Consider the following 576,716-nt stretch of genomic DNA (forward strand, 5'->3'; position numbering starts at 1 on the left):
AAGACACTGCAGGCTCGCCTCCAGCTTCTCCCTTCCCTCTTCACACAGTGTCCTGTCCTCGTGGAAACAGGAAATGCATCATCGGAGAAGGCAGGACACTGTGTGTAGAGGGGAAAGAGAAGCTGAAGGCGAGCCTGCAGTGTCTTCTTCGTTATTGACATCGCTGCCACATACACTACAAGCAGTGCTGCGGGGTGGTTAAGGGCTATGGTGAAGAGTGTGCGGGGGGTAAGGGGAGATCAAGCTTAGGATGGGGTTCAAGTTAGCTGGAAAGTGAGAGGGCTGGGGGAGGGCACTGAGCTTGAACTGGGAGAAAGCTTGGAGGGTGTCACTCAGGGGGAAGAGAACAGATCGCTGGACATGGAGAGGAGGGGAGGGCAGGGGGAGAGAACAGATCGCTGGACATGGAGAGAAGGGGAGGGCATGGGAGAGAAAAGAGATCACTGGAGAGGAGAGGAAGGCAGGGGAGAGAGGAGAATTGCTGGCCATGGATGGATGGAGGAGAGGGCAGGGGAGAGAGGAGAATTGCTGGACACGGATGGATGGTGGAGGGCAGGGGGAGAGAAGAGATTGCTGGACATGGGTGGATGGAGGGGAGGGCAGGGGGAGAGAAGAGATTGCTGGACATGGATGGATGGAGGGGAGGACAGGTGAGAGAGGAGAGTTTCAGGACATGGATAGAGGGGAGGGCTGGAGAATTTCTGGACATGGATGGAGGGAATGGAAGACAGGAAGGAGATGCACATGGATGGAGGGGAAGGGAGAGAGAAAAGAAATGCTAGACATCGATGGAGGAGAGGGAAGAGAGAGGAAGTGTGATGAACATGAATGGAGGGGAGAAAGGAGAAATGCTGGACATGGATGGATGGAGGAGAGGGAAGGGAGAGAGAAGAAATGCTGGACATGGAGGAAAGAGAGAAGAAGGAGATGAGATGAGGGAAAAGGAAGAGAGGAGAAAAACTGCACATGGATGGAGAAAATAGGAAGAAGCTGGATCCACTGGACAGTCAAGTCTGTGGAGGACCAGAAATGAAGAAGAAAGGAGGAAAGAAAAGAAATAAATGAAAAGGAAGCCCTGGAAACGGAGTCAAGGGAACAGACAGAGAGCAGCAGAATCAGATACTGGGCCAGCATAATGAGAAAAACAAAGTCACCAGACAACAAAGGTAGAAAAAAATTATTTTCATTTTAGTGTTTGGAATATGTCCACTTTGAGAATTTACATCTGCTATCATATTTTGCAGTGTATAGCAACGTGTTTCTTTCTGTTTTTCTGGTATTGGTCTTCTTAGGATTTCAGGTTTATACTGCAGAGATTTTTTTTTCCTGGTAAAGGGCTTCTAAAACAGACATCATGTTATGAGAATCAGGTTCTCAACATTAAAAGTTTATATTTATTTACTTATTTTTGGCATTTTATCCCACATTAAACATGAATTAGATTGGAACCTGGGAGCATTTAATTTTTTTTCCTGGAGAGAGTAATGCATTGCCGCCCCCCCAGGCTCTCTCCCTGGCTATAGCCAGCTCTGAATTTTTTTTTGGAGGGGGGCGCAGAGGTGGACCGGGGAGAGAGCCTGTTGTTAAACATTTACCAGCACACCACTGCATATGAGGCTAACGCAAATTCATGGATGACTGGGGGAAATTTGGAAGCAGTGGCTAAAGAAGTTAGACACTAGAATGCGGGCACAAAAGCATCAGATTTTGTTGCTTTGTGTTAATTGTGCTGCACACAGTGATGATGTCAGGCTGTCTAATTGGTCTTCCTGCCACCAAACACTACCTCTCTGATCCAACCTATGGATCAGGGCATAATAGCCAATTTCAAACAATATTATAAGGCTCTTGTGCTACGTCGTCTGATGAGCGTTATGGATGACCAGACGGGCAAGGATAAACAACGTGCTGTTGAACTGGCTCGTAATCTATCACTGTTGGATTCCCTACATATGCAGAAAGAAGCCTGGAATCATGACACAGGCAACCATTGTGAACTGCTACAAGCGGGCAAGCTTTGTTAAGGATGTGGAGAGGCACGAAACAGCTGACGGCAGCACAGATGTCGAGATATGCACCTACATGCAGGCAATGGCTGATGATGATGAAACAGATGATGAAATGAGCAGCGAGGCACATGCTGACGAAATTCAACAACCTCCTGTCACTTTTGCAAGAGTGCTGGAGAGTCTCAACACCGTGCGGGCCTATCTGGAGGCCACTGGATGTCAGTGCTATGACAGTTTTTACCATCTGGCAGACGCAGTCTATGGAACTCACAGACACAAGAGTGTACAGAGGACTATGATTGATTACTTCAAGTAAGCCTAACGTCATTTAACGGAAACTGTATAACGTCAGTTAACGGAGACTGTATACTGTACGTATAATAAACAGTACTGTACATATGTTTATCAGATGCAAGCTTCTTTGGGTCACAATGGTTAAGTGCACGCTCCGGTTAAATGCATATATTTCTTTGGTCCCAGACCCTTGCACTTAAGTGGATTGTATTGTACTTTAAAAGAAGACCGGTGACGATAGGAGAGTGGCTACTTAAAATAACAAGGATCCATGGGTCCGCTAGACTGAGGTCTTCAAGTCGTAGAAATTATTATCATTGCCATTATCATCTGTATTAGAAGTAGTGCTGTCCAATTCATACTTGCAACTTCATCTTCATCTTCATCTTCATTATCATCATCATTATGTCCAGTTACAGAGAAGGTTTTCATACAGTTGGAATCATTGTCTGTTGTTCTAACAATTTTTGTCTGATGGCAAACACCATATGAATGTCTTCAAGAACTAATGAAGAACATCAAATGTGTACAAACCTTTAAATCTTCTTAAGGCCAGGCAAGAAGAATTCATCTCTAAATACTCTATAAATCCAGTGGACTGTCATCCTAATATAAAATTTTCTGGGATGACCAACAGTCTGTTGTGGTAGAGAGATATGTCTGTTCTCCAAGAATTGCAACCAGTTTCAGCTTCATCTCCACTTCAAAGTGACCCATCACTGTTCTGTTTGGCTGTAGACCAGTAACCAGTTCAATAAACACAGGCAACTCTACTGTTCTCATAGGGTGTATTCCATGAACAGCAAAATTTAAGATGAGATGAGGTTTGCATTAGCAAAATCCTTTTCCAGTTTTTGCTGCTTCATTTGGTTTACTGAGGAATCATCATTTATACCTCAATTCTATTTTTACTTTTAACTTTAAGCATCAGATGTAACAAATGGTGTAAAAGTAACATATTTCCTGTACTATGTTTTTTATTTATTTTTTTTTTTTTATGCTGCTGTTTGCTTGTTAATATTTATTGTGACTAACTTTATACAGTCGTATCTATAATTCACTTTCAAGATACTATGGTTACAGTTACTTAGCTTTATTTCTTTATTGTTGGCATAGGTCTGCTCAACAGAGCGTGCCTGCAAAAAATGAATTCTTGTCAAAAATAGATGTGCGGCAAAATCAAAATTGTCACGCGTTCAGTTTGGGTCTGAGACTTTACCGCCGGTCATTGACCTAGCGGTAAAGTCTCACGTGGTAACTGGGCAGTAATAACCAATGCACATCAAATGTCACTTGGCGCGTGTCCGATACACGTGCCTGAAAAAAAATTCAGACAAGCATATTGGACGCACGCCAAAAATTAAATTACCGCAAGAGCCACATGGTAGCTTGGCGGTAACTCCATTTTGGCATGCATTGGGTGCACGTAGATACTTACGCGGCTTAGTAAAAGGGTCCCAGAATGCTTCTAGAAGTTAGGTAAATAGTTTTGGCATTTAAGTGAATACAAGCCAGCTCTGTGACTGCTGTAAGTTCTTATGCCTATATGCTTGTATATACCCAATTGTGCTTCTCAAACCAGTCCTCGGGGCACACCCAACCTCTTGAATTTTCAGGATATCTACAATGAATATGCATGGGATGGATTTTGTATTTTGAGGAGGAGGTGAATGAAATTCTATCTCATGCATATTCATGATGGATATCCTGGAAACCCAAGTGGCTTGTTGTGCCCTGAGAACTGGGTTGAGAAGCATGCAGTAGAGGATAGTAGTTGTCTACTTTCCTATGTAAGATGGGTGCTACCCCTAAATATCAATGCACAGTTAGAGAATTACCTCATAAACACATAGAGTACATTCTCTAAAGCACCCAAATGTTCAGCAGCACAGTATCAAAAGGTTCACTGTCAGGAGTCAAACACCTCATCTTTGATTATAATTCACTTTCTTTCTGGTCTGCCTTGGCTTATCTTGTGACCCTCACTTGAAAGAAGAGTAAAAAGACTTGCTGTTGGTCTGGGACAATAGGTCAGCAGAAGATTACAGTAGCATGCCAGCAGGGAATTTCTATAGCAAGCTGAATGACTATTTAATTAGAGGAGAACTTGAAAGCAGAGTTACAGAGAAGCTGTGTCAGCTTGAGAGATGATCTGAAGAACACATTGCACGTATAGGTCGTGCAAAAGTTAACACAGAAGATCCTGCGTCGAGCTTTTATTCCCAGAGCCCAGTGCCATGGAGTAGCAGTTACAGCAGCAACAGGTTGAATAAACAGCTTAATATTTGAGGCAAGCAACATCAGGCAGGGGCGTAGCCAGACACCAAATTTTGGGTGGGCCTGGGCCTAAGATGGGTGGGCAGAAGAACTCCACCCTGTCCCACAAGTGATTTTGTCTCTCCCTCTCTCGCCTGCATGCCATATGGTCTCTCAAACATTCCCCCTCCCCCGCATACATTTTAAGTAGCAGATTTTCACTGGCAGCAAGCAGCAACTAATACAGCTCATGTTGGTCCCACAGGCTTCCCTCTGATACAACTTCCTGTTTCCGCATAGGCGGGAATACATCAGAGGGAAGGCTGTGGGGTCGGTGCGAACAGTACGTATCAGTCGCTGCAGGTGAAGATCTGCTATTTACATGGTATGCAGGAGAGGCAGTTGTTCGGAGTTCTTGACTGGTGGGGCTTGGGGATCCCTGCCAGCCACATCATAGCTGTGCTGCTACTGGGTGGGCCTGGGCCCACCTTTGGCTACGCCACTGACGTCAGGTATCATATCCCTTGTTCAAGACTCAAACTAGGAGACTTTAATATTTATTTATTTTACTACATTCTGATAGTAATACCTAGACAATTTCACAACATTGTTTATGCGTGCGTCTGGTAGCACTATACAAATGTTAATAATAATAATAATAATAATGTCTGCTGATTCTACTGTAAGACCTTGTCTTTTTTTTATTTTACTGGAGAAATAGTTTCTGATCTGGACTTCTTGTCTAAAGTGCAGTGGAGGCAAAGATAAAAACTGCCTATGCTGGTCAGTGAATAAAAGTGTAATTCAGTCCTGGAAAGGGGCTGTTTGAATGCCCAATAGAGGCAAATTGTGCCTAAATATGAGTGAATAATGGCAGAAGCGCTGCGTATGACTGGTAGTGCTGTAGAAATGATTTGTAATAGTAGTAGAAATTATACTTGCCCTGCTTCTAGGCCTGGAACCCATTATCTGCTTCAGGTATCACTGCTTGAGCTTTATTATCCCATTTCTGGTGTTGAACGCTCCCCCCCCCCCCCCCCCCCCTGTTTACTAAGCTGCACTACCACTTTGGTTTGCTTATTTTATGGGCTTTCCAGCTCATTATTTTCAATATATTGATTCTATTGTCCCCCTGACTCAGATGTTTGCTGCTGAAACATGGCCCATCTCAGATCTATTAAAGGACTCTAGTCTTGACTATTCCATGTTTGAATGGCCATTGGTGCTTTTTGTGTCTTCATTGCTGTGTGTGCTTCAACCCTCTCTCCTGTTGTCACAAGGTTCAATGTAAAAACATGATTGTAAATGTGGAGTGCAAGGACCAAAGAGCCTGATACACAATTAGGAAGGGACGTACTAATGTGCACTGACAAAGAGAGGGACCTTAGAGATGATCATGTTTGGTGACCTAAAGGTAGTGAAACAGTTTCAAGATGGTAAACACAGTCAGAGTACTGCCTTTGTTCATAAAGATATCCAACAGAATAAAAGATGTAATAATGCCTCTGTAAAGGACACTGGTGAGACCTCCTCTAGTGTATTCTGTCCACTTCTGGAATACATATCAAAAAACAAATATAGGTAGGCTGGAGATAGTAGAGAAGCAGATGCAGAGTAAGGCATAGGCAAACTATGCATGTGCCTAATGCCCAGAATTTTAAAGGGCGGGGGGGAGGGGGAGGTTCTGTCAGATGTGATCAGGACTAGGAAGTTAGGATTGCCATCACTCAGGACTTTTTTTCAGGATTCTACAGATTTTTAAATTATTTCATAGCAAGAAGGATAGCTAAAGTGTCTGAAGATTTTTCAGAGTTTAGTACTTTTTAGCTCTTTAATACTCCTTCCTAAGGGGTTCTTTTACTAAGCCACGGTAAAAAGTGGCCAGTGGTAGTTTAAGCACAGGCTATGGGCGAATGCAGAATTATTTTTCAGCGCGCCTGTAAAAAAGGCTTCTTTTTTTTCCCCAAAAAATGGACGTGTGGCAAAATCAAAATTGCTGCGCATCCATTTTGGGTCTCAGAACTTACCTCTAGCCATAGACCTAGCGGTAAAGAATTTGTGCGGTAATGACCTACACGCATCAGATGCCACTTGGTGTGTGTCAGTTACACGTACCAAAAAATAAAAAATATTTTTCAGATGCACACCAAAAATGAAATTACAGCAAAAGCTACACGGTAGTCGGGTGGTAACTCCATTTTGGCGCACGTAGATGCTTACATGGCTTAGTAAAAGGGACCCTGAGTGAGCCTACCCTGTTGCTCTCAGTCTCACTAGTAGCATTGACTGTGGATTGGATCCAGCCAATAGGAATAGGAATGCTGCTATAGTCACAGGAAGGGAAGGGGTGACTGAGCTGTACAGATCATGCAGTTGACCTTGGAAAGAGCCAGTGGAACTAGTGAGTGCCCTGGGGTAGGAATGGAAGAGGACTGGGGGGAGTGTAAGGGGTCTGCTGCAGGCTGAGGATAAGAGCTGGCAGCAAGTGCAAGAACTTATACGAAGGTGGACAGAGCTGACTGGGGGTGGGGGTGGAAAACAGGGCTAGATGGACCATTGGTCTGACCCAGTAAGGCTACTTTTAGGTTCTTATGTTCTATGTTCTTATGAATGAGCACATGACAGCAGCACAGTACCTGAAGAGAGAGTGTTATGTGTGTCTGTCTGAAAAGTGGCAGAGAGCATGCATGCATATGGGTGCACCTGAAAAGTGAGAGTGCATGCATGTGTGTATTTCAAGAACAAGAGCATGTATTCATGTGTGTATGTTTGAAGATGAGACTATGCATGTATGTGTGTATGTTTCTGTGTCTCTGGTGGGGATAGTCTCATATAAATTAAGATTCCCTTTGAAAATTTGGGATGGAGAAGTCCACTTGTACAAGTCTACCTGTGCACATGCCAAATGAAGGAAGTTTGCAGCCCACCGAATAAACCCTGCTATTAAGTTTCCCGGGCAAATTCCTTTGACAACTGTCCTAACACTGCCTCCACTCTGTCTATATTGATCCAGAAACAGCAAAGAAAGTCAAATAAAAATTGTGTTTGCTTCTTCCATTTGTGAAGCTTTTATCGCATGTAAACGTTTGTAAATTTATACCTCAGACACATCACCTGTAAATCTCACTTTTTGGGACAGTCAACCCTTGAATCTCTGGTTAGTACCAGAAACAAGGTAAAGTGAAAATGACTTGCCAAACTTTCCTGATTCTCAGCCCACTGTTGCAAAGCTGCCAAGTTACCCAGCTTCGGGGGGGGGGGGGGGGGGGGGGGGAGGGACGACTTTGTCCAGTTCTGTTTTTTAACTTGCATCCCAATTCAGTGTGTTGCAGTTCCCATAATGCATCATAATAAGGTTATCAGAAATCCAGCACTGGCCTAAAATCTCCATCCTGAATATGGATAACAGCAGGTCTCCAGCTTTAATCATTAAAGGCACATGTTTTGGGCACGCATAGATCCATTTTTCAGCGCACCTGTAAAAAAAGTATTTTTAAATTTTTGCCCAAAATAGATCTGTGGCAAAATAAAAATTGGCACGTGTCCATTTTGAGTCTGAGACCTTACCGCCAGCCATTAACTAAGCGGTAAGGTCTCACGCGGTAACCGTGCAGTAATCGTCTACACATGTAGAATGTTGATTATCGCCCGGTTTCTGCCATGTGCCAGAAAATAGAAATTACTTTCCGAGATGCATAGCATACATGCATCAAAAATGAAATTACCTCAAGGGCCACGCAGTAATCAGGTAGTAACTCCAAATTTACACGCATTGGGCGCACATAGGCGCCTACGGGGCTTAGTAAAAGGGCCCCTAAGCCACGCCATTTAAAGCATATGCTTGCTTATTTCCGTTGCTCACTCAAACTATTACTGCTGCCATCCCCACAGTTAGGCTCCACACTTTTCCCTGCTACCCCACCACCACCACCTCCCCCAACTATCATGCCTACAAAGCCAAGTCTTCAAAATCTTACAGAAACGATAATAATCCCAAAGACATCATAAGCTCTCAGGTAATGAATAGGGATGGGCTGTTGTTTGAAATGAATATTGTCCACCAGTAATAGTCCCTTTATAAGGAGTGCTCACTATCAGGCTTATTTTCGAAAGTGATCGCGGGCCATTTCCCGACATAAATCGGGAGATGGCCAGCGATCTCTCAAAAGCGATGAAATCGGTATAATCGAAAGCGGCTTTTTTGACAGCATCGCCGCTTTCCCGTCGCCTCGCTGGCAAAAGTTCAAGGGGGCGTGTCGGCGGCGTAGCGAAGGTGGGACATGGGCGGGCATGGGCGTGGCTACCAGATGGCCGGCTTTTGCAGATAATGGGAAACAAAAGCTGCGTTAAGCAGTATTTCGCTGGGTTTACTTGGTCCTTTTATTTTCACGACCAAGCCTCAAAAAGGTGCCCCAACTGACCAGATGACCACCGGAAGGAATTGGGGATGAACTCCCCGTACTCCCCCAGTGGTCACCAACCCCTTCCCACACTAAAACAATAAAAATAAAACCCTTTTTTGCCAGCCTATATGCCAGCCTCAGATGCTGTACCCACCTCCATGACAGCAGAATGTGTTCTATCCTCTGACAGCCTTTCCCTGGTTGTGATGTGGCTCTCGGGTGAGTGTGACACCTTTTCTGTTAGGTGCACTGCAGAGTCACACCAGCAATGCATTGTGGTGGGTGTAGGGTAGTGGGCTCTACTCTCATGGTGCTTTTCCCCCTGCTAACTGGGTCAGAGTGTGTCCAGTTTTGTTTCCGGTAGTCCATGAGGTAGTGGCCATTTTTGTAAGCCAGTTTTAGATCCCTTTCATGTGTTACCCACGTTAGAGAACTTAGTTATTACCTTGAATGTTGCTGAAAGAGGGCATTGTACACCATTCTGCCAGCTGACCTACTGCTAATCTCAGTACCAGGTTGACTCTTTGCCAGTGGGGCACAACCTCTGATCTGCAGTTAACTGTGAGTAAATGTGCTTATTCAAATAAAGGACTCTTTCAAAGAGATTGGTCTTCGGATGTCAACTGGTGTGCCAAGGTTATACAGCAGCAACGAGTCCTAGAGGCCTGCGTGTATGCAGGTCCTTAGAGCACTTTTAGTGGGTACCGCAGTGCACTTAAGGCAGGCGGACCCAGGCCCATGCCCCCCCTACCTGTAACACTTGTGCTGGTAAATGGGAGCCCTCCAAAACCCACTGTACCCACATGTAGTTGCTCCCTTCACCCCTAAGAGCTAAAGTAGTGGTGTACATTTGTGGGTAGTGGGGGGGGGGGGGTTTGGGTGGGGGTGGGGGGGTTGGGGGGCTCAGCACCCGTGGTAAGGGAGTTATGAATGTGGGAGCTTTTTCTGAAGTCCACCGCACTGACCCCTAGGGTGTCCAGTTGGTGTCCTGGCATGTCAGGGGGGCGAGTGCACTACGAATGCTGGCTCCTCCCATGACCAAATGCCTTGCATTTCACCGGGTTTGAGATAGCCTGCAGTTTTTTTCAATTATCGCTGAAAAACTAAACTGGCGATCTCAACCCCAGCGAACTCTGGCATTTGGCCAGGCTAAACCGTATTATCGAAACAAAAGATGGCCGGCCATCTTTTCGAAAATACGGTTCCGGCCAGCTGTTGCACCGCCGCCAAAATAGATCGCCGGCGATCTATTTCACCAACGACATTCAATTATGCCCCTCCACGTATACATAGTGAGCCCTCTCTGCACATAGTACTCACATTTCCCCCGTAGGTCGCATGTGCAAACTACTGTACGTGCATACCCTATCAAAATAATTCCACACAAGCATAACAAAAACCAATTTCTGGGTGCTCATCCCTAATACTGAAGTCCAAGAAGCTGCCATGGTACAGGAAAAAAGCCCATTTCCTAGTCCAGGTCAGCTGAGCTGTTCTAACTGGGGCGCCATCAAGAAATATTTACTCCCAAACTTAAAAGTTGTCCCAGAATGTACCATTTCAATCTTCCAATACTCAGGTTACTATATACCAAGCCCGGCAGTAGTGCTTGCCGTCAGCATGCACCATTTCCAGTGCTTAAAATATATATATTTTAATTGTTTAGCACCGGGGGAGGGGGGTAATTGGGCAACCATGCACTGCCCTGTTACCGCCGCATTAGTGCGGGAGCCCCTACCGCCTCCTAAATAAGTGATGGTATGGGCTCCCCTGGGAAATGGCCATGTGGCAAGTGGTTCACCTACTGCATGGCTATTTCCTTTTTAATAAAAAAGAAAACTTTTTGCCCACTGTGGTAAAAGAGGGCCTTGGTGCACGACAAATCCATGCACTGACACTACCACAGGGGCCCTTTTACTGTAGCTTTGTTCAAGGGGCCCTTAAATAGCCAAGAAGGGCACTTTTCGAACACATCAGAATCTGATCAAATTTTCTCCAGTTACCTGGAAAGTGTTTCATTTTATCCCTTGGCTTTCTTTGTTTTGTGTAAGTTCACCTCACATACATCCCTCTCCCCTAGATGCTAGGTGACATACCTACCTTCACCATTCACTAGGCTGGATTCAAAATTTCTTTGAGACTTATCCTAATCACCTCTCCTTAAGCTGCCAGGGGTCACCTAGAGGGGCATAATTGAATGGGAACGACCATCTCTAAGGGCGTCCATCTCTAAGGACGTTCCGGCGAAGGGGCGGGGAAACCCGTATTATTGAAACAAGATGGGCGGCCATCTTTTGTTTCGATAATACGGTCAGGGACGCCCAAATCTCAACATTTAGGTCAACCTTAGAGATGGTCGTCCCCGGTTTTCAGCCATAATGGAAACCGAGGATGACCATCTCAAAAATGACCAAATCCAAGCCCTTTGGTCATGGGAGGAGCCAGCATTCGTAGTGAACTGGCCCTCCTCACATGCCAGGACATCAGGCAGGCACCCTAGGGGGCACTGCAGTGGACTTCACAAATTGCTTCCAGGTGCATAGCTCCCTTACCTTCGGTGCTAAGCCCCCCAACCCCCCCCTAAAACCCACTCCCCACAACTGTACACCACTACCATAGCCCTTAGGGATGAAGGAGGGCACCTACATGTGGGTACAGTGGGTTTCGGGTGGGTTTTGGAGGGCTCACATTTACCACCACAAGTGTAACAGGTGGGGGGAGGGATGGGCCTGGGTCCGCCTGCCTGAAGTGCACTTCACCCACTAAATACTGTTCCAGAGACCTGAATACTGCTGTGATGGAGCTGGGTATGACATTTGAGGCTGACATAGAGGCTGAAAAAAAATGTTTTTTAATTTTTTTGGGTGGGAGGGGATTGGTGACCACTGAGGGAGTAAGGGGAGGTCATCCCCCATTCGCTCTGGTGGTCATCTGGTCAGTTCGGGCACCTTGTCAAGGCTTGGTCGTGAAAAAAAAGGGGCCAAGTAAAGTCAACTAAATGCTCGTCAGGGACACCCTTCTTTTTTCTATTATCGGCTGAAGATGCCCATCTCTTAACCACGCCCCTGTCCCACCTTCGGTACACTGCTGACACGCCTCCGTGAACTTTGGTCATCCCTGCGATGGAAAGCAGTTGAGGATGCAAAAAAATCGGCTTTCGATTATGTCGATTTGGGCGACCTCGGGAGAAGGATGCCCATCTCCCGATTTTTGTCGGAAAATGGGCGTCCTTTCCTTTCGAAAATAAGCTAGCTAGTCACTTGGTAGGGATAACCATCTTCTTTCTCTCCCCAGCTTAAAGAGTGTCTCTTCTGCACTGTACCTGGCTCAACTGACTGTGAGATAAGATCCTTAAACTTGTGAATTTTTACAAAGAATTTTGACCAGTCTTTAAGATTAGTGCTTAATACCTTCAAAGTATCTGTTTAATCTTTTTATATGAAAAGAAATAGTAGTATAGTCTGTAAGTCCCAGAAGTAGAAATTACGTGACACAAGCTCTGTCCAAGGTAATAACATATATATTTTGTAGCAATTTTTATTGTGTTGTTAACCTCTGGTCACAAAGACACTGAATCCACATATTTAAAAAAAGAACAGACTGAATGCAGTATTCTGTTTATTAATATATTCAAAACGTTGTTTGGAGAGAATAAGAATGTTGATAGTTTCTTTATGTAATTAATGCTTGTAGTATATTTATTGCTGATTACTGATTCATCTTTAAAACACCTTACATTCAGTAGTCAATCTTGAAAACATAAAGATGGTGGGTGAAGGAGGAGGAGTTTCATTACATACATTCTTTAAACTGAGCTAAGATGCTTGTACAATAAACCCTGCTTAGGATAAGGTCTTCTATATTAGGAAGCCACCTGTCAAGAATGGAAGGTCACAGATCCTCAGGGTTGGTTTGTTGTGATTGAATGGTTATTGGCCTGCTTTTTCCTTATAGCTGGATCATGTTCCATCCGCTTATGGTAATCTTTAAGGTCCTAGAAATGAGACTGTGGCTCCAACGCATGCTATCCCATTTTAAAGAAAGTACTCATCTGAGATGGCTTTGTGTGAGAAACACAATCCTATCCTTAATTATTATTTTGAACGTCAACTTGATTTTAAGATTTAAAATAGGTGAAATGTGTGGCCTCTGTTCAGAAAAGTACCTTTGAGGATTTATGAACAATGCGTCTGTCATGCATCTATATATTAGAACCATTTTGCTTAAGGAGGCTTTTCTTCCACGAATGGCTGCAGTCCTTAGTGAAAGGTTTCAGAAGTCCTTTTCATTATTGTTTTATTATTTATATGGAACATTACTTGGAATTTTTTTTACGGAGCTGTAAATTAGAAAGAAGTGATTCAGGTGTATGTTTTGAAATATCCATATAGGTAGTATCATACTTGCTTAGTGATAGAATAGCAGAGGTTTTTTTCTTGATTTGATTCTATAGATAATAATAATAATAATAATTTTTACTTAAATGTTATAAGAATATATAATATTCCAGGATGAATCCACTTTTGAGACTCGGCTTGAAAGCACCAAATAATCATTATAATGGGGTAATTTCATATGGCTTTTGGTGTCTTGTTTACCTGGGCCCAGGTATTGAATATTGAATACATTTTTTCTGTTTATATATATATTTTATTTTGTTTTAAAATTTAAGGACTGTTGCCACTGTTAAACCTGGGAATTCAATGGCACTAACATTGAATTTCTGGGTTTCCGGAGCAGGCTAATGCATAGCCTTTTAAATGCAAAATCCATCACTCTAGCTGCAGGTTACCACATAGGACTGACATTTCAGGGGTCCTATTTATGCAGCTAACCTGACCAGTTAAGTGCTGAATATTGACACTTAACCAGCTAAGTGTCGACTCCACCCCTGGTCATTTTCAGTGGCACTAACCGGTTAAGTGCCGCTGAAAATTAGCGGTTAGCCCCAAACAGGTGATTAAACCAGTTAAATCAGTTTGAATATTGACCCCCTTGGTTTGTGTGTTCTTGGTCGATTTCATGAAGTTCTCTTCTAACTTTTTAAATTTTGATTGTAAACTGCCTTGATCTGCTCATCAGAAAAGGCAGATAGCAAATTTTAAATAAATATAACTATAGACATGTGCACTTGCATCAGCTCTATGAAACTGAATGTTAGGTGCACCGAGGGTTGCACAATTATTCCATAAAGGAATCTATATAGATGCCTAGGTGCTGTTCTAGAATTACTTTCTACCACATGGTGTTGGGCACCTCTAAACTGAGTGGGATTCCTCCAACTGCATTGCTGCCATTAGGGGAGTGGTGCTTCAATAGTTTTCCAATCGCTAGGGACAGGCAGGTTCCCTGGAGTCCTACAGATCTTGCCTGTCCCTCACTATTGAACATGTAATAGTGAAACAGCACCCCCCACTGGCAGAACTGTAGGTGAAGGACTCTTACTCAGCTTAGAGGGAACAGTGGCATCTGTTTGTTGAATTGCCTCCATATTGCTACAAATCATTTGAATGTGTTTTTAAGTAGCATCCCAGCTGGCAAATAGATTGACTCAGCCCAAAAATGTATCCAATACTTTTCAAAAAATAGAGAATAGAAGATAAATCTTCAACAATTCCAAACACACTCTTCTAGATGCTGACAATATCAGTCCCCTTATAATGGGGCTCAGCCTAAAAATGGTCATGTTGTTTTTGTATGAGGCGAGTTCTCACCTGTACAGTTTCCACCACACAATTTCCACCTAGGACAGTTCCCCCCGGGACAAATCCCACCAAGGACTCCCCCCCCCCCCCCCCCGGGTCATTTTCCACCTTCCTATCCTTTTTTGTTTCTTTTTTTAACCAACCAACATAGCTTCTTTCTTGTATTGGGTCCCATAAGTCCTGGCGGTGCTTTTTTTTAATGGCATCTGGAACAAGGAGGTTACAGCAGCATACGAATGTACACAGAGAACATATAATAGAATAACTTTTCATAGGTAGAGTAGTAATTTGTTATAAATCATAATCGGTGTTTCATTTTGAGGGGCTGAATTAGGTTGAAACCTAGTTTGGGGGGATGTGGGGGGCATTTCCCCCCTCCCCACATGAACTGCGGTTTGTATTTATCTATTTATGTATTTACTGATTTATGACATTTAGATCCTGGATTAAACATGAATTAGGTTGAAACCTAGTTTGGGGTGTGTGGGGGGGAATAGGTAGAATAGTAACTTGTTATAAATCATAATCAGTGTGTCATTTTGAGGGACTGAATTAGGCTTGGAGGTGTGTAGTGGACATTGCCCCCCCCCCCCACATGAACTGTAATTTGTTTATATCTATTTATTTATGTATTTACTTATTTATGACATTTAGATCCGGTTGAAACCTAGTTTAGGAGGTGCATGAACTGCATGTCTGGAAGGGGAAAGGGATGTGTAAAAGATAATGTTGTTGTGGGGGTGAGGGGGTACTGCCCCCCCCAAACAATCTGGAAGAGAAAAGGGAGGGAGATTACTTGCCTTGTGTGTTTTGTATTTTTTTGGGTTATGGGTGGAATTTTCCTCCCTGGTGTGGTGGGAACTTTCTGATGGGAACTGTCCAGCTGGGAATTGATAGCCAGCTTTGTGTTCACTGGTAACAGTGATATTCAGCGGCACTTAGTCACTAGCCTCAACCACGAGATTTAACCAGTCAGCGGCCAGCTAAATCGTTTTGAAAATCAAGCAGTTTGTGTTTTTCATCTGTTGGTATTAGCACACACTCTTTTGAAAGAGTGTGCACTATAGTGTCCATTGTTTGCACAGACAAAGCACTCTTTCAGAAAGATTTTGCACTATTTGCAAAAGGGGAACACTTTTTTTTGGAAAGAATACACAATCTTTCTCAATAGTGCATGCATGCACACACCATCATGTATGAGTGATTAATGCGCATATGTGTGTACTATCAGGGAAGAGTACACTTTCCATGCAAATAGTATACACTCTTTGTGGGCCTTTTACAAAGATGCACTAGTGTTTTTAGTGCGTGCTAAAAATAAGCATGTACTAAATGTTAGAGACACCCATATATTCCTATGAGTGTCTCTAGCATTTAGTGCGTGCTAAAAATGCTACTGTACCTTTGTAAAATACCTCCTTTGTGAATAGTGCCAACTGTTTCACAAGAGTGTGCACTCTTAATGACATTGTTCCCATAATGACAAAATGCTAAACCCCCTAAAACCCCCAAATTCCCATGAACAACATTGGAAATGACACAACACAAAACCTATTGAAATGCACACCCATAGTTGTTATCTGCAATCACTTAGGGGTCCTTTTACATAGCTTCACTAAGCACTAGTGCGTGTGTTCTGCAGCTGAAAAGGGCATCCTGTGGTAATTTTGCAATGTACGCACACAAATCACAAGCTAAAAAGAATTTTTTTTTCACTGAGGGGGCATATCTGGTGACAAAGAGTGGGCATTTTTGTGCTAATCAATTAGTTAGTTAGTTAGGAGACCTTTTACTAACCTGCGGTACAAGGGGCCTTGTGCTAGTGGTGGCAGCTGTTTTTGCCATGCGCCAGGGCTCCTTTTACCATAGTGAGCGAAAATAACCAAGGGGCCCTTCTACTAAAGGGTTACCATGCAGCAACCTGGAACTATCACCAGCCCAATGTAGGTTCCAGCGGCAATTCCACTCCCAGCGTGTGCCATTTCTGATGCTAGCGTAAATATTGAAAAAACTATTTCCACAGGGGGGCTACCCTTACAGAAATTGGGCAGTGTTGTGTACTGCTCGGTTACCACTGGGATAGAACAGGAGCCCTTATTGCCACCTCAATGGACTGTAGAGAAGAGTACCCAGGCCTACATCCCACTCTAGCTAGTACACTTGTGGTGGAATGTGTGAGTCCTTCAAAATACACTAAAAACCTACTGTACCTACATATAGGTGACACCTGCAGATATAAGGGCTATCGTAGTGATGTACAGTTTCTTACAGTAGATTTTTGGTGTGTTTTGAAGGGTTCACCATACAGTAAAAGGGGGTAGTGGTGAGATGTGTATCTGGGAGCTTTTATGTGAAGTTTACTGCAGTGTCCCCTATGATGCCCCAGTGCTCTGCTGGGATGTTTGTGTGCCTAGTCTGCTAAGAATGCTGGCCCTCCATACATCCCATTAGCTTGTTTTTGTGTGTTTTTCCATTGGACTTTTTTTTTTTCAAAAATGGACCTAAAAGATAGACGTACTGAGCACACAAACATCTAGCAAACGGCCATTTTCGAAACAAAAAGTTGGACATGTTTCTGGTTTGAATATGGCCATGTTTGCTACTGAATTTTTGGATGTTTTTCACACAGGGGGTATTTTATTAAAGCTTAGCTCGAGTTACCTGCAGCAGGGCCCATTCTATTCCAATGGGCCCTGCTGCAGATAACTCGAGCTAAGCTTTAGTAAAAGACCACCACAATGTCCAAAATCAGATTTAGATGTCATATCGAAAAAGCCCCTCAGAGTGTCATCACTGGTTTATTTATATTCTGTTTCAGCATTTTTCCAGATACACACTTGTGCTGTTATTTTAAATGACCCATTCTAAAGGAGGTAGAAAAGTGAACACTTTTTCTCATGCCATGTAGGTCTGTATCAGTCTGCCTTCTCACTGTTATCCTTGCCAGATAAGGTCTCCTGCTTTTCATTGTGATTTTAGATAGGGTTGCAAATCTGATTAATTCCCATAGGAGGAAGGAGGTAATTGAGTATCCCTTCAGGCATTCTCCTTTCCCCTCTACCTATATTGGCTGGGGGAAAGAAATGAAGCAGAGAGACAGAATAAAGCCATGAAAAGAGGACTGAGACAATTACCACACTAATGAAAGAACTTGGTGGGTTAAGACTGACTCCAGCAGGACAAGGACTGCAACCTATTTTATTACCTATAATATTTTAATATGACACCTAGCTATCTAGTCAAAAGCAGGAAACTGAGATGAAATGATTAAACGGGAAATCCTGACAAGGTCAAGGCCGTGAATGATGACTATTCATTTTAGAGTACTCTTAATAAAGTGCTATAGAATATTTTAATCAGTGATACATAAATCAAAATGGAAAAAGACATCTTCATCAGACCCTCTCTTTCCTCCCCAGCTCAGCGGCATTTTAATGTTTTTTTTTTTCTGTCTGAGATGCGGTGTGGCCTTGGTTTGCCTGAGCTATGTAGGCGGTCTGGCCTGTTTACAAATACTAAAAGGGGAAAGGGAAGGAAAAATCCTTTTCAATGTAAGTTGCCTTTTACAATAGTGTCTCAAATGCTGAATCCCAGAAATTGCTGGAGAATGTCATCAATAATTAAAGAACAATTTCTGTGAGTATTTTATACTGTGTGATACTGGTGCCAGCTAATGTGTCCCACTGATGGGTAAATGAGATAACAAAGGAATTCATGCTTTGCTTTTGCATTGATTTCAATTTTTCCTGTAGGCTGTTTCTGCTTATCCACTATTTAAAATAAATTCAACAATCATGGTATGAGATATATCTTTGTTGATTCTTCTCAGCTATCAGTATTTCTCAGTATCAAGACACTCCTGTGGCTGCTTTACCTGAGCTCCAGTCAATCCTTGATCTCTCTTTTTCTCCCTTTTTAGAGTATGTGATTTCATTTGCCTTTTCTTCTTCTTCTTCTTGCCCTTTTTTTTTTTTATCTTGGGTCTCTCCAGATTTGCTGATGTTCCATTATCTATATATATTTTTTCTTTGCTTGATTTTTATATATTTTTGTTTGTTTGTCAATTGTTATTGCTGGGCAATTCTTTTCATGTACAAATTTTGCTTGTTTGTATGTGAAGCACCATTTTACAGAGAGGGTAGAGATTGGAATTGAGACATCCAGGTTAGGATGTGCTAGTGGTATTTTAGAAAAGAGTCTGCTAAAACAGAGCCTTTTCTATAATATCTACAGAAGTGCACATAGATTTCCCAAAATTACAACATGAGCAACCATATTACAAACAAATACACTGAAAAATGAGTGGCATGTACCTGGCTGCTTCCATGTGGAGGTATTGGCACTCACATGTTGTGGTGATTAGACACGTTTGCTTGCTAGCTGCATTAGGAATGACAGAGCCCTAGTTGAAATGGTCTTAGAGTGAGGAGCAGATGCAGGTTTACCTGAAAATAGGGTAAGATCTTCTAAAATGTCCTAACTATATCATTCTACTCACTGAAAAAGCTAATAGTTTCATTAAGCTGTCTGGGGGACTACAGTTACCATGAGCACCTGGGGTTAGGGTCCTAACAGACAGGTGAAGGGAGGGCTAAGCCAGGTGAACTCCATTAAGAGCAGGACTACTGGAGGGGGGGAGGAAGCAGGAAGGGAGAAATTACCTTTCTAGAAAAGAGAGGAACCACCCCAGCTGCCTGCCATACTCATTGTCACGAAATACCTAGCCACCCGCCTGGGGTTAACCTATGGCCACTTAGAGATTCTATCCCTAGCACAACTCAGGTCCGCCTGCACCTTCCACTTGTGCTCTACACTTGCACTCTCCTCTCACTGACTGGCTCACAACTGCCTCAGGGCGAGTCCCCGCTCTCAAATTATCTCCAGTGATTTCTAGGTTACTAGAGCCACACTCCCAGTGGTCTCACAGTACCTAGAAAGTACTCACAGACCCAACACACAAACCACCAGGATTATTTATCAGTCCAGACAGGCAGTGGCAATAAACAATTATTGTCTTTAAAAATTGAACAATGAGCAAAAATGTGCAATCAGCAAGCAATACCAGGTAACTGAAACATGGATCAGTTTTAACACTAACTAAACATTTGCATACGGTCTAAACAGTACCTGGGAAGATCAGGACATATAATTCACTGAGCTTCAGCAAAGAGATCTGTCTCTCTTTGCTTCCGGACTAAGACTGAAGCAACAACCAGCAACAACTGCTGGGTAATTTTCAAACTGCAGGCCAGTCAGAGCCCAGTCAACAAGTTTTAAAAGTATACTGCTCACAGTACTGTAGATTCACTTTTTCACTAAGGGGGTCTTTTACTAAAAATTAGCTCGTTATCTACAGCAGGGCCCATAGGAATAAAATGGGCCCTGCTGCAGATAATGCGAGCTAAGCTTTAGTAAAAGAACCCCTAAGTGAAGCTAAAAGAGGGAAAGCACTTTTCTATAACAACTCTAACATAAAACATGCACCACCTGCTGGCCAAACTAGAGAAATGTACTTCAAGAGTTAATAAAGGCAATTTTATAGGTTTAAAACACACTGTTCTGCCACACTCATCCAGAAGGAGGTATAGTCAAAGGTAGAGTACAATTAGACTAGTGGGGAGGCAGGATAAAAAGAGATCTTTCTAACTTGGATTGAGAAGCTGCTAGGAGACTGGGAAGGTTCCACATTAGGAGTCACCGACCAGGAAAGGGATCTGGGCGTCATAATTGATGTTACATTGAAACCCTCTGCTCAGTTTATGGCGATGGCTCAGAGAGGAAATAGAATGTTAAGTATTATTAGGAAAGGAATAGAAACAAAAATGAGGACGTTATAATGCCTTTGTTTCAATCCATGGTGTGACCACATCTCAAACACTGTGTGCAATTTTGGTCACTGCATCTCAAAAAAGATATAGTGGAATTAGAAAAGGTACAGAGAAGGGCAATGAAAATGATAAAGGGGATGGGACGACTTTCCTATGAGGAAAGGCTAAAATGGCTAGGGCTCTTCAGGTTGGAAAAAAGACGGCTGAGGGAAGATATAATAGAGGTGTATAAAATAATGAGTGGAGTGGAACAGGTAGATGTGAATTGCTTGTTTACTCTTTCCAAAAATACTAGGACTAGGGGACACACAATGAAGCTATAAGGTAGTAAATTTAAAATGAATTGGAGAAAATATTTCTTCACTGATCGTGTAATTAAACTCTGGAATTCGTTGCCAGAGAATGTAGTAAAAGCATTTAGTTTAGCATGGTTTAAAAAAGGTTTGGCTAGCATACCGCCGCTCTGTAAAAGGGCCCCTATGGCACTTAGACACTATCTTACAGAATTGCACCTAGTGTACGTAACATGCCTGTCAATCAGTAAATTCCACAACCCCAGCACTTCCAAATGATCTTTACAACTCTATATGTATTTCTTACTTAAATATCCAACCACTTGTAGCACTTTGAATCGTCTCTGAGCCATCAGTGGCAACTCGTTTCACATGAGCATCAACTTATGATTTGCCTTACTTTTTATCAGTTCATCAATTTATCTAACTTTCTTTTGTCAGTGATTCCTGCTAATTATATTAAATTCTTGCTATCAATTTTAATAATTTGAATATATTTTTATAAAATAGATAATGTCAAGTGAACAAGACACTTTTCTGAAATATGCAGACCAACCGACATCGACCATGTTTCTGCGTCAGGGAAGGTCCACAAATATGATATACTTCAATCAATATTGCTACTCAGTCGGTACCATGCTTGATTTTAAAGATAAATTACATATTACTAACAGTAGTTCCGCAAGTTCATTTTTCAGTTCTATCAGTACTCTGCGATGAATACCATCTGGTCCAGGCGATTTGCTATGCTTCAATTTGTCAAATTGCACCATTACATCCTCCAGGTTTATAGAGATTTTATTCAGTTTCTCTGACTTGTCTGCTTTGAATACCATTTTTGGCACTGGTATCTCTCCCAAATCTTCCACGGTGAAGACTGAAGCAACAGCCATTCAGTTCCCCAAAACCTATGTGCATTAAACAACTAAAGAGTTCAGTTCCTCCTGTGCCCGCTCTACAACAGTCTGACTACAAAAGGTCTGTACCAACTTCAATTGATTCAGAATGCTGCAGCAAGACTAATAGAAGGTTAAATGATATGGAGAACAGTGGTCCTCTCCTAAAAGATGTCTCCCCAGATGGTGCAGAGTTGTCCCTGGAAAAGCATGAGAATTCCCCAGTAGTGAAACTGTTTTGTAAAGAAGAGTTTGCTGTCTTGTTTGAGCAGGTTTCTGAATGAGGATCCCATTCTTGGAGGTCTCTGTAAACCTTCTTGGGCCTTCCCATTTCATTATGCCTTCTTCCAGATGGTGTTAATTGAGTGAGAATTTCTGGATAGAGCTCTCTGGGTGCTAAACTTATCAGCAGGCTCTATCTCCTTCCACAAGAGGATCTTGACACCTCAGGAATCTTGAAAATGTAGGTTCAGTAATTAGAAACAAAAACAGCTACCTATAAGGAGTGGAGCAGTGGCCTAGTGGTTAGAGCACCAGTCTTACAATCTAGAGGGGGCCAGTTCAAATCCCACTGCTGCTCCTTGTGATCTTGGGCAAATCACTTAACCCTCCATTGCCTCAGGTACAAACTTAGATTATGAGCCCTCCTGGAACAGAGAACTATCCAGTGTACTTGAATGTAACTCACCTTCAGCTACTACTGAAAAAGGTGTGAGCAAAATCTAAATTAATAAAATATAGTCTCAGATGGTCTTTAAAAAGACCATGGACAGAAATTAATATGTTTAAAGCCAATCCTCAATCACTACATAAACTTTGGAAAGATCATGGAAAAAAGCACAATCCTCTGCAGTGTATAAATCGCTTCAAAATGCAGAGGATTGTGCTTTTTTTCAGTCACATGGGCAGATCATAGGTGGGGTGTATACTTACATGCAGAACTTATAAAATGCTATATGCTGTACCAATAACTCTGGAAAATAGGTGCACACATTCACATCAGCTCTGTGGTCGGTGTAAGTGCCTGCACTTCAGCTCATATGCGTGTATTTACCTGGTCACATTAGTATTCTATAAAGTAGGTGCATACTTTCCATTGCAGAATATACACCAATCAGGCACCCTCTGGTGCCCACGTATAGGTGCACTGTTATAGGATGGTCCCCTCCCCCCCCCCCCCCCCCCCCCCCCGCCATGTGCCTTTTCCACATCGTGGGATTGAAAGAGGTTTTGACAGGAATGATTTTTAATATCCAATAGGTATGAATGCATTCAAATCCTCCTCAAAATTTGCATCTCTTGCTTTATAAAATATTAAGTGTGTGCCAAGAAAAAAGAAATGTCATTTTGTTTTCAGATCTATTTCAGAGGTTGTAGCTGACTTTTTTTGGACATTATTTTTCACTTAATTTCATAAATTAATATATGTAAACTGATTGACACATATAAATATGTTTAATGCATTTAAAACAACTTTGCATACATTTCTTTGGAGGTTTTAGGCATTAATCCCCAGATTCTATAAACAATAACTAAAGTTTTGTGCACAAATCAGCATGCGTAGACAATTTGTGCGTAGAACTTAATTGGGTAACAAGCCAATCAACACCAATAATTAGATGTTAACAAACAATTATCAGTACTAATTGGCAATTAGGATTTACGTGCATATCTCACTAACCCTCCTGTTTACTAAGCCATGCGGCAATGCCAACACAGCCCATTCAAAGTGAAAGGGCTGTGTCGACATTAGCACATGGCAGCCGCTAGTGCATCATAGTAAACAGGGGTGTAAGTGTATTCTATAAAGTGATGTGCATAAATCGGACCGTGCATATCTCAGAAGGGGACATGGCCATGGGAGGGTCATGAGCGGGTCAAGGGTGTTCTTAAAATTTATGTCCACTGTTTAGAATGTGCCCGATCCGCGCCTAAATTAGTCGTGTGCTTTTACACCAGGTTTTAGCTGGCGTAAATGGCTGCATCTAAATTTTGTCACAGGAAAGGGGGCTATGAATATTTTGTAAACCGTGCCTAACTTTAGTGCAGTTTTTTTTTTTTTTGCTGCCAATATTTTAGGCATCATATATAGAATCTAGTCCTAGGCACACAGAACTTTCCAAAATGAAAGAAGAAACCACATGCACAACCCAAGAAAATATAAGCTGTACTAGGATACCTTAATGTGCTGACATCTTTTTATAGACTGCTAGCTTGTAAAACATTACTGGGCAATTGGGATCCATCTGTTCTTTTCTTTGCAATATTCATAACTGAACATAAAATCTGTTGTCATACATTATATTTTCTGAAACTAAACAAAAAAGATAGGAATTTCAGAAACATTTTCTGTTCATGTGGGTGGTGGAGTGGGAGGGAAAAGATAGCATGCATATATTTGAAAATCTAATGTGCAATTGCTGCTTTCTTCTCCAACCTAAACACGCCTGCAGGAATGCCTGACTTTCCTGCTGCTGAAAATACAGCCACATGTTCTTTCAACTGCATTTGAGGACAGTTTTCTGTCAAGTCATTTTACCTGTTTAAATAGCTTTGAAATTGTTGTCTCCATGTTCAAATGTCTCACATCAGTAAACAGCTGCTACTGTATGTGCTTTCATGGAAGTATATTTGGGTTTCCCTTTTTTCCTGAGCATGGAGCAGCAGAGTTGTACAATGATTGTACTACATTGCAATTTTTTTTTAAATGATATATTTTGGGGAATGATAATTTCCAGATTAAGGAAAACATAGGAGTGTGGTCAAAAAATAGTGATAATTTATTGCACACAATTCACTGTGGAATTTATTATTCCAAGGTGTATTGTATGCAATAAACTATCTCCATTTTTAGCCTTATCGCAAAAATTTAAATATACTGTGCACTCAAAGCTCTGAGTGGGGTTAGCTTTAGTGCCAAAACCAATTCGGCAACATGCACTCAGACTGTGTACTAAAGCCACGTGAGCCCTGTGCAAAGCCTGAATACTACTACTACTACTGAATACTACTAACACTTAGTATTATATAGCGTTACTAGATGTACGTGTAAGAGACAGAGAGACAGTCCCTGCTCAATAGAGCTTACAATCTAATCAAGACAGGCAAACAGGAAAAATAAGGGATAAGAGAATTAAGGTGAGAATTATAAAACAGACATGGATACTAAATGAGTGAATAGGAGTTAGGAGTTAAAAGCAGAATCAATAAGGTGGGCTTTTAGCCTAGATTTGAAGATGGCCAGAGTTGGAGCTTGTCGTACTAATTCGGGAAGTCTATTCCAGGTGTATGGTGCAGCAAGATAAAAGGAACAGAGTCTGGAGTTGGCAGTGGAGGAGAAGGGTACAGATAAGAGAGATTTACCCAGTGAATGGAGTTCCTGGGGAGGAATGTAGGGAGAGATAAGAGTGGAGGGGTACTGAGTTGCTGCAGAATGAATGCACTTGTAAGTCAATAAGAGGAATTTTGTATGCGGAGACGGATAGGAAGCCAATGAATTGACTTGAGGAGAGGGCTAATATGAGCATAGTGACACTGGTGGAATAGAAGTTGTGCATCAGAGTTTTGAACAGATTGAAGAGGAGAGAGATGGCTTAATGGGAGACCTGTGAGAAGCAAGATACAGTAGTCTAAGCAAGAGGTGATAAGAGTGTGTGTGTATAAGGGTTTGGTGGTGTACTCAAAATGTAAGGGACACATTTCTGCATCAGCCCCTGAGTGGGAAACTGCTAAGGACACTTCCAACAATTAACACAGAGGTTCTGCAGTTACCTGCATGTTGATTTGGGGAATTGATGCATGGTAACTGTAAAATCATACCGCCCTTAAATAAATAGGGCTTATAGGAGGTCACTCTATAACATAGGTACTAACATTTAAATGCCAATTATGCACATAAATGTTGAGAATAATAGCACTTACTCATATGTTTGTGTACAAATGCATGTAATGGCCAAATTTCTGCCAGTTGTATGTGTGTTTGTGTATTTGTATGCATGTATGTGTGTATGTCTTTATGTTTGTTTGTTTGTTTGTTTGTTTGTGTGTGTGTGTGTGCATGTCTGCATGTGTTGTGCCTTTTTTGTGTGGGGGCATGTGTCATATTTTTGTGTGTTAGTGTGTGTTTTATCTTTGCATGTGTGTGCATGAGTCTTGTCTTTGTGTGTGCATTATTGTGTGTGTTTGTTTGAGTGACTGTATGTCTTTGTGTGTTTGTGCCTATACGTACAGGCTGATAGACAGACGAATGGAGTCTCCCCAATAGGTGCTACTGCTTCAATGAAACAAACCTAATAAGAATGCATTACCTTAGTTGTTTTGTTTAATTTTCTGTTTTTCATGAACTATGACTGTAATTTTTAAAGCCATTTACAAGGGTAAATAACAATCTACCTGAATAAATTGCTTGAAAGTTGTTCTCCTTCAATCTGGTTAAAGGTCCACTTAGGTTTTCTACAATTTGCATACCTTTATCCCCATTTAGACTTTATGTACAGCATTTGCCATTCACTAAGGTGCAGTAACCATCCTAATTTTGGATGGGTCATGCATGAGTGGTGCTCAATAAAGACTTGTATACTACCCACTTGGCTTCAAGAGCCTACAGTATTTGGTCCTACTCCTACTGTTCTGTGTGTAGAGGTTTCTTTTCCTTTTTTGTTTTTGTTGTGCAACTTTAACACAGTGTGGCAACGTGAGTGAGGGTGGGCCATGGGTGGGGTTACCATATGGCTCCAGAAAAGGGAGAACACATTGATCCAGTCCAGGTTTTGCTTCCATTGAAAGCAATGGAAGTAAAATCTAGATTGGCTCAATCTGTTCTCCTTTTTCTGGAGCCATATGGTAACCCTGGCCATGGGGGACAGGTAAGGCAAGCCACATACACTCAGCAAGTTACGGTGAAAAAAACATATTTATTAAAGGTGTCAGGTAAGGACTCCTGTTCACTTCATAAGAAAGGAGGAATCAATACTCAAAGTGGAAGGCACCAAGGCAAAGTACCAGGATGGCCGAAGGCCCAGTTTGTTTTAAAAGTTCAAAGAGACATATAAAAGGTCACTTTCCACAACGTAGTTCAGGGTGCGCTTGGCAAAAGAATCCAACACAGGCCGTATTTCAGCATATGATGCCTTCATCAGGGGTCCTGCGAATGTTGCTACCAAAAAAAAACTGGGATGCTGACTCACAAGATGATGTGTGCCTTATGGGAAAATAAACAAACATGCCCCTCTTAAAACCTGGAAAACTCATCTGAAGCAAATAGCAAATGAATGGTGTCTCTTTCTTATTTATAAAAGGTGAACCAATTTTTTCCTCACTGGACACTGTAGCTGTGATATTTGAATAAAACACACATTACTTACTGAATGCCTTCTCTATTTTGGCCACTAAATAGAATTGTAGAGGTATAAAAGGATTTGTGTTCATTGAAAGAATTTTTTCTCATCAAGCAATAGCACTAATACTGGAATTACAGTACTGTATTCAACTGACATTATCTGAAGCCATAAAGGAGATGACATGTCATAATGGTGGAAGGTAGGTGGAAGGCAAGTGTTTCTGTCTTAAATAGGCCCAGTGATGTTCACTGACTCACTTTATGAGACAGTCATCATTATTCACCCACGCCATCAACCACACAGTAATAAATGCACTTAACTGTTACTTGGAAGTGAAAAGTCAAAGTGCTGTTTGACTGAAAATGATAACAATACTTATTTGCTTAACATTAAACCTTTCTGCATGTCCATAGACACACTTCGTGAGTTTGTCTACAGGCTGCCTGCCCGGAACTATCCTCGCTAGCTTGATAGTCAAAAACAGTTCAACCAATGACATGTGCAGCTGCCATTCTGGCCTTAAACATAAGAGCTTAAGAAGTTAAGCATTGCCATAGTGGGACAGACCGATTGTCCATTAAGCCCAGCATCCTGTTTCCAACAGTGGCCAATCTAGGTTACAAGTACCTGGCAAGATCCCAGAACAGTACAATACATTTTATACTGCTTATCCTAGAAATAGGCAGTGGATTTTCCCCAAGTCCATCTTAATAATAGCTTATGGACTTTTCTTTTAGGAAGTTAGCCAAACCTTTTTTAAACCCCGCTAAGCTAACTGCATTTACCACATTCTTTAACAACAAATTCCAGAGTTTAATTACATGTTGAATGAAGAAATTGTACTATTCTAAGCAAGTATACTGTTGTGGGCAAAGTATAGTGTAGCTTAAACAGCCAGCATAAACCATCCCCAAGCCGAAGCTCCACCAGTAGACTCTCAATTCTTAAGCAGATCTTCTTTATTGTAGTACTCATAATAAACAAAGAAAATCCAACATACAGTTCAGTTGTTTGTAAAAGAATTATGGCCTTCTGCCCATAGAGTCTGTATCTAGCCCCCTGAGAGGCAAAGAGATGGTCTTAATGGAATTGCCCCTAGACCAGCTGCTGATCACAAAGGCAAGCTAGAAAGACTGGGCTTTCTCACACAACACACAGGGGCAGAGAAGGAGGGTTGGCCCTAGCTCAGAGCTGACAGCCAATAGGGAAAGCTCACAAGGAGTCAATCATTCTGCCTCGCCTCACCCTATGCTTGGAACAACCTTCCTGAACCCTTACGCCAAGCCCCCTCCCTGCCCGTCTTCAAGTCTTTGCTTAAAGCCCACCTCTTCAATGCTGCGTTCGGCACCTAACCCTTACCGTTCAGTGAATCCAGACTGCCCCAATTTGACTGCCCCTATCGGACCGACCGTTCACTTGTCTATTAGATTGTAAGCTCTTTGAGCAGGGACTGTCTCTCTTTGTTAAATTGTACAGCGCTGCGTAACCCTAGTAGCGCTCTAGAAATGTTAAGTAGTAGTAGTACTGCAAACTATAGGAAAAGCAGTCCCACTACACAATGCTATTACTTAAATAGAAATAATATTAAATATACACAACAATACACGCTGTCTCCATGAATATGGGTTTTGTCTAATTTGTTTTAAATTTACTATTTTGTAGCTTCATTGCGTGCCCCTCTATTAAACAAGCGATTCATGTCTATCCATTCCACTCCACTTAATATTTTATAGACCTCTATCATATCTCCCCTCAGCCATCTTTTCTCCAAGCTGAAGATCCCTAGCCGCTTTAGCCTTCCTTCATAGGGAAGTCATCCCACCCCCTTGCAGGTATCAGTTACCTCATCATTTCTTTCTTTTCCACACTGTAAGGCAAACACAGAGGAATAGAAAAGCTAACTTTTTCACTAAACTTACAGAAAGCACCAATATGTGCCAACCCAAATGGCCTAATACAGCTATAAGTGAGATTGCATTCTGACAACGCTCTAAATAATGCTGACCCCACGGAATCTCATCAAGTACCAACAGGAACCAGCACTAGTGACCTTACTTCTCAAGGTTCCCTTTCTAAGGAGAAATGTAACACAAAATCTAAGGGGGCATACAACGTGGAGCACATGCTAAAAGAGCAAAAAAATGTGTAGGTGAGTCATCAAAATGTAAGACACAGTAAGCTCCTTAAACGGCCTCAATATCCAGCTGCTTCTGTAACTTTACCGTTGCAATTATCTCAGGTTTTTAATGACAGAGCAAATGTCTCCTCCAAGCATTCTATCCATGGCAAAAATACCCAACACTTCTGCCATTCTACCCATCTCTGCTAACTTCCCAAGCAGCAGAGCCTTCAACCAGCTAAAAAACTGAAAAGGTCCAGAAAAACAACAAACCTTCAGGAAGGTGAGAAACAACCTGTCATTCCTGCACCGACTACACCTCAGGCCCAGGCTAAGTTACTGCAAGAGGTTACAACTCCTTCAGTACTTCAAGCTAAGACACAGCATTTCTTCTTTTACATTTATTTCAGAAGGTATTACAGTGACCCTCATTACAGGGCTCTGTTTATCAGTGATCTCCTCATCTCATTATTTCTCAGTCACCTGCCACTGCATTTATTCCTATACCTCATAGTCCTCCAGTTCCCTCCTTCAGACCATGCAGTCCTTCTTCACTAGATAATTTGGTGGAAATATTTTCTTCTCAGGATGAACCCGAGCATCCTGTCCTTGTGGGCTCTTACCTTGCTACTCCCTCTACCAGCACAATACCGCAAGCTGACTCAGACATGCTTATACAAGGTACAACTATATCAACTATAGCAAATTCATTTGGAAAAACTTAAAAGAGCATGCACTGGGAACTGAGTCCACTTCAATGAATAAATAAGATTTTGAAGGTATCATGAAATTGATCGATATGCTTACGGGTCTAATAACTGTGCTTATATACTTAGTATTTCAAGGTTTATAGCAGGGGCGTAGCCAGACAACAGATTTTGGGTGGGCCTAGGCAAGAAGTGGGTGGGCACCAAGTGTTCTCCCCCCCCCCCCCCCCACCAAAAAAATATCTCAGCTGGTGGGAAAACACTTCTTTCCATCTTGGCAATCTGCAGCAGGCATTCGCTGAAAACTGAGTATGTGCAGGTGCCAGTATCGTGGACAGTAGCGTTTTTGTTACCATCAGGGGGAAGTCTTCAGGTGGCAGAGCTTGAGATCCCCACCAGCTATCACTAAATGTGTGCTACCATTGGCCCACCTGTGGCTACACCACTGGTTTATAGTCAAGGATTTGGCAAAGCCTATACTCATTACAGCCTATATCTAATTGGCTTGGTGTTAAATATAAAGCACTGCACCAGAACACGATAAAACCTCATCACTCAGTGGTCCTAGAAGCAGTTCTAAATAAATACAAAACTGCTGAATTGCATTCATTTTTTCCTCCCAGTAAGGATCCCAAAACTCTGGACATTGTGGGAATAAAAGTTTTTCTGGTGCTCTGTTAGCCTCCAGAACTGCTGCACATCAATTACAAATCTTGCAGTATCAATGTTCCAAGCGATACCAAACCTTGGATTCTGTTTCTTTCACTCTTCTGGAATTGTTATCCGCTTTTCTGCATGTGATGGAGATTACATTCCACCTTATCAGGGACATATATCAGGAGTTTCTGTAGCTGCCAGATGAATTTCTTGCTTCCGAGGCTCCGGATTATGTGATGGTCATCATGATCATATAAGAAAGCAATAGGGCAAGTGGTCCACAAACACCAAGGCAATGGATAAAAGAGCAGATCAACCAGAAAATGGCCCAAAGTTAAAATATTTATTACAACTGGGATAGCATGAGGAATTCAGCAGTGGCAAGGTCGGTTTAATCCTCATTGCTGTTGTCATTATTCTTGGTGAGGTGTAATTGGAACTTGGAGGAAGGGGGGCCTTGGAACTCGGAGGGAGGGGGGCCTTGGAACTCAGAGGGAGGGAGGCCTTGGAACTCGGAGGGAGGGAAGGGAGGGAGGGAGGGAGAGAAAGGAGAGAGGGAGGGCGGGCCCCTGGAACTGAAAGGGCAGGCGGGCGGGAGGGACTGGAACTCTGAGGGAGGGAGAAGGGGGGCTGGAACGCGGAGGCAAGGGGTAGAGGGGGGCGGGGAATGCACCACCTGTAAAACAAATTTCAGCACCCCCAATCATTTTGAAAAGTTGGCTCCTATGGTTCCCACTAAAAACTGCTCCAGGGACCTGCATAGTGCTGTGATGGAGCTGGGTATGACAATTGAGGCTGGCATAGAGGCTGGCAAAAAAATGATTTTTATTTTTTTTGGGGGGTGGGAGGGGGTTGGTGACCACTGGGGGAGTAAGGGGAGGTGATCCCGATTCCCTCTGGTGGGCATCTAGTCAGTTCGGGCACCTTTTCAAGGCTTGGTCGTGAACCAAAAGGGACCAAGTAAAGTCGGCCAAATGCTCATCAGGGCTGCCCTTTTTTTTTCCATTATCAGATGAGAACGGCCATCTGTTAACCATGCCCCATCCCGCCTTCGGTACAGTGCCAACACGCCCCCTTGAACTTTGGCCATCCCCACAACGGAAAGCAGTTGAAGCCAGCCAAAATCGGCTTTCGATTATACCGATTTGGCCGGCCTTATGAGAAGGCCGGCCATCTCCTGATTTGTGTCAGAAGATGGCCGCCCTTCTCCTTCAAAAATAAGCAGGATAGTAACATAGTAGATGATGGCAGAGAAAGACCTGCACAGTCCATCCAGTCTGCCCAACAAGATAAACTCACATGTGCTGCGTTATGTGCATACCTGACTTTGATTTGTATCTGCCATTATCTGCCATTTTCAGGGCACAGACCGTAGAAGTCTGCCTAGCACTAGCCCCGCCTCCCACCATGGGCTCTGCCACTCAATCTCCGCTAAGCTTCTGTGGATCCCTTGCGTGTGGCTAGTTTTTTTATTTTCCTTTCTTTTGGATTTATTGAGGCTTTTCTAACTTCTCTTTCCTATCTGCCATTGGAGTTCTTTTCATTTTCATAAATTATTTTATTGTGAACCACTATGCTGTTTTTTTCTTTTACAAATGGTGGTATATCACATAAAATTAAATAATAAACCATAAGGATTAGGGGACACACAATGAAGGTACTAAGTAGTAAATTTAAAACAAATTGGAGAAAATAGTTCTTCTCCCAATGTGAGTTAAGCTCTGGAATTCATTGCCAGAGAATGTGGTAAAAGCAGTTAGCATAGCAGTGTTTTATTTATTTATTTATTTATTTGTAGCATTTGTATCTCACATTTTCCCACCAATTTGCAGGCTCAATGTGGCTTACATTTGCCGTAGTGGCCAATAGAATTACAAATGGTATTTTGTTCAAGTGCATACATACATGATAGAGGAATACATTAAGGTACTGCAAATAGATTCTTAAGTAATAGATTAGATTGTAACATATGTTGGGTCATCATTTATAGAAAGATCATTTTCGACATTAGGGTAGAAGTGGTAACGTTTGTACATTAAAAGCAGTGAGGCTAGCCAGTCAGGTGATTAGAGATCGGTTCTGTCTCGTTCCTGATCAGTCTTATTGTTTAGTAATTATGATGGTTGTTTGTGGTATGCCTTCTTGAATAGGTCAGTTTTCAATAGCCTTCGGAAGCTAGCCAGATCTTGTGTTTTTTTTATGGCCTTTGGTAATGTGTTCCATAGTTGCGTACAAATGTAGGAGAAGCTGGTGGCATATGTAGACTTGTATTTGAGTTCTTTACAGTTGGGGTAGTGGAGGTTGAGGAATGTGCATGCTGATCTTTTTGCATTCCTAGTAGGTAGGTCTATAAGGTCTGACATGTAGGCCGGGGCTTCCCCGTGTATAATTTTGTGGACCAGGGTGCAGACTTTGAACGCAATTTGTTCTTTTAATGGAAGCCAATGTAGTTTTTCTCTTAGGGGTTTGGCGCTTTTGTATTTCGCTTTCCCAAATATGAGTCTGGCTGCTGTGTTTTGAGCGGTTTGAAGCTTCTTAATGATTTGTTCTTTGCATCCGGCATAGATGGCATTACAATAGTCTAGGTGGCTTAGCACCATTGATTGTACCAGGCTGCGGAATATTTCCCTTGGGAAGTAAGGTTTGATCCTTTTAAGTTTCCACATTGCGTGGAACATTTTCTTTGCTGTATTTTTTGCGTGGTTTTCAAGTGTGAGATTGCGGTCGATTGTAACTCCCAGAATTTTCAGACTGTCAGAGACCGGAAGAGTGTAGTCTGGAGTGTTTATGGTGTTGTGTTTATTTGAGTTATATTGTGAAGATAGGATGAGACATTGTGTCTTTTCTGCGTTTAGTTTTAATTGGAATGCATCCGCCCATGAATTCATTATTTGGAGGCTGTGTTGGATTTCCTTTGTGATTTTGGTTAGATCATGTTTGAACGGGATGTATATCGTGACATCATCTGCATAGATGTACGGGTTAAGTCCTTGGTTGGATAGCGATTTGGCTAAAGGTGTCATCATTAAGTTAAATAAGGTTGGTGAGAGTGGTGATCCTTGTGGTACTCCGCATTCGGGTTTCCATAGTGTTGACGATTTTGATTTAGAAATCACTTGATAAGTTCTTGTTTCTAGGAAGCCTTGAAACCATCTTAGTACGTTTCCTCCAATCCCAAAGTAATCTAGGATGTTCGAGAGTATTTGGTGGCTGATCATGTTGAATGCGCTGGACATGTCAAAGTGTAGGAGCACCACATTATTTCTGTTTGCAATTAATTGTTTGAATTTGGTTATGAGAGTGGTTATCACTGTTTCTGTGCTGTGGTTGGATCTAAATCCTGACTGTGATTCATGTAATATTGTGAATTTGTTTAGGTAGTTGGTAAGTTGTTTGGTTACCATACTTTCCATTAGTTTGACAATCAGGGGGATGGATGCTACTGGTCAATATTTGGTTGGGTCATTTAATTTTTTCTTTAAGTCTTTGGGTATCGGTGTGAGTAGTATGTTTCCTTTGTCCTTGGGGAAAAGTCCGTGTTGTAGCATGTAGCTCAGGTGTGATGTAAGTTCTGTTATAAAGCGTTTGGGGGGGGGGGCGGTCCTTATTAGATTGCTGGGGCAGATGTCCAATTTGGAGTGGGTTTTAGAAACTTTGTTGATTGCATGAGTGATGGTTTCTTCGGTTAGTAGTTTAGGACAAGTTCCTAAAAAAAAGTCCATAAACCATTACCGAGGTGGACTTGGGCATATCCAATGCTTATTTCTGGGATAATCAGCATAAAATCAGTTTTGCTCTTGTAGGATTCTGCGAGGTACTAATGACCCAGATTAGCTACTGTTAGAAACAGGATAGTGGGCTTCATGGACCTTTGGTCTGTCCCAGTATGGTAATGCTTATGTACTTATCTGTACAAAGTTTCTCTTTTCCTGTATAGTACATAGCCAGTATTCCATCTAAATAAAAGAAACTGGAATATGTTGTGCTCAGGTTCTCAAATATGCAAGTCACCCTATTATTTGGTTCACTGGCAGAGAAACTTTGTGCTGTAAAATTTGGTGTGCCATCTATGACTTCACCCAGTGCAGATGTTTGTTCTGTATAAAGTAGTTCTTTACCCAAATCTTTTCTCAGTTCACATATTCAGATCTGAGATAAATTGTCAATTCAACAGAAAGATGTAGGATAATAGAGGCATCATCCGCTGGCTAATTTTCAGAGATTGCCTCCTACAGTGACTGTGCACGAGTGTCACCTAATAATTCTAAACCCTGTCAGTGTCCAACTTTCCATATGTCTAGTGAATCATCTTGAGATTATGCATGACAGAGTCTGTTCATTAGAACTAACATTGGTTTTGTATTTCAAAGAGGTTTCTTTTTTCAAATTTTCAATATAGATCATAGATATTTCTCTTCCTTTACATCTTTATTCATTCCGCTACTAAGAGAGTGTTCTCACTGCTTCCAAGACAGACCATACATATGCCCTGCAATGCAATTTATAATAATGGCTATTTTAATCTTTGTAGGCTGTTAAAAGTTTCTAAGGAGCAAATAAAAGACAAATTCCACCCCCACGCCCTTTGCATACTCCAGAAGTCAGTTTAAACGCCGCTATTTTTTAAGTGTATCTTTTACTCCTGGCTTTTATATTCTGCAGTTTGTGAAAAAAAAAAATCCATGGAAAAAGGTGCACAGATGAAAATGTACGCAAAGAATATTTTGGGACTTCTGTTCTTAATGCCTGTATGTAAAGTAGCATGGCAAAAGTCTAAAAGTATACTGTGATATTGGTGGGAAGGGAGTGAAGGAAAAATCTGGTAGAAGCGGGAAACAGCAAATTATTTTTTTTGGGGGGAGGGGTCTGTTCCTATTTATTATACCTACTATATTGGTGGCTCCTACAGGATGAGGCAAAAAAAGTAACCCTCTAGACGTTTTTTGCTGTTCTCTCAGCAACCGCTTGAAATTTCAATGTGAAATATCACAGCTTTTATTTGTTGTTACTATCTACATTTCTGTGCCAAGTGGAATGATGTGACCACTCAGCAATTTTTACATATTCATGATCATGCTAGCATTATAATAACATAGCAACCTGCCCTCGCTTACTGCCATAATTGAACCAGAAAAATGTCTACATTTCTGGTTCGATTATGGCTTTGAGCTAGCATGTTCAGGGTCCATACCTCAGAATATAGCATTACATACTCTACCAACTGAAAAAACACCGGAGTACTATTTTCATAAAAAAATAAAAAAGTCCCAGGTTAAAATGTAGAAAAACAAATCAGAGGGGCAGCTGTCTGGCAGCATTCCTAGTAAACTGACCACACAGACATCCCCAGCAATGCTGAAGGTAGCCTAGTGGTCTGTGCAGTAGGCTTCACATAAAGGGACCCACTACAGTAGACCTCAGGCTTGCAGGTCACTTATATATTTAGGTACAGGAGGCATTTCTATATTCCATGGGGGCTCACTTATTTGTACTGAAATGAAAGAGTTAAAGTGGGAATTGAACCTGGGTCCTGTTGTTCACTGTCCACTGCACTGACCATTAGGCTAATCCACTCACTTGTTTTCTGCTTTCTTAGGAATGACCACAATATCTGGAGCGATTACAAAGCTTGGTATCTACTGTTATTGTCACATATTTGGGGTGTAGGCGAGGGGTCAGTGATCACTAGAGGATTAAGGAGGGTCATACCTTGATCCCCCCCCCCCCAGTAGTTAACTGGTCAGTTAGGGCATATTCTTCTGACTGTCATGACTAAAACAGGTCTAGAAAAAAAAGGAACTGAACCTTTTTTCTGTTCCATTTTCACTGAAAAACATCCAGATATTAAGCACATCCTAGTCTTGCCCAAGTCCCACCCAAAACATGCCTCCAACATTCCCCCTTGTGATTTACAAGAACCGCAGAGTAAAACATCCCATTCTGAGTTTTGACAATCATGACGTAGACATTTTTGTAAGAAGAACATTCATTAACAACTTTGTACTGTTTTTGAGGTCTTTTCTCTTTTGAAAATGAGCGCTATAATAACACAGGTCATCTTTTACAAAGCCACGCAAGTGATTCCTGCACAGCAAATGAGAGGAAGCCCATAGGAATTGAATGGGCTTCCTCTCATTTGCCACATTGGGAATCGGTAGTGCAGCTTTGTAAAAGAATCCCACAGTAAGTGTTGGCAGATAAAGACCTGCATGATCCTTCCAGTCTGCCTATCAAGGTGGCCTGAGTTGAATATGGCACTCTGTGCAGGTTCCACTTCATGATTAAATTCTATTATATTTAATCTCTGTTTCTCCCTGCCAATTTGGGGGCATAGACTGTAGAAGTCAGTCCGGCACCAGTCCTCCTTCCCCAACTACTGAAATTGCTGTTGAAGCCCACTCTAGCCTCAATTTTGATCTTTTCTATTTTTTGCCATTTATGGGACCCAGACTGTAGAAGTCTGCCTAGCCTTGGTCTTATTTCCCAACCTCTGAAGCTGCCGTCAAAGCTCATTCCAGGTTTGAAGTCATTTAAGTTTTGCTTTAAAATTGGATTCCATCTTTTTTCTATATAGGGTTCCTCTGTGTGAAGAATAAGTGTGCAGAAGAGGTGACGACTTCCAGAGCAGGACAGAACTACTACTACTACTTATCATTTCTATAGCGCTACTAGACGTACGCAGCGCTGTACACTTGAAACTTCACTAGTAAGTTGTTTGCTGAGAAATTGCATTTAAACATGAGGAAAGGTAGACTTAGAATTAAATAGGTAATCACAGGGGCCTGATATTCAGTTGGCGGGAGGCAGCCCATGTAAGTGCTGTGGTCAGGCACTGACTCCAGATATTCAATGCCAGGCTATTTCCAGTGACTAACATTGAATATCTGGTTTAAAGTTTTGGCTGCCAGAAGTTAACTGGTTAAGCCAATATTCATCACTAACCGGTTAAGTTCCTAGTGGTTAAAGATAGGACTGCTATTTATGCGGTTCTATTTAACCACTTAACCCAGAACTGAATATCAGCGTTAACCAACTATATTGCAATATAGCCTGTTAGCTGCTTTGAGCTAACCGTGAATATTCAGCGGAGCTAACCGGCTATCTCTCACTGAATAATAGTGATTAGCTGACTAAACTCTAACCTGCCAGGAGTCATTCCTAGCCAGTTAAATAGCGCTGAATATTGGTGGTGGGAGGGGTCTTTATTTTTAAGTTACTCTTCTTGTTAGCAAAGGCAGGTTAAGGAATAGTTTTGTTTTTGTTTGTTTAGAATTTAAAGTCTCTTATAGTTCATAGGTTAGCAGTTAAGGGACTATTCTAGAGTTTACCATAGCATCAGTATAGAGCAGAGTTGATAGTCACAGGAAACTTCAGTTTAGAGTTTTAACTTGTTTGCAGCACAGCTTAGCCATATAAAAGGAAGGTAGGGTCATACTTAAGTATTTCTATTTAAAATTATTTGCTAGAGAAAGTTACCTTTATAGAGAATCTTTTACATATGGCATTCCTGTTAGCAAGTAAGAAACACTGTGATAGTGTTCAGTTATCTGTCAATCAAACCACAGTGACTAATTAAAGAGGAAAGCTGAAAAGGGCCCTCTTGTCTCATAGATTGAGTTTGAGTCATCAAAGAAGCACAAGCACATAAGTAAGCCAGATTTTCAGTTGTTCTCTGTCCAGAAGAGTTTTGTGAGAGGACTTCCAGAGCAGGACAGAACTTCACTGGTTCAAGGTTATTTTATGTGATAACCCCCTTAAGGACATTAAAGGGCACATTCAAAAAAGAGCAATACAATCAAAATCAACCATGGAAAGGAATGAGAACCATATAAAAAAGAGAAAAGAACAGACAAAAGTATAAAAACATAAAATGTACCTTCATAATAAAAATTAAGCAAGATCTTGCTGAGTTACCAGAGCTCCACAACCCAGAACATAGCACTACATGCTCTGCCAACTAGAAAAAAAAATAGGAGAAATCCAACTTCAGAATCTAGGTAGAGGCCTTCTGAAAAAGGTGTGCTTTGAGCAGCCTCTTAAAGGTCAACAAAGAGGTTTCTAGCTTTAAAAAGACTGGTAGCTAATTCCAGAGGTTAGGGTCTACAATGCTGAACATCAAATTTCACTGGGAAACCAAGGGGACCTGGAGGAGAAACACCAGTAACTGGCATTGCTGAGCTGACTGAAGGGCTCGAGCAGGATTATGCGAGATTAAATTATGGGCCAAGAAAAGTGGAGAATCAGATTGACAAATTTTGAATATTAATACTAAGATCTTAAAGGTAATACAAAATCTCACTGGCAACCAGTGTTTAGCCTTTACAAAGCCACACAGCATAGCCATTCACTTTGAATGGGCTGTGTTAGCATTAGCATACCGGCAGCAGCTAGTGTGGCTTTGTAAACAGGAGGCTAAGTTATTTGCTGGGAAATTGCTTTTAAACTTGGTGGAAGGTAGACAGAGTTAAATTGGTAACCTCAGTATCTTTAAGTTACTACTACTACTTAACACTTCTAAAGCGCTACTAGGGTTACGCAGCGCTGTACAGTTTAACAAAGAAGGACAGTCCCTGCTCATAGGAGCTTACAATCTAATGGACAGTACTCTGCTTAATTAGCAAAGCAGTTTAAGGAAAAGTGCAGTGTAGAGCAGAGCTGATAGTCTCAGGAAATCTCAGTTTAGAGTTCAATTTCCTTCCACCCACCCCTGGCCTGATCTCTGATTTATAGGCCCTTACAACCAATTAGAAGGCTAGAAAGTTAATTAGAGCATCTCTATCAGCCAGTAATTAGCCTTAGAAATAGTCTACTTAGGTCTATAGAAGAGAAACTACAATAACAATATAAATAACAAAAATATTTTTAAACCCTAAATATTAGTGTAGTCTATAATATAACTAACAATTGAAGAGGACTTCAGTCTACAAAATTCCTAATCAATTAGAAACTTAATTAAGAAAGTATCAATAATAAGATGCAGACAGCACTCCAGCAGCGAGATGGGGGCTATCCAGTCTTTTGCACTGAACATCACGTTTGATTATCTCCCAGTTGGTGAGAAGTCATATGTGGGCACTCGGTGCAAATAGCTCTTAGCACTCAGAGAACTGGGCCAATCCCTGGAGGCTAGAGTAGCAGACTCGGAGGAGAAGGTGAGACAGACACAAAGGTATATAGAGGAGGCAGTATATGGTCAAAATAGCGCCATCAAAACAACACGGTCAAAAAAGCCCAGAGACAAAATAGCCCCAACAAATAAATAAATAACAAAAAAGCCCCCCGATATAATAGCATCTGACAAAATTGCCTGCCCACATAATGGTCCCTGACATATTAGCTCCTGACAAAATGGCTCATTTATCGATTTTTAATCTCTCCTTTTTGCTGTATTTCCTTATTTTTCTCAGAGATGTGTGCATGAGAGGCTGCAATTAAGGTAGATGTACGCAGTTAGCGAGCAGTTCGGCCCCCGTTCTGTTCTCACCTTTGCCGGTTTCTCGGAATGGGTGAGTGCTTAGTGCCTTCTGCCAGTGTTTTCCGTCTCCCGCTTGGACTTTCAGGACTGTTCTGGAGCTTCCTAGGCTACTGAGGGGAGTCTGAGAGTGGAAGCAGGAGACGAGCCGGTGAAGATCGAAAACGAGAAATGCTTTCCCATGGAGAGAAAGGGTGAATTCCTGGGGAAATAAGTTTGCTAGAGAATAGCAGGGGGAGGGGCAGTTAGGAGAAATAAGAGAAAGTTTGTCCCAGGGAGGAAATGTAGAAGAGTTGGGAGAAGGTGTTGCAAGGGAGGGGGAAGCTTGGAGATAGGTGTTTGGGAGTTTGGGGGAAGTAGTTTATGATTTAGTGCTTTTAATAGCTTTCTCAAAGTGTATAATTAAAGGATTGAAGAAGTATATCTGTAGAGCTGTTCAAATTATTTCAATATTGTGCTTTAAAAATATGCTAAAGTGCCCTAAATAACAGAATAGTTCTCCTTTTACTATAATTTATATTTGTGGCTTCATGAGAGTTGCTGCTAGGAATCCTTCAGCTTATATCTCTATTTGGTATTACTGGCTGACCTGCAGCTTGCATTTCTTGTTTTAACTATAGTTATCGGGATCGGAGACAGCAAATTGTCAGCCAAAATATTTTCAGCATGTAGCATCCATACCCATACTTTTACCAACTTTTAATTCATATGAAATGTTATTCAATGCATATGTTAATATACATATTATATTTTTGGAATTGTATTCTGCTTATGTCTTTTATTAAAGTATTTAGTATCCTTTTTTTTCAGTAGAGTTTTTATTATCATGGGGGGCTATTTTGTCAAGGGTTATTTTGTAGGAGGGGCCATTTTGTCCAGACCTATTTTATTCAGAGCTGTTTTGTCAAAGGCTATTTTGTTAGGGGCCGATTTGTCAAGGGCTATTTTGTTACAATGCTATTTTGTTCGGGCTATTTTGTTGGGGTACTTTGTCATGGCTATTATGACAGGGTGCCTGTGGTGCACGTCTCCAAGGGCTTCCGCCCAGTACAGAAGGGTTAGGATGGCCCTATTAGTTGGAGATTCAATCATTAGGCATGTCAATAGCATGGTAGCTGGTAGACATGAGGATCACTTGACTACTTGCCTGGAGTAGGACATCATGCGTCACCTAGATAAGATTTTAGACAGTGCTGGGGAGGAGCCAGATGTCTTGATACATGTGGGTACTGATGTAGAAAATATGGGAAGGAGGTTCTGGAAGCCAAATATAGGCTTTTAGGTAGAAAGCTAAAATCCCAAACCTCCAGGGTAGCAGTTTCAGATGTATTCCCCATTCCACGCACAAGACCTAAGGTCACTAAGGTCCTCCCACACCCTCTCCAAAGGAGATCACATAATATGATGCCCACCAGTGAGCCTTCTCCAGAGTAGCCCCTACACTCTGGAATGCACTTCCTGAAAAGCTTCACTTAATACAAGACTATCTATACTTCAGGAAGTAGGTGAAAACTTGGCTCTTCAACCAGGCCTTTAATGGAAGAAGTAACTAAATTGCTAGTCACACACACACAGACACACACACACAGAGTGACACAAGAAGCACATACTATAACAGGACATGTTTATTCACTCCTACCTTAGCTAAAATAATATTCATGCACCTTTCTGAGCTCATGTGACTTTTTTTTAAATTCATCCCCTTATTTTCTTACTCCTCTTACTCTATCTTATATATCTATATATTTCATCTTTGCTTACATCCTATGCTGTCTATTAAAATGTTTTATTGTGTATTTTTAAAATTATTTTATTTGTCATCATTTTAATTTTACAATCAAGTAACTAACTTGTACAGAAAAGTGTAGCTATCCAAATAACATAAAAAGGAAAAAAGATTGATTATTTTACAAAGTAACAACTAGGAAAGCATCACTCAAGTCCACAATACTAGATCCAAGATTACATAAAGTGGAGTATTTTACCAAGAGAAATTACAAAAGAAGAATCGACACCTGAGATGTTACAGAATTCCTTTTCTTAAATTTAGAGCTTATAATAAGGGAACAATCAGACCCCTATGATCCATTTCCCTGCAAGAAAAACAGTGAAATGAGAAGGTTCAAAAAAGACATACTTTACAGATTGATACCTAACTACACATTTACATGGGTAACGTAAATAAAATGTAGCACCAATCTGAAAGACACCTGGTTTAATCAATAGAAACTGTTGACGTCTCTTCTGAGTTTCTCTTGATACATCTGGGAAGATCTACATTTTAAAACCCAAAAGGTTTTATCCCTATTTTTAAAGAACATTTTCATCAACCAATTTTTATCTGGTGCAAGAGTAACAGTAACAAGCAAAGTTGAAGGTGTCGCAGTTTTAGTGTCCGAAGACTCTAAAATATCTGAGACGTCCAAAGGTAAATTATCTTGGTCCAGATTTTTTTGTTGACCCTCCACAGAGTTTACTGGGAGGTAGTATGCTTCAGAAAATGGAGGACTATTATCTTCCAGGACTCCAAAAACTTCCCTAATGTACCGTTTAAGCATTTCTATAGGGTACACAGCTCACAGGTGTTTAGGAACATCAGTCTCTCTAGTTTCTCTGAAACAGATGATACACCAGGCAAATATTCTTTTCTTCTCTTCTTCTTTCTTTCTCTTCTGTCCAACACTGGCATCTGTCTTGGTCCAGGTGACACATATGGACCAATCACAAACTGTGTACTTTTGTCCAGCAGAATTCATGGTCATGATGAGAGGCCTTGTGATGCTGGGCTCGATGGACCCATGGTCTTTTCCCAGTGTGGCATTACTTATGTACTTATGTACAAGTTTATTACCCAATCTGAGATAACTAATTCCCCAAGGATCAACAGCATTTGTTTATGATCTACTAAATCAAGTGCACATGATAAGTCAAATTGTAACAAAACTGTCCTATCTCCTTTACTGAGTAATACTCTACCCTCTGCAATAATTGTCTCTAAACCCAGATTTTGCCTTATACAAGATATTTTGATCCTCTAAATATTTTTGCAACTGTAACTATTCCCTCTAATCCTATATAATAAAACGCACCTCCAACATTCTGAAGCTGACTGCATGGCTGAGGCATTCCTGCTCTCTGTATCCATCTCCTGAATTGACATCACGTATTTCCAGGTTCATCACAAGCAGAAGTGACCAACGAGATTTCTTGGCTTCAGAATGTTGGAGGTGCATTCTATTAAATAGGATTGGTCAGTTCCTTGAAGCACAGCCAGAGCTCAGCATCCTGCACAGTAACGTTCAGACACCAGAGAGAGGGAGGGAGGGGGGGCCTGACACCAGAGGGGGGGGGGAGGTATCTCTGTCACACACACTCTCTCTCTCACAGTCAATGTCTTTCTCTCTCTCAGTCTCACACACTGTCTCTCACACACTCTATGTCTCACACTGTATCACATTCACTCTCTATGTGTCACACAGTCACTCACACACTCTCTTGGTCTCATACACTCAGTCTCACAGAGAGTCTGTGTCTCACACACACGCTCTCTCACACACACTGTATCTGTGTGAAACACACTCTCTCTCTCTCACACTGTGTCTCACATACGCACTTGCACACACTCTCATTCTCACACACACACACTCTCTCTCTCTCTCACAGACACACTCGCACCCAGACTCACTCTCTCTCTCACACACACACACTCGCACATTCACTCTCTCTCTCACACATAGTCACTCTCACGTACACTCTATCAAACATACACACTCCGAGGAAAACCTTGCTAGCGCCCGTTTCATTTGTGTCAGAAACGGGCCTTTTTTACTAGTATTTTTATAAACAATGATATGGAAGGCTCTGGTCAATAATGAAAGATGTTCCTTACAATCTTTTGGTATTGGAGTTAAAATAATATGGTCCATCTGTGATATGAATTCCCCATTCAACAATAATTGGTTTAACCATTTACATAAAGCATCTAAGAATAATGATGGTGCTGACACTGTAAGCTGAGGTGAACAAGAATCTATTTGATAATATTTACTATTATACTTCCTAAAAAGCATTTCAATAATTTCACATAAGCATAAATCAAAATCTGACCACAACCTGTCAGCTGGGTGTGATTGATCTATAAAGGGCCAACCAACAGCGTTTTTATTTGAAGACTGTTGTGATGAAATCTGATGAATGTTAAAAACCTTATCTTGAAAGTATTTAGCCAGTGCATCTGCTGTTGGAATAATAGCTTCTATTAATTGTGATGTCTCAGTAGTATCAAGGATAGAATTAACTAACCTAAAGATTTCTTTTGATTCATTTGTGGCACTCTTTATAATTTGGGAGTAATAATTTCTCTGGATATTTTAATTAAAAATGTATATTGATGTATTGCTGCTATCTGATTTAACTTATCATGTTCTAACCCACTTCTTTTCCATAATCTTTCCAATTGTCTACATTTTTCTTGTTTGTTTCAATAGTACTTCATCATACCAGATGATTGATCTCTGGACCTTTTAGTATATATATATATTTTAGGAACAAGTTCATCCAGTACTATACCACTAATCATATTCCAATTTTCTATCAATCTTCCTAAACCTTCATTATCTATTTTAGATTGAATTTTATCCTAAAATGTCAAATGTGATATTCTACATCTTGTAGCATAAATCTGTTTAGTTACCTTTGGTCTACAAACATTTTGTTTCCACTACATTACAAAATAGTTGATGACCATGCAAGATTCCTAATAACAATATCATCTTCTAGACTTTTTATATAGGCGACTAAATTCAAATGATGACCCTTTTCATGTGATATATTGAGAACATAAGAATAGCCAAACTGGGACAGACCAATGGTCCTTCTAGCCAGGTATCCTGTTTCCAATAGTGTCCAATCCAGATCACAAAATACCTGGCAGAAGCCTTAACATAGGCATTCCCACTGCTTTTTCATCAACAATATTCATATCCATAAACAACACCACTCAAACCGTGGATTAAATCGGTCACAGCTTTATTAACCAACTTCATCTTTAATAACTTTATACTTAAATGATCAGTTAAAAAAATAATGCAAAAAACCCCTCTTAAACAGTCTTGTACTGACAAATCAAATTCTTACTGGCCCCAAAGATGTGGTTTGCAGTTCTGCTGAACCAACCCGTTCCCCACATGACGATGGTGATACTGCTCATGAACCCAAGCTCCCTTTCAATAAACTCTCCAACTGTTTCACTTCTGAATTCACAATGAAAAGTAAATGATCCTTCAAACCCCCAACACTAGTAGTGGCAGCTCAGCTTGTCACTGCTACCCCACTTCCCCAGCTGCTGGCCGATGAAAATTCACACAAGACTCAAGTAAATCTTGGATACTGGACAGAAAAATATCTGGTCAAAAAAACTCCAAAAAAATTGTAATAATAATTCTCCAAACATCATATATCTTCTCCAGAAATCACACTAGGAATCTTAACATCAGTCAACTGGAAGAATCAGTTTTAACTATGTCTTTTCCCAACTATGTTCATAATAAATTTGTGGCAATATCAGTAATCCAAACACTTAGCTTATATAGAAATCATTCTTCTTTGCTTGCCAACAATATTCCTGACAGGGGTTCCCTGTTTCGTCAATTGCTGCATCAGGGGATGACCAGAACTCAGCTGCTAAGGCAACAAAACAGCTTCCCCTTGCCCACAACTGGCTAGAACACTCTGTGCTAAGAGACTTGTCCCAGGCTGCAGCTAGAAGCGAGGGAGCACCCTCTCCTCATTTCAATTACCCAAATATTGGCTAGTTAAATGTAACATCATGGAGTGCTAGGAAGGTAAAATTGCTAGATGTAATAAATAACTGCTTCTTGACACAACTGATCCAAGAGGGGGAGCAATTTTAGATCCAGGGGTAGATGCACTAAGGTCCTCGGAAGAGCCCTTCCCTTACCGATTCCATAGCGAATCGGTAGGGAACGGCCATGCATCAAGGAAATGGAATGCAAATGAGCTGCTCGTTGTAGCTCACTTGCATTCTCTATTCCTTTGGAAGCCAGTCGGCCAGTCGAGCATGCGCAGAGCAGTCAAGCGTTGTGCTGGCTGATCTGTGCATGCCAAGGACGTCCTTTATGGACGTCCTTCACTCAAAAAACAAAACAAAAAAAAAACTCGTCCCCATAATCGTTGCAGACTTTCACATGCCAAGGACATCCTTCACTCAAAAAACAACAACAAAAAAAAAGAACGTCCCTGAGGAGCAGGAAACTTGTCAGCAGCCTGAAACCTCAGAAGAGAAAATGTGCTGAAAAGAGCCCCAGTTAATTTAAGTGCTACTGCTCTTTGCTTGTGTAACATTTCCATTGTTTACTGCTTTGCATGTTAAAGGCAGGCTTACATCAGGCAATTAGGAAGGACTTCTCTGAAGAAAAAAAACATCCAAATGCTCATCAGGGGATGTCTAACAGGAGCTGGAGAGCTGGAAGTCTTCCTGCAGCTTTTTGTGATGGGTGTCCTTCTTGGACTGTTTTTCTTACCTGCAATTAGGAAAGACTTCTCTGAAGAAAAAAAAAAAAGGAGGCCCCTGTTTTTCTTACCTGCCTGAACTGACCACAACCACAGTTCTCTCAACAGCCCCCTCCAAGGTTGTTTTCAGCTTGCACCCCCCCCCCTCCACACACACACACACACACACACACACACACACAGGATTCGGGACATGCGAGGATGTCCAAATCAAAACTTTTTGGACGTCTCTCTCAGCCAATCCCTGCGCGTTTAGCTGATACTGGTAACAGCTAAACGCGCTGTGATTGGCTGAGAGAGACCTGGAGGGAGGGACATCCAAAAAGTTTTGATTTGGGCATCCTTGCACGTCCCGATCCTGTGGGGGGGGGGGGGGGGCACAAGCTGAAAACAACCTTGGAGGAAAGGCTAAAGCAGCTAGGACTCTTCAGCTTGGAGAAAAGGTGGCTGAGGGGAGATATGATAGAGGTCTATAAAATAATGAGTGGAGTTGAATGGGTAGATGTGAAGCGTCTGTTCATGCTTTCCAAAAATACTAGGACTAGGGGGCATGCAATGAAGCTACAATGTAGTAAATTTAAAAGGAATCAGAGAAAAGTTTTCTCCACTCAATGTGTAATTAAACTCTGGAATTCGTTGCCAGAGAATGTGGTAAAGGCGGTTAGCTTAGCAGAGTTTAAAAAAGGTTTGGACGGCTTCCTAAAGGAAAAGTCCATAGACCGTTATTAAATGGACTGGGGAAAATCCACTATTTCTGGGATAAACAGTATAAAATGTTTTGTACATTTTTGGGATCTTGCCAGGTATTTGTGACCTGGATTGGCCACTGTTGGAAACAGGATGCTGGGTTCGATGGACCTTTGGTCTTTGCCAGTATGGCAATACTTATGTACTTATGAGATCCAGGAAAAGCAGAAAAGACACGGATCAAATTGAATGGAAAAATAAACTGCTCAAACTTCAAAGATAGAAAAAAAAGTATTTATTTTTGAATTTGTCAGTTGGAACATGTCCATTTCTGTTTCTCTAGTATTGCTGTGTATGCCTGACTCCTTGTGTTTTCCAGTTCAGATTTTTGCCTTTGTATCTCTGTTACTGGTCTGTGATTCCTTGTTTCATATTTGTTGATAGTCTATCTGTGTTTCGCATGTATGAACAAAGTGCGTTATTCTGCTAGGCTAGCATGTAGTTTTTGTGTAGAGATCTGCAGCAGTTCCGTTGGTTCTTTTTTTCTCACTAGTGAATTGGGGTGTAGGGTATTATATAATGGTTCAAGTGCTGCTTTTTCACATATAAGGTTGTTTCTCTTTGCGTTCTGGGAATTAGTGCTGTTATGGTACAGTAAAGTTCTTGTTTTTGCATGAGTTTGTGCTTAGTGTTTTGCAGTGGAGGGATTGTGTGTTGGCCTTACTGAGGTGACTTCAAAACTTTAATTTAATTTTAGTTTATCATAACATCAGACAGGGTTTGTGAAATAATCATCAAATGTACATACATGTATCAATTTTTACAGTAATGGGGGAATTTTAAAGTACTTTGCCCATATACCTGGATCTTTTCTTAGATTAATATTTTTCTTAATATTTTCTTCTGTTATGAGAATTGGAACTCCTAATTGTAGCGGACTTGAACCGAATAATTTCTGGTTATTTTCACTGCTTAATACTAGGTTTTATATGATAGCATTGTGCTTATTTGAATTTGTTTTTCTGTACACGTTTTGCTTGATTTGTCTTTATTTTAAAACACACGGTGTCAATAAGGGATGGGGCTAGGTTGGACAAGGGGCCCCACCGAACTGGTCTACACAAGAATCTCAGAAAGTGCTCTTTCTAGCAGCATTTATTTCATCTAGAAGAATTAAATGAGTTTCTAGCCTTAAAGCTGTACACTGTTTCAGCACAATAAAGTAAGTCTATGTGTTCATCCTAAATTTCTCCCAAAAGTGTTAACACCTTCCATTAAGGGTGGGCAATGAGAAAATGTTGATTTTTCCTGGAATATTTGTTTTGTTTTCATTTGGCCAGTTTGACATCATAGGAGTAAAGATGTTCAGTGCATGCTCTTTAAAAGAATGTGCACTATTTGCAAAGAGGGTGTACTCTTTTCCTGATAGTGTATGCATGTTTGATGGTTCATGTATGCACAGTGGTCTGTAAAGGGCACACAATCATGAAAAACATGTGCCCTCTTTTAGAAAGCGTGTACTTTTTTGACAGTGTGAATTCTTACTGATCAACAACATATGAATTGTGTTTTTTTTATTTTTCTTTACTTTATTTTCTTTATTGTGATTTATTAAACACGTTTACGAACAGATTCACCCAAGGCAGTGTACAGCAGGTGCAGTTTAACATCAAACTTTTACAATTTTATTAACAGCATAACAATAGTAAAATGACTAAATAAAACATAAATACAATGAATGAGGTGAACTTGAGAACAGCAAATTGAAAACTAATAATAGGACTACAATGAAACAGTATCAAAAACATACACATTTAACAGCACTGATATTTAAATAATAGAGAGTTAATATGATGTCAGCATAATACTAATGAAACACCTAATTCAAATAACATAGATATGATGCTACTGACTTTCTACAATATAGCTTACCATGTAGCCAAGGGGCTAAGTACAGATATATAGATGGGAGCAAGATGGGTGGGACAGAGTTAGATGGGATAAATAGATGGGTGGCTAAACTCAGGGCAAGTTCTTTGTACAATTAACAAGATAAAAGGAACTGGTCTAATTTGCAGTGTGTGTAGCTAGCTAGTTCAGATACAGAATGAGTGTATAGTCAGTCACCATATATATTAAAGGCTTGGGACAAGAGCCATGCTTTCACCTGCTTCCTGAAGTAAAGGCAGTCTTGAGTTATATGTAGCCCCTCTGGGAGTAAATTCCGGAACATTGAAACTACTCCTCAGAAAGCTCACTGGTGGGTATCACATCACACAATTTCTTTTGATGAGGCTACCAATAGTGATGCTCCTTAAAAGGATCTTAGAGGTCTCAAAGGTGTGTAAAGGCTAACTTATACTTTAAATACTCTGGTCTATTGTGTCTGAAATCAAACATAGAGTTTTAAATTTAGCCCTGTAAGGTACTGGTAGCTAGTGTAGTTTTTGCATTCTGAATTAGTTGGAGCTGATGCAAATTCTTTTTGGTACAGAGCATACAGTAGTCTACTTGTGATGTTACCATGATATGAACCACTGTGGTCAGACTTGTCTTTCGTAGTTGCCACAGGTGATAGAGACAATTTTTAGAGGTTGTTTGAATTTTGCGTGATCAGAGTGCATGAGGAGTTTAGCAGTATCCCAAGGTTCCTGGCCTCTGAATTTAGGGGGGAGTCCATACTTCCAAAAATGTATTTTGAAGTGAGGTACTTGTCCACTTGTGTTAGGTACCCAAAGAATCTGTGTTTTCCTTGGGTTCAGACAGAGTTTGTTGGGTTTTTCCCCATTCCTGAGTTGTGGTTAGACAGGCAGTCAGTTTACTCAAAGCTGTGAGTAGATCTGGTTCAGTAGGTATGAGTAGTTGCACATCATTAAAATAGATAGAGAATTTTGTGTCCATCGATTAAACAGCTCAGCCAGAGGCTTGAGGTAGATATTAAATAAAATGGAAAGGCAGTATGGATCCCTGTGGCACCCCATAGTTCAGTGCTCAAGGTAATGATGTTCTGTTGCTAAAAAGAACTGATTGTGTCTGACAAATAGAATTTCAACCAAGTAAATACTGTACCACTGATATCTGTTTCTGCCAGTCTTGTAAGCATGATATTATGATCCACGGTGTCGAAGGCTGCCGAGAAATCTAGCAATACTTGTATCAAGGCAGATCCCTTGTCATGGTTTCTGTGCAGATCATCAAGAAGGGACACAAGAACTGTCTCTGTTACATAGCCAGGTCTGAGATGAGATAGGCATGGGTCTAGCCAATAACTTTGAATTAGATATGTTGAATTCAGACTATCTGTTCTATAAGTTTTGCCAAGAAAAGAATGTTTTAAACTGGTTGATAGTTTTGAGCTTGTCTTGATCAAGTGAGCTCATTTTCAGTAGGAACACACCACATCTCTTTCTAGTGTTGTTGGCAGCTGCTCTTCTACAAGAGAGCTGTTAACAATTTTTGCGGCCCCCTCCTTCAATGAGGGCTATACTCACTCTACTACTACTACTTAGCATTTCTATAGCGCTAAGTAGTAGTTGTACTACTCGTTGTACTATGTTTGCTGGGCAGGGGTCAAAAGGGCAAGTTGTAAGCCATTGACCTTTCAGGATTTTTTCAAGAGCTTCCTCAGTGACCTGCTTGAATGAGTCCCAGATGGCTGTGCATGGCGGGGAAGAGGGAGTGTTTTCTTCATTAGCCGGGGGGAGCTTTGATGGGACTGTCCGTAGGTCCTGATGGAAACCTTTATTTTTGTTGGCAAAGTATATGGCAAAATCATTGCTGGTTAGTTGTGACTGGCAAGACTGGCTCTGTTGTGGGGTTTTTAGTAGCTGTTTACTATTTTAAATAGTTGCTTGGTTGAATTTGCAGCTTGTTCAATGTGCCGACTTTTTTTTTTTTTTTTTTTGGCTGTTGTTAAAGCCTGGCAGTACATTGCCATGTGTTTCTTACAGCTGAGCCTGTCTTTATCTCAGTGAGATTTTCACCATTTTCTGTCAAACTGACGTCCTTGATGCTTAAGAACCTGTAGTTCTGGGGATAACCAATGGGAAATATTTGTGTGTACAGCATAGGACCTTCTTTAGAGAGGCCATTGTTTTCTACTGCCATTGCTAAGCATACATTCCAGATAGCAACCTTGTCTGATACTGTCATCATGTTTTCATCCACACTGGGATAGGACAAGGACTCTAGGAAGTTAAAAGCAGTCAGATTTCTCATATCTCGAATTTCTTTCTAAACTTTACCTGAGCTCATGTGTTTTATGTACTTAATAGAAAATTATCAGTCCATGTTAGGGATGCTATCTCACCACCAGCTTTGTGTTCAAAGATGTCGACCCCTTTGCAGAACACCGTCTAGTATATGGCCTTTTTCATGGGTTGGAGATTAGCACATAAGCACTGCCACACTGGGAAAAGACCAAAGGTCCATCAAGCCCAGCACTCTGTCTCCGACAGCGGCCAATCCAGGCCCCAAGACCTGGCAAAAAACCCCAAATTTAATACATTTGGAGATCTTTTGGCTCCTAATTTCTATCCTATATTTATCCATTAATTGATTGTGTTCACTCAACTGTTGATTGAACTGGGTCTCTTGCATTCTATCCTTCATATTCATTAATTTTTGATCTAATTCTTCTTGTGAACTTTTTATATTCTGATTCAGTTTCGCTATGGTGATCAACATCAGGTCTAAAGAGCATTGCGAAATTAGCTCATTCCATTGTGTAACAAACTGATCATCATCTAGGAATCTTGGTTCTTTAAATAACCTTAACCCTCTTGGGATTCTTTGGACGTGACAGTATTTGGTGGGATTAGGATCATTAGTGGGTAGGTAGGAAAGTAAAGGAAAAGGTTGTGGGAAAGCTTCAGGACGAGGGAAGGCTTTGGCAGTCCAAGCTGTTGGTGGGCGGGTTGGTCCTGATAGGCAGGCTGCAGGCTCTGCTGTTGCAGTGGTGTCTCCTCAACATGTAGTGCCACAGAAGGTGCCAGATGGCACCAATACTCATGCTCCTAAGAAAGGAGCTTGGTTGTCTGGGCAGTCAGCTCTCTTGCTCAGGACTTTGCAGGATTCTGCTGCAGCAACCGGTAGCCTGATGTCAGCTGATCCTTTGTAGGGACCATCTTCCCAAAGAGCTCCTGGTGAGTTATTTACTGATTTCCTGCATGTTTTTCATTCTGAGATACTGGGTGAGGGTAGGGGTGGGGATGGTAATAGGGAAGGAGACTGCCATCTTCGTGGACCTTCACGTAGGGGGTTAAGGGCGACTTTGCAGGATAAGACGTTTTTTGCATATTCTCAGACATGTGGTTAAGCATAAGAGTTTTGAACAAAGGCAGCAGTGAGGGATTGCTGAGGACCCTATGAGTGGTTGGGAGTCTTCGTACTCCTGGGACTCTTCCAATACTTCTTCTTCAACCTTCTCTGACAGCAGTTATAAGCTTAGGGTGTCTAGGGAGGAGCAGATGGAGGTAGTTTCATCTCATGGCAGTGCTCCCAATATTTCACGTCAAGCGCTATTGCCCCCTTGGATAGTTCGATTTCTCAAAAAATGGAATCAAAAACTTTTACGGGGTAAATACATAGATTTGTTTGCTCTTTTGGCACGGGATCAGATGAGTAGTAAAAGTAAGGATAATGGGAAAGTGGATAGGAAGAGGACAGGACAGGTACCTATGACTATTATTAATTGGTTGATGGGTTTTCATGTTTTTTCCAGTGTCCTAGGTTCAGTAAAACCTGCAGTTTATCTGGGATTATTAAGTTATTCAGCTCTTATATTAAAAGCTTATAAAAATTATGGAGGCTGGTCATGGTTCAATTACGATGAGTACTTTAGATGATGATTGGCCAGAGGTAAGACTGATAATTGGGGAGTTTGTGATGTGGACTTATAGATAGCAAATTTGACGCCTTTTGGTAATTTTCCTTTTCGTACCAGGTCACCTGCCGGATTATCCACCTTGGTTAGTTCATCCTTCCTGGCTCAGGGGGACTGGAAGGGGGCCGGCCAGCCTTGCCCATGGCAAGTAGTGAAGTTGGCTTCTGGGGAGAGTACAGCTAGTAATATCTGCTTCCAATTTAATGCAGGATGGTGTAGTTGCCCCTCTTGCCATTTCAGACATTGCTAATAACAGGGAATATACCCTACATTTAAATGCCCAAGTATGTATTTATTTATTAGGATTTATTTATCACCTTTTTGAAAGAATTCACTCAAGGCAATGTACAGTAAGAATAAATCAAACATAAGCAATTTTTGCCTACGTTCAATGGAGTCTGTGTTTGGCAGGCACCGGCAGTGACTAATCAGGGCTTACAGTTCTTTACTGATGCTTCAGGGGTTTGGGCATTTATTTTGGAAGTGCATTGTGTGCTGAATCTTGGCTGCCATGTTGGAGGTTTGCAGGTTGGTGTACCAATATTGCTCTTCTCGAATTGTTTCCTGTGAGGGTGGTATTGGGCGTGTGGGGCAGTAGATTCTGTAATCGTCGGATTGTACTGTGTTTCGATAATATAGCATTGGTTTGGGCTATTAATAAAGAGTACTCTAGGTGTCTCTTGTTAGTGAAACTTTTGCAACTAATTGTATTGTGCTGCTTAGATTTGAATGTTTTGCTAATTACTCGACATGTGCAGGGGGTTTCTAATGATATTGCGGATTCCTTGTCTCGTTCGCAGTTGACTCATTTCCGGGCATCGACTCCATTGGCAGATCAGTTTCCTACAAAGACGTCAGAAAATTTGTGGCACATTTTTCAAGAGGCTGCAAAGAACTGTTGTTAAAAGCATGGGATCCGAACACGTGGAAGGCTTATGGAGCTGGATGGCAGTGTTTTTTTGTCTTTCTTGGAAGCCCAGCAACTCAGTTTCCATTTTCCTATTTCAGAGGAGCATGTAGTTCAATTTTTTTAAGTTTTGGAGCTGCTAGACACTGGTCTTACGGAATGGTGTTACAAGCTGTAAACTCTGTAGCATTTGTTTCTAAAATTTGAGGTGTGTATGACCATATGAGCACTTACTTGGTGCGGAAACTTTTGTGTGATTACTCATGCTGTGGTTTGAGTTTGAGTTCCAGAATAGTCGTCCTTCTTTTATTGTATGACCACTTAGTGCGAATTTGTGATGTTTTATCAAAGATTTGTAGTTCGGAGTATGAGGTTGCTTTATTCCAACTGGAATTCTCTGTGGCCTTTTCTGCAGCCTGTAGAATTGGTGAATTAGTGGCTCCTTCTCAGTATGTGGTGGGATCAGAGGTATTGCAGATTAAGGATATTAATTTTGAGTGTCATTGCTTGTGTTTGCATTTTTGTAAGTCAAAAAGTGATCAGGAGGGACGGGGAGCATGGATTCTTTTGCATGCCTGTCCATCTTTGGAAGTGTTTCCAGTGCAATGTGCTGTTCACTATGCTTCCATACGACCAGCGAAGGGCTCTGTTTGGCTGGTGCATCGGGATGGGAGTCCTTTGATGCTCTATGAATTTGCCGCGCTATTGAAGAAATGCTATGATCCGAGTCAATATAGTATGCATTCTTTCAGGATTGGTGCGTGGCTTATACAGCCAGTGAAGGTGGTTCACCTGCCCTTATTCAACGCTTGTGTAGATGTCATCCTAATAGGTATTGGGGCTATGTCAGGAACATAGGCATGAATTTTCTTTTCTGACAGTTGGTATTCCAGATGAATTACCATTGGACATCTGTGTGTGACTGTGTGGACACTCGCATGGTTTGGGGGCCCACAAGCAAGCTTAAGAGTCTCGGTGGGGACCCAATTTGGGCCTTGTCGAGCATGGTATTCAAATTCGCTGGTTGGCTATACGAGGAACATGTTGGGACCAGCTATTATCCACTTTACTTCAAGCCAGCAGATTTTCTTTGCCTATTTTAATTGGTATTAGGGGTAATGACTTATATCAGGTTAAAGGCATGGACTTGATTTGTTTAATGAAATGATTTATGTCCTTTCCTCAGGCCCATTTGGTCTGGTCTCATATTCTTCCCTGGAGGGTTTGGAAGGAGGCTAAGAAGCCAGCAGCTATGGAACGTTTATGCCGCCAAGTGAATGCTGACATGTCTAAACTTGTTAGTGATCTAGGGGGTTTAGTTTTAGTGCATGACCTAATTTCTTTTGATTGTGTGGGACTTAGTCGTTCCAATGGTATTCACCTTTCGAATATTGGTCTTGATATCTTTTTAAGTACCATACAGGATTTGATAGAGGGCTGTTTGAGAGGGGATTTGGCCACAGCTGGTGGGAGGAGCGGTGACAAGATGCCTTTTGTCACTGCTTTTGGCCTGATATATGTGGATAAAGAGGCACCAGTTGCGGCTAATATAAGTGGTTGAGGGAATGAGGTCTAATGAATAAGGTAACTCATGGACGGAATGTTAGTGGATAACTGTAACTCATAGGTGGCAGTGCCATGAGTGAAGGGTGATGTTGATGGATAAGAGTAACTCGTGGGCGGCACCACCATGAGTGATATGTGGCTTAATGGCACCATAAGTCACATGGACAGAAGGGGGGGATTTGGTAAAGGAAGGGAGCTAGTTTTGCAACCGAATGGCTATGACTTGTTCTAAGCCGCACTGGATGCCATTATAGTATTATAAGACTAAATTGTATTGGTCAATGATTGTATTAATGTAAACGAGTTTAAGGTTAATAAAACTGAGGCCAAATTTAATCCAATCTGAGAAGAGTGATGACGTTTTATTTATAAGTTTTAGGTAGTATTTGTAGTTTGGTGACTGGCGGTGTATGCGAATGTTCCATATCATGTCCCATGCAGTGATATGGGACATGTCATCAACATTTATTATGTCATTGGAAATGACAGCCCATCCTTACTTCTCATATGAATGAAGACATAGGAGTCTTTTTATTAAGGTGCACTAACAAATTTAGAGTGCACTAAATGTTGCACAGGAAGAAGGACCCGACCCATGGCCAGCTGCAGAGCAGAGTTAACAAGCGATAAACTGGGTGTCAGTACACAGGAGTGGGATAGAGGCAGAGGGAGATGGAAGAGCGGCCTAATGGTTAGTACAGCAGGCTTTGATCCTGGCAATTTGGGTTCAATTCCCATGGTAGCAAGTCACTTAACCTCCATTTCCCCTGGTACAAAAACTTTGTGAGCCTTCTAGGGACAGAGAAAGTACCTGCATATAATGTGTACAGTGCTGTGTATGTTTAGTAGCACTATAGAAATGATTAGTAGTAGTAGTAGGGAGCACAGCAGAGGCAGTAAGCTGCTGGCACTGGGTAGATCACTGAGTGTGGTTCATCATTCTTGGATTGCTGTGGAAATTATGGGGCAGCAGCCGCCTAAGGAGCCCAAAATGTTCCTCTTGCTAGTGGGCAGGATCACTCAACACACTAATTGCTGCTACACAGTGTGAGTTGGTTAACTCAGTCCACCATGGCCAACTTAAACTTTATGGAAAGTTGTGAAATGTTTGTTTCTCAAGTTGACTGACTGTAATGAAATGTGATACTACGTACAAGTTTAAAGAGATCTGGGGGCCCTTTGCCACCTGGATCACTAGAGCCCACAGCATTATCAGCACTGCATAGGTCAGAACCTCCAATATCAAGGTTAGTTTTGTCACAGCTGTGTGCGGGGGGGGGGGGGGGGGGGGGGGGGGGGGGGGGGGGGGCATTCTGTTGCAATGTTTATATGAATACTGTTTGTAGGTGTTGACAGTTGTTACTGTGGTCTTATACTGAAAAGTTTTGTATTAAAATGACCAGGTGGCACAGAAGTAGTTGAGTAGGAATACAAGGCAGCTTTTCTATGCACAGGGGATTAAAGGTTCACCCCCTCCCTATGAAAACCTTTTTCCCCAGACTACCTTTTTTTTTGGGGGGGGGGGGAAGAAATGTGTGGCAGGGGGGCACTGTGAAAATTGCATGACCCCAAGATTGTGATGCTCAAAAGTAAACACAGGTGCTAGAAGCCATTAATGCCATACTAGTGCCCGCATTTACTTGCCCAGAATGTTCACAAGCACAGAGCGCGGGAACAAATGAGCACACAGATGGACAATGCAAGTAGCATTCTAATGTAGTCAAGCTCATGCTAATGAGGTCATTTTGTATTTCTCCCCAATGCTCAGAAAAGAGCGCTGGAAACAAAACTGCCTTACTGCTGCAAAAATAACACCAGGTTGGAGCAGGTGTTAGGCTATTGGAAGAGAGGACTTCTCATGATTCTCAGGCTTCTTGAATCTTTCTGCAAACATCTGCCAGTTTTGATTGTTTTTGGAAGCAGAAGGAAGCCCGTGCAAGCCCATAAGCGCTGGTCGCGAGAAGCAGCAGACCCAAGTGAAAGCACATATTGGCATCTGTTTCTTGCATCAAAATTTAAAGCATCCAAGCTAAGTGGAGGAGTGGCCTAGTGGTTAGGGCACTGGTTTTGCAATCCAGGGGTGTCCAGTTCAAATCCTACTGATGCTCCTTGTGATCTTGGGTAAGTCACTTAACCCTCCATTGCCTCAGGTACTAACTTAGATTGTGAGCCCTCCTGGGACAGAGAAATATCCAGAGTATCTGAATGTTACTCACCTTGAGCTACTACTGAAAAAGGTGTGAGCAAAATCTAAAAAAATGTAATATGCTTAAAGTGAAAACGCATATTAGTGTCTGTTTCCAACATCTAAATATAAGCATCTGAACTAAATTAAAAAAAAAACTCTTATATCAGAGCTGCCAAGTTACCCAGTGGCGTTCCTAGGTCGGCAGCCACCTGGGGCAGATCGCCGCTGCGCACCCCCCCCCCCCCCGGGTGCAGCACGACAACACACATACCCCTGAAGCATCAATGCCCCCCCCCCCCCCGGCGCATCAACATACCCTGCATCAACACACACTGCTGGAGGGGTGTTGGGAGCAGCCGCATGCCTGTAGGCTCCCCTGGCTCCCTCTGCCCCGGAACAGGAGGTAACCTGTTCCGGGGAAGAGGGAGCAGGGAACCAGCAGAGCCGACAGGTGTGTGGCTGCTCTCTGCACCCCTCCAGCAGCGTGCACCCGGGGCGGACCGCCCCCACCGCCCCGCCCTTGGTACGCTACTGAAGTTACCCAATCCAGGAGGGAGACTTTTTGGCCGGTCCTGGAATTCTGTCAACCTCATCCTGGTGCATTATAGGACCTGCAGCACTGATTTCAATGGCTAGAATCATGGACTACAAATACTACACTGCTTTGGAATGCACATTAAAAAACCAGGACCGGCCACAAAGTCTCCCTCCTGGAATGGATAACTTGGCAGCTCTGTTATATTTAGGTGGCAGAAAACAGATGCCAATATGTGCTTCACATTCGGGTTTTACCAGGCTCATGCGCATAGGAGCTGAGCTCATTGCGGAACTCTTCTGTGCATGTGCCAATCGCAATCCTCCCACTGAACTCCCTAATGCCCAACCCAATGAGCACGCCTCTATTTGCATCTCATTGGCATTGATCATTAGGGTGTTGTTCTGTGTTGTTCTGGTGGAATTTTTATGGTGTCAGTTAGAATAGCATCAGAGTTTTCAGCATCAGGGTCTAAGGGTGCTGCAAACCGAAAAAGTTTGGGAACCACTGGCCTAGCCTTTTATTGCAAGTCCACACAAATCCATAACAAGTGCTCTAGGGTCCTTTGGGTTATATAAGAGTAGGCAGAACCATTGCAGCCATCCCAATAGGTGAAGCTATAACAGGATAATTTATACCTCCGTACTAGACTAACATGGTAGGGTCCTGAAACCAGGAGCATACAGGATGAGTGAAGTTCCTGAAAGAATCCTCCAGCGAACAATTTTGATAGCATTCTTGATCGAATTCTGTTACAAACAGCCTGGTGTTCTTCTGTTAAAGTAAAACCTCATCAAATCAGAGTCACTGTGACTACTTTATACATCATTCTGAGCTCTGGAAAAGATGCTCAGGCCTGAGGCATGTGATATCTCATCACACTCACTTGTATGCCAAATCAATCCTTCTGTCTATGGGAAACATCTGTTACAGGTAAGCAAATTTACTACTCATTACTTGAATTAAAATGCTTGTAAACTGTACGCAGAATGTTGGTAATTCTGGATATTATTTCAGGGTAGCTTCTATATGCAGTGGTCATGAGACTCATGTAAATGGAGAATGGTGGTGTGTTACTATAACAGATTTGAAGCACTCTGTTAAATCGGATTGTCTATAGGAGAGACCTATGGCATATGCTTTCATTGGATCTAAGATAAGGCGTTGGTTTCTCTATTGCTATTTTTTTTAGTGTTGAATTTTATTTTTGGTTGTTTTTTTTTTTACTTGATTTCTGTGCCTCTTTAAATAAGTCTAACAGATAATCAGAAAACTGTATTGTGCAGTCTGTGCTATAAACCTTGGAGCCAGGACCCCGTTCGACCCCATCTACTCCCTTTGGCCTGCCCCGCCAATAACTGGCCGACACCAGAGTTGGGTAACCATAGGCCGCAGCTTGCTTTATTAACCATGTACTTAATTAACTTCATTAATTTGACGAAACAATATGCCCCCCCCCCACCCCGAGCTACATTAACATCAGCAGTTAACCCCCACTCCGCTGCTTGCCATGTTAGTAAAGCGGCAACTTCTCGGCTTCTTCCGGGCCCAGCCATCACAGCACGGGCTCTAAGCCACGTGGACCTCCGCACATCTTCCGGGTCGCCCGACCCGCCTGTCAAGCCTTGGCTCAGCCCTCATGAGCCATAGCTCCCGTAGCTCGGGGTTTGATTGCTTCTTTTTGCTGCTGCAACAAACTCCCAGTTCATCTGCTGTAACAAAAAAACACAACCAGAAAAACTGCCCCCCAAACAAACTTCCCCCAACCCACATACCCATGCTAGGGCGGGCGGGTGGGCAAACTTCCTCCAAGGAACAGGGAAAATGCCCTGAGCCTCGAAAGACCTTCTTTTATTCCCCCCCTTAGCCCCGCCCCCCACGCTGCCATCCACCAATGGCAGCCCCCCAAGACCTGCCGGGCAGCCACATGCTTTAACTGGCCACTCACAGCAAACCCTTCCGCGCGTCACGCGTGGCGCTTCCGACCCCCCCCTCCCCTCGCTCGCCCCTAACTAGAGCTGTCTCGAATGGGCCCAGCCCTCGTTTAACGGGGCCCGTCGAGACAAGCTCTCGGGCCTTTTATAAATCTTAGAGCTGGGTCCCCATTCGACCCCAACTACCCCCTCCCCCTTTCCCCCCTTTGACCTGCCCCGCCAATAACTCGCCAACACAAGAGTTGGGTAACCATAGGCCGCAGCTTGCTTTATTAATCATGTACTTAATTAACTTCATTAATTTGACAAAATAATATGCCCCCCCACCCCGAGCTACATATGTCCAGGCTTAACATTAGCAGTTAGCCCCCCCCCCCTGCCACTCGCCATGTTAGCAAAGCCGCAACTTCTCGGCTTCTTCCGGGCCCCGCTATCACAGCAAGGGCTTAAGCCATGCGGACCTCCGCACATCTTCCGGGTCGCCCGACCCGCCTGTCAAGCCCTGGCTCAGCCCCCATGAGCCATAGCTCCCGTAGCTCGGGGTTTGATTGCTTCTTTTTGCCACAGGGAGAGGTCCTTGTGCCCGCAAGGACTCTCCTCCCCCCCCCCCCAAGAAAGCTGCTGCCTACTTGGACCCTGTCCCCCAGTTGTTTTATAGACATTCCTGGATATCCCGCAAAACAAGTCCAAGCCCACCTCGGACAAATGCACCCAGGCCCTCTCAAAAAGGCCGGATGTAGCTCCTATAGGCCCCCGAAGCCCACCTGCCAATACTGCGAATGGTGTCTGCTCCTAAGCCAGCTTGACTGGCGCTTGTTGTCGCCCCAATGCGGAAGGAATGCATCCCAAACTGACTCGGGTTCTCCCCCACTGCTCTGAGACACTGACAGAGTACCGCTGCAAATTGGTACCTCGTCAATACTGTACCGTCAGCGTGCACCAACCATGAGGAGGAGCCCCTGGGCCGAACCTCTAAGTAGTCTGTCAACAAGGTTACTGGACAGGAGTCCATACCTCAAATCCCCCTCGACACTATCATGCTCCCTACCCTCCTCTGGTCTGTTTTAGACCGCAACAACTTGATGCGCAACACGCTGTCCTGAATGCGTACATTCTCGTGCAGTAATCCCAAGGACCCACCCGCTGCCCTGTGCCTCGCCACAAGCTCCCCCACCCGAAAGGTCCCATAAAAGCCCAGGCAATGGTTGTTCGGAATAGTCTGGCTTCGAAAGCCGCCCAAGCCACCTCCCCAACTATGTGCAACAATCGCACTAACACGCCATGGGTGATCGGCCTGCGCACATCCTCCATCGAAGGAACTGTTCTGCTCCAGCCTTTTAAGGCACTGCCCACTAGGACACGGGTACTAGGTTGACCCCCATCCGAAAGCCTTACTGAAAATGTGAAGCCCGCCAACTGCCGCCTAACCGCACTACGCGATCTCCCTTGACTCTGAGCATTGGCGATGTATGCAGCGAGCTGCTCATCGGTAGCCTGCCCCCTGGACCAGCCCCCACTCTGAAGACAGCTAGCCCCTTAGACCTAGCCGCTGACATAGGCAGACCAAGTTGTCGGTGCTACCGAGGCCCTCAGCATCTTCCACAACTCGGGTCTCCGAGTCGCCAAAGCTGCTCCAGCATCCGCTGCCCTTCGAAGTCCACCTCCAGTGCTAGGGTCCTGAAAGTCTAAAATTGCAAGCGAGACGGCGCATCAGCTACCCGATTGTCCAGCCCAGGGACATGTCCAGCCTGAAGGTGTAAATTCCGACGCGAACAGCGCAGCACCAATTCCCGAATCCAAGAGTTCACCGTCAAACACTGCGCCACCTGCTTGTGCACCACCTCCACCACCCCCTGATTGTCGCCCCACACTTGTATGCTCCTATCCCGCAGCCGCCCCGGCCACAGCTTGCGAGCTACCCCTACAGGAAACAATTCCAAAAGGTGATGTTCTTCGCCTCAACCCAGCTGACCGCCACGGGGCAGCACTCCAAACACCCGCACAGTACGCTTCAAACCTGAGCTCCCCACCGCATCTGTAAACAGCTCTAAATCCACATTGGACCCCACTGCACTCCGCAGTGTCAACGTACCATTAAATGCCAACAGGAATTCCATCCACGTCCGCAGATCACTGCGCACCCCCGCAGATAATCGGACATGATGGTGAGGCTGCACTACCCCGGATGTCGCCACTGCCAGATGCCACGAAAAGGCACGGCCCATCGGGATGACTCTACAAGCAACTTTTAGACTCACCAAGAACTGGATGGCCCCTAACATGGCCTTCCTGCCCTGCAGCAACCCCATGATCTGCTCCTCATTTGAACCACCGTCTCTTGCGGCAACCGTATCACCACGCGCCCCAAGTCGATCTCGATGCACAAAAACGTCAGGACCGAAGCAGGGCCCACCGTCTCGTCGGAGGCCAGCGGTATGCCAAAGTCTGCCGCCACCTGTAGAAAGGCACCCAACAGCCTACCGCAATCTCCAGTATCCTTGGCCCCAATGATCAATAAATCGCCCAGATATTGCATCAGCGTCCCAACCCCACTGCAAGAAAGTTCCCAACAACCTACTACAATCTCCACTATTGTGGGCCCCTATGAACAGGAAATCGTCCAAATAATGCACCAAAGTGTTCAACCCCGCCTTCTGCACCATCACCCAATGCGCGAAGGAGCTGAAATGCTCGTAGTAAGCTCATGACACCGAACAGCCCATCGGCCGACATCGGTCGAAGTAAAACCCCTTCAAACTGAAAACCGAGCAGCGGAAAGGCAGACGGGTGGACCGGCAGCAACATAAAAGGCCGTCTCGATATCAACTTTCTCTACTGCGCTCCGACTCCGCACTGTCACACGAGTCGCACCGCACAATCAAATGAAGTGTATTGCACTGAGCAGCAGTCTTTGGGAATGCCCGTGTTCACCGACCTGACCAGCGGATAGAACAGGCTGTGTATCAAACTGAACTTTCCTGTCTGCTTTTTCGGGATCACTGCCAACGGGGACAGCATAAAGGGGCAAAAAGGGGGACTGACGAACGGACCCGCCACCCTACCCAACCATAACTCCTTGTCCAGTTTACCGCACACTACCTCCTTCAGTTTTAAGACAGACACCGAGTTCCGAACCCAATTAGAACTACCCGCCCCTGGTAAGGAATAATGAACCCTTCTGTGAAGCCCTTCTCCAGTGTCACCACAGCTTTTTTCGACGGGTATTGGTGGAGCCATGGCAGCATCACACCAACCTTCACAGGCGCGGGCGCCCATGCGTCCCACCTACTGTTTAGCGGCAGGTGCACCCCTGCCCCTTTCCTCGGACATTTGACTGCGGTGTGTCCCTGCCCGCATGCGGAGCAGGCATGGCAAAACTTACAATCCGGGAAAAGGCAGGTCACTCTATTAAATTGCCAGCAGACCTCAGAGGCTGACCTGGGATGGCCCCCGCAGTGCTGCACTCCCCCTCCCCGCTGCTCGAAAGGGCTTGCCCAAGCCAGGTGAAGTAAACCCCCCTTTCCCTGCCCCCCCACCGCCAAGGATCTAGGGGCCATGTGGACCAACCAGAGGTTGATATCTTGTGTGCCCCAGATCATATGCTTGTTCTCCTCCATTTTGTCCCGGAATGCTTCATTGTAGTTTAGCCACTCCCAACCCCCAAAGCGCTGGAACGCGTCCATCATGGAATCCGCATATGCCAATATTAAGCCGTACTGACTCAGGTCCCTCCGCCCCCAGACGCTGGTCAGGCGGAAAAAGGATTGCATCCAATTGACCACCGTCTTTGCGACCTTGCGCTCCCTTAGTCCTTCGGTCTGCTGTTTATCGCGCTTCGAGCACATCCGTTTCTTCCTACCCTCCAACAAACGGAATATATCAATGCACCACCTTTGCCTGATCCTCTTCCGTAACGAGCGCGGCACCTGCTCCCAAAGCTCCGACAAGGCCACTAAGGCCGGCAGTCCTTGGGCCCCTTCCCCGGCACCCGATGCCATGCCCTCGTGCCGAATCCCGCCCCCTGCCTGAGAAGTGGAGGAGGATGATGTAGAGGAAGAAGAGGAAACAGAAGAGGAGGAAGCAGTGGCGTAGCCAGGGCCCACCCACTTAGGGTTCAGGCCCACCCAACAGTAGCACAATTTAGCGGTAGCTGATGGGAATCCCAAGCTCCGCCAGCTGAAGACTTCCCCCTGATGGTAATGAAAACGCTACTCTCCACGATACCGACACCTGTACATGCTCAGTTTTCAGCGCATGCCTACTTCAAACTACCAAGGTGGAAAGAAGTGTTTTCCCACCAGCTGAAATATATATATATTTTTTTGGTGGTGGGGGAGAACACATGTTGCCTTCCCACTTCTTGCCTAGGCCCACCCAAAATCTGTTGTCTGGCTACGCCCCTGGGAGGAAGAGTCCCTACTCCGCTTCCCCCGCACTCTCCACTTGCGCCGCGCACCCCTACCCTGCCCCCCACTACGGCCCCCTTTATTACCGTCTCCAGACGCTGCAGCACCAGGCACTGCCATCCCCGAAGCTGGTGCCGGGCCATATGCTCTCGCTGCATCCTGCCGCGTGGTATCCTCTGCACTTAGCAAGGTCTGCTCCTGACCTGCCATCATCTGGTTGCCAGATCCTCCTGCCATGGACGTCGAAGGATGCTCTGCCTCTCACGCCTCCCGACTTGCCGCAACCCTTCCAGTGGCGTCCATGTAATTCCGTTCCTGTGAGTATAAAACAGGGGAAGCAGCAGGACCGGCCCACCTGTCGTCCCACCTCTCCTCCCTGGCGAGAGCCCCTCCACCTGCCATACACCCCCCCCCCCCCCCATCTCGGGTCTCCCGCAGCCTTCCCGCCCATCCAGGGAACAGCCCGGAGGGGGCCACTGGCGCCACCCATGAAGGCAGCCCAAAAGGGGGGCAGGCCCCCCACTGCTGCGGAAATGTGGCACTGCCCACTCCCCATGTGACTACCTCCCCAGCACCCCCGTGGAAAAACTCTGCTGATGCCCTTGGAGCGTCATGCACCACTCTGCATGCCCCAACAGCCTGCCCGCTCACTGGACACCCCCCCAACCCGCTCCTCAAGCCAGCCGCCGAGACTCCTATTGCTCTCCCCCCCTTCTCCCCTGTGATCCACCAGCTGGGGAAAAGAGGCCTCCCCCACCAGCCCCACCCCGCATCTCCCGCCGTCTGCGCACCCCCCGCGAGCCTACGCCCACGTGATATGTTTTCTTCTGCCACTTCTTTCCTGTTCCTAAGGCTACGTCCGCAGCAATGGCCATCTGGGCAGCCTCCTTAGATCTGCCCCTCCCCCCCGTACTCACGTGTGCTGGGCTGCCACTTATGGAGTCACTGGCGCAAAATGAGAGCTCCATGCCCTGATCCTCCTCTGCCGTCTCGCCCGAAGTTGCCGACACAACTCTGTGAAGGCAGGAACCTTTCCTTTGAGCCACCGCAGCTGTGAGTCTGGAAGTTCTCCTCACTCTCACAGCCTCTATCGCTCTTGAAAAGCTGCACAGCTCGTCTCTGCAAACCTCCGAGGAACAGGGAAAACGCCCTGAGCCTCGGAGGACCTTCTTTTATTCCCCCCTTAGCCCCGCCCCCCCACGCTGCCATCCACCAATGGCAGCCCCCCAAGACCCGCCAGGCAGCCACTTGCTTTAACTGGCCACTCACAGCAAACCCTTCCGCGCATCACGCGCGTGGCGCTTCCGACCCCCCCTTCCCCTCGCTCGCCCCTAACTAGAGATGTCTCGAACGGGCCCAGCCCTCGCTTAACGGGGCCCGTCGAGACAAGCTCTTGGGCCTTTTATTCATGGTAATTTCTGAGGCAGACTCTTTTTTTTTTTTTTTTTTTTTAAGGTTTGCAAGTCCTCAGCAGGGGTTAAGTTCCTGCATTTGAAACAAACGGTAGATCCAAAATAAAACTGGACAAAGTTTTTGCTTAGAGAAAACACTGAATTCAATAGAAACAGAGAGAGCAAAAAAAAAAAAAAAGAGCGAGAGAATGTTTATATATGTGTGTGTGTGTGTGTGTGTGTGTGTGTGTGTGAGTGTGTGTGCGTGTGTGTGTGTGTGTGCATCTGTGTGTATATATGTTCCTCTCAAATGCAGCCTGCCAGAATTCACTAAAGAAGGTTGGAATTGGTGTTCATAATCTTCAGTGCATAATGCAATTGTTAATTTTAGCTCTTTGCATAGGAGCTGTTATGAGTCGAACAGCCGGCTGTAGCCTTCATTAAAGAAGAGGCAGGCAGTCTGAGACAGGTGGAGCTGAATCAAGCTGTGCAAGTCATTTGCTTGAAGCTGGTCATTAGTGTTGGAAAATCTGGTTCTACTTATTCCATCTTTAACCCTGCCATGATTATTACCGCCATTATTATTTACTTTTTGTCTCTATCCGGGCTGATGATGATCTGTCAAACTGTCTGATGGAACAGCATGAAGACTGGCATTCTGAACTGTTAATGGGACATGGGACTCACTCTGCCATTGATCATTTGTGTGGATTTTAGCAGAGAACAGCAACAGAAGCAGCTCGAAAGAACACATCAAGAATTAGAGGCGGAAGTCTGCTCAGAAGGTAGAGTAAATGACCTGGTTTGTTGTTGTTGTTGTTATTAGGTGACTGATCGGCCACTGTAATTGACTTTTAGTGTGCCTTGCTGATAACTTGCATGATAGCTATGCATGCAACACGCATGCAGTAATGCCACACGATAAATCTAATAACAGAATGCCTTCCAAATCCTTCATTTCCTGTTAAACGGACTGGATTAATTTTTAATGAAATGCTTTCAACTAGGACATAGAAGTAGAAATGAACAACATAATCACCTGCTGCCAGCTATGTTGTGAAGGAAGCCATTTTCCCGCATGACAGAAAGTTGGATAATTTTGAAATAATAGCTGTAACATACTTGTGCTTGTACGTGTTTTTTTTTGGCCCGTCTATTAAGGTATTGTCACTTAGACCTGTAAAACTCATAGACATTATAATAGATTTGTTTCGTCAACCTCCCCCCCCCCCTTTAATCCCTAGCAAGGAAGGATGTAATGTTATGTATATATAGACCCAGGCTGGACAAACTTCAGGAAACAGGAAAGTAAAACGTTAGGTGCATTATATATATAACATTATATTATCAGGTTTCTATTGGAAATGTTAGGGTGTTTTCGGGGTATTTGACAAATACATAAATTGCGCCCCAGTCAAAAAAAAATGTGAAGCACTGGCGTTTTAAATTCTGTGCATAGAAACAAAAGGCTAATTGCAGGATGCAGCTAATAACCTCCTTTCGGCAATTAATGACTAGGAATCAAGATAAACAAATAGAATCAATGCAAGCAGCTGAATCTAGCCTAGAATAAATGTGTGAAATATAAAAGGTGGACATTTACCCTAATGCATATGCTTCTCTATGAAAAATCAGTAAAATATTGATCAGGTGAACTTCCCTTATTACTTTCGGTGTTGCTAAATAGAAGAGAGAAGAACATTAACGTGTCTTTCATTTGAATCGGTTACAGATATAACAGGGTTTTATTTTTTTCTTCTGCTTCTGTTTTTCTTTAAGGCACTTTCAAGGAGTGCAGGGGGGGGGAGGAAGGGGGTGGAGGGGGTGGAAGTTGAAAAAGAAAGGCGCTAAATTATTCATGAGATTCATCTGACAACCGATCAGTGGGCGAGGGTTGAGGGTGTTGTGGAGGGAGGGTTAGGGAAATAATAATAGGCTTTAACTTTGAAAAGCCATTTAGAGCTTGTGAACGGCAGCCATTGTCAGCTGCAAGTAATGCAGTGCTGTTAAGATATCTTCATTACACTCCCTACCAGGGGTTTCCAGTAAGATTGCCACAGCTCGAGAGTGACATGGGGCTCGGGAAGAGGCTTAAGATTTTAATAATGGAGCTGTCAGTCTGATGCCTGGCAATGTTGACCCTGAAGGCTTTATTGCCAAATTTAGATTTCATATTTATATTGAATTATTACCCCTTCAATTGAATTGTTTTCTCCCCGTAGAGTCTACCATGCACTGTGTACACAAGACAGAGGCTGAATGACAGGAGACTGTAATATTCCGTTCCTTTATTTCGCCGGTTCAATTATCAAAAGAAATGACTTGCCTGGATATATATTTTTTTATTTCCAACTTTTTTTTTTAATGTCTTGACCTCCTAGGTCATCAAATCTTGTTCTTTTAATTTCTTTCTGGGAGAATGTCTGAGCAAGGTACATTGAACCAGGACACAGTGAAGGAAGCTGGAAAAGATCGGGAGCCAGAGACCTCCTCACCAAACCCAGAGAAAAGCATCATTAATCAAACGGAAAGCTTTGAGGTAGAGGAGAACGAAAAGGAAAAAGATGAAAAACTGAACGATGCAAGGACAGAGTTCCAGGTGAGATAAAAGGGGGAGGACACAGCTCAAAAATGTCATGTGGTGATTATTCTGTTGATCCTTTCTTTCTTTTGTCTTCATCTGCTTTACACAGATTTTTATCTTTTTTTTTGTTCACATTTTTCCTTTGCGTGCATTGCAGCTTTCATCTCTTGCCACAGCTTTGCATTAAATTATTATCCAGATCGCAAGCAATTCATAATTATCTCCTGGTTTTATTTCAAGGAAAGGCTATCTGGCAGAGAAAAGCCAGTTTGCTTGAAAGCTGGTCTCAAACATTCAAACACTAAATAGCTGTTTAGGGATAATATGATAATGAAAAGTGGAAAGGGGCAAAGTAGAAATTGCTTCTGTTTCTGTCTTTGTTGTCTGAGGTTGCAGGAAATCAGTTTAAAGTCTGGGAACTGTTTTGGAAAGGTAGCCAAACCATTGCACATCTTTGCATAATCATGTACTTACCTGTTTTACTTGGCCAAACAAAACTTGGTGGTGCTTAGACTGAAATTTTGCTAGTTGAGAAGTAAAAGCCAGCGCACACTTCTACTGTCTGTACCCCAAATATGGCAAAACAGGGCAGACTTATAGGGTCTGTGTCCTGATTATGGAAAGATCGACTTGGATGGGCTGGAGTATGCTTTGAGGAAACTCTTGTGGTTGGAAAGTAAGATCAGTGCTGGGCAGTGACTCAAGAATAGCAAGAGCAAGCGTGCATATTTTATATCGCATTCATATCATATGTTATGAGTGCTATCTCTGAAGGGGAGGGGAAGAACCTTAAGGTTGATAGCGAGTAAAATGTTGCCAGTTTTCTCTACCTGTAGAATTGCTGGTTTAATCAAGAATTGACAATGGAATACGATTAGGCTGCAACCAAAATTATATAACCACTCTTCCATCATTGTGCCAACTACCCTATTTGTGGTTGCCAGTATTTGATCATGAAGGAGTGTGACCTGCTCAAAGCAGCAGGTATGGCTCTGGCATCCTTATTGGGTAGATTAGATAGACAATGCAGGTCTTTATCTCTCACCATGTACTGAATTCACACCAATACCACTCTAACTAGGGAAAGAATGAGAGCACAAACAGTCAAGATAAGTGTTCATCTCACTCAACTGAGGATTGCTGAAAATACAGCCCAGTATATTTCTCATTTAAAGGTCAAGTCAATGAACAAACTTGGGCGAAAAACCTATTGTAAGCCTGCTAGCATTCAAAGCAGCTTAACGGAGTTGGAATGTAATCAGCATATAGTAATGGTAGCAACAGGATAGGTTTATTTAAAGTACTTTTTTTTCCACTAAGTATCAATTGTTCATTTTCCACATACAGAAACGAGGTGCAACGCAAAGCCAGCAGAAGAAGAGATCCAAGGTAGGATTCATCCACAATCATAGAAGTTCCCCTTGTTGTATAATATGCTAATGAAAAAGTTAAATTTGGGACGTTGCATATGTAATAATGGACATAAATCTATGTTTTTCATGTAGTCTTTGTCTTTAAGGATTTTTGGAGTTTTATTAGGAATTCCATATTATGATTTTTTTTTTTTGTCTCCTGGGAGTGTGTTGTGTTGTCTGTAGCTTTTACTATGCTTGAATATGTATGTTTACATAAGATATACCTGTTTTATTTTTCTGCCAACTCTGATAGGTCTGTGTGTGTTCATGCAAGCATGGCACTGAACACAACATCCAAAACCTATAAGTTGTGCAAATATGCAAATTATCTGATGCTTCTGAATTTCTTTGTCCTAATGTGAGAATCCTTTATATATCTATATTGACGTATTTTAAAGGTACAGTGGTTTATTGGATTTCTAAATGGCAGATCAGATTTAATAAAGTATATCCCCTGTCTGTGTTCAAACCAGCTTTAGCTTAGAGAGGACCCAGTTCCATACCTCTACCCTCATAGGGTGCACTTGGCTGCAGTTTTTATAATTTGTGGTAGGTATAAATTTTAAAAAAAATTAAGAAAAGTGAAATAATTCCCTTAACATGCTGCCTGCTGAGCAGGGCACACTATTTGAAGAGTCATCTGTTCCTTACTGAACATCTCGGACATTGTCTCATGCTAGTGAACACTTCATTCATTTTAAATGAATTTTTGATGGAGAGTCTGTTTGCAGGTCTGCCTTTCAGCGCTTTCTTCTTCCTGTGTCATTCAGTCAGGTGGTAAGGGTAAGCTGGTGCGGAGTCTTGCTGTGTGTGAAGATTCTTCCCCGCGGTCACTTGCAGAAGGTTTCCCAGATAATCAGGTAGGTTTCTCAACTTGCTAATCATGATTCTGTTTTGTTCTCTATAAATATTTACATTTAAAAAATAACAATTTAAATGAAAATTATTCTATTTCTATAGAAAAACTGTGGTATTCATGTAGCTTAGGCTTCTAATTTCCTTGCTTAATATTTCATGCTAATTTGCATTTTTCTAGCTCCTATGATATTCGTCAAGTCCATAAAGAATAAAAATGCATTTATATAACAGAATGACATGGAAACAAATCATTATTCTTCTGTATGAAACTTTGCTTTATAAGACTTCTCTGATAGATATAACTGTCTTTCAGTATGGTTAGATGCTATTTAAAGTGTGTTATATACAGTTTTCACTCTAAATGTAGGTAATGATAGCAGGAATGTAGAGTAGGTGAATTTTGCTGGAAGGAATTCACTATGGTTAGATACTATTTAAAGCGTGCTGTATACAGACTTCACTGTAAATTTAGGTAATGGTGGCAGGAATGTAGAGTAGGTAAATTTTGATGGAAGGAATTCATCAGCGTGGAATCGGTATCGAACAATCGCAGTCCTAGATATTTTAAAATATTATTCAAATAGTGGATAACAAATGCTTATTTTCAGCTGGCAGTCACTGTCAGTATAATTATAAGCCCTTCTCTGCTGCGTGTTTCAGCACACCAAGACCGAGCGGTGTGTCTTCCATTTGAATAAAATATCTTAACTCCTGGCACTGTAAGAACTCACTCTGAACCTATTTAAGAATCTAGTCATGAACATTAAAACTGATTTTGTAGGGTACAGTATTGTATTTGATGGTGTTTGCTGTATATTTTGCTTCTTGTGTAATAAGTAAGAAGGAAATGTTTTTTACTGCCCTAGATGGGAAAGAATTGATAGCCTAATTTTTATTGGAGATTAAAAATGTGCTGTATTGTATATATGGTTGACTGCTCTATTTTACACATTGCATATATACTGTACATATTTTTCTTTTATATTTACTAGAAATATAAACATATACTTTATATTTACTAGAAATGTAAATATATACATACTGTAGGTATAGATATATAGACATATCTGCTAATTTTTATTACCACAATCTTGCTTTTTTCATTCTTTCCCCTCTATTATAGTTTCAACAGCCTGTCTGGGTTTAGATGCTAATTTTTAAAGGCAGAACCTGATAAACCATTTTTTCTTAAAAAAGATATACATTCCATCAGTTTAATATCTTCATCTAGAAAGTAACCAATGTTTTTTTCTTATTAAAACCCCCCTCTTTTTTGGGGAGTGGGGTGTAAATGGGAATACTAATCTCTGAGAATTGACATGTGGGGAATAAAAATGACTCCATGTTGGATTTTCTTCATTGTGGAAATTTACTTAGCTTAATGTTCCTACCCAGTTAAGAATCCTTAAAATTGATCCTGTTCTCCCTCCTATGTAGACAACAGCTGTTGTGCCCCTAACATTGTGTACAGTATAGTTATTTTCTATTGTAAAACTGGGAATTTGGAAAATAGTAGCGCAATTAGGTTTATGTAATTTAACAAAAATGTTAAAACCCATCATTGGCTCAGAGAGGAAATGTATAACATATACTGTATTTCGATATCTCTACATTTATATTGATTGATCTATATCTATATATACATACAATTTTTATCTATATGAATATACATGCAGTTTAACGTTTTATTAAAATCTTACAAGCAGCTTAGAACCTAGTTTGCATTCATGTTTTTCTTTCATGCATTTAATATTAATTGGCTACTGGCAGCATTATTAGTAGACATCAATTAGCTGGTGAGGTGATTTTTATTTACACTCATTGACCTTGCTCTCTACATTCATAATAGCCTTGGCTCCCTTGCTGGGCTGAATGAAAGTTTAGTCATCAGATGGTTTTTCAAGGATTTACAGGAGACTTAAGTATCTCCCATGTTTCAGCAGACACATTTCATATTTGAAAACCACTCTTCCTGTCAGCTATGGTGAAAATGGTCAAAAAAAATGTTAAGAGGAGCAGCTGCAAAGGTAAAAATTTACATTAGATGGGGATGTTAAAAAAATACTATCCTGGAAGCCCAGACCAGATATAGTCTCCCCATTAAAGACAGAAGGAAGGCCAAATAATAGCTGGCATGGTTAAAAAGTGAAGTGAAGGAGGTTATTAGAGCAAAATGAATATCCTTTAGAAAATGGAAGTAGGATCTGACTGAAGATAATAGGAAACAGCATAAGGAAAGGCAAGTCAAATGCAAAGCATTAATAAGGAAGGTAAAGAGAGCGTTGAAGAGAAGTTTGCTTTGGAGGCAAAAATACTTTAAAAAAAAATCTTTAGGTACATTAGAAGCAAGAAGCTTGTAAAAGAATCAATTGGATCACTAGATGATGGGGGAGGGACGGTTAAAGGGGAGCTCAGGAGGATAAGGCCGTAATTACTATAGCAGGACATGTTCATCCACTCCTACCCTAGCTAAGATCATGTTAAACAACTTTCTTTAAACTAGTCCTTTATTTTCTTACTCCTGTTACTCTATCCCACCTTATGTTCCATCTTTGCTTATGCCCTATGTTGTCTATTAAAATGTTTTATTGTATATTGTGTTGACATTGTAAGATAACATACTATGCCATAGTTTGTATTTTTTTTACTAGTGTAATTCTGTATTGTGTATGTTTGATTTATTATTGCTGTACACCGCCTTGAGTGAATTCATTCAAAAAGGCGGTAAATAAATCCTAATAAATAATAGAAAAACTAAGGGATCCTTTTACTCAGATGCAATAGATTTAGTGCATGCTAATAATCAGCATATGCTAAATAAGACACCCATTATATATTCCTATGGGTGTCTTATTTAATGCACACTAAATCTGTTAGCACACCTTTTGTAAAAGGACCCCTAAACAAATTCTTTGTTTTTGGTATTCACTGAGGAAGATGTCGTGGCGATGCCCATGCTAGAAATGGCAATTAATATTGATAAGCCAGAGGAACTGGAAGAAATATCTGTAAACCTGGAAGATTATAATGGGGCAGTTTGACAAACTAAAGAGTACCAAATCACGTGGACTGAACGGTATACATCCCAGAGTACTGACATATTAAAAAATGAAATTACTGATCTATTAATTAGTAATTGGTAAAATATTTAAAGTTAAGCATGGTACCAGAAGATTGGAAGGTGGCCAATCGAATGTCATTTAAAAAAAAAAAAAGGGTCCCAGAGGTGACACTGGAAATTAAATAGACCGGTGAGCCTGACATCTGTGCTAAGTAAAATGGTAGAGACTATTATCTATTCAAAAAAAAACAAACAAACAAACATTGCCAAGTATATATATATCGGTATGGATTAATGGGAAAAAGCCAACATAGATTTAGCCAAGGGTAATCTTGCCTTGCCAATTTGCTGCATTTCCTTTAAGGGGTAATAAACATGTAGCTAAAGGTGAGTCAGTTGATACTGTATATCTGGATTTTTAGAAGGCATTTTGCAAAGTACCCTGTGAATGAATCTTGAGGAAATGAAAAAGCCATGAGATGAGAAGTAGTGTACTAATGTGGATTAAATGGAAAAAGGTAAATAGTGGAGTTCCATAGCAGTCTGTGATGGGGCCACTGCTTTTTAACATATTTATAAATCATCTGAAAACGGGAATAAAGTGTGAAGGGTGATTATATTTGCTAATGACACAGTTATTTAAAAGTTGTTAAATCACAATAAAAGCATCTTACTAGAATGGCAGATGAAATGTATTGTGAGCAAGTGCAAAGTGATGCATGTGGGAAAGGGGAACCCAAACTATAGCTAAGTGATGCGAGATTCCATATTAAGAATCGCCAGCTAGGAAAGCTATTTAAATGTCATCGTTGATGATATGTTGAAACTCTCTGCTCAATGTGCAGTGGTGGCTAGGAAAGCAAATAGAATGTTAGGACTTATTAGGGAAAGAATGAAAAAGAAAACTGAGAATATTATAATGCCTTTGTATCATGCCATGGTGTTGACCACACCTCAATTGCTATTTGCAGTTTTGGTCATTGCAATCTCAAAAAGGTATAGCAGAGTTAGAACAGGTACAGAGAAGGGTGACAAAAATGAAAAAGGGGATGGGATAACTTCCTATAAGAACAGGCTAGGGTTTTTCAGCATATAGAGATGGCTGAGGGGGAAAGATGATGGAGGTCTATAAAATGCTGAGTGAAGTGTTTATTCTTCCCAAATATAAGAACTAGGGGACACACAATGAAACTTCTAAGTAGTAAATGTAAAAGAAATTGGAGAAAATATTTCTCTATTCAATATGTAATTCAGCTCTAGAATTTATTGCCAGAGACTGTGGGGTAAATGAGTTCATTTAGCAGGGTTTTAAAAAGATTTGGTCAAGTTCCTAAAAGAAAAGTCTATAAACCCTTAAGATGGACTTGGGGGAAATCTACTGCTTACACCTGGGATAAGCATTATTAAATCTGTTTTACTATTTTGAGATCTTGCCAAGTACTTGTGACCTGGACTGGCCACGGTTAGAAATATGATACCGGGTTAATGGACTTTTGTAACATAGTAGATGATGGCAGCTAAAGACCAGTACAGTCCTAGTATTGTGATGCTTACGTACTTACAGTGAAATCAAACATTTTGATTTCCTTTGAAGTATAAAGCAAAAAAAATTTAATTTTAATGTTCTAGCTATTAAAGTTCTGTGGCATGAATTTATATTGTTAAAAATTTTCATTACAACAGAAGCCTTTGGATAAACCGTTAGCACATCATTATGGACCATAGGCATCTTTCTCAAGTGTCTAAAAGCTTCATTCAGCTTTTCTTCTAGAACACCAGCTGAGATAAAAACAGAGCAGGCTCCGGCAGTTCAGCTTCATCGTTGTGGTATTAGGTGCTATTCTTTGAAGATCGCATCAATATTGATATATTTGAAACTAAGATCAACCTCTGCTCTTTTGATAGATGAAGAAATCCTAGTTAACCCCCCCCCCCCCCAGTCATCTATATTTTGTTACCAAAGTTCATAATCTTTGAAAATGCTAAAGGCCCTTTGAATGTTGGCTCATGTGTTGGTGAAGTGGTTATTACATGACAAACACGCACATAAATGAGTTGCAATCAAAAGGGTAACGGGTTTTTATTGTAGTTTCCTATAAATATCTGTGAAATAAATGCACTGCACACCATAAGATTATGCTTTAGCTATTGTCCATAAACGCAACAAAGCTCTAGAGATGTTACAAATGGAGGATACCAATGAAGCAACTTTTGTGAATTATCCTCTGTGCACAGAATGTTCAATTAGAATTTTGACCAGTGTAGCAATGTGAATCTAGTTGTGCCTCATCATTTATCAGCTTTTAATCAGTAGTACACTTATAGGCGTTGAATGTTATCCGCTTTCATTCTCAAGGGAATAGCAGGTTATCAAATTCTGCTAAACAAATGACACTGATCATCTCTGCTTTTGAAACCACTATTCCTGCTATGGAAAAAAAACCCCTTTGCTTTCACAATAGTTGGAGAAAATTATATTTAACTCCATCCTAATGGATAATGCATCATTTTCACGTTCATCTTGAAAACTCAAGAAGGAGCGAAAGATATGCCACTCGTTCAGAATATGGTTGAGTGGGGATGCTAGCAAACATGCTGATGTTGATAATAGTGGGATATGGGATAATAGTGAGAAAAATCAAATTAATATTAGGAGTATACAGCCCCCTCCCCCCTCCAATATTTTTGTTTTGAGGTGTTTTCACATGTCATTTATAAGAATCTTATTTTTTTTTCTTCAAATTTTTTTGTTACAGGAGCAATATTGGTAATGCGCACTCTGTGGGAAAGAGTGCAAATACTAATTAATTACATGTAAAAACCTGAAGTTGGTGGGGGGAGGGCTGTCTGTTTCAGGCAGAAAATGACACGGTAAATGAATATACATCCCAAATTAACACTTGTTATTTTGTGCTCATTCTGATCTAGCCACTGAAATGCATTTCTCCACCATAGCAATTCAGAGTCTTGTGATGTGACTTTAACAGCTGCCAATCCAATTACTATTTTCAATACTATATGGAGTTTTGTTTTATGAAACAGGAATCTGTTCATCTGCAGCTATCCAGTTCCCCCAGCCTGCAAGACGAGACACCCACAAAAGATGACCTTGAAAAAGACAAAGAGAAATCTAAAGAGAGAGACAGAGCCTGCGAAAAAAACAAGAGCAGAATTTTGTCAAAAGGTAAAACATTAGTACTGTGGCTTAATCGTGGGGGCATGGGGGTGGGGAGGGATGAGGAGGATCTTAGGTGGCTGCTGTAAAGAGATTTTTCTTATAATTAGATGGTTTTGCATTAGATAAGTCCCTTAATGTTTTTATTGTGCTAGAATCAGGTTCTGACACTGTGTGACATTTTGAAGGTTTTCTGTTATTGGTTTGTAAATGGGAAAAGGGTAGCTCTAGCATGAGCATGGAGCCTAATTTGAAGGAGCTGTCACTTTTGTTGGAGATTGCCTGCTTCTGCTTCTCTGAGAGCTTAATGGTTCTTTTCTGTGTATAGGAATAGAGGCTGAACAGTTCAAATGTTTAGGCTTGACCTCTTTAATTTTCACTGTTAATTCAGCAGTGTTTAATGAGCAGAACAATGAGATGTGAAATACTGTGTTCTCTTTCCCACTACTCAAATTTAGAAAATATCATGAAGTATTTTATTGTGAGAGGAACTTAAAATGTCTAAAAACTACAATTAGGTTTCTATTGGTGTCAGACATGTCACACATTTTCAAGCACCCTTCTTCTATTCTCTTTGGTTAGTTTAGGGGCCCTTTTACTAAGCTGCAGTAAAAAGGGCCCTGTGCTACAGGCAGCGACCATTTTTGCTATGTGCTGAGGCCCTTTTTACCACAGCAGATAAAAAGCCCCCAAAAAAGAAATGGCCATGAGGTAAGTTTGAATTTATCATGCATTCATTTCGGGGGGGGGGGGAGCACTGATCACCACCAACTGAGGTGGCGTAAAAGGCTCCCACGATAACCCGGCGGTAACCGGGTTGAATGCGGTGCTGCCCAGTTACCACCAGGGGTTTTCTGGAATTTTGGTAGCACTGGAAATGCCGCACACTGGGGGCAGAACTACCACCAGAGGCGACATTAGGCCTGCAGTTGTTCCAATTTGCCACACGGCAAGCCCGTTACTGCTCGGCAACCCTTTAATGAAAGGGCCCCTTAGTGAGTAGTCCAGAACCATGTTTCTCATTTGCATGATCAGTATTAGCTGTGTTAAATTTATTTCCATTTATGCATCTAATCATGCAACAGGTGTTAAAGTTGGAAGGCATTTTGGCAGGTAGTGTTTTTCTAGACATTTTTTTTAAAATTACAGGGATTTACCATCATTTTAGATGTGCTTTCGTTGAGTAATTGTATAGGCTTATAGGTGAAGGGGGAGGATTTGATAGTCACTAGTTTACTTCTCCTCCTTTTTACATTAGAACTGGCCTCTACTGAGGTCATATCCCTCTGAATCTTCATTTTCAATTTAACTGGAAGGGTTTTCCCATGTAAACTGTCATCACGGTGACCGTCCTTGTTCAGGTGCCAAACAGCAGCAGCTCTCCTTGCGAATACCCTGGCCAGGCAGCAGGTTTTGCAGTTTCACTGATCGCCTGGACTTTTCTCCTCTTGCGGGTTGTGACACTCCCTTAAGGCTGTCTGAAGGGCACTAAAACTGAACCCAGGTCTTCCATAATAGTGTTGCTCAGTGCTGTCACCAAGGCATTATGCCATCTGACCATAAAGATTCATCTGAGCTCCTGAAGTTCCGTACTGAGTATCCCAGCCATGGCTGTTTTATATGATAAATACTGTTTGGAATGTGCTTTGCTTTTTTGAGTTCATGGTATTTTGGTTCTGCCTCATGTTTTTACTGAGCTTGGCTATATAGATGTATGGAAAATATTTATATGTCAAGTTAATAGCCTTTGGGCTCCTTTGTACTAAAGTGTGATGAAGTTTTGCAGTTACTGTACAGTAACGGGAATTCCTATATATGGTGCTGAACATTAGATGCTACGTTAGAATTGTAATGTTTGTAAGGCACCAAAATAGGACAGAAATGGCAGATCCACCAGAAAACACACTTACATACCTATTTAAAGAATAGCACCTAAGTGTTTTTAGGCGGATTTGCCCTGGGAAGGGGCATGGGTAATCAGGGACATTCCCTTAAAATGCACACAGTGCTACAGGATAACATGGATCTGTACCCAACTTGTACACTGAGATTTACACCTGGTTTCAGTTGGTGTAAGTCCTCGTGTCCAGAGTTGAGTGTGGATCCTGGCACTATTCTATAAAAGGTGTTGATCCTGGAATGCTCAAAGATAGGCAAGTGCATCCATGGTATCTATAGCCATGGGCGCCAAGAGACTGAGCCAGCCCCCCCACCCCCAGAATGCGGCCAGGGACCCCCAGACCACCATGTAGCCAGACCAGAAAAATTGGGGAGGGGCACATTTTGCCACAACTCCAAATGCCTTGGCTGGCGGGGGTATCTCAAGCCCCACCAACAGAAGCCTTTCTCCAGCACTGTTCTCTGCCACATTGCCTACCTGCCTGCCCTATTGCGGGCAGGCAATGCAGTGGAGAACAGTGCTCCCAAACTAGAGGCTCTGAAGCCTTGTGTCTGCTCCTCCCCAGCCTCTAAGGGGAGCCCAGCACTGGAGTTTTCTCCAGTGGCGTTCCTAGGGGGGCTGACACCCGGGGCAGATCGCCAATGCGCCCAGCCCCCTGGGTACAGTGCCCCCCCTTGGTGAAAGCGAAAGAACCCCCGGGTGGACGCTGCTGGGGGGGTTCCGCGCACGCCTGTCCTTCGTTCGTTCCATGCTCCCTCTGCCCCAGAACAGGAACCTGTTCCGGGGCAGAGGGAGCATGGAACAAATGAAGGACAGGCGCACGTGGCACCCCCCCAGCAGTGTGCACCCGGGGCGGACCGCACCCACCGCCTCCCCCTAGGAACGCCACTGGTTTTCTCTCTCCTACTCCTGTTGGCATGGTCACCCAGGTCCAACCAGGAGCAGGATATAGACAGACCCCGGCACCGGGTCCCTCTTAGAGGCTAGGCCTGGGGGAATCTTGCCCCACATTCCCCCTCTCAGCAGCCCTGTCTATAGCTCTTACAGTTAGCAAATGGTAAATTACTATGCACTAAAAGCAAAGTGCTGTCCACACCCTTAACATACCCATTTCTAATACCATTCCATGATATGTATTTAAAAGGTTATTCTATAACTGCCAAAACCTCAGAACACCTAGGGGTATTTTAAAAACCTATTTTAACATAAAACATTCATAGACAGAAAAGCCTGGTTTATATTTTAAATCAAGTCAAAAACATCTCCATTCATCAAAACAAAACAAATAACATCTCAAAGCAGTGTCAAAATATTTCCTCGTGCAGGTTCCATGATGCCTTTTCCACTTCTTCGGAACCTGAGGAGTCAAAATCATGAGGTGCTCTAACATATTCCCACTACCTCTGCTGCTCTACTGAAGCCTATGATTGTTTTACACTAAATAGGTTTTTCAAATACTCCTAAGAGTGCTGAGGCTTTTCCTCCTTCGTGGGGTTTTTTGTTTTGTTTTGTTTTTTTTGCTTACAATTTTGAGTTTGTTTGTTGTGAAGGTTTGACAAAAACAAGATGACATTATAGAATTGGCACTCAGCATGTGGCATTAAGGTGCCAAGTTACAGAATTTCCCCATTACCACAGGAATTAGCATGCATTAAACTGTTATGCCAAAGTGGCAATGGTTATTGCAGCCACTTGCTAACAGCATGAGCTAATTCAATTGGTAATGGCTTACTGCACTTTAATTTTTTTTAAGTCCACAAATAACTTTCAGACTGCATTATTACAAATATTTTTTTCCAGAATAATGTATACTTGTGGTAATGCTGGTCTGCTAAACATGGTATCCAGATTCCCAACACCCTAAGAATAATGGGCATGCTAGTTTATTTGCATTGTGTATTATGAGGTGCACATACACAATTGCTAAGGAATCTGTACCGTATAATTTTTCTTCAGTTCAAGTGTGTTTTTTTTTCTTTGTGCTTTAATGCATATTCTACAAATTGCTTTGTATGTGTATCTTGTATGTTTTGTTGAACTCACTACATTAATAATTTGGTATAACCGTGTTAGGATTAATATGGAATGTGCTGGGGGGGGGGGGGGCGGGGTTCATATTAGATCTGCACTTTCCCACTGTTAAACTAGACTTATGGAAACAAATTTGATAAAAATGTAGTATATTCAATCAGCAAAATGGTGGAGAACATGTTAAACAAATGGCCAATTTGTAGAGTATTCCAAAATTAATTAGACATTTTTGTTGCCAAGTGTTAGATAAAATTTGTAAATGTTCCCAGGATTGGCCTGGCTTCTTAGATTGTAAACTGCATTGAACTTGTGAGGCTAGCGTGGGATATAAGTACTCAAGGTAAATATTAAAAAATTATGGATTGCAGAAGACAAATGTCGGATATGAGTGAAATGTTTATTTTGGATTTCATGGTAGTATTTCTGTGGTAGTCTTTAACTGCCAAATGTTTGGTTTGGAAATGCACAAAATATGTCCACTGAACACATGCATCCATGCTCTTTAGTTAAGAGCATACTTAACATATAAACCTCCAGCATTTTAGAGAATTAACTTGTCTATTGTGCATCTAGAATCTATGGCATCTAAGTGGAGAGGATTTTCAGCACCGAATCTGAACATTTCATGATGTTTGAAAATCCATTCTACTTTTCATGCTTTAATGTTAAGTGATTAACTTTGAACTTAGCCACTGAATTGCATACATTTGTAAACTGAGCTGGATAAGAGAAGATTGTTAGTCTTTGGGTAACCTGCTTTATACACTGCCATATTACTGTGTTTCTTTGAAGTTCTGATAGATCTTCTTTTTCCTTGAGTTTTTGAGAAAATTATTGATTTAAGTTATTTCGGAGCTTTAGCTTGGGAAATGCTTTGAAAACCAAGAGCACCATTCGGTCCCATGTATGTAAAATATTATGAGAAATATTTGTCATACTTGATTTTTTTCTACATGAACCTAATAACAACTCAAGTTTCACTCAATAAAGAATAAAATATATATACTTTTCCGCCCTCCCCCCATTTTATTTTATTTTGTTTAGTCTTGCAAAAATGAAGACTGTCTTACCTTCATGTAATGCGCACTGATGCTTGAAAGATACATTTCTATTGTTTCATATGCAGCAATAAAGAGAGCATTTTTCAAGCAATATTCAGTCTTTCTATAATAAGCACTTCTCCTGCATAGAGGGGGTTTCAATGCTAGAAAAGGTGAAATTAGCTTGTTGGACTGTTGGATTCTAGTTTTCTTCAACACACACACATGTGAGTGAGTGTGCGTGTGTGTGTGTGTATATATATATATATATATATATATATATATATATATATATATATATATACACACACACAGACACACACACGTATATTTATTTATTTGTTACATTTGTATCCCACATTTTCCCACCTATTTGTAGGCTCAATGTAGCTTACATAGTACCGGAGAGGCGTTTGCAGACTCCGGTGTAAACAAATACAAAGTGATGTTGTGGTAAGATAAAGTTCATGTGGCACAGCCACATTAGGGAATCATACAACAGAAGCGTTGTGTTATGTCCATTACGTACTTTAGTTTTGTTGTGTTGCAGAGATCAGGCATTTATGTTGGATTGGGGGGGTATGCCTTTTTAAACAGGTTAGTTTTTATTTTTTTCTGGAAGTTTAGGTGGTCGTACGTAGTTTTCAAGGCTTTTGGTAATGCGTTCCACAGTTGTGTGCTTATGTATATGTGTGTGTGTGTATGTATGTATAATAGTGAGTGTACACACACACTAAAGGAGCGATTTGGCCTTTGCTCTTACACTTATTGTACTGCACTAGCTGCTGCTTTATAAGTACAAAACCATCACCATACTGGAACAGAAACCAAAGGTCCATCAAGCCCTGTATCCTGTTTCCAACAGTAGCCAATCCAGGTCACAAGTACTGGCAAGATCCCAAAAGAGTAAAACAGATTTTATGCTGCTTATCCCAGGAATAAACAGTAGATTTTCCCACATCCATCTGAATAATGGCTTATGGATTTGTCTTTTAAGAACTTGTCTAAGCCAATTTTAAACCCTGTTAAGCTAATTGCTTTTACAACATTCTTTGGCAATGAATTGCAGAGCTTAATTACATATTCAGTGAAGTAATATGTTCTCCGATTTATTTTAAATTTACTGTTCAGTAGTTTCATTGCATAACCTCTAGTCCTTGTATCTTTGGAAAGAGTAAACAAGTAATTCATGTCTATCCATTCCATTTCACACAATATTTTATAGATCTCTCTATCATATCTGCCCTTAGCTATCACTTCTCTAAGCTGAAGAGCTCTAGCCCTTTTGGCTTTTCCTCATAGGGAATCCATCCCTTTCCTAATTACGTTACACCTTTTTTTTTTAGATGCGGTGACCAAAATTGCACACAATATTTGAAGTGCAGTCGCACCTTGGAGTGATACAAAGGCATTATAATAATCTCAGTTTTTTGTTTTCCATTCTGTTCCTAATAATTTCTAACATTCTATTTACTTTCTTCACCACCATTGCAGTCTGAGCAGAACATTTCGATGTATCATTGATGACCGCTGGATTGGCCGCTGTCGTGGACAGGATGCTGGGCTCGATGGACCCTTGGTCTTTTCCCAGTGTGGCATTGCTTATGTACTTATGACACCTAAATCATTTTTCTAATGTATTATGTAGCTATAATTAGGGTTCCTATTCCCTATATGCATCAGTTTTCATTTGCTCAAATTTAGTATTAACTGCCATTTGAATGCCCAGTTTCCCAGTCTCCTAAGGTCCTCTTGCAATTTTTCACAATCCTCTTGTGATTTAACAAATTTAAATAACTTTGTCATCAGCAAATTGAAAACCTTGCTCGTTTTCCTGTTTCCAGATCATTTATAAATTGTGAAAAAGCAGTGGTCCTACCATGGATCCTAGGGGAAACCCCCCCTGCTCCTTTTAACCAGTTCTTAATCCACAATTGAATACTGCCTCCTATCTCATGGCTCTTGAGTCATTCATGAAGTACTTTTGACAAATGCCTTCTAAAAATCCAGATACGCACTATCAACCAGGTCACTTTATCCACGTGTTCAGTCACCCCTTCAAAGAAATGTAGTAGATTGGTGACATAAGATTTCCTTTTGCTAAATCTATGTTAGTTTTGTCCCATTAATCCATACCTATGAATATGCCTAGTAATTTTGTTTTTTATAGTAATTTCTTCCATTTTGCCCAGCACCAACATCAGACTCGCCTGTCTATAATTTCCCAGGTCACCTCTGCAACACTTTTTAAAAACTGGTGTTAAATTTGCCCCCTCCAGTCTCCTGATAACATTCTTGATTTAAAATATAAATTATAAATTACTAATAAGAGGTCTGCAATTTCTTTTCTTTTAGTTCTATCAATGCTCTGAGATGTGTACCATTTTTCTACTCTTCAGTTTGTCAAATTGCCCCATAACATTTTCCAGATTTACAGAGATTTTTTTCAGCTCTTCCACCTTATCACCGTTAAGTATGCCCCCCTCCCCCCATATCTTCCTCAGTGAAGTTCATTTAGTTTCTCTGCTGTGGCTTTCAACCTCAGAGTGTCCCTTTTACCCCTTGATCATCTAGTGGTCCAACTGATTTGATTGGTTTACAGGCTTCTTGCTTCAAATGTACCTGAAAATTGTGTATTGTGTTATTGTCTCCAAAGGCAAGTTTTCTTTTTATCATCTTGTTCAGTGCTTTGTATCTGATTAGCCCTTCCTTAGCTGTTTCCTATTATCTTCTGTTGGATCCTTCTATTGTTTGAAGGATGTTGGTTCCGATAGCCTCCTTCACCTCGTTTCATAACTATTTCAACTGTTTATTTATTTATTTATTTATTTATTTTGGGGGGGTTTTGCCCTTCCTTCTACCTTTTTATAATACATGGAATGTATAACTTTAACAATGGTATTTTTGAACACCTAATGTTACTTTTTTAAAAAATCTTTTACAGGTGCTTCTAGTAGATCTTAAAAAAAACAAACAACAAAAAAAAACATCATTATATCATATTATCCATTTTGAAAGTTAAATGCTAATATAATGGATTTTTTGTGTGCACTTTTTCTGGTTATTAAATCAAATCTGATCATGTTATGATCACTATTGTCAGGTGGCCCCAGTACTGTTACCTCTTGTACCACATCATGCAGTCCACTAAGGACTAGATCTAAAATTGCTCCCTTCTTGTTGGTTCCTGAACCAGCTGCTCCATAAAGCAATCATTGATTTCATCTAGGAACTTTACCTCCCTGGCATGCCCTGATGTTACCACAATTATGACTGGATATATGTAATTTAAATCGCCCATTATTACAGCTTAGTGAAAGGGCTTCCTAGTTTGTTAGTTGTTGAATTATTTGCAGTTTTCTGTCTCTTAATGCTGTCCAGTCACACAGTGTCCTATCACTATCTTTTTTTCACCATTTACACATGGTATTCCTAGCTATTAGGATTTCAAGGTATATATTATGTTCTGCATAACTTTGTTTATTTCATTCATGACCCTCTTTAACATGTAATAATATTCCTCTACCAATTTGATTCATTGTATTACTGCTAATTTGAGCCCTAGTATTATAGTGTCCTACTAGTTATCTCCTACATTCCACCATGTATCAGAAATGCCTATTATCTCTATATTTTCATTTAGTGATATGTATTCTAACTCTCCCATCTTGTTTTCTGAGGCTTACTGTTTTTCATTCCTCTTAACAGCTATCATTGTCAAGTCTATTTACTACTACTACTACTTAACATTTCTAAAGCGCTAGTAGGGTTACGCAGCGCTGTACAATTTAAAAGAGAAGGACAATCCCTGCTCAAAGGAGCTTACAATCTAAAGGACAAAGTGTACAGTCAGTCAAATTGGGGCAGTCTAGATTTCCTGAATAGGGTATCAATAGAAATCAAACAAAATAAAACATGGAGAAGAAAATAAGATGATACCTTTTTTATTGGACATAACTTAATACATTTCTTGATTAACTTTCGAAGGTTGCCCTTCTTCGTCAGATCAGAAATAAGCAAATGTGTTAGCAGATAGCATATATAAGAGATATAACAAAAGAGAGGAAACGAAGTACAAACTAAAGTCCAGACAAAAAAAACAGCACCACGGGCCTTTAAAAATGGAACACAGTTCTTTAATGAATGAGCCTTGACAAAAAGACCCGACACGGGCCATGTTTCGGTAACTGGCACCTGCGTCAGGGGTCACAGTGATGACGTGGAAAACTTGGGGAATAACTCGAATATATTCCTCTACAATATATTATTCCTTACCCCACGTCTCATATAGTAAAAGCTACAAAGCACCAAGGCACTTTCACTTTCTGTATAAACAGAGAAATAAACAGAGAAATACAGCTTTATGGTTTATAATGGGTTAGAAAACCCAGATCCTTATTAAGTCCTGTTTGTTGGGTGTCAAAATATTCAATCATTCTTATTTCAAAGGTCTTACATTCCTGTATTGTTTTAAAATTACCTTTCAGTATTCTTACTGTGAAATCACTGGTGCAGTGTTCTGGTCTTGTAAAGTGTTGGCCCACAGGGGTGGGGGCTTGACTGGCACCGGCTATTTTCATGTGATGTCTGTGCAGATTGAATCTTGTCTTAAGCATCTGGCCTGTTTCTCCAATATAGTATCCTTCGTTACATTTTTTACACTGAATGATATATACCACATTGGAAGATGAGCATTTAAAATAGTCCGTTATGCTGAATATTTTTCCCTTGTGAATGACTGTGGGGTCTTGTGAAATGTTTTGGCATAGTTTGCAGCTGGCTGTGTTACAGAGAATATTTTCACACCCAACAAATGGGACTTAATAAGGATCTGGGTTTTCTAACCCATTATAAACCATAAAGCTGTATTTCTCTGTTTATTTCTCTGTTTATTACCCTCCTCTCACCTACCAACACCCATCCTGTTAGAATATCAATGAAATGCTTTGATGTCCCCATGCATACCCCCACCCTCCCACTCTGTCAGACTGTCAAAGTAATGCTTTGATGTTTCTCTTATATATACTATCTGCTAACACATTTGCTTATTTCCGATCTGACGAAGAAGGGCAACCTTCGAAAGCTAATCAAGAAATGTATTAAGTTATGTCCAATAAAAAAGGTATCATCTTATTTTCTTCTCCATGTTTTATTTTGTTTGATTTCTATTGATAACCTTTAAGAGTGGACTAACATGGCTACCACACCTCTCTACTGAATAGGGTATAATGGTTAGGTGCCGAAATCAACATTGAAGAGGTGGGCTTTGAGTAAGAATTTAATGATGGGCAGGGAGGGGGCTTGGCGTATGGGCGCAGGAAGTTTATTCCAAGCATAGGGTGAGGCGAGGCAGAAAGGGCGGAGCCTGGAGTTGGCGGTGGTGGAGAAGGGTACTGAGAGGAGGGATTTGTCCTGAGAGCGGAGGTTTTGGGTAGGGGCATAAGGGGAGATGAGGGCACCTGCTCTAGTATGGATTTTATTACTACCTCATTATAGGGATGCCCTAACATTCCTGTTTTTGGTGTTATCCTCCCAAAATACCTTGTTCCAAACTATGTGCCTTGAGTAACTATTGGCCTTCCCCCAGTTTCTAGTTTAAAAGTAGCTCTATGTCCTTTGGAAATATCAATGCCAGAAGCCTGGTTCCACCCTGGTTAAGGTGAAGTCTACATTTCTAGAATGGGCTCCATCGTCCCCAAAATGTAGCCCAGTTCCTAACAAATCTAAAAACCTCCTCCCTGCACCATTGTCTCATCCATGCATTGAGACTCTGGAGCTCTGTCTGGCTCTTGGGTCCTGCATGTGGAATGGGGAACAGTTCTGAAAATGCTACCCTAGAGATTCTGGATTTCAGCTTTCAACCTAAGAGCCTAAATCTGGCTTACAGAATCTCTCTTCCACATTTTCCTATGTAATTGGTAGCCACATGTACCAAGACAGCTGGCTACTTTTAAACATTATCTGAAATCTTATCTAGGTGACCAAGCCATCCTCAAGTCCACCAGCCACCCAGCCTAATGATTGAATATCCAACTAAAATGGCCATTCTAACCCTTCCCTCCTAGGCAGAAGCCCCTGGTGACACATCCTCAGTGTGATAGGATATTGCATCCCCTGGAGGACAAGTTCTGGTTGCAGAATCTTTTTCTGCCTCTCCAAGGTGAAGCTTTCCTTTCAGGTGACCTTTCTCCTTCATATAAAATAAAATAAAATAAATGCCTATTAGGCTAATGCTTGTCTCCTATAATCGCTGAGCCCCTTCAACTTGAACCACTGAATACACAATTATTCAAAGCAAGCACATCCCCTCAGTATCCTCAATAGTCTATAGAAGTACATCTGTGCTCCTATTTTGGTAGAGTGGCTCTACTTATTAAGCTAGAGGAGCAGGAGCAAATTCAATTTGATAATACTTTCTCTTCCATGGCAGGCTTCCTGACTGTAGGTCGGATTTTTCTGCTACGTCCCTGTAGGCCTCCTTAATCTCAACTTCTCCAATTCTGCTACTCTTCCTTCATGGATTGGACCCATTTCATGAATACTATGAGCTCTTTGAACTGAGTACACGCGTGACCTCTCCTCAAATGAGATAATCAAACTAGTGACACTCAGACCCCAATGATCAAAGGTACATGCAGACACTACAGACCACAGACTAGTACTTGCATTTACCTTCACACCTATGATCAGAGGGATCTGGTGGCAAACAGTGCCTGCACCAGGCAATAGTGCAGAGCTCATTTAAATTAAATATAGATTTAAATGATCTCTGCGGTATTCTACCCCTATTATCAGAGAGCAGTGCTCTGATTGTAGAGGTAGAATAGCACCTTAACCCTACAACAGCTCAGAGCTAGTGTTACGGTTAAGGTTCCCTCTGTTCCCACCCCAACCCTTCCATTGAAGGCAGCCTGGACTGTCACTGTCAGCTTGGGCTGCCACCATGTCCTGGGGGATCCATTGGACCTGCGGACCCCCATCACTGAGGCCCTAGTGGTCTAGTGCCCCCCCCCTAAGCCCCCCTTGATACCCACTATGATAATAGGGGTCTGATGTGGAAAACAGTGCCTACACCAGGCAATAGTGCAGAGTTAATTTAAATTAGATTTAAATTAGCACTGCAGTATTCTGCCCCTATGATCAATGAACAGTGCTCTGATTGTAGAGGCAGAATAGAACCTTAACCCTATGTCAGCTCAGAACTGGAATTACGGCTAAGGTTTTCTCTGTTCCCACCCCCAATCCCTCTGTCCAAGGCAGCTGGGCTATAGCTGTCAGTCCAGGCTGCCACCATGTCCTGGTGGTCCATTGGACCCCCAGACCCCCTATTGCTAAGGCCCTGGTGGCCTAGTGCCCCTTAAGCCAACCTAGTACAGCAACATGGGAGGCTGGAGGTCCAGCAGATGTCCAACACCCCTACCCCAACTAAAAAAAAATGTCCTGCCCCCCTCTCATACTTCCATGATGTAGGAATTAGTAGCACTCCCTCCTATTCCATCCAGAGCCACCTCCAAAGTGGTGGTGCACTGGGCAGGGCACTGCCATTTTGGAGGTGGTTCTGGAAGATGAGGGTATGCTACTCCCTTCTCCATTGTGGAGGCATGAGGCGGAGGGGTGGGGAGACCGCTAAACCACCAGGGTGGGTGGGGGGTTGGATTTGTACCCCTCTGGGCCACCTGGGATATTTTCTGGGTGTGGGGGGGGGGGGGTTAGGGGAGCTGGAGAGCCACCGGACTAAATGTGCCAATTAGTATCACTTAACTCTATTGATTATTGGTTGCTAGTGTCAAATATCAGCTAATTTACCAATGACCTTGGCTGCATAATTAGCACTGTTCTATAACCTGTGCACTCAGTTTTGCATGTCAAGTGTAAAAATGTGTACACAAGATGGGGGTTTGTGTCTATGGGGAAAAATGATCCAAACCTGCATTTTGATGCACTGTGTGACCCTAGCACTAATTTCTTATACATTCTTAACCATATTGTTTTTGGCTCAAAATGTAGGAATTATTGATGACAACTGATCTGTTTTATCATTATCGAGTTGGTCCTCATTGTAATAAGCACCAAATTGTCCTTTTTTTTTTTCTCAGATTGCAGCCAAGAATATACAGATTCTACAGGCATAGACTTGCATGAATTTCTGGTCAATACATTAAAGAATAATCCCAGGTATGTATCAATGTATGCTAATGGAATGGGAGGTTCTTACTGAAATGATGGACATTTTCCCAGCTTAAATCAGGAAAATTGTTTTTCTGTTGACAAGCAGGACTGAGTCAGTCATACAAGTGAATGATTTCACCGCATATCGCCAGGGCAAACCAGCTCTCTTGGAACTCCACAGTCCAGTAATCTCATCTCGGTTTTTTGTTTCTTCTGTTCTGCTAAGCATATGTGAAAACAATGATCTCCTCATTATCCAAAAGTGTTTTATTTCAGTATCTTCCGATGTTTTTCTTCACTTCTTTTTGTTTTTTTTTTCTATTCAAAAATAAATACTTTTGGTACGCCACATCCTTTTCCACAGTGTGTATGAAATTTCCAGAATGCAGACCTCTATCCTGTCTGCCTCCTCTGCCTACGTGTCAGCCATGACACAGACCACTGTGTCTCTTGCACATCCGTGCCCCTTCATTTTCATGTGGACCATCTTGTCTAACTCCAGAGATACTGAGACATACTCGGAGGTACCCGCAGATTGGCAGCATTAAGAAAGAAGTATTTCTGCATAGAGATCAGCTGCCTTTGCTTTTCAATTGACCACCCTCATCTTGGACCATTCATTCATCCCCCTGTGCAGTGGCTGATGAGGTCTGGCCATACCAGAACAAAATGAGTTGCCGCTTCAACAGTGGCCAAGCTCCTTTAGAGGTTCCCAGAATGCTTTTGTCCTCTTGATGTTTGCTGTGGCATGAGACCAAGGTGCCCCAATTGGGCCTTCAACAACACACAAGATGAAACACAGGATCAGCTCTGAGGCTTTAGAATAACTTCCTCACTGCATTAGTAGCCAGGTTTCCCACAGAGGAAAGATAGTGCAGTATATGTGAGGCTTCTGGTTGACTTCTTACCTGCCCAGTTAACCAACTTGGGATTTTGTTTTAGTGCAGTCTGCAATCACCACACTCTGCACTGAGGCTTCTGTGGAGCTTCCTTTTTGCACCATCAGAGGCTCATCCACACACAGCATGGTGATCTTATTCTTCATCCAGCGCACGAAACTCATTTGCTGCATGAAGGGGTTAATTCTGAATTTATTATTTTTTCTTGTTTGTTCAAACCTCTCCTTTTTTTTTTTTACTGATTGTCGTCCATTTTATCGATCTTGGGCACTTTGTCCCATATGGAATCTGTAGCATGCTTCTTCCTCGGTATAACTTCTTCATATACACCAACATTCTAATCATCTTGAACTCCATCACCATTTGCTGCAACCAGAAGACCAGTCTTTGGAGCAATCATACAGTCATCTGGACCCCTACTCACCTGTTCTCACATACTTGAGTTGCAAGGAAAAGGCTACTATGAAGATGTGATGAAGTTGTAGATGTGAAGCCCCATAGAATTAGGAATTGAGATGCCCAGGTCAGGACATGTCAATTTCTACTGGTATTTTAGAAAAGGATCTGAAAATACATGCAGGGATGGACTTGTATCCACCAGTTACATAGGGTGGGAGCATTTATTTTACAAGTCTCCATAACTAATACATCAATAGGGTCAATGTGGCAATATATATGTCTAAGTATTGGCACTTACACATATATGTTAGTATTTCAGAACATACGTGTCTTATGTGTTGGCACTTGCACGTGTAAGTGTGCCATTATGGAAACCTATATGTCTGTATATGCTTAGTTAAAAACAGAGCTCACGATCATTCAGCAGCATCCTTTTTTTAGATGGGGGAATAGCCTCCCTAATCCCTCCGGTACAGTGCATCCCAAAACACTTCAAAAAATCTACATGTTCCTGGGAGCAGCTGCAAATCCCTTTCCTAAAATGGGGGGAATACACTGGTATATTTTGACCTTACCCTAGTTCCATACTAGGCACACCCAAGCTACGTCCCCTTGCTGCATGCACATATTTGCAATTTGAACTTGTATGTCCTGGCTTTCTAAAATTAGAACTTCTCTGTTTGTGTTATGCATTTGGAAATGCCAGTCTTTATATTTGCAAAGAGTAAAAAGGGCTGCTGAAATACCCACCATAATGTTACCTTAAACCAGGCATGCATTATCACATAAAAATAGTTATTCTATATGAAGATATATAATATTAAAGAAGGAATTTTCAGAAGAAAGCTTATAATGTGCATTCCACTATAACAAATAAGAGAACTGCTTTCTGATTTCATTGGCCTCCTAAGGTTTTCTAAAGATTAACTAAGGCCATTGTCACTGTATCAATACATGACATTTTAAACAGATTCCATCCGGTTTCAGCTAGGCTTTGTTCTTGCATTTTCTAGTTGTGATTGGAGGTCACAATGACCTCTCCTAAAGAGCCACACCTCTTAAGACCATTAAGGAAAGATGCAATGCTTTCAGTCTGTGTTGCTGCTTATCATGATGCTCTTCAAAGAGGTGCAGGCTTTCTCCTCCAGCTTCTTGCCACAGATGCAGTTTCTTTATATTTTTATATACTGTCTTTCTGTACAAAATCAAGCTGTTTGCATATTCACTGTAAAAGGAAAGAAGAAAATATAATATACCAAATTATGTGAGCATGCCTCCCCCTCCTGCCCCATTAATGTCCTTCATCAAAGACTGTGTTATAAAAAATGGATTTTGAATCCTTGCTTGAATTTTTGCAAATTGGGTTCCAGACTCAAAAACATAGGTAAGGAATTGCAAAGATTAGTGAGTCTGGTGTTTTCATATTAAGCCTGTGCAGGTGTGGGGAGGAACAAGTCTGTTTTCATTTTGAGAGCTTGAGGATTATAAAGGACAATACAGAATTAACAAAGTTGACAAATAGTACAGTGGTCCAGAGTAAGATGCTTCATGAGTCAGTAGAAGAATCTTAAATTTAACACAATAGGCTACAGGCAACAAAGGAGATGCATGGTTAAGTCTGTGCACTCCAACTTATGGCCACATTTTGTACTAGTTGGAGGTAGTATAGAAGAAAGGCCAGAGGACTCATGACAAGTGAATATGAGTGTAGTGATAAAGATCTCTCTCTGGTAACAATGGCTGCAGCACTCGAATGTAAGCAAAAAGGAACGGACTACTGAGGAGACTTGTTATATGTTGAATTTAATCACCATCTGAAAAGTGGTAGTTGAGCACGCAGTCCATAAGAAGGCGATTCTACACTTGGGTATTTCCATTTGGGTGCCTTTAGGAGGTGCATTGGGCACCCAGGTTCCACTATAGTATACAACTGTAATCCAGTATCAATGCACCTAACATTTAGCACCCAGATTATATCGGACATAGACCTGGCATAACTGCGGCCACTTAAATGCAACAAGAATGTATGTAACTTACACTGTTCTGTAAGTTATACATGGAAGAGGGAGTACATCCCATGTTCCACCTACACTCTGCTTATGGATATGCCCCCACCCCTTGTATTTACACACTATGCAGTCCTTTTTTTTACTAAGGTGTGTTAACAGATTTAACGTGCGCTAAATAATAAAACGCCCATAAGAATATAATAGGTGTCTTTATTTAATGCAGTTTAGTAAAAAGACCCCTATATAAGTTACATGTACCATTGTAGAAAAATGTATTCATTTTAAAATATTTGTATCCAGACATCTCCAAATCTAGACGGGTTACAACAACACATACACAGTAAAACAAAACTAATAAAAACATTAAAACAGAAAAAGCAATTTGCTATTATTCAACATCTGGGTACGCCAGTGGCGTAGCCAAGAATTTTTGACAGGAGCTGCAACCGTGAGATCTTCCAACTCGCTGCCTCATTCTGGTGATCCAGAGGTCTCTCTCAGGGAACTTTAAACCTCATTCTTGTGCTCTAGTAGCTTCTCTTGGTGTGTTCCAAGCCTTACTCTGATGCCCACACTGAGGGGACAGGAGTTGCATTTGCAACAGGCGTACCTTATACAGATACACTACTGGAGTATGCTACCTAAAACACTATCGACAATCTTAACTAGAAAAGGCTTGTACAAAATAATATGCTTCAAGCGATGTTTGAAAGGCCTTGGGTATTCCATCGGCACTTTCACAAGTAGATGTACATATGCATGCATGCTAGCACTTTATACATTTACAAATGCAAGGAGTATGTAAATGCAGGCACCTAGATTTTAGTATCTAGTAATATCTTCAAGAATTTCACTACTATTGATATAGCCACCAGATGACCAGTCTGGTTACACACCTCTGCCTTCCCTGGGAATGTTCATATCAAACTGCTGGGTGTCCCATCTTCTGGTTAACTTCTTATTTGGAGCAAAAGTAAAGAACACAGTGTGGCAATCATTTTAGGAGTGCTGTTTGCATTTTGGATGTGCATACTGTCATTTAGACCTGTATATATCATACAAGTGAAAATCCTGATTTTTGACAGCCAGGATATAAGTGTCCAAAACACAAGAACATTAATTTGTTAAGGGGGTGTGTTTTAGGTGGGAGTAGAGCGTGGTGAAAAGATACGTATGCATTCATCATTTTAGAAGGGGAATACATGTGTATGTCTGCTATCTTTAACATCGGAATTTATACCTGCACCTGGGGACATCTAAGTTCAAGAAAGGTGATTTGTGAAATTAATACAAGGACTTAAAGATGGTTGCCCTCTTAGTTTCCCAATGTATTAGCTCCCCCCCCCCCCCCCCCGCCTCAAGTGATATTGACAAAGGATTTGGGGTTCTGTGACAGTGTTGGGAAAAATACATGTGTGTATTTCTGAAAGAGCTGGTGTGACATACTGACTACATGTTGACCCTGTTGACAGTTCAACAGTAATGGTTTTAAAATAGATGCTCCTACCACAACAAACCAATGCATATGCATCCATTCCTGCATGTGTTTCAGAAGAGTCTATCTTAGCAGATCCTGTTCTAAAATGTTAGCAGAATGTGACATATCAGATCTAAAACATGCCTCAATGTATCATCAAAAACCACAGATCTATAATATAGCACTTGTGCATCAGCCAACTTCTTCAAGATGTAGCAGTATTAGTATGATTATTATCATGAAGAAGACTGGGTTTTCCTTTTTCCATTTCAAAGGCTGCCCTAACAAATTGAGGGTCCTTTCTTTAAGTCATGTCTGTAGGACAGCCAGAGAAAGTAGGCTGCACCTGCTCAACTGCAACAACAACTTTATTTTTTACTTGAACCCCTATCACAGCTGGGTGTTTCTTGAAAACTTGCTCTCTTATCTCTAGGGTTTGGGTTCACTTTTTCTTTCAACTCTGGAAACAAATTGCAGTGGATTTCTGGGTCCTCAGTATAGTCTGGAGAGGTTGCTGGCAGAAGCTCCTTATGCAGCCACCCAGTTGATCCTTAGGAGAACTTCCTTGTTGTGATGAAACAGAATGTTAAGGTCATAGGTAACAAAAGCTAGAATTTGAACCAATGGAGTCTAGTCCACCTTACTTGGTATCTTGTATGCCTTTTTGTAATGGCAGTTACTTCAGCTAGAAGATGTGGAGGGGCATTTCCAATAGTGCGACTAAGTCAGACTTTGGATTTTTTTTGCGCTAAACATACCAAATCCGAGTATGAAATATACCCATTGTTGAAGAGAGAAAAATATCTTCTCTTTTTTCCCCCAAAAATACCATTTTGAACAAAGTTTTGTGCTTTGAGTGCATTAAAAAAAACCCTGCACAAGTTTAAAAACGCACAAAATCAAACCATTGGGATGTAGGAAGGACCAGCATGTTTAGTAGACTGTTTCCCCCCCCCCCCCCCCACCCCACCCCAGACATCCCAGGAGAGCAATGGGGCACCCTAGGGGCCACTGCTGTAGACTTCATATAAATGCTCCCAGGTACACATCTTGCCACTGCTCCCTTATCTTGTCTGCTGAGCCCTCCAAAACCCATTGCCCCAAATGTACAATAGCCCATATGGGTGAAGGGGGCACCTACATATGGGTTTCTGGTGTATTTTGAAGGGCTCACAGTTTCCACCACAACTGTAACAGGTAGGGGAAGGTTATGGCCCTGTGTCCACCTGTCTACAGTGCACTGCACCCACCACTACACTACTCCGGAGACCTGCATGGTGCTCTAATTGACCTGGCTATAACATCTGAGCTTGTCATAGAGGCTAGTGAGTACTATTTTTTTTAATTCAAATTGTTTGGTGGTGAGAGGGAGTCAATGACTACTGGGGGGGAGTAAGGGGGGGGGGTCATCCATGAATCCCTCCAGTGGTTATCTGGTCATTTAGGGCATCTTTTTGTGTCTTATTTGTTAGAAAAAACAGGTCTATACTAAATGTTGAAGTTTTCACCCTAGCTGTTTTGGTTTTGTTCCATTATGGCTTTAATATGTCCAAGTGTTGGGCACGACTTAAGCTTGCCCTAATTCCACCTTTGAAATGCCCCCAACACACCCTCTTATGATTTGGATGCACTGCAGAAGAAATGCATAGATAGACCTCTGCAAAACAGGTTTTATAAATACCAATTTGGACGTTTTGAGAAGAAAATCCATCCAAATGGTGCTTTGACACTTTTTGGATGTTTTTCTCTTTAGAAAATGAGCCCCTAAATGAAATTCAAACTCTAAATACCTATGAACCTTACACTCAGTTTCATTATAAAAAGGTAATTCTCCTAATTCACTCCCCCCCCTAAAAAAAAAAAAAGTGGGAATGCATTTCCACATTAATCAGGAAATTGTAGGTCCTACTTTTCTGCCTGGTGCTGCACTTACTACCTAAAAAGACCTAATCCATCAGAATTATATGCAGCTGTCTTCTCCAACACCAATAGTCAGTTGGCTGGCGTCATGCATCAAATTCTGTTGCAAACTGGTGCTCCTTTGCCATCAAATGGGAGCCACTACAGCTACTGTAGCTCTTCTGAAATCTGCTTCACTGGATACCATTTGTAAAGTAGCCACCTGGTTCTTACTTCATACGTTTATATAACATTACTACTACTACTATTTAGCATTTCTATAGCGCTACAAGGCATACACAGCGCTGCACAAACATAGAAGAAAGACAGTCCCTGCTCAAAGAGCTTACAATCTAATAGACAAAAAATAAATAAAGTAAGCAAATCAAATCAATTAATGTGACGGGAAGGAAGAGAGGAGGGTAGGTGGAGGCGAGTGGTTACAAGTGGTTACGAGTCAAAAGCAATGTTAAAGAGGTGGGCTTTCAGTCTAGATTTAAAGTTGGCCAAGGATGGGGCAAGACGTAGGGGCTCAGGAAGTTTATTCCAGGTGTAGGGTGCAGCGAGACAGAAGGCACGAAGTCTGGAGTTGGCAGTAGTGGAGAAGGGAACAGATAAGAAGGATTTATCCATGGAGCGGAGTGCACGGGAAGGGGTGTAGGGAAGGACGAGTGTGGAGAGATACTGGGGAGCAGCAGAGTGAATACATTTATAGGTTAGTAGAAGAAGATTGAACAGGATGCGAAAACGAATAGGGAGCCAGTGAAGGGTCTTGAGGAGAGGGGTAGTATGAGTAAAGCGACCCTGGCGGAAGATGAGACGGGCAGCAGAGTTTTGAACCGACTGGAGAGGGGAGAGGTGACTAAGTGGGAGGCCAGCAAGAAGCAGATTGCAGTAGTCTAAACGAGAGGTGACAAGGGTGTGGATGAGGGTTTTGGTAGAGTGCTCGGAAAGCTTGGACTATTGCTTGGACTAGTCCACAATAAGACAGTGCATTTGATCAAGTTGTGCTGGCCAACCTGATGATGATGTTTCCTTGTGTGCAGGCTGCACCTGGTCAGTGGACAATAAATGGAAAGTTGAGAAGCCCTGAGCTTGGGAGTTACTTGCTTCTCAACAGAATAAAAACATTGCTGCTCACATAGACAGTAGCATTGATCAAGCACACAATCCAACCACTTCCCTGAGAGCTGCATTCATTCTTGAGCTATAGAATGAATTGAGATGCTGAACAGACTGGTGCATGTGGTAAAGGACATGTTTGCTCAGAACTATACACTAGTTCTAAGTGCTGGGAGAGATGTTCCATCCCAGCAACATGTGGTTGACATTAACTTCTTATGTGCCTGATCAATCCTGTTATGGAAAACACCGGTTACTGGTGAGCAAGGATGCCTGATCTGCATCTAATATGTAAAGGAAGGTATAAAATCATCATATGATGGTAGGATGATAAGATGCAGCTGAGATCTGTGTAACACAGGTAAATCTATGCACAGTATAGGTGTGATATATCCCTAATGTTGTACGATGAAGCCTGTAAACATACATGGTCTTAATGGTCTATTTTCAGTATCCTCACAGGAGAAAACATCCAGTTCAGCTTCGCAGCTCTCCTGTTTAATGAGACTATTAGGTTTTAGTCTAAATTTTCAAATTCTTCACTCTTACTTATGGTGTACACATTTTAAAATATAATTGTAAACAGGATCAATAAAAGTGCTCAAAATTTGAGTTTTCACTGGATTGTGTTTCTTAATATTTTAATCTCATGTTTTGGACACAGTTTAGAGAAAAGGCTGACTTCTGCTGATATAGTGAAAAATTTATGTGCCAAAGAATGCCCTGCTGTAGGAAAAGACCTAAGTCAGAAAGTATTACAGGGATCAAGGACTGTTTTTTTTTTTAAGGAAAACAGAGTACAGATGGAATGTAATGCAAAAATGTGTATGTTTATTTTACAGGGACAGAATGATATTGTTGAAAATGGAGCAAGAAATCATCGAGTTTATTAGTGACAACAAGTAAGCTGCTTTTTAAAAAATTAATCACAATAAAATGGAGTATTTGCAAATCAGTGGCTTGCTCATGCTGTGCATCACCATATGAATTGTCCCTACTAGTGTACTGTATTTGCATGAAGAGCAGTGTACATTGGTCATAGGAAAGGGTAAACAAGGAAACAGAAGAGAACAACACCGGCATGCTGTTGGTTCTTCCTCAATCTCATAATGAGGACACCAAATTGCTGTAGTTTCACTGTAGAGAGGATTACACAATTGGATGTAGAAGCCATAGTTTTGTTTTAGTAATGACCTGATTACCTAGAGTATTGGTAGTTTCTCCACTGACAAGAAGATATATTTAATTTGAATCCTCTGATATTTCTCAAATAGGGTAGATGATGACTAGGACTCGACCTCCTGTCCTGAACCCCTGCTGTCCTTCTACACTTGCTCTCATTCTGTCTCTCCCCCACCCCACCACCACCACACACACACACACACACACAAGAAGAAACCTCCAAACTCATTTTATTCCAAAAGGTGGAATTTTATTAAAGCTCCAGCACAGTTACCAATGCAAAGATCTAATGCAACCATCTCAATAAGCGTTAACAACTCTCTTAACTAACGGATCATAAAGTGCTTTCTTTTCTTTGGCTGACACAGTAATTGTACCTAGTTCTTTCCCTGCTTGCTACTCTTAGACTCACCACCACCGACCATCCAAGTCAAGATGGGGGGGGGGGGGCTCTTGGCAGCTTTTGCTAGTCACTCCTATGGAATTGTGTACACACACACACACACATGTTTTTCCTCCTTTGCCTATCTTCTCTCTGTGCTGTGCCGTGATGGGTATATTCCCCTCTTTCTCCTGACCTACTCAATGGGCGAGGAGGGTGGGAGCAAATGTCTCTGTTTTCTGGAAATATGGCATTGGTGTGCTTGTCTTGGTTTTTTAAAATCTGACCTGCTGTCTCTGATTCACCCCTTCCCTTCTCCTGATTGGTCAACTCTTTCCCTATCTAATTTCCCACCAATCCCAATTTACGTTCCCACTCCCCACCTTGCCACTGGATTCCTTCTTTCTTGACTTTCCTGCCTTTATCTTCCCTGTCTGTCCCTATGTCACCATCCCATTTGTGAGAGCCCGCTCTGATCCTCACTGGCCCTCCTTTCAAATAAGGTAGGTGTTGACTAGGACCTTTTGACCTCAGCCCTGAACTTCTGACCTCCCCTTGCTCCAATTCTGTCCACCCTCCCTGCTTTCCTCACTTTCTCAATGAAGATATCTCCAAACTCGTTTTCTTCTGAAAAGTGAACATTTTATTAAGAAGATCACAGCACAGTTATCAGTGCAAAGATCTAATACAACTAGCTCAATAAACATTAGTAAGTACAACTCTTAACTAGCTATCATAACTGACCTTCAGCATATGATACTCTTGGGTCATAGAGGGGCCACCCCCTCATATTGGTGCTCGGCATGTTTGATCTTACTAGCTAATCTTATTGATGGTCCCCTCCCCTTTTTTCTTCTGTGTGCCCTTTCGCTTCCTCCCCATTCTGCCTTGACCTGTGACAGTACATAAGTACATAAGTAATGCCACACTGGGAAAAGACCAAGGGTCCATCGAGCCCAGCAACCTGTCCACGACAGCGGCCAATCCAGGCCAAAGGCACCTGGCAAGCTTCCCAAATGTACAAACATTCTATACAAGTTATTCCTGGAATTGTGGATTTTTCCCAAGTCCATTTAGTAGTGGTTTATGGACTTGTCCTTTAGGAAACCGTCTAACCCCTTTTTAAACTCTACCAAGCTAACCACGTTCTCCAGCAATGAATTCCAGAGTTTAATTATGCGTTGGGTGAAGAAACATTTTCTCCAATTTGTTTTAAATTTACTACACTGTAGTTTCATCGCATGCCCCCTAGTCCTAGTATTTTTGGAAAGCGTAAACAGACGCTTCACTTCCACCTGTTCCACTCCACTCATTATTTTATATACCTCTATCATGTCTCCCCTCAGCTGTCTCTTCTCCAAGCTGAAAAGCCCTAGCTAGACACCTCACTTGTGAGTCCTCCAGCCAATTTTGGTCCTAGCTGAGGCCTGTACAACAGGCGTGGACGCTGTTCAAAAATACCATCCTGGAGGCCCAGGCCATACATATTCTGCAAATTAGAAAAGAAAGACGGAAGTCCAAAAGACACCCGGCCTGGTTGAAAAGTGAGGTGAAGGAAGCTATTAGGGCTAAAAGAAACGCCTTCAGAAAATGGAAGAAGGAACCATCTGAAAATAACAAGAAACAGCATAAGGAGTGTCAAAGCAAATGCAAGGCGCAGATTAAGAAGGCCAAGAGGGAGTATGAAAAAAAGATAGCATTAGAGGCAAAAAAACATAGTAAAAAATTTTTTCGGTATATTAAAAGCAGGAAGCCGGCAAAAGAATCGGTTGGGCCGCTGGATGACCGAGGGGTAAAAGGGGCAATCAAGGAAGACAAAGACGTAGCGGAGAGACTGAATGAATTCTTTGCTTCGGTCTTCACCGAGGAAGATTTGGGTGGGTTACCGGTGTCGGAAATGGTATTTCAAGCGGACGAGTCGGAGAAACTTACTGACTTCACGGTAAACCTGGAGGACGTAATGGGGCAGTTCGGCAAACTGAAGAGTAGCAAATCTCCTGGACCAGATGGTATTCATCCTAGAGTACTGATAGAACTGAAAAACGAGCTTGCGGAGCTACTGCTAGTGATATGCAACTTATCCTTAAAATCGAGCGTGGTACCGGAAGATTGGAGGGTGGCCAATGTAACGCCCATTTTTTAAAAAGGCTCCAGGGGAGATCCGGGAAATTATAGACCGGTGAGTCTGACGTCGGTGCCTGGGAAAATGGTAGAGGCTATTATTAAAAACAAAATTACAGAGCACATCCAAGGACATGGATTACTGAGACCAAGTCAGCATGGCTTTTGTGTGGGGAAATCTTGCCTGACCAATTTACTTCAATTCTTTGAAGGAGTGAACAAACATGTGGACAAAGGGGAGTCGGTTGATATTGTGTATCTGGATTTTCAAAAGGCGTTTGACAAGGTACCTCATGAAAGGCTACAGAGGAAATTGGAGGGTCATGGGATAGGAGGAAATGTCCTATTGTGGATTAAAAACTGGTTGAAGGATAGGAAACAGAGAGTGGGGTTAAATGGGCAGTATTCACAATGGAGAAGGGTAGTTAGTGGGGTTCCTCAGGGGTCCGTGCTAGGACCACTGCTTTTTAATATATTTATAAATGATTTAGAGATGGGAGTAACTAGCGAGGTAATTAAATTTGCTGATGACACAAAGTTATTCAAAGTCGTTAAATCACGACAGGATTGTGAAAAATTACAAGAGGACCTTACGAGACTGGGAGACTGGGCGGCTAAATGGCAGATGATGTTTAATGTGAGCAAGTGCAAGGTGATGCATGTGGGAAAAAAGAACCCGAATTATAGCTACGTCATGCAAGGTTCCACGTTAGGAGTTACGGACCAAGAAAGGGATCTGGGTGTCGTCGTCGATAACACACTGAAACCTTCTGCTAAGTGTGCTGCTGCGGCTAAGAAAGTGAATAGAATGTTGGGTATTATTAGGAAAGGTATGGAAAACAGGTGTGAGGATGTTATAATGCCGTTGTATCGCTCCATGGTGCGACCGCACCTTGAGTATTGTGTTCAATTCTGGTCGCCGCATCTCAAGAAAGATATAGTAGAATTGGAAAAGGTGCAGCGAAGGGCTACTAAAATGATAGCGGGGATGGGACGACTTCCCTATGAAGAAAGACTAAGGAGGCTAGGGCTATACAGCTTGGAGAAGAGACGGCTGAGGGGAGACATGATAGAGGTATATAAAATAATGAGTGGAGTGGAACAGGTGGATGTGAAGCTTCTGTTCACGCTTTCCAAAAATACTAGGACTAGGGGGCATGCGATGAAACTACAGTGTAGTAAATTTAAAACAAATCGGAGAAAATTTTTCTTCACCCAACGTGTAATTAAACTCTGGAATTCGTTGCCGGAGAAAGTGGTGAAGGCGGTTAGCTTAGCAGAGTTTAAAAAGGGGTTGGACGGTTTCCTAAAGGACAAGTCCATAAACCGCTACTAAACGGACTTGGAAAAATCCAAAATTCCAGGAATAACATGTATAGAATGTTTGTACGTTTGGGAAGCTTGCCAGGTGCCCTTGGCCTGGATTGGCCGCTGTCGTGGACAGGATGCTGGGCTCGATGGACCCTTAATCTTTTCCCAGTATGGCATTACTTATGTACTTATGTACTTATGTACTTATGTACTTCCCTTATTAATAACATATCAACAGCATTCTGTACATCACTATTAAATATATCTAGGCCTATATCCTGGGGTATAATCCTAGACTTGCCTCTGCTAATAGGTCATGTTGTGATGATAATCCCTCACATTTCTTGCATGAATTTATATATACATCTATGAGTTTTTACCTAGTTTTCTATATTGCACAGTATGCTCTCTCCCCTTTCCATATGTAATGTGAAATGATGCAGGGCCAGATTAGGTGTGCCACAGGACATATTCCCTGTATTTTTTGAATAAACTCCATGCTATGCATTGATGTCAAATAATTTTTCCCCTAAGTGAATGATCAAGAGCCAGGGGGGATTATATAACTGCAAGCACTTCAGCAATGCTGGTATCAACTGTTCCCACATCATACCATGCTGTCACAATCAGACTAGTGATGCATCTGCTGCTGAAATACCCAGATTCTTGCCCAGTGAGATAGCGCCCTTCTGTGCATCCAGTGTACGAATGAGTGACTGTAAATCCACATGTTGCGAAAACCTGTACTGAACAAGCACAAGGAAGAAGAATGAGCATTGCGCTGCATGAGAAGAAAAAAAAACTATGCCTCTGATTTAACATAAGTTCGGTCTGATGTATATCTTATATCTGTTAGAACGCTATCTACCTAATGCCATGACTTTACTCTTGATAGGCCTAACTGGCTCACTGTTATTGCAGCACCTATTCTAATGGAGTGGGTTCCATATGCCTGTTCCACGAACCCTATGTTTGCTAGACATAATTAAGGACTTTGCAAACTGGTAGCAGGTTAAAGAGTGGTTGATTTTATGGACCAGCAGCCATGGAGTGTTCTTTGGGCGGATAGTTAAATAGTGAATTAGATTATGAACTGGGTATATATTGCTGCCTTTAACCTACCTAGTGCCAGTCTTCATCCCTTCGCTTTTTGATCAGTTTTTGACCTGCCTATATTGATACGTAGTTTTCCCTCACCTAGATTTATGTCACTATCTAAAAGCTCTGTGGGATCGGTCTGTGTGGGCTTGGGAAGAACTAATTCACTGACACGGAAAGCATCAAAGAGTGCCATTGAGAATGCACACGTTTGCACCTTAATGCAATACCATTTGTAATTCTGCTACCCGGAAATGGCAACAGCCATTATGGCAAATGTAAGCCACATTGAGCCTGCAAATTGGTGGGAAAATGTGGGATACAAATGCTACAAATAATAATAATAATTAAAGAGCAAAGTTTCAAATTGAAACATATTTCTCTAAGGAGGACAAAGTTTATCAGCAACTCATGAGTAATGGAGTGCCTACAATCTTGCCTCCTGGAGACTTCGTAGCCCATCCCTTCATGAGCTTTTGATTTCAAAGTGGAACATTGGGATTTCTACACTGGATGCCTTCAAAAGGAAGCCAATGCCTGCCAGCTGCGAGTGCATTGCTCGCAGGCTAATGCCTCCTCATTTGGCCATTATCATAAAGTGCATAATTGTTCCTGTGCTAAACCATGAGACTTGCTGAAACTTCTGAATTATCTCAGGTACTTCTTTCTGGTTGCTTTGGACCGTGATGCTAGGATTGGTCTCCATGCATCTGAGGGACCAAACTTCCAGGCAGCAGAGAATTGTGGTTCTGTGAACATCAGCTGCTGGGGCAGGAGGCTGAAAATCTGCAGCAGGCAAATACAGCAAAGGTGACAACAAAGATGGTAACAAAACATCCAACTGACTCAATGAGTTCACATCAGAAGTTTAATTAAAAAACAGTACTGGACTCGACACAAATCATGTTTCGGCTGCAAAGGCCTGCTTCAGGAGTCTCTGTAGTATGCAAGTATTACATTTCTGTAAGTTCTATAACGCCTGTGAATAGTAAACCAAATAATGATGTGGAAATAGGAGCGTTCACAGTCATTCGCCACAAATGCACAGTGACAAACCAGGAGCGTACATAGACCTGTTTTGTCACTGTACATTTGTGGTGACTCTGACTGTGAACGCTCCTGTTTTCCACATCATTATTTGGTTTATTATTCAGAGACATTATAGAACTTACAGAAATGTAATACTTGTATACTACATGGACTCCTGAAGCAGGCCATTGCGACCAAAACATGGTTTGTGTTAAGTCCAGTACTTTTATTGAATTAAACTTCTGATGTGAACTCATTGAATCCATTGGATACTTTATTATCATCTTTGTTGTCACCTTCCTGTGTTTGCGTGCTTACTGAAAATCTGCAAGCATAAAGCTGAAAATAGTATCTGCTATGTTATTCTTTTCCCCCGGGGCATGTGAAGCCCTAAGAGTTATGTTGAAGCACATGCAAGTGAGGACTATTTCCCTGAGTTAAGGCAGTGACATAGGATGTTCTGACAGCTTGGCCTATTTATGGCTTCTACTACTGCATGTTGTCTGACCTAAAGACAATGCATTTGGTCACTAGTTTCAGAGCCCAAAAACCCAAAGCCATCATAAAAAAGCTCTAAGAATGTGATGTTGCCAGCTAGCTGGCCATTGCTCCACAGACCAGACCCCTCTAAAATAAATACTGAAGCCCTGCCCCCCCCCCCCCCCGAAGCATCAGTAAATAGCTGTAATTCATCATTATTCATAAGGGAGGCCTGCCAAAAGGCCAGTCCATTGAATGAATAGTATCCCAAATCTGCAAATCCTCCCTAAAGTTTGCTGTGATCCTAAAGAAATGGTGACTCCTTTTTATCCCTACCATTTGCAGCGCTAATCAGCAAGAGAGAAGATATGGCTCATCGGGACCACCCGAACTGCAAATGCTAGAAGGCCCCAACAGAGATTGGAACTGTTCTAGCATGGCCTTTTTGGCCTTAAAAGAAAATGCCTAATTTCTTCTCAGAGCTTGCACAGCTTATCCTGTGGCAACCAGGATACTTGTTGTATGGCATCCAACTCTATACCTAGGAAGGCAAGGGAGGGAACTGGTCTCATGGCTTTTAACTCCACTAGTGGGATACCAAAGCGTTTTAGGCACCCACAAATTCCTCCCTTTTCTTAACCAATGAACAGAAAATTGTCCAGACAGTGGATGATACATGGGTAACCTATCATCTACTCTACTACCCACTGAACAAAAGAGCTGAACCGCTCAAAAGTACTTGCAAGAAATGGAGCAGCCCATGGGTAGATACTTAGCAAAATAAAATGCATCACCTAGGCAGAAACCCAGAAGGTAAAAGGAGTCCAGGTGAACTGGTAATAGCTGGAAAGCTGACTCATTGTCCATCTTAGATTACTGTGACTGTATTGCCTGGTCAATAGAAGCGTATTGAACAGTGCATAGGAAAGGGTCAGTTAAGCCATTCATGGAAGTCCCTTTGGGGTATGACAGATTGTGTATTAGGTGGGATTTTCCTGGCTTTTTTGTGGGGGGGGGGGCGGCAATATCCAGAGGGGATAGGATTAAAGTAGGGGTCAGAATTGTGTTAAATGAACCGGCAATCCTACCCATGTCCATCTCCTTTTGACTCTTTTCTTTTGCCATCTCAAAGAGCATTTGAATTGATCTTATGTTGTGAGAAAAGAATGGGGTCTCCTCCCCCCCCCCCCCCCCCCCCCCCCCCCCCCCCGCCAGATGGACCAGAATTATAAAGCCCATGGAAAAGCCCTTTTTCGGGCTTTCGGAAAGATTCCTCTCTGGGATTGTACCAACCGGGGTAGCATAAATTGAAGGTTAATTGAGGTTGGGGTTGGGATCAGAGATCTTGAGGTGGTGATAGGAATGCTGTGATTGGGTATGTCTTATCTTTTGAGAACCTCCTTCAGCTATGGCAACCAATTATTCCCAACCCTAGTGATGGTATTGTAACATAGAAATAAGTACTAGAATCCAAACTGCTCTTCCACAAATGCAGTATATTATAAATCTTTACAAGACCTCAGTGGTCAACTCAAAGCTAAAGATTCTAGCTTCAAGAATCAAGCACTCAAATTGTCACTGGCCTCTTTAGTGACTCAAAATATTAATTTTGCTTGCTTGCTGTCAATGAAGTGTATTAACAAGTATGTACTTAACTTTGTCAACTCGAGGGCAGCAGTCCGACACTGCACATGTTTTCGCATTAAGCTGTTTCAAGGACATACCCTCAGTAAAGCTATGTTCCTTCTCTTGCTAACCAGTGATAATCCATTAATATGTGTGCAAGGCAGCCACACTTTCCTCCCTTTCCTTACCAATGAACAGAAAATTGTCCAGACTGTGAATGATGCATGGGTAACCTAATACCTACTCTACTGCCCAGTGAGCAAAAGAGCTGAACTGCTCAAAAGTACTAAGTAATACACTTCATTGAGAGCAAGCAAGCAATATTTTGAATCACTAAAAATGTTTATCATTTAAAAAGACTGATGAAGATTTGAGTGCTTGAATTTTCAGCTTTGAGTTGCACCGCTGAGGTCTTGTAAAGATTTATAATATACTGTAGTACTTATTTCTATGATATCCTTTGAGGACCTACATTGTGTGGCTAGGTGGGGGGACTGCACAATGGGAGCAGGTGCGACAAAATCTGCATGGATTCCATGTGCATTGCTATATTGCCTACATACCTCTCTTACTAGATGAGAAAAGACCTTTTGGGCCATAAGAGGGAGGATGCACCTGATGCTGAAAATGGGAACCTGTCGGAGCTGAATGGTCTGGATGAGGACTTTTGATCCAAACACAAATCAATGACCCTATGCTGCCAAGAAATGGAAATCTTTTTGCCATGCTCTATCTGAAATAGACGTCATAATTCAGCCAACGCCAGCCTCCATAATACTTGTGCACTCTAGTGATTGTGTCAAGGTACCTTATCACGTATGGACTCGTGGTCTCCTTTTTCTACTATTACGCTCATGAATAAATGAAAAGCAATTACCCAGTCATTAATGGAGTTGAATATCTTCAAACTCATTAATGACTGGGTATTTGCATTTCATATATTCATCTTCGGTTTATGCTCTTTGTCATTATACCTATGGTCTCCTGGCTTAGCACCTGCTGCATCATCTTGAACCCTAATAAGCAATGAGAATGTCTATGAATTCTCTTTCTGTATTTCTTTTTTTATGCTCTTGAGGGTCACCTTTTTATGAGGAAGTTAAAGCCACATATTTTTTCCTCACTTTTCCCTTCAGCATTTGCTACAGTCTGCTGTCCTTCCATTGTATACCTAGCACTGGCTGCATTGCTTGGCTGTCATTTACATCCCATTTTTCCACACTGGAGTGTCTTGTGCAGGAGTCCTTCTAGAAGCTTTGTTGCTAGGATAGAAAGGCCTAGCAATGTTGAAGAGATGGTGTCAGACTCACCCCTCAGGTTGCCCTTAGAGCTGGCAGATGTGGGAGGAGGCGTAGCACTGGAATGCATGTGATGAGGACTATTTGTGTGACCACAGGAACCTTCACTAGTGTCCCTGTTTGTATTTCTCAGCTGTTACATCATAGCAGTGGCCCTGTGCTTGTTCACTTGCTGGTACAATTTATTTTGTTCACTTGCTGGTACAATTTATGCATGAGGTCCTCTATGAGAAGCTGATCATGGGCATCTCCCCATATGCATTCTTTTGGCAGAGATTGATCAGAGGAGCTTCTCCTGACTGTCTTGGATGGTGACATCCTGGTTTGTGTTCCTGCCTGCCCTTTGGCTGCCTTCCAGGTGTTCTTTGGAGGCATACTGTAAGACAGTGGTGAACAAAAAAACATGGATTCTAGTAACATAATAAAATTGCAACATAGTGCTGATATAAGTACATAAATAATGCCACAATGGGAAAAGACCAAGGGTCTATCGAGCCCAGCATCCTGTCCACGACAGCGGCCAATCCAGGCCAAGGGCACCTGGCAAGCTTCCCAAAAGTACAAACATTCTATACATGTTATTCCTGGAATTGTGGATTTTTCCCAAGTAGTGGTTTATGGACTTCTCCTTTAGGAAACCATCTAACCCACTTTTAAACTCTGCCAAGCTAACCGCCTTCATCATGTTCTCCGGCAACGAATTCCAGAGTTTAATTATGCGTTGGGTGAAGAAACATTTTCTCCGATTTGTTTTAAATTTAACACACTCCTTATGGCTTGTTGCCATTGTGAATAAAGACCTTGTTCAGGAAGACACTCATTGTGAGAGGACTTTTTATTGGATCCACTGTTTGTTTTACCTTGTTGCTTCTTTAACATAAACATTTTCTCTTTAACTCAAACACAACAAAAGGGCCCTTTTCTCAAAGCCTGCTAGATAAACCCTTCTCAACTTAAGACAGTTTCTTAAACTCAGTCAAACAGAAGTCTTTACTTTCCTTCTCCAGTTGTCAGCATTTCCAGAGAGAACTGCTCCAGTATTTCCATCTACTCCAACTCCTCTCTACAGCTTTCCACCCCTCTCTTAATGAAGCTGCCTCAAACCCTCTCAAAGCTGGTTCAATTTTCCTATTAATTTCTGGCTTTACCCTCTCCTGCCTAGAGTCCTCCCACTGACTCTGGCTCTCTTGCTGCTGCAGTGCATTCTGGTCCTTTTAGTTGCCTTCTTCCTCACAATATATATATATATATATATATATAGAGAGAGAGAGAGAGAGAGAGAGAGAGAGAGAGAGATATCTAATTAGCTGGAGTTGTTATGGGTGCTTTTTTTCCACCCCCGTCCATTTGAAATTTATTTATGGCACAGTTGGAAAAGAAGATATATCATATCCCAGATTTCAAGTTTGTATATTACTGGTGGCAATATATAGATAAAATCTGGAAGGATTCTCAAGATACGTTGAAGATTGTTCAACAACTATCATCTTACTATTCACTTTCAGTGTGCGAGTCACCCTACTGAAATTACATTTTTGGATGTTAAAATCAGATGACAACTGTCTTCTCCAAAGCTATGGACTGGAACACTCTTCTTGAATTTAGCAGTATGCACCCAGCATATGTAAAAAGGTGTTTACCCTTTTCATAGTTTTTGCATTGCGGAAGAATTTGTCATACCATTGCAGAGTGTATATCTACAGCTTCTGAACTGAGGTCAGATGCTATCCTATGAAGGATGTTTGAAGAGCTAGGAAGAGAGCTGTGTATAACAACTGACATTTGTTATTAAAACCTAATAGATATTTAGCTGATGATCAATCTCTGGTGTGTGTGCGCTTTACAGTATAGTGATTTAGTGACCCGTTTGGCAAAAATAATTAAGAAATATTGGAATGTTTTATCTGTGCATCCTCAATGCATGGTATAATACACTCCCAACTGCAATTTGGCTGATTTCCTTTGCAATTTGGATGTTTGGGCTATCTGGTCTTCTGTTACAACAGGTCATAAGAAATGCGGCCGGTGTTTAATATGTGAAGTTACTGTGGAAGATAAGTTTTGGTGGGATAAAGGACGCCAATTTATTTATCTTCATTGTTCCACATCTTGTGAATCTGTTGGGGTCATCTATAAAGTACGATGCTCTTGCGGTTTGTTATACTTGGGCATACTTAAAGAAAGTTCAAAACCGGAATGGTAGAGTATAAACATTGCATTAATTCAGGCAAAATGGAAGCCCCGATGGTGCGACACTGTGTAGAAAAGAAGCACATTTTTATGGAATTACGATGCATGGTTATTGAACATATTCCTATGTCTATATTCCAAGAAGATGTTAAAAGAATATATCAGAGCAGAAATGGACATAACAAATTAAAGACTGTAATCCCAGAAGGGTGAAAATATGAGTTCTGACCCTTTAATGAGTGCTTGCATTTCACTGGCAAGTTTTGGCCAGCGTTTTTTGAACCTGTCGCCATATTGTTCACTTTTCTGTTTTGAGTTCTTCCTCCTGATGCATCTTCTTTGTGAAACAAGTGGCCCTTGTTGGGGATCTGAAATTAATTGCACTGCTGGTAGCAGCTTCGGAATGAGTGTGGAGAGAGGAATTGATCCCTGGAGCTCCTGGAAGAATTTAGGGACACACCATATAAGATTGGGAAGATGTGGGGGGGGGGGGGGTCACTCTATTCGGTTGAGTAGTCATTTTTTCTCCCATTGTGAGTTTTTTATGACTCCTCTTTTTTTTCAGTGCTGACACGGAAACCAGTAATAGACTGGACTCCTTTATTGGGTAGTTTTTTTTTCTATACCAGGCCTTTGTACCTTTCCCTGGAGTGTTTGAGGTTTAATTTATTTAAATTTGTTGCATCGAGCAATGAGGGTCCACTGACCTGAATAGTGGCAAATATTTTTTTTTTGATTATAAGACAGAGATTTAGTTCTGTTAGTTTGCCACCTCTTTTTGAATACTGATTTGAGAAAAATATATCCATGCATACCCATATACATATCTCTGCACACATGCTCATATTTATGCCAATCTTCTCTGATCACATTTGTAAAATACTGACAACATAATATAACTAAAGAAAAGGTCTAATGTCTATTTCCAAAGTCAAAACATGTGGCGTTACAGCTTGTAGGTTAAAAATCACTTTTTGTTCTTTATGAAGTAACAGTCTCTATCGCCTCTTCTCCAGTTGCTTTTGAAAATCATACACACAGTATTTGAAGTCATCTACTGAATGATTCAGTGTATTCCAATGATTACCCAAAGGAACATAATTCATATTACTAGTGATCAAATGCAATATTCTATGATCGTTGTCTTAACCATTCTCATAGTTTTCTCTATAGAGAGGAGGACATGGGCATAGAATGATGTAAATCACATATGAGGAATGCAATCTGACATATGACGCAGTAGAATACTTTTTTTTTCAGTGTGAGCATGTGTAAAACTTTGTATTGCCAAAGAATATTTCCAGACACTGCAAGACCCACACTTTCTGTGTCCTAAACAGGAAATCTCTTATGTATGCTAGAAAGTTCAGGCAGTACTGATGGTACTATTTTTTTTTAGATTCTTTTCTCTAGAATATGCTATAACTAGGCATTTATTCTTGAAGCATTCATGGGTTTCTAGAATGTGCCAGTATTGATGAAAAGCACATTGAATATTATTTGCCAAATGGGAAAATTTTAAAGTATAAACTATTTGGGGTTTGTCTCTGTTATTGTGAGGTAAGTAATGCCTCCCCGTCTCATTGCATAGCATTGGTATAACCCGCTAAAATGTTGTGCTGGATATCGTCTTCTGAATCTTTGAGCCATTGTTATAGCTTGTTTGTTGAAATCATCAAAGACTGAACAAAGTCTCCTCAGCCTTAAGAACTGACATAACGGCAAATGTTTCTCAAATTTTGATGATAAGTTAGTGTAACGTAGAAAGGCATTTTATCGGTGGGTTTCCTACAAATCATGGTGGCAAATAGTAAATTATCTTTTTTCCCGATAAAAAGATCCAAGAAAAAATATGTTCCATGTGTGTTATATCGCATTTTGAAGCTCAGGTATACATTTCTTGTATTCAGTTATTCAAAAAAAAAAAAACTAAGGGAAACGGGGTCACCCTTCCACATAACGAAAATGTTGTGTTGTCTATATATCTCCTATAAAAGCAGATATTTTCTTTGAAGGGGATCTACTAAATAATTCTTTTCAAAATTGGCTACATACATTTGCCTACATATAAATTTGCCAAATCTGGGGCCATATATGCCCCTATATCAGTCCATTGGTCTCACTATAAAACAAATTCTCAAAACAAAAATTTATAGTGAGACCAATGGAAGCAAGTGTTAAAATGAAGTGATTAGGTATAGGTTTGTGATGATTTTGGCCTTTTAAGGTTTCTTCAACAATAAGAAAGGCCTCGATCTCCAGAATATTAGTGTAAAGGGCACCTATATCCAAAATCGCCATGATAATCAGGCAAATCACTATCGAATTGTAACAAATTGATCATATGTGTAGAATCTCTGATGTATTATGGAATTAGTGAAACATTTGTTCAGAGGAACAAGTCAAGAAAAACAGGCAAGGGTTCTAAAATAGACCCATTTCCTGATATTGTTGGTCTGCTAGGAGGATTAGTCACTGATTTATGTATTTTAGGTAAAATATAAATTGTGGATTATTAACTTGGAAAAAAATCTCTCTCTAGAGGTTAAATAACCAGCTTTTAAATTCTATTATCTTTCTGAAGTTCTAGAGTGGGATCAAGTTGTAAAGGGATATACTATTGTACCATTTACTTGTATTTCAACCTCTTCTATATTGTCTGACCTGCTTAATACAACAGTATCACACCCTTTATCTGCTGGTTTGATTACTACCTGATGATTATATGCAATCGAGTTTACTGTTATTGATTCATTTTTAGTCAGGTTATAAAACGTGGTCTACTCTTGCACTCTATCTTTTTTAATATCCTTTTTTACACATTGTTTAAAAACATATCAATGGTCCATGTGGCCCAGGGAAGATCCATGTGGAAGGGTTTTTGTCGCCTGTGTCTACATGATAGTTGGTGTCTTTGGAGAAGGAGTGAATGACCTGTAACATATGAGTAAATGTGAAAAGATCAACCCTAGTTTGAAAGGCATTGTATCTAGTAGCTGGGACAAAAGAAAGACCTTTCTGTAAAACTTTGAATTTCTGTACCTATAAGGATAACATTGGATAAATTGAAAATGCAAGTATTTACTTCCAACTGTCTCAATTCTTGCTGTGAGGATAAAATCTGCCTCTAATAGGATACTAAAAATGTGGATGCATATCTTCCTCAAATGTACCACCTGTTCCTCTGATCACATTCCTACCCACCTTCTTAATGCCATCTCTCCTGCTCTTATTCCTTTTATCTGTCACATTCTCAACCTCTCACTTTCCACTGCGACTGTCCCTGCTGCCTTTAAACATGCTGTGGTCACACCTCTCCTTAAGAAGCCTTCACTCGACCCCACTTGTCCCTCTAATTACCGACCCATCTCCCTCCTTCCCTTTCTCTCCAAATTACTTGAGCATGCTGTTCACTGCCGCTGCCTTGATTTTCTCTCCTCACATGCTATTCTTGACCCACTACAATCTGGTTTTCGCCCTCTCCACTCAACCGAAACTGCACTTACTAAAGGCTCCAATGACCTATTACTGGCTAAATCCAGATGTCAATATTCCATCCTCATTCTTCTTGATCTTTCCGCTGCTTTTGACACTGTCGATCACAGCATACTTCTCGATACCCTGTCCTCACTTGGATTCCAGGACTCTGTCCTTTCCTGGTTCTCTTCCTACCTCTCCCTCCACACCTTTAGTGTTCATTCTGGTGGATCCTCTTCTACTTCTATCCCTCTGCCTGTCAGTGTTCCTCAGGGTTCTGTTCTTGGTCCCCTCCTCTTTTCTATCTACACTTCTTCCCTTGGGTCATTAATCTCATCCCATGGCTTTTCCTACCATCTCTATGCTGATGACTCCCAAATCTACCTTTCTACCCCTGATATCTCACCTTGCATCCAAACCAAAGTTTCAGCGTGCTTGTCTGACATTGCTGTCTGGATGTCTCAACGCCACCTGAAATTAAATATGACCAAAACCGAGCTTCTCATTCCCCCCCCCCCCCCCAAACCCACCTCCCCACTCCCCCTGTTTTCTATTTCTGTTGATGGCTCTCTCATTCTCCCTGTCTCCTCAGCTCGAAACCTTGGGGTTATCTTTGACTCTTCTCTCTCCTTCTCTGCTCATATCCAGCAGATCGCCAAGACCTGTCGTTTCTTTCTTTACAACATCCATAAAATCCGCCCCTTTCTTTCTGAGCACTCTACCAAAACCCTCATCCACACCCTTGTCACTTCTCGTTTGGACTACTGCAATCTGCATCTTGCTGGCCTCCCACTTAGCCACCTCTCCCCTCTCCAGTTGGTTCAAAACTCTGCTGCCCGTCTCGTCTTCCACCAGGGTCGCTTTACTCATACTACCCCTCTCCTCAAGTTGCTTCACTGGCTCCCTATCTGTTTTTGCATCCTGTTCAAACTTCTTCTACTAACCTATAAATGTACTCACTCTGCTGCTCCCCAGTATCTCTCCACACTCGTCCTTCCCTACACCCCTTCCTGTGCACTCCGTTCACTGGATAAATCCTTCTTATCTGTTCCCTTCTCCGCTACTGCCAACTCCAGACTTCACTCCTTCTGTCTTGCTGCGCCCTATGCCTGGAATAGACTTCCTGAGCCCCTACATCTTGCCCCATCCTTGACCATCTTTAAATCTAGATTGAAAGTCCACCTCTTTAACATTGCTTTTGACTCGTAACCACTTGTATCCATTCGCCTCCATCTACCCTCCTCTCCTCTTTCCTCTACACATTAATTGATTTGTTTGCTTTATTTTTTTGTCTACTAGATTGTAAGCTCTTTGAGCAGGGACTGTCTTTCTTCTATGTTTGTGACCTGTTGATGTGTAAGAGTGGAACCTATTCCTTCTCTTATCATAGAATAAAAACCTATCACTGCTTAACAGAAAAAAGAGCAAAGAGAAACAATGGAGAATCAAAAGGCATGCTGGTGCTAAAGTATATGTGAACAGTAACCCGAGTCAAAAAAAACAACTGTTATTGTTACACAAAAGTACAATATAAAAGACTCTCCAATAATATGGTGACTGACAGACTATAAACCCTCATCTCAACTTGTATTGAAAAGATCATGGGTAAACCAAAAGGTAGAATGCTCAAAACAGTATAAGTACAGTTCACGCCAGTGTATTGTAATTCTGTCTCTGTGCTTGGTACCCCATAGGAATTGAATGGTCCTTTGCCATGCTGGAATCACTAGCATGGCTTTGTAAAAAGAGCCCTATATATCAAGGCATTTTACAATATAAGATAAAAATCAGTCTATAAAACACAAGAGACAATAAAAACCTAGACTAGGACATCAGAAGAGAGAAGCGATTGTAAAATAGCACAACAGTCTTTAACCAGCAAACAATGCAAGCTATAATAAACAGAAACACACACTGATTAAAACATAAAAAAACACTCATCTTCCAGGAGTACTACCCCCACCGATGACCAACTAGTCCATTAACAATAAAAACATTGCCTAAACAACCATGCTTTAACCATTTTGTAAAATCTCAAAACCAATTTATCCAGCCTCAAATCTAGTGGCAAGGAGTTCTAGAGATATGGTGCTACTATGCTAAAAGCTGCATTGCTCTAAGAATAATGTCAAAATCTTAGGTAAGAAGGAACAACTTAAAAATTAGCCTTGATGATTGATTGAAGTTGTTTGGTAGGAATATAATCACCTAGAGGTTCTGGATTTCAGTTTTCTACAAGAGCCTGTGGGATCCTTTTATGAAGCTATGACAAAAGGAGGCCTGTGCTGGCATCGGTGCACGTTTTTGATGCACACCGAGTCCCCTTTTACCACAGTAGGAAAAAGGCAGGTCTTTGGTTTTTTTCAAGAAATGGCGATGTGGCAAGTGAAGCACTTGCCGTGCGGCTATTCTTGGGGGAACACTTACTGCCACCTATTGAGGTGGCCCTTACTGCCACCTATTGAGGTGGCAGTAAGGGCTCCCACACTAACCAGGCAGCGCATGGCACTGCCTGATTACCACCAGGTACACACCGGTGCTACAAAAATTTTAATATTTTTGCAGCGCCGCAAATGGCGTGTGCTGGGGGAGGCAGCTACTGCTGGGCTGCTGTAGTAGCTCATTGGTATTTCCCTTTTAGCGAGTGGTAAGTCCGCATTGGGCTTACCAGCACTTTGTAAAAGGGCACCTAAATTTGGCTTCCAAAACATCCCTTTGTCATTGGTACCCACATATACCAAGACAGCTGGCTACTCCCCAGCACCAGGGCCGCCAAGGTGGGGGGCAGGGGGGGCAAAATTCCCCGGGCCTGGGCCTCCAAGGGGGGCCTGGCGCCGGGGTCAGGCCACGGGCGCTGCAGTCTCTGGTCTCACCTGCCTGCCTCCATGGCTGCAGGCCCCCTTCATTCAAAGCGGCAGTCGCAGATCGCGTTTCTTCTGATCTTTCCTCCCTGTGTCCTGCCCTTGAGGAAACTGGAAATTACATCAGACGAGGGCGGGACACAGGGAGGGAAGGCCAGAAGAGACGCGATCTGCGACTGCCGCTTTGAATGAAGGGGGCCCGGAGTCGTGGAGGCAGGCAGGTGAGACCGCGGACTGCCAGCGGGGGGAGCGACGGGGGCGGCGGGGGGGGGGGGGGGCGGAGGCGGGACAGCCTTGCCCCGGGCCCGACCTAGTCTCTTGGTGGCCCTGCCCAGCACTATTTAAAATTTTATCTAGGTCATGCATGAGGTCCACCACCTCACACCAGGCAGGCAAGTGACTAAGTGATTCTCCTATTTGCTAGCCCCCAAGGTTGGACATCCTTGGCTACTACGCATGACCAGCGTGTGTTCCTTTTTGAAAGGTACCCCTTTGAATATGCCCTGCCCTGGACTTGCTCATCAGCATAGCTGTAAGAAAAGGCAGAGCTTTCATTTATGATCATTATCCTTTTAATGGGCTCCAGCTGGCTTGAGTCAGTTATGTCTGAGAATAATTGTATAGCTTTCATTCTAACTGTATAATGCAGCTCTTGTTTCCAACATGTAATCAACTAATATGCCATGTAATTTGCTCTCTGCACTACACAGCATTCCCTTAGTTGTCTTAAGGAAATCAGACCCCTTTTTTGATAGGGAGGGGAGAAATAAGAAAGAAAAAAGGGATTCAAAATTCCTTTTTGCTTGCAGTTATGATTGGACTGCAAAGTAGAAAGTCACAAACTGAAATTAACTTGATTTTATTTTGCCTGTTTCCATAAATAATTTATGGACTCATGACATGAAGCTCATTTTTCAAAGCACATAGACTGTCAAAGTTGCATAGGTTGTTATGTAACTTTGTAAGTTTATGTGCTTTGAAAATAAGCAGCTATTAAGATTCTAAGTGGAGAGTTATTTTAACATTTTTTTTTGTTCCAGAAAATCTCAACAATATATGGATGTGCATTGTTTAAAAAAAAATGCTAAATCTAATTAGTATAGTGGAAGTAGAGGTCACCCTTCATGTGGAAATTCAAAATGGAGGTCACCCTTCATGTGGAAATTCAAAATGGATGCCACAGTGGGGATATGGTAGCCACTATATAGTAGAAATAGACCAAGATATACATATGTTATCTGAATATGCTACACTGATCATATAAAATGTAGCCAGGCTTTAATCAGTGAGCTATGTGGATAACTGGAATTGACAGGTGTAGGAATTTGAGGGGCATTTTTGATATGATGTCTAAATCCGACTTTGGACGTTTTGCTGAAAGCATAAAAAATCAAGTGGTAAACATTTTGATTTTTGAACCAGGAAAATGTTTTATCTTTTTGTTCCAAAAAAAGCCATTTCCTAGACATTTTGTGCTCAGTGCATTTTTCTTTTGTGACCATTTTAGAACAACAGCAACAAAAAAATCTAAGGGGAAAAAAGTAAATTAAAAACAAGGCATTGGAACATATGGGGGTGGGCAGCATTTTTAAAGTGGCCACACAAATATCCCAGAAGAGCACTGAGACACCCTAGAAGGCACTGCAGTGGACATCACATAAAAGGTCCCAGGTACACACCTCACCATTATCCCCTTATATTGTATGGTGAGCCCTCCAAAATCCACTAAAAACCTACTGTGTCCAACTATACACCACTACAGTAGCCCTCATGTATGCTAGTGTCACCTATATATGGGTACAGTAGGTTTTAAGAGGGTTTTGGGGGGCTGACACTTTTCACCACAATTGTACCAGTTAGAGTGGGATATGGGCCTGGGTCCCTTTCTCTACAGTGCACTGCACTGACCACTAGGCTGCTATAGTAACCTGCTTGCTGTTCTCATAGGACTGGGCATAACATCTGATGCTGTCATAGAGGCTGGTATATACTGTTTCTTTCACATCTTTGGGGGTGAGGGGGCATTTTGGACATTAAAAAGTCCATCTGCCGCTTTGTACTGCTTTTTGGATGTTTTTCTGTTTCGAGAATGAGCCCATATGTCTTATTGTGGTAATTTTTCCAAACTATGTGTCTGTAATAAGGGACTCCTAGATATTAGGATATATGTCCTTAATTACTAACATGTTAACTTGTTAATACAGTATGCGTTAATGTGCATTAATCTGAGTTAAGTACATGTAGGAGTCAATGCAGACAATTTGAATTACAGCTGTGCCCCAACAGCTGAGCACATGGCTTCTAGTACAAGCATAATGCCCAACTTTTGCTTGCCAATATAACAAATATTATGCAAATAGGACCTGGGCAAAACTTTTGCACCAATCAGGAAAAGCACACCGGATGCAAGTTCTGCGCCAAGGGCAGCTAGGGGAAAATTCAGTATATCACGATCAAGGTTAGGCACCAGCAGGGCCGGTCTTAGGCAGGGGCAACACAGGCAGTTGCACAGGGCTCCGCACTCCTAGGGGCCCCACATCTCTGGCGGCACATCTGTCCTTCTGTCTCGGAACACCTCCCTGCTCCGTACCTTAATGTGCATCCACATTTCAGTAGAGAACATCAGGCAGAGGTAGCGATTTTCATATCCCGTAAGCTGCCGAGCCCAGAGTCACCTCGCTGCTGTGTCCCACCCCCTTTTGATGTCACTTCCTACTTCCGCAAGGGCGGGATGCAGCAGTGAGGAGGCTCTGGGCATGTCAGCTTACAGGATATGAAAATCGCTGCCGCTGCCTGATGATCTGTACTGAAATATAGATGCAAATTAAGGTATGGTGTGAGGTGGGGTTCCGAGAGCTCTAGACCTCCTTTTAAACTCTGATAAATTATGGCTTATGGTGGCAGGCGGGAGGGGGCCCCACTTAACTGGTCTGCACATGGCCCTGCAATAGCTAAGACCGGCCCTGGGCACCGGGGTAATCCGTGCTAAGCTAGTATTCTGCAAAGGGTGATCTGTGCACAGGGCCGGTCTTAGGCCAAGGCGACCGAGGCAGCCGCATAGGTCCTCACGCTTAAGGGGGCCCCGCGTGGCTCGCCTCAGTCAGCCTGAGCCTCCTCCGCTCCATCCCCGGCACTTTAAATTTACCTCGCTCCGCCTCCAACATCTGCGCAGCGTCAGTGAAAGCACTGCCTGTCTGACATCTCTCCACCAGCCTTCCCTTCGCTCGTTCGTTCCCTCTGTGTCCCGCCCTTGAGGAAATGGCATCAGAAGAAGGCAGGGCACTGAGGGAGGGAACGAACGAGCGAAGGGAAGGCTGGTGGAGAGACGTCAGACAGGCAGCGCTTTCACTGACGCTGCGCAAACGTCAGCGGCGGAGCGAGGTAAATTTAAATAGTTGAACTAGAAGAGAGAAGAGGGCGGGCAGATGGACATGGGAGTGGGAGGGATTGGGAGAGAAGAGCATTGACAAGGATGGACATGGATGGGAGGCCAGGGCCCAGGGAGAGAGGTGAAATTGCTGGACATGGAGGGGAGGGCAGGGGAGAGAGGAGAAATGTTGGGCAGGAATGGAGGGAAGGAAAGACAAAGGAAGGAGATGCACATGGATTGAGGGGAAGGGAGAGAGGAGCATTGACAAGGATGGACATGGATGGGAGGACAGGGCCCAGGGAGAGAGGTGAAATTGCTGGACATGGAGGGGAGGGCAGGGGAGAGAGGAGAAATGTTGGGCAGGAATTGAGGGAAGGAAAGACAAAGGAAGGAGATGCACATGGATGGAGGGGAAGGGAGAGAGGAGAAATGCTGGACATGGATGTAGGGGAGGGAAGGAAAGTAAATGCACATGGATGGAGGGGAGTGAGGAGAAATGCTGTATATGGATGGAGGGGAAATTGCTGAATTTAAGGGCTGGATTGGAACACTTTGAAGGCAGATGCTGAAACTGGAGAAAGGATAGGGACAGGGCTACAGATGGTAGACAGGACACATAAGGACACAGGAGGATGGTGGACATGGTGAGAGAAAAAAATATCAAATGGAAAGAAGACTCTGCATAAAACAGAAGACACTGGGACCAAAGCAAATAGAAAAACTAAATGATCAGACAACAAAGGTAGAAAAAAAGTATTTTATTCAGAATTTATTAATTGGAATATGTCAGCTTTTGGAAATGTGCATCTGTGATATTTTGCATGTAAGTTTCAATTTTTCTAGTATTGCTGCATGCTGAGTCTGACCTCTTGAGGTAACTTTCCAGTTCAGTATTTTGCCTTCATATCTGTTGTGTCATGTGTTTTTCATGTGTGATCAAGGTGCAGTATCCTGCTAGCGTGTAGTATTTGCTGCCCTTTTTGTTTTGTTTTGTTTTTCATGAGGTAGTGAATTGGTGTTTTAGAGACTGGTGTAATTACAGTTCTGCTTTTCCACGCATAAGGTTGTAGCTCGTCCTGCCTTGGAATTAGTGCTGTTATGGTTTGGTAAGGTTATGAGTGTGTTTTTGCACAAGTTTGTGTATAGTGTTTTGCAGTGGAGAGATTGTGTGTCCGCACCTCTGACCCCCCGGGGTTATGAGAATTGGAACTACTAATTGTAGTGGACTTGAACTGAATAATTTCTGGGGAGGGGGGGTTAATGATAGCATTGTGCTTATTATTTCAATCAGTTTTTCTGTACAAGTTTAGCTTCATTTGTCTTTATTTGAAATTTCATAAATACAAAATTTTCTAAAAATTGAACAATCTTATCAATGGGGTGGGGGCGGGGCTAGGGCAGGGGTGTGGCTAGGATGGGGCCCCACCAAATTGGTCTGCACATGGCCCCGCACTTGCTAAGACCAGCCCTGTCTGTGCACAACGACCTTTACAGAATACTAGCTCAGAGTGCATCTCATGCCTAACTTTGGCATGAGCATTTATGCCTGCCAAAAGCTGGTGTAAATGCTTGCACCCAACTAATGACAGGCACATAAATGACATTCTACAGCATCGCACCAAAATTTCTGAGAATGCCCCTGATATGCCTGTGTCCCTCCTGTGGCCACGCCCCCTTTGGAGTTGCATACCATAAAATTTAGGTGTACATGTTATAGAATAGGGCACAGGACAGATCCACATTCAAGTCCTAATGACAGCTCATTAATGAATTTTTTTTACGTGCAGATCTGTGATTCCTGCCCAAATTTACACACCCAACTTTGGGCAACCTGTACAGAGTCTGACAGCTAGTGCTGTGCATGTCTGAACAGAAAAAATGTATTGGCACACATCACAGATGCTGGAATGCTATTCTGTACTTAAAATTTGGTGATGCCGCTATATATGTGCAGAATATCACTGTGGCACATGTGCAGATTAGTGACAATATAATTTTTTTTTTCTGCTGTGGTGTAGGTGCCCTTAATACAGAACTGTTACCTCCCCCCTTCTGTCTCTCTTTTGTGGAGGCCATAGAAAAAAGTTGGTAGATCTTATATACACACAGGAAAATGAACAGGCTTTGAATCCTCACAGATGCTACTGCAGTCGAACAAGCTAACCCTTCTTCAGAGTGTGGCATTAAAGCTCTGGCGTGTTGGGTTTTACAGTCTTTTTTGCCCATTTCTTCTTCACATCAGGGTGGAATAGCTAATAGCCTCATTACCATTGTTATGCCACCTGTGCTAGGCACACCTCAGACACCTGTTAACAGCATTGGATCTGGCTTTATTCTAAAACCGGCCTGAGCTCTTAACACCAACCATTGATCTAGCAGTAATACATGCGCATGGTGACCAGTCAGCTTGTACCAACTGCTGATTAACATCGGAAACGCATTTGGGAGGAAATAAATCATCCAGGCATTATGGGCGTGCGTCAATTCTGAAATTACCACCAGGAGGGTGCAGTAGTCTCATTTTGGTGTGTGCTGCACGTGCGTAGAGCCTAACACACCTTTGTAAAAGGGCCCCATAGATTCCAATTAAATCTAATGCCAATAATCACTTGTTAAAAAGCCAATTTGCACTAATTAGCTTGTTATGTAATTAAATTCAAAAAGGCATACCCTACCGACCCAACTTAAATGCCTGAACCATGCAACACTACGAAACCAAAGCACCTAATGAACATAACGTAACTCTTCCTCTATATGATTCCCTAATATGTCTGTTCCACATGAACCTCATTCTACCACAACATCACTGTATACCGGAATTGGTGAACGCCTTTACGGCACTATGTAAGCCACATTGAGCCTGCAAATAGGTGGGAAAATGTGGGATACAAATGTAACAGATAAATTGTGCACACAACCCAAATTTGAGTGTGTGCAACTTTAATAGAAATGGGGGGATAATGTCTTTGTTACACAAGTCCTGCAGTCTAATCACTTTTAGTTAAACACTGACACCTTTTCCTCCAGCAGGGAAAAAAAAAAAAACATTTAAAGAAAGCTGGAAAAAAGTTCCAAACTAGTGTTTTCTTTTTTGGGTTGTCAGCCCTTGTTCTATGAATTCCATAAAAGAGGAGTCATTCTCTCCAGGACTGGGGGTAATATGTGATATACTTCCATAGGCTTAGCTATTGTTTCTGACTCCCAGGGCTCTTCTATTGTGTCTCTCTGAAGACCAAAGGGCACACCCTCCCCTCTTCACAGCTGGAAGATTGAAGTCTCAGGGCAGATCAGGTACTGATGCCTTATCTAACTCACCCCTCCTCCCAGTTTCTAAAGGTACCTTGCTCCAAATCTGTTGCCTCTCTTAAAGGGACAGGAAGCTTACTTTTTTGTACTGTTTCATAATTTATTTATTCTTTTAGTTTTCCTATCAGGACTAGTTAAGGTATGTCCTCTTCTGCATCACATACCCCTATGAGGGCTAGCTGGAGCTATGCCTTCCTTTTTATCACAACATTGATTTTAATATGCTGCATGCAGTTGCATAATACAATGCTTTGTATGGGGTTAACTTTTGTGCAGAACCTTTTTGTGCATCATGCACACATTACATTGTATGCAGACATCATACACCAATGCCCCCACCAACATCTGCCCACTTTTAATGTATTGACCCCAGAGTAAATAGACCTTAGGAATATGCAATTTTGATCATGCATTTGTTCATTAACATCCCTTAATACACATTGAGGCATATTTTCAAAGCACTTTGGGAGGCTAAGTTCCATAGGTTTCTATGGAACTTTGGGAGGCTAAGTGCTTTGAAAATATGCCTCATTACCCTTCAAATTAATGTATGTAAATTAATTTGTGTGCATTAGAAATTCTAATACAATTTAAAAAAAAAATGTGAAATGAACTAGAAAAAAAAGCTGGAAGATTAGAGGGAAAAAAAAAACAAAAAATGTGAATATGAACCAATCATTTTTTTTACCTGTACACACTGAAAATAATGGAACTTTTATTTAATGTGCATTAGATCACATGAATGCACATTACTAAATGAGTCCCAGAGTTGGTTTTTTTGTTGGGGAAGGATGGGCAGAGAAAAGGGAAGGTTAGCTCAGAAGTCACCTTTGAGCTTTCAGAACTGGCTTCTGCTGGTACTATAGTATCATAAGCCCTCAATTCACAGCTACTTGGGTTCCTTCACCTCCACTGATAACCCTCTTTCTATCTAGCCCAACCACATAGAGACAATCCTCTGCCAGGGGCCATAGAGTATGGCTCCATGTCAATCTCAATATGCATGCATCCTAATTCCAGCCACTAAGGTTTTGACTTCCCCTGTGAGCTGTGGATGCTGCCTCCAAGCACAGTACATTATTGTTGCTTGAGAGCAGGAAATATATTTTTATCAAATTCAGATATCTGTAACTGATGCATCTTTGCATTTTGATTTGTTTTATTGTCCTCCACTTATCAGCTTTATACTTTTGTTTCAGTAATCATTATAAGAAGTTCCCTCAAATGTCATCGTATCAGCGAATGTTAGTGCATAGGGTGGCAGCTTACTTTGGAATGGATCATAATGTGGATCAAACAGGAAAATCTGTGATAATCAACAAGACCAGCAATACTAGAATGTGAGTACTAACTTTATCGTGTTTTCTGAAGTTCTCCTGTTATAGAACTTTCCCGATCATGTGTCAGATTGTGTCATGACTGCACAGATTTTGTGATTTCATCTCTCCAGCACCAAACTTTTCTTTATTTACCATCCACTTGCAATGTCCTTTCTGTGTCTCCATCCTGGGAAGATTAAAGGGCTTAAGAGATGGGAGCTGGGCATTACAGCTTATTCATATGTTATCGGGAAAATTACTTCTGTGCATTTAAAACAGCACACAGAAAATCCATATGATATTCTGTGATGACATTGATTTATGACACAAGATTTCTCTCTTGGTAGGTATCCATTGTGGTTTAGACCTATTAAAATGTGTCATGGTGTGTTACTGGAAATAGCGATTCATGATCAGCAGCCTGAGGCATTATTTATGGTCATAAAGACCAGGAATGCAATCCCTTAATCCACATTGAAAAATGAAATCAGAATTGTCAAAAACAATTTACCGCTTCATATATTTACTGTACTGCAATGCCCGATATACTGAAATGCAAGGACTTGCAGTAATGTATGGATATTGAATAAGCAAATACTCTAATGAGCTGCCCATCTTTCATGCTCCAAATATTAGTTTTTAAAATAACTTAACCTAAAGCTCTGTGTTTCATTTTTTAAATTCTTGTAGACAAGCTCCATATTTAAATATAGTTCAGGCCCCTTTATATAAATAAACCTTCAAACCCCCTAGCCATGTGGTGTTGATTCAGATTAGCCTACACTACTCCATGTATTGATGATGGAATGATATTGCTGTGCCCATAACTGATTGCACTATCCAGCTTTCCATCTCTGGTATTACTGTAGCTTTCACCTTAATACCTTTTGTCCTTCAAGATATATTTCTTCAATAAAATGTGACAGCATATTTTTTTTTTACATAGAATATATTTCATTGGTATTTTTCAGGGAGCTCATAGACCTCAGAATCTTGCAGCCGCCACTGTTCTACAATTTTACTGCTGCTGCTACTACAACAATTTATCATTTCTATAATACAAATATATACAGTGATGATCCCTACCCTGTAGAGTATGAAATCTGTTCAAGAAAAATTAGACAATTAGGAAGTTCATATTATCCGCCTTATTCTATAACATGAGTATGTGCCATTTGCATGCTCAGATCACAGGCTAGCACGAATACTAGTTGGGTGCTAAGTGGTATTCTGTAATCTTATTGTGCAACTTGCATAGTACCAAGTGCAAGAATGGCATTCACGTGGGTGGACCATGGATGTCTGTCACAACTTTGTGTATATGTTAATGATGTCATTTAGGCACTAAAATGCTACATTTAGGGCCCCTTTTTACCAAGCAACAGTAGCGTCGGTGCGTGGATTTGCTGTGTGCCGAGGCCCCTTCAACCGCAGCAGGTAGAAGACTGAAAAAAAAGGAAATGGCTGTGCGGTAAGTGCACACTTGCTGCATAGCCATTTCTGGAGGGAGTCCTTACCTCCATCTATTTAGGAGGCAGTAAGAACTCCGTGCTAACCCAGTGATAACTGGGCAGCGATACAACCAGGTAATCCCCTGGCACAAAAAAAAAAAAGAATTTCTGTCATGCTGGAAATGGCACGCAATTGGGGTGGCACTACCGTCAGCTCCTGTGGTAGGCCAGTGGTAGTGCCAGATTGGCGCACAATGCTGTACCACGGCATTGTGGAAGGACCCCTTAGGCATGTGCATTTATGCCTGCCATTGATGTGGCACAAGTGGGCACACCTAAATGTAGGTACATAAATACCAACTAATGCTAGTATTCTGTAATGGAGTTGGGGTGCCCAGATGTTGGGGGGGGGGGGGGGGCAGCATGCTGGTGACTAACTTTTGATGCACTTTATAGCATTGCCTCCAGTATGGGCATGAACAGGAACATAAGGGATTAAGATGTAAGAGGAGCCTCAAAAAAATGCATTTTAAGAATGAATTTGAGTAGGGCCAGAGAGAGAGAAAACATGGTGTGTGTTCTCAGGAAGTCTGCCCAGGTGTATGACAGAGCAAGGTGGAAGGAATGGGATCTAGAGTTGACAATGGAGGAGAAGGGAACTTACTTATTGAGCAAAGGAGGGAGTATGGGGAGAGAAAAAAAAAAGGAGAGGAGCTGCAGAATGAACGTAAAGTATGAAGTGTATGCAGAAATGGATAGGGAGCCAATGAAGTGTCTTGGGGAAAGAATGGTTATGTGCATTGTAGTGACACTGGTGGAATATAAGCCATGCAGATGAGTTTTGAGCAGAATGAAGTGCAGAGAGGTAATTCAGTGGGAGACCTGTGATGAGCAGTAGTCTAAGAAAGAGGTGATAAGAGACATAACCAGCTGCTGGGTGATCCACAGCATTGTGTGACCAGGGATCTGGGTATCATATTCCCCAGAAGTCTCACAGTGTGATAATGCAGAATGTCATTTCTTTTAAAAGTTTCCTTTTTAAACGGAGAAAGCAATGCACCTCGGCATAGAATAAATAATTGTTCACTTCATTTTAAAACCAGTGAGAATTCTGGTTTTCACCCATTTGGTGCAAGAGAAGCACTATGATAGGTTAGTTTCATACTCCTTCCATCCCTGGGCTTGTCCTATTGGCACAGACTAATACTTTACGTTTACTACATTCCTGCATCAAATGCAAAATTTTCTTTAAATCCCATCAACCACTTGCCCCCACCTATTTGGCTTCTCTCATCATTCCTTACACCCCCTCACCACTGTCTCCGCTCTGCAGATCAGAACCTGTTGACCCTTCACCCACCTTCTGTCCATCTCCAAGGAACATCGCCTTTAGATACTTATGACCCAAACTTACGACTTGCTCCTCGCCATCGGAAACCAACCAACCCTCACCTCTTTTAAGAAACTATTTAAGATCTAACTTTTCCTAGAGTCCTCCCCCCCCCCCCCCCCCCCCCCCCACTGCTACCTAGGTCTCTGCTTGGCTATATTCTGTCTAGTACCTCCTCTTCTGTTAACTTCTTTTCATTGTAAGCCACTGTGTTGCCTTTGCTGAGGGCTAACGTACGGTATATCAAGTGGCATAAATAAATAAAATAATTATTAATGGATCCAAATTCCGTTCTTTTATTATGATGCTTTTATGATGTTACTCAAGGAGTTTTGCCTGATCTGTTATAGTAAATCAAAACAGCATATTTGAGGAGCATAAGACAGCAGTGACACAAAGGGTGAACTGCAACCTAAGGGGCCCTTTTACAAAGTGGCAGTAAGCCCAACGCGGGCTTACCGCGCACTAAAAGGAAAGTACCACTGGGCTACAGCCGCAGCCTGGCAGTAGTTCCCTCCCCCAGAGTGCGCCACTCGTGGGGCTGCAAATATATTTCAATTTTTGTAGTGCAGGACTGCCCAGTTATGACCGGGTTAACATGGGAGCCCTTACCGCCACATCAATGGGTGGCAGTAAGTGTCCCCCCCCCCCCCAAATGGCCTTTCAGCAAGTGTTTCACTTGACGTATGGCCATTTCTTTAAAAAACCCAAAGATCTGCCTTTTACCCTCAGTGGTAAAAGGGGGTTCGACACGCATCAAAACAAACACCAATGCCAACGCAGGTCCCCTTTTGTAGACCATAAGACACTAATGAGCCACCTGCTGCCTCCCTCTGTAGTGTCTCCTCTCTATTACCCAGCCTGAATTGTTACAAAATGAGTATATTTAGTTTATAGCAGGAGAATGTATTTGTAGCTTTATTTGTGGGGCACAGGACCCCTACTTGTACCCACCTTTTTTTATGGTAGTCTGCTAGTGCCCTAAGGGGTTTTTTTAAGTGTTACATACATATATAGAAGTCTTCCCAAGATGACCCACCCTAAAGAGGCTTAACAGAAAGAATAGAATCTTCTCTCCTCTACTGGGTATTAAGATTTTATTGGGTTCTTTATCTGCCAGGTTTCATCTTCTGGAGGTAAGAAAATTAAGCAGAGTTAAAAATAAAATAACAATGACAATGCACAAACACAGTCAATACAAATTAATAAATACCCCCCCCCCCCCCCCCCCACACACACACACACACACATACACATACTCTACCAACACCACTTCCATATTCAGTCCACACTAGCTGCCACGGGTTTTTATTCTGTTTCTTTAAAATGCTTTTCTATGTTTCAGTTTATTTTTGTTTTTACTTCTGATCATAATGTGTGAGATGTCTTAGCTCAGTTTAAATGTTGTTGCACTCTCTCTGCAGATCTCTTCACCTTTGGTCTGTCATTTTCCTCTGGATTCAGATTTATACAAAGTGATCCCTGCTGTAAACTCTTGCGCCTAAATTAGGTGCAGATCCCCTTTATTCTATAGCAGCACATGTTCTGCCCTTTCACTTTAGGCGATTGACATACAGTTTAAACCAGAGTACAGACCATCACTATGAGAAGACTCTGTACTCTTGAACCAAAATCTTTTTTAATGCTGTTATTAAACAAGGAAAAATAATAACTTAGAGTTCAGATGGGCTGGACAAGAGGTTTTGCCTTGCAAACTGGGAGTCTGTTCTCCAACGGCTCTCTCTCTCTCTCTCTCTCTCAAGCAAAAGGGAAGATTGCACTAATTCAGCACCATACTGAGTAATGATGCTATTTATATTTTTATACTCTGATAGCATCACAGTTGCTTGAAGGGGGTCATAAAGCAGAATACAGCATAGGCTGTTTGAGATTACAGAGGAGATATGCTGCAGACTAACTAGCTCAGCATGCACAGAGAACAAGGCAAGCCAATAGAAAGAGTCCCATAAGACACAGGGAGTGGGACATGTGCTCTGAAAGAGCCTATTACATGGAACCTCAGGATTACTGAGATTTGTAGTTCAAGGCAGGGGCGTATCTGGAATCTGGCGGTAGGGGGGGCCAGGCTGGTGAGTACTAGTTTTTTTCACATTTTGGGGGGATGGGTGGGGGTCAGTGACCACTGGATCATCCCTGAATCATCCAGTGATTATCTGGTCATTTAGGGCACCTTTTGTGTCTTATTCGTTAGAAAAACAAGTCTAGACCAAAACGTTGGAAGTTTTTGCCCTAGATGTTTTGGTTTTGTTTCATTATGGCTATAAAATGTCCAAGTGTTAGGCATGCACTTATCCCATGTTTGAAGCACCCCCAACACAGCCCCTTGTGTTTTGGATGCACTATAGAAGAATTGCATAGATAAACATCTGCAAAATATGTTTCTAAAGTACCAATTTTGATGTTTTGAGAATAAATTCATCCAAATGCTGCTTTATGACACGTTGGAAGTTTTTCTCTTTCAAAAATAAGCCTCATAGGATAACTAGGGTTCTGCAGGCCAAATGTGGTTTTATGTTGTTTTTATTTCCCCATGATTTTTTTTTTCATTAGGTTCTGATTTCTTTTTGTTACAGGAGCAATATTTCCAATTTAATAGTGAACACTCTTTGAAAAGAGTGTGCACTTTTTCTAAAACAGTGTGTACTCTTCCAAAAAATGCATACACTTTGAGTGTGTGCACCATTTGCACATGCACAATGTTGCATACTGTAAAGAGTATGTAGGACAGGCCCCAAAGGAACCCTGGGATAGGCCAGAATACCCCCGTTATAGGCAGGCATTCCCCAGAAAAAAACTAGAAATAAAGAACTACAACTCCCAGCATGCCCCAAGGGAGACAGGGGATAAGAGAAACTATGTGCATTCCCAGGAGTCTCCAGAGGAGGGCCGCAGGGGAAGGAATAAGGCTGATTCTCCAACCTGGTGGAAGAGGTGGTGGAACAGGTGGGTGGAGAAAGAAGAGCCACAAAAGAGCTTTAATGAAAGAAAGGGTGAGCAGCTGGGAGAAGGGCGGGGCGAGGAGAATATGGATTGGGCTCCTGAGGAGAGAGAGGCAGAGAGTGAGCCTTGCCCTATGGAGTTGACTGAACCGGAGAACACCCTGGAAGAGCCGATGGACTTTTCGGCTCTGGCTCAGCGAAAGCCAAGGAAGTAGCGGGGCCAAGCCGGGTCATGCGGGAGGAGGTCAGGTAGGAGTATGACTGACCAAGAGGGTGGGACCCTAGGCTTTGAGCCCGCGCAAAGCCATTACTGAGCTGTGTTTTGAAAGCTTGGCTAGAACTGAACTGTGTTTTTGAAAGCCAGGCTAAATTGAGCTGTGTTTGGGAAAGCTTGGCTAGACCTGAAAGGTGTTTTGAAAGCCTGGCTAAATTGAGCTGTGTTTTGGAAAGCCTAGCTGGACTGAGCTATGTTTTTGAAGCTTGGCTAGAACTGAACTGTGTTTTGAAAGCCTGGCTAAATTGAACTGTGTTTTGAAAGCCTGGCTAAACTGAGCTGTGTTTTGCAAGCTGGGCTAGAACTGAACTGTGTTTTGAAAGCCTGGCTAAACTGAGCAGTGGGGTAAAGCTTGGCTAAAAGTGAACTGTGTTTTGGGAAAACCCCGCTACTCTGAACAGGGTATTTGTTTTTTTTTATTATTTGCTGATACTCTTCCCCAAGAGGGAGGGAGAGGAAGCAGCTGTGGAAGCCTGGACTGGGAAACTAACCGGATTGAGAAAGGTGAATGATAACTGTGCTTTATTTTGTGTTTTGGTGCCACAACTGAGGGAAGGAGGGAAGGCCCTCCTAGGCAATAAAAAGCTTCCTTGTTCTGAGGGAAAAAGGAGCAGTACTGGAAGGTGTTCTTCAGGCTGGGGAGAGCTACAACCGCTGAGAAAAGAGGATCCACTTTACAATACATGGGCATATCAGAAAAGTGTGCACTCTTTATGCTGTCTTCATAAAAAGTGCACACTTTTTTGGAAGAGTGCATACTATTAACAACATCAAAACTCTAAATGTTTTTTCCTATCCTTTTGGCCCCCCAAAATGACCTTGGTTTCAAATGAATGCTCAACCCTAGTGATAACTACTGTGCAGCCAGGGTAGCCGGAACAGAGTAGCGGTTGTAGTTATATAAGCACACAACTATGGAATGGACTCCCAAATGTGGTGAGAACAATCTGTCACCACTTAAACTTCAGGAAATCGCTAAAAGCTCACCTCTTCAAAAAGGCCTATCCCATCGATCCAACATAAATCCCCACACCCAGCAATACAGCATAACTAATGATCGTACTGGACAATTTTTAATCTTCATTCCCTTCGACCCCATGATGCCTGATCCACACCTACCGCATCTGATCACAACATAACCTTGTATTTGTTATCAAGCGAACTGGCAAACACCTCTACGGTACTATGTAAGCCACATTGAGCCTGCAAATAGGTGGGAAAATGTGGGGTACAAATGTAACAAATAAATAAAACAAAACCTTAATCTGAAGTGGTACAATGCATCGGGCTTCAGACTCACTAATGTTGGTGGTTGTGCAGTAATAAGACCTAGAAGGGGACTAATGTACTGATCTTGTAAGAAGCAAGCTGGCAAGGCCTGACATGACTTGCTAATGTAAGCCATTATGAATATGCTTTTTGGGCATATATGGGACATATAGTGGTGATGGTAAAGTCAGATAGGAAACGTGGGGAAAACAGAAGGTAGGTGGTATTAGGCTACATCTTAGCATTTACTAAATCTACCCAAACTACCTGAATCTTAACTGGGTAAACTGAATGGGTCATTCTGGTCTTTATTTGCTCAAATTTACTACGTTAAAAATGCACCCCAATGAAAGAGATATCTGGGATACCAAAGAATCCCACCTAAACACTATTTGGTTCCTTATTTTTAGCTGCATTTACAATATTGCATTTACAGATAAAACTTACAAGAAAAGAATTTCCAGAAGCATCTTCCTTTCAGCTGGAAGAAGGCAGATGGTTTTTTTTCTGTAGTGCTCTGTCACACAGCATCTGTTTTAATTGTCAATAGGAAAGGATGAGCGTGTGAATGACAGAGATGGAAATGGATTATCGCATATGTGACAGAAGGGAAGGATTACCAAGATGCCCAGATAGCAAAGAGGTTTCTGAAAATGTAATCGTAGTTATATCAGTGTGAAATGGTGTTTCAGTATCACATCATTGGCAACAAAAAATGCATATAGTGGGATATAAGTGAGAAAAAATCTGAAATTTCATATCCTCTGAAATCAGATAAGTGAATATTGATCTAGGTTGTTTTGTTTTTTTTAGACTTGCTACAACACCTAAAATCATGATAGCAGTAGTTAGAGCTATAGAATGATTCTAAGAGTTAATATATGCACATATATTTATCTTTTGTAATTTCTGAGGTGTATTTTCAAAGCACTTAAACTTGTGATCACAGGAAACCACTTTGAATGTATGTTCTATTTCAAATGCATTTGATTTCCTGCAAAACGTCAGCAGCAAGGGCAGGCTTGACCTAGAACTGTACTAATGTTACACATGGAGGGGCATTTTTGATATGACATCTAAATCTAACTTTGGATGTTTTCCTGAAAATATCTAAAAATCAAGGGGCAAACATGGCCATTTTTGAACCTGAAAAACGTCTATCTTTTTGTTGTTTAAAATGTCCATTTCCTAGAAGTTTTTAGATGTTTTGGGCAAGACTGTATATTGCACACCTAAAAATCTGGTGCTCCCCCCCCCCCCCCCCCCCCCCCCCCCCCACAAAATACGCATAGGCATATTTTATAAAGTATATCTAAATTTCCAAGTGGTTTATAGAATACATTGAGCACCCTTCCGCGTAACTAAATTTAGTCACAGACAGTTACGCCAGATAAAACTTGGTATAAATGCTGACACACAAATTAAGTGCTGACTAGGTTTATTCTATAACAATGTGCATAGATTTTAGAAATGCCTATAGCCATGCCCCCTTTTTAATTATGCAACTTAGAATTTACACATATCACGATACAGAATACGCTTAGTTGTGCGCATAAATTCTAATTAAAGTCAATTAGTGTCAGTTGCTTGTTAATTGGCAATTATTGGTGCTGATTGGCTTCTTAACTAATTAAGTTACATGTACAGATCTAGAATACAACCAGATTAGCGCATTCAGCTTAAGTCATGCTATATAGAATATGAGGGTTTGTGCTCGGTGCATTTTTCTTTTGTGACCATTAAAAAAAAAAGTCCAAGGGAAAATGTACAAAAACAAGCTATTGAGATAAATGGGGTGGGGGCCAGCATTATTGGTAGACTGGCCACACAGACATCCCTGCAGAGCAGTGAAGCATCCTAGAGGGCACATAAAAACTCCCAGGTACACATCTTGCTGTTACCCCCTTAATTGCATGCTGAGCTGTCCAAAACCACCAAAAACCTACTGTACCCAACTGTATACCACTCAGCCCTTATGGCTAAAGGTGTTACCTATTTGTGGGTACTGTAGGTTTTTGTACCCATATATCACCCACGTGGAGTGATTGTTTCATTGCCTTAAGGTGGTGGTTGTAACCAGAAGGATGCTAGGAAGCATAAAGAGAGGTATATCTAGTAGAAGGAAAGACATTTTAATGCCTTTGTACAATTCGTTGGTAAGACTCCATTTGGAGTATTGTGTTCAGTTTTAGAGACCGAGTCTTGCTAAGGACATCAAAAGACTTGAGGCGGTTAAGAGGAAGGTGCCAAAAATGATATGGGGTTTGTGCCAAAAAGTCATATGAGAAAAGACTTGAAGACCTCAATATGTTTACAGTAGAGGAAAGGAGGGATAATGGGGATATGATACAGATATTGAACTATTTAAAAGGTATTAATATGAAAACTAATCTTTTTCAGAAACAGTGGAGCGGTAGAATTAGAGGTCATGAGTTGAGGTTGCAATGTTGGAAAACTTAGGAGCAATGTCAGGAAATATTTTTTCACAGAAAGGGTAGTGAATGCTTAGAATGCCCTCCCGCAGAAGGTTGTGAAGACAAAAATGTTGACTGATTTCAATAATGCAGAACTTAGGAATCCTAATTACAGCAAAACGTAAATGACCTCATTACAGGAGTAAGCTTTGACAGCAGCTTCAGAGGTTGGGAAGTAAGAACAGTGCCAGGCAGACTTCTATGGTCTGGGTCCTGTAAATGGCAAAAACAGATCAGATCAATGCTGGAGTGCCTTTGACGGCAACTCAGTTGGGAAGTAGGTCTGATGCTAGGCAGACTTCTATGGTCTGTGTCACAAAATTGGCAGAGAGAGGTACAGATTAGGTATACCAGTGTTTAATCACGAAGAAGTGGAACCTGTGCAGAGTGCCAGATTCAACTCTGGCTACCTTATTTGACAGATTGGATGGATACTGCAATTCTTAATCTGCTGACATTTACTCTGAACGCTATTGATGTGATGGTAATGACTCCTGTTATCATGAGGAAGTTCTTTTGCAACATCAGGAAATTTTTTTGCCATTGTGGATGTCTAATAGTCTTCCTTTGGCCTTTACTGGCCAAATCCCTTTGGCTGTGTGGCTGTACTACTGCAATATCTATAAGCTACTGAAATTATTTACTGTAGTTTGACAGCTTATGATAATTCAGCAACTATCATTCAGCACTGTCATTTTTGCACACGGGCAGAGTATTCCCATACTATGCAAATATATTCAGTACAGAAGTAACAGAGGGGATACACAGAGATTGTAATTGGGTGCTGAGAATGTTGCATATGATAATGGTGCCTTGGTGATTAACATCAGAGGTCATCAAGACCCATCTTGAGTCTGGGCTGCTGCTATTCTGTACTCCTTGATGATGTACCGGGGAGATTGCAATTAATTTGTGTACCTGCCAGGGGCGTAGCCAGACAACAGATTTTGGGTGGGCCTAGGCAAGAAATGGGTAGGCACCAAGTGTTCTTCCCAACCCTCAGCAGAAAAATATCTGAGCTGGTGGGAAAACGCTTCTTTCCACCTTGGCAGGCTGCAGTAGGCATGCGCAGAAAACTGAGTATGCACAGGTGCCAGTATCGTGGAGAGCAGCGTTTTAATTACTTTCAGGGGGATGTCTTCGGCTGGCGGAGCTTGGGATCCTCACCAGCTACCGTTAAACGTGTGCTACTGTTGGGTGGGCCTGAGCCCTAAGTGGGTGGGCCCTGGCCTACCCAGGCCCACCTGTGGCTACGCCACTGGTACCTGCCTTTGAAGTTGACTTCAGATGGCATTACAACCCATTTGGGTTTCCACCAGCTAGCACATTCCACTGCATCACCTTAAGTTAGCTGAGTTTCCCTATCTTTATTTCTTATGGCTTCACTACATCTTCAGTCTAATTCCTGCTACACATCAAGTCTTTTGTACCTGTTTCTGTATTCTTCTCCTTACCAGTCAGTCTGTCTTCTGGCGTATTCACTTTCCTTGAGATTAAAAGTTTTATTCTTATTCAGTCTCACCACTGTTATTGCACCTCCTTTCTCTTCCCCATTTTCTTTTCCTGTCAGCTAGGAATATCAATCTAAATCCTGACCTTCCAACTGAAACCCCATCTTAGCATATCCGACCATTTTCCCTCCACTCTTGTCCCTATTCCCCTCCTCTTTTTCTCCTTCTCTCCCTTTCTCATGCTTTCTGTAGAACGCCCATTTCATTTCCAACAAGCTTGCCTACATTCATTACCTTTTCATCTCTCATTCTCTTTATCTTCTCACATTGGTTGAGACTTGGCTTTCCACCAAAGATCCTGCTTCAGTTGCTGGCTTCTGTCATGGAAGTTCTTTTCCCCTGTACCCCTCACTCTGTAGGCTGTGGTGGTAGTAACTCCTTTTCCCATTGCATTCCCACTTCGTTTCATCTTTTGAGTCCTTCTGCCTAATCACCCCACTACCTTTCTAGGTGGTTTCATTTATCAACCCCTTGATAAACCTCCTATTCCTTTCTTCCAAAGGCCGTGAATGCTGTCTCCAGATAATCTCTGACTTAGAGGGTCTTCTGCATGGCAGTGCAAAGCATTACCCACTTGAGCTACTGGGGTAGCCTAGGAGTAAGGTTATATAGTGAATCTACCACATAAATGTCCTTTTGTACAGAATACAATATGCCATTAGTTGTCTTATTTCAAGTCCATTTAATTTAGATTTTATTTCAGAAGCACAGTGTCCTACTTAGTCCTGGAGAAAACATGACACATTTTGCAAAAGGGATCTCTGTAGTCCCAGAAGCTAATGTACAAAATCATTGGGGTTGGTCCAAAAATCTGCCCCATTCTATGTAAGTATGTTTGGTGTTCTCTAAGCATTTACTTGAGTATTTTCACCATAATGGACCCCAAGGGAAGAAAAGGAAAGAGGGACTCTCTACTGATGCTCTTCTGAGTATCATTCAGGTTTCATACTGTTACATGTAAAGTGTAAATATACAGCATTAGCCGCTGCACAGACCCAGGACGAGTATATTTTTCATTTAAAAAAAAAATGTGGACAACATTGCCTTGAAAAAGAAAGTAGCACAGTTTTGCTTCCTTTCAAAAATGTATAATAACACGTGAAAAGCAAAAGAAAAGAAGAGGATGCAATAAAGAAAAGAAATGCATTGATATTCTAAGGCATCTAACTAGTATGGAATTTTAAAGACTTAACCCTTCTGCTTGATGCTCTGTTCTTCCTGGGATTTTGTAACCGTCATGTCATAGTTATCCTTTTAATTCTCTCATCACACTTTCAGAATATCTTCTGGTGGATCTTCCTCTACTGCTACCCTATTAAATGGTGTGCCTCAGAGTTTTCTCCTGGATCCTTTTAGCTATATATACTCATTCTCTTAGTGTTCCAATTTGTTCCTATGGTTTTCAGTGCCATCTTTATGCTGACAACTCCCAGATCCAGGCTCCAGCTCCCTACATCAGAAATATCATCTGGAATGCAGTCCTGGTTCTCAATCTGCTTGACTGATATTGCTGCCTAGATGTTTCACTTCCAATTTAAACTCAATATGGTCAAGACAGAACTATTTATTCTCTCCCCTCTACCTCAACCTGCTTCCCTTCTTCCCCCTTCCTCTGTCTGGTGCATAACAAAGTAATTCTCCAAGTTCTTTCAATCCATAAGATTGTTTTCTTCATCTCTCTCTCTCTCTCTCTCTCTCTCTCTCTCTCTCTCTCTCTCTCTCTCTCTCCTGTTCTACCCACTTCCATAATACTGCAATGTTATTTCTTTATAGCAACACAAAAATGTATTCCTTCCCTTCTGGAACACAGTAGAAGAACTTTTATCCACTCACTTTCACCTCTTATTTAAAAAAATGCAACCTACTCTTTTGAGGTGTCCCATTAAACCACCTCTCTCTCCACGCCAATCTATCTCAAATTTAACTTATCACTAGCACTACAACACCCATACACCTTCCTCATCTCAAATTACTACATTGGCCCTCTTTCTATTTCCGGATACTGTATAAGCTCCTTCTAGTTACCTATAATTTCATTGATTCTATGATTCATCACTACCTTTCCTCCCTTATTTCTCCATACACTTATCCTCATGAACTCCACTCACTAGGCAAGTCACTCTTATCTCTGTCCTTTACATCTGCCACCAATTCTCAACTTTGCTCATTCCACCTTGCTGCACCCTGTGCTTAGAATGGACTTCTTGAGTTGGTGCGTCATTCTCCTCTAACTGTATTCAAATAAAAGCTAAAACCTAACTTTCTTACGGCTACTTTTAATCCTTAACCTCTGATGATTCATACTTGTTTCAGTCATTTAAAAAAAATAATTTCCAATATCTCTTGGGTCCTGTATATTTGGCTTCACTGATGAGTTGTAGCAAGAAGGGACTGTCTCTTAAATGTACTTATAAAGTGCTTTTGAGGCAACTCTAGAAATGATGTGTAGTTGGTATGTGCACATTGTGTGCGCAAGGGAGCACTTATATTGACAGTTATGTGCACTAATGCACTTCTCGTTACTCTGTAAGGTAGCACATGTAAGTGCCATGGTATGCACTTGAAAAGGGGATGTACAAGTGGGCTGGGCATGGGTGTATTCACCCTCAACATGTGCATCTTATAGATTACTATCAGGTGTGCAAGTTGAGTGGTACATTTAGCTGTGTCCACTTGTACCTACCTGTGAGGGAGTCTTTAGGAAATTACCATTCCCCCTTAACAGCACGCCCTCACACTTACAGAGCTACCTTATAAAGGAGATTACAGAGCAAGGAAGAGATGACTCAGCTGTGCAGGGCAGGATAAAAATCCCCAGCACAGATCATATAGAGAGGCCCAGAGGACAGAAGAGAAGCCAGAAACTCTACTCAGGTAGTATCTTGGAACCCTGCTGAAATTGTAACTTTTGAACTAAAGGCCAATCCTGGCCTATTGTGCTGCAGTTTTGAAAGACCGAGCTGTAACTCTGGGATTCCAGGCCAGAAGTAAGCTGTTTGTGCTGCCCTATGAGAGACATATTAGAGCATGCCATGGTCCTGCAGGAGCTGACTATGGTAGAGTACTTTTTGTAACAAAATAACTACTTTTTTTTTTATCTTGACCTGTGAGAGGAACACATCACTCATTTTTCTATTCTTAAATAAAGGGGTTTATTTCCCTTTTAAACCTTGCTGTGGCTTTGTTTTTTCAAGGCTCAAGGCCTTCCATCACTCATACTACTACACGGCCATTGACTTAGCTTAAACAGGTGTGCTTTCCTTTTGGGCACACCAATATGCATTTACACTAGTATTCTATAATGGAATCAGAGTACTCTGATTCCATTATAAAATTGCACTCCCCACACTTAATTGGAGCACCCAAAAAAGGATGCCACTTTATAGAATTTCCTCTTTGTATGCCACGTAGCACTAGAGAAGTGATAAGTAGTAGTAGTGCCATAGTACGGTTGCAAGCTTACAAATGTTGATTTGGATGCTGATCTTAATTCTCACTTTTTCTTTGTGGGTCTTGAAGGAAAACATGTAGTCCAGTCATGCCATGGTGTACTGGATTTTTGTTATGACTTAGGTGTATGCCATTCCCATCTGTGTTTAGTTACTTATTTACATTACAGTTGCACAGATGCAAGATACTCATGTGCTATTTGGATTTGGTTTGAGATGGTTATTGATCTAATCAATCTGACTAGTGTAGCTATTAAGGTGTGCTCAGTATGGATGCATGCACTGGTTGGTAGGTCACTACCATATATATAGCAGCATGTGTTCAGGTAGATTAGTTGCTCCATTGTAGATACCACTGGCTCTACTTTCCTCTAAAGTTCAATATAGAAGCAATTTTCACGTTTCAAGTTTATTTTAAATTTGCTACACTACCCAATTAGCAAACTTTCTGAGTGGTTTACATTGAGCACTAAACGAAGAAAAGAAATTACAATATCAGTAGAATAGCAAGAAATAAAAAAGTCAGCAGAAATTCGGCAACCCTCCTCAGCCAACGAAGCAAGGAATTGGGAAGCAAATAAGTTACAAATGCATCCCGAAACAGAAATGTTTTAGGGTTAGTCTTGAATTTTGTCGAGCTGCTTTATAGCCTTATACTATGGCGAAGTGTGTTCCATAGTGTAGGTCCGTTAATATTAAAGATACAAGTCTGTATTGTATCTAATCACATGTGCCTAAATGAGAGGATTGACGGACAATTTTGGTGAGCAAAATGCAACATTCTAGAAAGCGAGTATGGGATAAGTTAAAGTAGGTGAGATGTATAGTGGCTCGCCTGAGTAATGTACCTTATGTACCAATCAAAGAATTGTAAATGTTGTTCTATGTTGCATGGGTAACCAGTGTTCTCCTTTCAACAAAGGGGTGGTGTGGTCAAATTTACTTGACCCTGTAAGAAGTTTTATGGATCATATGGACCTGCTAATAATCTGTCATCCTGCCTTGGTACTTACAAAGCATTCAATGGCTTATTCTGTTGTGCACCACCGAGGGGTCAACAAATGTGACACTAGTACTTTGGTATTTCTTGAAGCTATCCTTGATGTACTGGGTGTGATTGAGCACTTGGTCTGTATATGACTTCCCTGAAAGCCAGCTTCTTTTCCTAAACTGAGTGAGAGCTGAAAGGTTGAGAAACTTATAAATTCTTAAGATGTGTTAAAACAAGGAAACTGACCAACAGAGGGAAACTGAATCAGAGGGATCCTTACATGGCTTCAATAGAAAAACAGCATATGCTTGTCTCAGGGGCGTAGCTACGGGTGGGCCTGGGTGGGCCCAGGCCCACCCAATCTCAGTTCAGGCCCACCCAATCAGGAAAATCTTCTAGGGGTGCTAGATAGGCAGGCGCTTGTCAGTTCTGCTGCGCCGGCACTGGCAGCAAAAACAGCACCTCTCCTACCTGTGCATTGCTTCATTTTTTAAATCCGGGTCAGAATGGTATACGTCGGCAGGGAACAGGCTGTTTCAGCCAATCCTGGGGCCTCTCTTCAACCCTCCGGGGTGGGACAAGCTGAAGGAAGGCTCCTGGGATTGGCTAAAGTAGCTTGTTCCCTGCCGATGTATACCCGCGTGTCCCGCAGCACTACTTTAAAAAAAAAACTGATCGCGCAGCGGCCGAGTGCTTGTGTGCTCGCTTGCGCGCCTTCTCAACTTGCCGGTGTGCCCCCTTGATCGCAGCTTTTTCACGTGGCCTGGTCCTCTTGGCTGTGCTGCAGCGTGGAGACAGACGCCGAAGCCCAGATGGAAGGTGTCTGTGGTGGCGGGTCCCCTCCCGATCTGCTCTTATTGTCAGAGAGAGCAGATCATCAGGAGAGAGGGACCTGCAGTGCCACCAGAGAGGACGAAGTCGGAGGAGCCACATAAAGTGTGAGTCTGGGATGGAGGGTGGAGGGAGTCGGAGCAGATTGGATTGAATAAGAATTTTAAGATATACCAGCCAGCTGCTGCAGCATACGGATGTACTAGAGAAAGTATAACTTTTTATAGGTAGAGTAGTAATTTGTTATAAATCGTAATTAGTGTGTCATTTGGAGGGAGGGGCTGGTTACAGGGACACCCTAGCATGTGTTATATACTTGCAGAGATTTTTTTTCTCCTGCTAAAAGGTCCACTAAAACAGACATCATATTATGAGAATCAGGTGCTCAACATTCAGAGTTTCTATCTATTTACTTATTTTTGGGATTTTATCCCACATTAAACATGAATTAGATTGGAACCAGGGAGCATTTAAAATCTTTCTTTTTTTCTGGAGCGAGTAATGCATTTCCCCCTCCCAGGCTCTCTCTCTGTGTTTAGCCAGCCTTGCAATTTGGGGGGGGGGGGGGGGCGCATAGGTAGACTGGGGCCTCTGCGCCCCCCCCCCCCAACAAAAAAAATTGCAGGCTATACCCGGGGAGAGAGCCTGTAAAAAAATAACCTATATACATAGTGCCCACCCATGTTAGCTCTGGGCCCACCCAAAATGTCAGGTCTGGCTACGCCACTGGCTTGTCTTCAGATCTTGACGGAGTACACAATCTGTGCTCACATGGGAACTGAACAATTTCAGAAAACCATATTTTGATAACTATTTCCCGTTTTTCTCATTTTGGATGTTCTTGTTGCAGTTTACTTTTGTGGTATTTGGTTATTTTCCATTGGTTGCTACATTGGTTATTCTGCCTTCAATATAAAATAAGGCAAAACGAGGAAAGGTTTTATTTATTTATGCACATTTATACCCCACTTTTTTCTACATGCATGCAGACTCAAGGTGGCTTACAATGTACTGATAAGGTTATAGCCAGACCAGTGGTTATATAATTACAATTACATGAAATAGGATAGAAGGAACAGGGTAAGAAGAAATAGGGAAAGGGTAAGAGATTCTAAAAAAGGTCTATGGACATTTTATGCATGAAACAAGTGCTATACAATTACACCTAATTATCCATTATCATAATATGAGTAGAAATAACAAGACAACAGTTTTATTGCTGCAAGAAAAATCTTAATTGTTCTGGGGCATAGAAAACATAATTTACTCCCAAACATAAGAAGCTCCCAATTATACATCATCTTGTGAATAGACTAAAACAGTTTGCATTGTTCCTATCTAACCTTGGTCAAACCTGGATAAATCCAGATCCAATGTCCCAAAAAATCAAGCATTGAGGTTACAAAATTAAACACTCATAATCATAGTCAGGTGTTGCTCAACAACCATTGTGACCAGTAATGTGGTTTCTTTATAAACCAAAAAGCCTGATGATTCTAAAAGCTGTTAAATTGGTATGGAAAGGGTCTGCTCTGATGCCAAACAGGAAGGTTGTAAGCTTTGGAAATAGAGGGTAGTGACTCGGGGCTGTAGTTATCAATGTCAACTGTCATTAAGATTGGCTATTTTACTACTAACTTGTGCTATCTTTGCACAGGTCCTATTTTATGCAGTGAGAATTAATACAAATAATTTGGATTAAAAGTAAAACAACACTTCTTAATAGTAGCCCACATTGATAAGTTACCCCACCAGATGGACTTTTAAAAAATTTCAACCATACTGTATGCTTCTTAAAAAGATCTTGTGCAGCCAATCCTTGGCCCTTAGGAAAAGTCAACACCCTAACATTTGAACATCTGCACAAATTCTGTAAGTGATTTAACTTCCTATTGCAACTGATTTTGTTCTTAATTAGCACAATTGGAGTAGAGGACTGGCCTAGTCAGAGGTAGGCAGTTCAAATCCCACTGCTGTTCCTTGTGGTCTTGGGCAAGTCGCTTAACTCTCCATTGCCTCAAGTACAAACAAATTGTGAGCCCTCCAGAAACAGGGAAGTACCCAGTGTACCCTTAACTCAGTTTGAGCCACTACTGAAAAAAAGGTGTGAGCAAAATGTAATACAATAAATACAGTATTCACTGCCTTAATCTCCATCTCTTTCTGCATGACTCCTGTCTACTCCATTTGTTCATTTAAACTGGCCTCAGTGCTCTGTGCCATCCCTTTTACCTCCAGAGAAAATCTTCAGTTCAGTAGAACAAGCAAAAATTTGAAAAATCAAGTCTTACTAGAAATGCCCACAATGACCCCAAAGTGATCACAGGTGGTTTGATAATAAGGGAACATGAACTAATCATGGTGCTCGCTTCTGGAGTACCTCCAGCTGATCCTAGAGCCATTCTGCTCAAACTGCAAGATACTCAGCTCAAGCTATTAGGTGTGGAGCAGACTCTTCTTGTCACTAACAAATCACATCATTCAGAGGTGCATCCTTTCATCCAAACCCCACCAATTTGGCCAATATCAGTGCTAGTGACAGCTGAGGGAAACCTCTTCTCCCAGTAAACTTGACACACTCTCAGCTGAGGACATAGCAGGAGATCCAGGTTCCTCATCCAAGCCACAAACTTATCAGTCCTGTGCTAAAGATCATCTGCTACAACATCGGAAGTGGGGTAATTTAGCCTTCCTCATTGGGGGCACTGCAAAAGGAAATTGGACTGAGGAAATCATGGCTCAATCTTTCTTACTTTTGTGGGTCATATCGTTTTTTAGAAAACAGTTCCTGCAATGAGTACAGTGTTTTTTTATGGATCCAGCAAAAATCTCTTCAACTGTAGTGATGGTGGTATCTCCAAAAGGATCGATTTCTTACATTTAAATATAGTTGTTGTACATGGTGGCCAGATCCTCATTGAGGATCACTCCACCAATATCATCAAGACAATCTCGCATAAACTTAATTCTGCTTTTGACTGGCTGACATATTACAAACTGAAATCGAATTTATCTAAAATTGCTTTATTATTTCCCCTGATTAGCTATTTAACTCACTTGTTTTTTTCCCAAGATTAACAATGTTCAAATCCCACTTTTGATTTTGGGATTAAATCATTGATTCCCATTTGAATTTCTCTGATCATATTTGTGCTATTGAAAAAAAAATCATATTTTTGTGATATGGCAAGTATGTCATGCCCTCTCTTTTTTTAATGTTTTTTTGTTTGTTGCTGCCTTCATTCTGTAATGGTCTTTCATCTGAATCATATGCCACACTTCAAGGTTTAGCCAAATACCGAGGGCTCCTTTTACTCAGTGGCAGTAAGCCCAATTTGATTTCTGTCCCCTTCCCCCTCCCTCTCCCCTAGTAAAACTGAAAGGGGATACCAGGCTCTATGATAGCTTCAAGTATTATGGGCATTCGTAGCAAAGCAGGAAGCAAGGCTGATTAGTAGTCTAGTGGTTAGTGCAGTGGATGGTAAACCAAGGGACCCAGATTCAAATCCTCCTTTAACTTTGTTGTTGTTATGGTAAGCCCTCCAGAAACAGAAAAATACCTACTGCACCTAAATATATGAGCTACCTGCAAGCCTGAAGGCTATTTAAGTAGTGTATATTCAGGTACGGTAGGTATTTTTCTGTTCCTGGAGGGCTGACAATTACAAAATAAGAGCACTACCCACTAGGCTGCCCCTCTGCGCTGCAGAAATGAGGGTGTGTGTCTATTCTTCTAAGGATGCTGCCAGATAGATGTCCTTGTCCCTGCTTTTTTTTTTTTTTTTGCTGTTCATATGTTGGGCGTTCTAGCTTGTAAAATGGTGGTCATGCGGGACATCTCCAGCACATGGACATCAATCTCATATATTTTCACACAAGAAATCTTGGCAGGTTTTCTGTTGGAAAATACCTGTGAAATGGATGTCCATTTTGGACGTTAAGTCCCTATTCTGACTTGAGTGTCCTTTTGAAAATGACCCTCCATTTAAATTTATACTGTGAACTTTTCTGCAACCTCAGGGAATGTATCATTCAGAAGTGTATTGTACTATTTTGTTTTACTGCTTACAGTTGTCTGGGTTAGATTTTATATTTATCACAATGGCAAAATCCTGCCATTTATCTTCTTTGAAGTTGAAACAATAATAAATGTATAACAACTATAGACTTGGATTACAATGGGCCAATGTATGTAGCAGCAGTTGGGCTCAAGAATGTCTGTCAAATGGCACCGCACCACAAAGAATTTTGCAGTGAGCTACTAGATGAGGCTCAGTGGCTACTTCAGAGAAGCAACTATCTATAGATGGAATCATGATGAAACTGAAAGTCTGCCTAACTAAAAGTAATTTATTTTCAGTTTTATGTTTATTTGAAAGTAATTCCTTGAACTTTACAGTGTTGTGATTGTTACATTGTTGATTGATTGATTGATTGATGGATGGATGTACTGTGAGAGGGTGGTGTGATTGAAATGTTATTGATTGTTATGTATGCATATGAGGGTAGCCTGACCTCATGCTGTGTAACACATTTGGTCCAAATAATTTTATAGGTTTCCATGAAGGTCATGATTGGCCCCCTGCAAAATGTTTGACAAACAAATTTTAATTAATGGCAAAACAGATTTGTAGACTGAGGCCCTTTTTACTAAATGGCGGTAAAAGGGGCCTTGCGCATGCTGAGGCCTCCTTTTACCACCACAGGTAAAAGGCTTTCATTTTACAATAAGGAAATAACTGTGCGGTACTTGCTGTGCAGCCATCTTCTGGAGGAGCCCTTACTGCTTCCTGTTAAGAGGCAATAGGCCTCCGGTGGTAGCCTGCTGGTTCTTAAATATCATTTACTGTGCTACTTTGTTAGTATCGAGTTTGTGAGGAACAGAGCATAACCTCAACCCTATTTTGTAATGAGCTATTATAACCTTGTAATTTGGGTAGTGATATTATATCGTGGTAATTTGCTTAAATATATAACATTAACCTCAAGTGATACAGTTGGAATAAAATGAATTATTCATCTGAATCTGCCTTAGGCAGTTAATGGTATATAGATTATATTTTTGTAAGAAAAATGAATATGTGAAAATAAAACAATCAGGTGTGTCATCAATGCTTGTTAGGTTTACTACTACTACTACTTATCATTTCTATAGCACTACCGGACGTACACAGCGCTTCACAATGAACATGAAGAGACAGTCCCTGCTCAATAGAGCTTACAATCTAATTATGACAGACAGACAGGACAAGTAAGGGATAAGGGTTAGGAAAGGTATTCTTTTTGGGGGGTTATATTAATTTATCTTACATTGTTACCATTATCCAATAGTTCTTACTATTGGGCCTGTTCTTTGTTCATAGATGAGTACTGTTAATAAGTATGGAATAAGCACAACCTTGAAAGTGTGTTTGGTAATTAACAAGCTTTGCAAATAGAAATACTTTGATTTGACATTCTTTGGTCTAATGCATTTGACATACCACCTTTCTGTGATACAACCAAAGCAATTTACATACATTATATTCAGCAGGCTTGTCCAAGTTCAGTCCTCGAATGTTGCAAACAAGCCAAATTTTCAGGATTTCCCTTAAGAATATGCATGAGAAAGATTTGCATACTGTGGAGGTACTGGGCAGTGCAAATCATTGTAAGAACAAAAATCCTAGAACCTGTGTAATAACAGATGCAATTTTAAATTAAATTAAATTAAATAAACCTAGTTATGGGGTGATCACCTTTCCAGCTAAAGGTAATGTACAGACTGTACTATATAACACAGAGAAAAAATATCTAATGAAATATACACAGGCGTATTTTCAAAGCACTTAGACTTACAAAGTTCTATAGGTTACTAGGGACCTTTGTAAGTGTAAGTGCTTTGAAAATGAACCCCATAGTAACATAGTAGATGATGGCAGATAAAGACCTGTATGGTCTATCCAGTCTACCCAATAAGAACTGAGAACAACCAGTATATCTATCATAAAAACAATATATATATAAAATATGAATAACAGAACATTATTAAAAGTCATAATAATACCAAAAACTATAACCATCTTTCCTATAAAGTTCAAAATGGTGCCTATTTTAAACCTAGGTGCTCCCCTTCACCCATAAGGGCTATGGCAGTGGTGCACAGTCGTGGGTAGTGGGTTTTGGGGGGGGGGGGGTTTGAGGGGCTCAGCACACAAAGTAAGGGAGCTATGTACCTGGGAGCTTTTTCTGAAGTCCACTGCAGTGCCCCCTAGGGTACCCGGTTGGTGTCTTGGCATGTGAGGGGGACCAGTTCACTACAAATGCTGGCTCCTCCCACGACCAAATGCATTGGATTTGGCTGGGTTTGAGATGGCTGCCATTAGTTTCCATTATCGCGGAAACCGATGGCGACCATCTCTAACGCCGGCCCAAATGTTGAGATTTGGCCGGCCCCAACAGTATTATCGAAACCAAAGATGGCCGACCATCTTGTTTTGATAATGCGATTCTGTATGCCGCTTTACGAGGCTGGCCATATAGATGGCCGACCCCGTTCGATTATGCCTCTCCACGTGACCTGTTTACTAAAGTGATTGTTTTTGCACCTGTTAGAAGCAAAAATGAACATTCAGCCACTCAAATTCTTTATAGGTTGCCCAAAGGTAGGCACACAGTTCTGGGCGTGGATCACAGATATGCGCATAAAGTAAACGGCTAAATTATTGATAATTGGCTTTAACAGGTGCTAATTGGCACTAATTACTGCTTACAGGCATATCTGCTCTGCACATCTTATTTATCTTGTATACAACTCCAAAGAAGATATGGTCAAAGGAGGGGCAAGAAAGAAAGAAGCAGGTTGCCTCAGGCCTTCCCTCACTGTGTCCCGCCCTCCTCTGATGTAACTTCCTATTTCCGCTAGGGTGGGACAGTGAGGGAAGGCCTGAGGCAACCTGCTTCTTTCACAGATGCTGGCACTACACTGCCGATTCAAAGATTTTAAAAATGCAGGGTGCCAGGCAGCAGAAATGAGAAGGGAGCTGCTGAGGGAGCTGATGATAGGCAGGTGGTGACTGGGGCCTGCGGCTGGGGCCTTCATCTCCCTTGTCCTCCGGGTCTCCGCTTCTCTGCTGTGGAACCAGTTCCTGCACGCTCCGATTCTATGCTTAGAGTCTGGCTCTGGTTCATTTCTCTTAGCTCTTCTTCGGTGGAGTCCGATTCGGTTCTTTACTGTCCAGGTCCCGTTACTATGAACTCTGGTTTTTCGTGACTGGTTCAGGGTCTGATCCCTGCACACTGAACTAGCAGCTGAGAAGAGGACTGGGACTGGGAGCTGCTGGTAAGCATGGCTTGTGGCGCTCTTTATAGGTTAGCGCCCTCCTGTCGTGCTTACTGCATTGCGCCGGCCCTGCTCTTCCTCCCTCCTGTGTCTGCTCTCTCCTCCTCCTACTACTAATCATTTCTATAGCGCTATTAGATATACACAGCACTGTACACTTTATATGCAGGTACTTTCTCTGTCCCTAGAGAGCTCACAATCTGTTTTTGTACCTGGGGCAATGGAGGGTTAATTGACTTCACTTTCTTTCTTTCTTTCTTTCTTTCTTTCTTTCTTTCTTTCTTTCTTTCTTTCTTTCTTTCTTTCTTTCTTTCTTTCTTTCTTTCTTTCTCTCTCTCACACTGCACAGACATCAGCTCTGTCATCATTTCTTTGACAGGTGGGGGTCTGGAAAATCCACCATCTCTACTCTTTCAGCTGCCTCCTGTGCCTCAAGATTGCATTTATTTGATCGCCTAGGGCAATGCCATCAAAGCGCTTTACATATATTAAAATCTCTAGCATACCATAGAATACAATGAGTCTAGGGAAATTACAATATAAACAAGGAAAAGCAGAGACAGGTAAACAATAAAAACAAACCCACTGCATCTCTCAGGCTCCTAAGGCTAAAGCAGTCCGACAATTAGGAAAAAAAGGTTCAGCTAATAAAAGCTGACTGAAACAGGTGTGTTTTAAGCAGTGCATTTTTTCTAGCAAAAAAGGTGCTGGTACTCAAATACAAGGCCACTGTTCAGGGGTGGGTTGATCACTGAGAGGGACTCATCCCACAATAGCCAAGCCCCCTACAACCAGTCACAGAATCTATGACAAGGCAGAATTGGTGCATAGAGCATAAACTCTTTCATTAAAACGTGGAATCCAAGGGTCAATTTTAGCAGACAATGGAAAAGGTACCGGTACTCAGTATCCCCTCAAAAAAGCACTGGATTTAAGTAAAACCTTAAATGAGGAGAGGAAGGGTTCTGTACATAAAAGTATGGGCAGGTGGTTTCTTTGACTGGTGGGGCCTGTATGTCTACCAGTTCATGCACATGTAAACTTGCTTGCTATAAAATGTGTGTAAAACCAAAACGCTTCCAAATTCTGCCTTCAGGAAAACCCTTTTTAATGTCCTATAAAAGTATGCATAGGATCACTCCCTATGGTACATATACTTTATAAGGGCAATTCTAGGGCCAGTTATTTACATTTACACACCAGCTGTGCCTAAATATACAGAATACTGACATTTAGGTGCCATGGAGTCGTATTTTCAAAGCACTTATCACCCTGTTTACTAAGCCGCATGGCAGCCACTAGCATGGCTTAGTAAACCGTGGGGGGGGGGGGGGGGGGGGGGTTTAGACCTACAAAGTTTCATAGTAACATGTATAACTTTTGTAAGTCTACGTGCTTTAAAAATGAGCCTCTAAGTCTACAATTAAAAGGGCTCTATGTGGTATTCTACAAATAGGCACTCAAATGGCACAGCTCATATTTGTATGAGGGCGTTCATATGACTGGGTCATAAATGGGTAGACATTTAGGTGGGCAACCTACAGAATACTACATGTAGCCCATGTGTCTGCTATATTTAGGTCCCTTCATTTCCACCTGGTCTGTGGCAGGTTTAAATGGGAACACCTTAAATGTACAGTAATATTAGAAATCCAAATGTTCATTTGTATTCAGTAAGTACACTTGGAGGGGCATAATCGAAAGGGGCGCCCAAGTTTTCCTGAGGACGTCCTCGCAGGACGTCCCGGCGAAGGGGCAGGGAAACCCGTTTTATCAAAACAAAACAGGCGTCCATCTTTCGTTTCGATAATATGGTCGGGGACGCCCAAATCTCAACATTTAGGTCGACCTTAGAGATGGTCGACCTTAGAGATGGTCATTCCCGGTTTTCGGCGATAATGGAAACTGAGGACGCCCATCTCAGAAAGGACCAAATCCAAGCCATTTGGTCATGGGAGGAGCCAGCATTCATAGTGCACTGGTCCCCCTCACATGCCAGGACACCAATCGGGCACCCTAGGGGGCACTGCAGTGGACTTCAGAAATTGCTCCCAGGTGCATAGCTCCCTTACCTTGGGTGCTGAGCCCCCCAAAACCCACTCCTCACAACTGTACAACACTACCATAGCCCTTACAGGTGAAGGGGGCACCTAAATGTGGGTACAGTGTGGTGGGTTTTGAAGGGCTCACATTTACCACCACAAGTGTAACAGGTAGGGGGAGGATGGGCCTGGGTATGCCTGCCTGAAATGCACTGCACCCACTTCATGAGTGCTAGTATTTAGTACATTAATATGCATGGGGGGGGGGGGGGAATAAATGCAGGCACCCAGTTAAGGAATTGTCCTTTACATACATACAAAGCCTTTATCTGGCAACGTCTCACTTTCTTTCTCACAACAATACATTTGACTGTTTACATCCACTGTAGTTTGGATTTAGATCTTCCCATTAGACTGAAGCAGTTTTGTTGGCAATCATTTCAGAGGCAAAGGCTTTGTGTGCTCCAGGTAAAGCAGCAGTGCTTCTACCTTACAGCTGCATTTGATACAGTTGACCATAATATTTTGCTTTACAAGTTGAGTTCTTTAGGTTTGGCAAGTAAAGTCTTGAAATAGATAAAGGAATTTTTGACTCCCAAGCAATACAAAATTAAAATATCCGATAAGTTCTCTACTGACTGGGTGTCATCGTGTGGGCTACCCCAGGGTTTCCCACTTTTTCCGTCTTTGTTTAATGTTTATATGATTTCTTTCTGTTCTGGTTTTTCTACGTTGGGTGCAAAGTTTTTTTTCTTATGCAGATGGCTTGTTTTTGTTAGTGCCTATTGAAGTAGATTTATTTTCTGCACTTCCTAGTATTACTCAAGGCTTTAAATTAAATAAAGATAAAACTAAGGTACTATGGTTAACTGTACTGAGTCTTTTATTCCGACGGAATTGCCATTGGTTAATAGCACAGTTTTGAAAGTGGAGAAGTTTTCTTGTGCTTTTGGATACTACTTTATCTTTAACACCTCAGGTTACTCCAGTAACTAAGACAGTCTTTATTTAATTTGCACCAATTTAGAACGATTCTCTCTTTGTTGAAAAAAGTTTTTTCATTCTATTATCTTGTCATATTTAGATTACTACAATGGCTTATATTGTTTATTATCAGCTCAGGCACTTTCTCGGCTGCAGGTTTTGCAGAATACCGTGGCCAAGTTGATTTATGACAAAAATAATTAGATCATGCCACTTATCTGATGAGTTTGCATTGGCTTCCTGTTAAAGCCTGAATATCTTTCAAGCTCACCTGCTGGGTTTATAAACGTTTTAGTGATTTATGCCCAGATTATTTAACAAATGTATTTACTTTTCTTGTATCTCCATCTACTTCTAGTGCTGAAAGTCCTTGCTGTCTTTATTTTCCTTCTTTATCAGGAATCGGGATTCAAATACAAACAACCTTTACAGTTTTTTATATATATATTAAGTAGTCCAGATTTGGAATCTTTACCTGTAGAGCTTAAAACTATGCCATCATATCTTTCTTTTCATAAAAACCTGAAAACATATCTGTTTGCTGAGACCTATTATTAATTTTTCTTTTTTTTAACTTAGTTGTAATCCACTTTGAACCAATTATATTGGGATTTGGTGGACTCCAATTACATATCATATCATTGACACACTGGAACCTTCAACAATGAACCTACAATTCTCTGACATCTAGGTGGTAGAGGAGTTAGAACATAGAAGTCCATTCAATTATAATTGTCCTCATCCCATAACTAGTCCTAGGTAACTAGATGCAGGAAGATGGGCAGCTGGCAGGAAAGGCAGGTTGAAGCTAGATGGATTAAATATGGAAATTATTAGGTAGATAAAGACCATTCTGCCAGTCATTAACATCTACTATCTCTTCCTCTCCCTTAGACATCCTGGGCTAGATTCTATATGTTGTGCCTAAAATATTGACATCAAAAAATACCCATGTAAGCAGTATTCTATAAGCCACGTCTAAAGTTCAGCGCAGTTTATAGAATACTTAAGCAGAGAGGTCATATGTAAATGTAGGCACTGCCATTTGCATCAAAATCATGGTGCAAATGCCCACGCCTAAATGTAGGCGCGGGGCACCTATATTCTGTAAATACACGAGTAACTTAAAACCATGCCCTCATTCCACCCCAAAACGTCCATTTCTGTGCTCCCTTTTTTGGACTGCACATAAATTTTAGGTGCAGATCCCGCACCTAGCTTTATATGTATTAGCTCCAAATAGGAGAGACGCACAAAACTGATTGGGGGGGGGAGGACATTATATTGGTACAAGTGATGTCATTGAGGTGGACATGAGGACATAGAGTACCGCTTTTTTGCAGTATTGTAGGGATGTGGGAATGTTTTTCCTTTCTAGTACATAGATTCTATTAATGAATGTGCATGTGCACATATCACTGATTACCCTTGAATACAGACTACAGTTAGTGTTTACATTGATGAGGGAGCTCTTATATTTGTAGCTACAGGAGGAGGACCTGATAGTCTAGGAGGGAGGAGGAGCAAACACAACATTCATAAGTGTAAAGTACAGTAACAAGGACATGTTTCTCACAGAACTGCCGAAGAACACCCCTCTTACAGGCCAGGCCATGTTTCCTACCCTGGTAGCGTATAAGACCTTACCGCTAAGTCAATGTGTGGCGGTAAGGTCTCAGGCCGAAAATGCGTACACTGGTTTTCAGTTTGTCGCACGTCCAATTTCCAGCTCAGTAAAAAAGATCCCTTTTTCTCCAGACACGGTACAATAAGGGGCTGGCACATGCCAAAAACATGTGCCCACACTGCCGTAGGCCAGTGTTTGGCGCGCCTTTGTAAAAGGGCCCCACAATGCATAGTTCATTTGTGTCATTCATCGCTGGAGGATATTTTGAAGACAAATAGAATGACTAATATTGATTAGATAATTTATGATCAATCACAAGCTATTTAGAGTGAGAGGCAATGAAGCTTTTACAGATCAATGTGGTCCCTAAATCACAGCATGAATATTGGAAAGCAGAAGTGTATACTCTGTTGCTTATTCAGTTCCTCTAAGCCACTGCTTCTCTAACTGTTATCCAATGTGACCCATATTAGCATTTAAAAATTCATGTGACCCTAGATGATAACTAAATAGCAATCCTCCCCTCTCCTCTCTCTCCCTATCATCCTTCCCCCACTTACTCACAGCCTGAAAGCACAGCAGTGGTTTTAGCAGAAGCAGCAGTCAGCATAGGGCCTAGTGTTTGAGTGTGCTCTCACAAATTCCAGTACTTTCTGTGGGTTTCCAGTCTAGCAGGAAGCGCACACAGGAGGAGTGGGAAAGGCCTGTAAATGTTCACTGACTGCAAGCAAAAGCCAAAGAGGTGGAAGTCACCAAACCCATAAATTTAAAGACCACACGTTCCAATTTTAGTTGAGATGTTCCAAAATATATATTCACAGTGTATACAGGCAAGACCCGACACAGGCCATGTTTCAGCAGGTTGGCCTTCATCAGGGGTCCTCTTAAAAAACAAACATAAACACCCATAAGAAAAAAAGAAAAATGTGTGCATATAATAATGATAATAGATACTAAAATGAATACATTATAATACATAATTCAATATTTATAAAATATGACAAAAACCAAAGCGGAGGAGTGGCCTAGTGTTTAGAGCACCGGTCTTGACATCCAGAGGTGGCCAGTTTAAATCCCACTGCTGCGTCTTGTGATCTTGGGCATGTCACTAAGGGAGTCTTTTACTTAGGCGTGCTGGCGTTTTTAGCACGTGTTAAAAATGGGCGAGTGCTAAATGCTAAAGACGCCCATAGGAATACATTGGCATCTTTAGTGTTTAGCACACACCTAAGTAAAAGACCCCCTTAACCCCCCATTTCCTCAGTACAAACTTAGATTGTGAGCCCTTCTGCGACAGGGAACTACCTAGTGTACCTGAATGTAACTCACCTTGAGCTACTACTGAAAAAGGTGTGAGCAAATCCAAATAAATAAATAAGTAAATACAATAATATGACAATAGTGAAAGAATGTGAGAAAAAAAGTGAAACAGAAAGTATTAGAGAAAGCTAACTTATTAGTGATTAATAATAATAAACAATTATGTATTACAACATGTTTATAAGAATGTGTGAAGAAAGAGACCCATATTAGATATCACTGTTTTTATCAAAAGAGGAGCATAAGAATACCTGTATAAATTCTTATGTTCTTATTTATAAAAGTATTATTATGTTCCTCTTTTGGGCCGTATTCTATAACTATGCACACAAATTTTGAAATGCCCACAAAATGCCCGTTTCCCCGCCCATAACCATGCCCATTTTTACCTGTGCACGTTAGAAATTAGGCATACTGCGTTACAGAATACACTTAGTGAGTTATGTGCCTAAATTCTAATTAGTGCCAATTAGTGCTCATTATTGTTTAAGTGCTGATTAGCTTGTTAAACCAATTAAGTTATGTGTGGTATTATAGAATCCGCTTGGATTTTGATGCTGATCTCTAGGCGTGCTATATAGAATGGGGGTAAGTGCTATCCGGCAATATTCCTGGATGGTTAAATGGTTTTAAATATCAGGCAGCAGGTCTACAGCTGGTATAACTGCAGGCTTGCAAATGTAAGGCGCTGATGCCAGGTTATGTTAATATTCTATAATGCAATCTGGGTGCCCTTTGCGGTTAGAGAATAGTGTCTCACTTTGCGGCATCCAGATGCTCCCTTACTACTGTCAGAAACAGTGTCTTGGGCTAGTCTGACTTTTGATCTGACTGCTTTTGTCGATTCATATGCCATGATAAGTATCTTTACAACAGATATCAATAAAAACTAGTACAATGACAATATGTTTTAAAATTATTTTATCATTACTTTTATATATCAATATGTAGTTACATCTAGGTATTTAGACCTTGTGATATTCAGCTGTTTAAGGGTTTTCCAGGGTTGCTGACAATCAAAGGGCATATTTAATCCCATGGTGTGCACGTTCATTGCTCTAAAAAGTCCTGTGCTCTAAGCTGATTCCTAGCTATAAAGAATGCAGATTTCTCTTTTCTAGCCAAGGTTGTTTAACTAATATAAAAAGTTAAGGTAATAAGGACAATTTCCAAAGGCCATATATCTCTGTGAATAGCTAAATACATAGGTTAGAGGACTTTTGAAAATTGCCTACCCTCTAGGCAGGTAAAAAGAACAGATGTACTTGTATCTGTATTTGGTGAGATATTCCCAGAGTGGAGGGAGGCTGGATGAAGCAGCTGCATTCATAGCTTTTCCATTTTCAAAACCACAAATTTCTACAGGTATGTTATCCTTTGACAGTTTCCAAATGGAAAGTAGGTGGGTTCTTAATGCCAAGCCCATGGCGAAAGCTAGCTGCAGACTTTGCATCAATGCAGATTGTTTTGCAAATTGCCCTAGTGTGACTGTAAGAGGGTTATAATTCCTGGGGTAGCAACTGCATGTAAATGTCGATGTTGATCTATTTATTCATAAATTCCCATGTGCCTACTCTGATGCCATTTGCCGATATGCTATGACATGTCAAGGGTTCTTAATGCATCATTACAGAGGATACTGCAGAATCCATTCTCTTCCAAGATAGTAGTTTTCGTTCACATCGTACACCTTAGCAAAGAACAATTGCCTTGCCATAAATTTGAGCAATTTGTCATAGATTGTATTGCTACTAAAAGTGCTTGTAATCATCCATACTGAGGTTTTCTAGCTTTTGTATCATTTTCTTTTCATAAGGTTTTAAGCCATAATAGCATAATTGGCAGTGCTTTTCCCTCTCATTTAAACATTGTTCCCTATTACCATCTAAAGCAATTACAGTCCAGTGCAGTAATACTTACAATTGCACGGTTTCCTTGACGTATTGGACAGTCGTAATAGTTTTCAACATAGAAAAATCCAGCAAGCAAAGTGAATGCTGCAGTGCCTGCATGCACTTTTAGAGTAAAGTAAAACTTCAGTATTTATTGCATATGCATTTAGTTAAAAACTTTCTCTTGGACATCTGAAGGAGGACAGATGGCAGTGCTAGTCTAGGAAATGGTTTGATTTGTTTGTTCTTAAAAATGAGGTTTGCATTCCATCATCCAGTACTATCCCAACAGCTGGATCCTGGAAATTATGATTTACTGTGTTTGTTTTTGCATTAACAGAATATTTTGTCTTTATAATGCCCCATAGTACAATAATATGCATATATTTATTTCCCAGTACATTAGCTTTCCTTGGTGTAGTATGAGAGTTATTTTTAGTGATGGCTATTTTCAAACTGACACCAAAACTAAGGTAGTCAAACTACTCCTAGAAATTTACTCCCTATCATTGTTTCACCTTACATTTTCCATCCCACTTGCAGTAAATAATATCATACCCATTTTACAGAGTCATCATCGACTGATTAAACACTCCACACTGCATCAAACCGACAATCATCAAAATAAAGGAAGAATACCTACAAGTGGACAACATCAACAAATCGGAAAGAAAGGCCATAACAAACACACACTAGTTAGGGAACGACAACTTACCAAAATCCACACATCTCCAAATGTAGAAGCCCCATACCAAAACATCCTAGTGGGTTACATTAATGCCAGATCCACAGTAAACAAAACAACAACAATAACAGATTGGATCACGTCAGAAAACCTCGATCTACTTTTCATTAATGAAACCTGGGTCCATGATCAAAAGGATCCCATAATCCTTGACCTCTGCCCCCCAGGATATAAAATCACTCATTGGACCAGGAAGGACAAGAGAGGCAGAGGCATAGCACTAATTTACCACTCCCATTTCACCACCAAAACCATTGCCGATTCCATAAAAACCCAACAAGAAATTGCCTCAATCAGAATTCACAACAAATCCCTGCTTGATCACCTAAACTGCGTCCTGTTTTACAGACCACCCGGCAATTGGAACGAAAGCCAGTCTAACTTCATGGACTTCATCTCAAACATTTGTGCAACCAACTCCAACATATTAGTACTAGGTGACATAAACCTCCACCTAGAAGATCCAAACTCTACCAATGCACGAAATTGTAAGGAATTCTTCCACTCATGGGATCTCAAATGGCCACTAATGCAAGCTACCCACATTAAAGGGCATACACTGGACCTCCTCTCCCACAAACTGTCCACAGACCACAACATTTTATTAACAGTTATCAAATGGTCAGAAACACCCTGGACAGATCATTACAAACTAAACCTATCTCTAAATTGGCGAAAGAAGGGATCATACCATACACATGAACATGCAACCTACAGAACAAGAGGCCAAATAGACCCAAATGAATTTTGGCAACAGATATATGACTATGAATGGAAAGCACGAATGGACTCCATACACTACCTCTCTGACTGGGACAAAAGATGCAGAAGCGTATTAGATGAAATAGCACCCTTAAGAGCAAGAATAACAAGAAGACAAAACTCGATCCCATGGTTCAATGACGAATTAAACAAACTCAAAACACAAACTAGGAAACTCGAACGAGCATGGAAAAAAATAAAAGATGAGCACACACTCAATGCATGGAAACAAATACAAAGAAAATACAAGTATGCAATAAGACAAACCAAAAGATCCCATTACAAAACTAAAATAGGACCAGATTACAAGGACCTGAAGAAACTATTTCAACTTGTAAACAAGCTTCTAGACACCACTCCAATCATCACAACCAACTCAGACATCCCATCGGCAGACAAACTTGCCAAGTACTTCAATGAAAAAATAATAAAATTACGCAATACACTTCCTCAGCACACTAACATTGAAAACTTCATCAATGGACTGGACTGGACTCAATCTCTGGAGAATGCCCAGCAGATCATAGCTGGTCAAAATTTGCTCTCCTCACCGTTGAATCAGTCACCCAAGTGATTCATAGATTCTCCAATACCCACTGCAAACTGGACATCTGCCCCAGCCACCTACTCAAATCTGCCCCCAATCGCTTCATAGAATACCTCACATCCTACCTAAACTACATGCTCCAGGAAGGTCTCTTCCCTGAGGAACATAGCAACATTCTACTCACCCCATTACCGAAAGACACAAAGAAAAAAAACGAACAATCTCACCAACTATTGCCCAGTTGCATCTATCCCACTAGTAGTCAAACTGATGGAGAGCATGGTGACCAAACATCTCACCAACTATATGAATGAATGAATTACTGCATGAATCACAATCAGGATTCTGCCCCTCCCATAGCACCGAAACTGTACTAGTCACACTCCTGGCCAAATTCAAGCATGAAATAGCTACAGGTAAAAGAATACTTCTCCTCCAATTTGACATGTCGAGCGCATTCGATATGGTAAACCACAATATACTTCTGCGACTCCTAGACCACTTCAGGATTGATGTAAATATACTTAGTTGGATCAAGTGTTTCCTAGCCGCCAGAACATACCAAGTAAAATCTAATACAAATATGTCACTACCGTGGAAATCAGACTGCGGAGTTCCTCAAGGATCACCATTGTCACCAATACTCTTCATTATAATGATGATCCCATTGGCCAAATCCTTATCCAACCAAGGCCTCCACCCGTTCATCTATGCAGACGATGTCACAATTTGCATCCCTTTCAGACACGACATCAGAAATCTCCAATGAAATCAAACGCGGTTCGAACACCATGGACTCATGGGCAAATTCATTTCAATTGAAACTGAACACTGAAAAAACACACTGCCTTATCCTCTCATCCCAACACAATAATTACAAACCCACAACCATAAACACCCCAGACCACACCCTACCTATTTCAGATAGTCTCAAAATACTAGGCGTTACAATTGACCGCAATCTTACATTTGAGAGCCAAGTAAACTCCACTATAAAGAAAATGTTTCATTCAATGTGAAAACATAAACGTGTAAAACCTTTCTTCCTGAGGGAAATATTCTGTAACCTAATACAATCAATGGTACTAAGCCACGCAGACTACTGCAATGGAATCTTTGCTGGATGTAGAGAACAACTCATGAAGAAACTTCAGACAGCCCAAAACACAGCAGCCAGGCTGATATTTGGAAAAACACAATTCCAAAGTGCCAAACCCCTCCCAACCAAAGAACGTATCACCTTCAAAATCTGCACCTTGGTCCACAAGATTATCTATGGTGTAGTCCCAGGATACATGACTGACCTGATTGATCTCCCAACCAGAAACAGAACCGGTTCATCATGAACTTAACTGAATCTCCACTACCCAAACTGCAAAGGTCTCAAATACAAAACAACCTACGCATCCAACTTCTCCTATATAAGCACACGACTATGGAACGTACTGCCTAAAGCTGTGAAAACAATCTATGACCATCTAAACTTCAGGAAATCATTAAAAGCCCCACCGACCCAACATAAATGCCTCAACTCAGCAACACAGCAAAACCAAAGATCATACTGGACACTATTTACCCCTCCCTATCTTTGACCCCTGACATGGCTGTAACTTACTTATTCGACCCTAACATCTAATTGTATTTGTTCCTCTACCGGACCTGGCGAACGCCGTTACGGTACTATGTAAGCCGCATAGAGCCTGCAAATAGGTGGGAAAATGTGGGATACAAATGTAACAAATAAATAAATAAATGATAACATTTGAAGGTGTACCATTACATATTTTAATAATTGGGCATGGTGGACATGGAATATATGGTGCAACTTGGTCAGCAGCATGATGAAAGCTTGGAATGATGGTTGTTCCCACTGTGTGATTACTTTTGTTTCTTGTATGATTTTAAGAATTGTAAAATTAATCTTGACTGGCAAAGTCATTTTAGGCACATTTTGTAATACACAAGAGCATCTGTTATCACAATCTGTGTCTGTTTGGCCATTCATCCCTCTATCCTTAGGCAAGTGTACGGCCAGCAGCCCCCCCCCCCCCCCAAAAAAAAAACATCCCATCCTTGCTCTCTCACTTGTCTCATGCACATATTTTCACCTAGATAGAAGCCAGATCAAGGCTTAATAGCAGCAACACTGGCAGTAGCATGGGCTTATGAAGAGCTGTAGGGTCATGACTTCACCCTCCTCTTCCAGGACACATATTCTGGGGTACATTCAGTAAAGGTGAATTCCATAACTTAGCTTGAATTCTATAACAGTGGCTCCTCACAGAACTGCCATTATAGAATACTAGCTTTAAGTTCACATTTTCACACCTAACTTTAGGTGCGAACATTTGTGCCTAACTACTGTTAATTAGGCGTATAAATGCAAGTATTCTATAAAACAGCTCCTAAATGCTGGGCATGCCACTGACCTGCCCATTCCCCCTCCCCACCCTTAGCAACATCTCCTTTGGAGCTGCATGCTACAGAAATTAGGTGCACTGTTTATAGAATAGGGCCTAGAACAATTATGCAAATAACTACTAATTAGTGTCACTTATACTAAGGTCAATTATTGCTAATTATAGAATTTACCCTTAAGGGCTTAGGGGTCCTTTTATGAAGCTGTGGCAAAAGGGAGCCTGAGCTGGCATCGGCACTGGTTTTGATGCGTGCCGAGTCCCCCCTTTACCACAACAGGTAAAAGGCAGCACTGCCCAATTACTACTGGGCACACACCGGTGCTCCAAAAATTGAAATACTTTTACAACGCCAGAAATGGTGTGCACTGGGGGAGGGAACTACTTCCGGGCTGCTGCGGTACCCAGCGGTACTTCCCTTTTAACGAGCGGTAAGCTCGCGTTAGGCTTACTGCCACTTTGTAAAAGGGCCTCTTAATGCCTTTTAACAAGAGTCCCTTAAATTGTGAAATTGGTTATACATTCACCATACTCTATCTAATTTCTGATAAGCACATCATAACTGAGAGCTCCAGGTAATTGTAGGCTGTTTCGCCATCTCTCTGATATAATCGTAGTTCTGATGATTCAAAGATAATGTTCTTGGAAACAACACACATAAAAATAAAGAGAAAAGCAAATGCTTTGCAGCCTAGAAAACTCTAAACATAGATCCCAAAATGATTTTCTGTTTCTAGTCATCGGCTCTGCCTCATGGAAATCCACCAACAGCTTTAGAAATTCTACCTCCATAACTTTGGTCAACATCATTTTTTCACTTGACAATCATAAAAATGTTGTGCTTACAAGAAATAAGATATTGAGCATTGTGATCATATGTAACCAAAAAAAAAATCATTTAACAATTTAAAATTTTGTGAGGAGAGTATACAGTAACAATCTTTGACAGATCTCATAATTTGGAAATTTTAGCTTCGCAGTATGGCCTTTATAAAACAGACATAAAATAGATACTTTTTGGAAATTTTACATAGGTGCTCTGTTATGAAAGTATTTCTCATGTGTACAGCTTCCAATTCTTTGAAAGCTAAAAAATGATGGAACGTTTTAAACCATGCACATTCCAAGGGGACCTTTTAATAAGCAGCATTAGGTTCTAATATGTGCCTAATACAGTTAAAAATGGAGTAATACAGGATCTGCTCAGACGTTCTGTGGTAACTTCCAAATGTGCGTGTTCTAACTGTGCACTAAAAAAAATTATCTTTTTTTTTTTGGAGGGGGTATGTCAAAGGCAGAAAATTGGCATTAACCAGTTAGCACATGGATAGTGTGGGAGCCCTTACTGCCTGCAAAATGGATGGCGGTAAATGCATACTCAGTCATTTTCAAAATAGCCATCTGCTAATGGCATGACAAAAATATTGTTTGCTAACATTTGGAATTGGAACCATTCAGAGGCGGCAATAAAAAATATATATATTTTTATCAAGCAAGACTTCTAAACTCCCAAGGCATGGAGTGCCAACACACTCACCAATTACTCTCCAACTGGAGTCCAACTTATTATCATAGGCATTTCTCCACTAACCAGAAAAAAAAAAGATAACAGTGGAAAAAACACTCCAACTAGAGAAAAATCAACTGTTCCCAAAAAACTGGTAACATACAGTATATGCAAATCCACCAATGAACAGTCCCAATACCCCCAAAATATAAAAAATGGCCACAAAAAAATAAAACAAAACAAAATCAGACAGTTACAAAGCAAACAAATTCAGTTATTGGCAATATATCTCAGTCACAGTTCCAAAGTCATAAATCCAAACTAAAAAATCACTTAGCTTCAGAACCGAAGAGGATTCTTCCCTAGGTGGCTCAATATCAAATCCCATCAACACAGCCAGCACAGAAATCTCTTCAGATCTTCATATTTTCATACCACGACTAACAACAGCGCAAATGTGTCTATACACACGAACCTTATTATACCACAACATTACTGTATTTGTTCATACCGGAATTAGCGAACGCCTTTACGGTACTATGTAAGCCACCTTGAGCCTGCAAATAGGTGGGAAAATGTAGGATACAAATGTAACAAATAAATAAATAAAATAAAACAAGGGCCACTTGTTTCATGTCACAAGACGCTGCTTCAGGAGGTGAAGCTGTGCAACATTAGCTTATGGCCATTAACGCAATGAAAAAAAAAAGATAATAGGTCATTTTTACACTTAGGGGTATGTTTACAAAGGTGCGTTAGCTTTTCTAATGCGCCTTTAAAATTAAGGCGCATTAATCGCTAACACACCTATACATTTCTATGGGCGCGTTAGCGTTTAACACGTGTAAACCATTTACGCATGTTAAAAACGCTAATGTGCCTATAGCGCAACTTAGTAAACATAGGTGTTAGCGTGCAGGAAAAACCCATATAGGAGTGCGCTAAAGCCATTTTTACCTCAGTGTAGTAAAAGGACCCCAAAGTAAAGTGAATCACATTTTGTATGAATTACTGTACAAAGGTAGACGATTGTGGGTGAAGAAAGAATCTGAGCTTACAGATGCTTTAAGGTTTCTTGTCTTGAGGGGTTATAAGTTTAGATTTTATAGCCTGAGGATGAGTTGACTTTCTTACATTACAGCAGCACTGTCAAGATAATTGTAGTGATTTAGTTGTCTAGTCTTAGTACAATGTGGAGCGCTTGGGTCTCATTATATTGTCTGTGTGATAAATGGAACATAAAAGTTTGGTATTCATTGTAGAGTGTTTCTATTGTTCCTTTGAATCCAATGCATCTGGAATATTTGAATTGTCATTCCGGTCAGAGTTCTTTGAGTTCATAAGGACTTTGTATTGAAGGCTAGTTAGCAAACAAATATTTGTCCTTCTGACAAGTTGGTCACTATAGGCAAAATATCTTGGAGGCCCTCTTTCTCTAAAGTGTGGTGTTTATACTTAGTGCACCTTAACTACAAAAGTCAAGGTGCAATAACTGCAAAGCCTGTGTGGTAAATGCAATGAGTGTTCCAAGCATCTGCCCTGCATTTAGCACAAACAACAGATGTTTAAATATATAGGCAAGGCATTGCATTGCATGCATTGGCAGATTGCATGGGAATACTGTGCTATCTGCCAAAGCAAGTAACACAGTACTAGCTGAATGTACAAAAAAATAAAAAGAATTACTGCAGTGGCACACCTCCCTGACCTCTACACTCCTCCCCACAGCCCTGCAACCTTGCCTCCTGGAGCATAAACATCACCCCCCAGCAGAGAGCTCAACCCTCACCCACCCTTATCCCAACCACCTGGAATTTACCTGAAGGTCTTCTTGGTAGTATAGTCCCCCTTCACTCTTGCTCCAGAATTGTATTGGCTTCAAAATGGCTTTGATCACAGTACTACCGCTAGGTTCATCCTAATGCACCTTAGGAAAAAAAAAACCTTATTCTCCATCTAATGTAATATAGAGTTGTAGTTATCAATGTAGGATATCATTAAGACATGTTATTTTACCACTATCTTCTGTTATTTTAGCACAGATCTCATTTTATACAATGAGACCTAGTTACTAATAACTGGGGTTAACCATAAAATAATGTGTCTTAATGGTAACCCAGGTGGATAACTATACCCCAAAATTTATTTGCTGAGGGCGATTTTGATAGAGGTCTATCAAATAATGAGTGGACTGGAATGGGTAGGCGTGAATCGCTTGTTTACTGTTTCCAAAAATACTAGGACTAGGGGGTACGCGATGAATCTACAAAGCAGTACATTTAAAACAAATCGGAGAAAGTTTTCTTCGCTCAATGTGTAATCAAAATCTGGAATTCAGTGCCAGAGAATGTAGTAAAAGCAGTTAGCTTAGCGGGGTTTAAAAAGGGGTTGGATGACTTCCTAAAAGAAAAGTCCATAGACCATTATTAAAATGGACTTAGGGAAAATCCACTGCTTATTTGTATGATATGCAGCATAAAATGTATTGTACTTTTTTGGGCTCTTGCCAGGTACTTGTGACCTGGATTGGCCACTGTTAGAAACAGGACGCTGGGCTTGATGGGCCTTTGATCTGTCCCAGTATGGCAATACTTACGTGCTTATGAAATGATGTAGGTTAATAAGTATCTATTTTAAATAGCACATCTGTACTTTTTGTCGTAGTATAGATTTGGAAACAGTGCTCAGTTCCCCCAGCCAATCTGGGTTTCAGGATATCTCTAATGAGAAACATTTGCATGGTTTGTCTCCACTGTAGCAAATGTATCTCTTGCATACTCATTAGGAATATCCTGAAAATCTGATTGGTGAGGAGAAAATGACAAAAAAAAAAAAGGTTTTGAGGATGGGTAAGCGGACAGGCAAAACATGTGTTTGGTTTGTTTTTGTACTTTTTTTCTGATTTTCCTGTGGTATTCTTTTTCGCTTGTTTCAGACATTGGCTTTAATTAAAAAAATGTTTATGCACAGTAGATCTTTTAATGCATGCAAATTCATAGATTAATGTGTTAAATTGATTTTGTACACACAGATTTTTCTGAGTCACACTAATGAACTGAATGCTTACTAATGAACGTCCAGTCATATTTCAGAATCACAGTTTCCAGAATCTCTCTCAAATGCTGCTAGTCATGTGGGGAAAAAGTAGTGCATAAACAGATCATGTGGTCTTCTATTGATAAGGTGTAAATGTCTATCGCTACAGTATAGTTGTGATTTCTGCTGCATACGCTAGTGTCTTATAATGACACATGCCTGTGTCTTTTTAAAATAACACCCATGTAGGCACCCCCTTTATAAAATTACCTTTGTAAGAAAAATAGCTGCTTCTGATCCACTGTTTAGCACCTAGGCTTTCTGGACAGGATAGTTGCTTCTTTGTTGTTGTTGTTGTTGTTGTTTGATTTCTGTCATTTGCAAGTATATTAGTTTTACCATGTGATAAAAGTAGCATGCATTCAAGTGAAGGCAGATTTTAGAAAGGATGTGCAAATCGGACATAAGCCATCCAGATCGACTGCACCTTGAGTATTGCATTCAGTTCTGGTTGCTATACCTCAAAAAAAGGGTACAGTGGAATTAGAAAAGGTTCAAAGAAGAGTGACCAAAATCATAAAGGGATGGAACTCTCTTATATGAGGAAAAACTAAAGTGGTCTACCAAATCCTGAATGGAGTAGAACGGGTAAAAGTAAATCGATTTTTTTCACTCTTTCAAAATGTACAAAGACCAGGGGATGCGCAATGAAATTACATGGAAATACTTTGAAAACAAATTGGAAGAAATATTTTTTTCACTCAGAGTAGTGAAGCTCTTGAACTCAATGCCATAGGATGTGTGGCTACTGTATCTGGGCTTAAAAAAGGTTTCTACACGTTACTGGAGGAACGGTCCATAGCCTGTTATTGAGATGGATAAAGGGGAAGCCACTGCTTGCCTTGGGATTGGTAGCGTGGAATGTTGATACTAATTGGGTTACTGCCAGGTACTTGTGACCTGGATTGGCCAGTGCAGGAAGCATGATACTGGGCTAGATTGATCATTGGTCTGACCCAGTATGACTATTCTTATGTTCTTATGACTTTCACTGGTATTTTAGAAATGGATCTGCTGACATGGAGTCTTTTGTAAAATGACATGCATGAATAGAGACATTCAACCTCTGAAACATCAACCTTTTAGAAACATGTGTATCTATTTCCCCAAGCTGTCACAGCACCAGATATCATTTAATGGTATTGCTTTTGGGGGAGGGGCAAAAAATACTGGGGGAGTAAGGAAACAATCACCTCTAATCCCTTCAAGTAGAGTGCTGCAGAACATGAGCATTTTTTAATATAACCTAGACATCCCCGAAAACAGGTGTAAATCCCAAAAATGATGAGGGGACATAAACATGCATTCCCCTTCTAAGGGGCCCTTTTACTAAGCCACGTAAGCATCTACGTGTGCCCAACTCATGCCAAAATGGAGTTACCACCTGGCTACCATGTGACTCTCGCATTAATTCAATTTTTGCTGCACATCCAATACATGCATCTGAAAAATAATTTTTATTTTCAGACGTTCGTATCAGACATGCACCAAGTGGCATTTGATGGGCATTTGATGTGCATATGTCATTACCGCCCAGTTACCACATGAGACTTTACCACTAGGTCAATGGCTGGCCATAAGGTCTCAGACCCAACATTGACGTGCGGAAATTTTAATTTATCTGCATGTCCATTTTTGGCAAAAATTTTAAAAAAGAAATTTTTTGTAGGTGCGCTGAAAAATAATTCTGCGCGCACTCAAAACACGCATCTACACTACTGCAGGCCATTTTTCAGTGCACCTTAGTAAAAGGACCCCTAAAATAGGAATGCATATGTATATTTTAACCCCACCTTAGTCCCACCCAAAACAAATCCAGTCTATGGCCCCTTGGAAAATGCATGCATTCATGATTTCGACATATAGATGCTGTTTAAAATTGGGATTTAGACATGTATGCAATATCCCTTTAATTTCTATAAAAGTTGCTAAATAATTGCACATGCAAAGTAATTGAATAATGAACTACTTTGCGCTAATAATTCTTTTTAACAAGCAAGGTACTAATTAGATTTAATTGAAATATATTTAGGCATGAGTTCTGCGCCTAAATTTAATGACTGAGTTCCAAAATGGTATGTGGAAACGGGAGGGTTATGAGTGGAAAAGGGGCATTCCTAACATTTATGTGCGTTGTTATAGAACGAGGGGGGATACTCATGCATATATTTGCATCACATTTCAGTTGGTGCGAATGGCCATGCCTAAAGTTAGGTGTGATTCCTGGGCATAATTGCTATTCTATAAACTACTTATCACTACTACTACTAATCATTTTTTTGTAGTGTGGCTTATAGAATAGTGCTTTTTTCAACGCTGATGGTGCCATATATGGAATTCACCCCATAATATATGTGTCTAAATACCAGTTTATACACATCCAAATCAGGAATAGGGGGTTCTAAAATGACCGCTGTAATGTGCAGTGTGTATGGCTGTTAGGCAACACATATGTTAAATGCAGGCTTTATTAGAACTAATACCTTGTAATAACATAAACCCACATATGAATGAATCAAAGACTTTAATAAAGGAAGGTGATTAGTTGCCCATTGTGAGCACATCACAATTATTGAGATGAGAATCAGAAATTCATTTCATTGTGAGTTAAATTAGTTAAAACGAAAGCCAAGAAATCAAACTGAGGGCTAGATTTATTAAAGCACCTTAACGTCTTAGGGGGAAGATATTTTTCTGTAACTTGATTCCCCATGGGAGTCATAAACCATGGTATCTTACTACCACACATTCCTGACTTTTGTGGTACATGCATAATGCTGCTTGTGAGTCATTTCTCAAACAGCGTTATGTCACTGTCCCAGGAGCATCAGGCCGCAAAGCCTCAGCCTGATTCTCTTAGGCCACATCTTAAAGGCATTGGCCACATTTCCCAGTAGCTGCTCCCTAAGTGCCCCCCCAATCATAACCCCCTTTCCCAATCAAGCTCCCCCCCAGGCAAGATCCTCCCCAATCATGGTGCCCCAGTCCAGGGCCGTGCTAACCCGGTAAGCGAGGTAAGCATGGCAGGGGGGCGCTTCCCTCTGGGGGGCGCCGCCGCACCATGCTCACCTCGCTCGCCCTCTCCCAACATCCCTTTTCTTTTTTTTTCTTTTTAAATTTACCTCCGTGGCGGCGGTTCCGGCAGCGCAGCGTCAGGGAAGGAGGCGGCGCTCCCGACGTCTCTAGCCTTCCCTTCGCTGTGTTCCGCCTTCTTCTGACGTCAATGATGATGTCAGAAGAAGGCGGAACACAGCGAAGGGAAGGCTAGACGTCGGGAGCGCCGCCTCCTTCCCTGACCCTGCGCTGCCGGAACTGCCGCCACGGAGGTAAATTTAAAAAGGAAAAAAAAGAAAAGGGATGTTGGGGGGAGAGAAGAGGGTGGGCAAATGAACAATGGGAGCGGGAGGGCAGGGGAGAAACGACAGCAAGGATGCGAAGGGGGGGCATGGATGCGAAGGGGGGGGAGAAGAGGGCGGGCCAGGCTGGGACATGGGAGAGAGAGGAGCATGGATGCGAGGGGGGGGTCATGGAAGGGAGAGAGGGGAATTGCTGGAAAAGGATGAATGGAGGGGGCAGGGGACAGAGGAGCATGGATGGGCATGGATTGGGAGGGCAGGGCTCAGGGAGAGAGGGGAATTGCTGGATAGGGATGAATGGAGGGGACAGATGGGCATGGATGGATATGGATTGCAGGGCAGGGCTCAGGGAGAGAGGGGAATTGCTGGATAGGGATGAATGGAGGGGGCAGGTGACAGAGGAGCATGGATGGGCATGGATTGGGAGGGCGGGGCTCAGGGAGAGAGGAGAAATTGCTGGACGTAGAGGGGAGGGAAGAGAGATGAAGGAGATGAAATGAGGGAAAAGGAAGAGAGGAGAAAAACTGCACATGGATGAAGAAAATAGGCAGAAGCTGAGGACCAGAAATGAAGAAGAAAGGAGGAAAGGAAAGAAATAAATGGAAAGGAAGCCCTGGAAACGGAGTTAAGAGGACAGATAGCAGCAGAATCAGATACTGGGCCAGCATGATCAGAAAAAGAAAGTCACCAGACAACAAAGGTAGAAAAAAAATCATTTTATTTTCATTTTAGTGTTTGGAATATGTCCACTTTGAGAATTTACATCTGCTATCTTATTTTGCAATGTATAGCAATTTCTTTCTAAGAATATTGCTGACAATTCCTGTCAGTGTGGCAAGTGATGAGCGATCATTATCACGGGGGGGGGGGGGGGGGCGCCGCCGCCGCCAACTGATAGTCTGCAGGGGGGGCGCCAACTGATAGGCTGCAGGGGGGCGCCAGATACCCTAGGCACGGCCCTGCCCCAGTCACATTCCCACTCCACAATCATGGCCCACCCCCCTCATGGCACTATGTAAGCCACATTGAGCCTGCAAATAGGTGGGAAAATGTGGGGTACAAATGTAACAAATAAATAAATAAAGATCCCCCAAAGACAAGATCCACAACTGGATGCACCCCTTACCCCCAAATTCCTTCCCTTTCAAACACCACTCCCAGGCTTACCTTACATTGTGGAAATCACACAGAACAGATGCAGCGTGGCTGGAGTAAAATGTGTAACCTAATACAAAATGGCACAGCTCCAGCCAGTATTACATATTGGTGCAATATTCAATGGGTGAGAATGGAGAAAAAGCCCTCAGAAACCTCCAGTATAATGCTGGTGGTTTAGTGCGAGGTTATACAAAAATTTTTTGTGACATAACTCACGCAACGGTTCTATCATAGGGCAAAAAACTCCACTTCCCAGGCTATTATTTAAGTCTCAAGGTTCTACACACAATGTAAGCAATGTTAAAGCAGTATTTCTTGTGCTCTCTATATTTAACAACACACAGGGTAAAGTAGCACTTAGCTTGTAATTTAAATCAGCACTCTTCTATAACCGTTCGACGGGGACCGCCGTTTCACCTAGAAACATGGCTTCATCAGGAACGAAGTGCTTTCTGTAATGTTGAGTCAGAAATCTGAAACAGACAAACTATATGTTAAATGCCTTTCAATGTGCGGGAAATCTATGGTAAAAACACCTTTAGAAAGGTCATCCCATGGACAAACATACTTAAGCTGGAGGCATAAATTTGAAAATGGCGCCTCAGCGTTCACGTAAAGACAGCTGTTAGATATACTTGCGTAAAGATGACGTGAAAAGTATCCAATTCAAAGATCCACCTTGCCTCCCTTCTTGCTAATTTAAGCTTTCGATCGCCGCCCCTATTGAGCGGCGCTATCCAGTCAATGACAGAACATTGTAGATCTTCAAATTTATGTTTCTGAATGACACAGTGTTCCACGATGAGTTCTTTTATTGCAGACCTTCGAATGTTTGATCTATGCTCCAAAATCCTGACTTTCAGGGATCTCGTTGTCATACCAATGTATGTTTTATTACAAGGGCAGCATAAAGAATATACCACGTGGTCGGAAGAGCAGTTTGAGAAGTGTGTTAGCTTGTGTACTTTATTAGTGTGAGGATTTACAAACTGCTTGATTTGTTTTGTAATGCTGCAGATTTGACAATGACCACATTTGAAATGACCTAGCGTTTTAGATTTGTTATTATGGGGTTGAATATCAGCTGGGCTGATCGTTTCTTTAATGTTGTTGGTCCTAGCAAACGCTATACGAAGATTGGTATTTCTAAATGTGTGTGTGGATCTCATAATATCCCATCTGTTTCAAATCATATTGGCAAGGAAAGAGCCATGTTCATTGTATTGCATGACCATGGTAAGCATGTTGTCTTCAGTTTTATGTTTCATGGGCTTAGACAGCAGTAACTGTCTATCATTGTATTTTGCTCTCCGATACGCATGTTTTAGGACGGACTTTGAATATCCTCTATCCAAGAGGTTTGTCATCAAATCTTCGGCTTGTTCCTTAAAGGTGGCCAAATCTGAGCAGATGCGTCTCAACCTCAACATTTGTGAAAAAGGGAGACTGTTCTTAAGATGTGGAGGATGGCAGCTAGAATTGTGTAAGAAAGTGTTTCTGTCCGTGGTCTTTTTAAATACTTTCGTAAAAAAAACCATCACTGGCATTGTGAACTTCCACATCTAAGTAGTGAATGCGTTCAGACGAGTGTTGCTCGGTAAATTGGATATCTTGATTCAAAAATCTCTGGAGATCTGTTGTTGAGCCTGCCCAAATCATAAAAATATCATCTATATATCTCCACCAGTGCAAGATGATCTCTTTAAATGGAGATTGTGTGATCCATGCCGATTCAAATTGAGACATGTACATGTCTCAATTTGAATCGGCATGGATCACACAATCTCCATTTAAAGAGATCATCTTGCACTGGTGGAGATATATAGATGATATTTTTATGATTTGGGCAGGCTCAACAACAGATCTCCAGAGATTTTTGAATTGGCTTAACAGCTGCAATCAAGATATCCAATTTACCGAGCAACACTCGTCTGAACGCATTCACTACTTAGATGTGGAAGTTCACAATGCCAGTGATGGTTTTTTTATGAAAGTATTTAAAAAGACCACGGACAGAAACACTTTCTTACACAATTCTAGCTGCCATCCTCCACATCTTAAGAACAGTCTCCCTTTTTCACAAATGTTGAGGTTGAGACGCATCTGCTCAGATTTGGCCACCTTTAAGGAACAAGCCGAAGATTTGATGACAAACCTCTTGGATAGAGGATATTCAAAGTCCGTCCTAAAACATGCGTATCGGAGAGCAAAATACAATGATAGACAGTTACTGCTGTCTAAGCCCATGAAACATAAAACTGAAGACAACATGCTTACCATGGTCATGCAATACAATGAACATGGCTCTTTCCTTGCCAATATGATTTGAAACAGATGGGATATTATGAGATCCACACACACATTTAGAAATACCAATCTTCGTATAGCGTTTGCTAGGACCAACAACATTAAAGAAACGATCAGCCCAGCTGATATTCAACCCCATAATAACAAATCTAAAACGCTAGGTCATTTCAAATGTGGTCATTGTCAAATCTGCAGCATTACAAAACAAATCAAGCAGTTTGTAAATCCTCACACTAATAAAGTACACAAGCTAACACACTTCTCAAACTGCTCTTCCGACCACGTGGTATATTCTTTATGCTGCCCTTGTAATAAAACATACATTGGTATGACAACGAGATCCCTGAAAGTCAGGATTTTGGAGCATAGATCAAACATTCGAAGGTCTGCAATAAAAGAACCCATCGTGGAACACTGTGTCATTCAGAAACATAAATTTGAAGATCTACAATGTTCTGTCATTGACTGGATAGCGCCGCTCAATAGGGGCGGCGATCGAAAGCTTAAATTAGCAAGAAGGGAGGCAAGGTGGATCTTTGAATTGGATACTTTTCACGTCATCTTTACGCAAGTATATCTAACAGCTGTCTTTACGTGAACGCTGAGGCGCCATTTTCAAATTTATGCCTCCAGCTTAAGTATGTTTGTCCATGGGATGACCTTTCTAAAGGTGTTTTTACCATAGATTTCCCGCACATTGAAAGGCATTTAACATATAGTTTGTCTGTTTCAGATTTCTGACTCAACATTACAGAAAGCACTTCGTTCCTGATGAAGCCATGTTTCTAGGTGAAACGGCGGTCCCCGTCGAACGGTTATAGAAGAGTGCTGATTTAAATTACAAGCTAAGTGCTACTTTACCCTGTGTGTTGTTAAATATAGAGAGCACAAGAAATACTGCTTTAACATTGCTTACATTGTGTGTAGAACCTTGAGACTTAAATAATAGCCTGGGAAGTGGAGTTTTTTGCCCTATGATAGAACCGTTGCGTGAGTTATGTCACAAAAAATTTTTGTATAACCTCGCACTAAACCACCAGCATTATACTGGAGGTTTCTGAGGGCTTTTTCTCCATTCTCACCCATTGAATATTGCACCAATATGTAATACTGGCTGGAGCTGTGCCATTTTGTATTAGGTTACCTTACATTGTACCTGGAGTCTAGTGAGGATTTAGGTAGGCGCAATCCAAGGTTCCTTCTGCTCTTGCCAATGCCAGGTACAAACTGGCACCAGCAACCTCTAATGGTAGTGTCGCATAACTACTGCCTAGGGGTCATTATTTTTCTGGGGATATTTTTCCAGCTATAATGCAGCTTGGGGTGTTTACCACAAGCCGCATTAGAGAAATTACATAATAATGAGATATATTTCAAACATTTGCATGCTTTGCATCTCATTACCTTATACCACAGAATAACCTAAATAATGCTGTGTTACGGCACCATAACCTACTTAGGGGTCCTTTTACAAGCGGCAGTAAGCCCAACACGAGCTTACCACTCGCTAAATGGGAAGTACCGCTGGGCTACCGCAGCAGCTTGGCGGTAGTGCCCACCCCCAGCATATCCAGTGCTACAAAAATATGTTTATTTTTGTAGCACCAGTGTGTACCTGGCGGAAATCAGTGCCCAATTATAGCTGGGTTAGCGCGGGAGCCCTTACCACCACCTCAATGGGTGATGGTAAGTGCTCTCCCCCCAAAATGGCTGCATGGCAAGTGTTTCACTTGCCGCACGGCCATTTCCTGAAAACAAAACCAAAGACCTTTCTTTTACCCTCTGTGGTAAAAGGAGGCCTCGGCACGCATCAAAAATACGTGCAGCTGCAAGCGCAGGCCCCTTTTGCCGCAACTTCATATAAGGGGTCCTTAGAGCCCTTTAACTTGGTTCAGGAGTTAATACCCTAACACAGCTTGAGAACTACCTCCTAATTGCACATTAATGCAGTTTAATGCATGTGATTTAGCTCAGGTCCCCATTGTTCTTAACACATTAATCCGCATTTGTAAACCTACCTTAAGGTTGTTTTTTTTTTGCTTACGATTATTATTGAACATGGTTAGATGGTGTTTTGGTGTCTGTATATTTAAAAAGAAAAAGACATTCTGATATTGAATGCTATTCACTCACTTATCTTTAATACTGAGATAATATTAGTGATTACTGTCTGGGCATATTGTGCATTAACAGCCTCATATGTTATGGTAGCACTTAAATGAATTGCTGTGAATTAAGAGCTCAAGATTTGGGTACTCTTGCTATTTGGTTGCAACTATAACAATGGCAAGTGATAATGAATAGACCTGCTCTGCAGTCTATGTATTGAAATTGGTGTAGGAAATTGAATTGTGAGTGCTTAAAAGGTGATATGAATCTATATGGATGCCTTGGGAAACTGCATTAAAAATTCCATCGTCTTTTAGTGGGCTACCTTTGGACTTCTGCAAGAATATCCATGACTGCACAGCAATTTTAGCAGCCAGCTATATAATTGCAATGGCTGGTTTAATGGCTGAGTTCATTCTATTTTCTTATGATGTAGAATGTACAATAAATAGAATGTTTCTTTCATTATGAAGAACACAAATTGGTTTGTGTGTGTATATTATAACTCTCCAGGCACGCTTTCTGTCAGAAATGAAATCAAATGGTGCTTCTTGTGAAGATTAAACCTAAAAAAAACATGAATATGCTTATGCTTATGATAGCATTAATCCTGCCCAATCAAAGCATTCACGGAAGTCAATTACTTACATAGAGCGAGAGTAGCAAGAGTTTAAAAGGGAGGTTGGAATGAATTAGGAATAATAAAGTTGCAGTTATTTTGTGTTGTGCAAAGTGTAAGTATTAGTCAAACTACATTATTAATGGTTGCTAAAATATTGGTAAAGAAGCATATCTACATAAAGGGGTTGATACTAAAAGCGATTTAACCAAGCAGGAGAGGCTTTTGCCCATTAAATCATGCTGAGTAGTCCAGGAGCCCATTTTGATCAGCACTTAATTGGAAAGTGCTGTGGAATATTGGTACTGAGCATCACAACATTCACTAGTTAATGCCAGGGCAGCCTAGGGGAAGAGTCAGGAGTTATGTGGGCAGTCCAGGGGAGGACACAGGAAAACTACCAGAGAGTACAGGAACACAAAAAATCTCTACCCAAGCAAAGACAAGCAGGGAAGTAGGATGGTCCTTCGGAGGAAAACTAAGGGAGAATGACTTGTTCAAACAAAGTACATAAGTAATGCCACACTGGGAAAAGACCAAGGGTCCATCGAGCCCAGCATCCTGTCCACGACAGCGGCCAATCCAGGCCAAGGGCACCTGGCAAGCTTCCTAAACGTACAAACATTCTATTCATGTTATTCCCGGAATTGTGGACCTTTCCCAAGTCCATTTACTAGCGGTTTATGGATTTGTCCTTTAGGAAACTGTCTAACCCCTTTTTAAACTCTGCCAAGCTAACCGCCTTCACCACATTCTCCGGCAACGAATTCCAGAGTTTAATTACGCGTTGGGTGAAGAAACATTCCTCCGATTTGTTTTAAATTTACTACACTGTAGTTTCATCGCATGTCCCCTAGTTCTAGTATTTTTGGTACACTCAAAACACTTGGAAGACTCAACGCGGAACCATATTTTGGCAATATGTCTGCCTCAGGAGTCTAAAACCATATATATATATATACTTTATATATAAAATATAAAACCATATATTTATATTTTACAAATTATATATATATATATATATATATATAATTTGTAAAATATAAATACCGCTATACCACAGAAAATGTGTATAAAAACATATCAAATGAATACAGATAAATTCAAAGAGCATATGGAGCATGATTCTAATGTGTCCATGTTTTGCATATTTATATTATATTTCTCTCCCTTCACTCTATTTCTCAATTTAGCAGTGTTGGTGTCTTCTTGCATGTTTTTTGTTTTAGTGTTTTTCCTTCCTTCTAGCTCACCCACCACACTTTTCATTAACAGTGTCCACGCTTTCTGTTACTGATGTCCAGTTTTCACCCCTTTTTTCACTCATTTCCAACATTTTACACAGCCAGGTTTCAATTCACTTGTTCTCAGCATATTCTACTGTTACTAAAGTCCACATCCTGCATTTTTTCCTGATGTTTTTCATTTTAGGAGTCCCTCTTTCATATTGCGTCACCCCTATTTTTCACTTTGTATTTTTTTCCCCGATTGTATCCTCACTCGCCCGCCTGCTGCATCTTCTTTATTTAGTGTTTGCATATTTTCACTCACCAATATTCATGTTTGGTACATTCTGTCTTCATTTTGCTCCTTCACTGCTTATCCTTGATATTTTTCATTAGTGGTGTCTTTTTTCACTTTCGTATTCTTCATCCCGCTCGTGTATTCATCCATTGCACTCTCTTTTGTTCAATATCATTGCACTTTTGTTTTTAGATGTCCATTGCCTTATCAGGCTTTTTCACTGTGTCATGTTACCTACACTCAGTCCGCATTGCTGCATTCCTTAAGGTCAGTATATCTCATGTATTTTTTTTAGTATTCTCCATCATGTATATATATCTATATGTATATGTTTCCATAATTTTTTATGCTTTGTATCATTATCCTATTTTTTATGGTGTATTATTTCAACTACCCTTTCAAGGTCCATAAGACCATTTCATAGATTAACCTCAACAGACCTCTATATATGCTTATATTTACCTGTATTTTTTGTATTCATTTGATGTTTTTATACATAGACACATTTTCTGTGGGAGAGAGAGAAAGAGAGAGAGGCTCCCAAGGCAGGCATGGTTCCATGTCCTCCAGGTGTTTTTGAGTGTACCAAATATCAATAATTATTTCATTTGAACAGGTCGTCCCTTGATTTTCCTCCAAAGGACCATCCCACTTCCCTACTTGTCTTTCCTGCTTATAATCGAACGAGAAAAACGCCCAAGTTCCGACCTAAATCGGGAGATGGACGTTTATCTCACAAAAACGAATAAAGCGGTATAATCGAAAGCCGATTTTTGGACGTTTTCAACTGCACTCCATCGCGGATGCGGACAAAGTTGATGGGGGCGTGTCAGAGGTGTGGCGAAGGCGGCACTGGGGCGTGGTTATCTGCCGAACAGAGATGAGCGCATTTCACCGATAATGGGAAAAAAGTATGCGTTTTTAGCTAGAATTTAGGACACTTTTCCTGGACCCTGTTTTTTCACGAATAAGGCCCCAAAAAGTGCCCTAAATGACCAGATGACCACTGGAGGGAATCGGGGATGACCTCCCCTGACTCCCCCAGTGGTCACTAACCCCCTCCCACCACAAAAAATGAAGTTTCACAACTTTTTATTTTCACCCTCAAATGTCATACCCAGCTCCCTGACAGCAGTATGCAGGTCACTGGAGGAGTTGTTAGGGGGTGCAGTGGACTTCAGGCAGGTGGACCCAGGCCCATCCCCCCTACCTGTTACAATTGTGCTGCTTAATGCTTATTAGTCGTCCAACCCCCCCAAACCCACTGTACCCACATGTAGGTGCCCCCCTTCACCCCTTAGGGCTATAGTAATGGTGTAGACTTGTGGGCAGTGGGTTTTGAGGGGGATTTGGGGGGCTCAACACACAAGGGAAGGGTGCTATGCACCTGGGAGCTCTTTTACCTTTTTTTTTGTTTTTGTAAAAGTGCCCCCTAGGGTGCCCGGTTGATGTCCTGGCATGTGAGGGGGACCAGTGCACTACGAATCCTGGCCCCTCCCACGAACAAATGCCTTGGATTTATTCGTTTTTGAGCTGGGCGCTTTCATTTTCCATTATCGCTGAAAAACAAAAACGCCCAGCTCACACATTGTTGAATAAAACATGGACGTCTATTTTTTCCCAAAATACGGTTCGGTCCACCCCTTCACGGACCCGTTCTTGGAGATAAACGCCCATGGAGATAGGCATTTTCGTTCAATTATGCCCCTCTTTGTGTCCCAGTCCAGGGGAGGAGCCAGGAGTTATATGGGCACTGATATTCACTGGTGCCTGCAAAGCTAACTGTCATGTAAGATTATACAAAAGGTAATCCTAACTTTGCCTGGTTAGTTATGTGGGAATGGTATTGAATATAAGCAGTACCTGCATAAGTCTGGTTACCACTGAAGATCTAGATATTCAATGACAGTGACAGGATAGGACCCAGCACTGAATATCTGGGTCTAATTTAGCCAGTGACAATGTTTAAACAAATGTGGAAATAGATTGACTCAAAATATTTACTCAGGAAGCAATTAAAAGCATTCCTATACTGTACATTTACTATTGCTGCTGGAGCAGTGGCATAGCCAGACCTGCTATTCTAGGTGGGCCCAGAATTAATGGGTAGGCCATTCCAAATCCCCCATCTGTAGATTAGAATCTCTCCCCCCCCCCCCCCCCCCCACCCACCCACACACTCAGTAAATATATAAAATACAGTTTGTTTGGGATTTTTTTTAACCTTCTCTTATGTCTCCACATCTAGCATCTCTCCCTCTCACTCGCTCTGTCCCTGGTCCCTCAACATGTGAAGAAACAGGAAGTGACATCAACCATGTTTCCAAGTTTGTTACAACATTTTCTATCCCATCCAACAAAAAGATGTCTAAAAACAAAGGGGAGAAAGTGTAGCTCTAACAAAGAGACAGTGAGGGAACTGGGGCGGAATTACAATAAAGATGGAATAGTAATTGGGAGGGGGAGGCACAGTAGAAGTATACTGTCATGCATTGAGTCTCATATCCGGTCAGGCCAAAAAAATAAATAAATAAGGAGATCAAGTAAACACATCCAAAAACAAATACATTTTGAGATCAGCTTTGTACTTTGGGAGGGATGTCTGTAGTTTAAGATGTGCAGGGAGCATATTCCAAAGTAAACATAGTAGATGACGGCAGAAAAAGACCTGCACGGTCCATCCAGTCTGCCCAAGAAGATAAATTCATATGTGCTACTTTTTTATTTGTACTGTCCTCTTCAGTGCACAGACCGTATAAGTCTGGCCAGCCCTATCCCCGGCTCCCAACCACCAACCCCACCTCCCAACCACCAGCTCTGGCACAGACCCTATAAGTCTGCCCAGCACTATCCTCGCCTCCCAACTACCAGTCCCGCCTCCCACCAGCAGCTCTGGCACAGACCGTATAAGTCTGCCCAGCACTATCCCTGCCTCCCACCACCGGCTCTGGCACAGACCGTATAAGTCTACCCAGCACTATCCTTGCCGCCCAACCACCAGCCCCAGCACAGACCGTATATGTCTGCCCAGCACTAGCCCCGCCTCCCAACCACCAGCTCTGCCACCCATTCTAGGCTGAGCTCCTGAGGATCCCTTCCTTCTGCACAGGATTCCTTTATGTTTATCCCACGCATGTTTGAATTCCGTTACCGTTTTCATCTCCACCACCTCCCGCGGGAGGGTATTCCAAGCATCCACCACCCTCTCCATGAAAAAATACTTCCTAACATTCTTCTTGAGTCTGCCCCCCTTCAATCTCATTGAAAGTGTAGGACCTTGTACTAAGAACATCACACTATGTGTTATCCAGCACTACTAAGGGAAGGAATGTTGAGTCTATTTTGATTTGTAGATTGAAGTGCTCTGGAGGGGCAGTATGGAGTCAGAAATCTGGCAAGGTAGGAGGGCTCTCCAGAGTGATAAAGTTTGAAGACTAATAGTAATATTTTAAAGATAACCCACTGAGAAATTGGGAGCCAGTGAGCTGTATTGAGTAGTGGGATGACATGATCATATTTACGATGTCCAGTAATAAGCGTGATGGCGGTATTTTGTGTAACCTGTAGGCGTCTGCAATCTTTTACCATAATCCCTTGGTATAAGGCATTACAATAGTCCAACTAGCTCAGAATGAGTGGGTGGATAAGTATGTTCAAGGCTGAAGATTGCAATAATGAGCGGATTGATTGAATCATGCATAATTTGTAGAAGGAGTGTTTTATAACAGCAGAAATGTGTTGCATAAAGCTGAGTGGAAAGCCTGCTGTCATGGTTGTGTCCGTGTCCTTATGTTCAGACCTACTGTTTCTCTGTATCTAGCTCTGTGACCTCTCAGTCTGCCTTTTTCCCTATTGTTATTCTTCCTGTAAGCCAAGCCTTGCTTTGGTCTCCCTGTTTCTGCTTCATTTCCTGTTGTTGTTCTTCTTCTTGTTAGCCAAGCCTCGCTTTGGTCTCCCTGCTTCTGTTTCATTTCCTACTTCTGACATCATCAGCCTACTTCTTTATAAGGACCCAGGGAGCTTTTCTATGTTTGCCTTTGCAAGAGGTCTCTTAATCTTGTGTTACCTGTTTAGATCATATCCATGCTTGGCTTTGTTCCTGAGTGTTTTGCTCCTGAAGGTCTGTGCTGTTTTCTCTGAGTCTTGTGTTTCAATGCTTTCCTTTGTTTCTGTGAGTTTGCTTTTAAACCTTGTTTCCTGACAGCCTGGCTGTAGAGCCACATCCTCCCCTTGGTGTCTGTATCTGTTTGACTGTACCCTTGGCTCCTGCTTTTAGTCTAGCCCTGCTTTTGACTCTTGCTATAGTTAAGCTCTATGTTTAGTCAAGCTCTGTTTCTGTATTCCCCGTTCTGTTTCCTGTGTGTGTTGTTCTTGTCTGTTTATTCTGAGTCTGTATTAGCCAGCATCATACCTGATTATTTCACTGCTATCCAGCTGTGGGTGCTGGTAAGCACATTGCTTCTTTGTTTGTCTTCCCTTAGTCTGTTTAATCCTTTGCCTGCTATGTTTGCTTCCTGGCTCTTGAGCTCTGTTTCTGACAAGTTCTTTTCCTGTTGTGTGTTTGAGCCAGGTTCTGCTCCTGCTGTATGTTTGAGTTAGGTCTGTCCCAGTTCCCTGCTAAGCCAAATCCCTTTCAGTATCCTGTTCCAGCCAAGCCAAGTCTGTTCCAGTATCCTGTTCCAGCCAAGCCAAGTCTGTTCCAGAATCCTGTTCCAGCCAAGCCAAGCCAGTTCCAGAATCTTGTTCTAGAATCCTGCTCCAGCCAAGCCAAGCCCAGCTGATTCCGGAAGCCTGATCCAGCCAAGCCAAGCCCAGCTGATTCCGGAAGCCTGATCCAGCAAAGCCCATTCCAGAATCCTGTTCCGGCCAAGCCAAGCCCATTCCTGAATCCTGTTCCAGTCAAGCCTGTTTGAGAATCCTGAATCCTGTTCCAGCCAAGCCTGTGTGAGAATCCTGAATCCTGTTCCAGCCAAGCCTGTTCGAGAATCCTGAATCCTGTTTGAGAATCCTGATTCCTGTTCCAGCCAAGTCTGTTCGAGAATCTTGAATCCTGTCCCTACCTTGTTTATTGACTTGCTTCTGTTATTCTTGTTGCCTAGCTCCTACCTTGTCTTGCCTGTCTAGTTGTGCTTTGTCTAATCTCTTTAAGTCTAGTCCTGTCCAGATCCAGTCCTTGCCTTGTCCTTGTCTGACCTTTTCTGGACCCAGTTTTGATCTATTTCCGTGTTTTGTCTTGTCTTGCATTTCTGGGTCTCAGTCCCAGTTTTAATCCAGTTCTGAGGCTTGCCTTGTCCTGTCTGGGTTCCAGTTCTGGCCCTTTGCCTTCTTTTCCTTGCCTTGTCTGGATCTGGTTCTCGTGTTGTCCATTATGTTTAGTTACCTCTGTCCTGCCTTGTTGAGTCAGTTTATCCTATTCCAATCTGTTCTGATTCCTGCCTGTGCCAAACCAGGTGATTTGTCTGCCAAAACTCCGGCTTTGGTCCAAGGGCTCACCATTCCTGACAGTTGTGACACCTGCAGTGCCAGTTCAGGCAGCAAAAATGAATCGCTTCTGGTGCTGGTGATGCCTCAGAAGTACACCAGGGAACAACAGGGAATTTGGAGACAGGGGCAGATGCCAGGCTGCTGTTGGAGGAGAGGGAGAGAGAGGAGTGAGGCACTACTGCTGGATAGGTCTGAACCAAGAATGGGCAGGCCTGGGCTCACCCAGGTTCACTCGTAACATACCCACTGCTGCAGAGTCTGATTAACTGAGTTGAAAGATCCTCTAGGTAAACAGTGAGATTTTTGTATATTAATAATAAGTGGTCCACTCAAGATGGGCATAATGTGATATGAAAAATCTAATAATGTACCAATATCAGAGAAAATCTTTTGCAATGCTGCAAAACTTTACACTTTTGAGTTAATGTATCTGTCATTGTAAACTAAATTCAGGCTGTCCAGATAATGGTCAAATGCATTGCTCCACAACACATGTTTTGAAATTCTATTCTGCAAGTGAAAGTTGTCAGGTTCTACCATGTGAACAAAGTTAAACGCCATGTGTATTAAGAGTAATTTTATAACAAGCCACCTAGATTGACAGAGCAAGAAAGTCCTAATTTGTGGTCTATTTTCTTTATAAAATACCAACACAATCCTGTGGAAATTGTGGCTAAACTGAAACCACAGACAAGTACATCTGCCAATTAGGTACCTAGGCTCGGATTCTGTTTATGGCGACTAATGTTGTGTACACAAATTTGGCAGTTTGGCCAAATTGTGTGTGCAACTTAATTAACAAGCTAATTGGTGATGATAATTGGTGCAAGCAATTATCAGTTCTAATTGGTACTAATTAGAATTTATGCACACAACTTTCTAAGCATATTCTCAAAATGAGGTGTGTCCATTGGAAAGGCATTGGTGGGTCATGGCTGTTCTCAAAAAAAAAAAACACCTACTGTTATAGAATATGTCTAATCTGTGTGTGAGTTACACTAGGTTTTACTTGGCATAAATGGTTTCACCTAAATTTTAGTTGTGGGGATGAGTGCTACGTGTATTCTATATACTGTGCCTAACTGTAGAAAAGCACGGAGTATTTTTTTTCTTTTGGCACTGAAATATAGAATCTGGTCCCTATTGTGGCCCAGTTTTATAAAGACACATAGGTGTCTTTAAAATAGCAGCACAAAACCTGTAGTAGTCACAGGTAAAATGAACTTGGATACATTTGCACCTGCTCAAAAGCAGGTGTAAATAGATGTGCCTATGTGAGTATTTTTATAAACAAGGCTCATAATTCATGACTCCATTCGTGCTGCACCTAAATTTCACCCCCAAAGAAATCTACAGGGTGATACAAGAAAAAAGAACCCCCTAGAGATTTTTTGCCATTTTCTCAGCAACTGGTTTGAATTTCAATGAGAAATTTAATGTAGTTTTTTAGTCAACATACTTAACGTATTACTATTGCACAACATTCAGGGGCCCTTTTACTATGCTGCGGTAAGCATTAACTTGTGATAACTTCTGGGTAAAAAAGCACTACCGCGGGGCATACTTAGGTGTCCCATAATAGTTTGGGGATCAAGCTGCAGCAGGAATTGAACCCAATTCCCCAGGTCCACAACCCAGCTGCACTAATCATTAGGCCACTCCTCCACTCCTCAGGCATATTTTGTATTTATTTATGCTTTCTACCTGATAGTTATTAGTTTAAACAAAATACCATTGGTCTCCCATTTAACTAGGTGGTATACTAAGGGGCTCATTTTCAAAAGAGAAAAACATCCAAAAAGTTTCATAAAGCAGTATTTGGATAAATTTATTCTCAATATGTCCAAATTGATATTTTGAAAACCTGTTTTGCAGACATTTATCTATGCAATTTGTCTGCGGTGTGTCCAAATCATAAGGGGGCCTGTCAGGGACATGTTGAGGGTGGGTTTGGGGTGGGACTAGGGTGTTCCTAACATTTGGATGTTTTACAGCCATAATGGAACAAAATGTCTAGGGCTAAAACTTCAACATTTTGGTCTAGACCTGCTTTTAGAACAAATACGGCACAAAAAGGTGCCCTAAATGACCATTTGACCACTGGAGGGAATCAGGGATGACTCCCCAAAGATGTGAATACAAATAGTACTTATCAGCCTCTATGACAGCTGCCAATGTTATAGTCAGGTCTATTAGAGCAGTGTGCAGGTCCCTGGAGTCAGTGGCGTTGCGAGGGCAGCTGACACTCGGGGCGGGTCGCCGCTGCGCACCCCTCCCCCCGGGTGCAGCGCGACGCACCCTCCCCCCTTCCGGAGCGCGACGCACCCTCCCCCCTCTGGAGCGCAACCCCCCCCCCCCCCCCCCGAGAACATACCTGCTGGAAGGCGGTGAGGGGCGGGCGGGAGAGCCAATCCACCGAGTGCACACCGCTGGGGGGTGTCGGCGCCTCGCTGGTTCCTTGCTCTCTCTGCCCCGGAACAGGAAGTAACCTGTTCCGGGGCAGAGAGAGCAAGGAACCAGCGAGGTACCGACACCCCCCAGTGGCGTGCACCCGGGGCAGACCGCCCCACCGCCCCCCCTTCCTACGCCACTGCCTGGAGTAGTATAGATGGAGGAGTGGCCTAGTGGTTAGGGTGGTGGACTTTGGCCCTGGAGAACTGAGGAACTGAGTTTGATTCCCACTTCAGGCACAGGCAGCTCCTTATGACTCTGGGCAAGTCACTTAACCCTCCATTGCCCCATGTAAGCCGCATTGAGCCTGCCATGAGTGGGGAAAGTGCAGGGTACAAATGTAATAAAAATAAAATAAATAGTGGTCAGTGCAGTGCACTGTAGATAGAGGGGACACAGGTCCATATCCCACTCTACCTGTTACACTTGTGGTGGAATATGTGAGCCCTCCATAACTCGTCAAAACCCTACTGTAACCACATATAGGTGACCTCTTCACCCATAAGAGCTATTGTAGTGGTGTACAGTTGGGGCTTTTGGGTGGGTTTTAGAGGGCTCAGCAGATAAGATAAGGGAATAACAGTGAGATGTGTACCTGGGAGCTTCTATATGAAGTTCACAGCAGTGCCCCCTAGGGTGCCCCATTGCTCTCCTGGGATGTCTGTGTGGCCAGTCTACTAAGAATACTGGCTCCTCCTACATCCCAATGGCTTGATTTTCTATGTTTTCCACATATATAGGGTTTTTTTCCAAATATGGATCAAAAAGATTAACGCACAGAGCATGTGGCCATTTTCGAATTAAAAAGATGATATACGTTTTGCAGTTTCAAAAATGGTCATATTTCCAATTTGGATTTGAGACCTTTAACGCAAAATGTCCAAAATCCAACTTAGACATCATAAGATTTCATTCAATATTCTCCTTTTTAAGATTGATCAGGCTTTATTGGGACTGGTTAGTCAAGTGCTGGTAGGCAAGAAAACAAAGAAAAATACTATGGATAGAAAGTAGCAATGCTTTGCCCTTCCTCCAATATACAAATATAGGTGCTTATTTTAGAAGCATTATTTGGGTTTTTGACATGCATAAACTGGCATTTAGGGGAGAAGTTATCAAGGTGTGGGGAAAAGGCATGCTTTTACCGCATCTTCATTTACCATGGGAATCGACAACCTGCAATATCTCTCCACAACAGATTGTTGACTCCTGTGGTAGTGGACAAACAGTGCAAGAAGCAGTAGTCCATGGCCCAGGAGCAATGGACTGCCAAGCCAAGGTCTGGGCCATCTCTTAAAGGAGCAGCACCTACTTCTGCTATTACTTATCATTTCTATAGCGCTACTAGACGTATACAGCGCTGTACACTTGATCATGAAGAGACAGTCCCTGCTCGACAGAGCTTACAATCTAGGTCCTAGTCCCCTGTGTGTCCCCCAATAGCACCCCCAATATTTCCCCCGGGTCCAACATTCAACCCAGGTCTAGCAAGACCCACGCACTCCTCCATCACTCACCCTTACCTATACCTTTACATTTCCATGGTGGTCTGGCAGCAGTCATTCCTTCCCTGCTGGTGCCAGGATATAAATAACACTGGCAATCCCTAGCAGTAGTACCTTATACCACAAGTCTAGCATTAGGGATTGCTGGTGCCATTTTGGATGTCGGCATCGGAAGGACAGGAGCAATTGGGGATCATGCCTATCTGTCCCCTAGAGCACCATGGAAATATACAAATACGGGTGAGAGAGGGTCATGGGAGGTGTGGGAGTCTAGCAAGACCTGAGGGACATCCTTTGGGGTAGGGTGTTATACCTGGAGAGGTATTCAAGAACTATTGGGAGGCATCTTGATAGGGAGGTCCACACAGGGGATTAGAGATTAGGTGCGTCCCCTTTAAGAGACAGCCCAGAAGCATTGGGCCCTGGCCTGGGCAGTAAAATAACTCTATAATTGAAGGGCAATAGGGCGACTTGCAGTGGGCACCCGGTGTTTCCTGCAAGTTGCATTATAGAGTTTACGTAGCAATGAGCTGCTTTACATAGATTTGCATGTTTTGCATCTCATTTCTGTGTAACCCGCAGTAACAAATATGACCATGTTAGGGCAGCACAAGTTGCATTAGTTGTGTTAATGGGTAATAATGTGACTTAAAGCTCTAATGCATCTTGATAACTTCCCCTCTTAGAGGTTTATGTTTAAACTTTTAAACCCAGTTAAGCTGGGATACACAAGTCTATACTCTAAAACATGCATATGACAAGAGGCATGTTCTGGGGACTTGGGTGGGCATAAAAGGTAAACGCATATTCTCCATTTTAGAATGAGAGTTTGTGGTTCTGTTCAAAAAGATAAGCATTAGGATTTACACCTGGTACCTGAGACATCAGAAAAACACTCCTATTGAACAATTCTCCACTTGATGGATTAGGGGAGTTACCCCTTTAATTCCTCACTGGATGATGTCTTCCCTTCCCCCACTTCCAAAAGTAAAACTGGCAAAGGATGTCTGATCTTTGGAGCAAACATTCATGTTTCTAAAATGGCAAGCACAAACATTTATGTTCTGGCACAAAATTGTTTGTTAATACAAAAAAAAAATATATAGAAAAAATGCACTCAAAATATTTTTAGAATTTTTTTTGAAAATGTGCTCATATGCTCTCAAAGGAACTGTCATAGGCCAACTGACGTTAACTTACGTCCACAGGCATCTAAGAATTGCACATTTCACTATAATTTTTTTGTGCCACCACATATTGTGTACTTTATAAATTAAAGTGTGAAATACTTAACTTATTTAAAATGCAGTCTTTTGGGTCCCAATATGGACCACGTTTCTCAATTGCTGTTTCAAGGAACCCAATGTTCATTTCAATGCTGGATATCCTTGAAGAAAGGTTTATTTTTGCTTTTTGATTTGCGTTTTCCTTTAGTAAGTTTTTTTATATTTCCTTTTTTATGTTGGTTTTTCCTACAAAAATGTTTGTTGCCATTTTGTAGCATAAACGGGGATGCGCCCTTGTTGACCTGCTGACATTATAGATGTCTGTGATTTAAAATGGATTCTCCTGCTGCTTGTATCTAGTGCCTAAAAGTCCATTTCACCATGTATTTTGGAACAATCTCTATGTCAGCAGGTCCTTTTCTAAAATACTAGTGGAAAATGAGAAGTCCCAACCTGGATGTCTCGGTTCCGATTTGTACATCCTTTTTGAAATCCACTTCCATGTCTTTAAAGATCAAAAGTAATAGCTTGACAAAAATTCAGGTAACTACCGTGATTTTTAAAAAATAAACAAGTAAAATGCAGGCTAATTTTGCACTTAAATACTTCTCTTAAACAACAAAGCAAGCAAGCTCTGAAGATTAAATAATAGAAAAAACAAAACGCCCACACAATTTTTATTGATATGTTTTACTTTGCTGGCAGACCAGAGCAAAGGTTTTGTGAACATTTAAAAGATGAAAAAGGTGAAGAATCCCAGAAGCGGTTTATCTTGAAGCGAGATAACTCTAGTATTGATAAAGAAGACAATCAGGTTGGTTCTCAATCCGCCAGCTGCTGAAATCTGGTCTGTTTTGAAGGTGGGCTGACTGATGTTATTGTTCTTTTACTGTGCTCCCCTGCTTCCCCCGCACCCCGTGGCACACAGTGATTAGCCTTGAAGTTTTAATTGTGGTGGCTTTAACGGTGGCGATATGTGGGATGCATGAGTCATTGCTTGGCAGTACTAACTGCATGTTGAAGGAGGGGGTTGGATTTTGAAAGGCTGAAGCTGCTGGAGGGCTTTTTGTTTGCATTTTCAATTTTGTGTGTCAGTCTGGCATTTCTTACAGTCCAGACAGCTTCTGTTTTATTCCTACTTCAGCAGCACACAAACTGGTCTTGCTATATAAGTAACGAAGCATTAAAATAATCCAATCAAAAAAAACAAATTGTTTGTTTTCGGAGCCTGTTTTGTTTGGGATCTGGTTATAAACCAATCTCCCAACAAAAAAAAAGAAGAATATTTCTCCAGCTTTCACTTTCCTTCCTTGTTTTGCTGTTTACTGAATTTCTGGTGTGCTTGTTCTGCATGTACATGAACTGTGTTCTCTTCCCCCTATTTCTGTGCTGAGTGTGACCTAACACTGCATTACTGAGGGCAAAGCGGGAACATTGGATCTAAAATGGGATGATAGTCGTTAACTTCATCGAGACATCTTTTTTTAAAAATCAAAAACCTACCATCAAACACAAAGGGGGGCAATTCTATAACTTGGTACCCCAAGGAAGGTGCCGCACGCTTGATGCCGCACGCTGAGCTCCAATTCTGTAATGGCATCTTGACAGCAAGTGTAAATTGATATCGATGTGTCTAAGTTCAGGCGCACCCACTTATGCCAGGTCATGGCTGTCATAAATTGATGTGCCCAAGTGCGCACAACTTAGAGGATTCTGTAAGATGCCCATGTAAGTAGGAGAGATGCCCATGTCCAGTCCCTGCATCACACACGTGTACGCTCACCTTGCAATTACACTCTAGTAAATGGCACCCAAATTTGGGCACTGAAAAAAATCCATGTGGGACACTATTCTATAAACTGTGCCGTTTATAGAACAGCACTAAGGGGTCCTTTTACTAAAGGATAAGCATGCAACAATGGGTTTGCCATGTGCCAATCTGTAACTGCTGGGCTACCCACCTCCAGCACGCACCATATTTTCTATTTTGTAGTACCGGAGCTCACCTGGTGGGAATTGCTGCCCGGTTACTGCCAGATTAGTGCAAGAGCCCTTAGCGTCACCTCAATGAGTGGCGGTAAGTGCTCCCCCAAAATGGCTGTGCGGCAAGTGGTTCACTTACCGCATGAACAAACAGCCTTTTACCCACTGCGGTAAAATGGGGCCTCGGCACGTATCAAAAAAACATGCAGGACGCCTTTTACCTCAGCTTAGTCAAAGGGCCCCTTAGAGCTTATTTTCAAGCCGTACTTTGGGTGCGAGGATTTACACCAACTGAAATCTGGTGTCAGTCCTGGCGTGTAAGTTAGATGCAGATCCCCAGTATTCAGTAATACTGCTTACATCTTTAGTGAACGCCCTGACCTGCCCCTACCCCTCCCATGGCCCCGCTCTGTTTTGAGTTGCAAGCTATAAGAATTGCAAACAGATCTTTATAGAATTGTGTGCACAAATCCAAATTGTTGCCAATAATTGATGGCACCTCATTAGCCAGTTTAGTTGTGCACGCATCTCAAGATAGTGTGCAATTTTGCAGGTGTAAATTTGCGCACCATTTATAGTATTTGGGGGTACAGCACTTACACGTTCCCTTATAGAATAACGCTAAGAATTCTCACACACGTAAGTGCCAATTAAGATACCACTCAGCACATGCCCAGAGATAGAATTGCCCTGAAAATAGACATTTACTCTGCACATTTCTGTGTTCTGTGTGCTAGTGAAATTGGTTTTTTTAAACCCTTTCAGTTTATGATGCAAAATGAAAATTCCTAAAAGCGACACTATACAGAATCTGTGCAGGCTAGTTCATTATGATTGATCCGTGGCATTTTTTAAACTGTAATTGCTAACGACTTTTTTTTTCCCATTTCTCTATGTTGGATGCAGAATATATCAAACCAATGGATTTTAGTCAGCTTTGTATGACATGATACAGTGATATACTAAGGTATAGACATACGTGCACACCTCATTAGTATTGGTTTTAGAAGAAGCTTACAATAGTAGAACAAGATGCCCTGCTTAAATTGCAGGATTAACTTCCAACATTTAGACATGATACCAAATAGACAAAATACTGTAAAATAGTAAAATACTGGACTTTATTAGCAACAGTCTGTAAACATCAGTAGTTGTGCCAGGGAAGGAAGGAGCCAGCAGGCCCAAACGGGGGATCGGCAGGCTTGGAGATAGGATCAACGTGAAGAGGAGTGAAAGGAGAGAACATCTCAACTGAAGGGAAGGTGGAGTGGGAACAAATTAGAATGTCCGATACTGGAAGAATGAAGGAATGAGTCAACTCAGAAACACTAATTTGAGGAGGGGTGGGAAAAGCCAGCATAGAAACTATTAATGAGCTTAGAAGCATAGTGTGGTGAAAGTCATAAAGAAGCCAACACAAAATATTACTGTTGGGAATAGGGAATATGTTAACAAAGTACCAGTGACTGTGGTAGGGGTGAAACTGGCAGAGAATCCAGTGAGCATGAGGGTTGAGGTGATTACGAGGCACCGTAGGCATACTGGCACAGAAACAGCTGATAGGAGAAGGGTGGAACTGGCACAGAATCCAGTGATAGCAGGAAGGGGGCAGCACAATAGCAGAGAAACATCTTGGTGATCAGGTGATGGGGACAGAGTTCAGGCACAGAAACAGCCAATCAGTGGAGAGGATATGACATAAAAACAGCAGATCAGAGGGAGAAGGAAATAGGCAAGCGCAGAACAGCTGATGGGTGCAACAAATTGAAAAGGTACCAACTTCCTTCTTGCTGGCAAAATGTTGATCCTCAAAGAGGCCAGCACTATTAGTGGTGCAGACCAGAATAACTGCAATTTCCATAATTTCATAATTTGATAAGGTCTTAAGCACAGTCCTTTCCTGTTAATTCAGAAAAGAAAATAGCAAGCACTAGAGCAAATAGAATAGCAGAGGGGCTTAATGCTACTTTTACGTTAGAGATGACAATTATGCTGCTATTTCAGTGAATCTGTTTTTTCCAAGTGTCTGTCAAATATTTTATAACATTTCTTCCCCTGAAGATAAGGTGAGGTCTGTATTTGATGTAGTACTCGTCCCCTAAAGGGGATTTTCACCCAGAGGACCACGATGGTGACAGCAAACTATTTCTTTCTCTCTCCTTTTTTTATTTTATTTATATTTAAACATACACATAACAATGCCGTGACAAATACAAACAGTTCTACAGCTAGATAGCAGCCAATACCCTCTATTATAAATATCCCATTTGCTACTTGATTACAAAAATAAGGTTTGGCAAATTAGGTAAATGGAATGGGCAGTAGCTAAGATGCAAGATAAAGCAGGGTCAGTCTTAGGCAGGGGCAACACGGGCGGTCGCACAGGGCCCCGCACTCCTAGGGGCCCCACATCTCTGGCGGCACGTCTGTCCTTCTGTCTCGGAACACCTCCCTGCTCCGGACCTTAATGTGCATCCACATTTCAGTAGAGAACATCAGGCAGAGGTAGTGATTTTCATATCCCGTAAGCTGCCAAGCCCAGAGCCGCCTCGCTGCTGCATCCCACCCCCTTTGGATGTCACTTCCTGCTTCCGCAAGGGCAGGATGCAGCAGTGAGGAGGCTCTGGGCATTGCCGCTTATAGGATATGAAAATCGCTGCCGCTGCCTGATGATCTGTATTGAAATATAGATGCAAATTAAGGTATAGTGTGAGGTGGGATTCCGAGAGCTCTAGACCTCCTTTTAAAATCTGATAAATTATGGCTTATGGTGGCAGGCGGGAGGGGGGGCCCACTTAATTGGTCTGCACAGGGCCCTGCAATTGCTAAGACTGGCCCTGAGACAATAGTAAACGAAGTCAAGAGAACATGGCACCCCCTCCTGAATTAAAGTGACATGTAGTGTTAAAAATATTTCAGGATGGAATAAATATCAGAAATGAGTAAAATAGGATAGATCTGATGTGAAAGAATATACACCCCCCACCCTCACCGCATATACTAAAGGAATTACTAACATACACATCCTTTAGGCAGAAAAAGGTAAATATTCAACTGGCGATGGTGAATGCTTTTTTATCCACCACTGGTTTTATGCCCCAGTATCCAATGCTAGGCCATATCCAGACACACATATTAAAGATCCAGGTATGTGCGGATGGCCACACTTAGCCAGTTAAGGCCTCTATTCAGCCCTTAATCAGATAGGTGAAACCAGACAATAGGAGTGTGTTTTTTGCAGTCCAATTTGTCCAGTTACCTTATGCCCACAACATAATCGGTTTCGGTTTAGGCTGTTAGAGGTTCAAGGACAGTTTTTATTTGATATACCACCAATTAAATAAACTGCTTAGCGCTTTACAAGATATTAAAAACCAGTAGGGCTGGGGCTAAGTACAACACAGTAGGGAGAAAAAATGACAACAGATAGAATTTATAATATCTCCTCCAGGGAAAAAAAGGAGGGGAGGGGGGTTAGTGCTGAGTTTGGTATTCCCAAATTAGTAACAATGCTACTTAGCTTTAAACTGGCATTACTCACTCTATGGAGCTTCTCCGTTTCACTACTTGTAGCTTAGTCAGGAGCTGCCAGGTTTTTGCTACCTTTCTCCTACTGCAGAGAGGTAGGAAAAAACCTGGCAGCTCCTGACTGAGCTACAAGCAGTGAAATGGAGAAGCTCCGTAGAGTGAGCAATGCCAGTTTAAAGCTAAGTAGCATTGTTACTAATTTGGGAATACCAAACTGAGTGCTATTAAGAAACGCCAGCAAATATTATGTACATTTTAAACATAAACTAGAAAAAAAATATATATATGAATAAAAAAAAGGAAGGAAGGAGGGTTTTAGACTAATGATGTTGCTTACAACAGTTCTGCAATATATGTTAAGACATCAGTGAAAGCAGATTGCAAGAATTTATAGCTTAGTCTTTTCCTCCTGCACAAAGTGTACATAAGAAAGAGGTTTTGGATTGTAGGAAGAGTAAGGACTTTGATATTTATGGTAAATTATCCAGTTAAGTGACACTGAATACTGGTGGATAGACCTGCACAAGTGAATTTTACTGGCTAGGAGCCTCTCCAGCTGGTTAAATTTCTCTAAATATCAATCCCTAAAGGTTTGTAGAATTAACTGTATAAAAGGTTATTCCTAAGCCAATTAAAGCTGGAATTGTGGTAGACTGTTCTGAATAAAAACAAAAAAACAGGGGAGGACCAATAAAAAATAAAGAAATAAGTAAAAATTAACCTAGGACTCGAGGAATTACAAACACAAAGCTTATTATAATAAAAACTAGACCAGGGCTACTCAATTCCAGTCCTCAAGGTCCACAGGCAGGCCAAGTTTTCAGGATATCCACAATAAATATACATGAGATTGTCATGCACTCCCTCCTTGGTAGGCAAATCTACCTGTCTCACGCATATTCATTGTGGATATCCTGAAAACCTAGCCTGCCTGTGGACCTCGAGGACTGGAACTGAGTAGCCCTGAACTAGACTATCAGATCTGTGTAAAAACAATTCCCCTAAATAGTGGAAGTTCAGAAGAACAACTCAACATGGTCTTGTGTTTCGGAACAACCACGAGCATCAGGAGTCACAACAATCGGAATAGTTCTAACCACTACTACTACTACTATTACTTACAAATATCTGTTGTTAGGGTTACATAATCCTCAAAGAGGAAAACATCTATGTGATTGCTATCTTTGCTAAACGCCCCAAGAAGAGTTAGTGTGAAAAACCAAACGTTCTAGTTTTTGCTCTAATAAACTTTGGGTTTGTCATTCCTTGACTCTTAGGTTTCTTTTTATTTATTTACTTTTGATTAGCCCATCCCTACTTCTTTTTCATTTGGTTTTTTTTTCTCCTTTTTGGTCTTTTGCTAGACTACTCTGAATAGCATACAGCTGGGCAACCGTAAACAAAGCGGCTTGAGAATCCGTGGTCTGCTTAAAGTCTCTCATGCCTCCTTTAATCTGTTGGTCTTGTTCATGGCCTATTGTGAAGCTTATATTTTCGTCATTAATGACTGGACACTGGCTGAGCTATAGACTGACACTTTCCTTTGTAGAATTGGAAGTGGCTTTCATTTTCAGAATTTCGTACTGGCATTGAGTTATTCTTGGGTATGACAGCTGACATTGCATCACACCAGCAGTCCAAGAAAGCATGCAGTGTATTCAATTATGAATTCAGCTTTTTTTTTTTTCTTCAGAAAACAGACAGGCCTGGCCACAGAAATCTAGGGTTGCAGGATTTTCTAAACAGCAGGCACTGAGGAATTGGTGAATCTTAAAAGGAATGGGAAGGGGACAGGGATTTGGATTTAATTCCTACCTTTTCAGTAGTAGTTCAAGCCAATTACATTCAAATGCAGTAGATAATTTCCTGTCCCTGGAGGGGTCACAATCTAAATTGTACCTGAGGCATTGGAAGGTTAAGTGACTTGCCCAATGTCACAAGGAGTGTTTTCCAGTGCTTTTTCTTTTACTTTCTCTGTTCTCCTCTACCTCTACCTCTTTCCAAAATCAATCAGGATAATGTAACATTTCCTGTAACTGGCATTTCTACTTTCTGGCTACATTTTTCTTTTCTCCATTTAATTAAATTATATTTTTCTGTAGGTTTGTAAGCATGTCATAAATACTTAGGAAAAAAGAAAACAAATTTCTGGCCACTGGCTTTTTTTTTCCGGGTTCTTTTAAATTTGCATTCCTCTCCTTTTAAAAATAGTATTCCCATCCCACTTCTCCAAATAGTGGCAATTTACTGAGCTCAGTCCTATCCCTGAGATGGAAGAGGGAGAAAATTGGTTGCCCTGACAGGTGACAGCACAAGCAGATGGACTCCATCGCTGATCCGCAAAACCGTGATGGCTCAATTGATCCGAGAGCATTCTCACCCTTAGTCCCTAAGGTACACCCATGGCATAACATAGTGCTTCCTATGCCTCTTTAAGAATGAAGGAAAGCTCTGATTTTCATGCTTCATTTGTTTTAAGTGAACATTCATTATTCTCAGCTGACAGTTACTTAACTGTAGTTTTTAACAGCTCAACTTGTATAACCCTCCTGATTTTCTTTCTGCTCAGCAAAATAGAATTCATCCATTTAGAGATGACAGACGAAGTAAATCAATTGAAGAGAGAGAAGAAGAGTATCAGAGAGTAAGAGAGAGAATATTTGCACAAGATGTGAGTAGTTGTTTAAATTGACTCTTCAGTGCTGTCTCCTTATCTTGTAGTCAGGCAGAATTCCCCTCCCCACCCCCCTTCCTTACTGGCAGTGACACATTGCAGTAAGATAGCAGTGGATAGATTTTTGGGGGGCTTTGCTCACACCTTTTTCAGTAGTAGCTCAAGGTGAGTTACATTCAGATACAATGGGTATTTTCCTGTACCTGAGGCAATGTAGGGTTAGGTGACTTGCCTAAGATAACAAGGAGCAGCAGTGGGATTTGAACCAGGCACCTCTGGATGTCAAGACTGGTGCTCTAACCACTAGGCCGCCCCTCTGATATGCACAATGAATACAGGTAGCATGTGTTCATCGGTCATCCCTACTTCATTCCTTCGTATCAAAGGTGAGCAGGAAGTAACATATACTTCATTTCATCCCTATTGAAATTTTCAAATACCACAGTCGACTTTACACAGCCACTTGTACAAGCAAGTGACTTAATTTTTTTAATCACCACAGCCCATACCTTAATTCCCTCTATAACAGGGTTCACAATCCAGTTCTCGGGACACACCTAGCAAGTCAGGTATTCAGGATGCCTGCAATGAATACATGAGATAAATTTGCATTCACTACTTCCATTCTATTCAGATCTATCTCATGAATATTCATTATGGGTATCCGGAGGACTGGTTGAGTACCCTGGCTCTATAAGGAGCCCTTTTCTAAAGGGTATTAAGCCCTAATGTGCAATTAGCACGTGAAAAACAGTGTTTTGCAGTATTTTGCCTGTTAGTACGACCTAGCTCATTTGTTAGCTATTTTGTTGTAATATTTTTGGGAGGGGGTGTGTCGTGGGCAGAGAATGGGCATGGAAATGATAATCACCTAGCACATTTGCATTAGCCATGTTAACCGCCCCCCCTTGGTACGCCACTGCAGCCATGCCTTACCCTCCCCCAGTGGTTAGCTGCTCAATCAGAGCCTCTTTTTGTATCCTGGACATGATTGACACAGGTCTAAATAAAATATTTTCCTTTTTAGACTTAGAAGTTTCTTCCCATTCAATTATTGTTGTTGGACATCCAAATTTTGGGCCCTCCCTAGTCTTACACACAACATGCCCCTTTGCTTTTTGGATGAACTGCACTGTAGGATGTCAAAATTCTGCTGTTCCAAAATTGCAATTTTGGTGTTTTTGGCAGATGGACTTTTTTTTTTTTTTTTTGACATTTTGAGACGTCCATGTGCTTTGAAAATGAGTCCTCAAGTTTTAACTGTAGAAATAAGTTTGTTTTGTGGACAAAAAAATTACAACTTTTCTGGATGTTTCTTTCTTAGAAAAACAAGCTTTAAGTATCTTAGGAGCCTTTTTACTAAAGGGCATTAAGCACTTAACAAACACAAACAGGCTACCGCATGATTGCATTAAGGGGATTTGCAGTAGCATGCCTGTTTCTGCATATTAAAACGTGTGTTACCGAATTCTTCCGTCAGGGGATGTGGCTTGGGCGGAGAGTGGGCATGGAAAAGTTAGCCAACTTTTTATTTATTTATTTATTTATTTATTTATGGCATTTATATCCCACACTTTCCCGCCCATGGGCAGGCTCAATGTGGCTTACATTAGTTCAAAAAGGCTAACAGGATTATACAAAGACACTTCAATCTAGTAATAAACAAACAGACACTTGAAGGGCAAGGCAGAGGTGGGGGGAGACAGAGGGAGAGAAGAGAGTAAGGTGGTAAGGAATACAGTAGGGTCACAAAACAGTAACAGGTCAGAAAACACTAAGGCAGTGCGGGGCTGCAGTGTAAGCTTTCCTGAATAAAACGGTCTTCAATGAAATTCTGAAAGCTTGTTGATCGGAGGTAGCTTTTACTGTGTTGGGTAAACTATTCCACAAACGGGCGCTGATGTAGGGAAAGGTAGCTGCATGGCTGGTTTTATTCTTGAGGCCATTACATGAGGGGATAGTGAAGATGTAAGTAGGATCGGGATGATTTGCTCAAATTCCGTGGTGGTAAGAGGATAAGATTATCCATATAAGCTGGAGCTTCACCGTTAAGCGTGTTACCCTTACTGTGCTCTAAATAGTAGGCACTAAGGGCCAAATTCTATATATGGCGCCTAAAAAATTAGTGCGGAAAACATTTTCGACTATGCGTATTCTATAAGTGGCACCTAGATTTAAGCGCAGAATATAGAATACACTTAGTTGACATCCCAGTGCCTAAAACTACGCACCTTCATTTACACCAACAAAAATGTGGCATAAATCCCGGTATGTATATTTAGGCGCAGAGGGCCATAATCTATAACTACACATTTAAATTTTGTTACACCCACGAAATGCCCATTTCTCCATAACTACCCCCTTTTTTGCCTGCGCACATTAGAAGTTACGCACACTGCATTACAGAATACACTTAATGAGTTGTGCGCATAAGTTCTAATTATTGCCAATTAGTGCTCATTGCTTGTTAAGGCTTGTTAAGGCTTGTTATCAACACTAATTAGCTTGTTAAACCAATTAAGTTATGCACGTTGTTATACAATACGCTTGGATTTTAGCACGGATCGCTAGGTGTGCTATATAGATTCCAGGGGTAAGTGCTTCTGTGTTACCCTGGAGTAGGTACCGTGCATTAATCTGAATGTTAACAAACAATCTGCAGTTAAATATACCGGGATGTTCCTTCTCGATGCAGCATTAGTTTCAAGCAAGCTGAATGTTAAAATTCTGTTTTATAGTGCATTAAGCCCAAAACTTAATGCATTTTACATAAAAGCATAAGAATACTCATACTGGGTCAGACCAATGGTCCATCTGGCCTAGTATCCTGCTTCCAACAGTGGCACATTAAGTAAAGATAAGGATAGTGGATAAGAAAGCAGAGGAAATCTCTCGAGCTATCAAATTGTATTGAGATCCCAACTCCTTCCCAACCTGTAGGGTTTCAGACCCAGGGGGAAGTGAATGAGTCTTCAATTGGGTTTAAATAAGCTCCAGATGTGGGAGAATAAATCACTGCTCTTTCCTAATTTGATCCACTCACCTCTGAAGCTTGTATAATGTGCTTCAGAGGTAGCTGAATGTATTTTGGATTTTCTTTTCCTCTTCTCCATAACTTTAAAAAAAAATACTTAGAGCTAAAATAGAACCTGAAATGGCACCAAAGGGGACCTTCCCTTTTAGTCATGTGCCCCTTCGGCCACATGTCTGTGGTTATACTGCAGCAAGGCTTGAATATAAACACTCACAGCAGGCCTGATGACATCACTAGCCAGGACAGGACTTCCTTATCAAGGTACAGCTTGTATAGTGCCTCTTCTTTCAAGCTACAGATAATCCCTTTCCTTTAAGCACAGCTGGAAACCAAACCAGCGCCACAGGAAGGCTTGAAATAAAATGCTCATTTGGGGACAGGACTTCCATCCCAGGGTAAACCTTGGCTGGGCTGTCCTATCCTTTAGGCACCACCAGAAACCTAACCAGCTCAACGTGAGCAGAACCGTTCCCTTATTTCCCTCTAAACAAGTAATGTGTCTTGTACAATACCACGAGAGAAAATTTAATATAGAGTAGACCATGTTTTTGAGAAGGCTATGTAGTATCATGGCTGAAAAGTATAGAATTTTTTTTAAGTAACATAAAATTTGTGCCTCTTTCCACATTCAGGCTTTTTTTTTTTCGAACGAGAAGGACGCCCATCTTTCAACACAAATCGGAAGATGGGCATCCTTCTCACAGGGTTGTCCAAATCGGTATAATCGGAAGCCGATTTTGGACGTACCCAACTGCTTTCCGTTGCAGGGATGGCCAAAGTTCATGGGGGTGCGTCGGAGGCGGGACTTGGGCATGCCTAACACATGGACATCCTCGACCCATAATGGGAAAAAAAGGGTATCCCTGACGAGTACTTGGACGACTTTACCTGGTCCTGTTTTTCTTACGACCAAGGCACAAAAAGGTGCCCGAACTGACCAGATGACCACCGGAGAGAATCAGGGATGACCTCCCCTTACTTCCTCAGTGGTCACCAACCCCCTCCCACCCCTCAAAAGAAATCTTTAAAAATATTTTGTGCCAGCCTCTATGCCAGTCTCAAATGTCATACTTAGGTCAATCACAGCAGTATGTAGGTCCCTGGAGCAGTTTTATTGGGTGCAGTGCACTTCAGGCAGGTGGACCCAGGCCATCCCCCCCTACCTGTTACACTTGTGGTGGTAAATGTGAGCCCTCCAAAACCCACCACAAGCCCACTGTACCCACATCTAGATGCCCCCCTTCACTCATAAGGACTATGGTAGTGGTGTACAGTTGTGGGTAGTGGGTTTTGGGGGGCTCAGCACACAAGGTAAGGGAGCTGTGTTTCTGGCAGCAATTTATGAAGTTCACTGCAGTGCTCCCTAGGGTGCCCGGTTGGTGGCCTGGCATGTCAGGGGGACCAGTGCACTACGAATGCTGGCTCCTCCCATGACCAAAGGGCTTGCATTTGGTTGTTTCTGAGATGGGCGTCCTCTGTTTCCATTATTGCTGAAAATCAGAAACGAGCAAGTCTAGGGATGACCATCTCTAAGGACAACCTAAATTTCAAGATTTGGGCGTCCCCGACCCTATTATCGAAACAAAAGATGGACGTCCATCTTGTTTCAATAGTACGGGTTTCTCCACCCCTCCATCGGGACGTTTTGCGAGGACGTCTTCAGCAAAACTTGGGCGTCCCTTTCAATTATGCCCTTCATTTTGTACAGCTTGTGTTTTGTGCATTGTGTGATTCAGTGCCTCAGGTATTATTTTTCAATTATTTTGTTTCTTACTGGAGATATCCTGCTTTAAATTTTAGCTTAGATATTTAAATGTAAATGATGAAATAACTACAAAAAAGTATTAGGGATGTGCACTGAAAAAGTATTCAATTTGTTTTTGGGCCATTTTGGAACCTTTTTCACAATTTTCAGACATTTGTTTTGGTTCATTTCACATATTCATTTTAATATGTTTACTCATTTTAAAACTTGTGAATGTGTATTAATCAGCTTAAAACAGATTAATTTGTCAATTAATGCATATTTAATTGATTTGGCACCCACTAAGGGCCTCCTTTACTACAATGTGGTAAGGTTTTGCATTTAGTGTAACTTAAGTGCAAACGTAAGGTGTGGTAAGTGCAAAACCTGTGCAGTAAATGCAGGGTATATGAACGAATCTGCCTTACATTTACCACACAGGGCAAACAAATACCTCAGTCACCACATTATATGAAACACTAACTAGCACAGGAGCACCCACATTTAACGTGGTACAGGTCCATTGAAAATAAATAAAACACAAATACTTGGCATGGTGGCATCCAGTATCCGATCTCCTCTTTCACATCCCCCTCAGTCTCAAATCTCCCTCTCAACCAGCACCCAGTATCCAATCTACCAATCTAAAACCTCACTCTGTCCTGACCCCCCACCCCCAGCAGGTCCCCCTCAAGTCAGCCCCTCCCTTCATCCCTACCCCTCACATGGGAGCTATCGGGGGGTCTTTAGTGGTGTCAGATGTAAGTGGTCCCCCCTCTGCTCCTGCCTAGGGATCAGCTAGGATCCAAAATGGCCTCCAGGACCCCTAGTGGTATTCTTACCCTGTACCACTGACCACTCTGAATACTCCTGTGTAGGTCTTGAGAGAGGGGAAGGAGCAGGCTTGGGAGGGGCTTATGCTTGGGGTGAGGTTTAAGATGGGTGGGTGTCAGGCTTGGAGATCAGATACTGGGTGCTTGTCAGCAGGGAGGATCTGAGACTGAGGGGGATGTCAGGGAGTGGATCAAATACTAGGTGTTTATCAGGAGGGGGTGTCTGGAAAGGAATTGGATACTGGGTTCTTGTTGGGAGGGGCATCAGAGACTGAGGAGTATCTTGGAGGGGATCAGATTCTGGGTGCTTATTGGGAGGGGCATCAGAGATTGAAGGGAATGTCAGGGAAGGGATTGGATACTAGGTGCTTGTTGGGAGGGGAATCTGAGATTGAGGGGGGATGTCAAGGATAGAAAAGAATACTGGGTGCTTGTCGGGAGAGGGATCTGAGATTGATGGAGGTGTCAGTGAGAGGATCGGATGGGTGGGGGAACACCTCTGTCACCTCTTGTTCTAAAAAAGTTTTTCAATCCAAAAATATGCAGTTCTTGCACGTTGTTCATACCTTGGTGGTATTTCAGTGCTCCATTACATTCTCCTTTCCCTTTTCTGCTCTGTTTCCTCTAAGGGTTTCACAACTGAAGGAAAGATATGTTAATAGGTGATTTTGTGTATATATTAGCTGTGATCTGTGTGGGGTTTTTAAAGTCTTCTGCAGAGCAAAAGAAGTAAAACTGAAGTCAACCCTTTCTTCTTTATGAGAGCTACTGTAGAACTACATGTTTTTTGCAGCAAAATATATGCCTTTTGCAAATTTTATTTTTCTCATTAAATGTTTGGTTTCAACAACTTGTGGTTGATCTGAAACCAGAAAGTGAAATTAAGTTGCTTCCTTACAATTTACCTACTGCAGCAGCATATGTGGTTGTGCAGTACTTTTGTATTTCAGTCTTTCCTGTGAGTCAGCAAACCACTGTTAAATCTAGTTATTGGCTCTTAGTGTATGAAGGAATAATTGTATTCTTCTTTGTGGTCAGTACCTGCATTCTCTTCCTCTCCAATACAGTGCGTTTCACATTTCTACATTTTTGGCAATAAATGAGAAGGAGTGATAATAGGTGGCCTATTAGAAGTGGAACATAGGGAGATAGACTGCTGAACATGCATTTCCTTTTCACTGAATAGATAAAGTACCTCCTTCCAAAAGTGCCCATGCTGAGGATGTGTCTTCACAAGACTCCTTTGGTGAAAGAGTGGACCCCTGTGTTTGGCATTGCTTAGGAGTAACATAGTAAGTGATGGGATATAAAATCCTGAATGGTCCTTCCAGACTGCCCAACAGTCACGCTCATTATTAATTCAGGATTAAATCAGCAATGAATGTGATATTATAAACTTTATCACAAGTCTTTCTTTGGTGTTTCTGGGATATAGACCATAGAAGTCCACTTGACTCTGTCCTTATGTTTTACCTGCTGGAGTTGCTGTCAAAGTCATTTCCAACCTATTCAAATACGTCTTGTCATTTGCGGGTCCCAGACAGTAAAAGTCTGCCATCACTGTCCTCAGTTCCAGCTACTGAAGTTACCATTGAAGCCCTTTCCAGCCTATCCTAAACTTTTTATTATTGTCTTATTCTGTCTGTTTTCTAGATAGAGTTCCTCTGTGTTCATCCTATGCCTTTTTGAATAACATCACTGTTTTTGTCTCTACCACCTCCCTTGGGAGGGCATTGCAGGCATCAACCCCCCTCTCCATGAAAAAGAATTTCCTGACATTACTCCTAAGTCTTCCACCATGCAACCTCAGTTCACATCATCTAGTTTTACCATTTCCCCTTCTCTGGAAGAGATTTGTTCCTATTTTAATACCTTTCAAGTATTTAAATGTCTGTATCATATCTCTCCAGTCCCTTCTTGCCTGTAGACCAGGGGTTTTCAACCCAGTCCTCAGGGCACACCCAGCCATTGGGGTTTTCAGGATAAACCTATTGAATTCAGTGAGGATATCCTGAAAACCCCGACTGGCTGGGTGTGCCCTGACGACTGGATTGAAAAGCTCTGCTCTAGGCTATACATATTCAGGTCTTCCAGTCTCTTCTCATATGTCTTTTGTCACAAACCCCATATCATTTTTGTCCCCTTCCTTGGACCACTTCTAGTCTTTTTACATCCTTAGCATGATGCAGCCTCCAGAACTGAGCACAGTACTCCAGGTGGGGCCTTGCCAGCAACTTGCTCAGGGGCATCAACACTTCCTTTCTTTTGCTGGTTACTTCTTTCTTGATGCAGCCTAGCATCCTTGTGGCTATGACCACCATTTTGTCATACATTTTTGTTGGGGTTTTTTTTCACTTTAAGGTCTTTGGACATAATCAAGGAGTAACTTGAGGAAATACTTCTTTATGAAAAGGGTGATGAATATGTGGAACAACCTCCTGGTGGAGGTGGTGGAGATGAAGACAGTATCTGAATTCAAGCAAGCTTGAGATGAGTATATAGGATCTCTAAGGGAATGAAGGGAAGATTAGATGGCATGGATGGACAGACTGGATAGGCCATATAGTCTTCATCTGCTTTCAATTTTTCTCTGTTTTCTAGGTTTAGATCAGTTCATCCTAGATATTGCAATGAGATATCTAGTTTGTAGAATCTGGGGGCCAAAGTTGCTCTTGGTGGCCTCATCAAAAATATATGATGCCTCTAGTACCTGCTTGCAGGTTTGTTGTTTTGATTTTTTTTATATTTATTCTTGTGTTTGTCTGATGCCCTTATCCTGGAACATTATAGTATACATGTCTGCAGCCATTCTGAATACAAATGTTGGGTTTACAAAGAAATAGACTATAAATTATATAACAGATCTCAGGCTACCTATCATTAGAATGACAACAGGACAAAGATATTATAGAAAAGCAAAATATGGAAAAGAGGATTACTGAGACTGAAATAGAGGTAAAAGATTTGAAGGCAGCTCATGCTGCTTTTATTACAGCTATAGCAGATTTGCTGTGGAAAAATGAAGCCTTGGAAAACTTTGCTTGAAGTGACAATGCTTGTTTTTTTTTTTTTTAATCTCATTCCTAAATTTCACACATCAGCTATAGTCATACCTTTCATGTACAAATGTGATGCCTGTATAATAGCGTTTGGATAGAAATCTGAACAATAGAAACTTCTTTTTTGTTAGTCTTATGTGCCATTTTATTTATTTATTTATTTATTGCATTTGTATCCCACATTTTTCCACCTCTTTGCAGGCTCAATGTGGCTTACAATACATCATGAATAGTGGAAATAAATGAGAAAGTCAACGTTTAGTATTACAGAAGAATTTTGGGTAACATAATAATGATAAAGCATGATAGTAGAGTAATAGCAAATATTATAAGACAATTCTGGATATGTGTGGAGGAGTTCACATTTGTTGATCTTTGTGGTATGCCGTGTTAAAGAGATGGGTCTTCAGTAGTTTGCGGAAGTCAGTTAGTTCATAGATCGATTTTAAGTTGCGCAGCAGCGCATTCCAGAATTGTGTGCTCAAGTAGGAAAAGATTGATGCATGCGTTTATATTTTAGACCTTTGCAGTTGGGAAAATGAAGATTAAGGAATGTGCGGGATGATTTTTTAGCATTCCTGGGTGGTAAGTCTATCAGGTCTGACATGTAGGCTGGGGCGTCTCCGTGAATGATTTTGTGAACTAGGGTACATATTTTGAATGTGACCCGTTCTTTAAGAGGGAGCCAGTGTAGCTTTTCTCGTAGGGGTTTAGCACTTTCATATTTTGTTTTGCTGAATATGAGTCTCACTGCAGTATTCTGGGCTGTCTGAAGTTTCTTGATTATTTGCTCTTTGCAGCCAGCATAGAGTGCGTTGCAGTAGTCTAAATGGCTGAGTACCGGTGATTGTACCAGGTTACGGAAGACGTCTCTTGGGAAGAAAGGTCTTACTCTTTTTAATTTCCACATTGAGTGGAACATCTTCTTGGTTGTGTTTTTCATGTGACTCTCAAGTGTTAGGTGTCGATCAATGGTGACTCCAAGAATTTTTAAGGAGTCCGAAATTGGAAGATTCAGTTTTGGTGTGTTAATGGTGGTAAATTTGTTCGTGTTATGTTGAGAGGTGAGTATTAGGCATTGGGTTTTTTCTGCATTGAGTTTCAGCTGAAATGCACCCGCCCATGAATGCATGATATGTAGACTTTGGTTGATGTCATTGGAAATTTCCTTTAAATCATGTTTAAATGGAATGTAGAGTGTTACGTCGTCTGTATATATGTATTTTACTAACGTGCAGTAAGATTTTGCATTTCTGTGCATTAGATTCAAATACTAGTGCACAGTAAATGCAAGGGATATGCCCAGCATCTACTACACAGAACAGATGCTTTCTGCACAGGCACTGCATTACACACAGTAGCAGATAGAACAGTGCTGGCCAAAACAGAAAAAAATGATACTTCCACAGTAAATGGTCATGGATTTGCTATACCACCTTTCTGTGGTACAACCAAAGCAGTTTATTATTATTATATACCAGCACTTTCTCTATCCCTAGTGGGCTCACAATCTAAATTTTTGTACCCAGGGCAATGGAGGGTTAAATGACGTGTCCAGAATCACATAGAGCTCCAGTGGGAATTTAACCCAGTTCCCCAGGTTCTCAGACCACTGTACTAACCTTTAGGCTACTCCTCCACTCCAGTGGCACACCCACTGCCTGGTCCAATCCCCCTCCACCCCCCCCCCCCATCAAAACCTGCTCCACCGTTTCCCCACAATCTGTTTCCATCCCTCGCCCCTGGAAGACCCTCCTGCACCCCTGATCGAATCTCTTACCAAGAAGGGCCCACCACTGGCCTGCCTCACTCCTTATGCAAAACAGAGATTTCTAAAAACAAAACAAAATTACATTTAAAAAAAACAAAAAACAACAACAAACACTAGAAACTAAACAAAGCAAACATTTTTTTGCCTATACAACCCTAATAGCCTCATAGCCATTCATTTTATTGTGTTGTACGCTGCTGGTATCTAACACAATGTTTTGTGCAGGGCTAGTACAGACAGTTTTCTACAATGTGCGCCCAAGCTTCCATAACAATGCCAGGTCTGTGGAAGGTTTTTAATTGTACCTATTAATCATTAACTAGTTAGTAAGTTTGTGAGGGGAACTCACGTTTTTAACTTAAAATAGTGCTGCATTATCTTAGGTGAAAAACTACATTTCTTCCATCTAGCATGAGTGGCTTGTTTTGCTCTATACTACTCTTAGCTTCCTGACAGTGCAGAGTTCATGACTCTTCCTTCTCCCACCCCCAAACGTTTTACCAGGCACAGCTTTACCATATTATTTTATTGGTCAACCTGCTGGGTAGTCACAGAGTCACAGCTTCCTCTGGGTATTCAGAGTAGTAATTAAACAACTTGAGTTTTGTGCATTTGCTGATGAAGTGCTCTCATAGGAAAACATTATGATAATCAAGTGTTAATCCCCCAGATAATACCCAAAGCTTTGCTGCTTATGATTATAGATGGTTCGATTCTTCCTTTTTTAAATCGGGAAACAAGTATTTTAATTATTTTTTTTTTCATACTAGTCCAACTGGATGATTGGTGGTCATAAAGCTGCTCTTCTTTGAGCTATTATACAGAAATCAAACCAAATACAGCAGAATATTCATTTAAAATAAGTCATATTGTTTCCTTGGACCTCTGTGTTGTTAGAACTAGGTTTCCTATACAGTGTTCTAAGTTTGCATCTCCTTCTTCTGGTGTAACTGCTGTATTAAATTATCGTATATGGGTCAGGTTATTTCCAAGACAGTTCTGATTAGCCACATATGTGCTGTTTTGAAAATGATGGAAACAGCAAAAGAAACCACCAGGAGCCTTCAAAATAGGGACAAAAATTCCTTTAATCTTAAAAAAAAATGACCCAACACGGGCCGTGTTTCGGAGCACAATGCCTTCGTCAGGGGTCACAAGGATTGTAAAGGCCATGTGCAGCAGCAAAACTTGCTCAGCACATGTGTCAAGATAAAAATGCTGAGGCAAAGCGTTTTTATCTTGACACAGCCCATGCCGAGTCATTTTTTGGAGACTGTTCAAAATGACTCGGCATGGGCTGTGTCAAGATAAAGACTGTTTCCTTAATTATGTGATTAAAGGATTTTTTGTCCCTATTTTGAAGGCTCCTGGTGCTTTCTTTTGCTGTTTTGATCTTGGTTTGTACTTTGTACCCTCTCTTTGTTGTGTTTTGAAAATGATGAACATATTTTCAAAGGGTTTTGAATTATTTCTTTGGCATGGGGGGGATGTGTGTAATCTTCTTTTTATTGTGTCATTGGACAATTGTTTTTAGTGCATGCTTTCAGCATGTTATTATAGAGGAGATTATAGGAGGAGTAGGTTCCATTTGCATATGTAACAAGCTGACTTTACTACTTATAGTTCTATGCTGCTGGCATGCAGAGATGTGAAGAAGTGTACCCTGGGTGTGCTTTTAGAATAACAGTATACCTGATTTCTCATTTGGGCTTTGGAGAAGAGCTCGAAGGGGATTTTTGATGGCCACCTCCTTAGCTGATTTCTCTTACAAATACAGATTTCTAATAATGGCCATTTGCATCTGTCAGTGGCACCACTTCCGTGTGTAAAGTCCCAAAGGATGGCACTTTTTTTCAGTATTCATTTTTATAAAATGGTTTGTTAAGATGTCCATTGCACCAAGTGCATGCATTTTTTTTAATGGTGCTAAATGTATTTTGTAAAAGGCTCTGTTTAGTGAACATTTTATAAATACTATCACAGTTTTCTATATACGGTCTTAAATGTCCATTATGTGGTCTAGAAGCACTATAAAACATTACCCTCTGGATGTTAAATAAATGGAAAACAAAAGTCAGTGTTCTGCTGTGTATGTAGTATGCATTCTATGTGAATTCTCTTCATGCCAAGTCATTCATTCACACCCAATCAAAATAATTATATAACTTCTTGAACTGATCCTGCATTTCTATTCTATTCTATTCTATTCTGTGATTTCTATTCAGTTTTTAACTTGTGATTCAAAGCAGATCACAGAGCAAAGAGATATCCCAACTAGATAGAATGACATTAAAATTAATAATCTAATCTTAATTTTAAAAAAGTTGAAGTCTTTTTTTCTATAAAACATATTTCTGTCTGCCTGCACACTTCTCATTCAACTGAAATGACCTCTGTTTATTGCTAGCTCTTTTGCTCTGACGAATTTAAAACTCAAATTGAATGCATTTCTAGCTTGGTTGGGGCTGCAGCTTATCTGTTATCAGCCTATAATTTGCCATTTTATTATCGCATTTGGTAGTTTGCTCTTGTTTGTTATGTATGAAGAGGCTACATCACTGCTAACAATATCAGCCGTTGTATGAAAAACGATATTTCTCCATTTAGAAATGCTGATAACCCCACAATGCACTTCAAATATAACTCTACGTTTTACCGATGTTGAAAATTATGAAGCAATCACATAGCATATGTTCTTATATTCTGCATGTTCAATGCAAATCACAAAGAGACATGGACATACTTCCTGGAGCTACAGTAGGCAAAGCATAATCTAATAATATACAAACAGGCTTAATTATTCAATATATACTTTTGAAATAGAACAGTTTTTAAGACTTTTCTAAATCTATAGCTAGCAATAACTCATAATTGTACTGATAACACCTTCCAAGATATTGCAGCTTGATAGGCAAAAGATGCATTGAATAATCTTTTTGATTTCTTTCCTCTGGGATTCAGAAAATTGAAGGAATAAGAATTACATAGTGAGTAAGTTCCATTAGTAGTCGGAAATTGAAAAAGATTGAACATGTAGGATGGAGCTTCACCGTATAAGATTTTAAAAAGTAAACAGTAGAACAAATATAATTCTGACATCTGCTGGCTTGTTATTTTTTAGTGTTATTTTTATTAATTTTATATACTGAATATACAAGTCTGAACACTTACAACGGAAATTAAGGAAAACACAGAAGAGTTGATACAAAGTGAGAAATTTTAAAACAGAAAAACAAAATAATTCTAAGCTCTAAGAGGCCAGTTCTATAAAGGTGTCAAGAAGCAACGTAAACACCCACTTTTCTTTACAGAAAGTAACATAATAGGTCAAATACATGTGGTTATGTGTAGGCACAAACACATAACACCAGCCACAGAGCTCACATCTATATATAAGCTGATCGGTGTGCACCCAAAACCATCGCCTATGCTACTTCAAGCCATTTTTCAACGCACCTTAGTAAAAGGACCCCATAATGTACAAAAACATCTACACGGCAGGATTTAGCTACCTGAGTTTCAAGTGGTGAAATTCAATACCAAGGTCAGAAGAAGCATCACCAATTATCTTCAGTTCAGAAAAAAACTGAAAACATACCTCTTTAAAAAATTCTGTAGCTAATAAGTTAGGTATGAACTTCCTAACTGTAAACCCTCATTGTAATTTTCACCTAACTGTAAATTGTAAGCCACTTCGAACTGAAACCTGTTTTTGGATAGCAGTGGGATATAAGAATGCATAAATAAATAAATAAAAATTACAGGCATAACTGACAGGAATGCCCCATCCATACATGACCCTCCCAATTCTGTGCCCCCCTTTTTTGACTTGTGTGTAAAAGTTTGGCACAGATCCTGTGCTTAAATTTTCGTACATACATTTCAATTAATTCTAATTAGTGCCAATAATTGCTTGTTAAAAAACAAACAATTATTGTTGCTAATTAGCTCATTCAATTGTGCACACAATTTTTAGTGATTTTTAATAGAATCTGGGGGTAAGCAACTTTGGTACTACGTAATAGAATAGCGCTTAGCACTTACCAATCCATCTGGCAATTATTGGTGCCTCTGATGTGCATTATTATTATTCTGTAATGTACTTGCGCTCTTGGCATCAAATTATAGATTGAGGGAGATAATTATTTAACAGTATGATATCTGTTAACTACAGTACCTGAATTGTAATTTGTCTTGAGCTTAGATTTGGAAAGGCATGTAATCAGATCTAAAACATTACAAATCTTAACTATAAAATAGTTTCTCAAAATAATATAGTGAGGGCTTGAAAAGAAAAAGAACCACTTTGTACAATCCAAGTTACTGGAATATACGTATAATCAAGTTGACTTGTTACCATATCACAACTGCAGACCTTTTAGGGAAATATAAAATTGTTCATCTCAAACAGAAAAGCTGGCCTAAGCCTATGTAGCCCTATAGTCAGTAAGCAGGGGTTGTGTAGGAAACTCTTTCCCTTAAATTCAGACCTTACCACCCATCTAGTCTATTGGGAGCTTAGATCTAACCTCTCCTATATTCTAGGAGGAGGTAACAGATTTTCTCAAACTCATTCAGCTTGTTTTGCATCTTGGGTACTGTCCACTTCTTTTCTATAATTTGCCATACCTTAGAACACCAAGCCTCCATTGAGGATAACATCTGCTGCTTCCACTTGGCTGTTATGACTAATCTAGTCACCACCAGAAAGAGAAAATTGAGTAAATTCTTTCAACTCAAAGACCTCCCTCTACAACCCGTCTTGGACCCCAACAGCATGAGAATGTTGGTTATTTTCTGAGCATGATCTTGTATGGCTGCTTGATTTAGAGCATGCTATAAGTGGCTGAATTTCCTTTCTGTATGAAAAAAGTTCAATAAAAATAAAGAGAAAAAAAATAATGAGAGCAATTTCCAAAAACTATTTACCCAAGTAAATGTCTATTTACCTAGCTAAATGTGCCCATTTAATCAGGAATATAGGAAAGTATATGCAGCCACCCCTACCCACCCCACCCCCAACTCTGTAGCACAAAGTGACTCCTGTCTCTCTTTCACCCCTTCCTCCTCTCCCCAAACACACAATGCAGCATCTCCATCTCTCTTTTCTGCCCCTCTTCAAACTTTCTGTCCTGGCTAGAGGATCACAACTAAAAAGCACAGCAATACTCTATGGAGCCTCCTGCTCACGCGTTTACGGCACTGCCGCTTCCTGCCCGCAAAGCAACAGTTAAGTGTGGGTGAAAGTGGGTGGGTTCCGACAGTGCCTCACAACATGCTTGAGCAGGAGACTCCGCTGAGTGTTGCTGTTCTTTTCTAATGTGATCATCTAGCCAAGACAGGAAGGTTTGAAAAGAGGGGGAATTCCTAGGGAGTGAAGAAGGAAGGTAGAGGTAGAAATGCTGCATCATGTGTTTGGGTGGGAAGGGGCAGGAGGGAGACAGGGAAAGCACTCTTGCCCAGATGATGAAAAGCCCCGTGCTGTTCCAAACAGCGCTCTAAAATTAGCACCGGAACAGCAAGGGGCATTAGTAGTAGTAATAGCATGCAAATGTAAGCAAGCTATAAGCTCTGATCATAGGGGTACTGTGCGAGAGGACTGTGCCTGTGCATGTACTCAGGCACAATCCTCCTGCACTTGTTTAACAGGTCCGAGCTGTCAAAAGCCTAGACCTGGCAAACACGGGCTGGAGGACCCCCTTCCAAAAGCAAGGCCCTAGTGGTCTAGTGCCCTCCAAGGCCCCACACCCCCAGGACAGCGACATGGGGGCTGGGGGGCTGGTGGATCTCCAGCCCCCCTAACCCCACCACACACAAAAAAAATCCCTTATATAGTAGGAAAGCCCCCCCCCCCCCAGCGCATCCCAGGATGCACAAGGCAGGGCACCACCATACTCTATGCTCCACAAATAGGTTAGGAGCTTAAGTTTTAGGAGCATAGCCTCTATAAAATAAGACCCTAAGCACTTAACTGGTTAGCGCTGAATATCAGCTTAACTGCTTAAGTTACCGCAGTCACAAATGAAACCGGATATTCAGTGCCAGTCACTGGATACGGCCCAGCATTCACAGGTGATACAAAATACAACAGCTGGAATGATTTAGCAGCAGCTTGGGGTAGGCACAGACATCCATTTGTTGAGGCACTGCATGGGTTGCCAATAAAATGGTGAATCCATTTTAAAGTACTGTGTTTGTCTTCTAAAGTTTTACAAGGTGAAGGCCCAGAGTACTATGCTGAGAAACTGTACTGGTATATACTACTACTACTACTTAACATTTCTAGAGTGCTACTAGGGTTACGCAACGCTGTACAAATTAATAACTAAGGACGGTCCCTGCTCAGAAAAGCTTACAATCTAAAGGACGAAATGTCAAGTTGGGGTAGTCTAGATTTCCTGAGTAGAAGTGTTGTGATTAGGTGCCGAAAGCGACATTGAAGAGGTGGGCTTTGAGCAATGATTTGAAGATGGGTAGGGAGGGGGCCTGGTGTATGGGCTCAGGGAGTTTGTTCCAAGCATGTAGTGAGGCGAGGCAGAAAGGGCGGAGCCTAGAGTTGGTGGTGGTGGAGAAGGGTACTGAAAGGAGGGATTTGTCTTGAGAGCGGAGGTTACGGGTAGGGACGTAAGGGGAGATGAGGGTAGAAAGGTAAGGAGGGGCTGCAGATCAAGTGCATTTGTAGGTTAGTAGGAGAAGCTTGAACTGTATGCGGTATCTGATCGGAAGCCAGTGAAGTGACTTGAGGAGAGGGGTGATATGAGTATATCGGTCAAGGTGAAAGATAAGACAAGCTCAAGTCAGGGTGTGTATTTGAATGTGCCATCTGTTATAAATTTTCATTGGATGAAGTGGTAAATTCAGGCATTTTCTAGTGTAGGCCAGGGATTACCAGATGAGTTCAGGCAACAGGTGAGCCGTGGGAAATTAAAAGAAAACTTGGCTGTTTCTTAAGCAGTGAAGTGGGAAGAAGACAGTCTTTATTCTTGTGAGTATGGGAGGAATGTGTTTAAAGAGTGGGAGGTAGGGATTGGGGGGGGGTGCTTTTATTGTACAAGGGTGTGACAAAACTTCTGTACACCATTTCAGTCACTTTAGATGAGATGAATAGGCAGCACACGAAAACATTTAAATAAATTAATAAACGTTTGGAAAAGTGAAACTAGGACATTTTCTCATTACTCTCTGTCTATAAACGTTTTACTAGACGTAGTGGCCTTTACGCATGGAAGGAATAAATATAGAGCAATTGATTCTCAATATCTCATAAGGGTTGTTGCCAGATCATTCCCTCCTTCTAACTGAAGTGGCAAAAAACAAATAAGGTTCAAGAACCTGCTTGTGCACTAGGGAATGAAATGGACAAACAATACCTAGCAAATAATTAAAATCATTTTGTTTTCTAGTAGAAATATGGATCAAGAGATCATTCTCGGTATTAGCAGACTCAATTACTGCAGCCTTTAGGGAATACACATGAATGGGAATTTAAAAAAAAAACAGACAAGAGACTCAGAAACCTGAAGTTAAAACTTTGCAGTCAGAGAAACAATACATAGATACCAATAAATGAAAATGTCAAATGAAATATAATTTATGTGTTTATTAAAAAAAACACTTTATCCTACAATTCTAGGCAGTTTGCAATAAAACTACAAACTCAACATAAATGTACTAAAAACACGCCCCAACACACACACTAATTTTACATATTTTTTATGGTAATATAAGAAAACAAGCAATGCAGAGTTGTTCATGGCTATAACTTTATGCAGCAGCAAAGGCCTGAGCAAAAAACAAAAAAAGGGCTTTCAGTTGCATACAAAACTGAATTACTGAGGTGATTTTATACAGTTCAAATGGGAGAGTATTCCACAGTCTGGCACTCTTGATATAAAAAAAATGGAGGAGCGATATCCATTGTCTTATTTGATGAAAAGAAGGAATATCACGCAAAAGTTTATTTACCGAACGCAGACTAGATACTACTACTACTGCTTATCATTTCTATATTGCTACTAGACTTACGCAGTGCTGTACACTTGAACATGAAGAGACAGTCCCTGCTCGACAGAGCTTACAATCTAATTAGGACAGACAAACAGGACAAACAAGAGATAAGGGAATATTAAAGTGAGGATGATAAAATAAGGGTTCTGAACAAGTGAATAAGGGTTAGGAGTTAAAAGCAGCATCAAAAAGTTGGGTTTTTAGCTTAGATTTGAAGACTGACAGAGATGGAGCTTGACGTACCAGCTCAGGAAGTCTATTCCAGGCATATGGTGCAGCAAGATAAAAGGAACGGAGTCTGGAGTTAGCAGTGGAGGAGAAGGGTGCAGATAAGAGATATTTACCCAGTGAACAGAGTTCCCGGGGAGGAATGTAGGGAGAGATGAGAGTGGAGAGGTACTGAGGATCTGCAGAGTGAATGCACTTATAGGTCAATAAGAGGAGTTTGAACGTTATGCGGAAACGGATAGGAAGCCAGTGAAGTGACTTGAGGAGAGGGCTAATATGAGCATAACGACCCTGGCGGAATATTAGTCGTGCAGCAGAATTTTGAACAGATTGAAGAGGAGAGAGATGGCTAAGTGGGAGACCTGTGAGAAGCAAGTTGCAATAAATTATTTATTAAATTATAAAGATGAAGAGACATTTGTGAGGAAAGCTATGAAAAAAAAACACCTACTTGGCCAAGGGGATAAATGTGGAAGAGTACTATGCTTGTTGCTTATCAAAAAGATGTGGTAAGCACTTATCACAGAAACTGAAAGCCAGAATGGTATAGCTTTTTCAAACAGAAATCAGTGTCATATTTGTGATATCCAAAGAATAATAAAAGTGGTGAGGCTGATACTCAAAAATATTTCTGACCACATAAATGCTTTAAATAAATAACAACATGTACGTGTGGCACTTTGAATGTATATGTTATATGTCCAAAGTTAAAAGTCCAAAGATATGGAAATGTCTGTGGTAGTGCTGGGGTAGGAAAAATGTATACATAGTGGTGCCTATCTGTAACGCATTCTGTACGGGAGAGTAGGGACCTACATTCCTTTGCAGAACACTACCATAATAGTGCAAATATTTGTGCAAAATCTAAGCGCAACCACTTATACTAACCATGACATAAATGTCTGTGCCTAGATTGCTAAAAATGGGTGTAAAATATAGCATGTACAATTTATGTGCATAACTGTGCATCCCGCCCACACTGTGCCCAGACTTCCTCTATATGCAAACCCACCTTCAAACTGCAAGCCATCACATCCAGGCACCATCATATAAAATAAAACATAGCTGAAATATTGGCATTTACACATGTCTGTACCCACTTGTCCCCTCATTCTATAAAACCTACCAAAACTTGTGTGTGCAAATTTGGGCATGCGCCCAATTTGTCCACACAATTTTATTGAATAATCAGTTAACACCGATAACTGGCTTGTTAACAAGCAATTGTGGCACCAATTAGATTTAGTTTGAATATGTGTGCGTAAATTTAGGCGTTAGTTGAAAAAGGGGGCATGGATATGGGAGAGTTATGGGTGCAATGGGGGCATTCCTTACATTTATGCTTGTTATAGATTGAGGGGGGATATGCGCCTACTTGAGAAGCATACGTTTGCACCACATTTCAGTTGGTGCAAATGGTTATTCCTAAAATTAGGTGTGAGTTCTGGGCATAAGCGCTATTCTATAAACCGTGCCTAACTTTAAGCACAGCTTATAGAATATCAGTGTTTTTGGCACTGATTTTTTTATCAGCGCTATAAGTAGAATTCACCCCTAATTGTGCGTATATGAAGGTATTCTGGTCACTAAGGCACATTTTTGTTGTGATGATAATGGTGCACTCTGTATAGAATTACCTCCTAAATGTATAAGTTAGTCATCGGTGGTGAAAGGTAAATCACAAGTTTAGCTGTAAACATGTAAGACTAAATTCTGTAAATGGTGCCTAAAAAATCGGTGCCATAAGAAATAGCGCTTAGCACTATTCTAGAAGGTGTTTAGAGTTACGTGTAGAATAGCATTTAGTGCTGGGAACCATGACTACATTTAGGTGCAACTATTTACACTAATGAAACCTTGATGTAAATTCCACTCCTAAATTATGCATGGATCCCCTTTATAATGACACGTGGAAATTAAAGGAACACCCCTGATCTGCCCATCACCCTGCCCTGGCCACACCCCTTTTCACAATCAGATCTTGGCACCTAAATTTATATGTGTAATTTCTAATTGAAGCCAATTAGCACCAACAATTGATAGTGCCCAATTATCAGCACTAATCAGCTCGTTTGTCAATCAAATTATTCGCACAAATTGAGCATGTGCTGAAATTTGCACGTATACCCCCGGATTTTATATATCACACTGATATTTCTGCATGGAAATCAATGAATTCCATAACAATGCACATAACTTAATTAGCTAACAAGCTAATCAGCACTGTTAATTGGATGTTAAGTAATTAGCAGCACTAGTTGGCATTGAGATTTACGTGTGCAACTCACTGTAACGTGATGTGCCTAAATTCTAAGTTGCGTAGTTGAAAAGGGGGCATGACCATGGGAACAGCGTAGGTGTTTCTACAATCTATGCACATTATTTCAGAATACACTCTCTCTGCACTTAATTTAGGCGTTGGGATTTACGCCAAGTAAAACATAGCCTAAATGGGACGCAGCTAAATTTGGTGACTTGGAGAGCCACTTTGCATATTCTATACACCGCACGGAGCTTTAAGCCAACTCTATAAAATGTAGGTATACTATAGAGAATACGCCTAGGCGTATTTCTTTTCTGCGTGGATTTTTCAGGTGCCATATATAAAATCTAGCCCATAATTTTTAGCGACTTGTATTGAATTCAGGGGATAAGGAGTGTTAAGGTGGGAAGTTATCAAAGTGAGCTACTGTTAAGTGTTATTTGTTAGTAACTAGGCCTTATTGCATAAAATAGGACCTTGCTAAAATGGCGCGAGTTAATGGTAAAATAACACGTTGTAATGGTAGCCCACACTGACAACTACATCCTTAAGTATCTGTTTAAAACATATGTATAATTTTAAACAGATTTCTTGTCTGTTGAAAGATAGATGGCGGTCTCACTATTGAATACTGTCCTCCAAATATGTTGAATAACAGTAATGAAAATTTCTTTGAACATCTTAATAGTTTGTGACATCTTGTCTCAAAGTGTAAGAAAATTAAAGCACCTTTTTGAGACTGAGGAATTATATAATATCAATAAAGACATTCGCCCTTTCCTCTCTGAACACACCACCCGAACTCTCGTCCACGCTCTCATTACCTCTCGCCTTGACTACTGCAACTTACTCCTCACCGGCCTCCCACTTAGCCATCTATCCCCCCTTCAATCTGTTCAGAACTCTGCTGTACGTCTTATAGTCTGCCAGAACCGATATACTCATATCACCCCTCTCCTCAGGTCACTTCACTGGCTTCCAATCAGATACCGCATTCAATTCAAGCTTCTCCTTCTTACCTACAAATGCACTCAGTCTGCTGCCCCTCACTACCTCTCTACCCTCATCTCCCCTTACGTTCCCGCCCGAAACCTCCATTCACAGGACAAATCGCTCGTCTCAGTACCCTTCTCCACCACCGCCAACTCCAGGCTCCGCCCATTCTGCCTCACCTCACCCTATGCTTGGAACAACCTTCCTGAGCCCTTACGCCAAGCCCCCTCCCTGCCCACCTTCAAGTCTTTGCTTAAAGCCCACCTCTTCAATGCTGCGTTCGGCACCTAACTCTTACCGTTCAGGAAATCCAGACTGCCCCAATTTGACTGCCCCTATCGGACTGACTGTTCACTTGTCTTTTAGATTGTAAGCTCTTTGAGCAGGGGCTGTCCCTCTATGTTAAATTGTACAGCGCTGAGTAACCCTAGTAGCGCTTTAGAAATGTTAAGTAGTAGTAGATCACAAAAACACCTGATCTAATTGGGATTCATGTGTAGTATAAAACAAATTACAGGGCTTGACTGTAACTCTATGAAATATATTGTGTTTTCTTGAACCATGAAATTACCTCTAAAGGTACAGAATCTCGTTGCTCAATACTAGATTTGAGGGTTGTGATACAGATGCAGATGTAAAGATTCAATAGTCAATAATAAGTAAACCAGTGAGTAGTCAAGCTGCCCAGATATTTGGACAATTTTGTCACTCACCAGCTTACTAATTATTGCTAATATCAAACTAAATAACTAAATAAATAAAAGTGCAGTGGCATCACAAGACCCCCCCCCCTTCCCAACCCTGGAAGCACATTAAAATAAATAGGGCACCTGAGCCCCTCTTCCTCCCATATGTGCAGATTACATAAGTACTTTTGAATGATGGCTCACAGTGTCTTGTAAAAGGCTTCACATACTTGTACATTTTTCAAATATCAATGCCTGTAAAACACAATTCAAAATACATTAACTGTGGAATTTATTTCACTGACTTACACAACAGGCTCTATATGGTAGGCAGGCCATGTTCAGTGCATCCCAGGATACACCACATTGGGTAGGGTGCCACCATTTTGAAGGTGCCGGAGGCAGGAGAGAGTGGGAATCACTCCTACCTCATTCAAGTTACAGGGTTCGGGGGGGGGGGGGCTCAGCTTGTGGTCCCAGAGTAGGAAAGGGGCCCACTAGACTACCAGGGATTTGGGGGAGGACTTGGGAGGAGGGTGAGGCGCACCAGAGAATTTGGCTGGGTGGGAGGAAGGGGGCTAGGGGTCAAATAGACCACCAAATTTTTTTTTTATATCCTGAGGAGGGAGAAGAGAGGGCTGGGTCGAAAAGCAATTAGGGGTGGGGGACCCACTAGGCAATTTGTAAGATAGGGATGGGGGATTATTTGGGTCAGGTCAGGGAGAGGGAGGGAGAGAAGGTGTGCTGGGTGGGCAGGGTGGGCGAGTTGGAGGGAGAGAAGGTGTGCTGCTGGATATCCTCTCCTCTCAACTAACCCTTCAACGCTGCCCTGGACCTGGCACATATTTTCCAAGCACAACACACAGGTAAACTTTTTTTTACCATGGCCACGGAATATCTAATGATTGCATTAACATGTATTTTAATGTGGTCTGTAGAAAATGGTTTTTATGTGAGTTAATACCCATGCTGAAAGAATTTGAGCTTTGCTTGGCTATTAAAATGAACTGTAAAACCGGGTTAAAGCCACAGTAATACTTTGTGCAGATCTTGAGACGTCACCCTTCTTTGCCTCATGAACAAACTTATCCCCCTGTTTATTAAGCTGCGCTAGCAGCTGCCACATAGCCCATTCAAAATGCGGCAAAGTGAATGGGCTGTGTCGGCATTAGTGCACGGCAGCTGCTAGCGTGACTTTGTAAACAGGGGGGGTTAGATTGTAAGCCCTCTGGGAACATGGAAATACCTAATGTACCTGAATGTAACTTGCCTTGAACTACAGAGAAAGGTGTGACCTAATCAGACAGATCCTTTACTGTTCATGCTAAACTAGACTTCCATTCCTGGTAGGGAGAGGAATTGGTGCTTTCTTTTTCAATGGGGGAAAATAAATTTCAACACCCTACTCTTATCTCAAAGGGAAATATAGACTGTCCATGTCCAAAAAAACACATTCCACAGAGCAAAGTTTTTCTAAAAGATAGACCACTTAAAATAAATGTATTCAGTCAATGATTTCACATACAATATATTTTTATGGGGAAGAATCTAAACACTTCATTGTTTAAGCCACTATACTTCTGAGGCTCATATATTAGCTTTAACCCCCACCAAGCAGTAAGCATGACATGTTCACTTCAATCAAGCATAGAGCTGCAACTAGGCATTTTGGCACATAAAGTAAACAAGCAGATTTGATCTTCCTACCTCTTATCCTGATGCCCGCTCTTCTTTCTCCCTCTGCTCCTTCCACTTTGATGTCCAGTCCTTGGCCACTCTCTACTTTGTCCCTGTAACTCCTACCCCCAATCTGGATAGCAGGAAGAGAACACCACCCTTCCTATATTCATGTTCTGATGGTCTACACTTGAATTTCAATCATTTTTCTGCCCTCAAAGGGTTTTGCGCCCTGGATGATAACTTCTCTCACTTGTTCCCCCATTCTGCCCATGTCATATGTCTCCCAGATCCATGGAAAGCTGACAGGGATCTCTGTACTTCCTCCCTGTTCACTTCACTGAGGATTACCTCTACATTGGATTGTTGTGATCCCAAATTAGCTCACACTGCCAACTGCAAGCAAGAATACAGTGGGGGAAATAAGTATTTGATCCCTTGCTGATTTTGTAAGTTTGCCCACTGACAAAGACATGAGCAGCCCATAATTGAAGGGTAGGTTATTGGTAACAGTGAGAGATAGCACATCACAAATTAAATCCGGAAAATCACATTGTGGAAAGTATATGAATTTATTTGCATTCTGCAGAGGGAAATAAGTATTTAATCCCTCTGGCAAACAAGACCTAATACTTGGTGGCAAAACCCTTGTTGGCAAGCACAGCGGTCAGACGTCTTCTGTAGTTGATGATGAGGTTTGCACACATGTCAGGAGGAATTTTGGTCCACTCCTCTTTGCAGATCATCTCTAAATCATTAAGAGTTCTGGGCTGTCGCTTGGCAACTCGCAGCTTCAGCTCCCTCCATAAGTTTTCAATGGGATTAAGGTCTGGTGACTGGCTAGGCCACTCCATGACCCTAATGTGCTTCTTCCTGAGCCACTCCTTTGTTGCCTTGGCTGTATGTTTTGGGTCATTGTCGTGCTGGAAGACCCAGCCACGACCCATTTTTAAGGCCCTGGTGGAGGGAAGGAGGTTGTCACTCAGAATTGTACGGTACATGGCCCCATCCATTCTCCCATTGATGCGGTGAAGTAGTCCTGTGCCCTTAGCAGAGAAACACCCCCAAAACATAACATTTCCACCTCCATGCTTGACAGTGGGGACGGTGTTCTTTGGGTCATAGGCAGCATTTCTCTTCCTCCAAACACGGCGAGTTGAGTTCATGCCAAAGAGCTCAATTTTTGTCTCATCTGACCACAGCACCTTCTCCCAATCACTCTCGGCATCATCCAGGTGTTCACTGGCAAACTTCAGACGGGCCGTCACATGTGCCTTCCGGAGCAGGGGGACCTTGCGGGCACTGCAGGATTGCAATCCGTTATGTCGTAATGTGTTACCAATGGTTTTCGTGGTGACAGTGGTCCCAGCTGCCTTGAGATCATTGACAAGTTCCCCCCTTGTAGTTGTAGGCTGATTTCTAACCTTCCTCATGATCAAGGATACCCCACGAGGTGAGATTTTGCGTGGAGCCCCAGATCTTTGTCGATTGACAGTCATTTTGTACTTCTTCCATTTTCTTACTATGGCACCAACAGTTGTCTCCTTCTCACCCAGCGTCTTACTGATGGTTTTGTAGCCCATTCCAGCCTTGTGCAGGTGTATGATCTTGTCCCTGACATCCTTAGACAGCTCCTTGCTCTTGGCCATTTTGTAGAGGTTAGAGTCTGACTGATTCACTGAGTCTGTGGACAGGTGTCTTTCATACAGGTGACCATTGCCGACAGCTGTCTGTCATGCAGGTAACGAGTTGATTTGGAGCATCTACCTGGTCTGTAGGGGCCAGATCTCTTACTGGTTGGTGGGGGATCAAATACTTATTTCCCTCTGCAGAATGCAAATAAATTCATATACTTTCCACAATGTGATTTTCCGGATTTAATTTGTGATGTGCTATCTCTCACTGTTACCAATAACCTACCCTTCAATTATGGGCTGCTCATGTCTTTGTCAGTGGGCAAACTTACAAAATCAGCAAGGGATCAAATACTTATTTCCACCACTGTAGATACTCTAGAATTATAGCTTAGGTCAGCTACAATATCTTTTAACTTATGACCTTCAGCAAACAGAAGGTAGTTTGTGTTCCCAGTAAATCTCTGGAGACACAATAGGTAGCCTGACAGCATTTCTTGATTACTGTTTTGTTCCTCATCCTGAAGCAAAGGTATGTGCCTGATGGGAGAACTCCTGCCCTCACCTCCTCCCTAATTTCTACTCATAGAATCATTCAGGTAAAATGGACCATCAGAGGTGAACTTCCATTAAGCTCTAAGCTTATGCATGACTTTGTGGAAGTTGATATTGTACCTTATATTGTCATCAGTCCATACATATTTTTAACATCATTCAAATTTCTTAATTACTGGTTTCGTATATGCTGATATGCTTGCTTGTAATCTTTTTTTTCCAAGTGATTTGATAACAAAAGTACTTAGGGGAATGGTACTGACATGTGTTTTACCTTAGCTTTATCAAAGCTTCTCCTAAAATACAAATAATAATTATAAGGACCCTTTTACTAAGCCACAGAAAAAAATGGCCTGCGGCAGTGCAAACACGTCTTTTGGGCACTCGCTGGACCAAAAAGGGCCTTTTTTAAAGGGGCCGGAAAATGGACGTGCGGCAAAACAATAAACTGTGCACATCCATTTTTGGCCTGAGACCTTATCCCCACCCATTGACTTAGAGGTAAGATCTCATGTACTAATGGCGGTAGGCATGCATCGTGCTCCTACTGCTGTTTACCGCCAGGTATACGCCACGTAGTAGAAAATAGAAAACATTTTCTATCGCGTGTTTTCAGCACATGCCAAATTCAGAATTACCACCCAGGGCATGCGGTAGCTGGGCAGTAATGTCGATTGGGCATGCAGTCCCTTACATGCCTTTGTAAAAGGGCCCCATAGTTATTAACCATTGTATTTAAATGGTCACCTACCGACTTCATCCAAAATACCTTCTATTTTACTGTGGTGATCATTCAGCCTGTTTCTTCCTGTCAACATGGCTGCGGCATTTCTGAAAGTTCTTAAGAACCCCAGTCATGTGACCAATCACTTAACCAATCACCAGCTTCTGTTAGACTAACATCATCCACTCTATTTCTCTGTATAACCAGAGTGGTTCAGTTGTACTTAGTCTGTATATCCACTGCTATCCCTTGCAAAATATACTTTTAAAAGGAAAACTCAAATATAAATCAACAACTATAGTCCACCATTGTTTTAAGAGGTCCAGTACAAAAGGAGGATTTTAATCCAAGTAAAGAAAATATTACTAGGAGCAAGAGCCAAGTGGTAGCAGTTAGGAAAGAGGCTACTTCGCTCTAAACCTTCAAAAACTGCATCAGATAGAACCAACACAGATACTCTTCTCGAAGCCAAAAAACAGAAATGAAATGTGATGGTGCCCAGAATATATATTTATTAGACTGATATGATACATTGCATGTACAAGGACATTTCAGAGAGAATGAAGCACTTAGCTGAGTTACACCAGGTTTAAGCAGTAAAAACTGCTTGCGCCTTTTTTTTAATTTCCAGTGAAACATCAGGAAATACTGCAATCTTCTTTTCCATCAATATTTGCTGAGTAAATCAGAAATAATTTCTAAGTAATTGATCTCTGTCAGCATTGGTATTAAAAGTCACAACCAATATTGACTGAGTCAACTTTAGCATCCTTCCAGGGAATCCAATGTAATATCTCCACTTCAACTGGTAAACTGCATTTATTATTTAGAAGGTAATATATATGTGAGATCAATGGAATATTCTTATTAGACATACACAATACTTCCAAAAAAATATTTTAAAAAAGATCTTTTGGTGAAGTGATTAACACATATGGAAAATTTAACAAGCATAAATTTGCATTTCTCAACATATTTCAAACTTCTCCAATTCAAAACAAACATTCTTTAATCAAATTTTATAAAGCATACTGGAGCAACATAAAATATATAACATATCACATTAACTTGACATCAACTTATGCAACTCTTAAAATTGTAAGTACAGGTGAAAAGGAAAATAATGACCTGGTTGCTAAAATGATTTCTTAAAACATCTTATGGTCTAAAAATGTTCATAAAAGACAATGAGGTAAATATTCAGCCAACTGTGGTGAGCATTTTTTAGCCACCACCGGCTTTCTGCCCTGAAATTTAATGCTGGGCCATATCCAGGCTCCGACATTGAATATCTGGGTATGTGTGGACAACTGGAACTTATCCGGTTAAGGCCAATATTCTGCCCTTATCAGATAGGGGAAGCTACAAAACCAATATTCCTCTCAATGAGAAAATATATTGTTTGTAAAACGCTATGCTTGCTCACAGATTATATATATATACAGTGGGGGAAATAAGTATTTGATCCCTTGCTGATTTTGTAAGTTTGCCCACTGACAAAGACATGAGCAGCCCATAATTGAAGGGTAGGTTATTGGTAACAGTGAGAGATAGCACATCACAAATTAAATCCGGAAAATCACATTGTGGAAAGTATATGAATTTATTTGCATTCTGCAGAGGGAAATAAGTATTTGATCCCTCTGGCAAACAAGACCTAATACTTGGTGGCAAAACCCTTGTTGGCAAGCACAGCGGTCAGACGTCTTCTGTAGTTGATGATGAGGTTTGCACACATGTCAGGAGGAATTTTGGTCCACTCCTCTTTGCAGATCATCTCTAAATCATTAAGAGTTCTGGGCTGTCGCTTGGCAACTCGCAGCTTCAGCTCCCTCCATAAGTTTTCAATGGGATTAAGGTCTGGTGACTGGCTAGGCCACTCCATGACCCTAATGTGCTTCTTCCTGAGCCACTCCTTTGTTGCCTTGGCTGTATGTTTTGGGTCATTGTCGTGCTGGAAGACCCAGCCACGACCCATTTTTAAGGCCCTGGCGGAGGGAAGGAGGTTGTCACTCAGAATTGTACGGTACATGGCCCCATCCATTCTCCCATTGATGCGGTGAAGTAGTCCTGTGCCCTTAGCAGAGAAACACCCCCAAAACATAACATTTCCACCTCCATGCTTGACAGTGGGGACGGTGTTCTTTGGGTCATAGGCAGCATTTCTCTTCCTCCAAACACGGCGAGTTGAGTTCATGCCAAAGAGCTCAATTTTTGTCTCATCTGAGCACAGCACCTTCTCCCAATCACTCTCGGCATCATCCAGGTGTTCACTGGCAAACTTCAGACGGGCCGTCACATGTGCCTTCCGGAGCAGGGGGACCTTGCGGGCACTGCAGGATTGCAATCCGTTATGTCGTAATGTGTTACCAATGGTTTTCGTGGTGACAGTGGTCCCAGCTGCCTTGAGATCATTGACAAGTTCCCCCCTTGTAGTTGTAGGCTGATTTCTAACCTTCCTCATGATCAAGGATACCCCACGAGGTGAGATTTTGCGTGGAGCCCCAGATCTTTGTCGATTGACAGTCATTTTGTACTTCTTCCATTTTCTTACTATGGCACCAACAGTTGTCTCCTTCTCGCCCAGCGTCTTACTGATGGTTTTGTAGCCCATTCCAGCCTTGTGCAGGTGTATGATCTTGTCCCTGACATCCTTAGACAGCTCCTTGCTCTTGGCCATTTTGTAGAGGTTAGAGTCTGACTGATTCACTGAGTCTGTGGACAGGTGTCTTTCATACAGGTGACCATTGCCGACAGCTGTCTGTCATGCAGGTAACGAGTTGATTTGGAGCATCTACCTGGTCTGTAGGGGCCAGATCTCTTACTGGTTGGTGGGGGATCAAATACTTATTTCCCTCTGCAGAATGCAAATAAATTCATATACTTTCCACAATGTGATTTTCCGGATTTAATTTGTGATGTGCTATCTCTCACTGTTACCAATAACCTACCCTTCAATTATGGGCTGCTCATGTCTTTGTCAGTGGGCAAACTTACAAAATCAGCAAGGGATCAAATACTTATTTCCCCCACTGTATAAGTAAATTAATAAAACTGAATATAAAAGAAAGAGCTTCCAAATGAGAATGACTTGGTTACCATAGTAATCTCTTAACAACCTCTTTGTGGTCTGAGAGTACGGACTAGATTCATAAGTAATATACAATATATGCTAGCATATTGTAAAATCTTTTTTAATTGCAAAAATAAGCAAATAATGAATCAAGCAGAGGCAAAAATTGCTCTTATTTATTTAATAAAAAAGCCACAGTTAATCCTTGATCCCATCAAAGACTTCACTCAGCCTAATAATACCTTCTAGTTGTGCCTTCTTTCCATTTTATCAGACATGATACTACACATGAATCTTTTTTTTTTCAGTTGCAGGCCCCACCTGATGGAATGCTATGCTCCTTTATCTTAGATTGCAGACTTCCTTAATGAAATTCAAAATGGGTCTCAAAAAGTTCCTTTTTGAATATATTTTATTCCTTCCTAAGATTGCCTTTGGAATGGGCCTGCTGTCCAGCTCAGACCTGTTGCCCTTTCCTATCATTTATTGTAGTTCTGTTTCTCTCTCCCGCTGCTATTTCTTCCATTCTTTCTCCTCTTCTTCCTTCCTCTCCTCTCCTCTTCCTGTTTTTTTCTTTTTAAGAACTGTAAGTCACATAGATATATTACTTGATTTGCGGGAGTATGAGACTGTAAAAACCTTGGAAAATACATTATATGAAAAGATGTCAATATTATAGCATACATGTCTACTATCCTAAAAAGACTAGGAAAAATCTCAAAGGGAAAAAGCAGGGAGAAAGAAAAGAAGGGAGGAGGGAGAGGTAGGAAGAGGAAACGAAGGAGATTAACAAAGGAAGAAGAAAAGATGGGGAAGGGGAGGAGAAGCAAATAGGAAAAGGGGGAAAGGAAGATGCAGTAAGGGAAGAGTAAAAGAGAGGGGAAGTGGGAAAAGAAGGAAGGGAAAGAAGAGAGTGGGAAAAGGGGAGGGAAGGGGAGAAGGAGGGTGGGAATGGGAAGAAGGAGGGAGAGAAAAGGGGAGTGAATGGGAAGAAGTAGGAGGACAGGGCAGGGAAGAAGGAAGGAGGAAGAGGGAAAGGATTGAGGAAGGAAAGATTGGGAGGGAAAAAGAAAGGGAAGGTGGAGGGGAAAGGAAGAGGGAAGTAAGGAATGGGAAGGAGAAAAGAAGAGGGGAAGAGAAGGAAATGAAGGTAAAGAGGAGGAGTAGGAAGGGAAAGGGAAGTGGAAGAAGGAAGGAGGGAATGGGGAAGGGAAAAAGAAGGGGAGAGAAAGGGAAAAGATTGCAGGAAAGAAAACTAGGAGGGTGGAAAGGATAGAGGGAAGAATGATGGGGTAGGGAAAGGGAAGGGGAAAAGGTGAGGGGAGGAGGATGGGAATGAGAAGAGAACAGAAAAACAGGAAGGAAACGGGGAAGGGGAAGGAGAAAATAGGCATAGAAAAGAGAAAGGGAGAAGAGAACAGAAAAAATGAAAGGGGAGATAAGGGGGAAAGGAGGGGTTAATAGGAGGGGGAAAGTTATTTCAGTGTTTTAAATAAAATAGAAAAGTCTGATTTTTGCATGCTTTTTAATAACACAGAAAATAACACAGTGGAGGAGTAGCCTAATGGTTAGTGCAGTGGGCTTTGATCCTGGGGATATGGGTTTGATTCCCATGGTAGCTCCTTGTGATTCTGGGCAAGTCACTTAACCCTCCATTGCCCCTGGTACAAAATAAGTACCTGAATATATGTAAACCACTTTGAATGTAGTTGTAAAAACCTCTGAAAGGTGGTATATCAAGTCCCATTTCCTTTCCCATTTAAAAAATATAATTATAACTAGCTGATAGTGCTAATATGGGTATGGCAATAACACTGAACACATGGTTGTATAGATACAACAAATTATTATATTTGTTTTTAGATAGGGACTGGATTGTTGAGGGAGTTGGCACACAAGGGTACATTTTATCTGTTGGAGTCTAAAGTTACTAACTGCCCAATATTGAAACACCACGATCGGCATTGACTTCAAACACTGACTGCAGCCTTTATATATACACCTGTATATTCAGTGCTGGTCTGTAGCTGATGTCAGTACTGAATATCTGGGTATAAGGTGACCACCAAAAGCTATCTAGGTACCACCGATATTCAGCAATGGTACCCAGATACTATTTGGACAAACTGGAATAGAGATTTTGCTATCCTAATTTATCCAGATAGTTATCTGGGTTCCTGCATATATTAGCAGTACCCAGTTAATGCTTGGTTCCGCCTTGGCTCCAGCCCTGCTGTAGTATAGCTAGGAAGTTTTTATAAGGAATGCGCCTCCCAACCCCCACCTTAAAATCCTCTCGAGCAGGCAGCGGGACTTGCGGGCTTCCTGCAGCCTATTTGAGGATTTCCTTCTTCAAACAGGACAGTTTAGGGAGGAAGTCCTGGGGCAGGCCGCAGGCAGCCTGTAAGTGCCACTGCCAGGTGAAGACGCTGAGAGGATTTTAAGGGGAGGCAGGTCTGATGGGGTGCATATCCCATGATGCACCTACACTTTTACGCCACTGCAGCCCAGGACTGTCCTGACACTATGTGGCTAGTGCCAGGATGATCAATAAAAGTGTTCAGTGGCGTTATCCAATGTCACTGAAAATCAGTGACTGACCCCAAAGAGTAGCACTTATTTGAGTCAGAGCCACTCATACCCAGATAAATGCCACTGAATATTGAACCCTGAAAAAGGAGGTCACAGTACATTCTGTAATGCCCTAACACTGGTTGTTAGTACATGTGAATGCAGTGTTTAGTGTTCATTTTAACAAGTAATGATAATGAGATGGAAATGAAGCACATGTTATGGCAAATGCTAAAGTAGAGAGTATTGTAAAATTGTTGTGTTAATGTGTCTGCACTTACATTTTTACTTTACTAATAAGCAACGAGCTATTTTGTATAGTTTTTCATAACCTTATTGGCATAGGTTCTGTGTTAACAATTTCAAAAATTATTATGCATGCTAATGTGCATAAACCAACTTGCATCATGCTCAAATTTAGGCACGTTCCAGATTTGCGTGCTCAATTTAATAGAATAATGAGCTATTCAGTGCTAATAATTAGCTTTTTAACAAGCAATTATTGGCACTAATTAAACTTAATTGGGTCCAAAATGCATAAAGTTAGGCATGGGATCTGCCTAAAAGTTCCACATGGAGTGGAACAGAGGTACGGTTTTAAGTTACACAAGTAATTACAGAATAATGGTGCTCCACATGTAAATTTAGGCATGGGCATTTGTACCACATTTTCATTGATATAAATAGCCATGCCTAAATTTGTGTGTAACTCTCCGCTTAAAACATGTATTCTATAAGTCACATTGGATTTTAGGTGTGGCTTATAGAATACCATTTAAGTGAGTATCGTTTGGCGCCAATTTTTTTAGGTGTCATATATAGAACTTAGCCCTAACTGTGCTTTTATTATGTAGCTTAGTTGAAGGACCCAGTGGCAGCCCTACCATTAGGCCAACTGAGGTGGGGGCCTCAGGCAACACTCTTTATAGTGTGGCATCTTTCCCCCCTTCCTTCCTCAACTCCACTTCCCAACTTACCTTTCTTTTTTGTTTTTCAGAAGTTGGTGGTGGCAGCGATCCCCATATGCTGCCCTGCCACTTGCACTGATGTTTCTTCTGTACTGTGGGCTGCCTCTCTGTTCCCTCAGAGGTGGGCTGCAGTACAGAAGAGATTCTTGTGTCAATGGCAGATCAGCGTATTAGGATTGCTGTCACCGAAGACTTTCAAAAACAACAAAAAAAAGGAGGTAGGTTCAGGGAAGGAGGGAGATGCCAGATAGTTGGCGGGGGAGGGGGAGTTGGCAGAGAGAGTGTGGAAAGATTTTGGACTCAGTGGGGGTGAGGGGCACTATCTCATCCCTGCCTCAAGTGGAAGATTGCTTTGGGCTGCCCCTGAAAAGACTCGTTAGTGAACTGAACCCTAGATCTGCAGTTCAGAAGCCATTTAGGTCAGTAGTAACTACGAGTCATTACCACTTGAAAGTAATTTAGCAGCCAATATGAAACAAATTGACAATCTCAATCATATTTTCACCTGACAAATGTCTGTATCGCTATAAATCATCATTAAGCTTGCAAGTAGCTTGCAGTTTCAGCAACAAACCCTACAATTAGATTTGTACAGAAATGGCATTATTCTTTCACCCCTAGAGATGGTCTCTACAGGACAAAGCTTAAGTGCTTTTCATAGACATAGTGGGAATGCTGTCTGCACCAATGCCCATGTGGTAGCCGTTTCTTTGGATAATTGGGCAATTTATTTTTATTTTTTATTTTATTTTATTGGGATTTATTAACTGCCTTTATGAAGAGATCCACCCAAGACAGTGTGCAGCAGGCACAGTTTAACATAAAACGTATAATTTTGTTAACAGCATAGCAATAGTAAAATGATCAAATCCTATATAATGAAAAGCACCTCCAACATTCTGAAGCTGACTCTGTGGCACTGTGGCAGTGTAGGGTTCGTAAGTCTGTAGTTCAGCGTTTCATTGGTTCTCACTGTCCCCACCCTCACGTCGAGGAAACGGAATGCTGCATAGTTGCCAAGCAAACAAACGTGACGTCACAGGAACGAAGAACCAATCAGACAGAACGGAATTTGGAGGAGGGAAGTGGAGTGGATTGAATCTCTAACAAACAATCATATACAGGGAGGTATGAACATCAGTGGAGGCAAGTGCACAGAACGGAAGGGAAGACAAACATTTAATCACTTTGTCACTCACATACATCACATACACACACACACACACACTCAATCACTCTGTGTATCTCTCTCTTACACTGTCTGTAAAACACACTGTCACTCTCAGTCTCTCACATGGGCAACTGTATGTTGCATTCTCACGAGTAAGGAGCTCTTCTGATGTGATTGTTAAACTGATTGAAGGGCCTGAACAAGGAAAACTTTTACTACTAATATTATTTAGCATTTTTATAGCGCTACAAGGCGTAGGCAGCGCTGCACAAACATAGAAGAAAGATAGTCCCTGCTCAAAGAGCTTACAATCTAATAGACATTGTAACACAGTTTACACAAAAATATTGTATATAAATAAAGCTTACACATGTAAACAACAATTATATTCAGAATACAACCATGGAAACATTAATGGCAGGAACTCATTACATTTCTAGCGCCCGTTTCATTGCGTTAAGAAACGGGCCTTTTTTTACTAGTATAACATAAATACAAACAATGAGGTAAACTTAGAAATGGCAAACTGAAACCTACTAATAGGACTAACATTAAACAGTATCAGAAATATACACATTAACAGAACTGCAGAAAAGAAATGATGTCAGTACAATGTTAAAGCTGAGACGTTTTACTATGGAGCCGAGGGGGCAGGTGCAGTTGAAATATATTGATGGGGATAAGATGGGTTGTACAAAGTCAATTGAGATAAATAGATGGGTGGCTAAACTGAAGGCAAATTGAATTAGACCTGGTCTAAGGTGTAGGGTGTGCAGCAAGCTAATCTGGGTGTGGAGTGAGTGGATAGTTTCCACATGTATTAAAGGCTTGGGTGAAGAGCCAGGCATTCACCTGCTTCCTGAAATAAAGGTAGTCTTGAGTTAGATGTAGCCCATCTAGAAGTAAGTTCCAGAATATGGGGGCTACTCCTGAGAAGGGCTGCTGACAGGTATCATATTATAGGCAGGAGAAAGTAGAGGCTGGCCAGAACGCGAACCACCACAGGACATGTTGCTTAATCACACTTTATTCAGAGCACCAGTAGAAAGACCCAACACTGTGTTTTGGTGGGACAAGCAACCTGCCTCAGGGGTCACAATCATTTCTAAATGATATGGTGGCTGTCTTCAGGCTTTTCTGTCTAACTAGTGTGCAATTATTCCCTTACCTCTGTCTGGTTTAGTGCCACTGAATTTCAGTGATAGAAAGGAAGAAGCAGTTTAACTGGGCAGGAGCTATTGAGTGGATAATTTAAAATGAAAGTACTTTAGACTTCAACTGTAGAAATAATTTATGACAGGCTTTAGTGGCCTTAGTCACATCATGAAAAACCTGCATGGACTGTATAGAAAAAACTTTGAAGTAAGTCTTTAAAATGAGACTTATCCTGCTCAATTGGGAAGGAAACCGAGGCAAATTCTAATTCTAATATTGTCTTCAAAAGACTTAAGAAATTCAATAAGATTAAAGGAACTTTATGTTTCAAAATCATCCAGCTCTCCATGCCAGATTCATGTAACAGGAAGGCAATGACAGAAAAAGAAATAGCATTGGTCAACAATCATAGCTCCTTTGAAATATTTTCTAAACAAAATATCTGCTGATAATAGATAAGTAGGAAAATTTAAAAATCATAAATTCTTGCTGTAGTCAGATTCTCCATTGCCTTCAATTTCCAGGGTAAAGTGAAGCGATCTTTAACTGCTGATGTACCAGTCACTCATAAGGTTGAAATCAGCTGATAAACACCACACAATCTATTATCACTATGCTTTCATTTATCAGCAGTTTATTTAGAAAATTCAGTGGGATATCTTCAAAATAGTCTCTATCCTAGTCACTACAGACCAGATATCTGCAATTGAAACCTTTCGCTTAGCTCCTGCAGAAGGCTGAAATTCAGTCATGAAATCCAAGTCATTAACAATAACTGAACACAGAACTTGAATTGAAGTCACAGGATTGAATGTGGAGACAGGGATAACAGAAGTGGAAGCACTAGAAATCAAGGAACTGAATAGGGAAACCCAGTGGCGTTCCTAGGGGGGCTGACACCCGGGGCAGATCGCCGATGCGCCCTTCCCCCCCGGATGCAGCGCGACCCCCCCCCCCCACGGTGAAAGGACACACCCCCCCTGCAAAAGAACCCCCCCCCCGGGGGCACGCCGCTGGGGGGGGGGTGTGCCGCGCGCGCCTGTCCTTCGTTCGTTCCATGCTCCCTCTGCCCCGGAACAGAGGGAGCATGGAACGAACGAAGGACAGGCACGCGTGGCACCCCCCCCCCCCAGCGGCGTGCACCCGGGGCGGACCGCACCCATCGCCCCTTCTAGGAACGCCACTGGGGAAACCTCCACTTCAACTTTAGGTGCACAAATACTGGGTTATGCTAACGTTTTGTAACGGCATCTGGGTGTCCAGATGCCGTTATAGAATGGACTCTCATTGTATGGCATTGGAATGCCTAAAAGAAGGCCCCACTTATAGATTTTTCTCCTATCTATGCTAAATTGTGTGTGTGTGTGGGGGGGGGGGGGGGGTTGTTCAGTGGTGAGCAGGAGTTGGCTTTTTTTTCTTGGCTTCTTTTCTGTGTATAACAGCCACCTTGAAATATTTGCAAAATGTGGCATCTTTCCTCAGTATGAACTGTTTACAACAGTTTATCTAACTACCATCGGCAACTTGGGCACAGGTGTTTCCTGAACATAGGCATGGTAGACCCGCAGTTGTTTAATCCTCTTTCCATCTCTGTGGTCTTTCAAGATAGTACTTCACTTCACCAATATTATACTCTGTCTCCTCAGCAATCCTTTGACCTTGTATGACTTGTTACAGTGTACATAGTCTTTCTGCCTCATTTCATAGGAAACAGATATGTAAAATACCTCACTTACGTGCAAATAGTGCAGCCAGTATCTGTCCCTCAGCATCATACAACATCTACAACCGGCTTCAGCTCTTCTGGCCACATGTGTATTGTGTACTCTGCAAAATTTAAGAGTTGACCTAATATATTTTAATCATCACAGAGTGACATCCATAGTATTGTAATGTTATTTTATAGGGGTGTACATCCTGTAAATTTTCACTTTGTATTGTTTCTTGTGTTTATGTGAATTTTTATTTTTGTTCTCTTTTTATTTTTGTTACAGGAGCAATATTGTTCTCAGTTAAAGGAGGACGGATTGAACCAGCCGGGTTTTACTTCCATTGCTTTCAAAGCAATGGAAGTAAAACCCGGCTGGCTCACTCCGTCCTCCTTTTTCTGGAGCCATATGGTAACCCTATTCTCAGTATGCCCTCTTTTGAAAGAGCATGTTTGTTTGTTTTTTTTTTGGGGGGGGGGGGTTGCAAAAGATAAGCACTGGTTGCAAACAGTGCTCACTCTTTTCAAACGAGGACACACTGTTTTCTAATGCTGTGTGCAGTATCGGGAAAGAGTGTGCTGTCTTCTGAAAGAGGGTGCACTGTTTTGCAAAAAGAGTGCCCCCTTTTTTGAAGAATGTGTAGTAGTATGAGACACAGCAGAAAAACAAAATGTTCAGGTCCCCCCCCCCCCCCCCCCCCCCCCATCATTTCAGGAATGTATATTTCTATTATTAGTTTTGTATGGAATACTGTTGTTAATTAGAAATGATATCTGCATACACATACTTCCATTACACCTAAGGGACCCTTTTACTAAACTGCACCAGTAAATGGGCTTAGCATGTCCTAACCTGATACTTTTCCCCAGGCTAAACCCATTTCTAGCACAGCTGTAAATCTGGCCTTTTTCAGTTATATATTTTTTTCTGGCTGTGAACTAATGTTAGCATTCATGTACAGCCACCGAAAATAAGCCAGGAACCCTTACTGCTTCCTATTTAGGAGATGCTATGGGCTCCCTCGTTAAGTCAGCGTTTTTCAATTAGTGCATGCTAATGTCAACACTTTAGTTGAATAGCTCTTCCATGCCTATTCTCCATCCTTGACATGCTCCCTCCCCCTCCAAAAAAAAATACTATGTGCTTACATGCACAAATGGCAAAACTAACGCAAAACGCTTTAACACATCCTGCATTAGGCCATTTTCCCCCACATTAAGGGCTCATCATACAAAGGTGTGGGGAAAAGTGGCCTTAGCGCACCCTTCTGCGGGTCTTTCCCATGCGCTAAAGCCATTTCTTCCCGCAGCTGGAAAAACGGATGATTTTCAATTTCTTTCATTAATGGTCATGTGCTAATGTTGCCATTAATAAAGATTAGCATATGAGCCCTTACCTCCCCCTATTGTGCAGGCGATAAGGGCTCAAGCGCTAATCATATGCTAACCAGCATGTCAGCACAGTAATTGATTAGTGTAGTAATACCCACTCTTCACACACACACACACACACACACACACACACCTGATGTGCCCCCTTTGTGAAAAAAAATAGAGATTTTTTTTAGCGCATGATGTGCATTTGCAGAGTGCAAAGTTACCATGGGACACCTTAGCGCATTCAGTGGTAAGTCCTTTAAAACACGGGAGAGCTTAACGCAGCTTAGTAAATGGACCCCTAAGTGTACATCATCACTTAACATAGTTTAGAAAAAGGGCCCTTCTTGATTTGGCTGCTAGCCCTAATATGGTTCAGGTTCTCATACACATTCAAAAAAAAGGGGGGAGGGAAATTATCCCAGACAAAAAGAGGCCAAGAAAGGTACGCTTTGCATGCCGTTCTGCATGGCTGTTCATCTCCGAGGTGGCTGCATGTATGCTTCTGAAGTGCAGTGACTGTACTATTCCATTGATTTGGCCTGGAAGAAAGGTTCTGAGTAAATGCTAATTATTATGAACATCATTCTTAAATTCCCGAAAAATACCACATTGAATCTAGAAGATCTGATACAACATTTTTTCTATTTTTCAGTCAGTTTGCTCCCAAGAAACCCTATTTGTGGAAACCAGGTAAAAGAAAAATGAATTTGTTTATTCCACCTGTTATGCACGGCTTGTTTCTTTTAGACTAACAATTCACAGGAAACCTCTTTGCTTTTCCTTATAGCAGTAGAAGTGACTGTTGTCAGAGCAGACTGTTTGTGGTATCTTTGATGAGGATATGCAATAGCTAAAAAGTGAGAAGCTTCATTTTAGAAAGGATGTAGAAGTCAGAATTGAGATGTCCAGGTTAGGGCATCTCAAGTTTCACAAGTATTTTAGACCAGAATCTTCAGATGTAGAAGCTGTTCTAAAATACAGGTGAAATGGACATTATGTGCTGAGTGAATACAGCATAAATATCCATTAAAAAAAAGAAATGTAGAAAATAGCAGTGGTTGAAAATCAGCACATAAACTTGTTTCTGCTGGCACATAGACATTTATCTTAGCTAATATAGAAATATAAATGTATATGTTCCTGACACTGTCACGGGGACTGTCAACCCTTGCCGTTTTGACTTTGGGAAGGGTGTCAAAAACCACTGAAGGAATAAGGGGTCAACCTCCCCTAATACCTCCAGAGGAGTGCTGCTCTAACGGAGTAGTTTACCAAAATATAATGTGCTTGGTAGAAAGTGTAAATCCTGACATTGATCTGTAAGGATATCGACATGTATTCTTATTCTGGCACACCCTAGTCCTGCTCAACCCAGATCGCCACGCCCCCTTGCCATTTGCAAACACTTGGTTTTTGGCATGCATATCCCAGCTTTTTAAAATGGGAACTTAGACATGTACTAGTTTATACACACCTCAGATGCAAATAGCCCTTCTAAAATGACCCCCTAAATGTATTTTGGTAATGGCTTTTTGAGCTAAAAGTTGTACAGAAGTCTTCATAATTATGTTCTCTGCCTTGAAAATGTTCAGTGTCTGAGCTGGTTTCATAAAATGCAAATAGATACCTTATCTTGTTGTTTTTCACATCGTTTGCCTGCTGTTCTCTTTCCCTGTCTTATCAGTCTATTACAGTATCTGTTTGTAGGAAAGGTTATCACCTATGGAGATTGTCTTCAGCTCCTGGCAAACTTGGGTTTTGTTGGTTCAGGAGTAAATGTAGAGGAAACTATAACCAAGCAGTTAGAGAGAGGCAATACAATTGTGATTCAAACTTTATTTTCCTTCTATTGTTTACATATGGGATTGGGGGATTTTTCACAGCATGCAAATCTATCTCATGAATATTCATTGTGAATATCCTGAAAATCTGACTGGCTGGGGTACCTCCAGGATCGGGTTTGGGAATCACAGGTATAGGAGATCCAACCAGATTAACACCACTGGACAATTTAGGTCCATTTTAGTCTCACTTTTCTCCGCATGCTGGGTCTCAACTGTTCTTTAAGTGAACCAGAGAGTCCCATCACTGAATTCTTTTTTCATTTTTTCTTTAAATCTTTAGGTAATCAATAGAAATAGAATAAAATAAAACATAGAAAAGAAAAGAAAATGATACATTTTTTATTGGACTAACAATACATGTTTTGATTAGTTTTCGAAGGTAACCCTTCTTCATCAGATCTGAAATAAGCAAATGTTGATAAATAACAGTATATATATGTGAAACATCAAAGCATTTCAGTGACAGTCTCGTAGGATGAGGGTGAGGTGGGTTAGGTGAGACAGGAAGAGCCGGGTGAATGAGGGACAGGGAGATATGCATGGTAATAAGAGGGTAACAAAGCAATAGAATTTTATGGTTTATAATGGGTTAGAAAACCCATATCTTTGTAAAGTCTTGTCTGGTAGGTGTCAAAATATTTAATCATTCTGACTTCAAAGGTCTTACATTCCTGTCACTGAAATGCTTTGATGTTTCACTTATATATACTGTTATTTATCAACATTTGTTTATTTCTGATCTGAAGAAGAAGGGATACCTTCCGAAGCTGAAAAATGTATTAATTTAGTCCAATAAAAAAGGTATCATCTTATTTTATTTTCTATGTTTTATTTTATTCTATTTCTATTGATTACCTTTAAAAGTGGACTAACACAGCTACCACATCTCTCTACTTTAAATCTTTAGTTAACTGGTTGATGTATTTATTATCACCTTGCTAGCTTTCTGCTTGTACTGCTGTATCTAATTTATAGCCAGATAGTGATAGCAGATAGCAAGTGTAGTGAGAAGTTGGTGATGTTTCACACCGTTGAGACACAGAGCAACTGTAAATAAAGTAACAGCCATAGCTGACTGAAGAAGCGTGTTCGCTGAAGCAGCTGAGAAAGTCAGCTAAGTTGAAATGTTCCTTCTAGGTGTGTGAAGCTATGCATCATCACAATTTAAACTATCCATTTTATAATTTATCATTTAAGACAGCATGCATCCAGAACCTTCTGTCTTCTCAAAGCTGCCCTCTGAAGCCCCTACTGAGCCTGCCATGGAATCACAATCTGTTCTAAGGGTTCTTGATAGTTCCAGCAGGGGCTGCATGGTGCGCTGTCTTTAAAACATAGCTTTCAAAATTAGAAAAACCTGAAAACTTATTTTCTCCTGAAGAAGTCATCACAATATTTCTGCAGAGACTATTGGGGTTATTTTAGTAGCCTTCTTCATAATTTTTCTTTTGGCACTTAATGCTGCATAATATTAAAAAACAAACTGGGTAAAAATATTCCAATATAGCTGTAAAGTTTACTATTACGTATACCAACAATCACAGCTAAGTACAATTACAAACCTTTATTATTATTATCAAATACATGAAAATTGTCCTCCTACTTCCATACACCTGTTCCAAACATATTCCACTCTCACCACTCATACACCACTCCTCAAACTTCCATACATCAAATTTTATCAAAATTTACTAAAATATAATCATATCATTATAGACACAAATGGCAGAAAACCACAAAGAAGCTTGTATTCTTTTAAGAGCAGTTTGTCCAACAATTATTCAGCATGTATTTGATAATAATAATAAAGGTTTGTAATTTAACGTAGCTGTGATTGTTGGTATATGTAATAGTTAATGCTGCATGCCAAAGTGCTTCAAGACGCAGTTGGTTCAGGAAGTGCTGTTTTGTTGGATTGATTTCCTGCTTTTCAACAGTGCTCGTTACCAATGTGCTTAGGCACTCCTCATTGCCTTGCTTTTACTTTTTTGGCTGTGCTTTCAAGTGTCACGACTAATCCCTGATGCAGGCGTATATACGCCGAAACACGGCTCACGTCGGGTTGATTTATTAAAGGAATTGTGACTGTCCCATTCTTGAAGGCCCTTGCGTGCGTCCCTCTTGTTGTTCACTTGGAAATTCTGGCATCTACATGAGCAAATGATATCCATGTGTAAATGGTAATTTTAAAAAAGGCTCAGTTTACATGATGGTGTCCATAATACATAGATGTTGCAAGGAAGCATACTGGGGGCATGATTTGGTGATGGCCTGGGTGGGTCAAAAATCTGCACATGTATTCCTCATTTCATGAAGGAAATGGATGTGTGTAATCTAATATTTCTATGTGGGGATTTACAGTTGTTTCCTGATGCATACAGGTGTTTAAAAAAGTGCTCGATCCATCTAGCCCTTTAATGGAGAAATTAAGGGAATGATCCTCCTTAATACTCCATTATTTATTTCCCCCCCTCCATATTGATAATTGTAAACTGCTTTGGTCTAGGTGCTTATATAAATACTAAAAAAAAAATAACAATAAATAAAGATTGAGGCCTCTGCATATAATTAGCTGCATTCCCATGTATAGATTTGCAAAATGGCTAACATACACAGTGGACTAGCTAGCGCAGAAAATCAGCACCAAAATAAAGCGCTAAACTTTATTCTATAAACAGCACTCAAAGTTAGGTGTTGTATATAGAATAGCACTTACACCAGGATCCACAACTATCTGAAGAACCCTGGATTAAATCCTCATGCCTAAATTAGGCACAAATCCAAAAATGTGTTTAAATTGAAGGAGCGTTCCTGATCCACCTGTGACACTCCCGTGGCCATGCCCCCTTTTTGGACCCGCTTGTAAAATTTACGTGTGGATCCCGGCACCAAAATTGTGCACATAAATCCATATTAATTCCAAGTAGCACACCAATAATTGATTGTTAAGGTCACACTATCGGCGCTATCCCACGGATTCTATTTAACATGCCTAGAGATCTGCACTGAAAGCCACGTGAATTCTATAATTACGCATATAACTTAATTGACTTAATAAGCTAATGAGTGTTTATAACAGCACTTAACAAGCAATAATGAGCAATAATTGGCAATAATTAGAATTTGCGTGCGCAACTTGCTAAGCGTATTCTATAATGCAGTGCGCTTAAATTCTACTGTATTTAAGCAAAAAGAGGCATGGAAATGGGCATATCATAGATTTATGTGCATATTTATAGAATATGGTCCAGTGCGCTTAAATCTACGCACAGGAATTTATGCCAACTTTCATTGGCATAAATAGATGCGCTTACATTCAGGCGCTGTGACGTTGATTGGGCATATTCTGTATGCCATGCATACATTTTATAGAATATGCTTAGACACAAATGTACTCAGCATGCAATTTTTAGGTGCCATATATAGAATCTGGACCTAATTGGTTCTTTTGTCAATTAATTAGCGCATACAATTTGGGAACATGCCCAAATTTGTGTGCACAATTCTTCTCACTATATAGAGAGTTCAGGGGAATATGTATACATGCAAGTTAACGTTAGAATATAAGCATTTCCATATTGGGGCAGACCAAAGATCCATCAAGCCCAGTATCATGTTTCCAACAATGGCCAGTCCAGGTCATAAATACTTTGCAAGATCTCAAAAGGTGAAATAGACTTTATGCTGCTAATGCCAGCAATAAGCAGTGAATTTTCCCAAGTCCATCTCAATAATGGCTTATGGGATTCTCTTAGGAAATTAGCCAAACCTTTTTTTAAACCCTGCTAAGCTAACTGCTTTTACCACATCCTTTGGCAACGAATTCCAGAATTTAATTACACGAGTGAAGAAGGATCAAATTTAAAACATAGCAAATTTAAAACAAGTCAAATAAAAGAAGTATTTTTGGAAACGGGAAACAATCGTTCACATCTACCCATTCCACTCCACAGTATTTTTATATACCTCTATTATATTTCCCCTCAGCCATCTCTTCTCCAACCTGAAGAGCCCTAGCCTCTTTAACTGTTTTTCTTAGGGAAGTTGTCCCGTACCCTTCTCTGTTCCTTTTCTAATCCTTCTATATGTTTTTTCAGACAGGGTGATCAGAATTGCACTCAGTATTCAAGGTGTGGTTGCACCATGGAGCAATACAAAGGCATTCTAATATTCTCAATTTTGTTCTCCATTTCCTAAGTTGTGAAATACTACCACCTTGTAAGTGCCAATGCGTTCACATCTATACATACGTTGCTATGTTTCTTTGCTGATTTTTCTCATATGTGTATTTGTACAGTGACTGCTCCTGCTGCACATGCCAGTAAATAAACATGCATTCACCAATGTATTTTAGAATAGGTTCTGCATTTGTGAACCTTTTCAAAAACGCCATTGGAACTGAGCAGGTCCCAACCTGGACATCTGAATTGTGATGTCTGCACTCTTCTCTCCCCCCCCCCCCCCCCCCCCCCCCCCCCCCCCGATTCTGGTCATATTCTGGATTCAATTACCTTAACAAACCAATCAGTGCAGATCATTGACAATGAACAAGCAATTATTGACACTAATTGGCATTAATTTGAATTTATGCACTTGCTGTAAAGTGGTGTGCATAAATTCTAATGCATGCTGCCAAAAAGGGGGCGTGGGCATTCTGAAAAATTATATGCAGGGTTATAGAATACACCTGCTCTACGTCTAACTTAGACATCAGTATTTACACCACGATTTACCAGATTTAAGTGCAGTTTATGGAATACGCCCAGTTGGACATTTTTCCGGCACCGATTTTTCAGAATCCAGTCCTCTATGTAAAATGGGGCTCTGTGCCAATTTAGCAGATGTTTTCAGTCAACTTCATGTGAATAAACCTTCATATTCTAAACAAAGAGCAAAACACCCAGTTCTCAGGACATACCTCACCTGTCTGGCTTTCAGGATAGCCACAATGTATATGTATGAGAGGTATTTTTGCATGCATTGCCTCAATTATATGCAGATCTGTCTCCTACATATTCATAGTGGCTATTCTGAAAATCTGTATGTTCTGAGAACTGAACTGATAGCTAGGGATGGGCAGCCAGAAAAGCTTCTTTTTGATTTTTTTTCTGTTTTTTTTTAAATGAGATGAATGTCATTTACAGGGTATACTCTTCCTAACGACTACTTGTCACGAAACGCCTAGCCACCTGTCTGGAGTTATCCCATGTCCACTTAATGGGTCTATCCCCAGCACAGCTCAGGTCCGCCTGCACCTGCTGCTTGTACTTGACACTAGCACCCTCCTTCCCACCGACTGGGTTCCAACTGCCTCTGGGTGAGTCTCCCATTCTCAAATTATCCCCAATGATTTCTACACAACTCTTTCATTCGGCACACACTCAGACATACCATCCCATGCCCCCCTCAATACCACACTGCAAGCCGTATCTTTGTTAGAGTTGGATTTATTTGGGCCGCAGCCAGGAACATCAAACATTACAACTTAAATGAATAATACATTACATCTTCCAAATCATTAGGCTAACACTTCTACCCGGGTACACAGCTTCTAAACGTAGTTGTTTATTATGGGCCACAGGTCGTGCCGTCCCAAGCCCCTGTGGCTCCTTTGTGCTGTCTCTCATAGCACACGCTGTCACTTGGTGCCTCCTGTACCATGTTTTACAAAGCGACGTTCTGGGCCTCCCGGCTGTCGAAGCCAAGAGACAAGCTGTGTCCACGTTGCTTCCTCATTATAAGGCTGCTAACCTGCAAGCCTAACATTTGTATAAACTTGTAACTTTCCAAACAACTCTTTCTGCACCAGTAGTTACCCCAACACTTGTAACTGTTAGCTGCCAAGCTGCTGTGTACCCCTTGCTGTCTCTGCGTAAACATTGTAGCCTAACGCCTCGCTGCGACAATCAATCCCTCGCAAGTGGGTGGGCGGGTGGTCCAGTGCTGCTCTTCTCCTGCCTCCTAATTTGAAAATGACTCCCCCGTGCCCTTCCTGTTTCTCACTCCTCCTCCCTTCCTCCTCCCCTTCCTTCCCGCCCCCTCCCCTTGTTAACCCCTTGCTTGCCTACCCCCTGCTAACTCGGCTCTCTAGCTGGCCCTCCCTGTGCCCCCCCTCTCTTCCGTCTTCGCCGGCCTTCAGCCCGGTTGTGTGCATCCCCCCTTAACGCGTGTGCCTGGTTCTTTACTGGGGCCACATTCACAGTGGTAACACAGTTCTCATACAGTACTCAAAGACCCAATACACAAACCAACAGGATTCTCTATCAGTCCAGACAAAGAGGTAATAAACTGAAAATTGTCTTAAAAATTGAACAGTGCAACATAAAAAATGCAATCAGCAAATAATAACAGATAATTGAAATATAGATCAATTATAACACTAACTAAACATTTGTTTACTTTCTAAAAAGTACCTAGAAAGATCAGGACATAGAGCTGCTCACAAGATATCAAATATAACTGTTTACAGGGCCTTAGTCTTCCTTGGCTAAGACTGGGGGAAAAGACAGTAAAATCAAAAGAAAAGAGCTCCTGGGCCAATCAGATCCCAGAACAAGTTTCAAAGATAGCTGGTTATTTCACTGTAGGCATTTCCTTTATCTGTGTGCTAACTAGGGGACCCTTTTACTAAACCACGGTAGGCTCTATGTGCGTGCAGTGTGCATCCAAATGAGACTACTTCCAGGCCAGTGCACTCCTAGCGGTAATTTCAGATTTGGCATGTGCCCATAACGTGTGGATGATTTATTTCTTTATTTCCTCCTACACGCGCTGGTTCCAGCAGTAATCGGTACTTGGTGCTCACCGTGCGTATAGCATGTGAGCCTCTACTACTAGATCAATGGGTAGTGGTAAGGGCTCAGGCTGGTTTTGGGCGCGCTGGTTTCATTTTTACCTCAGGCCCTTTTCCTGTCCCATTTTTTTTTTAAAGCCATTTTTTTCTAGATGCGGTAAAAACTGGCCCAGTGCATGCCTAATACACGCACCTACACTACCACAGGCCAATTTTACTGAGGCTTAGTAAAAGGGCCCATAAAAGAAGGAACGGGCATTCCTCCGTAACAGTTTTAAATATAAACATGCACCACCTGCTGGCCAAACTAGAGAAATACACTTCAAGAAATATTCAATACAATTTACAGGCTTAAAAACATGCTGTTCTGTCACACTTCTGTTAGCAAAGATTGCACACTCTTTTCCTGATAAAGCATGTATTTGCAATAGATGATGCATGTATGCACTGTTAGGAAAAGAGTACACACTCTTTGCTAATAATGAGTACCCTTAGGAAGAGTGTTTCCTCTTTCCAAATAGTGCACACTCTGTGCAAAGAGTAGAGATAGGGCAAGAAAGATCCCCATCACTCCTTCCTCAGCAGTGACTAGCTTCAAAATGGCACCACAGTACTACCATTATGGGTTGAATGGTGCCATTTTGAAGCAGTGCCTAAGGAGCATGAGTGACCAGAGATTGCCCCCCCCCCCCCCCAACCACCATCAACAGCAAGACATCAGGGAAGACCCCTAGTAGGTGTCGGGGAGAGATGGGGATGGAGTGGTCTTGCCAGATTAAGGGGGTTATCTGCTGGGGACATCTGTTCAGAACATTGTCTATACGGTTGGGAGGATTGGGATGGGTTGAATGTTTCTTAGATGTAAAACCAAAAACTTACTGCAATATTACGTACTGTGTTCACATTGAAAGTATTGTACCATGCCATACTTTGTATTGTTGTTTAAATATTTTTACTGTTGTAATTGTCTATTGCTTATGTTTGATTTATTTTTACTGTACATCACCTTGAGTGAATTCTTTCAAAAGGGTGGTAAATATATCCTAATACAAAAATGTCTGCACTGTATCCATGCACACAATTCTTTATATTCGATCTCTCTCTCTCTCTCTCTCTCTCTCTCTCTCTCTCTCTCTCTCTCTCTCTCTCTCTCTCTCTCTCTCTCTCTCTCTCTCTCTCTCTCTCTCTCTCTCTCTTGCTTTCTATTATATATCTATATATTTTATATCTAAATGAAGACAAATGACCTCAGAACATGTCCAGCCAAGGTACACTAGGTGGTGTAGTGCAGGCTTGGAACTGATTGTCAGTGCTCTGAAACAACAACAACAAAAACCTGTTTTACAAAGGCTTAAAAATACAGCAAAATTAGTGCTCACGTACATTTTTAACAATCATGCAGTCACTTATCTTGTTCATCTATGTATTTTCTTGTTTTCCTTTAAAACTCATGAATTGCAAGCGAACACACACACACACACACACACACACATGAGTACATTATTTACCACTACAACAACACAAATTTTATTTACATCACAAGTTACTAGGGGGTCCTTTTATCAAGCTGTGGTAAGCACTAACATGTGCTTCCTGCAGGTTCAAAAGCACTACTGCAGGGCGCTCAGTCGTCCCACGGTAGTTTTGAAATCGGCACACGCTAAAAAATAGAATTTAGCTTTTAGCACTAAGGGCGTGTCTGGGGTGAGAGTAGGCATGCTCTGTGCTAATCGGTTAGTGCAGCTACATCACCATGTGCTAACCAATTAATACATGGATAGCATGTGAGCCATTACCGCCATGAAAATAGGTGTTGGTAAGTGCTCACATGCTAATGGGGAAATTAACACCTAGCCATTAATAGGAATAACGGAAAATGGGGCCATCTTACTGCCACAGTAAAAGTGGCCTCAGCACAGGGAAGACTCACACTGGGGATTGTGCTGGCCACTTTTAGCACTGCTTAGTAAAAGGGCCCCTGGATTACTGACCTACACAGTAAATATTAGTTTGGTAAAATGCAGCTTAGTAACTTCCACTGTTAGTAAAATTGTGGACCACATCGTGTTTATTGGTTCTCGAGACCACAGCAGGCATTCATTGGAAAAGCTCACTGCTGAACATTTTATTTTTCACTTAAACAGGCACAAAAGATAGCTCTGTAGAAGGGAATCATGCTTTTGAAAAAGTTTCAGAAATTCGGGAGGCCAATGTGCAAAAAACGCATTAATAATAGTAGCATTAATGTACATTAACATCTGCATTATCTAGTATAAGCAATTAAGTCCATCCACGCTAGGTGTAATACAAGTTTTAATGGATGTTAAATAAGAAGAGGTGTAGCCTAATGGTTAGTGCAGCAGCCTGAGAACCTGGGTTCGGTTCCCACTGCAGCTCCTTGTGACTCTGGACAAATCACTTAACCCTCCGTTGCCCCAGGTACTAAATAAGTAACTGTATATAATATGTAAACCACATGGATTGTAACCAAATCCCACACTCCCCTTTCCATAATAATTCAGAGCCTAAATAAATAAATAAACATTATCTACCACAGTATCACACCTAATTTAATTTAATACATTTATATTCTGCCAAACTATCAGTTCAGGTGGATTACATTAATAAACATAACAAGAATATAACAGTATTCAACATTACAATCAAAGCAAACATAAAAATATACCCACCCTGATCTCAAAAATTTAACTTAAATACCATAATCAATGACACCAGACTCAAGCTTTCTTATCCTTTGTACAGTGAACTCAGTGCATACTCAAATATTTTGTAAAAAGCCAAAGGCTGGAAGAGAGTTCCCTAGTTCAGCCCTTTTTCCTAATAATAATAATAATAATAATTAATAATTTGATATTAAGAGGTAGGGAGACTGCCTTGCAGTACAGATGGGTGTCAGTGGCATGGCAGGTAATGTGAAACAGTTAGCTACACCTCAAGATGCACAATAGCAACCATTTCACCATGTTAGTAGCACAACTGAGTTCTTTCAAATGCCAAAAATTCCCCCAACAATTATACCACTTAGGTTTTTCTGCTATCAGGGGTTAACCTTTGCATGTATTAACTACAAAACCTTAAAGTGCTTTAGGGGCCCTTTGACTAAGCTGTGGTAAAAGGGTGGGGGGGGGGGGGGGCATTCTTGTGGCGAGCTGAGGCCCTTTTTACTGCAGTAGGTAAAAAGGCTGAAAAAAAGACATTGCCATGCGGTAAGGCCATGTTGGGGGGAGCACTTGTCACCACTCATTGAGGTGGCAGTAAGGGCTCCCGTGCTAACCTGGTGTTAACCAGGTAGCACACAGTACTGTCCGATTAATGCCGGGTAACCCCCTGCGGAAATATTTCTGAATATCTCCTCTAGTTCCAGAACTGCCGTGTGCTGGGGGTGGAACTACCACTGATGCTTGCGCAGGACTGGCGGTAGCTCCAGATTGGGACACAGTAAGCCCATGGTGGGCTTACCACCACTTAGTAAAAGGACCCCCTAGTAAATAAGTACCTAAGGGGTCCTTTACTAAGGCATGCTGAAAAATGGCTTATGGTAGTGTAGGCGCGAGTTTTGGGCACACACCGATCCATTTTTTAGCATACCTGTAAAAAAGACCTTTTTTTAATGCCGACAATGGACATGCAGCAAAATCAAATTTGACGCACGTCCATTTTAGGTCTGAGACCTTACCACCAGCCATTGACCTAGCGGTAAAGACTCACATGGTAACTGGGCAGTAATGACCTACGTGCGCCAAATGCCACTTGGCGCGTGTCCATTACGCGCGCCCGAAAATAAAAAAATATTTTTCAGATGCGCGTATCGGACATGCACCAAAAATGAAATTACTGCAAGAGCCAGGCGGAAGTTTTGCGGTAACTCCATTTTGGCGGACATTTGGCGTGCACAGATAGTAAAAGGGCCCCTAGCAGGCTCATTTTCGAAAGAGAAGGATGCCCATCTTTCGACACAAATCGGTATAATCAAAAAACAATTTTGGACATCCCCAACTGCTTCCCATTGCAGGGATGGCCAAAGTTCAAGGGGACGTATCGTAGGTGTAGCAAAGGCGGGACTTGGGCATGCCTAACACATGGACGTACTCAACCCATAATGGAAAAAAAAGGGATTCCCTGACGAGCACTTGGGTGACTTTACCTGGTCATGTTTTTCTTACGACCAAGGCACAAAAAGGTGCCCAAAATGACTAGATGACCACTGGAGAGAATCGGGGATGACCTCTCCTTACTCTTCCAGTGGTCACTAACCCCCTCCCACCCTCAAAATATATCTTAAAAAATATTTTTTGCCAGCCTCAGAAGTCATACTTAGGTCCATCACAGCAGTATGCAAGTACCTGGAACAGTTTTAGTGGGTGCAGTGCACTTCAGGCAGGCGGACCCAGGCCCATCCCTCTCTACCTGTTACACTTGTGGTGGTAAATGTGAGCCCTCCAAAACCCACCAGAAACCCACTGTACCCACATCTAGGTGCCCCCCTTCACCTGTAAGGGCTATGGTAGTGGTGTACAGTTGTGGGTAGTGGGTTTGGGGGGGGGGGTTGGGGGGCTCAGCACACAAGGTAAGGGAGCTATGTTCCTGGGAACATTTTATGAAGTCCACTGCAGTGCCCCCTAGGGTGCCTGATTGGTGTCCTGGCATGTCAGGGGGACCAGTGCACTACAAGTGCTGGCTCCTCCCATGTTCAAAGGGCTTGCATTTGGTCATTTCTGAGATGGGCATCCTTGGTTTCCATTATTGCCGAAAATCAGAAACGACCAAGTCTAGAGATGGCATCCCCGACCATATTATCAAAACGAAAGATAGATGTCCATCTTGTTTCGATAATACGGGTTTCCCCGCCCCTCCATTGGGACATTTTGCGAGGACGTCCTCAACAAAACTTGGGCGTCCCTTTCAATTATGCCCCTCTTAGTGTGCATTGTACTGCTAACATATGTCAATTGTGTCCACTCAGGTTAATGCAAAAGCTATGCCGGTGAGGTAATGAGATTACAGCATATTAGGATGGCAGAAAAATTACCTTGTTTAAAACATGCAAAATGGAAAGCAGACACATTAGCACAAAAGAATTCAACCAGACCTTGTGGAGGAGTAATTAGTTTTTGTATTAGCATTTACAATAGAGCTTGTATTTTACGGTCTGTGATAATGCATGTTTCATTGGCATCTCATTAATATTATCTTTTAATACGAACATTACACAACCCATTTACACATATTAATGGCTGATGTTAACAGATTTTGGAAATTGATCTCAAAAAGCTGTGCTAAAAGCATTGTGAACATATAAATCTAGCATTTTATTTGTCGTCTTGACAAATTACAAGTATATTAAAGGCATCACTTGACAAATTACAAGTATATTTAAGCAACTGGCTATGAAATTTCACATTCAATTGAACTAATTTCGGAATTTACACTGACTGGATTTGTACCTCCTGGGACTGGGAGACATGGGAGGAACAGACTGAATTAACATTCTCTGGAACATGTCATAGTACTACAAGTTGGAGTGTTCCTAGCAATGCATCGTTTGTGTTCCTTAGATATTACAAATAAGAAAACAGAAAGGAAGCAAAGACAACCTGCTTTGTTAGTCACCTTCATGCATCAAAGACACATCAGCACAAACAGCAATTTCTATCCTGGATAATAATAATAAATAACAATCTGCTTCCTTTCTTCTTATTCTTCCTCCCTGCCGTCATTTTGTCTTTCTTTCCCCTCTGCTTCTTTTTTCGCTTTTGTAGCTTCTTTTGCCTCTCTTGAGACACTTGTGCTTCTTCTCTGAGACCTAGTTTTTCTTCCCTGCAGCAGCCAGAATCTTCGATCATCCTCTACACCAGTGCTCCTCAACCCTCTCCAGGAGGCACACCATTTCAGTTAGGTTTTCAGTATTCCGACAATGAATATCCATGAAATAGAACTGCATACAATGGGCTTCCAAAATATGCAAATGCATCTCATGTGTGTTGATTGTCTTAATCCTGAATACCTCTGAGAAGCCCTGTTCTACATCCTTCCTCCTATTTGTGTATTCTCTCTTCCCCTTTGCACATTTTCTTTATGTATTTCTCGATTTCTTTCTCCCTCTGTCCATCTCAATCTCCCCCCCTCCTTTTCTCACTCTTTATTTCCTTGTCTTTCCTTCACTGTTTCTCTCTGTTTCAATCCCATGCTGCAATGTGATACAATTCCACTGCGACAGAAAAAGCAGGCCTTTCAGGAAGGGCTTCCCACAAGCACAGTTTCTCTTGCCTCCTCCCAAAGCCATTGACCTGGAAATTTGATGCCCTGCATGATTTGATTGGTGCCCTGTAAACAATTGATCATTGAAGAGTTGTGACTCATTATGTCTATAGTACTTCAGGAGGAAAGTGGCATGCTTGAAAAAGCATCCTGTGCATCAACTACTGGCTTGTGGTTAGCGCTCTATCTCTATACCAAATGGCATTTTAATTCATTTTTATGGCACGCGCAGATCTTCTCTTATCATGGGAGCATGAATCAGCAGGATTAATAGATTTCATCCCCACATTTTATGAGTATTTTGTTCTATATACAGGGGCAATATGAACCAAGCAGGAAATTCACTGGTTGCTGCTGCCCCATCAGCCATTCAACTGACATCACAGTGGAGAAAAGCTTACACTCTTTTCAGGCTAATGTATCTATTTAATACACTCTGCAATAGCACTGTGGTAGAGTGTATTGAGAACCAGTAGTGTGTTAAAGGAGTTTCCATTATATTGAGGTGCAGATTTACCTCTTTAATATACAGTGAGCATTATAGCAGTACAATATTTTAGTCTTAACTCATTCATAGGTGGGAAATCATGTGTTTCAATCGAATTCAAGTAGGTTGTAGTTCATAAACAGTGGAGTCTTTTGTGATATCTTTCTTTTAAAGAAACAACAACAACAAAAAGATATGGTACCACAACCCAGCATCAGCATTCCTACAGTTTATATGCTGCAGTTACACCAGCCATAGACCTGGTATAACTGCAGGCAGCTAAATTGAGCAAGGGCACACGTAAATTACAATATTCTGTAAGTTATACATGTGAGGGCCCAGCCCATGCTCCACCCCCTCGTACTTACATGAGTAAGGGTACGCTTACCCAGAAAACTGCTGGTATTCTGTAAATGCAATCCAGAAAAGAAGCACAAAGTCCACTCTGAGGACCGCGATTCAGAATCTCTGTGTGAAACAAACCGCCAAGTGAACGTGTCAAAAATCAGACCACTTGGCAGTTTGTTCCACACAGAGATTCTGAATCGCGGTCCTCAGAGTGGACTGTCACTATGCTGTTTTGAGCAATGGTTTATGCAATCAGTGTCAATTGACTGAATTTACCCCTGAGGCAGCGTTCCTCATGCCGAAACATGGCTCGTGTCAGGTCATCAATAAAGCACACTTGTACCACTCTTGAAAGACCTTTGTGCTTCTTTTTTGGATTGGTAGTGTTATATACTTTGACCCTCTCCATTGTACGTAGATTCTGTGAATGTAAGCAAGCAAGTGATGCATAATTGAGGGTGCCCGGTTATAAGTTTAGGAAGATGATATTTTGAGACCATTCTGGCCCTCTATATCCAAACAAGAGAATTACAAGGGGGCATGTCAGAGGCATGTTAAGGGCGGGATCTGAGTGTTCCTAACACTTGGACGTTTTCCAGCCATAATGGATCAAAACAAAAGTGTCCAGGACTAAAACATTTTGAGCTAGACCTGTTTTTATAATGAATAAGGCACAAAAGGGTGCACTAAATTACCAGATGATCACTGGAGGGAATCAGGGGTGACTCCCCAATACCCCCCCCCCAGTAGTCACTGACCCCTCCCACCCCCACAAATCTGAATACAAATATGATTTAGCAGCCTCTATGACAGCCTCAGAGGTTAGAGCCAGGTCTATTAGAGCAGCATGCAGGTCCTTGGAGTAGTGTAGTGGTCAGTGCAGTACACCATGGCATGGGAGACTCTGGTCCCTATCACCCTCTACCTGTCACATTTGTGGAGGAAACTGTGAGCCCTCCCAAACTCACCTGAAACCCACTGTACCCATGTATAGGTATCCCCTTCACCTATAAGGGCTATTGTAGTGGTGTACAGTTGTTGGCAGTGGGTTTTGGGGGGCTCAGCAGACATGATAAGGGAGCAACAGTGAGAAGTGTACCTGGGAGCATGTTTTTGAAGTTCATTGCATTGCCCCCTAGGATGCCCCATTTATCTCCTGGGATGTCTGGGACACCAATCTACTAAAAATGCTGGTCTTTCCTACATCCCAATGGCTTTATTTTCTACATTTTTCACTTGGACATTTTTTTTTTTTTTAATGGCCCAAAAAACAAAATGTCCAAAGCACAAAACCTTATTAGAAACAGTATTTTTGAAAACAAGAGATAGATGTTTTTCTTTTTTGAAAATGGACTTCTTTCCTATTCAGATTTTGGATGTTTTTTGTAAAACGTCTAAAGTCAGACTTAGACGTCATATTGAAATATCACGCGATATAGCCAGCTATCTGCTAATTTCAGCGCAAATTGGGCCACCGAAATAGCAGGCCTATCTTTGGCCAGTTTCAACTTAACTGGCCAGCACTGAATATTCACTTAGCCTTTTAAGTTTAAGCCAGCCCCCCAAAAACCTGGATATTCAATGCCGGAAACAGCCCGATATTGAACATCCAGGCTCAGCGTCAACCGTGGGAAGCAGCCCAGCTGACTGCAGTGGTCTGAATATTGTCCTTCAGGACTTGAATAACTTGTTTTGAAAAAATTGTAGCAGTACCTGAAATCTGTAAGAGGTCAGAGATTTTCTTATATAGGTAATATTAGGTGTATGACAAAAGTTATTACAGTCTGCAATGACTTTTTTAATGATCTTTGTTTTGTTTTTGTTTTTTTTACAATTTTTAGCAGGCTCTTGGAAGACAGTAATATATGTAATGATACCCAAAAGAAAAGACAGTTATTCAGGTGCGTATGGTTCAATATAGATTTCATGTCCTACATCTAATAATGTAGGGAGCAATTATCAATTAGCTTATGCAGTTTGTGAACTATGCCTGTGTTCTTAACAATGACTGCTTTATGCACAGTTTCAAAGGGAAACTAACCACATCACTTGTCTCTGAAAATTAGTAAACTCAAGTCTGCATGTTAAAAACATCCACAAACCTGGCACCTGCAGTTTGAGCAGGTGATGGGAGGGATGGCAAAATAGTGTGCATACAACTGAAAAACAAATTTATGTGCACTTTTTCCTTCTTCCACCTCAGTACATCCATGTGACCCTATCTATTTTTTTCTCCCCGGACGGTAAAAATACACCCACTATAAAAGCCCTTGCATAATTTTAGTTGACTTGATGAGGAAATTCTTTCAGCCAAGCCTTTTTGCTAATGAATGTTTATTTATAAGGATATAGGCTCATTGCTTTTCACTGGTATCGCAAGGTGAATTGCATTCAGATGTAGTAGGTATTTCCCATTCCCCAGAGGACTTGCGCTTTAAAAGTTCAATATTCAATGTGATTTAACTAGTCACTAAACCAGATGCTGCCACTGGATATCCCCTCTAACATCCTAAGCTGAAATCAGCTATGTTGTAGGTGGCCCGGGACCAAGTCGGCACTTATGTGGTTAACAGCAGATATTCATCACTTAACCACATAAGATAAGTGGAGAAATCAAACTGCATAAAACACAGTCCTATCTTTATCCAGTTTCACCTATCTAGTTGAGGGCTGAATATTGGCCTTAATCAGATAAGTGCCGTCCGTCCACACACACCCAGATAGTCGAGGCCAGTGCCCAGACATGGCCTGGCACTGAATATCAGGGCATAAAGCCAGAGGCAGTTAAAAATAATGTTCACCTTTACCAGCTGAATATTTACCCCTAAGGCTCTGAGTTGCTGGTGGTGATGCAATGGGCACATTGGTATTTGAAACCATAAGCTGGTATATGCATAAGAGTGCACACAGATTTACAGGTTTTTGGAGCAGATGTGTTTATTTCCGCAATGGCATTTTTGCACCATTGGAACTTGTTCTGGAAGTCTGTTTTTTAAAGGCAGATGTTGCCTTCATAAAATAGGCTCCTCAAAACCACCCTGTTATGAAATTATCACTTTATTTAGTAAATAGGTCGCATCGACAATAATAGGATTTGCATTAAAAATAATGCATGTCAAACTGCTTTAATGCATTAGTGCACTTCCTTAAAACTAGCCATAAACTTGTATCTGAGGCAACAGAAGGTGAAGTATCTTACCCAGGGTCACAAGGCGCCTCAGCAGGATTTGAACTCAGACTTCATATAGTTATTTGTCTGCACTGATGGCTTTTGAAAATTGCCATCTTCATGAGGTAACATTGTATCATAGTAGGGGATGGCTGCATTTTCAAATGTCAAACAGTTATGTAATGAATGAAAATAAACATCACTACCATCCCACTGCCAAGTCTGTCTGTCATGCTTTTTTTCACTGGAAGCCCTCTGCAGTTCTGATCAGGCAGCAGAACAATTTTACCTGTCTGATTTATTTAAACTGGTTTGATGCCCACATCAGTGTTTTCTCCAATTCCGATCCTGGAGTACCCCTTGCCAGTCAGGTTTTCAGGATATCCACAATGAATATGCATGAAAGAGATCTGCATATAATGGAGGTAGTGTATGCAAATCAAGTTCATGCATATTCATTGTGGAAACCCTAAAACCTGAAGCATTCCAGGACTGGACTTGGGGAAACACTGGTCTACATCATAGTTTTTACGAAATGTAGGGGTTACTAACATTATTTTGCTAATCTCTTTTTAATATGCTTTTGATGGTGCCACCTCAAAAGCAGCCAGCAGTCTGTCAGCACCTCATTTACTTGTGTGGTGTTCAATTTAAAATGCCAGTTGACAGTGCTGCTAAGGACAGCTAATTAAATGTTGGCTGTGTACAGGTGGCCCAGTCTGTTGAAATCAATGCAGCTGTCCTCAGCTGACCTCCAGGTCTGTGCAAATGGTCTACCATTTATTAAGCCTGTCATCTTTTACAGTAGACTTTGATTTTAGTTGCTCTTTTTGTTAACTTTTTAAGAGAGAGCTTCATTAAAATAAGATTTTAAAAATAGAAATGCACTATGAGCAAAGTCATGTAATAAGGATGAGGACAAAGTGAAGGGTATTTTGGTTTGTTACATTCAGATTCTATATTAGGTGCCAAGATCTAAGATGTACATGTAACTTAATTGGATAATGAGCCATTTAAGAGCAATAATTGGAAGTGAACAACCAATTTTTGACATTAACCAGCACTAATTTGGATTTGCACACATAGGGCCTGAACTCTATATTACTGGATGCCCAAGAGGTAACCTGGAGGGGCATAATCAAACGCGAACGCTTAGCTCCATGGGCATCTATGTCCAAAAACGGGTACGTGAAGAGGTGGGACAGACCGTATTTTCGAAAAAATAGACGTTTTTCAGCTGAGCATTTGTTTTTTTTAGCGATAATGGAAACTAAAAACACCCAGCTCAAAAACGTCCTAATCCGAGCCATTTGGTCGTGGGAGGGGCCAGGATTCGTAGTACACTGCCCCCCATGATATGCCAGGACACCAACTAGGCACCCTAGGTCAGTGCAGTGGACTTCAGAAAAAGCTCCCACATGCATAGCTCCCTTACCACGGGTGCTGAGCCCCCAACCCCCCTCCCCCAAAACCCACTACCCACAAATGTACAACACTGTCATAGTTCTTAGGGGTGAAGTGGGCACCTACATGTGGGTACAGTGGGTTTTGGAGGCCTCCCATTTACCAGCACAAGTGTAGCAGGTGGGGGGGAATGGGCCTGGGTCCACCTGCCTGAAGTGCACTGCGGTACCCACTAAAAGTGCTCCAGGGACCTGCATACTCGCAGGCCTCTAGGACTTGTTGCTGCTGTATAACATTGGCACACCAGTTGACACCTGAAGACTAATCTCTCCAAAAACGCCCTTTATTGGAATAAGCACGCTTACTCACAGTTAACTGCAGATCAGAGGTTGTGCCCCACTGGCAACGAGTCTCCCTGGTACTGAGATGAACAGTAGGTCAGAGCTGGCAGAATGGTGTACAATGCCCTCTTTCAGCCACATTCAAGGTAAGATCTAAGTTCTGTAACGTGGCTAACACGTGAAAGGGATCTAAAACTGGCTTACAAAAATGGCCACTACCTCATGGACTACCGGAAACAAAACAGGGCACACTCTGACCCAGTAAGCAGGGGGAAAAGCACCATGGGAGTAGAGCCTACCAACTGCCAACATCGTGAGCATTTGCCACAAGCTACTGGAATCACGGAGCCCAATACCCTACACCCACCACAATGCATTGCTGATGTGACTCTGCAGTGCGCATAACATAAAAGGTTTCACACTCACCCGAGAGCCACATCAGAACCAGGGAAAGGCTGTCAGAGGATAGAACACATTCTGCTGTCATGGAGGTGGGTACGGCATTTGAGGCTGGCATAGAGGCTGGGAAAAAAGTTTTTAAAGTGGGTTTTTTTTGGTGGGAGGGGGTTAGTGACCACAGGGGGAGTCCGGGGAGGTCATCCCCGATTCCCTCCAGTGGTCATCTGGTCAGTTGGGGTACTTTTTTGGGACTTGTTCGTGAAAAAAAAGGTCCACAAAAAGTGACCCAAAATTGCGGTAAAAACACCTTTTTTTCGATTATCAGCTAAAGGCGCCCATCTCTCCTTGGCCGATAACCATGCCCCAGTTCCACCTTCACCACGCCTCCGACACGCCCCCGTCAACTTTACCCGTTTCCGTGACGGATTGCAGTTGGAAACGCCCAAAATCGGCTTTCGATTATACCGATTTGGGCGCCCACGGGAGAAAGACGCCCATCTCCCGATTTGGGTCACAATATAGGCGTTTTTCTCTTTCGATTATAAGCAGGATAGTATGCGACCCAAAAAGGACGCATGGCCATGAGAGGGGTGTTCCGAAAAGTTGGGCACAGTGTTATAGAATATGGGGCATCTAAGCCCAACTTGTGTGTCAGTATTTATATCAGATTTCAGCTGTTGTAAGTCCAACGCCCAAAGTTGGTCATGGGAATCTGCCCTAAGCACTATTCTATTAAGGGCACTCACCCGTTATAGAATAGTTTTCAAGTTTTTTACAATTTTGCTACCCTTCTAGGGGAATCCAGTCAGAGCAGCTTACAATCTAAAAGGAAAGGGAGGTTTTGAGATGCACAAAATTGACTTAACATGCACAGTAGGGCATGCGCCCTCTATAGGATAATGCTTTGTGCTGAGGTTGTCTGCTATATCTTTTTTGAGATGCAGCAGCCAGACTTGCACACCATGGAGTGATGCAAAGGTATTATTATAATTTCAGTTTTGTTCTCTATTCCTTTCCTAATAATTCCTAACATTCTATTTACTTTCTTAGCTGACCTTCACATTGAGCAGAGGGTTTCGAATCATCAACAGTGATACCTAGAGACTTTTACTAGGTGGTGACTCTTAATGTGTAACCTTGCATCATATAACTATGGTTTGGATTCATCTTCCCTACATACATCACTTTGCACTTGCTCACGTAAAATGGGCATCAAAATGGCAGATGACAGTTTCCCAGTCTCATAAGGTCCATTTGCAATTTTCCACAATCTTCTTGTGATTTAGCAACTTTAAATACCTTTTGTGTTGCCAGCAAATTTGTTCATATCATATTCCTGTTTCCTGTTTCCAGATCATTTATAAAAACACAGCGGTCCCAGCACAGATCCCTGGGGAACCCCTCTATATAACTTTCTCCATTGAGAATATTGACTAACTTTACTCTCTGTTTTCTATCATTTAAGCATTCCTGATTCACAATAGGACACTGCCTCCTATCCCATAACTCCCCAGTTTCCACTGGAGTCTTTTTTGAGGAACTTTGTCAACTGCCTTTTGAAAATCCAAATACACAATATCAACCAGCTCACCTTTATCCACATGTTTACCCACTCCTTTAAAGAAATATAGCAGATTGCTAGATCTGAATAATTATAGGCTAGTAGAACAGTTACTATATTTTTAATGGAGTTCTATTTAGTTTTATGTATTTATAATAATATAAATCGCTGTGATCTTATGTATTTAAGCTAAGCGGTATAGCAAATGAAACTATAAACTATAACTGTTTGGTAGAAATCCTGAAAATAAATTGGTTCCTACTGCATCTCTGCAGATTTCTGGTGAGTCGTTAGTGCCTGAACTGTTGTCAATCTGGTTGCAGGCTAGATTTTTCCACTGAGTGAGCGTTGATGGATTCTGTTAAAATGTAATCAAGATAAAATTGAAAGTACTAGTGAATCCCAACAGGAGGCTGTGTTATCCTTCGCCTTTAGTCCACTAAGGGATAGCCAATTGATTCCCTGTGCCACTGGCTGTGCCATTCATTAAGAATCAATTTTGTTGCCTACAATGTTACAATATTTGACATCACTGGCAGAGAGAAAATTCAGAAACTCATGGTTTCATATCAATTGTGCAATTGTAGACTTCAGTTAGTCAAATGTGACAAATACCCTTGAAGAAATAAACAAGTATCTTATCGGTGCTGAGACTTGATAGGTTAAATCATATGGTTGGATTACAGGAACTGGTTGAATTAGAGGAACTGGTTGAATTGCCATCTAGTGTTGCACTGAATGGTGTTTCTCTGCCTTGGTCCATGAAGGCTGAACATCTAGGGGGTCTTTTTACTAAGGTGTGCTGAAAAATGGCCTGTGCAAGTGTAGACGCGTGTTTTGGACAAGCGCAGATCCATTTTTCAGCGCACCTGTAAAAAAAATGCATTTTTAAATATTTTGGCCGAAAATGGACATGCAGCAAAATGAAAATTGGTGCACATCTATTTTGGGTCTGAGATCTTACCACCACCCATTAACTTAGCGGTAAGGTTTCATGCATTAACCGGGCGACTAGGTAAAATGCCTTTTCTGGCGCACGTAGTGGATGCATGTAAAAAATGAAATTACCACCCGGGCCACGTGGTAGCTGGGCAGTAATTCCAAACTGACACACAGGCGCATGTAGGCACCTACACGGCTTAGTAAAAGGTCCCCTAGGTATCCTTTTGGATTCAAAACTTTCAATGCACCTTGAGACAGCATTTGTAACAAAAGGAGTGTGTTTTCTTCAGTTATGCAAATTAACATAAGTACATAACTGTTGCCCTACTGGGACAGACTGAAGGTCCATCAAGCCCAGTATCCTGTTTCCAACAGTGGGCAATCCAGGTCACAAGTACCTAACAAGATCCCAAATCAGTACAATACATTTAATGCTGCTTATCCCAGAAATAAGCAGTGAATTTTCCCAATTCCATGTTAATACTGGCTTATGGACTTTTCTTTTAGGAAGCTATCCAAACCTTTTTTAAACCCCGTTAAGCTAACTGCTTTTGCTACCTTCCCTGGCAACAAATTCCAGAGTTTTACACATTAAGTGAAGAAATATTTTCTACAATTCGTTTTAAATTTACTACTTTGTAGCTTCATTGTGTGCCCCCTAGTCCTAGTATTTTTGGAAAGAGAGAAGTTTTCAACACGGGCTACTGTTAAGATGTGTTAATTTTCCGTTAACCTGAATTATTAGTAACTAGGTCTCATTGCATAACATACGGCCTATGATAAAATAACATGTCAGAACGATAGCCCCCATTGATAACGATGTCCCTAAATTATCAAACTGTATTATTTGACCAAAAACTTTTTGCTACTTTGATTCATGTTTGTGTTCTCTCAGCTTGATTATTACTGTTCACTGGTGGTAGGTTTGTTCAAAGATCCTCCAAGTGTGTCATGTCCAGTGGTGTGCTGGAGCTGGCTCTCACGGGCTCGAGAGAGCCGTTTGTTAAGTTTTTAAGAATTTTGGGAGCCGGTTGTTAAAGTAGGTCTCCCCATGACTACTTTAACAACTGACTCCCAAAATGTGGACTTGGGCCCCCTCCTGAATTCTCTTTTACTTTGCTGGCAATGATGCTGGCCCCACAAGCCAAGTAAATAGACTGCTGCTGCTCCCTGCTCCTTGTTTCTGACTCTGAGCATCAGGTTGGGACTTTTCATGCAAGCGCAAGAAGGTTCCATCATGCTGCTCAGAGCCAGAAACAAGCAGCAGAGAATGGCGGCAGTCCATTTATTGGCTGGTGGGGCTCGGCAAAGGTATGCCTCGCGTGCCTGCACAAGGGAGGGGAGAGAGAGGCATGTATTCCTCCTCCCCCAAATTTCAGGGCCAGCTATGCCTGGAGAGAGAGCCCATTGTTACAAATTTACCAGCACACCCCTGGTCATGTCCCCTACCTCAACGCAAGTGGCGTCCTCGGGCTGCGCAGGGTCCCGTCGACACGCACACTTGACTGGCACTGCCTGAGCCATGTGTGTGTAGTCCTCTCTGGGTTTGTTCAGAGAGCAATGGTTGCAGAATTGCTTTGCTTCCATGCAGTTGTTTCCTCTCGCTCTCTGCCTGGCTTCCAGGCTTCTTGATTGCTTTGCTTTCCACCACATGGGTCTGCTCTCTCTCTGCCTGGCTTCCCTTGCTTCTCTCTTATTGGTCTTCTGGTTCCTCCTTTCCCTGCTCTTGTCCTATGGCTGTGCCCCTTCTCCCTGCTGATGTCAGACGCCAGCACTTTATCAGCTGAGCTCTCCCTGGACTCCATGCTTCTGCTTCTACTTTGGTAGGTGTTTCTAACTCTGTAGTCTGCTTCTTATCTACTGGTCCCTCATTACTGACTTTCGCCTGCATCTGGATTATTCTCTTGCCTGCCGCCTGCCTACTGATTTGCCTGTACCTAGATTACTCTCTTGCCTGCCGCCTGCCTACTGACTGCCGCTTGTACCTGGATTACTCTCTTGACCTGCTGCCTGCCTGGCTGATACATTCATCACCCCGCTTCCAGCTCCGTCCCATAAGTCCTGCAGGCCGCCCGCACCTAGGGACTCAACCTCTGGGGAATGGCAGTCAGCGCAGGTGAAACCTGGGGTTGTCTAGCCACCAAGCAGAACCTGGTCCAAGTACCGGACTCAGCAGCGCTGTACTTGGTACAAGAACTCACATGTCTGACAAAGTGCCTCCAGCTAATTCAGAATATTGTAGGTAGATGGCTCCATTTCTTGGTACTCTGCATTGGTGACTTAAAGTTTTATCCAAAAACAAACAAAATAAAACATGGAAAAGAAAATAAGATGATACCTTTTTTATTGGACATAACTTAATACATTTCTTGATTAGCTTTCGAAGGTTGCCCTTCTTCCTCAGGAAGAAGGGCAACCTTCAAAAGTTAATCAAGAAATGTATTAAGTTATGTCCAATAAAAAAGGTACAGTATCATCTTATTTTCTTTTCCATGTTTTATTTTATTTGATTTCTATTGATAACCTTAAGAGTGGACTAACACGGCTACCACACTCCTCTACTTCCAAAAACAAAGAAATCCCCAAAATATTTGTGAATGTAAACTCCCCCCCCACCCCCCCACACACACACAATCTCACTCTCACTTAAGAAAATATTCTTTCCAAACACATTTTTTTCATTCTCTTAGCTATCAAAATCCCTTCAACTTTATCTGCTGTGTCAATAATTATTTATTATTTTTATCACTCAAGACCATATAAAAGCAGCACGATGACGATATTATCTGAAAGATTCTTTAGTAAGATCTTCTTTTTTAACATCATAACTATTAAAAGATCAAAATAGGGAGCATTTTCAATGTGGGCAATGTGTGGTTTGTCCACATACATGTTGAAATTAACTGATTTTGTTCCTCCTCAGCTTGGTTTTGAATATTGATTGAAATCGTGTACTAACTGTGCTTAAAAAGGGGTAGTATATACTATTATTTGTCCATGCAAGATAATAGACATTGGTAAAACTACTCAGGGCCTTTTTTTACAAAGCCCCACTAATGATTCTCGGTGCAGCAAATGAGAGGAAGCCCATTCAGTTCCTATGGAATCGTTAGTGTGGCTTTGTAAAAGAAGGTATCAATCAGTGAAACTCGTTTTGTGATCTGTACCACTATTGAAGATATGAAATATTTTGTTGTTGAACTAAGACAGTTTCATGGTGGTAATTTATCACGGATCTTATTTCACCAAATCTGATCAAATTTCATCAAATTTTAGGAATCGGATAAAGACTAGGCTACTCAGCCAGGCTCTTAACTGAAGTTACTGTTGTATCTGTGTATGAATGGTTTGGATATGTCTTATGCTATTTTTAAAGGATTGAATAATCTAGTGGTTAGCAGAGCAGGCTAAAAACAAGGAAAGAGAGTTCAAATCCTACTAATACTCTTTGTGACCTTGGAAAAGTCATTGAACCTTCCTTTGCCTAAGGGAGAAACTTATAGCTAGCTGTTAAAACTATTAAAGATGTTTTGCTAGTGGTCCCATTTGGGACCTAGTTACAAGGAAATATGTTAAGGACATTAGTGTGCATTAATGTGATAATGCACATTAGTAACTCTAGCTATTTGATTTTAAGCCCTGTGGGAAGAGGGAAATACCTATTGACTCTGAATGTAACTCACCTTGAGCTAATATAGACCCTCAGTCTGGCTAGTAGATGTCACCACTGAGTGATAGCCGAGACACTCTCCTTCTAGGGGTTAGAGATGGAAACAGGATCATGATGGCAGATAAAGATCAAATGGCCCATCCACTATGTCCTCCTCTCCCTAAGAGATCCTAAATGTTGCTTTTGCAGCATCTCCAGCACTGGCTAGCCATACGTAAGCTGGCAATCAAGCCTAGATTCCCTGCATAGTAATATGTTAGCACCTGCCACTTAGGTATTGGGATAGCCAGATAGATACAAGTGTTAATAATGATAGAAGAGATATGTAAATATAAAGCTGGTGTTCAAAGATAGTCCTATCCACTTTATGAATTACAAAGTCATTTGAAGCACTCCAACCCATTGTCTTCTCATTATGTATCTATAAATATATGTTCTTATATTTCCTCTCCTTTTTTTCACTTTGACTATGGTTCTCTAGGGGTAATAGAGACAGCACAGGAAAGACATCTGGAAGTCGGCAGAGCAGTACGGAGAATGACCTGAAGTGGACGGACCCAAGGCCATGGAGCAGCACAGACTCAGATAGTTCCGGTCGCAATTTGAAGCCATCCATAACAAAAACTGCAAGTTTTGGTGGAATAACTGTCCTGACGAGGGGTGATAGCTCAGCAAGTAACAGGAGTACTGGAAAACTATCTAAAGCAGGTAGCTAGTACTGTATAGGTTTCATTTCATTTTGTATTTCTATTCTTTTTACCCCCCCCCCCCCCCAAGTTAGACTCAAAGCAGTTTACATAATGTAATAATATAAAGCATAATAAAATTCCTAGAACAGACTAACCCTCCCCCCCACACACACATTCTTTCACTAGAGAATAAAATAGGCTGCATCATAAGCTATAGAAATTAACGCTAATAAACACAATCTAAAGCCATTCACTCTCACACTAATAACAGCAAAATATGACAAAAAACATCGCCTTCATAGGGGTGTTTTTACTAAAATGTGGTGGTTACTCAATTACCGCCCAGTAACTAATGGAATCTTTTCCAATATATTCCTCTACAGTCACAGCACAATATATATATATTTATTTAGCATATAAGTGGGGTTTCAGATTTTGTATATCATAACGGACACCAGCTGCTGGCCCATCAGAATGTAAGGATGAAGACGCAACTCCCAAGCAAACACTAAAGGAATACCATCCTAACAGTCCTCAATCTAGAGAAGTTCTTTATTTTCTTTCCCTTTAATATTTTGGGTGAACCACAAACCTAGCTTCCTATTAGCAGCTTTTTAGAAGAAACTCAAGAAGTTCACTTTGAAAAATCACTTGTTATTTATTTATTAGGATTTATTTACCGCCTTTTTGAAGGAATTCACTCAAGGCAGTGTACAGCAAGAATAGATCAAACATGAGAAATATGCAATAACAGCAGTAAAAATATTCAAATAACATTAACAATAATTGTGAATAGAATATTTTTAGTAGGTTGAGCTCCCAGTGTCTCTTCCATAGAGAGGCAAAAAGATTAATATGCAAATTAGTAAGAATGACTCCCTGCATGGCCTACTCTAAATCCAGCTGTTTTCGTACTCCCCGTTTCTTTCAGTCTCTACTCAACAGCACCCACCTGCATCCCCTTCTTGAGCTGGAATGAAATATGAGGCTGTCAGTGTCCTTAGGTCCTGCCTTTCAGCCTTTTCTTTGACGGCAAATTTCTGCATATCTGGCTCAGAAGGGGAGGACCCCCACCCACTTTCCTCCTAATTATCCCCAGGAAGGAGATTATAGTGGGCGTCTTTTACTAAGGTATGTTCACATTTTTAGCGTGCGCTAAAATTGTGGGCACGCTAAACGCCATAGGAATGCATCGGCGTCTCTAACGTTTAGCATGCCAAAAACATGAGCGCACCTTAGTAAAAGACCCTCGGTGTCTCTTGAGAATCTTGAGAACTGTAGGCTCCTCCTCCCTTGTCCTGATTGGAGCATTGTCAATCCCTAGGTGGAGTAATGATCCCAGCTTCCTAAACTTCCAAGATTCTGCGGCTGTGCTCCCCTTCCCAGCTCTTAAAAGGCAAGACTCCTTTGCATTTCCTGAACTTCTCCTTTCCCTTAAGTCCAGTGGGGATTTTCCTTCCTACATTCAGTTGCAGTTTCTTACCTCCCTCCGCCCCCAAACTTCTAATATCTGCTTTAAAGTACGGAAGAACAGCTGCTCTATAATGTGGGATTTTATTCCAGGCATATAAGATGGTCTCTTATAGGACTTTTCCCTCAAGTGTCCTTAAGCACAGACACCTCATTATCACTACATAAATAGATAAGACCATATGTTAACAAAACACACATGGTAAAACATTATTACTAAAATATGGGTGCAAAAGATCCCCCCATTACATAAGAGAGTACATAATAGCCAGCAAAACTACCCATGCAATATATGATTCTATTATATTTTATCCCTCCATTACAAATGAAGCATAAATATAAATGGCCACATTGGTTCTTCTCAACACACAAAACCTAACGAGTCAGCAACGTGGTTTTTACACTGGTTCTATCCAGTTTAGCGAGCTCGGAGTTCAGCAAGACATGCACAAAAGGGTTCTCAGAGTTCTTTTCCTGTCATGGTAGGAGCTAATGAAAATTGTATGCAAAGTTATTATAATGAGCTAATTACTATACAAATGTGCATGCAAAGTGATGCACATTCATTTTCCGAGCGATGCACAGAAGCAGACTCTACTTTTATCGTGGAAAATTTAATGGGAGGTCTGTAGCTGTCGATCCGGACAGTTCTTTATGGTTGTGGGGGTCCTTTGCCACTCCTGCAGGAGGAGAAGGACCAGCACTGGAGCAGGGAGATCGCTGACCACGGTGGGGGGGGGGGGGGCAGGGAAGACGTGAGTGCCCCAGGAAAGCATTGTAAAAAGGGCTGTGTGAGTCAAACAGCACCAAAGAAAAGGAAACCTCCCCAAAAGGAAAGGGACAGGCTAGAACAAAAGGTCACGGCTCCTGCTGTGAAGTTATTTCCTCTGGCAGTGTCAAAACAAAGTTGAATAAAGCTATACACCAGCTTTCTTACACACAGCTTCTTTGCGTGTATTAAAGCCGTATACAAGGGTCATTCTGAGTATATGCAGAGCATCCATACTTAGCAATTGGCTGCTCTGCACATACTCAGTTGACCAAATGGTGCCCCCCCCCCCCCCCCCCCCCCCCACTAATTGAGCTGCTCGCTGCTTTTGCAAGCAGCTCATTTACATGCAATTCACTTTGAAATCGTTCTGTGTTTCCAAATATTTAATTTTTATTGAGGTAGAAATACAGAGGGATTCTGTACGGGGAACTTTGTGCATCTGGGTCTAAATTCCCTTTCCACTGTAAGCACAGTTGCAAATAAGCGGTAAGGTACTGTGCAGTTACTGCAGTGCATATGCCAAACCCATTCCCCAACCAAAACCCACTAATTTCTCACCCTATAACAGAGTAAATAGCATGTCAGTTAGCATACACTATCATGCCAGCCCAGTAATGGTTACTGTGGCTGTTTGCTGAAAGTTACTGTGCACTAATTCATGTGCTAACTGCTTAGCACATGATAGAAAAAGGGCCTCATAACTTTACAAATTCCTATCCCAAACTCAGCTCCCCATATAACATCACATTAGCTAAAACTCATGGTCTCTGACCTCTTGCTCTCTTCCCGAGGAACTTCAGATTCAATTTGATGTACTTACCCTAGACAAAAGAGAGCTGTTTTCAGGAATGGCCACATTTTATATGTGTTATTTAATAAGCTGCACTAAAAGAAAAATGGGATAAGCACATCCTTATGCTGAGCCTCTCCCATGTGCTAAGCCCATTTCTAGATTGGCTGTCAAAAAAAGGTATTTTTCTATTTCTTTAATTATGACCGTATGATAACATTAGCTTTAGTGTGCAGCTATTTCAAAACAACGAATACTTGTTGCCTCCTATAAAGGAGGTTTTAAGAGCTCCTAAATTATGGGCACACTACTTAGTTGCTATTCAAACTTGTTCAAAGTTATTCAAAGTTTTTCAAAGTTGTTAAATTGCAAGAGGATTGTGAAAAATTACAAGAGGACATACAAGACTGGGAGACTGGGCATCTTAATGGCAGATGACATTTAATGTGAGCAAGTATGAGTCACTGACTGGGAAAGGGATTTAGGCATCATTGTTGATGATACGTTGAAACCCTCTGCTCAGTGTGCGGCAGCAGCTAAGAAAGCAAATAGAATGTTAGGTATTAGGAAAGGAATGGAAAACAAAAATGAGGACGTTATAATGCCTTTGTATTGCTCCAGGTGCGACCACACCTCGAATATTGTGTTCAAATCTGGTCACTGCATCTCGAAAAAGATGTAGTGGAATTAGAAAAGGTACAGAGAAGGGCAACAAAAATGATAAAGGTGATGGGACGACTTCCCTATGAGGAAAGGCTAAAGCAGCTAGGGCTTTTCAGCTTGGAGAAGAGACGGCTGAAGGGAGATATGATAGAGGTCTATAATGAGTGGAGTGGAATGGGTAGACATGAATCACTTGTTTACTCTTTCTAAAAATACTAGGACTAGGGGGCACGCGATGAAGCTACAAAGTAGTAAATTTAAAATGAATCAGAGAAATTTTTCTTCACTCAACGTGTAATTAAACTCTGGAAACGTTGCCAGAGAATGTGGTAAAGACGGTTAGCTTAGTGAGGTTTAAAAAAAGGTTTGGATAGCTTCCTAGAGGAAAAGTCCATAGACCATTATTAAAATGGACGGAGGAAAACCCACTGCTTATTTCCAGGATAAGCAGCATAAGATGTATTGTACTGTTTTGGGATCTTGCCATGTTCTTGTCACCTGGAATGGACACTGTTGGAAACAGGATGCTGGGCTTGATGGACCTTTAGAGGGGCATAATCGAATGGGGCACCCAAGTTTTCCTGAGGACGTCCTCACAGAACGTCCCAGCGAATGGGCGAGGAAACCCGTATTATCGAAACAAGATGTGCATCCATCTTTCGTTTCGATAATACGGTTGGGGACGCCCAAATCTTGACATTTAGGTCATCCCTAGAGATGGTCGTCCTTAGACTTGGTCGTTTCTGATTTTTTACGATAATGGAAACTAAGGACGCCCATCTCAGAAATGACCGAAAGCAAGCCCTTTGAACATGGGAGGAGCCAGCACTTGTAGTGCACTGGTCCCCCTGACATGCCAGGACACCAATCAGGCACCCTAGGGGGCACTGCAGTGGACTTCATAAAATGTTCCTAGGAACATAGCTCCCTTACCTTGTGTGCTGAGCTCCCCAACCCCCCCAAACCCACTACCCACAACTGTACACCACTACCATAGCCCTTACAGGTGAAGGGGGGCACCTAGATGTGGGTACAGTGGGTTTCTGGTGGGGTTTGGAGGGCTCACATTTACCACCACAAGTGTAACAGGTAGAGAGGGATGGGCCTGGGTCCGCCTGCCTGAAGTGCACTGCACCCACTAAACCTGCTCCAGGGACCTGCATACTGCTGCGATGGACCTGAGTATGACATTTGAGGCTGGCATAGAGGCTGGCACAAAATATTTTTAAAGTTCTTTTTTGAGGGTGGGAGGGGGTTAATGACCACCGGGGGAGTAAGGGAAGGTCATCCCCGGTTTCCTCCGGTGGTCATCTGGTCAGTTCGGGCACCTTTTTGTGACTTGGTCATAAGAAAAACTGGACCAGGTAAAGTTGCCCAAATGCTCGTCAGGGACGCCCTTTCTTTTTCAATTATGGGTCGAGGATGCCCATGTGTTAGGCATGCCCAAATCCCGCCTTCGCTACACCTCCAACACGCCCCCGGGAACTTTGGTCGTCCCTGCAATGGAAAGCAGTTGGGGACGCCCAAAATCGGCTTTCGATTATGCCGATTTTGGGCGACTCTGTGAGAAGGATGCCCAAAAGGTGCAGAGAAGGACGACAAAGATGATTAAGGGGATGGGACGACTTTCCTGTGAGGAAAGGCTAAAGCGGCTGGGGCTCTTCAGCTTGGTGAAAATGCGGCTGAGGGGTGATATGAAAGAGGTATATAAAATAAAGAGTGGAGTGGAAAAGATAGATATGGAGAGTCTGTTTACGCTTTCCAAAAATACTAGGACAAGGGGGCATGCAATGAAGCTGGAGTGCAGTAAGTTTAAAACAAATAAGAGAAAATTTTTCTTTACTCAGCGCGTAATTTGACTCTGGAATTCGTTACCGGAGAATGTGGTTAAGGCGGTTAGCTTAGCAGAGTTTAAGAAAGGTTTGGATGGCTTCCTGAAGGAAAAGGCCATAGAATGTTATTAAATGGACGTAGGGAAAAATCCACTACTCCTGGGACAAGCAGTACAAAATGCTTTGCTCCGTGGATCTTGTCGGGTGATTGTGACCTGGATTGGCCACTGACAGAGACAGGGAGTGGGGCTAGATGGACCTTTGGTCTGTCCCAGTGTGGCGATTCTTATGTCTTATGTCTTCCGATTTGTGTCGAAAGATGGGCGTCCTTCTCTTTCGACAATAAGCCTGTTAGTCTGTCCCAGTATGGCAATACTTATAAGAATAGATATACTGGGTCACACAAATGGTCAAACTAGCCCAGTATCCTGCCTCCATCAGTGGCCAATTAAGGTCACAAGTACCTGACAATCCCAAATAGTAGCAAGATTTATGCTACTGATTGCAGGGACAAGCAGTAGCTTTCCCCATGTGTTTATCAATAGCAGACTATGGATTTTTTTCCTCCAGGAACTTGTCCAACCCTTTTATAAACCCAGATACACTAACCGCTGACACCACAGCTGATACCACGTCCTCTGGCAATGAGTTCCACAGCTTCTATTCTAGTGAAAAAAATATTTCCTACTTTTAGAAGTAGTACCATGTAACTTCCTTGAGTATCCCCTAGTCTTTGTACTTTTTGAAAGAGTAAAATTGATTCACTTTTACCCGTTCTAGACCACTCAGGATTTTGTAGACCTCAATCATATCACTCCTTAGCCATCTCTTTTCCAAGCGACCAGAGGAGTTCCATCCTCTTTATCATTTTGATTACTCTTCTTTGAACCTATTCTAATTCCGCTGTATCATTTTTTTAAAAGATATGGCTACCAGAATTGCTCATAATACTCAAGGTGTGGTCGAACCATGGAGCAGTACAGAGGCATTATAATATGCTTTGTCTTATTTTCTATCCCTTTCCTAATAATTCCTAGCATCCTGTTTGCTCTTTTGCTGCCGCCACACACTGGGCAGAAGATTCCAGCGTATTGTCCATAATGACACCTAGATCTTTTTCTTGAGTGCTGACTCCTAGCGTGGAACCTAGCATCAAATAATTGTGATTTGGATTTTTCTTCCTTATGTGCATCACTTTCCATTTGTTCACATTAAATCTCATCTCCCTTTTGGATGCCCAGTCTTCCAACTTCCTAGCAGCATGTGATAATGGAGATGCACTAACTGGTTAGTGCAGGATCACCCATTTTCTGCCCCTGACATACCCTCTCCAAATTTTTTTTTAAATACCACATACTTAGCATGGACAGATGGCAAAACTAATGTGGAATGCTTGAGTGCTTCCCGTATTAGGCCATGTTAGCTGCATTAAGCATTCAATGCTTAACGTAGTTTAGTAAAAGGGCTCCTTAGTTAAGATATCAAATATTCTGCAAAGTTCAGATTCCTGTAGAATAAAATATGTGTGCACTGTTTGGTGCTCATGTTATTTAATTTCTTTATAATTTTAAAGCCACAGTAGTGGGTCTAGTCTTCATAATATCATTTTTGTTGAGATTTTTCTCCCAAGTACGGCACAAACTACTTAAAAATTCCAGTTTCTTTTGGAAAACTGTAAACGAATCTGGCAAGTTGTACCTTATGACTCGGTCCAGATTGCTGGTGGGTAGGCCAAAAATAACAACATAGCAACTGCCAAAAAACAATCACTATTTCTCCCTGGAGTCTTTTCACTTGCAACTCCAGCACAGTTTAATTTCAGTGAAGGACAAAACAGCAGCAGCAACATTTTGGGAAAAAAAAATAGGTATATCACCAGGAACTACAACAATGTAAAGACCCTGAAACAAAGCATTACATAGCTCTCCAGACTGTTCATTAATCTGTCTCTTCCTCCACAGAGACAATTTGAGAGTTGTCTTTCTCTCCCCAAATGATTCCTTTTCCTGTGGATGTAATTCAACCACTCTGATAGCCCTGAGAGTTTGCCTGCTTTCTGTCTAACTAGGGAGGGTTCATGAAAGTGAGTCCACAAAGATTACTCCTGCTCCCATTAGATACCATGGAGCTCAGTAAGGCCAGGGAAATAAATCAGGGGATGGGGGTTCTGCCAGGGAGTGTGCTTGGGCATTTTCTTCTGCCACTGAAGGGTCATGAGGGGTCTTCATGCCGGGAGAAAGGGCAGGGAAGGACTTCTTGTCAGGAGAGGATCAAATGCATCCGGGGGGGGGGGGGGGGGGGGGTGAGCAGCAGATGCTTCAAAGTGATCATGACTGGGAACAGGGGCAACATGAATGCTTCAGGTAGAAAGGTACTTCTGGCTGAGGTTATGCAGAAACAGCAATTTTGAAAAGCTGTTCCCACATATATAGAGGAGGGGAGGAGTTCCATGTTGGTTTTCCCAGGTGGAGAGCGTCTTCTAAAATACAATGGGATTTCTACAACTCCTATTTCCATGTACTTTTAAAAAGTTTCCTCCATGTGTGGTTCTCTTAGGAAATGGCAAATCCTTTTTTCTAAATTACCAAATGGAACTGAATACGTTCTGACCTGTTACATCTCTATTGCATTCACCATATTCTATGTAAAATGAAGCCAGATATACTAATTTTTTCCTCGTGTTGCCTCACTTTGGGCACCAATTAATGCTGCAGTCTTTTTTTTTTTTTTTTGTAAAATCTAACGTGTCCTGCCTGTTCAGGTCTGGGGTCTCTCTTCACAGCAAGCAATTGTAGGCGCCATGTAAAACAGTGGCATTTTCTGTGTTCACTCATAAGGCGTCTGCAAGGATTGGCAACTTTTTTTTTTCCCTAGGCTGATACTTTTTTGGAATAAAAGTCCAAGAGCCTGATGTTGGAAAGGAGTTTACCTAACAGGAGAGGTTGCTGCCCAGTTAAATCCCACTGAGCACTTCGGGAGGGGGGATATGCAATGGCACTCAACTTGAATATCCCCTCTGACCAACATGGCACTGTCTGGGCAGAGCTGGGACAGTTCAAGGGCAGAGTTGGGGTGGTCCTAGAAGTTATGCTGGCACTGGCAATATTCACTGACAGTGCCTGCATAGTTAAATGGGCAAGTGGGTCTACTTAAATAGCTGTCCTAACTTTTCCTGGTTAGCTGTGTAGGTGGATATCGCTGCTAACCCAGATATCCAGAAGTCATGCCCGGACATTGACCATCATTCAATACCTGGGTGCAACTTAGCCACTGACAGTCAGTGTTTAAAAAAAATGCTCACTGTCACTGGCTGAATATCAATCCGCATGTATTGTTTCTCTCAGGGGCAATTTCTCTAAATGAGTTAGTTGTGCACATACTATGATAGGAATGAGCCTCACTCCTAAGTCACTACAAATCTGGTGTAAAAAAAAAGTGCATAGTGGCATTCTATAAGCCATGCCTAAAGTTAGACGTAGTTTATAGAATAGCACTTTAGCCCAGGGATCACACCTATATTTAGGCGTGGCCATTTACACCAACACTGTGGTACAAATGCCCATGACTTAATGTAGCTGTGCAGTTCCTTTATTGTATAATTATATGTGAAATTAAGTCACACCCCGATCTGCCCTGATCCACCCACAGCCCTCCCATTTCTGTGCCGCTTTTCCTACTCACGCCTAAATTTACATGCGTACATGTTAATTGAATCTAATCAGTGCCAATATTTGCTTGTTAAGCCAATTATTGGCACTAGTTAGCTTGTTCAATTAAAATTCTCATGTAAATTGGGCATTTTTTAGCACTTTTTATAGAATTAGGGAGATGGAGTATGATCTCAGTTTCTCAAATTCATTGCTAACACTCGCCGTAGTACTTACATTGTTTCAATGAGAATTTCTTTATGTATTGACAACTTATCCAGGTGTGCTTGGAAGTTCTTTTTGATAAAGCCCACCTAAAATGATGGAAAATAGTTCTATATCTTTCTGCGCATTTTATGTATTTTTATTAATTTAATTATATTCTGTGCAATCCCAAGGCCCTTGAAGGATCACAATTATACATACATATGCTAACCAACTAAAACTACAGTGGAAAAACAATAATCAAAAAGCAAATTAAAAAAATCTGATAAAAATAAATTACAAGCTCTGATAAGTCCCGCCCTCTTCTTTCAGTCTTCTATCCTTTGATATGCCTACATAAAAAGGAGAGTTTTCAATTCTCTTTTGAATTCATTCATATTCCTGATCTTTCTCAACCTCAGAGGTAATTTGCTGGTCTCAGACTATTATAGTCACACTGTGGATATCCAGGTGTTATCCATAGTTTCCATTGTGATGCCTATATGGGATTCTAATAAGATTCATCACAACATCCTATCTACTCTGATTTGTCTAGATTTATAAGGATAACTATATTAGTCTGTGTCAATTAAATAGAAAGTGTTTTCAGGATCCTTAATCCTTAATGAGATTGAAGGGGGCAGACTCAAGAAAAATGTCAGGAAGTGTTTTTTCACGGAGAGAGTAGTGGATGCTTGGAATGCCCTCCCGCGGGAGGTGGTGGAAATGAAAATGGTAACGGAATTCAAACATGCGTGGGATAAACATAAAGGAATCCTGCTCAGAAGGAATGGATCCTAAAGAGCTTAGACGAGATTGGGTGGCAAAGCCGGTGGCAGGAGACGGAGATGGTGCTGGGCAGACTTATGCGGTCTGTGCCAGAGCCGGTGGTGGGAGGCGGGACTGGTGGTTTGGAGGCGGGGATAGTGCTGGGCAGACTCATACGGTCTGTGCCAGAACCGGTGGTGGGAGTCGGGGCTGGTGGTTGGGAGGCGGGGATAGTGCTGGGCAGACTTACACGGTCTGTGCCCTGAAAAGGACAGGTACAAATCAAGGTAAGGTATACACAAAAAGTAGCACATGTGAGTTTATCTTGTTGGGCAGACTGGATGGACCGTGCAGGTCTTTTTCTGCCGTCATCTACTATGTTACGATGTTAATCTGTGTTTCCTCTGGATGAAAAAAGTCAGAGGGATAAAAAAGGATATTTCTAATTTAGTACATTGAATTGTATACAAATATAGATAGAAATTGCTGTACTGATGTTTTAAGGAAATGTTATTACTTCTTTTCCTAATTTAAAAACATCCCAACTATGACTTCAACATATTTTAATACTTATTAGACTGAATGGAGAGTAATGGATTTATTACAATTTAGCTACTTAAAGGATTATAATGAATTAAATAAACCAAGGGAATATGTGTGGTGTAGTTTAATTCAAGCCGCTTTATTGCATTAAACTTAGGTTGGGAAGGATCATTTACAAAGGATTACTGTTGGCACTAAAGGTTACCACTGACCCAAAGCTATCAGCATATGTTCAAACCAGTGTTATTGCCTTTAACACTAAAACTGCCAGTATTTAAAAAGTTAGTTGCTAGCACTGCTTTATACACTTGAAGGCACACAGAAGCCTAATTATGGTCAAATTTCTTAGGAGGGGGCAAATCCTCCTCCCCCCTCCCCCCTCCCCCCCATACACACACCATTCAGTGAGATTTACAAAATATAAATGCCTACCTATCAAATTTATGGCTACTGAAAAGCAGGAGTAAGTTTAGTGGTAGCATTTTAGGAAAAGATCCTCAACTTTTAAAAATCATAGGATCAACACTGAGCATGATTTAACCAGGTTGGAGGGTTCCAACCTGGTTAAATCATGCAGACTGGGTCCAGTACAGAGATGGTCGCTGAATATCAGCACAGACTGCCATGGCACAATCTCCGGCTAGTGCCGGGACAGTCCAAAAGTGGAGCAAAGGCAGAACCGGGAGTTATCCAGGCATCACTGATATTCAGTGTCAATGCCCAGATAACTAATAGGGCAGATAAAAGGCTGCCTTAACTTGCCCAGACAGATATCTGGGTACCGGCAATGAATCTCACTTGGATGCGGATAACTTCTGTTGGTCGTTAATATATCAGATTACCTGGTATCCAGATTTGTCCCGGTACCGAGTATCCGGTCCACAATCTGCCCATTTCAAAAATTCTAGCCACTGTGAACTGACCCCCATTTTTTTCTGAGTTTGTGTGTTGCCTTATAAAGCTCTCTGAGGTGATGTTTCGAAGCTCCATTTCTGTCCGTTCACTTAGTTAGTGACATGGAGAAGATGTGGTACTACTTGCCTAGGTGAGATTCCATAACGTTCCTGTTTTGGTATCAGTAATTATCTGGTAGAGAGCTAAGAAAGTGTCTTATTTTTGTAATAATTTATTATAAAAATAGCATTGATAGCAGATACAAGTAATTGTTTTTAGCGAGAGCAGTTTCATTTTCTGTCAAATCTTGTAACAAACCTATTATAAATTTACCGAATACAATTAAATACTTTAGAGTACCAAAGAAATATGCCTTTTGCTATCCCCAAAATGCCAGAAAGAAAATAAATAAGCCACATTCTTACAACCTGTCAGAGGCAGGGAAGGATGCCAGACTCCTGTCTAAATTCTGTCGGATGGCAGCAGCTCTGAAATTAGGCAGATATTATTTAAGACCCCGGCTAGGTCCAGTGGACAGTGAATGGTGGGAGAGCCTAGAGATAAGGCTGCATTGCATACAGAGAGGTAGGTAGAAGTACAAAGCACAGATACTGCTGGTAACAAATCTCAGGGTATTGGCTGTAAGAGTGATGGCAGAAAGCAAATCAAGGCAAAAAGCAACGTCTTTCTTTTAAGGCTTCATCTTGGACTTAGCAGTCTACTTGCAAATGTGAAAATTTAAGAAGCAGTTCTCTGGCCATGCCAAAGCTTACTGTTGTAACAAATCACAAATCGTTGATCATGAACCAGTCAGGTGCATGACATCATCAATAAAGAGAGACAGATGCAAGTGATAGCAACTTGTTTACCATTGTGTTTTCAAGGTATACTGTACTTTTTGGAAAACAATTTTCAAATATATAGGTATAAAATATGATGAAATTTTTCAGGACCAATGATGAGAGATATAGCCATGGAATTTTAAGGTCCTTTTCCTCCTTCATTGAAAGTGACTGCCCATTTATTTATCTATTTTCAGTTATAATTTTGGAATTTAAGTACTTGCTAAAATAAAACCTGTGAGTTTACCCTATATGCTACTGCATTGCATATTCCCACAACCTTTTATTAGTGTTTTTTTATGGACTGAAGTAAAGATAATATCTGAGCATTAGTGCTGGTATGAGGAAGTATCCCCCTCTCCCAATATTCAAAAGCATTTAACTGGCCAAGATTGGCACCTGGCTGCTTAAATGCCCCACAACCAGCGATCTGCAAATTTTCAGCGGGACATGATGGGCCATGACCCACTGAAAATTTGTGGATAGCGAATAGCTAGTTATATCATGCAATAAAACCAGCTATCTGCCAATTTTCAGCACAAGTTTGGTAGCCACGTAAATACCAGGCCTATCTTTGGCCAGTTCAAACATAACCGGCCAATGCTGTTTGAACCAGCCAAAAATAAACCGAATATTCAATGCCAGTCACCAGAAATGGCCCAGCATTGAATATCCAGGCTCAGTGCTGACCACAGGAGTTAGCCAGGCCCTATATACTTTGAATATCAGGCCCTATATACTTTGTAAGCAAACTCCAGGTTGCCAATTCCCTATAAATTACATTTCATAATCAGAACTCTTGGTAAATTATTAATTCATCATGCAGAGGCTGCTGTCAAAATAATACAGTCTGCACATTCTGTCATTTTCTCCTTTTTTGTCTGGACTTCCTGCTCCCTTATCTTCATTCTATTTTTTTGAATGGTAAGGATTAATATGTTATGGAAAGACTGTATAATATAGTTTTTAGCAAATCCAAGACACAAGAGCTTCTGGGAGAAATGTGCCCTCAGCTAAATAAGGGGACCACGTTTGAAAAGAAGTTGGTTTATTGGCTATATAGATAATAGTAGGAACATGGAAGGAGAGTATGGGTTCATGTTTCCTCAGCTCAGCCAACGATTCTGCAAATTATAAAGCAAGGCGTTGTCATGGATATATTTTTAAAAACCTCTTAGTTTAAAACTCAAAGTTGAGTTGTTTTAAAGAGATCATATACCATGATATCACCTATTGGCCCTGGAAGAGCTTGATTTGTCAAAGAAGGCACCAAATGAAAAATAACACCAAGACTGTTTGACTTGGTGTCAAGTCTGCTGTGCTTCACACTCAATCCCATTGATTAGAATGAATGTTGTTTTTCTATTCCTGATGACACTGTGGATTTGATTGACTGCAATATAATATCATAAATCAGTGCTATCACCTGGTATTCAGTAGTTTGTTTTGACTTTGTAGAATGAGTTCTGGTGAAGTAAATTGAACTTTTTTTTTCATTTTAAACATATGTGATTTAGCTATCATTTTGGGAGTAAATGTAGCCAAATTAACAAGATTTGAAAGTTCTCCTTTGAAAAGAGACTGACCAAAGCTATTTCACTTTATTTGTAAATGAGTTACATATACATGACACCGAGCTATTAATTTCACAGTAATACAAGTAGATCGTTTCTTGACAAAGTATTGGTCAAAATGAATTTGAGTAGTGTGATAATGCCTAAACTAGAAAAGATCTTGAGATATCTGTTTGCTTGAACATTCTTACTTGTAGGGTTTCAGTTTGTTTTAACTGATAAGCACTGATAAGATATCCCAATAAATGCAATTGGTACTTACCAGGTAAACACTGGAAAAAATACCCCCCCCCCCCCAATAGTACTGTTACTACTACTATTATTATTAAACAAATACTGTATAAAGTGCTACAAAATGTACACAGCATTTTAGAGATACGAGGACAAACATAAGAGCATAAGACCTGCCATACTGGTTCAGAGCAATGGTCCATCAAGCCCAGTATATTGTTTCCAACAATGGCCAATCCAGATCACAAGTCCTTGGCATGATCCCAACAATGTAAATGGATTCCATTCTGCTTACTTCCAAGGATAAAGCAGTGGCTATCCCCAGGCTTACGTTAACTTAACCAAACTGATTGTACTACACTCTCTGGCATCAGATTCCAGAATTTAATTATGCTTTTACCCCGGGATTCTATATAATGCACCTTAATTTGCACCCAGAAATTGAAAAGTATTCTATAACAATGCACGTAACTTAATTGTTTTACTAGTTAATCTGCATAATTAATTGGATGTTAACAAAAAACTGTCAGCACTAATTGGCATTAAGATTTACTTATACAATTCGCTAAACTTATTCTGTAATGTGGTGCGCATAAATTCTAAGTTGCATAGTTAAAAAGAGGGCATGGCCATGAGCAGGGCATGGGCATTTCTAAAATATATGTGCATTGTTATAGAATACACCTGCTCATCACTACCTGTCAGCTTGCTGGTGCCATTTTAAACCCAGCACTGACAAGAGCAGGATCGACTGGGTGACTGGGGATCAATGCCACCCTGGACCCCTAGGTCACCAGGAAGAGCCTGAAATAGGCCCAAAGGGGAACTAAGGGGGGAACTTCAGAAGGTGTCCAGTGGGGTCTACAGGAGGGTTTGCAATAGAGGTATGATGTGTCATTAGTGAAAGGGGTATCTTTGGGTTTGAGGAGTCTTTGCAGAGGAGGAGTGGAAAAGGGGGTAAGGGAGGACCCCTGGAGCACTCTTATTAGAGTAACTCCAACCACTTTAAGAAAGGTTCACTAGGAGAATCGGGCCACATGTTTAGTGTTCCTGTGCTCTCAGGAAGCCAAAAGCCCAGTGAGTAGCACCTTATCCAAATAAAAACTACCACAAAAATAGGCTAGAATATGATTCGGAGAGAGGGGGCATGACAAGATGGCAGATTGAGCTGCTGATCTGGTGTCTGCTGGAAGTTTGGGTTTTCCACAGTTCTGTTTCCTCTGAACTGTGTCACATTCCAAAAGGAAGGGGGTGGTGAAGCTGCTGCAGCTGCCACTGGCCCACTCTTCCTCCCCAGCACAATCAATGCTTGACCAGTTTGCTGTGCGCATTCCACATGATGTTACCAGAGTTGGAGACCCCACGGTGAGTGCGTTTGGAGGAGCATCTGCACTCTTTGGGGCTAGCATCTCTTTATCCCCTTAATCAGTCATCTCTCCTCTGTGCCCTGCTAGATCTTGGGCTGAAACTGAGACTTCCCCTCATGCGGAATCTGCAGCTGTGGGGATCTCTGTCTGTGGTGCTAGGCCAGAGGAGGTGAATGCCTAACCCCAGGAGCAGGGAGCAAATTTGATTTCAGCTCCCTTGGGAGAACTGGCGGTGATCCTGGACACCATTTGGAAGACCCTTCAGGCACTTTTAGTGACTGTGGTGAAGTGAGCACAGGATACAGAGTTGTTTGGTAAGCAAAGTAGATGCTCTTTCTACCTCTTTCGTAATGAATAAGCAGGAATATCTGAGATCAGCTCAACAGACTGAAGGAGATATTAAAGAATTAAAAGCATCAGTTGCCTCAGTGGTTAAAGATAACTTGTTTATACATAGGAAACTGGAGTAGGTTGAAAATTTCAACAGGAGCTTAAATCTTTGGATTTTGAATCTTCCTAGATCTCTAGGACTATCCCTTGTTGATTTCTTTTTAAAAAAATACCTGATTGAAATTTTGAAATATTATTCTTCTATTCCGCCTTTGAATAAGGTGTATTATTATTTACTTATTTATTTATTGCATTTGTATCCCACATTTTCCCACCTCTTTGCAGGCTCAATGTGGCTGACAATACATTATGAATAGTGTAAATAAGAAGAGAATAAAAATTTGATAATACAGAAGGATTTTGGGTTACATAATAAAGTTAGAACAGGATAGTAATATAACAAGAAAGCATTATGAGATAATTCTGGATACATGTGGGGGAGTTCACATGTGTTGATCTTTGTGGTATGTCTTAGTAAAGAGGTGGGTTTTCAGTAGTCTACGGAAGACAGTTAGTTCATATTCCTGTTTCCATGAGACAAACGGGGAGGGAGGGGGGGGGGAGCATTTACCTGTGGTTCCAGATCAATTTCAACAAGAAGGTGTGGAAATAATAATTTGTCAGTCATTTTGGAGTCTTCTCTCTCTGAGGTTACTGATAGAGGAACACTTTTGGTATCTATTGTTTTTGAACAAGACTTTGTATTGCCGTTATATTTTCGAAACTCACAGGCTTTGTTCTGTGGGCAGAGGATATGGATCTATCCTGATGTGGCTAAGTCCACCCAAGATAAAAGAAAGTTATTTTTGGCAATGAGAACAGAGATCCGAGTGTTAGGTGCCCCATTTCTTTTGGCATATCCATGTAAATTTTTAATTCGCTATGTGGGGGTGAATTATGTTTTTTGGGAACCTCAATACCTGAGGGCCTTTCTGGATGTTAAAAAGGTCACCAGTGGTAATGTACAATCTGATGGCATTTAAATAGACTGTGGATTGTAGCTTAATTTAGGGCCTTGCCTTATAATGTTTCCTTTATTTTTATCTCCTAAATATTTCTGTAACTCTTCCCCCATTTTGTGTTCTAAGAAGAGGTTTGATTGTTTACTACTAATGTGATTTTTCTTCTTTATTGTAATACCTCTGCGTTTCTTAAGCAAATATACACTTGTGAATTATTTTTATAAATTCAATAAATATAAAAGAAAAAAATAGGCTAGAATTTTCAAATGGTCAGTATTTTCCAAATAATTTATGAAAATACCCAGATAGCTGCTCACACATGTCCATGCATAATGGCCCATAAGCACACCAATCAAAATTGATATGACTGCCATTCCAAAGGTCTACTGATAAATATCGGCTACTATCCCCTCTCATTCTTCATTCTATAGCTTGGCCCCTAAATTTAGGTGCTTAAATCTGTATAATGCTAATACTTACATGAGTATGTGCTACTGTGAGTACTCAGTGCTATTCTATAAATAACATGCACAACTCACTTAGGGCCAGATTTCTATATATGGCACCTAAAAAGTCCATGTAGTAAACATTTCCACCTAAGCATATTCTACAAGCGGCACCTAGATTTAGGCACGGTATTTAGAATACACTTAGGTGGAAATCCTAGCACCTAAAATAACGCATGGCAATTTAGGCCAACAAAAACATGGCCTAAATCCCTGTGCATAGATTTGCATGCACTGGGCCATATTACTACTACTACTACTTAACATTTCTAGAGCGCTACTAGGGTTACGCAGCGCTGTACAGTTTGACAAAGAAGGACATTCCCTGCTCAAAGGAGCTTACAATCTAAAGGACGAGTAAGGACGAATGCTGTGCCTGTGCTGGGAGCTGAAGGACTGAGCTCCCGGTGAGCAATCTGGAGGTGTGGAGATCAAATTGAGAGAGTATCCTAACCGGATTATTTGAAGAACCCACCGATCGGAGGTTATGAGAGGCCACCTTTGATGAAAAAATGTTAACCTCCCTCCAACCGGTAGATTGCCCGGCACAGACACCTTTACAGCAGCTATGCTCATCTGGAGCCAGTTATATTCTATAACTACGTGTGTAAATTTTGGAATGCCCATAAAATGCCCATTTTCCCACCCATAGCCACTTGCCTTTTGAACTGCGCACAATAGAATTTAGGTGCAGTTCATTACAGAATACGCTTAGCGAGTTGTGCACGTAAATTCTAATTGTCAATGAATGCTCATTATTGCTTGTTAAGTGCTATTATCAATGCTGATTAGCTTGTTAAGCCAATTAAGTTACGCACATTGTTATAGAATATGCCTAGATTTCAGCACAGATCTCTAGGCACGCTATATAGAATCCTGGGGTTAGTGTGTAAATGCAAAGGAGGCATTCACAACAAAGGAGCATGGGTGAGGCATGGGGAGGACAAACAATTACACATGTAACCTGCAGAATAATGTAAATTATATGGAAAGGTGCCACATTTAGGCATTCACATGTGCATCCACTATTAGTATACTTAAGTGGGTATGTCTAAATTTAAGGGTATTGATACCGACTTATGCTAGAATTCTATAATAGAATCTTGGCACCCAGATACTGTTCTAAAATCAGTGCTCAGTGTGATGCATCTAGGTTCTTAAATTGTAGTGCCCAGTTATAGAATAGCCTCCATATGTATATGGTGCTGCCCGTTTAGTGTTGCATATCACTAGAAAGAACAAGTGTTTAACTCTGAATTATGTATAGGTAACAGATAATTATGTTTAACCAGCTTATCTGAAAGATATTTAGGTGCCCCCAACTGGAAAGCCTTAAAGACCAAGCAAAGGGCCCTGTTTACTAGGCCATGCTGTAGGCATTCTATCGTTTTTAGCATGCGATAATGATAGAGACAACCATAGGAATTTATGGGTGTCTCTAGCGTAAGAAACACGCTAAGTTTTAGTGCATGCTAAAAACACTAAAACACCTTAGTAAACAGGGCCCAAGTGATTTAAATGTGATCTCGGCTGAAATGGCAGCCATTACAAATCTCTCGAAATAGGAATAATATGATCTTTTTCCATTAGCTACCAAATGTGCTTCAGCATTTTGAACTAGTTAAATTTGCTTCAAACTGGTTTTGCTAAGTCGTTGAAGTAATTATAATAATCGAGTCTACTTTTCTCAAATGCAGGGCTATCTTAATCATATTGGATCTGTTCAAAAAGGCTTTAATTGTCATATCAATCTAAGCTGAAAAAAAAGATGATTTAATTACAGAGCCAACATGTTTGTCAAATTTTCAAGGAGCTATCACATTTTTCAAAACACTTAGACTTGCAAAGTTAGGTTACTATCAGGCTCATTTTCGAAAGAGATGGATGTCCCTGGAGAAAAAAGAACTCATTTACCTTGAAAGAGGGAAGAAGGCCAGATTGCAGGCATCTGCTACCATTTACTAGGACATCCAGAATAGACTACACAGGTAAGAGGACTTTCCAGTCCATTATCTCTTCGGGGTGTGCAGGACCTAGAAAGTCTTATACTTCAATGTGGTTTATATATTTCAATGAGATGCCGGTTTTGTACAATATGGTTTTCACGGGAAGGCATGATGTCAATATTGACCTCTATGGGTCTGTAGTGCACATTTTACATCCAGTAAGCATACTATGCAGAATATTCCATATCATTTATTAAGCATATCCATAAGAAAGACAGAGGACCTGTCACACATATCATATGTCATATAAAGAATGCATATCCCTTCATGACTGTGGTACTCATATCAAAATGGCTCTTAGGTATATTAGGCTGGGATGGTAAAGTAGCATCTGATACAGTCATGTATACCTTGAGAGATATGCCTAGTAGATGGTAATCAGATGTACACATCTCTGTATTTTCACCATTCCTAACTTTAAGGAAAGGCATATGCATACTGGGTGAGGGACCAGTTCTTTGTGACAAATTAGCATTTGGGACACAAAGCTAACTGTCTGAATGGCAGAACAGCAACTGCACATGGGCAAGTTCTCACCTATTATGCAAGCAGATAGCGGTAGGAAAAAGCGCAGGATTCACATGTCATAGAGAAGATGAATTCAGCAAACTAATGATAGGGAAACACAGCCAGGGGAAGGGGTGTGGATGGGAGGTTGCTGTCAGAAAGATAGAGTACCCTGACCTGTGTCACTAAACACTGTGTTCAAAGTTTTGCACACTGTTTTCTGGTCCTTATAGGGACTCCCGGAAGAGGAGAGAGATGGAGGCTGTGAAGGCAAAATACCAGACACTGCTGTATTGAAGCCTGCTCTCCTACAGAGGATCTGTAGATGTCTGCTTCTAGAGGTAAGGGTCCGTCCTCACTGTGAGATAAGTGTGCCTCAGAGATTATGAAATAACAAAACAGCAGCAGACTGCAGCCAATGACTACATTCCTAGAGTTGCATGCATGGAGAACACAAGTCTGTTGGAAGGAAAGTCTACATTCCTAGAGCTGCATGCATGGAGAACATGAATGCTGTTGGAAGGAAAGTCAGCTTTCATTAGTAATACCTGCTTGGAGAATGTGCTCTTGCTGTGTCAGAGTTCCTAGGGCGGCTTGTGTGACACGTGTACAGAGAGGCCACTGGCCACATAACAACTTGTACCCTATTACAGAACAACGCACAGCTTTCCGCATGGCATTTATATCCCAGAGCTGCACTGTTGGTGATGGGAAAAGAGAACTATGCCTATTACCTCATACAAACAAGCATCATCCTGAACCTCTGGAAAGGTAGCTCCACAATGTATAATTAGAAAGTAATATCTAACTTCAGTATCTAATCTTCAGCAGCGTAAACACTAACTTGTTTCTACATATCATATGTGCCTTTTAGAACACTGGCCATCCCACCTATAAACCAAAGGGACATGGGCAAGTACTACAATGAGAATGATATATGCGTAGTGCTATTTTGGCTATTGGTTCAGACTTCTAGGTGCACAATGCTGTTCATGGCTGAGTGACATGCAGTGCCTCTGTCATGTGCCTCTGTGTATGTAGTTGCTCTGCACTGTGGCCCGTACCCTGTGTATCATAGCAGATCAGTGCTACAACATTTTCTTCTTTGCTGTCTGCAGATGATCCAGGCCAGGCAATAGCTGCACCTGGAGAGCAGCAAGAAGAGCAGAAGCAGGAGGGGGCAGGCCAGGAAGCTGAAGACCCCCTTCAAGTCTTCCTCCTGTTCTGGCTCAGAAAAGGAGGAAGAGACAACACCATCACCCCCACTACACCACACAGTTGATGCTGCCCCTCAGGACCAGCCCTCAATGGCTCACCAATTTCTCAATGAGGTGTGACAGCTGAGGACCAGCTTTGACAGGTTGGTGACAGTTGGGGAGCAACTGGTGGCAGAGGTTTGAGCCATCACAGCAGCAATAATGCACCATCCGGGTCACAAGAAACTGTCAGAAACCCATATAGTAGCAACATTCCATACTACCAATCCCAGGGCAAGCAGTGGCTTCCCCTTGTCTGTCTTAATGGCAGATTATGGACTTTTCTTCCAGGAACTTGTCCAAACGGTTTTTAATCCCAGATGTGCTAACCACTGTTACCACATCCTCTGGCAATGGTTCCACAGCTTAACTATTCATTGAGTGAAAAAATAGTTCCTCCAATTTGTTTTATAAGTATTTTCATGTAACTTCATTGAGTGTCCCCTAGTCTTTGTACTATTTGAAAGAGTAAAACATTGATTCACTTTTACCCATCCTATACCACTCAATCATAGATCTCAATCATATCTCCACTCAGCCATCTTTTTTCCAAGCTGAAAAGCCCAAGCCCTAACCTCTTTAGCCTTTCCTCATATAGGAGGAGTTCCATCCCTTTTATCATTTTGGTTTCTCTTCTGTGGACCTTTTCTAATTCTGCTATGTCTTTTTTTTTTTTTGAGATATGGCAATCAAAATTGAACGTAGTACTCAAGGTGAAGTCGCACCATAGAGCAATACAGAGGCATTATAGTATTCATGGTTTTATTTATTATCCCTTTCCTAATAATTCCTAGCATCCTGTTTGATATTTTTGCCTGCTGCCAAGCACTGGGCAGAAGGTTTCAACATATTGTCTACATTGACACCTAGATCTTGGGTGCTGACTCCCAAGGTGGACCCTAGCACTAGGTAACTATGATTTGGATTATTCTTCCCAATGTGCATCTGTATACCTTACTCGCTGACCTTTCACGCAGCATCAACATTTTGTATGTTTTAAATAATCCTTATAAAAATATACAATACAGGCAGTATGGTATATACAGAACTTTAACCTGTCATTACATATAGATGCCTTAAATTTAACAAGATGAGTTTTCCAAACCCCTCCCACCTAGTTCATACCATATCTAGGTTTCATCATTTTGTGGTTCCCTTGATCCCCACATTACCTTATACATCTTTGACCTGGTACCAATACTTTCTGGTAACCTATGTTCACCTGTGCCCATTCTAACTCCATCAATCTGCCAATGGATGAGCAGGTTCGGAACTATCACTGGTTCGTTACTAAACACTACTCAAAGTATACTTTTGCTGAAAGAGCTAATATAGTGTTCCGTTCAGCAATTTAATAAGGCAGAAGCCTCGACTTCCCAGAGGAAAGCCCACACTGGCTAATTACAGAAACCTCAATGGGGTTGCAGTCACTAGCTTCAGCATGTCAGGAAAAACAACTCTCCAAAAAATTAAGGAGAAAAAAAGCCACTGTTGAAAAAAGCAGGCAGCAATTATATTTAATAAATAATGGATGGAACACTCTATAATCAGTCTCTATATATAATATGTCCAATGCAATGTCCCCAGACAAAAAATGTGGAAGCTAAAAAACAGTGCGCTGCCAGTGCTACTTAACTTGCAGTGCATCGTCTAATCCCGCTTGCTGGAAACTTGTCCACTTGCTTCACAACTCAAATCCAAATTCCCACAATGTCCTCATCCTGACAACAGGCTCCCATGTTTCGCATTAGCTGTTTCAGGAGGGGGGGGGGGGGGGGACAACTTACTAGCAAATCTTCCTATTCAAGATGGTGACAGAGCTGATAAAAGATGCCTTTACTAAACACCCACACCCAAAGGAGCCAAGTCACACTTCTAAAAACATCTGAGACACTTCCAGGCAACCAGCCTAATTAAAGGACACCATAGATGGGTACATTGGACTATCAACAGGAAAATGTAAATGAATAGGGCTATTAATACGGATATAGAAGTAGAAATGTTCATTCCTTTATCTGGATAGCTAGAAAAAATCCCCAGATAGTAGCCACCATCTCCTGGATTCTATATATGGTACACCAAGTAGTGCACATAAATTTGTATGTGTGGCCAATTTATGTGCACTACTAAATTAAGTAACGAACCAATTATTCTTAATAATTGGCTGATAACTACCAATTAACAATGCTAATTGGGCATAATTGGAATTTACACACACTTCTTTGTAGGCATATTCTAAAAAAGCGGTGCATGTAAATTCACATGTATGCAGCCAAAAAGGGGCTGTGGTCATGGGAGGAGTGTGGGAATGTCGGGGCCATCAATCACATTTACGGGCATGGTTAAAGAATTCAGGGGAGAGTGCCAAGATTTAGCTGCAGGCATTGACATCAGCTTTTTACTGGCATAAATGGCCTATGTGCTGTTCTATAAACCGCATCTGAATGTAGATGCGACATATAGAATACTGCTAGGAGCATGAATCGGACACACCTAGATTTTAGTCACCATATAGTCCCTTCTCCCTCTGATCCTTCTACCCTCTATACTGACATTGTAATTGTAATTGTTTCCTCAGTTCATTGTAAGCCGCTTTGAGGCTGCTTTAAGTGGTATTAAGCGGGGTATAAATGTTCTAAATATATATTATTATTATTATTATTTATTGCATTTGTATCCCACATTTTCACACCTTTTTGCGGGTTCAGTGTGGCTTACAATAAGAAATGAGTGATGGAAGTACAATTTGTTACAAATTGGTTATGGATTACATTGTGCAGAATTATGCGAGAATCCAACCCAATTTGGATAACTGCCTGATAACTTTATTTGTATGTAGTACTGTGAGTGAGGGCAGGCCATGGGGCCAGGTAATCAAACCACACACACTCAGCAAGTTGCAGTCATAACAAATATTTATTAAAGGTATCTGGAAAGGGCTCCTGTTCACTTTACAGAGAGGGCAGAATCAACACTCAAGCTAGTTCTGTAAATATAAGAATGTCCTCGGGTGGCCTGGTCCTGCAGGGCCATAGCATACATGAATGTCTTTCTCTCAAGCAGCAATTCTTACTAGTCTCTGGCCTGGTCCCTAGAACCAGTTACCAGCACAGTCTCTATCAGGCACACAAGGCTGGCCTTTAACCAGCAGGTCAAAACACAACTCTTCAAGGTCCTAGCTGAAATTGACTTACTTGAACGTAATGATTGCAGTTTCCCAAATTCAGGGTGGAGCAGTGGTGTGCTGATAAATGTCCTCCTCCTTCCCACTAAAAGAGTAAAAATAAGATTGTTTTTGTTATTAAGGGTAGAGTCACGACTATTATGTTGATTTTCAGCAAGACCTAATGTCAATGAATCAGTGTTTCATTGACATTAGGTCTTGCTGAAAAAAAGTCTCACCCTATGCCTGGAATAAACTCCCTGAGCCCATACGCCAAGCCCCCTCCCTGCCCATCTTCAAATCCTTACTCAAAGCCCACCTCTTCAATGTCGCCTTCGGCACATAACCATTGTACCTCCATTCAGGATATCTAGACTGCCCCTACTTGACATTTTGTCCTTTAGATTGTAAGCTCCTTTGAGCAGGGACTGTCCTTCTTTGTTAAACTGTACAGCACTGTGTAACCCTTGTAGCGCTTTAGAAATGTTAAGTAGTAGTAGTATATTGATGCTACATGGAAAGTCAACAGGTGTTTCTACAGTGCAGTATTATATAAGTAAGCATCCAAAGGGCTAAACATCTGGAAGACCAGGATGTAAAAATAAATAAATAAATTCCGAAGCACATCATTAAAACAACACATGCATGGCCAAGAGATAAAAGATAAAACAGAAGCGCACATATGAACTTTAGCTAGTGATTTCTCAAAAGAAATTAACGCAGAGATTTCATGCATAAGGAACTGAGAGAATACGGAGATAAAGTGATTATAAGACTGATGCTTAAGTTCGTTTGCCAAAGAATTTTCCATATGATTGTAGATATTATAATTGCAATGGGGACACATTGAGCAGCATATATTGATAATATGTTTTTATGATTAAAACAATTGTGATTTCAGAGTAAACATATGAAGAAAAACCAGCAAGGATCCTACATATATTATCAAAATGTAACCACCAAAATGCATGACAATGTAGTTAATATAATGGCTGCACAGGCAAAAACATAAATACAGTTTCAAAACAAGACTAGATTGTATAGTGGCACTTCGTCATCAAAGCACACTAACATAAATAGTCAGGTTTAAACCGACAGAAGAGGGAAAGTGACTTGCTCTGCAGCACTTCGCTTCCTCTTTTTGTCACATGAGCTGCTGTGGAGGGCTCAAGAACCGACTTGCAAAATTCATCAAAAGATTACAACCAGCTCTCGTGAACCAGCTCCAGCACACCATTGGTGGAGGAATATGCAGTGAGTGTCACTGCTTCCTTCTGGGTCTCATTAACCGAATCCTGGCCCAACCTTTTATACTTTCTGGGTCATACTCTCCTGGCTCCATCCCTCACATGTCACTTCCCCCTTGGGAGGGGCTAACGATTTTAAGGTAGATCTGACACTGTGAAGAGTATTCTTATGCGGAAGTGGCAGCATCCTATAGACTCCCTTAGATTGTGTATTGGTGACATTCAAAGAACTGATGGTTAACCGCTGATTTATCTGGGCATTGCCTCATTTTCAAATGGCTATCTAGGTATATTTACGAGGCTATCCAGACAAATACCCTTTTCAATTGCAGCAGACTGCAGCATGCCAGGCTCCAGGAAAGTCAATTTATAGGCCTAGAAGACAGAGATGACTGTTGGCCTTGTCCTTGGGCACCGTGCCACTCTTCGGGATGGTGATGAACATATAAAATGGCATGCCTGACATGACATTACCAGGCTATAAATGCTATGCATCTCCATAGTAAAGATGTGGAGGACTTGAAGAAGAAGTAGTGGGTGCTGAGGAAGGAGGCAGCCTATAGTCAACTCTGCCCCTCCCCCCACCCCATCCCTGAGTGCCCTACAGATGAGGATGTTTACTGACCACAATAGTAGCATACAATGTCAATATTTACTGGTGTGAAAATGCCTCAGGGTGACATATATCTTTGGTGCACAAATACCATCTCAAAATTGACCCAAAAACGAAAACTCCGAGTTTGGATGAAAACGTGAATCACAGTGCAAAGATACCCCTATCTTAGATCATAGTGGATATTGTTATTTCAGGGTGGTCCTTAAGACTTTAAAGCTGAAAGGATAAAACATATCGATTCTACCCTAGGGACATATGTGAGAGTGCAATGAGGCACAGTTTTATGCTGCTGCTTACATCCTAACATATAGACATCATAGCCTAGTAGGTGAAAGCATTAGAGGTGCTATTTTGATAATCATGACCACATTATACATTCTGCAGTAGTGAACTTTATTTGGCTTATCTACCAAGGAACCAAAGCCTGGGACCTCCAGGCAGTAGAACACAGCACCACCTGAGAAGCAACATGAGAAACCAGAACCACTTGAGTGCGAGCAGGAAGGACCAGAGATCCGCATCCTCCATCACTATCCTTTCCCAGAGATGGATCCCCGCATGAGCCTACTGGGCCCAAGCCCAAGAGCCCAAAGTTCTGGGGGATGCCCTTCTCATTATCAAGGTGGGCTTTATGTAGCAGCCTATCTGTACGCTTTGGTGGTTGCAGCTGGGAAGGGGGAGGGGCTCTACGTGCTAGTTGGTCCAAGGGCCCAAACACACTTGTGAACTGTCCCTGCCCTTCCCCATACAGGAGGATGAAGAGGAACTGATGTGGAAGGAGCAAGGCAAATCATCTGTCATGACCACCAGGTGGTGGCAGCAAGTGGAACTGCAGCAGGAATATCTAGAGCTGCAGTGGAAACTGGCCCACCGTCTCATCAACCTAACTGTCTGCAACAATCATCACCTATCTGGCACCCAGGGATTCTCCTGATGGCTGGTCAGCAGAAACTGCTCTGCCCCAGTGGCCGCCTCTTAGGCTTTGTGCATCTGGCCCTCAGTAGCCTATTAGGCCAGTAATGTGCTTTTTGGACTGGTTCCAACTGGTTTAGCGAGCACTTTATTCAGTGGGAGATGCACAAAAGGGCTCTGCGGACTTTTTGCCATGTGAGGCAGTAGACAATGGGAATCCTATGTTAATCTATTAAAATGAGCATTCAAATGTACATTGCAAGGGATGCACAGACATTTGAGTGATGCACAGAAAGGCCCCCTTACCTTTTCCGAGAGAAATTTAATGGGAGATCTGGAGCAGCCAGAAAAGCGGAGCCAGGACTGGTGCTGTCTCTTCTGCTCCAGCCGTGCCTGTCCACAACAGTAAGCTGAAGCAGAGACAGAGAGTGTAAGGGGATTGGGCTGTAAAATCTGGGCAGAAGAAAGAGATGTGGTATTTTGCAATTGCATTCAAAGCGGCTTACATATATACAGGTACTTATTTTGTACCTGGGGTAATGGAGGGTTAAGTGACTTGCCCACAGTCACAAGGAGCTGCAGTGGGAGTCAAACCCAGGTCCCCAGGATCAAAGTCCGCTGCACTAACCACTAGGCTACTCATCACACCTGTTCCAGACCCAGGGGTACAGGTTATGAGTGCCGGTGAGAATATCAGGTAAAGTATGACAAGACTTTTGCCCCGGCACCTATGCAACCCTATGATCCACGGAACCAGCTAGCAATGGAAGGAGAGATACAGCCAGGGGCTAGAAGCCTCCCCCAGCCCATCCTCGCTGCTGCCCTGTACACTTCTCCGCCTCTCCTCTTACCCTCGCCGGTGGGGGGTGGGGGGGGGGAGTGAGGAGCAGAATGAGAGGAACACTCATTCAGAGCCTGCACCAGTGAGAAAAGCACATGAGTTGGGAAATTGACAGCACTGGGGGAAAGGGGGAGAATAAATTTAGTTAAATCACTTTGCACAGATCCTGCACTTTTGCACCTTCCCTTCACTTGTAAATAAATGTATGCATTTTATTTATGTATTTAATCAATTTATAAACCAAACAATCTACTACTCTTGGCAATGTACAACAGAATGAACATACTATAAAACATAAAAACAGAGAAAAAAAACAAACTAAAAACATGCAACACAATATCTCCAAACATAAATATCCTTTCCACTATCACTTCTGTATCTGCAGTCAAACAGAAATCGTCATAAAGTGGGTTTAATTCAGTCTGCTCTAAAATACCTGCCTAAATAGAAATGTTTTCTGCATCTTCTTGAAATATCCCACATTCTTACTTGATCTCATATCTACTGAGAAGGAATTCCATAGTTTTCCTCCTGCAATATAGAAAATAGAAGACCTTTGCCTTAAAATGCCTAAAGTTTCTGACAGCAACAGCAGCATGTGCCTGGCTCTGAATGGATGGTGCATCATCAGCAGAGGTAAATCCGCTGTCCTAGTCCTTAGCTATGTCCTGGTCAGAAAGAACAAGCCCTCTTCAGTTGGTGATATTGTGCAGGATGCAACATGCTGTAAATATATCACACATCTTTTCAGGGCTTTACAGAACCTCAATTCTGGTTCTGTTGAGGCAACTGAAGTATCTCTTTGGGATGCCAAAAGTGCACTCTATTACAAACCTGATGCACTTTTGTGGCCTATTGTAACACTCCTCTTGTGGTCTTATGGACCATTTCACAGGAGTCAGGAGACAGTTTTTCAGGGGATAGCCCTTGTCATCTAATGAGGACACAGTAGACAATAGGACATTGTTAAGGAACTGAGCATGATCATTCTGGAACTGACGTTTGCATTGACAGAACCACTGCAGACATGCCTCTGTAGAAATTATGACCTGTACAGACCAGCATATGTAATAGTGGTGTTTCACATGCCTTGATCTTGTCCCTATAATCTTACCACCAGACACATTTGTTGGGGAGGTGGAAGACATGGGAAGGACAGTGTGCTCTATAGAAAAGGTGGGAAGAGTAGGGCTAGCAAACTGTATATTGGAGCCTTGGTTGAGATATGAGAGTCATGGATAGAGGCATCCCTGAGTATTGCTGTAGAACAATCCTAACCCAGTCTGGACTGTGACAGCACAAAGGCATCATGACTGGAAGCAGGGAATCTTGCAGACTTATCTGTTATGAGGAGCCTTCCACATTCATAGAGTCATACTGCCTGTGATTCCTATAGGCGCTCTTTTCCTGCCTAGGTGGTCTCAGGGCGACATGTGTGCAATCTATGGCCCCCAATGCTGAGGAGACATCAGCTATACTATAAAAGTCCCACAGTTTGCTCTTTCAGCTCTTGGCTATATGGAAAGCTAATGTAATCATGCAGCCTTCTGAGTAGAGCTCGCATGGAGGCTTTATGCAGTGGCAGACTGTGTTGATGCCTGTTGTAGCCCCAATGACTTACTGGAAACTGTCTGTTGCAAGGAAGGTTAGGGTTATGGTGAACGTCATACATACAGGCAGCTCACAGAACTCAAAGATGGTGGCTTATTGGAACAATACCACTAAAATACCTCCTACTTTGTGATCTGTAAAGAAAACCTTATCTGTGGTTTTTAGACCCAATGGGCCCTATACCTCCATCTCTTGGACTGGGCCGGGGGTTGCATGTTATGATAATGGGAGAAAGTCTGGTGATGCCACAAAGCACTGTGAGACAAATGGCAAAATATCAGTCCTACATATGCCTGGATAAATGTCATTACTTGGCCTCTGCAGTGGTGCTTAGTATTGTTATCCAGATACCCTCTGCCACCCCCCTGGAACACCCCAAATTTCCCCATTGTTACCTGGATACCTATCAGCATTAGTGATAATATTCAGATAGTCACTGGTGGCTGAATATCACATGTACTTCGATATGACAGTTATCTTGGTAAGGGCAGACTGTATTGGCTAACTGCCACCTAATGTTTTGAAAGTCAGTCCCACTACTCTGTAGGAAAAAGTTGAAAAAGTTCTGAGGATGTAAAAAAAGAGAATGGATTATTCAGCTCCTCTCCTGATAATGGTTAGTATTATGTTTTTTGTTTGTTCAAGCTATTTATTTTATATTACATTTTATATTTAATGGTATGATGATTTTATATCTTATTCTAAGATCCATTACATTTTATAGTGATTTTTATTGTAAAGCACTTTGATCGACAGATTGTTTCAAGTAGGTAGTATAAATTTTTATATATAATTAAAGAAAATGAACTTAACATGTGTTCATGGCTGAGTTAGCATTAAAGCCATTTGGAAAATAAATCCCTAAGTCTGATCCATTATGGTAGTGCAGAAGTCTTACAGAGCCACAAGGGAAGCACTTAACCAGAAGAATGTAAGTGCAGTAATACTATTGAATCGATGTTCTGTTATTTCATTGTGCATGTCCTGGTCTTCATTTCTACTCATTTTGAAGTGAAAGCTCTCTTTGGGAGCATTTAAAGCACTTCATGAATATTGCAATGTCGTGTATGGGTCAAAAGCGCTTATCTGGACAACAGCATGTACTATGTGAATAAATGCTGCTGACTGGGATATTCAACAGCACTATCCGGATAGTGGTGCTGAATATCCTTAAAGACTAAAATTAAGTTAGAATCCACTACACTATACACAGAGTAAGGAGAATAAACCATAGATCATATGAAAAATTCTCCAGTAATTCTAAACTATTTCCCAAGCCCAAGTGGTGTCGGCCGCTGCTAGTGGAGCACTCTAATCATGAATTTAGTCCACGAGCCCTGAAGCAGCTCAAGCAAAACGCTTGCCATCTGTGGTCATGGGCTTGGCTTAATGGTAACACAAGAAGAGGGTTTCTCCACACTTTAAAGCTAAGTAGTTTGATTTTTTTCATGTTTTTGATAACAAATTGTTTACTTTGATTGGAGGTTTTTTATGCTGATGATGAAGAATACATAGCACTTTAGACATATGTTGTGTCTGGAACTCTTTGAGGCTTTTTCCTCCCATGTGAACAAGTTTTTTTTTTTGTTTTTTTTTGCAATGTTAAGCAATAGCTTAGAACTATTGGAGAATTTTTTTCATATGATTTATGGTTTATCCTTACAGACTGCCTGAGCGCTTTGTGGATTATGCCAGGGTGGAACATGGGCAGAGCCAGAGAGGTCCTGGAATTTATCTGGATGGTGGCAATATTCAGTCTGTTATTCAGACAACTTATCTGGGTACTTTGGACAGAAAGAAGGTTGTGCCAAGATAGGTGGATAAGCTACCTGGAAGACAGACTGAATATTGCCACTAGCTGTATATGTTCTGGCGCTGACCGCCTTATCCCCAATATTCAGTACTGGATGATGTCTGGACAGTGGCACTGAAAATCCGGATATGTTTTGAGTGCCAGAGTCTTTGTTTTAAAAAAAAGTGTCTGAAAAAATAAAGGTAAAAGTGGTGGCATTTCAGAAACACAGAAGAGCTTAATAAGATGAACACACAAAAGATTACTGGGTAAAACTCAAAGAAGTGATGAGGGAAATATGGCTAGCAAAAGCAGAGGCTAAAGTAAAAAATGGATAAAGATTGCAAAACAAGGCAGATTTTTACAGTTTGTATCCTGATTATGGAAAGACCGATTTGAATGGGCTGGAGTAGGCTTTGACAACAACTCCAGGAATTGGGAAATAGGACTGTGACCCTAGAACAGCAGAGACATTTCAAGAACAAGTAGGCATGTCTAGTGTCACATTCCTATCACATGCTAGCGAGTAAAATGTCAGTTTGCAACATTGTTGGATTGCTGGTTTAATCAAGTATTGACATTGAATGTGACAATGCTACAACCAAAATTATAAAACCACTCTTCCATTATTTTTAACTGCCCTATTTGTATTGCTAGTATTTGATCATGATGGTGTATAACCTGCAGGATGTGGCAGGTGTGGGTCTGACAACCTTATTGCATCGATTAATGTGGGTCTTTATCTGCTGTCATATACTATGGGGCTCATTTTCAAAGAACATGGATATCTCAATTGGTGAGAAAAAAAAATGTCCATCTGCCAAAAATGTCCAAATTGTGATTTTGGAATGGCAGAATTTTGATATCTTACACTGAAGTTTATCCAAATAGAAAGGGGCCATGTTGTGGGCATGGTTTAGGCAGGACTAGTGAGGGCCCCAAATTAGGACATCCAACAAGCAATAATCAAAAAGGAAGAAATGTCCAAGTTTAAAAAGGAAGACATTTTTATTTAGAACTGTATCAGTCACATCCAGGGTACAAAATAATGCTGTCATTGAGCAGCTGACCACTGGAGGGATAAGGCATGACCCCTCATGAATCTTCTAGTGATTGCTGTCCCTATCCCAGTGGCGTAGCTAGGGGGTGCCAGGGGAGCGGCCGCTCCCCCAAATGGAGTTCTGCCGGCACTGGCACCAATTTTTTTCTCAGTGTGTTGCATTGAAAATGTGCACCAGCGCTGGCGGAAGTCTGCTCTCGCTCCCCCCACGCCATCAACCTGGCTCCGCTTCTGCCCTACCCCTGCTGTCCCCTATCCCTCTCCCCTGAAAGTGAAGCTGGAAAGGAATGGCAGGCCCTATGACAGCATCAGGTATTATGGGCATTCTGAACAAAGCAGAAAATAGGTCTAAGGTGTAGCCTAGTGGTCAGTGCAGTGGACTGTAAACCAGGATCCAATTCCCTCTTCAGCTTCTCTCCCTCTCCCCCATTTAAATTGTGAGCTCTCCAGAAATAGACACATACCTACTGTACCTAAATATTTGACTCCTACAAGCCTGAAGGCTATTGATGTGGTGTGCAGTCATATATAGTAGGTATTTCTCTGTTCCTGGAGAGCTCAGCATTTAAAATAAGAGTGGTAGGGGAATATGAACCTAGGTGCCCTGGTTTATAGCCCACTGCACTGACCACCAGGCTGTACCTCTGCTCTGTAACGATATCCATCTGTGTGGCCATTTTCTATAAAAATGCTGCCAGACAGACATCCTTGTCCCTGGATTTTTGATGTTTATAATTTGTATATTTCAGTTTGTTAAATGATTGTTAAGATTTCGGGCAGCATGGAAAATTGAAACTAGATGTTAAAAACAATAACACAAACCGGAATGATCGTCAAAATAAAAACTGCATGCTTTTAGAAAGTCAGGGCAAACAATGAGGCTATCTGCCAATCAGACTAAGAAGCCTACGGAAAATAATAGCAATAAACAAAAAGACATATTCAGATGTGACCATACAGGTAATATCACAATGGCATGTTACCATGGCAATGCAGCAAATTGAAAGGACCCCTTTACTGTGAGCTGGAATGTGTCTGCGGCGTGACATTTAAGCATACTCCACAATCTACTTCAGACTCATTCAGACATATTGGTGCATTTATCTGTCACCTTTTCAAAGTATTACTAGATCTGTAAACATCTGTGCTGAATATTTCCAGGGGTGAAGGTGGTCACAGTACTTATGAGAGATTAAGAAAATAATTGCATGTTTATATAATTAATAAACATGGACTGAACTGAACACAATATCTGTTTAGAATGCTAGTTTAAAAAAGTGTTTTCCCCACTCTGTGAAAAGCAGTGATTACTAATGGCAGCGGTCTTGTCCCCTTCCCTTCACTGCAAGAATGCACTGCCTCTGAGGAATGCTTGAGCCCTACCATCTCCATTGGTAGCCTGAAAGGCTCCGCTTAACACAAAACTACCTCTACTTCAGGAATCAGGTGAAAGCTTGGCTCTTCAACCAAGCCTTTAACGGAAGAAGTAACTAACTTGTTAGTCTCACTCACACACACACACACACACAAGGATTGACTCGGACTGCACATACTGCAGCGGGACATGATTATCCACTCCTACCCTCTCTGACCTCACGTGCAACTCTCTTCAAAAAATCACCTTACTTTCTAATGCTTCCTACTTTCTTACTCATCATAAAAATACCGGTCACTTGCGACACAACATAACCAAAGATTGCAACGGACATTACCTGACTCTTCTTCCCCCTTTCCCTCTCTAAGTTCCCCCCAACTGTTTCCTACCATACATATACTTCATAATACCACAAGATCACTTTGTATTCATTCATACTATGTATTTGTTCAAACCGTAATTGGCTAACACCGTTAGCAGTTATATGTAAGCCACATTGAGCCTGCAAAAGATGGGAAAATGTGGGATACAAATGTAACAAATAATAATAATAATAATCTATATGTTACAACTTTGCCTTACCCTTCACTACCAATTATAATGTTCTAGTACATGTGGACGGGCATAATCGAACGTCGCCGGCGATCTATTTTAGCGACAGCGCAACAGCTGGCCGTAACCGTATTATCGAAAAATATGGCCGGCCATCTTTTCTTTCGATAATACGATTTGGCCCGGCCAAATGCCAGAGTTCGCCGGGTTTAAGATCGCCGGTTTTGTTTTTCAGTGATAATGGAAAAAAATGCCAGCCATCTCAAACCCGGTGAAATCCAAGGCATTTGGTCATGGGAGGAGCCAGCATTTGTAGTGCACTGGTCCCCCTGACATGCCAGGACACCAACCTTGCACACTAGGGGGCACTTCTAAAAAATTTTTAAAAATACACAAATAGCTCCCAGGTGTATAGCGCCCTTACCTTGGGTGCTGAGCCCCCCAAATCCCCCCAAATCCCACTCCCCACAACTCTACACCATTACCATAGCCCTTATGGGTGAAGGGGGGCACCTACATGTGGGTACAGTGGGTTTTGGAGGGGGGGTTGGAGGACTCAACACTTAGCACCACAAGTGTAGCAGGTAGGGGGGGTGGACCTGGGTCTGCCTGCCTGAAGTGCACTGCACCCATTAAAAACTGCTCCAGGGACTTGCATACTGCTGTCAGGGAGCTTGGTGTGACATTTCAGGCTGGCAAAAAAAGGTTTTTATTTTTGTAGTGTGGAGGTCATCCCCCATTCCCTCCGGTGAGTTGGGGCACCTTTTTGAGGCTTGGTCGTGAAAATAAAAGGACCAAGTAAACCCGGCGAAATAGTGATTAACGCTGCTTTTTTTTCCATTATCCGCGAAAGCCGGCCATCTGGTAGCCACGCCCATGTCCCACTTTCGCTACGCCGCTGACACGCCCCCTTCAACCTTCACCGGCTCGGCGACGGGAAAACAGCAATGGTGTCAAAATAGCAGCTTTCGATTATACCGATTTCGCCTCTTTTGCGAGATCGCCAGCCATCTCCTGATTTATGTCGGAAGATGGCTGGCGATCACTTTCGAAAATAAGCCTGATTGTGTTGTCATTGTAAGTAGTATACCATGCCATACTTTGTATTGTTGTTCAAATATTTTTACTGCTCTAATTGCCTCCTGCTCATGTTTGATCTATTCTTACTGTACACCGTCTTGAGTGAATTCCTTCAAAAAGGCAGTAAATGAATCCTAATAAATAAATAAAATAAGGTGCGTTCAGTCAATAATGCACGTTATTCCCCATTTAAAGTACATTAACTGGTAGTAACACGCATTATATTGCCATAAGATACTGTACATTTGTTTAGGCTACCACAGGAAGCATAATAAGGTGCAAAACATGTAAATTCATGTAAATATATTAATACAGCTTAACCACAAGCTCAGTTATTCCAGGAAAACTTACGCTAGCTTAGAATGCCTCAAGCAACCCCTAGCAGTCCAATGCTCCCTGGCAGGAAAAATAACGCAGTTTCCAAGGATGATCACAAGCTGCATTATTCATGTAACATGGGAGTTGAAACTTGCAGTACTGAGATGCCGCAGATGAGTGACCCTCATGGTAAACTAAGGTGCAACAAAAGGCCAACTTTTACCGCACCTTTGTAACTACTGAACCTCTATGACCTGAGACATGGGTCAACAAGCCTTTTTTTTTTTTTTCAAAAGCCCTGTTTATCTTGTGGCTGTTCCCCAACTTTAATGCTTCAGTCCTGGCATTCTTCTTCTAGCTGTTTGTAAGCACAGTAGATGTAAGCAGCCAGGAGAGTTGTGCAGGACTTCAGAGGGAAAAGAAAGGCTTCTGTTTTAGAACAGCTGTGCCTGTGCTTTTCATGAGGCCTCCTCTGTATTTTTTTTATTAAGAAGAAAAGATGGTTCTTGTCAGGGAGAAGGATGCGTGGAATTAATTTATGAGTGGTTTCACAGTCCTCCTTCACTTCTTTGGTAATCTAATTCATCAGGTGGCCTGGGTAGGAGCAGTAAGTTTATGTCTTTTCATATGTATCTGGTGAAATACGACAGACTAAGCCTTTCTGTGCTGTCGTAATATGGTAAGGTGAGGTTTCAGTCTTTTTGCTTTTCTGTACTATTTTGCAAAAGCTGGTGAAATGTCTTTAAATTTTCTCTTAAACTACAAGCCTTTTAAGCCGCAGAACAAGAGTAGTGTTAATGCAGATGTCATATAGCTATGAGCAGAGGCAGTCAGGTTTGGACAGTGATCAAATAAGTGTCTGAAAAGCTGTATTTTATGTCTATGAAGTTTGCTAGTGGTCAGCTTTTTGGAAAATAGAAAGAGGTGGAAAGGGAAGGAATTCCGTTTTCTAGTTGATCCACAAGGAATATAATGTCAGCAAAGAAAGACAACTTTATTTCAATATGAAATATCAAATTCTAAGCAGTTGTCCTTGCTGTTAAATGTTGCCTAATGGTTAGTACAGTAGCCTGAGAACCAGAGGAACTGGGTTTGATTCCCACTGCAGCTCATTGTGACTCTGGGCAAGTCACTTAACCCTCCGTTCCCTGAGGTATAAAATAAGTACCTGTATATAATATGTAAACTACTTTGATTGTAAAGGCAGTATATCAAATCCCATCCCCTTTCCTGAAAATATATCTGAGACAGGAGCGTTCTCAAGGTAGATGAACATTTCTGGTCCGAGAGGGCAATAGTTGTTTTCTTTTAATAATGGAAGGCTAATTTTTCCATATCATTCTGCTTTACCCCACAGGCTCCGAGTCTTCCAGCAGCGCTGGCTCCTCAGGATCTCTGTCGCGGATACATCAACCTGTTCAAAGTGCACCCATTGTCCCCGGAGTGCCGGCCAGCTCCCCAGGCAGTGTTCCTTATCCAGAAAATGGGATGGGTGGTCAGGTGGCACCAAGTAATACCAGCTACATTCTACTTCCACTTGAAGCTGCAGGAATCCCACCTGGTAGCATCCTTCTCAATCCACACACAGGTAAGTCTTAACAGAGCCCTTGCCAATGAAGAAAAAACAAGGACTAAAGGTTCACAGATGAAATGGGACAAAACCATCCTGCCTAGATCAGTGTTTCCCCAAGTCCCAGTCTTAATGTACACCTTGCCAGTCAGGTTTTCAGGATATCCACAATGAATATGCATGAAAGAGATTTGCATATGATGGAGGCAGTGTATGCAAATCAAGTTCATGCATATTCACTGTGGTTATCCTGAAAACCTTATTGGCAAGGGTACTCCAGGACTGGGCTTGGGAAATACTGGCCTAGATAACTCAGAGTCAGCTGGTAACCATAGCACCCAGTCAGAGAATCAAAAATAAATAATTTGGAACACAAAAGTACCGCAGGTAATTATCTGAAACACTGTGTCAGGCATAGCTGAACAGTTATCTCTACAAACGAGCAGTGAAACACTATACCATGTATCATCTGTAATATAAAAATGGCTTCATGGTGACACATCAGTCTTATTCATTAGTAGAGATGTGTTACATTATGCAGGTAAGCAAGAGACTGGCAGAAGAGAAATTCCACAAGAGACTTGGCAATCTGATTTAAAATAATGAGCTAAAGTAAAAGCTTTTTAAGATTCTGGAGTGAGAATATATATTGAAACTTTTTTGATGGAAATTTTAAAGACATACCCCCAATATTGAAAACTAACAGGCCAGGAATGACTCCTGGCCAGTTAAATAGCATTTAAGAGCCTAACCACGGATATTCTGCAGGAGATAACGGTTATCTCCTGCTGAATATCCCAGTTAGTGGCTAACCGGTTAGGCACGGATATTCAGCACCAAACTGGCTATTTTGAGCAGTCAAAACAGGCCACTTAAATAGCTTGGCCTATCTTGACAGTTAAAAAGTTAACCAGTCAGCACTGTATATCGGCATAGCTTGTTAACTATTTTAGCAGCCAAAATAAACCTGGATATTCAGTGCCAGTTGCCGACATTGAATATCCAGATTTAATGCCGTCGGAGGACAGCAAACGTGCTGCCTGACACCGGCTGAATATCGAGCCCATTGAGTTCAATATTCAGACATTCTGGGGAGCAATTCTGTAAGTGGACACATCCTTTTAGGTGCTCCAATGCTGTGTGGGGAGATCCTATACTGTAATGCCTAAATTTCATTATAGAATATGAGGGGTCAGTATTCAAATTGATTTAACTGGGTAAGAGAGATTCCTGCCCAGTTAAATTGCTTGTGCAGGGCTAGCCAGTGAAATTCCGTGGCCCTTAACCAGATAGTGCTGTTGCATAATCAGCACTAACTAACTAATCACGCCTATAAAATCAGCACCGAAAAAAATACACCCAGGGGGTTTATAGAATATGCCTAAATCTAGGCGTACTTTATAGAATACCCCCCCCCCCCCCCACCCAACTGCCATTTTCTATGACTATATAAAGTCATGGCCATTTATGTCAATGAAAACCTAGTGTAAATGCCAACACCTAAATTACATACATATCATGCATATAAATTCTAGGAACGACCCAGCCATGGCCACACTTTCTTTTCAAATTGGTGTCTTAGAATTTAGGCACATCTCTTTATAGAATAGACTTAGGTGTGTGTGTAAATTCTAATTAATGCCAATTAGTGTCAATAATTGCTTGTTAAGTTCAATTATTGGTGCTGATTAGCTTTATAAACTAATTAAGTTGTGTTCGCAAATCCAGAATATGAATGGATTTGCACACGCAACTCAATTGCACTATATAGAATCTGGGGAATAAGGAGTAGTTGGCCGCACAAAGCCAGATATTCAATGTCGGTGCTCGGACATGGCCTGGTGTTGAATATCCAGGTATAACACAGATGGCAGCCAAAAAACTCTGATTGCTGGTAGCTCAATATTTACCACCTAGGGTAATCTGACACCGGTGCACCTAAAATGTAGACACCCACAGTTACATCAGCCATAGACCTGGTGTAACTGCAGGCACATAAATGCTTAATGTACTGTATTCTGTAAGTTACCTGTGTAAATTGGAGGCATGCCCATGTCCTATCCATACCCCACCCATGTGAACATCCCCTTGGATTTATGCACTATGTTAAGCTCTTAACATGCTGTTAGCATGTGCAAATGGGCTACCACAAAAACACATTAAAGCATTTTGTGGTATACTCACCCACGCATTACAAATTAAAAGGGGGCCGGGGCATAGCATGGGTAGGGAATGGGTGTGGAAGCACATCACACTTATCTCACGCTAACTGCATAACTCAGTATTAATATGGAAACACATAACACCTCCTAATTAGGAGGCGGTACATGCTCCTGCGTTTACTACTAAGGTACCATGTGCTAATGACAAAGTTACTTAGCACAACCTCAATGAAAGACAATTGAAAGGGCCCTAAAATGTGACACTTTAGATCTGGAGTTAAATGTGCAAGAAAATCCCCCATTAGGTCACGTTGACTTCTTAGGGCCAGATTCTATATATGGTGCCTAAAAATCTATGTGGTAAAGATTTCCACCTAAGCGTATTCTATAAGTGTCGCCTACATTTAGTCATGGTATATAGAATATGCTTAGGTGGAAATCCTAGCACTTAAAACTATGCATGCCAATTTAGGCCAATGAAAATGTGACCTAAATTCCTGCGCTTAGATTTACACACACTGGGCCATATTCTATAATTATGCATGTAAATTTTGGAATGCCTATTTCCCCACCCATAGCCACACCCATTTTGAACTGCATGTATTAGAATCTAGGTGCAGTTCATTACAGAATATGCTTAGCGAGTTGTGTGCGTAAATTCTAATTATTGCCAATTAGTGCTCATTATTGCTTGTTCATTGTAATCAAAGCTGATTAGGTTGTTAAGCCAATTAAGTTATGCGTGTTGTTATAGAACATGCCTACATTTCAGGACGGTTCTCTAAGCGCTATATAAAATCTGGGATAAGCCACCACTTATGCACATGTGTTTACTTACCTGCAAAAATGCTTGTACTGCATACATTTACGCTCTCAAGTGGTGCATAAATGCAGACGGCCATTCATAGTATTGTCCTTTCTTGTGATGTGCATTTTTTTAAATATCCAGGGACCATATAAATATGAATAGTGATGCAATACACCAGGCTACAGTTGCACATACATTACTCATGTAAATGTGTAAAATGACAGATACCATATTCTGCCTAAGCACTATTCTGCTCCCACTCATGCACATACTGTGAATTCCTGTCACATGGCTGGCTAAGTGCAGGTGCCTTCCTGTTAAGTGCACCAATATGGAGTTAAGCTGATTTCTGTTACAGAACCTGGGCACTTTGATTCCCTTAGAACAGGCTCTTACCGTGTGGCCTCAGGGTACCTAAATGGAGGAGTTCAATCATAGCATTGCTCCCTATAGTGCTTTTGGGGCCTAAATAATCCTATAAAGATAGATCTTTATGGGAAATCTACTCTGGTGTCACAGAGTATTTAGTATGGATTGAGCATTTGGTCATAATGAAAGGCAAACTTGTACCTTTTGCTCCAAACAAAAGCCCTCAAAATAAAACGTCTTTGAACAAAAGCAATCTGAGAAAAGAGCAGACGCAAGAGACTAGCATGCTAATCCTTTGAGTCAAGGTGCTGCTTCTAGAATTTAGAACATAGAGTTCTTTCCTTTATAGCTGTATTCATGATGGATTCTTTCAGACAAGAGAACAATTTAGCATATGTTTGAGCTTTAGCTTGTTGAATCTGATGAACAACTCTCGAGTAAACAATTTTTTGTGCTACCATAAACAGACGATAAATAAGATGAAGCCATCCGATCCTTAGACTCAGAGCAGCTTGGAATGCAAAATAGAGGCCAGACATTGCATCTTTTCCTTGGAAATGTTTATGTGGCATTTGCTTTTTGTTTTCTTTAGTAATTCAAATACAGGACTTGTCTTAGCTCCTTTTTGTACTTCACAGCAAATCATAATCTTTTGGAACAATTCAGTTATATTTTTCCTCTGGTTGTCTTGTTTGCCAAGATGGCAAGTTGAAAGCCATTTAAGTGGAAAGGTTAACAATTTACCCACATGAGTTGAGTAACAGAAAATTACTCTCCCTCAATATGGTGAAAAGGATGTGTGTTATTGAGCAAAGGATATACTTTTAAACATATCCCCTACATATATCTCAGGGTATGTTTTCCAGAGAAGCAGAAAATAATATGTGGTGGGCTTTTTTTTTTTGTTACATTTGTACCCTGCGCTTTCCCACTCATGGCAGGCTCAATGTGGCTTACATAGGGCAATGGAGGGTTAGGTGACTTGCCCAGAGTCACAAGGAGCTGCCTGTGCCTGAAGTGGGAATTGAACTCAGTTGCTCAGGACCAAAGTCCACCACCCTAACCACTAGGCCACGTTTTTGTCAAGTCTATACATAATTTCCCTGCAAAAGCAAACAGAAGCACTGTACACATATGCAGGTACTTTCTAGCTGGGACACAGCCCAGGGGGTTAATCTGCGTGGACTTGCAATTACACCCTAAATGAAGGCATGTGTCAAGTCCTTCACCTCCGTGGTCTTAAGCAGCATTCCATGCCAGAAGAATCTGTTTTACTTCCTAGAAACTCTGCACTTTATAGTCTTGCAGAAGGACACTAGCCGATATCATCACTTATATAAGAAAGTTCCTGACTTTCAGCCAGTGCTTTTGCAATAGGTTGCCTAGCTTGGTCTAGTGTGAGTTGCAGCCTTGTTCCAGCTTGTGTCTTCAGTCCTTCTTCAGCCCTATTCCAATCTGTGTCTTCAGTCATTCTCCAGCACTTTTCCAACCTGTACCTGTTCCAGCTACTCTCTGGCCTTGTCTCTGCTGGGCTAGCCCCCAAGGACTCTACTTCTACTATTACTACTTAGCATTTCTATAGCGCTACTAGACGTACGTGTCAGGATTGCTGGATGTCAGGATTGCTGGATTAGTATGAAACCAATACTTAGATTAATATTAAACCAGCTTCTGACTTCTGACAACTTCCCCCCTCCCCTTCAGGAATCACTGAGGATGAAATGGACCAAATGGTGTTGAGCTGCCTGCTAGCCCTGTGTTTTCTTAATTACTCCTGATTAACATACCTTTTGTCCTATCTGGGAGCAGGGCTTTCAAAGAACAAAAGGAAGCCAGACAGAGAGGCTCCCATAACTTGGGACTTCAAAGAGGAGAACCTCTGAAAATGCTCACCTTTTCTGACTTCAGAAAGTAATCTGGAGTTTTGTAAAGGAAATAACTGGGAAGGAGAGAAGTTATTTGATCTCTCTCTCTGCTCCTGTTCCCTCTCTGTTCTTATTAGGTATAAGGCAGAAACACAGGGCTCTGCTGGGGGCACTTCTCTCTCTTTCTTTCCCTTTGCCCACCACCAACTTGAGCCCCAGAGCACAAGGCTTTGGGGGCTGGCAGTTTTTCTCTTTTTCCCTCTCTAGGCACATGGCTCTGCTGGCTTAGCTGTTCTTTCTCTTTCTCTAAACACACATCCAGAGACAGCCTTGTACCATTTACCTGTACTAAGTGCTGTGAGCCTATATATATATGTACATACAATATACTTTCTATATATATCCAAACCCGTGTGGATTGTGTATTCTTTGGGAACCCACTGCCTCTGTGAACTGGACCCGACTGCCTCTGTGAACTGGACTCGGGACCATCTAACTAACTAACTAACTAACTAACTAACTAACTAACATTTCTAAAGCGCTACTAGGGTTACGCAGCGCTGTACAATTTAAACATAGAAAGACAGTCCCTGCTCAAAGAGCTTACAATCTAAAAGACAAGAGAACAATCTAGAGGACGAGTGAACAGTTAATCTGATAGGGTGGATAGATTGGGGCATTCTATATTTCTCAAGCAGTTAGGCGCCGAAGGCAGCATTGAAGAGGTGGGTTTTAAGCAGAGATTTGAAGATGGGTAGGGAGGGGGCATGGCGTATGGGTAAAGGAAGATTGTTCCAGGCATAGGGTGAGGCAAGGCAGAATGAGCGGAGCCTGGAGTTGGCAGTGGTGGAGAAGGGTACTGAGAGAAGGGCTTTGTCCTGTGAGCGGAGGTTACGGGCGGGAACATAGGGGGCGATGAGGGTGGAAAGGTAGTGAGGAGCCGCACAATCCCTAGACAACGATTGCTGTTTTGATAAATGTTCAATAAAGACTACATACAACTTAAATAAGTGGAAAAAAATCCAAGTGCTCGAGTTATTTATTATTTTCTCCCTGTTTTTATTTATTTATTTATTTAAACATTTGTTATTCTGCCATTCATGAACCTTTTCAAGACTAACTTCCAAACTGCACTTGCTTGCTATGAGTGAAATTCAGTCAACACATTAGCAGGAGCCCTGGCTCTGATGCTGCAGGCTCTCAGCTGAGCTAAACGCGTTGTGATTTTTTTTTTTTGTTATATTTGTACCCCGCGCTTTCCCACTCATGGCATTCTCAATGCAGCTTACATGGGGCAATGGAGGGTTAAGTGACTTGCCCAGAGTCAAAAGGAGCTGTCTGTGCCTGAAATGGGAATCAAACTCAGTTCCTCAGGACCAAAGTCCACCACCCTAACCACTAGCCCACTCCTCCACTCAGAGACCTGGCTCGCTGAGCCAATCACAACTCGTTTAGCTCAGCTAAACGCGCTGTGATTGGCTCAGAGACTTCCAGGTCTCTCAGCTGAGAGCCTGCAGCATCGGAGCCAGGGTTACCTCGCAGGAGGGGGAAAAGCATTTAGCTCAGCTTGGCTCAATGCTTCCTTCGCTGTGATTGGGTGGAAGATGGCGCTGGGCGGATGGAAATCCTAATGACAGTCTCCAGAATTGCTTCTATTTGTACTATGGTAGGTGCAGCGGATGTCTGCAGCATGGGAGCCTGTGATTTTTTTTTATAATACACTACAGTGAAGAACGTTCATAAAGGATGCTCCTGACGAGCACTTGGCACTTGAGGCGTATTTGGCATGCGCAGAGCAGCCAGCATAACGCTTTTCTGCTCTGCGCATTCTTGACCGGCCGATTCTCCAACTGTTTTATGAGGGAATAGAGAATGCAAGTGAGCTACAAAGAATAGCTCATTTGCATTCCCTTTCCTTGATGCATAGCCGTTCCCTACCGATTCGCTATGGAATTTGGTAGGGAACGGCTCTAACGACGACTTTTGTGCATCTGGCCCCAGGTTTAGGAACAACAGTGCTATGGTTTTGCACCTAACCTGTTAATTATAAACATTAGGGTGCATTGGGTGCAAGACCTCTGAAGTCACTTTTGGAAAGGTTGCTCTGCAGTTAAAACAAAGCAAAGTTTGCTACTGTGTGTGTTAGCGGCAGATAAAGTGGAATAGAATTAGGGACACTCTGGAGGTGTAGTTCATTTTACCTTGTTAGCTGCTAGATTAAGTTAACACACAGTATAACCTCTAAGTTCACTGCAAAATGAAGTCCTGTACCATTCCCTTCCCCTAATGGTGATTTCCATGTCAGTTTGAATGCACTCTGCTGACTTTTAATGTGGCACCACGCTGCTAGCGTTCATTAATTCCCTCATTAAACAGCTAGCGCAGCTTACTAGATATGGGTCTTACCATGTGCATACTTTCTCTTTGAAACATGGTGCAAAATAAGTAGAAAGTATCCACAAATTATAGCCTGAAGCAAACTGACTGAAAATTGTCACAACAGGAAAAAAAAGTATCTACCTGTTGGTCAGTGATTCCTCTTCTGGTCTATTGAGCACTAAATTGTATTGGTCATTTTATTCATTAGATTAGATTTATTATTACTTATAACCCGCCCTTATCCAGGGTGGGGAACAATAAAAGATTCATAAAATAAACATAAAGCACAATATCAAACAAATCAAATCAATACAGCCAGACAATATAGTCCTTCAACAAAAGTCCAGTCCAAAATTCAAGGAAGACAATAACCAAATAAATGATTCTTTAACAAGCATTTGAATGTTGCCAGACAAGTTTCTTTTTTGATCCCACAAGGCAGCTTGTTCCACTCAAGCACTATGCTAGTCACAATGGACCAGATTCAGTAAATGATGCCCAGCACTGTTCTAATGTGCGCTCTGGGTTGAGCATCCTTTATAGAATAATGGGTAGTGCCTGCTGAGACCAGGTGTAATTTGGGCACACATCTGTAGTATTCTATAATAATGCGCTCAAATTCCCAGAGCGCCCCGACCCACCCATACGTCTGCCATGGCCATACCCCTTTGTGGGTTGCATGCTATGGGATTTGGGCATACAATTTTATAGAATAGTGCATAGCAAGATAATTGATTTTTAGAGCCCAATTATTGACATTAATTGGCTCATTACCCAATTTAGTTTCACATGCATCTCAGGATCTTGCACAAACTTGAGTGCCCTTTATAAAATCTGGGGGAATGTGAGTAATTTTGTAAAGCATTTCCATGTAGAAAAACACATTTTTCATGAGCAAACTGACTTTCATAAAACTGCACAGCTGATTACATACATAGAATTAATGCCGTGTACTCATGTGCAGACATTCCCAGGTGCGTAGTTTAGGAAGGAACAGGGATGAAATTGCATTGCATGTGTGTAGTGTATAAACTACACACGTTTACACATATAAAGGGCCAGATTCTATATATGGCACCTAAAATATCTGCATGGAAAAATTTTCCGCAAAGTGTATTCTATAAGTGGCGCCTAGATTTAGACACGGTGTATAGAATACACTTAGTCGATATCCCAGCTCCTAAAACTACACGCATCTATTTACACCAACAAAAATGTGATGTAAGTCCCATTGTGTAGAATTATGCACAGAGGGCCAGATTCTATAACTACGTGCGTAAATTTCAGGTTGCCCACAAAATGCCCGATTCCCTGCCCATAACCATGCCCCTTTTTGCCTGCGTGCATTAGAAGTTAGGCACACTGTGTCACAGAATACGCTTAGAAATTCTAATTATTGCCAATTAGTGCTCATTATTGCTTGTTAAGTGCTGTTATCAATGCTATTTAGCTTGTTAAGCCAATTAAGTTACGCACGTTATTATAGAATACACCCGGAATTCAGTGCGGATCTCTAGGCACGCTATATAGAATCCGGGGGAATATGTGCAAAGATTTGTACCTTCAGAGCAAGCGTAAATTTGTGTATGAAGATCTGTGTGCTCCTGGGGCTCGTTCTTGTGACTTATTTTATACAGACTCATAAGTGCTTATGTCGCTTTGTAAAATAGGCACTTTTTTTACAGTTTTGTCATAATCGCCCTGTCATTAAACTAGCTGCCTATGTTTTCTTATTTTTCCTATTTTACAAAATTCTGAATTTTTATCCTGTACTTTATTTTAGTTGGGTTTTCAACATTGAACATGCATGATGTAGACTGGCATAAAATAGAGACAGTGTATGCAAAATCTCTCACATATTCATTAACCAGGCTGACAAGGAGGTCCAGCTTCCAATACTCTAGAAATTTAAAAATAATATATATATATATATATATATATATATATATATATATATATATATATATATATATATATATATATGTTCAGAACATAATAACATAGTTGGCCCAATATAAAAAAAAAACCCTGAGCTCTTAAATTTAAGTTCCTAAATTTGTGCCATATTTATAAGCCTAAATTTTCTGTTTACAGTTCAGCTTAATATAGACGCATAAAAGTGTTTATACATTTAAGTCTGCCATTTATTTACCTATATATATGAGCTTAATTTATGAGCCTAGGGCCATATTTTATATATGGTGCCTGAAAACTTCATGCAGAATAAATTCCCACCTAAACGTATTCTGTAAGCGACACCTATATTTAGGCATGGTATATAGAATACACTTAGTTGGTAGCACTGTGCTTAAAACTATGCGTATCAATTTACACCAAGGGAACTGTGGCATAAATGCCGGTGCATAGATTTAGGTGCCCAGGGGCATATTCTATAACAGTGTGCATAAATTTTGGAATGCCCCTTTCCTGCCCATAATTTAGGTACTATGCATTACAGAATACATTTAGCAAGAAGTGCACGTAAATTCAAATTATTGCCAGCACATGTTATCAACATATGTTACAGAATATGCTTGCTTTCGGAGCGGAACTCTAGGTGAAATATATAGAATCCAGGAGCTAGTGCTGAGAATCACTACTAAGCTCCTAACTTTGGGACCCTTTTACTAAAAGTAGGGCAGGAAGCAGGAGTGTCCGACGATAAATGCTGTCCGATTACCACTGAGTTACCGCTGGCACCGCCTCCTAAATAAGAAGCAGTAAGGGCTCCAGTAGTAAATGGTCACGTGCCATTTACTGCTTCCTGGGAAATACAGTGGTGGAAATAAGTATTTGATCCCTTGCTGATTTTGTAAGTTTGCCCACTGACAAAGACATGAGCAGCCCATAATTGAAGGGTAGGTTATTGGTAACAGTGAGAGATAGCACATCACAAATTAAATCCGGAAAATCACATTGTGGAAAGTATATGAATTTATTTGCATTCTGCAGAGGGAAATAAGTATTTAATCCCTCTGGCAAACAAGACCTAATACTTGGTGGCAAAACCCTTGTTGGCAAGCACAGCGGTCAGACGTCTTCTGTAGTTGATGATGAGGTTTGCACACATGTCAGGAGGAATTTTGGTCCACTCCTCTTTGCAGATCATCTCTAAATCATTAAGAGTTCTGGGCTGTCGCTTGGCAACTCGCAGCTTCAGCTCCCTCCATAAGTTTTCAATGGGATTAAGGTCTGGTGACTGGCTAGGCCACTCCATGACCCTAATGTGCTTCTTCCTGAGCCACTCCTTTGTTGCCTTGGCTGTATGTTTTGGGTCATTGTCGTGCTGGAAGACCCAGCCATGACCCATTTTAAGGCCCTGGCGGAGGGAAGGAGGTTGTCACTCAGAATTGTACGGTACATGGCCCCATCCATTCTCCCATTGATGCGGTGAAGTAGTCCTGTGCCCTTAGCAGAGAAACACCCCCAAAACATAACATTTCCACCTCCATGCTTGACAGTGGGGACGGTGTTCTTTGGGTCATAGGCAGCATTTCTCTTCCTCCAAACACGGCGAGTTGAGTTCATGCCAAAGAGCTCAATTTTTGTCTCATCTGACCACAGCACCTTCTCCCAATCACTCTCGGCATCATCCAGGTGTTCACTGGCAAACTTCAGACGGGCCGTCACATGTGCCTTCCGGAGCAGGGGGACCTTGCGGGCACTGCAGGATTGCAATCCGTTATGTCGTAATGTGTTACCAATGGTTTTCGTGGTGACAGTGGTCCCAGCTGCCTTGAGATCATTGACAAGTTCCCCCCTTGTAGTTGTAGGCTGATTTCTAACCTTCCTCATGATCAAGGATACCCCACGAGGTGAGATTTTGCGTGGAGCCCCAGATCTTTGTCGATTGACAGTCATTTTGTACTTCTTCCATTTTCTTACTATGGCACCAACAGTTGTCTCCTTCTCGCCCAGCGTCTTACTGATGGTTTGTAGCCCATTCCAGCCTTGTGCAGGTGTATGATCTTGTCCCTGACATCCTTAGACAGCTCCTTGCTCTTGGCCATTTTGTAGAGGTTAGAGTCTGACTGATTCACTGAGTCTGTGGACAGGTGTCTTTCATACAGGTGACCATTGCCGACAGCTGTCTGTCATGCAGGTAACGAGTTGATTTGGAGCATCTACCTGGTCTGTAGGGGCCAGATCTCTTACTGGTTGGTGGGGGATCAAATACTTATTTCCCTCTGCAGAATGCAAATAAATTCATATACTTTCCACAATGTGATTTTCCGGATTTAATTTGTGATGTGCTATCTCTCACTGTTACCAATAACCTACCCTTCAATTATGGGCTGCTCATGTCTTTGTCAGTGGGCAAACTTACAAAATCAGCAAGGGATCAAATACTTATTTCCACCACTGTAGATCCCTTTTACCCGCTGTGGTAAAAGCAGTGGTGTAGCAAGGGCGGGGGGTGGGGGGTGGTCTGCCCTGGGTGTCAACGGGTGGGGGGGTTCTCTGGTAGAGAGTCCCTACCAGCTCCATCCACCCGGCAGCTGTGTGGTGCGGCGCCTCGAGTCTGCGCTGCTGTAAGAGAAAAATAATCGCCTCGTCGGCCCTTCCCTCACTCTGTCCCGCCCTCGAAGAAATAGGATGTTACATCAGAGGGCGGGATACAGTGAGGGAAGGGCCGACAAGATGATTTTCTTCTTTTACAACAGTGCAGAGTCGCGTGAGGCGCCGGGTGGACGGAGCTGGTAGACAGGTGGGGACTGGGTCGGGGGCGAGGGTGCCGTGTTACACCGGGGGGGGGTGCCGTGTTGCCGTGTCACGCTGTGGGGGGGAGGGTACGTGCAGCAGCGATCCGTCCTGGGTGGTAGTGAACCACAGAACGCCACTGGGTAAAAGGTGGCGTCAGTGCGAGGCAATCTCACATGCTGATGCCACCATGGGCCACCTTTTACTGCTGTTTAGTAAAAGGGTCCTTTTAATTCCCTGCTGTAAATCTGCTCCTGTTGCTATCCACCTTTTATGCTCCTAAATTTAGAAGTTAAGTGAAATTTTGAGTATAAAGTTAGGCACTTGGAGCCAGATTCTGAACACGGCATCTAGATTTAGGCACAGTATATAGAATATGCTTAGCTGATATCCTAGTGCCTAAAACTACATGCCTCCATTTACACACATTACATCACATATGACCACACCCATTTTGAACTGCACACTTTAGAATTTAGGCGCAGTTCTTTGCAGAATACACTTAGCGAGTTGTGCGCATAAATTCTAATTATTGCCAATTAGTGCGCATTGTTGATGATTAGAATCTGTTATTAACATTGATTAGCTTGTTAAGTCAATTAAGTTATACACATTGTTATGGAACACGCTTAGATTTCAGCATGGAATTCTATCCTGCTTATAATCGAACGAGAAAAACGCCCAAGTTCCGACCTAAATCGGGAGATGGACGTTTATCTCACAAAAACGAATAACACGGTATAATCGAAAGCCGAACTTGGACGTTTTGAACTGCACTCCATCTCGGAAGCGTACAAAGTTGACGGGGGCGTGTCAGAGGCGTGGTGAAGGCGGGACTGGGGCATGGTTGTCACCCGAACAGAGATGGGCGCCTTTCGCCGATAATGGAAAAAAAGTATGCGTTTGTAGCTAGAATTTAGGGCACTTTTCCTGGACCCTGTTTTTTCACAAATAAGGCCCCAAAAAGTGCCCTAAATGACCAGATTACCAGCAGAGGGAATCAGGGATGACCTCCCCTGACTCCCCCAGTGGTCACTAATCCCCTCCCACCACAAAAAATGATGTTTCACAACTTTTTATTTTCACCCTCAAATGTCATACCCACCTCCCTGGCAGCAGTATGCAGGTCCCTTGAGCAGTTGTTAGGGGGTGCAGTGGACTTCAGGCAGGTGGACCCAGGCCCATCCCCCCTACCTGTTACAATTGTGCTGCTTAATGCTTAGTCGTCCAACCCCCCCAAACCCACTGTACCCACATGTAGGTGCCCCCCTTCACCCCTTATGGCTATAGTAATGGTGTAGACTTGTGGGCAGTGGGTTTTGAGGGGGATTTGGGGGGCTCAACACACAAGGGAAGGGTGCTATGCACCTGGGAGCTCTTTTACCTTTTGTTTTGTTTTTGTAAAAGTGCCCCCTAGGCTGCCTGGTTGGTGTCCTGGCATGTGAGGTGGACCAGTGCACTACGAATCCTGGCCCCTCCCACAAACAAATGCCTTTGATTTATTCGTTTTTGAGCCGGGCGCTTTCATTTTCTATTATTGCTGAAAAGCAAAAACGCCCAGCTCACAAATTGTCGAATAAAACATGGACGTCTATTTTTTTCGAAAATACAGTTCGGTCCGCCCCTTCACGGACCTGTTCTCGGAGATAAACGCCCATGGAGATAGACGTTTTCGTTTGATTATGCCCCTCCACGTGTGCTATATAGAATCTGGCAGTTCTAGTAAATTTTCAAATAGACCAATTTATGATCATAACTTCTTTGATTATCAGACCCATTGTGTATATCTGGCTATATGTGTGTTATGGGAGTAGACAGTGTGGTGTCTTAGAACATATTTAATTACAGTATTGAATCTTGCTCTGTTTTATTGAAGGATGAGCTCCAGTAAAATTTCTTTTTTGTGGTTATGAAAAAACCTGTGTCTTTTCATTGCCTGTTGGAATCAAAGGTGCCATGCTGAGATGTGCTAGCTTTCAAGCAAATCATTCTGGAGGTAGAGCGTTATTGTTCGGGCTTAAAAAAAGACCTTCTAACAAGTTGAGCAGCAGAAAGAGGTTGAAGGACTGTTGTCATAACAGTGGTCACTGCAAATAATGAGCACTTTAATGTATGCAGTTTACTGAAGGATTGGAAGATCAGTTAATACAGGATAAAACAAAGCACATTTAGCTTTTACACGGTCAGCTCTAAATATCTTGTATTAATTATCAGGGCAATAGTCAGCAAGCCAATTAGCAGCAAAGTTTTCCAGATAAAAATTCTCAAGGTAATGTTAACCATATACTGACTACTACTACTACTTACTACTTATCATTTCTATAGCGCTACTAGACATAAACAGCACTGTACACTTGAACATGAAGAAACAGTCCCTGCTCGACAAAGCTTACAATCTAATTAGGACAGAGAAATACTTATTCAGATAAGTCTACCATGAACTATATCCATTTGTAGTTATGTGGCTAACTTGCTCTGACTAACTTTGAGAATACCCTAAAGTTAGAGCAGCAGGCTGAGAACCTGGGAATGAGATGTCCCAAAAATATATACAGGCAAATTCCCACATACAAGGATTGGCAAGAGAAGAGCTGAATATACACAAACATTCTAGAGCAGTGTGGTATGCAACAATATTTATTGTAGATCTAGAATCACACAACACAGCTGCGTTTTAGCCACTGTCTGCATGAGGGGTACAATGCAAACATTCAAAAGGACAGACAGACAATAATATATACATATTATAAAATATATAACTATTTACATATTACATACAAATAAGCATCAGTATGTCATACATAAGTAAATATAAATATGTTTATCAATGAATAAAAACTAAATAAAAAATTGCCTTAAATGAAAACATATATTAAAGGGTTTTTAGGTGCAGCCATACTGCCAAATTAACAACTTATGTTGATAACAATCTAGCAGAGCTTAATATTTAAATCATGGTTATATAAATTATATTTAAAAAGTTTAAAAGTTAAAAATATAAGTTGTTGCTACAAATCTTTTTAATAAAACAAATCTTTTAAATTATTAAATCCCTGACATATAATGTAATATGACTATTCAACCAACAGGTATTACTTTCTTGAGCACTTCAAAGTTAGTATATTTGTGGTGGGTTACACTATGGAAGATTATATATAAGAAAGTAGTACCAGGAGTTGTTAATTTGGTGGAGAAGGCAGGAGCTGGCATGTTTTGAGCACACATAAATACTCAAAGCCCAAGCAACGGCCCAGCGCATAACTTTGGTGTCAGCCTCAGCTAGAGAAGGAGGTAGAATATGAAATGACAGTCATAGGGGTGGAAGAAGAACTTCCAGTCACCATGGTGCATTGAGGGTGAAAAAGAAATGCCAGTCACCACAGAGGAGGTAGTAGAGGAAGTGAGAAATGCTCGTGGGGGGGGGGGGGGGGGGTGAAAAGAAAGAGGGAAGGAGGAAGATAAGGGCAAAATGTTTATACTTGGATAGCTTTACACTTGAGAATATTATATTTAGGTATATCATATTTCAATATTTATGTAGGATGTGATATTCAGCTTGTTGCACTAATCAACTGGACAGCTGTTCACAGCTGTGTGCTGAATTAACCCCAAATGTTCAATGCCAGGGTATGTCCAGCCTCAGCATTGAATATCCGGCTTATACAGCAACCCAGAAGTTAACCAGGCGCCGGCCAGTATTCAAACCAGTACCTGGTTAATGCAGTGGATGAAGTTAGGACAGCTGCAAAATTAGGGGCCCTTTTACAAAGGTGCACTGAAAAATGGCCTGCGATAGTGTAGACGCATGATTTCGGCGTTCGCAGAATCATTTTTCAGCGCAAATGTTAAAAATGCCTTTTGAAAAATTTTTTGACGAAAATGGACATGCAGCAATATGAAAATTGCCACGCGTTCATTTTGGGTCTGAGACCTTACCACCAGCCATTGACCTAGCGGTAAAGTCTCACACGGTAACCGGGCAGTAATGATCTACACATGTCAAATGCCACTTGGCTCGCATGTCCAATATGCCCATCCAAAAATAAAAAATTATTTTTCAGACGTACGTATTGGACCCACAGCAAAAATGAAATTACCGCAAGAGCCACATGGTAGATGGGCGGTGACTCCATTTTGGCGCACGTTGATGCTTACATGGCTTAGTAAAAGGGCCCTTCAACCAGTTAGCGTACTGAATATTGCAGTTAACCAGCTAAGTAGCGACTCCGTTCAGTAACACTACTACTACTACTACTACTACTTAACATTTCTAGAGCACTACTAGGGTTACGCAGCGCTGTACAAATTAACAAAGAAGGATGGTCCCTGCTCAAAGGAGCTTACAATCTAAAGGACGAAATGTCAAGTTGTGGCAATCTAAATTTCCTGAGTAGAGGTGTAGTGGTTAGGTGCCGAAAGCGACATTGAAGAGGTGGGCTTTGAGCAAGGACTTGAAGATAGGCAGGGAGGGAGCCTGGCGTATGGGCTCAGGGAGTTTGTTCCAAGCATGGGGTGAGGTGAGGCAGAAAGGGCGGAGCCTGGAGTTGGGAGTGGTGGAGAAAGGTACTGAAAGGAGGAATTTGTCTTGGGAGCAGAGGTTACCGGTAGGAACGTAAGGGGAGATGAGGGTAGAGAGGTAAGAAGGGGCTGCAGATCGAGTGCATTTGTAGGTTTGTAGGAGAAGCTTGAACTGTATGTGGTACCTGATCGGAAGCCAGTGAAGTGACTTGAGGAGAGGGGTGATATGAGTATATCGGTCGAGGCGGAAGATAAGATGTGCAGCAGAGTTCTGAACGGACTGAAGGAGGGATAGATGGCTAAGTGGGAGGCCAGTGAGGAGTAGGTTGCAGTAGTCAAGGCGAGAGGTAATGAGAGAGTGGATGAGAGTTCGGGTGGTGTGCTCAGAGAGGAAAGGGCGAATTTTGCTGATGTTATAGAGGAAGAAGCGACAGGTCTTGGCTATCTGCTGGATATGCACAGAGAAAGAGAGGGAGGAGTCGAAGATGACACCGAGGTTGCGGGCAGATGAGACGGGGATGATGAGGATGTTATCATCTGAGATAGAGAGTGGAGGGAGAGGAGAAGTGGGTTTGGGTGGGAAGACAATAAGTTCGGTCTTGGCCATGTTCAGTTTCAGGTGGCAGTTGGACATCCAGGCAGCAATGTCGGATAAGCAGGCCAATACTTTGGCCTGGGTTTCCGCAATGATGTCTGGTGTGGAGAGATAAAGCTGGGTGTTGTCAGCATAAAGATTATAGTGGAAACCATGCGATGAGATCAGGGAGCCCAGGGAAGAGGTGTAGATTGAAAAAAGAAGGGGTCCAAGGACAGATCCCCAAGGAACTCCAACAGAGAGCAGGATAGGGGTGGAGGACAATCCATGAGAGTGTACTCTGAAGGTACGATGGGAGAGATAAGAGAAGAACCAGGAGAGGACAGAGCCCTGGAACCCAAAAGAGGACAGTGTGTCAAGAAGTAAATTGTGATTGACAGTGTCAAAAGCGGCGGATAGGTCGAGGAGGATGAGGATGGAGTAGTGACCTTTGAATTTGGCAAGGAACAGGTCATTGCAGACTTTAGATAGTGCTGTTTCTGTCGAGTGTAGGGGGCGAAAGCCGGATTGAAGCGGATCAAGGATGGCATGAGAGGAGAGAAAATCAAGGCAACGGCTGTGAACGGCGCGTTCAAGTATCTTGGAGAGGAAGGGTACAAGGGAAATGGAGCGGTAGTTGGAGGGACAGGTAGGGTCAAGTGATGGTTTTTTGAGGAGTGGTGTGACTACAGCATGCTTGAAGATGTCAGGGACAGTTGCCATGGAGAGAGAGAGGTTGAGGATATGGCAGATTGTGGGGGTGACAGTAGGAGAGATGGTGTTAAGTAAGTTGGTAGGGATGGGGTCAGAAGAACAGGTGGTGCATTTCGAGGAGGAAAGAAGATGGGTGATTTCCTCTTCGGTGATATCAGGAAAAGAGGAGAAGGAGGCCTGGGTTGGTTGGTTAAGGGAGTGGGTTATAGGGTGGAGGAGATGGTTTGGTGGTGAATTCGAGGTTGATCTTCTGCACCTTGTCGCGGAAGTAGTCAGCCAGTGATTGAGGAGAGAGTGGGGGGGGGGGGGGGGAGCGGAGGGCACTTTGAGGAGGGAGTTAAGTGTGGCGAAGAGACGACGAGGGTTAGAGCTGAGGGAATTAGTCAATTGGGTGTAATAGTCCTGTTTGGCTATGTTATGGTATGTTATTAAAAACTTCTCTCTTGTTAATTCCCTCAGTTTGAGACTTGAACAGAGTTACCAGTAAAACAAACTTGAAACCGATCAAACATCATGAATTACAATAAATTGAAAACATCAATTAATCATTCATAATTTAGTAAACAAATGAGTTTTTAAAGCTTTAGAGAATGAATAATAGTTTCCTACTGAGCGTAATTCAACAGGAAGATTGTTCTGTAATCAATTACCCAAAAAGAAAAAAAGAGTGAGAAAATAGAGCTTTATATCTCATGTTTTTAGTTGAGGGAAAAGCTAATACTAAAAAATGACAATCCCTAGAGGTAGTTTTAGAATTTAACATTTGTATCAAATGGTGACTTCCTTTTGGACAGGTACCATCTAAAATTTTAAAAACCATCAATCTGGGCTTGTACTGGCAGCCAATGCAATGTTCTCAACACTCATGGTTTCCGAAATATCATCCTTGCAACTGAATGTTGTATCATTTGAATTTTGAATATCAGCTTAGACAGTAACCCTAGAAACAAAGAATTACCATAATCCAATAAAGTTAAAATCAATAATTGTACAATTATTCTAAAATGATCCTGTAAAAAATAAGGTGCAATAAACACAACAGTTTCAATTTAAAATAGGCTCTCTGGTATCACAACTGTTAACTATCGAGCAACAGCTCAACTGTTGATCTGTTGCTCGATAGTTAACGAAGCATCCATAACCATTCCCAAGACATTGGACACCCTCTCAACCTGGAGTCCCTTTATTGTTCAATATGAATTGCAGAATACCTAGTAAATTTAAAGCAAAACATAATATTTTAGTTTTTTCAACATTTAACTGACAAAAAATGACAAAACTTTGATTCTGTTTACCCATAATTTGTGACTGTATCAATAGAGATTTTGCCTAAACTTACAATATGACTTCACCTGGATTCACCAAGCATACTCATATAGAGATTGTACAGTAGTGGAGAGTTGGGGGAGCCTTGAAGAACTCCACAGTGAGGCACCCATGGAGATAAAAAAACAGATGTTCTTTAAAACCAGATACTGTCTGTTCTTTAAAAAAAAAAAAAGACTCAAACTACTTAAATACAGAGCTTAAAACACCAAAATTGGATAATGCATCTAAAAAATATATCATGGTTGACAGTATTGAAGGCAGCAGAGATGTCAAATTGCAGCAACACCATCTCTCCTCCACGGCACAAAATCTGCTTTACTTTCAAAGTTAAAAACAACAACGTCTCAGTACTGTGAGAAGGACAAAATCCATGTTCTGAGCTGTGCAACAGGCCATGTTTGTCCAAATAATCTGACAACTGGGATCCCACAACAAATTTGACTAAATTTGCAAGAAATGGAATATTTACAAATTTGACTAAATTTGCAAGAAATGGAATATTTACAATTGGTCTAAAATTAGAGACTTGCAATAAGTCACCATCAGATTGCTTGGGTATTGGAATCAAAACAATGTTCCCCAGATTCAGCGAGAACCACCCCAGATCTACAACAGAATTTGCAAAATTAGCAAGCTATCTTTAAGTAAATAAGAAGGTATAGTGTCTAACAGACCACCAGATCTCGACAACCTATTTATAAGGTTATATAAATAGGTATATTTATAAGATCTTCATAATCAGCACTTAAATTAGTCTGACAATTACTAAATTCCAAAATATTCTTAAAAGATTGATGAATGTTACCAACTTTAGAAGCACAATAAACTGTTAAAGCCTCAGCAGATGGTTGAACTGAGATAAAGATTTAGGAAGCTTCAAATTGTGTTGCATTAAACCAAATAGTTTCCACAAATTAGGTTGATGTATTCCCAATTTTCCAGTATTCTCTTTTTGAATAATATGCTCTTGTAGCCAATTTAAATTCTTTCTTATATACAATCAGAGCTTGTTTCCAGTGAACATTTCCTAATTCTACCTTAGATTTATGCCAGCTGTGTTCTAATCTGATATTTCCTTTTAAATTCCAATGACTCCATTGAGAGCCAAGGAGAAACTAGTTTTCTAGATGACTTAAATTTACCCTATGGAGCAATATCATTCAATACTTGCAATGTAGAAAATCTCCAATTAGACAGTAAAATTTCTGGATGACCCCCCAGACTCTTCCAACAGAGGGAGTACTTGAGACCAATAGTTCTTCACATCAATCCTTCCTCTACCAATTCTAAAAGGACTTTCTTTAACAGTAGATGTTGTAAATTTCAAAGTAAAATTGCAACAAAAGTGGTCAGACCAAATTTCTGGTTCCCAGTTACAAAGAGTTAACACTGAATATTGGCAGCCAGCCAACTCAGCAGGGATTATTCAGGTAGAAGACTCCTCTGCTCAGTTAAACTCCTTTGAATATTGACCCTGTATTTTATAATTAGTACGTATAATACAGTCTCGTTTATCCGACCTTCGCTAATCCGACCATCCAGCATATCTGACAGATCCCCCCGGCATTTATTTCTATTAAAAGTCTTTGTTTTAGAACAAGCACATCTACAGTAATTATGTTTTAGTGCCTTTGCTTATGCATTGTTTGAGGGGTTACCATTGTTTTCCATATTATCCAACTTTTCACTTCTCCGACAATGGGTTGGTCCCATTTACATCGGTTAATCGAGACTGTACTGTATTAATGTCTGTCTGTTTGAATGGTTCTTAGATTATATTGAGCCCCTGATGCAGGTGGAGGCCGAAATGTGGCTATCTTGGCTGATTCTAGATCTATAATAAACATTGCATTCCATGCTGCTTTGTATGGGCAGTTTGTATATATCCAGCTTCTCTCTTGCTGAGAACCAGGGAAGCCCAGTTCAAACCCATTGCAGCTCCTTGTGATCCTGAACAAGTCAATTAGATTGTAAGCTCTCTTAGGGAAATACTTAGTGCACCTGGATGTAACTCACCCTGAGTTACTACTAAGAAAGGTATGAGCTAAATGTAGAAATCCCTCTCCTCTTACTTTTTGTTCAGATCAACTTGGCCACCTAACTTCATCCACTAGTGCTAGACTAAAATCTTGATATGCTCAGGAATACCTCTGGACCCAGCTCTTTTTATCCATTTAGATTTTGTGTACCAGTGGGTTGTCTGGAAATATTGAGAAAAAAAGCAGCACTAGAGGCCTCTGGAGTTCAGATAGCAAATAACTCTTTTAAGTCCCGACACAGGCCTTGTTTCCGCATCTATACCTGCTTTAGAAATGCTAGTTAGTAGTAGTAGTATACCTGCATCAGGGGTCTATTAAATTAAATAAAAAAAAAATATATATATATATATATATATATATCATTATTGTATCAAAACCAAACTTCTGATGTGAATACGATATAGAGTGAAAGAATTATATGTTGACACAAAATATTAAATTGTTGGAAATTTTGCCAAGGATTAGGCAAGGGTAAGGGGTAATCAAAAGGCTTCATTTTTGTTAATGCAAAAGTTAGTAGGATAAATATGTTGACTATCAGCCCCCAGCAGTTATTTAATCTGGGGAAAATACAAAACGTTTTAATGATTATTCAACACTCTTGTAGGTCAACCATTTGTAAACCCTGATGGTACTCCAGCAATTTATAATCCTCCCAGTGGTCAGCAGCCAATAAGAAGTCATATAGTTGGACAATCTCAGCAGCAGCAGCAACAGCCACCTTCCATACAGCAACAGCAGCAACAACAGTCAACACACCTTGTCACACAGGTAAATGTTATACTTGCATCATAGTCAGGGCCTGCTGGCAGAAAAGTTAAACTTTTTTTTTCCTTTTTTTGTTTTGTTTTGTTTTTCACTTCATTTTTATTTCATTGGCTTTTAAGGACACTTCTTTAAATTAGATACATGGGGTCCTTTTACTAAGGTAGCAGCACACCTATGATGTGGCTGACAGGGATCCCAAGCCCCACCAGCCGAAAACTCTCAACAACTGCATACCTTGTAAATAGCAGATCGTCACCTGCAGCGATGAGCAACTGATTCATGCTGTGGGGCCAACATTAGCAGTGTGTACTAGTTGCTGCTCACTGCCAATGAAAATCTACTATTTAAAAGGTATGCGGGGGGGGGGGCAGGGATGTTTGAGAGACCATATGGCATGCAGGTGAGAGAAGATAAGACCATATCACTTGTGGGACAAGGCGGAGTTCTGCCCACCCATCTTGGGCCCAGGCCCACCCAAAATTGGGTGTCTGGCTACGCCCCTGAAGTTAGGTAAGGGATAAGTAAGGGGAGGCACAAAAGAAGGGAGGACCTATAGGAAGGCAGGTAAGACAGGAAGTCTGAGAGGTGAAGTGGGAAAGAAGTGACCTCTGGGAGCAAGAAGGGCAGTGCCTGCAATGTGCACTCACCATTTTAGCCTGCTGCTCCCACGGCTCTGCTGCTCCCTTCCAATTTGGCTTGCGAGGGCAGTGAGGATTCATAACGCTCACAGTACATCCTTCATTGATTGCTGGTCACCTTGTCAGGCAGCGAGACAGATGGTGAGTGCTTATTTCCAGTCCTCTGATTGCTGGCCGCCTTGTCATGCATCGAGCTGGGTTGTGAGTGCTTATTTCAGGCCTTCTGCTCCTCCGAAGGCAGCAGCTTCACAGCCCAGCTTTAGAATGTAGAGCACGGTCCACTCCTTTAAAAAAAATGGTTTCCTTCGGGCGTACCACGGTATTTTCCAACTTACAAAGTTTTAACTTGCTGATCCAGTTTTGGGCTATTTTTGAGCGGCTGTCTGGACCTGCCGCCATGGGTGGGGTTTTTTCTCACTTCACGTTGGAGCGTGTGCAAGGTGGAGTGGCTCCATTTTCCCTGTCACCATCAGTGGCGTTTTCCTCACTTAACACTTGGAGCGTGTGCAGGGCGGAGCGGGTCGATTTTCCTTTCAGACAGGATTCTTCGCCTGTCATTCTCCCTTGCTGTCCATGGGAACCAGTCATTCTCCCTTGCAGTCCTTGGGAATTTCCAGGTGTCGCCCGATTCCGGAGGGTGTCTGGTGGGGTCGGCATGGGGGGGGTCATTGTTTGCTGGATGCGGGCATGAATGAAGCACGGGTGAGCCACGGCAGGCATGGGTTCTGAGGCAGCACACATAGAGATGGAAGGGACAGTCTGGCCCAGTTGGGAAAGGAGTGGGCCTGCCACGATCGCAGTCGGCCAGGCTGTTTGGAAGTTAGAGGTTTCAGTCCAGCATGTGAACGGATTTGAGGGCACAATGGCGATTTACAAAAAAAAATAAAAAATTGGTTTTCATATGCATATGTATGTGTGATTTAAAGGGGAACAGTGGTGTGATTTTGAGGCTGAGCATGAAAGCATAAGGGCATTGTGGTCGGGACACAGCTACTACTGGATGGCGACAGGGAGAGCAGGGAACCAGCGGAGCCGACACCCCCCCCCAGTGGTGTGCACCCGGGGCGGACCGCCCCACCGCCCCCCCCCCCCTTCCTACGCCACTGGGTATGTCGAACTGGTCTGCAGGTGTACTGCTGCACCTTCACACTTTCAGTCTACCTTTTCCCTGACTTGTCATGGGGGACATGTAGCAAACCATATAGTTATTACTACCTTTCTGACTCATAACCAGTATATATATTATCTCATGTTTATTGTTGACAAACTGGAATTGATAACGAATGTGACTGCTGAGCAGACGGGATGGACCGTTCTGATCTTTATCTGCTGTCACTCACTACATTACTATACTGTGTTACTAGCATTCTGACTTATCGGGCATGGTACATCTACACATATTTTACATACCAACATATACAGCCTTGTTTGAATGGTGCCTGCAAGATGGTGCCAGAGCCGGCTAAAGAGTAGCCATGGCTGGGATCATGACAAATGACAGATGGCACCCTACACACTCATACACAACCAACAACTAGCCACTGAATAGCACTCAGATCATGCTACATCTTCCCAATGCAGCTGTGACATGCACGCGCTCACATCTAACTTTGGGCCCCAGTTCGGAACCTCGGTGTTTCATTGATCCAACGTGGTGCGCATATAACTAGCATAACTAGCTTCGCACTAGAAAACCTGTTGTAGTTAACTCGAATGTACATCAAGAAATCAGTGGTTAAACAACATTCAGTATGGAGTATTTAGGGCAGATGTCGACAATGCTTGGCGACAGGCGTGAGACTACTGACAAAGTGCTTTGGAAACATAATTCATGACAGCAGTTCTTACCTTTCTATCACTATAGAGTCTCCATTGGCTGTGATGTACAATTTGGTGTCACTTTAGATTCCCCAGCTAAGAATATACCTGACGTCTAGATATGATAACTACATCTACACTGTAGGTAGTCTTAGACATAATTGATTTACGTTGAATGCTACCACTACAATGGTAAAACCAGCACATAATTGAGGCTTGGTAGATTAATTGCATAAGCATAGGAGGTTGCAGTGTAGTAACAACACACATTAGGTTTACATGTACCGGCTTTCATGCTGGTTAAAGATCAAAGGGTGAAGCATCCATTTTCTCTATGGCACATCTTCTATCCAGCATTTTCCTATACAAAAGAGTGTTTTTCTTGCATTCACATCAAGAAAGCAGTGGTTAACCAGCATTCTTCAAGAAGTATTCATGGCAAGAATGATTAGCAAACTGGTTATTTGCATTTTGCTTGCATTTCGCTCAGGGTTGACAAAGGGCGTTAGGAACATAATTCATGGCAATAGTTCTCACTTTTTCTGGAGGGAGTTCCCCATTTGCATAAATTCTCGAACCTTTTTCAGTTCATTTCCTTATACTAAAAACATGCATTGCTAAGACAGCAAGGACTGTCACCACACAGGAGGTCGTCATTAGGCACATAATTGATACTAAGTAAGGTTATTATACCAACACAGCAGATTGCACAAACCTACGATCAGGCTGATCAATTATGGAAGAACTGCACATTCAAGTCCTCTATCGCAGTTGACTCACCAAGTTTCACTTGCACCATATGTGACCACCTTTCTTGTTTCTCACGAGACAATACGTTGGTGACGGCTCACTTTTATGGTCCCATTCACATCACAGGACGGATTGCCTCACCAGGGTATAGCATGTTTTTTGCATTGTGAATTTCTTTTGCATAGGATGTCGGTGGAACAAGTTTAGGGCACACATGGAGGGATTACACAAAGAAGTTATTACAGCATTCCTTCTCCAGGCAATAGTGGCTATAGTAATTTCGTCCACTTATTATGAATAAGACACAGGTATCAAAACTACTATCCTATCGTTCTAGACAGTGCAAGTGTGGTCCCACCTCCTTTATAGACTTAACGGCCCACTGCACTAGTATGTATCAGATGAGCATGGCCCATCACCATTAAAAGCTCCAGACTACCCAAACCACGGCAGCCGGACTTATTTTCGGCAGGTCAAGATTCGATAGCACAACACCTCTTCGAGAGAAACTTCACTGGCTCCCCATCAGAGAAAGAATTCATTTTAAAGTTCACACAATGATTTACAAGATATTACACGGAGAAGCCCCTACCTACATGAACAACCTTATCGACCTCCAATTTTTGCTTTTTGGGTAGCCAGCTTTGGAATGCTCTACCAAGATCCATCCGAGCAATCAATGCCTTTTGCCCTTCAGAAAAGCATTGAAGACACATCTCTTCAAGAAAGCCTACCCTAATGATTCAACTTAACTAAAGCCTGCCCACATGATTCTTACCGACGATTGTTATACATTGCCCATGTTTCCCATTATCCTTATTGCTGTCACATATCTATTCCTTTCCATTTCCCTGCGCCTACCTCCTAACGCTCTTTTCCTTCTGCACCCAATTCCTCCTATGTTCAATTTACTTATCCATTAACCCCATTAATATTACGTTTACTACAAATTGTATATTCTTCTTACGACTTTGTAATTCTTTATATTGTTACTATGTAAGCCGCATTGAGCCTACCGTGTGTGGGAAAGCACGTGGTACAAATGTAATAAATAAATAAATTATGGAATGTGAAACCACTCTGTATGACAGGACAGCACTGCTCAAGTTTAAGGTGCATTACAGATGTCAGATCAAGCGTTGCTTATGTTTCAGATACATTATAGAGGTCAAATCTAGCGCTGCTCACGTATAAGATCAAATGCATTGCAGAGAGAACAGATGAAGAAGCCGTATGTCTCTAGTCTTTTCATCAGGTAATGTTCAACTTCAAATGCATTGCAAGAGAACAGGTTAAGGAGCAGCATTTCTCTAGTTTTTTCATCAGGTAATGTTCAACTCCAACTGTCAGATACTCTTCACATATTAGAACTAGCTTAATAGCTGGAATTATAGGTATGAACTTTGGCTGTAGGAGATATATATATATGTTTCTCTTCCTCTATTAGGAACTGATGAATGGACCAGCATCACGCATGTACGCATGTGTGTGCACCTGTCATCTTGTGACATATATATATATATATATATATATATATATATATATATATATATATATAAATATATATATATATATATGTCACAAGATGACAGGTGCACACACATGCGTACATGCGCGATGCTGGTCCATGCATCAGTTCCTAATAGAGGAAGAGAAACATGAGGGGACAGAGGCAAGTGTGAATGTGACAGTTATTAAAATTGTTTGGTTTGGGGCAGTGAAATGCCCACTGATTATTACCACTGATTGGTTTAGGGGCACAGCAATGCCCACTGGAAAGGTGTGGTACCAATTGTATGTCAGTTGTGACATTACCTGTGTTGGCAGCCAGGATGAGCTGCAAACAACTCACATGGCAGCAGATTAAGAGGGGGAAAGGAATGAGTTGGGTGCAGTAGTGCACATAGATTGGACGGATCGGCGCAAGATTTAGCAAGGCCCTACCAGGGCATTCTGTGCAGTACAGCCATAAGTGTTAGAGTGGATGTGGCTGCAGATCGGACGAAATATGGTGGGTGACCGTGACAAGCAAGGTTTCGCTGTCCCGGCCTGTGGCGGTGGGTCCTAGCCTGAAAGAGCACACAGCAATATGTTTCAAACCAAAGCAAGATAAAAGGTCATGTGTTTGTTAACCCATGCTAGCAGTGGCATGGATGATGTTTAAGACCAAGGGCAGTTCCTCTCTTGTACAGAGGGGGCCAGTGCCAGATTAACAGTTGATCAGCAGAGCCTACCTCAGACTTGGACGGAATGGGGAGGCTGAAGGCTTCAAGAAAGAGAGTCAACGGTTACGAGAGGGAAGATGCTTTTACGGCAATCCCTTGAGCAAAGATGTGATGTTAGCACCTGGGCATGTCAGCGGTATATGCACCAGGCGGAGCGAAAAACTACAGCGTGATTATGGCAGAAAGAGAGAGAACTGTGTGACTCAGAAGGCTAGGCCACTTTGCCTCAAATGCTCTAGATAGAAATGGAGTCATAAAATTGATTGTTTATTACTGTAAAATGTATACTTGATTGGAAATTGCTTGCTACTGTGAATGTATTTATAGATATAAACTGTAGAATGTTGCGGCCACAATAAATTCCACTCTTTATCGGATAACTGGTCAAGTGTGAATATATACTGTGTATGGTTTGGAATGAAAGGAGAGTGCTGAAGTGCCACCTGCCCAGTTGATACCTGGCTACACTATTCAAAAAAGAATTACTCCCCTAGGGGCTAATTTTCTAACAGGTACCCATCTGAAAAATTTTAAATGGTGCCTATTTTTTTCTTGCAACAAAATACCAAAAAAAGTAGAAAAAATTCCCTACAAACAAAAAAGAAATAGGGGAAATGTCAACCAGAGAAACACTCGCATAGATACTTTCCTCTTTGATGATTATTTAACCTCCTACAACAGAGACTTGCGGTACTATTGAGATTGTTGTGACTCCTGATGCAGGCTGTTGTGCCAAAACACGGCACCATGTCAAGTCTTTCTTCTGGACTTCCACTGTTTTGGGAATTGTTCTTATTTAGACCCAACAGTCTAGTTTTCATTATAATAAACTGTGTTTGTCATTTTTTTGACTCCTAAGTTCCGTTTTATTATTTTTATTGGTTCTCCCCTACTTCTTTTTCGTTTGCCTATTTTATGCACAATTTATGAAGGCAACATAAGTGCCTACAGTCCCCCCCCCCCCCCCCCCCCACACACACACACAAATTTGGTGATTTTATTTGTCTTAAGTCAAAATTTTGTAGCAGTAGCTTCCAACCTCTAAACTGAAGCTGATTCTTGTATCGATAGAGCTTCTTGCCTTCATTAACAAAATTAAATATGGTGGCTAGATTTTAAATAGACGCTGACTGCTGACAACCAATTGTCTTTGTTTTAAAATGTGATGTAAATAAAGGGGAAAGGGAAATGATATAACTCCTTTCTGAGGTTTTTTGCAACTACATTCAAAGCAGTTTACATATATTCAGGTACTTATTTTGTACCAGGGGCAATGAAGGGTTAAGTGACTTGTCCAGAGTCACACGGAGCTGCAGTGGGAATTGAACTCAGTTCCCCATGATCAAAGTTAACTGCATTAACCACTAGTCTACTCCTCTACTCTAAATAAAGAGCAGGAAAGCTGAAATAACTTTGCAGACTGGATTATTCGAGAACAAAAATGCTTTCCATTCGATTCTATTATTGAAGCCTTTAGGGCTTAAAATCTGTAACTTGAATAGTTGTTCACTACTACTACTACTACTTATCATCTCTAAAGCGCTACTAGACGTAAGCAGCGCTGTACACTTGAACATGAAGAGACAGTCCCTGCTCGACAGAGCTTACAATCTAATTAGGACAGATAAACAGGAGAAACAAGAGATAAGGGGATATTAAAGTGAGGATGATAAAATAAGGGTTCTAAACAAGTGAATAAGGATTAGGAGTTAAAAGCTGCATCAAAAAGGTGGGTTTTTAGCTTAGATTTGAAGACTGCCAGAGATGGAGCTTGACGTACCAGCTCAGGAAGTCTATTCCAGGCATATGGTGCAGCAAGATAAAAGGAGCGGAGTCTGGAGTTAGCAGTGGAGGAGAAGGGTGCAGATAAGAGAGATTTACCCAGTGAACGGAGTTCCCGGGGAGGAATGTAGGGAGAGATCAGAGTGGAGAGGTACTGAGGAGCTGCACAGTAAATGCACTTATAGGTCAATAAGAGGAGTTTGAACTGTATGCGGAAACGGATAGGAAGCCAGTGAAGTGACTTGAGGAGAGGGCTAATATGACACTGGCAGAATATTAATCGTGCAGCAGAATTTTGAACAGATTGAAGAGGAGAGTTGTGATAGTATTATAAATACTAGCCTAAGTCTGCATATATATGCCTCACCTTAGGCGCAGGCACTTACACTAGCATAATAAGTAATGTATATTCTCACACATAACTGATTCTGCCTTTTGTAGTATCTTTGATGTAATGTGTATGTGTACAATTCTGTATGTTTTATTGCACTCCGCCCTGGATAAGGGCAGATTATAAATGCTAAATACAAATAATCTAATTTGGAGAGCAAAAAAAAAAAGATGCCAATCACCACTAAATAAATTAAATTTTGCTCAAAGCAACTGGTGTGAAATATTCACAAACCACTATGACCACAAACTAGCAGTAAGTACATTAACAAAAACGAAGCCTTAACCACCCCGAGGATGGCCCAAATCGGCTTATTACATAGACCTCAATGGGGTTGTTATCACCGTTTTCAGTGTATCAGCAAAAATAGTAGTGGAAAAAGAACTCCTAAAGAAATTACTAGGGAGAAAAATGCAACATGCACCAAATAAACAAATAGTGAGTGAAAGTTCCACAAACAGTGACTATTTAAAATTGTGCTGTATTGTTCTTATCAAGTTTAGCCAGTGATTGTTGGCAATTAAAAAAAAAAAACAATAACTACTTCCTGCGGAATATTAACCAGCTAGGTTTTAACATACAAGGAAAGCTAAAATTCAGAACAGAACATATTAACAGAAGTCCCAAGAGTAACAGCAAATTTAATTCTGGTAATCCCCAAGGAGATTATGTGATATCAGAAGCAGATATCAGATTGCTGGGGAGTACTGATCATCTTAATATGGACACCGAAACCTGGATTGTTTTTTTGTTCCTGTAATGCTGTTTCATTGTGCTCAGTATCTTTTCTGCGTGTACATTTTAAAATGCCCTGCAGGGTGCCATACGTATTTCATAGCGGACTTAATTTACCGATACATATTGGCCTATTGTTGATTTTATGCACAGAATATATCGGAGACAATATTTTTAAAAAATCAACCACATTTAAAAAGAACTAAGGGGTCATTTTACCAAGCTGCAGTAAAAGAGGGTCTGGACTAGTGTTGGCATGTGTTTTAGACTCGCGCTGAAGCCCCCTTTTACTGTAGCGGGTAAAAGGCTGTCTTTTTGCTGGAAAAGAAATGACTGTGCAATAAGTGAACCACTTGCTGCATGGCCATTTTGGGGGGAAGCACTTACCACCACCCATTGAGGTGACAGTAAGGGCTCCCATGCTAACCCAGTGGTAACTGAACAGCACGTGACACTGCTCGATTACCACCAGGTAAGCACTGGCACTACAAAACTCAAAATATTTTTGTGATGTGCACTGGGGGTGGGAACCGCCACTGGGCTCCTGTGGTAGCCCAGCAGTAGTTCCAAATTGGTGCATGGCAAGCCTGTTGCCAGTCACCAATCCTTTAGTAAAAGGGCCCCTAAATGAGGACTCTAGATTTTGATCTGCCGGCACAGATAGATGTGTATTTCTCTCAATCAGTTCATCAAAGCAGGTAGCGTTGCCTAAGAGCATCCTAAAAATGTTATGCATTTCTGCCTCCCTCAATCATTATTTTAAAGTGGTTTTTTGAGGTTGTCTAGGGTCTATAATTATAAACTCTTCTGTGTGCTCTGGGAGATGCTTAGGGTTGAACAACAGGTTGTATGCTGACAAGTTAGTTTTTCTTTCCAGTTAAGACATCAGTAGATTCCATGATTGAGTATTTGGGGGGGGGGGGGTTGTTTTTATTTTTGGGGGGTTTTTTGCATTGAGACTACCAAAACATGGATGACAGCAAGTTGATTTCAACAATGTGAGAAAGACTTGGGTATTGTTACTGTCAAGATCCTCTGTTATGTCTTGCCCATAGAATTAGGTGGTTGATGGAATTCATATTCTTCTACTTAAGGTGGTGTGTTATCTTGGAGTTCTTTTAGACGTCTCTCTTTCCTTACAATTGAAAAGTGTAGTATTTTTTATAAACTGAGATTGGTAAGGAGATGATATGACTTGTCCTCTAAAGGCTTTCAACCAGTGATTCAGATTACTGTAATGACACATTTTGATTACTGCAATTCTCTTTATCTTGTTTTACTTGTGTTTGTTTTGTGGGCATTACAAGTTGCTCAAAATGCTGCAACAAGATTGTTATCAGGTTTGAAGTATGAATACATTTTCTGTATATTATCTCTTTACATTAGCTTCTCATTGTATGGAGAATCCAATTTAAGATCTTAACGTTGATTCACCAAGCTTTGGATAATGAAGCTCCCCTTATTTTAGTTGTGATCTTGAGAATTTATTGCTTCTCACAATTGCTGTGCCATAGATGAAAGGCATCTTGGATATGCTATCTTTTCATAAAGTGAGATTGGAGGAATGTCGTTCAAGTATTTTCCATGTAGTGGGTCCAGTACTTTGGAATGCATTGCCTGCTAATTTGCATAATATTGAATGAATGGCTTCTTTTTGGCAGCAATTGAAAGCACATCTGTTTAAACCAGCTTTCTTCTAAGTCATGAAGGGCAATGCTGATCATGCCTTTAACTAAGATTATTGACAGAGCAGTTTGCAATCGGTGATCTCATTATTTTGCAAGGTGTATGGCAGTAGTATTAAAGATTAGGCATTATAGACTTTTTTGTTTTGTTTTTTTATTTTTTTTTTTTAGCATTGCAATGTTTGTCAAGCTTGATTATATATGTTTTAATTGTGCTCCACTCAGAATTGTAGATTACGCAGACTACAAATTTTTAAATAAATAAGGTTTAATTTTATAGTCATACACCTAAAACTTACATACCCAGCCCTAATTCATCCTCATTCCTCAGTACTGGGGAACAGGCTAAAAATATATGTTAAATGAATAGAGATCTTGATTCTGAAGGTCTGCATACAGATAGTATTGCTGTGCTGAGGCGATTGTTCTGTTGAAACCCATTTTGTTCTTTGTCAGACTAGGTATAATGGGTATGTGTTGTCTAGGAGATTTAATTAAGTGCATGGAAAGATAATTCATATAAGAAGACCAGCATATAGGAAAGTCCTGACCTTTTGCATTGCTGTAGATTCCAAAGAAGAGCTATTACTTCTTGAATTCAAAAATATGCTGCAGGCCTGTTGAAGGTTAGTAATAGACTGTTCAAAATAGATACAAGTTCTTTCTTTTTTAAGTACTTAAACCTAGACACAAACACAACAGGGCAAAACAAGAATGTTGAGTGCATTGTAGACATGGTTTGATGAGTCTTTGAGAATAAATAACACGTATCCAAGATAAATAAACCAGAAGCTCTCCAGAAACTTAACTGCCAGGAACAGATGCCATTGTTTTAAAATATTTACCAAGTTAATTGTTCAGCAGAAATCAAAACGTTTTCTGTAAGTAGTTTACTTGATGTAACTCATAATTGTTATCAATGCCATGATACATTCAAACAAAAAGATTGAAATAGTATGTTAGAAATTTGTGAGCTGTAGTTCGAAGTGTCAAGTTCTTTATTCTTGATATGGTTTTAAAGTTTGTAATAAAGAGTTCACAGCCCTTGTGTTTGGAAGATCAACAGCTGCCCACACAATTTGCTGCTGGATGTTCTTCCATCTCAGGAAGTAGATTTTAGCCAATGTAGTTTAATAGACATGTTCTTGGAATTAAGGTTACAGATCAATAAGGAGAAAATCTTATTAATTTTCCTTAACAATAATTTACATTTTGTACAGTAAAGGAGAGAAATGCATCACTGTTTTCTCTTTCTCTGGTATTGCACTATATGCAGAGTCTGACTTATGGTTAAAGTCTGGTTAGAACAACCAGGGAAGCTTTGTTCAAATCCCACTACAGCTCTTTGTGATTGTAGGCAAGTCAACTTATCCCTCTATTACCTCAGGTGCAAACTTAGATTGTAAGCCCTCTAGGGATAGGGAAATACCTACTGTTCCTGAATGTAAGTCACCTTGAGCTACTTCTGAACAGTTGTGAGTTAAATCTAAATAAATTCATTTTTGTCTGCCTATTTTTATTTTTAATTTATGGTTACTCGGTGAGGATCTATCACTGTCTGCATCTGTGAAAGTGATCCGGCATTCTGTTTGCACTGAATGTCTGTGTAGGATTGACCTGTTCTAGTCCAACTTCTTTAGTTTTCCAGTGGTGTATTGATGACCTAGTGCTCACTGCAGTGTTTATGGTGCTGCCTTTTCCTAGGTAGCCCTCACTTCTGGAAGTTAGGGCTATTATGGTATGGTAGAATTACTCATTAGACCCTGAGTGACATTTGTAAGGTTCTGTGTTACTTCACAATATGACTGATACTACATTTTGGTTTTATATTTAGCTTATGCATTTCTCAGTAGTAGCTTAAGGTGAGTTACATTCAGGTACACTATTTTTCTCTCCTGGTAGGACTTACAGTCTAAATTTGAACTTGAGACAATGGACGATTAAGTGACTTGCCCAAGATACCAAGAAATAGCATTGGGATTTGAATCCTTGCTTCCCTGATTGTCAGCCTGCTTCTCTAACCATTAGGTATACCTAATACAGATAACATATGTTCCAAAAAGTTCAATAATGCAACAGTAAACTAAATGTGAGTAGATCTGAAGCTGAGTGGCCATTTGAGCACTTATCAAAAACATTGATAGGCAAAACATTTTATGGTATTATTTCTATTATAGTGCTGCTGAACACCACTATTCATATAGCCAACAGGAAGATACTAGGCTGGGGAGCTAGGGTTGACTGGGAGCCAAGTGTTAAAGTCCCACTGGTAGCCCAGGGGGAGTGGGGATCATGGACCAGAGTCTTCCCTGCTCCCACTGGTGATAGGCCACATTTTTTCCAGAATATTGCAAATATTATTCTGTTTAATAAGTTGTAATATTTTGGTGTATATTATTTTGATTTGTTTTTTGGTGCATGATTCCCTAGAGTATATTCAGTGTAATACCATGAATAATGGAGGTACTAGTGGAAGACAGCTGGTACATCTGCCCTAGAGCAACACAGTGAAGGGACTCTTCTCTGGTGTGTCCAAAAGTGCCCCCACTTTCCATTTACTGCTGACAAAAATGTTGACCCCTGCCCTAAGGACTTTAACTTGCTCCACCATAACCCATCCCACCCTATTCCAGTCCCATATTAGCTCTACCTCTCACTTAGCCTTCCCAAACAGCTGAGTCACTAACCGCCTCTACTGTGTAGTCACCCATAGTGGAAAAAGGGAATTTGCATTCAAATGCAACTAAAAGATTATAGTGAGGTCAAACATTTTCTGTGGGATACAAAAATGTTTTTTGAAAAGGCCTCAAGTTCAAGATTCTTAATTTCCTGCCCACAATAATGAATAAAGGACCAACCAGTGCTGAAGTAATGTTGTGTACAGTAGAATACACATGACAACCTCAGAGTTGTTGTGAGAAACTAGATTTTTTTTTCCATTTTGCTTGCCTTTTGATATAATTTAATATACTTTTCTTGTGGTATGATGTCTCCTTGGTTCTTCAAAAATGATGGAACAAAGGTTTAGCAATAGCTAGTGTTAACTTGCAAAAGAGAGAAGATATTGGGTCAATACTGAAAGCAATTTAAGTGGGCAGGAGAGGCTCCAACCAATGTAAACCTCTTGTACTCAGCTGCCAATAATCATCAACAATAAAATGGACAGTGCCACTGAATATTGGCACTCATTGACCATGACCCAAGTGGACAGGTCAGTGGAGTTATAGGGGGTGGAGCTGGGAAGGACCCTGGAATTATGCAGGTGCCAGCAATATTCAATGCTGGCACCCACATCACTAACTGAGCATGTAGACTGCATAAAAGTAGTCCTAACTTTGACCAGTTATGCAGGTGCCAGCACTAAACAGAAGACAGCACCCGCATAAATTCTGGTACTTGATGGCACCCCCATGACCTCTGGTATCAGTCAACACATGGTTCAGTGTTGTTCCCTTCTACCCATCCTCTGGCAAAGTCGCCCCCTCCCACCCCCAACAAGTAAACATTCCCCTTTCACCCACCTATTTTGAATATGCCCCCTCTGGCCTACCTGAACTCCTTGGCTATCCAGCGAGGGACTGGGGGCAGAAGCAAACCCCACTTACTCCTTCTAGCAGCTCCATGATAAAATTGGTCACTATGACCTCCAACGATAGTCTTCTGAACACAGGACTTATGCAGGTCTCACCGATATTCAATCACTTAACTACTACTACTATAAATCAACTACTATAAATCAATTCTATAGTGCTACCAGTTGTACGCAGCGCTTTTTAACCCTCTTTTGCCTGAGGTACAACAGTAGTACAATGTACTACTTAGATTGTGAGCCCACTAGGGGCAGACCCAGCACCTGTAAAATGAAAACTGTAAACCGCTTAGGTCTAAGCAGTATATAAATACTGAAAGGAAATGAAAAGACAAAACACCTGCTGAGCAGCTGTTCAGAATAGCTATATAGAATTCTGTTAAGATCAAAGTGTAACAAAGGAGTAAAGGTTTTATTAGCAATTTTCTCCATATACAACCATTAGAGCAGATAACCATTAATTTACATTTTCATGAATATTTAAATATTTGCCCCTTACCCTGTTCTCAGAGTATGCTTATTAAGCTATCAGCCTGTGCTGGTGGTTACTAATAGTAAATCTCAAAAAAGATTCTATTCCCTATCCTTACCGATAGATTTCTTTTCTGTAATAGGCTTATATTTATATAGATATAAGATACAGATAACTGTAAATTTAATGTATGTGGTACTTATTGGGTGGGAATTTAGTCAGGCATAGTAGGATACACTTGTTCTTTCAGCTATGGAAGCATCAGCTAGAGAATGGAAAATGCCACAGAACAAAAATTGTACATCAGCAGAAGAGAAGAGAAGGAAAATGTAAGAGGGTCTTCACAGGTCTCCCTAAATGACAGGCTGACAGATAATCTGGACTAGTGCAAACAAAACTGCAGAGGAAAACTTGCAGGTGAGACAGAAGCCTTGCTGTTAAATTCCATGCCTTACGTAAAGAATGAACTAAAATCGGCATGGACAGACTACTACTACTACTACTTAACATTTCTAGAGCGCTACTAGGGTTATGCAGCGCTGTACAGTTTAACAAAGAAGGATAGTCCCTGCTCAAAGGAGCTTACAATCTAAATGCCCCAACTTGAAATGTCAAGTTGGGGCAGTCTAGATTTCTTGAATAGAGGTAGAGTGGTTAGGTGCCAAAGGCGACATTGAAGAGGTGGGCTTTGAACAAGGATTTGAAGATGGGCAGGGAGGGGGCCTGGCGAATGGGCTCAGGGAGTTTATTCCAAGCATGGGGTGAGGCGAGGCAGAAAGGGCGGAGCCTGGAGTTGGCGGTGGTGGAGAAGAGTACTGAAAGGAAGGATTTGTCTTGAGAGCGGAGGTTACGGGTAGGAACGTAGGGAGAGATGAGGGTAGAGAGGTAGAGAGGGGCTGCAGATCGAGTGCATTTGTAGGTTAGTAGGAGAAGCTTGAACTGTATGCGGTGCCTAATCGGAAGCCAGTGAAGTGACTTGAGGAGGGGGGTGATATAAGTATATCGGTCCAGGCGGAAGATAAGACGTGCAGCAGAGTTCTGAACAGTCTGAAGGGGGGATAGATGGCTAAGTGGGAGGCCAGTGAGGAGTAGGTTGCAGTAGTCAAGGCGAGAGGTAATGAGAGAGTGGATGAGAGTTTGGGTGGTGTGCTCAGAGAGGAAAGGGTGAATTTTGCTAATGTTATAGAGGAAGAAGCGACAGGTCTTGGCTATCTGCTGGATATGCGCAGAGAAGGAGAGGGAGGAGTCGAAGATGACTCTGAGGTTGCGGGCAGATGAGATGGGGAGGATGAGGGTGTTATCAACTGAGATAGAGAGTGGAGGAAGAGGAGAAGTGGGTTTGGGTGGGAAGACAATAAGCTCAGTCTTGGCCATATTCAGTTTCAGGTGGTGGTTGGACATCCAGGCAGCAATGTCGGATAAGCAGGCCAATACCTTGGCCTGGGTTTCTGCAGTGACAGACAAAGATATTATACAATGATGGGAGAATTAAGCACTACCCCAATATCCAAATACTGTTGTCCAGGTACAAATTTTATGTTTGGGCCTGAGAATTGTCTTAATTGTTTAGCTATTTACAAATCAAAAGATGCCTTCCTACGAGCAACCCTGTAAAAGATATCGTACTCAAGAAACTTTGATGTATCAACACCATTTTTGTTTATGCATTTCAGGTATAGCACTTAATTGTAGACCAAAATGTACTAAAGGATCTTCCTTATTTTATTTCTGGAGAAAAAGTTTAGTGCATCTGGCTCTTTCTTTTATTTGATTCATTCTGGTTATAAACATCTTTCCTCTCTGTAAGGAATGTATAGAATGCTATTAGATGCGGGGAAATTTTAAAATAGCCCACATGGGTGCTTTTAATGCACGCACTCTATGCGCATTTTCAACAGCAGCCGCAAAGTATGTAAACCAAAACAGTTTGGGGTAAATTCTATATCGGTCGCTAAAGGTTAGGTACCAAAAAACTAGGCTGAAAGCTAGCATTCTACAGTATTATGGCAAGCAGCATTAGTCCTTTATCACATAAGTTGGCAATCCTGAGGTACCACAGGCTGGTGACTCGCATGGTAATCAAGATTATTAAAAACCTGTCTTTTACCATAGTTCTACCCCTCCCCCCCAAAGCCTTTGAAAATCATACTCACCAATGAATAACTGAGTACAACAGAAAACTACTAAATTGAGAACATATCTGTTCCCGTATTTTTGCAAGAGGGTATTAGAAAGTCCGCTAATTTGCATTATGGTTTTTCACCTTGTATGCCAGATCTGTAAAAAATAAGAGTTGTACTGAGCTATATAGGCCAGTGACGTAGTCAGTATGGGGCCATGGGGGCATGGGCCCCCATAGATTTGCCCCTGGACCCCCCTGCCGCCAACCTGCCCGACCCCCCTCCCACTGCCAACCTGCCATCACCTACCTTTGCTGGCGGGGGACCCCAACCCCTGCCAGCCGAGCCAAGGTCCTCTTCTTCCCAATCCCGTGCAGGACGTCAGACTAGAATGAAGCCTTGCACCGGATTGGGAAGAAGAGGACCTCGGCTCGGCTGGCGGGGGTTGGGGTCCCCCGCCAGCAAAGGTAGGCGACAGCGGATTGGCAGTTAGAGGGGGGTCAGGCGGGTCAGCGGCGGGGGGGGGGATCAAAGTTGGTGGGGGGGGGTTCAGCAATGACGGGGGGGGGGGGTCAGTAGTGCCGGGGGGGGGCTAAAATGTGCTCTCTCTCCCCTCGGGCTCTGGACCTCCCTCCCGCCGAAGTCTGGCTATGCCCCTGATATAGGCCAGTCAGTCGGAGAACCTTAATTGAAAAAAAATAGCATTATAGAATCAAATATTAGCTGATGTCTTATTAGCACAACTATTTGCTCTTATGTGATTCAATAGATCCTTTTCTTTTTCTACAGCCGGTGCAGGCTATGCAGCCTTCTTCTCAGTCTGTACAGTATCCACCAGTCTCTTATCCTCCCCAACACCTCCTGCCAGTCTCCTCAACACAGCAGTTCCCTGTGGTATGTCTAAGTTGTACTTCTTCATTCTTAATTTGATAAGTACAGCATGAACATCTCAGAATATACGATAACAAAGTCATGCTTTTCGGCAGTCTCCACAATTTTTGTTTCATATGTTCTATGCAAGCTTCCTTCCTTCCTCCTTCCAGTGAAAGTATCAAAGGTGAAAGGAAGACACTGGGTCTGAACCCTCAGTACACTTTTATTCAAAAGAAGTAGCTTTACCCTCTCTTTCCCAATCTAGCTGTAGGATACAAACAGGGGTTCTTTTTTGGCTCTTTTAAGAAAGCTTTGCCAAAATTTCCTGGATGCAGTTAGTAGGTGTCAGTGACAGACCACAATTTAAAGATTCTAGGTTCAGGGACTGTGATGAAGTAATATGTAGAAAGTCCTGCAAATTAATAATGTATGGGTACACATATTTTACTAAAAGCTGTTTAGTTTTGCAATGATGTTTCTTTTTTGATAGAAAATTCAGTACAAAACTATTTGAACACACACACAAAAAAAATAGCTTCTACATTTAGGGCCTTTTTTATCAAGCTGCGCTAGCACCTAAAAAAGCCCATCCACTTTGAATGCGCTCCGTCGGCATTGCTGTGCAGGAACCGCTGGTGCGGCTTGATAAAAGAAGGCCTTGGTAAATAATTGGTGATAGTCCAGTCTTAAGCCACTAAGGGACCTTTTTACCAAACAGTAGTTAAAAAGTGATCTTAGCACGCCCTTACATGGGTCTTTCCTGCGCATGAAGGCCAATTTTACTGCTGGAGTAAAATGGCTAAATTTCCTGTTTTTTGTATTAACGTCCATGTGCAAATTTTGCCATTAACGTATAGCCATTAAAACAGATAAGCACTTATGTAGGTAGTAAGGGCTCATATGCTAACCATGCACTAATCAGTTAGTGCCCAAAAAACAGAAAGGCAGTCGATCCACAAGCTCCAAGATGGAAAAAATAAAAGCAGATCAGTAACAGATATATATGAACTTTTATTCATGCAAATATATCTATTACCGATCTGCTTTTATTCTTTAATTCTTTTTAATCAGTTAGTGTACAGCAGTGTAGCTGCGCAAGCCGATTAAACACAGAACATGCCCACTCTCTGCCCCCAGATACGCCCCCTGCACCAAACAAAATTGTTTTGTAGTGCAAAGATAGAATACACACATGGCAAAATTACCACAGGATGCTTCAGCATGCCCTGCGGTATGCCATTTTTTGCTGTGAAAAACATGTGTTGTGCTTACCATAGCTTTGAAAAAGGGTCTCTATAGAAGGGGAAAGACAGCAAAAGAAAGATGAAGAGAATTTCAAAATTCTTGAGTCTCCCAAAATCATTTTAGTCATGGAGAGGATGAACAACTGCACAAAATCTGAATAGAAACTACTGTAAAAGCAGATAATCAGGAGATATTTCATGTTGAAATATACTGAGTCATCAGTATATTTAGTGGAGGAGTGGCCTAGTGGTTAGGGTGGTGGACTTTGGTCCTGAGGAACTGAGTTTGATTCCTGGCACAGGCAGCTCCTTGTGACTCTGGGCAAGTCACTTAACCCTCCATTGCCTGCCGCATTGAGCCTGCCATGAGTGGGAAAGCACGGGTTACAAATGTAACAAAAATAAAAAAATAAATCACTGTAGAGGTTCTATGGATACTCTCCACTGCAGCTGTAGATGTGTCCAGAAATAGTTATTCCTCTGAAGAAGTATAGTTGCAGCATGCTAGCTTATAAGATTTTCAATCATGGCTCCAGCTCTGTGGAAGAAACTGCCAGATGGAACATGTCTGCAAAAAGATTACTTCAAGTTTTACTGAGTAAGAGAAGGCACTAATTCATACTTGTCTAGAAAGATAGACCAATGAACGTAGAAAAGACCATATGGTCTATTCAGTCTGCCCATCCACTATTCCTTCATCTCCTCTAGAGGTCCTATCTACTTCTACCAAGCTTTCTTGAATTCAGTTACAGATTTCATCTCTACCACTTCCACAAGGAGGCCATTCCACAAATTTACCACCCTTTCCATGAAGAAGTATTTTCTCAGGTTACTTCTGAGTCTAACCCCTCTACCTTCATCCTATGCCCCCTCATTCCAGAACTTTCTTTCAATGGAAAGAAACTCACCTCCTGTGCCATGGAGGTATTTAAATGATAATCTCCCCTCTCCCACCTTTCTTCCAAAGGATACGTATTGAGATCTTTAAATCTAGCCCTATCTGTTTATATCTTTCTGAAGGTGTGGTCTCCAGAATTGTACACAATATTTTAAATGAGGTCAATCCAAAGTCCTATACAAAGGTATCATCACCTCCTTTTTCCTACTGGCCATTCCTCTTGCAATGCTCCCAAGCATCCTTCTGGCTTTTGCTATCACTTTTTCTACCTGTTTGGTCACCTTAAGATCATCACATACGATCACACTCAAGTCCCGCTCCCCTTTCATGCACAAAAGTTCTTTGCCCTCTAAAATGAACCATTCCCTTGGGTTTTTGCAGCCTAAATGCATGACCCTGTATTTTTTAGCTTTAAATCTAAGCTGCCAAATTCTTGACCATTCTTCAAGCTTTGCTAAGTCTTTACTTATGTTATCCACATCATCAGGGGTGTCTACCCTATTGCAGATTGTGGTATCATCCACAAAGAGGCAAACCTTACCAGACAGCCCTTCAGTATAGCACTTACAAAAATGTTAAAAAGAACCAGCCCAAGAACCAAACCTTGCGGCACACCACTGGTTACATCCTTTTCCTCAGAATGAGTTCCATTTACTACTACCTTTTGTCGCCTTCTACTCAACCAGTTCCTAACCCAGTCAGCCAGTCACTTTAGGGGCTATTCCCAGGGTATTCAGTTTATTTGTTAGTTGTCTATTAAACCATGTCCAAGGCTTTGCTAAAATCTAAGTACACCACATCTAGTGCTCTCCCTGAATCCAACTCTCTGGTCACCCAGTCAAAGAAATTAATACAATTTGTCTGACAAGACCTGCCTCTAGTGAAACCTAATGCACTTTAGTAAAAGTGCTCCTTAATTGGCCAAACAAAATGCTGTATCCCCTTAATACACATTAGGAATTTCCTAACTAAATGTATGTGGTTAAAATTACTAACCACTAAAAGTGTCTAGATCAGAACTTATTATGGAGTGGGCTTTCCAGTTTAGACAGTTAGAGGAGACAGAGGTCTATTTACTAAGCTACATTGGCTGTTTAATGTGGGATTATCACATGTTAACAGCACAGCGTGATAGCTGCTCACATATGCTAATTTTTTCATTAAACGGTTAATATTAAATAAACCTATGCCCTGAATATAAGGTATTAATTTGGCACTTATATCCAAAGTCACTATATTTATAAATAATGTATAAATATAGTGACTTTGGATATAAGTGCCAAACTAATACCTTTTATTCAGGGCATAGGTTTATTTAATAGTTTTAGATTACTGTCTTTTTTGTGTATGGTGTACAGCGCTGCGTATGCCTTGTAGCGCTATAGAAATGATAAGTAGTAGTAGTAGTAGATTGAATTGCTCTGTGCAGTAATTTTTGAGATTAAACAGTTAATGCAATTTTGGGGTGTGGAATGTGCAGAGACTGCAGGGGTCATTACATATAGTAACATAGTAGATGACGGCAGAGAACGACCTGCACAGTCCATCCAGTCTGCCCAACAAGATAAACTCATATGTGCTACTTTATGTGTATACCTGACCTTGATTTGTATCTGCCATTTCAGGGCACAGACCTACTACTACTACTTAGCATTTCTATAGCGCTGCTAGGGTTACGCAGCGCTGTACAAGTAGAAGTCTGCCCAGCACTAGCCCTGCCTCACAACCACTAGCCCCACCTCCTACCACTGGCTCTGCCACTCAATCTCTGCTAAGCTTCTGAGGATCCATTCCTTCTGAACAGGATTCCTTTATGTTTATCCCATGCATTTTTGAATTCTGTTACCGTTTTCATCTCCACCACCTCCCGCGGGAGGGCATTCCAAGTATCCACCACTCTCTCCGTGAAAAAAATACTTCCTGACATTTTTCTTGAGTCTGCCCCCCCCCCCCCCTTCAATCTCATTTCATGCCCTCTAGTTCTACCACCTTCCCATCTACGGAAAAGGTTCGTGTGCGGAATTATGAATTATGGTTAGCTTAACCACTTGTTAAGTGATAATGCAATTGATGCTACCTCAAGAGGAGTAGCCGTCTGCATTATTTATAAAACCTGAACATTTACAAGTGGGAGTTGTACATTTTCATAGTGACATTCCACTTGTGAAAAATTTCACAACATTTTTCCCTTCTGGGCAGCTAACTTTTGTGCATAATCTGCTGTACTCAAAAATCTACCCCCCAAAATCTCCATTAATGAGCTGCTACCAGTTTTAACAAAGAAGACAGCTACATATCATTTGAATACCTGACAAACTTGCATGACAAAGAAGCTGCTAACTCACACATGCAATTCCATCACTCTCTGTGAATTATGGTTAACTGAATCCAGTCTGCTGAAGGGAAAATGATCAGTGGAGGCCCCTAGGGAAACTGTTGAAAATAAAAAGAGTAATCATCATTTCAGCTGACCTCAAAGTAGCCAGTCAGTATCATAAAGCAAGTGGAAAAGCTAGCACTATGTTTAGTGTCATAAGCAGAAAAAAAATACTTCTGCTTTATTGCTCACTTGAAAAGCCTCACTATGAATACTTTAAAGAGGATGGAAAAGGTTCAGAAAAGGATGATACTGATATAAGGCATATGATATCTACCCTATAAAGAACATCTTAAGATGCTCAGCACATATTTACTGAAGGAGAAAAGAGATTTAATGCATCCTTAAAAACCTACTTTCTCAATAAAACTCACAGATCCTAAGTTGAACTCAGGAACTCTGGTCCTCTGGCAGTTTTAAAGTTCAAATTTGTACACGCTAACCGCTAGTTCAAAAATACACCATGCCAGTTAGCGTGCACAAATTCATGCAATAACTGCATGTTGATTTAGGGGTGGGACGAAGGTGGTACTTACTGCACACTGTCGCTTTTGTTTTTAGCGCAGGTGTAATTAGCACCTCCTCAATAGGAGGTGCTAAAGGCCTTCATGCTAACTGAACCAAACTTTATACGTGCTATTGAGGTTTTCTGTGCATTAAATGCTGAGAAAATGCTGGGAGTGCCCCCAACAATTAGCACACAGCCCTTGCTGTTTGTGCTGTTAAGGCACACTAAGTGCAAAAAACATATAGTTTATCGTTTATTGGTTTGCTATACCGCTTCTAATTGTAGAGAAATTGAAGTGGTTTACAATTTAAAATAATTGATTAAAAAAGAAAAAAAGGAACCCATAATTTAATAGGAAAGACCAGCCAACTCATCAGACACTACACTCATTCATCTCTCTTCATTGCCCATAAGGCCATCTCTCCTGTCACAGGAATCGCCTAAAGGAATACTAAGTATTAAATGCCAACTGAAAAAGATAAGTCTTCAGGGATGCTCAAAATAGAGAATATGATCTCTCTGGCTGAAGATGTTGCAGAAGAGAGCTCCACAAACCAGCTGGAAGGAAGAAAAAAGCAGTGGATCATGTTGAGTCCCATCTTGGTTTAGAGGGGTGTGCTAAAACTAACCCATTATCTGATAATAATTGGAGGGCATGGGATGGCATGTATGGAATGATTAGTGACGCTGTATACAGGGGAATAGTGATGTAAAGAACCTTAGCTTCAAAGTGAGAATCTTGAATGTAATCCTAAATTCAACTGGGAGCCAGTGAAGATGTTTAAGAAGTGGTTTGGCATGATCTATTCTATCCCCATTGCTTTTTAACCTGTTTGTTAGTCCTCTGACACTTTAGTAAAAGACCTACCTTTAGCACATACATTATGGAACAATGCCTAGTGCTTATGTGTAAAAATGTCAGTTATTGGCGTCTCTGACATGGATAATTGCTAGCATTCTGTAAAGTATGCTTGAACTTGCTGCCTAAAAGTAAACACCACATCATATAATGAGACTATGTATAGACATTCCCACAGGTGGTGTTTGGGCTGAACAGGAGCAGTGTTGAGATATGCTTTATTATGCTTAAAACAAAATGGTGTCTACGCTTATTTATTTCTGACATTTATATCCCACATTATCCCAAAACGTTTTGAGTTCAATGTGGCTTACAATATAGATTGAATGAGTGTAGAATGAAAAATTACATTGAGTAACAAGGATTATAACAATGTAGAATTGAGTAACGAGGGTTACCTGTATGTGTGTGAAAATGTGGGATACAAATGAACCATAAATAAAAATATAACAATGCACAATTTGATAAAGACATAATACAAGCAGTAGATAAGAAAAAGGCCAATCCAATTAGGGAGGCCGAACACAACTGGGCTGTAGACCAACAAAGGGAGTAGTGGTAAGGAAAGGGTTAAAGAAAGGCAGGGGGCTGAGGGGGGGAGGGAGGGCATAAAGGGGAGCTCCACAGGTAAGGAGGGGTCATAGCGATAATACAAGCAGAAGATATGGTTGTTGACCAGTTAATTAGATCAAAAAACCTAGAGTAATGATGATAATAGCTAGGTGATGGCAACATTGTTTAGGTGATGTGAATGTAGGCTTGTTGCAAATGTATTCAGGATGATATATCCCAAATTTTATTGAAACTGGTCAAGTTTTGACAGAGATATGCAAGAAAACAAGTCTTGTATAGTTTTTTTAAATTTTATTTTGTTTTGCAGCACAGTGTAGAATTAGCATTTATCAGTTGACATCAGCTGCAACATACACACACATTTACACCAAATTTGGAACGGATGTAAATTTATGCATCAGATCTGTAGGCTATCGTGGCTAGATCTGGTACTTTATAAAGGCTCATAAGCATTTATGTTGCCTTTATAAAATAAGGATAATGGGATGAAATCTATAAATCACGCCTGAAAAAATTGACGCTGAAAAAACCCCCACTTAAGCGCTATTCTATAAGCCACACATAAAGTTAGGTGCAGTTTATAGAATAGCGGTTAAGTCCCAGGGGTCGAGTGTAAATGTATGCATGTCCACTTGCACCAATGAAAACGTGGTGCAAATGACCCCTCCTAAATTTATGTGCAAGGCCAGTTTTAGACATGCTAGGGCCCAGGGCAAACATTAAGGAGGGGGCTCCCTTCCCCAATCTCCCCACCCACCATTACTACCACACAAAAAACAAATTTAAATGACTTCTTCACAAATGAAACACAGACAGACCTTCACCAAATACAGAACAAGGGATTAGAAATAAAAATATGAACACCGAAATTGAACTGGGAACCCCAAGAAGTTAATTTGGCAAGTACTGAAATCCTGAAGAAATAAAAACAGAAAAGCACTTCCTTTGTATTGAACATAATCTGTGGCATAGCCAAAGGGGTCCTGGGCCTGGGTCCCCCCACTATGGGGTTGAACCCTCCAAAAATTAGCCATCACACTTGGTGTGGCTAGTAGGGATCCCCAAACTGTGCCAGCCAAAGACCACCTCCTCTGGTCCGGCAGCCAGAGCTCTCCAAGCTCTGCAACTGGTGACTATGTCCAGAAGCTGCTTCTGCCACTGCTAGATCCCCATGCATGCTCAGTTTTCACATGTTCAGAAAAACCAAGTATTCACAGGGGTGGGTCAGCTTTGGTGGCAGTAACTCGGGGACACTACCAGTGGCTGCGGAGCTTGGAGAGTTCTAGCTGTTGGAGTGGCAAAGGAAGAGGAAGTCTTCACCTGGAAGGGCCTGGAGATTCCTGCCAGCTCAGTTATTTATATTTTACCTTCAGGCAGGGAGAAAATTTGGTATCCACCCACTTTTGGGTTGAGCACTGCCCCCTCCCCCCCCCCCCCCCCCCCCCCCACAACTATCTGGCTATGCCACTGCACACAATACAAAGACATCTATGATATACATCTCAAAGTTAACATATTCCAGATAATGAATTCAAAATTTTAAAAAAATGTGTACCTTTGTTGCCTGGACATTTTTTTTTTTTAGAAAAAGGGAAACTATCACAGTACCTGCAATTTTTATCAATCACAGTATCTGCAATTTTTCTACCAAAATGTTAATATTGTGGTTAGGCTAAGTTTCAAAAAATTACAATTCAAATATTTCTGAATGACTTAAAATGGCTAAATTTCCTGGGTAGTTTCCTAAATGCTTCCTTTGTAACAGCAGCATTTAATTTTTCTAGTCTGTTTCCATGAGACACTTTTAGTACTGATAGGCAAATTATATTTCTTCTTCTTTTTGTATGCTCATTAAAACAGAAGTCTGGCATTTGCAACTTGAACTGAAGGAGATCTTTGATGATAATTTATCATTTGTGCCTTAGCGAGATGACATATCAACGCAGTTCAACCAGATGAGCTTGAGCCGTCAGTCTTCAGGAGAGACGTCCGAGCCCCCTTCTGCTCCCATCTATCCATCATCTATCCTTCCGCCACCGCCTCAGCAGTCTGGCTTTGTCATGGCATCACCAAACCAGCAGCTTCCACCAGGAGGATTTACAGGGTCAGGACCGCCAGTATCCCAACAAGTGCTGCAGCCTCCACCTCCCCAAGGATATGTACAGCAGCCCCCCACACAAGTATGTAATTTTTCTGCTACTTTATTGTCAGAAGGGGGATGTATATCATTTATTGCATTTGTACCCCACATTATCCCACCCCTTTGCAGGCTCAATGTGGCCTATAAGTAGTATAAGTATATAAGTAGACTTTTCACATACTTCTTATTTGAAAACCTATTCCTTTTCATAATTCAGTGTGATTTTTCTATTTACTCTCTTTTTTAATAATTAATTCTTAATATAAAAATAGTTTCTGTTGAGATTTTGAACACTGAAAAGTGTGTGCATATTTACATTTTATATATATATATATATATATATATATATATATATATATATACACACATACACACACACACACTTACAATATATATATATATATATATATATATATATATATACATTAATTGGTCCTTTTACTAAGACGCATTAACTTCTAAGATGCCCACTGTATTCCTATGGTTGTCTTATTTAAGCGCATGCTAAATCTGTTAGCGCACCTTAGTAAAAGGATCCCATAGATATATATACATATACACATTGTACATTATAGACTAAATTCTATAAATGGTACCCAAATTTGGGTGCCAAAAAAATGAGCACTAAGGGCCAGATTCTATATATAATGCTTAAGAAATCTGTGCGGAAAACATTTGCATCTAAGAGTATTCTATAAGATTTAGGCACAGTATATAGAATACACTTAGTTGATATCCCAGTGCTTAAAACTACATGCCTCCATTTACACCAATAAAAGCGTGATTTAAATCCCAGCACACAAGATTTATGCAGACTGGGCCATATTCTATAACAATGCGCACAAAACACCCATTTCCCTGCCCACAGCCAAGCTCCTTTTGAACTGCTCACTTTAGAATTTAGGCGCAGTTTATTAGAGAATATGTTTAGCGAGTTATGTGCGTAAATTCTAACCTGTTTAAAAAGGCATACCCTACTGATCCGACTTAAATGCCTGACCTCTGCAACACAACATATCTAAATTGCATATCAGACATAACTCAACTCTTCCGTTCACAATTCCCTAATGTGGCTGTGCCACATGAACTTTATCCTATCATAACATCACATTGTATTTGTTCACACCGGAGTCTGCAAACGCCTCTCCAGTACTATGTAAGCCACATTGAGCATGCAAATAGCTGGGAAAATGTGGGATACAAATGTAACAAATAAATACATTATTGCCAATTAGTGCTCATTATTGCTTGAAGTGCTGCTAAAACCACTGATTGACTTCTTAAGCCAATTAAGTTACACGCATTGTTATGGAATGCACTTAGATTTCAGCGCAAAATGGTAGGTGCAATATATAGAATCCAGCAGTAAGTATTATCCTATAAACAGCACTCAAAGTTGGGTGTCATTTATAGACAAGCACTTAGCGTCGGGATCCACACCCAATTTTAAGTGCTAGGATTTAGACCTACTGAAACCTGGTATACCACAGATCGGCATAAAACTAAAGCACAGATGAAATATGCATTCTAGCAGGACTGCTTGCTTAAGAAATCAGGCTGATATTTTAGCAATATTGTTATCTCATTTGTTTTGATGACTCAATTGTTTCATGATACTTTCTGAATTCCTTCTTGCTCTGGAAATGGCAACTGAAGGCAAATACAAAATTGTTACTTCTGTTTGAAGGGCAGAAGAAATTAAGTCTGTTGACTAAACAGGTTTCCTTTTGTTTTCATTAACTCTATCCTCAATATTTGCATCTCAGGGGTCCTTTTACCAAGGCACCAAAAATGGAGGTAGCATCTGCTAAATGCAATGCAGCCTGTTGTATCCCTATGGTCTGCATGGCACTTAGTGCATATGTCCCTCCAGCTTCGCTCCTTCGACCAGAAGTCAGTCCACAGTCCACCATAGCACTCTGACAAAAGGTCAGTTCACTCTTCTGGCAACCATCCCCAGCAGAAGAGTCTCTCACCTTCAAAAAGAGAGAGATCAATCTCCAAGTCTTTAGGCTCATCTGCTTTATTGTCTTTATTTGGTTCCCCCTTCTCAGTTATGGTGAGTTCTGGATCCCCAGTAATCACTTGCCATTTGGTCCTGTATAGTCCTGGGTTAAACAATGGGGGACATGGGACTAATCTCAAACCCAGGTTGTTATTCTATAAGGCCAACTCCTGGTTTCTCTCCCCTGGGGGTTCTCAGCGCCCCATGCTGAGACATTCACCATTTCACAGCACACTAAGGACTAAATTCCATAAATGCGTTGAAATATCTATGCCAAAAAATGTTCTGAACACTATTCTATAAACGGCACTCAGTGTAGCATCATTTCGAGAACAGCGCTTTCATTGGGATGCATGGTTATATTTAGTCATGAGGATTTACACCAACTAAGCCCTAGTGTAAATCTTTGCACCTAAATTAGACGCGGATCCCCCTATTAAAACATGTATAAATTTAAGGAACGCCCCTGATCCACACATGACACTCCCATGGCTGTGCCCATGTGCGGATGCCGGCGCTAATTGATAGGGCTCAATTATCAGTGCCAATTGGCTCATTCAATTAAATTGCACATGCAAATTGGTCATGTGCTCCAATTTGCATGTGCAATTCTTAGCGCTATATTCGAATTTGGGGGTAAATCCATTAACGCGCCTTAGTAAAAGGACCCCTTAGATAGTAGGAGTTGTGCAGCACAAAAAAATTTGTTTTGTATCATTTCTTCTGTCATGTAAGAAAATTTTCATTTTGTTCAGGTATTGTTTATATATTTTTTTCATTATGGGCACAATATTATTAAGAGTGCACACTCATTCAGAAAGAGCACACTTTAGGATAAAGTGTGTGTACACTTCGGAAATAGTGTGTATTACTCACAAGAGTGCACAATGTGAAGAGTGCACAGTCTTCAGGAAAGAATATACACTTCTGACAGCACATGCATGTGTGCACTATTTGTACAGGTGAAGTGATTCTTGTATGCATGCATTATCAAGAAAGACTGTGCACTCTTTGTAGAACCTGGGCACTGTTTCAGCAAAGTGTGCAATATTAATGACATGAAAAAAAAACAAAATTATTTTTTGGGGGGGGGATTCATATGTTAGATTTTAAAAATTACTTGAAATGACATTTCCAATGACTGTGCATCCCTAGTAAATATCTTTGTTAAGTCAGTTTAGGCTTAGCAGTGAACCTGTCTATTGCACCTGTAATACATGCTGGGCAATTGAATTCTATTAGCTGAATGGCAGCACAAAACATATCCCGTCACTGGTTAGTGCAGAATACTGCTGACAAGTTGATTACAATATGTAAATGATGGGAGAAGGCTACCACTTTCCTCAGGGCCTAGGCTGGTTGCCAGCTGTTTGACAGATCCATTTTAAGATAGGAACAGTGATTTTCAGGGTCTTCTGGAGTTAAGTCTTCTAATATCTCCAGAGACATGTCACTTTATATCCTCCAGGATAGTGACTACATTCCAGCCAAGATTGCTAGCTGGCCCTTTAATCTCAAAAGGTATTATTTTTGACAGCAGAAAGTTTTTAAAAGTTACCCCCATACTTTACAATAGGTTCCCTCAGAAATTAAGGCTAGAACAGGATTACTGTTTGTTTAGTAAGAAATTTAAAGCATACCTGTTCACTTGGGGTGGGAATGGGGTAATTATCAACATGATGGTGGGGGGGGGAGTGGGAGTTACTGATAACCCCAGTTATTAGTAACTGGCTCTCATTGCATAAAGTGTAACCTGTGATAAAATAGCATAAGCTAGTAGTAAAATAACATGTCTTAACAGGAGTTCATGTTGATAACTCCTCCCCTAGATGCAAATGAACTAGAATAGCATTGTTTAGACAAATTGAAGATCACAGTTTAATTTAGGGACCAAAGGAGGAAGAAGGATGTTAAGGGATAATAGTTAGATTTGATTGCATATATTTGATTTATAAAGATATGCAGTTCTGTTTTGTTTTGTTTTTTTGTGGGTGGAAAGGAAGAGATTTTAATGTGGTTTGGAGGGTTTTGCCTGTTTTAAACATTTTGCCTGCTAAAATGTGTCCTGCACTATGACTAGCACATGGGTTTCCCACATGCTGAGGCAACTTTTAGCATGCCTGTAAAATGGCTGCATTTTTCATTTCCTCAATTAATAGCTGTGTGCTAATTTCCCAATTAGCATATGGACATTAGCGTGGGAGCCCTTATGGATACCTATTTTCTAGGCATTAAGGGCTCACACGCTAATCACTCACTAATCAGCACAAGGCGTTATTGCTGCTCCGACCAATTAGCATGCCTACTCTCCGCCCCCCAGACGTGCTCCCAGTTGTAAAAAAGTAAAAGTATTTTTAGCATGTAGGAAGTACACTACCGATGCTTGAGCACACCCTGCAGTAGTGGATTTTAACCTGTGGTAAGCACACATTAGTGCTTGCTGCAGCTTAGTAAAGGGGCCTCTCTTTGTTTTATTTATTTATTTATTTGGATTTATTTACCTCCTTTTTTGAAGGAATTCACTCAAGGCGATGTACAGTAAGAATAAATCAAACATGAGCAATAGACAATTATAGCAGTAAAAATATTCAAATAACAATACAAAGTATTGCATATTATACTACTTACAATGTCAACACAATAGGGAATAGAACATTTTGACAGTGTAGGGTATAAGCAAAGATGGAACATTAAATATAGGTAAGAGAGTAAAGAGGAGTTAGAAAGTAAGATGACTAATGTCTATGTGCGCCCAACACATACCAAAATGGAGTTACCACATGGCTCTTGCGGTAATTTCAATTTTGGCGCACATCAGATATGCACATCCGAAAAATCATTTTTATTTTCGGACACGCATATTGGATGCGCTCCAAGTGGCATTTGATGGTCATTACCGCATGGTTACTGCGTGAGACTTTACCGCTAGGTCAATGGCTGGCGGTAAGGTCTCAGACCCAAAATGGACACGTGCCAATTTTGATTTTGCAATACGTCCATTTTTGGCAAAAATTTAAAAGAGGCCTTTTTTACAGGTGCGCTGAAAAATGAACCTGCACACGCCGAAGACCTGCACCTAAACTAACACAGGCCATTTTTTAGCACACCTTATGAAAAGGACCCCATATTTTGTTAGCCACTTTCAAAGGTGGAGCTCTGTGGAAGCGGGTAATATCAGCACCCCCCCCCCCCCCCCCCACACACACACACACACACATTCCCTTGAAAATTCATTACAGTACCACAGAAGATGAAGAGGAATACCATTTGGCAAAATACTCCGGAGGTAGCAAATTGGTACAGCTGTTTTGACATAGCATCTGTCTCCGACATAAGTTTGCATTATTTGGTTTCTTTGACATTCATCAACACTGTCCACCAGCATTTTCTTTGCATCTGTTTGCACTTCAGAAAGCTTCTGCCCTTTGCATGAATAAAAATGGAGTTGAAAAGGAAACATCAACAGACCTTTAGCCCCTTGGGTGCAAAGGTAGAATTATAACTATTCAACACAGGTAGTCATTAATCTTATTTAATTGACCTGAACATGTAAGACATTGCAGATCAGTAATTTTTGCTGTCTTCCTGAAGATGGATTACTTTTCATTGTTCACTATCAGACATCTGCTTTGGTCTCCTGGGTATCACACAGAAATATTGAAAATGATCACTGTAGAAAAATAAAATACTGAGCCAGGTTTCAAACATTACAATAGAATTGTTAAAAAAAATTGTTAGCTGATAGGGGAGGTTGCTGGATAGGGACTGGATTACCGAGGGGGGGAAGTGGATGGGGATGTATCGCAAGGTTGGCCTTGGGAGTGATTTATGCTGCCAGAGGGAGAGTTGGGGTGTGCAGTTATACTGACAGGCAGGGCAAGATTAAGGCATAAGCAAACTAGGAACATGCCTAGGCCCGAACATTTAGGAAGGGCCCTCTCAAATGTGTAATTAATAGCTTCCACAGCAGATCTTTGCCCTAGAAATCAGAAGTTGGTAGAAAGAAGTGTGTATGCATGGGCAAATGGGGAAGAACCAGAATCACTTGAGCCTTCAGAGGTCTGTCTATTCTCCTCACACCTAGGGCATTGTGCTCCAGCTTGAAGGAGAGGTCAACAAGCAGTGCTTCACACCTGCCACTTCCTCCTTTCCTGGTTTTCCTCCGTGGTCATGATCATATAGGGGCCCTATTTGTGGGAGTTTTAAAGTGTATTAACCTTTTGTGGGGCCCATTGTGCTTGTTGCCTAGAGTTAATCCTGCCTTGCTGGGGGTGGGGGGTGGGGGGTGTACATGGAAGCCTGACCATTGTCAGTAATACTGGCAGAGTTTATTGTACAATAGTATAGGAGTTCCACACATCCTAATTGAAACATCTAAATTCCTCTTATAAAAATTACACTCTCCCCCCCCCCTTTTTGTTGTGTAACTAGTTGCCTAATGTAGGTGCTCTTTGTGCACTTACATTTATAGAATACTGTCCTTTACGCAGGTAAGTGCACATGTACTCCTATAAAAGGGAACTGTACGCTCAGAGCTATTCTATAACGTAGGCATGCAACTTGCTTGCGCTTAACTGCAATGGGTTATACACATGGGAGGAGCATGACCGTGTCTCCAACTTATGTGTATACCCCCAGATTCTATATGTGGCATGTTGAGGTGCGCATGTAGATTAGTATGCATGCCTAATCTACACATGTGCCTTAATTGTTTAACAAGCCACTTAGTCATGATAAGTGACTGATAATGACCACTTATCACTAATTAGATTGAATTGAAATTTACACGCACACTTTGCTAGGCGTATTCTATAAAGTGAGGTGGGGAATCTTCACGTACAACAAAAGCAGTGTACACAAAGAGTGAGGATGAGTTGAAGAGGAAATCAGGAAGTCTTTATTAATAGCAAAATAATGACCCGACACGGCCGTGTTTCGGCATCCAAGCCTGCATCAGGGGTCAATTAAATCTCTTGTGTTGTAGCTGAAGGATAAACCAAGAGAAATATGGCTATATGGCTTCCTTAAATTTGAAGAACGAAGAACTCAACTGTAAAACATGTATTACAGTTAATACATAGGGAAAGCAATTTTATAAAAAAAACCTTTAACCCAGGTTTTAAATGGATTTTAGAACATTGCCCCTATCTCCTTACAGGTAAAAGTTGAGCAACAGTTCTGGGGCTGGACTTAGGGTGGGAATGGAACATGCATAGTTTTATGTTTTTAAACTGTACATGTAGTTTTGCAGATAAAAAAAACTCCTGCATTAAGGGGTCCTTTTATCAAGCTGCACTAATATCCATAGCGCATGGCCACTACTGCCGGGAGCCCTTACTGCCACCTATTTAGGAGGTGGTAAGGGCTCCCACGCTATTCCTGGGCTAACTGGATAGTATGTGGTAATGTGCCCACAGTGGCGTTCCTAGCCTCGATGACACCCGGGGCGGATCGCCGATGCGCCCCCCCCCCCCCCCCCCCCGCGAAATGACACCTCCCCCTCCGGTGAAATGACACCCCCCCCCAGGGCAGAGGGAGGGAGCTGCAGCGAACCAGCGAAGTTAGCGTAGCAAACTCGGAGCCCACAGGCGCACGCTACGGCACCCCCCAGCAGCGTGTACCCAGGGAGGACCGCCCCCACCGCCCCCCTAGGTACGCCACTGTGTGCCCATGCTACTAATTAGCACAGGCACACATAAGGCCCCTTTTACTAAGCCACGTAGGTGCTTACGTGTGCCGAACGTGTGCAAAATTAGAGTTACTACCCAACTACCACGTGGCTCTTGCGGTAATTTCATTTTTGGTGTGCGTCCGATACACGTGTCTGAAAAATATTTATTTTCTGACACGCATAGCAGACGCTCGCCAAGTGGCATCTGACACACAGTTCATTACAGCACAAATTCTTTACCGCTAGGTCTATGGGTGGCAGTAAGGTCTCAGACCCAAAATGGACGTGTGGCAATTTTGATTTTGCAGCGCGTCCATTTTCTGCCCCCCCAAAAAGGCATTATTTGTAGGTGCACTGAAAAATAATTCTACACACGCCCAAAACATGCACCTAAACTGCTGAGGCCATTTTTCAACGTGCCTTTGTAAAAGGACCCCATACTTTCTGCCCCTGACACGCCTTCCATGGCAAAAAATAAAAAATGTTTTTCTTAATGTGGGAGTAGCGTGCGCTGTTGGACAAACGCATCAGCACATCCCACGGTAGTGACTTCTTACTGTGCGGTAGGCCCACATTAGGCCAACCCCACGCTGGTAAAAGCAGGTCCAAATTTTTGAGATTACTGTTTTTTAGGCAGTCTTCTAATGGAAAGTGTATGCATGCTTTACCTTTGAACATTGGTGCAAAGTCTGCAGGTTGTTGTTTTTTTCCCCCCTTATGTTAAATCATTTTTATTGCAAAAGTCACAAAACAGATCAAACAAGGTCATCCAGTCAAGTAGTACATTGAGCCTGCAAATAGGTGGGAAAATGTGGGATATAAATGTAACAAATAAATAAATAGATCCTTAACAACATCTCCCATCTCTCCCAAATCCCAATACCCCCCCCCCCCCCCCTCAAAAAAAAAGACATAGGCATCAATGGGCAAAGAAAAATAATAAAATATATACATATAATTTGAATATGAACAGTATATCTCCACCATTGCCAATTCCAGGCTCCACTCATTTTCTCTTGCCTGGAACAGTCTTCCTGAATCCCTACGCCAAGCCCCCTCCCTACCCATCTTCAAATCCTTGCTTAAAGCTCACCTCTTCAATGCTGCATTTGGAACCTAACCTTTCGAACATATAGGTTGCCCCAATCTGTCTGACCTATATAATTAACTGTACATTTGTCTTTTTAGATTGTAAGCTCTTCGAGCAGGGACCATCCTTCCATGTTAAACTGTACAGCGCTGCGTAACCCTAGTAGCGCTTTAGAAATGTTAAGTAGTAGTAGTAGTATATCCATAAGGTACTTAATAATACAAAATCATTGCATTGACATTCAAAATAGGAAACTGACAATATCATGGCGAGCTTGGACTCTTTGGGGTATGTTTACTAAGGCACGTTAGCGTTTTTAACACGCCTGTAAATTTAAGGCACGTTAAACGCTAACACGCCTATACATTTCTATGGGTGTGTTAGTGCTTATTCTCCGAGGACAAGCAGGCTGCTTGTTCTCACTGATGGGGGTGACGTCCACGGCAGCCCCTCCAATCGGAAACTTCACTAGCAAAGTCCTTTGCTAGCCCTCGCGCGCCCGCGCGCACCGCGCATGCGCGGCCGTCTTCCCGCCCGAAACCGGCTCGAGCCGGCCAGTCTTCTTTTGTCCGCACTCGGTACGGTCGTGTTTTCGCCGTGTCGAGCCCCGGAAAGTCGACCTCGCGCGTCCAATTTGTTTGAACGTGTTTTTTTCCTTCGGGAAAGTTTTGTCCTAGTCGGGAAGTGCTCCGGAAACCCCCCGCCGGGTTTCGTGTAAATCCTCCCCGTACTTCCAGCTTTTTGCCCCGGTAAGTTTTCTTTCGTCGTCGGGGTAGGCCTTTTTTTCGGCCTCGGTCGAGATTTTTTCTCCCTCTAAATTTGGTGCTTCGAATTTCGCCATTTCGGCTTTTGATTTCGCCGGCGTGATTTTTCCGCCCATGACATCGAAGCCTTCCAGCGGCTTCAAGAAGTGCACCCAGTGCGCCCGGGTTATCTCGCTCACTGATCGACACTCGTCGTGTCTTCAGTGTCTGGGGGCCGAGCACCGCCCTCAGAACTGCAGTCTGTGTTCCCTGCTTCAAAGGCGGACTCAGGTAGCGAGACTAGCCCAGTGGAACGTGTTGTTCTCGGGCTCTTCGTCGGCATCGGCACCGGGATCTTCGAGTGCATCGACGTCGTCAGCGTCCAGACCATCTTCCTCGGCCGCCCCTGCATCGAGTGCATCGAGGCATCGGGCCTCTGCATCGGCGCCGAGACATCGGATAGCTGCATCGACGTCGGTGGTACCAGGACCTCGTCTGCTGATGTCGTCGGACGGTGGTGCATCGGGTGGAGTGCAGGTGAGGGCTGTCCATTCCCCTGCTGGTGGCGGTGAGCCCTCGGGTGGGTCTCCGCCTACCCTGAGGGCTCCTGCGGTACAGCCCCCCCGAGATCGACCTTCTTCAGTCTCGGCCCCGAGGAAGCGACGAGTGGATTCGACGTCCTCCTCGTCGGTGCCGGGGAGCTCCGGTGACATGCTTCGGAAGAAATCGAAGAAGCATCGACACCGGTCTCCTCCCCGTGTCGGCACCGAGAGCTCTGGGTCGCCGAGGGATTCGGCACCCAGCAGGCATCGGCACCGAGAGGACCGCTCACCCTCTGTTCAGGAGGTGTCGATGCGCTCCGCTCTGGACAGCCCGGAACAGCCTCCACGCCCGGAACAGGTACTGACGTCGACGCCTGCATCGACCTCTCAGCCTTTCTCTGCAGCCGCTCTAAACGAGAGCCTCCGGGCCGTTCTCCCAGAGATTCTGGGAGAGCTGTTGCGCCCTACCCCTCCGGTACCGGCGGTGCTTGCGCCACCGGTACCGTCGAGCGTGGCGCCGGCTGGCCCATCGCCCAGGTTGAGGTCCCCGACGTCGGTACCGCGTGCGGTACCGACCGCGGCCACCTCCCAGGAAGGCTCCCCGACTACGTCGGCGGAGGGAGCTTCGCCGATGCGGGCGAGGGAGTCTACCTCTCGACGCCCCCATCGTGGACAGGGTTCCACGGAGTCGAGCAGGGCGAGGTTGCAGACACAGGTCCGTGAACTTGTGTCTGACACCGAGGGTGAGGCCTCGTGGGAGGAAGAGGAAGATCCCAGATATTTCTCTGACGAGGAGTCTGGGGGTCTTCCGTCTGATCCCACTCCCTCTCCTGAGAGACAGCTTTCTCCTCCCGAGAGTCTGTCTTTTGCCTCCTTTGTCCGGGAGATGTCTACGGCCATCCCCTTCCCGGTGGTTGTGGAGGACGAGCCCAGGGCTGAAATGTTTGAGCTCCTGGACTATCCTTCTCCACCTAAGGAAGCGTCCACTGTTCCCTTGCACCATGTCCTGAAGAAGACATTGCTTGCGAACTGGACAAAACCATTAACTAATCCCCACATTCCCAAGAAGATCGAGTCCCAGTACCGGATCCATGGGGACCCAGAGCTGATGCGCACTCAGTTGCCTCATGACTCTGGAGTTGTGGATTTGGCCCTAAAGAAGGCTAAGAGTTCTAGGGAACATGCTTCGGCGCCCCCGGGCAAGGACGCTAGAACCTTAGACTCCTTTGGGAGGAAGGCCTACCATTCCTCTATGCTCGTGTCCAAGATCCAGTCTTACCAGCTCTACACGAGCATACACATGCGGAATAATGTGCGGCAGTTGGCGGGCTTGGTTGATGCTCTCCCCCTGAGCAAGCCAAGCCTTTTCAGGAGGTGGTCAGGCAGCTGAAGGCGTGCAGAAAATTCCTGGCCAGAGGAGTTTATGACACTTTTGATGTTGCGTCCAGGGCCGCTGCTCAAGGTGTGGTGATGCGCAGGCTCTCATGGCTGCGTGCCGCCGACCTGGAGAATAGAGTCCAGCAGCGGATTACGGACTTGCCTTGCCGTGCGGATAACATTTTTGGCGAAAAAGTCGAGCAGGTGGTAGAGTCTCTCCACCAGCGGGACACCGCATTCGACAAGTTCGCCCGCCGGCAGCCTTCAGCTTCTACCTCTACAGGTAGACGATTTTTCGGGGGAAGGAAGACTGTTCCCTATACTTCTGGCAAGCGTAGGTACAATCCTCCTTCCCGACAGCCTGCGGCCCAGGCTAAGCCCCAGCGCGCTCGCTCTCGTCAGCAGCGTGCGAATCAGCAAGGCCCCGCGGCTCCCCAGCAAAAGCAAGGGGCGAGCTTTTGACTGGCTCCAGCAGAGCATAGCCGACATCCAAGTGTCAGTGCCGGGCGACCTGCCTGTCGGAGGGAGGTTGAAAGCTTTTCACCAAAGGTGGCCTCTTATAACCTCCGATCAGTGGGTTCTCCAAATAGTCCGGCAAGGATACACCCTCAATTTGGCCTCTCAACCTCCAAATTGTCCACCGGGAGCTCAGTCCTACAGCTTCCAGCACAAGCAGGTACTTGCAGAGGAACTCTCCGCCCTTCTCAGCGCCAATGCGGTCGAGCCCGTGCCATCCGGGCAAGAAGGGCTGGGGTTCTATTCCAGGTACTTCCTTGTGGAAAAGAAAACAGGGGGGATGCGTCCCATCCTAGACCTAAGGGCCCTGAACAAATATCTCGTAAAAGAAAAGTTCAGGATGCTTTCCCTGGGCACCCTTCTCCCCATGATTCAGCAAAACGATTGGCTATGCTCTCTGGACTTGAAGGATGCCTACACACACATCCCGATACTGCCAGCTCACAGACAGTATCTGCGATTTCAGCTGGGCGCACGCCACTTCCAGTACTGTGTGCTACCCTTTGGGCTCGCCTCTGCGCCCAGGGTGTTCACAAAGTGCCTAGCTGTGGTAGCAGCGGCGCTTCGCAGGCTGGGGGTGCACGTGTTCCCATATCTCGACGATTGGCTGGTGAAGAACACATCCGAGGCAGGAGCCCTGCAGTCCATGCAGATGACTATTCGCCTCCTGGAGCTACTGGGGTTTGTGATAAATTACCCAAAGTCCCATCTTCTCCCAGTGCAGAAACTCGAATTCATCGGAGCCCTGCTGGATTCTCGGACGGCTCGCGCCTATCTCCCAGAGGCGAGGGCCAACAACTTGTTGTCCCTCGTCTCGCGGGTGCGAGCGTCCCAGCAGATCACAGCTCGGCAGATGTTGAGATTGCTGGGCCACATGGCCTCCACAGTTCATGTGACTCCCATGGCCCGCCTTCACATGAGATCTGCTCAATGGACCCTAGCCTCCCAGTGGTATCAGGCCGCCGGGGGTCTAGAGGACGTGATCCACCTGTCCACGAGTTTTCTCGAATCCCTGTATTGGTGGACGATTTGCTCCAATTTGACTCTGGGACGTCCCTTCCAAATTCCTCAGCCTCAAAAAGTGCTGACCACGGATGCGTCTCTCCTGGGATGGGGAGCTCATGTCGATGGGCTTCACACCCAAGGAAGGTGGTCCCTCCAAGAAAGCGATCTACAGATCAATCTTCTGGAGTTGCGAGCGATCTGGAACGCTCTGAAGGCTTTCAGAGATCGGCTGTCCCACCAAATTATCCAAATTCAGACAGACAATCAGGTTGCCATGTACTATGTCAACAAGCAGGGGGGCACCGGATCTCGCCCCCTGTGTCAGGAAGCCGTCAGCATGTGGCTCTGGGCTCGCCGTCAAGGCATGGTGCTCCAAGCCACATATCTGGCAGGCGTAAACAACAGTCTGGCCGACAGGTTGAGCAGGATTATGCAACCTCACGAGTGGTCGCTCAATTCCCGTGTGGTGCGACAGATCTTCCAGGCGTGGGGCACCCCCCTGGTGGATCTCTTCGCATCTCAAGTGAACCACAAGGTCCCTCAGTTCTGTTCCAGGCTTCAGGCCCACGACAGACTGGCGTCGGATGCCTTCCTCCTGGATTGGGGGGAAGGTCTGCTGTATGCTTATCCTCCCATTCCTCTGGTGGGGAAGACTTTGTTGAAACTCAAGCAAGACCGAGGCACCATGATTCTGATTGCTCCCTTTTGGCCGCGTCAGATCTGGTTCCCTCTTCTTCTGGAGTTATCCTCCGAAGAACCGTGGAGATTGGAGTGTTTTCCGACCCTCATCACGCAGGACGAAGGGGCTCTGCTGCATCCCAACCTCCAGTCCCTGGCTCTCACGGCCTGGATGTTGAGGGCGTAGACTTTGCCTCTTTGGGTCTGCCAGAGGGTGTCTCCCGCATCTTGCTTGCTTCCAGGAAAGACTCCACTAAGAGAAGTTACTTCTTTCATTGGAGGAGGTTTGCCGTCTGGTGTGACAGCAAGGCCCTAGATCCTCGCTCTTGTCCTACACAGACCCTGCTTGAATACCTTCTCCACTTGTCTGAGTCTGGTCTGAAGACCAACTCCGTAAGGGTTCACCTTAGTGCAATCAGTGCATACCATTACCAAGTGGAAGGTAAGCCGATCTCAGGACAGCCTTTAGTTGTTCGCTTCATGAGAGGTTTGCTTTTGTCAAAGCCCCCTGTCAAGCCTCCTACAGTGTCATGGGATCTCAATGTCGTTCTCACCCAGCTGATGAAACCTCCTTTCGAGCCACTGAATTCCTGCCATCCGAAGTACTTGACCTGGAAGGTCATTTTCTTGGTGGCAGTTACCTCGGCTCGTAGAGTCAGTGAGCTTCAGGCCCTGGTAGCCCAGGCCCCTTACACCAAATTTCATCACAACAGAGTAGTCCTCCGCACTCACCCTAAGTTTCTGCCAAAGGTTGTGTCGGAGTTCCATCTGAACCAGTCAATTGTCTTGCCAACATTCTTTCCACGTCCTCATTCCTGCCCTGCTGAACGTCAGCTGCACACATTGGACTGCAAGAGAGCATTGGCCTTCTATCTGGAGCGGACACAGCCCCACAGACAGTCCGCCCAATTGTTTGTTTCTTTTGATCCCAACAAGAGGGGAGTGGCTGTAGGGAAACGCACCATATCCAATTGGCTAGCAGATTGCATTTCCTTCACTTACGCCCAGGCTGGGCTGGCTCTTGAGGGTCATGTCACGGCTCATAATGTTAGAGCCATGGCAGCGTCGGTAGCCCACTTGAAGTCAGCCACCATGGAGGAAATTTGCAAAGCTGCGACGTGGTCATCTGTCCACACATTCACATCTCATTACTGCCTGCAGCAGGATACCCGACGTGACAGTCGGTTCGGGCAGTCAGTTCTTCAGAACCTGTTTGGGCTTTAGGATCCAACTCCACCCCCCGAGGGCCCTGTTTGTTCTGTTCCAGGCTACACTCTCAGTTAGTTGGTAAATTTTTTAGGTCAATCTCAGTTATGTCCTCGCCGTTGCGAGGCCCAATTGACCAATGTTGTTGTTTTGAGTGAGCCTGGGGGCTAGGGATACCCCATCAGTGAGAACAAGCAGCCTGCTTGTCCTCGGAGAAAGCGAATGCTACATACCTGTAGAAGGTATTCTCCGAGGACAGCAGGCTGATTGTTCTCACAAACCCGCCCGCCTCCCCTTTGGAGTTGTGTCTTCCCTTGAAGTGTATTGTCTTGCTACATACTGGACTGGCCGGCTCGAGCCGGTTTCGGGCGGGAAGACGGCCGCGCATGCGCGGTGCGCGCGGGCGCGCGAGGGCTAGCAAAGGACTTTGCTAGTGAAGTTTCCGATTGGAGGGGCTGCCGTGGACGTCACCCCCATCAGTGAGAACAATCAGCCTGCTGTCCTCGGAGAATACCTTCTACAGGTATGTAGCATTCGCTACGCGCGTACACCATTTACTTGTGTTAAAAATGCTAACACGCCCATAGCACCGCTTAGTAAACCTAGTCCTTAGGTTGTTTTAAATATTGCTCCCTTTTGCCATTTGGAGCAGACACTGACTTAGAAACTTGTATAAAGAGGATTTATTCAGTCTTGCCAATATCTACCAGGCTCCCTGAGCTATGTGTGTGTGTTTTGTTATTTTATATACATTTGCAGACACATTTTGATGATCAGATTTTAAATCCTATTACATAAATAAATAAAGGATGCTATATGTCTTGCCCAAAATATTTCCAAGTCCTAAGTTTAGATAAATTAAGCCCATTTTCTATAAATCTCAAATTTGAATCTTTCAGTGAACAAGAAAAGTCATCACAAAGTCATCTGAGGCTAGTTATCTTTAAAACAGTCACATACTCAGGTGGATGACATTTGCTTTCATTTTAGGTTCTGCAAATTAAATGAGTCATGAAAAAGGTTATTACAGAAACATCAGGGGATCAGTTTCTTCATTGCTTTCAGTGCTCCTGCTGAGAAGTGGTATTTTAATACCTTCATTAAGGAATGTTCAGATGAAAAAAAAGCCTTTTAATTAATGTTACAGCAAAGCCTGAGCTTGGAAAACCAAACAGGAAAACTGTGATAAATAGTGGGTCTCAAAAATCACAGTTCTAGTTTATTTCTAAAACTACATTTATTAATTTTACATGATGTAGCGCCAAGTCCTCAACTATTGATGCAAAAGTTATACATAAAGGGAGCAATGTAGGCAGGGCTTTTTTGAGGGGGTACTTGGTGGTACTGAGTACCATCACCTTTTCCACTGTCTGCTATAATTGACCCATGAACTCCAAGTTTTAATGAAAGAGCTCAGGCTCTACACACCTATTCTGCTTTGTCATAGATTCTGTGCCTGGTTGCAGGGGGCCTGGCTATTGTGTGATGAGTCCCTCAGTGATCACCCCATCCCTGAAGGGTGGCCTTGCATTTGAGTACCAGCATCTTTTTTGCTAGAAAAAAATGCACTGAATGTAGGTGAACTGATGTCTCCCAGTAAAGCGATAATTCTATACTGTGTTTCCAAAAAAAAAAAAAACTAAACAAGAAACCAATATGTAAAACTTGTTTCTGTATAATTCTGTCAAAACTTGACCCATTTCAATAAAGTTTGGGATATATCATCCTAATGCATTGCCACCACCTAGCTATTATTCTCACAATAAGCACAGATGCCATTTTGCTTTCAACATAAACAGTTACCATGGTTTTCAGTGTCAGGTTCTCAAGGCAGAAACTAGGTTCGTGAGCCCTTGGGCCACTGCCGTGGAGCAGCAGTGGCAGGCAAAACCACCCCACACCAGAGACAAGGCAGAACTCTGACAGGAACAGCTAGACTTCACCAGCACTTGACCGCCGTTCCTCAGGAGTTTAGCCCCTGGGTGCAGGTGGCCGGCAGGACTTATCGGACAGGGCAGGAACTAGATACCAACTCGACTGAACAGGGACTGAGGGTCAGAGGGGAAAGGAATATACATGGGCAGCAAGGCAGGAACTGGGCTAGGACTCACAGACAGACAATACTACACTAGGCAGGAAGTGGACAGGCTAAAGGACAAGAACTGAAAGCTGCCAGGCAGCCACTGAAAAGGGTACAAATACAGGTGACAGCAAAGACTGAAAGCTGCCAAGCAGCCACTAGGGAAAAAACACAGACAGACAACAGAGCAAGAACTGAAAGCTGCCAAGCAGCCACTAAGCAGGGAACTAGCAAACAAAAGCTAATAGCTAACCTACACACAGACTAACCAAGGAGCAGACAAAGAAATACAAATAAGAAACAAGACTACGAAACAAGTAATAAAGAACAAGCTAACTACACAAAGACTAGACTAGAACCAGGCAAGGATTTCAGACAAGAAACAGAACTAGGCAGAAGTGCACAGAGCACACCCACATACCAGGGACCTTAGACGATGCAAAGGCAAACACAGAAGTTTCCAGATGATTAATAAAGCCCATCAGCTGCTGAAGTTCAGCTGCAGGAATCACAAGGCAGCTACGGGTGCTGTTCAGGCACAAACAAGAGAAGCAAGTCTGGCAGCCCGGAAGATCCGGACCAGACTGGACTGAAATCTGGAACGGGTGACAGTCCATAGCAGCCACCAATTCTTGTTACCAGGGGGCGAGGTGAGCACCGACAAGTAAACGGTCACGGATGTGACATTCAGTCAGGAGGATCTGATCCCTATTAAAAATTTGTATCTGTAGAAAGGTTATGATTCTCCTAGACTGGTGCAAGAGTTTCCACAAAAGAGGTAGAAGTGGGTAAAGCATGGAATATGTTTTGAAGAAACATGAAGAAACATCGGTATGGGACCTAGAGTAACTGATTGGGTTAAAAATTAGTTGAATGGTAGGAGACAGAGGGTAGTGGTAAATGTAGGTTGCTCTGAAGAAAAGGATGTTGTCAGTGGAGTACTGCAGGGATCGGTCCTAGGGCCGGCTCTTTTTAACGTCTTTGTGAGCGATATTGCAGAGGGGCTGTCTGGTAAGGTTTGTCTCTTTGCGGATGATACTAAACTCTGCAACCGAGTGGACACCCTGGAGGGTGTGAATGACGTGAGGAAGGACCTAGCGAAGCTAGAGGAATGGACCGATACTTGGCAACTAAGGTTTTATCCCCAAAAATGCAGGGTCATGCACTTACGCAAAAATACGAGGGAATGGTACAGTATAGGGGGTGAAGTCATTTATGCGCACAACTGCTACATTTAACTGTGAGCATTTATGACTGCCTATGCACATGCAACGTGTGTCAAATTGGCATTACTGCTTGACTACTGCCTGCGCCTGGTGGTAATTCTGAGTTTGGCGCATACCGAAAACGTGGTAGAAAATAATTTTCTATTTTCTACCACGGGGGCATTCCCAGTGATAATCGGCAGTTGGTGTGCACTGGACGGTTACCACGTGGGTAACATGTGAGCCCTTACTACTAAGTCAATGGGTGGCATTAATGACTCAGGCTGCAAATAGACGCGCACTGATTTCTATTTTGTCGTATGTCCATTTCCTGCCCCCCCCCCAAAACCCCTTTTTTTTCCAGACACACTGGATAAATGGTCCAGCACGCGTCCAATACACGCACCCACATTACTACAGGCCACTTTTTGGCGTATCTTTGTAAAAGGGCCCCAGTGTGAGAGAGTTTGCTGCCTAACTTTTGGCGACCTTTCTTGAGTTGACCGTATAGATTACAACAAAATTCAGCCACTTCCCTTATATTTATTTATTTGTAACATTTGTATCTCGCATTTTCCCACATATTACCAGGCTCAATGTGACTTACAAAATACCGGCATGGTGGATGTCAAGTACGGCAGTTATTAAACAAATACAAAAATTAAAAGGGTCAGGTAGATAGAGGTAAATGGATACAATAAGGACATGGAGTTTAAATTCCAAAATTCATTACAATGTATATAAAGATGCAGTAAAGGGTTGAGGTAATTAGTTGGAATCAAGAAGGTAGGCCTTGCAGAACAGGTAAGTCTTTAAAGTTCATTTAAAGTCTTGATGGGCGGGCATTAATTTAATGCTCTTTGGTAATGCATTCCACATTCGCATACTTAAGTATGAAAAACTTGATGCATAAATTGACTTGTACCTGAGTCCAACACAGCTTGGATAATGAAGGTTCAGATAGGTGCATGAGGAACTGATTTGGTTTCTTGCTGGAAGATCTATTAAATCAATCATATGTCCTGGGGCCTCACTGTAGATAATCTTGGGAACTAGACAGCAAATTTTGAAAGTTATGCGATCCCTGATAGGGAGCCAGTGTAGTTTCAATCGAAGAGGTGTAGCACTATCAAACCGTTGTTTGTTGAATATCATTCTCGCAGCTGTGTTTTGGGCTGTTTGTAGTTTTTTCATGAGTTGTTCTTTACAACCCGCATATATTCCATTACAGTAATCTGTGTGGCTCAATACCATTGATTGTGTCAGATTATGGAATACATCCCTTGGAAAGTAAGGTCGCAATCGCTTAAGTTTCCACATAGAATAAAACATCTTCTTTATAGTAGCGTTAACGTGGCTCTCTAGTGTGAGGTGACTGTCAATAATGACTCCTAAGATTTTTAGGCTATCAGAAATAGAGAGAGAATAAGTAAGAGTGTTTAGGGTTGCAGGCTTGTAGTTCTTGTATGGGGATGAGATGATAAGACAATGTGTTTTTTCGGTGTTTAATTTTAGCTGAAATGAATTAGCCCATGAATCCATGATGGTCAAGCAAAGAGCGATGTCAGAGGAGATTTCCGAGAGGTCATTGCTGAAGGGAATAAAAATTGTAACATCATCAGCATAAATGAACGATTGGAAGTTCTGTTTAGATAAAAAGTTGGTCAGTGGTGACATCATTATATTGAATAGGATAGGCGATAATGGAGAACCTTAGGGTACTCCACAAATTGCGTTCCACGGGGATGAGATATTAGCATTTGATTTAACTTAATATGTTCTTCTTGTAAAGAAACCTTGGATCCACTTAAATACGTTGCCTCCAATACCTAGATGATCAAGTAAACGTAAGAGTATACTGTGGTTTATCATGTCAAATGCGCTTGGCAATAATTAGAATTTGAGCACTGTACTCGCTAAGTGTATTCTATAAATTCTACCACGTGCATCTCAAAAATGGGGCTTGGCCATGGGAGGAACACAGGCGTGTCATGGGCATTCCTGCAATTTATGCACAGTGTTACAGAATAGCCCACTCCGCGCCAAAAGTTAGGCATTGGCATATATACTACACTCTCATTGGCATAATTGGCTGCACCTAATTTCCAGTCACATAGATGGATTTAGGCATAGTCTATAAACCATGCCTAACTTTAGGTGCAATTTACAGAATACGCCTAAGCGTGTTTTCCTTCAGTGATGATTTTTTAGGTGCCATACCTAGAATTTGGCCCGATATGTCTAAGTTATTTGTATCAAGTTCTACATGTGTATTCAGTGGTGACACCTGTACATTTGCTACTCTGTATATTCTTATAAACTACCACGTCTATGCTAGCCATATAAAGTTATGTAGTCACTGTTCAACTGAATATTTACCTTAGATTGTTTTCTGCTTTAATGAACCCTTAATTAGCTAGAAAATGAACACACAAATTAATTTCTATACTCTTAAAAATAGAAGCTATAATTATTTAGTGAATAGGCCCCATTAAAAAGCAGGTGTTCACGCAGTAAGTAATGCATGCATTAATCTGCTTTAATGATAACATGTTATCACTCATTAGTGAATAGGGATCTTAAGTATGTATTAACCATTGCTATATAATTGTAAAACCTTCAAAATTTGCTCTCTTTGACATTGCATTAAAGAACTAACCAAGAACGGGAAAACCAGCAGAATTCTAAATACAAAACAAATTTTTAAAAAAAGATACATTTATCAATAAAAAGTAATTAACCCCAGAAGTCACATATTTCATTTTAGGTACCTGTACATTTTAAGCTTTAGAACATGAAAAACATTAAAAGCTGTGGAAAAAAAATCATAGCCATTCCACTGACCCTATAGTGCATGATGAAAGCTGCCCCTCCAAACATTTATAGCCTTTATCTCTGTTATTTGTAACCCCATTTTTGGTACCTTTTTCCTCAATGGGTCACAATCTATTGTCACGGTTGTGCCCCTGTGTCATGCTCTCACTCAACTCACCACCTGGTGGTCAGACCTGGTGGCTGAGATGGACTGTCTGTTTGCTGTTTCCCATGTTCCAGAAGTCATGCTGGTCCGGTCTGGATCTTCCAGCCTTCCAGACTGTCTTGGGATTTTTTTAACTTAGCAGCACCCTTACCTGGTGAACTCCTTTATTAAGCACCTGGGAACTTTCAGGCTTTGCCTTGGCAACAGAGGTCTTCAGTTGTGTTCTTGTCCTTGTTGGTCTGTTGCAGTTCCTGCCCTGAATGCTTGCTTTGCCTGTCTTTGACCCTGCTTGTGTTCCTGGATTATTCTACTGTCTGCTGCCTGCCCAAGACACTGCGTGTTTCCCAGTTTGTTCTACTGCTTGCTGCCTGTTAAAGTCCCTGCTTGATCCCTGGTTTACTTTTGATTGCCACCAGCCTACAGACTCTGTGTGGTTCCTGGTTTCCCTGCTGCTTTGCTGCCTGCCGGTAAGACTCTGCTTGATTCATGGACTATTCTCCTGCTGCTGTGTAGTGCTTCTGCTCCAGTCCAATTGCTCCAGTCCGGCCTGTGCCCGTCTATCTTTGGTCTGCCTTGCCTCCTGTTTGGGTGATTTGCCTGCCGCTGCTGCTCCTCGGCAGTGGCCCAAGGGCTCACTTTTCCTCACCAGCGTGACAGATTGCCAAGGCCATGAGCTCGGCAATATCATCCTACCAGCTGGGTTTCTAGCCTAAGACTTTTTCCTTTGTTGGCAATCTGGGTTCCAGCCCCGGTTTAGCTCCTAATTCCAGTTCGGATCCCAGTTCCAACCCCATTTTTGCTTTGGATCCGTTTATGACACTCCATGATTACCGTGTTAAACTTTTGTCTGATCCAGCCCTGAAGAATACTCCTGAAGCTGCAGCAGAGAGAAAGCGTGTCTTGTTGCTTGGGTCCATTGAAAACCCCGTTTCTGCTATTGATCCTTCTACTAAGCTCTTCTTTTACCGCCTCAAACATCTCTCGGTTCCAGCCCTGTGGGATACTCCTGAAGCCCAGGCTGAAGGAAGGTGGGTTTGTAGTCCAGAGGCCCAGGCTTACCGGCAGTACATCCTGAGGGATGCGATCACCCAAAGAGCTGCTGAGTCCACGCCGAGTTCCAGTTCCAGCCAAGCTGCTGAGTCCAAGCTGAGTTCCAGTTCCAGCCAAGATGCTGAGGCTACTCCGAGTTCCAGTTCCAGTCAAGCTGCTGAGCCCAAGCTGAGTTCCAGTTCCAGCCAAGATGCTGAGTCCAAGCCGATTGCCAGTTCCAGTCAAGCTGCTGAGTCCAAGCCAAGTTCCAGCTCCAGCCAAGCTGCTGAGTCCACTCTGAGTTCCAGTTCCCGCCAAGATGCTGAGTCCGCTCCGAGTTTCAGTTCCAGCCAAGATGCTGAGTCTGCTCCAAGTTTCAGTTCCAGCCCAGATGCTGAGTTTACTCTGAGTTCAAGTTCCTGCCAAGATGCTGAGTCTACTCTGAGTTCCAGTTCCAGCCAAGCTGCTGAGTCCAAGCTGAGTTCCAGTTCCAGCCAAGATGCTGAGGCTACTCTGAGTTGCAGTTCCAGCCAAGCTGCTGAGCCCAAGCGAAGGACTGTCTGTTTGCTGTTTCCCATGTTCCAGAAGTCATGCTGGTCCGGTCCAGATCTTCCAGCCTTCCAGACTGTCTTGGGATTTTTGGAACTTAGCAGCACCCTTACCTGGTGAACTCCCTTGTATGTTGCCTTTATTAAGCACCTGGGAACTTTCAGGCTTTGCCTTGGCAACAGAGGTCTTCAGTTGTGTTCTTGTCCTTGTTGGTCTGTTGCGGTTCCTGCCCTGAATGCTTGCTTTGCCTGTCTTTGACCCTGCTTGTGTTCCTGGATTATTCTACTGTCTGCTGCCTGCCCAAGACTCTGCATGTTTCCCGATTTGTTCTACTGCTTCTGCCTGCCCAAGTCCCTGCTTGTTCCCTGGTTTACTTTTGATTGCCACCAGCCTACAGACTCTCTGTGGTTCCTGGTTTCCCTGCTGCTTTGCTGCCTGCCGGTAAGACACTGCTTGATTCATGGACTGCTCCTCGGCAGTGGCCCAAGGGCTCACTTTTCCTCACCAGCGTGACATCTATTCCATCCTTCAACGTTACATTTCCATTTTATATATTTTGTACAGAAATTAGAATAAACTAACTGCTAGCATTCACTAAAACAGCTGGTACAGCTTAGTAAATAGGCCCCTATCAGCTTTGTTACAGTTGTGTACAAGGTTCATATAAAATTATGTTCTCGGTGTCAGTAACATCTGGAATACAGTAGAGGAAATGCACAGGACATGTTCATGGCATGATATCAGCACAAAATGAAAGGCAAGGAGCTGAATATATTTGCTCATGATCAGTGGTGTATTATCAGGGTCTTCTAGGAATTCAGTTTCATGGGCCCATGTGGTTTTGATTGTAGAAGGAATCTGCCAAGAGGAGGAAGCAGCAGGTACACATTGCTCGACCAACAAGGAGGAACAAATGATTGTTCTATGATTACCCATATTAGTGCCAAGATTCACTAATGATTTATTATTATTATTATTATTGACACCCAGCTCAGTTATTTGTTTTTTTTGAGGAGCTGGGGGCACATCTGCAAACTTCTGTCTTCTGGTGTCAGAGCCAGATTAACATAGGGATGGGCTGTCTCTTGAAATGAATGTCATTTGCCAATAACAGTGTGTGTTATTGGGAGGAGAGTTGCACTACATGCAAATACCCCCAGATTCTATGACCTCCCATTACTCCCCCAATGGTCACTAACCCCCTCCCACCCTCAAAAAACATCTTTAAAAATATTTTGTGCCAGCCTCAGATGTCATACTCAGGTCCGTGACAGCAGTATGCAGGTCCCTGGAGCAGTTTTAGTGGGTGCAGTGCACTTCAAACAGGCGGACCCAACCCCATCCCCCCCACCTGTTACGTTTGTGGAGGAAACAGCGAGCCCTCCAAAACCCACCACAAACCCACTGTACCCACATCTAGGTGCCCCCCTTCACCCGTAAGGGCTATGGTAGTGGTTTACAGTTGTGGGTAGGGGGTTTGGGGGGCTCAGCACACAAGGTAAGGGAGCTATGTTCCTGGGAGCAATTTATGAAGTTCACTGCAGTGCACCCTAGGGTGCCCGATTGGTGTCCTGGCATGTCAGGGGACCAGTGCACTACAAATGCTGGCTCCTCCCATGACCAAATGGCTTGCATTTGGTCGTTTCTGAAATGGACGTCCTTGGTTTCGAAAATCTTCAAAAATCAGAAACGTCCATGTCTAGGGACGACCAAATTTAAGGATTTGGACGTCCCTGATGGTATTTTCGAAACAAAAGATGGACGTCCATTTTGTTTGAACAATACGGATTTCCCCGCCCCTGGATTGGGACGTTTTGCGAGGACGTCCAAATCAAAACTTGGACATCTCTTTCGAAAATGCCCCTCTAGATCAACCTGCTCGCCTTTATCCACATGTTGTAAGTCTGGCTATGGACCAGATGGAAAGGGTGAGAGAGGACATTCCTCTGTCTTGGTTGCACTGCACTGGTTGCCATGTAATTTAAGTTAAAATCTTCAGTTCCTGCATGTTAAGGGGATTTACTACAAATTACATATATATCCTACCAAAAGGAGCTACCTAGATAATGACTCATTGCATATAATATTCCATGCTTTTACTGCCTCACAATACGACTACTGTAATGCAATCTATGCAATATTTCTAAGTCTGAGCTGAAAAACTGCAAACCTTACAAAAATGTTTTGTGTCATACTAAGAGGCGAGACAATATTACTCCTTTATTCCTTCAACTACATCAGTTGCCTATTGAATTCAGAATCAAATTTACGATACTGGTACCTTCAATTTTTTTATACAGTGGTGTCCTTAGTTACCTAGCTTCCCTTACACTCCCATATGTTCGTACCCATTTTCTTCACTCTGCCAGTGATCACTTCCTCACCTTTTCCTGGCTGTTGGGAGTCCAGCAGGTCAGTGATTTTGCCCAGTCCTCAAGGACCACCTGGCTAGTCGGGTTTTCAGGATATGTAATAGATTTACATGCACTGCCTATATGGTATGCAAATTTCTCTGTTGCATATTCATTGTGGATATTCTGAAAACCCAACTGGCCAGGTGATCCACGAGGACTGGGCAAAATCACTGACCTGCTGGACTCCCAAAAGGCACGGAAAAGGTGAGGAAGTGATCACTGGGAGAGTGAAGAAAATGCCTTCTTTTTTCTCTCCCCATCATTTTGGAGCATGTTGTGTGCAGAAACCTCATACAGCCGGTTTAGATCAACCCTTCAGACTCTTTTTTTTTTTTTCTAAATTGCTTTTGTAAATTAAGCCTGAATATTAGCCAGCCTTACTGCTTTTTGCATTGCAATTGTACTCATGTTTTCCCTTTAAAGGACAGCTTTGCAGTCAATTAGGATGGCTTAGGGATCCTGTCCCAGAATCTATGATGAAAGTTTGATAGTAGGTCCTGTATGATTGTATCCTTTCATGTTATTTTATGGCATTTCTTTCATTTTTAACATTATAAGCTGCTTTGACTTGCAATGCACGTAAGTTGGTAGTGAATAGACAATAAATTATACAACAGCTGTGTTGCATTCCAGCCAAGGCTAAAGATTGGTTATATACCGTTAGTTAAAAAGCTAAATACTTACCAGTTCACAAGACAAACCTTTTATTGGCAGGCATGTATTTTTGAAACCAGTTACTGTCTGATCTAAGATTTGGATAAAATGGTGAGGTAGCTGTGTTAATCCACTTTTAAAGTAATAAATAAGATGATACCTTTTCTGGAACCAGCTAATTTATTTTTCAATGAATATCTTAAAACGTGGCTATTTGAGAAGTTTATTTCCCCCTAACTATTTATGGAGGGACCATTAATCAGATCTGTGTAGTTATCCCACTCAGTCAGAACAATTACTGTGTTTGAGTCCTGAAGCCATTAATCATTTATAGATGAAGCGTTAATCGGATATGTACGATCAGAACAATTACCATGTTCATGTTCTGGTGCTCCTGATGACTCCAGGTTATTTGTTTCCTACTGACATGTTTCAGTTTGACTTCGGATTTCACCTTAGTTCATCAGCCACTTTAATTTCTTTGTTTCATTGATACCAGGATGTTATATTTCAGGATTTTAGTTGTTTTAAGTTTACTGATTCATTGTATCTGTATCTTTTTATTTTCTCATTTCTACACAAGTTAGGGGCCCTTTTACAAAAGTGTGCTGAAAAATGGCTTGCAGTAGTGTAGGCGCAGGTTTTGGGCACGCACTGATCCATTTTTTAGCACGCCTGTAAAAAAAGCCTTTTTTTTTTGCTGAAAATGGACGTGTGGCAAAATGAAAATTGCCGCACATCCATTTTGGGTCTGAGAACTTACCGCCTGCCATTGACCTAGCGGTAAAGAATCCAGGTGGTAATGACCTACGCATGTCAAATGCCACTTGGCATGCATCCATTATGCGTGCCTGAAAATAAAAAATATTTTTCAGTTGCGCGTATTGGACATACACCAAAAATGAAATTACAGCAAGAGCCACACGGTAGTCGGGCGGTAACTTCATTTTGGTATGTGTTGGCGTGCGTAGATGCTTACGTGGCTTAGTAAAAGGGCCCCTAAGTGAATTATGTAGCTCTTAGTCAATTTTGTATTTTTAAACATTAATAGTTATCACTTTGTTATTCTGTTACACTAGTATATTTAAATTGTTTTGTATTTTATACATTTCATAATTCCTGTCATCTGTATTAAATTGTGCAATGCCTGTATGTGTTTACATCTGTGGTGGGTTGGATTTTGATGAGTGTACTCCACCATGAGCTTGGACTATGTTGTGGTAAAAGTAGAATAGAAATGCCTATTTGAATTAAAGTAATGGGTAGGAAATAATTTGGACCAGAGGATCTTGCTATTTATATGTTTAAATATCTGGTTCTGTCCCTTTAAATATTGTCCTAGTGCAGCATGAGGAAAGGCTGCTCAAGGAATCTTCCTCAAAGGTAGGCCAGTCTGGCTCAAATACTTGTGGGGGGGACTCGGGGACTAGTGCATGACAGCAGCAGCAGGAATCAACTGTGCCAGTCAGTGGTGCAATCAACTGTTTTGAGCAGCAGTGAAAAAAAACATATATGCATTTTATATGTACACTTTTAATACAAAATTTTATTTTAAAAGCCACTGTTATATATGATACATGTCTTTATGTTTTTATTATATATGTTATATTTTTGTTTTAGACCCCTGAAGAAGGCCTTTTTGGCCGAAACACGGACCGTGTTGGGTCATAATAAATCATTCTGGTTTCTAACATCTGTGGCTTCAGTCTGGTCCTTCTGGATATCTTCCGCTTGTTTTGTTGTTTTCTTGTTTTTTTGCGGGAGATTTTGGACTCTCTTTGTTGTTTTTCTGAAAATAAGGAAGCCAGGCTCTATTTATACTGCTGCTTCCTGTGATCTTCGGCAAGTCATAAGTACATAAGTACATAAGTAGTGCCATACTGGGAAAGACCAAAGGTCCATCTAGCCCAGCATCCTGTCACCGACAGTGGCCAATCCAGGTCAAGGGCACCTGGCACGCTCCCCAAACGTAAAAACATTCCAGACAAGTTATACCTAAAAATGCGGAATTTTTCCAAGTCCATTTAATAGCGGTCTATGGACTTGTCCTTTAGGAATCTATATAACCCCTTTTTAAACTCCGTCAAGCTAACCGCCCGTACCACGTTCTCCGGCAACGAATTCCAGAGTCTAATTACACGTTGGGTGAAGAAAAATTTTCTCCGATTCGTTTTAAATTTACCACACTGTAGCTTCAACTCATGCCCTCTAGTCCTAGTATTTTTGGATAGCGTGAACAGTCGCTTCACATCCACCCGATCCATTCCACTCATTATTTTATACACTTCTATCATATCTCCCCTCAGCCATCTCTTCTCCAAGCTGAAAAGCCCTAGCCTTCTCAGCCTCTCTTCATAGGAAAGTCGTCCCATCCCCACTATCATTTTCGTCGCCCTTCGCTGTACCTTTTCCAATTCTACTATATCTTTTTTGAGATACGGAGACCAGTACTGAACACAATACTCCAGGTGCGGTCGCACCATGGAGCGATACAACAGCATTATAACATCCGCACACCTGGACTCCATACCCTTCCTAATAACACCCAACATTCTATTCGCTTTCCTAGCCGCAGCAGCACACTGAGCAGAAGGTTTCAGCGTATCATCGACGACGACACCCAGATCCCTTTCTTGATCCGTAACTCCTAACGCGGAACCTTGCAAGACGTAGCTATAATTCGGGTTCCTCTTACCCACATGCATCACTTTGCACTTGTCAACATTGAACTTCATCTGCCACTTGCACGCCCATTCTCCCAGTCTCGCAAGGTCCTCCTGTAATCGTTCACATTCCTCCTGCGACTTGACGACCCTGAATAATTTTGTGTCATCGGCGAATTTAATTACCTCACTAGTTATTCCCATCTCTAGGTCATTTATAAATACATTAAAAAGCAACGGACCCAGCACAGACCCCTGCGGGACCCCACTATCTACCCTCCTCCACTGAGAATACTGGCCACGCAATCCTACTCTCTGCTTCCTATCTTTCAACCAGTTCTTAATCCATAAGAATACCCTACCTCCGATTCCATGACTCTGCAATTTCTTCAGGAGTCTTTCGTGCGGCACTTTGTCAAACGCCTTCTGAAAATCCAGATATACAATATCAACCGGCTCCCCATTGTCCACATGTTTGCTTACCCCCTCAAAAAAATGCATTAGATTGGTGAGGCAAGACTTCCCTTCACTAAATCCGTGCTGACTTTGTCTCATCAGTCCATGTTTTTGTATATGCTCAGCAATTTTATTCTTAATAATAGCCTCCACCATCTTGCCCGGCACCGACGTCAGACTCACCGGTCTATAATTTCCCGGATCTCCTCTGGAACCCTTCTTAAAAATCGGAGTAACTTCACCCTCTTTTGCATTGAAGACAAAAACACATAGAGGGGCATTTTCGAACGGGGATGACCATCTCTAAGGGTGCCCAACTCTAAGGACGGTACCGCGAAGGGGCAGGGCAAAGCATATTATCGAAACAAGATGGACGTCCATCTTTCGTTTCAATAATACGGTCGGGGACGCCCAAATCTTGACATTTAGGTCGACCTTAGAGATGGTCGTCCTCGGTTTTCGGCGATAATGGAAACCAAAGACGTCTGTCTCAAAAACGTCCAAATCCAAGCCCTTTGGTTGTGGGAGGAGCCAGAATTTGTAGTGCACTGGTCCCCCTGACATGCCAAGACACCAACCGGGCACCCTAGGGGGCACTGCAGTAGACTTCAGAAATTGCTCCTAGTTGCATAGCTCCCTTACCTTGGGTGCTGAGCCCCCCAACCCCTCCCCCAGGTCCGCCTGCCTGAAGAACACTGCACCCACTACAACTGCTCCAGGGACCTGTATACTGCTGCGATGGACCTGAGTATGGCATTTGAGGCTGGCAAAAAGTATTTTTAAACTTGTTTTTTATGGTGGGAGGGGGGTTAGTGACCACTGGGGGAGTAAGGGGAGGTCATCCCTGATGATCCTCTGGTCAGTTGGGGCACCTTTTTGAGGCTTGGTTGTGAAAAAAAAGGGACCAAGTAAAGTCGGCCAAATGCTCATCAGGGACGCCCTTCTTTTTTCTATTATCGGCCGAGGACGACCATCTCCTAATCACGCCCCAGTCCCGCCTTCGCTACCCTGCCGACATGCCCCCATGAACTTTGGTTGTCCCCATGACGGAGGGTGTCAAAAAATAGGTTTTCGATTATGCCGATTTGGACGACCTTGCGAGAAGGATGCCCATCTCCCAATTTGTGTTGAAAGATGGGTGTCCTTCTCTTTCGAAAATAAGTGTGATAGTAAAAAAATTTTTTTAGGTATATTAGAAGCAAGAAGCTGGCAAAGAATCAGTTGGACCGCTAGATGACAGAGGGGTAAAAGGGGCACTAGGGAAGACAAGGCCACAGTGGAGAGAGTAAATGAATTCTTTGCTTCTGTCTTCACTGAGGAAGATGTGGGAGAGATACCAGTGCTGGAAATGATATTCAATACTGACAAGTCAGAGAAACTGAATCAAATCTCTGTAAACCTGGAAGATGTAATGGGACAATTTGACAAATTGATGAGTAGCAAATTGCCTGGACTGGATGGTATACATCCCAGAATACTGATAGAACTGAAAAATGAACTTGCAGAACTATTGTTAGTAATATGTAATTTATCTTTAAAATTAAGCATGGTACCAGAAGACTGGAGGGTGGCCAATGTAACAACAATTTTTTAAAAGGGTCCCAGAGGTGATCCAGGAAATTATAGACAGGTGAGCCTATTATAAAGAACTAAATTAAAGAGCATATATATAAGCAAGGATTAATGAGATAAAGCGAACATGGATTTAGACAAGGGAAATCTTGCTTCACCAATCTACTACGTTTCTTTGAAGGGGTGAACAAACAAACATGTGGAAAAGGTGAGCTGGTTGATATTGTGTATCTGGATTTTCAAAAGGCATTTGACAGAATGCTTCGTGAAAGACTCCTGAGGCAATTAGAGAGTCATGGGATAGGAGGTAGTGCCCTATTGTGTATGAAAAACTGGTTAAAAGATAGAAAACAGAGAGTAGGGTTAAATGGTCAGTATTCTCAATGGAGAAGGGTAGATAGTGGGGTTACACTGGGGTCTGTGCTTTGGACCATTGCTTTTTAACATATTTATAATTGATATAGAGATAGGAATAACTAGTGAGGTAATTAAATTTGCTGAGGACACACCAGGGGCATAGCCAGACAACAGATTTTGGGTGGGCCTAGGCAAGAAGTGGGTGGGCACCAAGTGTTCTCCCTCCCCCCCCCCCCCCCCAACACCCAAAAAAATATCTCAGCTGGCAGAAAAATGCTTCTTTCCAACTTGGCAGTCTGCAGCATGCATGCGCTGAAAACTGAGCATGCGCAGGTGCCGGTATCGTGAAGAATAGTGTTCTCGTTAGCATCAGGGGGAAGTCTTCAGCTGGTGGAACTTGGGCTCCCACCAGCTACCACTAAAGATGTGCTACTTTTGGGTGGGCCTGTGCCCTAATTGGGTGGGCCCTGGCCCACCCAGGCCCAGCTGTGGCTATGCCACTGGGACACACAGTTATTCAAAGTTGTTAAATTGCAAGAGGATTGTGAAAAATTGCAAGAGGACCTTGTGAGACTGGGCATCCAAAAGGCAGATGATAATGTGAGAAAGTGCAAAGTGATGTGGGAAAGAGAAACCCAGATTATAGCTACATGATGCAAGGTTCCACATTAGGAGCCACCGACAAGGAAAAGGATCTAGGTGTCATCGTTAATGATACACTGAAACCCTCTGCTCAGTGTACAGTGGTGGCTAAGAAAGCAAATAGAATGTTAGGTATTGTTATGAAAGGAATGAAAAGCAAGAGTGAAAATGTTTTAATGCCTTTATATCATTCCATGGTGTGACCACACCTTGAATACTGTGTGCAATTCTGATCATGATATCTCAAAAAAGGGATAGTGGAATTAGAAAAGATACAGAGAAGGAAGTTGAAAATGATAGAGGGATTGGGATGACTTCCCTATCAGGAAAAGCTAAAGCGGCTAGGGCTCTTCAGCTTGGATAAGAAACAGGGAGTGGAGATATAACAGGTCTATAAAATAATGAGTGGAATGGAATGGGTAGACGTGAGTTACATGTTTACTCTTTCCAAAAATACTAGGGCTATGGAGCATGCAATGAAGCTATTAAGTAGTAAATTTAAAACAAAATGGAGAACATATTTCTCCACTCAATGTGTAATTAAACTGTTAGTAATATGTAAACTGTCATTAAAATCATCTGTAGTACCTGGAGGGTGGCCAATGTGACGCTGATTTTTAAAAAGGGCTGTAGGGGTGATCTGGGAAATTATAGACCAATAAGCCTAATGTTGGTGCCGGGCAAAATAGTGGACACTTATAAAGAATAAAATTATAAAACACGTAGACAAACATGGTTTCATGGGACAGAGTCAGCATGGGTTCAGCAAAGGGAAGTCTTGCCTCACCAATTTGTTTCATTTCTTTGAAGGCATGAATAAGCATGTGGATAAAGGTGAGCAGGTTGATGTAGTGTATCTAGATTTTCAGAAAGCTTTTGATAAAGTTCCTCATGAGAGACTCATGAGAAAATTAAAGAGTCACGGGATAGGAGGCAAGATTCTGGTGTGGATTAGGAATTGTTTATTGGACAGAAAACAAAGGGTAGGGTTAAATGGTCATTTGTCTCAATGGAGGAGAGTGAACAGTGGGGTGCCGCAGGGATCTGTACTGGGACCGGTGCTATTTTACATATTTATAAATGATACGGAAATCGGAACGACAAGTGAGGTGATCAAATTTTCAGATGATACAAAACTATTCAAGGTTGTTAAAACACGTGCGGACTGTGAAATATGCAAGGTGATGCACATTAGAAAGAATGATCTGAATCACAGTTACCTGATGCTAGGGTCCACCTTGGAGGTCAGTGCTCAAGATAAAGATCTGAGTGTCATTGTAGATAATATGCTGAAATCTTCTGCTCAGTGTGCGGCGGCATCCAAAAAAGCAAACAGGATGCTAGGAATTATTAGGAAAGGGATGGTGAATAAGATCGAAAATACTATATTGCCTTTGTATCGCTCCATGGTGCATCCACACCTTGAGTATTGCATTCAGTTCTGGTCGCCGTATCTCAAAAAAGATATAGCGGAATTAGAAAAAGTTCAAAGAAGAGTGACTAGAATGATAAAGGGGATGGAACTCCTCTTGTATGAGGAAAGGCTAAAAAGGATAAGGCTCTTCAGCTTGGAAAAGAGACGGATGAGGGGAGATATGATTGAGGTCTACAAAATCCTGAGTGGTGTCGAATGAGTAGAAGTAAATCGAATTTTTACTCGTTCCCAAAGTGCAAAAACTAGGGGACACTCGAGGAAGTTACATGGAAATACTTTTAAAACAAATAGGAGGAAATATTTTTTTCACTCAACTAATAGTTAAGCTCTGGAGCTCTTTGCCGGAGGACGTGGTAACAGTAGTTAGCGTATCTGGATTTTAAAAGGTTTGGTCAAATTACTGGAGGAAAATTCCATAGTCTGCTATTGTGACAGATATGGGAAGCAACTGCTTGCCCTGGGATTTGTAGTATGGAGTGTTGCCACGATTTGAGATTCTGCCAGGTACTTGTGACCTGGCTTGGCCACTGTTTGGAAAACAGGATACTGGGCTAGATGGACCAGTGGTCTGACCCAGTATGGCTACTCTTATGTTTTTATATTCCTATGTAAACTCTGAAATTTGTAGCCAGAGAATGTGGTAAAAGCAGTTAGCTTAGCAGTGTTTAAAAACAGTTTTGGGAACTTCCTAAATGAAAAGTCCATAAGCCATTATTAAGATGGACTTGAGGAAAATCCATTGCTTATTTCTAGGATAAGCTGCATAAAATCTATTTAACTGTTTTGGGATCTTGCCAGTTACTCGTAACCTGGATTGGCTACTGTTGGAATCAGGATACTGGGCTTGATGGACCTTCGGTCCGTCTCACTGTGGCAACACTTATGCTCTTATATTCTTGGGTAAAAACTTAAATTGGAAGCCCTCTGGGGACAAAAAATTCCTTATGTACCCAAATGCACCTCATCTTGAATTAGTGAGAAAGACATGAGCTAAATGCGAATCTCATTACCTTTTACGTGTTTATGTTTATTAAAATGCTTGATATACTCTGATTTCTAACAGAAGGATCAAAGCAATTTACATTCAATTATAATAACAAATAAAACAAGAAAAGTCAATTTAAATGAAGGAAAAGCAAGCACAGAAAGAAAATAAAAACAACAACATATCACAGGAAGCATCATTTGAAACACAGCTGGCAGCCCTCTGGCAGTAAGCCAAATGCACATAGAAAGAAATGGGTCTTTAACAAGATTTTAAACTTAGTAAGAGAAATGTCAGATCAAATGTCTGATGAAAGATTGTTCCAAAGCTTTTGGGCTAAAAAATAAAAAGCTGACCGGAGTGGTTTCATAATGGGCATGGTTGGGAGGGGAAAGTACTAAATGATTGGAGTCTAATGAACAAAAGGCTCAAGCAGAGGTGTATGAAATAATGACTGAAGACAGATACAGAGGGATACCTAGATGCAAGGTTTTATGGGCCAGGCAGAGCACCTTGAACTAAAAATGGTATTCAACAGGTAGCCAATGAAGACACATTACAAGGGGTGAAATATGATCCAATTTTTTAGCCCTACAAAGGAAACGGGCACAGGAATTCTGCAACATTTGTAACCAATGTACTTCATACTTCAGAATGCAGAATACTGCAATAAATCGTGTTGCAAAAATCTATCTGATAAATATCAAAAGTGTGTATTAAAGTATGAAGTTATATGATCCAAGTTCAGATATAACAGTCCAACCAATATTCAAAGGAACTTGGCCACTGATTTGTTCTAATGTTTCTTTTATTGTTGGTTGCTTTATTAATATATATTCTTTGATGTTTATGATGTGGTATTGATAATATGTATATGACTTCTTTTCTTTTCTTTTTTTTTACTGTTGTAATGTACTATTGCTTACATTTGTTGTACCATGCTTTGGACACTAATATGGAAAAGCATATAAGTAACTAAAGATGAAATTGGATAAGTTAATGAAATTTGCAATAACAGATATGACTGTATTATCTATTTATGAACATATACACACTATAAAGTACAAGTGTCGCTGGTTGTTTTTCATTGCTACCATCCCAACCCCCAGGTCTCCTTTCCTGCCGCTTACATGATGAGTCCACCTGCCTGCCCCAGTAAGTTAAACTATTTTTATAGTCGTAAATCTTTTTTTTTTTTCTTAGTATTTTTATTAAATTTTGTGATAAAAAAGAAAAAATTAACAGAAATGAATAAACATGGTAATACAGAACAATACAGTGCAATGAATACAAAACATTTATTACCAGCAATGGGAGGAAAGTGGATGAAGGTGAAATGGTAGCTTAAAACAGAGGAGAGTCAATATGCAAGACACAGTTCATACTAAGAAATGCATTTACTTAATCAGGAAACAAGTTTATAAGCAGAAGTATGGTCATGTGTCAAGTCAAGGGCAGAATACTTGTGAAAATCAGCTAGAACTGAGATAGTAGGAGGCTGGGGACAGGAGTATGCAAGAGCAAACTTGAAACAAAAATATACAGAAAATGTGAGATTCAGCCCTAGAAATGAGATAAAAGTGAGATTTAAGGCTGGTCTCTTGAAAAGTGGGAGATCTATGAGGGTAGACTCATCTTGACTACTGCAATTGGCAGTTGGAATGTACAAGATATTCAAAATCCATCTGAAGGATAACTCACTATCTAGACACTCTAGGCTTAAACTTCCCAGGTCTTAGTTCAATTACAGTTACTTCTGGGTGTTGGGAGTTCGAAAATGATAAGTAATGAGGGGTTTACTATTTTTTCTGGCCTTACTAGAATGTGAGTAAATATGTTTACTCTTCTATGTGTTTTAGAATGACCAGGGTCAAGTTAACCTAATGGTTCTCTTTTGGGACACCAATCATATACTCCCCCTCCTGAACACCAAGAGGGGAGAGTATGTAAACTGTAAGATTCCCATTGGTAAACAGAGCGACCCTAGGATGAGTTGTGGTGAGTGAATAAATTGCCTGTATCTCAATTGCTTTCATGACATGTTGCATGTGTAACTGTGAGTTTGCTTTCACATTTTGTCATGGGAAAGATATTTCATGGACTGCTATTTGTAAGGCTTGACTTGATCATCTGAATTGAACTGAATAACACTGATAGACTTTAGCTGGAGATCACTGAAGGCTCCCCTCACACCTCTGAGTCTGCTAAATTTAGTTGGACAAAATCTATGAAGTGTGCAAAGGAGGGGGAAGGAATTTGAAACCAAATATTTGTCTGGATAATTCCTGATGTTATCTGACCGACTCTTTAAATATCGGCTCCACCGTGCCTGTCCATCATGCTGTTATTTTCTTGTTTAGCATTTCTTCACAGTGTAGTGTCTTAATTATTTAGTTTTGCATGTGCACTGTAAATCAAATGCATGAGCTATGCGTGCATGTGTGCAGAGTGATTATCATTTGTAAAATTATTACTGACTGGCCTCTTTCTGTGCAGCTTTTTCTTTGTTGTGTTCAGGCTGTGTAACTCAGTCTATAAAAGACTTCACTCTCTGTCCAGATTTTACACCAGTAGAGGAATGAACATGTTAAGCTATACTGTGGAGTTAATAGTCTCATTTGCATATGGAGCTTCAAGGGCAATTCTAGAACTGGGCACCCGAATTTATGCAAGGCTTGCATGTGTAAATGTACAGAATGCCAGCACTTGGCAGCAAATCGTCCGAGCGTTATTCTGTAATTGACATAGGGCCAGACTCTGTATATGGTGCTTTAAAAAAAACTGCATGGAAAACATTTCCACCTAAGTGTACTCTATAAAATTTAGGTGCAGTATATAGAATACACTTAGTTTATATCCCAGCACCTAAAACTATGTGCCTCCATGTAGACCAACAAAAATGTGGCGTAAATCCCTGCACATAGATTTACATGTACTGGGCCATATTCTGTAACTACGCACATAAATTAGGAAATGTCCACGGAATGCCCATTTCTCCACCCATGACCATGCCCCTTTTGAACTACGTGCATTAGAATTTAGACGTCATTCATTACAGAATACACTTAGAGGCTCATTTTCAAAGCACTTAGCCTCCCAAAGTTCCATAGAAACCTATGGAACTTAGTCTCCCAAAGTGCTTTGAAAATATGCCTCCTGGTGAGTTGTGCGCTTAAATTCTAATTATTGCAAATTAGTGTTCATTATTGCTTGTTAGGTGCTGTTATCAATGCTAATTAGCTTGTTAAGCCAATTAAGTTACACACGTTGTTATGGAATACGCTTAGATTTCAATGTGGAACGCTAGGCGCGCTATATAGAATCTGGAAGATAGTGCATAAATGCAAAGGGAGTGTTCATATGGGCATAGGATGGGAGGGACATGAATAGGGCTGTTACATGCATAACATTGTTTTCTGAGAATACAATAAGTTATGCACACTTTTGCCACATTTAGATGCTCACAGTTAACTGCAGGTCTAAGGTGGTCTAACTGTGGTTGCCTAAGTATAAGGCACACCGATTCCGGGCTACTCTGATATTCTATAAGGAATCTGAGTGTTCTGATGCCGTTATCGAGTAGGCTGTCACCATGCAGCATCGGACTGCCTAAAAGGAGGTGCCCTCTTATAGAATATCTCCCTTTATGTGCTTCTTATAAACTGTAATAACAAAAAATAAAAAATAATATTAAGGGGATCTATGAAAAGCATGATAATGTCTCCATTATAGAGAAGAAAAGGCCTCGAGAAGCCCCCAGCAAAACATTTTGCTGTTAGGGGCTGGACTTCTTCATCATCGGCCCAGAAAAAACCTCTCCTTCTATTATAAGTATTACTCTTCCATTTTTTTATTTTTTTATTTTTATCTCACTCGAATTATAGAAATCCAACAGAGACCGGGTTACACTTAACTTTTAGCCAGTATCGTATCGTGTGGATCCTTCTAACACGTCGGCCACGACCACCGATGGCCACCGTTTCGTGGACCTGCTTCAGGGTCTATGGTCCCGCGTGTTACCTCCGCTCCGATACTCTTTCTTAAAACGTTTTGTATATACTTTTTGTATATAAGTAAGAGGGTGATCTCCTCCTGTTGTAATTTATAGTTTAGCTTCTTATAAACTGTGACAGAACTGAGCAAATCTGCTGCATCAAGGTCCTTGCTTGCTCTCCGGACATATGCTGTTTTTAAAGTTTCCCGGTCCAAAGTAGCGTATATGCTGGATCCCATCATTTTGTTGAATACAACAGATTTATACATGTGTTGGAACCCATACATGGCTGACTGCTGATGCAGGTAGATTTCTGAAACGCAGCTCATGTCTGATCCTTTTAGTTCCTCCATACCAACTTTTCGGGCCCATTGTGCCTTTTTCCTGCTGCTTTATATATAGTCCTGCCTTACATGTTTTTTGTAATGTTTTAGACTTGGTGTTGGATTATAGAAGGTGGACTACAAAATTAAAAAAAATAATAATAATAAAATTCTTCAACCTTGCCTGTAAATGATTTTACATTTTTGCATTAATATGTATACTGTGTGAATTCATTTCCCAAGTGAACTGATGTCTATGGTATGGATGATATGAACGTAAATATGGTGGAGAGAATAAGTGGATGTGTAAAAATCAGGTATGTGTGTAAGCAGAATTAGTTTCAGAATAGATAAATATGTACAATATTGAAATACTATCCTGCTTATAATCAAACGAGAAAAACGCTCAAGTTCCGACCTAAATCGGGAGATGGACGTTTATCTCACAAAAACGAATAACGCGGTATAATCGAAAGCCGAACTTGGACGTTTTCAACTGCACTCCATCGCGGAAGCGTACAAAGTTGACGGGGGCGTGTCGGAGGCGTGGTGAAGGCGGGACTGGGGCATGGTTATCACCCGAACAGAGATGGGTGCCTTTCGCCGATAATGGAAAAAAGTATGCGTTCGTAGCTAGAATTTAGGGCACTTTTCCTGGACCCTGTTTTTTCATGAATAAGGCCCCAAAAAGTGCCCTAAATGACCAGATTACCACCAGAGGGATTCAGGGATGACCTCCCCTGACTCCCCCAGTGGTCACTAACCCCCTCCCACCACAAAAAATGATGTTTCACAACTTTCTATTTTCACCCTCAAATGTCATACCCACCTCCCTGGCAGCAGTATGCAGGTCCCTGGAGCAGTTGTTAGGGGGTGCAGTGGACTTCAGGCCGGTGGACCCAGGCCCATCCCCCCTACCTGTTACAATTGTGCTGCTTAATGCTTAGTCGTCCAACCCCCCCAAACCCACTGTACCCACATGTAGGTGCCCCCCTTCACCCCTTAGGGCTATAGTAATGGTGTAGACTTATGGGCAGTGGGTTTTGAGGGGGATTTGGGGGGCTCAACACACAAGGGAAGGGTGCTATGCACCTGGGAGCTCTTTAACTTTTTTTTTATTTTTGTAAAAGTGCCCCCTAGGGTGCCCGGTTGGTGTCCTGGCATGTGAGGGGGACCAGTGCACTACGAATCCTGGCCCCTCCCACGAACAAATGCCTTGGATTTATTCGTTTTTGAGCTGGGCGCTTTCATTTTCCATTATCGCTGAAAAACAAAAACGCCCAGCTCATAAATTGTCGAATAAAACATGGACGTCTATTTTTTTCAAAAATACGGTTCGGTCCGCCCCTTCACGGACCCGTTCTCAGAGATAAACGCCCATAGAGATAGACGTTTTCGTTCGATTATGCCCCTCCACATGGTATTATTTTCATGAAACATTGAGGGGGGATTCTATAAATGGTGCCCAAAGGTAGTTGCCAGGAAGGCCACGCTAAACTAGTATTCTACAAAGGGTGCTGTGCGTGGAGTGCCCTTTAAGGAACACTAGCATGCTGCGGATCTCATGCCTAACTTTGAGCGTGGCACGCCTGCTGAAATCTAGTATAAACGCTGGCAAACAACAAATGCCATTGGGTGAGTAAATGGTCCTTTTCTATAACATTACACCTAATTTCTGGTAACGCCCCTGACTCTCCCAAGCCCCTCCCATGACCACACCCCCTTTTGAGTTGCACACTATAAAATATAGGCATGCATTTTATAGAATAGAGCGAAGGGCAGATTCACGTGTAAACCCAAATGAGTGCCAATTATCATCAATCATTAATGGTTAGCAGCTCATTAACTAATTAGTTTGTGAGTGGATCTGAGATCAGTGCCCAAATTGGGCAACTTCTATGGAATCCAGAGGGTAAGTGTACTGCCCTACTCATGTGTGGTTGTATGCTTTGCTATGCATAAAGATCAAGGATTTCTTCGAGACATATAATAATGGAGACAATTCTATAACAGTTTATAGAATTACCTCCAATATAATATGTCTCAAAGATTAGTTAGCCATAATTAACATACCAAACTTCTGTGGGCAACAAGCCTATCCTATAAAAATACCCACATAAGTGTTCTTATAAAATACTAGTGTAAACCCACATCGATGTGCCTAAAAGTTTAGGCACACATATTTACGACAGGTCTATGGCTCATATAAATATTGATGCCTAAATGTGACATTTACATATGTGCATAAATTACATTGTTCTGTAAGTTAACTGTGTAAATGTTGGCCCTGCCCATACCATCCCCTGGGCCCCCCCCCCCCCCTAAACAATAACGTGCTAAGCCATTTTAGCATGTAATCATAAAATAATGGTTAGGCTCACTATTGCTATTTATGCTGAAGTGTACGTTTGCACGCGTAAATGGCTGTAAGCTTTCAAATGGCATTTACAATTAAGCAACCTGTTATAGAATGAGGGGGATTGTGGGTACAACTGTGTGTGATAATGATTGTATATATTTGTGTGTAAGTTTACATGCCTGTGAACATTATCTTTGATAGCACAGGAGAGTAATCTGACGTAGGTGATACTGTGAGGCTTATAGAATATGGGTTGTATTAAGATGTAGGTGTTGGCCAAGAGCAAGAACTATGATCCCCTGCACTAAGAGTTCTACTGTCTTTCTTAAATATTAGTTGTCCTTATAAAACAGCATCCTTTTTTTTTTGTACAGCACTGTTTTTTATAGATTTGCCTTCTATAGCATGGGATAGAGTATAATAGGTTTCCTACTTGTATCATGAAAAGAAAATTAAGTATAAAGCCTCTCTCATACACTAAAATCATAAGAATATGAGTTTCCCTACTGGGTCAGACCAAGGGTTTATTTAGCCCAGTATCACGTTTCCAATAGCGGCCAGTCCAAAAGTCACAAATACTTGGCAGAGTCCCAAAAAGTGGCAAAATTCCAAGCTACCTAATCCCAAGGATAAGCAGAGGCTTTTCCCAGGTCTACCTTATTTTAAACCCAGCTACATTAATTGTTTTTACCAGTTGCTTCTGCAATGGATTACAGAGCTTAACTATTCATTGAGTGAAAGCTGTACTACTATGTAAAGTCATGGAGTGTCCCCAAGTCTTTGTATTTTGTGAAAGAGGAAACAATTGATTCATGTTTACTCATTCCACTTCATTCAGGATTTTATAGACCTCAATCATATCTCCCCTTAGCCGTCTCTTCTCCGTGCTGAAGAGCCCTAGCCTCTTTAGCATTTCCTCATATGAGGCAGATCAGGAGTAGATTCTGCAGCGACACCTAGAAAATATGCATTTTAAGTTTTGAAATTTTGCAATTATGCAACATATTTGCATGCACTTCTATTCCTTTGCCTATTTGATAATTATATTTTATTTTCCATGATAAAAAATAAAGTAAGTTTCAACCTTGTTTTCTTGTCTGAATATTTACTCTGTTGTTTTGAGAGTTTAAAGGGTAGGGAATTTCAGTTATCAATGCAGAGAAGGAGAAGTAGTGAGGGAACAGGGAGAGAAAGAGGATCAGAAATGAGGAGAAGGAGGTAAGATTAGGATGCAGAGACAAGGAGGAAGGGAGAGAAAATTGGGGATAGGGTAGAAGAAAAAGGGAGTTCAGGGTAAGGGAAGAGAAGAGAAGGAAGGAAGATCATGACAGGGGATGGAGGGAGGAGAAGTGGACATAAGTTCGGGGTCTTAGAGGGATACAAAGGAAGAGAAGGTGATTCTAGAATCGTGTAATGGGATCCACAGAAAGAAGAGGAGTGTGTCCAGCCCTGCTCCTGTTCAAATCCCTATCTCCCTTCCTTTCTCTCCCCCAGCCCCTAAGCTATCTCTTCCCTTTCTCACCCCATCCTCTCTCTCTCCTTTCCTCTTTCCATCCCAGGTACCCATACACCCGTATCATCCCTTATGCCCTTATTTACAGCTCCACCTAATCCCTTCATTACAACATACCCCAGCTCTACATTTGATATGCAGAACAGCAAATTCCATGGGAATGGACAGACTTTGAGACCCTCCCAATGATTGCAAATCATGAAAGACCAGTGGATCTGACTATAATGGAAGCTATAGAACTGTGGCAAAATACCTTCTAGAAATGTTCCATCATCAGGACAAGTAAGTATATTCATTTTTGAGCACTCTAGGGCCAGAATAAAATATACATGAAGGTTAATAACCCATTGTAGGATGCTCTCTTCCTAATCTGAAATGAAGGCATTGATAGAGCATCTGTCTGAGTCCTCTTCATGAGTGCCTCAGGCATCTTTATGGAAAACAGAATATTTTCTTGAATACTAAGGATATCTCTTGCATATCCCATTTTACATCAGTTTCCATTCAGCAAACCTAAATAGCATATGACATTTGTCCGCCCAGAATAGAAAATACAGAGGGATCTATTTGATTGTCTCTGTTAGCTGTTTAACATGGGAATTACTGTGTGCTTACAGATAGCACAGGGCCACACTATCAGTTAACACAGCACCATGAAAGCATACAGTAATTCCCATGCTAAACAGCTAACAGGGAAGGGGGCAATGAATGAATGTGGAAAGGGCGACTTTAGAATTAACGCAAAAATCTTTCTTTATGTTAAGACAACTATGTGCAGTTCATTCCTTCTTGAATCTCAAAGCATTACGTTTACTCTTGCACACTCTGGTTCTTTCGTGGTTGGATTACTGTAGCTCTATTAAGTCTTTAACCTTTCTCAAATTAGAGTTGCAACTTATACAAACACTTTGGTCTATCTTCTCCACCTGCTAAGTGTTTTCATAGGGTTGCTCTGTTACTGTATGCTGAACACTGGCTCTCTATTTCTTATCGTGTTTCCGTTAAAATGCTCACTATTGTTCACTAATCTTTCTATTCTGGGATTCTGTTATTTCTGCATAGTTCTCTCATCTCATACACCCCTCATGTTCCCTTTGTTCCTCTTAGCATAACCTCTTGATTGTTGTGTCAAATGTCTATATCAGACTTGATCATATTCAGCGATCCAGTTTTGGTGTCATAGCATCTACTCTCTGTAATCATTTATCCTTCAGCATCCACCATGAAACCTCTTTTGAAAAACTCAAGGTAGCTCTAAAGACTTTTCAACTTTGCTCAAGCATTTCCCTCGGGTTAATGGCATGGGAGTCTTAAGTGCTGGTGGATTGCCTACTGATATCCACGCCTCTCCTACTTGTCTGCGTGATTTCTCCCCACTTTTTGTTCCTTATTTTATTACAGTTTGGGGTTTTTTTTAAATATCTACATTATTTGAATTTTGTAACCTAGACCTCTTACCATCATTTCTCCCCCTAGGAATTCTACACATCTTCATTTATTGTTTTATTGTAAACCACATTTTTTATGGTTTTGCAGTATATCAAATAAAGGTGAAATGAAAATGTGAATGTGAGCTTCTCTGTGTTTATTGGAAGTGTATATTTCTTATGTCTACTTTTTGACTAGAACTCGGAGTCTCATTCTAAGAGTTTCTATTTTATTTTTTTGTCTGTATGTTTCTCTTCCTGTTTGTACGGTTTGATCTTTTATCAAGGAGTCCTTTTATGAAGCAGCATCAAAAGAGGGCCTGCGCTGGCATCAGCGCGTGTTTTTGACATGTGCTGAGGACCCCTTTTACCACAGCTTTTTAAGAAATGGCCAAGCGACAAGTGAAGCACTTGCCGCACACCCATTTGTGGGGGGCAGCATTTACCACCACCCACTGATGTGGCGGTAAGGGCTCCTGCACTAACTCAGAAATGGCATGCGCTGGGGGTGGGAACTGCCACCGGGCTGCTGTGGTAGCCCAGCGGTACTTCCAGTTTAGCAAGCGGTAAGCCTACGTTGGGCTTACTGCCGCAGAGTAAAAGACCCCCCCCCCCCAAGAGCTTTAAACTCCGACATAGTTGCTGGAAGCGTTTTGTTTAGTTTGGAAATGTTGTAGTCTAAAACTTCTCAACTGCAAATAATTGAAGTGATTAGCCAAAACAGCACTTCGGTCGATGGCTCAAGCCAAAAGAAACAGAATTAATTTTCTTGTTGTTATTACTTAAACGTAAAATAATGTGTCAACTATTTAAACAAAAAACAATAGATAACTGTATCTTAGGAATTTTTTGATAACTGTGCAAGTATATTAATGCATTAACATACATACATACATTTTCTGGTGTCTCATTTATTTTTATTTATGGTTCTGGCCCTTTTCTAAACAAATATTTCTACTGTTCTTGATCCTTGGTTACATATAGAACCCTATTAATTTCTTTGGAGGGTGGTGAGCTGAATATATGTATAACTGCCAATCACTGTGGGGGGTAATTCTGTAAAAAGGTGTGACATTTATGCAGCAAACGTACATGTAAATGACTAGAAACTGGCATATACACACATGTGCACATAAAATATGCATAAATGACAAAATTCCATCTCTGCGTTTTTCTGTAAATGCACGCATTTCTTACATAGGGTGGATTTGATCAGTGGGCCTTCACGTGGGTGGAGACTGGGTGGATTGTGAGTGTTAACACCCATGACTATAGAATACTTGCAGATATCTGGCATCTAGGCATGAACATTTACACAAGCGCTATGGCTGGTGTGTGTACTCGATCCTAATTCTGTATGGAAAAGGGGAAAGGAGATGGGATTTGATATACTGCCTTTCTGTGCTTACAATCAAAGTGGTTTACGTATTATATAGAGGTACTTATTTTGTACCTGGAACAATGGAGGGTTAAGGGGCCCTTTTACTGGTAGAGGTAATGCGCGGGTAGCATGTGCGCCAAATTGACACTACTGTCAGGGTAGTGCAGTCGCCAGACAGTAATTCTGAAGTTAATGAATGCTGTTTCCCACTGTAGAAAATCATTTTCTATCTTCTACCATGGCGGGGGGGGGGCATATCCTGTGGTAATTGGCAGCGTGGTCACATTGACGCACACTGCTTAAGTACTGCACGAGTACTGCATGAGCCCTTACCGCTAGGTCAGTGGGTGGAGATAAGGGCTCAGGCAGTAAATAGCTTTGCGCTACTGTTAATTCTACTGCATCGTCATTTACTGCCTCCATTTTTTTTAAAAGCCCCTTTTCCTAGCCACGGTAAAAAAAAATGGCCCAACGTGTGCTAATTTCACGTGTCCACACTACTGCAGGCCACTTTTTACCGCATCTTATTTAAAGGACCCCTAAGTGACTTGCCGAGAGTCACAAGGAGCTGCAGTGGGAATCAAACCCACTTCCCTGCTTCTCAGGCCTGGTTATGCTAACATTGTATAAAGGAAAGTAGGTGCCTACTTTTTTTTTAGAACAGGCTACAATTAGGTGCCTAAATCTAGACTCCCCTTTATAGAATTGCCCATCACCTGTCTAGCGGAGGGGCAGAGTTAGAGAGGAACAGCAACAGCAACAGGAAATTATCCATTTAGACCCAAAGTTTACATATGCTGAACTTTTGGTATAGATGCAAGCTGAAATAAATTGGTTAACAAACCACTAATTATCAATTAACTGACCTTAATTGATGCATTGGCACTACTGTGGTTTTGCATACGCATCTGCCTGCACGCTGTAATGTAACACGGGGCCCTAAATCCCATAGCGCTGGCAAGGCCAAAGGAGGTCACAGACGTGCCAAAAAGATGTATGCAGTGTTGTGGAATAGCGCCGAAATGCCATGAGTTGCATGCTGGCATTTACACATGGTTTCAGGCGGCGTAAATACCGGCGCTCAACTATTCTATGAAGGGTGATCATCCCAGAGCGATTGTGCTTAGCGCTGATTTCTTCCAGCACCAATTGTTTTGAGCGCCATCTAAACAATTCCCCTTTAGTACTGATATTTAGTAGCTAAATGGAAAGTTCATGCATTTAATTAAGGCCTGCTGGATGGCTCACAATGTGACTTGTACAATGTGTTAGTCTCACTAACAAGGCGTGACACGGGCTGCACATACTGCAGTAGGACATGTTTATCCACTCCTACCCTAGCTGAGATAATATTTAACCATCACTCTGACCTCATGTGCACCTTTCTTTAAATTAGCCACCTTATTTTCTAAATCCTCATAATCTCTTATCCATCTATATGTTACCTCTTTGCTTATACCCTTCACTGTCAATTAAAATGTTCTATTATGTATTGTGCTGAAACTGTAATGTAGCAAACCATGCCATACTTGTACTGTTGTTTGAATATTTTTACTTCTGTAATTGTCTATTGCTTATGTTTGATTTATTCTTCAAAAAGGTGGTAAATAAACCCTAATAAATAAATGCCCATGAGTAACTGTGGGCAGTCAGGTGCGTAAATGCTAGTATTCTATAACCTGCCTAACACCCCTCCCCCCTCCGACCCACTCAAGCCTGTTGCAGGTACATGTGCCCCTTGAAGTTGAGCACTGTGGAATATGTGCTTGCAACTTATACAATAGGCACACAACTGCTAACTGGTGCCAATTAAAATGCCAATTATAGCCTATTATTGCTCATTAACACCAATTAGCTCATTTCATTAAGTTGCACCTGCACAAATTTGTACATTAGAATTAGAGGGTTAGTATGTAATTCCAAGGGGTCTAATGGGCAGGGCTTAGGAGGGGCATGGGCAGAATACTGTATGTCATGTGCTCAAGTGCCACATTCAGATATACGTATTTATGCCTGCAATACACATGGCATAAGTGGGCATGCCTACATTTTGGCAGGCAAGTGCCGACTTACATTAGTATTCTATAATGGAATCTGGGCACCCAGATGCCATTATTAAATGAGTGCTTAGCACACTGTATCTTGGCAGCTAATTGTTTTGCACCCTCTGTAGACTTGCCCCCCTATGGGGCTAATTCTCTGCAGATCACTGAAAGTTAGGTGTCAGAATGCCCCTATAGAATACTAGTGTAAGTCCACAGTTACCAACATTTAGGCATGGCCGCTTACACCGTGTCAATGGTATAAATGTCCACGTCTAAATATTATAGTTTAGTATGTAACTTCCAGAGTTCTATAACCTTAGGGTGTAAGTTCTGGATATGCCCCTGACCTGCTCATCCCCCTCCCATGTCCACACCCCCTTGCAGTAAAAATTGATGAGGAATATACATATTTAAAAGTCACAGCCAGTGTTTAAATAAATATGCTGAGAGCCACCATTGCATGCTGACTCCTCTATGGGGAAAGAAATAATGACTCAGACTTTATTATTCAATGTAATATATATAACTTCACTTAACTCCTGCACTTATACTTTTCTTTAGTAGGGCTTTAGTTGTATACTTTATTTTTTTTTTTTTACTTTGCTTGCTTTTCTTAAATAGCTCAAAGGTTGTTGAGGTTTGTTGCCTTTCAAATCCTTGATTAAATTAAAGAAAAACTTCCTTAGCATCCATACAAGACCAGTCTAGAGCCTGTGGGCTTTGTCAACCAGCGGACGGAGACAGAGAAACAAAGTAGTGATTTGCCCTTAGAAGGCATTATACATCATAAAATAGTATTTCTCCAGCAAATGGATGGTGACATAACCATACAACTCCTGAGCTGGTAATTGGACTAGCTCTTGAGCCAGTTGGAAACTGGAATTCAGTTGAGATGTAAGATACATTATACAGTCTGGGCTCCAATCAGTAGAACTTTAAAAGAAGATAATTTACTTTGGAGCCAGGGTATAGCTCAGAGTTCTACTACTACTACTACTACTACTTAGCATTTCTATAGCGCTGCCAGGGTTACGCAGCGCTGTACAAGTTTAAACACGGGGAGGGACAGTCCCTGCTCAAGAGAGCTTACAATCTAACGGTAACAGACTACGTAGTCAGTGTAGGTAACAGGAATGGGGAAGGTGGTTAGGCGCCAAAAGCAAGGGAGAAGAGATGGGCCTTGAGTAAGGACTTGAAGATGGGCAGGGGAGGGGCGCATGGCGTATGGGCTCAGGAAGTCTGTTCCAGGCATAAGGTGCTGCGAGGCAGAAGGGGGCGGAGTCTGGAGTTAGCGGGGGTGGAGAAGGGTACAGATAGGAGTGATTTGTCCTGAGAGCGGAGGTTACGGGTGGGAACATACAGGGAGAGGAAGGTAGAGAGGTAATGGGGGGCAGCAGATTGAGTGCACTTGAAGGTCAATAGGAGAAGCTTGAATTGTATACGGTAGTGGATTGGGAGCCAGTGAAGCGACTTGAAGGAGAGGGGTGATATGATAGTATCGGTTCACGCGGTAGATAAGACGTGCGGCGGATTTTGGACAGATTGAAGGGGGGATAGGTGGCTAAGCGGGAGGCCAGCGAGGAGAAGGTTGCAATAGTCAAGACAGAGGTACGAGCGAGTGACAAGGGTTCGGGTGGTCTGTTCAGAGAGGAATGGGCGAATTTTGCTAATATTATAGAGGAAGAAGCGACAGGTCTTAGCTGTCTGCTGGATATGGCAGGGTATAGCTCAGGATTTCTCTGAGCTCCTTCCTATTCCCCCTTCTTAACATGGTGACAATCCCCCGAGTGGGGATTTTCAGCCAGCAAGAGCTCTAGTAAATTTGAAGAGTTGAGGAATTTTTGATGCTGTAGTTTGGTGGGGGGGGGGGAGGGGAGTCATCTGAATCCCTACAGAGACACTATACTGACCACCTTCAGAGAAGCCCAGCCTAGTAGTGACTGGGACTGTGCTGAGAGCTAGTTGAAATGGATACAAGCTAACCTTCCAGAGACAGGGAGCTTTGTGGTTCCAGGCATCCCTGGGGCTTGAGGTAACTGTAAGGCATCTAATGAGATTTTCCTTGAGCAGCCATCTTAATTTCCAAAGAAGCAGGTCTGTTTATTCAGCAGTGCATAAAACCTGCATGATGCCTTCTCTCTCAGGTAATGTTTCTGTTTGGTGCCCTGAATTCTTGCAGGCAGTGTCTCCATGAAAGCCATAATAGGATGCACTTCTTCAAACGACATTCAGTTTTAGAGAGTGACTCAGAGTCTCTCCTAGCAATGTTATCTTCTTGGGCAATTTTCCCTTGGAATGTTGAGTGGAATATCTGCTCGAGGTAGTTGAATTTTTAAAAAAATGACTCTAGTAGACTTTCCTGTTCATCCATGGTGCTCAACATAGCTGATCTTTTATTTGACTAGTTCCAAAGGAGCTGGCCCTAGTGCTAGTGGTCCTTCTTGCTATCTGCACTGCGTTTCTCTAAGTATTTGGACCAAGCACCAAGCAGCCAGAACAGTGGGGACTGTGCACCTGAGGTGATTCTGAGGTACATTCTATGGAGAGGCCCTAGTGATATCATGGCACCGGAGGGCTTCCTTGCTGACTATGAGATCCCTTAGGACAGAGGATCTGACTAGTATCTCCCACAGAAAAAAAAGCCTTGTGAAAGCATGGGACTATATATATTGCACTGAATTGTGCTATTTCTAGCTGTTTTCAGCTTCTGGTATCTTAATCAAGTTTTTGTCTCAGCTCCCTTCCCCCTTTCATGGGTTGGTACTTATCTATGTATAGAACATAGGACCCAGATGAACTACTTGAAAGAGTTCTAGAAAGTATAAGATTAGATATTTTGTATTGTTATGCTATGTATAATTCTAGCTGAATTTGCCTTCTGGTGTCTTAAGTTCTTGTCTTAGCCCCCTGTACAGAGCATGGGACCTGACTCAGCTATTCTTTCTACAGTGAAGCTTTGGTGGAGAATAATTAATTTACAGTGGAAAATCTTCCCATTGATGCTAATTTAAGTTGGTTTATTCTTTTAGTCTGCTGCTTTTTTTTTAGGGTTACAGCAGTCATAAAATAAGTATTTTAACAATTCAGGCCTTATACCTATGGTTTTCTAGATTGTGGTACTCCATAGAGCTTCCCACTTCTCTTAATATTGCATTAACTTTACACAGATTTTCGGTTCTCTTCCTCTGTTTCACAGTGCTGTCTTCTGATGTCTCTGAGTAGCAGGTAGTTGGAGGTCCAGTAATCAGGCCAATACAAACAAGCCTGCATCTAAAGAAAATAGGATGATGGCTAGCTGATATTTTAGCAGGAATCAGCAGGATCATCAAACTAAAGACCTTAGCTCACCTATGCCACCAGAGGGGAGTTCTTGTGAGTTCCACTGCCTTGATCTCTTTCTCTTCACTGCGGTGGATAACCTAATCAGTGTTTTTGTCCATCTGAGCAGGTCTAATACTGCTACTCAGGAATAGCCCCATCTGCTGGGGATTACTACTACTACTACTACTTATCATTTCGATAGCGTTACAAGATGTACGTAGCACTCTACACCTCCCTAGGACTCTTCCACAGGCACTGCAGCCCAGCCAGCACTTTGGGGAGGATTCCTTCACTTGGAGGCTCTCTCTGGGATCTCTCTCTCCTGGAGACCTATTGCCTCAGGGGCCTCCTGATGATTCACTCAGCTCCAGAACATTTTAGGGTTCATTTTTGAATCAGAGAAATGTCCAAAAAGCATCACAAAGTGGTATTTGGACAGTTGTTTCCCCCAAAACCTGTAGATGTTTTTTCTATGAAGTTCATCTGAAGTGTGTACAAATCACAGGAGGGCATGTTGGGGGGCAGGATATGAACTTTCCTAACATTTGGACATTTTTCTGCCATAATGGAGAAAAGCAAAAAAAGTCCAGGGCTAAAAGTTGGACATTTTGGACTAGACCTGTTCTAATAACCTGGTGCCCGAGGATCTCAAGGTGATGAAACAATGCGACAAGGTGGTGGCCAAATCCAGAAAGATGCTGGGCTACATAAAGAGGGGTATAACCAGCAGAAGAAAGAAGGTGATTATGCTCCTCTACAAGTCATTGGTGAGGCCCCACTTGTTCAGTTTTGGAGGTCGTATCTGCTAAGGATGTAAAAAGACTTGAAGTGGTTCAGAGAAAAGTGTCCAAATGTTATGGGGTTTGTTTTCACATGATACATGAGACTTGAGGACTTGAACATTATACCCTGGAAGAAAGGGAGAGACAGGGGTGATATGATACAGATATGATACAGAGTTCAAATATGTGAAAAGGGTATTAATTACAAACAAACCATTTTCCAGAAAACAAGATGGAAACTAGAGGACAGGAATTGAGGGTTGAAAGGAGGCTGACTGAAGAATACTTTTTCACAGAGAGGGTGATACCTGGAATGTCCTCCCAGGAGAGGTGGTGAAGATTCAAATGGTAACGGAATTCAAAAATGCATGGGATAAACACAAAGGAATCCTGTATAGAAGGCATGGAACCAACCAAGTTTAGCGGTGATTAAATGGCAACATCAGTAATTGGGAAGCAAATCCAGTGCTGGGCAGCTTCTACAGTCTGTGTCATGATCAGCGGTTGGATAAATTCACTTCCGTAACTAGAGACAAGGCCAGTGATGGGCAGAGTTCTATAGTCCTGTGCCCTGAAATGGCAAAGGACAAATCAAGTACAAGTATACATATCATTCCTTATACTGTGAGTTTATGTTGTTGGGCAGACTGGATGAACCATTCAGGTTTATATCTGATGTCATCTACTATATTACTATGTTACTATGTAATAACAACTAAAGAAAAAGGTGTCCCAAATGACCACTGGAGGGATTAAGGTATGCCCCTCTAGGGTGCCCAACAGCTGTGCTGGGATATCTGTGTGGCCAGTCTGCTAAGAATGCTGGCTCCTTCTACATCCCAATGTCTTGGTATTGTACGTTTGTCGCTTGTACGTATTTTTTTTCAAAATTTCTCCAAAAACATAGATGCAATGAGCACAACAATGTCTAGCATATTGGCCATTAAAAAAAAATAGATGCTTTTCAGCTTTGAAAATGGCTATGTTTGCTACTGGAATTTTGAACGTTTTCTGCAAAATGTCCAAAGTTGGATTTAGACATCATATTGACAATGCTTGCTTGTTATGTCCAGTATTTACATTTTTGTAATCTTCTCCTTTTGTGGGGAAATTTTAGCAGTGCTTATTTAGAGCATTCAAGAAACTAGGTTACCCTTTTCATTCTCAGGAGATGCTTCTTTATTTTTTTTCTTGTCCAGTTTAGGAGATGTTGTTTCTCTAAAGTTGTTCAATAAAGCTCATTCTTTCAGCTTCTCACATATAGGAGGGCTTTACTTTCCTCTCTTCATCATTACAGTGAGCAACTTATTTCCTGGAGGATAAATTGTTCTGGCTTACTCTAAATTCTGTTTCTATCCACAAAGGTTATCAGTTTTGAGTACTCTTTTGAGCTGAACCTTACTCATCAGGGTTTTGGAGTCCCATGCTATTTGGGAACTGCTTTGCTACATACCATAGGTTTTGCACTGGTCTGGTTTGGATGCTAAGGAAAGAGAAATTATGTTTTACCTGATAATTTTGTTTCCTTTAGTAATATCAGACCAGTCCAGAAGCCCCCTACCTCAGTTGAATATTAATGGTCAGGCTTCCAAGGTAATTTGTTCCCCTGTTTTCTCATTTCTCAGTTTGAAGGCCATCTATTTTACAGTTCCTCTACTTATTTCATCAGTTTTGGAGTTCAGAGTACATCAGTGCCTTGTGGATAAATGTAATAGATAAATATGACTTTTGACGGGAGGTGTGAACATGAGCTCCATTGCTTGGACATTTGAAATACTGAGCATTCTATGGCTGCATGGTAACATAAATACATAAGTACATAAGTAATGCCACACTGGGAAAAGACCAAGGGTCCATCAAGCCCAGCATCCTGTCCACAACAGCGGCCAATCCAGGCCAAGGGCACAATGCAAGCTTCCCAAACATACAAACATTCTATACATGTTATTCCTGGAATTGACGGCAGATAAAGACCTGAATGGTCCATCCAGTCTGCCCAACAGTCACACTCATTGACAAGGTACTTTCCTCATGTACCAGCTACTGAAGTTACTCTTGAAGCCCTTTCCAGCTCATCTTAAATTGGATTGCCATATATGGGACACAGACCGTACATGTCTGCCTGGCACTGGCCTTAGTTCTCTACAGCTGAAGTCGCCATCTAAGCGCCACTTCACACATCCACATATATGCAGCTGCAGCCATTTTAGTTTTGGTTTTGGTTTTTTATATACCATCCATTTTATAATTATGGCTTCTCTGTGTTCATCCCATGCCTTTTTGAATTCTGTCACCTTTTTTGTCTCCACCACCTCCCTCAGGAGGACATTCCAGGCATTGACCACCCTCTCCACGACAAAGATTTTTCTGGCATTACTCCTAAGTCTATCACCCCAGAACCTCAATTCATGTCCTCTAGTTTTACCATTTCCTCTTCTCTGGAAAAAAATTGTTTCTATATTAATACCTTTCAAGTATTTAAGTGTCTGTATCATATCTCCTCTGTCCGTCTTTCCTCTTGGTTTAGATATTCATGTCTTCTAGTCTCTTTTCATACATCTTTTGGCACAAGCCCCATACCATTTTTGTTGCCTTTCTCTGCACTGCTTCAAGTCTTTTTACATCCTTAGCAAGATACGGCCTCCAAAAGTGAACGCAATACTCCAGGTGGGCCTCATCAACACTTGTACAAGGGCTATCAACATCTCCTTTCTTCTGCTGGTTAAGCCTCTCTCTATGCGGCTTACCATCCTTCTGGCTTTAGCAACTGCCTTGTCACACTGTTTTGTCACCTTCAGGTCCTCGGACACTATCACCCCAAATGGGTGAATCACACAGAACTACTTTGTTTTCTGTCTTCATCCACTGGTCCAATGGATATAGCCTACAGGTTCTGGACTGGTCTGGTAGGACTAAAGGAAAGAAAATGATCAGGTAGGAAATAGTTCCTCATTTTAGGCAGAGGGATTAAGTTGGAGCTTGTTTTGTTCTGTTACATTGTCCATTTAAAATTGAAACTGATACAGGAGACTAACTGGAAATTAGGCAGGATAGATTATGACTGTACTAATGACATTACCCTGTGGTTTTTACTTTCAGTTTGCATACCTGATTATAGCTTGATTAATAAAGAAATAGTCTGAGCCACACATGTTCAAAAATGAATTTAAATTATTCCATGGATTATTCAGAACCAATTTGCTGCATCTGCCTTTTTTTTCTCCCTGTTTAATTTCTATAATCTGTAACTGGGGAATTTGTTGTTATCTTTGCTTCTTGCAGATGCCTATGTATTACTACTCATCCAGCCAATACCCTACCTCAGCAACTCAGCAGTATAGACCCATTGCCTCAGTTCAATACAGTGCACAAAGGAATCAACAACTACCACAGACTGCACAGCAAGCAGGTAATTGCATCTGTTGCTCAATTATTCAATCAAATTGCATTTACCAATAACCTATTCAATGCTTATTCTCTTTTAAGGTTTTGAAACATAATATTGCTAACATTTATTTTTAGGTGGTTTCTCTTAAAATATATTGTAAAACTACTTAGCTAGTCTTGTAATTATTTGCAGCGTATAAAAATAATAAAACTATAAACCAAGGTGTATATTCAGGGTCAATGGTCCACAGAAAATCCAAACAGCATTCATTTCTATAGTAACAGCAGACCTTCATATGCATTCTTAGTACACTGTCTTCAAACATGGCCATGTATGTAAGAGAAACTAAAATGGTACTTAATATTTCATGTACAGCAAGAAGAATGTACAGTATTTAGCTCACGATTCTTTCTATTTTACAAAATGAATTCCTCTAGCGCCTCACAGCATTGACAGTATGACAAATCCAAAGTTTAGTATGTTTTATGCAGATTTCCAGAGGGACAGCTATGACTAAGAGGCTGGTGGATGTATATAAAAGCACTTTCTAGAATAATCTTACAACAAAGGCAGAGAGACAAAGATGTTAAACTAACCCTCAGTCTTCCATTAAAGCTGACAAGGTACTAAAACAAACTAACTGTAGTTCACTAATTCACCTTTGTAGTACGCAGCAATTTTTGAACTTTTGTTCACAGTGGCCAGAAAGAAAATGTAGGGGTTGGCTGTGGGCCCTGTACTGATGTGCAGCTGGAAGGGGGGCCGTTACACTGTAAGAGAGTGAGTAGTAGGTCTCACAGTGAACCGGTCTCTTTTCTAACTGTGTTTTATACAGCACAAAGGAAACTTCAATGGAAGATAGTGAGGCCAGTTGCGAGTCCTGGGGCTTTAGTGTTTTTTCATTCTCACCTGGGCAGTGAATTAAAGTGGAATCTGGTTTTGCTTTGCCTCATGCTCACATGTGTTCCATATATGTTATCCACCCTCTGCTTCCAAAACATACCTGCTGCCATGAAGGCTAGACATGAATTAGTAGTTTGTGATGTAAATATTAGTGATAGGCAGAAAAATTTTGTTTGTGTCATTTCCCCATGTAGTTTCTGAGAAAGCTCATTTTATTCATTGTCATTTAGCCGGTTTGGTGTCATGGAAGCAAAGTCATTGAGTATGTGTGAGTGTGCACTCTTTGCAAACAGAATGCACTTTTCAGAAAAAGTGAGCACTCTTTTTCCAATCTATTTGTGCATGCACAGTGGTTCACATATGTGCAATGGTTTGAATGGCATACTATTAGGAAGAGTGGCCTAGTGGTTAGGGTGGTGGACTTTGGTCTTGAGGAACTGAGTTTGATTCCCAGCACAGGCAGCTTCTTGTGACTATGGGTAAGTCACTCAACTCTCCATTGCCTGCTGCATTGAGCCTGCCATGAGTGGGAAAGCACCGGGTACAAATGTAACAAAAATAAAAGAGTGTGCAGTCTTTTGTAAGAGTGTGCCTTCTTTGCAAATAGTGTACACTGTTTTGAAAAATGCACACTATTATTGCTAAATTAAAAAATATTAATGTGGTTTTTTTTCTGCTCATTTTCCATGTTACAACAAAACAGATCACCCCCTAATTCTATAAAAGTGACAGAAAATTGCACGCGCAAATTTGAGTGCGTGCCAAGTATGCATGAAAGATTTAATTTAATAATGAACCAATTAGTGACAATAATAGGCTTTTTACCAAGCAATTATTAGTACTAATTGAAATCAATATTTATGCACGTAAATTTAGTTGTGTCCTGGAAAAAAGGGAGCAGGAATGGGAGGATCATGGGTGTTTTGGGGTGAAGTGTGGGCATGGATTCCAGTTATGTGCACAATTATAGAATAAGGGGGTTCCATGTATAAATTTTAAGCAGGGCATTTGCACCACATTTTTGTTGGTGCTAATGGACCTGCCTAAATTTACATGTGATCCCTACGCCTAAGCGTTATTCTGTAAGCCATGCCTAAGTTTAGGTGCAGCTTATAGAATAGCGCTTAAGCAGGGTTATTTTTCCATACTGAATTTTAGGCGTAATTTATAGAATTCACCCTTATAATGTGTAAAGCCCATGACAAAGTCCTAATCCTTTTTGTGTGTGTGTGTGTGTGTGTGTGTGTGTGTGTGTCATGTTTAATACAATTTAGGGGTCCTTTTCTAAAGGGTGTTAAGAAGCCCTAATGTGCTTGACATGGGAAAAAAAGGCTACTGCAAACATTTTTGTATTTGCCTGTTTGGGGACATGTTTACATTAGTGGGGCACTAACTGGAGAATACAGGGTTAATGTGGGAGCTCCACATTTATTTTTATTTGCAGATGTTGCACGCTAATGGGGACATTAGCATACGACCTGCAAACAAAAAGCCTCATTTTAATGGCGTGGAAAATCTGATCTTAGCTTGAGGGACATCCTGCATTAGAACACACTATGTCCAGATTTCACTGTACATTATTAAAAGGGTCCCCTTTACTATGCCTACTGCACCTCCTGTAAACCTTTTCTTTCTTTGATTGCTTCATTCAGATGTTCTTATAAATACCAAGATAGTAAAGTTTGCCATGTACTGTTACAACATAATCAGAAGCCAGTGTCAAAAATGTTATCTCTTGGAGTATATGCTTTCTCAAAGTATTTATTTGTCTATTATTTTGAAAATTCAGGTCAAGCTCTGTTATGGTAAATTGTCTGATAGCATTACTCTGAATGGTCATTAAGATGGAGGCATTTCCATGATAACCCCATCAAATGCAGGAGACAAAACAGTGAATGTCACTTTTACCCTATTGTATTAGATGATTAATGGATCTCTTCTAGGACTTGTGTTGAAAGTGTGCTGTAGTTATACAACAGCTTTATAGTCTGATAGATTATGTAGATACACTAAAATTATAAATTTTAATTGGTCCTTATGCTAACTATTTTTGGTTTACATTTCATATTCTTTTTTAACAATTGGTTTTGTCTCTGGGTTCACAAGCTTGGAAAACCTGGAATGTGAAAAACATCTCAATAGAATTCATCTGAGAACCGCATAATCACATAATCGTTTCACCCCAAATCTCCTTGAAGAAAAAATATCAGGAGGGGGGGGGGGGGCACAAGGCCTTCATGAATAGCATAAAAATGCTGTTCCAGACTTGAAAATATGGAGTCTCCTGCCTCTCATCTTGAATCATGTCACTTCAAAAGTCCTCACATTTAAAATACTTGTGTCACAGGCTACCTGGGCCCTATCAGCGGGGAAGTCTCTAGCTTGAAGCTCAAAAATTATTTGGCACTGGTTAATAAATCCTCTACAGTCCTTACGTTTCCCATCATACCTCTGATGGGCCATTAGATGAATGCCCAGAGTTGGATGGATGTGGGCACTGAAGCAGGGACTGAAGAAGAAGAGGCCAAGGCATGGGGTGCCACTGGCATCAGGTGGTCCAGGCGATCAGACAGGGCCTGAACAAACCCTGCAAGTTGCTGGAACTGGCCCATGAGAGAAGCTAAGTTCTTTACAGAAATAGACAGGTGTTGCAGCTGTAGAGCTAGTTGCTGGAAGAGACGCAAGGCAGGTGATTCTTCGGAGCTCATGACCTTTGTAGTCTGTCACAGCTCAGGAAAGGTGAGCCCCCATGGGCCGCAGCTGAGTTGGCACTACCCAGTCAACCAAAGGTTAGCCAGGCCCTGACTGGCCGCAGACAAGTCACCCGTGCAACCCAGAGTCTAGGCCAATAAGCAGAAGGCAAGGCTGAAGCTTGAAGTCAGGGCTGGAGCTTGAAGACAGGACTGGACCTGGAAGGAAGGACTGGAGCTAGAAGACAGGACTGGAGCTTGGAGGCAGGGATGGAACTGGAAGGCAGAGCAGGAGCGGGACTGGACACAAGGTAAGAACAAGCTGAGGCAAGGATGGAGCTAATAGGAACAAACAAAGGCAGGGATGAAGACAAGGTGGACACAGGCTGAGACAAGGCAGGAACAACTAAGGCAGGGCTGGATTGCAAAGCATGAGGGTCCCATGGTTCCTTATAAGGGCCCTCACTAATGATGTCATGATCTCTGATGCCCCAGAATGAGGCTTGGAACATACTGAAAGAGGCAGTAAGAGCACCGCCAAATAGTGGTGCATCTCAATCCCGAAGGCCCAGTGTTCCTTTTTTGTTTCTGTATTATTTTATATGCTGTTTTACCCTCTCTTTTGTGTCTGTGTATTGTGAGGATGAAGCTCCCACCTCAGGATCCCAGGTCCCTCTTACACTCAAGGTGAGCTGGTTCTCAGTATGCAGATTTTATGCAAATTAGTCTACTACCCCTTTCTGCTCAGGGTGACCTGCTTCTCAAAAGGCAAACACAGTCCGGTCTCACCAATAGGATATTTCTCATACAAATCTTTTATTCCCCCTTCCTGGGGCACACTTCTTCCAGCTTAAAACACTTTTACAAGCTTAAACAGTCCTTCCAGCTTAAACATTTCTTCCTACTCAGTTCAATCTTCCAGCTTAAACACCTAGACACACAGTCCTTCCTTGTAACATGAACACCCCAGTCCTTCCTTGTAACCCGGACACGCAGTCCGTCCTTGTAACACACAGTTCTTATACCTGGCATTCTAGGGCCTTCTTACCCCAGCCAGCTTCCTTGCTTTGCACCCAGTTCACCACCAGTCCAAAGGGCTCAGCCAGTACTTCACATGGGGACCTCCTGCTTCAGCTACCAGCTCTCTTCTTCCGCTGCTAGCTCTCCTCCCCCCCCTCACCACCCAGGTGGGGTATTAAGTGTTTAATGGACAAACAGGACCCAGCCCATAACCTGCTGCACCTGTTTCCACCTCCAGGACTCTCCCCGGTCCTAGCGACCTCCAGCTATACCTCCCCTTACTGGCTCCCTTTAGCAACTCACCCAGCCCTTCTCCCTGGACATTTTAGGGGAACAGCACCCTCTAGGGGCCTAACCAGGGTAGGACAGCCTCTCCTTTCTCACAGTGTCCATATAGTTAACCAGATAAAGATAGGACAGCAATTTCTGGATAATTATTGACTCCTCCCTTGCTTCACCCATGGATTTCTCTGTCCCTGTCAGTGTCCAGATGGTGCTGAAGCCATCTAGAAAGATCTACTATGAAGTCGTCTGCATAGCTCCTTTGAATATTGACCCATACATTTTTAGGAGCATCCTTAGCTTTTCCCTTATGCAGCACCAGCTAAAGGAAATATCTCAATAGCATCTGAAGTTAGTCAGATATTTCTCTTTGAATACTTAACTGTAGATTTCCAGGAGCCATTCATGGTGTGGCAAATCAAACCTTGTTCATTCTGCTGCAAATTGTAGTAGAAATACACACCAAAAAAATGTGGAGTGAAGTGAAGAGAACAATAGTCACAATATAGAAAAGACGGTGCAGGGGCTGCAATATATAGAATCTGGGGGATAGTGCTAAAGACATCAAGACTTGCTCTGGCACCATTAATTCAAGGGGGTTGGTTTTCTGGGAAAAGGAGCGAAGAGTTAAGAAAAATATCCTTATAAATACAGTGATAGTGATAGGATTGCAACATGCCTGAAATAATGCCTATGTGGAGGGGCATAATAGAAAGGGACGCCCAAGTTTTCCTGGGGACGTCCTCGCAAGACGGCTTCAGCAAGGGGCGGGGAACCCGTATTATCGAAACAAGATGGTCGTCCATCTTTCGTTTCGATAATACGGTTGGGGACGCCCAAATCAGCAAATTTAGGTCGACCTTAGAGATGGTCGTCCCCAGCACTTGGTTTTTTCTGATTTCAGCTATAATGGAAAGCGAGGACGCCCATCTCAGAAACGACCAAATCCAAGCCATTTGGTCAAGGAAGGATTCAGCATTTGTAGTGCACTGGTCCTCCTGATATGCCAGGACACCAACCGGGCACCCTTGGGGGCACTGCAGTGGACTTCACAAATTGCTCCCAGGTACATAGCTCCCTTACCTTCAGCCAGATGCAGTAACTGAACAGAAAAAGCCCTTCCGTTACTGATCCCTTAGCAATTCGGAAAGGAACGGGCATACATGTAGGAAATCGCATGCAAATGAGCTGCTCGCTGTTAGCTGATTTGCACACGATTTCCTTTCTAAGGAGGGGAAGCCAGTGCAGATGACTTCATACATGCAGACAAACTGTGTGTATAATAGCCGTCTACAACCTTAAATAAATTGCCGTCTGCAACCTTAGAAAAATACAAGTCCAGGTGAAAACGTCCAAGTGCTTATCAGGGATGTCTTTTTTTTTTTTTTTTTTTTAGAGTATGGGTGAAGGATGTCCTTCACTCTTGCCTCCATCCCTGTGACAGCAGTTGAGGATGCCCAAAATGTGGATGTTTCTGTGAGAAGGACATCCATTCCTTTACTATGCCTCCAACATTCCCTTTATTTATTTGGACTTTGGTTCACAAGTAGCAGCAGTGGGTTTTGAACCAGTTACCTCTGGCTTGCAAGACCAGTGCTCTAACCACTTGGCCACTCCTCAACTCCTCCACTCCACTCCCTTGAAATTTGGCTGTCGAAGTGGGGGGGGGGAGCAGTTCAGGACATCCAAAATGTTTGAAAGAAGGACGTCCACACATTTGCTATGCCTCCGCTGACACACACATACCCCCCCCCCCCCCCCCCCCCCCCCCCCCCCCAGGGACCTGTATACTGCTGCGGTGGACCTAAGTATGACATTTCAGGCTGGCAAAAAAAGTTTTTAAAGTTGTTTTTTTCAGGGTGGGAGGGGGTTAGTCACCACTGGGGGAGTCAGGGGAGGTCATCCCTGATTCCTTCCGGTGGTCATCTGGTCAGTTTGGGCACCTTTTTGAGGCTTGGTCGTAAGAAAAAATGGACCAAGTAAAGTCGGCCAACTGCTCCTCAGGGACGCCCTTCTTTTTTTCATTATCGCTCGAGGATGCCCATCTGTTAGGCACGCCCCAGTCCTGCCTTCGCTACACCTCTGACACTCCTCTGGGAACTTTGGTCGTCCCCGCAACGGGAAGCAGTTGGGGACGCCCAAATTGGCTTTCGATTATGCCGATTTGGGCGACCCTGAGTGAAGGACGCCCATCTCCCAATTTGTGTCGAAAAATGGGCACCATTCTCTTTCGAAAATAAGCCTGATAGTGTCTTCTCTGGATAAGGGAATCTTTATCCTCACATTATTATAAGAGAGCTCTTTGAAGTTTAAATGGCTACAGGGCAGAAATAAAAATGAGCTCATCCAAAATTAGATTATGATCTGACAGCAATAAATCTTATAGCAGGCAGGATAAGACTTTGTTTCTATTTCTTCCTTCTCTTTGCACCCCTCACCCACACCCTCTACATTTTACTAAGCTTTCATTCAAAATGGATCAAAAGATGCATTCTGTAACTAATTTATGCTCTATTTGCGGAACATGATAAAACTATAGATGATTTAAAAAGTGTTAAATATCTTTCATTTTCCTGTTATTTATACTGGTCAAAGGTTCCTTGCAGTGCTGTAGCGAGGGCTAATGACACCCGGGGTGGGTCGAAGCTACGCACCCCCCACCGGGTGCAGCACGACGCGACCCCCCCCCCCCTCTGTGGCGCACACCCCCCCCCCCCCCCCCCGGACCGCATTCTTGCCACGTCACTCGGAGCTGCGTCGGCCCCGCTGGTTCCCTGCTCTCTCTGCCCTGGAACAGGAAGTAACCTGTTCCGGGGCAGAGGGAACAGGGAACCAGCGGGGCCGGCACCCCCTGAGCGCGTGCACCCGGGGCGGACCGCCCCTCCCGCCCCCCCTTCCTATGCCACTGGTTCCTTGCACTAGTCAAGGTCTTGTTCTTTTCATGAATTATATTAAAGAGGGGTCTGTTCCTCTTCAACCTTATTTTTGTAAAAAGTATAGCATTTCAAATGCCATTATCAATTTAAAGCAAATTTGCCTAGGGGTGAATGTATTTACAGAAAAATGAACATTTTAATTTAGTGAAGGTAACTCCTCTTTCAAAGACTCCCTCCTCCTTGTAGGAAAGAACTACTCATGCTGCCAACAATTTGGGAGGCAGAGCTGGGGGCAGGGCCAGGTGAGGCTGTCTGAACTTGAAGTATGCACTGGAATTTGTCAGTCTGCTGAAAATTGTACTCCATTGTTTTAGTAATGATATTCATGCTGAGCTGCATTAAGCAGGTAGGAAGTTATTCTATGAGAGTGTTCCTATATTTAGGCATCTGGAGGACACCTATTCTATTAAGGAAAATAGATGCCTAACCCAGCAGATGTGGAGACAGAGATTCTAGAATTCAGTTCTCTATCCTATGAGACCACCATGCAGCCTCAGGTGTTCAGTATTTTGAATCACAAAGCAGTGGAAATGGGTGATTTGCTTTCCTTGAAATGACATAATAAACTCCAAACAATAACCAGTAACTTGGAAAACATGAGAAGAAACTTTTTTCCTCAGAAAAATATTGAAACGATATCTTCAAACATGAGATGTGTAACAATTGGGCAGGTTTTTGGCCTGGTCTGGTAGGCTTAAAAGAAAGAAAAATTAGCAAGTAAGAATAATTTCTCCATATATACACCTATAAATTAGACGTAAGCACTCTCACCAGCCATACTGCTGGTGTAAATGCTTGAGGCTAAATGCAGGAGATAAACATATATAACATTTAGTATTTAGTAGCCCTTTTACTAAAAAGTAACTTGTGGTATTAGTAGTGTGGGACTTTCTCATACGCTGCACCACTTTTAGCATGGCTGTAAAATGGCAGCATTTCCCATTTCCAGTATTAATGGCCATGCACTAATTTTTCCATTATCATGTGGCATGAGAACACTTACCACCACCTATTTACTAGGTGGTAAGGGCTCCCGTTCTAACCACTCAGTATCGGTTAGTGTGTGGCGATGCAGCTGCACTAACTGATTAGTGCTGACCACACCTATTTTCCACCCCCAAAACCTGCCTCCAGTGCTAAAAAAATATATTCTATTTTTTAGTGCATAGGTAGCATGCGACGAACACAAAACTACTATGGGATGTCTGAGCACACCCCACAGTAGCAGATTTTAACCTGCTGCTTACTGCAGCTCAACTACTACTTCTAATCATTTCTAGAGCTGTACTAGATGTACAGAGCGCTGTACACATTACATGCAGGTACTTTCTCTATCCCTAAAGAGCTCACAATCTAAGTTTTTGTAACTTGGACAATGAAGGAATAAGTGACTTGCCCAAGGTCACAAGGAGTTGTGTGGGAATTGAATCCAGGTCACCAGGATCAAAGCCCACTGCACTAACCACTAAGCTACTTCCCCAATCCTTTAGTATCCTTGTAAGTTATGCATATAATTGTGAGTCCTGCCCACATTCTCCCCAAAATATACACTATGGGCTTCTTTTACAAAGCCGCGCTACCGATTCCCACACGGGTATAGTGTGGAATTCTGAATGCTATGTGGAGAGTAATGAGGATAAAGCTAACATGCTGAACAAATACTTCTCTTCAGTGTTCATGAAAGAAGACCCTGGAGAAGGACAGGTTACTTCCTGTTCCGAGGCAGAGGGAGCTGCAGCGAACGAACGAATGAAGTTAGCAAACTCGGACTCAGCCGACAGGTGTGCGCTGCGGCACCCCCCCCCCCCCCCAGCGGCGTGCTCCCGGGGGAGTGTCATTTCGCCGGAGGGGAGGTGTCATTTCATAGGGGGGGCTGCGCTGCACCTGGGGGGGCGCATTGGTGATCCGCCCCGGGTGTCATGCAGGCTAGGAACGCCACTGCCTCTTCACAAAAATGGGAACAGGGAAGAAGTGGAAAACTACAGACTGGTAAGCCTCACAGTGGTAGGAAAAATAATGGATCCACTGCCGAAGGAAAAGATAGCTAATGTTCTAGAATCCAGTGGGTTGCAGGATCTCAGGCAACATGGTTTTACCAAAGGAAAATCCTGCCAAACAAATCTGATTTATTTGACTGGGCCCTAAAGTGTCAAGCAGCCACTGTGTTAACTTAGTGTGTACTATTTCTGCATTAACTGCTTAACACACTTTAGTTAAATGGGCCCCTAGTTTATTGTATATTTCCAATAAATGTCTTGGGTTGATAATCAGAAGCACTTATCTGGATAGCAGCACTTGCTATATCTGCTGCTGGTGATTTTCAGAGGCACTATTTGAATAGTACTGCTGAAAATCATTATTGACCACTCCAATGCTACCCGGACAGATAATAGGTGGAGCCCGGCATTCTCCAGTTAGTGGCAGTATTCAGAAGGCTAACCAGATATTTATCTGGTTAAAGTTAGGGCATAACAATTGCTAACTATCCAGTTAGATGTTTGGAAAACAGTTTGAATATCACCGCTGGCCAGAATCTGGATGAGTGCTGAATATTCAGATTTTAGTTTTAGTTTTTTTTTTTTTGTTTCATTGAGGGGCTGGGGGGGTTGCTACTGCAGCTGGCATTTAAAAAACCTGCCAACCATTGTGGCTTAGTATTGGTCAGTTTGTTACTACAAACATTCAGTAAGGACTACATAGGCTAAAGGGCTGCCGGTCAGTCCCATTTTATACAGTTGGAAGTACTACTAATAATAATCATTTCTACAGCACTAATAAATGTACACAGCACTGTATACATTATCCCCTGGATTCTACATATGACACCTAGAGTTATGTGTGCAAATCGGCATGTGCAGCTGATTTGCACATAACTTAAGTAACGAGCCAATCAGTGCTGATAATTGGATATTAACAAGCAATTATCAGAACTAATTGGGACTAATTAGAATTTACATGCACTACTCGCTAAGCGTATTCTATAAAGCAGCCCATGTAAATTCTACCAAGCGGCTCACAAGAGGGGGCATGGCCATGGAAGGAGCATGGATGGGTCATGGCCATTCCTAAAATTTACATGCAGTGTTATAGAATAACCTGTTCCAAGTCTAAACTTGGGCATGCATGGGCATTTACACCAGTTTTCATTGGTGTAAATGCCTGCGCCAAATTTTTAGTCATGTGTACGGCATTACACATATTCTATAAACTGCACCTAACTTTAGGCACTGTGTATAGAATACATGTAGTCACATTTTCCATCGGCACTGATTTTTGGCATCACTTATAGAATTTGATCCTATATGCAGTTACTTTTCTTACCTCCTAGAGGGCTCACAATCTGTTTGTGTACCTGGGTAGAGGTAAGTGACTTGCCCAAGGTCACAAGGAGCTGCAGTGGGGATCAAACCCATGTTGCCAGGATCAAAGCTCACTGCACTAACCATTAGGCTACTCCTCCATGTTAAATTGAGATGTGCAGGTCAGTATGTCTTAAATTTCTCAAGTATTTTAGAACACAATCTGCCGAACTTGAGCCTGTTCTAAAATACAGGAGAAATGGATGTTTATGATCCAGGTTCATGCAGCATAAACATCCAATTTAGCAAAACAAAAAGAGAAAATATTGATATGTTCAAAGCCAGAACATAAACAGGTGCATGCTAACACATGCCTGTTTATATGCACCATTGGAAACATAACCGTGTAGTATCTTGAAACTGTCACAGAGACCAGTTTCCCTTGCCAGTTTGGCATTTACAAGGGTGGTAACCACTTGACGATTAAGGGGGCAACCCCTCCCCAAACTCCCCCAGTGGGGTGCTGTTCAACACCTCCTGTCCACCAAACCCTAAAGGTGCTTGGTAGCAGGTGTAACTCCTCAAGTCAATCTTTTAGGAAATAGAAATATAGTCCCCTTTTGAAAGGGGAGGATATTGTTTTAATCTAAAGCAATTATATTTATTAAGATCTTATTTCTTAGAAGAACATTTTAAGATTATTGTGCAGTTAACAATTTTATCATTATTGTATTATGATATAATTCACTCTACTTGAATCTTACTGTTAAACAACCTTCTAGGATTCAGTTGATTCAGAATTCAGCTGCTGAGCTAGTATTTCGAAAAACCAGCTTAGATCATGAGAGTCCTTTATCGGATGAATTACATTGGTTACCTGCGAAGTCCATGTTCATTTTTAAAATACTTTGTTTAGTATTCAAGTTTCTGGAAGGTATATGCCCTGAAAGCGGTTTTAAGATCTAAGATGACCTCTAGGAGGTGCAATTATTTATTACTAGCTTTTCCTTCAGTTAAATATTACGTTTTAGGACTTCCTTCTCTCAATCATTTTTCTTCTTGGTGGCTCGTTACTGGAATTACACCTGATGAAGAATTACTTGTTATTTTGTAAAGCTTTGAAAACTTAGCTGTTTACTACACTGGATGGTTTTTAATTTAAATTTTTAATATGTCGTTTTTTTCTTTTGGGTTTATTGTATTTTTATGATGTTTTGTTGTCAGTTTCTTTACTGTGTCTAATTTGCCTTGGATCTAATATATGAGAGTTTGCAAGAGATAAATCCCTGATAACATAACATAAATATGTATTTATCTGCCACACCCTTGTCCCATCCAAGACCATTTGCATGCACTTCAGTTTGTGATTATGTATATCCTGGCTTTGCCAAATGGGGACTTAGACGTTTATGCAACATAAACATTTAAGTGCCAGTATATGCATATCTCAAGCATGAATAGGGCTTGCAAAATGAGGGTCATAATGTGCTGTAGTATGAATAAGCAGTGGCCTTTCTGCTGAAAGATACTATTAAGACTGAACTCTGAATTATGCTGAAAAACTAAATTTAATTAAAAGAAAGTCTACAAAGTAGTTAGTTATATAGGATACATTTATGAGGCTAGCAAATGTTTAAGAACATAGGGGTAGATATTCAGCCGGCAGTGGTAAATGGTTTTGTAGCCGCCACAGACATTACTCCCAGATATTCAATACTAGTCCATGTCCGGGCAACTAACTGCCTAAGCAATACAGCATAAAGATAGGACTGCGTTTTAGGCAACTCCACCCATGGACCCTTGACAAAATAGCCAACTTTCAGTTTAGTGATCTGTGGTGATATTCAGTGGCACTAACCGGTTAAGTATCACTGAATATCATCAGGTATTCCTGGGCTATTGAACCAGCTAGGAACTATTTCTGGCTGCTTAAATCACTTTGAATATCAACCCCATAAGGTTTTGGAACTAGCAAGGTCCTTTCATATTGGTTGTCTTTTAGTGCCTTTTGAGTGGAATTTATCAAGCGTTGTTATAGTCTTAATGCACATTAAAGGAATTAGCACACACTAAATGCTAAAAAGTTCATTTTATACCTAAGAGTTTCTTATCATTTAGCACACACTGAGCTTTACTAAAAGGGCCCCACAGTTTGTTGGCAGATTCCTTTCTGTGTACTACAAAACTAATAATCTTTGGGTTGTCAAAATGACCTCTTCTAGGTTGGGGTCCTTTCATCTCGGCATTGAGCACCTTCATCAGCATGTGAATTCTGAAGTGGCCCGATTTGTGGGTGTTTTGGTCTTGACCCATGAGTTGCTTACGGCTGATTGTGTCAAGCCTCTTAAGACTTGTTAACTGTAAAGTCTCAATATCTTGAAGTATATCCTTGGCACACCAGAACACACCTGAAGTCTCTTTCTTTTCTGAAGTTTCTTTTATTGAATAAATACAATAATTTACTCACAGTCAAATGTTCAAAAGTGTTGCCCCAAGGCACAGAGACTCTGTAATTCTGAGAGCTGTATCAGTGGTTGGAGGTAGAAATTTGAGGAGAGGCTGCTTTATTACAGAGGTGAGAAAATAGTTAAATAGGTAGAAGTAGCTCAGAGCTGGGTGACTGGAGAGTGCAAGTTCGTTCCAAGCAATGAAGCAGGACAAGTGCTGTCTGAAGCAAGATGGAGAATGCCTCATGGCGAGAGGGACAGGGAGGTCAAGAAGTCTCACACAGGCCCAGGGAGGAGGAGGTAAAGACCAATGGGGACAGAGCCTACCAACAGGTGGGAAGGGAGGTCCTAGAGGACAGCCCTCGATTGGAGGGAAAGGTCGTACCTGGCTGACCTCTCAGGACAGAGATAGTAAGAATGATCAGGAAATGATAGCAGGTAGACAAAGGAGCCAAGCTTGGCTGAGAAAGAGAGGAGGTCTGGGCAGCAGCACAAACCAATGGTAACAGTTCTTATACAGCCAGGCCAGTGTGGTTGCATTGCCTGTGAACTACATTACACACAATGCATTGCTCACGTATTTTTGTAGTGAGAACTGCAGCAATGGAATCCTTAGAAGTGAGAATAACAGTGAAAGCATTAAACACATTTTAGGGTCACATTATAGACTAGTGCAAGGCTGTCAGAGGACAGAACAGATTGTACTACTACTACTACTACTTAACATTTCTAGCGCACTACTAGGGTTATGCAGCGCTGTACAGTTTAGCCTTTTCGTCCTGATGGAATCCATTTGTCTGAGATTGGGCAGAATATTTCCCTGAGTACCGTTCAAGATATTCTGGAGGCTACTTTGAGTGACAGATGGGAGCCACAGTTTGGGGGGGGTGGGGAAGCAGTGATAAACTAAGCTGTCACTACTAGTGGCTGAATTATGGGGATTGGGATACTGTTGAGGAGGCCTTTGGAAAGTGGGAATTGGTTTAAGAATGAATATGCTTCATTGTGTGTGGCACCACTATGAGTATTTACAACACCATGGACTTGTGGGAGGTGGGGATATATGTACTGTATGATGAGGCTAGTTTGGCACTGACTGCCTTCAGGTGTGGGGGGGAAAGGCCTCTATATTAGAGTTGGGTAATACAGTTATGTATTATTGCACGAACAATGTTACTGTTATTGTTAATCAGTTTTTATTAATAAAGCTGCAGCCCCTTATTGTGCCAGATACTTGTGTGGTTTCATTTATTGTGTATGTGTATTAAGAGCATGGCGTAGTACGAATTCTGATGATAAGCACACACTAAACTTTAGTAAAAAGGCCCCATAATTTGTTGGCAAATTCCTTTCTGTGTGCTACAAAACAGTGGCGTAGCAAGGGGGCTAGGGGCGGTCTGCCCTGGGTGTCAGCTCAAGGGGGTGCTCCCTGCCAGCTCCCCCCCCCCCTGAGTGCAGCACGATGACACCCCCCCCCCCCTCAGTGCATCAACACCCCCAGACCCAGTGCCTACCCTCAGCTCCGTCCAATCAGCTCCCGCACCTTACCTTTAAAGAAATCTCGGAAGCCGTAGCAAGGCGCAGCACCTCGCTCTTGCATGTAAAAGAAGTGTGGATCATCTCATTGGGCCTTCCCTCACTCTGTCTGTCCCACTCTCTGCTGACGCAACTTCCTATTTCCGCAAGGGCGGGACAGACAGAGTGAGGGAAGGCCCGATGAGATGATCCACACTTCTTTTACATGTAGGGGCGAGGTGCTGCGCCTCGCCTCGCCATGGCTTCTGAGATTTCTTTAAAGGTAGGGTGTGGGAGCTGGTTGGACGGATTTGAGGAGGGTAGGCACTGGGTCGGGGGGGATGTCATCGTGCTGCACCCGGGGGGGTGCAATGGCGAACCGCCCTGGGTGGCAGCCCCCCTTGCTACGCCACTGCTACAAAACTAGTAATATTATTATTTGGGTCCCTGGAAACCAGTGCAAAAAAGAAAAGCAAAAAAAAAAAACAGCTGAATAGCTGAAAGTTTGTTAGTTTTCCAGGAAACTGATATTTTATAGTGCAGCTATACTGTTATTTTTGTGTTGAAATATTGTACAGCTACATGGTGAAATATAAAGAGAAATAAAGTTCTCCAGCAAACCTGTGGCTAGAATCATGGTGGACTCTGGTTTATAACAGTTTGGATGGATCTGTGCTCTCATGGTAGTACAGGATTGTGATGCATTGTCTTAAGGCAGCTATTTACTGTTCTGTTTCCTCTTTTCATTCACTTTGTATTATGAGCACTGTGCCTGCAGCAGATTTCTATACTTGCAAGGGCTTGGGCAATTTATGAATTTTCTGAAGGAAATTTAATCAAATGTATAATGCATGTAGCAAAAAGTTCTATAAATGTCAGCATTCTGTATTTTGATATTTATGCACTTATCATGGAAACTGATGTGTAATACTTAAATCAGTATTTAATGTAGAAATTAATGTGAAAGCTGTTGGATGTTGTGAGCAAATGCAGTGGCCTTTAAAATACTGTCACAGGCAAATATTGGTGATTATTAGCTTTCTTGGACAGAGTAAATTAATGAGGTGTCTTCTCAAATCTTAGCCCATTCCAGTAATGTAAAAGGGATAGGTTAAAAGATCAAGGTGTCCAATGATACTGATTGGAAGCTCTCTAATCCACTGATTCCTTCAACAAACTCTAATTAATGAAACAAGAATTATTTTCAATGTGCAAACTCCTGTTTTGTCCTATGCCAGAAGACTGAAAATAACGTCTAAAGTACATAGAAAATTTGTGGGCAGAATATGAGTACAAAAATTATTTGTGTGAATAAGGGCAGTGAAACATCTTGCTTGGGAAAGCCAAACAAACCAAACTCTGTCCCTCCCTCTCCTCTGCTGGTGCTTTGTGGAGCAAAAATGTAACTAATTAACTTAACTTTCATTAAGTTAACTTGTTAACTTCCAGGTGACTCCCAGACATGGCCCTGCATTTAATATCCAGGCTCATTTCTGACTGTGGCTGTCAATGGCCTAAGAACAGCTGACTGCCACAAGCTGAATATTACCCCCTTGATCCTTCATTAATTTTTTTTTGAAAATATTTTTATTAGAAGCATGAAAGGCATAGAACGTTACAATCAAAACAAATAAGCCTCCAGCACAATGACCAAAGTGAAGCAGGATATTCCCACTGCTAACACTGGAACACTAGCAATTCTTCTAGCATAACATATAAACAGCTACTAACTCCAGACAAACTTGCATCCTATGCACACACTAAATCCTTCATTAATTTTAGCTGATCCTTAATTCCCAAAACTCCAGTTATTTGCAGCATGTTCAATTTCCCAAATCTCCTCTCTAAGGGGCCCTTTTACTAAGCCGCATAGGCGCCTACACGCGCCCAATGCATACCAATTTGGAAGTACCGCCCAGCTACCATGAGGCCCGGGTGGTAATTTCATTTTTTACACACATCCTCTATGCGCACAGGAAACTTTCCAGCGTGCAGCGCTAACCGGGCGGTAATCGGCAACATATGCGCTGACGATTACCACCCGGTTAACGCGTGAGACTTTACTGCTAAGTCAATGGATGGTGCTAAGGTGTCCATGTCCATTTTCAGCCCCCCCCCCCTAAAAAAGTCCTTTTTTTGCAGGTGTGCTAAAAAAATGGACCTGCGTGCATCCAAATGCACGCGTCTACATCAGTGCAGGCCATTTTCAGTGCACCTTAGTAAAAGGACCCCTAAATTTAAAATATGCTCATCAACATCTTGCAGCTTCTCCACTGTTTGTTCAGAGAATTGGGAAAATCGGGCAACTTTAGCCCAAATAAATTTCTCTGGCCGAGTTACTGCTTGCCAATGTTGCTTCACCCACAGGTTTATGAGGCAAGGTCAAAGGACAAATTAGTCTAACTGGTTAAACAAAATGGCTGAAACTGGTATATCCAAACTTGAAAAACTTCCCTGAACAGTTAAGCCTGATTTGGGCTTCTCCAAATAAGAAGTTTCAGAAACCATTGGAGCAGGTGAGCTAGGGCCACCCCAGAGCTCAAAGATGACCAGGAAACACTGAGGGGGCCAAGACTCATGCCATCTGATAGTGAAGACAAACAGAAGAAAAAATTCCACCGAGGGAAAGCACCAGGCATCAAACAGTAGAGGAGAAAAAGGAGCCTCTTGCAGATGGTGTCCAAGAAAAATCTTTATATAACAACAGTCTTCAATAACAATAAAGGGGACCCCCCCTTTATTGTTATTGAAGACTGTTGTTAAATAAAGATTTTTCCTGGACACCATCTGCGAGAGGTTCCTTTTTCACTCCATCTGAGCCAGATTACACAGAAAACATTTGTAAATGTTTGTCCATAGGCCCAAATACCAAACAGGAAGTGGAGGACCACTTTTCCCTTTAATCTTACTTTTCCCCATAAGAGATGAGAGAGACTAACCAGCTCATTTTCGAAAGAGAAGGGCGCCCATCTTTCGACACAAATCGGGAGATGGGCGCCCTTCTCTCAGGGGTGCCAGAATCGGCATAATCGAAAGCCGATTTTGGGCGTCCCCAACTGCTTTCCATCGCCGGGACAGCCGAAGTTCCAGGGGGCGTGTCAGAAGGGTGGCGAAGGCGAGACAGGGGCGTGCCAGGGTGTGGTTAAGAGATGGGCGTCCTCGGCCGATAATGGAAAAAAAAGGGCGTCCGTGGCGAGAATTTGGTCCACTTTATTTGGTCCCTTTTTTTTCAGGTCCAAGTCCCAAAAAAGTGCCCGAACTGACCAGATGACCACCGGAGGGAATCATGGACCCCCAGTTGTCACTAACCCCCTCCCACCCTCAAAAAAACAACTTTCAAAACTTTTTTTGCCAGCCTCAAATGTTATACTCAGGTCCATGACAGCAGTATACAGGTCCCTGGAGCAGTTTTAGTGGGTGCAGTTTTAGTGGACTTCAGGCAGGCGGACCCAGGCCCATCCCCCCATACCTTTTACACTTGTGGTGTAAAATGGGAGCCCTGCAAAACCCACCCGAAACCCACTGTACCCACATGTAGGTGCCCCTCTTCACCCCTTAGGGCTATGATAGTAGTGTATAGTTGTGGGGAGTGGGTTTCGGGGGGGTTCGGGGTCTCAGCACCCAAGGTAAGGGAGCTGTGTACCTGGGAGCAATTTGCGAAGTTCACTGTAGTGCCCCCTAGGGTGCCCAGCTGGTGTCCTGGCATGTGAGGGGGACCAGTGCACTACGAATCCTGGCCCCTTCCATGACCAAATGCCTTGGATTTATTCGTTTTTGAGATGGGCGCCATCGGTTTCTATTATGGGGGAAAACCAAGGGTGCGCATCTCTAAATTCGGAGATCTCAGAATTTAGGTCGAGATTTGGGCGCCCATCTCGTTTCGAAAATACAGTTGGCCCTGCCCCTTCGTGGCGCTGTCCTCAGAGATGGGCGTCCCTGATCGAAAATGCCCCTCTAAAAGTTACTCACTGGCCGAGAGTGTCTCACAGCTACAACAGCTACAATGTGGCTCCAAAGAGGCCTAACCTACCCCTTAGGGCATACCTCTATGGCCATGCCCTGTGGCCATGCTGGCTTTTGTGTTCCTGAGTCAGTCCAACACTGGTAATGTCAGTGAGACCGTCACTGTACTGAGAGCAATAACTTAGCCACCAAAGTGCTGCTATAGGGAAGGGAAAGGGAAATGGGGCTTGATATACAGCCTTTCTTAGGTTTTTGCAACTACATTCAAAGCAGTTTACATATATTCAGGTATTTATTTTGTACCAGGGGCAATGGAGGGTTAAGTGACTTGCCCAGAGTCACAAGGAGCTGCAGTGGGAATCGAGCTCAGTTCCCCTGGATCAAAGTCCACTGCACTAACCACTAGGCTACTCCTCCAAAACACAGCTGCACCTAGTTCCTCTCCTTCCATTTTCATTGGTTTTACTGTCATCATTTACTTTATTGACATGGTTTTATATATATGTTACTTTTGTTCTCATATCTATGTTGTTCATTATTTATTGAGTTTCTGTTTTAAACCACTTTATTGCATCAATGGTAAGCAGTATGTTAAGTTAATAAATCAAAAATAAAATTATTCAAATCAGTTACTCATTAATTGGAATCAACAAGGACAGTTCAAATATGACTGATTTTTTTATATTACTTTTTATGGACTGCTTCAGATTTATCTGAATATTTATACATTTAAAGTATTCCAGATTAGCATAAATGATCTGAGACCTTGACAGGTTGCTTTCTAAAACATTCTATTGTAATAGGTTTCAATATTTAATGCATTTATCATCTCTGATTCATGGCAACATTAAATTCCATATATATGTAACAATGTCACTGAAAACATAAGTGGATTTCCTTGGTGGTGATGGTAGTGCAGGGGTCATGCTAGAAAACCTATTCAAATAATTAAAATGCAGGGATGATTTGTCAGTATATTAACTTAGCAGCTTCTTTCTCTTGCATGCATGGTGCATGAATTATGTTGCCTTGAGAGTTGACTGCACTGGAAAAAATATTAATACACACAAGTGAGATTTATTGATCTGAACCATCTTAGCCCTGGGCATTGCTAAAGAAGGAATTCCTATATGAACAATCTAATCTTTAAGTTTGATTTATGTCTTTGCTCCTTCTGTCAGTTTATGTTATCAAAACAATGTCTTCACCACTGTCATATTGCTTGTTTATTGTCCTGTATGTCCCTAAAATAAAATCTTAAAACATTTCACAATATCTTTTTCTCTCCACAGTAATTATTACCCCTTGAGAAATCAATGAAATCTGACTCATGTTGCAGTGAGGCAATATGGTGAAGTTACAAGTATCTGCTTTCAGATTTCAAGGTTCATTTAGTAATCTGATGTTTAACACAGGTTTTAACATATTAACTGTCAACCCAGAGCTTAGAAAAGGTACCATTCTGTGTTAACAGCACATGTTAACTGCCACATTAAACACTAGAGATGAGGTTTTAACTATGACCAGTAAGTATTTGATTCCAGATCCCTTTCTTTTCTTTCTTCCCTTATTAGTCATCATAGACCCTTTCATGCTTTGTGCTCTGCTGCTGGTTATCAACTGTCCATCCCCTCAGTTTATTGCTCCAGGCTAGAATCAACATGTCATTCTGCCTCTTTCCTTTCCTATCATCAAGTTGTAGCTCCTTTCTGTTTTATTATTGTTTTATAAATTTTGTACACTGCTTTGATTCTTCCAATTCAATCCCCTCAGTTACAATACCAAACCCTGCCCTGATCACAATCCTGAATCCCCAAAACCTCCTGACACTAGAATGCCTCCAGCAGAGGCCCTCCTGGGTGGAGAACTCTGAGATCCCACAGAAAGAAGCAGATAAAAGAGGGAAGTGAGAAATTGACCAGACTCCAGAAACAAGGAGGACAATCTTGATACTTAACTACTACTACTTACTTAAGAAGATATTATTGATCAAAGACCTGACACAGTACTGTGTTTCGGCCTGTGACCTGCCTCAGGGGTCTAAAAACAGATATATATTTAAATACAATAGTAAACAAGTAAAATACTAATATAAAAACGATGATGAATACAAGGAATTATCTTGAGTGATAACATATATAGAACACTATAAACATTTAGGGCTCTGTTTAGTAAGTCGAGCAACAGCTATGAAAGCAAATAGAATGTTAGGTATTAGGAAAGGAATGGAAAGCAAAAATAAGGACATTATAATGCCTTTGTATTGCTCCATGGTGCAACCGCACCTCGAATATTGTATGCAATTCTGGTCATCGCATCTCAAAAAAGATATAGTGGAATTAGAAAAGGTACAGAGAAGGGCAACGAAAATGATAAAGGGGATGGGACGACTTCCCTATGAGGAAAGGCTGAAGCGGCTAGGGCTCTTTACCTTGGAGAAGAGACAGCTGATGTGAGATACGATAGAGGTCTATAAAATAAAGAGTGGAATGGATTTGACTCACACATTTTTCAAGTTGTTACATTCAATTACAGTAGGTATTCTTGTGGTTCATAATTGCATTGAACGGCATTTTCAAAAGGACGTCCAATTCAGAATAGGGACGCCAAAACCAGAATATCTCAAATGGATGTCCATCTCTCATGTATTTTCAAACACGATACAGCTTGTTCAAAAAAATATGTGAGCTAGATGTTCATTTGCTGGAAAAGTGCATAATGAACATTCATTTTTTGAACTGAAATTTCCAAATTATGAATGCGGATAACAAGGGACATGGACATCTGTATAGCAACATAGGAGTATCTTTCTAATAAAATAGCCACATGGACCTCCATGTAGAGCAGAGGGATAGCCTAATGTTTAGAGTAATGGGCTGAGAATCAGGGAACACATGTTCAAATCCCAAGTCAGCTGTTTATAAATTTTACTTTTATTTGTGATCCCTCCAGGAAAAGAGAAATATCTAGTGTACCTTAATGTACACCTCTTCAATAGCCTTCAGACTTGCCTGGAGGGCTTGCAATTTTTAAAAAAAATTTTAGAAAGTGAAAGTGGGATTTGAACCTGGGTCCCATGGTTTACCACCCACTAACAACTAGGCTATGCCTCACTCATGCTTTCTACTCTGTTAAGAATGCCCTGAAGCTGTCAGGGGCCCTTTGACTAAAGGGTTGCTACATGACAACCCAGAATTACCACTGGTCCAACAAAGTCACCGGCAGCAGTTCCGCCTCGAGCGTGCTTCATTTATGGTGCTATGGAAATGTATTTTTTTTAGTGTGGTGCTAACCCAGCGGTAATGGTTACTGCCAGGTTACTACGGGAGCCCTTACCGCCACCTCAATGAGTGGCAGTAAGTGCTCCCCCCGCGTGGCCATGTGGCAAATACAATTTTACCACACAGCCATGTTGATTTTCAGCCTTTTTTAACTGTGGTAAAAATGGCCCTGGCATGTCGGACAAACAGCTACCACAGGGCCCTTTTTACCGCAGCTTGGTAAGAGGGTCCCTCAGAGTGCCTGGTATCCCTTGCCAGGTTTTACTTTCGGGGAGAGGAAGGGGGGACAGCAACCACTGAGAGATTAAGGAGGAGTCATGTGTTTATACCTCCAGTGGACAGCTGTTCAATCAGAGAACCTTTCTGTAACCTAGACATGCCTGTACCAGGTCTAAAAAACAATGTCTTTTTTTTTAGTCATGGACGTCCCTTCCCCTTCTGTAATCACAGTTGGATGTCCATATTTTGGGCCCTTCCTAGTCCCACCAAAAAAAAACCCAGACCACACCCCCTTGCTATATGGACATTCAGCAGTGTTGGATATCTCCATATCCTGCCTTTGTAAAATTGGGATTTGGACATCCATGCAATATGGACAGTTAAAAACGGATTTTCAGACATTCAAAATAGGAATACAGCTTCAAAAATAAGCACCATTTTTATAATAAATATCAAATATTTCATCTTAAACAGGTCAACATTCAACTGCTGTGTGCTGCATTTTTTGTAATCTCCCACTGTGGCAGTAAAAAAAAAATCTATCTAGGTATTCAGTGCCATTATTAGATTAGTGGCCAGCGATATATACCTGGATAATGTAGTCAGCCTTGGTACTTATCCAGGCAGCAGCAATATTCAGTCTGCTGGCCAGAGAAATGATCCCTATAACTTAATTTAGTCTTTGTCTTAAGTTATCCAGATCAGTTATCTTGGTAGTGAACTGAGGGCCAGATGCACTAAAGTCGTCGTTAGAGCCGCTCTCTACCGAATTCCATAGCGAATTGGTAGGGAACAGCAATGCATCAAAGAAAGGGAATGCAAATGAGCTGCTTGTTGCAGCTCACTTGCATTCTCTAATCCGTCGTAAAATGGTTGGAGAATTGGCTGGTACAGCATGCGCAGAGCAACCAAGCATTATGCTGGCTGCTCTGCGCATGCCAAGGACGTCAAAAAATAAAACAAACCAAAAGAAAAACGACGAGTACCTATGGACGGCCTTTATGGACAGCCTTTATGGACGGCCTTCACCCCCCCCCACCCCACCCGAGGTCGCTGCCGCTCCCCCTCCCCCCTGCATTGAAAGAGCTTTCCGCAGCCCCGCCCCCGAGGTCGCCGCCGCTCCCCCCTCCCTTGAAATGACAGCTTCCCCGCCATCCTCTGCACCCCTTGGCCCCCCCCCAGAGGTCATCGCCGCCGCCGCTCCCCCCTCCACCCACCCCCCTCCGTCTGCCACCAGGCCCTCACAGTGCCTCTCACTCCCATGTGAAGGCGCTGCACCGGCCACAGCAGGCAACACCTGATCGCTTGGCTTCAGGACGTCCCTTCTTTCCTCCTTGGCCTGCCCTCATCTGGATAAGTTCTGGGATAAGTGCCTCTAAGTATCCTGGTCAGTGGCACTTATCCGGATAGCAGGTGCTTTGAAAGGGTATTCAGAGGCACTATCTGGATAACTCCTATTGTCCTTTTCAAAATCCTGAGCAGCAGCACAGGTCCTGCTGTCCCGAGAAGTGCTTTTGATTATTGACTTGAACATTTCTAAGCACAGATGGCTAACAAAAAAAAAAAAACCCTTATGAAGGTGCACCTTGAAAAAACCTTTAGACCCTTAGAAACCCTTAGACACACAAGAGGCAGTTTTTGAGTGACGAACTAAGGATTTCTCATGTACCCTATTAATCTGAATATTTTTACTCAAATTAATAGCCTTTTTCTTGAGACATATTGCATTGGTTTCCATCGTCAAAACTGTAAAAGAGAAGACTGACGATGCTATGTTCTTTGCTTTTTTCAACTTACTTCTGATTAATATAGGATGCAAGTAATGTGTCAGGCTATTCTTTTCTATAATGCAGTTTTTATGTATGTATGATCTAGTAAGATTTATTGGTGCAATGGAAGTAAAGAATGATTCACCTTAGAGACCTGACTGTAATTGCTTGGTGCTGTTGTTTTCAGACAAGTTCTAATTAATTATATAGAATGTTCTTCATTTACAAGAGACTCAGGAAGACAAAGCTGATAAATGCTGAGTTAGTCACAATGCTAAAACATTCACTCTCTGAAACATAAACCAGTTCCATTCCTGTACAACATTTCTAGCAGATCGAGGTCCTTTGGAGTAGATGAAACTGGCTAGAGAAAAAGTCTTGCGTCTGTGTTCTCTGTAGGATTCTGAGGATTCATCATAATTTAATAATGTGTTAAGACAAATAGTTGGTTTAAATATGTTGTGGACCAGTTTATGATGATTTACCTAACTACAGTGAACTTTTTTACTTTACTAGTTGTCTTAAATGTATTTCAGTGAAAGTATCCTGTTAAAAAGGCCGAAGTCCCTTATTGTGGTAAATTGTCATCAGTCAGAATAAATTATTTTAACAGAGTGGAGGAGTAGCCCAGTGGTTAGTGTAGTATGCTGAGCAGCTGGAGAACAGGGCTTAAATCCCACTACAGTTCATTGTGACTCTGAGCAATTCACCTAACCTTTCATTGCCCCAGGTAGAAAACTTAGATTGTGATTCACAAGGGACAGAGAAAGTATCTACATATATAAACCATTTTGGATGTACCTCAGGCAGTATATCAAATCCTTTTAGATTACTACATGCACTGTTCTTCCATTTTCTGTAAATATATGCACACAGTGACATCCTAAAACATGAGGCACATAGGTGGACATGATAAGAAGCAAACACAGGCACTGGACGAGCCCCTGCGTTTGCTTCCGCCTGAGGAGCAGAACCGGCGAGCTCGTGAAACAACAAGCTTGTCAGCTCTGAACATTAATGGCATGCAAATGCATGCTAAACAGGGCTATTAACATTCCTCCCCAATGCTCAGAAGACAGTGCACCAAACAAGGGTGCTGCTCTCACAGCAAATCCTACACCAGCGTGGAGCTGGCGTTAGGGTTTGCAAGGGCATTGGAGAGGAATAGGGAGACTCTGTTCAGCATGCATTTGCAAGCTTCCAGGCCACCCCCCCCCCACCTCCCCAAACACAGGGCCTGGAGATCTGGTGGACCCCCAGACCCTTTACACCCCCAAGCAGATACCCCCACACTTAAAATACTCTGGTGGTCAGTGAGACCGATAGCTGGGACACCCCCCCACCCCGACACCCTACCTCAAAGTTGAAAATACCCTGTTGGTACAGTGGGACCACAAGCTTTTCCGTTATATTGAAGTGAAGCCCACTTAGCACATCCCAGAATGCACCAGTCAGGGCAGTGTGACACCATTTTGAGGTGCCACCTGAAGAGAAGGGAGGAAATGCTAGCTCCTCCATCTTCCAACTTCGAAGTAGGCCACTGGGGGGGGTGTCCAGCATGTGGTCCCATTTTTACCATCATGTAATTTCAACTTTGAGGTATGGTGTCGGGGGGGATGGGGGATGGTGTCCTAGCTAGCGGTCCCACTGGAACCACTAGGGTATTTTCAGTGTTGGGGGGTGAGGAGCCTGGAAGTTCATGGTGGGTATCTTCTTGGGGGGTGAGGGGTCTGGAGGTCCACCTGACCTCCAGGCCCATGCATTGGGAGGCTTGAGCTTAGGTTTTACAAATCCGGGCTTTTGTTATTTTTCATAGCCCGGACCTGTCAAACCTCTTCTGCAGTAGGATTTGTTCCTTGAGTGCATGCCCAGGCACAATCCTCCAGCAGAAGTCACCCCATAATCAACGCTAATAATGCACATGAATTCGCATCTTATTAGCGAGGATCATAGGGGTGTTATTTTCCTGTGCTGTTCTGGCAGTAATTTTAAAGTGCTGTTCGGAACAGCAAGGGGAAATTGATCATTGCCTGATAGTTATGGGGTTTTTTTATGTTCTCTAAGGACAAACAGGCCTTGTCATACTCACATGTGGGTGACATTATCCATGTTGCCCAGGACAGAACGCTTTTACAGTATAGTACAGCTTTAAGATCATGCATCAGCGTTCCCACTGAGCATGTGCGAGTACCTTCCCACCTGCCATGACAGCACGGGACCATCAGTCTCTCATCATCCGCCATGAGGAAATAACGCTCTGCTCGCGGCTTCTCACAGCATCTGGTGCATTGCTGCTTTTTGAGCTTTTTGTGCCTTCCCTTTGGGTATTTTGTTTTTTTCTTTTTTCAGAAGATTTTCCTTCCCTCCCCTTTAAAATGTTACTTAACTTTACCCTGCTTTTAAGTTTTCTTTTTTTTTTTCCATGCTCATGAGGCCAATTAGGACTGAGCTTCAGTCAAGATGTCTTCCTCTCTTCTTTCCTTGATGATTTGCCCTTTTTTACTATCTCCATTGAGTTATTTGATTTGGCCATGGTTGTTTTTCCTTCCACATCATCGACTGTTCCCAGTGGCTTCAAGTGCTGTGTTCAGTGCAATCAGACCATCTCTGGAACTGACGCCCATTCCTGGTGTCTCCAGTGTTTGGGGCAAGAACATAGCCCTTCCAGCTGTCTTTTTTGCCTGTGTATATAGAAAAGAACATGGTTGTCCAGTGAGGCTCAGAAAGAGAAAATTTTTGAAGCCAGTTCCGAATCATCGGCATCGGGCGTATCAGTCCCCATGGCTGCAAGACCCATGTCAGACACTGGGGGTGGACATGCATCGACATGCAGGACCAGTCAGCATTGAGCTTGACACTGAGGAGGTGTGAGGATTCAAAGTTGTCCTCATTGGCACCGAGGGGTGTTGATGCTCAGCATTGGGCGAAGGCCAAGAAGCACAAGCATCAATCCCCTTTGATACATGGTGCTATGAGCACCAGAGCACCAAGGAATCCAGTCCCTTAGAAGCATTGGCACTAAGAGGACTGTTTGCCCTCCATCAAGGAGGTGCCAACACTGAGGTCTTCATTCAGCCAGGACCAGGTACCTGAGTCGACACCAGCAGTTCTGTAGCCGCCTTTCCCAATGTAGATCCTTGATGAGTGCATCTGGGCCATGCTCCAAGAGCAATTGGTGAGCATACTACAGCAGAGTGCACTGGCATCAGGGGTGCTTGCACCAGACATACATCTACGTGCTGCTTGCAGGGCCTTCAGCCTTTGGTGAGGTCACCAACATCAGTGTCGTGTGCAGTATCGGCATCAACAGTCGATAGAGGAAGCTTCACCGGAGTTGAGGGTGGAGTCGGCATCTTCATGCCGCTCCAGGCAAGGACCAAGTTCCTCACACTTGAGACAAGCTCAGTCTCAGCCCTCCTATGAGGAGTACTTTGCCGACACATACAGAGAGCTTGTAGGTGTCAGATGAGGACCCAATATATTTCTCGGAGGAGGAGTCCTATGGTATCCCATCTGACCCCTCCCTACCAAAGGAGAAATGAAAGACTCCACCTAAGAGCCTTTCCTTCCCAGCTTTTGTCAGGGAAATGGTGTCTGCCATTCCGATTCATTTGGAGATAGAGGATGAGCCCAGCGCTGAGGTGTTCATGGTCCTGGACTACAAATCTCCTCCTAGAGCGACTGTGACTGTTCCGCTTTATAAGATCTTGCATGTTCTTCAGATGATGGTGAACTGGGAGTCCCCTCTGTCAGTCCTTCTCCTCTCCTAGAAGACTGATACCATGTATCAGATCCAGAGTTCCCTTGGTTTATCGCTTATTAGTTTTTCTATACTTAAATTAATTGCACAGCCACTGGCCAGGCCCACCCAACAGTAGCACATGTTTAGCAGTAGCTGATGGGGATTCCAAGCTCTACCAGCTGAAGACTTCCCCCTGATGGTATTGAAAATGGTGTGCTCCACGTTACTGGCACCTGTGAATGCTCAGTTTTCAGCGCATGCCTGCTGCAGATTGCCAAGGTGGAGAGAAACATTTTCCCACCAGCTTAGATATATTTTTTTTTGGGGGGGGGAGAACACTTGGTGCCCACCCACTTCTTGGCTAGGCCCACCCAAAATCTGCTGTCTGGCTACGCCCCTGTGCACAGCAAGTTGAATCAGTTTACAATGTATAAAAACATGCAACATAAAAGAACTCCATTAAAATAAAGGAAAGCACAAAAACATATTGTTTAAAACAAGAAAACACAAATCATTCATAACTACAATTCCAAAATAATATAAGACTTAACATAAAATCATTCTTAACAGAACTCACAGTCCTATAGGGGACTGGCTATAGTATCTTCCAATGCAGAATCTGGAGGATCTGAGAGGGAGAAGACTGAGGAAGTCTGGAAAGCTAATGGAAAAAAAGTGTTTTAAAAGCTGTGTGAAATAAGGTATATAAACTTTCCAACCGGATATGCTTATGAAGCGAGTTCCATAAAGCAGGAGAAAGAAGGTAGAAAGCACCGTGTAGATTCCCATCTAGCTCTCAATGGAGGTGGCAGAACTAACCTATTATTGGTCAAAGATTGGAGAGTGCAAGCTGGAATAGTTAGAGAAGCTAAATAAGAAGGTCAGAGTAAGAACTTTGAACTTTATCCTATATTCTTTTGGAAGCCAATGAAGGCGTTGAAGTGGGGTGGCCCTATCATATCTGGAGGCTCTACAGTTACCTCATCATTCCCTGATGGTAGAATCTACTCGCAAATGAGCCAGAAGTTTCAGAGACTTTGCTTCTGCACCCCCAGGCTCGAACTCTGGACTAATTTGGGTGGAATATGTATCAGGCCTCTATGCTCATCTCCCGTATACAGTCATACCAGCTCTATGCGAGCCTCTACTTGTGGAACTTGGTGAGCAGTATGACTGATTGACAGATTCTCTCTCACTGGAGCAGGCTGAATCTCTTCGCCAGCTGGCCAAGCAGCAGAAGGCATGTCATAAGTTTCAGGCTTATGGTACTTTTGATGTGGCAATTAGGATGTCTGCTCAGAACATAGCAATGCACAGACTTTCATGGCTACATGTTTCTGACTTGGACCCAATGGTTCAGTAGAGATTAGCAGATGCCACTTGCTAGGGGCACAATCATTTTTTGGAGAGAAGGTGGAGGAGATCACAGACCTCAACAAAAAACAAACTGATACCATTGATACTCTCTCCTGCCAGATGCCTTCTCCATCTTCCTCATCAAGGAGGTTTTCGGGCAAGTCGAAAAGAGGTCCCTACTACTCTGAGTCATAGGTATACTCCTTCTTCTCACCCTCCTTAGCAGTCTGTCGCAGCATGCTCATTCTTGTCAACAGCATGTGCCTAAGGCCCATCCGGCTCCCCAGTCAAAACAGAGGATGAGTTTTTTGACTGGCTCCAACAGAGCATAACCACCGTAACAGTGACCATTCCAGACAATCTACTGGTGGGAGGGAGGCTGAGTTTTTTTCCAAGAAAGGTGGCCCCTTGTAACCTCCGGCCAGTGGGTTCTTCAAATAGTCCATCTCGGTTGCGCCCCGCAGTGGCATCAAAGACCACCAAATTGTCCTCCGAGAGCATCTTGTATCAGGTCTCAGCACAGGGAAATACTTGCAGAGAAGCTCTATGCCCTTCAAAATGTCCATGAGAATGAGTCCATTCCACCGGGGGAAGAAGGGGAGGGATTCTACTCTGGGTATTTCTTTGTCCCAAAGAAGACAAGTGGGAAGTGTCCCTTCCTAGACCTAAGGATCCTGAACAAATTCCTAGTCAAAGAAAAGTTCTGGATGGTTTCCGTGGGCACCCTTCTCCCAATGATTTATTAAAAAGATTGGCTATGCATCCTGGATTTGAAGGATGCCTACACTCACTGTTCCCTCTAAACTGAGCAGGAGTCCTCCATCTGCATTGCTGCCAGTGGGGAATGGTGCTTCAATATTGTATTTTCAAATGCTAGGGACAGGCAAGTTTCCTGGAGTCCTGCAGAGCTTTCCTGTCTCTCATTATTGAAAAAGTGGCAGTGAGATAGCACCCCCTACTAGCACGACTATTGGTCAAGGACTCCTGCTCAGCTTAGAGGGAGCAATGCCTACACTCACATCCCAATACTTCCAGGCCACTTGACGTATCTCAGATTTCAGGTGGAAACACTTCACTTTCAATACCGTGTGTTGCTGTTTGGCCTCATGTTAGCTCACAGGGCTTTCACCAAGTGTCTAGTGGTAGTCACAGCATTGCTGCACAGACTGGGAGTACGTATGTTTCCTTACATGGACGATTAGCTGGTGAAAAGCACATCAAAGAATGGTGCTCAGGAGTCCATGCAGAGGACTATTCGAGTGCTAGAGCTACTAGGGTTCATTTTAAACTACCTCATGTCCCATATGTTCCCAGTTCAGCAATTGGAGCTCATTTGAGTCCTGCTACATGCACAGCAGGTGCAAGTCTTTCTCCCTGTGCTGAGGGCAGACACTCTAGAAACACTCGCCATTTGGGTTCAAGCCAGCCAGCAGGTCACAGCTCAGCAGATTTTTGGCTTCCACTGTGCAAGATACTCCCTTGACATGTCTTCACATGAGATCAGTCCAGTGGACCCTAGCTTCCCAATGGTGTCAGACCTCAGGGAACCTAGCAGATGTCATGCAGGTAACACTGGAGTTGGTTCAGTCCCTCCTGTGGTCGACAATTCAATCCAATTTGACTGTGGGACTTCCATTCCAAATTCCTTAACCCCAGAAGGTGCTGATGATTGATGCATCCCACCTGGGGTGGGGAGCTCACTTGGACAGGCTTCACACTCAGGGTGCTTGGTCACTCAGGAGACAGATCTTCAGATCAACCTTCTGGAGCTACGAGCAATTTGGAACACGTTAAAGGCTTTCAGAGATCAGCTGTTCAACCAAACTATACTCATTCAAATGGACAATCAGGTTGTAATTACACTATGAAGCAGGAGGGTACGATATCATACCCTTTGTGTTGGGAGGCTGTCCTGATGTGGCAATGGGTCATCCAGAACTGGATAGTTCTCAGAGCCACCTACCTGGTGGGCAGGTCCAATTCCCTGGTCAACAGACTGAACAAGATCATGCAACCTCATGAGTGGTCATTCAGCATAAGCATTGCTCATGAGATCTTACAAGTTTGGGACATCCCCTCAGTGGATCCCTTTGCCACTCCATTCAATCACAAAGTCCCTTAGTACTGTTCCAGGTTCAGGACACCCAACAGACTAGCGCTGGATGCCTTCCTCCTCCATTGGGGGAATGGCCTTCTGTATGCATATCTTCCCATCCCAGGCATAGGGAAGACTTTGCTAAAACTCAAGCAAGACCACAGGACTGTGATACTGATCACTCCCTATATGCCCAGGCAGATCTGGTTCCCTCTTCTTCTGGAGTTATCCTCCAAAGAACATTGGAGGAATGGAGTTTTTTCTGACCCTCATAATGCAAAATGAGGGCTCTCTTCTGCATCCCAACTTCCAGTCCCTGGCTCTCACAGCCTGGATGTTGAGAGCTTAGCATTGGCTTCCTTATATCTTCCTTAGGGTGTCTTCGGGGTCTTGCTGGCTTCCTGGAAAGATTCCACTAAGAGGTGTTATTCTTTTGAATGGAGGTTTGCCCTCTGGTATGAGGGCAAGACCCTAGTTTCTCTTTCTTGCCCTACCCTACTTGAATGCCTTCTGCACCTCTTCAAGTCCAGTCTAAAGACCAACTCTGTAAGGATTCATCTTAGTGCAATTAGTGCTTACCATTATCATGTAGAACAGCATTTTTCAACCAGTGTGCCACGGCTGCTCCTCAAGTGTACCGCAGGGAGTCCGTGAATCCCCTCCAGGTAACCCAGCAATTTTGTGATGCCTATGATTTTCTTCCTCCCACCCCTCAGGTCTCTTTCCTCTCCACCACAATCTTCAAACCTTGAGGTTGCTGGCAGTTATTTGAACAGGCCTTCCAATCCTGGGGTCCTTCCTCTGATACTTCCTTTTGCTGCATGGGAGGGACATGACAGAGGGGAAAGCCTCAGGATGGCAAGAGGAAGGTCTGTTCTAAAAGCTGCTGGCAGTACAAAGTTCGAAAAAATCTGAGCGGAGACATGCCCGAGGGGTGGGTGTAGGAATGTAGGAGGAGAGAATAGACCCAAGGGAAGAGGGGAGACAGGCCGAATATGTGTGGGAGGGGAGGGGTGAGGGGAGATGGGCTGCACATGTGTGGGAGGGAAGAGGGAAATGGGCTGCATATGTGTGGGAGGGATGGGGAGAAGGGAGACAGGCTGAACATGTGTAGGAGGGGTGGGGAGACAGGCTGTACATATAACAGGCTGCACATGTGTGGGAGGGAAGAGAGGAGACAGGCTGCACTAATGTAGAAGGGAATAGAGAGGGAAAACAAGATATATTTGAGAGAGAAATTGAAGAAAGCTGAACACGAAAGATCAGAACCAAACAGACAGGGCAGGAGGTTAGAAAAGAAATTGCAAATGGAAAAGAAGCTCTGGAAACAGAGTTAAGAGCAGAGACAGAGGAAAGCAGAGCCAAAGATTGGAAACCAGATGATTGGAATTATAAAATCACCAGACTATAAAGGTAGGAAAAATTATTTTATTTTTAGCTTATCAATTGAATTATATTAATGTTGAGAATTTACATCTGTCAACTTTATTTGCACTGTACAGGAGGACATATGTTTCTTTCTGTTTCTCTGGTGTTGCACAGCATGCAATGTCTAGTATCTCTACTTTCAGTTTTTGCACGCTCTCGCAGTGGGAAGGAAGTCACTTGGGCATGCACAGAGGGGATGCTGGTGTGTGCGGTTTTAAAGCTGTGCTAGGCTATAAAAGCATTCCGCACTAGGCAACGTGGATGATATCATCCACATGTGAGAATGACTGGAATGCTGTCCTCGGAGAATACCTGCTACAAGTATCTTCACTTTATATTCTGTTTGTATATTACCTTCCTTAGATTATATATATATATATATATATATATATATATATATATATATATATATATAGTAATGTAACTGGGGGGGGCATTGTCAACATGGGCTACTATTAAGTGGGGTTGTTTTATCACAAATCGTGCTAAATTAGGACAGAGTCTTATTGCATTGTGATAAAATAACCTATCTTAACGGTAGCCAACGTTGATTATTGCATATGGCCTTTAAGGGGAGAAGTTATTTTATTTTTTGTCAATTAAGGGACACTTTTACTAAGCTACACTAGTAAATGGGCTTAGCATGCCCTTATGCTAATGTCAGCTCATTAGTTCAATAACACTTCCACACCCATTCCCTTCCCCTGACATTCCCCCTCCAAAAATTAATAAATAAATACATAAATATTGCATGCGTAGCGTAGCATATAGCAAAACTGGTGAGGAATGCTTTAGCACATCACATGTTAAGGCCAATTTTGCTGCATTAGATGCACCTTAGCACCTCACTCATCTTAGTAAAAGCCTCCTAAGTTCATTCCAAAATGTCTAACATTTCTAAATACATTAGTATTCAGGGAACCAATGCAGTATAACATTTTCCAATAATGTTGGAAGGGGAAAGGGGAAGGCCAAGGTGCCTAACAATTATTAATAGTGTGAAAAGCAGTTAATCCACAAGCCAGAAACAAGTCTGGGCCTTGGCAAAATAAAACACACTCTGAATTATGAAAAAGTGCCTCAGGCTGTTAAATCTTATGCATCCACTGCCTTGGGAAACCCAGTAATTTGCTGCCGTCCACTGCCTTTTTTAAAACTCTGTCTATAATAAGTGAGCTTTCATTTTAAATCCCTGTTGATTCAAAGGTCTGACTTCTAAGAGACCTTACCTTTAGGCACAAAATAAGAGAAAATATTTTATAAATTAGGTTCAGAATATCTTTTTTTTTTTTCTAGTTTGTGACATGGAGCATCTTAAACTGTTCAGCTCAGCTTTGAATTCAGTAGTAGTGTATGGTAAAGAACAGCAACTGTGAGGATGGTTTGTTTTCCCATCACCACTACATCTTGCACTGTAAATGTTGCTACTGCTGCAGAACAATTTTCTTGCATTACTTTTCATCATAAGGTTGCAGCATGTAGATTTAGGACATGCTTTCAAGGAGAGTGTAGTGGATGCATGGAATACCCTCCCCGTAAAGGTGGTGGGGACAAAACAGTGGCTGAATTCAAAAATGCATGTGATAAACACAGAAGATTCTTATATAGAAAGAGGATGAAATCAAAGCGAAACACAAAATGACCTTCACGCTTTGAACAAAGCTAGAAGAGTGTAACATAATAGTCCACAGAATCATCTACGGACTCGCACCAGATTACATGACTGAACTTATCGATCTACCATTAAAAAATGTGACGAGAACAGCAAGAACCTACATAACCCTTCACTACCCCAATTGCAAAGGTATAAAATACAAATCTTCACATGCCACCAGCCTCTCCTTTATAGGCACACAACTTTGGAACTCACTACCCAAAGACCTGAAACTCACAGAAAACTACCTACAATTCAGAAAAAAACCTGAAAACACATCTTTTCAAGAAGTCTTTCCCCCCTGGATATGCCTAATCCCACACCACCATACATCACAAAGTTCAGAAATGGAAATCAATAATATTAACCTCTCTCACAATATGCTAATAGATCAACCTAAGCATTTATTGTACTTCTGTATTATGTACTAGACTTCTACAAATCTTTAGCAATATGTAAGCCACATTGAACCTGCCATACGGTGGGAAAATGTGAGATACAAATGCAATAAATAAATAAATATGCATAAAGCAGCAGGTGCAACTCTGGGCACCTTGTTTCTATTTACTACTACTACTACTACTATTTAGCATTTCTATAGCGCTACAAGGCGTACGCAGTGCTGCACAAACATAAAAGAAAGACAGTCCCTGCTCAAAGAGCTTACAATCAAATAGACAAAAAATAAAGTAAGCAAATCAAATCAATTAATGTGTACAGGAAGGAGGAGAGGAGGGTAGGTGGAGGCGAGTGGTTACGAGTCAAAAGCAATGTTAAAGAGGTGGGCTTTCAGTCTAGATTTAAAGGTGGCCAAGGATGGGGCAAGATGTAGGGGCTCAGGAACTTTATTCCAGGCGTAGGGTGCAGCGAGACAGAAGGCACAAAGTCTGGAGTTGGCAGTAGTGGAGAAGGGAACAGATAAGAAGGATTTATCCATGGAGCGGAGTGCACGGGAAGGGGTGTAGGGAAGGACGAGTGTGGAGAGATACTGGGGAGCAGCAGAGTGAGTACATTTATAGGTTAGTAGAAGAAGTTTGAACAGGATACGAAAACGGATAAGGAGCCAGTGAAGCGACTTGAGGAGAGGGGTAGTATGAGTAAAGCGACCCTGGCGGAAGACGAGACGGGCAGCAGAGTTTTGAACCGATTGGAGAGGGGAGAGGTGACTAAGTGGGAAGCCAGCAAGAAGCAGATTGCAGTAGTCTAAACGAGAGGTGACAAGGGTGTGGATGAGGGTTTTGGTAGAATGCTCGGAAAGAAAGGGGCGGATTTTACGGATGTTGTAAAGAAAGAAATGACAGGTCTTGGCGATCTGCTGGATATGAGCAGAGAAGGAGAGAGAAGAGTCAAAGATGACCCCAAGGTTTCAAGCTGAGGAGACAGGGAGAATGAGAGAGCCATCAACAGAAATAGAAAACGGGGGGAGTGGGGAGGTGGGTTTGGGGGGGGGAAATGAGAAGCTCGGTTTTGGTCATGTTTAATTTCAGGTGACGTTGAGACATCCAGACAGCAATGTCAGACAAGCACGCTGAAACTTTGGTTTGGATGCAAGGTGAGATATCAGGGGTAGACAGGTAGATTTGGGAGTCATCAGCATAGAGATGGTAGGAAAAGCCATGGGATGAGATTAATGAACCATATATATATATATGGGAAAGCAGTTACTAAGTTCTGCTTTATACATTGTGGAACTGTTCATATCAGTATGTCACTTTCATTTTTTGAAATAAGTATTAATAATGTGAAATACATAATGAGGGTAACTTTATAAGCATGAAATACTTAGGTGCTAATTCTCTCTTTATGCACTTAAATGTAGGCTTCAGACTGGTTTAGCTAGGAGAAAAGAGACTATGCAGCTAAGTATTTTAAGTTGATATTTTGCTATTCAATTAAAATCATAAGGTTTTCCTGGGAGGTTTTTTTGCCAATCATGAAGACGTCCTGCTTTACCAGCCGATAGCTAGAAGCTTCTTGAGGCCTTTTCCTCCCTTTTCACCATTCTGAGGATTTTCATTACTTACCCTCCTATAAAGAATCTCTGTTTGTTTAATAGAATTATATAGATGACATCTTTTTAATCTGGAACAGTTATTAGATTTTTATGAATGGATGAACTTGAAATTTAAATGAAATTAATGAGATAAATTCCTTTCCTAGACATTTTAATAACGATGGGGGAGGGGGAATAATTACTAATATCTATAGGAGAGGCTGATGTCAACAAACTATTACATTTTGAAAGCTGCCATAGCAGAAGTTTGAAGATGAGCCTAAATAATAGCCATTTTCTAAGTGTAAGACACCTATGATCAGAAGAGTCTGATTTTATAAAACAGGCAGATGATATGAAAAGAAGGCTCTCTATAAAGGGACTGTCCTAAGAAATGTATTGATGGTTTTGGAAAGTTCAATCCAGTGATAGAAATGAACTATTTAAAAATAGGGTTGTTTTTTTTTTTTTAAAGGCAGAACGGCTTGTGTATACCATTTGAATTCAACCAATTCTCCAGAGATATGGGCTATTTTTTAATAAAAGTAATTTTACTTCACCTCTGTGATCTATCACTAGCCTGACCCCATTACAGGTACGCAGGAAGCAGGACGGGGGAGTATAGTTTGAGAATATAGAGGACATCCAGTATAAATAGCGTGCAGGCTTATTTTTGAAAGTGATCGCCGGCGATCTTCCGACCTAAATCGGGAGATGGCCGGCGATCTCTCAAAAGTGGCGAAATCGGTATAATCGAAAGCGGCTTTTTTGACACCATCGCCGCTTCCCCGTCGCCGCGCCGGCGAAAGTTCAAGGGGGCGTGTCGGTGGCGTAGCGAAGGCGGGGCATGGGCGTGGCTACCAGATGGCCGGCTTTCGCGTATAATGGGAAAAAAAAGTGGCGTTCATCAGTATTTCGCCGGGTTTACTTGGTCCTTTTATTTTCATGACCTAGCCTCAAAAAGGTGCCCCAACTCACCTGATGACCACCGGAGGAAATGGGGAATGACCTCCCCATGCTCCCCCAGTGGTCACCAACCCCCTCCCACACTAAAAAAAAAATCAAAATCAAAACCTTTTTTGCCAGCCTGTATGCCAGCCTCAAATGTCATACTCAGCTCCCTGACAGCAGTATGCAAGTCCCTAGAGCAGTTTTTAATGGGTGCAGTGCACTTCAGGCAGGCAGACCCAGGTCCATCCCTCCCCCTACCTGTTACACTTGTGGTACTAAGTGTTGAGCCCTCCAAACCCCCCCAAAACCCACTCTACCCACATGTAGGTTCCCCCCTTCACCCATAAGGGCTATGGTAGTGGTGTAGAGTTGTGGGGAATGGGTTTGGGGGGGGGGATTTGGGGGGCTCAGCACCCAAGGTAAGGGAGCTATGCACCTGGGAGGTATTTGTATATTGTTTTACAATTTTTAGAAGTGCCCCATAGGCTGCCCGGTTGCTGTCCTGGCATGTCAGGGGGACCAGTGCACTACAAATGCTGACTCCTCCCATGACCAAATGCCTTGGATTTTGCCGGGTTTGAGATCGCCAGCATTTTTTTCCATTATCGCTGAAAAACAAAAGCGGCCATCTCAAACCCAGTGAACTCTGGCATTTCGCCGGGCTAAACCGTATTATCGAAAAAAAAAGATGGCCGGCCATCTTTTTCGATAATACGGTTCCGGCCAGCTGTTGCGCCACCGCCAAAATAGATCAGACGTTCAATTATGCCCCTCTTGGTGTGCTAGGTCAAAATTTTAACTCTGAATTGGCCTTTGTCATTTACAATGATATCATGTTACTCTGCATTTGACTGGAAGTCAGTAGTTTTGTACAATTAGCAGGGTGATATGATCAAATACCACCATATGTTATGAAAGTTGTAGTTGTGTTGTTTAATCAGTTACATATAATTAGCATCAGTGGCGTTCCTAGGCGGGCTGACACCCGGGGCGGATCGCCGATGCGCCCCGCCCCCCATGTGCAGCACCCCCCGGATGCAGCGCGACCCCCCCCCCAGCGAAATAACCCCCCCCCCGGGTGCACGCCGCTGGGGGGGGGTGCCATGCGCGCCTGTCCTTCGTTTGTTCCATGCTCTCGCTCTGCCCTGGAACAGGAAGTAACCTGTTCCGGGGCAGAGGGAGCATGGAACGAACGACTGACAGGCGCGCGCGGCACCCCCCAGCAGCGTGCACCCGGGGCGGACCGCCCCCCCCCCCCAGGAACGCCACTGATTAGCACTTTGTAATTTATACAGGCATAATAGATGCCTTTTTAATATAGGATCCCAGATCAAGCCTCAGTAGTGCACAAATGCCAACACTGTTGGTATATTTTATTAAATGTATGTGTGCATTGCAAATCTGCCTCTCTGTTGGCCAAACTACAGGTTGCATAAAGGTAGATGCACACTTTCCATTTGTATGCTTTATATTTATTTATTTATTTATTTGTTACATTTGTATCCCACATTTCCCACCTATTTGCAGGCTCAATGTGGCTTACTTAGTACCGTAAAGGCGTTGGCCAATTCCGGTATAAACAGTTACACAGTGATGTTGTGGTAGAACGAGGTTCATGTGGAACAGACATATTAGGGAATCGTATAGAGGAAGAGTTACATTATGTCCATTACGTGCTTTGGTTTCGTTGTGTTGCAGGGTTCAGGCACTTAAGTTGGGTCGGTAGGGTATGCCTTTTTTGAACAGGTAAGTTTTTAGTGATTTCCGGAAGTTTAGGTGGTTATACGTTGTTTTCATGGCTTTTGGTAATACGTTCCATAGTTGTGTGCTTATGTAGGAAAAGTTGGATGCATGAGTTGATTTGTATTTGAGTCCTTTGCAGCTTGGGTAGTGGAGGTTTAGATATGGTCTCACACACACACTCTCACACTCTCTCCCCAGATTCTATATATATGGTGCTGAAATTTCAGCAGAGAGCGAAGACCCACGTGCAAGTAAATTATTTAATGAGCCATTAACTAGCAATTAATTGAGGTTAATTATTGTAGTTAATTAGCAAAAATTGAGATTAGCATATGCATCTGCCCCCACGCTATAAGACTGGGCACCTAAACCCCCTAGCGTGCAATTCAAAAGGGGGCTTGGCCAGGGGAGGAGTGGGGCATTGTGAAAAGTTGCACACAGATTTATAGAATAGCACCATTTCTGAGCTCAAATGCAAAGAGTTGGGCGCTGGCATTTACACCAGGTTTCAGCTATAAATACCGGCATCCAACTTTGGGTGCAGGAATTAGCTCTAAGCGCTGTACTATTAGAGCTCTCATCCCAGAACGCTTTTTATAGAACACTGCTTAGCACCAGTTTTTTCTTATGCTGATTTTTAGCACTATTTATAAAATCCCCCACAAACACATACATTACCATGTGTAAAACTGGCTTTCTATGCAGATACATTCATAAAATTATCCTTCACAAAAGAAACGTGTAACTATTAGACACTGCCTTAGACACTCTTGCACCTTTGATGACCTGCCCTATAAGGCGTACAAAACCCCAACCTTGGCTGACTTCTAATATCCACTACCTACGTTCCTGTACTCGCTCCGCCGAACGCCTCTGGCGGAAATCTCGGGCCCTTGCTGATTTCTTACACTTTAAGTTCATGCTGACCTCCTTCCAATCTGCTCTTCTACGCGCCAAACAGGATTATTATATCCAACTGACCAACTCTCTTGGCTCTAACCCTCGTCCTCTTCACCACATTGAACTCTCTCCTCAGGGTGCCCCTCCCCCAACTCCCCCTTCATTATCTCCTCAGACCCTTGCTGAATTCTTTCATGACAAGGTTCAAAAGATAAACCTTGAATTCTCTACCTCGCCACCTCTCCCTCCACTAGTCCGTTCCCCTCTCTCTCCTTCCCCTTATTCCTTTTCCTCCTTTCCTGAAGTTACTATAGAGTACATAAGTACATAAGTACATAAGTAGTACCATACTGGGAAAGACCAAAGGTCCATCTAGCCCAGCATCCTGTCACCGACAGTGGCCAATCCAGGTCAAGGGCACCTGGCACGCTCCCCAAACGTAAAAACATTCCAGACAAGTTATACCTAAAAATGCGGAATTTTTCCAAGTCCATTTAATAGCGGTCTATGGACTTGTCCTTTAGGAATCTATCTAACCCCTTTTTAAACTCCGTCAAGCTAACCGCCCGTACCACGTTCTCCGGCAACGAATTCCAGAGTCTAATTACACGTTGGGTGAAGAAAAATTTTCTCCGATTCGTTTTAAATTTACCACACTGTAGCTTCAACTCATGCCCTCTAGTCCTAGTATTTTGGATAGCGTGAACAGTCGCTTCACATCCACCCGATCCATTCCACTCATTATTTTATACACTTCTATCATATCTCCCCTCAGCCGTCTCTTCTCCAAGCTGAAAAGCCCTAGCCTTCTCAGCCTCTCTTCATAGGAAAGTCGTCCCATCCCCACTATCATTTTGGTCGCCCTTCGCTGTACCTTTTCCAATTCTACTATATCTTTTTTGAGATACGGAGACCAGTACTGAACACAATACTCCAGGTGCGGTCGCACCATGGAGCGATACAACGGCATTATAACATCCGCACACCTGGACTCCATACCCTTCCTAATAACACCCAACATTCTATTCGCTTTCCTAGCCGCAGCAGCACACTGAGCAGAAGGTTTCAGCGTATCATCGACGACGACACCCAGATCCCTTTCTTGATCCGTAACTCCTAACGCGGAACCTTGCAAGACGTAGCTATAATTCGGGTTCCTCTTACCCACATGCATCACTTTGCACTTGTCAACATTGAACTTCATCTGCCACTTGCACGCCCATTCTCCCAGTCTCGCAAGGTCCTCCTGTAATCGTTCACATTCCTCCTGCGACTTGACGACCCTGAATAATTTTGTGTCATCGGCGAATTTAATTACCTCACTAGTTATTCCCATCTCTAGGTCATTTATAAATACATTAAAAAGCAACGGACCCAGCACAGACCCCTGCGGGACCCCACTAACTACCCTCCTCCACTGAGAATACTGGCCACGCAATCCTACTCTCTGCTTCCTTTCTAACTACACTTCTCCTTTCTTCCTCAAAATGTACCACCTGTTCCTCTGATCACATTCCCACCAACCTTCTTAATGCCATCTCACCTGCTCTTATTCCTTTTATCTGTCACATTCTCAACCTCTCACTTTCCACTGCAACTGTCCCTACTGCCTTTAAACATGCTGTGGTCACACCTCTCCTTAAGAAGCCTTCACTCGACCCTACTTGTCCCTCTAATGACCGACCCATCTCCCTCCTCCCTTTTCTCTCCAAATTACTTGAGCGTGCTGTTCACCACCACTGCCTTGATTTTCTCTCCTCACATGCTATTCTTGACCCACTACAATCTGGTTTTCGCCCTCTCCACTCAACCGAAACTGCGCTTACTAAAGTCTCCAATGTCCTATTACTGGCTAAATCCAGAGATCTCTATTCCATCCTCATCCTTCTTGATCTTTCTGCTGCTTTTGACACTGTCGATCACAGCATACTCCTCGATATCCTGTCCTCATTTGGATTCCAGGGCTCTGTCCTTTCCTGGTTCTCTTCCTTCCTCTCCCTCCGCACCTTTAGTGTTCACTCTGGTGGATCCTCTTCTACTTCTATCCCTCTGCCTGTCGGCGTACCTCAGGGTTCTGTTCTTGGGCCCCTCCTGTTTTCTATTTACACTTCTTCCCTTGGTTCATTAATCTCATCCCATGGCTTTTCCTACCATCTCTATGCTGATGACTCCCAAATCTACCTGTCTACCCCTGATATCTCACCTTGCATCCAAACCAAAGTTTCAGCGTGCTTGTCTGACATTGCTGTCTGGATGTCTCAACGCCACCTGAAATTAAACATGACCAAAACCGAGCTTCTCATTTTTCCCCCCCCAAACCCACCTCCCCACTCCCCCCGTTTTCTATTTCTGTTGATGGCTCTCTCATTCTCCCTGTCTCCTCAGCTTGAAACCTTTGGGGTCATCTTTGACTCTTCTCTCTCCTTCTCTGCTCATATCCAGCAGATCGCCAAGACCTGTCGTTTCTTTCTTTACAATATCCGTAAAATCCGCCCCTTTCTTTCCGAGCACTACCAAAACCCTCGTCCACACGCTTGTCACCTCTCATTTAGACTACTGCAATCTGCTTCTTGCTGGCCTCCCACTTAGTCACCTCTCCCCTCTCCAATCCGTTCAAAACTCTGCTGCCCGTCTCGTCTTCCGCCAGGGTCGCTTTACTCATACTACCCCTCTCCTCAAGTCGCTTCACTGGCTCCCTATCCATTTTCGCATCCTGTTCAAACTTCTTCTACTAACCTATAAATGTACTCACTCTGCTGCTCCCCAGTATCTCTCTACACTTGTCCTTCCCTACACCCCTTCCCGTGCACTCCGCTCCATGGATAAATCCTTCTTATCTGTTCCCTTCTCCACTACTGCCAACTCCAGACTTCGCGCCTTCTGTCTCGCTGCACCCTACGCCTGGAATAAACTTCCTGAGCCCCTACGTCTTGCCCCATTCTTGGCCACCTTTAAATCTAGACTGAAAGCCCACCTCTTTAACATTGCTTTTGACTCATAACCACTTGTAACCACTCGCCTCCACCTACCCTCCTCTCCTCCTTCCTGTACACATTAATTGATTTGCTTACTTTATTTTTTTTGTCTATTAGATTGTAAGCTCTTTGAGCAGGGACTGTCTTTCTTCTATGTTTGTGCAGCGCTGCGTACGCCTTGTAACGCTATAGAAATGCTAAATAGTAGTAGTAGTAGTAACTATAAGTACAGCAATATTTCTAGGGTACAAATGACAAGTAGTCATGTGGAGGACAATTCTATAACAGCACATCTATATTTAGTCACCCAGAGGGCAACTATCGGGCTCATTTTCGAAAGAGGAGGACGCCCATCTTTCGACACAAATCGGAAGATGGACGTCCTTCTCACAGGGTCATCCAAATCGGTATAATCGAAAGCCGATTTTGGACATCACCCAACTGCTTGCCGTCACAGAGTCCCAATTATTATTGATTATATATGCGGGGATGAGGAGTAGCCTAGTTGTTAGAGTACCATGTTGAGTTGCAAAGGCCTCAGGTTCAAATCCCATAATGCCTCCTATGAGCCCTGAACAAGTGACCTTAACCCTCTATTGTCTTGGAATGACCAGAGGTGGCACCAACAAACCCACTCCGCTTAGGGCCTTCCATGGAAACCATCATATCCGTACCAACCCCACAAACCGTTCACAGCCTTCCGCAAGTGCTCAGGGGGCATGCGCCTAAATATACTGGCATTTTGTATATGCTGGCTACAGAGCCTAAAATCTGGATATTCAGTGCCATTGTCCAGATTGTAGCTGACGCTGAATACCTAGATAGAATAGCAAGCAGTGCACTATCCAGCTAGCACCAAAATTGAGACAGCTATCCAAATACCTAACTTACAATTTTTGTCCTAATATCATCTGGATATTTATTTGGTTAGCAGTTTATCACCAGGAGCACCTGTGCTCCAGCCATGCACTGCCCCAGCACTTTCCAGATTGTGCCACTGTATATTTTTACAGACCACTTCTGCATTATCTGGATAGAGCCGTAAACACCCCTGGATATCTGCGGCTAAGGAAGATATCCAGATAACTGCAGTAATAACTGATTATTTTAGCACTGTGCAGTATATTTCACACATGGGTAGCCATGCCTTCTATTTCCCCTCATCATTTTCCCATTTCAGTCTCAATTTAAATTTTTCTGTCAAATCTAAATATGGATCAGTTTTTTCATGCAACATTCTGTAACCTTTGTTCAAGTATACCACAGCCCACTGCTGTATAAGTGAAAAAGAAGGATCGTAAGTCTCATGTTCACTGTGGTGTCACTTTTACCATTGATGTAACAGGAGCATGATATATTGCAGAATACTGTATCTGAAGATCAAAATGTCTTCTGAGCCGACCTTGGGTTGAAGCCCTAAGATGAACTAGAAAAGCAGGAATAATATGCTTTCACTGTCTTCCCCCCCCCCCCCCCCCCCCAAAAAAAAACCCCATAAATAATGCAGTGCCAATTTATTTCTATCAGTGCCCTAGATGCCATTACCTGTGACATATTATCATGAGAAACACATTTTCTGGGTAATTTGAAGCCTTTGGGCATCTGATGTGCCAATTGCCTTCACTTGGCGCTAGCATGTCATTTATCACTGGTGTGGCCTACCCTGTTAGAGTATGCCCTTTGTGGGCAGAGGCGAAGCTAATATACTTTCCAAGTGCATTTGAATTGCTCTAATAAATCATAGCTGTCACTATAAGGAGTTTTATCATTTGCCAGAACAATGTGTTATTGTCATGCTTTATAGATCCGGTACCATATTCGATTTGCATTTGTGTAAATCGTGATGGATCATAAACTGTTTGTAAAATTGTATTAGGTGCTGAATAATGTCTTTATTTTGAGACAATCTTTGGCAAGCGCACTGCACAGGAAAAACAGCAGCTAATGATGTGTGCTTTATTGCACTGTTTCTTTGTTGTTCTTGTTGACTGAAGCATGTGACGTTTTCTGAGTAGGTCCATTTTAGAACCTTCTAGCAGCACCCTAGCTAACTTTTAGGGGTAAATGCTTTTATTACTTGAAACAGACTTGCATGTTTTGGCCTGGTTGATCTTGGGTTCAGGTGGTCCTGCACTGTCCTGATCAGCTTGGCTTTTCTGACATTCATGTCAACATTTTTTATAGGAGAACCACACTCGTACAGCTTAATACAACATCCTGATGCTTAAACATCTGATTATCTGCCTAATTATCCTTTTCCGGCTTTGCAGTGAAAGCTACAATGCAGCTCAGTAAGCTGTGTCACTCCTGCTGAAATTAAGTTCATTTTTACAAAAAAAAAAAAAAGGATGTCATTTTCTAATGAGTATAGTTGAAAGAAGGTGGGTTAAAATGTAAAATCTACTTAGCCAACATATTTCTACCTGGAATATTTTCGCTTCTTTAGAACAGTTTTCTGGCGTCAAGATGCTGGGCATAAATGGACATAGTGACTAGTGCTCTGGTTTTAATTTCTTAATATTCCCCTAATTAGCTGATTATTGACAGTGGCAGCCCTACCATTAGGTCAACTAAGATGGGGGCCTCAGGCAGCACTCTCTATGGAGTGGCACTCTCCCTTTCTCTTCTCAATCCTCTTCCCCACATTTACCTTATTTTTTTCTTTTCCAAAAGGTGGCAGCGGCAGTGATTGCCATAGGCTGCCCTGCCGCTGGCACCAACCTCTTCCTCCCCACTGTGGCCTACCTCTCGATGTAACTTCCTGTTTCCTCAGAGGCGGGACACAGTAAAGCGAAGAGGCTGGTGCTAGTGGCACTGTGGCAGAGCAGCCTATGGAAATCGCTGCCGCTGCCACCTTTTGGAAAAGAAAAAAATAAGGTAAACATGGGGAAGAGGGTTGATGGAATAGGGGATATGCCAGACCAGGTGGGAGGTGGGGGCAGCATTTCATCCCTGCCTCAGGCAGCAGATTTCCTTTGACTGCCCCTGATTATGGAGCTTATTTTCAAAGCATATGGATGTCTCAAAATGCCCAAATGGAAGTCCATGTGCCTGTAATTAAACTCTAGAATTTATTGCCAGAGAACATGGTAAAGGCTGTTAGCAGGGTTTAAAAAAAGATCTGGATGGCTAAAGGAAAAGTCCATAGACCATTATTAAATTGACTTGAGGAAAATCCACTGCTATTTCTGGGATAAGCATCATGAAATGCATTGAACTCTTTCGGGATCTTGCCAGGTATTTGTGACCTGGATTGGTCACTTTTGGAAACAGAATGCTGGGCTTGATGGTCTGTCCCAGTGAGGCAATACTTATGTACTTATGTAAAAGGGACGTTCAACACTGCAGTATATCCAAACAGCAAGGAAGGCATGTTGTGGGCAGGATTATAGAGGGCCCAAAATCAGGGCATATTTCCTTTTGGAAACTGCATGTGAGATGGATGTCCGTTTTGGACACTATGAGCTGAATATCTCTCTTCTGACTTGGACATCTTTTCTAAAATGGTCCTCCACAGCTCTGAAACATAAGGACATGATGATGAACTATTTTGTTGAGCTTGTGACACACTGTCTTAGGAAACAACCCCTAATTTAATCTATTGCCATCTCTTTTACCCTAGAGGCATTGAATGTGCCAGGAGGAACTGGCTCACCTGGCAATGCAGGTCTTGTTGAGCACTGATGTGAAATACACAACCCTCACCTTGGGAAACAGAAATGCAGACTACAGTGAAGATTGCCAATGAGACACTTTATTCAGCTTAGTTTGGGAAGGGATCAGGAGAGATTGTATCCTCTTCCTCATGAGTGCTGTGGCTATAGGGAAATCTGAAGAGCCCAAACCATTGGCAGAGAGGCTTGATGATTACACGTTGAGACCAGAGAAGAGACTAGAAAGTTATTCCAGCTTGGGGAGTGAATAAATCTGGGCCTCCTGGTTGTGGTCGATTTGGTAAAACTTCCCATTGTGACTTTGAACATTATGGGCTAGGGTCAGTAAATTGCGCCCAAATTTGGGCACCAGAAAAAAATCAGCACCCAGCTCTATTCTATAAAGGGCGCTTCAGTTTGAGCGCTGTTTATAGAATTGGCCATTGTGCCAACTGTCATGCCCAAATTTGGGCACCAGGACTTATGCCCGCTGAAAGCCAGGTATAATTCCTAGCACCCAATTTGGTCACATATCCATGGTATTCTATAAAACACTGCATACAAATTTATAGAATGCCCATGAGCCACCCATGCCCCCTCTCATGGCTACATCTCCTTTTGGGTTACATGCCATGGGATTTGGGTACGTAGGTTTATTGTATAGCGTGTAGCAGGATGCACATGCAAATGCAAATTAGTTTATTTATTTATTTGTTACATTTGTACCCTACATTTTCCCACCTATTTGCAGGCTCAATGTGGCTTACATAGTACCGTGAGGCGTTAGCCACCTCCGGTGATGAAACAAATACAGAGTGGTGTTATTGTCAATGAGATAAATGTGTTACAGACAGGGGATCATAGAGAAGAGGAGTTATATAGTGTTCATAGTGTTCATTACAAGTATTGGTTTCTTTGTGTTGCTGGGTTCAGGCATTAAGTTGGGTCAGTAGGGTATGCCTTTTCGAACAGGTTGGTCTTTAGTGATTTCCGGAAGTTGAGGTGATCGTACATTGTTTTTACGGCTTTTGGTAGTGCATTCCAGAGTTGCGTGCTTATATAGGAGAAGTTGGATCCATAAATTGATTTGTACGTGAGACCTTTGCAGCTAGGGTGGTGAAGATTTAGGTATGTTCGTGATGATCTGGTTGAGTTTCTGGTTGGCAGGTCTATGAGGTCAGTCATATATCCCGGGGCATCGCCATAGATAATTTTGTGGACCAGGGTGCAGATTTTGAAAGTAATACGTTCTTTGATTGGGAGTCAATGTAGTTTTTCTCAAAGGGGTTTGGTGCTTTCGAATTGCAATTTTCCAAATATAAGCCTGGCTGCCATGTTCTGAGCAGTCTGTAGCTTCTTTATGAGTTGTTGTTTTTTTTTTTTTGTTACATTTGTACCCCGCGCTTTTCCCACTCATGGCAGGCTCAATGCGGCTTACATATTATATACAGGTACTTATTTGTACCTGGGGCAATGGAGGGTTAAGTGACTTGCCCAGAGTCACAAGGAGCTGCCTATGCCTGAAGTGGGAATCGAACTCAGTTCCTCAGTTCCCCAGGACCAGAGTCCACCACCCTAACCACTAGGCCACTCCTCCACTTTGCAAATTAACATCAGTAATTGATGGCACCCAATTATTGTTAATTGGCTCATTACCCAATTTAGTTGCACATGCATCTCAGAGCTGACTTGGGTTGGTTGGAGGCCTTAGAGACCCAATGTTCTAAAGATATTGAGGTGCTGTCTGTTAGGTTTGAAACACAAGCGACCTTACAAGAGAGTGTTGGGGATTTGGGTTACAAGAGTGGATGGCTTATAACAGTTAGCTGGAAAGCATGCTTTAATCTCTGTGAGGGAGCTGCATGACAGATCATCCACCTATTAGAAATGTTAGAAAATAAGGTGACTCAATTTCAGATTTATGAATTTTCCATGGTTCTGATTAAAATCCTCTATTAACACCTTGAGGAAGTACTTTATAGATATACTCAATGTGCCCGTGCTGCACGATTACCATGGGAATGCCTACTCCCCGCCTCCGTGCTAGAAAATAAAAATTATTTTCTAGCACAAGAAACAGCGCATGCTGAGCTCATAAATACTGCGGGATGTTTTAGGATGCCCCATGGTGGTGCTGATTCTGTGAATACTACTTACACCATACCTCCAATTTGTAAAAGGGACCCTAATGGTCTCATTTTCGAAAGAAAAGGACGCCCATCTTTCGACATAAATCGGAAGATGGACATCCTTCTCCCAGGGTCGTCTAAATCGGTATAATCAAAAGCCGATTTTGGACATCCCCAACTACTTTCCATCGCAGGGACAGCCAAAGTTCAAGGCGCCGTGTCGGAGGCATAGCGAAGGTGGGACTTGGATGTGCCTAACACTTGGACGTCCTCGACCCATAATCAAAAGAAACAAGGACGTCCCTGACATCACTTGGACGACTTTACCTGGTTGTGTTTTTCTCACGACCAAGGCATAAAAAGGTGCCCAAAATGACCAGATGACCACCGGAGAGAATTGGGGATGACCTCCCCTTACTCTCCCCCAGTGGTCACTAACCCCTCCACCCTCAAAAAACATCTTTAAAAATATTTTGTGCCAGCCTCAGATGTCATACTCAGGTCCATGACAGCAGTATGCAGGTCCCTGGAGCAGTTTTAGTGGGTACAGTGCACTTCAGGCAGGCAGACCCAGGCCCATCCCCCCTAGCTGTTACGTTTGTGGAGGAAACAGTGAGCCCTCCAAAACCCACCAGAAACCCACTGTACCCACATCTAGGTGCCCCCGTCACCTTAAGGGCTATGGTAGTGGTGTACAGTTGTGGGTAGTGGGTTTTGGGGGGGCTCAGCACACAAGGTAAGGGAGCTATGTTCCTGGGAGCAATTTATGAAGTCCACTGCAGTGCCCCCTAGGGTGCCCAGTTGGTGTCCTGACATGCCAGGGGGACCAGTGCACTAGAAATGCTGACTCCTCCCATGACCAAATGGCTTGCATTCTGTCGTTTCTGAGATAGACGTCCTTGGTTTTGATTATAGCCGAAAATCAGAAACGACCAAATCTAGGGGCAACCAAATTTCAGGATTTGGACGTCCCTGACCGTATTATCGAAATGAAGGATGGACTTCCATCTTGTTTCGAAAATACGGGTTTCCCCGCCCCTGGATCAGGACATTTTGCGAGGACGTCCTCATCAAAACTTGGATGTCCCTTTCGAAAATGCCCCTCTAAGTGTCATAGCTCCTAACTGCAAGGGGGCATACATGTGGGCAGAGCAGGGGTGAACCATGGGCGTGTCTCCCAGTTACTACTACTACAACTACTTATCATTTCTATAGCGCTACTAGACATACAAAGCGCTGTACACTAGACATAAAGAGACAGTCCCTGCTCGACAGAGCTTACAATCTAATTAGGACAACAAACAGGACAAATAAGAGATAAGGGGATTACTAAGGTCTGTGTATAGTTTAAAGAATACTAGAAATTACTGGCATAACTTGGTGTACATAGTCCTTCCAACTTTACACCTGCCATTGACATGGTGTAAGAGATTGTACCAACATATGGACACACCAATGTTGGCATTACACTGGTATTCTATAACTGAATCTTGGGGCCAACCTGCTGTTATAGAAATGGCACTAAGAGCATGGCATTGGGACACCAATTTCTACAATTATCTATATATTAATAAAATTAAGTGTCTGTGCCAGTGTTTAATTTTTCATGCCGGCCAGGCCAGCTGAATACCAGGTTCATAATAGTTAAACTAGCTTATTGTTTCTCAGGCAGCAGCCTGAAAATAATAATAAAAGGATAAAATTGATGGATAAAATATTGCACAACTGCATTGTCTCTTGGAAACTCAGCAGGGATGCTAGCATATTGCAGACACAAGACATCTGCAGTAATTGTGTGGGATTTATATTTTCAATGGGCACTACTATTATATGGAAACCCTTTATGCTGGGAAAGAATGGATTTGTCACACACTCTTCCATGAAAAGCAAGATCACTGAATGTTTCCTTTCTTCAGGGCCTACTGTTGAAATTTATGCAGGCTTTCTGAGGTCTCTCTGTATGTTGCATTTTTATCAATAACAGCTCCTTTTTTTTTCCACAGTCAAGCAATAAGAAGTAAACTGCATGTAATCATTTATCTTTAAGCCTTTCAACTGTGCCCTTCTTCATGTTAATAATGCCAGGTCTCTGAGGAGCTATATTTTCAAACTACTTTGTTCTAGAAGTGGTAAGCTTGACCTTACCTGATGTTCTCTGAAATAAAAATTTTTAAAAAAATCAAATGCCAACAAGCTTTAATTAAAATTTGTGTTGGCAAATTTTTTTATATATCTTTATTTGGTTTATAATGAAAGCACTCAGGGGTCCTTTTACTAAGCCATGGCAAAAATTGGCCTGCAGTAGTGTAGGCGCATGTTCTTGGCACGTGCCAGGCCAGTTTTTACTGTGTCTGGGAAAAAGGGCTTTTTTTCAATGGGCTGGGAAAAGGGCCTGTGGTAAAAATGAAACCAGTGTACACCTATTTATAGCCTGAGCCCTTAATGTCACCCATTGATCTAGCGGTAAGGGCTCATGTGCTAAACGCGCGGTGACTTGGCGTGTGCCAACTGCCGATTAATGACAGAAATGCCATGCATAGTAGGAAATAAAAAAATTATTTGTCCCTGTGACATGGATGCATGCCAAATCCGAAATTACCATCAGGGGCACGCAAGCCTCGTGCTAGTCTCATTTTGGCATGTGCTCTATGCGCATAGAGCCTATCATGCCTTTGTAAAAGGGCTGCTCAGTCTTTTCTAGAAGTCTTGTGCTGTGATTTTCTCATCATATTGCTTTAATTTCAGACACTTACCCTCGGATGGTGTTTTCTGGAGGCAGTACCAAAAGAAGAAAAGTCCTTAAGTAGGGAAAAGGGCTATAACTGCTATAAAATTGTCCGTGTTGCCTCTGAATCATAAGACATTTTATTCTTGATGGTGCAAAGCTATGACAAAACTCATTTAAAATGCACGTCTAAAAAGATGGTAGCAATTTGATGCTTCAAATTTTCTTGCCTCCTCTTAGCAGATATTATAGTTGGTTGCTTGTTAAGTATTTACTAAAGTGGTGTGGCCATGGAAAGTGCATGGGCAGGTCAGGGGTGTTCCTAAAATTTGCAAACAGTGTTATAGAAAGCCGGGGATGTGTGCCTAAATTGGGTGCCGGGAATTTCACTGGTATCAGCAGATATAAGTCCTGGCACCCAGTGCTGAAACTGGCACAGTGTTCATCTTTAAGTGGCCATTATAAACCAGCATTTACTGAATCTAGCCTTATATGCCTATGGGCTTCTTAGAATTTAGCACACGCTAAGCTATTGTAAAAGGGCCCCTACTATGAGAGAAGGGCTTCCTCACCATCACATAACCAAATTTTTGTGAGGCTAAGAAATGACAGCTTATCACTAATAAGGTCATAAATTGCTGTTGTTTTAGACTGGATAACACAGCAATTCAATAATGAGCATTTCAAAGCAGTAGTAGCAGGAGAAGGAGGAGAGCACTTTTCATTTACTTACAAGTGAACATTGACAATCAAAAAGCAAATAATTAGACATCTTACCTGAGGTTCTGAAGGCCTGAAAGTCTCTTTTTTTTCTTTGTTATTTAGAAATGCTTATATCCTGCGCAGTGGCGTTCCTAGCCTGGATGACACCCGGGGCAGATCGCCGATGCCCCCCCCCCCCCGCGAAATGACACCTCCCCCCCCCCGGTGAAATGACACCCCCCCTGGGTGCACGCCGCTCGGGGGGGTGCCACGGCGCGCGCCTGTCGGCTCCAAGTTCGCTAACTTCGCTCGTTCGCTGCAGCTCCCTCTGCCCCCGGAACAGCCATTTGTCAGTGCACCTTAGTAAAAGGACCCCTAAGTGCTTTGAAACTGAGCCCCACAGTATTAAAGCCACAGCAGAAGCAATATATAGCAGCTGTTAACACTGTATGGTGCAAGACACATCCCAAAATCCATAAAATGTAGGGGTTGATATTCAGCCTGCGGTGCTGAGTAACATATAAGTTGCTTCCAACTGCAGGCTGACCTAACCCCAGATATTCTGGTATTGAATACTCGGGTATATCCACTGACCCAGAATTTAACCAGGTACCAGCCAATACTCAGACTGATGCCTGGTTAACTCGGTGTATAAAGTAAGGAGAGAAATGTTTTGCTGTCCAAACTTTATGCACTTAACCAGTTAGCAGACTGAATATCACCCAGCTAAACCCTTTTGAATATCTACCCCATAATGAAACTAATTAGGATATTTCACCATATAAATTTATCAACAACATGGCCATTGTCCACTAGACAGTGGTATCACTTTGTTAAAGAAATTCTATCGTACTTGCATAAGCCACCACCTGTAACTTGATTTATCCAAACCAGTGCACATTTTGGCTACACAGTAATTTTTGAAGCTCACTGTTGTAGACATGAAGACTTTTTCCCAACCCAGCACTCCTTTGGAAGCTGATGTCCTAAATTGTGTTTACATCTGCAAATGCAATAACACATGAAAACGACAACAACAAACAAACACTGGCATATCCTCATTATGTTATACATACAAGTGCAAAAGTTATATAAAGTTGATAATAAGCTGAGCAATTATGGAAATGAGCTCATTAGCAATTTTTTCTTAGCTAAATTTCACATGCAATGTTGTATAAATCATCACCAGTTGTGATTTTAGAGTAAGTCACATAACATTCTGGATGCATAGCCTTAACAAGGGGGGGTCTATAACAAGGCATTAATAAAAGTTCTAAAAATAACAGAGAAAAGCAAGATGGCATTGGAAGTAGTCACGGCATGGTAAGCTTCAGGAATTCAATGTTGAGTCTGGTAGAATTCTCCTATATGATTCCTGCAACTGGAGGCAGGGCAAACAATCTTAAAGGTCCTGCCGCTGCCACTCCATGCCACTCCTCCCCCCCCCCCCCCCCCCCCCCCCCCCCCCCCGCACCATCAGTCAAAAGTCAACAGCAGTCAACAGCAATCCAGAGAGACCTTCTTCCTCCTGCATCCTGCCTCCTGTGAAGTAACTTCTTGTTTCCACATAGGCGGGACACCATGGCCAGCAGAGCAGTCTCTCTGGATCACTGCTGCCTGCCAGTCAATGACTCTGAGGCAAGTAGAGGATGGGGGGAGAGGGGTGGAAGGGAGGGAAGGGCATTGGATTTGACTGAGCGAGGCTGTTAGGTTGGGGAAAAAGCAGTTTTTATATAGCCGGCACCGGGCCCACAGGTGCCTAGGGGGTCCAATTTTTGAGAGGGAGATTTTAGGACACACCTCCAGCCCCACCCACTCTGCCAAGCCATGCCCCAGTTCCACCCACTCCATTTCCTGGATCCACTCCTGCACATCTTAATTCCATTACTTTCTCTTCCTCCAATTCTTAATGGCACCAAAAAGCAACCTCCCCCTCTTTTGGTAGCAGGAAACACTTTAATAAAATATCATCTTCTGCTACCATTTGACCAATCTCACGATAAGAGCTCTGAGATTTTACAGCTGTTGTTGCAAGACTTGTCCTACAGCAGCATGATATGACGTCTTAAGTCTCCTGCTGCTGATGGAGGGGAGCAGAGATGCCAAGGGTGGCCAATCCCAAAGCTGGAGATTTAAGGACAATGAACAAGGTTTTATTCTCAGGCCCCAGCCATTTCTAATATATGCCACCAGCTCTAGTAGATATACTAGATATATATTCCAAAAGCTGACATATTCTAATGAATAAATGCAAAATTAATTTTTTTTCTACCTTTGTTGTCTGGTCATTCCTAACGGTGTTGGTCTCACTCCTTGGTTTTTGTTTTCCTCTGTCTTTTCTTAACTCTCTTGCCATGGTCTCCTTGTCCATTTTGCCATTTCTTCTCTTTCCATGTTCACCATTCATCTCTCCTCTGTGTTTTTTCCATCATGTTCAGCACCTCCTCTGTGTCCCCTATCCTTATCTTTCGCCCATCCTCCCACCATGTTTCAGCATGTCTTCTCTATATCCCTATCTCTATTCTTGCCCTATCCAGCATAGTATTACACTTGTGTCCCTATCTCCCCGCACTCCCTTAGAGATCCTATGTACTTGTCCCAAGCTCTCTTGAATTTAGATACTGTTTTCTTCTCCACCACTTCCACCAGGAGGCTATTCCACGAATTCACCACCCTTTCCATGAAGAAGTATTTCATCAGATGAGACAGTTGAGTGAAGATAGAGGTCTATAAAATACTGAATGGAACAGATAATTGAAGGAATAGCATAATGGTTCACACAATGGGCTGAGATCTCAGGGACTTGGGTTTGATTCCCACTGTGGCTCCTTATGATCATGAGCAAGTCATCTACCCCTTTGTTTCCCTAGGTGCAAAAACGTAGTCTGTGAGCTCACTAGGGACAGAGAAAAGTGCCTAATATAATAAATGTAAACTGCCTTGGTTGTACCACAGAAAGGCAATATATCAAATCCACAACTCTTTGCTCTTTCATAAAGTACAAAGACTAGGAGACATACCATGAAGTTTACATAGCAGCAAATTTAAAACAAATAGGAGAAAATAAGTTCTGAAACTAATTGCCAGATGATGTGATAAAAACAATTAATGTAGCTGTGTTTAAAAAGAGGTTTGGGCAAATTCCTGGAGGAAAGTCCTTAAACAGTTATTAAGGTAGACCTGAGGAAAGCCACTGCTTATCCCTAGGATTAAGTATCATGGTATCTAACTACTTTGTGGGATTCTACTAGATACCCGAGGCCTGGACTGGCCTCTGTTAGAAACGGGATACTAGGCTAAATGGGCCTTTGGTTGACACAGTATGGCAATTCTTATGATCTTATAGAGTGGGCATTTTCTAAAAAGTCCATTACCACAGGTGAAACAGTATTTTGCCACTGAAATTAATTTGAAAATTGCCCTGTTTTGCATCCTTTAGGGAAGGTGCATCTGCACCCCTGTGAAGCATCTTGTACACTCTTCTGTATGCCAATAGTATTATGGTATTTCAAAAGAGAAAAACATCCAAAAAGTGTCCTAAAGCAGCATTAGGATATTTTTCTTCTCAAAATGGCCAAATTGGTATTTTCAAAACCTATTTTGCAGACATTTATCTATTCAAACAACAACTGGTACTTGCTGCTGAACTAATTCTACTCGTACATTTATCTATGCAATTTGTCGGTGATGCATCCAAATCACAAGGGGGTGTATTGGGGCATTTCAGGGGTGGGATGAGGGTGGGCTTAAGGCATTCCTAACACATGGATGTTTTACAGCCATAGTGGAACAAAACAAAAATGTCTAGGGCTGAAACTTCAATGTTTTGATCTAGACCTGTTTTCAGAATGAATAAGGCACAAAAAGGTGCCCTAAATGACCAGATGACCACTGGAGTGAATCATGGATGACCCCCCTCCCTTACTCCCCCAGTGGTCACTGATCCCCTTCCACCCCCCCAAAAAAAATGTGATTAAAACAATTTCTTACCAGCCTTTATGCCAGCCTCAGATGGTTTAGCCAGGTCCATTAGAGCAGCAAGAAGGTAGTCTAGTGGTCAGTGCAGTCCACTGTAGACAGGTGGACCCAGGCCCATACCTCCCCCACCTATTATACTTGTGGTAGAAACCGTGAGCCTTCCTAAACTTCAACAATTTGATCTAGACCTGTTTTCAGAATGAACAAGGCACAAAGAAGTGCCCTAAATGACCAGACAGCTTATTTTCAAAAGAGATCGCCGGCCATCTTCCGACACAAATTGGGAGATGGCCAGCCATCTCCTGAAGCCGGCCAAATCGGTATAATGGAAACCCGATTTTGACCGGCTCCAACTGCTTTCCATCGCAGAGCCGGCCAAACTTCAAGGGGGCATTTTGGCAGGGTAGCAAAGGCGGGACAGGGGCAGGACGGGGCGTTGTTGCGAGATGGCCGGCTTCAGCTGATAATGGAAAAAAGATGGCTGGCTCTGACGAGCATTTCGCCGGCTTCACTTGGTCCATTTATTTTCAGGACCAAGTCTCAAAAAAGTGCCCCAATTGACCAGATGGCCACCGGAGGGAAACGGGTATCACCTCCCCTTACTTCCCCAGTGGTCACCAACCCCCTCCCACCCAAAAACAAAAAACAAAAAAAACTTTTTTGCCAGCCTGAAATGTCATACCCAGCTCCCTGACAGTAGTATGCAGGTCCCTAAAGCAGTTCCCCCCCCCCCCCACCTATTACACTTGTGGTGGTAAATGGGAGCCCTCCACCCCCCCCAAAACCCACTGTACCCACATCTAGGTGCCCCCTTCACCAATAAGGGCTATGGTAATGGTGTAGAGTTGTGGGGAGTGGGTTTGGGGGGGATTTGGGGGGCTCAGCACCCAAGGTAAGGGAGCTATGCACCTGGGAGCTATTTTAATTTTTTTTTTTTTTTTTAATTTTTAGAAGTGCCCCCTAGGGTGCCCGGTTGGTGTCCTGGTATATGAGGGGGACCAGTGCAGTACAAATGCTGGCTCCTCCCACGACCAAATGCCTTGGATATGGCCGGGTTTGAGATCGCCGGCATTAGTTTCCATTATGGGCGAAAACTGATGCCGGCCATCTCAAACCCAGCCATCTTTGACATTTGGCCGGCCCCAACCATATTATTGAAACGAAAGATGGCCAGCCATCTTTTTCGATAATACGGTTCAGGACCGCTTTTTGCGGCGCTGGCCATCTAGATGGCAGGCGCGTTCGATTATGCCCCTCCAGATGACCACTGAAGGGAATCATGGATGACCCCCTCCCTTACTCCCCCAGTGGTCAATGACTCCCTTCCCCCCCCCCCAAAAAAAAAATGTGATTAAAAATATTACCAGTCTTTATGCCAGCCTCAGATGGTTTAGCCAGGTCCATTAGAGCAGCAAGCAGGTCCCTGGCCTAGTGGTCAGTGCAGTCCACAGTAGACAGGTGGACCCAGGCCCATACCTCCCCCTACCTGTTATACTTGTGGTGGAAACCATAAGCCCTCCCAAACTCACAAAAACCCTACTGTACCCACATACAGGTACCCCCTTCACCCATAAGGACTATTGTAGAGGTATATAGTTGGAGGCAGTGGGTTTTGGAGGGCTCAGCAGACAAGATAAGAGAGCAATGGTGCAATGTGTACCTAGAAGCATTCATATGAAGTCCACTGTAGTGCTCCATTACTCTCCTGGAATGTCAGGGGGACCAGTCTATTAAAAATGCTAGCCCCTCCTACATCCTAATGGCTTGATTTTCTGTTTTTCACTTGGATTTTTTTTTTTTTTTTAAATGGCCTTAAAAGGTAAATGCATTCAGCACAAAACCTTGTTACAAATGGTATTTTCATATAAAAAAAAAAAGAGATTTTGCTTTTTCGAAAGTGGCTTTGTTATTTGGATTCTGGACATTTTAAGCAAAATGTCCAAAGTCAGACTTAGATGACATATTGAAAATGCCACTCTACATCAATAACACAATTAGAAAAAATGTAATGATTATAATATTGTATATATATAGTCTCAGATCTCCCATGAGATTTGAACACCTTCTGAAGGCAATACTATGCCTATATTTTATGTGGATTACATACAAGGAAATTATTCTTAATATGCATTTTCAGGTGAAGCTACGTTTAATAGCACTATAAATTCTTAAAAGAATGCAGAAAATATGGAGGGCAGCAATTCTAATGTTTTTCCAAGATGAACTACAGAAGATCTTTTCCCTAACCAGCTGCCTTTGTTTTTTAACAATTTGGTCATTAATTGAAGTGATTTATATTTTTTGAAAAATGCCGTATGTTCATGAATAGCTTTGACAACATCTAATAAATGATTACCTTGACAGAATGCAGAATTACAGTCAGTAACTGAAATTTGATTTCTTCTTCTTCAGTGGCTGTGAGAGTTATAAAACAATGCTTTACCCTATTGATTTTCCGTTGGAAAGCATTCTTTTAGCTAAGGGCAAAAGAAAAACAAGCTGTTCTCTCACCAGCATATTCTCCATTCTGCTGTGAAAATAAATCCCTTTGCCTCACATCACCTTTGATGCATTCACAGGAGCACACATTAAATCCTTTAACCACAGCTGAGTGCATGGTCCTTTCTTTTCAAAGCTCCATTAACTAGGATGCCACTAGTTCAGTGTCAGAACCAATGAGAAGCCCCTATCAGTTAAAGAAAACGAGGAAGATTTAGATCAGAAAGCAACAAAGGAACAAGGAAGTAAGGAGGATTATTTGCACAAAGTATCATTTCAAAGCAACTGCAGTTGGGTTTAATATCACAATCTCGACTAACAAAGTACCCTGCTGAGTTGATGATATGTTGCAAACATGGCTAAAGACTAAGACAGGATTCAGTCATAGTTTTTCAACGTCTTATAGGATCATGCTTCAGGGAAAGTGTTCATGAGGATCATAAAATCTGCTTTCTCCGCTTTCATTTTCACATCTATTTTCTAGTTGTTTCATCATTTCATCTGTGCTTAATTCACATCTCTTTTGCTTGAGTACTAAGAAAATTGCCATTCCTAAGAGGGAAATAGATCCCACCCTTCATGAGATCCTTTACACCTAGTTGCAATCACTAAATCTGCAAAATGTGCCAACATTCCCTTGTTCTACAGTATTCATAGCATATCAACAGTTTTTTTTTTTATTGAGGGCACCGTATAGTGAACACTGTGAGAAAAAAAATTCTTAAATTAGGACAAATTGAGAATCAAAATACAGCTTTATCTTGAAATCAAACAAAATGTTTTACAGTATTTGAGCAGTCTCCTACAGAACAAAATGTAGCTCTTACACTAGTAGAGAGGTGTGTTAGCCGTGTTAGTCCACTCTTAAAGGTTATCAATAGAAATCAAACAAAATAAAACATGGAAAAGAAAATAGGATGATACCTTTTTTATTGGATATAACTTAATACATTTCTTGATTAGCTTTCGAAGGTTGCCCTTCTTCGTCAGATCGGAAATAAGCAAATGTGGTAGCAGATAGTATATATAAGAGAAACATCAAAGCATTACTTTGACAGTCTGACAGAGTGGGAGGGTGGGGTTTATGCATGGGGACATCAAAGCATTTCATTGATATTCTAACAGAATGGGTGTTGGTAGGTGAGAGGAGGGTAATAAACAGAGAAGTAAACAGAGAAATACAGCTTTATGGTTTATAATGGGTTAGAAATAAGAATAATTGAATATTTTGACACACAACAAACAGGACTTAATAAGGATCTGGGTTTTCTAACCCATTATAAACCATAAAGCTGTATTTCTCTGTTTACTTCTCTGTTTATTACCCTCCTCTCACCTACCAACACCCATTCTGTTAGAATATCAATGAAATGCTTTGATGTCCCCATGCATACCCCCACCCTCCCACTCTGTCAGACTGTCAAAGTAATGCTTTGATGTTTCTCTTATATATACTATCTGCTACCACATTTGCTTATTTCCGATCTGAGGAAGGGCAACCTTCGAAAGCTAATCAAGAAATGTATTAAGTTATGTCCAATAAAAAAGGTATCATCTTATTTTCTTTTCCATGTTTTATTTTGTTTGATTTCTATTGATAGCTCTTACACTAAAAATGCTATGTATTTTAGTCTGTATTAGTATCTGAAATCTACTTATTAAGAATATCTTGATCTTATGAAATCCCTGCTTGGTATTGTTCATTGCCAACAGATAGATAAGACTAAAGTGCTGCAGGGATAGATTGTCCATGCCTGGACTTCAAAATTCAGAAGAGATTGCATTTTTCCATAAATTTCCATGGAATAATGTTAACATAGTAGATGACAGCAGATAAAGACCTGTACGGTCCATCCATCCATTCTGCCCAACAAGATAAACTCATAGCATAAGGTATGATATGATACTACATATGTATACTTGATCTTGATTTGTCCTTGCCCACTTTCAGGGCACAGACTGTAGAAGTCTGCCTGGCACTGGCCATGTTCTCCAACTTCTGAAGTTGTCCTTGAAGCCCTTCTCTAGTCCATCCAATTCTGTTCAGCCATAATCAGGGCACAGAATGTAGAAGTCTGTACAGCAATGGCCTATCTGCCCAACCATTCTATGGTCTGTCCACTAAAGGTTACTCTCTATGCTAAAACTGTTTTGCATGCACAGTTAAGGAGATAATTGTATTAATTTTGACACCCTTCACACTATAAAAGCATATTTACATCTGTGGAACAGCATATTTGTTTATGTGGCAGTTTTAGAAAGAGAGCTACTTGAAGATGTATTTGGCAACACACAAAACGCAGTGTAGAGAAATGACACATGGTATGAGTGTGTTTTTGGAGACCATTAGCCCCTTCGTTCTATAACATGGTGCCCTATATTTATTCACCAAGGGGAAAATTCTATAAATGATGCTCAAAATTCGGTGCTGAAAAAATAAGAGCTGAATGGTATTCTTTAATGGGTGTTCCAGGATTGGTACCCTTTATAGAATTGCTTGTAGTATTGGGATCCATTCTCAACTGTGGGTGCAAGAAGTTACACCAACTGAAACCAGGTATAAATCCCAGTGCAGAAGTTGGATGCGGATCCCCCAGTTTCTATAATGCTGCATGCATTTTAAGGGAACGTCCATGCTCTCCCCATGGCCAAACCCCTTTGCAGATCCACATGGAAACACTTAGGCGCTATTCTATAAATGGACACATAAGTGTATTTTCACGCAGATCTGCCATTTCTGCCCCGTTTTGGTACCTTGCATCCATTAAAATTCTTTGGCACAGAAGTAGCGCCCAACTGTTCGGCACCAGATATAGAATTTCCCTCCCAATTGTGTGTGTAAATTTAAAGAATACTAGCAGTTGAGCTGGTAAGTGCTAGCTGAGTGCTCAGTGCTAGTCTACAAATGACGCGCACAACACAGTTAGCGCAGAAGTGCAAAGGGGGCATTCACAGGGAAGGAGCATGAGCAGAGTCTGGGCAGGAACAACATTCACAGTGTAATGTACATAATACTGTAAATTACATACTAAATTGCCACATATACGCATGCCCACTTTCACCTGAAATTCACATGGTATAAGTGGGCATGCCGGAATGTAGGCATGTTGATGCCAATTTACACTAGTCCTATATAATAATTCTCACCACCAACATTCTAATGTGAGACTGCCTGTGTCCGTGGCTCCTGGAGTTGCTGAGCTAAGCTCCGTAGCCAGGATGACGTCACTAACAGCTGATTCCCCCTGCCTGGGAATCAGCTGTCAGTGCACCACTCCCTCGCCTGTCACGTCACTGCCCCTGGAGTAAGACCCCGGAGGAGCGCAGTCACGTGACAGGCGAGAGGAGGAGCAGCTGCAGAGACTGCGTTGTAAGACTCGGGCATTTGCGAATGATTTGGGCTGGGTTTAAAAAAATTTATCGCTTCTTTTCTTTTTGTAGCAGCCACTGCTGCTCAACAGGGGAAGCAGCAGCGGCCAGACAGCGTTACCACTGGCAGCTGCGGGTGGCGAGGGGGTTTGATGCACCGGGGGGGAAGGGGAGGGTCGCTGGACATGGGTAGCTGGAAGGAGGGGAGGGTCGCTGGACATGGGTAGCAGCAGTGGGGGCAGGGGGAGAGGAGGGTCACTGGACATGGATGGCTGGAGGCGGGGCAGGGGAGATGGAGGTGGGGAGGGGGTCCTGAGAACAGAGAGGTGGGTGTGGGGAGGGGGGCCCTGCGAGAGGGGGGTGAAGGCTCACACTCACTCACTCACTGTCTCTCACATACACTCTCTCTGACACACTCCCTGACTATCACACTCTATCTCTCTGTCACACACACACAGTCTCACACACACAGACACTCTCACACACTCTCTCTCACACAAACACACACACACGTTGTCTCTGTCTGTGATTGGCTAATTGGCTGAGAGAGACCTGAAGGGGCATAATCAAAAGGGAGGGACATCCACGTAAGTGGAGCTGTGGCCAAGTGGTTAGAGCACCGGTCTTGTAATCCAGAGGTGGCCCGTTTAAATCCCACTGTTACTACTGAAAAAGCTGTCCCTGATGAGCACTTGGATTTTTTTCCCACTTTTTTTGAAGCCAGCCATCTGGAAACCCAGCGATCTCAACATTTGATCTAAATGAGATTTAGCCGGCCCCAACAGTTTTATCGAAAGAAAAGATGGCCGGCCATCTTTTTTGATAATACGGTTGGCACCGCCCCTTTACAGAGCCGTCCCCGAAGATGGCCGGCCATATAGATGGCTGGCGTCATTCGATTATGCCCCTCAATCTGCCTTTAGGAGGATGGAAGTATGAAATTTCTGCCCTCCTTCCCTGTTCTAACCAATCTTTTTACATTGAGCTGGTTAGCATGAGGGATTCTAAAACATCCCTCATGGATAGTACACTTTCCAGCTTATTTTCGAAAGAGAAAAACGCCTATAGTGCGACCTAAATCGGGAGATAGACGTTTGTCTCGCAAAGGCACCCAAATCGGTATAATCGAAAGCCGATTTTGGGCGTTTCCAACTGCACTCCGTCGCGGAAACGAATAAAGTTGACAAGGGCATGTCGGAGGCGTGGTGGAGGTGGAACTGGGGCGTAGTTATCAGCCGAGGAGAGATGGGCGTCTTTAGCTGATAATCGAAAAAAAGGCGTTTTGACCGCGATTTTGGGTCACTTATTTTGGACCCTTTTTTTTCACGAACAAGTCCCAAAAAAGTGCTCCAACTGCCCAGATGACCACTGGAGGGAATCGGGGATGACCTCCCCGGACTCCCCCAGTGGTCACTAAGCCCCTCCCACCAAAAACCCCCCACTTTACAAACATTTTTTCCAGCCTCTATGCCAGCCTCAAATGCCATACCCACCTTCATGACAACAGAATATGTTCGATCCTCTCACAGCCTTTCCCTGGGTCAGATGTGGCTCTCGGGTGCAGTACAGGGTCACATCAGCATTGCATTGTGGTGGGTGTAGGGTATTGGGCTCCGTGATTTCATTAGCTTGTGTTACAGTCTCACGATTTTGGTAGTTGGTAGGCTCTTCTCCCATGGTGCTTTTCCCCCTGCCTACTGGGTCAGAGTGTGCCCTGTTGTGTTTCCTGTTGTAGTCCATGTGGTAGTGGCCATTTTTGTAAGCCAGTTTTAGTTCCCTTTCCAGTGGTAGCCACGTTAGACAACTTAGTTCTTCCCTTGAATGTGGCTGAAAGAGGGCATTGTACAGCGTTCTGCCAGCTCTGACCTACTGCTCATCTCACTACCAGGGAGACTCGTTGCCAGTGGGGCACAACCTCTGCTCTGCAGTTAACTGTGAGTAAAGGCGGTTATTCCAATAAAGGACGTTTTCGGAGAGATTAGTCTTCAGGTGTCAACTGGTGTGTCAATGTTATATAGCAGCAACTAGTCCTAGAGGCCTGCGTGTATGCAGGTCCCTGGAGCACTTTTAGTGGGTACCGCAGTGCACTTCAGGAAGGTGGACCCAGGCCCATCCCCCCCCCCCCCCACCTGCAACACTTGTGCTGGTAAATGGGAGGCCTCCAAAACCCACTGAACCCACATGTAGGTGCCCCTTTCACCCCTAAGAGCTATGGTAGTGTTGTACTTTTGTGGGTAGTGGGTTTTGGGGGAGGGGGGTTGGGAGCTCAGCACCCGTGGTAAGGGAGCTATGCATGTGGGAGCTTTTTCTGAAGTCCACCGCACTGACCTAGGGTGCCCAGTTGGTGTCCTGGCATATCAGAGGGGGGGGGCCAGTGTACTACCAATCCTGGCCCCTCCCACGACCAAATGGCTTGGATTAGGACGTTTTTGAGCTGGGCGTTTTTAGTTTCCATTATCGCTAAAGAAAACAAACGCCCAGCTCAAAAACGTCCATTTTTTTCGAAAATACGGTTCGGCCCGCCCCTTCACAGACCCGTTCTCGGAGATAAACGCCCATGGAGATAGGCGTTTCCATTCGATTATGCCCCTCTTTGTAGGCTAATATGTACTCTCAAAAAGAGGGATCTTCCAGCAGGCACTTTAAAGAATCATGTGCCTTGTTCATTAGCAGCCATATTAGCATGAAGTCTAAAATTTATAACAGGGAAATAATAAAGTTTAGCATGTGCTTTAGTCCATAGCTGCCATTACATAGATATGATTTAATGATTACTGCTCAAGTTCTTTTAGGTTCAACTTTCAAAAGCTATTATGCAATTAGCATTGGTAAGCATTGTACTTTAAAAATTCCAGCTACCAACTATATAACCTTTGGCTGGATAACTTAATGTCTGGGCAAAAATAATTTATCTAAGAAGGAGGGTCCAAGGTGCATAAGGGCGGGGGGTAACAAAATTATGCAGAAAATGAGTGGTATTCATCTGCATTCTGGATAAATTTATCTGTTTAGTGGACCTACACAAATAACAGGCCTAACTTAAATGGATATCCATTTAAGTTTAAGACCACATGTTTGTCATTCCTATCTAAATATAGAGGAACACTACATACAGGAAATAAAGATATATGTATAAAAATTCCACTTATCTTTATGCAGTTTGTCCAGGGAGGAGTACTGAGGGCAAATTGGAATAATGGGAGAGAACAAAAGTATCAATAGTAGAAAACTGGATTATGAAACCACTAATCCATTTTAATTAAGATTAAATCAATACTGTGCTTTCTTTGGGAGGGTAAGCTAAGCTTCCATGGAGATGAGTAGTATTCCTTTTGGGAATATATCTGAATCCAGTAGTATTATAGATTATCAATAATCTTACCAATTAGTAGGGTATGTGTAGTCGAACAGGAGATGTCCACAGGGTTTTGGTTTTGCCTTCTATAAACCTCTATGTTTCAGTTTTGGCCAACAGCTCAAATTTGGTTTTGGTTTAAAATCCAAATTGATTTTGTATACAAAATAAATTGAGTGAAAAATGTGACTTTTCTGCAAACTTCCATTCATGATTGTTAATACAACATCCAGTTTTCAAAATCTTTTGAAGTGGGAATCATAGCTTTGACTTCTTCATAACAAGAAAAGTATCTTGAATCTCTTCAAAAAATTATGAGAAAAACAGATGGTCTGTTGGATTATTCTGCATTGCCCTTGTATCCTTTTGGGTAATTCCCTTTTTCTAACACAATTCATATATTACTGTACTGTAAGTGATATTGTATTACTGGCTTTGAGGCTGTTTTCCTATATCTAACACAATTTGTGTATTACTGTAAGATAATGATATTGTTTTACTGGGTTTGAGGCTCATATATAAAATGAACAGTCTAGGAGAAGACTGATGTGTTGAGTGAGACAGCAAAAGCCAGTGGCAAATGGAATTTACTCTGAGGAAAAAAGCATGATTATTGGAGTGTCTCAAGGATCTGGGACTAATTCTGTTTTATATCTTTGTGAGTGGTGATGTGGAAAATTTTAAATAAACAGCTTTCTGAAATAAGCAATAGGCTCTGCAACAGAGTGGATATTCACGAGGCAAAAGGCAGAATGAGAAGTGATCTAAGAAAGCTCAGGTAGTGGTCAAATGTAGAATCATATTTCAGGATGCAGAAATCCAAAGAAGCACTACAAAATGGGGGACAAGATGTATATGTGCCGATAGACCTTGGAGAGATCAATTTATTTATTTATTAAATTTTATTAAACACATAATCTATAATTCTAAGTGGTTTACAATTATACGTGCATAATCATACCAATATACATCGTTCACAAGTAAAATACAATAACTCTGCAGACAATACCATACTCAGGGGCTCTTTCACAAAGGCGCGCTGAAAAATGGCCTGCGGTAGTATAGATGTGTGTTTTGGGTGCACATTGAATCATTTTTCAGCACACATATAAAAAAAATGCCTTTTTAAAATTTTTTGCTGAAAATGGACATGCAGCAAAATGAAAATTTGTGCGTGTCCATTTTGGTAACCAGGTGGTAATGGTCTACGCACGTAAAATGCTAGTTACCTCCCAATTACCTCCCGCACGCCAGAAAATAAAAATATTTTCAAGTGCGCATAGCGGACACGCATCAAAAATGAAATTACTGCAAGGGCCACACGGTAGCCAGATGGTAACTCAAAATTGACACGTGTTGGGCATGCATAGGTGCCTACGCAGCTTAGAAAAAGGGCCCCTCAATGTTCTTAAAGTAACAAAGCAGAGTGGTAACATGATGGCCAAAGCCAGAGGGATTGTAGGTTGTAAAGGTAAAGGAGAGGATAATGCTTCTGCGTATAAAGAAATACACATCCACAAAAAAGAAAAAAGAAAGGAAAAGGGCATTAAGTCAAAGTCAACTGCCCTGCACTTTTACTCATTGATGCAAGTTCCTCTAGAAAACTGAGTCCAAACCTAGAAGCAATATCCCTCTATAAATATAGGCAGACTGGATGAAATCCAGCAAAAGGCTACCAAAATACTGGAATTCAAAACACCAGAAGTGATTTAAAATGAGATTTAAGGATGACTACGTACAACCTAGAGGACAAGAAAGAAAGGGTTTCTTTTGAAGAGCTATTCAAAATATTTCAAAGGTCTATCAAACACAAAAACTAAACAAATGCTCTAGAATAGTGTTTTGGGTTTTTTCCCTCAGCTGCTGGGCCACTGGCAGAAACCCAGGGCTTTTTTTGAGAGGGTACTTGGGCACCTTTTCCATTGTCTGCTAAAATTGACCCATGGACTCCAAGTTTTAATGAAAAAGCTCAGGCTCTACACACCAATTCTGCCTTGTCATAAATTCTGTGACTGGTTGCAGGGGGCCTGGCTATTGTGGGATGAGTCCCTCAGCGATTACCTCACCCCTGAAGAGTTGCCTAGCATTTGAGTACCGACATCTTTTTTTGCTAGAATAAACACACTGCAGAAACCCAAATAGCAGCAACATTCCATGCTACCAATCCCGGGACAAGCAGTCTGTCTCTATAGCAGACTATGGATTTTTCCTCCAGGAACTTGTCCAAGCCTTTTTTAAACCCAGGTATTCTAACCGCTGTTACTACATCCTCTAGCAAAGAGTTCCAGAGCTTAACTATTCATTGAGTGAAAAAATATTTCCTACTATTTGTTTTAAAATTATTTACATGTAACTTCATTGAGTGTCCCCTAGTCTTTGTAATTTTTGAAAGAGTGAAAAATTGATTCACTTTTACTCCTATACCACTCAGGATTTTGTACACCTCAATTATATCTCCCCTCATCCATCTCTTTTCCAAGCTGAAGAGGTCTAACCTCTTTAGTCTTTCCTCATATGAGAAGAGTTCCATCCCCTTTATCATTTTAGTCACTCTTCTTTGAACCTTTTCTAACTCTGCTATATCTTTTTTTTGAGATATAGCAACAAGAACTGAATGCAATACTCAAGGTGAGGTCACACCATGGAGCATTAGAGGCATTAAAGTATTCTCAGTCATATTTACCATCCCTTTCTTAATAATTCCTAGCGTTCACATCACTTCCTCCCTAGTGGCACTATAGAGGTCAGTGGAAAAACTGAGCAATCACTCCTTTCTTCTCCCAGCTGTCCCATCACAGGTCATCACTCCTCCCTAGCCTACCTCATGGCCATTATTGGCACAGGAAAGATCAAGAACAACAGCCAATTTGAGGGGCCAAGAGATAAGCAGTGAGCTAAAAGCAGCAGTCAACCCCATGTGGACTGAACCATGAATGACAGGTCAGAAGCAACAGTTAGATGAAGGGGAGAGAGAGAGAGAGAGAGAGAGAGAGACATATTAGGAGGTAGGGAGGAGGGAAAGAGAAAAACTGCACTGGTTAGCTGGGCAGGACATGGCTCACTGGAAATAGAGGGGCCCTTTTACTAAGAAGCATAAGGCTGTACGCGTGCCCAACAAATGCCAAAATGGAGTTACTGCCTGGCTACCGCATGGCTCTTGCGCTAATTTCATTTTTGGCGCATGCCCCATAAGTGCAGCCAAAAAATAATTTTTATTTTCAGACTTGCGTCTTGGACGTGTGCAGGTCATTACTGCCTGGTTACCATATGAGACTTTACCACTAGGTCAATGGCTAGCGGTAAGGTCGCAGACCCAAAATGGACGTGTGGCAATTTTGATTTTGCCGCACGTCCATTTTCGACTAACATTTTTTTTAAAAGGGCTTTTTTTTAAGGCGCACTGAAAAATGGATCGGCGCACGCCCAAAACCCATGCCTACACTACCGCAAGCCATTTTTCAGTGCACGTTAGTAAAAGGACCCAATAGAAGGAAACAGAAGAAAGAGTTCTGAGATCAGGCTGAATGTACCAGTTCTGTAAGCAAAAAAAAACAAACAAAAAATAGTTTTTTCTCATTTTAATTGAAGAAAGATACTATTGGGGGAAGGGTTGATATAACAGTTTATTCTTCATGTTCACACTGTAAAGAATCCAAACAATTTGTGCATGGTAGTTTCTTTTTCATTACTGTGGACTATGTCGTTCATAAAGGACTGAGAATAAAGCCTGTTACACTTATTTCAGTGGTAAATAAAGTTACAGTTGTTCTGTCAGGATGCAGGGATCACCGCTCTATCTTTTCAAGCTTCCGAGCCCCATGAACAGATTAAACTCTGTGCGAGCCTTTATTACAATCGTATTGTGTATTTAAGCTGGCTGAACTGTCAGCATGGTAATATTACAGAGAAAGAGTTAGAGAATTACCACTATAATAGGCACTCTCTTCTGTCTAGAGTCCTATGCTCTTTTCCCCCCCTGTGAGGCTCTCATTTAAATTCTGTGCACGGTTCATTCTGCTGGTCATTTGACAATGTATCTCATGTTTTCCCCAATTTAAAAAAAAAAAAATCTTTGTAGCAAAGATATCATGGAGCAGAATGATATAATTGTAGTAAAAAGGCCCTGGAGCTCACAGTAATAGGATGGTTCATCTGGTGTGTGCTTCCATTAGGAGATCAGCCATGTAGGTTGCTCCCAGGGGATACTAGAGGCTTTTACAGATAATATTTTCTGTACTATGAATGATAATGAGCAGAAGACTTATCACGAAGAAAAGCTGTAGGCTTTAAAATGCACATACTTTCCCTTTGTATGCTTCGGAGATTCATAAATATCTTGGATATTTCATTTCACCGCAGCAGTACATTCAACTTTAGTGATGGGACCAATTCTGCTTGGAGGGTTCTGTCATTATGGGGTCCTTTTACTAAGCAGCAGTAAACAGTACTGCCTGCTTCCCGCGCTACCGATGGGCGTGCTTAGGTGCCCTGCAGTAGTTCAAGCATCAGCACACGCTTCCCTGGCGTTAAAAAATACTTTGTAGTTTTTAGCACAGGTGGTGTGTTTGGGGGACAGAGCAGGAGTGCCCCAGTGCTAATCAATTAGCACAGCTACATGCTGTTTGCCAACCAATTAGCACAAGGTTAGTGCATGAGCTCTTTCCACCTACTAAATGTCGGTAAAGGCTCATGTGCTAATAGCCACATACTAATTTGGAAATTAGCACCTGGCCCACTAGTAGGGAAAAATGGAAATGCGGCCATTTTACAGGCGCACTAAAAGTGGCCTCAGCACGCAGGTAAACCCATGTGCTAACAACAGTGCATGGCCCCTTTTAGCACAGTATAGTAAAAGGGCCCCTATATGAGGCATTTGTACAAAGTTTTTATTCTAGAGACACAAAATAAAAGAACATTTAGTACATCAGGTCCACAGGCAGTAGGAAATGATCTCAGTACTGCTTGCACTGTGCAACCTAACATTTTCAGTTCTGGGTTGTTAATTATTTCCATAATTAAAGCGGATATACATTTATGACAATCTAGTGCAAGACAGGAATTCCTATAGCAAATCTATGTCCAGCTTAAGAAGGACACTTCTGATGATGCACACAATATTCAACTAAAAGCAGTTTGAAGGGAATATATTCAAGGCTTCCCTTTCTTTGAAGGGAATGGCTTCATGCAGTTTTGTTACTTTATGACTGGGGTCCCTGCATAAAACAGAAGGTAATTGAACAGCAAAGTTCCACGGGACAAACAGTAATAACACAAGGAAGTGGGAACAGAGATAAGCTAGACAAACCTCAGGAACAATGCAGTTAAAAGTTTATTGCTAAACGTATATGTACAAATGCTACAAAAATAACATAAAAACAAAGCTCAAAGTATAATGTGTATAAAAAAATACACAATGAAATAAATATACTAAAAATTCAATAATGTGCAGTAAAAGTATTGTCAGTGCTCAAGACTCTACACGGCAAGCAAAAAGTAAAACAGTGAATATAAGCATAAAATAAAAATAAGCATAAAGAAATATTAAACAATCATATACATACAAAATGTATCTAAGAAATTTATGAACAAATGAATAGTGAAATAATATAAACATGAATATAAATATGAGCATCAAATAAAGATATTTGACCACAAATATCAATGTAAGAAAATATACATAAAAAGTATAAAGTATACATAAATAAATACATTAGAAATATAAAATATGCATACATTAAAAATGTACCTAAAACATGTCAAAGCATACACATGCTTAATAAATTGCAGAAAGAACCAAAACTTTCAGCAAAGCGCATAAATCGTATACATGTTTATTTTAATTTGATGCTTATGTACAATTTATAGATATTTATGTTTTATCTCTGTTTTACTTTTTGCTTTTATTGTAGATTTATGAGGCAAGCATGTTACATGCCAAAACATGGTGCCCTTTCAAGTCTTGAGCACTGACATTAGTTTTACTGCACATTGTTAAATTTTTAGTATATTTATTTCATTGTGTATTGTTTTATACAAATTGTACTTTGAGCTTTGTTTTTATGTTATTTTTGTAGCATTTTTACACATACCTTTAGTAATAAACTTTTAACTGTATTGTTCCTGAGGTTTGTCTAGCCTTCCTCTGTTCCCACTTCCTTCTGTATTACTGGGGTCCTTGCATCACAGATTTTGGAGGTAGTTTATAAAGAGGGGCATAATAGAAAGGGACGCCCAAGTTTTCCTGGGGATGTCCTAACAGGATGGCTCCAGCAAGGGGCGGGGAAACCCGTATTATTGAAACAAGATGGGCATCCATCTTTTGTTTTGATAATTCGGTCGGGGATGCCCAAATCAGCAAATTTAGGTCGACCTTAGAGATGGTCGTCCCCAGCAGAGATGGCCGTCCCCGGGACTTGGTCGTTTCTGATTTTCAGCTATAATGGAAAGCGAGGACGCCCATCTCAGCAAACACTCCTTCCATTGCTAGACAGTTTGTTTAAAGCAGATGGGGTTTTGTTTGTATGGTGAATCTAAAGGATGTGGAGACCACTAGTCCTATGCATTTTAAATTTTCAAATAGGCTAGACACTTTGCAAAATAACACAAAATCCTGCAAAAATACACTCAAAACCCATCTAGGAGCCCTAACCTACCTATAAAAAGACAGTGCTATATTACACTGGGTCCTAGAACACCAATATACCTGCTACTGAGAAACTGGAACAAGCTGGACTGTTACAGATTCCTAAAGACATTACATGCTAGTAGAATCCTTCTGTTCAGTCACAGATGCACAACATGACTCACCTAAATAGAGGATCAGAAAAAAACATGCAGGCAAAAGCCAAGACCAGAGATACCAGATTCTGCATGTTGTGCAACACCACAAAAATAGAAAGAAATTCATGTCCTCTTGTACAGTGCAAAATAAAGCCGGCAGATGTAAATTCTCAACACTGACATAATTCAATCACTAAACTGAAAATCATTTGTCTACCTTTGTTGCCTGGTGATTTTTTTTTTATTCTAATCATCTTGTTCAGTTTCTGCTTCTCTTTCTCTCTTATCTATGTTTCCAGAGCTTCCTGTCCATTTTTTATTTCTCTTCTCTTCCATTTTCCTGCCTCATTCTCAAATCCATCTTTTTTTTTTCCATCTCCCTTCCCCTCCATCCATGAGCAATATTTCCATTTCTATCTTCCCTCCCCTTCCCTTCCCTTCTCTTCATGTGCAGTATTTCTCCCTTCTTCCTTTCTTGTCCCTTCATATGAAGCATTTCTTCCCTTTTCCCTTCTCTTCATGTACAGCATATCCTCCCTCTTCCCTTCTCTTTATGTGGAGCATGTCTCCCCTTTTTCTTTTCCTCTGTGGGTAATTTTTCCACCCTCCCACTCCCATGTCCTCTCACCGATGCAGTGTATTTCCTTATCTTCTTCCTCCTTCTTCCTCCTCCCTCTCACCCCTCAACTCCAGTTTCTCTCCCCTCAGCCGCAAGTTTACAAACTTGTGGAGGTTGCTGACAGCGATTAAATCAGGCCTTCCTCTGGCTGCCCTGAGATTTTCCCTCTGCCGCGTCCATACAGCAAAAGAAAGTTGTGACACTGGAAAGGACCCTAGGGCTTGCCCAAGGAAACCTGAGCTATATTGCTGTCAGCCACCTGGCTGATGTTACTAACTAACTAACTAACTAACATTTCTAAAGCGCTACTAGGGTTACGCAGCGCTGTACAATTTAAACATAGAAGGACAGTCCCTGCTCAAAGAGCTTACAATCTAAAAGACAAGAGAACAATCTAAAGACAAGTGAACAATCTAGAGGACGAGTGAGTGAACAGTTAATCTGATAGGGTGGATAGATTGGGGCATTCTATATTTTTCGAGCGGTTAGGCGCCGAAGGCAGCATTGAAGAGGTGAGTTTTAAGCAGAGATTTGAAGATGGGTAGGGAGGGGGCATGGCGTATGGGTAAAGGAAGATTGTTCCAGGCATAGGGTGAGGCAAGGCAGAATGAGCAGAGCCTGGAGTTGGCAGTGGTGGAGAAGGGTACTGAGAGAAGGGCTTTGTCCTGTGAGCGGAGATTACGGGCGCGAACATAGGGGGAGATGAGGGTGGAGAGGTAGTGAGGAGCCGCAGACTGAGTGCATTTGTAGGTAAGGAGGAGGAGCTTGAATTGTATGTGATATCTGATAGGAAGCCAATGAAGTGATTTGAGGAGAGGGGTGATATGAGTATATCGGTTTTGGCGGAATATAAGACGTTGAGGTGTTTCACTCAGAGGGTGGGGATCAGATTAGGAAAGTCTTAAAGGGTTTCACTCAGGATTAGATTGGCAGTCGGGACGGCGTCAGGGGGGTTGAAGTATCTTGTGTTTTTGGGACCATGGTCAGGCAAAACTGCCTCTTGAGGTGATATCAAGGGCAGCTGTGTGAGGTAACATACCATATGCTATCAGTGCTGGCAACACCCATAATCTGCCCAAATCCCACACTAGCCCACATTAAACAGCATGATGCATTTACCATGCTGACTTCTTTTAGTGTGCTGCAGCTGTTAATGAACAGGCCTCTCAGTGATTTATAAGTGAAGAAGGAAGTCACTAGAGACTATCAATGTGAGACAGTGAGTCCTATGCAGTGTTTCTCCTGATTTAAGAGACTACATGTTGATTTATAATCACAATGAATGCCTAAGGGATTAAGGACAAGCAAACAGTTCCATGGTTCATATGAAGTTTCTGTAGTGTGAGAGTGTCAGGTCTGCAGACAGATTTATTATTGTGAAGTATGATAATGTGTGACAATAAATTATAGAAATAAACTGGATCATTGTAGAGTTTCTAACAACATGAAAAATTTACCAGAGATTTTCCATGAAACATAATGGGTAATGCAACACAGTACTCCAAGTCTATATGGAAATCTTGCAGATATATTGGTACATCATTTAGGGGCCATTTTACTAAGCCTAATGTGTGTCAATTTGGAGTTATGGCCCGGCTACCACTTGACCCTTGTGGTAATTTTATTTTTGATGCGTGTCCGCCAGGGGCGTAGCCAGACCGGCGGGAGGGGGATCCAAAGCCCAAGGTGAGGGGGCACATTTTAGCCCCCCACCGACGACGACACCCCCACCAACAACAACTTTGCCCCCCCCCCCATGCCGACGACCGTCTCGACCCCCCACCAGCCAAAGTCTTCTTCCTTGTTTCCGAGTCTGACGTACAGCGTGCAGGTCGTCAGACTCAGAAACAAAATGAAGGAAGACGACTTCGGCTGGGGTCCCCCGCCAGCAAAGGTAGGCGACGGTGGGTTGGCGGCAGGAGGGGGGTTGAGAGGGTCATTGGTAGGGGGGTCCAGGCCCAAATCTATGGGGGCCCAGGCCCCCGTGGCCCCATAGTAGCTACCCCACTGGTGTCTGCTACATGGAAAGAACATCGTTAAAGTTTAATCAGTAAGTAAAATATTGTGAGTTAATAATACTGTTGAATTGTTGATTTAATCATGAATTGATATTGAATGTAACTGTTGGGCAGATTGAATGGATGGTCTTTATCTGCTCTTATCTACTATATTGCTGCTGTGGTGGTTATTGTGCTTTCTTTTTTGTAGCCCCTTCCTATTGGAATCCCCTTCCTCAAAATGTTTGTGCTGAACTGTCTTTTAAAAAGTTTAAGCCTGCATTAAAGGCCTGGCTGTTCCAAGTTAGCCAATCATGGGTCACAGCTGTCGGTTTGAAATTATCTCCTGTCCCCCCCCCCCCCCCCCCCCCCCCCCCCCCCCACCCCTCACTTCTCTACTCTTCCCCTTTGTTTGCCTCAACCCTGTATGGGTATGTATTGGTCCTACTTAGTGTGTGTGTTATTCACTTCCTATCCGATTATTGTAGTTCCTTTCTCGTGCCTATCCTATTTTTTGCTATTTTTTTAGAATTGTAAACCGCCTAGGTCTACTTGTTAGTTCAGGTGGTATATCAAATTTCTGTATGTAAATCAATCAATCAATCAATCAATAAGAGGAGTTTGAACTGTATGCAGAAATGGAAAGGGGGCCAATGAAGTGACTTGAGGAGAGGGCAAATATGAGTGTAGCGACACTAGCAGAAAGTCATCCAGCAGGCTTGGGGGAAGCCACTGCTTGCCCTGGGAATTGTAGCATGGAATCTTGCTACTATTTGGGAATCTGCTTACTAAATGGAAATTGTATTTTAAAAATTCTTGTAAATAAAATAAAATTATATGACCCCCCCCCCCCAAATAAATGACTTAGTGTAAATGAAATTGTATATTTCACATGTGGTGTCCAGCAAACAAAAAGTTTGAGACAAGTTCCCCTTCCCAGGAAATAAACAGCTGTCTTACACAGCTTGAGCATCAGAAGTTTGATTTGTTCATTATAGTGTCTAAATGTTCTATTCCTTGTCATGAATTTTTAGGAGATGACTAATATAGTTACCAGTGCTTGCATTCTCCCCTGTTGATGCCTTTTTCATCCACTCTCCAATATAAAGCTTGTCACATTGCTACATGTCTGGTGATGAAAATATCCTTCTTCGAGTCCTTGAAGCTGATAGTCCCTGTTCTCTTCTGCCACATGTATGCATATCAAATGCAGAATTGTTTTACTTTTATTTACTTTGTACTTCTGTATTTTACATTCTGTCTTTTCACACTACTGGAAAGCTGTACATTGGTTAAATCATACTCATTTCTCTTCCAAGAAATATAAGACATAATGATTACTACTTGTCCTTCCGCAAATCCCTACAAACTTTCCTGTTCATAAAGTTTTTATCTCAATATACTAAGCAACCCTTTTACTAAGCCACAGCAAAAAGTGGCCTGCGGCAGTGCGAGCACATATGTTGGGTGTGCACCGGGCCAATTTTTACTGCATCCTGTAAAAAGAGGCCAGAAATGGATGTGCAGCAAAATAAAAACCAGCGCATGTCCATTTACCGCCTCCCATTGACTTAGCGGTATGGTCTCACGCACTATGCAGTAGAAAATAGAAAATCTTTTCTACCTTGTGTTTTCGGCACAAGCCAAATCCAAAATTAGCACCCGGGGCACACAGTAGCCGGGTGGTAATGCCGATTTGGCAGCTGCTGTACATGTGTAGATCCTTACGCACCTTTGTAAAAGGGTCCCTAATTAACTTCTGTATCTCCATTGACCATCATAATACTGCACTAGTTGTAAATTGTTCTCTCACTTTATAATCTTCAAATCTCTCTCACTGTAATTCCACTTTTGTAATGTATGTAACCCACATTGAACTGAAATTGTTTTTAGGTAATGTGAGGTATAAGAACCAATAAATCCATTTCCAATACAAGGATGCTATTATCAAATGAATGTTGTCGGAATTGTCTACAGTTTATAAATGGATTATGTTTTGTTGATGTAATACTTTATTATTATTTTATAAATTGCATTTTATTGATATGTTGTGTTATGAGTTTCATTTTTATATCTTGTACCACACCTTGCACAAAATAAAAATAAATTAGCATAATTTTATTAAGTATGCTTTACATATATGATTGTAATTTTATGCTGAGCAACAAGGGTAAGAAAGCAGTATATGATGTGAAACAAAGAACATTTTTTTTTCAGAATATAGCAGCCCTGCTTTGTTATTCTGCTCAATATTGTATATTAAATGATTAACATTCCCAACTCCTGATGCACTTAACTGAAAACAATTGTGTTCTTTCAGGTTATCAGCCTGTCTTATCTAATCAGCAGCAAGGATTCCAAGGTCTCCTGGGAATACAGCAGCCTCCACAAAACCAAAACCTGATGAACAATCAGCAGGGAAACCAGGTGCAAGGCATGATGGTTCAGTATCCAGCCATGCCGTCTTATCAGGTATTTATAAGCTGGAAAATGGTGGACTATTCATCTTGAAAGTATCTGTGTTACTGTAATTGTACTGAACAACTAATCAGAACAAGGCATGTGGCCAGCTGCTGCTTTACGACAAGTGGAAACCAATAACTTCAGTGCCTTATGAGCACTGTGCATATAAATTTCTGATGGTACACTCTGGAGTAAGATTTATGCAGAGTGGCACTATAAACAGAGTGCGTTGTCATGTAACTTCACCTAGTGCATAAATGGGCTCGGACTCACACCTACCCTCACAACTGTGAAATGACATACCCACCCTTGAGGTGATCCAAGAATACTATGGCATTTGAAGCAGTTCAGGCAACTTTTATTAAGAATATAATAAAAGCTATGCTGGGTCAGGTCAAGGTCAAACGAGTCCAGCATCCTTCTCTGACAGCAGCCAGTCTGAGTCACTAGCAGATCTCAAAAAGTTGTTCTCTTTCTCACAGCTTTTCCAGGGATAAACAATGGCTTTCTGAAGACTCCATGTCCAGATGACCAAACAATGAGGGACTTCCCTCATGGTTTTCATGGCATGACATAGGAATGAATAGCCATTGTTTTCTCTTGACTTACCCAAGACTACAAGAACTGCTGAGGGATTGGAACCTGGGCCTTCTGGTTTCCAGCCTTCTGCTCTAGTCACTAGGCTACTCCTCCACTCCTTCCCAGAATAACCTGGCTAATAATTTTTTTTTAATGAACTTTTCCTCTAGGAACTGGTCTAATCCTCTTTTGAATCCTGCTATGTTGGCCACTAACTACATGGTGACTCCACCCTTCAGCTTTCATAAGATAATATGGTGACAGTTAGAGGAAGTGTGACTGAGCAACAAGATTACATGCACCCCTTGTTGTGCCTTAACATTTACTTTGTAGTGCATTTTTTTTTTTCAAATATCTTATAGTTGATAGCAGAGGTTTTCAACCCAGTCCTTGGGGCACACCCAGCCAGTCAGGGTTTTCAATGGGGATATCCTGTAAACCCCAACTGGCTAGGTATGCCCCGATGACTGAGTGGAAAACCTCTGGTTTATACTCTATTAAAACTTTCTATACCACCCATTCTGACTAGCTTGTCTAAGAAATTTACAACCTAAAAGGAAAAAAAGAGAAAGAAAAAGAACTACAATAATTGATAGGAAAGGATACAATAACAATCATATCTTATCCATACATATCCTGAGATTTAAAAAAACTTAACAAGAAAATAAGACATAAGAATTCAAATTGGTTCATTGTGTACAGGGTATAACATATCTACTAGATCCCTCAAAAGCCAGCTGAAAAGAGTGAATTTTTAACGCAGACATTTTTAAAACTAGCTTCTGCTCTCAAAGTGTGTTGCAAAATGCCGAATGCCTTATAGATTCCAATTAGGCTGCCAGTGGACTTGGTAAAACTAACTGAAAATCATTCAAAGATTGAAAACATCAAGTTGGAACATATGGAATAACATTATCCACTAAATAGGATTGGAGCCCACATGGGAGAAAATGTTATAAATAACACTGAAAAATGGGCACCAGAAAATATTGGTGCTAAGCACACGCCCTTTATAGAAGAGCGCTTGACACTGGTTCCATGCCCGATTCTGGGCACCAGACTTATGCCTGCTGAAACCTGGTATAAATCCAGACACCCAATGGGTGCAGAATCCCAATATTCTATTACATTGCACGCAACTTTTGGAACACCATGATCCATTCGTGCCTTCCTCATGGCCTTTTGGGTTGCGCACTGTATGATTTAGGTACCCAGCATTATAGAATAATGCATAGCCAAATACACACTGAAATCCAAATTGGTGTCAATTAACATCAGTAATTGGTCATTTTCATCCTATTATTGATGGTTAGCTCGTTAGCCAATTAAGTTGCATGCACATCTCGGAAACATACCCAGATTTGGGCACCATATATAGAATCTGAGGTTACTATCTACAAGAACACAAATCAGGGTATGTGTGCTTCCCTAATTGGAAACATCCAGCTAGTGGCACTGCACCAAACTACTTTAACACATTTTGTAATTAGCGGTATATCAAGCAATAAATCAAATCAAAATCTGAGGCATTTTACATAAGTCATTTAAGACTTTCATAGAAAAAAACAAAATGCATATAGTCATACAGTAGTTTAGGATTTATTAACCAGCCTGTACAATATGTTAAAATACACAGTACACAGTAGATGACAGCAGACAAAGACCTGTCCGGTCCATCCATTCTGCCCAACAAGATAAACTCATAGCATGAGGTATGATGCGATACTACATATGCATACCTGATCTTGATTTGCCCTTGCCATTTTCAGGGCACAGGCCATAGAAGTTTGCCTGGCACAGGCCTTATTCTCCAACTACTGAAGCTGTCATCGAAGCCCCAATCCAGGATATCCAAATTTGATCAGCCATGATCAGGGCATAGACCATAGAAATCAGACACTGACTTTTTTGATAGAAGATGATTTTCATAACAACTGTGTTGCACTTGCTGTTTGGGAGAGGAAGTGGCTTAGTGGTTAGTGCAATGGGCTGCAAACCAGGAAAGCCACAGTTTAAATCTCACTTCTGTCACTGACACATCTTGAGGGGCATAATCGAAAGGGGTGCCCAAGTTTTCCTGAGGCGAAGGGGCGGGGAAACCTCTATTATCGAAACAAGATGGGCGTCCATCTTTCATTTCGATAATACGGTCGGGGACGCCCAAATCTTGACATTTAGGTCGTCCCTAGAGATGGTCATCCTTAGACTTGGTCGTTTCTGATTTTTGGCGATAATGGAAACTAAGGACGCCTATCTCAGAAATGACCAAATGCAATCCCCTTGGTCATGGGAGGAGCCAGCATTCATAGTGCACTGGTCCCCCTGACATGCCAGGACACCAACCGGGCACCCTAGGGGGCATTGCAGTGGACTTCAGAAAAAGCTTCCAGGTACATAGCTCCCTTACCTTCTATGCTGAGCCCCCTAACCCCCCCCAACCCCCCCCCCCCGAAACCCCACTACCCACAACTGTACACCACTACCATAGCTCTTACGGGTGAAGGGGGGCACCTAGATGTGGGTACAGTGGGTTTCTGGTGGGATTTGGAGGGCTCACATTTACCACCACAAGTGTAACAGGTAGGGGGGGATGGGCCTGGGTCCACCTGCCTGAAGTGCACTGCACGCACTACAACTGCTCCAGGGACCTGCATACTGCTGTGATGGACCGGAGTATGACATTTGAGGCTGGCATACAGGCTGGCACAAAATATTTTTAAAGATTTATTTTGAGGGTGGGAGGAGATTAGTGACCACTGGGGGAGTAAGGGGAGGTCATCCCCGATTTCCTCCGGTGGTCATCTGGTCAGTTCGGGCACCTTTTTGTGCCTTGGTTGTAAGAAAAACTGGAGCAGGTAAAGTCGTCCAAATGCTTGTCAGGGATGCCCTTTTTTTTTACTCTTATGCAAAATTCAGTACAGGCTGTAATTCCAATGGTAGGTAATCAAATACTATGCACACTGAAAAACAGCCTAACACAATCACACAGGAAGTGGCTTACCAAGGGGGGGGGCAGTGGGGGCGGTCCACCCTGGGTGCATGCCGCTTGGGGGGGTGCCGCGGCGCGCGCCTGTTGCCCTGTTTCAGTCCGATTTCACAATTCGTATGTGTTCACTGCTCCCTCTGAGTCTGCCCCGGAACAGGTTACTTCCTGTTCCGGGGCAGACTCAGAGGGAGCAGTGAACACATGCGAATTGCGAAATCGGAATGAAACAGGGCAACAGGCGCGCGCTGCAGCACCCCCCCAGCGGCGTGCGCCCGGGGAGTGTCATTTCGCCAGGGGGGGGAAGAGCTGTCATTTCACCAAGGGGGGGGGGGTCGCGCTGCACCCGGGGGGGGGGGCGCATCGGCGATCCGCCCCGGGTGTCAGCTAGGGTCGGAACGCCACTGCACACAGGTGATGTTTAAATTACAAGATAACAGGAATACCCTCAGAAATCAAGGCTCCCGCCAGGGTCTAGCCCATGAACTTTGGTCGTCCCTGCGATGGAAAGCAGTTGAGGATACCCAAAATCGGCTTTCGATTATGCCGATTTGGGCGACCCTGTGAGAAGGATGCCCATCTTCTGATTTGTGTCAAAAGATGGGCGTCCTTCTCTTTCGAAAATAAGCCTGCTTGTCACCGGACCTCTTAGTGCCTCAGATATCCACTTAGATTATATGCTCTTTGGGACAGAGTGCAGGGCCATATCAAGCTGGAATCATGTTCTGTGCCACATACCCTGGCACCCTTGCCCACTGCACCGTGGCCATGTTTTAAGAACTTTTATTGGACAAGTGTAGGATCAGAGTAAAGATAGTAAATGACGGCAGAAAAAGACCTGCACGGTCCATCCAGTCTGTCCAACAAAATATATTCATATGTGCTACTTTTTATTTGTACCTGTCCTCTTCAGGGCACAGACCGTATAAGTCTGGCCAGCACTATCCCCGCCTCCCAACCACTAGCCCCGCTTCCCACCACCAGCTCTGGCACAGACCGTATAAGTCTACCCAGCACTATCCCCGCCTCCCAACTACCAGTCCCGCCTCCCACCACCAGCTCTGGCACAGACTGTATAAATCTGCCCAGCACTATCTAGAACAATATAAGATGTTGTAGTGCTTGAGTTTTGAGGAATGTCACTTAGGTTCCCTTTCCAGATGTCCTTTGTGGTGCCAGGAAATTATGTGATATAGCATCTTACATTGGCCCAATGAGAAATATCACATTCTACCAAGAATCTAGAATTCATGATATAATATCATTCTAAACCACTAAATCACAGCACTTCTCACCATTTAACAGTAGGCTTTCGATTTACTTGTGGTAAAATAGAGGAGAGGAGAAATTTTATGTAGAAGAGTGGAATTTGGTGTACAATGAAGTCAAAGCTATTCACAAAAAAAACTATGTTGTGGAAAGACTGTTTAATTTATTTTTGTATATTTTCCCTCAGGTGTCAATGAACCAGGGTTCTCAAGGAATGCCACAACAATCTTACCAACAGCCAATCATGTTACCCAACCAATCAGGTCAAGGGACACTTACAACCACTGGAATGCCTGTCTATTGCAATGTCATACCTCCTTCTCCGCAGAATAGTCTAAGGCTGGCTGCACCTCATTGCCCTACTAATAACGTTCCGGTTATTTCTGCCAATTGCAGGACAAACTGTGCAAATATTAGTAACACGGGATGGCAGGTCAAATACTGATGCTTGAGGAATTGTGGAAACAGAAGGATACCAGTGCATATCGGCGCTTTTGTGACAAATAACATATGGCCTTCAATTCAGTGGGATAATCGGCTGAAGACATACTTATTTAACACTGCTAAAGAGAATGCTGCTGGTATTTTGTAAAAACAAATGCTGGTTTATGGTGCATATTTAGTCATGTCTGCTAGGTATGCTTTTATAGCTTAGCTAGTGACATGAATTCATTGAGGTAAGATTTTTTCCTACCACTGAACACCACTGTGTAGATTGTAATATTCCTGATTTGGATTAGTTTTGTACTTTGTGTTGAGTTTGTGAAACTAAAGTATTTAAGAAAATATATAATAAAATCACATTGTACCAAAGCTGTAATGGAAAAAAAAAAGAACTGCTGAAAGGAAGGAATAATTTATATACACTATAGAGTTTTTTATGGATATATACTGTATTGTAGTGTTTAATCACAATAAAACTATTTGACCTCATGGAGGAAGGTCATGTTTCTAGCACTGGATTCGGCTTGTCTGTTTAATGCGTGCTCTTTGTTGAACCTCCTTGTATTTTAGCTAATGCTCCATTTTAAAATGATCTCCCTTCTTTTTTTTCATTCTGTCACGGTACCTAAAAGAGATCATGTATCTCTGGTAGCCAAAAACTAGAATTTTTCAAGATGTAGTTCCTTTTTACTGAGGGCTAGATTCTATATACGGTGCCAAAACATACTCGTGTAAGCAGTATTCTACAAGATGCTCCTAAAATTCAGCATGATTTATAGAACAACCGCTTAAGTGGAGAGGTTGCATGTAAATACAGGGACTGCTACTTGCACCAACGAAAATGTGGTCCAAATGTTTACATCTAAATTGATGTGTGGAGTACCCATATTCTGTAATTACACACGTAACTCAAAACCATACCCTATTCCACCCTGAAATGCCCATGACCCTCCCATGTCCATGCCCCCTTTTTTGGACTGCGTGTAAATTTTAGGTGCGGATCCTACCCCTAACTTTAAACACATTAGTCCAAATTAAATCTAATCAGTGCCAAAAATTGCTTGTTAAGCCAATTATTGGCACTAATTAGCTCATTCTATTAAAATGGGTGTGCAAATCGGGAACATGCCTAAATGTGCACACACAATGTTTTGTGACCTTTATAGAATCAGGGGGAAAACGTATGTAAAGGTGATCTTATACTGAATATATAGACCTCATTTCCCTTCTTCAGAAGCCACAATCAGAATACATATTTTAACAGAAGAATGAAATGCATACTTTGTTGTGTTGGATTTTTTTTATATACCATGTTGTCCCATTTATAAGAGAATTTTTTTTATATTGAGCATGTCAAAAAGTATACCACATATTATAATTATATGTAAAATTCACAAGCCACATAGCTGCCAGCCAGCAGAAACCACAATACCATATTTACCCAAATTTGAGCAAAACATCTTGATGTTGATACTCAGCTACATGAAGTGGACAGTGCAGAAAGCCATGCATTAGGGATCTGCACTAAAGCTCAGCACAGGATTTTCCTAATACATGCATTTAAAAAAGGTGTTCCCCAATGCAGAAAGCAAATTGTATGTAATAAGCTGTTTGCAAAAAACATGTGTTAACACAGAAGAGCTATGCTATGCTATAACACCGTTAGCGCAGAAGAAAACTGTATCCACGCAGATGAGGAAATGCTAGTGTGTGTAAAAGAACAAAAGCAGTGCAAAAGCTGTATGGGGCCCTTTTACTAAGCCGCGTAAGCGTCTACGTGTGCCCAACGCGTGCCCAAATACAGTTACCGCCCAGCTACCGTGTGGCTCTTGCGGTAATTTCATTTTTGGCACGCATCCAATATGCATCCGATTGACATTTTTTGCAGGCGCGCTGAAAAATGGATCTGCGTGCACCCAATATACACGCCTACACTTCCGCAGGCCATTTTTCAGCGCACCTTAGTAAAGGACCCCTTAGTGCAGAAAACTATTGTTTATATACAGAATGGCATTCTATCATGTGTGTGCATGTAACTCGGGGTGTCACTGCACTTCAGTCTTGCATGTCTTTCTTACAGCACATCTGTCCTCTCAACAACTCCTCTTCAACAAAACTAGAAAGAGTTGTGAATCCCACATGTTCACAATAAAGAAAAGAAACAGGCTTAAAATTCTCACTAGCTCTGACAACAGCTAAATAGAGGCTGACCAAATTTCAGTCTTGGTTACGGTGCCGAAACTGGTCTAAAATCCTTTTTTCTGCCTAGTTTCGGTCAAAAGGCTAAGGCCATGGTTTTGGTTTTGGCCAAAACTGACCGATTTGGACCGAAATCAATTAATTAAGGTTCAGGAAACTCTTGAGAACTTGACTTTTTTCTCAACATTATTTTTAAGTTATGTATTTTTTTAAATTATTATTATGATCCTTATTGAATTTGTATGTTAGATTCTTATTATTGTAAACTGTTCCATGCTTTTGGGTGTGATATGGTATATAAGATTTCTTATGTTATATTTTTAGAGGAAGCTGAATATTTGTGCTTTGTCCTGTTTGTCTCTTTCTTTCTTTCTTTCTTTCTTTCTTTCTTTCTTTCTTTCTTTCTTTCTTTCTTTCTCTCCCTCCCCCTTCCTTCCGAACAGGAGATGCCTTTCCCCCCTGCCCACCTGTAGGTGCTCCCCTTGGGCCTATCTGACAATCCCTGATAGTATGGGACTCTGCTCTCAAAATGTCTGTCATGCCCTCTAGTGGCAATCTTGCAAGGCTGCTGCACGAGGTCACAGCAGCCATTTTGAGAGTAGAGCTGACATGGACAAGAGTGACTGGGAATCATTCCTGCCATGACTACTCTTTACTCTTTGCATTCTTTTATCTTTTTTCATATATGTATGTATGTATGTATATATGTATATATATATATATATGCAATGTGATTGCAAGTAATCCATAGTATTATGTAGTAAGGTAATTGGTAGTTTGTATGGTTAATAGAGCGCCCCCAAATTAATGCTTTTGATATAAAAATTTAGCAGGAATTTAAGTCTGTAAGAATTTCCAGGATTTGTTGGCTATGATGAAGATGTGGCATTTTAATCACAGAAGCTAGATTCTATGAGGAAGGAACCTGCAGTGATTGTTTTCAAGCACAGGTACTGGTCAGCTTATAGTATTAGTAGGGAAATGATATTACAATGAAATGAAGCTTATCTATTAGAGAATAATTTGAGAAATGTATTGCTCTTGATTTTGTAATTTTTCAGAGCATATAGTCCTTGCATTCAGTAAAATCAATCACCCGATATTGATACTTAGCTGGATATCCAATGGAGATAGCCAGCTATATCCCACTCAATATCCCTGGTCAGCAGATAGCAAATGGCTGGTTATACCATGCAATATATAACTGGCTAGCCGGGAATATGCAGCACCAGTTAAGTGGCCATATGTGAAAATCCGGGCTCAGCACTGACCATGGGAGGCAGCCCAGCTACCGGTCCCAGTGCGCTTTTTTTTATTCTGGATTGTGCATCAGGCTGGTATAATGTCCACAGTGAAGACCAGTGTCTGGACTCCTTTACCCTAGAATCTATATCATGCTTATCCTTAATCAGAAAACATCTCAATGCTACTTTCTCAATGCACAATTTGGGCAAGCATAAAAAGCTGGCAATCATGATATTTTTTTTTATGTTCTCACAAAGGTCCTGTCTCAGAAGATATTTAACTACATCTGCATTGACTTGGGAACCAATCAGTCCACAAAGGCTGTGTCAGTGGCTAATACTATTAGGATCCCAAAGTGCACTTAATTCAGCGGTGCCCAAGCCTGATCCTGGTGGCACCCCAGCCAGTCAGGTTTTCAGGATACCCACAATGAATATTCATGAGAGAGATTTGCATGCAGTTGAGGAGGTGCATGCAAATCTATCTCATGAACATTCATTGTGGATATCCTGAAAACCTGACTGGGTGCCTCCAGGACCAGGTTTGGGAACCACTGACTTAATTCTAATAATAGATGGTAGTAAAAAAAACACACAAGGGCTATATCACAAATATACAAACAGCAGCAAACTGAGACTAGCAGTGCTCCTCCTTCCTCAATCAAGATAAATCATGACTTGGGAGCATAAACCTGTCAGACTTGAAATTGGAGGGTAATAATCTCTTGTGGGTTTAGCAGAGGGCTGCCGACTGCAAGTTCTGGCAATCGCCAGTGGGCCTCATTGGTTCATATTCACACAGACTTAGAGATCCCTACCCTAAGCTGTCTGGTCTTCCAAACACTTCTTTATATCTGAGCAAAATAGCTACTATCTTTCTTACCATGGGATTTAAATAAAATGTGCGCTGTCTGCCCAAGATTTGCACACAGCTTTCCCATGATTATATAAAGTAACATAGAGGGTATAATCGAATGGGGGCGCCCATCTATAAGGGCGCCTATCTCTAATGACGGCCCCGTAAAGCGGCGTACCCGACCGTATTATCAAAACAAGATGGGCGGCCATCTTTCGTTTCGATAATACGGTCGGGGCCAGCTAAATCTCAACATTTGGGCCGCCCTTAGAGATGGCAGCCCTTAGAGATGGCCGCCATTGGTTTTCGCTGATAATGGAAGCTAATGGTGGCCATCTCAAAACTGGCCAAATCCAAGCCATTCGGTCATGGGAGGAGCCAGCATTTGTAGTGCACTGGTCTCCCTCACATTCCAAAACACCAACCGGGCACCCTAGGGGGCACTGCAGTGGACTTCACATATTGATCCCAGGTACATAGCTCCCTTACCTTGTGTGCTGAGCCCCCCAACCCCCCAAACCCACTACCCACAACTGTACAACACTACCATAGCCCTTAAAGGGTAACGGGGGGCACCTACATGTGGGTACAGTGGGTTTCAGGTGGGTTTTGGAGGGCTCCCTTTTACTACCACAAGTGTAAAAGGAAAGTGGCATGGGCCTGGGTCCGCCTGCCTGAAGTGCACTGCAGTACCCACTAAAAACTGCTCCAGGGACCTGCATAGTGCTGTGATGGAGCTGGGTATGACATTTGAGGCTGGCATAGATGCTGGCCAAAAAATGTTTTTAATTTTTTTTTTTGGGTGGTAGGGGGTTGGTGACCACTGGGGGAGTAACGGGAGGTCATCCCCGATTCTCTTCGGTGGTCATCTGGTCAGTTCGGGCACCTTTTCAAGGTTTGGTCGTGAACAAAAAGGGACCAAGTAAAGTCAGCCAAATGCTCGTCAGGGCCAGCCTTCTTTTTTCCATTATCGGCTGAGGAAGGCCATCTCGTAACCATGCCCCCGTCCCACCTTCGGTACACTGCCGACACGCCCCCTTGAACTTTGGCCAGCCCTGCGACGGAAAGCAGTTGAGGCCAGACAAAATCGGCTTTCGATTATGCTGATTTGGCCGCCATTAGGAGAAGGGCGCCCATCTCCCGATTTGTGTCGGAAGATGGCTGCCCTTCTCCTTCGAAAATAAGCAGGATAGTAACATAGTAGATGATGGCAGATAAAGACCTGTATTGTCCTTCCAGTCTGCCCAACAAGATAAACTCATTGTTTGAGCTACTTTATATATATACCTGACCTTGATTTGTCCTTGCCATTTTCAGGGCTCAAACCGTAGAAGTATGCCCAGCATTTGCTTTGCTTCTCAACTACCGGTGTTGCCACCTAATCTCTGCTAAGCTTCTGTGGATCCATTCCTTCTAAACAGGATTCCTTTGTGTTTATTGTATGCATGTTTGAATTCCGTTACCGTTTTCATCTCCACCACATCCTGCGGGAGGGCATTCCAAGTATCCACCAATCTCTCCGTGAAAAAATACTTCCTGACATTTTTCCCTGAGTCTGCCCCCCTTCAACCTCAATTCATGTCATCTAGTTCTACGGCTTTCCCATCTCCAGAAAGATGGCACCATAACTTTCCCCCTAATACTATAAAAGTCACCAAAAAATGCACGTGCACAATTTGTGAGCACGATTTAATTAAATAATGAGTCAACTAGGGCCAATAATTGCCATTTTAACAAGTAATTATTGTCACTAATTAGACTTAATTGGAACTTACACATGTAAATATAGGTGTGATTTTTAAAAAAGAGGTGCAGAAATGGGAGGGCTATGACTGGAACAGGGGCATTGTTATAGAATAATGGGATACACTTCTAATGTAGGAGCATACATTTGCACCAGTTTCAGTTGATGCAAATGACTGTGTCGGCGCGAGTCCTGGGTGTAAGCACTATTCTATAAACTGCACCTAACTTTCAACATGGCTTGCTTTGTTTCAGCGTATATAACGGGCACGAATTTATAGACATAAACCTGTAGTTGCAGGGAAACAATCCAAACAATACTTAGCAAGAAAATCCCATCAAAAAAGTCTTCATCACTATTTTGTTTTTAATTATTCTGTTGGCTTTTTTAAATATTATACTAGTTTTATTTGTCTTTTTTCAGTAAGAATTCAAAAGGGGAGCAGTGCCGACACATGTTGTTTTGCCAAAAGGCTTTTTCAAGGCATTCCCCAACAGCAGTATCTAAATAGATGTCTGGATTCAAAATGGAATAGTTTTAGAAAAGAGTGATGAACACTTTTTTGAATAAAAATTTGGACCGATGAAGATCTTGATGTATGCAACTTCCCTTAAGTATATATGTGATATGCCTCATAATACTGATGGTCCATATCTAATGAACAGACTGAATTTTGCTTATATTATCAGTTGATGGGATTTTCTTGCTGAGTATTGCTTTTTTTCAGTGCCATATATAGAATTCACCCCTTAGTACACAAAGATTCATGCTCAAGTTATAGAATAATGTGTAACTTATTCACCCCCACCCCTGATCCCCCTGGCATTAATAACCTGTACCCCCATCCCGTCCCCTAATCCTTGGCATTACCTAAGAACATAAGAATAGTCATACTGGGTCAGACCAATAGTCTATCCAACCCAGTATCCTGTTTCCAATGGTGGCCAATCCAGGTCACAAGTAACTGGCAGAAACCCAATTAGTAGCAACATTCCATGCTACCAAATAGTGGCTTCCCCCATATCCATCCTCTCCCCAAACTCCCTGAACCTCTCCCTTCTTGGCACCTACTGGGTAGATGCCCTGGTAGCTAGTGGCTGGGCAGGAGTGAACTCCAGTTGCTCCTGCCCCATTGTCTGGTGGCTTCAAAATGGCATCCCTCAAGCCCTGGTGGTTGTCTCAAAGTACTATTACTAGGGGTCATGAGGCATATTTTAAAGGCAGCAACTGAAGGGACAGGAGTGGCCTCCAGTAACTGCTACTGAACCACTAGCTCCCAGGGACCCCCTGGTAAAAGTGGAAGAGTTTAGGGGTGGATAAAGGCTTATTGATGCAGGTGATAGATCAAGGTGGGAGTTGGGTTATTGATGCCAGGACTCTAATAGGGAGTTCCAATTCAGGCACTGGCCATTTTCAGAGGTTCCACAGGAGCATCAGGCTGCTCATTTGGTATTTTCCTGACCCTGGAGGGTTCACAATCTAAGTTTTTACCCAAAGCAATGGAGCGGCAGAAGAGATTTGAACCTAAAAGTTGATATATTGGCTGTAGAGCAGCCTTGAATCTATTTATGGCTTCTGATTTTTGGTTATAACTAAAAAAAAACCCTGATAACCCTCTCCTCCCCAATGTTGCTGTGGCTTATAGAAGAGGAGGGGGAATTGATGCTGGGGCAAGAAAACTGTGTTTTGGGTCAGAATCCACTTAGAAAGTCACTAATTTTTTCCATCATGCATAGACCAATAATTTATCTATTTGTTGCATTTGTATCCCATATTTTCCCTCCTATTTGCAGGCTCAATGTGGCTTACAAAGACCTGTCATGGCATCGCCATTCCAAGATATCAGGTACAATTGGTAGTGCAAAGAGATTAAGGATGGGTAAAGAGGTCTAAGCAGATAGTTAGAGAAGGGTGAATTTCAGAGCTGGGTAGATTGGCGGAGTGGTGTAGTTAAGCTATGGGTTCTCTTTGTAGGCTTTGTTCTTGGGAAAGCACCTGATTGCCTCAAAAATAAATTCCTAAAATTACAAAGGATAAACACATATGGGTTGATATGCAAAACGATTTAAAATGGCAGGAGAGTCTTCTGCCCATTTACTTCGCTTGTGCCCATACTGCGACCAATATTCAGTGGCATTTAACCAGACAGTGCCACTGAATATTGTCATTCATTACCCTTATCCCATGGGGTCAAGTCAAGGGTGCCATAGGGGGCAAAGTTTGGAGTCATGCAGTGCCAGCAATATTTAATGCCGACATCCACACAGCTAACTGAGTATGTAGGACCACATAAAATGCAGTCCTACTTTTGTCAAGTTATTTAGGTACATACCAGCACTGAATATTGGCTGAAACTCACATAATTTCCAGGACCAGCTAGCATAAATTGTGATGTCCTCTCCTCCCTCCCATTCCCCCTACCAACAAGTAATTCCCCTCACTCCCACCCAACCCTGACAAGTAAGTAACCCCTTCCCTCCCCCAACAAGTAACTCCCCTCCCCCTCAACAACCCCTTGTCTCTCACCCCCACTGACAAAAAAGCAACCCCCTTCCCTCACACCTCCCTGCCGGGACAATCTATAAGCGGAGCTTGAGCAGAGCCTGAGAAAAGCTGGTACTTAACCAGTTAGCAGTGATATTGAAACCACAAATTAGTTAAATGGCTAAATTTAGGATAGCAAAAAGGCTGTCTTAACTTTATCTGCAGAGCTAAACTGGCACCAGTCTGAATATTGGCCTTGCCAAGTTAACTTCTGGGTAGTCGCATGAGGATTTCTGGGTCCTCCACGCCATAGTCTCCCCTCCCCAAAGATAAATCATACCCTGGCCTGAACTCCCATTCTCCCTACCCATTTGCAACCTGGGCCTATGTATCCCATGGGTGGTCCTAAGGGTCATTGCAGCCATTTTGAGACTGGAGCAACAACAGGCAGGAGGAGTGAGTGGACATTATTCCTGGCCACAGGACACTGTAGACCAGTGTTTCCCAAGTCCAGTCCTGGAGTACCCCTTTCCAGTCAGGTTTTCAGGATATCCACAATGAATATGCATGAACTAGATATGCATACACTGCCTAGATTATATGCAAATCTCTTTCAAGCATATTTTATTATAGATATCCTGAAAACCTGACTGGTAAGTGGTACTCCAGGACTGGACTTGGAAAACACTGACGTAGACCACCAGGGAGTTTTGAGGTAAGCCTGGGGGGGAGGGTTGGCCAGGGGCTATCATCAGGGAGAGGAAGGAGGGAAAACCTCAAAAATCAATCTGAAATTGCAGTTGCATTATAGTCAACATACAGCTGGATGGGAGGAAAAAAACCTTAGAAGCCTTTGCAGAGATTAACATTGAAATATTTCTGCATCTCAAAAAAGACGTAGTGGAATTAGAAAAGGTACAGAGAAGGGTGTTGAAAATGACAAAGAGAATGGGACGACTTCCCTATGAGGAAAGGCTAAAGCTTGAAGAAAAGATGACTGAGAGGAGCTATGACAGAGATCTATAAAATATTGAGTGGAGTGGAACGGGCAGATGTGAATTGCTTGTTTACTCTTTCCAAAAATACTAGGACTAGGGGGAATGCAATGAAGCTACAAAGTAGCAAATTTAAAACAAATTGGAGAAAATATTTCTTCACTCAATGTGCAATTAAACTTTGGCGTTTGTTGCCAGAGAATGTGGTAAAGGCAGTTAGCTTAGCAGTGTTTTAAAAAAGTTTGAATAATAACTTCCTAAAAGAAAAGTCCGTAAGCCATAATTAAGATGGACTTGGGGAAAATCTGCTGCTTATTTCTAGGATAAGCAGCATGAAATGTATTGTACTGTTTTGGGATCTTGCCAAGTACTTGTAACCTGGATTGGCCACTGTTGGGAACAAGATACTGGGCTTGATGGACCTTCAGCCTGTCCCAGTATGGCAACACTTATGTTCTTATCTCAGCAGACTGGGCTGAATGTTTCCTTCTTTGGGCACAAAAATCTCCCAGAGCCAATTCTGTGCACTCTTTCATGTTCTCTAATTCCTCATACACATTGTGTTCAGCTTGTGTTTCTAATACATTATTATTATTATTTATTTATTTATTGCATTTGTATCCCACATTATCCCACCTCTTTGCAGGCTCAATGTGGCTTACAATTCGTCATGGATATTGGAAATAGAAAAGAATATACATTTGGTTTATGGAGGGTTAGGGTTACATGGTGGTGAAGTACATGGTTGTATTACAGCAAATGTGCTTTTAAACCTTCTTTCCAGTATTAAACTTTTCTAATCATATAAATATATAAGCAGTGCTGACTATAAAGTGATTCCAGTTCAAAACGTTTTTAATTATATAATTAATAGTGGGTGTAACAACGGCTGACATGGAGCTAGGAAACCTTTAGACCCTAAAGAGGCCACTGTTTCACCAGACAGCATCCGGGCTTCATCAGGGGTATAAGCGAACTCCTTCATTTTCTTGAAATTGTTCATTAAACCATATTTTCTAATTTAAAAAAAAGCCTGGAATTAGCATCTTCACTATATCTATCATATATCAATTATACATATGATTTAAAAAATCAACTTACTGTTCCTAAAAACCAGCTTCTCTTGTTTGTTCTATGCCATCAACATGGTTTCTAACTGCTAAGGAGATGCTGTTGCCATTATGAATAGCCACTGGACTTCCCTGTGTGATGTCATCACATAGCTGCTCATGGTTTATGCCTTTCACCACCATTGCTTGCTTGGAATACCTCTGTTTTCCAGTTATTTCTCTATAAAAAATATAGTCCATTCCATAGAACTATTAAGACCATTAGGATTCCAGTGTTTTAAGTCTATAAACCCATCATAACTCTCTATGCTGTAGTTTTTTAATGCAATGTCCACCTCTTTCTTTTAGGTTCCATATGCAAAACAAGGGACCTTAGATTTTCAAACCCAGGAGCAGCTTCCTCACACTGTGCAACCAGTGGTTCTTCTCTCTTGTGCCTTTTAATATTGGAATTATGGTCACATATTCTCACTCTAAAAGATCTTGATGTCTGCCAATATAGATCTTATTACAAGAACAAATAATGCAGTAGACCGTATAATTACTCTTGCAGTTAGTGAAATATTGCAACCTATAAACACTGCCATCTAGTGGATTTTTAAATTCTTTCAATTGCAGAGTATTTCACAAATTTGACAGCTATCACACTTGTAATGACCCATTATGATGGAATGCTTTATGGGTCACATCTTTATTTTTTGGATAAGGGTTTTGGTACTGTGCTCAGAAAGGAAAGGATGAATATTGGTGATGTTACAGAGAAAGAAATGACAGGTTTTAGCAGTCTGTTGGATATGTGCAGAGAAAGAGTCAGAGTAGTCAAAGATAACCCCAAGATTATGAGCTGATAAAACAGGGAAGATGAAAGTGTTATCCACACAGATAGAGAATGGGGGAAGAGGGGAGGTGGGTTTAGAAGGAAAGATAAGATACTCAGTCTTGGCCATGTCTAGTTTCAGATGGCGGTGAAACATCCAGGCAGCAATGTTAGACAGGTAACATGAGACTTGGGCCTGGATTCCTGATAAAATTTCTGGTGTGGAGAGGTAGATCTGGGAGTCATCAGCATAAAGGTGATACTGAAAAGTATGGAAGGAGATCAGAGCACCAAGGGAAGAAGTATAGATGGAGAAAAGAAGAGGTCCCAAGACAGAGCCCTGAGGTACACCAACTGATAGGGGGATAGAAGTGGAGGAGGAACCACAAGAGCATACACTAAAAGTGCGATGGGAGAGGTAAGAAGAAAACCAAGAAAGAACAGACCCCTGAAATCCAAGTGAGGATACTGTATCAAGGAGTATGTGGTGATCAACAGTGTCAAAACAGAAAACAAACCCAGACGCAAAGCAAATACAAGGTCTGGCTCAGTTAACAGTAAGACTCCACAGTAACTCAACTTATTTGTTCAATATAATTGAGGAAAGGACTTCAGTTACCAGCCAGGCAAATGTTCAATGTCAACAAGCTTGTGCTTCACAAACCAGTTCCAATATCAAACATCAGTGCAGAAAACCTCTTAGAAATATTTTTTCAGTTTTTTGAAAATCACAAAAACAAACCAATAACAAACAGAACTGCCCTTATATTCTTTTAGCAAAGCCAACAAATCCATTTCACCCGACAATTTGGGCTTCCTCAGGGATCAAACAAATATGTGCATCACAACACCGCTGCAGTGATCATCTAAAATGCAAAGCAATCAGTGCCAAAGCACAAACTTAAAAATCTTGGGGGTCCTTTTAGAAAGGCACGCTGAGAAATGACTTGCAGTAGTGTAGGCACAAGTTTTGGGTGCATGCTCATCCATTTTATAGCGCACCTGTAAAAAAGGCCTTTTTTTTGCTGAAAATGGCCGTGCGGCAAAATCAAAATTGCTGTGTGTCCATTTTGGGTCTGAGACCTTACCGCCAGCCATTGGCCTAGCAGTATAGAATCTGAGTGGTAATGACCTACGCACATCAAATGAGCGTCAAATGCGTGTCCATTATGCGCACCCCCCAACAAAAATATTTTTCAGATGCACATATCGGACGTGCGCCAAAAATGAAATTACTGCAACAGCCAAGCAGTAGTCGGGCGGTAAGTCCATTTTGGCATGCATTGGGCACGCATAGACGCTTACGTGGCTTAGTAAAAGGGCCACTTAATGTCATCTTGCAGAATAATCTAATTCCCGTTGTATAGCATTCCCAAAATGCTGTTACTATTTAAAGAGAACTCTCACACATGCCCACTGCCTCAGTGATGTCACAATTTTTAAGCTTAAAAATGTTGGAATGTAATTGTATTTTACATGCATTGCCTGTCACCTATTATTTCTCTGTGATTACTCTGTGACCTCTGATGTGAATTACTTAGAGAGGTCACACAGCTATGCAACTTCCTGTGGGGGTTAGACACAGCAGATGCAGCACATGGAGCACATGGAGCTCATGATCTCTCCTAACCTGAGAGGATCTATGGTGGTGTGAGCATCCATTACCATCTAAGCACATGGAAGGAGCTGATAATACAAATGTATAGTAATATGTATATATAAGCCTGTCTGATTATAATCTAACTACAAACTGTGAGTAAACAGATGTTTTGTTACTTCAACTTTAAAGTGACTCAGCAGTGAATTATTCAGGGGTGAATGAGAGAGAGATGAAGAAAGAAATTAACATTTCTAAAGCTGAAGCTGTGTGTACTAAAATCTGCTAATTATTTACTACAAATAATCCAACAAAAAATACTCTCAAAACAGTATAATTCTTGCTCACTGATGAACCAGGAATGGAAAAAAGCATTCCACTCAATCATATTTTTCAAACCAGTAGGTTCTAAAGCTTTCAACTTGAAAATCCAGGGGGCTTCACATTGTCTCAAACATTTTGCTCAATTGCCCCCTTTGATGTTAACATCCTCCGCATCAATTACTGTACACTTCAAATAATAAAACTGGTGATGAAAATTAACAGAGTGCTGCTCTAATCGTTCATTCATTCTTCAGATATTTAAACTGGATGTATGCTCTGTCAATCATTTTCAAGCTCCTCGAAGTCATGCCCACATATAGCTTCTTATATGGACAAATAAGAGTGTACACTACAAAATCAGTTCTGCAATTTGTCAAGTGCCTGAGCTTGTAAGCTGTGCCATCTGTTAGATTAATAAATTCAAGCCCTTGCAATATCATTGTGCAAAAAATACAAGCCCCACATTGATAATGCCCACATTCAGCAAAAAGACTTGATTTTTCCTTAAAAACTGCAGGGCATCAAATTTCTTTCCATAGCAAATGCAATTCTTAGATCTTTCTGCTCAATAGCTTGGTGCAATTGCATGATATTCCAATTATCTCTAATAATTCTCACAACCTGATTGCCTTTGGAGGTGAATCACATCACACAAGTCTGCATGTCCTGATCACAGGTTTTAGATCCAACTGGCTTGTCCATCAATAAAAGGTTTTTGTATATTATATATAACCCACCGACCCAACATAAAAATCCAAATTTCTGCAACACTGCAAAACCAAAGACTGTAATTAACACACCTTAACCCGCATCCCCTCTCCCTAACTACCCCTATGTATCTACCAAACACGATCCTTTTACCATCAATAACACCTGCATTTGTTCACACCGCAACTGGCGAATGCTGTTACGGTACCATGTAAGCCACATTGAGCCTGCAAACAGGTGGGAAAATGTGAGATACAAATGAAACAAATAAATAAAAGTATGCTTTTTTTCAAAACTCGATCAGGGAAACCTCTCTCATGTAATTTAACTTCTAATGTTCTTGCTTTCCTCCTAAAGGACTTATCATCAGAACAATTCCTACGAATCCTTAAGAACTGTGAAAAGGGTAGGTCTTAACCGCAAACGGTAGCAACTGTTAAATTTTAACAAGTTGTTCCTGTCAGTAAGTTTGTTAAATATCCTTGTCTCGAACAAATCAGTCTTTTGTGTAATTGTCAAATCCAGAAAATTAATCTCTATCTCTGAACTCTGTGCTGTAAAGGACAAAATGTCATTACAGGTATTTAGCCAAATCATAAACTGAGCCAATTCATCATTTTTGCCCTTCCAGAGCATGAAGACTTCATCTATAAATCGATGTATACAATGAATCTTCTGTTCGAAGGGAGAGGCATAAACCCAATCTCTCTCAAAGGTGGACATGTATAAATTGGCCAGAAAAGGGACAGAAGTGGCCCCCATGGCCACCCCTGAGAGCTGTAAGTAATGAGCACCTTCAAATCGACCCAACACTGTTACCTCTCATACCAAGTCCTGCATTCTATTAAGAACTAGGTCCATAATAACTTCCCCTTTTACTGGTTCCTGAACCAACTGCTCCATGAAGCAGTCATTTAATTTATCTAGAAACTTTACCTTCTTATCATTTACTGAGTGAGTATTGGGATAATTAAACTCAGAATCACAAATACATTTATAAAGACAGCAGAGGTGCCAAAAAACAGTGTTAGAGTAAAAAGCCACTGCCGACTCAACGCATGTGCTTTCAAACATAACTTTTAATCCATATAATAATGAATCATGCCTCAATGTGGATATAACAGCATCTAAATTCTAACATTCTTGTAACTCTTCAAAAAATATGTAATATAAAAAGGAATAAATCAAGTGACAACCTATTGGAGAAGTTTAAGGGGGTCTTTTACTAAAGCTTAACTTGAGGTATCTGCAGCAGGGCCCATAGAAATAAAATGGGCCCTGCTACAGATAACTCGAGCTAAGCTTTAGTAAAAAAAAAAAAACCCTAAACCTAGCATCTATCAAAGAGTGGGAAGCCATTTTGCAAGCGTTTGAAGATTGTGGTTCTCTTGTAACCCTGATGCAGCTTGAAGGCGATACAGGGGAACTTGATGGGACTTGAGACATTGCAATGAAAATTACTTTAGACTGTGCACATTGACTTCTAAAGATAAGTGTAATTTTCCAGTTGATTTATTCCTTTTTGTATTGTTTTATGCTACATCTTAATTTGTGTTTTGAACATGCACGTGCAATATTTGTATACACAGACGTGTTTGTGGAAGATTTTTAGGCTAGTGATTGATATTCTTGACTGCTTTCCGACTATAGCAGCAGTGCTGTATATATGAGGTCTTTTTTCTCTACCCTACATATTTTTTCAAGAGTTCCAAGAGTGTTAGAGTAAATGCTGTTATATTTTATATGATACATTCACATTGACAGATGATTCATTATTGTATGGATAAAAAAATTGTATTTGCAAGCACACACATCAAGTTGGCAGTGGCTTTTTATTCTAATGGTAATTGAACTCGCCTATTACTGTGTTGCCAAATTTATTAGTTTCCATAATTTCTGTTAGCATTTCATTTTCATTTCATTCCATTAATTTTTAACCAAGCTATCAGTTATAAATTTAGGCAGCTCCCATCACACATACACATTATTAAAAACATTGTTTATGCCAAAACATAAACAGACTTATAGTGAACAAATAAAATCATAAAAGTCAGAAGTGTCAAGAAAAAGACATCCAATATAAAACTTCTTTAAAGCCTTATGGGGTGTGAGATCATCTTTCTTTTGTCCTATAGCTAGTGGGAGGTAGTTCTACATGAGAGTGAACATAGTCTGATCAATATTCAGCCAGCGGTGATCAGGGTTGTTTAAAATTCTGACTGTGGACAGCTAAATTAGCCCCCAGATATTAAGTGCCAGGCCATTTGTGATCCCTGGCACTGAATATTTAGTACTAACAGTCACAGTGCTGGCCACCGGAGTTTATGTAAGTCCTGGTCAGAGAGCTATGCAAGCCCCACCTAAATATTGGCCAGAACACTCATAACAAAAACAAAATATGCAGATTCCCTCTGATCTCCCCTCCCGTCCCAATTCCCCTTCCCCCTGTCATGCGACTCAAAGCCCCCTCCCTTCCTCCCCCTCCCCAACCGTGCAAAACTCACTCGCCGCCCCTCCAGAATGCAGATAGGCCCCCCTGGGCCTACCTGCAATCTCTATAGGTCCAATGGGTGGTGATATGGAGGCAGGAGAGCAGCCCAAACATCTTGCTGCAGCTTCACTAGAGGCCATGGCAGTTTTGGAAAGGCAGCTGCTAGGAACAGGAGCCAGTAAGTTCTGCACCTTCCCCCACCACGCCTGCTGGACCATCAGGAATTGCAGGTAGGCTTTTGAGCTGTCCTTTATTCACCTGCTTAGCTATGCAGGTGTTGGCACTGAATATTGCTGGCACTTGTATAAATGCTGGCTCCTCTCCAACACCTCCCCTTATACCACCCCTGATTTGCCCAATTCTTTGATGACTAGTCAGAGCTGGTATTCAGCGGTACTGCTCAAATAAGTGTCTCTAAATATCTGTGGCTGAGCAGCCCTGAGTGATCTAAGCGGGCAGGAGGCTCCTGCCTGCTTAAAATGCTATGAATGTTTTTTAGCACCTTGTAAAGGAGACAAAATCTAAACATACCTGTTAGACAGAACACCAATCTTGAGAATGATCAGAAGTTCTGACAGAATGTGTTAGCTCCTTATGAATCATTGAGAGAGGCCTCAACAGTACTTGAAACGTAACAGGGAACCAGTTGAGATCTGGTAAAATTGGAGAAATGTGCTCATGTATCCTATGTCTCCTGCAATAATTTGTGCTGCTGCATTTTGTACCAATTGCAAGGATTTTAAAGTTTTGTCTGATAATCTGATATGATTCAGATTGCAATAAAATAAGGTAGTACCAACAACTGCACTGCAGAACAAAAGTCTAATAGACCTAAGATAGCATGTAAGTTTCATATCATGCATAACTTAAAAATTATATTATATGGCTTGCCACAGTAGTCATTTCAGGAGGGATATAAGCTTTATCAAAAGATGCCATCAGTGTTCTGATCTTGGTACACTAGTCAATAATATAATAAAAAATCATTTTGCAGAATGAATATCAGGAATAAACAAAATGTCATCCACATAAAATCAGAATTCAGTATTCAACTCACATTTTTAAATGGGACTATGTCTATGTTAAATGAAACTACAGAGGAAGCTGACCCTTGTAGAATGCCAAAATCTACTTGGTGCCAATCACAGATCCCATTCCATAGTCATACATGTTGTTATTTACCTTTTTGAAAGGAATTAAATCACTTCTGAAATATCCCTCCGATTCCTAAATTAGCTAATTGTTTCCACAAAATATTTGGATAATCATGTAAAATGCAGTAGCTAGGTCTACTTATCCACACCACTTGTTGTGATGATGGTAACACCGCCCCTGAATGTAACCTGTGGGTTAAACAACCATCCACCTGCCTGTTTACCAATTTGAGGAAAGAGTAGTCAACAGGCCAAGCTAAAAATTTGCTATTTAATGTGGCCTAGGCTTGGATGAGCCAGTTGCTAGTGTGGGAAATGAGAGACTAGCAGGCTCATTTTCAAAAGAGAAAAACATCCAAATCAGTATTTTCAAAACCTCTTTTTAGACATTTTTCTCTGAAGTCCATTAGAAGAACTTCTAAATCTCAAGGGTGTGTGTCAGGGGCGTGTTCAAGGCGGCAATTGGGCGTCCCTAAGACTTAGATATCTTTCAGTCATAATGGAACAAACCAAAACGGCCAAGTCTAAAACTTAGATGTTTTGAGCTAGACCTGTTTTTATAACAAACAGCTGTAGTGGGAATTGAACCTACTTCCCCAGAATCAAAGTCTTCTGCACTAACCACTAGGCTACTCCTCTACTCCACATATGAGGTGTCTTGAACCTTTTCCATTTGGACATTTTTTGTTCAAAATGGGACAAAAAAAAAGTCCAAATCATAAGATGCCCATAGTATTTTCGGACACAAAAGATAGATGGCTATCTTTTTCGAAAATTACCTTCTTTCCTGTTCAGAATTTGGACGTTTTTGTAAAACGTCCAAATTCTGATTTAGACATTCTATTGAAAATGCCCCTCCATATCACTGGAGCACTGGTTAAGGCCTGTGTCTTGGGAACTCAAAGGCATTTTAGTGCTGTTCAGATGTGGGAATTGCAATATAAATTTGTGCTTCACTTGTACATTGCCCCCAGCAGAACATTTAAGGCAGCATACAGCCCCTCGCCTGCTTGCCCCAAGTGCCAAGATTTGCCGGCTACTCTCAGCCACATGTTTTGGCACTGTCAGCAAGTCCAGGCTTTTTGGGTACAACCTTCGCAACATACATCAGTCCAATGGTCTTGGCAGATATCTCTGACACCTTTGTCCCTCTTCGATGTTCACAATATTCCCAAGCCTGTGCCGGGAGGACTGTCCAACTTTCTTCGGAGAGTGATATTAATGGGTTTGAAATCTATCTTGTTGCAATGGAGGGAGTCCACAGCACCAACTTATGCCCTTTGGAGAGTGCAGATGGTTTCACTCCTAGTTTTGGAAAGACTGGTTATGCAGGACCTTTCTTCTGCCTGAAGAGGTTTCAATGTTTATGGGAGAGATTCTGGGACACCCTGCAGCCAGCAGCTCGCAGCCATATTTTTTTTGTTACATTTGTACCCCGCGCTTTCCCACTCATGGCAGGCTCAATGCAGCTTACATGAGGCAATGGAGGGTTAAGTGACTTGCCCAGAGTCACAAGGAGTTGCCTGTGCCTGAAGTGGGAATCGAACTCAGTTCCTCAGTTCCCCAGGACCAAAGTCCACCACCCTAACCACTAGGCCACTCCTCCACTGAACTAGAGTCTTCAATATAGCTTTTTGACACTGTTTGCTTTGACCCATGCAGTGGGGGGTAGGGAGAGAGGCGCATGGGGGAAAGGGAGTTTGGGGAGGTGGGTTGAACGATATATTTCTCTAATACTGTTAGTTTGTTCTTCATTACTGTTGTATTATAAACTATTGGATGACTTTGTGAGTTTTCACTTGTTGTAGCTAATAAAAATGATTTTCCATAATAACAAAGTAAAGGGGAAAAGGAAAAGAAACTGCAATTTAACTAGCACAGTAAACCAATCACACAAGAAAGGTAAGAGAAGAGAGTGGGATGGATGTTGGGGTGACACAAAGCACATAGGATAGAGAACCAAGCTTCAACTGGGAACACTGATCAGGCTGCATTGCTGTATGCCTTTCCAAAAAGCCAGGCTTTTAGTTCACTTTTGAATTTTTGAAAGGAGAGGTTACTGCAGAGAGGAAGGGGGAGCCCGTTCCACACAAAAGGTGAAAGGAAAAATAAGGCCGAGTGTCTAGTGGATTCAAACTGTGTGGATTCAGGGACAGGGAGAACCAAGCGACGATCATTTAATGAACAAAGGAGCCTGTTGGTCAAGTATGGGATTGTAAAACAGGATAGGTTATCAGGAATGCCTAATCGAAAGGCCTTGAATGTTAGTGTTGCCACTTTATGAATGATCTGTTGTTCAACTGGTGATGTGCCTTCAAAAGAGATGAGTGATGTGGTCAGTACAGCATACATGGCATAGGAGATGGATAGCTGTGTTCTGGAGAGTCTTTAAGTCTTAGTGTGGTGCATGGAAGGCCATCTTAGACAATGTTACATAAATCCAGCCGGGTCATGAACAAAGAAAGGATCAAGGCGTGGAAGGTATCGTGGTTGAAATAGTCGGATGGCTCGAAGTTGACAGAAAATGAGAAAACTAACCTTAGTCAGGTGTGAAATTTCAGGTAAAAATACAAGGAATTGCAGATAATGCCTAAATACTGAAATTGTGTTGCTGGGATGATTGGGGTTCCAAAAATGTTAACAGGGGAAGAAGGTGATGAGAAAGCCCCTGAAAACAGGCAACAGTTTTTTCCTTATTTAATGCTAGCTTGTGGTCAGATAACCAGGAATAGACTAACTCAAGACATTTCTGAATGGGGGTAATTGAAGGGACGTGGAGAAAGGTAGGATAAATGAGAAGGATATCATCCACATAGAAATAGGCAGAAGTGCCAGTAGATTGTATGAGGGAATCCAGGAGACTCAGGAAGAGATTAAACAATAAGGGAGAGAGGATCGATCCCTGACATACACCACAGTTCAGGTCTCATTTTTCAGAAATAGAGGTTTGGGTCACAACTTGGAAGGAACAGTGGGACAGAAATGAGGTGAACCATGAGTGTATTGTGCCAGAAATTCCGAGGGTAGACACTTGAGCAAGCAGTTGCTTATTATATTTGAGTATCGTGGGTTATTAGCCTGCTCTGGAGAAAAAAAAGATCAACGATATAACCTTTAGTTTGAATGTTCTGATTTATCAATTCTTTAAATGCTAAACCTTATATTATATTATAAAAATTGTATACCTGATTTAACATGTTAATCTCATAAAATGTAATTTAAAATCACTCATTATGAGCATTGAGAAAGGTCAAATGATAATTTTAAAAGTCAATCTACTAGAGAGGCAGTATCACATGAGATTCAATGTGAGCAAGTGAAGGGTAATTCTAAAATCTAGGCATCCACCGCCTTGTGCACATAAATGCCTAGAATACTAGCATTTACACATGTGAGTTTGTACTTCCTGAGATAGTGCCAGTAGGGCATCTAAACTGGTGAAGCAGGTGAAAAAAGCCCAGAGATTATATTATTTGAAATAAATTACTTCAGCTACAAGAAGCTTTTTTCCATTATATCCAATCTGACTTCAGGTTGTCTTCAGTTTATTCCTGGTATTGATGCTAACTCTTTTAGTCACTTTTTCTATCCAAAAGTTTCACCTTTCTGTCACGTACACATTTCTTCTTCCCCCTCCCTCCCTCCCCTTACCAGCTACTCATCCAACCTCTCCCCTTCCAGCATTGTCTGTCCCATCTCCTTTTTCCAATGCCAGATCCTTGACCAGATTCTACAAAATGAACCCTTAATGACACTATCACCACCCAACCCACCTAAGAATTAAAACACACCCTACACCACCCTATATAGCCCTTCCTTCTCTTATCCCTCTTACATCTTCTGCTTAATATTGATTGTATCTAGATCCTGTCATGACGATGTCATAACAACACTCTGTAAGCCACATTGAGCCTGCAAATAGATGGGATAATGTGGGGTACAAATGCAAAAAATAATAATAATAATAATAAATAATAATATTCTTCTCCCATCTCAGCAATATTGTTCTTATGAAGCTTTTGTCTTCTGTTAAGCCCACAACTTCTCCAATTGATTCATTTCCATCTATCTGGATTTGTATTCCCTCACTCAACTTTCTCTCTATGATTTCATCAATTCTAAATCTTAGCCTTCTTTCTGGTTTGGTCCCCTCTGTCTGGAAACATGCCCTTGGTTTCCCTTTTCTCAAGAAGCCTTCACTTGACACTGCCCTGCTTTTGAACTACAGACCCAGCTGCAACAAAACATGGACATGGACTTATTTTGTGAACTCTATGGCATCCTTGATAAGGGAAAGATAGTGGATTCACTTAACCATACATCAGCCTTTGATCTAGTAGATCATTCTCTAATTTTAGCTAAATTGGCAGACTTTGGTCTTGCTGGCACGGTTCTTTGCTGGCTTACCTCCTTTTTATCCAACCATTTTTTCTCAGTCATTCTGTCCTCAATCAACTTCCATGCCTGTACCTCCACCCTGTGGTGTCCTGCGGGGCTGTGTTTTGCCCCCCCCCCCCCCCTTCTTTTCAATCTCTTTCTCATTCATCTCATGTACATTCAAGCTCAAGAAATTTCAGCATATTATTATGCTGATAACACTCTTCTCATTGCTTCTCTTGCTTCCTTTAGTCCAAATCGTTCACAGCTTCAATCTTGTCTTGATGCAACTGCATCCAGGTTGTCCTCCAATCAACTCATGCTTGATTCATCCAAGTCCATCGCCTTGGCTCTCTGACCAGCAGCTTCGACCTTCTGTTGTTCCCTATTTCTCAGACTGCACATTACTGGTGGTGAACTTGTTCTGGTGTTTGGGAATTATCATTGAACAATGACTTTCTTTTGAACTTCAGGTAGTGCAAGTAGTTTGTCAATCTTTCTGGGCATTATGTCAGTTTAGGTCTGTGTGCAGTCTGCTCAACACTCCTTCACAGTTCACTCTTCTTTATGCATCGGTATCTTCTCATTTTGATTATTCAAATGTGGTCTACACAGAACTTCCTAACTCTCTTATATTAAGTGCTAGCAGTCTGTCCTGAGCACAGCCATTCAGCCTCTCTGCCATGCTAGCAAGTTTGATCATATTACTCCTGTCTTCAATCAGCACAACTGATCCAGATTCAATTCAAGATCCTGACTCTTGCCTCCCAGTTGACCCTATTCACTACACCACATTTCTTTTGCTCATCCAGTGGCTATCGATTGTTCATCCTTTCTGTTGTTTCTATCCTTTTGGGCTCAACAAGACATTATGCTTTCTTTTTCTCAGGCCTTCCTTATGGAATTCCCTTCCCCCTCAGCTGCAACTTGAGCCATCATACCTCAAGTTAAAAACCACTCTGAAACCTCCCTTTTCTCCCAAGCTTATGGAGATTCTTTTTCCGGGGGAGGAGGACATAATGTGCCTGTTGCTCTGCTCTGCTCTTTCTCTTACCTTTTTAATATTCCTTGTGCTTTCCTATCATGTTAATGGAGTTCCTTTCTAATTTTTATTATTATAATTGTACACCATCTGGTTTTGTTCTAAGAAAGCCGGGATCCTGCTGTACACCACCTTGGATGAATCTCTTCATAAAGGGCTCCTTTTACAAAGCTGCGCTACCAATCAGCGGCGTACTAAATGCCAAGAAGCCCATTCTATTCCCATGGGCTTCTTGAGTCAGCTTGCCCTAATCAGTAGTGCAGCTTTGTAAAAGAAGCTCAAAGATGGTTAATAAAGCCCAATACATAAATACATTAAATATTAAATGGAAATAAACAGAAAGGTTATTTTGTTACAGTACACCTAACTTTTATTGCACATAAATGCAAGGAGTCATACACATAGTTGACCACATGGGTAGGACACGAGCAGGGCTCATAGTTATGCACATAGAGCTAGATTCTTTATATGGTGTCTTAAAAATCGGTGCCGAAAAAATACACATAGGTGTATTCCATAAACTGCGCCTAAAAAGGCACAATTTATGGAATTTGCTTAGGGCCTGTCCGTGTGAATAAATCAAGTTGTGAGGTGTAAATGCTGGTGACTAAGTTAGGCATGGAATGGGTGTATTCTATAAGAGCATGCATAATTTAAAGAAATGCCCATGATCCGCCAATTCCACACCCATGGCCTCCTCCCCTTTTCGGCAGTACACATTAAAATTTATGCACATCACTTTATAGAATACACTTAGCAAGTTGTGTGCATAAATTCTAATTAAAGCCAATTAGTGTCAATAATTGCCTGTTAATAGGCAAATATCGGCGCAGATTAGCTTGTTAAGATAATTAAGTTGTGCGCGCAATACAGAACACGACCTGAATTGCGCACGCAACTCAACTCACACTATAGAATCTGGGGGATAACTTACAAAATAATGTAAGTTATGTACAATTCTGCCACATTTAGATGCCCATATTTATGCTAGCTCTATGGTTGGTGTAACTATGGGAGCAAAAATGTTAGGTGCACCGATACTGGGTTGCACTAGTATTCTATAACAGAACCTAATTGCCCAAGTATTGTTATAGAATAGGGTCCTATCAGGCATCCTTGGGACACCTAAATGGAGGTACCCAGTTATTCTTAACTGATCTGGCATTAACAAAAGCCATTTTTAGGGACAAGTGGGCCCATGACATGTTACTATTGGTTATTCTCCTTCCTCCAGGTCTTTGAGATGTTTATTGTATCTATCTCTTCATTCAGTGCAGACTCTCCTAACTTTTCTGGTTTGCTATCTGGATAGTGGTCTCAATATCACCTCTATATGGACAGAAGCATTGATTCCTGCTGAATCTGGATATTCAGTGCCAGCTGCTATCCTGATGGCAATGCTGAGTATCTGGATTTAATTCAGCAATGGCTGCCAGCATTTAAAAAAAACATATTGACCTCCCTGGCTGAATATTGCCTGTGAACGAGGTTTGTATATCTGATCAGTATATATAGATGTGCATTTTGTCTTTCCAAATTAACTCACAGTGCTCCTTGTTACCTTAATCCCTGCAGTTTTGTTGCTTTAATATTATATATATATATATATATATATATATATATATATATATATATATATATATCATCACTCTTCTTCCTTTTCTCCCTAACATGTTACATAGTAACATAGTAGATGACAGCAGAAAAAAACCTGCATGGCCCATCCAGTCTACCCAACAAGATAAACTTATATGTGCTACTTTTTGTGTATACCCTACCTTGATTTGTACCTGTCCTCTTCAGGGCACAGACCATGTAAGTCTGCCCAGCACTATCTACTTTGTGCTTCTTAAATAGATTATAGCCCGGTATAACTATACTCTAGTTTCTAATTTCCTCAGGAGTCTTTCATGAGGCACTTTGTCAAATGTCTTTTGAAAATCCAGATACACAATGTCAGCTGGCTCACCTTTATCCTCATGTCTATTCACCCTTTCAAACAAATATAGTAGATTGGTGAGGCAAGATTTCCCTTGACTAAATCCATGTTGGCTTTATCTAATTAATCGATTCTTATGTATATGCTCTGTAATTTTGTTCTTTATAATACTCTCTATCATTTTGCCCCGCACGGATGTCAGGCTCAACGATCTATAATTTCCCAGATCACCTCTGGAAACCTTTTTAAAAATTAGCGTTATATTAGCCACCCTCCTGTACCATGCTTGATTTTAAAGATAAGATACATATTACTAACCATAGCTCTACAAGTTCATTTTTCAATTTTGTCAGTACTCTGGGATATATATATACCATCTGGTCCAGGCAATTTGCTACTCGTCAGTTTGTCAGATTGCTCCAATGTATCTCACAGGTTTACAGAAATTTGTTTCAGTTTCTCTGACTCGTCAGCAATTAATACCATTTCTGGCACTGGTATCTCTCCCACATCTTCCTCAGTGAAGACCGAAGCAAAGAATTAATTTAGATGGTCTTTTATCTTTATTTATTTATTTAGCACATTTATATCCCACATTTTTCCCACATGTTAGCAGGCTCGAAGTGGCTTACAATGTACTGATTAGGCTAGCGCCAGATCAGTGGTGAAACGGTTACAATTAAAATTGAGAGGATAGAAGGAACAGGGTGAGAAGAAAAAAAGGGGAAAGGGAAGAGAGTCTAAAATGGACCCAGGAAATGTTGTTAGGAAGGACTGCAGATGATATGTAGAAACTTTGGAGTAGGCACACTAGCGTTTTTAGCGTGCAATAATGATTAGGAAGTGTTAAATGCTAGAGACACCCATATATTCCTATGGGAATCTCTAGCGTTTAGCGAATCCTATTCATTAGCGTGCACTAAAAAAGCTAGCATGTCTTAGTAAAAAAAAATCTTAAACTCTCCACTATGGCCTTGTCTTCCCTGAGTGTCCCTTTTACCCCCTTGGTCATCTAGCTGTCCAACTGATTCTTTTGCCGGCTTCTTGCTTCTAATATACCTAATATGTGTTTTTGCCTCCAAAACAATCTTCTTTTCAGCGCTTTGCATTTGACTTGCCATTCCTTATGCTGTTTCCTATTATTTTCAGTCTGATCCATCTTCCATTTTCTGAAGGACTTTCTTTTAGCTCTAGCAGCTTCCTTCACTTCACTTTTTAACCATGCCAACTGTCATTTGGCCTTCCTTCTTCCTTTTTTAATACACGGAATATATCTGATCTGGGCTTCCAGGATGGTATTTTTGAACAGTATCTATGCCTGACGTAAATTTTTGACCTTTGCAGCTACTCCTCTAAGTCTTTTTTTTACCGTTCTTCTCATTTTATCATAGACTCCTTTTTGAAAGTTGAATGTTAACGTATCAGATTTCCTGTGTGTACTTACTCCAGAGCTAATATCAGATCTGATCACTGTTATCAAGCGGCCCCAGAACCATTACTTCCTGTACCTATGACTGTCCAGAGGAAGTTCACTTTAATCGCTGCCGCAGGTGATTGAACATAAGGCAAGTTTGGAGGACTGTGGGGGAGGAAGAGGGATAGATGCTAAAGCCATAGGGGAGGGGGGAGGGAGAATTGCTGGACCCACATGGGGAGGGAAGGAAGGAGGGAAAGGGATAGATGCTAGACCCACTGAAGTGTAGAGAAGGAAAAATGGGGAGGGGAGCAGACAGTGTTGCAGCAATCAGATGGGATATTCAATGGCACTGCTTGCTTAAGTGCTTCTTAATATCCCTTCATCTCCTACCCACTTAAATCTCTTTCAATATCTACCCCTTAGATATTTTTTTTCTAGTGAGACCTTTTATCCCTAACTTGTCATGGACTAGATACAATTGTATTTTATATATGTATTTTTGCGTTTAATTCCTTGAACAAAAGCAACCTGTTGAGAGTTGAGAATGCTCCTCCATAGAGTTCTCTTGAATTAAATAATCTTTCAGTGTTCAGCTTGTGCATTATTTTTAAAGATATTTGCAAACATTGTTTCGTTAGTGGCTTGTTTCCCAGTTGGTAGTTAATTTAGCAAATCTGCATTGCATTACCTCATCATTAATGCCAGTAATCAGTTTCATTACCAGAGCTGTTTGACAACTACATTTTTAGGATTGTGCTATGTGTAATCATGCTGTCTTAAGTCTTATTGTTCTAAAGGCGCTGAAGGCTAACAATGTTTTGTAATACTTTACAACTCATAGTGCTCATCTGTCTCATGAATATTTGCTTATAGATTAGAACTAATTGCAGTGCAGTACATGAAATCCGATGAAGTACCATGCGCATAATGAATATAGGTCACTGCTTTATTATGATTATTATATTTATTACTGAAGGGAGTCATTCACCCAAATTTATGACCTAAAAAAACTTATATACCAAAGCCATGTGTCAAGTTTGACAAGATAATCATATTCTGTCTTACATAGGGCTTTGAGCCTTGCATGTCTCAGGAAAGTTGGGCGAGCTCACCTCGTGCAAAGTTTTAGGTTCCAGTAAAGACCAAAAGTGCAAATGAGTTTTCAAGAGGCTGAATGTGAGTTCACTAATTATTTCTGTGGACCAGTGGGCACTTTTGCACCAAGCTTCAGAGTCAGCAGATGCACTTAAGGCCCACCATGAGGAGGTAGCCATCCAGCTACAGACATACATAAACAGAGCTGCCAGGTTACCCAGTTCCAGGATAGAAACTTTTTGACCAGTCCTGGTTTTAAACTTACATCCCAAAGCAGCGTGGCATTTGTAGTCTCTGATTCTACCCACTGAAATCAGTGCTGCAGGCATTTATGTACCTTCCCTCTTTGCCTGCCCTCTACCTAGGGTCAGGTAATTATGATTAGCCCCCACAATGAGGCTGGCATACATCCAGACCTGGCCTAAAATCTCCGTGGAGGAGTAGCCTAGTGGTTAGTGCAGTGGACTTTGATCCTGGGGAACTGAGTTCGATTCCCACTGCAGCTCCTTATGACTCTGGGACAAGTCACTTAACCCTCCATTGCCCCTGGAACAAAATAAGTACCTGAATATATGTAAACCGCTTTGAATGTAGTTACAAAAACCTCAGAAAGGCAGTATATCAAGTACCATTTCCCTTCCCTTCCATCCTGGAACTGGATAACTTGGAAGCTCTGCTGCACAAAGGAGTATCAGTCAGAGTATGACATGCTTCCTTTACAATTCATCTAGTGACCTGGGCACATATGCTTAATGTGCATGCAAATTGCATTTAGCATGTGATATGCTAATGGCTGAGAATACACTAAACCCATCTGAAAAGAAATTGGCACATTGAGTAGGGGTCATTTTACAAAGCATTTCCACCTGAAGAGGTGCTGAGAGAGGGCCTACCCAGGGAAGGAAAACTTCAATGGTGTATCTTATCTGCTGAAAATTGTATTCAAACATGGGAAAAGGTAAACTTAAGGTTGAATAGCTAATTTCATTGTCTTTTTTTGTTAAATTACTCTATTTAGCAAAGTCAGTTTAGACCAAGATAATAGTGTAACCTTTTAAGTCTCTGTGTTTTATATAAATAATGTTTTAGAGTCTAGTTTAGTATTTTAGGTTGCATCTTAGAGCTTGGTTTAACATTTTAGAGCACAAGTACCAGTTGATGAAGGCTCTGTTTATCACTAATTTAGAGTCTCCAGCATTGAATATCAGGGTTATTGCGGCAATCTTGAAATTAACTGTGCTTCAGCCGATATGCAGGCCAGTGCAAGGTTAACTCAGCAGACACTGGAACAATCCTACCCTAAATTCAAAATCCTTCCCAAAACTTGCTTATTTGAAAAGGCTTACTCAAGTCACTTGGATTCGTATGGTCATTGGAGGATCCACTGATCATGCAATCAAAGACTTTTTTTTCTCTCTATCTCTTTCCTGTCATAAATGGTGTTCTTATATGACTGTATTGTTTTTATAGTTATTATTGTACATCACCTTGTAATACCTCTGAGGAAGGCAGTTTATCAAATGCTAATAAAATAGAAAACCAGAAATAAAGGTTATCTCACACTCTCTGAGTGCCTTCTCTCACTCACTAGACTCTGGGTGCAATGCATAGATCCTGATCTCTGCATTCAGGAGAAGTAGGCCTAAGCAGAGAAAAGCCACCTGAGCACCCCTACCTGCTTCCAGTGGCTGATTGGCTTACTTAGCTCCTGAGAACCAATCAGTCTGAGGAAAGGAAATTGAGCAGTAGTCATGTAAAGAACTTAGTTTTCAAAGGAACAGACGCTGCGGAGGCAGAATTGAGGAGATGGAAGAGCCCTGTGTGTTTTCTACTTTCTGTGTATCTATCTCCCCCTCTATTTTTGTTTATGACTCTCCCAGAGCCACCAAAGAAAAAAAACCAAATATCATTTTATGTTGCTTCTTTCATTTGCAAAGCAATACAACGCTTGCATTTTTCTAGATTTGTACCCTAGACACCTAGGCTGAAAAATCTCCCTTTTGACCTTCATTTTCACCCTGTAGGGTAGCAAATCTCTTTGTTTGGGATGCTACCCTTGGCATTTCAGGTAAAGTGCATATCAGTCATTGTAATGACAGGCTTTGGTCTTGGCCTACAAACTGTGGCTCCTTCCACAAGCTGTTCTAATATGCACCCTGAATTTGGCAGCCAGGTATTACTGTTGTGTAGTGACTAAAACTTTCTTACTTTCCAGGGGTTGTGAATGGTGTCTCTGCAGTATCGCCAGCTGGTCTATGGAGCAGACAAACTGACCTGCAAATGAAAGCGAGGTCCTTTGCCCAGCAGCACACAGTAAAGCAAACCTGAAAACATAACTGACCTTGAAGCAGATTTGAAATTCATTTACTTTAAATTATATTCCTAGCCTTCACTTGCTGTTACTTATAAATCAATAAACCAATATAATACAGAATGTGCATAAATAATGTTCCACCAAGAACCTGACCCAGCCATCTGACTTGATTTGTACTGCTTCAATTATTTATCAGTTTAGTATCTTCAATTACCATAACTATATGCAGTATCTTTTCAATTGCCTCAGGGGCAAAGGGGGCAAGTTGAGTAGCCTGCATTGTATCCAATATTTGCAAGCACTTTTAAGCTACTGTACAATCCAACTAATTTGCACGGGAACTTTCCCTCCTCCTAGACATATGGTTTCCCTTTGCAAATTAGATGCCTCAAAGTACCCTAATATTACTCACATACTTTACACTTCCTTTTTCAGAGGGTGGCTGAGAAGGAGGAGATATATCCCCAAATTCTATAAAGGTCACTAAAAATTGTGCACACAAATTTGGGCATGCATCTAGGGGGTCTTTTACAAAGGCATGGTAGCATTTTTAGTGTGCACTAATGACTAGCACATGCTAAATGCTAGAGATGCCCATAGAAATATGTTTCATCTCTAGCGTTTAGCGTATGCGTATTTTTAGCATATGCTAAAAACGTTAGTGCACCTTTGTAAAAGGCCCACCTAATTTGCACACTAACGAGCCAATTAGCACCAGTGATTGAAATTTTAACAAGTAATTATTGGTGCTTATAGCATGTAATTAAAACTTATGTGTGGGTCCAGCCATGAGAGGATCATGGCAAATCAGAGGCATTGTTTTAATTTATGTGCATTGTTACAGAATAAAGGGGATCCATGCCTAATTTAGGAATGAGGATTTACACCAAAGTTTCACTGATGTAAATAAGTACATAAACATTGCCACACTGGGACAGACCAAAGGTCCATCAAGCCCAGCATCCTGTTTCCAACAGTGGCCAATCCAGGTCACAAATGGTCATGCCTAAATGTAAAACAGCAGTTTATTCAGAATATTTATATCAAGGACCCGACACGGTCTGTGTTTCGGTGCCAAAGCGCCTGCCTCAGGGGTCATAATCAACTTTCTCTGAGAAGAAGCTGATAGGCTTGAATAATTCCTTTATGTATGCATGTGACATGGTGTTTGCTGATCGGTTGGCTGTTCTTTTGTTCTCTCTGTGGATTAACTTGCATACATAAACTAGTTTTTGATATTATCTCCCTATTGGTTTGCGCATTTGTCAGCCTCTACTTTTGCTGTTTTGCTTTGACTTTCCGTGGAGGCTTCTCCTGTCTTCTTGGATTTGATCTTCACCTCCAGGCATGCCTAAATGTAGTCATGGTATCCGGCACTAAGTGTTGGATCGTTTGTGTTCTGGAGTGCCAATTGTGTACTGTCTTCCTTGTTTGTACTTTTTCTGTACTTGGATTGGATTTTGTTCCCTGGAAATGATTTGTTGATGGGCTGGGCCTGTTTGTGGCATCCTGGCTTATGGTGTTTGGCTCCTTCCATTCCTTTTCATTGCTTGACTTTTTTATGGGAGGATTCTTCCTTTTTTGTTTGTTGTAATATTTGGGTTTCTGTCAGGTACTTGTGACCTGGATTGGCCACTGTTGGAAACAGGATACTGGGCTGGATGGACCATTGGTCTGACCCACTATGGTTATTCTTATATTCTTAAACAGTGCCTAACTTTAAGCACAATTTATACAATAGAAGTGGCGTACCGATGGCGGGGCGGTGGGGGCAGTCCGCCCCAGGTGCACGCTGTAGGAGGGGTGCAGGGAGCAGCCATGCGGCTGTCGATTCCGCTGGTTCCCTGCTCCCTCTGCCCTGGAACAGGAAGTAACAGTAGAGGGAGCAGGGAACCAGCAGAGCCGATAGCCGCACAGCTCCTCCATGCATCCCAGCAGGTAAGAATGCACCTGGGGGGTAGGGGCTTGGAGGTGATGCGCCGGAGGGCGGATGCTGCACCAGGGGGGTGTCATGCTGCACTCAGGGATGTGCAGCGGCGACCCGCCTTGGCTGGCAGCTGACCAAGGAACGCCACTGTACAATAGCACTGCTATTTTTTCAGCACTGATTTTTAGGCACCATTTATACAATTTATTCTATAGTGCACATCCACCAGACAGTGCCGTAGTGAGGGCGGCTGATTCCCGGGGCGGGTCACCGCTGCGCACTCCCCCCCCCCCCGGGTGCAGCACGGCGCCCCCTCCTTGACGCGCACCCTCCCCCCTCCGGAGCGCACCCTCCCCTCCCGGAGCGCATTCTTACATGAATTAGGAAGCGAGGGGCGGGTGAGAGGGCCGATCCGCCCCCAAGTGCATGTCGCTGGGAGCTGCGTCAGCTCCGCCGGTTCCTTGCTTTCTATGCCCCGGAACAGGAAGTAACCTGTTCTGGGGCAGAGGGAGCAGGTAATCAGCGGAGCCGACACCCCCCCAGCAGCGTGCACCCGGGGCGGACCGCCCCTCCCTTACTACGCCACTGCCACCAGATAATCAAATATGCATGTGCTGTTTTACTCCTCAAACCTAAACATTCCCTCAGAAGCGTAACCCAGCTCAGAGCACATGATCAGTGACAGCATGATCTTGTAGCCACACAAAGGAAACTCATTATCAGTCAAGCTGTGTTACTTAGATAAATGGCTTTGAAAATTGTTCTTAGAATGAATTGGTACCTCCTATAGACAACATAACCTGGCCTGGCCTCATGGCTGAGTGGTGATGTAGCTCCCTGTCATGAAAGGAACCACCATGAGGCTGCTGCTAGAGGTCACGGCAGCCATTTTGATGAGGCAGCTACTAGGGGTAGGAGCAAGTGGGATTCACTCCTGCCCCCAATGCAACTATTGGATCCTAGGTAGGCCCCAGGGGGAGGTCCCGGGGGGGCTGGGGGTATTGCTGTTGCAGAGAGGAAAGGGATCAGAAGAGGGGCTGTTTCAAGGGGGAGGAGGATCAGAAGGGGGGATCAGAGGGGCTGGGAAATCTTTTTAAAAATTATGCGGGTGCCAGCTGATATTCAGTGCCAGCACCCACATAATTAAGAATTTAGGATAAGTTTTGAGCTGACCTAAATTCACCCGCTTAGCTATATGAGCACCGGCACCTGCATAACTGCTGGCTCGTCCCCAACACCACCCCCTTTACTGGCCCTGACCTGTCCACTTTTGACCTTGTGAACTTTTTTTTTAGGTTTGATATGGAATACTCACTGGAAGCCAAGAAAATAATGGAAGAAACATGAATTCATATGGAAACACTCAGCAAATGGAACTCTACATTGTTCAGAGATAAAAAGAAACATGCATTTCCTCCTTCTTTTCTAATACATTGGTATTTATTGGTCATTCCTATTTATTTAATTATCTATTCCATTATGTATTAAATTGTTGGCATAAACTTGTCCACTGATGTGTACATAATCAATCATCAAGGTAGATATGAAAAGATAATAAATAAGAACCCAGAATAGCCGAAGGAGATGTGAATACTGAAATGCAGACCTGTAGGCTCTTGATGTGTGTATACATACCAGAATAGGGCAGATATTAGACAACCAAGTTTTTAAAAATCATAATATAGGATGGGGAAGAAAATAAAATGCAGAGGTATAGCCTCTACACTTCGAGTTCTCTATTTTTTTCTTCTCTTTTTAACATCAGAGTAAAATAATGGAAGATCCAATATTTTAGATTTTAATATACTCAAATACATTGTGTGCAACACAGTTTTTGTGCTGGATGAACTGTACCTTTGTACAGAGAGGTACAATCGAATCAACTCACAGAGCACAGTCTAAATATAGAAAATGGAGAGCATAAAACAAATGAAGAGTGCCAATTAAAGATTATAAGCAGCTCAATTATTTTGAACTTACAATGTACAGCAAAGTGCACAAAAGATAGATATGCATATATAACAGAGAACAGACTTCAAAGAGAGTCATGGAATGGAAATCTAAGAGTTAATGATCAAAGTTACAGAAGGAGAGGAGACTCTCCTTTTCAGGGATCCCCTCCATACACTGTATCACATCCTGCAAGAATATATAGGCTGTCAGCCTCTACACAGAACAAATACACTGGTGCTATGGCACAGAAGAGGAAGAAATGGTCTCAATCTGTGACTGCACAGTGCAAGCATACAAAAATTCAGCATAGGCCTGGAATTCTGCACGGAAGGCAGATGTTGTGCAATTATGGTGGCTGGTGAGATTTTCGTAAGGTCACTGCACTGAAAATGCCACTTTGTGCAAGGGATGCTTCAGTTGAATCCACAGCCTCCAAATGAGTAGAGCTAGAAGGAGATGCTTCAATATAATACATCTCTATGACTGGACCTCTTCTGCCTCTGCCCAGGTGGGAGGTGTTCATCTGAGGCAGCACTCAAGTGCAGTGAGAGTTGAAGATTTGGTAGACAGAAAGTCTCAAAGGTGGTCCCTATGATGGTGAAAATGTTCAGTCCTATTATTTTTGTAAGCTATAGACATGACCTTGCTGGCATGCAGTTATTATGTTATGATTCTGCTAAGGCAGGCAGGGGAATGACTGGGACTCGCTTCTGATAGGCCTCTTAGGGATTGAGCTGATGTCTGAGGAAGCAGACATCAGAAGTCAGATCTATTTAAACCTACCTCTCCCTATAGCCTATGCTTTAGCTTTGATTCCTGTCAGCTGAGCCTCTTTCCCTCTCTCTCTCTGTCTGTCCTAGTAGCACACTGTGCATCCATTGGAGTTTGCTTACTCTTCTTGTTGCTTGTAGCTTCTCTGTGTGCTGGTTGTTCCCAGCGTATGCTTGACTGTTTCCCAAGCCTAACTGCTTTTCTTGATTACCTTGCTTCCGTGTAGCTGTGGGTGCTCTGTTTGCTCTGTCTCTGTGTGCTGCTGAGTTCTGGTAAGAACATTGTTTGTTTTTCCCCTTTGTTAGCTTTAAACCTTTGACTGCAGTGTAAACCCTGCTTCTTCCTGACTTGTGTGTTAAAAGCAGCCCTTCCCTTTAGCCTGCTTTATCTCTTTGCTGTGTTTGTCTCCTGATTCTTCTGAGCATTGCTCCTTATCGAATGGCATATGTAAGGCAGCTTTCCCTGTTTGCTTGCTTTTCCCTTTGTCTCTAGTGACTGTTATTTGACTCTGGGGCACAGCCTTGTGTAATCTTATGAGTGGTTTCCCTTTACCTTTGAGTCCTGTATGGCCAGCCGTGTGTATTCTTGTGAGTGGATTCCCTTGAACCTTAAGTACTGTGTAGCACAGTCTTGTGTATTCCTATAGGTGGCTTCCCTTTATCCTTGAGTGCTGTGTGGCACAACCTAGTGTATTTGAGTGCTGTATGGTACAGCCTAGAGTGTTCCTGTGGAGCTTCGCTCTTGTACAGTCTGTGTCCCATTCTGTCCTCAGCTTTCCCTTTTTCCCTGTGGGCTTTGCCTCTGTTACCTGTGGTTCTGTGTAGCCTTTGTTTGCTTTCTCTTCCTCTGGTCGTAGCCTGTACCTGCCAGCTTTTTGTCTGTCACCCTTCCCTTGTGTGTCACTAGCTAGCGCTGTGTGCTTTGCATGTTCTTCAGTCTCTTTTGGGACCCCTTGTTGTGCCAATTAATACCAATTGATTGTTAGTGGCTTGCTAATTAATTAATTTGCATGTGCATAGCCCTGCACACCCTTGTTCCTCACTGGATTGCTGCTAAGCATACAACACAAGACCTGAGGTTTTATAGTACTTAATCACATCAGGTCTGAGAGAGGTGGTAATCTCCCACTGATGCTACTAAGAAAAGAGCAGCGACTAATTTATCTATGGAATACAGTAGCCCCAGGTGGGCTCAATAGGGAGATTGACTGGCTGAGTATCTAGCAGGATATTTAACACCACTGAAAGTCCCAGATAGCCAGTACACATGTGTGGGCGTTTTTTCGTTCCTTTGCTGCTGGTGGTAGCGAGTTCCCAACCACTGATAGGAACCGGTAAGCAATTTTAATACGTTAGCTTGTATTTGATAGAATATGAAGTTTAGGTTAGATGGTAAATCATGATTATCTACACACTGTCTCCATGTAATGTGAATGACCCTTGAAGACGCTGCTAAGAGCGAAACATGATCATGTCGGGTTCTTCGAACAATTGATTTGTTATGAACTCTCATTGGGGAGTATACTTTAAGAAGAATTTTTTCAAGACATTAGTGGATCTTCTGCAAACTCACAGCTATCTCAGGAATTTTGTCCTTGTCAACACTGTATCAGCTTACCATTGAAGTCTGTCCAGGCATCGGAAGTGTATACAACAATTTGGTCCTTTTTCGGATACATATTGAATTCTGATGGACTGTTAGTTATATGATGGACATAATAAGGCTGAGTAAGTTGATGTAGGGGGAAAGAATATGCTGTAGATGTATTGCAACCGAAGGTTATTTTATTGTGTGTAACAACATATATATATGGAGTGATTTTATTGAGTGTATATGTAAGAAATATGGAAGTGGATGAATGAGGATGGATAATAGTGTGTGGTTATTTAAGTATTTGTTATAGCGAACTTGTTTTGATACTAATAAAGATTTAAGAAATTTGATTTGTTGTTGTAATGGTTGTTTAATAATTACATTGTATGTTAGATACAACCAATATTGTGATATTGTGATTGAACCTATATAGTGATCTTGTATATATATATATACTAGGAAAAAAGGCCCATTTCTGACACTAATGAAACGGGCACTAGCAAGGTTTTCCTCGGAGTGTGTGTGTTTTACAGAGTGTGTGTGAGAGTGAGTGTGTGATAGAGAGAGAGTGAATGTGTGAGTGTGTATGACAGAGAGAGAGTGAATGTGTGAGTGTGTGTGACAGAGAGAGTGAGACTGTGTGCGAGAGTGTGTGTGTGTGTGTGTGTGTGTGTGTGTGAGAATGAGAGTGTGTGCCAGGGGCCCCCTCCCTCCCTCCCAGTTTCAGGGTCTGTCCGCCCGCCCCCCCCCTCCAAGTTCCAGGGTCATTGCCCCCCCTCTCCCCCTCCCTCCCAGTTTCAGGGTCTCCCTCCCTCCCAGTTTCTGGGTCCGCCGGGCCCCCCTCCAAGTTCCAGGGTCCGGCACCCTCCAAGTTCCAGGGTCCGGCCTCCCTCCTACCCACCCTGTTCCAGGGTCGTTGGCCCCCTCTCTCCCTCCTTCCCAGTTCCAGAGTAGTTGCCCCCCCCCTCCCCCCCCCCCCCCAGCCACCCTGCAATGTTTTAGTGAAAAATTAGGGAGCTGTGTCTCTACTATAATAAAAGGCACCTTCAACGTTGTGAAGCTGACTCCACGCACCTGCAACGTTGTGAAGCTGACTCCATGCCGGCTTCACTGAAGTGAAGGGTTCATAAGGATCGTAATGTTTGTCGCTCTGTAACCATCTCTCTCTGCCCTGCCCTCGCACCTCTGATAGGTCCACCGCCCTCGACGTCAAAACGTGATGATATCTTATAGCTTTCTTGTAATTAGATGGTTTGATCAATGTGCATATCTCCTAATCTGACTTAGTCAGTGTGTATATTTCTTAATCATTGTGATGCAGTAACAATAATGACTTATACACTCTCCATTTAAAGTACTAATAAAGAGTTTCATTTACCCAATACGAATCCAAAAGTATCTGTAGCATTTTATTCTGTGAGCAGTCTGTGCTGATCAAGTGAGCAGGCTGCAATACCAAAGCAATACAGGGTGGGAATTGTCCTCCTTGGTACGGTGGGAATTGATTCAGTGGGAATTTTCCTAGGTGGGAACTGACCTAGAACCTGGAGAAGATAGATCTGCATACCAAGGAGGCAGTGCATGCAAATCTATCTCATGCATATTCATTGTAGATATCCTGATAACCTGACTGGTTGGGTGTGCCCCGAGAACTAGGTTGAGAAGCACTGGATTAGTGCACATTTAGTTTAGTGCACACTAAAGGGTCTTTTAAAAAAAGTGATCTAAGTTTTTGCACTTAGCATACCTTAACAGCAAAAATTTAAATGTGCTGCAATGGCTGTGTGGTAATTGTTGGGAGCCCAATATGTCCTCAGCAATTACCACACTGAAAACTGCACTCATGCATATAAACCTATTGAGGGGGCATTAAATTAACCTGTGCTAAAAGGAAGTTACGCTGCATTAACTGCAAAAATTATGGTTAGCATGGAGTAAGTACAGAGCACTAGCTGTAGTATGCAAACATACCCATTCTCTGCCCTTGACCCGCCTAGTTCCCAGCTCCTAACACAACAAGCAGTTAATGTGCAAATTAGCGCATGCAAACTGCCATACCACCACAGTAACAGTTGGCGAGTTAGTGTGGAGGTAGTTAACATGAGGCAATTTGCAAATTATGGGCTAGATTCTATATATGGCACCAAAAACAATCAGTGCTGAAGAAAGTGCTATTTTATAAGCCATGCTTAAAATTAGGCGTGGTTTATAGAAAAGCACTTATGCCTGGGAATCATGCCTAAATTTAAGCACAGCCATTTGCACCAGCTGAAACGTGGTGCAAAGGTATGTGTCTATATTAGGCGTGTATCCCCCATTATTCTATAACAATGCACATTAATTTTAGGAATACTCCCGTTACATCCATGCCCCTCCCATTTCTGTACCCCCTTTTTCTGACTGCGCATAATTTTTAGGCATGGATCCTACACGTAAGTGCCAATTAAATCTAATTAGTGCCAATAATTGACAATTATTGGTGCTAATTGGCTCATTATTCAATTAAATTGCATGCAACTTGGACACTGCCTAAATTTGCATGAGCAATTTTTGGTGTTTTTTATAGAATTAGGGGATATCTGCTTATCGCACTTTAGTATAAGAGTCCCTAAATTTTTAAGGTGCAATAATGAATTGGGAATGCATATAGAAAACAAATCCTAACAAAGAAGTTCATGAACAGGGAAGTTAACATAATATAATATAACCTAGCTATTAATTAGGTGATTAAGGGGAAGCAGAAAGGCCAAATTACTTGAGTCATTTTTTAAAGGCCCTACTTTACTCCATGCCAATTTTAATTATAGTTCATCAAGAAGCACAGCATTTTGTACCTTAGCTGAACTTGCTGTATAAGCATTACCTTCATGACTACTTGCATGCAAGCTGAAGCGTGTAATTTATTTTGCGCTACAGTTATCAGGTTAAGTAGACAAATACATACATGCTGTAATGGAGCTTATTTGTCAGTATTTTATTAGTGTCTCCATTCTATTGCTCAGTAACCCATCTCCAATTTTCATTCTGTTCATGGAAAGCAGTCTTGAGTTCATCATATGAGCTTATGCCAGCCATAAAACTGGTATAAATGTTTTAGCCTAGATGCCAGTGGTACACACGTAACTTGTATTTTATAAGTTACACAAGTATGAGTCCTGTAAGATATACACTATGTAAGATATGCATGCATTTATAGAAGAGCACATAGCCAGACTTTTGGCATTTACCTTTGTACGTGCACACATATGCATGTATATTCCAATATTCTAGTAATTTAGTCATGCATTAACTATATAAATGTTAGTGCCTTTTTTGATGAATTACCCATAAGAGGACATCCTATAAAAGGCACCCAGATATCTGGAACACACTAATGTGAAGTCTATTCTATCAAGGAAAATAGACACCTACTTTCCTGTATAGAATACTAGCATAACTGGTTATATATGCACATAGGTGCTTAGGCGCGAGCATTTAAACCACCCAGGGGTGGCCTAAGGCAATCTGCCACCCGAGACAGGGTTGAGATGCCTCTCGCCCCCGTGCCCGGTGTAACATCTCCCCCCTTCCCCGCGTTCACCTTATTTTTTTTCCCAAAAGGTGGCAGCGGCAGTGATTCCCATAGACTGCCCTGCTGCTGGTATCAGCCTCTTCACTACAGCATTCCACTTCTGGTGAAACAGGAAGTTACATCGAGGAGAGCCGCAGTCGGAGATGAGACCAGTGCCGGTGGCAGGGCAGCCTATGGGAATCACTGCCACTGCCACCTTTTGGAAAAGAAACAAATAAGGTTATGGGTTGAGGAGGGAGGGGAGAGTGCTGTTCCTGGAGTGTGCCGCCTGAGACCCCCGTCTCAGGTGGCCTAATGATATGTACGCCACTGATGCCACTTATAGAGCTGGTGAAAATGCTTACACCTAGATTCAAGAGATACAGGTATAACTTACATGTGTAGAACTTATAGAATATTGCAAGTCTTGTCTACATTGTACTCAGCTCTGCTCATGTGAATAACCACTTATAAAATACACACTATCAAAGATATGTGCATATTTACAGAATGCCAAACTGCTGAAGTCCCAATGTATCCATAAATACTTCACAAATAATATAACAGCATATTAATTTGTATCACCTTTTAACCATATATTTCATCCATAAAAATGTGTTGGACCAGTCAGAGGTGAACCCTAACAGGCAACCGTATACTTAAAGGGAAGCACTGGGCATTACACACCATGGACACCAGGGAAAATCAGTGCTCAGCAATATTCTATAAAGTGCGCACAGAGATGAGCTCTCTTTTTAGAATAGTGCTTAGCCCCAATTCCTGCACCCAGCTTTGGGCATGAGGATTTATGCCGACTGAAACCTAGTGTAAATCCTGGCACACAAGTTGGGAGCATTTCTTCCAGATTCTATAACACTGTGCACATCTTGGAAGAATCCCTCAACCCACCCATGTCCTTCCCATAGCCACAAAAATAAAAGAGAAGGGGGCAGACCAATGTACTTTCAAAACAGTGAAAAAAAAAAGCTCTTCTCAATTTCTTCCAAAGCAATACGTTTCTTGACAACAGACTTGACGCAGTCCTGCATTTCAGCATCATTTGCTCCTGTTTTAGGAGTCAAACAGATTATCTCAGCCACTTATGGTAACTGTAAACACATAGGCTAAGAAATCCAATCTTACAGCATCCAAAGTACTACCAAACAGGATATCAAATGCAACAATGTGCCAGTTCTCCCATAGATGCTGTAGCACCATCTTAATATGGATACGATGCTCAGGGAATGATGAAGAAAACATTAAGATGTCATCTAGGTACACTAAAATGCAGGAGTAGAGGAGATCTCAAAAGAAGTAATTAATGAAGTACTGGAATACTGCTGGGACGTTACATTGCCCAAAAGATATCACCAGATATTTATAATGTCCATACAATGTGTTGAAGGCTGTCTTCCACTTGTCACCTGCTCAGATGCAGATCAGATTATAGCCCCACAAAGGTCAAATTTAGTAAAGATGGTTGCCCCTTATAGGTGGTCAAATAACTCTGTTATAAGCTGTAAGGGGTACTTATTCTTAATGGTGATGGCGTTCAACCCCCACCTGAAAAGCAGAGTTACAGATGAAACCCCAGTGCAGGTTATCCTGGACATAAGTACATAAGTATTGCCATACTGGGAAAGACCAAAGGTCCATCGAGCCCAACATCCTGTTTCCAACAGTGGCCAATCCAGATCACAGATACCAGGCAAGATCCATAAAGTGTACAAAACATTTTATACTGCTTATCCCAGAAATAGTGGATTTTCCCCAAGTCCATTTAATAACGGACTATGGACTTTTCCTTTGGGAAGCCAGCCAAACCTTTTTTAAACTCTGCTAAGCTAACCGCCTTTACCACATTCTCTGGCAACGAATTCCAGAGTTTAATTACACGTTGAGTGAAGAAAACTTTTCTCTGATTCATTTTAAATTTACTACATTGTAGCTTCATCGCATGCCCCCTACTCCTAGTATTTTTGGAAAGCGTAAACAGACGCTTCACATCTACCCGTTCAACTCCACTCATTATTTTATAGACCTCTATCATATCTCCCCTCAGCCACCTTTTCTCCAAGCTTCTTCACAGTATTTGTCTCGGGAATGGAAAGCAAGTTACTTTGCCCATGGGTAGCATCTTGCCTGTAAGGCGATCAATGAGGCAATCATAGTCTCGATGAGGTGGTAGTTCTCAGCTTTTTTCTTGCAGAAGATGTCAACGTAGGCGGCATATGCTGCTGGATGACCAGGAGACAGGGATGATTCCATTTTAGCCAGAGTTAGCCAAGGTTGAACAGGTATTAAGCAGGGATGAAAACAGGTTGGCCCCAGGCCAGAATATCTCCGTTGTGCCAGTCGATACGAGGTTCATGTTTCTGTAACCAAGGAAGACCCAGAATGACCTGATTCACTGATCTAGGAAGTACATAGTATTCAATTGTTTCCTGATGCAAGAGGCCCACCTGAAGAGAAATAGGGCTAGTAATTGCCAACAGGTGCCCAGACATTGGGTCCCCATAAGGTTTCTTGAGGGGTGTGAAGAAACAGTGTGTTTTAAGCCTGTAAAATGTAGTGGATATTTTCCTGCATTGATAATGTTCAGAAGTGTATTTCTCCTATTTGGACAGCAGGTGGTGTTTCTTTGCTGTAAAGCTGTTAAAGAGAACTGAGTGTTTTTTCTTTAGTTTGACACAGACAGGAAGCAAGAAGCAGTATATATTTGAAATCTTGTTGACAGGGCTCTGATTTGCCTGGAGTTTGAAATCACCCAAAAGTTGTTGCTGGCTGTTGCTTCAGTACTAGCCAGGAATAAAAGAGAGAAGAATCTCTTTGCCGAGGCTCAGTAAACAAACAGTTATATATCCTGATCTTCCCAGGTAGTTTTCTAGAAAGTATGCAAATGTTTAGTTAGTGTAATAATTGATCCATATTTCAGTTACCTATTACTGTTTGCTAATTGCACTTTGTTCCACTGTTCAATTTTTTTAAAGATAATAAACAATATTTAATTTATTGCATCTCTGTTTGGACTGATAAAGAATCCTGATGGTTTGTGTGTTGGGTCTGTGAGTGTTTTCTGGGAACTGTGAGATCACTGGGAGTGTGGCTCCAGCAACCTAGAAATCACTGGGGATAATTGAAGAGCAGCAGACTCAGCGGTTGTGACCCAGTCAGTTGGAGGAGGGTGCTAGTGTAGAGCATGAGCAGCAGGTGCAGGTGGACCTGAGCTATACTGGGGATAGACCCTCTAAGTGGTCATGGGGTAACCCCAGTTGGGTGGCTAGGTGTTTTGTGACAAGGGGATTTATAGGAATATTATACTGGCATATCAGGCATTCGTCCACAAAGTTCCTGGCAGCCCCTGAGTCAAGGATGGCTTGGACAATAATTTGTTTGTCTCCCCATTGAAGAGTGACTGGTAAGGTAATGAGGGAGGTTGAAGCAATTTGAAATGGACCTAGGGGTGCCTCCCCAACCAACCCTAGGCCTTGGAGTTTTCCAGTTTCCTTGGACATCTAGTTATATAATGTCCTAGATCTGCTCAATATAAACATAGATCCTGTGCTCTTCAACTTTGTTTCTCCTGATGCCCCACCTGCATGGGAACCTCCTCTCCCACAGTGGCAGAGATGAATGGGACCTGTGGCTGTATAGGCTTCTGAAATTGGGGTGCCACACGTATAGTGTGACATCTGTCTCCACGTTCCTTAACTCTTTCCTGGATTCTGATGTCAATCAATTCATAGGGAAATAAGGTCATCCAGGTTGGTAGGGAGGTCCTGCCTCACATGTTTATCTTTTATGCGACTCGCAATGCCCTGCCAGAAGACAACTACATGGGCCTCTTGATTCCACTGCAGTTTGGAAATCAGGGTCCAAAATCGAATGGCATACTGACCTACAGTCTGTGCCCTTTGTTGCAGGCTCAGGAGCTCAGAAGCTACCAAGTAGGAATGCCCTGGCTCATCAAAAACCTGCCAAAAGTGAGTAAGGAAGTCTGCCAGGTTGGTGTTCCCACAGGGGAAATGCTCAAAAGCCAGCACTTGCTCAGACAGAAGGGAGACAGTAAAGGTGATCTTGATCCGATCAGATGGAAAGCTAGAGGGCTGTAGTTCAAAATTCATCAGATACTGGTTTATAAATCCTTAGTATGCCTTGGGGTCCCCATCAAAACATGGCAGTGCTGAAACTCGTGGCTGAGGCACCGGGTGAACTGGAGGCGGAACCACTTGAGAGGGTCCCGGAAGTGGATTCAGTATTGAAGGGTCTGCATCACTCTTAGCTGAGCACAGACTCCTTGAAAGGTTCCTAAGTTGAGTCTGTTGTTACTGGACCACCTGAGCAAAGTCCTTGAGGGACTAAAGAAGCAGCTTGTCAGTTGAGCTCATGGCCTCAGCAAAAATGTCATGATTCGAGGAAAGTGATCCCTTGGGATGTAGTGAAGTTGGCTCCACCTGTGCAGTGTAAGCGCAGCACATGTCCTCACTGACACAGCTGCTTGACAAAGTCCAGGACATGTAGTGGGTACAGCAATGAACACAAGCTAGAAGTGGCAAGGGTAAAGCTCAGCAGCAGACAGACGAGGTCTGGAACAGCCCAAAGATCTAGGCAGGCTGCAAACAGGCAGAGTTAGGAACAGGCAGGCAGGAAAGCTGGAACAAGGCAGAGCAGGAACAAGATGGCAGGAAAGCTGGGGCAAGGCATGATAGGAACAGACTGGCAGGAGCATTGGAACAAGTCAAGGCAGGAACACGGCAATGCACAGGAAGCCTGTTCCTGAGGCACTGGTTGAGTATAGGGAACTTCCTTAAATACCTAGGCAGGATGTGATATTATCAGTCAGCTCCATTTTACAGGGCTATAAAAAGGAAGTGCAGAGTTCCAGGAAGTAGAAAAGATTCTTCAGGCACAGGAGGCTGCTGGACCCTAGAGGATTTCTGGAAATAGGTAAGGGGCGTGACAGCTTATCAAAGTTGTTGTTACATGGAATCAATTTGTGTTGCTGATTGCAATAAACATTACAAAAAAGAAAAAAAATCTGCCCTCTTTAGTTGCTGCTGGAATAGCCCCATATCTGGGAGCTATTGACAAGGTTCCTCTCCCAATCAGAGCTGTTGCTTTTATATATGCCGCTTCCTGTCTGATGAGCAGCTATCGGGCTTATTTTTGAAAGAGAAGGACGCCCATCTTTCGACCAAAAAAAAAACCCGTCCAAACCACAAAACCTTGTATTTTCAAAAACAAAAGATAGACGTTTTTCTTTTTGGAAAATGAACTTCCTTCTTATTCAGATTTTGGACATTTTTTGCGAAACATCTAAAGTCGGACTTAGACGTCATATCGAAAATGCCCCTCCACGTGAGTTAGAGAGACTGAGCAGAGAGACTGAAGGACCTTTTTCTGTTGTGGCCTGGGTCTGCGAGGTGCTCTGACCCCGGGAGACTAAACTAGTGGTGGATGAGGCGAGACCTGGGTTATACACACTTTTGAGGCTGCTTTTAAACTTGATCTCTCAGTCTTTATATCACAACCTTGTTGGTTTTAACCATTTTCTAAGTAAATGAAATTGCCAAAGTGTCTCTTGTCCTATACATTTTGTCCCAATTAGACTGTAAGCTCAGTCGAGCAGGGGCTGTCTCTTGCATGTATCTGAGCAAAGGACAGAAGAGGTCACTGTGCTATCAAGCAGAAACAGTAAAACCAGTACCAGAGAAAAGAATGTGTTATGCCAGGTTTTATCATGTTCTTTTAATGATTGACTATTAATCTTTTATATCTGCACATTCTTTTCTCTGGTGCTGCTTTTATTGCTCCTCCTTGTGTGCATCAGCACAGTGCTGCATATATCTGGTAGTGCTATAGAAATGATAAATACTGGTAGGAAAATGAAAAATGTAAGAACTGGGCAAAAGTTTACCGAACCATTTATTTGTGCATAGTCTTTTTCAGATGGATATTTTTCCCTTTCCAGATATGGTAGGGAATGAAATCCTTGAGGGGAAAATAGCACCGTTTCAGAACTGTGTGAAGTGTATCTGTTGGTTTATTTCTATTTTCATGCATTGCCTTTTTCCTGAGGTTTAATTCGTACCCACTGGGTTTTAATAGTGGAGTCTGATTACTCCCATCACTTTTCCCTCTTTATTTTAATTTAAAAAAAAAAGTGCTGACTTGTCTGCTTGATGCAGCTCTAGAGGTCTCCTTGTGTTGAAATGAATACAGCCTAAATTACTTCAAGCCTTCACTGTTGGTTCTTTTATTAAATAAAAGTAACTGGTGGTGACCGAGCCTCTGGTCCAATTTAAAATAGGGCAATAAAGAAGAATCCATTCTTACCAGGAGTGCTGCAAGCTGTGACACAGTGCCATCAATTCTGCAGAAATCATTTTGACACATGTAGCTTATTGAGCTAACCATGGCATGCAGCATCTCCTATTGTGAATGGAAATTAGATCTAAATAAGAGATGCACACAGGCACAAACACAGACACAAAATACACAGTTGCCAGTTAGCCATGCATAATGTTGCTGGAATTGATTGCTTTTTCTGTGTGGGGGTTTCAAGTGCATATAGGAGCCTAATTGCAGTGTCTTCCTGAAATATTCAGAATAATGACACCTGGGAACCCCTATGGGGGTTTTATTGCTACAGTCAGTTATATATACAAATGCAGAATCTCTAACCACTGCCACAAATTAGCCATTCCCTGCTTTCCTAAATGTAAAAGCAATGGCATGCTGCGGTTCCTTTTATTTTGGTGACTCAGTTAATGTATAAAATGTATGGTCAAGCTTAAGTGTCCTTGACTCTATATTTTGTCAGGCAAACAAGCTACACAGTCAACTTATCTAAAATATGACCCATAAATGTCATCCTCTTTTTAATATAATAATGCACATAGAGTCTTTACAAAGCACAGAGTCACCATGCACTGTTAATTCAGCACACATTAATTGCTATTACAAATGTACATAATTTAAAATCTAGAGATAACAGCTCAGGTAGACTGCTTCAGGAATCCACATGCCAGTGATTCTCCAACCTGGTCCTGGAGGCACCCCAGCCAGTCAGATTTTCAGGCTATCCATAATAAATATTCATGAGAGAGAGATGTGCATGCAGTGGAGGCAGTGCATGTAAATCTCTCTCATGAATATTCATTGTGGATATCCTGAAACCCTGACTGGATGGGGTGCCTCCAGGACTGGGTTTGGGAACCCCTGCCATATGCAATGAGGGCACTGATTAAAATCATAGGCCTGAAGAAACTTGAAAATGCACTGCAACAGATATTGATATTAGGATCATTGCTGTGTATGTCAGAGCTGGTGCATTAGTTCCCCAGATGCAGCTATCTGAATAACAGTTGCATATTACCAGCAATCTATAGACTTGCGCAGAACACCCACGCTCTGTCCTCAATCCACCTTGGCTCTGTCTGGATAGTGCCAGGATAATCTGTAACAATTGTCCGCAACGGTTGTTGTGTTCAGAAAATGCGATGCACTTACCTTTGTACACAGTAGCAAGAGCATCCATGATGTATTGTAAGCCACATTGAGCCTGCAAAGAGATGGGAAAAAGTGGGATACAAATGCAACAAATAAATAAATAAATAAATAAATAAATAAAAAGAAGAGAAAATACCGAACCTTATATTACCCCACATATTACACTTATGGAACATTATTCCATTTGCCTTAAAAAATTTACCTGCAAGAAAAGATTTAGGCCAGGTCAAACCTTACATCCCAGCCCCACTTCCTTACACCTCTCCCTAAATTGAACAATCCACTAAATCAAAAGCTGCAGAAAGTTCTATGGCATTCAACAAAACCGCCTTCTTCCTAACTAAACACTTGTATATTGAATCCATCATAGCTGTCCAAAGGGATTCTGTCACTGACCCCTGCCTAAAGTCTACTTGACCTACACCAACACCCTTTCCTCCTCCAAATATTCCTCAATCTGAACTTCTACCGCCTTTTCTAGAATCTGACTTAGAGGCAGATGCACTAAAGCTTAATGAGCCTTTAATGACCCTCCAACGAGGAAAATTTGATCCGTTGCATGCATCAAAGGGCTTTTACCGAGGAAGCTAGCAGCTAACGAAAACGGAATGGAGATGAGCAATTAGTGTAAAAACCCCATTGAAACGAGATGCACTAACCTTTTCCGATTGCCTTTACGCAGGAAAAAGGCAGGAAATCTAACGTGAGGTCTGGACCTCTCGTTAGGACAGCTCTGTGCCAGGAAAAATCATAAAGTAAAACTTTGAGCCAATCCCAGCGCATTAGCAGAGCTAAAAGCGCTGTGATTGGTCCAAAGGAAGTCAGAAAACACATCAAATAAAAAAAATAAAAAAAGGATCGGGAGGGGGCAAGGGCGCTCATCAGGAGCGTCCTGTATGGACGGCCATGCCCCCCCCCCCCCGCTGCTCCCCATTGTCCGCCACTTCCCCCCCCCCCCCCCCCACACACACACACATGAGAAAGAGGAATTCTAGCAGCCCCGGTCCCCCTCCCTTCCTGTTCTTGTGTTTTGCAAAGCTAACTCCGCCTCCCGTCATTCTTCCGCCCCGTGCCCCGCTGCCCCCCCTGAGGTCGACTACGCCGCTCTCCCCCTCCACTGAGACCCCCCTCCCTATTACCGACCCGAGCAGCGCCTCTCACCTCTTTCTGAAGCGCTGCACGGGCAGGAAGATCTGTTGTGTTGGTCTAGAGTCTCCATGACGTAAGTAACCTACGTCAGAAGGAGGCGGGCCTAGGCCAGGGAAGAAGAGACGTCATGGAGACTCTAGACCAACACAACAGATCTTCCTGCCCGTGCAGCGCTTCAGAAAGAGGTGAGAGGCGCTGCTCGGGTCGGTAATAGGGAGGGGGGTCTCGGTGGAGGGGGGAGCGGCATAGTCGACCTCAGGGGGGGCAGCGGGGGCAGGGCACGGGGCGGAAGAATGACGGGAGGCGGAGTTAGCTTTGCAAAACACAAGAACAGGAAGGGAGGGGGACCGGGGCAGCTAGAATTTTGCTTTTTCGTGGTGGGTGGGAAAGCGGCGGAAAGTGGGGAGCAGCGGGGGGGGGGCAATGCCGTCCATACAGGACGCTCCGGACGAGCGCCCTTGCCCCCTCCTGATCCTTTGTTTTTGGATCTTGCTGACCGAGTAGCCATGTGTATGTGTTGTGGCTTTTTTTTTGTTTGTTTTTACGTTTGCAGCATGCGCAGAGCAGCCAGCAAAATGCTTGGCTGCTCTGCGCATGATTTAGGGGCCGATTACCGATGTGTATTGTGATTCTTTGATACATTGTACGTTTCAATACCGATCTGAGCATGTGTGACTTTTTTTTTTTTTGGTGCATTCTTCGTTTTTTTAAAATCGTTAGGGACTTTAACGATTTTGATTTTTTTACGTTTGGTTGCTGCATCTGCCTCTTAGTCAATGTTGATACATTAGAGATCAGTCTAAAATTAGTGGAATGTGATATATCCAACCCATCCTTCTTTTCCACTGATATCTCTAGATTTTCCTTCATCAATAATGATACACATGCCTCGTGCAAGGGTTCACTGCGTTCACAGTGTACCTTAAGCCCAACAAAATTCCATCAGGGCATTGTTTCAACATATATGATGGCACAATATCTACTGGGGATTATGATAAGTACAACAATCCCAAACATTGTCACTCTCAGGCTTATTTTACGCCCATCTTTCGACACAAATCGCAAGATGGCGTCCTTCTCACAGGGTTGCCCAAATCGTCATAATCGAAAGCCGATTTTGGGCGTCCTCAACTGCTTTCCGTCGCGGGGATGACCAAAGTTCACTGGGGCGTTCGGAGGCGTAGCGAAGGCGGGACTTGGGCATGCCTAACACATGGGCGTCCTCGACCCATAATGGAAAAAGGGCGTCCCTGATGAGCACTTGGACAACTTTACCTGGTCCTGTTTTTCTTACAACCAAGCTACAAAAAGGTGCCAGAACTGACCAGATGATCACCGGAGCGAATCGGGGATCACCTCCCTTTACTCCCCCAGTGGTCACTAACCCCCTCCCACCTTCAAAAAATATCTTTAAAAATATATTGTGCCAGCCTCTATGCCAGCCTCAAATGTCATACTCAGGTCCATTGCAGCAGTATGCAGGTCCCTGGAGCAGTTTTAGTGGGTGCAGTGCACTTCAGGCAGGCGCACCCAGGCCCATCCCCCCTACCTGTTACACTTGTGGTGGTAAATGTGAGCCCTCCAAAACCCACCACAAACCCACTGTACCCACATCTAGGTGTCCCTTCACCTGTAAGGGCTATGGTAGTGGTGTACAGTTGTGGGTAGTGGGTTTTGGGGGGGGGGGGCTCAGCACACAAGGTAAGGGAGCTATGTACCTGGGAGCTTTTTCTGAAGTCCACTGCAGTGCTCCCTAGAATGCCCGGCTGGTGTCCTGGCATGTCAGGGGGACCAGTGCACTACGAATGCTGGCTCCTCCCACGACCAAAGGGCTTGCATTTGGTCATTTCTGAGATGGGTGTCATTAGTTTCCATTATCACCGAAAATCAGAAACGACCAAGTCTAGGGATGAAGGGACGACCATCTCTAGGGACGACCTAAATGTCAAAATTTGGGCGTCTTCGTCTGTATTATCGAAACAAAGGATGGACACCCATCTTGTTTCGAAACCGCCCCTCCACCAGGACGTTTTGCGAGGATGTCCTCAGCAAAACGTGGGTGTGCCTATCGAATATGCCCCTCTCTGTGTTTTCAGTAGCCAAGACAAATTTTGACTTTTCCAACCTAGTGGTTAGAGCACCAGGCTGACAAGCAGGGAAGCCTGATTCAAATCCCACTGCTGCTCCTTGTGATTTTGGGCAACACTCCAATGCCTAAGGTGCAAACTTAGGGGCCCTTTCACTAAGCTCCATTATGTGCTATGGCTTTCATAATACAGCTTAAAACAGCATACCATAGGACGTGCTCAGGTGTCCTGTGGTAAGTGCCATTTTAACACATGCTGCTCCATGAGCTAAACATTTTTTCAATTTGGGGGGGAGGGGCTGTATCAGGGGACGTTCCTGCTACATTGTCATGTGCTAACTGGTTAATGCAGGATTATAGTATGAGCCTTTACCACGTACAAACTGGGTGGCGTTATGTGCTCGCGCTGTAATTTTTATTAAAAGCCATGTGCTAATAGGAACATTAGTGCATGGCCATTATTAGAAAAAATAGAAAATCAGCCATTTTATGGCCACTTTCTGCCACAGCTTAGTAAAAGGGGCCCTTTGTTTGTAAGCCCTCCAGGGCTTATATTTTAACTGGGATATGAGGAGAGGCATTTTTGAAATGAAGTTTAAGTCGGACTTTGGATGTCTTCCCATAAACATTCCAAATCCGAATAGGAAACATACCCATTTTTGAAACAGCAAAATGCCTTTTTTTTTTTTTTTTTTTTTTAATGGCCACATGCTAAATGTTTTTGTGCTCTGTACATATATCTTTTTGGTCCATGTTCAAAAGAAAAAAAAATAGTCCAGGTGCAAAATGCACAAATCAAGCTATTTCGATGTTGGAGGAGCCAGCTTTCTTAGTAGACTAGCCACACAGACATCCCAGGAGAGCAGTGGGGAATCCCTAGGGGGCACTGCTGTGCACTTCAAATAGAAGGTCCCAGGTACACATCTCACCACTACCCCCTTATCTTGTCTGTTGAACCCTCCAAAACCCACCGCTCTCAAATGTACAGCACTACAATAGCCCTTATGGGTGAAAAGGGTCACAAATATGTGGGTACAGTAGATTTGTGGTGAGTTTTGGAGGGCTCACAGTTTCCACCACTACACTGAAACTGTCATAGAGACTGGTAAGTACTATTTTATTCACATCTTTGCGGGATGGGGGAAGGGTCAGTGACCACTGGGGTAGTAAGGGGATCATCCCTGAGTCCCTCCAGTGGTCATCTGATTATTTAGGGCACCTTTTAGTGTTTTATTCATTCTAAAAACAGGTCTAGATCAAAATGTTGAAGTTTTAGCCCTAGACATTTTTGTTTTGCTCCATTATAGCTATAAAGCATCCAAGTGTTAGGAATGCCCTAAGCCCGCCCTGACATGCTCCCTTGTGATTTCGACACACTGCAGATGAATTGCATAGATAAATGTCTGCGAAATAAGTTTTGAAAATACCGATTTGGACAATTTGAGAAGAAATTTGTCCAAATGCTGCTTTAGAACACTTTTTGGCTGTTTTTCTCTTTTGAAAATAAGCCCGATAGAGTACATTAAAGTAACTCAGCTTGAGCTACTACTGAAAAGATGAGAGCTAAATTCAAATTTTAAAAAAAACACAATTACCCCACTCTTCACGCCTGTTCCCTTACTTAGCCCTGCTACTATATTTTCAGAGCACTTCAGGCTCCACATCACATGAACTTAGGTTTATTCTCAACTTTCTCAATTGAAGCTTTCTTAGTATTCTGTACCACTTCATGATACTCATTTTAACTGTCATGAAAAATTAGAACAATGAACAGAAAAGGTGCAATCAGCAAAAAGTAACAGATAACTAAATATGGATCAATTATAAAACTATCTAAACATTTGTTTACTATCTAAATAGTACCTGGGGAGATCAGGACATATAGCTGCTCATAGGTTATCAACTATAACTGTTCACAGAGCCTCAGCAAAGAGATCTTTCTCTCTCTTCTCCCTGGCTAAGACTGGAGAAAAAATCATTACATCCTAGCTGAATTTTGAGCTCTTGGGCCAATCAGAGCCCAGAACAACAAGTTTTAAAAGTAAATGGCCACATCACTACAGGTTACCTCTTATCTGTGTTAACCAAAGAAGGAACAGTCAATTCTCTGTAATAGCTTTAAACATAAACATGCACCACCTACTGGCCAGACTAGAGAAATACACTTCAAGAAATAAGGCAGTTTTACAGGCTTAGAAACCCCACACTCAGATACAAAGCTTTTAAGTAAATAGTGTTGTTGGGGGGGGGGGGGAGTCAGGAAATACATTTATAGAGTATACATGAAAAGGAACTATATTAACATCTGAAGAGAAGAAGGAGCTGTATACACGCTACTAAGTTGCTGAAGTCTCCCGATTTGCCTGACGACAAAAATGCCTAAGCGTAGAGGGAGAGTGGCGGTTAGAGCCTCTCTGCTACCCCCCTCTTTACCTGGACCACTTGATCGTTTTGTGAGACCACAGGGAGTAGTTCTGGATAGCAGAATGCTTCCAGTTGGGAACACCGGCGTTCAGGCAGAATCGGTTTCCCCTGGACTTGAAACCACCCTCAGCCCCGCTACACGCATCCCGCCTCCCCAGCCGATTGGTGCGAGCTCCTTCCTCAACTCGACGGGGTCCCCCCTAGCAGGTAGCATGGACCCAGAAGAACGCCGAGGAGAGGCTTCATTTACATCTGAGAAAGGAGCGGAGGGCCTAGTGCCCATAGAAACGCCGCGGTGTGAGGGGAGAGGAGTCGAGGGACAGAGCCAGACACCTGAGAAGACTTCTGAAAGGTTTGCTTTACCAATAGAGTTTGCAGTTAAACCAAAGGAGGTAACACTGGATGCTCTTTGGGACTTAGTTTCTAACCTGGGTCAGACTTTCTTAAAACAGACTAATGAAGTTATGTTGAAAGTTAACCTACTTGAGAAAGACTTACAAAAGAAAGAGGAAGAGACTAAAGTTATAAAGGGAAAAATTGAGAAAATGGATCAAAGAATTATGAAATTTGAGATGATACAACCAGCAATGACAAATGATTTGACGAGTCTCAGGATAAAAATGAAGATATTTGACAATTATACTAAAAATCATAACCTGAGATTCGTTAATTTTCCTAGAATAAAGACTGTTGATCCTCTTGATATGCTAAAGCGCTATATGCGTGAACATTTGAATATACCAGAACAGAACTTGCCACCTTTTACTCAGGCATATTATGTCCCAGGAAAAGAATTGAATCAATTACCTGAATTCCCACTAGATGTTTTTCTCTTGTTGGAAACTTCTGACACTGAATTAGCAACAGCCGCAACTTTGGTAGCGACTGTTGCACTATTACCAGACAAAAATTGGATCTTCCGTCTGTTTTTCCGGAACAAAGATAAACCCTTTTTGGGTTTTAAGATTTTATTATTTCCCGATGTCTCCAAGGAGACAAGAAGACGGACGAAACAATTCTTACTTCACAAGCCTGAAGTTTTGCAATTAGGGGGTACCTTCTTTTTAAGATACCCCTGCAAATGCATAATAAGATTTGCGGAGAAGAAATATGTATTTACAGAGCCATCACATGTGTCAGCGCTTATAACCTCGATGAGAACGGAGAAGCGTTAATGTAATAATTACTCAGCTTAGTAAGAGTTTGTGTTAGCCCTGCTTTTTATAATTTATGTAAGAAGTCCCCATATTTCCTAAATCTTGGACCTGTAATTATGGACTTGAGTGTCAATATATGGAAAAGTTAATTTCTTATTTTTGTGAAACTTTATTTTATGGACACTTTTCCAATCAAGAGTGTATCTTGTATAAAATTTGATTAAACGCAATAAATAAAAGAGAAAAAAAAAGAAGGAGCTGTATTAACATATGAATTGCCAGGAGAAGGGAACTTATGTTGTAATCATTGAAGAAGATGACCATCAAGAACCAGGTGTCATTTGGCCTGGGGGCGATTAGATGACACTTGAGCTCTTTAAATTCAAGCATGTGCTGTGGCAAATTGAGGGAAAGAACTGTATTAACATCTGAATTGCATGGAGAAGGAATCTTACTTTGCAATCATTGGAAAGGAAGCCAATTGACCACCAAGGGCAAGGTCACATTTTGCCAAAGAATGATTTATGACACACCGGTTCTTTAAATATGAGCATGTGGCTGCAGGCACATGTTGAAAGAGGCATGCCCAAGAGTACCATTTGCAACAAAGGATATACTGTAGTGCCTTTTACTCTTTTGGTATGGGGAAGAAGAAGAATAAGGTGACAGTGGTATCAGTTGGTGAGCCAATGGACCAGCATGTGATGATTGTCCTAAGTGAGGGAGGGACTGCTGGATTCCCATCCATGTTGGATGCCTCTGAGTCGTGAAGGGTCTACCTACCCTCTCAATCTGTTATGTCGAGAGGTGTGGTAGCCGTGTTAGTCCACTCTTAAAGGTTATCAATAGAAATCAAACAAAATAAAATATGGAAAAGAAAATAAGATGATACCTTTTTTATTGGACATAACTTAATACATTTCTTGATTAGCTTTCAAAGGTTGCCCTTCTTCCTCAGATCGGAAATAAGCAAATGAGGTAGCAGATAGTATATATGAGAGAAACATCAAAGCATTACTTTGACTGTCTGACAGAGTGGGAAGGTGGGGGTATGCATGGGGACATCAAAGCATTTCATTGATATTCTAACAGAATGGGTGTTGGTAGGTGAGAGGAGGGTAATAAACAGAAAAATAAACAGAGAAATACAGCTTTATGTTTTATAATGAGTTAGAAAACCCAGATCCTTATTAAGTCCTGTTTGTTGGGTGTCAAAATATTCAATCATTCTTATTTCAAAGGTCTTATGTTCCTGTATTCTTTTAAAATTACCTTTCAGTATTCTTACTGTGAAATCACTGGTGCAGTGTTCTGGTCTTGTGAAGTGTTGGCCCACAGGGGTGGGGGCCTGACTGGCACCGGCTATTTTCATGTGATGTCTGTGCAGATTGAATCTTGTCTTAAGCATCTTCTCCAATATAGCATCCTTTGTTACATTTCTTACACTGAATGATATATACCACATTGGAAGATGAGCATGTAAAATAGTCCTTTATGTTGAATATTTTTCCTTTGTGAATGACTGTGGGGTCTTGTGAAATGTTTTGGCATAGTTTGCAGCTGGCTGTGTTACACGGGAATGTGCCCTTTTCTTTTTCCGTCTGTGTTGGACGTTTACTTCTGATCATCTTGTGTTTTAAATTTAGTGGCTGTCGGAAGGCCAGCACTGGTGGGGATGGGAATATCTCTTTCAGTAATTCATCTTCCTGAAGTAGTGGCTGTAGGTCTCTTATGATTTTACTCAGTTTCTCCAGCTCTGGGTTGTATGTCACTACAAGGGGAATTCTGTCGTTGGCTTTTTTTTCTTTGTACTGTAGCAGATTTTCCCTGGATGTTTTGAGGGAGGAGGCAATATTCTTGGAGATTATTTTGGGGTTGTAGCCTTTCTGTTTGAAGGATGCAGTCAGGGTTTCAAGGTGTCTGTCTCTATCATCTGGGTCCGAGCAGATACGGTGGTATCTTGTGGCTTGGCTGTAAATAATGGACCTTTTTGTATGTGAAGGGTGGAAGCTGGAGTTGTGGAGGTAGCTGCATCTGTCTGTGGGTTTCTTGTATATAGATGTTTGTATACAGCCATCACTGATTGAGACTGTGGTGTCAAAAAAATTGACTTTTTCTGGGGAGTAGTCAATTTTGAATCTGATTGTAGGATGGTATGTATTAAAGGAATAGTAAAATTGTTTCAGAGTTTCTTCCCCCTCCGTCCAAATCATAAAAATGTCATCGATGTACCGGTAGTATTTTAGAGGTTTGGTCTGGTATGTATTCAGAAATGTCTCTTCCAGCTCAGCCATAAAAAGGTTGGCATATTGGGGTGCTGTCCTGGTGCCCATTGCAGTGCCCATTATTTGTATATAGATATCATTGTTAAAGTGGAAGTAGTTGTGAGTTAAAATGAATTTGATTAATTTTGTAATAGTTTCTGGTGAGTATTGATGGTCCAGTGTGGATTTTTTTAGGAGTCTTCCACATGCAGCTATGCCATCCGCATGTGGAATGTTGCTGTATAGTGATTCTACATCCATCGTGACCAGAAGGATGTTTGGTGGTAATTGTTTGATATTTTTCAATTTATTCAGAAAGTCTGTGGTGTCTTGTATGAAGCTGTTAGTTTTGTGCACGAGAGGTTTCAGAATTCCCTCTATGAGTCCAGATATTTCCTCCGTAAGCATGCCAATACCTGATATGATTGGTCTGCCCGGGTTTCCAGGTTTGTGGATTTTGATGTGGCTGGTAGGAAATGTTCTGATAAGATCTTTTAGCTGCTTTGTATAATCCTGTGTGGGGTCCTCAGTTAGTTTCCTGTAGTATTTGTTGTCTGAGAGCTGTCTGTGTCCCTCTTCCATGTATTTTTGTGTGTCCATAATTACCACTGTGCCTCCTTTGTCTGCGGGTTTGATGATAATGCGTTCGTTAGTTTGTAGAGTTCTTATGGCCGCTCTTTCTGGTGGGGTAAGATTGTACAGAATTCTTTTTTGTTTGTTGGAGAGTTGTGATTTAACCCTATGTCTGAAACTTTCTATGTAATTATCCAGCTTGTAGTTTTGTCCCTCCTGTGGGGTGAAATAAGTGTTCTTTTGTTTAAGACTGTATTCCGGTCTGTTTGGTTTCCCTCTATTGTGGAAATGTGCTCTAAGACGCATTTTTCTGAAGAATTCTTCTAGGTCTGAATATAGTTGGATTTCATCAAGTTTGCTAGATGGGCAAAAAGAAAGTCCCTTGGAGAGCACAGAGACTTCATGCCGTGTTAATTGATGGTTCGAGAGGTTTATTATACCCATCTGATCTGCATCTCTGAAGGTGTGATCAGTATTCCTTGGTTTGTTTGGGCTCTGATTTTCACATGCCTCAGATGTATATCCAAGTGTCTCCAAGGTGTCTGGGGATGTTGTTTCTGCAGAGCTGTGGTTATCCAAATATAGGCCGTTTTTCTCTCTGTGATCCTATTTCAATAGTCAGTTTTTACTGTCCTATACTATTACAACAGCAGTTATTACTGGAGGCTCAATTATTGCCTCTACTCCTAGTTGTTTGCCTATGGTAGTACCTCCTACATCTGTACTTTCTGATATGGAGGAAGAGGTCTTGTTTTACAGAATATATCATCATTGGATATGTAGAAGGTTGTCTTCAGGATACATAATCTTTTGCAAGGGGCAGTTACACAGTTCTGAGGGACTCTGTCATTAAGGTGCCCTTATACTAAGCGGTGGTAAGCACTAATACATGCTTATCGCATATTACTTCAGGATGCACTCAGGTGTCTCATGGTAGTTCTGGGATTTGCGTGTGCCAATCCCATGCTAAAAAATATAAGATGTAAAAATTTTTAGCGCAGGGGGCATGTTTGGGGGCAGAGACTAGGCATGCCGTGCACTAATCAGCAAATTGCCCGTGCTGCCAATTAGCATGGGTTTAGAGCAGAAGCCTTTACTACCTAGTAAATAGGTGGTGGTAATGACCAAGCACTATTGGAAAATTAGCACATGATCATTAAGGAGAAAATTGAAATTGTGACCATTTTACTGCCACACTAAAAGTGGCCTCAATATGTGGAAAACCCACGTGCTAAAAATAGTCCACGCCTTTTTAGTGCAGCTGACATGCAAGATAAACATTAGTCGGTTGGGGTCTCAAGCATCAAGATAGTTTGGTGATGCATCATAAGATGGAAGCCTTTGAGAATGTATTAAGGACAAGGAATCCTCACTTTTTACATTTTACTGTGACTAGATTACTATTGTGAGAAATCTTATTGAGGAAGTATACAAAAGTATATTACTAAGGAGTGTAGTTATCAATCTGGGCTACCATTAAGATTGGTTACTTTACCACTAACACAAAAGCACCAAGAGCCTTCAAAAATGGAACATATCTTTAATTCACAATGAAGATCAATCTTGCACATCAATGATCCAGTCTTGTACATCAATGACCTGACCCAGGCCATGTTTCGGCACACATCACCTGCATCAGGAATCGTATGACAATATTAGTCAAATATCAACATGCCCAGCATTCCAGCTGAAGGCAAAAACTGAGAAACCCAATGTTGTATCAAAGTTGAAAAATAACGTCGCCTGAGCTGGAATGCTGGGCATGTTGATATATTACCACTCGACCTCTGATGCAAGTGCTGTGCGCCAAAACACAGCCCCTGTTTGGTCATTGATGTACAAGATTGATTTACGTTGTGATTTAAAGATATGTTCCATTTTTGAAGGCTCTTGGTGTTTTTCTGTTTCTGGACTGTATTCTGTGCTTTGAACCCTCTCTGTGTTGCTTTGTGGGGTACTTTATGAGAACTATTTACTAATAACCCAGGTTAACAGTAAAATAATCCATCTAAACAGCAGCCCACACTGATAACTTCTCCTCAACCAGGATAGACATTATCAATGTGGGCTACCATTAAGAAGAGTTATTATACCACTAGTTCATGCTATTTTAGAAGAAGTCCCATTTTATGCGATAAGACCTAGTTACTAATATCCCAGGTTAACAGAAAAATTACTCATCCTAATGGTATCCCAGATGGTGGTAGTGATAGAGCAGGCACTGCAGATGAAGAAAAAAAAACATTCCAGATAAAGGTTATGGTGAGCTTGTTTATATCAAAAACAAGGACATCAAAGCAGTCCAACTTAGTCCAGAAAAAAGAAAAAGAGGGGGAAAAGTCTCAACAAGTGCTGCAATATTGAATGTTGTTCATTAATTGCATGCACAACAAGTCATCATAGACTGAAAACCCCCCCAAAAATGTCTATTTTTATTTTCTTATATTTATAAATGCTTATATTCACACTTGGTTCCAGCTCTAAAAAGTCAAACAAAACCACAAAATAACTTATCTTTTAACAAATCTGTCCTGCGTATAGACTCCGACGGTCCCGTTTCGTATTTCTTCTTCAGGGAACCCAGACGCAGACTTGTGCAAAAATTAAGTAACTCTGGAAAAAAATAAATGTCAACAGTAAGACAACTGGACAAAAATAATAATTAAAACAACTGCAATATAGACAGCATGTCTTCATACAAAAAAAGGCTGGACTGGACGCTGAATCAGCTGACATCTAACTCGTTGAAATAGCCCAGTTTTAAAAATAAACAACCCAATAGGAGGCTACCACATCAAGAGTTAACCTGGTGACGCTTTTTGATGTGGTAGCCTCCTATTGGGTTGTTTATTTTTAAAGCTGGGCTATTTCAACGAGTTAGATGTCAGCTGATTCAGCGTCCAGTCCAGCGTTTTTTTGTATGAAGACATGCTGTCTATATTGCAGTTGTTTTAATTATTATTTTTGTCCAGTTGTCTTACTGTTGACATTTATTTTTTTCCAGAGTCACTTAATTTTTGCACAAGTCTGCGTCTGGGTTCCCTGAAGAAGAAATACGAAACGGGACCGTCGGAGTCTATACGCAGGACAGATTTGTTAAAAGATAAGTTATTTTGTGGTTTTGTTTGACTTTTTAGAGCTGGAACTAAGTGTGAATATAAGCATTTATAAATATAAGAAAATAAAAATAGACATTTTTGGGGGGGTTTTCGGTCTATGATGACTTGTTGTGCATGCAATTAATGAACAACATTCAATATTGCAGCACTTGTTGAGACTTTTCCCCCTCTTTTTCTTTTTTCTGGACTAAGTTGGACTGCTTTGATGTCCTTGTTTTTGATATAGACAACACTACGCTGCTTGTTTGGATTTGATTTTCATTTTGAATGGCAGATGTGTGAGATCTGAGTGTGATTTTTTGTTCGAGCTTGTTTATAGACCAACTGCAGCGAGATAAACCTCAAAAGTTAATGAAAATGTTCAGAGGATTGACTACAATTAAGTGGACTCTTCCACATAAAGAGGAGATAACACTCCTAAACCCTATATTAAAATCAAGATGGTATACCAAAAGAGTCTGTCAAAAACTGGGCAAAAGAGGAATATTGTCACAGGAAAAGATACAAAATGTAACCAATGCAAATTTAAGATCCCTAATTTTTTAAGGACAAAATAAAAGTACATCAGTGATAACATTTTACAGCAACTGAGAGCTTCTGTAGAAAAAGAAACAGAGAAAGAAAAAGGAAACCTACTTGGGAGCATCAGAAAAAAGATGTATGAAGGAGAAAGAAGAGCCTCATCAAGGAACAACAGAAGAAAAACTGGTGCAGAGGGAGAAAAGAAGGTATGAAAAATACACAAGAAGAAAAGCTGGTGCACTGAGAAGGAGAGGGTCTAGAAAAGAAGACAAGAAAAGTTGATGTAGAGAGAGAAAGACTCAAGCAGGAAAGGAACATCACATCAAAGGATGATAAGAAAGAAAGAGAAGGCTTGGAGTGTTAGAAGGAAGGATAACATACAGCTGGAGAGAGGGGATCTGGAAACATGAGATGAATGAAGCACTGGCTGAGAAGTCAACTGAAGAGGAAGAAGAAATGCAGGAAAAAGACCCAGAGGTGGGGGAATTAACAGTTGGGGCCCTGTTTACTTAGCTGCGCTATAGACACACTAGTGTTTTTAGTGCACACTAAAAATTAGAGTGTGCTAATGTTAGTGTCACACATAGGAATATATGGGTGTCTCTAATGTTAGCATGCGCTAATTTTTACTGCGTGCTAAAAATGCTAGCACATCTTAGTAAACAGGGCCCTTGAACTACTAGCTTATTTGGAAACAGATGAATATGCTGGATTCCAGGAGAGGTAAAGACTATGCAAGATGAACTTAACCTCTAAAGTAAAGAATACGATAAGTAAGATAAGGCCATAACCTTTAAAAAGAGACCTTCTATTGATATCACAGAAATTCATCAAATAAATTACTCTGCAGTAAAAATTATTACCAAGAGAAGTTTGCCCACAATGGTATATGGCTAAAGTACAAAGAGAGAACTCCTCATTGGGGAAAAAAATGCATTGAAGGAAAAGTAAAATCATTATGAGCAGAGACGTTCTTGATCTCAAATTACCAAAAATAATGAGAAAGATCCAACACATCAAATTAAAATATGCTGCATAAAAAGTACAAATTCATATGTTCCAATAATGAAGAGAAAGGAGCAGCTGGGGGGTGGGGGGTCACATGATGGTTTCTTCCTGACCTGACATCTCGCATCTGCTCTTGCCAGGCCCCACATCTCAACCACTACCTGGGAGTCTGACATGGCTGACACAGTACTTATCAGTTGACTTCAGCGCGCCTTCCTGGAAATCCAGGACACCACATCCAATGCGGCCTTGTAGGAAATCAAGCTCAGTTTGAACATCTTGGACTCATGGGCAAATGCATTTCAACTAAAACTGAATAAAGAAAAAACGCACTGTCTCATACTCTCATCCCAATACAGCACGGACAACCCCACAAGAATCAACACCCCAGACTACACCCTCCCTCTCTCAGACAGCCTGAAAATCCTCGGCGTTACACTGGACCGTAACCTAACACTAGAGAGCCAAGTGAAATCCACAACAAAGAAAATGTTCCATTCAACGTGGAAACTCAAACGTGTGAAACCATTCTTCCCGAGGGAAACATTTCGCAACCTGATACAATCAATGGTAATAAGCCACGTAGACTACTGTAATGGAATCTATGCGGGATGCAAAGAATAAATTTTAAAGAAGCTTCAGACAGCCCAAAACACAGCAGCCAGACTTATATTTGGAAAAACGCGATTTGAAAGCGCAAAACCCCTCCACCAAAAACTACTCTGGCTCCCAATCAAAGAACGTATTGCCTTCAAAATCTGTACCTTGGCCCATAAAATTATTTACAGCGAAGCCCCGGGATACATGACAGACCTTATTGACCTACCAACCAGAAACACATCTAAATCAACACGAACATATCTAAATCTGCACTACCCAAGCTGAAAAGGTCTTAAATACAAATCAACTTACGCATCCAGCTTTTCCTACATAAGCACACAACTGTGGAACGCATTGCCAAAAAGCCTTGAAAACAATGTACGATCACCTAAACTTCCGGAAATTACTAAAGACTATGCTGTTTGAAAAGGCATACCCTACCAATCCAACCTAAATGCCTGATCTCTGCAACACAACAAAAGAAATGAACGTAATAGGCATAACACAACTTTTCCGCTGACTGTTCCACATGAACTTTTTATTACCACAACATCACTTTGTATTTGTACACACCGGAGTCTGCGAACGCCTCTCTGGTACTATGTAAGCCACATTGAGCCTGCAAATAGGTGAGAAAATGTGGGATACAGATGTAACAAATAAATAACAAATATCCAGTTTAAGATTTTGGATAGGGTTTATGTTACCAGGCAACAGGGGATGAATATTGCCTGGTAACATAACCCTTATCCATTGCCTGTGCTGCAGGTTGGGTGTGGGTTCTATTGCATTCTTTTTTGGAGATCCCAGAATTACACTTCCTTTTGTCACAGGCCTTAGGGACTAAGAAACGAGTGATACAGTTGAGTGTAGAGTGGGTTTATAACACCTTATTGATGGGAGATGATATATGCCTAAGGCACCAAGAGCAGTCTAAGGCCCAATGCAGATTTGCCCAGTTTGCTGTTTTGCTTGTTAAAAAGTGCATAGTACCATCCCGAAATGCTCCTTGTAAATTTTACCATGTATGCTCCATCTGCAGTGCTCCATACCCAGCATCTCTGTGCAAATTTTCTAAGGATAAACATCTCAACAACTCCGCAATGCAGAGAGGGTTGATGCCCACACCAATCAGGCAACAAATCATAAGTCCAAATAATATCCCCACCCACAACTTGTCCAAGAAGGAGTTGGACATGTCTCCAAAGTTCATGCAGTCAAAGACAGTCTAAAAAAGTATGCACCTTGTGCCTCAACCCACTGCACATCTCAGACAAGAATCATCATCCCACAACCACATTTGACAGCTGTGCACCCTAGTCAAATAGGCTCTATGGAGGATCTTAAATAAAGTTTCTTGGAGAGAGGCACTAGCCAATAACTTGCATCCCATGACGCACAATTTTGAGAGCTCCAGACCATTGAGATGAATAGTCAGCTCGGAGGACCAAATCTGGGCCAATTCAGACATAGCAGATTCTGGTCGCCCCATCTGGCCATCACCATACCATACAGTCAACTTATTAAAATGGTGTGGAAGAGACTCAAAATCTTCATCTATGTCCTCTAAAACCTCTTTACCTCCCTGCCTGGATGCCAAGGTATGATAATAACAGTGAACCTGCAAATAATAAAAGAAATGGCATTTAGAGATGCCCCATTTTCTCAGCACCTGTTTGAAAGAGGGGAATGAATCTGGCAGCAACTTACCCAAATCCACCACTTGCCCACAATCTTTCCAAGCCTACTGTATATATGATACCCCCCCCCCCCCCTCCTAGTACGTCCTGGCTCGAATTTCAGGTTCTCCGTCAAAGCCAAAAAAGGGGAGACTATTGCAGAATGTTTCTAATATTTCCTCCACCAAGCCCATGCCTTTTTCAAAGGCACCATAATCGAGGCAGTCCCCAGCTGCCAGCACCATCCACTCTCTCCATGAAGAAAGGTCAGGGGGTCCAAATCCCCAGCCAGCACAAAAGCCACAACAGCTTGGAAAGACTTTGTTGCCTGGCTATACAGCTCATGCATCCAGCAGACTACAATGGGGCAAATCCTTCCACTTGTCACACAATTTCCTTATACCTATCAAGCTTATCCCACACGTTCATTTTATAAAACTGTTTAACACCTGCTGTGACATAGATCCCCAGATGCTTGAAAAAAAATAAAACAGTGCCCTTTTCAACAGTGGAGGATGCCAACTAGCCCCAGCAGGGCCATGACTCAAAAACTCTGAGTTATTAGCACCTTAAACCTGAAAAGGAGCCAACACTGTAACTCAGCCCCTAAAAACAGCAGCATATCATAAGCAATTAAATGTATTTTTTGCTCCATAGTCATCAGATATATACCTGAGATAACAGCAGAACTGCGAAGTCTAATAGCCAATGGCTCCAGGGTGAGTACAAAAAGTAAGGGGGACAAAGGGCAGCCCTTCTGGGTACCTCTATATAGAGAAAAGGGGGCAGTAAGTGCCCCATTCAGATACAGCTGTGCTTCTGGGGCCACATAAAGAACATGGATCCTTTGCAAAAAATCCTCTCCCAGCCCATAACACCCCAAAACCCACTGCATATATTGCCAGTTTACTCTGTCAAAATCCTTTTTGGTGTCCAGGCCGCCCAGTGCTGCCCTCACCCCAATACCATCCCATACCACCAGAGTCCACAGTTCCTTCACTGACACTGCTTCAGGCACTCCCACGATGTTCAGATTGTTCTGCCAGCCTCGATTTTCTTGATCCTCCAAGCGGTCAAGTAGTGATTTGCACAGTTCTTCTAGGTTCCGCACTTTCCCCTCCAACTCCACTGTGGAGTCCTCATGCTGCGACATGTGATATTCTACATATGTGAGCCTGGTCACCTGATTTTCCAGGCCCCCCTTTATTTCGTCCACAGTAGTTTGAAGCTTTGTCAATTCATCATCCAGGATGGCTGAGAGATCTTAAGTAAGCTCCCGGATCGCCTCCTCCTGAAGCGTGAAGACTGGTATCGGCGGTGAGGCCCTAGTTGTCATTTGGGATAGGTCAGGTTTCTGTTTTGCCAGTTGTGGTGTGCAAAGTAGCATGCCGCATCTAAAGTCCTCCACTTGTGACACACCTCACTCCAGCCAAAGCAGTAAGTATAAAAGATTAGCTGTCCACCAAAAAGTCCATAAAAAGCTATCAAGTGTCCCACATTTTAGGCATTATTATGGGAATTAGGAGTAGAGCTAAAGGCAAGAGCCACCACTCAGAATGCCTTTATCACATGACTTCCCCGGTTCCATGTTATTATTGGCTCACAAATTAAGGTTCCCATTGTGCCGCTTCCAGTTTTCCAAAGTACTTAATCTTTGTTTGGTGCAGGGGCATAACCAGGCATGATATTTTAGGTGGGCCTGAGCCCAAGTTGTCTGAGCACACAATTTTTCCCATATACCCCAACTCAATAAATACCTGAGCTGGCAGGGATCCCCAGGCCTTGTCAGCTGATGAGGGCCTCTTTCAGTAGCTGGAGCAATCCTGTACTTTGCTGTCCACATCTGGAACACTCCCATACTACTCTCTATGTGCCAATACTGCCACACTGCCCCCCCCCCCCCCCCAAGCATGTGCAAAAACTGAGCATGCGTGGAAGGGGAACTGACGTGGGGGTGACACATAGAGAGTAATATAGGAGTGTTCCAGCTGTAGGCTATAGAGTACAGGATTGTTCCAGCTGCTGGAAGAGGCTCTCTTCAGCTGGTGGGACTTGGGGATCCCCACCAGTCTTAAAAATAGTGCAGTATCACAATTTTGGGTCGGCCCAAGCCCATCAGGGCCCACCCGTGGCTATGCCATGGTTTTGGTGACATTAGGCCTAGATGCTGTATCATACAGGATGCATTCTTTCTAAATTGATGCCGTTACTACAGTGGATGCACCTGGCTTCTCAATGGAGAATATCATGGCCATCGGCAGGTGATATTCTCCATTGGTACAAGCTGTACATCAGGCACAACTCAAACTTAAAAAAAAATAAGAAAAGAAAGATGATAAGAAATTTTTGAAAGTAGGAAGCTAGAGAGCCATATCCTTGAAGTCTTTTCAGCCTGTTTGTTGTAATGTGGTTGCTTAAAATTCATTTAATCAATGAGCACACCAGCGTACAATGAGTAGAGAGCTGTGTGGTAATCTGGGCTTTAGCAGGGATAGTATATCTGTGGTGTGAATGGGACATAGTGTGGCCATATTGTGGATGCAACATTGTGGGATTGAATAGGACCAGTTGCTGCCGACCATACTTGTACACGTTACAAGGCCTTGTGATCATTGATCATCAATTTTGGGGGAAAGCAATCTGACTAACACTCAAAGTAGTGAGATTGTCTAGAAAATGCAGAGTGATATTGTTTACCACAATTTGCTTTGTAAGTACATGGGATAGATATATTCACAGCAAGATAACAAGAAATTTGTTTGTTTTTAGGGCAAGATTTATAAAGGTTCGACTCCTAATGAAGCAGAAGTGAAACAGGAGCTCACTGTAGAGCGAACCTATCTGAAAACGCCCTTACGAAAAGAAAAGTGCTAAAACTGCATGAAAAGATAAGTGCTATAAAATGCATATCAGAATATATAGTGAATGCATAATAGCAATGATTAGAGGATGTTTTGACTGATGAGGATTCCCGCCTGTTACCGCACTGGTATATGTAAGAACCAGTGGCTGAGCAGAGCGGTGCCGTTCAAAAAAGAGAGTGAATGTGCACCGGGGATCTGAAGTCTTTTTACCTCTAGACTAGGAGACTGTGTGAAACAATAAAGTTTGCGATTGTGGTATTAGATTGTTGAACTCATGAAGCAAACACTAAATGGGTTAAATTGAATTTTAATTGCCAAATATTAGACCGTTCTTCTAACTTTTGCAGATCCTTTATCATGCTTTCCACTTCCTCCAGGATGTCCACTCTTTTACAAATCTTGGTATCATCCGCAAAAAGGCAAACCTTACCTTCTAACCCTTTGGCAATGTTGGTCACAAATATATTGAACAGAATCAGCCCCAGCACCAATCTTTGAGGCACTCCACTATTCACCTTTCCTTCCTTCAAGTGACTTCCATTAACCACCACCCTCTGGAATCTGTCTGTTAAACCAGTTTCTAATTCAGTTCACCACTTTGGATCCTAACTTCAGCCAATCAAGTTTATTTAAGAGCCTCTTATGAGGAACCGTGTCAAAGGCTTTGCTGAAATCTAAGTAGATTACATCTAGCACACATCCTCGATCCAGTTCTCTGATCACCCAGTCAAAGAATTCAGATTTACCTTTGGTATAACCATGTTGTCTCGGATCTTGTAACCTATTAGATTTCAGAAAATTTACTATCCTTTCTTTCAGCATTGCTTCCATTATTTTTCCAATAACCGAAGTGATACTTACCGGCCTGTAGTTTCCAGCTTCTTCTCTGTTACCACTTTTATGAAGAGGGACCACATCCAATCTTCTCCGAATCCCACGGAATCTCTCCTGTCTCCAAGGATTTATTAAACAAATCTTTAAGTGGGCCCACCAGAATTTCTCTGAGCTCCCTCAATATCATGGATTTGTCCACATTCAGATTTTCAAGTTGTTTATAAACACTTTCTTCTGTGAACAGTGCTATATACACTCCATTCTCATATTTACCTTTGCCAGTCAATCGTGGTCCTTCTCCAGGATTTCTTTCCATGAACACAGAAATATTTGCTTAGTAGATTTGCTTTTTCTTCATCATTCTCCACATGGCGGTTCAAAGCATCTTTCAGTTTCACAATTCAATTTTTAGTCTTCCTCCTTTCACTAAAATACCTAAAAAGAAATTCTTGTCTCCCCTCCTTAGATTTCTAGCCATTTGTTCTCCCTTGGCTTCTTTCAGTTTCATCCGGTATTCCTTTTTGTGTTCCTCTTCTTGAATTTTTCTATATTTCACGAATGCCAACTTTTTTTGCCTTTATTTTCTCAGCCACTTGCTTAGAGAACTATATTAGTTTCCTTTTTCTCTTGCCTTTATTTAATCTCCTCACATCAAGGTCAGTAGCCACATTTATAGCTCCTTTCAGCTTGGACCACTGCCTTTCCACTTCTTGTATGTCCTCCAAACCCATCAGCTCTTTCTTCAGGTACTCTCCCTTTTTACTAACGTCAGCATGTTTGAAATCCAGGGCTTTAAGATTAGAGTGGCTGTCTTGCACTTCATCTGTTATATCAAATCAATCCATTTGATGATCACTACTGCCCAGGTGGGCACCCACTCAGACATTAGACACACTTTCCCCATCTGTGATCACTATATCCAGCATCGCTCCTTCCCTCATGGATTCCATCACCATTTCATCACCATTTTTCTGAGCAGAGCACTTTGAAAGGCATCCACGATCTCTCTCTACTTCTTTCTGATTCTGCATACAGAAATTTCCAATCTGCATCCGGCAAGAGCACCTCCCCTTTCTTTCCCAACTTTTGGATATCTGAAACTAGATCTTTATCTAGTTCCTTTGATTGTGTCAGAGGTCTGTAGACAACACCCATGTGTACAGAGGATGTGTAGGTTCATGGTGGAGATTGTGTGCTCTTCAGTTTCAGGTGATTTAATTGTGGAAGCCACCCTGTGGCATTATTGCCCCAATGGTGCGTATCTATCCAACATGGGTTTAGACATATTTAACAGCTCATTACAGATTAGGTTATGCCATGACCTCCTTTCAGAAGCAAAGCAATGATAATACAGTGGGGCAGGAGCCTGCAGCAAGCAAGGTGTCACTGCCCCAGGCTGTGGCAGTGAGTTAGTCCACATAGAGCACACAGCACAGTATAGCTAAAAAACAAAACAGTTGGCACTGTTGAGGGAAAAATATTTTATGTTCCCTATCATCTACTGATGGGGCAGGAGTACAGAGTGTTGAGGACAAGTGAACAGACTGCAAAACCACGGAAAAGGTCTTGCAAAGATAGACAGTGGTGGGAAATGGCTTTCATGACATTCCCTGAGGCTGAGCAGATGTTGAAGCATACTGGATTTTGACAGTCATAGATATCCATGGCAATTGGTAGATGTTTGACGTAATTGCTAAGTAGCAGTGTAACAAAAGCGCTGAAAGAGTGGCCATCCAAGAACCTCATCTACATTCTCATTGTTAAGCACTTGTACTATAACATCAGAGATTCACCAGACCCCTGAGGCAGGCCCTTTTCGGCCGAAACTACTTGATGTCCTCCTTGGATCCACCTCACCTTTTGGGGGGTTTGTTGTTCATGTTCACGTGAGGTTTGTTCCTCCTTTTTGTTTGTCTTAAGTAGCAGTGTGTCTCTAGGCTAGCCGACTGGCAGGGTTTATTTATAGTTTTGGGTCTTGGAAAGCAAATCATAAGTGTTATTGTTAATGTTTGTATATTCTAATTCTAATGTTGTATTACCAGGTGGTGTTCAAAATATTCTGCTTCAAACAACTGCAGCTGGTTATAAATCACACTTATTTATTCTTACTTTTATTAAGAGGACCTCAAATCTTCCCAGCTTGGCTGTTCTATTCAGAACTCATTTGCATGATATTTTCTTACATGCGCGCAAGCTGTTTTCTGAAAGTATTTATTATCACTGGTCCTGTATTTACTATCAAAATCTTTCAGAGGTAAGGTTTCTTATGTCACTGAAAAAACTCCCAATCAGAGAAAAACCAGTGACTCCTGCCCTCTGAAAAACAGCTTCCCCTTGTACCAAGCAGAATATTTTCTGCAACTGATTCTGTCATTCGTTTACATTTGAATAGGGTTAAATGCAGTGCTCAATCTTCACATTATCCAACCCAACTTTTCTCTTGGCATTTCGTTTGTGGATCTCTATCCACCCCAAACAAAAACAGTCTGTACTTAGCTTCAGGTCAGGGTTGTCCCTGAGCTGCCAGCTACAAGCTGCACGTATCACTGCTTATTTCCTCTTTCCCATTGTGATGTTCTCTAATTCCTTCTGTCCCTTCAACAAGAACGTCTCATTTCGCTGCTTTCACTGCTGCGTCAGGAAGGAAACACTATCTCTGACATCCTCCTTGCACCACCTGGTAATACAACATTAGAATTAGAATAGTTCACCAGTGGTCCCTATTTAGGTATTTTTGTGGTTTAACATAATGTTTGTATATGCCATTTTTAATGTTTGTATACACCAAAGTATTGTTAATATGTTGCAGTGCTGTTACCATAATAAAACCACTTCTTTCTATGCACAGGTCTTGAGTCTCTCTGATTTATTATTTATTAAAATATATAGGAAGAGACAAGGGGAGGGAGATATGGAAGTAGGTTTGGGTGGCTGGTGCCAACTTTCATGCACCATTGCAGTCCCAGCTCTAACGTCATAACCAGGACCACCTCTACTGAATGCTGATGCATCCGTGCTCATTCACCTCATTACTTTGGATGTGTTCAAGCTCTTTCACGTTTGCTCTGACACGGGGTGAACAATTTTCAAATGTCTCTTCACCCATGGAAACAGCCATTTACACTGATAAATGGCTTTCGAAGATTGTGATCACCATGTTTCCAAATTGAACATGTCAACCAGGGCTTTTTTTGAGGGGGTACTAGGGGGTACTGAGTACCAGCACCTTTTCCACTGTCTGCTAAAATTGACCCATGGACCCCAAGTTTTAATGGAAGAGCTCAGGCTCTACACATCAATTTTGCCTTGTCATAGATTCTGTGATTGGTTGCAGGGTCCTGGCTACTATGGGGTGGGTCCCTCAGTGATCACCCCACCCCTGAAGGGTGGCCTAGCATTTGAATACCGGCACCTTTTTTGCTAGAAAAAACGCACTGATGTCAACAATGAATTCTCTCCGCAAGCTGGAAATATTTCCTGCAAATTTAGTAGGTAGATTCAAAATGTTTCTAATCGATTAGCAAGTTCTTTTTAAAGGCTAGCATGCAAGTTGAAGAGCAGAACCATGGAAACTGAAGAAACTGTTTTGATCTTATCAAGGAAAGAGCATTCTTTGGAGCCCCAATACTCCCAGGAGAAACTTCAAGTTACTAACTCAGAATTCTCTTGTGTCACTAAGTAATGCAGTTTCAATGTAGTCTCATTGCTACCTGTGTCATTGGCATCACACACTTCTACAATGGAATGTCAGTGAAGTGAACTCAATTACTTAGATTCTCACCTTATGCTCTTTGATCCCTTCCCTCCTCCAGATGTTATTTTTATTGATTGATGGGCAGCGGTCATCTGTGTCAAAGTCATATGCTATGGCAATGTAATAAAGTACAATGTTCAGGTCGCCTCCAGTCTGAAATTGCCATGGATACTTTGAAGATTTAATAGATCCCTGGGGTAAATGTGTGTGCGCCGGTACATTCGTGTATATGTGTGTGTGAGTGTGCATGTGTGTGTCAAGGAGTAGTTTGGGTCATCTCCTGTTTTTGTTTTTTGCAATTAGCAGATAATTGTAATAGCAATCAGTCTGGTAGAAAGTCTTCTAACTCTTTATCAGATAGGTACTATTGTTAGAGTTGGTCATGGGAACTATTATATGACAAATATCTCAATGTTTCTTATTGTATTTAAAGATCTTGCTATTACTATTTATTTATTTATTTGTAGCATTTGTATCCCACATTTTCCCACCAATTTGCAGGCTCAATGTGGCTTACATTTGCCGTAATGGCGGTTGCCATTTCCGGGTAACAGAATTACAATACATACATGGAACATACATAGAACATAGCATATATGGAACAGATCCTGGTATATATACATATACCATGTGCATACATACATTGCAAAGAAGAGTCCATATACTACTACTACTACTACTACTATCACCACCTATATCCTTGCAGAATTAAGATGTATGCAGTGTCGTACACACACATACCCAAGAAGGGCAATTTCTAAAGCCATTTACAAGGACAAATGGTAATTTATTTATGCAAATTGTCTATCTGAAAATCACCCATCCTCACAATGGCTTCAATGATTGTGATTAAGCAGATAAGTGAGTTTTTCTAAAGATTACTTTAAACTTTGATTTGGACAAATTGAATGTCATTTCACTGGGTCTTGCTCATGAATATTAGTGGTGGACAGTTTCGGTATTTAGAGGTGATATTTTACTTTGCCTAGTCATATACTGATTTTCACTTTACACACATTAATGTACAGTAAGGGATAAATGGTGGTGATAGAGCTATTATGAGTGGCCACTTAGGGGCCCTTTTACTAAGCTGCATAAGCGTCTCGCACCAAAATGGAGTTACCACCCATTTATTGCGTGGCTCTTGTGACAATTTCATTTTTTGCGCGCGTCCGCTATGCACATGTGAAAAATAATTTTTATTTTCTACCATGCATCTGCTACACACACCAAGTGGCATTTGAAGCACATAGGTCATTACTGTCCGGTTACCACATGAGACTTTACCGCTAGGTCAATGGCTGGCAGTAAGATCTCAGACCCAAAATGGACACGTGGCAATTTTCATTTTGCCACATATCCATTTTTGTCAAAAATTTTAAAAAGGCATTTTTTGTAGGTGCGCTGAAAAATAATTCTGTGCGTGCCCAAAACACACGTCTACACTACCGCAGGCCATTTTTCAGCCCACCTTAGTAAAAGAACCCCTTAGAATGTCAGTTTCCTATTATATAGCTGTTAGGACTCAAGCCATGACCTAGACCACTGAAACCCTCTCTTTTCACATTGTAATTTATGATTTAGATTTAGATTCTCCTCTTCATACACTTTTTAAAATTGTGATTAGTAAAAATATATGCAGCATTCTAGAACACATATACTTTTAGTTGAAATTAGAGGAGGCATTTCCATGGTGTGTTTATATTGGGGGAGGAAAATAAACATGCATGGATTGCATAGTCCACTGAAGCAGGTGCAAAGATTTGTGGATGCTTTGTAACTGCAGAAAGTATGTAGGAGTGTATGAGACATTTTCCACATTTTTTTGAGAAGTCACATATTTTGGTCTTCACTGGCGGACATTGTGTTGTTTAACAGCTTTTCTTATTAGTGAAGTTAATCTTTTGTGTGGTTTGAAAATTAGTCCACATTTCAAAACTACTATCAAGTCACTGCTGGCATTAAGGGACTACCAAGACGAAAAACAGGAGTGAACTTCTGCAGAAATGAGCAAAGCAACACAAATTGCAAAGGTGGTCCAAGGAAGAAGGAAAAAGCCATGAGAAAGCCGGAAGTTCACCAAAATTACTTTATTGTAGAAGAAACTGACGAGTTTTGGCTTTGCCTTCATCAGCGGTCAAAAAACATATGCCAAGGTATAAAAACAGGTAAAAACAGAAGTAGGCAAATAATATAAACATCAGAGTATTAAAAACAAATACAACAAAAAGGATTACCATCAGATTCTTCAATACAAGAAATTAAAAAACATCATCAGCGAATTAAGGGACCCTATAACCGTTTGCTATTTGCTATTCTGGGACTACCGCCAGCCTAACACGACTGCTGGTGGTAATTTCGGGTTAAGCGCATGCAGTTTCCAGGGAAAAAAACGGAAATGGTTAGGGTGGTGGTAACCCAATGGTAATCGTGCATTGCTGCGCTGCCCAGTTGCCGCCAGGTTACCATGGGAGCCCTCATGCCACCTCAGAGGGTGGCAGTAAGGGCTCCCCACTGCATGGCCACATGGTAAGAGTTTTCTTACCGCATGGTCATTTTGTTTTGGGGGCTTTTTACCCGCTGTGGTAAAAAGGGCTCTGGCGTGCAGGAAAAACAGCCCCCAGCATTACCACAAGGTCCTTTTTCCTGCAGCTTGGTAAAAGGACCCCTAAATCATCCTGTAGACAAACAGAACCACAAATAACGATAAAATAATCAATATTACATGTAAACTATGTGAAATAAAGTGGAAATAGAAACTCGAAAACATAATACTATTGTGAAACATAAGTATTCATCATAATAAGAATGAACTACCAAAAACCATAAAACAACCCACGACATAATTAATTTCTGTAAATTATTGAGACCAATGTATTCAAGAAGCTGGAGGAGTGGCCTAGTGGTTAGGGTGGTGAACTTTGGTCCTGAGGAACTGAGTTCCTGAGGCAGCTTCTTGTGACTCTGGGCAAGTCACTTAACCCTCCATTGCCCCATGTAAGCCGCATTGAGCCTGCCATGAGTGGGAAAGCGCAGAGTACAAATGAATAAAAATAAATAATTGTCAATTAACAAGATGTACACTGGACTTTCACAATATCTAATTCTTTATCCTTTGTCTTCTTTATAATATTTTCTTTATTGTATATTTTTCTTAATTTGCTATAAGCCACATTGTGCCTGCATGAGTGGGAAAATGTGGGATATAAATGAACCGTAAATAAATACATACATAAATAATTTCCTATCGCTCATACTAATTTTGAAGTTTAATATTCATGATTGTTTCAAACTAAGTTATCCTGATTTTTATTATTATAAGATGAACTTTCCTTCCTGAATACTTACTCCATTCTGTCTCCTCTACCTTAACTATGTATTTCTTTTTTTCCAGAACTGGTATCACTATTACGAAATATGTAAGCCACATTGAGTCTACAAATAGGTGGGAAAATGCGGGATACAAATGTTGTAAATAAATAAATAAGGAAAATACTGTATGACTCCTATATTATCCATAAAAGTGAACTTGACATTATGGGGTCCTTTTACTAAGCTGCGGTAAAAGGGGACCTGCACTAGCATCAGCGTGTGTTTTTGACGTGCGCTGAGGCCCCCTTTAATGCAGCAGGTAAAAGGCTGTCTTTCTTCTCAAAAAGAAATGGCTGTGCAGTAAGTGAAGCAAAAAACCACGTAGAGTGGAGGTGCAGTGAATCCTACGAAAGTAGTCAGGTCAAGGAGAGGGGGGTAGGATAGGTTGGCTCTATCCAAAACCAAGGGAGACATGTCGGTTTCAAAAAAACTTTGAAGAACATTCAAATGACTCGACACAGCTGCCATGTTTCGACGCATAAAGCACCTGCATCAGGAGTCAACAAAAATATTAAAACATATATAATATATACAAACATAATAAAGAAAACTAAAAATATATAAGTTGAAAAAGTTATGTATTGTCAGATAATGCAAATTGTTCATATAAATGAAAAATATATAAAATATACACATGTAAATATATATATATATATATATATATATATATATATATATATATATATATATATATATATGTGTGTGTGTGTGTGTGTGTGTGTGTGTATATATAAGGGGAGATGTCACATTAATTAATAATACCATGAAAATGGAAATCATAAGTTACAAAAAAGGTCATAAATAAAATACATGTATTACTTTTAGAAAACCATAATAAAAAACAATAAGATAATATGGTGTGAGATAATACATACTCATCACAAAATAGAATAGGCAGGGGGTATGAACATAAAATTTCATATTTATCAATTGTATTGGAATATTAACATATAAAAATATACAATAATTAATGTAATAAAAGTAAAGCAGATCGAAAGAATATAGTACAAGGTATAAAATACCATAAATATGCAAATGATATGACATGAAAATGACCATAATTGACAGAAACATCCAGTGGAGGACTGACCTTATGACTGAACCTAATATTTCATCATTTTACAATATGATAATAAAATTACCATTACCTTGCAGCATTTCAGGGGGAGCACCTACTGCCACCCGTTGAGGTGGCAGTAAGGGCTTCCGTGCTAACCCAGCAGTAACTGGGCAGCATGTGACACTGCCCGATTACCACTTATATTACATGAAATTATACCATGAGAAAAAAAACACCACATACAAAAGGTAAACTATATCTAAAAATATATTGCAATTGCCATCTATAATCAGATGCTGCAAAATAACCTAAAGCAATAAACACAACACAAAACCATAATATCTAAGACAAATAAGAGTGTCAAAAAATCTAAATTATATACCACTTTAAAAATTAGTATCTATATATAAAAACAAACGCATCACGCCTACACATTAATAAATGCATTCCCCAAAACAGCAGGAAGAATTAAAATGCCAATCTCTTATTTTAAAAAAGCCAAACCAAGCCATACGCCGTGTGCATGACATTCATTAATATGAACAGATAAAGCCAACAATTATCAGATCGAATTTAAGGCTGATATACCACATAAGACACTTACTCAAAAAAATATCTTAAAGCATAAAACTTTGAAAAAATAAACACACAGTAAATTTATGTGGAATTATAAGTAAAACATTAAATTGAAAACTTACAACCAAACCGTTAACTTCTTCTCTTCTTAACCGACGCAGTAAAAAAACACTACATATGCACAATGCCAGATAAATAATGAGTGCAAATGGTCTCATTGCCATGTCCTACAAACAAATTGCAAAAAACTAAGATAAAAACATCAGCAAACCATTGTACTATAAATTACTAAAAGCATGTCTAAAAAGTGTATTATGAATCACCTTAAAATAATAATAACAATAGTGTGTAATATTATGTATAAAACAAGCATATCTTGCTTGTGTTCTAAGCATAAAGCACTTTTTGTTGTCGATGTTTTTATACTTGGATGTTTGTATTATTTGCCTACTTCTGTTTTTAACTGTTTTTATACAATGGCATATGTTTTCTGACCCTGGATGAAGGCAAAACCGAAACTTGGCCAAGACGGTTTCTTCTTGGACCACCTTTGCTCTTTGTCTTGTTTTATTAAAGGGCCTTTTTGCAAAGGAGCACTGAAAAATGGCCTGCGGTAGTGTAGGCATGGGTTTTGGGCATGTGCAGATCCATTTTTCAACACACCTGTAAAAAATGCCTTTTTAAAAATTTTTGCCGAAAATGGACATGCAGCAAAATGAAAGATGCTGCATTTCCATTTTGGGTCTGAAACCTTACCACCAGCCATTGACCTAGTGGTAAAGTTTCATGCAGTAACCGGGTAGTAATGACCTACGTGTGTCAAATGCCACTCGGCGCACATCCGAAAATCAAAATTATTTTTTGGACACGCGTTAAAAATTAAATTACCCGCAAGAGCCACATGGCAGCCAGGCAGTAACTCCATTTTGGCATGCGTTGGACACACGTAGACACGCGACTTAGTAAAAGGGCCCCTAAGGGACTATCATCAGTGTTGTTTAAAATACTAAGGGGCCCTTTTACTAAGCCGCATAAGTGTCTACGTGTGTCGCATGCCAAAATGGAGTTACTGCCCAGCTACCGCCTGGATTTTGCAGTAATTTCATTTCATCAATGAAATTGATATTTTACTATATATTTACAGGGAAACTTTAAGAAAAACAGGCCTCCCAAGGTCAAAACCCTGGGATGCATTCAAAAGAAATTGCCGCCTCTGTTTCTGTGTATTTCTATTTATTTATTTATTTCAAATATTATAAACCCTACTATTCAAATTGTCCTAGGCAGTGTACAATACTGGAACATACACAATCATTGACACAGAAACAATATATACTCTAATGCAAACATAAACAGCACCTAATACATTGACTGTGAGCAGCCTCCTTCAATGCAACTCCAAAAGCCTGAATAAAAAAAAGAGCGATTTCAGCTGTATTTATCAGCTACAGTCATTGGAAACCATGGGTCTCAACAGTTCAGCTGAGTGGGCTGCGTTTTTGTGAAGAAAATATAGTGCCCTTTATGTATAAAATTCTACGTAGGATTGTTGATAAAGTTTTGATTTTTGATAGTGCTGACATTATTTTCAGCATCTTGCACAAATACAAGCACTATTTTGTTTTCCCCGCTGCCTGAGCAGGATATGTAGTGAAGTGAGAGCTCTGAAAAGTGAGTGAAGCCGGCATCATGCGTTGTGACATCAGTATCTTTTTGCTCTGAGATTTTTAAGGATTGTTTAACCACTAGCATTAATAAATTATTATTTCTTTCATGCAGAGCACAAATTGAAGACTAGATCCCCTTTCAAAGCCTAGGATGAAATGGGTTCCCGTCTGGATCTATGTGATTAAGCTAAGTGCTTCTTTTCTTCCTGCTGCATGAATTCATTTGAAAAGTTGTCCATTGAATAAGAGACCCTTTTACCAAGCTAGTGGAGGAGTGGCCTAGTGGTTAGGGTGGTGGACTTTGGTCCTGAGGAACTGAGTTCAATTCCTGGCACAAGCAGCTCCTTGTGACTCTGGGCAAGTCACTCAACCCTCCATTGCCTGCCATGAGTGGGAAAGCATGGGATACAAATGTAACAAAAAAAAGCAACAGCAAAAAGTGCCTTGTGCTATTCTTGGTGCATGAAATTGGTGCTTGCTAGGCCACTTTCTACTGTGGCTGGGAAAAGAGCCTTTATTAAATGGCCATGCGCTAATAAAAATTAGCGCATGGCCAATTACTGCCTGAGCCCTTACCGCCTCCTATTTAGTAGGCGTCATGGGCAAATGGGCTACTCATGTGGTAATCGGGCAGCACGTGGCAATGTGGGTACACTGCTGATGACTGCCAGGAACGCCTCTGCAGTAGAAAATAGAAAAGAATTTTGTACCACGGGAAGCTGCAAGTGCCAAACTCAGAACTACCACTGGGCACCTGCGGTAGCCTGGCATTAGGGCCAATTTGGTGCATGCTACCACACTAGGGCTCCTAAGTAAAGTGTAGTGCAAGTGTTTGAAAAATTGTAAACTGAAACCAGTGGGAGGTTTTTGACCAATGATTGGTCCAAGTCATGGTTATGTCACATTGGTGAACAAAGGCAGCCCCAGGATATATGACAGACCACATAGACCTGCCAACCAGAAATACAACAAGATCAGCACAAACATACCTAAATCTCCATTACCCAAGCTGCAAAGGACTCAAATACAAACAATGTATGCATCCAGCTTCTCCAATTTAAGCGCACAACTATGGAACGCACTGCCAAAAATAGTAAAAAACAATGTACGACCACCTAAATTTCTGGAAAGAACTAAAAACAAACCTGTTCAGAAGGCATATCCCACCGACCCCAACATAAGAACCTGAGTACCTGCAACACAACAAACCAAAGATCGCAATGGATACGCCCCAACTCTCTCTCTTCCTCTTTAATGTTCCCCCAATGTATCTACCATACATGAACCTTATTCTATCACAATTACACCTTGTATTTGTTTCATACCGGAACTGGCGAACGCCGTTACGGTACTATGTAAGCCACATTGAGCCTGCAAATAGGTGGGGAAAGTGCTGGGATACAAATAATTAAATAAAATAAAATAATGGCTAAAACCTATGATTACTGAAGCATTTTCCTCCATATAAAATTAAGAAAAAGAAAAACAATAATTGAGAATTTTGCAACACTATTGCTGTTTATAGAAGTACTAGCCGTTCAGCCCGTAAAAACGGCTAGTATAGGGGGGGGGTTGAAAGGCCCCCACCCGCCGCCGAGTTCGCCCCGCTGCCGTTCCCCCTCCGAGTTCGTCCCCCCCCCCCCCCCGGAGCCGTCGCCACCCACCTTCCACCCGGTTGGGCCCTCGCTCCACTATTGAAACAGTGAGGGCACGCAGCAACAGCTCTAGTGCTGAGATGCCGTGGGCCTTCCTTCTTCTCTGCCTGTGTCCCACCCTCGTGTGACGTAACGTCGTCGAGGGCGGGACACAGGCAGAGAAAGAAGAAGGATAGGCGACGGCAGCTCAGCAGAGCTGTGTGCTGCGTGCCCTCGCTGTTTCAATAGCGGAGCGAGGGCCCAACCGGGTGGAAGGTGGGTGGCCAGCGAACTCCGGGTGAGGGGAGTGTTAGTGACGGCGGTGTCCCTCGCAATATGCGCAGTAGAGACCCTCTCTGTTCCGCCCTCGTCATCATGTATTGACACGGGGGCGGGGCAGAGAGGGTCTCTACTGCGCATTTGCGAGTGAGTACGACACTCGCCATTTATATATATTGATGATATGACTGTTGTTGTTCTAACAGTTTTTTGTATAATTGCAAACTCTATCTTCAAAACCTAATGCAAGAATATCAAATGTCTAGAAACACCCTTCAGTTTTTTAAAGATGGACAAGCAGACTTCCTCTCTAAAGTCTCTATTAATTCCAGTTGACAGTCCCGCCAATGTAAAATTTTCCATGGGATGTGCAGCAGTCTGTTTCACCCAAGAAGTGCGACTGACTTCACTCGATCTGTTTCAAAGTGACTGAACTCATCACTGTTCGGCTAGAGTCCAGTGCCAATTCAACAAACACAGGCAATTCCACTGTTCTCATAGGCTATATTCCCTGAACAGCAAACTTTAAGCTGAGATGATCCACTAATTGCATGATGAGGTTTGCAACTGCAAAATCCTGTTCCAGCTTTTGCTGTTTCATTTGGTTTACCCAAGGAATCATCATTTAGGTCTCTCTTCTGCTTTTATTTTTTGCTGGAGGAGTAGCCTAGTGGTTAGTGCAGTGGACTTTGATCCTGGGGAACTGAGTTTGATTCCCATTGCAGCTCCTTATGACTCTGGGCAAGTCACTTAACCCTCCATTGCCCCTGGTACAAAATAAGTACCTGAATATATGTAAACTGCTTTGAATGTAGTTGCAAAAAGCTCAGAAAGGCGGTATATCATTTCCCTTTCCCCTCCTTTTAACAGAAAGCATCCAAAGTAACTAGGTAAAAGTAGTAAAAATTGGTGAAATTATTACTTTGGTAAAAGTAAAAGTAACAAATGTTTCCTGTACTTCTTTACAAGTAAAAGTGATAAAACGTTTACTTAAGTACAGTAACTAGTTACATTGACTTAAGTGTTGTATTTATTATACAACACTATCATATACAGAACACAATAGCACAGTGCTCTGTTAGCCCTTATTCAGTTTCACCTTGATAATCATAGCTGCACTGCACTTTTAAATGTATTGTCACTTTGTATGTGATTAAAATATCTTAGCTGCTTAACTTGAATGCACATTCATCTGCCCAGGAGTTTGTAATGACATCCATCACTGTAAATCCATGTTAGACATGAAGCAGTGTTATGAATTCTCTGCTTCAGGGACAAATTAATGTTTCTAACATTATCCTTAAGGTTCACTCTAGAGAAAAACACTGCACAGCAATAAAATGGCTGTCGTTACTTCAGTCAGCCAATCAAAACTCTCCTTCTTCCTCTTGTTTATAAAACACAAACCAAACACTATCAAAGTGCAAAATGATTAAAATTTGAAAAATTATTCTCTATCTTGCCAAAAGGTCACTGTGACAGGGGAAGTACCAATGAGAGGATGTTCTGGAAACAAGAGGGTCACATGCAGCCATTTTGTGATTCATGGAAAGAGGCCGGTATCTAGGCTGCTGGTTTTAAATACTAATAGCTATGTCTCTGATAATAAGCATTTGACTGGCTAAGTGTCGGTTACTTAGGAGGATAATAGTAAGATAAAATGTATTGAAAGCAACATGGCTAAGTGTTCCTGTATACCCTTAGCCAGTTAGGACATTTCCCCTGTGTTGAACAGTTAATAATTGTCTGATAAATGTTGAAACTTTGATAGAGTTTTGTTTGTTACAATCTACTGGCCTTACGTGACCCATTTCTCCTCACTTAGCAGGGTAACAAGTTAAGCCACCTGCAAGAGCTTGACTTTCTGGTTGATCTTGAAGCAGAGACCTAACTGACTGGGAGCTGGTCCATTGTTCTTTGAGCTACTGAAGGGCACTAATGACAGTATTCTAACACAAAGCTGGAGACTTTTACTGAGCCTGTTGGGAAAGACGTCTCCCTGCAAAACATAATTAGCGCTCAGCACTAGAAAAGAGATTGCCGAGCACTGATAATTATTTCCAGCACTGAAAAAGCTGCTTAGCTGTGCTGCAAAACTCAAATATAGTGATCTGCAAAAATGGAAGTAGTAATTGAAGTTCTTTGATTGTGAGTCCCTGATTTCTGATTTGAATTACTTGAGATTACAACCGAAAATACTTGGAACTCTCACTGGACTTGTATGTGTTTTGTGCTCAAGGAAGCAAGCTTGTATCTTAAGATGAATCCTTGTGTTGAAGAGATCCTGTTTATTGTGGTATTATTCCTGTATTTAATAAAGTTAAGTTGGAGACCTAAAACAGACTAGGATGCTCATTTCAAAGCAGATGGACGTCTCAAAATGCCCAAAAAGGGCCACCTGTCAAAATCTTACAAATTATCATTTTTGAAAGGCAAAACTTGGATGTCCTACACAAGGGGACATGTTGTGGGTGTGTTTAGGTTGGAGCTAGGGAGGGCCCAAATTTAGGACACCCAACAGCGATAATAATCGAATGGGAAGAAATATCCAAGCCAAAAAAAAGGGCATCCTACTGTAAGTTAGACCTGTTTCCATCACGTCCAGGACATAAAAAGGCACTGGAAGGATTAAGGCATGATCCTTCCTTAATCCCCCAGTAGTTACTGTTCCCCTCCCTCACCCCTGCAAGTGACACTGGAAAGAAAAAATAGGCTCCCTGGTGGCCATTTGTTTTTACAAATACTGCCAGACATGTCCTTCCTTGTCACTGTTTATTTTAGAAAATGGCTGTTCACTTTGGAAGTTCTCACATATTTTTGAACAGGAAACACTACTGTTTTCCTCTGAAATGCCTTGAGATTGTTTTTTTTTTTGGATGTTATGAGCAGGACATCCCAATTCTGACTTGGACATTATTTCGAAAATGCCCCTCTATATTTCACCATACTTAGGCTGACACCACCTTAGCAGCAGATCCAACAACTTTTATCAGTAGTTGCCTCATTCCTTTGGATTTGTTCAAGCTCTTTCAGCTGTGGATATTTCAGGGGGTCTTTACTAAAGCTTAGCTCAGGTTATCTGCAGCAGGGCTCATAGGAATAAAATGGGCTCTGCTGCAGATAACTCTAGCTAATCTTTAGTAAAAGACCCCCTCAGTGACTCAACCTCTATCAAACAGGCAAGACTGAATTTAAAGGCTTCTATCTTGGTACTTTTTTCTTCTAATGACAAGGGACAGCTGTGATCAAAAGGTCAAAAATTAGCTCATCAGCTATTAGCCTTGCACCACTTAAAAGAATGGGTTTAGGTGGGATACCACTACAATCAAATCCGAAGTGCTGGTGCAAACAACTCCCTTTTAAGTTATGAAGTCTAAAACAGGGTCTATTTGTTGGCTGTATGAGATAGTTGACTTCATGGTGACTGTTGACACAAATAACAATAAAGTTACAAAATAAAAGAGAAAGAGTTGATAAGTTGTTAATTTAAGTAATGTAGCATGGAAAATTATCAGAAGTTGTGTAAAGGTTTGTTAATGGATGTTGCTATAACAATTTTTGTAGCAAAGACAGCAAAGGTGGTCCAAGAAGGCAAAAAGCAATCAGTGATTCACTACATGCAAACTTTCCCCCCTTTTGACAAGCCGCGGCTTGGGGATGATTTTTTATGCCAGTGATTGCTGCAGGATCATCTAAATGATTGAAATAACCTGCAATATCTGAGGCTTTTTCTTCCCCGTTTTTGTTCCAGAGTAATTTAAATTCAAGAATGTGCAGCAGATTTGCTTTTGAAAGAGCAGAACATGTTTATAGTGAAATGTTTTGTGCATTGATAGTGTGAAAACGTCACTCCTCTTGTCTGGTGATTAGTGATCATGCAATGTTGACCACCATTTTTGTGTGTTAAACCTCAAGCAGCTGCTATACTGCCTGCATAAATCTTAACAAGGCAATGTTAGGGTTTACATTTCCGTTCACAATAAGGAGGTAAGCCTGATAGAGATCTAGATGTGACCACAAGGCACAGTAGTATATTAGTGCCTCCATTTTGTATGAAGGTTTGCAGGTGCAGTGAAAAGAATGGAGATGTAATGGCTCTGCCAAGTCATTCTGAATATATCTTTTTCTTTGCTGAACATCTCTCAGGTTCTGGCTTTTGCAACAATTAGTATTTGCAGATTTCCACTGTTCTCTCTGCAGATCTCTAATCTATTTGTGGTGAATCAAGTCAACTTTTCTTATTGAGCGACAGCTTTGCAGAGTGATATATGAGAGCCATCTGTATGTGGTATGCAGAACTTCTGATGAAAGAAATTATAAGCGATTCCTGTGGAAAATCATTTTGGCAGGTTTGAATTTTCGTTTTAACAATTTATCTACCTCCTGTTTAAAAGGAACACACACTTTTGTTCAATTTAATTTTCATTTTGGAACGGGAACAAAATATAGGGCGCACAGGGGCTCCCATATGCTGACATTCTTAAAATCAGAGCCTTCTACCTTATTTTTTTTTGTATTTTTAATTCTTAATAGAAAACAATGGGATTACAATTTGTGCAAATTCACTTCTGGCCTTGTCTCCTAGAATTCTGACACAAAGATCATCAGAGTGGAAACTATGACTTTAAGGAGAAAAGACTAGCTAAATAACAGGGTGACAGGTCTTCTTTTCATGTCAAAATTGTAGGTGCTCAGTGAAGGATGTAATTATGGTTTTGAGCTGAGTAAAGGATATTTCCAGAACAATTAGCAGCAGTCTCCCATGCTAGTCTTTTAATTGTTCAGAACCATTTTGCTCTGCTTTTAGTAGCTGTTGCTCCTTTTTATCTCTTGAAGCTTGGAACAGGTAAAAAAAAAAAATAAGAAATGAAAGAGCAATATAAAAAGAGGTATGTAGTTCTAATGGTATGTCCTCTGAGAAAGGCTTTAATGATATCTTCAGTGCTACCTACAGCCAGGGAAGATAATTGTCAACAGCAAAATAACCAGGCTCATTTCCAATCTCCCCTGGCAGACCCAGAATGTAGGGGAGAGAGGTGAAGCATCCCATGCCCTGAAGCCTAGACCCAAGTCCTCTCACTCAAATGCCAGAAGCTGTAATTGTTTTCAAATATCAAAGGGGAGCCCAGCCATTCCCTTAGAGCCATGAATAATTCAGTAACCTGGTACAGAACCTGTCTACCACACTAGCTAAAAATAGCCAGATAAATTGAGTTGCCTGTGACATTAAGAAATCCCCGATGCTACTAAGTATTACTAGGTGAACTAGCACAGTGAAAGATTTATCAATCAGCAAAGAGTTTAAGCTTTTCTCTCTTTTTTTTTTATCTGGAACAAAATAGATGCAAATATATGTGGCCCACTAAGCAAAAAGGTATCAAAAGTGGGGTTACAAATAACAGAGATATAAAGGCTATAAACATTTGGAGGATAAATTTGGAGAACTTTCATTTTTGAAAGTTTTGTGTACAATAGGGTCAGTAGAATGGGACGATGCAATTTGTTTTACAACTTTGATGTTTGTCATGTTCTACAGCCTAAAACCTGCAAGTGCCTAAAGTGGGGTAAGCGATTTCTGAGGTTATGGTTTATTGATAAATGTTTCTCATTTTTAAAAGATTGCAATTAGTGCATAACTGAGGCTGAAATTTTGTAGGACTATGCAGCTGATATCCCTCTGTCTTGTGGTATAAATAAGTCACATACCCCTCTTTTGGTACCTTTTTGCTCAGTGGGTCATATATTTTTATTTAGTTTTCCTAACATATACAACAAAGTTGTGGGTTATTCAAGAGGGATCTTTAAACATTTTTCATGTTTCCTGCATTACTTTCTTTATTAATCTTCAATATTTTGGTCTGGAAAAAAAACCATGTTTTTCTAATGGGTTATTTTTAAAGGAACAAAAGTGAAAGAGGCCAACTACCCTACGTAAACCCAACAGCAAAATCAAACAAAGTAAGGATGGACTGGGGGCCATGTTTTGAAAGTATCTTCTACCATGAGATCGATCTGGTGGTCATAGTTTTATTCCTGATGAAGATATTTTTGAAACATGGCCATGTTAGGAACTAAAGTTTGAAAGACTGACTCGAGAACTTGAGGCTGAACATCAGATCATAGCCAGTCAACTGGAGAAATGCAAGCTTGGATCAGAAACTGGCAGCATGAGCAGCATTAGACTCTATCAGGCTTATTTTCGAAAGAGATCGCCGGCGATCTTCCGACACAAATCGGGAGATGGCTGGCCATCTCCTAAAACCGGCCAAATCAGTATAATCGAAAGCCGATTTTTGGACACACTCGCCGGCTTTCCGTCGCGGAGGCGGCCAAACTTTAAGGGGGCGTGTTGGCAGGGTAGCGAAGGCGGGACGTGGGCATGCTTACGAGATGGCGGGCTTCAGCTGATAATGGAAAAAAGAAAACCGGCGATAACGAGCATTTGGCCGGTTTTACTTGGTCTATTTATTTTCACGACCCAAGTCTCAAAAAGGTGCCCAAACTGACCAGATGGAACCACTGGAAGGAATCGGGGATGACCTCCCCATACTACCCCAGCGGTCACCAACCCCCCTCCCACACAAAAAAAAAACTTTAAAACATTTTTTTTGCCAGCCAGCTCCATGCCAGCAGTATGCAGGTCCCTGGAGCAGATTTAAAGCCAGGTGCACTAAACTGCACGGAAGAGGTCCTTCCCTTACCGATCCCTTAGTGAATCGGTAAGGGAAGGGCATGCATGAAGGAAATCGCATGCAAATGAGCTGCTCATTTGCACACGAATTTCCTTCCCTAGGAGAGGAAGCCAGTCAGCCAGCTCGTAAAAGAAAAAGGATCTTGCTGATCAGTTATGTTATGACTTACTTGTTCTGGAGTGCTGTATTTTGTGATACTGTTTTGAGAAATGTTCAATAAAGACTTCATACAAATTTTAAAAAATCTCTGGCGTGCATTTTCCCTTAATGGCCGCCGTTCGGGGAAATCAAAATTGTTTTTGCTCATAACAGTGGGATTTGATCCAGTCACCTCTACATTACAAGCCCAGTGATGTAACCACTTGGCCACAGCTCCACTTACTAAGGGATCCCGCCCTTTTGATTATACCCCTTCAGGTCTCTCTCAGCCAATCACAGCGCGCTTAGCTGTCTGTGAGTGACTGAGAGAGGAGGGGCATAATCAAAAGGGAGGGGTGCCCAAGTAAGTGGAGCTGTGGCCAAGTGGTTACATCACTGGGCTTGTAATGCAGAGGTGGCAGGTTCAAATCCCACTGTTACTACTAAAAAAAAAAAAGCTATGAGCAAAAACAGTTTTGGTCCCCGTTTGGGGAGAAAGACAGCCATTAAGGGAAGTGCATGTCAGGGACAGCCATTAAGGGAAAATGCACACCAGGGATTTTTAAAATTTGTATGAAGTCTTTATTGAACATTTCTCAAAACAGTATCACAAATCAAGCACTCCAGAACAAGTAAGTCATAACATCACTGATCAGCAAGATCTAAATATCCAGTAGTGCACGGCCAAATGCCTTGGATTTGGCCGGTTTGAGATGGCCAGTTCCAGTTCCATTATCACTGAAAAACAAAGTCGGCCATCTCAAACCCGGCAATCTATGGCATTTGGCCGGCCCCAACCATATTATCGAAACAAAAGATGGCCGGCCATCTTTTTCGATAATACGGTTCCGGACAGCTCTTTGCGGCGCCGCCAAATAGATGGCCAGCCATCTATTTGGCCAGCGCCATTCGATTATGCCCCTCCACCACAGCTGAGGCAAGCACTTGTGCCAAACATGGATCTGTGTTGAGTTCATTCACTTGGTTGTTTTTCTTTCTGGTGGATTCTTCACCTCAGTTAGACAGACACGGGTTTGACCTATTGGATTTTTTAATGCCTCATGGTGGATATTGCAATGTTTACTGGTTTTGATTAAAAAAAAACTTTTATTGACCTTTATCTCAAACACCTCTTTTCTTACCCTGTTGGAAACCCATGGACCATCCCAACTTTGTTCAACATTTCTTTTTACTTTTAAAGGAACCTTCCCTTTTAATGCTTTCCCACATACCTTACCTAATGCTGGAAAGAATTCTAGGAATGGGATCGATGTCTGTCTGTGTATCCATCCATCCATCTGTCCACCCATCCATCTGTCTCTAAGCATAATAATTTCCAGAAAAGGGTCAGTTATTCACCAGATTTGGAATACAAACTGAAAATGTGAATATCTTGGATGAGTTTGAAAACCAGAAACATTGAATCATAACATTGACATTCGTACATCATCAGATATCTTCCTTACATCCAACCTAATTTTTAAATAATAACACCAATTAAATTAAATTAAATTAAATTTGGCAGCCGCTTTATTAACCATATATTAAACTCATTTCTATTACTTACATTAAATTCTTCCAGCCCAATGTTGGCATCCCCAGAGCAGTTTTAAACAATTCAAAGCCATTCGATAATAAAACTGTCTCCCTAACTTGGCCAAAATTATTCCCTTCAGTCCATGTGACTCACAGTGCTGTCAAACCACAGCTCACTCATTGTGGTTCTGCCCACGAGTTACTCTTTTCAATCAAACATCTTTTAAACAAATATTAACTTAACCGCATCTGGTGTCTCTTTATCCCCCACATATCCGGCCACAAGCAGTGACAGACTATATCTTGTCACCGCTCCCCATCTGTCAAGCTGTGGCCAAATCCCCCTTCAAATAATCCTCCAAAAATCCTGAATGGTACTTAGAAAAATACAAATACCAATATCTGAAAGATTAACCCTGTCAGCACGGTAAAGTCCTGCACAATCAGCAGAGATAAGATCATGTACTAAAAACAACCCCCCCCCCCCAACCTGCAGATTAATTTTAAAACTTCAGAATTCACTCTATGCTGCAATTGTTCAATACCCATAGGGTTATTTGCTCCTTTCCATACTCTCCTGTGAAGGATATGAGACCAAACAACTCGGGCATGAGGGAAATAACAGATAACAAATCCTGCCTGATTATATGAATCAATTCAACTCCTTTTACTTGACATAAATCATTACCCACCAAATGTATACAAATTAAAACAGGTGAAGAAAATCTGTGTGCTTGAAGTAGCGATGGCAACAGCTGGTCCCAATACATGCCTCAGATGGCCAACCAACGGATATGAATACCATGCTCTACCAGTCCCAAATTGGGTCCCCAGCATGATTCACCAGCATGCTTATGTGCCCAGAAAACATGGGAATGTCCACAGAGCCACACACAGGTGTCAGGGGGTAATGAATCTGAAAAGGAAACTATAAACAGGCAATTAAACTTCAGCATTCAAATCAGAATGTTCCCTAACATACCCCTTTTATTGTTAGTGCCATCTCACCAAACGCTGTCTAAAGGAAGCAGAACCACCCTGTCTGGCTGTATAAGAAGCTGCAACGCTCCTAAAAGAATGTGTCCCATAGTGAGTAGTATCACAACCCATACATGTTAAACCTTTTTTCTGTAATACTGCAAACTGATATCAAGTTATTAGAGTCCCATCTTTATGAATGAGCCAGACCTCACCACCCACTGGCTGCAAGGAGTTATACCGAGCCGCACATTGTACTGGGCAAACTTCTAAGGACTTAGAACCCCATAACACAATCCATGCACCCCTACCTTCTTGATCTGTTTTGGACTTACACAAGTATAAATGCAAGAACTGCATCCCCAATATCACATCTCTACTCTGTAAACCCTCCAAACCCACAGCACCCTCAGAGGATGCCACCAATCCACCCACTCTGCAAGCTGCAAAAAATGCTACCACAAATGCCACTTGAAATAAGGCTACTTCATTCTCCAAAAAAAACCCAATTATGAATAGACTAACAATATAAATATAAAACACCATTAGCTGAAATGGTGATGGGTTCCAACAAGGACTATGTTTCACTGAACTGTTGTTTGAAGGGACCCAACTTCAAACTTTTTCATATCAGCTGCAAAACTGCCTGAAAATCAAAATAGAGGTGAAGCAATAATTTTAAAAAATCTGAAAATGTTCAAAATTGTTCTTGTTATGTTCTGGTAAAATAGCTCACAGACTGGAGAAGGCATACTGACAAAAACGCCATGGCAAACTCGGAAGTCAGGACTGCTCCACTAAGTACTTTACGGAATGTCACTGACTCAAAATCACTTTCAAGGGAGCGTAGACATGAATGTTATTGTGCGTTATCATAAATACGCCCACCATTCCACTTCTTTATTAAGATCTGCTAGTTCTATGGTGTTCCACTGATAAATCCAGAACTGTTCACATTTCCACAGATGTACTACTACTACTACTACTACTACTTGACATTTCTAAAGCGCTACTAGGGTTACGCAGCGCTGTACAATTTAACATAGAAGGACAGTCCCTGCTCAAAGGAGCTTACAGTCTAAAGGACAAATGTACAGTCAGTCAAATAGGGGCAGTCTAGATATATTACTCACCTCCCACTGTCCATGGTTTCAAACACTACAAATTTTAGATCATCATCAGTATAGTTCAATGCTGTCCAGTATGATGCCAAAGGTGCTTGCATATTTAAAATATGAAGCCTGCTTAGATGTTCAACTATTCTGATGTTCACAGCGTGAATCATATTTTAACTGGCTCCCTATACCCAAAACTTCAATACCAGAGCTCAATCAAGGCCCAGCATTGAATTTATGGGTTTAACATTGACAGCAGTCAGCAAAATGCTGATCACTGCTGGCTGAATATCAGGCCCATAGTTTTTATGAAATGCTGGAAGGCTTTCTTTAGATTTTAATAGGAGGCAGGGCCTGAGGAACATCTGTAAGGACTTAAAGTGGCAGATACAGGAAATGTGTGTGAATGACTATGGTGAAAATGAATGCATAGTTTGTATAGAAACTGGGGTTGGGTTAGAGTTACGGAGGCTAGTTGGTGATCTACTGTGGCAATATTTGTTTGAACTTTTAGTGCAGGGCAGTCTATCACATATAAAAGTTCCCATAGAAACTTGGAGTATCTGGTATGCCTGAGATAAGCGTCTCTTTAGTCATATTATTAGCCAATTACATGTAAGTTCTTTGGACTTTGTCTGAGTTCCAGAAAGATCATTTGGAAAATAATTGTCAGGATTTGGTTTTGAGCAGTGCAACAGCTTTTGCAGAAAGCTGCAGGCTTTAAAGTTACAATTTCATTAAAAGTGAAATGAACACCGTCAATGGATTAAAGAAAGAATTCTTTTAAAAATAAAGAACTACTTCTGAGTCACTTTCACAGACCTTTTTAGATTAGCGGTGTTATTGTTTGAGAAACACTGAAGGTAATGGTGTGAATACGTTAGTAGTGAAATTTTATGCACATCTGTCTGAAGCAAGACTAAGGTGTAAGATGTGTTAAGTTAAAAAAAAAAAAGGTTTCAAAAGTAATGAGACCATCAAAATATTGCTGGAATTGAAAAAAAAGATACCAGAGATGACTGATGTACAATAGGGGGTCACCTGCCTATAAAGGAAAACAGTGGGTTT

The 576,716-nt window shown here is 41.9% G+C and overlaps 1 protein-coding gene across 1 annotated transcript; it reads left to right on the forward strand.

The window, feature by feature from the left end:
• Positions 1-66,532: 66,532 nt before the first annotated feature.
• On the forward strand, positions 66,533-485,859 carry ARPP21 (cAMP regulated phosphoprotein 21). The gene is made up of 19 exons (XM_030203507.1): positions 66,533-66,792; positions 68,389-68,606; positions 69,939-69,980; positions 70,777-70,866; positions 76,968-77,109; positions 90,168-90,246; positions 98,888-98,947; positions 124,976-125,116; positions 188,400-188,508; positions 235,766-235,803; positions 252,706-252,765; positions 262,832-263,058; positions 300,188-300,418; positions 322,466-322,629; positions 339,621-339,725; positions 348,089-348,343; positions 402,585-402,711; positions 479,978-480,129; positions 485,139-485,859. Exons 2-19 carry the CDS (start codon positions 68,427-68,429, stop codon positions 485,394-485,396), a joined length of 2,460 nt encoding a protein of 819 aa, XP_030059367.1. The 5' UTR covers positions 66,533-66,792; positions 68,389-68,426; the 3' UTR covers positions 485,397-485,859.
• The last annotated feature ends 90,857 nt before the right edge of the window (positions 485,860-576,716 follow it).

The sequence above is a fragment of the Microcaecilia unicolor genome, chromosome 1 (assembly GCF_901765095.1).
Source record: "Microcaecilia unicolor chromosome 1, aMicUni1.1, whole genome shotgun sequence".
Classification (NCBI taxonomy): Eukaryota; Metazoa; Chordata; class Amphibia; order Gymnophiona; family Siphonopidae; genus Microcaecilia; species Microcaecilia unicolor.

Coding starts and splice junctions, on each gene's coding strand:
- ARPP21 (XM_030203507.1), top strand. CDS start 68,427: ATGTCTGAGCAAGGTACATTGAACCAGGACACAGTGAAGGAAGCTGGA. Junction 68,607..69,938: donor ATGCAAGGACAGAGTTCCAG/GTGAGATAAAAG, acceptor TTCCACATACAG/AAACGAGGTGCAACGCAAAG. Junction 339,726..348,088: donor CAACACAGCAGTTCCCTGTG/GTATGTCTAAGT, acceptor TTTGTGCCTTAG/CGAGATGACATATCAACGCA.